Source organism: Aphelocoma coerulescens (assembly GCF_041296385.1).
Source record: "Aphelocoma coerulescens isolate FSJ_1873_10779 chromosome Z unlocalized genomic scaffold, UR_Acoe_1.0 ChrZ, whole genome shotgun sequence".
Taxonomy (NCBI): Eukaryota; Metazoa; Chordata; class Aves; order Passeriformes; family Corvidae; genus Aphelocoma; species Aphelocoma coerulescens.
Window position 1 is genome coordinate 2,840,941 of NW_027184085.1, and position 406,073 is coordinate 3,247,013.

At 44.6% G+C, this 406,073-nt stretch overlaps 5 protein-coding genes and 1 long non-coding RNA gene across 9 annotated transcripts; 2 read left to right on the plus strand and 4 right to left on the minus strand.

The window, feature by feature from the left end:
• The first annotated feature begins 29,903 nt into the window (after nt 1-29,903).
• Nucleotides 29,904-93,197, plus strand: ST8SIA5 (ST8 alpha-N-acetyl-neuraminide alpha-2,8-sialyltransferase 5). The gene is made up of 9 exons (XM_069002150.1): nt 29,904-30,078; nt 52,003-52,711; nt 67,476-67,583; nt 78,919-79,011; nt 81,459-81,545; nt 84,676-84,820; nt 87,156-87,268; nt 90,673-90,765; nt 91,763-93,197. The coding sequence occupies exons 2-9, from the start codon at nt 52,581-52,583 to the stop codon at nt 92,223-92,225; spliced, it is 1,233 nt and encodes a 410-aa protein (XP_068858251.1). The 5' UTR covers nt 29,904-30,078; nt 52,003-52,580; the 3' UTR covers nt 92,226-93,197.
• Nucleotides 93,198-106,428: 13,231 nt separating this feature from the next.
• Nucleotides 106,429-107,726, minus strand: LOC138103785 (uncharacterized). The gene is made up of 3 exons (XR_011147854.1): nt 107,675-107,726; nt 107,231-107,333; nt 106,429-107,144 (listed from the first exon to the last, which is right to left on the minus strand). It is a non-coding gene; the product is annotated as an uncharacterized lncRNA (long non-coding RNA).
• Nucleotides 107,727-107,817: 91 nt separating this feature from the next.
• LOXHD1 (lipoxygenase homology PLAT domains 1) lies at nt 107,818-272,902 on the plus strand. Its single transcript, XM_069001530.1, has 40 exons — nt 107,818-107,955; nt 141,145-141,259; nt 151,161-151,241; nt 152,054-152,238; nt 165,924-166,022; nt 167,712-167,860; nt 170,814-170,937; nt 172,638-172,888; nt 174,654-174,789; nt 178,246-178,406; nt 178,725-178,811; nt 181,386-181,521; nt 183,338-183,492; nt 186,793-186,953; nt 193,948-194,024; nt 194,902-195,098; nt 195,433-195,625; nt 196,450-196,610; nt 199,330-199,627; nt 200,152-200,306; nt 201,671-201,804; nt 202,704-202,852; nt 204,155-204,259; nt 204,982-205,110; nt 210,388-210,569; nt 214,764-214,880; nt 219,368-219,530; nt 222,230-222,384; nt 223,172-223,381; nt 225,398-225,521; nt 228,954-229,162; nt 233,837-234,022; nt 236,969-237,096; nt 240,992-241,109; nt 249,225-249,402; nt 254,715-254,900; nt 266,339-266,509; nt 267,673-267,811; nt 269,302-269,463; nt 272,422-272,902. The coding sequence occupies exons 1-40, from the start codon at nt 107,925-107,927 to the stop codon at nt 272,900-272,902; spliced, it is 6,378 nt and encodes a 2,125-aa protein (XP_068857631.1). The 5' UTR covers nt 107,818-107,924.
• A 6,948-nt stretch (nt 272,903-279,850) lies between these two features.
• Nucleotides 279,851-333,284, minus strand: ARK2C (arkadia (RNF111) C-terminal like ring finger ubiquitin ligase 2C). Of its 2 annotated transcripts, XM_069002303.1 has the most exons (9): nt 333,205-333,284; nt 293,164-293,473; nt 291,091-291,216; nt 286,790-286,919; nt 285,681-285,785; nt 285,098-285,193; nt 284,765-284,848; nt 283,799-283,905; nt 279,851-282,675 (listed from the first exon to the last, which is right to left on the minus strand). In XM_069002303.1, the coding sequence occupies exons 1-9, from the start codon at nt 333,263-333,265 to the stop codon at nt 282,558-282,560; spliced, it is 1,137 nt and encodes a 378-aa protein (XP_068858404.1). In that variant the 5' UTR covers nt 333,266-333,284; the 3' UTR covers nt 279,851-282,557. The 2 variants fall into 2 exon arrangements, with proteins under 2 accessions (XP_068858404.1, XP_068858406.1); XM_069002305.1 differs by lacking the exon at nt 284,765-284,848.
• A 10,868-nt stretch (nt 333,285-344,152) lies between these two features.
• ARK2N (arkadia (RNF111) N-terminal like PKA signaling regulator 2N) lies at nt 344,153-388,786 on the minus strand. 3 transcript variants are annotated; one of them, XM_069001448.1, is made up of 5 exons: nt 388,636-388,786; nt 373,154-373,967; nt 355,220-355,402; nt 350,854-350,980; nt 344,153-347,207 (listed from the first exon to the last, which is right to left on the minus strand). In XM_069001448.1, exons 2-5 carry the CDS (start codon nt 373,875-373,877, stop codon nt 347,024-347,026), a joined length of 1,218 nt encoding a protein of 405 aa, XP_068857549.1. In that variant the 5' UTR covers nt 373,878-373,967; nt 388,636-388,786; the 3' UTR covers nt 344,153-347,023. The 3 variants fall into 3 exon arrangements, with proteins under 3 accessions (XP_068857549.1, XP_068857550.1, XP_068857548.1); XM_069001449.1 differs by lacking the exon at nt 388,636-388,786 and adding an exon at nt 388,369-388,460; XM_069001447.1 differs by lacking the exon at nt 388,636-388,786 and adding an exon at nt 383,118-383,134.
• Nucleotides 388,787-395,798: 7,012 nt separating this feature from the next.
• HAUS1 (HAUS augmin like complex subunit 1) lies at nt 395,799-405,598 on the minus strand. Its single transcript, XM_069002097.1, has 9 exons — nt 405,493-405,598; nt 404,254-404,428; nt 402,452-402,587; nt 401,308-401,442; nt 400,241-400,364; nt 399,414-399,479; nt 398,114-398,185; nt 396,985-397,032; nt 395,799-396,028 (listed from the first exon to the last, which is right to left on the minus strand). The coding sequence occupies exons 1-9, from the start codon at nt 405,544-405,546 to the stop codon at nt 395,969-395,971; spliced, it is 870 nt and encodes a 289-aa protein (XP_068858198.1). The 5' UTR covers nt 405,547-405,598; the 3' UTR covers nt 395,799-395,968.
• Nucleotides 405,599-406,073: the final 475 nt, after the last annotated feature.

Consider the following 406,073-nt stretch of genomic DNA (forward strand, 5'->3'; position numbering starts at 1 on the left):
TGTGTTCTTCAGCTGTTGTGGGCAGGGGCTGCATTTAGCTTCAAACCTTCCAGACCCATGACAACAGCAGTGTGAGCTGCAGAGACGTGAGCCTGGATTGTCACAGGCCGTGGTGCGAAGCAGGTGTTGAGTGCTTTTCCTGCAGTGCCAGTCATTATAAGGCTTGTGTAACCCCTAAATCCTTTAACTCTGCTGAGGGTGAGGGCATACTAAGGGGTCTGAGCAGCGCAGTGCCCTTCAATCCTCCTGCTTCCACAAGAGAACAAGGAATTTGTTGGGATGGGTGGGGAGGGAGACAGAGGCTGCAGCTGAGGTGGGGCCTGCACTACTGCTGCCCTGCTAAGCAAAAGTGGCCAGTGTAGCTCGGTGTGGCTTTGGTTTATTTTTCTTTCAACAAATCCTAAACTGCATCAGAATGTCTATCCAAGAACTTCTAACACAAGAAAAATCTTGGAGAAAAGGTTAGATGACTTCTTGCCTCTGTTTGCACTGTGGGAGTTTTTGGTTGCTGCTTTGGTGAGCTGTATCAAGCACATCTTCACGCCAGCTGCAGAAGGGAACTAAAGCGGATGAGGTTGACACACAAAGTCCTCCCTACTGCACAGGTAGCAGCATGCAGTGAAAGCCTTGCTGCACCAGCTGCCCTCTTTTCCTCACCCATTCCTTTGCTGTGTTTTTTTCTGTTGTTTGTGGAAGTGAGCTAGCTGCTAAAATTCTAGTGCCAGCTTCTACCCTCCCCAAGGCTCTCAGCCTGAGCTGGCTTCTGGTTTTCATACTCCAGCTCAGATAAAGCTGTCACAGATCCATGGAGGCAGGACTTTGCTGCCCAGCACCACCACACCAGCCCCAGGAGCTTCTGCACCTGTCCAGCAGCAGGAACAGAGGCATTTCCTGGATCGGAAAATAGTGTGACACAGCTCCAGGGCAGGGCCCGTCCCCTGTGCCGGCACTGCTGAGGCACCTCCAGTGCTGGGCACAGCTCTAGGCCCCTCAGGACAAGAGAGACATTGAGGGGCTGGAGCGTGTCCAGGGCAGGGAACGGAGCTGGGAAGGGGCTGGAGCCCCAGGAGCGGCTGAGGGAGCTGGGAAAGGGGCTCAGGCTGGAGCAAAGGAGGCTCAGGGGGGACCTTGTGGCTCTGCACAAGTCCCTGAGAGGAGGGGGCAGCCGGGGGGGTCGGGCTCTGCTCCCAGGGAACAGGGACAGGATGTCTTGGTTCCAGCCAGGACAGGGTTTTTTGCAGTAGCTGGGAGTGGCATGGCCAGGACCTGGAGGTTATTCTGTACCACTTCACACTGCCAGGGAGGAAGGTGAGTCTCTCAGTCGGGGTGGAGTGTTTGCAGTTCATTGTGCTCCCTGGTGACCACTTTTCGTGTGGATCTTTCCCTTTTGTACACCTTTATCAGTACTGTTGCTGTTACTGTTCATTTTTCTTATCTCATTGCTGTTTCCAGTAAATTGTTCTTATCTCAGTCCCTGATCTTTACCTTTTGTGCTTCCAGTTCTCTCCAGCCACCACAGTGGTGGGGATGGTGTGAGGGGGAGAGAATGATTAGTGAATACCATTCCTAAACTACTAAGCAAGAGCAAATGGCCTCAAGTTGTGCCAGAGGAAGTTTAGATTGGAAAATAGGGAAAATTGCTTCACAGAAAGGCTGTCGGGCACTGGAAGGGGCTGCCCAGGGAGGTGTTGGGAGTCCCTGTCCATGGAGGTGTCCAAGGAATGACTGGATGTGGCACTCAGTGCTCTGGGCTGGTTGATAAGGTGGGAATTGGTCACAAGCTGGACTTGATCTTGGAGGTCTTTTCCAGTGTAAATGATTCAGAGAGTCTGTGATTCCAGTGTCAGCAGGGATTTTCTGTATCTGCTTTAAATCTAGGTGGTGGGTGCTGGAAGGCTTGCCTGGAATTTGTAGGTCTAGGCAGTCTCTTGTAGGAGACTTTAAGTTGTAGGAGGCAAGGAACTCGGGCGGAAAAAAAAGAGGGTGTATCACCTTTGGAAAGAGGGGCAGGCAACTCAGAAAGTGCTCAAGGATGTTGCTAGGTCATACAGAAAGAGAACTGGAGAGGAGAAAGCCCAATTAGAACTTAATCGGACAACTTCTGTGAAAGCTAATAAAAATGTTTTTATAAATATGTTAGTGGCAAAAGGAGGGGCAAGGACAACCTCCATTCTTTATTGGTTGTGGGGGCAGGGAATATAGTAACTGAAGATGAGGAAAAGGGTGAGGTACTTAACACCTTCTTTGCCTCAGTTTTCAACAGAAGGACAGGTTGTCCTTGGGACAGTCGGCCTCCTGGACTGGTAGATGGAGTCAGGGAGCAGAAGAGCACCACTGTTATCCAGGAAGAAGCAGTTGGTGACCTGCTGAGCGCCACTTAGATGCTCATCAATCTATGGGACCAGATGGGATCCATCCCAGAGGGATGAGGGAGCTGGGCAAGGAGCTCATCCAGCCATTCCCCACTGTTTACCATCAGTCCTGGCTCACAGGGGAGATCCCAGATGACTGGAGGTGCCACAGTGATGCCCATTCACAAGAAGGGCTGGAAGGAGGATCCGGAACACTCCAGGCCTGTCAGCCTGACCTCAGTGCCTGGCAAGGTCATGGAACAGATCATCGTGAGTGCCATCACATGGCATCTACAGGATGGCCAGGGGATCAGACCCAGCCAGAGTGGATTTAGGAGGAGTAGGTCGTGCTTGACCAACCTGATCTCTTTCTATGACCAGGTGACCTGCCTGGTAGATGTGGGAAAGGCTGTGGATGTGTCTATCTGGACTTCAGCAAAGCCTTCATCACCATCTCCCACAGCATTCTTCTGGGAAAGCTGCAGGCCAGGGCCTGGACAGATGCCCTCTTTGCTGGATTAAGAACTGAACTGCATGGCCGGGCCCAGAGAGTGGTGCGGATGGTGCCACATCCAGCTGGAAGCCGGTCACCATGGTGTCCCCAGGGATCAGTGCTGGGCCCTGTTTAATGTCTTTACTGATGATCTGGATGAGGGGATTGAGTCTACCATCAGCAAATTTGCAGATGACACCAAGCTGGGAGTGTGGATCTGCTGGAGGGCAGGAAGACTCTGCAGAGGCACCTGGAAAGGCTGGATCCAGGGGCTGAATCAAAAAATATGAGCATTAACAAGTCCAAGTGCCAGGTCCTGCACTTTGGCCACAATAATGCCCTGCAGCGCTACAGGCTGGGGACAGAGTGGCTGGACAGAAAGTGCCCAGGCAGAAAGGCACCTGGGGGTCCTGGTCCACAGACAACTGGACATGAGCCAGCACTGTGCTCAGATGGCCAAGAAGGCCAATGGCTCCTGGCCTGGATCAGGAATGGAGCTGCCAGCAGGACCAGGGAAGTGATTCTTCCCCTATACTCAGCACTGGTGAGGCCACACCTCGAGTCCTGTGTCCAGTTCTGGGCCCCTCAGTTTAGGACGGACATTGAGGGGCTGAAGTGTGTCCTGAGAAAGGCAACAGGGCTGGTGAAGGGTGTGGAACACAAGCCCTGTGAAGAGTGTCTGAGGGAGCTGGGAAAGGGGCTCAGGCTGGAGCAAAGGAGGCTCAGGGGGGACCTTGTGGCTCTGCACAAGTCCCTGACAGGAGGGGGCAGCTGGAGGATGTTGGGCTCTGCTCCCAGGGAGCAAGGGACAAGACAAGAAGAGAGAGTCTTAACCTGCGCAAGGGGAGGGTTAGGAAGACATTCTTTACAGAAAAAGTGATTGGGCATTGGCAGGGGGGCTGCCCAGGGACATGGTGGAGTCACTGTCCCTGGAGGTGTTTAAGAAAAGACTGGACATGGCACTCAGTGCCAAAGTCTGATTGATGAGGTGGTGTTGGGGTCACAGGTTGGACTCGATGACCTCAGAGGTCTTTTCTGACCTAATTGATTCTGTGTTTCTGAACTGCCAGCCTTTTGCCATCTGTCTCCCAGAGCACAGAGGATTCCTGTTAGGAAATCAAGGAACAAATCTTCCGTCTGAGAGGACAGAACTTGGCCGTTCAGCAAGAATTCTTGCAGGAGCAACAGTGAAGGGAGGCACTTTCTAGGTTAGAAACAACTGTGGTCTGGGCAAACTGTAGAAGAACACTAGTCCTAGGTGGCTTTTTTTTAATGTGGGTTTTTGACACAGCCAGGAGTGATCACAGAAAACACACAGGTAATAACAACCACATAGGATGCAATTTTAATTTTTTTTAATTAGGTGATCGTGCCATCACTACCCTTTGTTAACACTCTGTGTGTATTCAGTGTGACACTCTAAAAAATTTCCATTTCCTTCCTGGTTTTGAGAGGAAACTACTAGGACAAAACTGGGCAGTGCATCACACACTATGAAACAGAAGTGATTACAACTTACCTAGGAAGTTGTCCAGAGGTGGAACAAACTCCTTGAAGCCTTTGCCTTTACCTGTTGCAGACACAACTTGCCAAGGATCTCCAGGCAAAATCTGGCAATGATCAAAGATGCATTGGAAAAACCTGGCTGCCAGTGTTGGATCTCAAATTGGCAGTAAAACCTAGTGGGAAGGAAAAAAAAAAAATTAAAAAGGGATGAGCCAGCTACAGGAAAAAATAGAACTGGCTTATTGTGAGTTTCTGCCTAGACGAAACCCTTGAACACCCTAATGGTAGCTAGGAAACTGCTGCTTTCCAATTAATTCTTTAAAGCAGGTAAAAGTGAAGCCAACTCCCAATTGTAGAAAGATCTCATGTGACCAAGTTAATTGGCAATGAAAAAGGCAAAATTCAATTCAGATAGACAGAAAAGGACAGAGAAAAAGGTGTTTCACATGTCACAGGAACTGACCTGGTCAGCTTGAGCTCCTTGGGCTATTATAAGCACTCAGAAGTGTTAATTCAGTGTTCAGAAGCAGTCAAGGTGAGAAATGGAGTGCTTGCACCTGTTAGGAAAGGAACAGGACACAAAACATTACGCACAGTGACAGCCTGTCCTTTATTATGAACCTGTGCAGTGTAGCTCTAGTTTCACTGTCTTGGGGTGACTTTATGATGTGTATCCCATATGGTTGCCTATGCCCAGAAATTAATTTCTGTGCCTTTCTATGCCTCTAAACTGAGCCTGAGAGGGGGAAAGAAAAACTGAGCAAAACTTCTTCAAAGCAGAAGCAATTTGTTTTTCCCAGCTGTGGCAGGGGAGGCAGGAAGCACCCGGCTTGCTGTTTCCCGAGGACAGTTTTTTTGGCCAGGGGTTCAGCTGCTTTTTCTCCGAAGAGAGACTGAGAGTTGAATTTTTCCTTCCCTGGAATTTCGGATTTTCTCCCTCTTCTACTGGACTGCTTGATTGCTGTAACATCAGAGCACATCAGGAGGACTTTCCACCGGGCACAGAAGGCCTGGCCCTGGGCCAAGCCCCAGCTCTGAGGAGACCAAAGGGAGGACTCTAACGCTTTCCCAGGTTTTTTCTCCACAGCCAGAGATTTTATTATTTAGCATTATTTTCCTTTTCCCGTGTGTTTGTTAAATAAATAGCTTTATCTCTTTCACTTTCCTTTGAGGAAAACTTATTTTTCCTGAACCTGGTGGGGGGAGGGGTGGTTGTGCCTTCTCTCAGAGCATATATTTCTAAATTTGGCCAAACCAGAACAATCACCAAAACAATTACGGCAGAGAAGGTTCCAGAATGGGAACAAGAACAAAGCCCTGAACACACTCAGGCACCCTGGGCCCTCCAGCGTGGGAAAGGCAGCAGTGCAGTGGGACACATACAGAGGGCTAAAAATGAAACACGGGGAAAAAAAAAAAACTAAATACTCAAACCCAGACACACAAGTATGTAAATTATTCTTTTAAGAAGTCAGATTGCCAGTTCAGACTTTAAAAGTTGAGCACCTCTTATCTCATCACTGATTACTTGAGCAGGTACTGCAGTGATGCTTCAAAAGGAGCCACCTCCAAAATAAAACATGGTCTTTCCTGCAGTTTTTCCATGTGGGGAGTTCCAAATGTGCCCCGTGAAGCCTCCTGATGTCACGGGATACTCCTGAAGTGCATTTTTAAACAGGAAGGAGTGAAATGGGACACACAAACAAACCCCAGTACCCGAGGAAGGGCTCTGTACCTCACTGGAAAGCTGAAGTTTCAGGGGCAGCATAAGACGGATTATTTAATTATTTTAAAGGTAGCCTAAGGATTCACAAGGTGATGTCCTGCCATTGAAGCTCCTTGGCCTGGCACTGTGTCCTCCTTTTAAAGCTTCAAATTGCTACTAAATTTTCTACCCTGCTGCTGCTGGTGACCAATTCTTCCTCCCAGGCTTGCTGCAAAGGAAGATCTTTACTTTAAATGATAGAAACCCAACCTGAAAGGGAAAAGTCTGAATGTGCAGGAGCTGCCACATCTTTCTGGCACCCTCTGCTGGCACCAAAGCCTAGAGGAGCTGGCTGCCAGGAAAAAAAGGAGTAAATTATCTGAACTGGAGACGTTCTGAACTGAAGATGTGCAGGACAACAGTCTGACAAGCAATCTGATAAATATCGTACCTAAAAAACCATCAATTTGGCTTAGAAACATGGCTACAGCTGCAAAACTCCCCTGCTTTGCCAGGATAGGTCTCACAAGTCACAGAGGTGAAAAAATTCTCCATTTTGCTCTTTTGTCCTTGCACTCACATCCTTCAGTCCTGATGGCCAAAACATTTTCTAAGCAGCTGGGCTGATATATTTCCTGCCCACCACGCAGCACTGTGGTCTGGAATTAATTTTTAAAGTAGGCTTTAAATCTTCTGATTGCTTTTAAGATAGTTAAGACAAATTGGTATGTGAATAGCTGGGCTTAGTGATAAACAAATACTTTTAGGATAGAATGTATTTTCCAGGCTTTTCATGGAAAAATTTAATTTACTAAGAAAATCTGGTTATTCGAAGGCCAGAAGTTAATGTTTAAACAGTTGTAAAAGAGTTTATTTAGAAAACCCATTTCTTTCTGCTTTTTCTGGTTATTTAGGATACCCATTGCTTGTTATCCCAAAGGTTTACAGCAACAGAAAGGAGAGCAGAAAAAAAACCCCAAATGATAACTTTCCCAGAAGAAAGGTAATTTATAAAGAACGATATAATTTACCTACCCACTTACATTTTGCTATTTCCATTCAAGCTTTCCATAACTTTAGAATAAAATGCCTCCTAGAATCACAGAATTGTTGGCTTGGAAGGGACCTTCAAACCCATCCAGTCCCACCCCTGCCAGGGGCAGGGACACCTTCCACTGTCCCAGGCTGCTCCAAGCCCCATCCAACCTGGCCTTGGACACTGCCAGGGATCCAGGGGCAGCCACAGCTGCTCTGGGCACCCTGTGCCAGGGCCTCCCCACCCTCACAGACAGCAATTCCTTCCCAATATCCCATCCGTCCCTGCCCTCTGGCACTGGGAAGCCATTCCCTGTGTCCTGTCCCTCCATGCCTTGTCCCCAGTCCCTCTGCAGCTCTCCTGGAGCCCCTTTAGGCCCTGCCAGGGGCTCTGAGCTCTCCCTGGAGCCTTCTCTTGTGCAGCTGAGCACCCCCAGCTGTCCCAGGCTGGCTGCAGAGCAGAGGGGCTCCAGCAGCCCTGGAGCATCTGGGTGGCCTCCTCTGGACCCATTCCAATAGGTCCAGGTCTTTCTTGTTTTGGGTGCCAGAAAGGTGAATGCAGGACTCCCACTGGGAATACTGAGTCTTTGCATTACTGATCTAAACAACATTAGAACAGAGCTATTGTGGTTTCCTGTAACTGAATGTGAAAACACAGTTAGGTGTCTGCCTATTGCACCTCTGGGTTTATCACAGTTAGTTTTATAGCTGGATTTGATGATCTTAAGGGTCTTTTCCACCTCAAATGATTCAATGATTGGGCAATTGCAAGCACACGTACAGACTGGCTGGAGAAAGGATTGGGACCAGCCCTGGGAAAAGGATCTGGGGGTGCTGTGGGTGAGAGCTGGACCTGAACCCCCCGTGCCCTGGGCTGATCCCCAGCGTGGGCAGCAGGGGAGGGGGGATTCTGCCCCTCTGCCCCGCTCAGGTGAGACCCCACCTGCAGAGCTGCCCCAGCCCTGGGGAACAACAGCACAAGGACCTGGAGCTGCTGCAGCCAGTCCAGAGGAGGCCACCCAGATGCTCCAGGGCTGGAGCCCCTCTGCTCTGCAGCCAGCCTGGGACAGTTGGGGGTGCTCAGCTGCACAAGAGAAGGCTCCAGGGAGAGCTCAGAGCCCCTGGCAGGGCCTAAAGGGGCTCCAGGAGAGCTGCAGAGGGACTGGGGACAAGGCATGGAGGGACAGGACACAGGGAATGGCTTCCCAGTGCCAGAGGGCAAGGACAGATGGGATATTGGGAAGGAATTGCTGTCTGTGAGAGTGGGCAGGCCCTGGCACAGGGTGCCCAGAGCAACTGTGGCTGCCCCTGGATCCCTGGCAGTGTCCAAGGCCAGGTTGGAGGGGACTTGGAGCAACCTGGGACAGTGGAAGGTGTCCCTGTCCATGGCAGGGGGTGGGACTGGATGGGTTTGAAGGTCCCTTCCAACCCAAATCACTCTGGGATTAGAGGAGAGCTCTTGCTTCTTTACAAAACAATTAAGTGGGCTAGAATTTAATCCTAACATTTCTCCATCATATCCCTGTTGATCTCAACCACACGCTCTCTGAGTCTAAAATAAATACAGTGTAGTTTCCCACACAACAGCATCCAGCATATAAAGACATAAACCAAACTTTATGTGTGGTAGCCTAAGGCTTTTTTGTTGCTCATTTTCTCCTTGTAATACCCTGTTAAACAGTACCAAATTATTAATTATAACACAGAAAATTAATCTACATACATTTTAGGCAGTTTTGCTCATGTGTGCACTAGGAGTGCTGTATTTTTGACAGCCCTTGGTATTGTGGGAATTTTTTTTTTTTTTTTTCCCAAAGCAGCTTCATTCTCAGGTTGTCCCTCATAGAGGAGAGCACAGTGGTATTTTTTTGCTGGTACAGAGTAAGGTAGTTGAATGGTGGTCATCTGAAGCAAGGCATGTCCAGCAGGGAGCCATCAGCACACCATGCACGATATAAGAACTCAAAATTCACATTGAAATTTAAGCCTATTTCAGCAGACATAACAACCAACATCAAAATAAACTTACTGGATTCCATGTAGAAGGCCTTGCCTAGGGATTCACTTCCGTTCCATTCCATTCCATTCCATTCCATTCCATTCCATTCCATTCCATTCCATTCCAGTTCAAAAAGTCATGGCAGCTGTTTGAGATTTCCCTGTAACTACTTAAATATTTTAAATCTTAAAGCTATTTGTAAGATACTCATCTAGAACAAGCAATTTGGGCAAAACTCTATGTTTGAATTACTAAAAACCGTCACTCAATTGCATTCTGTTTTTTCCTTGGGCTGGTGGCTCACATTCCAGCCAAAGGTTGGGATCTTGGGTTATATTAAGCTCCTGAAAAAGAACCATGAATGTCCTTCTCTGTTGACAGCAGATTACAATACTAAAAAGAAAAAGGTCCATGGATAGCCATATTTTATGGTTGTTCCAAATTCCGATGAGAAGGGGCTCACACACAAATCTTTAGTGACATGCTGAACATGTTACTCCAGGTAACAGACCATTTGGATTTGCTGCCTTCTACTTCTGTCCCACATTTTTCACATTGTTCTTGTCACTAGTCTCTACAGAAAGTATGGACCTACTTTAGAAGAAGGTTGGCTTTCCTAAGGGTTAACCTGCTAAACCAAAAAAAGTTTACCCTTACACCCTTGCAATCAAATAAAAAAATAGTGTTGTGCCTTAAGGACAGGATCCAGAACTAGCTGGCACAATGTCCTCAGCAACTTCTTTCCATCTGGACTAGTGGCTGATTTGCTGAGTTTTCCAATTGCTGGATCAAAATATCCAAAGAAGATGTTTATTTTTATTCATCCAGTTTGAACTCGCGGAGTATCCACTTCCCCTGCAAATTTCCACTTAGTTATTTTTAAAAGAAAACTTCTCGAAGTTTCACATTTCAGCTGAGATTCAAATAACAGAAGGTGGCTAATTTCAGTATAGAATAGCTGCTAGAAGTCTGGGGAGGCAAAGGATGGTTTTCTGTTCATTTAGGCCTTTGATTTTGATTTTTTTTTTTTTTAACTACAAACACTAACATTAACATACATTTTTCCAGGTTGGACAGGGTTTGGAGCAACATGGTCTAGTGGGAGGTGTCACTGCCCTTGGCAGGGGGTTGGAACAGATGATCTTTAGGGTCCTTTCTAACCCAAACCATTCTGGGATTCTATGGTTTTTAGGCTTTCACAGGGAAATAGTCACTTTAAGCAACCTTGCTATCAAGCACTCTCCTACTCCACCCTGTTATCTGTTACTGTCTTTTGAAGCCTTGCTAAAATCATTTAAAGAAGATAAATCCTAGAGGAACCTACGAGCTACATGAATCAAGATAGGTTAATTTATTGTAAGGCACCAGAAGACAAGCAAATACATTGAACTTTCACACCTGTATAAAGCATTCAGTTAACAGCAAGCTGTGTACACAACTAAGAGAAAATCGAGCCCATAGTTTTTGACAATATCAGGTTCATTAAATTCACAGAAATACTCACTGGAATCATAAGACTGGATTTAGTCCATCATCTGTGTTTGTGTAGTAATTTTCCCTGTGCAGGCCAATGAAATCATTTAGGTTCTGAAGCTGTGAGGCTGAATCTTGTCACACACAGAATATCTGCACGACCAGCAATTGCCTTTCTCAGTGCCGTGTTTCAACACTCAGATATTTAAATATTTTTGTTGCAGGGGCTGCCTGTGGAAGCTCAGCTCAGCAGAAGCACTTGTATGCACCACTGACATCCTCAGAGTGTCACTGTGGTATCTCAGCATGGATCTGCAGCCGTTCCCTCTGTGCCGTGGTGCTTCCTTTCCACCCCAGAGGCTTCTCACCATCTCTCCCGCATTATTTTAAGCTCAACCGCAGCTTTCAAGAAAGAATTTCATTCTGTACAGTGGGAATATTTATTACAAAGGTTAAATTAAAACTTGAGAAATATATTTGTAAGGCTCTAAGTAGGATCTGGAGGACGATCACTTTGTGATGAATGCTAACTGAATTGTTAGTGAACTTTCTCTGGAAATTAAAATAGAGGTGGCTCATTCCTGCCACACAGATGGAACCGGCCTGATTTAAGAGTGGCTGAGATTCATCAAATATAAGAATCAGAATAAAATCTTAGCTGAGAGACCTTTGTTTCCGTAACTAGGGTAAGCTGAAGTCAATTTCAGCTGTAAAACAAGCCAGTACAGGAAATTCCACCTGAACAAAGGGAAACAGGGCTAAAAGCTGGTGAGAAAGTCTGTCTTGTACCTGTTTGCTGAAAAAAATAGTATCTGAACCAGCCCAGTTAACACCTTAACAGCTGGACCACCAGAGAAAACTTCCAGTTGGCTTTGCTTTTTTATTTCACAATTCTCATCTGCAACACAGAAAATAGTATTTGTCTTTCTATCCAACTATGCTTCCAGAGATATCCAGCACATTATGATATAATTACTGATAGAAAAACAGAGACTTATATCTTCAGACCAGAACAAATTACGTATCTTCTCAGCCAGGAATAGCAGGAAGGCCACGTTTCTTGCGTAAGTGACAGAAGCAGCAAAGTGAGGCACAGAAAGCCAATCTTCTGGCTTTAAAGACCCACAGCTTCCCTTCAGCAGTTTGCCCCAGGCAAATGTCTGACATTTGGGGTTTGAATGATGCTGAGAAACTGGCCTGAGGTTGCACATTTTGTGACTAGAGGATGATCTGCTCTGTGAATTCTCCCCTCCCTCTCAGTTGCTTTCACTCCCCAGTTGGTTGGCCTGAAATAACCTCCCCAAAAGAAAGAACATGGGACAGTAAGGGGGGAAAGGGACTGAAGAATGGCTCCTTCAGGCTGGCCGGACATCTGAACTGCCATAAATGTATGCAATTGTTTCACATCAAGGCTGGTACTCTCCAAAACTGGATTCCAACCACAGCTGAAATTTTAAAGTTTTAATGTCTTCTTTACCATAACATTACCCACTGGTCCCATTTCACCTTCTCCATACATGGGAATGATGACAATGATATTTTCCATGACACTCTGGTAAAGTTCCTCCAGCTCCAGCTGCAATCCCAGCAAAGAAAGGTTCATTTAGTTCATTGTCAGTACTGGTTTGATATGTTCTGCAATAGTCTGTCACAGAACTGTCTCTGTACACAAACCCCTAATAAAATATAAGCACAATTAAAACTTGTATTCTATCTGGGCAAGACCTCTAATCTACTTGATAGAGTGGTGAGTGGGAAAGTCACACTGGTACAAAAACCATCATTCTCAGTTACATGTACTTTTCTAATGGAGGGAGAAGAGAGACAAGCAGCTCCACTCTCCAGGATTTTACTGAAAGATCAACTTTATTTCCTGCATTCCTACATTACTGCCTTCATTACTACATACATGTATTTATGTTCAACCCATAGGTTGGATATGAAATGGTACAATCCCCTAAGATACAGGAAAAACCATGGGCTAAGAATTCATATCAGAATTCATATCACTGGAAGTTAAACTGTTAGAGAAACAAGCTTCTTCCATCACTTACTTTTTTTTTTTTTTTTCCCCTTAAGAGGAACAAAGTGAAATACACTGAGTTCTTTCAGGCTGAAGAGCATGTTCACCTGAAACAGTCAGTCACAACAGGGGCACTGTCAGTGACAGGAGGGCTGCTGTGACTTCAGAGATGAAATCGACATATCCAAGGAAGTCATTTAAATTAATGAGAAAACCCAAACCATCCCTACACCATCTGATGAAGGCCAAGGTGCTGTCTGAAAGTTTACAATACATAGAAATTGCCCTGCAAGAGAAGAAAATAATACTAGTAACAATATAATAATGTTTCATTTTTTGCCAATTTTAAAAGTTTCATTGGTCAGGCAATTATTGTGCCAACACTTTTACAGTGCCAATACTTCTTAATATACTTCAATATTCCAATTTCTAAAGTTATTAGGATCTAAAATTCTGCTTTTGGTGTACATAATATTTATCCTTATTTAAAACCAACACCCTAAAGATAATAGTTACATCATGACATCACTGTGAAACACTTGTTTGTTGAGCAACACTCCAAGTCATACTGAAATTTATTCACTTTAAAACTTTGCAGTTGCAGACATCAAAGATAGAGGAAATAACAAGACACAGCCCTCCACAGTAAGAAATCCACTAAAAATAAAGGATACTACTGAGTAATTCTCCAAAAGCATCTTCCTCCATACTGAGGAGCAGGTGAGAATGGTCAGTGGGTACCTCCTAAAGCTCTCCCCCAATATTGCCCAGATTGCACTCCGAGGACTGTGAGCTTCAGTTCTGTAGTGCACAGCTTGAGGTACGTGTCAACTTAAAAAAGATCTGGCAAGAGTCAAGGCTTTCAGCAGAGCCCTCTTCTGTCTTGAGATTTTTAAAGCAAAAGAAAGGAAGAAAAGATACAAACAGAATTTATGTGGACTCGATTGTGATACATCTTTCTTGCTCTTTTTCTGTGAATCCGATTCCTCAAGCTCTGGCTGAAGAAAAGATGCTCTATGCACTGAGGACTCTGACAAGGTTGATTTGATCTGTTCTGTTGTGAAATTCACCCAGAAGGGGGAGGGGGAAAAAAAAAAAATCAGCTATTGCTTTCTTTCAAAGTATACAAATGTTGATGTGAAGTTTCAAAGTTTTGCTGTCATTAAATTTACAACCTAAAGAGGAAATGAGGTTGTTCATACTTTTAAGCTTAGTATTACAAACATCCATTCACATTTTTGGCCTGTTTGTCTGAGCACAAAGAGCGAAGGAGTAACTTAAATTATAGCCCTGGTTTTGTACCACAAAGTGTCAACCACCACAAAAAATGAAGAATCCACTGGTGGAGACAGAACAGCTCATCCCTTCCAAATGTTCCAGGAGGGTTTGGTGCACACAGCCGAGAGCTGCAGCTCTCACCAGAGCTCCATCCTTCTCTCCTCCCACCTCTGCTCCTCGCCATGCCAAGCCCTGCTCCCACTCCTGCTCCCATCCCCCAGGATGAGAGTCCTTCCAGGTGAGCCCCTCTTCCCGGCCTCCAGCACACCCTGGGTCTCCTCCTTTTGGAGCCAAAACACCAGCTCTAGAAACTGGTGGTCCAGCTCAGCCAAAAACCTCTTAAAAAACATTAATGAGCCAAGTGCAGAACTTTTAGAGCCCTTCTCACAAATTACATTGCTGAAAGGAATAGTTCTAATTTCCATAATTCTTCTATCTTGTGCTAAGAATATTTCCCTTCTTTTGACTTGTAAAAGAAGAAAGGAAAAGAGAAATCTTGGCCCCCAGAAGTGCTGGTATTTATCTGTTAAATACATGAGACACCTTAGCAAAGGCAGGTGAGGTGTTACTAATCTTGGCGTGTCTCATTCTGCCACAAGTCACCTGTAGGTCACGGGAGCACCTTTAACGTGGCTATTCCTGCAAATCTCTTTAATGCAGGACATGCTTCACAGGTTCAAGGAAAAAGACAGAACTGGGAGGAAAAAATGGTAGGGAGTAGCAAACAAACAAACAGAAACCACATATTTCATCAGTGGTTTGTACTTGTTGATCAAGTGAAGAAAAATACACCACAAGAAACACCTAAATAGGTTCTTGTCTGAGCTGGAGTCACAAATGACAGAAAAATCAAATTAAAAATGCATTTCTATTGCTAAACTAAAAAAAGCTTCCAACACAGCTGGCGTGGTAATGAGCACATCTTCCTGGAAGGATAAGATATTAATTTAAAATATCAACCAGCCCAGCTCAAAATATCATTAAATGTATGAGACAAAACAGGTTGTGGGGTTTTTTTTACATGAACAGATACACTGCAGATATCAATTACTGCATGTTCTTGTACTAACTTTGGATATTGAGTTCAACTTTTTAATTGTATGCTTTCTCAGAAATTGGTCCTCATTAAGATAGCCAAGTTCTGTTTGAAAATGAGAAATGTCTAAGCAGCAGCTTGGCCTCTTCATCCCAAAAGGTATTATTTCCCCACAGTCCTTTTCATTTATAGTTTCTTTCCTACTTAACAGTCTGCAGAAAACAACCAACCAACCCCTCCTTCTTTCACCACCAAGGGAAATTTAGTACAAACAAGACAATTTTTAGTGTATGTTTATACTTTTGTCAGTGATCCACTGCATATGAAGGTACTTCATTTCTGAATTTGACCCATTAGGTTATTCTTCATCTTTATAAAGAAACAATGACATTCCTTTTCCAGAAAGTTCTCAGGTGTCCTGTCATCCAAAGTCTCACAGCAACATTTACATACTTCCTCTGAACCTTGAACTATTTCTTTCTTCTCTTTCTTCTCCACTTAGAGAAAATGGCACCACTAGTTTTCTTTTCTACTTTTATAGTTTTCACTGGTTTTTTGTTGTGCTGTGCTAAAAAAATATAAAATCAATACTCATAGCAAGAATTAAGTATAATGCCAGAAGAGTGCTATATACACTTATTTCATAATGTAAATCAATACTTAAGTGGTGAGAAATTTACATACCTTCTCTTTGGTTTTGCTAATTATACACTTTCTTAATGGTACAAGTGGAATTCACTCCTGATAAATATTTAACTAGCAAAGATATTGCATTTTGAACTGAAACTTTTTCCATTGTCTTAAATTTTCCAACACATTTACACACACAGGCCACATTGCTGTTTTCTCTTGGGACAAGGAGCAGAGATGGCCACAGCAGCTTATTTTTATTTCATATTTTAAGCCTCCTACATGTCCATTCGCACTAATTCGAAATGTAATCATCATGGACATATTATGCCAACAGGACTGGTTGCTATCCTGTGGCAGGAACTTCAGGACTGTGTATCAGTAAATGCTATCCACTTCCAAATATTTTATTTACCACTTCATTTACACAAATGCCAGAACAGGCCTAGACATATGTGCTGTTCTATAAGAGAGAAAGGCACTGGCACAGCAGGTTTTTTTGGTCATACATACAGTTGGAAACACAAATTCAGATTAAAGATTAACAGTGACTTTAAATTATTTTCACTGAAGAGTTGTTACAGAATTTCTGTTCTGCTGTATCAGTCAGCAACCAGATCAAAGGTATCTTGCCATGAAATCCTTGCTGCAGAGGGGTTTAAGATCCTCTGTGTGCTCCAGCAAGCAAGAAATGAATGAGGTGAAAGCAGTGTCTGTAGATGGGAGAAACATCACCCCTTTATTGCAAACAGAACATCACTTTTGCCAAAACTCTCAAGTTTCATGGCCAGTACAGGCAAAAAAATGACATTTCTTCCTTTTAACTTCTGTATTACAGTATTAGGGTAGCTCACACTGCAGTGCTGCTGATAATACCTCCAGACTAGACCCCTTTTTCTGCAGGGCATCTCGTCCTCCTAAAGATGTTGAAATTCTTATTGTAATGAACCATTACATGCTTCACCTCGGAAATAAATATTCCGAAAACCAAAGAAAAATAACACTTACAGAAGCTGACATGGGTAACCAGAATGTCCAAATCAATAAAAAGTAATATTAATACAATGAAAGACTAAGAGAGTTTAAGGGGAAAAAAAAGGGGGGGGGGAAAGAATTTTAATAGCATTAATTATTAAGAAATGCAAAGACATGCAAGTATCTGTTTATCACTGGTTCACTAGAATATAAACAGACTCAAAACAGGTGAAACGTTACAAGATCTGCAGCAATTGAAAATCATAGAATCATAGAATGGTTTGGGTGGGAAGGGACCTTGAACCTCAGCCAGTCCCATGCCCTGCCATGGGCAGGGACACCTTCCACTATCCCACGTTGCTCCAAGCCCTGTCCAGCCTGGCCTTGGACACTTCCAGGGATCCAGGGGCAGCCACAGCTGCTCTGTTCAAAAATAATGGGGCAGGCTTGCTAAGGGGAAAAATAAATTAGAAGAAAACCAAAAGACCCACCCTGCAGTGTTGTCCTGGGTTGCAGTGTATTCTATTACCATCCTCATGAGCTGTGGAAATCAGGTGGGGCAGTGTTTCCTTGCCTCCTCCCCCCAGACTATCGTGCTGTTAATGGCCCATCATTGTCCTGCCGCATGACTCAGAGATAACTCCCTCCGGACTATCTTCTGTTAACGAGCCTAATCAACACTTGGCCTCATGACTCATTACCCCATTGTAGGGAGGAACCAAGCATCCCATCGTGGATATAATCTGGGACTCTGAACACCAGAGACACTCTTCCCACTGGATTTCCAGAGGACAGGAGCTACACAGCCACCGCTGGACTTTCTGAGGAAGAGCAGACCCCTTCTACTACAGGATCACCACTTCAGAGGATTGCAGCCACCATTCCACCAGACTACTACCACTACCCTGCCTAACAGGGACTCAGGTTGTATCTTGACTCTGTCAGTGTTTTCTTTTACTTTCTTTTCGTTTTCTTTAATTTCCATTAAATTGTTATTCTGACTTGGTGCCTCCCCCTGGTTTGTTTTCAAACTAGCACAAGTGTTTCTACCTTACTGGTTTCCCCTATGAAAATGCCAATCTGATCCAGGCCAGACCATTGATCTCAGAAGTTTTTCCAACTTAAATCTGTGATTCTTCTTCAAGATGAGTCCATACACAGACATGTGGCCTTTTCCCAGCCTCATCCAAAGCAGTGCTCTTATTATAAACACTAGTGATCAGGGTTGAACCCTAAATCTTACATTTGAATTCATGGCACACATTTGTGGGCAGAATGTACAGGAATGTTCAGATCAGGGACCTGCCCTGACCAGGTGCACTCCACACACCTGCAAAAGAAGGAGAAAGAGAAGCAGCAACACTCTCCCCACCTGTGCACCTCCTCAGAGTCACAGCCGACTGTAAATACCTGTTCCTGGTGAAGGAGAGGGTGAGGGATGAAGTTTTTGTGTTCTGCAATGTGCTGGGAGCTCCCGTGTCTTCTCCCCTCCAGCTGCAGGGAAGGAGGAATAGGAGTCTTACCACAAGACACTGCTCCAAGGCCTCGTTCTCTCCAAACATAGAATTATAAAATATCCTGAGCTGGAAGGGACCTGCAAGGATCAGAGCCCAGCTCCTGACCCTGCACAGACACCCCAACAACCCCACCCTGGGCATCCCTGGCAGTGCTGACCAAACAAGAGCCTTTCCCTGATATCAGACCTAAACCCCCCCTGGCACAGCTCCATGCTGCAGTGTTCACTGCTCTGCTCCAAGGCCCTCCCCTGCAGTGGGTTTTCCCTCTGAGGATGTTTTGATTCCTGGCTTGGAGCAGGTAGTCAGTGCTGTAACCCCTGATTAGTTGCCTTTAAAAATGTGTTAAATGACTGATCAGTTCCCTGCTGGAATGCAGGGATGACAGTGAGTCCCTTTAAAATAACTCACTGTCATGGAAGGCACTAAAGTAATAACAGCACTTCACGTTTCTAATACAGACTTTCATCCGAAAACGTCTTTTAGAAATATTAGGTAATTAAATTGTCAAGCACAGAGTGAGTGTGTGAATGACTTCACTGAAAAGCACCAACTTCAGGGACCAAGCTAAGGGAACATTTATACAGTAATACTTCCTAAGAACTGAAGGTCAGGAAAGATGACTATAAAATCAAGCATATTATTATATGTAAAGCACTATGGATGGGATAAATGGTTGTATCAGCCATACAGAATGAAAGGTCCTTTTTAAAACCCCTGACAGCCTTGGGGGTGGAAAAACGCTGCTGTTACTTTCCACAGAGCTGCCTAAGGAGAACTTGCAGGACTTGGCTCAATTGGATGAAGTTTAATAAAATTAGATAAGTTTAAGATAACAAAATAACAAGAGCACACATTTGGAGAGGGGCAGAATGTGGGAATGTGCAAATTCTGGCCTGCAGGGTTTTTTATTTTTATTAAACAGCAATTTCAGCAGTCGTAAATGTTCAGCCAGGAGTTCAGAATCACATGTTGCCTCAAGGGCATTGCTCATTTTATTATAAAGCAGATATTTGTTGCACCATCTCCTCAAAGCAGTACCATAACAGGAAAAGCTGGATCTGAGAGCTCCAGACCCTCTTTGGCCAGACAATTAACAACTTCACATTGAGCAGGCTGTAAGCCCAGTGTGTTTGCTGCCTTGTCAGTACCTGTATTCATGACACAATAATCTGTATGACCAAAGTCCTTTACTTGGCTGAGAAAGAGAAGGGCTCTTTTATTCATCTCCTTCCCCTGAATGAGAGGAAATGTTCACAAGACACTTCTCTGTCAAGCTTTTCCTGCACAAAGGCACATTTTTATTTCAGCATATCTTTGAGGGGTTGTGAAGCAGATATGAAATAGCTTCCTTTAAACAACCTGGTTGTGTCAACAGCAGAGAGAAAGTGCTGTTGTTTTGTTCTGAAGAGCTGAGCAGCACTTTTAGGGCCTTGCTTGTGCAGTCTGAACTTCAGTTCTGTGCACAGTTTTTTGTCAGCACAAAGAGTCCTTTCTAAAGACTTGGTGGCTGGTAACAAAACCAGCTTTTCCTTGTGTCTGTGTGCACGTAAGCACACAATTTTTGTACCATTTTGCAGAGCTGGTGCTCAGGCATAGTCCTGTACATATAACTGTGTTAAATTCTCTATTCTCCTTTTACCTCTGTTTTGTGAGTTCTTTTACTCAGAGTTCGGATTAAAACACAGGAGATGCAGGGTTCTTCTTCTAATTGATGTTTATTATTTCTTATCTATAGCACGGCTGCACGGGATGTGCCTCTTAGTAAACAAGGTGGAAAATGGCCCCTGAGTGCTCCCTTCCAAGGTCTTTTATTAAAGTCCAAATGACCCAATTATGGAATGTCAACTAATTTATTTTTACTTATAATCCAATAACTAATCATCTATGATCCACACTGCGGGTTTTTTGAACCAATACCAGAACAGCCAGATTTGTGACGAAGAAGGAGGAAAGAAGAAGAACTAACCCACACCCAAAATCCTCCATTTTGTTCCATGCATATTATTATATCCCAGAAACCTAAATTCTCTGAACCCAGGTTTCCAACATAACTGACATTTATTTTCCTCAGTCTTTTATTCCTTTCTAATTTACTCCAATCTGTGCAGGAAAACAAACCTTACAGAAGTGTTGAAAAGTTTCCAAGTTAACAGGTTCCTGGAAAAAAAACACCCAGTGTACACTGGTGTCATGAGTTAGCAAGCATAGTCTTGGAAGTTATGTTCTTGCAAAGGGGTGCTTACAGCTTCCTCTGTGACCTAATAGGACCTATCAGCTGGCCAGTTTGAATATGGACAATTCTTTAAGCCACTTAAAGTTGTGACTGCCTCTGTGATCCACACTTAAGAATAGAAACCCCCCCCCCACAGCTCTCTCTCGTTTCCGGCGCTGGCACAGGTGGCTGCAGGCCCCATGTGGGGTCCAGTGGGACTGACCCAGGCCCTGCTCGGGCCAGGCCGGGCCGGGCCACGGCCATCCTGGAGCCGGTGGGCCCTGTTCCACCTGCGGAACCCCCCACAGCCCTGCTGTGAGCAGACGCCCGGCTCTCCCCTGTCTTCAGTGCAGCCAAGATTCAGCTTCAGCTGCCCTGCTGTCCGGCAAAAGATCGTGTGACCAACAGCGATAAGCGACATTCCAGCTGCAAGGCCTGGGTGACATTAACCCTTTTAGTGCTGTGAAGAGCTGAAAACCTGAGGGAGAAGAAAGAGAAGATGCTTAAAGCTGAAATTCTGTTGTAAAGCTATGATACATCAGAGTACCTGTTGTAATTTCATGTAGTCCTGGGGGGTGGAGCGTTCAGTTTATACTTGAGAGCAAAAGCACCTGCACTGAGATAAGCAGATGCTGACGCAGCTGTAATTTCATGAGAAGTTTGGACAGGGAGAGATGGAAGCAATGAGGACCTTTGCTCCAAATGGGAAAGGAGAAAACCTCAGTTCCTAGAGATGCTCCCAGAGATAGTCCTAAAGATGAAGATGAGGAAGACCCTTTGCTCCCAGGGAAGGAGAAGGGCCTCTGTTCTTAGAGATGAAATGCTCCCAGAAACGGGTGAAGAGAACTTTTGTTTCTGAATGGCTCAACCTTAAAATTGTACCCCAAAAAACTTCAAGAGTGGACCCTCGAAAGCAGTTGTGGGAAAAGCTGCAAGTCGGGGGAAGGGACTCACATTGCGAGCAGAGAGATTCCTCTTCCTAAATGGACTGAACAAAGTTATTTGGAAGTGGGCGGCTGTCTCGTTGTGATAATGTGTTCATAGCATGGGCAAGAGAGACTCCTCTTCCTAAATGGACTGAACAAGGTTATTATGGAAGTGGTAAACAGACTGAACATCTCAAGGGTTGTCTTTTTACATTGTCACTGGGAAAAGGGAGAAAGGTGGGGGGAGGAGAAGAGTTCTGAAGGTGTGGTATAATTTTTTTTCTTCTTTTAGGTTTGTTAATAAACTTCATTATATTCTCTCAAGTTTGGGGCCTGCTTTGCATTTCTCCTAATTCTTATCTCACAGATGGTAAACAGTAATGAGTATTTTGGACCAAACTATTACAACTGGCATGCCATTTTCATGGGCATTTTTTTCTTTGTATGGCCTCCTTTCCATTTAAAAATGACAGTTCCTCCACAAAGTGTCTTTCAGCTTGTTCGCTACCTACAAAAACCGTCTTAGAGGTGCTAATCATTCCTCTTCCTACTTTTTTTTTTTTTTTTTTTTGCTAGAAGCATGGTCTTTTGTGTTTCTGGAGCCACTACTGTCCTTATTCTCTCCTCCACAGCATCGCCTCCAGCCCTGGATGTGAAGAGTGCTGTACTGAACCCCCTCATGCCTGTATCTTCAATCAATATAATCATCTAAATTGTTCCTGAAGAATGAAAGGGCTGTGTGCCATTCAGCACACATTTTAGACGCAGAAGGGAAATTGAAGAGACATTATTTCTGTACCTGCCTTCTGCACAGACTTGATTTTTTTAATATGCTGGGGTTTGCTTAGGAAGAGCATCTAAAATGATTCTGTGTAAGTGATCAATTGTTCTGTGCTTAGGGTGCTGTAAATAAGAGCAGACCAGCAATTTTGGGGGATTGGAAAATGTTGAAAAGAGAGGTTTGTCAAAGGGCAGCTGAGGCTTCATGAGGAGAAGCTGGTTTGAACTATACCCAGTATTTTATCACCATTGTACAGAGGGTACAAAGACCCAGAGTCCTTACTCAGTAAGGTATATTGGAACAGTTAAAAAATTGCTTGCTAGTCAACACTTGTGTGGCAGGAGATGCCATGATGAAACGGGGGGAGCCATTTCCCACATCCAGTGTCTCTCAGGGTTTTAATCCATTTTCACTTACCCTGTTTTGCACTGGATCCACCCTTTCTCGTACACATATTCAGATTTTTCCTGTGCATTTCATTTTGGTCTAGATTCTACTTTCTGTTCGATTCAGACAGATAGGTTTGCCTTGATTTGTAGTGCATGGAGTACTTGGCTTTTCATGCCTTGTCTATTCAAACAAATTTTGATAGGATTCAGTGTTTTAGAGGGTGGGTGTTTCTGAAGTTTACTGGTACATGGGCTTGTGTGGACAGGCAGAACTCTCTCTGGCTACCACCCAGGGCAGACAGGCAGAAGAAAACTCAATTATCATTACTCTGTAGTTTCCTCATCGGTGCTACCTCAGATCTTAAGAATACCAAGTGCATTCCAAGAGCTCAAGTCTGCGTTCAACTGCTTCTACATAAGATTTTGCCCTGAACAATTCAAATTTGAACCCTCACTGGATAAAAATGGCACAGCCTCAGCTTAAAACATATTTTATTCTGTAAATCAAATGCATTGACTAAAATATTTTCTCATTTGCACTATTTTCTCGCAGTATTAAAACACTGCAGTTAACCAAGGTCAATCTGCATCCTATTTATTTAATTTACCCATTGCATTTCTTTAAACCTACCACTAAAAACTTGGAGAGATCCTCTGAAGACAGAAGGTTTATCCACATTTTAGTAGATTACCTGTTTGGATTTCTAGAAATGATGCATGAGAACTAAAAAACCCACAATGTCATTACTAAGTCAATCTACAACAAAATCTTTCACTGTTGTAAGATACCTGATGGGGGCAACAACTTCTCTTCAGCTGGTAATTCACATACTGACAAGGAGCATTCCTGCAGATTTTTCATCAAGGAAGTGCTGGATCTCAAAACAATCAAAATATTTACCTCAAAAATACTCAAAATAGTGCTGTAAATCTTCTGCTTTACAATGTCTCTGTGCAAATAAAAGCCTGTGACGGATGAGTTTATGGAAGCAAAAAGGTACCTGACCAACACAGTGTTAGAAAATCTGCACAACTGATACCAGTACACCTTGTGCCGACCAGAATAAGTCTAAAATTTTTGTTTTTCAGGAGTGGGAAAAGAAAATCATGTTAGTTGTAAATTGAAATTGTATGGCAAAATAATCTCTGAAAACTAGTGGAATTTTAAGTCCCTGCATTTGGGATTTTCCAGGGTAGCACTTAAAGTTTCCTTAATCTGTTGCCATAGTTTTTTTTTTTTTTAATTTGGAAACCTGATACCTCAAGCATGCGTGTTTGAACCCTTGACTACCCCATGAAACTTAAATTAATCTTGATAATCAGGGGTATATAGTTATAGATTAAGTGTGACTTTAACTTTTCTTTCCCTAGTAGACTTTTTTCTAACAGCACACCAGTCCTTTAAAGGTATTAATCAGAAAGCTGACGAATTATTTTGCTGCTTTTTTATTATTAGCTATTTCTTTTTAAATTATGCCTTGGCTACAGTCAAGCAATCTCCTTGGATTTTGCCCGCACTTCAGAATCACCTCTGTCCACCTCACAAAATATGAGGCATTTGACAGAGATATCTTCCTTGGAGGCCTTACTTAGGAATGGAGAGAGACAGGCACTTCAGGACAGCATTTCAGCATCTTGTTTGCCTGTGATGTGTTGTGACTGAATGACAAGTAGCATGTGCCACATGGTATTATTTCTGCGCCTTCACTGGATGCCGTGCAAGAACATCTGATATTAATTCTAACACATAAAAGCAGTACATATGATTTTCAAAAGCGCTGCCTTAGTGCTGCATTTATTCTGTTCTCCTTAAATCAGTGGGATTGCTGTTGTCATTTTAAGCAGTTTGTCCCCAAATGACTGTTTTTGAAAAGCTGTAAAAAAAGAGTGCTAGGCAAAGACAATTACGTGTAGATTTGAAATGGTTTGTGTGATCATTTGTACTAGTGAAACACGCTTGCCTGCCTGAACCAAATGAATGAGTAGGTAACTTATCCAAGCTCGTTTAGAGTCATTAAAAATCATCTGAATTTACTTGGGAAATGAATTAAAGACATTACTGAAAATTTACATAATTTCTTTGCCAAAAGGTCCCTGCTTGTGAATGAAATTAACAATGCTTCCTCATCTTAAAATAATTCATTATTATAATAAATTTTATAATTACATATTATTATTTTAAATTGTAATATTCAATATAGTGAAATGGAAGTAGAAGTAGTTCTATTTTATCAAAGATTCAAAAGAGATTAGTTGTAGCATTCATTCTATTCTGGTTGCAAAAGACAGAATGAAAAAGAAGGGAAAGCACAAGGAATTAAGTGTTTTTCTGCTTCAGGAAGGACACAGGCAGATTTTCTACAGTGAATTAAATAAGGGCTACTACTCAGCCTTGTGTCAACTTTGGTATATTGAGAACATCTGCCACATTGCACTGGGGAGGTCACGTCTGTTCATCTGGGAGCAGGATGAGTTCTGTGGTTGATTGAAAGGAGCGGCGTGGGCCAAAGTGGCCGCACGAGGAGCCTGTCCTGAGCAAGGCCCACGCAGGGGTCAACAGGTGTCCAGGGTGCTCCATCAGGAATGGGCAGTCATGGGTGAACCCTGGTGCACAGGGCTTGAAGTATCCAAGGAATCTGTGAATCATTATTTTTCAGGAAATGAACAGATTAAGACTGAAATCTCCCAGCCTGAGCTAGGCCCGGCAGCCACATTCCCTCAATTCACAGAAGGCATTGAGGGGCTGGAGCGTGTCCAGGGCAGGGAACGGAGCTGGGAAGGGGCTGGAGCCCCAGGAGCGGCTGAGGGAGCTGGGAAAGGGGCTCAGGCTGGAGCAAAGGAGGCTCAGGGGGGACCTTGTGGCTCTGCACAAGTCCCTGACAGGAGGGGGCAGCCGGGGGGGTCGGGCTCTGCTCGCAGGGAACAGGGACAGGAGGAGAGGGAACGGCCTCAGGCTGGGCCAGGGGAGGGTTGGGTTGGATACCAGCAGGAATTTCTTCCTGGAAAGGGTGGTCAGGCCTTAGAAAGAGCTGCCCAGGGAGGTGTCGGAGCCCCCATCCCTGGAGGTGTCCAAGGAAGGCCTGGACATGGCACTCAGTGCTCTGGGCTGGTGACAAGGTGAGGATCAGGCACAGCTTGGACTCGGTGGGCTTGGAGCTCTTTTCCAACCTGAATGATTCTGTGACTCAGTGGTAAAACCACTGTGACCACTTTATGTGTGCTTCGATGGAGGAGCTGTCTCTTCAAAGCCCAGTTGGATCATCTGCCTGAGGCAATCTCTGACCACAGCCTGTTAAGGCGGATAAGGCTCTTTGAGGCAGCGGATGTCACAGGGCTAAGCTACAGTTTGGGGTGGCCAGAGGAAGGGCACCCTCACTGAAGGGAGGTGGAACAATCCTGCACAATTATATTAATCCAGGCTGCTGAGGCAAATACAAAGTTTCACCATATTCCTCTCATACTCAGTGGTGGTATGGGGTGGTGAGACTTGTAATAATCAACTTTATGCAGGGTTTTTTTCAAATATAGCCCTCTTTTACCAGAGGTGATCAACATACCTCTCTCAGAGCTACTGTGAAGGGAGGTGAAAAGCACTACTGCTACAATGGCATTACTGCTACAATAACATCACTGTTAAAATATTTCTGCTTACCTGAGTGATTATAGGGTAGTTATAAGGGCTTTTTGTGTAGTCTCTTATTCTTACATCATTTAACATAACTACTACTTCCCTCACTCAGCAGCAGTCATGAGCAGGTTACTGAATATTGAATGTGCTCTCAGGAGTAAAAGCAACTCTTGTGGTGCTGAATACTTGCTCATGGCCAGTTCTTTACAAAGCAGTGTTTTTCATTTCATAAGCAGAAGAATGATTTTTACAAGGTCACTCTCCCAAGACACTTTTTATTGTCCCTGCCATAGCTGTGAGGCACCAGGTTTCTGGACAGCAGGCAATTTTGTCAGTGAGGCATGAGACGAAGTAGTAGCCAAGCCATTCCTTCAAATTTTCATTTGGTCATAATACCATCAGGTCAATGGACCTGTTTTTATCATTAGTGGGAACAGATAGGAACATTTTTTTCATCCTTGGGCTGAGTATGTTTCATAATCAAATGTTCCTTTAAAGCTGGGAAATAACATTAACATTAGGGAAAAAAAATAAAAAGGAACACTTTCTCTCCTAGGCACTGCCATATGTCTTTCCAGGTGGAAATACAACAGGGTGCAGTAAGGCAAGGATTGTGTAGGGCCCCTGTAGTGCTTGGCTGGGAAAGCATATGGTGCAATAATGTTCCAGTTCTGACTGTGGAAAATCCTTCTCTTGTCTTCTCTGGCAAATATGATTGTTCTAATGTGTATTCAACTGTTCTGTTTGTGCCTACAAATAGTGTGCTTCTCCATCTTCAAAACTGTAAGATGAGGACCCATTTCAGAGAAAACCCCAGAAGAAAAAGAGAAAATGTATGAAAATTTTTCTCGCTAGTTGTTTGAACCACTTTATAATGTTTAAGAGTTTGCAGAGGCTTGGATTTCAACAGCCTTAATGGAGACTTTAGGAGGCTGAAATTCCAGAAGGAATCTTTCCCCATCTTGAATGAAAACAACGCTGGTCTTCAGGCAGCTTTTGTGCCCCTGCAATAACACTGACCTGCAGTTGGCTTGGTCTCAGGGCTTGCTTCCTAGCCTTGGAGTCGATTGCTTGGGAAGTATTGCATTTCAGAATTCATTGTTTATTGCTCAAGTTTCTCAGTACACTCTTCAGGCCATGACGCTGCTGAAGTTTTAGCACAACCTGAGTGCCTGTCATCCTGCTCCCCTCTGCTTGGCCAGGCATGCCCAGGACTGCACAGCGAGCTTCTTTATCCCCAGAGCCTTAATTTCTGTGGGATGTGGTAAAACGCTTTGGACACGTGTGTAATCAGAGATTATGGCAAAAAGCAGAAGTAGTTGTATTCGTTTCATCCTCGTATCTCAGTATCAGGTCAGCGCACAGCACAGTTTCGGAGGAAAGCTGCTGCTTGTGGCTTCTGAGGAAAAAGGCATAAATCTTGGGCATGTGGCAGTTTTGAAATAAGAAACTCAAGCGGGGAAGTTCCTCTGTAATCATAGCCAGTCTAATAACTGGCTTCTGTTCTGAAGATGGAGGAGGTTATATCTCTCCAAAAACATCACATTATTATCTCTAGATCTACTATCTCTAACATAACTGTGGGTATTTCCATTGCCCAGTCCTTTTAAAAAACCCTATTAGGCTATTGCCCTTTGTGATTTCTGTCTACAGAAAATCCCTTGGAGCAAAATGAACTTCTCACAAAGTTCCCTGCACTTAGGGTGTTTCTACACTAGGTTTCTGCATTGCGGTGCCCAAACATTTAGCGGCCTCAAGGTGTGTTTGGCAGCAGGGCTGAAAGGAAATTGTGGATGCATGTTTGGGCAAGGCTGTAACCTGCCAGCTTTGCAGTGTGGTTGCAGAATGGCTGTGACAGGCGTGAAATATTGAGCTGCTCACTATGCTTCTAAAAACTAGCTGTGCCTCCATCTCTCTTCTTCCTTTACTTCTCTTGCCTTGTCTCCTTCATGCCTGTTGTCCCCAGAGGATGAAAATGCAGAGTAATGTGAACTAGCTCAAACTCACACACAGTAGATGCAAAAGAAATACTGCACATTCTCTTATCAATTGCAATCCGAGCTGTGCTTCCAGGCAGTGACTTGTGAGCATCACCCCTAGTCAGTGGAGCACATGGAGCATCCATCAGATTGCTTATCTGCCCTGCTGCAGTTGTGCCTCTGTATCCTCGTTGAAGGATTTGGGTTTCATCATCATCATCATCATTGCTGTGCTCTTGACAGGAAGCTTTCTTTTATTTCTCAAATATTGAGCAGAGCAGAGCTGGCAGCCTCTATGAGAATGTCATTTGTGACATTAGTAGCAAAGTGGTATCATCATCTTGCTTTCCCAGCAAGTGTGTGCTCTACTAGCACCCTCCATGTGCTGAGTGTTTATTGTATTTTGTATTTTAATGTTTTTCCTCTGGGGTCAGGGTGCTGCTCCACAACCAGAGCAAAAGAAGACAGCAAGGTTTTCTGAAGGTGACAGTGGACACTGCTGTGTTGATAACAACATCCCTTGGAAGCAGTAGGATCTTATCTTCTCCCTGCTCAGAAGCACCAGATCTCTTATACTGTGTCTGAAATCAGTGCCTTTTGATCTGTTTTGTTTCCTTGAGATAAAACTCTCTGAGTTGTCACTCTTGAGATACTCAGTTGAACTTGCCATTTCTCTTTGATCCTCAGGATCGGATGAGAACATTGTTCTCCCTTTCTTTTCACTGCCATTTCTGTGTGAGGAAACAAAATTTCATCCCTCCTATTCCCATATTTTCCAGAGAATCCTGAAAATATATCTGGTTTGGGAGTTCTGAAAGCTGGAATATGGTGCAGCCATTAATTTCACTGAGTTAGAGTCCAGATTTAGTGGTGGTTTGTTTTAAACAGAGCGGGTTGTTCAGAGCTTGGGGAAGGCATTCTCTAACTGCTTCCTAAGTCAAGTAAAATGCTGAATTACTGCAGAATTGAAAAGATCTGGTACAGAATTTCGGAGATCTGGCATAGAATTTTTATGAGAAATGGGATAGTCCTGCAGTGTAACTTCTTGTCCGCTATCTTATCTGCATGAGTGTCTGTAATCAAGCTTACACATTTATCCAGCTTTAAAACTTCAAACGTGATTTCCGGTGCAAAATGTGATGGAGAGTTGATAAGGCAGGGACATTTCTCCAGAAGTCATCAGCAATCTGCTGTGAGTGCTCACTCTCACTGGAGATCCACCCCCGGGGCTTTTCGAAGGAGCAGAAAGCTGCTTTCTGCAGTGTGTTAAACAAACAGCAGCAGTCAGTCCTGGCCTCAATCAGATATTAAGCTAATACCCCAGATTCTGAAAATTTTAACCTGTTTTGTGCTGCCACTAAATTCACATGAGTGGCCCCAAACAGGTCAGTGTTTGAATCAAGCTGCTCATGAATGCATTTGCAGGATTACCCCATAGATTCAGCATTTAACTAAAAATCATGCAGGTTCCAACACCACCTTTTTCTTTTTTTTTTGCTCCTTTTTAGCACTCATAGCCCTAAAAAGTTGCATGGGTTTAAAATTTTTAGATTTAGAATCATGTTATTTGAAGACAAATAATCCCCTTTTTAAAATGGTCTAAGTGTTTCTTATGGACATAAAAATAAAGTCTGATAGAAGAAATGTTCCTTAGAAAAGTTTTCTTGACTACAGGAGATTTCAGTGCTGCTGGAGTAACTGAAAGATCTGTTTCGAGGAAAGGCAAGGATTTAGCTCAAGAAAGAGGCTTCCCCCAACACAAACAGCTGCTTCTTGTCACATAAAACAGAAAATCTGCAACAGAAATGGGGCTAAAGTACAGTGAATAAAACTGCTGCTTTCCTGCAAACATCCCTCACAAAGTCTGGAGCAGAGGAGGATTTTCCAGCTTGTGATGCAAGAGTCGTGGGCTGGGCTGAAACTTGACATCAGGAGGAAATTGAAATCCAGCATTGGTGGAAGCTGCCTGTGATGCAGAGGTGAAGGCTGGATCCGGCTTGACGATCCGGGGAGGTGAGAGAGGGGGACAGCCCCTGATTCAAAGAGCGAGAGAAGCAGGAGTCCGTGAGTGGCAGTGGAGGAGAAACACAGAGAAAGGGGCAGCCTGGCAAAACAGGAGGGCAGCCACAGCATGTGTAGAAGGTAAATAAGTAATCACAGTAAAATAAGGGGCAATTTGATTGTAAAACGCCTTGTTGCTGCTGCTTTCCTGGTCTGGCTGGATTTCTTGCAAAGGGTATGTGCTGTTCTCGCCTCAGCACGTTTCCTATCCATTCCTGCAAGTCTTTACAGGAAACCTGGCTCCACAGCGATCTGCATTAATCTGAAAGCTTGGTTAAAAACTGTGAGTCAACTCCAAACACAAAGGAATTAGGTTTTTTCAAATGGTAATTTTTCTCTTCAAAGTAAAATACCTTTGTTATGTCAGGAAGTGGGAGTTCAGAGGCAGGCATGGCACATCTGTAAGATGCATGCATGCTATGGGAGGGGGGATTGAAAGCTAAAGATCTCTTGCAATTATCTGCACAACTTCACATGGACTTCAGATTGCTTCCTTTACATGTGCTAGCAAGCTGCTAACACCTGCAGGTAACAGAGTTGCCAAAAACCCTTGGAGTACTTAAATAATTCTAATAATAGTTTCATATGTTAAGAGAATGGTGTGAAGTTGTAGAAGTAGGAAATAAAGAGGGATCATAATGGAGACTGGCTGTGTGATGAAGTGTAAACAAATCAGAAGTCAAATTAAATCCTATTTAATCTGACTCAGAGATGATTTGCTCAACGTGACTTCTGTGGGGTTGCGGGGTGTTTTCTCCTGTGCTACCTAAATAGAATTTGAGCATTGTGCAGATGCTGCCAAGTTAATCAAAGGAATGTTCATTTGAGCACGAGCATGAGTTTTCAGGGATGAGTGCTCAGGGTGTATGCTGAGGCTGCAGGTCATGCGGGACCTCATCAAACCAAATATCAGGGCAGATGATCCCGTGTGAAGTGGACAGGGGAGGAAAAGGAACCTGTGTCTTGGCACTTGACCCCACGAATGTGACACTGGCTCTGTCCTTGGAGAAAGAGATTTAAGATATTGTTCTCCGGCTTCAAATCTTATCTAGAATCTATTCTCCACTTTCCACCAGTTTGCTGAGGGATTGGAGTAATGAATCTTTCCATCACGTGCAGGAGAGGCTGACAGCAGCACTGCACCTCTCTGGCATTACACGCTCTAATTGCAGGCCAGGTTTTCAAGGGTGCAGAGGTACCACGGAAGAGAGAAAAAGACAAAAGCCAAGATTCAAAAAAAACAAAAAAGATGGGCAAGGAGCAGATCAGATAAAACACAACAGAGAAAATGCAGCTTGTTTCATGGGCAAAAAGAGAATACTCAGCTATTCCTGCAGGAGTCAGAAGCCACAAACACAGGCTGCAGTAATTGCAATTAATTGTACTCCAGAGGGATGATGCAGCACCCACGGCCTATTACAGCTTTGCTTTGAAGAACAAAATGACTCCCCAGCCACCGACTGGGCTTGTGCTCAGCACTGTTTGGCCAGGAGGGTTATGCATATAGCTCCTTTCTAAAATGACTTTTCCACAGGTAAATCAGATTGAAAGGTTTGATGGACTAATTACGCATAGTATTTTAAATTAACAGTAACCAAACAAGTGGATTTTTGCTCAAAAATTATCCAAATTTTAGACAGAGCCAAAATAAGCTTGGCTTAGGATGAACATACAGAAGCACCTAAACCTGTTTCTAGAATAATTCTAGTATTTCTAGAGCAAATCACTATGTGTATGAATCGTGGTTTTGAAAAACTGCAACTATTTTGGATTAAACTGTTTAAGGACTACAGGGACTTTAGACCACCTGTTTTGGTTTCCTCCAAATCTAAATCTCTGCTTTTGCAGAGTGATTTTATTCTTGGCTGTTATTATGTTTACTTTAATTTTAACTTATTTTTAGGAGTCCACTTCAGGCATAAGTGTTTTTATAAAGTATTGAAAACCAGCGGTGCTTTCTTGTCAGGAAAGTGATAAAATGGGAATAGTCAGGATTTGCATTTATATAGCATCTTCCCTCACAGGATATGGAGGCGCTTTGAAAATACCAAGTTTCCCAAGATCCAGGGAATTTTCATTAAAAGGTTGTGTGATAGCAACAGATCTATCACTTACTGCAGTGAATACATTGAAGTAGATGCACCTAGGATCCTCAGAACTCCAGGATTTACATGGGAAAAAAACTTGGAAAAATGGAAAACAGCCTGTCTGATTAATTAAATCAACTGTTCATTCTGGGGAGCCATGCATGGAGAGAGGGACAATCTCAAGTTGTTGCAAAGTTCCCAGATAGCTCAAGTCTAACTGCGTAGAGCTTTGGTTCTGTAGACCATATTGTTATAGGGTTGAATTAGAATAACCCCTTTTTTGTTGAGTTTGATGAATTTACGTCTGTCTCCTCTTCAGAACAGCTTTTACTTGGAAACTATTTTTTAAATTGGTGTGTGGGAGGCTTGCTAGGTCACTGAAAGTGACAGACTAGAGGTGTAATCAATAGTTCATTTCTGGGAAAGAGTGAGCCAGAGGAGGTGATGCAGGACAGGTGAATTGCTCTAGTGGGATTCAGAGTCACAGAACAGGAAAATAACTGTTTATTGCGTTTACACATCATCATCATCATCAGTTCTAACCCTTAGTGTTAGTTTATTAACTTTCCAATTATTTCCCAAAGAAATTGGATGCATTTGCCTTACAAAACTCTCAAGAATGTGATTCTTGCTATTTGGGATTAAGACATGCTGTAAGATATATAAATTTATTGATTAGAACTGTCAATGAAGTCTCTGTTAGGAAAATTATTTTTATTTAGTACAAAAACTCCACCTCACTAATAATCTCACTGAGTCACTCTGGGTCTTACCAGCAAGGATGTGGAGCCACCGAGGAGCTTCCAGCTCCCTTTTCCAAGAACAGGAAGAGAAGTCCAACTTCTGAAGTGAAATCTCACACTAATGTCTTTGACCTTTAAAGTCTGAAGTTCTGGTGTGACAAGTTTAAACTCTGATAATATTTTTGGTGTTCTTAGCTACTTGTGTGGTTTCAGCAAAATGCCACTTTTTGGACCTCTAAGACTGGGCAGATGAGCGTTTCTGGTTTGTGAACTCAGTTATATATATCCCAGCTTGAAATCTCAGAAGGAAATAGCTGTTGACCTGTTTTTCCTGGCAATGTGAGAACTGTGTGCTCAGTTATCAGTTCTGTTTTGCTGCTACTCTTGTCAATATCCCGTACGTGATTTTGCAAGTAAAAATTATGTGTGATCAGCTTTGTTGGAGGGACTGTATGTTCCATGTGATCCTGGCAAGCTGTCAATATTTTGTAACTCCCAAACTATCAACTGCTGTCTTTTAAAGAGCTTTCTTATTTTTCAGCAATACTCATTTTACAGTTAATTCCAAAATTACATTACTTTTAAGATTTCAATTCTGATTTATTTTTCAGGGTCCTAGTAATTTTTTCCTATCAATAATCCATCCTTGTTAAAGTCATGTAATTTATGGCATTTCAAACATGCAACTTTCTGTTCTGAACAGAAAAGTAAATATTATTCAGTTTTAGTGGATGTATATGTTTGTACTTACTGGTGTAAAGGTAACCACATATGGACTAAGAACTTCAAGTTCAATGATAACTGAATTTTGGAAATAACATAACAGCTGGTGTAATTTTCTTAGCATGGGCAGCTTCCTAGACCTGCAGCTGAAAGTGATGCTCTTCCCAGTCAGACAGCTAGTAAGAAAAATACCAGTTTCAAAGAGCAGATTCAAAGCCATGTAGATGCCTGTCCACTTCACACCTCAGTAGATCTGTTTGGCAGGAAGGTTTTATTAATGATGAAACCAAAAAATACTGCTGTGTTATATGTTGGAGTAATTCACAGCTTCTGGTGGCCTATACTCTGGAATTAAAATCACCAAAAAAACCCCCAGGATTGTTGTTATTTGCAAAAAGAGATTGAGCTCAGTACAAGTGACATGGCTCCTTAGCTTTTTTACCTAAGCTTTTCATATCTCTTAAGGCCTGGAACAGAATGAGAGGTATTATAAGTTAAGTAAATTAATCTCATCTGCAGCACTTTTCAGTATCTGACCAAAAAAAAAAGTTTACTTAGGGCTGAAAGCAAATTGCTCATGGTCACAGACCACAAAACTCACCAGATTTTCTGGTCCACAAATCAAACTATTTTTGATATGATTTTTTCACTGTTGATTAATTTTTGGCAGCACTAAATGGATAGAAGGAAAGAAAAACCGTCCTGACACAACTTACTGAAGTTTTGTGGAATTTCAAGACAAATTTATTAAGTGGACTCCTGGGAGCATTCATTCAACATTACAAGAGGCTGCTGGGAGGAACTGTGGAAATTCTTTGGAGATACTCGGATCTTCACTGGAGAAGACTCTGAGCAAACTGCCACAGTTTCAGGGTGAGCCTTCTCCAAATGACATGGAGTAGGAATAGAGGATCACCAGAAGCTCCTGCCTTCAATAAATTGTCCTGTGGCAGGGGTGGATTCAGATAGGATGTTGGGAAGGAATTCCTGGCTGTGAAGATGCTGAGGCCCTGGCACAGGTTGCCCAGAGAAGCTGTGGATGCCCCTGGATCCCTGGCAGTGTCCAAGGCCAGGTTGGATGGAGCTTGGAGCAGCCTGGGACAGTGGAAGGTGTCCCTGCCCATGGCAGGGGGTGGAACGGGATGAGCTTTAAAGTCTGTTGGGACCCAGCCATTCTGGAATTCTGTGATGAGTTGAGAGGTCTAGCTTCTTTACAACTGAGATTTAAACTAAGTAAAATAGAATATCTTCCTAACATCCCATCTAATGCTCTTCTTTTAGTTTAAAACCATTCCCCTTGTCCTGTCACTATCTGTCCTTGTAAAAGTTGCCCTCCATCTTTTTTCTCAGCCCCCTTTAGGCCCTGCCAGGGGTTCTGAGCTCTCCCTGGAGCCCTCTCTTGTGCAGCTGAGCACCCCCAGCTGTCCCAGGCTGGCTGCAGAGCAGAGGGGCTCCAGCCCTGGAGCATCTGGGTGGCCTCCTCTGGACTGGCTGCAGCAGCTCCAGGTCCTTGTGCTGTTGTTCCCCAGGGCTGGGGCAGCTCTGCAGGTGGGGTCTCACCTGAGCAGGGCAGAGGGGCAGAATCCTCTTCCTCGACCTGTTGTCCATATCTAAACTGGCCATGTAAGCACTTCCTGTAGTCGATGAGGAGACACGAGCACACCCAAGGGCTGATTTGCCTGACTAGATACCTTAAAAAGCAACGAACTTTTCCAGAGATGTCTGCTCTCCTCTGCTGTTTATAACATGTGTCTTCTGAACAGCTTTTCTACAGATCTATCACTGAGAGAGCTAACATTCCATCAGAAGAATTCTGGCTTTTGTGCACCACAATCATGTTCTGAAGGGTCCCAGGGCACATTTCAAGCGGGACTTAATTTTTTATAAATTTCAGATCAGAAAAAGCACAGAATATATCCTTGATTAGATGTATGTGTAATAGTGATACGAGGATAGAGCGTTAATCAGATTTGCCACTTTTAATATACTATGATTTTTTTTTTTTTTAATCTTTCTGTGTAATGTGACATCCAGAAAATTTAGTTCCCATTATTTGCAGTAAACAAAGCAGAGGCAGGTAGAGTAGTCTGCTGCCTGAACTCTGGAAAGTGAACCTGTGAAGAGGGGATGTTGCGATTGTGAACTTTAGGATCTGAGTACTTTTTTTTTTCTGCAATATTTTTTTTGTCAGAAGGTAGTCTGATAGTTTAATGTCTTATTTGCAGTTTAGATATTTGAGTGAGTGGACATTGCATTACTATTTTGCATGAAGAACTATCAGTGTAAAACAAAAATAGGGCTTGTAGTTTTCCTTAATCTACATATGGGATGTTCCATTGGTTCCCAGGGAAACCATTAAGGTAGGATTTGAAGAGCACAAATGAAAAAATATGATGAAACAGTGTTGGAGGCAAAATCTCTTATAGAAGCCTCTGAGAGTGAGTAACCCTAACTGGATTTGAGGTGGAGATTCTCATTAGTGAAGGAGGACCTAAGAATTGAAGCTAAGAGAATGCAGAGTATTAAATGATACACAGAGAAGTAATTTTAGGGATGTGACGTAATGTTTTCAGCCTACATAATACTTTAATCCTCAGACCTACTATTCTAAAACTATCAGCTGGCGTTAATCAGGAATGCTCACAGCAGGGATTGAAATGGCCAGTTCACTCCTTTTATTCCAATCAAATTCTGCTCTCAACCACACTGCTGTCCTGTGTACTTGTGAAGGTAGGATTTGGTACATAATTTGATCTTCTTTTGACTGCAAGCCAAATGAAAAACTGCATTTGACTCACTTGCTGTACAGGCTGGTTAGATTTCCCTCTAGATATTCACTAGCCTGCATAAATCCCACCATTCTTTAGGTGATTTAGAATGTGTTTTCAGTGTGTTTTTAAGAGATCTGGACAGAGCTGAGTCATTATTCCTAGCCTTGTCCTGCACTGGAGCAGTTCCAGAGGATGGGGGATTTTTCAGTCTGGCTGGTTCGTGGTTGTGCCTCTGACTCCCAGGTACCCTCTTGTCCTCTTCTGGCTTCTCCTGATGAGTTTTCCTTATGCAGGACAGGAGGGATCATGCTGGGCTTCCGGCTTAGTCCCTCCTGGGGCCAGGCAGGAAGGCAGGCAGTGGGACACTTGCTGAGTGACACAATTTTGACATCACTGTCCTTAGGCACAGGGAAGCTACATCTCTTTGCTAACTGAAATGATGCTCACCATCCTTCCTGAATCAGGTGATCTCTTTCCTTGAGGGTGGAAGGAGCTGCCTGAATGTCAAGATAAGCAGAGTCCTTTCCTCTATCAGTAGCTGGGCTCTGCTTTTGCTCATAACAGATGACTGTCCAGACTCTCAGAAAGATCTATTGCCCCCTGATGTGAGGCCAGCTCTTGGGCAGTGCTCACAGTCAGTGGTTGTGCGTTGCTGTGTGAATCCTTTCCGAGCCACACAATGAATTATGTGTCTTATTTTTGCTGGGCAGGAACAAATCATAAGTTGTCGTACCCAGGATTGGCCATTGCATAACCACACTAAAGGTCCTTCACCCCAAAGAGGGACTGAAAGGCTCATAAGCTTGATACCAGTTCTGGATGTTAAAAGTTTGCCCAGCTGGACCTGATGGATCTGGTTCTCTCTTTCACAGGATCCCAGAATCCCAGACCTGATAAGGTTGGAAGGGACTAGAGGGGGTTACATCTGGTGCCACCTCCCTGCTCCAGAAGGGCCATCCCAGAGCACAGGGCACAGGTGTGTGTCCAGAAGGGACTGAAATATGCCCAGGAAGGGAAGCTCCACACCCTCACTGTTCAGGGCTCTGTCACTGCCCAGGGAATTCCTGTGCAGGGGGAATTGCCGGGCTCAGGCCCTGCCCGTGGCTCTGGTGCCACTGCTGCACCTCCGGAGCAGAGCCCGGGCCCTGCCCTGAGCCCTCCCTGCAGCCAGGGACACCCAGGGCTGAGGGCCCCTCTCAGCTGGGGCTCCTCTCGAGGCTGGGCAGCCCCAGCTCCCTCAGCCTTTCCTCACAGGAGATGCTCCAGTCCTTTCATAATCTGTGTCACCCTCCCCTGGGCCTACTCTAGGAGCTCTCTTTGCATGGAAGAAGTGAAGAACACCTCTGTCTGCCTGTTTTCCTTTGCTGGCACATCTCTTTCTGACCCATATTAAAAATCTCTGCTGCACACTGGCATGCCCTGGACTTTCCAGGGGATGCTGTGCGCTTTTCCCTGTGAAGGGATGCTGGGTGGACACGCAGGAGCTGCAGTGCAATAGAGCTTTGCAGTGGGTAAGGCTCATAATCAGTGTTGAATGTCATGGACGAATTTTTCACCCCCTCTAACTAGATGATATTTCATTTTTGATCAGAGATCCTTCCTTTTCAAGAGTTGATTCCTTTCCAATTCACGGTTGAGGACTTAAAAAATAAAGTTCACATCTCGTTAGCTTATTGTCATGTTGAGAACTCATCCTCTGAAACTCAGAGTCATCATTTTGCCTGAATCCCACATTCTATAATAGGGAAGAGTTTGTGCCCTTCAGAGTGGCCTTTAGTAGCAGTCGCACAAAGAAAGCCATCAGATGCCATTAGCAGCCTTCTGCTGGATTAATGGCCAGCAAAATCTGGTGAAGATGCCTGGAGCTTTCTAGCATCACTGTTGTGACTTTGTACATAATTGCCCACGAGCAGCTATACAACATCCAGCTCTGTTACACAACATCCAGCCCAGCACAGCCCCCGCACCTCCCTCCCCACATGCCTCTCCCGAGGGGACACAGCGTGGCAGCAGCTCTCCTGTGCTTAAAATCTTCCATCTCTACGTTGGTCTTGGGCTTTCTGTCCCGGACACTTGTGTGACACTTCTTTGTCCTCCTGCCTACTTGAACTGGACTGGCTTTGTTGGAGACCCAGCCTGTGGTGTGCAAAAATAGAGAGATGTGGTGCAATGCTGTCCAAAGATTTCAGCGGGGCTTGCTTGAGAATGCCACAAGTCGCTTTTTCAGGCCATCACTCTGCAAACACTTTCAGCTGACAGGAAGCAGCACTGCTGCCAAAAGTGTCCAGCCTTCTCACCCCTTCATCTCCAAATTCCAGTGTAACATCCACACATCCTCTCTCCTGTTTTTTGGGTCTGTTTTTGTGTTGGGAAACTGATCCATTGAAAACTAACCTTTAAAATTATTTTCCTGCTGGGTTTACTCTAAACTGGATTATCTCTCTGTTAATCACAGAAACCCATGCAAACACTAATGCTGTGCAACAACAAACACAGGTGGCTGAGAGCAGGACAGGTTTGATTTTTCCATTGATATTCCAGTTTAACCCAGTATGTAGTGCTTGTAATGATGCAGCTTCATGTTTCCTTCATTAAAAAGCCATTCTGCCCTGGCACACCATGAACTTTTCCATAAAATCATGTAGTCTGGAACAGCTAGGGGGAACTGTTTGAGAAAGTGGTATATATTTTTTTATTATTATTTTTAATTAGGGCCCATTAGACCAGATGCTGCACTTTTATTAAGCAACTGTGCAGATGTACGAGAATCAAAGAAAACCCTATCTGCACCTAAAATATAATATAAGGATATAATTTAGTCTCTTCCAGAGTCAGGAGATGCTGTTTTACCCTGGGGTAACTTGCAAGCAAGTGCACAGACCAGGCTGCAGACGCAGAAATTGTGAGGGGAGGAGGAGAGGCCTTTGACAACCTCCCCAAGCTGGGAGGCAAAGGTCAGAGAGGGGAAGGGAGCTGCTGTACTTTGGATGTTCGACTTGTCAGGATTTGTTTAGTGAAAAAAACAGCAATATTTCCCAAAGCTCCTCTTCTGGTCTTTGGGCACATCTGTTATTTTTCAGAAAATGAACTAAAATAACAAAGAGGGGAAAGTTAACTCCCTGACATCAGACACAGAGAAGGAGTCATGTCCATTTCTGGTTATCACATTCTGACTATGATGGAGGGAAACACCATCCCCCCAGTCCACCCTGAACAAAGATGTTCCAGTAGCAAGTTTAGATCAGGATGATACCATGGAACCTTTGCAAAACAGGATCTGACCAGCTCCTGGGAATGTCTTACACCCACCTCAGTGCCTCTGATACTGATGTAACTCATTTTTAACCTGAGCAGGATTTTTAACAGTGATAACCTGGTTGGAACCAACGGAAATTCCAATTACCTTCCTCTCTTACCTCTCACCAAGCATCTGTAAAAGACTGGAGCCCAAGCAAAATGAGTGTGGGGTTTGAGACACCAACAGTTCCACCAGGCCTGAAACAGGAATGGGAGCAGGTAAAACAGGACAATGTCACTTGGAAACTCACCTGCACTAAAAAATACCTTCTAAAGAGCACAGTCTCTTGTGCTTGCTGCCAATTGTACTTGATTAATCAGGTTTCTGTGGAGGTGTTTTCCTTCGCTCCATTCCTAACAGCATATTTTTCCATAAGTGATCTGAAACTTGTTGCAGATAATTCCATTGCCTGTGAGATCATGACTCTTCCAAACCGTTGCAACATTTTGCCCACAGAAACTAAGAAAATTCTGGTTGAAAAAACCCACATAAATACCTTTTCAAGGCATCAATCCCACAAAGGTGTTTGTTCTTTTAAAAGTAATTGCTGTATGCTTTCCTCCCCACCAAAAAAGGAGGGGTTGGATTTCAGCTGGGTTTGCTCTTGTGGAGCTGAAGTTTTCCTGCTGGAGTCTATTAGGTAGTTCCAAAACAGGGAGCACTTCTGTGCCACACACCTGTTCCAAGAGCTCCCCCACCTCGATACAGACAACTGCAGCAAAAAGCCCCATTCACTCTGGAGAAAACACATTTTATAATAGCATCCCATCCCCCAGCCAGACGGGATCAAGCTGAGGCAGCTGCAGTCCAGGTCCCATGAGAAATACTACAAAAAGTGCAATTAAAATAATTAGTTAATGCCTTTTTATCTGGGATGGTAACAAATAAGGAAAAGAGCTTGAAATAGCTATTCTACTTAGCAGTCCAGTATGATATTGGATGCTTCCCAGGGTTGCTCTAAGCTTTCCCCGGGCTTTTAAAAGCTTGTGGGTGGTGCTTGGCCACTTGCTGGATTAAGGATCTCTATTACTGATGGTAACAGGGGTAGGTTAAAGCCACTTGAGCAGTAGATTTTGCTGTGAGAACAAAAAAAAAAAAAAAAAGTGAGTCTGAGTTTATAATAAAGTGATTTAGATTCCCATTCCTCCCCTGGAAATCAAGATTGCCTCTCATTGATTTAAGCATGTACTGGCTCAGGCTCTGATTAAGCAGAATTTACCGGATGATTCAACTTTATGGGGGATGCACAAACAAAAAATACATGGCCAAATACATCCCTGGCACAACTCAGTGAAATCTGGCATTTACCCAGTAGTTAGCTGCTTGTTGTTTGAGGGATTCTCTGCTAGCCTTCAAATGGTGCAATAAATGAAGATTTCTTTTGCAGGCATTCTAACTCCTTTTCCAGAAGTGTTCAAGGCAAATAAAGCAGTGTACCAGGAACTTTAGCCCCAGCAAACTGTTTGTTATTGCCACAGCAGGTGATATTTATTCTGCAGCCAAGTGAGATGGCCAAAGGGTGAAATAAACCTAAAAAACAGGGCAGACTTTCTTAATAATCTTTAGATCCTCTGATGTCATTCTGAGATTTCATCCAGGGGGCCAAATTATGCAAACATTAGTATTTTTTCATTTTATATTCCTGTCATCATTCCCTGTCATCCCTGTGGGGTAACCTGGAGGTCAGGCATCTTACTGAAGAACATGAAAATACGGAATAATATTGAATAATAAATGCTTCAGGTCATGCAAACTGTCCCTGTCTCTCACCTTCTTGGCAGATGAATACAGAATAGCTGAGCTGAGGGAAGTCTGAGTGGCTCACACAGTGATTTTGAGGTGTTTGTATGCAGTCTGTGAAGCTGTCAGTGATCTTACCCTTTGCATGGATCATCAGAGGAGATTTGAATCTAAGTGCTTTGCCTTGTGACAGGGAGGTCCAAAAGCTACTTTATGTATAACTGGGCATTTCGTTTTTATAGTTTCAAATTATTTCATTTTCCTTGCTTTAAAAAATCTTCCAGTTCTAGGAGACCTGTTATTTTAAAGTATCTGATTCTCTTATGTTGTCTGGAAATGTAACGCCCCCCTTCTCCTCATCCCAGATCATTTTTTGATATCACTGAGGGGGAAGAAGTACCCAAGGTTTGCTTTGTTTTCCTTTTGTCTGTGAGTGGAGGGTTAACAGCAGAAGTGGGAAGAAGGGTTAGCAAAGGGGAGTGCTAGTCATGTGGACAGAATGCCAGCAGCAAAGCTGGCACATGTTGTTCCATTCGCATGAAGTATGTTTTATTCATTTGCTGATGATCATCTACAGTAGCTATGGGAGAGAAGCAGGAGAACCAGAGTAAAAGTGGAAATCTGGGTAAAATTCTGCAGCTTTGTCCCCCTTCAGTGGTAGATGGCTGCAGGAAATGTGATTTTCAGTGGCATTTTTGCTGGATTTAAGACTGGCACTTTCAGTGGATTAAATATCAAGGGGAAAACAATCATAGCTCACTTCCTAATGTTATTTACCTGACATCAGCTTGTTTCCTTGCTGTTTTCACACTTGGCCCTCTTGCCATCCCACCTGCAGATGAAATGGTCATCCAAAGCTCCTGCTATACTCAGGAAAGAAAAAGGTGGTTTTGGGATGTGATGCATTTGACATATGTTTGGGACACTTTGGGATTAAAAGAGCTGTTTTTCTCTATGGAGTGTGTTAACTCAGTCTCAGCTGGGTGCCTGGAGGGTTTTGGTGAATGTAGTCACATTCATTGATGGTGGGAGTCAGGTGCATCTCTGTTCAGTGCTATTAACACCAAGATTTCCTGGTTTCCATGGGCTGTGTATGATACTTGCCTGTCTTCAGCAGGCATGTCAAGGAGTTGAGGATGGGATTGTGTAGGGAAGTGGATCCTGTGCTCAGTCAGGTGGATCCTACTCTTGCAAGAACAAGATCTTAGGATCTTAAACTGGCAAAATCATATATTAAAAGGCAGTGGGGTTTGGGTTTTTTTTTTTCTGCCTTTAAGCAGTAAGTGGAAAATTGTCCTTGTTCCTTCTGCAGTACACCTGCCAGGCCAGGAAATGCTATGATTGCTGGTTCAGAAATGAGGGAAGAGATGCTGAGGAGGGCAAAGCATCCACCTGTGCTGTATGTGGAGCGTGGGGTGAGCTGACTAAGTGGCAGATGACTCCCTCTCAGCATGCAGATGTCACAGTTCAAGTGCTGAAAGCAGCCATGCTATCAGAGAAGTCCTGTCCTACCTTGCCAAGCCAGCCTGGAGATCTCAGTACTGTGCTGCAGCTCTGCCTGAAGTCAGGAAGGAAGCCTGGTAAAACATGGAGCTGAGCCCAAACCGACAGCTAATTAGCAAATGATAGTTAAGGCTGTTGTCCCCACTCCAATGAGGATAAATATGGACTAGGTTTTTGGCATGCTGGGGGGAAGTTTGGGGTTTTACATGGAAAAAAAGACTGGATGGTTCCACAAAAGTACAAAAAAAATTAATGATTTTTTAATTGAAGCTTTTACATTTAATAATAATGACCTATTAAAGCCAGTGGGGTATGAAACACTTAGAACTGTAGTTTGAAATCACCTTGGATGGATATTGAACTATAACTTTTTGCAGCTGTGTAACTCTTATCTAGTTGCTGGGGAGATAAAACTGTTAACAGGAACACATTAAGTTCTGGAGCACAGACGTGTTGCGATGGGAGAGTGGAGATTGCAAGGACAGGCACTGGATACAGAATGCAGAGTTAATGGCTTTTCTGCTTATTTTAGTGGAGGTGATCTGCTCGTTCCAGGCAGCAGCTGGTTAACTCAAGTCTGGAACTGTGCTCTGTGTAGGGCTGGTCAGAGCTTGCAGGGATTTGCCAGGTGTGTGGCCCAGAGCAAGGTGTGTATTCCTGTGCTGACTGTCTTAGCTAAGGTGATGTGTCACAGCACAGTGTTTGTTGTGAAAACACTGATTTTTGCAGTGCCAGCTGGTTCTGCTTCATCAACTGGAAGGAGAAGTGCTGAGGGAAAATGGTTTGTCCTTCCTTTGCCCAGAAGGATGCTGAATGTACAGATCTGAACTGCAGCTTCCTTGGATTTCCGAGCCAAACCTGTAGTGGTATCCGAGGTGAGGGGATAGCACCTGAGCATGAGCTGCCAGAGGGGAGCTGATGACCCTGCCACAGCTCTCTTGTGTGCTGGAAGGACTTAATTTTCCTATTATTTAGTGTTTCATATGGTGTATTTTCCAATTGGGAAAGGAAAACAGAAAACTTCTACCTGGAGCTGTATATTGTGAGGGATGGCTCCAAGGAGGAAAAGCAAGAGCAACTAGGAGGCTAGAAATCTGTAAATTAAAAAGGAGCAAGGGACATTCTTCATGCACCCTTTCCACTTCGCTTTCAATTCCCTTGCCTGGTAAAGCTTAGAGCAAAAGTTGAATCAGTTTATAATGACAGTGTGCAACAGTCCCTAATATCTTTGCCACAGTGGAAAAAAAAAATAAGAACAGCTTATTGTCATTATTGCCCCTCTTATTAAACAAATATTTTGTCTGTGATTCCAGCGGAGGTGAAATTGCAGCATTGTTCTTGTTTGCAGCTGCTTCTATGCACTGCAAGGACCCACAAACACTACCAGTTATGGTTTTTGTTGCCGCATCAGGGAAGAGCTGTCCTCATCAATTAAGCAACTTTTGAACCTCTGAAACCTTCCATGTGAATCTGACACTGTGGTTCAAATTCTCAAGTGCAGCAAAAGAGAAATTCTGATTTGGGTGATCCATATCTGTGAAAGGGGAGCCATGATAACAACACGAAATGCAGATCTAAATGCAGACACAGTATTTAATTTTAACTGTTCATGAAAAGGAGCAGCAAGCTGATGCAGGAATGTCTTCAAGGGTGACTTTTCACTGTTTAATGTCTCAACACACTGAATTACATTTGGAAGTCGTATGCATTGAAGAATACTTGGGCAGACTCTGAGCCCAGACAACCGTGGTTTTACTGTGCTTGAGCCCTAGGTTTATCTTCCTTCTTCACCCAGGTCCAATACCTTTCTCTCTCACTGCCAGTAGCCCTTTTCTTGCTGCTGTTTGCTCTTGTGGATATTATTTATTATCATTTGATGGAAACTAAAATTGCAGTTTAGAGAATGCTTTACCAAGAGTAATTTGTTCCCTGCAAGACCTTTTAGCTACATGGTAACATGAAAGCATCAAAATGCCAGGAGAACATTATAAAAATAAACTGCCCTGGTGCTAAAATAAGCTTTAATTGATTGAGAATTGCACTGAGCCTGACAATCTGAAACATTTATTATTATTTTTCTTTCAAGCTTCAGCTGCATGTGATTTAGAGTGACTGAATTATAGTTCCCACATACCTTCCTACCCACAGTGCGTGAAAGAAAACCCACACAGAAATTTCTTAGCTCCAGAGGAGCTGCTGGATACACCTGGAAGAAAATAAAAAAGATGATTGGAAGTGAAGTTTAAATAAAGGTGATGTTGATGGGGATGTTTGGGAAAAAAAACCCAAACCCTATTCTGTCTGAATGCCATGCTGTGCTTCCCTCTCCTCATCCCCACTCTTCTGGGGATGTCTCTCCCTGTCAAAGGCATTTCCTTAATATCTGCTTGCAGAGCACTGGATCCTGTAGGACATATGGTGTTGGATGTTAATATTGGCTGTGGATAAACTACCACTCTGTCTTCCCCATTTTAGGTTCTTAGAGAAAAAAATCACCTCCAACTGACTGTACTCAGCTATTTAAATGAATGCATGTTGCAGGGTCTCCAGCAAGAGGTCAACACCACCACCAAAGACCGTGCATAAAAGTGGAAAATTTTCTGACTGATGGATTGACTGATGGTTCTGTTCTAGAGAGAAGTATGTGGAATACAGCCCTGGAATTAGTTGGAATATATCTAACATCAGTGGGGTTATCATAAATCATAGAATCACAACTTGGGTTGGAAAGGACCTTAAAGACCATCTTGTTTCAACCCCTGCCATGTGCAGGGACACCTTCAACTAGACCAGGCTGAGTTTAAGATCTCATTGTAAATCCTTACTTGAATCATAGCCCTGGACAAGTCACTTGCAGTCAAGAGCCAAACAAGGATTTTCATTTAACTCCCAACATTACGAGAGGAGGAAGATGCTCAAACACCCTTTTGGCTGTGGCTGTCCATCTCCCTGCCCATGCCAGCACTGCCTGTAACGGTGCTGTAAAAGCCCAAGCTGCTGGCAGAGGTCAGGGGTGATCCAGGCCCTGCCTATGGATGGAATTTCTCCATCTGGGTGGCTGGCACTACCCTTGAGACTCTCAAACTTGTTTGGCAGCAAAATGAACCATTGTTGTCTTGGTTTAGCACTGGTTTGCAAGCTGAGCTGTTTGCATGCTACCAAACACAACTTCCAAATTGCAATTCCTGCTGTCTGCCAAAGGGAGTAATAAATCCCTCTTTCACCTTTCCTTCTTGCCTGCATAAATTATAAATGCCCATGGCAGGAGCTGACTCAGTTGATGCCTCGTTGCAGTGTCTGACTGTTCCAGGAATGGTCTTTATTTGTTACCCTAACACAGGAAAGCATGACCCAGGCATTCATGGCAGATCACAGATCCAAAGGAAGGAATTTGAAAAGGCCACCAGTTTTATTAATAGCCACCTCTGTGGCCACTTGCGGGTCGGGCCAGAGACTGCGCAGGGCTTAAAGGCTGAATCCACACTTCCCCAGGAGGGGTAGAAAGATGTGCCTGGTCACAGTGCCATAGGGATAGAGGTGTCTGTGTTCCAGGTTCGTTGTCCAGGTTCCAGTGGGCATTTCCACAGTGCCAGAAGAGCAAATTTAAATATGCTCCATGAAGAACAGGGATTGTTAAAGACCACAGAAGCCAGATGGATTTTTTTTTTTTAATTAATAGTTTTTGTCATCGACTGAACTAGTAGTGGACTAGCATGGATTATTAAAAAAAATCATGATATGTCTGAATACATGTTGGCTTTGGCTAGAAGAGTAACTCGTGTGAACAGGTAGACTGGCAGTTAGCAATGTGTGTAGCCAGCTTTGTAATCAGTGCTGTTGGAGGGCATAATGAGGAATGGCTCAATGTCTGGTCTGCTTGAAAGGTTGTATGAACTGAAGCCAATGGTTAATTCAAGAGGAATAGACTTCATTCCTTTGAATACAAAATCACTGCAGAACTGAGGTAAAAAGTTACCCTTGTAGCTTTTCCTGAATAGTTTTCTATAATAGGTCTCTTCTACACCTTGATTATAGTGTGAAAATTTCAAAGTTTCAATTAGCTGATAGTTTGGAATAAAAGTTTCGTTTTCACATTTGCATCCATTTTGACTAAAGCCTCTCAATGACAGAGCAAAACATATTCCAAAATCTGATACACTGTCTCTGTGAATTAATCTAACTTTATATGCCATATTATGTATTTTTAAAAGTATCTGTTAATGTTTTCAGTTTTGCTGTAAAAATGTATTGTTAAAATAGTGACATAATTATTAATTATGGTTTTCAGTATTAGATAATGTGTGATCCTTTTTCTGGTCATGGGAAATATTTTCTTATTGTGATGTTAATATTGGAATATTTTCATCAAAGAGAAGTATCAATCTTTCAATACCCATTAAAGTGAGTGCCACTGATTCCAGTTCTTTCCAGACTTTCACTGGAAGGTTTTAAATGTGGATTTGGTGAACTAGGTGGGAATTATGACTTGCTTGGGATAGAGCCAGGATCATGTTTCTTCTTTGAGACCAACAGTTGGCCATGGAAAACCTTTGGCCCCTCTGTTTTTCTGCCAACATCTCAGTCCCTTTGATTTGGTGCTAAACCCAGAGCTCCCACCAGTGCTCCAAAATCAAACTAATGTTTTTACTGATAATTCCTGAAAATGAATTTTGGTACTTTTTCCCTGAAGAGAGTCTGGGCTTTCACTGTTCTCAGTTTCTTCCAGGGCTGTGAGCCTGAACAGGACCGTAACAATCACACTTAACTTCCTGTATTTTCTAGGAATCTAAATTTCACTGGGAAAGCAGGGATGTCCCTAGCACTGAGTTTTGCAGTTTGCTATTCATTTTAGCAGGCTCTGCTATAAGGAACTGTCAACATTAAATGTACAGCACTGCAGCCACGGCAGCCTCTGCATCGGAGCTTCCTGCCAGAAGACCTTATTCCTTTGAGGAAGACATTATTCCTTTTCCTACAGTGTTGGTGTCAGCAGTGTAAAAAAGGAGTATTTTATGCACTGGATTATTTACATATGGGGCCCTATGTGACCCATAATTAGGAGTAAATTGGTCGTGGTTCAATAGATGATGTAATGTGTATCCAGTGTACAGACCATATGTTCTGTTCAGGACATGTCCTCTAATTCAGGTGTCTCCACAGGTAGGAGCCTGGTGCCAAATTAGCCACTGTCATCTCCACATGGCTGAACCCAACTCAGAAGAAAATAAATGCTCACATCTTAGCTGAATCCTTTCAGCTTCCTTCACTGTCTCAGTTTAAGACATATGGATTTGTGGCAGTGATGGGGGACTAGACACTGTGTTAAGCATCAGATTATGCTAATAAATTCATGTTTTATATCTGCAAAAGAATTAATATTGATAAGCATATGTTTATGAGTTTTATATTCAGCAGAACCTTCCAGCCGTATACCTATGTGCCAGCTCTTTGCAAAATCAAGGATCTAGCAGTTTACACTAGCATTGTAGAAACTGTAAATAGACATGATTTAATTTTAATTGGGGGGGGGGGGAATGAGGTGTAAAAAATGTTCTACTCACACCGTTTACAACCCATAGTATTCTGCAATGCTGGCTGTGAAGTTCTTTGGTCTGAACCACAGCCACGAAGATGAGAGTGGCTGAGCAGGCAAGAAGAGAAAGAATCCTGAAGGGGAATGTGAAGCATATCTTGTTTTACCCTGAACCTGTATGATACTGCGGATCTAACATGTTCAGTTATATGTTCCATGATTTAAACAGCGAAGGGACAGATCTGCTTTCCCAGACACCAAATGTCCTTGCTTTCAGCTGAAATTAGAATGTGTGATCAGTCAAACACTGATTCAAATGATAGGTTCAGTGAAAGATGCTTATAAAAATTCCCAATCAGACCTGACTATCAAAAATTAATTTTTTCTTGTTCATTTGCATTAAAAAATAAACTGCAGCTCAGTAGTAAGGGGGGTGTTTTGTCCTTCCAAGACAGAGAGAGAGATGAGCTTATTCCCTCCACAAGAGAAGTAGAGTCTGACTCCTACCAGGTTTTCTCCTCTTGCCAATTCATCTTTCCTCATGTAGAGCTTCGGTAACATGGTCTTGGCTTCTTTGTCTTTGATATTTATTATGAATTTCTTTTAAAAAAATAAATAAATTCAAATCTGATTCATTGGGCCTTAAGAGCAAAGGATGAGCTCCCATTGGAGGGTGTCACTGTAAGGAATATGTTTGTGTTTGTGTTAGAGCACTCACAGAGTCTCGCTGCTCAGGGTGGAGGAGTTTCTTGTGACAGATTATCTCTGGTGATATTTAGCAAGCAGCTCACATGCAACAAATAAAGGCCAGACACGTGTAAGACTGACTGCTTCTGGCAGCTTCATATTAGGATCCATTTTCCCACATTTGCTTTAGACTTTGAAGTCTGTGCTCCACGAACTGATGCAGGAATACCTGTTCTGAGCTTGTGTCTATCCTGCTGGACGTGCCATAAAAGCAGGTGGATGCAGCACTTGGGGACATGGGCTAGTGGTGGATCTGTTGGTGCTGGGAGAATAGTTGGGCTCAACGGTCTTAGAGGGCTTTTCCAATCCTTCTCAGGCTCTGGAGGGGATCTGTTGTTGTCTGTTGCTTGCTTAAGTGCAGGGTGTAAAATGATTTTTAAAAAAGTATTTTTTTTTCTCTGCAGAGGCCTGATGCTTTCAAGGAGGCCTGTAGTTTACAAGTGGAACTCTCAAAGGGCCCCAGGAATGAGTGCTGACACTGCTCATTGAGCCCTTCTGCTGTACTCTAAGGCAGTTTCACTCACAATAAATGTTACAGGCAACCTTGAGCATCCTGTGCAGATTTGTCAATAGACATCCTATTTATCTGTGCCTGCAAGGAGCTGGTCTGCTTCCAGTTCTGCAGTGGTGTTGCACTGGGCTGAGGGCAGCAAACAGATTTCTTTTGCATGTGACGTCAGTAATGATGCCTGTGCAAGATCTGGCACAGAAAACCTTTCCTATTTTTTATAGATACCTTTGTACTTTGCTTTTCAGGTCTGCAGCTCTTCTGCTCATAGGTCTCTCAGGTGCTGTATCTTCTGGCCAGTCCGGATATAGCAGAGAATGATGAGAGGACACAGAAAATCAAAGCCTGACAGAATACATGGGCTGTTTGCTGCAGCTCAGGCTGACCATCACTCCAGGAAAAAGAGCATCTGCTAGGCTCAGGAATTTGGTGCATTACAGCAGACATCTCAAGAAAAAAAAATCCCTTTGAATGGAGGGGAGTAAAAGTAGAAAAGCTGAAAGTGTTTTCACCAAAACCCAGGTGATACAAGAATCTGAAAAATCAGTGTCACACTGATAGAAAGTCATAGGAAGCCAAATTCTACTCTCTGATACTTTACTGTTATTGTAAAATAACTCCCAGAGCAGCTGAGGCAAATTTCTCAGAGTTTTCAAAGCTATCAGTAGAAACCAAACAATCCAAAGCATCCAAGTAAATTTTCACTCACATCTGAACTTATTAGCCTTGACTCATGTCCTGCATTCAAATCTGCCTGTGTACTATCTTGTGGGGTCTCAGCCTGGGAATTTTGATGGCCATACAGATTTTCCTTTTCCTGAGAGGATTTATGATTAGATCCATCTAAATGGTACAGTTCCTATAGGAAAACAGTCTCATATGATGTGAGCTTATGTGAACTGATCATTAAAAGAAACGTATTTGGTCCTAGAGCTGATGACTTTGACAATAGGGAATCAAACTACTTTTAGTGTTTAACTTGCAGTCCCCTGGTATGTGTATTATTCCCAGTACAGTACAAATGCATCCTACTGAGTTATTTTTCTAACCTAAATAGTGGTTTTCTTTTCTTGGCTCTGGAAGACCCTGAATCACAAAATAGTCGAGGAGTGTTTCCGAGGAAGTATCAGTACGTCCTTGCCCTCTGCTTCTACTTTTCCCTGGATAATCTTTGATCTGACCTGGGGTCCCCACTCTATTTATATGCAAGGTGATAATGAAAGCATTCATCAGGGTTCAGAAATAGGGGTGTGGGAGATGTGAGAGGCACTGGGGCAGGACATATCGGGCTGGATCCCTCTATCTTCTCTGCAGAGTCAGGTGTGCCTAAAGTGCTGGTCTCCAGCCTGAGGGAGTTCAGGGTGACCAGCTTCCTACCTTAAACACTTGTGTGACTTTTGTTGCTTAAAATTGGGAAAGGCAAATCCTGTTTTAGCCATTGTGTTTCTTGCCTAAATTTGTGTAGGTCATGCTGAGGACTAGCCTTGTTTTCAAGCACTGTGTTGAAAGCGTTGCACAAGGTTACCTTTGGCCATTCTTCATGTGAAGCACCAGTTACAGCTGAAACAAAGTCCATGAACACTCCCGGTTTGCTGCTTCACACAGCTGGGCTGCTGGCACACTAGAACATTTTGCATACGCTGATTTAACTGTTGGGAAATCTATTCACACAAAAATCTTCCTATTCTTTTAGACAAAGGATTTTTTTCCCCCTCATTTTGTTGTCAAGATCCTTTTCCCATCTGTTATTGGGGCAAGACAACCTCCTAGTATGGATGTTTCATTCATGGATAAAGCTTTCATTGGAACTTGTTTTAGGGTCAGGGCAGATTTTGCTAGCAGTGAAATCGGCGACAAAACTCCCCATGAGCTGAATTGAGCCTCTCCTGACAATGGGGGATTTTTAGAGGAGTTACGATGGCTGTGAACAAGATCTTGTTGCTCTGCCCTTTCAAAAGAGAGCTGTGTCTAGTGGAGGAACAATCAGAATATTTGTCTCTTTAAATGAATGGTTCTTAGAGCTTGCACTGAGAGGCAGGCTCCCTCTCTGCGGCTGTGAGGCTACTCAGAGCCTCCAATAAATCAGCATGCAGGCATTGAGAGCTCTGTCCTTGAAGGGATGCACAGTGACCTTGCTTATGCTTACTCTGGAGGAATAGGGGAAGCAGAGGAGCCCAAATAGTGAGCGGTGTGTGACCGAAGGCTCTGCATTCTGCATGCAAATACCACAGCACCGGAGCCACGGCACGGACGGCGCGCTGCTACACAGAATGCAGCTTTCCTGCTAGCCTGACCAGCCTGACTGCTGCCGCTGCTGCTGTGCTTCTTTTCATTTTTTTTTTTTTCCTGCAGGGTTCTGAATGAAATCCTCATGATTGTTACATGCTTGTTCAATAATAGCATGCCCCAGTCACGTCTCCTTGCGAGAACATTTCGCTGGAATCACTGAGCAGAAGCAGAGAAGAGCTGACGACTATGTGCTTCCAACGCAGGTTGCCGGAGCCCCGTGTTTGCCATTGGCTGCAGTTTTCTGGTTTGTGAGCAGCTTCCCCCATCTGGAATATGAAAATGGGATTGAAGTAGATAATTGCTAGCAGCGGGTTTTCAAGAGAGGCTTAGAGGGAACAGAATGCCTCTCACACAGCACAGGCTGCCTGTGCTGAGAGAGCTCTGAGAGATGATTTTAGATGTTACCCACGTCTAAATCTCCTGGAAACTTTACCATGGAAGCAAGCCATTGCGCACAGTCCTGGAGCTAACATCCAAAAGGGGCAAGGAAGGGGCAGCAGGGCCAAACAATGGGATACCTTGTCCTTGGATTGCTCACAGAAAAGCCAGCAGGCATTCCCCTCTGCTCCCCAGCAGAAAGGGCATGAAGGTGGTGATGAACTGAATTTTACCCAGTGAAGCTTCGGTGGCTTTTAAGAAGGATGGGATACACTGACCCTTCGTCAAGCCGGGATTTGCTGGGAAACAGAACTTTGTTCTTCATCTTCATCTGCGCCTTTGCTGTGGTCACCTTGCTGCAGCAGATCCTCTACGGGAGAAACTATCTCAAGAGGTAAGGGGGGATTGGAGGGAATAGGAAAAGTTGTCTGATTGGACTGAGGGGAGATGGGGCTCCAGGCAAAGCATTGTAACAGTTCAGACCACTTCTCAGTGTTCTGCTAATGACAATAATATCTTGTCAGTCTGGGAAGGTGCATCCAGCATCTGTAATATCTGTTGGATTATGAATGCAGGCAAAGGTTAGGCAGAATGTTTTGTGAGTTTCCTGGATAATGTTTTAATCCTCAGCTGTCACAAAAATATAGGTTTGTATTCAACTTAAACAGACTCGTACCACCTGACTATTTGCCCCTGATCAAACCCTGCCTTACAGGCTTCCCACTCTATGTAAATTCAGGCTGAAATGGCTCAAGAGGTTGAATTAAGGTAGTATGTTCATTGCTGAAACTTCAATGTCTTTAGAAACAAACATGCAAACGCAGTTCCTAAAATCAATATTGGTGGTCCGAATAACCGAGAGAGCACTTCATGTTTTCACTGCTGTGTTCTTATGAATTGCTGCTGAAACTGCTTCACTGTAGAACACATCAGTCTTTGACCTGAAAATGCTCTTTTCACAGCAAACACTGGTGGGGATCAATTAGTATTTAACCTAGACCCATCCAGAGTTTATTTTACTTAAACCTAGTTTGAGAAGTTACAGCTTGCATGATTTTATGAAGAGGAGTGTTTTCCTTACATGCTTTGAGGTAAGTATTTCAGCTGTGTAGGCAGCTGCTGTGGAATTTTTTACTGGAATTCAGCTGCATTCTGCCAGGAGAGATCAATGGTTTGGTTCTTGCCTTGCCTGCAACTCATGTAGTTGTTTGCCTGGTGCCAAGAGCAAGCAAAATGCTGGCAAATCAGCAAACGTTTCTCTCTGGGAGGGAAAAGCAAGCATGATGTTAATATGTATAGACAGGGGTGTTGTTTAGCCACAGAGCAATCTGTGAGCCTTGTGTAGCACAAGGCCTTGTCTGGGGGACTCTGTTTGACTTTTGGGCACCCCAGCTCCAGAAAGATGTGACTTCCTCAGCTGGAAGGAGTAAGAATGAGCAGTGGTGTAGAAAACATGTTTTTTTTCGGCTTGGAGATAATTGAGGGGAGAAAGGATAACTGACTTGAAATACCCAAATTAAATCTTACAAGAAGAAAGCAATAAATACATCTCTGTAAAAACTCACAAGGTGTTAAAATGTTGTAGAAGGAAAGACTTGGATTTAACCACAATGGGTAACTTCTAAAGAAAATGGTTCCCTGAGGAGGTATAAAATCTCCATATTTGGAGGGCTTCAGGAGCCTGGTGGGTAGACCAGGGTAGTACTAAGCTTCCTCAGTGTTAAGAATATGACTTCATGGCCATGTTGAGATCTCATCTTGCCTTATTTTCTCAGTTTTTCCCACTTGTCCTGGAGGCCTGGCAGCCCTACCAATCCTTGCCTTTCCAACTCAAAATGACTGCAACATGATTAGAGACAGGAAAAATAAATCCCAAGTACAAACTGACATGAAAAATGGCAGAGTAAAGATAAAATGGTGAGAAGATGCAGCCAAAAACTCTTCCACTGAGTGATCTCTGTGGCCTGCCTCTGTCCTGCCTCATGTCCCGGGAGCCTCTCCTGTCATCATCACAGAATGAAAAAAGGCTGATGTCCAATTCCCAGGACGGCAAGGAGAAAGTCTGTTTCTGAACTCTCTGCCATCAAAGACTCTCAAGTAGGGAGATGAGCATGTATTTTGTCACTTGGACTGGAAAACCCTTTTATTTTTTTTAATTCCAGCTTCCAATGATTTGTTTCTTTTCCTTTTTTTTTTTTTTTTTAAATTAATCATGTGTAAAGAGTCTCTCAGAGGGCTCTCCCCAACTCAGTTCAGGGGGAAAAAAAAGCACCTCAGCCCCTTTCTGCTGGGAATTGGCAGTTCCCATCTTCCATGGAAATAAAAATGCAGGATGTAGCAGTCTCGGGCTGTGAGTTTTTGGTGACAGAAAGGTGATTTGAGCAGCGGCCTGCATTTTTACCATAATATTATGATGAAGGTACTTTTTTCCCAGCTTTCCTTTCCCTCCCTCCCTCCCTCCCTCCCTCCCTCCCTCCCTCCCTCCCTCTTAATGCCCTGCAGTACCTTGTGGTGAGCATTCCAGGGCAATCTGATTGCCAGTGAGCTCCATGCAGGGGCAGCTGTAACCTTTAATTACACTTGGATTTCACAAACCTCCGGTGTTAAGCCCCCTGCTAGAAGCTGATTCTGGCTACGAGGCTCCTTGGACATGTTATAACTTGTACCTGGTGGCTTTGGAGAGGCTGCTTAGAGAGGGGAAGTGGGATATTTATAGCCCTGGTGCCACTTGCCAAGCTGGAGCTTGGGGACGCTGCCTGAACCCGCAGCCATTTACTCGTTTGGATTCCATGTGCTGCTTGTTTGATGACAGCCTTTGCCTGCATCCCAACACCTGCAAGAATAGCAGGCCCCATGGCCTCTTCGCAAGGCAGCAGGAAGAAATTCCCTTGTGTGTTTGGAGAAACCTGAAAATTGCCCTAAAGTACTATTTCAGTAAATGTACAGTGCTTTTAAGTCTAAATATAACACCTGGGTAGCTCTTTTCTCTGCAAGAAGATGGTGGATATGGGTAAAGGCCAGCAAGGCAGGGAAATGTGACCTAAAACAAGCAGTTTGGGCACAGTGCCAGCAACAGGATAGACTCAGGACTGGTCCCAAAAAACAGAGTCTAGAAAGTCACCCTTTCCTGGGAGGAAGATGGAAAAGTTTGCTGCATGGCTGTAAGCTGTGCCATGCCACTTACAAGCAGGGAATGGGCTGGTTTGATGGCCATAAAATCCCACCTGAGGCAGTCCATGGAGGGTGCCATGGAGGCTTGGGGTCCTGCACTTGCCCACAGCCGTGTTCCCAGAGCATCTGTGGGGGTGGCAGGACTGTGGACAGGAAAGGACGCTCCAGGAAATAAACTCTGCTCAGTGAAATTTGACAAGGGGCCCAGCCTCTGGTCAAAATCCTCTCTTTCCCATTATGGGATATTAATGCGCTCCTGGCATTGCTAGAAGAAGGGGACACAGTGCAGTGATTGAATTTCTAGGCGTTCACACATTTTTCACCCACCATGTAATGTTCTCCACTCCTTCCTTTGCAGTTTTTTACTGTGTCATTGGAAAGCAGAATCGTGCCCACCTTTCTTTTTGCCCTTTTTCAGTTTTCTCCCAAGTGGGATGAATGTGGGTGCTCTCACCCAGGCCAGTGCCTCATCTCTGTAGTTGCAGCCAAAGTCCTAACAGGAGAGTCAAACTGCGAGCTGGAGAAATGACATCGGGAAGCTCTGGTCTCTGTAGCTTCTGATCCCAAGTAAAAAGGATGATGAAATGAGATATAATTAAGTGACTTTAATACGGATCTCTGGGGTAATTATTTTTATTTTAGGATTAATGTGATGATTAAAAATCCACTGCATTGATCTGCTAAAGTAGGTTAAATGCTGTGGACTTCTGCTTAAATCCAGAGCTGCCGCTTGCTTTTGTATTGACTCATCTTTCCAATGCTTGCCTTTCAGCTGAATTTTCTTTTGAATCAGATGCTCATATGAGGGCTGGCCTTTTTTTGTCAGCTCTTGTTTGGCCAGCAGGGAATAATCCTGGATTACATCAGGAAACTGCCACTACAGTAAAAAAATGTTGAAATCTGTCTTCATCTCCCAACCTGTAGCATGGGAGAGATCAATAGGACAGTCCTTCCCTTTGGCAAGGGAAAAATATCAGAGCAATACTTTGCTATATACCCATATTCTGGCAGGAAATTCACTAAATTCTGGGTGTTTTAACAGACTGACTTCTGCACAGGGAGAGTGTCAGCTGAAAAAGGGAATCTGCACCTTTGAAACTCCTTTTTTTTTTTCAGCTGAGTGAGGAGAGCACATTTCCAAATCTAGTAAAGACTCTAAGCAAATATTACCCCAGGGCCTGCCAGGGGGCAAGTGAAAGATCTCAAAGAATCACACAGCAAGAGTCAGCAAACCTTCCCATGCAGGGAGCCTGCATTATTTGAAAGCTTTACACCTTCTAAATGAGAATAAAACATCACTCTTATGTATGTGTGCTCTCTTACTAATAACAGACTCTCATGACTTGAGGTAAACCCACCATTTTTGGATATCTGAGGCAGCTTTTATTCAATAGCTGCAAATCAATTCCTGGGCATCCTTACCTCTTTCCTTACCATATAAGATAATTTGTGATCACTTTCTGTACTGCATGGACAAATAAGGAATAAACCCAGAGAAAATAAACCTGAACAACATGTTTGAGAGATGATTTAGTCTATACTTTAGACATGTCATACTTACAGCAGGGACAGCAGGAATTGCAATGGGGACATGGAGGCTACATGTGGCCTAAGTTGTATTTTGTCCTAAACTGGATTTTTTGTCCTAACTGCAGCCAGCTCAGGTCAGTTGAGAGCTCCTGCTCCATCCCTGGTATGTCCTCCTCCTGTCTGCTTATAACACCCTGTGAAAGTGTTAACCATAACCGAAGACCATCTATTCCTGTGTTAAAAGTCTCTTTCCATTTAAATATCTTCCCCAAGAGGCTTAATCTGAAGGTCACCTAGTGAGTCATCTCTCTCTGGTCACACAGCTCTGTGCCTCCAGTCCTAACCAGAGGGAATTACTACCCCACAGAAATTACATGTATCCTGTGAGTCATCTTGATGAATCCCTGACAAGGAGCTGGGCAGGTCTGGGGTTTGTGTCTTGAGGTTTTCTTCAGAGAGGAGTGCTGGAAACTTCAGAACAAAGCAAAGCCTTCACACTGTATAGAACACCACAAAATGTGTCTTTACAGGATATGGCCATCACCTTAAAGGGGCCAGATCCAGTCGAGCACAGCAGGAGAAGATGAGACTCCAGCTATGCTGTTCCTGCTACAGGGTATTCCCAAGAGCACTTCAAGGGGTGCAGGCATCCCTGTTGGGAATGGGATGGAGGGGGCAGAACCAACAAGTGCTGATAGTTTAACTCAGTTGTCTCCAAAGTCATGGAATCACAGGATCACTGAACGATTTGGGTGGGAAGGGACCTTAGAGCTCATCCCATTCCACCCCTGCCATGGGCAGGGACACCTTCCACTGTCCCAGGTTGCTCCGAGCCCCGTCCAACCTGGCCTTGGACACTGCCAGGGATCCAGGGGCAGCCACACTACTCTGGGTAACCTGTGCCACCACTCTCACATGGAAAAATTTCTTCCTAACATCTACCCTAAATTTACCATTTGTCAGTTTGAGACCACTGCCCCTTGTCCTGTACCTCCAGGCCCTTGAAAATAGTCTCTCTCCATCTTTCTTGTTGGCTCTCTTCACATGCTGAAAGGCCACAGTTACATCGCCCTGAAGCTTCTCCTCTGCAGGCTGAACAAGCCCAATTCTCTCGGCCTTTCCCCACAGCAGAGCTACCCCATCCTTCTGATCATCTTGGTGCCTCCTCTGGACTGGCTCCAGCACGTTGATGTTCCTCCATCTAGAGGCTGGATGCAGTCACCCCATCCCATTTTTCACTGCTGCTCTTTGTTGCTTTAGGCAATACTCCTGAATCCAAAAATATTTCCTTCCTCTGCTTAAAAGTTTGGGGTTTTTTTAAATGATAATTTTAATTTGCTTTTAAAGGAGAGCATCAAGTGGCTGAAGTTTTAGTACCAGAATGTGAGGATATGTTATTTCCTCTCTTGTGCTCCCATGGTCCCGATGCAGGAAACCAGCAGGGTCTGTATCCCTGCTCCCTCTGTGCTGTATTTCTAGCACTGTTTGGTTTCACTTCTGCTTTTGAGATGACAAAACCACCAGCTGGTCTGGTCTGTGCACTGCTAGTCCTTCTTCACTCTTCAGATGACAGTAAATTAAGGTAATGAGCATCCATTAGTTCAGTGTTTTGCATGTGCAAATTGCATTGTCCCACACATGTTACTCCCTGGCATGTTACACCATGGTCCTTCCTGACCTCAGATCATGAGAGATGTGTCACTACAGGGTGGCCTTCAGACACTTGCCCCTTTTATTGTGGCTGTGGCCACCCAGCACCCCCCAGGACAGTGTCCACAAGCCCACCCTGGGGTTGGTTTGAATAGTGTTGGGCTGTAGGAGCTCTCTGGAGCAGCAAATTACAGGTGTCCTGCTTACCAGCCAAAAAGTGGCCATCATCCTCACTGACTAAATTAAATTTAGAGACAATTGAATCCTGATTCTAATTCACATAGTAACAGCTTCCTTCAGTCTAACTTTGTTGTGTGAAGATCCAGGCTTACTTCTGTCCATGCAAAAAACTCTTCTTGTGTATTTGGCTGAATATTTGGGTTAAATCCTCATTTTACACAGATCTGTTCCCTCAGTATGACAAAGTAATGGTTGAGTACTGCCAACGCCCAGCATTCAACACCTTTTCATCCAAAGTGGTTTAACTGCTGTGACATTTCTTTTAGAGAAGAAATACCATCACCTTGTTCTTTGATGTTTTGGAAAGAATCACCTGCTTGGCCTTCATGTGTCTGGGCAGGTACAAAGTTCAGTCTTGCCTCCATTTGTAAAAAGCCAAACCCGGAGCTCAGCATTCCCATTTTGGGTTGTGCTGCACCCACGTTCCCCACAGCCCCAGCTGTGGTGGATCACACTCTTGACCACTGACCTCTGTGGCCGCTGATGATGACCTGGTAACTTGGTCTTTTATTTTTGACCCAGTTGGAGTTTCCTGATCTTTCTTACACTTGCTGGATTTGGTTTGGACATAGTCATTGTGCAAAGCTTTGTATTTTCTTACTTCCACTGTGCTTCGTTCTTACCCTTGATTGCTTTTTCATTTCATTTCTCAATTTTTAATTCAAGTGTATTCATTGCTCAGCAGTCCATGTCTCCCTCAGGCAAATCATGGACTTACCCTCTCATTTCTTCGAGGCATGCTTGCCCTCTGTTGCTTGCATCCATTTTGCTTTTCCATCAGCCCTGCAGATAGTCACTGTCCTTTCACATCCTTTTTTATTTAGTTGGGTTTATGCTTTACTTCTCAGGGTGAAAGCCTTAAAACAGCCTCTGGTTTGGCATTTTCCATCAGAACAAATATGGCCAAAGCTGGGCTTTTCACAGTCCTAACAGAACATCTTAGGCTGTAAATATTTTGGCGGGGTTGCGTAAGTGGGAAAAGAAGATTATACCATCCACTTCTGTGCATGGAGAGAGGGAATTTTGCCTACTCCTGTGCCTGGCACTGGGTACACACTTATTGACAGTGAATACGTTTTGCTCATGGTCTTCAGCATGAACCCTCAGGGCAGTGTAGGGACACTTGACCTGACACTGAATATATTAGTAATGGAAACTTGAGATGCAATGCAATTACTTCAGCCAGATCTCTTGTGGTGTGGTGAGATTTGGTACCCACGCTGCATCAGGCATCTACCATCTCAAATGTCAGAATTTGCTGGAATATTAAAACATTTGGGATTTCCTGTGAGTCTCCATGTTCAGGGCTTGGTTGTTTGTTTTTTTTTCTTTTCTTGAAAATCACATGCCTCACTATATTTCATTCTGTTGTTGGTTTTTGCTGCCCCTCAGTATTACAAATAATGATACTTCAATTATGAATAACTATAATTAATTATAATTGTGAATAACTATTACCAATAAGATTGAGAAAGATTATCTATTAGTGCTTAGATGTTTATCTTCTAGGCACAAATGAGAAAAGATAAGATTGTAATGGTTTGGAAAGTATCCTTTGATGTTCTTGATGTCCTGGTCAACATTAAATCTAGTTTGAGCCAACTATTTGAATGTATTTTATCCTTCCTGGGAAGTGATTTTAGACCAAGTTTTTCAGATATTGCTTGTGAATATGTGATGCAAGATTTAACCCAAATGTGAAATGTGCTACATGAAACAAAACCTTTTTTCTGTGTAATAATGGTTATGATCCAGAAGCTTCCCACCTATGTTTCCAATTTTGCTTTTTGCACTAGTCAAAATATACTCCTCCACCACTTTAATACTATTATTTCCCTCTAACATAAAGAGCCAAACTTGTCCCTGGTATAATTCTGTAAGGCCAAGAGTGTGGTGAAGCCAGACATTCCTTTCCCACATCCTCCATCCATATTTTGGGTTTCATGGGACCTGGGTTATCTAATTCCTTCCTTTTGCTGTGAATATACCATTCCTGCTCTTCCACATATTTTCATACATTTTCAAAACCTTTTAATAATCTTGTCCCTTTGAGATGGGAAGTGATCAGCTCAGTAATTACCCACTGTCAGTCAACTTGCAAAGCTGTAGGTCACTGAGACAAAGGTTGATCTCTATTAATGCAGTGAGCAGAGGTATGTGCTTGTATCAGGACTAAAACCTGCATTTGGCTAATTTCTCTGGAGAAGTAAGTATTTCTCTAAACTTGGCTGGTCAGATTCAACATTGCTTCCACTGAAAAATATGAATTTTTTTATGGACTCACATAAGAAGTGGAGCATCCTGCCCAAGTACTTCAGTTGGCCCCAGGAATACTTTATTTGTGCCCTTCCTGGCAGGATTATGCCCCTGGATCCTGGACTGAAAGAGGCCAGCACACACGTGGTGTTTTCGTGGCACTACGTAGCACAGGTGAATTGGACCTGGACTGCTACAGGCAGATTTATGTTTCTTTATTTCCCCTGTGCTGCATCTTTTAACTTGTTGTGCCTTGTGCATTTATTTCAAAATGGATTGGGGTGTTTAAAGTGATATTTAACTATTCAAGTAAGCATTAGCCTTGTTCCTGTCATCTGACTTCATTGTCCTCGGGGACTGAGTCTGGCCCTTTTGTCAGGAAAGAGGTTTTGGATGCAGGCTAGTCTGACTGGACAGTGCTGGGCTGGGTTTGATCTCAGTGTCTCACTGTTGCCCAGCAGTAGTTTTGTTCTTTTACTCCTTTTGAGCCCCTCTGATGTCTTTTCAAGTGTGGTGTAAATAAATTTGCTATTTCTGGCCTGTGCAAAATGAAGAGGGGTCCTTGTTTTTCTCCAAAACTCCTCTTACTGCTGTCTCTGCAGGCTGCTATACTGCTCTTCACTTGTGCAGCAGTCTGTCACACTGGACATTCCTGATATTCCCCTCACCCAAGTTCCTCTCACTCCCTGATCCATTTCAGTGAGTGTTTCCAATCACTCTCATCAGCAGGTCACTCATGCATACTGTGGTTTTTTGTTTTATTTTCCGTACACCCTGTGGACACAGTGAGTCATAGTTTCCTTATTTCGCAGAAAGAAGGAACTGGATCTCTGGCAAGACTAGCCATCTGACTTTTCTGCACCTCTTGACATCCCTGTTAATAGGCTAGGGTCATCACTTACTGTTTTCAAAGAGAGCAGAGTGATCATTTAACACTAAAGTCTTCAGTTCCTCCTCCTCAAGGGCACAAGAATTACAAAACAGGGAAACTGAGGTACAGTGGAAGTGATTTTCCAGTGACCTTAGGAAGCCTTTACATGGCCTGGATTGTTGGCCATCAGGACAGGGACTAAATATGGCTTCAGTATCTGAGTAGTGTGTAACAGGGAAGTGCAGCACCATGAGCAGGCCTGCGGAAATGGGATTATAAAATTACTAATGGTACGTATGGAATTAATGAATATACTATTTGCTTACTACTTCAACAGGAGCTGGAGTCACAAAACCTTGATTTCCTGTCACCTCCTAATGGCCTCTTTGCTAAGGCGAGTGCATATAGAGAAGGGATATGAGAACTGCTGGAAAGCAAGAGCAGGAGAGGTGAAGACAAATAGTAGAAGGAACTCAGAAAGAATATTAAATAATTTGCCTTGCTCTTGGGGACATTCAAATCTTCTTTCCCTTCCTCTGCTTCTCCTTCCTTGCCCATCTGTGTAAGTCAGCAAGCTGAGTCAGGTTTTGGCTTAACTTCACCATTATAAAATAACATTTGTTTCTGCCTGGTTTTGCTTGGGTTTGGATTTAGCCTGCCTGTGGTAGATGACAAGTGAGGGTAGTAGTAGCTGTCACCTTGAAAGATGAGTGGAAACAGCCTGCTGCCTGGGATTAAATGGGATGAACTGGTGGTGTTTGGGAAATAGGTTGTGACTGGAGTGGCAGGTGATGCCCCCACTGCCACTCAGTCCTTGTCAGCCAGAGGTGCTGATCCCTGTGTCACTCAGCCACCTGCACCAAACTGCCCTTGTGCCGTGGATCCCTCCAGAATAAGTCCTGCTGCATACATGGTCATGGCCCAGTCTCTGGGTAGAGCCCAGACACGACCTCTGGCTGTGCTTGGAGCCTTTTGGGTCTTCATCATTTAGTAGCTCTCTTCTAAAGCCTTGCCATCTGGTCTGAAGTGAATTGTCACCTTTCCTTTCCTTTTCAGAAAGACAATAGGCACTGCTGAGGGGGGATCTCAGTGTGACAACAGCATGGATGCAAAGCTTCTCTCTGCAATTCATCCACTTGTTCATTCTTGCCTTGTAGTTCAAAAACCTCATAATTATCTGACATCCTCTGCTATTAAAACCTTTGCTTGTGTAGGAGTTGTTTTTTGTTTGGATTGCAGCAACAGGCTTTTAGTCTTTGCTTCCTGCTGCTTTCTGACAGCCGGTTTTGACAAGCCCTTCAGAGTCACTGCTGCTTTGTTAATTTTCTGGCTTTTCACCCCCTCCTGCTATTATTACTTTACGCTGATGTTTATTTGACCACACACTGATTCAACACTTACAGTTACCAATTAGGATCAAAATATTGCTTTGACATTTACCTGAAACTCAAGGTCTTTGTTGCTAAGACATCCAACTTCATGGAGTTTCTCCAATGCAAGGCACAGCATTGCTCATAATTTTATTTGTTAGGGGAAAGTCCTGTGATTAGTCCTGTGATTAATGGTATCCATAACTGACGTACATCTTCCTTGATGAGCAATTTGCTTACATTCATGGGCAAAACAAAACATCTCTGCACTGAGAATGTTTCTGATTATTACACCTTTTATGAGTTCTTTCCTTGCCGTCATCAACATTTCATGTTGGGGACACATACCAATTTTAGAAGTTATTATATTAGAGCAAATTGAGCAAATGGCAAAGTTCCACTATTGACAATCATTGGTAGTGATTCCAGGCTTAAAATTAGCTTTTCTTTTCTTTTGTTTTTTTCTTTTTTTCTTTTTTCTTTTTTTCTTTTTTTTTTTCCTTTTTTTCTTAAACTGTTTGATGTGAACTATCTAAATTACTTTGTAGATCTCTGTGTCTAATTTCCTCAGCTTTCCTCACCTTCTTTTAATCTTTTCTTACCCTCTTTTCTACTCTGGTGCTTTTTCTGCTCCTTTTCTGCATTTCCTTCCTGTGTGTGCTACAACTGCAATTATGATTCACAGGGCCTTAATTTGTTTACCTGTATAAATGCAGTTAGAACTGAGAGTGAACATGGTAGAATTTGACTGAAATAGCATGCCAAAGAAATACACTGATGAAGCAGTTCAAGTCTCTTTCCTGTTTTCTCAGGCTGTTTGCAGATTTAGCCAGACAATTTTTATGGATGCTTGCAACTCGAAACTGAGAGGATTAGAAAATTTTATATTTCAAAAATTAAATTCTCCCAACTCAAGGCTGATTGAAATCAATGGTAAAGCTCTCAGTAATCTTGTTAGAAACAGAATTAATTCAGTGGTTTTAAATGTCTCATCCTTGGTTTCTACTCAGTCCTAATGCTACAAACCATCATTTATGGAAGTTGTTCTTACTATGAGGAAGAGGTTTATTGTACCACCGCTGAAAAAATGCAGAGCAGCAGCTTGGTCTCAGTCTTGCAGTCTCACAGTGAGACACACAGCCCTGTAAGCTGTGCAATATTTCCTTGGTGGGGTGTTTTGGATATTCATAAATCTGTATTCTGTTAATCTCTGGAGTACCTGCTGGAAGAAGAGCCCTGTGTTCAGGGCTGGACACAGGGCTGGACACTTAGCTTTGATCTGACCCTAAGCTCAGCTCACAACTCTGTTCTTTGTCCTTAATCACTGAGAAGTGTCATACCCACACCCTCGCTCACCCTCACTGGATATTTTTGTACCTCAATTAGATCTCCCACCCTGCCACTTCAAAGCTGGGTATATTAAGCTGGTCATCATAAGACATATCTGCCATTCCTCAGGGGTAGTCTTCCAATCTCCCCTTGGATCTTGCCCAAAATGTGAATGTCCTTTAAACTCGGTGCCTCTGCTGCTGTGCATACTCTTCTGCAAAAGCAGCTTGATAAAAGGGGGACATTAAAGAGTGATTTTACAATTCGTTTTGCTTGATGCACAGATTCACCCCCCTCCAACCTTGGAGCATTTACTTAGATTTCCTTTTAGCCGTTACATGCGGAGTAAAGACATACGGAAAGGACTTTACTGAATGTTTTAATTCTTCATTTGATCTGCCTGAATGTAGGCTATGCTCTAGGAGAGTTCACCTCTGGAGGACACACCAACACCAGCCATTTATCTGGATTAATGCTCACTGTTTCAGTTCACAAGCAAATATCTAAGCCCCAAATATAGAATTTAAATCCAATTAAAAAGCACAATTCCAGCTTGGTTTTCCCACACTTCTACCCTCTCTTCCAATGTATCATTCAGTGATGCCTTTAGCAACTAAAAGATATTTTTAAGGCCATATACTTAAATTTCTTTTACAAAGATATATATTTGAAGAAACCATGTTTCTATATCAGTTACAGTGTGGCAAAAAAATGTGTTAGACTGGGGTATATGGGAGAGAACCGCAGTGTTTATTTCAACAGCCCTCAGAGTGAAGGTGTCCGAGTAATTTTCTCATGTTTTCTTCACAAAAATATTCTACTCAGAAGTCATACTTTGAGCAGGTCAGCCGATTAAAAACTGCCAGAGAAATACACAAGTAATGGGACTGCCTGATAATCCAGAGCACTGCATTACCCTATAGCCATTATAGTGCAATGCAGAGACACTGATATGATTCACAGAATCCAAGAATGGTTTGGGTTGGAAGGGACCTTCAAACTCACCCAGTCCCACCCCTGCCATGGGCTGGGACACCTTCCACTGTCCCAGGCTGCTCCAAGCCCTGTCCAGCCTGGCCTTGGACACTGCCAGGGATCCAGGGGCAGCCACAGCTGCTCTGGGCACCCTGTGCCAGGGCCTGCCCACCCTCACAGACAGCAATTCCTTCCCAATATCCCATCCATCCCTGCCCTCTGGCACTGGGAAGCCATTCTCTGTGTCCTGTCCCTCCATGCCTTGTCCCAAGTCCCTCTGCAGCTCTCCTGGAGCCCCTTTAGGCCCTGCCAGGGGCTCTGAGCTCTCCCTGGAGCCTTCTCTTGTGCAGCTGAGCACCCCCAGCTGTCCCAGGCTGGCTGCAGAGCAGAGGGGCTCCAGCCCTGGAGCATCTGGGTGGCCTCCTCTGGACTGGCTGCAGCAGCTCCAGGTCCTTGTGCTGTTGTTCCCCAGGGCTGGGGCAGCTCTGCAGGTGGGGTCTCACCTGAGTGGGGCAGAGGGGCAGAATCCCCCTCCCCTGCTGCCCACACTGGGGATCAGCCCAGGGCACGGGGGGTTCAGGTCCAGCTCTCCCCCACAGCACCCCCAGGTCCTTCTCCCAGGGCTGCTCCAGCTGCTCATCCCTATCCTGGATTGATCCCGGGGGTCACCTTGGCCCAAGTGCAGCTCCAGCACTTGACCTTGTTAAACCTAATGAGATTCCCATGGGCATATTTTAACACCCCATGTTGTTCCTTCTTAATTTCCTGTGCTAATAATTGCTGCTAGTTAGACTAGAGGATGGATGTGGCCAGAGAGATTCACCAGCCCTTGTAATAAGCCTGGTGACCAGCAAAACTATCGGGGTCCTGGATGCCCTTTCTTTTGGACAAAGCGTGCTGGCAGATTGCTTCCTGGATGTCCCCATAATGCCCAACTGAGAAGTTAACTTTCAGTATTGGCAACACCAAATGTTCACACGTCTGCTTGCCAGGCTTCTGAAAGAATGAAATTGCATTAAAAAGGAGAAGTTTAAAAATAACAGTCTGCAAGGTGCTTTTGTGTTGACTTCTGAGATAAGGGAAGGGTTTTGACTTGTGTTGTCAAATATTTCTCCAGCGTTTTTAAATTTCTACTCTGCTATTGGTATAGTTTCCAGGAGAAACTACATTGGGGTTGGAATGAATTTATGAAAGTTTGGAATACAGGGGCTTGTGATGACTGTGTTTATGCACTGGCTTAAAAAAAAAAAAAAGTTGTCCTTCCAAACAGGCAAAAGAAGCACTATATTGTGACTTAGAGATGCCATCAGATGACACATCCTTTGCTAGCATGGCCAACAAATCAAAGGAAGGACCCAGTGCATTTAACAACTACTGTAGATGTAACACTGAAGTTTGAAGCTTTTACTTCTTTGGCCCTGTGGTTTCCCATGACTCCAGCTTTTTGCTCTTGTGTTTTTGAGAATGAAATTTCTACCTCCTCACACATGTGTGTTATTTATGAGCACAGATGATTACTGGCCTTCAAATTTGTATGGGGAGCCTGGTATTGTTTTTATCCAAGGACTTGCAGAGTCTATGGGAAGTAAAAATTAATTGTTTACCCTAGTAAGGTGATGTCTTGTAGTTCTTGGTATCTTTTAATTGTTTTTGATGAATGTGTCATACTCACATTTGTATGTTAAGAAATAGGACATGAGAACTCATGCTGATAGTCTTAACTTAATGAATGATATCAAATATCAACTGCCTCATTTTCTTGCTAGAGGGCTGCAGTTTAGCTGGCAGAATGGAGAGGAATTGGCAAATTGGACCGGCACCTTTAATTTCACGGATGACGGAGCAGTGAAGAGTGGCAGTGACACAGGCACCAGGTACCAACACCCGAGGGAATGACTGTAGAGATCTCTCTCCTTGTACGAACCACAGATGTGAGCACAGGCTGTATGAAAAATGACATTTGCAGTGTGCTTTGGCTGCTTGGCACTGCTCCCCATGGCACACAAGATGTCAGGGATGCCCAAGCACTGTGCTGTTTTCCCCCTTGGAAGCCTTTGGAACATTTTGGAATATGCCATAAACCTACATGCAGTCTGCAGGAGGTTGGCTTCTACGTCCTGGCCTCTCCTATTTCCCTACCAATTCTATGTGTCAAGGTGTGGCAGTATGGGAATATGGGACTTTGGCAGAGAATGTCCCAACATGACAGTATTGGTGCACACAGAGCACACTGGGGTATCTGGTCTTTATAATAAAACATGTATTGACGAAAACATAGTTTAACGTGAATTCTTTTCAGGGCCTAGCAGGGGAAAACTGTTCTGTCAAGATAAGACTGGAGTATTTCCTTTATTTACACTATTTGACAACATGAGAAGCACTGATGTGCTGCTGCACTCTTTGTACTTACTGGTTTGGCATGGGCTCACGTGTCTGCAGGGTCATGTCCAGACTCAGAAAACTGACAGCAGTTGTGCCTAAAGAGCTCCACAGTTACCCCAGGCCATCTGCATAAACCCAGACATGGGTATAGGGTGGATATTTGGGCTCTCTTCCTGAAACATCAGCTACAGAGGTTAAAAATCTTGAGTCGTGTGTAGCATCAAGTTCAATAAGTAGCAGGGAAATCTTAGAAAGAACTGTAAAATTAAAAAAAAAACCTAAAAACAATTAAAAGAATCTTACACTTAATACTTGTGTATAAACAAAGCTCTGGGTAAATTACCCATTTTATTTTAAATATCTTCATTTTGTAACCGTACACTGCTACAGCTGTGGAGCTGATAGCACTTCAAAGGCAAGAAGTTGCAGAGTCTAACCTGCCAGAAATCATCCTGTCACAGCAATGCTGCAGTTCCTGTTCAGGCTCTTGGTGTAATGTGATCCTGTATGAGTGCTGCCCACTGCTCTGCTGCTTGGTCTTGTAAAGGTTCTCTGTAAGAGGAACCAACCTACACTGCAGTTTTTCATTTAGAGCAGGGAAAAGAAAGGCTCGTGTGTATGTATGTGTGTATCTATCTTCTACCCTTGGTGCCTTTTCAGTGTCTGCATATATAGTCTGTATTTACAAAGTCTTCTGTTTAGGCACTTGGCATATGAAAGAACTCAGCATGACACAAAGACACACATCTTCTTGAAGGCATGAGAAAATAAATAAACATAGATTTCCTCCTCTAGACACCTTTGACAGAGGCAATTGGACCATCATTGATTGCAGGACTGGGAACCAAAACCCTTGAATACAAAAGACACAGTCATGAGGGGCTGAACCACAGTGCTGCTTTCAGTCTCTTCAGCCTCTTCAAAGACAAAGAGGTTCAAGGTGCAAGTGGTTTTTACACAAACAAACTGCACAAGCTAAAATGAGAGTTTAGATACAAACTCAAAAATGTTATAACGTCAATGAAAAAAGTGAGTATTCCAAAGCCTCACATGGCTGTGTCTCCACTGGAACATGCTCCCCAGGGAATGGTCACGGCCCCAAGGCTGCAGAGCTCCATGACCGTTTGGACAGTGCCCTCAGGAACAGGGTGGGATTGTCAGGGTGTCTGTGCAAGGCCAGGAGCTGGACTTTGATAATCCCTGTGTGTCCCTTCCAACTCAGGACACTCTTGTGATTCTGTTACTGACAGTGGAGCTGAAAGCTTTTCAGTCAGGGGTAAGTCTACCTGCAACATATTTCACACCTAAGTGTTTAGAGAGAATATTTATCATTTTGTCTACTGTATGAAATCCAGGGATACAGGAAAATAAAAAAGTACTGTATAAGAGTGGAGATGAAACTGTGGTGACTACTGCAGAGCTGTGTCAAAATTGTTTACTATTTACCTTTGATCACCTTTCTAACTGTGTTGTCACCAGATATCTCCTGAGAATCTTAATCTGACACTCAACTTTAGGCTGTTGATATAAAATGAACAAGTCTTCCTCTAATGAATAATTCTTTCCCCTGAATGGAAAACTTGCAGACTACATTTTACAGAACTGATTTTATTTGTATATATTTACAGGACTCCAGAGACATGTCTGAAGTGCACAAAACTAATTATATGTCAGCATAAGCACAGTGAGTACCTTTCACTGTGTGGCTCTGCAGTTTGCTGTGCTATCACCTTCTTGTAAAAGGTGTGGTATTTAAAGATAATCGAAATAGATATTAATATGATTTCCGTTAACCTGTACCATTTATATATATAGAGAGAAACACGTTTATTCATGCATATGTGGTTTCAATTTGAACATATTCTATAGCTACTCTTTATCTTTTAATTACATAACTTAATACAGGGTGTAGAGACACTGACAACTCATCCTGTAGGAGTGAATTTTTAGATGAAAATGAAGGACTTCCAAAGCAAAAGCACACTGAAAGAATGAGTGCATTAGAATTGCAAGTCAGCCAGACTTCATGAGAATAGTGGCCATATGAAAACCAATGAACAGTGAAGATTAAACACTGCATGAAAATGGTTAAGTAAGAAAGAGATGAAGATTATCATGTTATCTGATTTCTGCACTGATTCACACCTTAGATAGAAGCACAGAATGGTTTGAGTTGGAAGGGACTTTCAAACTCACCCAGTCCCACCCCTGCCATGGGCAGGGACACCTTCCACTATCCCACGTTGCTCCAAGCCCACTCCAACCTGGCCTTGGACACTGCCAGGGATCCAGGGGCAGCCACAGCTGCTCTGGGCACCCTGTGCCAGGGCCTCCCCACCCTCCCAGACAGCAATTCCTTCCCAATATCCCATCTGTCCCTGCCCTCTGGCACTGGGAAGCCATTCCCTGTGTCCTGTCCCTCCATGCCTTGTCCCAAGTCCCTCTGCAGCTCTCCTGGAGCCCCTTTAGGCCCTGCCAGGGGCTCTGAGCTCTCCCTGGAGCCTTCTCTTGTGCAGCTGAACACCCCCAGCTGTCCCAGGCTGGCTGCAGAGCAGAGGGGCTCCAGCCCTGATGGCTGAGGTCTGAAGTCAAACACACTTCTCTCTCTGGGCCCTGCTCTGACAGCTCTGCTGTGCTGGGGTAACTCAGCTAACCCAGGCTTTTCATCACAGTGCTGAAGACAGTTCTTCAGACTCTGTAGGAGCAGTCCATGGAAATAAAAGCCTATGTCATGTATGTGGTGCACCAAGAGTGTGGATCCTCTTTATGTCCTCTAATATTGCTGTGAGCAGACACTTGACAGATCTCAATTTGCTGGGCCTTTTTTGGTACCAGAGTCTTCATTTTGATTCAGATTAGGTTGCTAAAGGCCTTCTAGGCAGCAAAGTAATTGTGAATACTAGCAAGAAGTAAAAGTGAAACACAGGAGCTCCCCAAAACCACAGGGATTTTGGAGGGCTACAAAGGAGGGCTACCCACTCAGATGCACTGACAACCAGTTGTTGAACACACTGGCTTGTTTTCAATTCTTGTGCATCACCCATTACACTATCTTTTGCGTTTTACTTTGTGCTAAGCATTATTAAACCTTACAGCATCCTTGTGGAGAGAATCAGGTAAAGGGTTCTAGCTGATACTGGTTACATACCACCACTTCCCAGAGCCCTGACTCCTCTCCTCTCCTTTTGACACATTTTGCAACTTACTGGGATTGTGAGTTGTCATGTTTAAATAATTTTTCACTGGCAAGAAGCTGCCTTAATGACAGAATGACTTATCTGCTATATTAGTTGGTTTATGGTGTTCTCTTCAGTCTACTGGAGCTGAAGATAAGATTCAACGTAGAGCTTTAGTGGTGAGACCACAGAAGCCTTTGATGGGTGAGAGGAGATTATACTTTTAGGCCTGTCAATTTGTACACTGAACTCTTTAGTATGACAAATCTGAAGCTTTGTCCCCACTGGCTACAAAATAAAAAGTAGAATCATTTGGATTTATCAAATACACATTTTATAAGAAAGGGCTTGGGATTTTCCTTAAGTCACATTGCTGAGTTCCTCATACAAGGATCCTAAAATCTAAAGAATCACAAGAGGGAAAAAAATAAGAGAGAAGCAGTTGCTTGCAATGATAAGCTAAAACGTAGGTTTTGAGATGTCATTGATGTATAAGGGTTGTCATGAGTTTTGCTGTGCCTTCTGGGTGGGTGGTCATATGGATAACAACATCAGCAGATTATTTCAGTCAGAGTGAATGGGAACGGGCTTGATTAAAACACCCAAACAGCAGCTTATTAAAAATCAGAGAGTTTTGAAATGAGATTGGGGAAATAGGGCTTCCTGAAGCATACTCCACTGCTGCTTGAGAGGAGACAGTCTTGCTTTGATACAGTGAAAGACAAGAAGCACCAACGTTTCCCTAAAACTAGAATTCAGTGTTGTCTCCAATAAATCATTCACACACTGCACAGGGGGAAAACCTCCAAATGAAGACGGGCGTCAGTCTGTAAGAGAGGACCTGGGAAGCACAGGGGGTGGTGTGTTGATGGACTGCAAGGTGGGCTTATCTCCAGGGAAAAGCAGGAGGCAGCCTGGACTTTGCTGTGCCGTTTAGGGCTGTTTCTGCTGGAGCTGCTGCTGCTACACCCACGACTGCTGCAGCGGAGCTGTGTTGGGTAGAGTGTTAGGCTGAAATCATGGAGAGGCTCGTGTCCCAGATCAGTGGACAGGTTGGAAGGGAACAACGTGCCATTGGCAGGAGTGGATGTTTGGTCAATTCACATTGCTAATGTGGTGATGAGCGGCAGAGCCAAGCAGGTCCAAGTGATCTGTGTGTGGAGACATGGAGACAGGGGATCATAGTTAGAATGGCAGTGAGCAGCCAGTGCCAGTTTGCTAGGAGCTTCCATAGTTGTGATGAAAAATATATCCTCAGGGTGTCACAGCCATCATCTTGACTGCACAGATGTTTGAGATGTCTGTGGAGTCATGGGACCAGGTCAAGAAAGGAATCCAGAAAAGGACCAGCTCCGGGGCACAACAGATGTGTGCACTTTCCACTTTTCGTGGGAGGTTCAGTGAGCTGTTCATGAACAGTCTTTAAAGGACAGAAATTTAAGAGCCACTCCCACTCTGTAAAAGATCAAACTTAGGAATTTAGGGCTGTTTCATGGAACCACTTTTGGTTTTTTGAAAGCAAAAATTTTAACTTGGAAGACAGGCAGAATATCTTGGTCCTTGTCTTCATGGATGGACATATTTAACATCATCTATTATCAAACCCCAGAAAAACTTATGGCTCTGTAAGACCAAACATATCAAAATATCCTGAGTGAATGATCAGTGGGTTCATGAATCAATAGCTTTTAACCTCAGCTACAAGAATCTTCTGGAAAACTTGAGTCCCTATACAAGAATTCCAGATCCTGAATTTTAATTACACTGGTTCTTCCAGAAAGAAAGCCAGTCTCGAACTAAAGATGCCATTTCTATCTTTAGCTTCCAGGCATTGAATACTATTTTTCCTTGCTATACTGTATTGAAAACCTTCCTGACACTGGTAATTGCTTCCTGGTGCAGTATCTCCTTACTCAGTCACCATATGTTTAGATTAAGCTTCACACGCCTCTCATAATTTTTTAGACTCCAGATAATTTCTGTAGGTCCTTTTGTAACTCTCTCCAGTGTCTCAAACCCCCAAAGATGAAATGTCAGAACTGAGTGCATTAATTCAGAAGAGCTATTACTTCACAATGTATACAGAGATATATGACCATTTTCTCAGGCTTATATTATAATGTTTTTACATGACACAGCTTATGGTGGTGTATTCTGTTCCCACTTAACAGACACATACTAGAAGTTCATGATCAGTTAGACAGCTAATATACCTACTAGCAGTAGAGATGAAGATGGTAAAGGATTTAAACCAGTTACTACCAGTGACATTGTCATCAGCACGTGGTAGATCAGAGGAATGTGAACTGCCTTTTTTAACATTTATTGTCCCCAAGGATGAGACAATCAAATAGTTTCATCAGGCTGTGTAAAAGAAGCCTGCTGCTTCTCCGGTCTCCTCTGTTGAGCTCACAGCTCCTTCTCTCTCAGTTCAGCCTTTCAAGCACCATCCTGATTTAGACAAGTCAGCTCAGGCCCTCAAATAGCAGAAACAGCACAAGCAGCAATGTGATTGTTTTGTGCCACAATCCTAATGAAGTTTAATTAGTCTCAGAGCATCAAACATTCCTGCTTCCCTTGCCACATCTAAGTCAGATTCTTTACCAGCTGAACAGGGATCATCCCTTCCCAATGGGACAAAGTAATCTTGGGAGAACAGGCCATGCAAAGTGGTAGGATGCTCTTATTGAGGGAGAAAAATCCCTCCCTTGAACCTTTTGACCAAATCTTGTGGGTTTTGATGCTGTCACATAGAAGTATTAACAGAAGCAAAGGCCAGAGGGATTTGGTCTCTCACAGTGGGCTGTGATGAAGTTGACACCTACTGTCTTCTACTCTGGATGAATTTTCCAGGGCCTCTATGATAGGTTCCACCCCAGCAGTACTTTTGCTACAGGGGCCTGAAGATCCCATGCTGGCCTTGCCAGATGATATGAGTCCCCTGTGCTTTGGGGAAAGTGCTCTGGCACACTTGGAACATTCCTGAGGAAGGAAGGTGAGTCTCGACCCAAGACTGCCTATGGATCTGCCCATACTGATGAGTGCAGGCACTGCTAATTGGACAGCACTCTTAATAAGTATTTAGTAGAAGCCTGCAGGGCTTGGTTCATTTATTCTTATTTCTTAGTCACTGGATAACGTATATTTTTGGAAAGATCTTTGTTTTTCCTGCAGGGTAGGTGGAATCCTTCCTGCAATGCTCTGCGGTCTGCCGCGCCAGTGCTGCAGCCTCGCTGCAAACAGTGTCGAGAACTGGCACTGCAGGAAAAACAAAGATGGTCCTGCTTGAGAAAATGGTCCTGCTTAAAAGATGCCTGACCATTGCACTAAATTATACTTTAAAACCTTTGTTCAATATATCAGACAAATCAGTGTCTCAACCCAAGCATCACTTGAAGGTAGGATTGAAGTCTCGGGCTTTTTAATTCATGTAGTGTGATCAAGAAAAGCTTACTTCTGATCAAAGCAGGAGCAGCCCAACTGCAGATGATCAAAGACCTAAGTGTTAGCTGATGTACTGAGAAACCAAATGTGTCTCTCACTAGCGAGCTCAGTAGGCAGCTACGCTGGAGGTGAGGTTGCAATGGGGGAAGTGAAGGTTAGAAAAGAAGAAAGTTTCAGTCAGTCAAAAATGGAAAATTACAGAGTGAATAGCATCTAATTTCTGGGCACTCAGTGCAGTGAGCTGTAAAAAACCAGTCCCCTCTGAGCACTTGCAGCTTTTGTGGTGTTCAGGCGCAGGATCTGATCCTGGAAAAGTATTGTACGTTTGAAAACTACAATTGACATGAGCGGACACAGAGCAGTGAGTGGTGTGTAGTGTCCAGTGCCCTGGGAAAGCACAATCCTACATGCAACTGAGCTGGTTGTTGTGATCCATTAGCAGTTGTGTTCTCTAAGGTAAAGAATCATGAATTCTTGTACTGGTTTTCCTGTAGACTTGTGACCTTTAAAGGGATAAAAGTTATTTATTTTTCATCAGGGGAAGTGGAAAAATGCAGGGAGAGGACATTGTGGCATTGACAGATCAACTCTGCTTTATGGATAATAAAACTTGACTGTCATTCTTGTAAAGCCAAAACACAGACCCTTTCTGTTGCAAAAGGAGTAAGTAGTATAGTCAGATTTGTCACTTGTCACTAATCAAGAGCATAAATCAAAATAAAATGAACTACACCCTTGTTCTTAGCTCTTAGATCAGACCGAGGAGTTTGATGGGGAGGACAGTTTCCATTTGCGCTAATAAAGCTTTCTGACAGGCAAATGTATCTTTATTCACAGGGAACTACATGTTTTAGAGTAGGAGTTAATAGGCAGAAGGAGCTCTCAGAGACCAGGGAGTGGGTGAGACTGATGCTTCCTCTGGGAAAGTGCGGGGGCCTGATCTCCAAACACTCCCTGCAGGACCAGACCCTTGCAAGAGGAGGATGTGGGTTTAAAGGACATCTCTGGAGGTTGAGGGAACCCATGCTCCTCGTGCCAGAGCCTGGTGTTGTGCAAAGGCTGCATTCTAGGAAAGCACAACGTGAGGCACTTCTGTGGGAAGAGGTTGTCCGGTGATTCAGGGAACTGACTCTGCTAATTTCCCGTGGTGTCTGCAGCAGGAGCGATTGCTGTGAAGCAAACAAATAGCATGAACACTCCTGCGAGAAAGCAAGGAACCCTTTTTTCCTGAACCTGTTGACCAGAAACTGTCTTGAAAAATCCTTAATGCTGTTGCAGCACCATTATTACTTGCAATCGACGTGTGGCAGCATCCATAGCATTATGACTAAGGAGGTTTTAGTGGCTGGATGTCTGCTCCAGTGAGGTTCAGGGCTGATGAAGGACAGCCCAAAGGATGTTTATTCAATAGCTTGGGATCACTAAGATAGCTTCAATCAAACTGACCCCCCTACGGCCAGCAGCATCTTCTCCCCTCTCTGTGCAGAATGACACTGCCACTGGTGTCCCCTGCCTTTGCTGCAGGAGGCACATGTCCCATCAGTGATGTGTCACCCAGCCTGTCCGATGGATCCTCCCTCTGCACTTCCACAAATGGTGAATTCAATGCTCCCAGTGGCTCTGCAGGAAAGCTGAAGCTGTTGTGAGAGTTGGAGACTGGCAGGACAGTCCTGTGCTTTCCCCAGCTGTAGGCTTATGGAAAAGCTCTCCTAGAACTGCAGTGTTGCCTCATGGATTGATTTCCTTTCAGATCCAGAACTGGTTTATTTTTGACCCAATCCTTTCCTCCCTAAACTTCTGCTGCTTTGGTAACACATCCTTTTTCATTTCTATTTTTGGTCTGTGGATTGAGTAAACAGGCAGCGATCAAAGGGAATGGCTGGGACACAGGAAATTTCATCTCCATTTCATAAAATGACGTCTTTGACTCCAGTGCCACAGGCTGAAGCCAGCTTTCCCGTGCTGTGGTGCTCCCACGTGACAGCATGTGCTGTTTGACATCTGAGCTGCCGCTCTCCAATGTAGCAACACAGCCAGAAGTGCACAGGAAAGATAAAAATAAATGTTAATCTAGATTTCTGCTCTGCTTATCTGTGCTGAGGCACATTCGAGGTACTGAAATGAAGTTTTAGGTGACAGGTGAGGATGAGGCTGATAGACATTGCTATCTCCTGCACACCCTGAGAAGCAGGAGGGGTATGCAATGTGCTCAGTGTTGTGTGGGGGTGTTTACCTGCCCCTAGTTGCTGTGTAGAGCATGCACATCCAGGGTACCGGCGTTGTCTGACTCAAAGAAACAAAGAAAAGAATTGATTCTGCAAAAGACAGACAGAAAAATGATTATTTCAGGAGGATGAAAATGTTGTCTGTACTGGCAGCCAAAGGGAACTTCTTCAGCCCTGGAAAATTCTGTGATCAGTACGAAATTGTTCTCTAAAGAAAGATTTTGGTTTAGGGAAATTACTTGGAGTACATCCATACAGGGCTTTGGCCTGGTGCAAGCAGGTGGACTTTGAATCCAAATCCAGCTGAAGCCTCTTTCACATGTTGCTCAGCTCCAGCTCAACAAGACAAGCACACAGGAGATGTGCCAGGGCAGTGGCTTTCAGCTGCTCCTCAGTAAATGCTGAACGTCCAGGTGAACAGCTGGAAGGGGAATCTAAGCCTTTTGGTGAGAGCCCAGGTGACGATTCACGTTAGAGCTCCCTTCAGGAGGCTGAGGAAGTCTTCTCACAGAGTTCTCACTGATTATGGAATACTTTAACTACATAATTTCCTTTACAAAACTCATAAAAATTCATTTTTGTTGCCTTGAAGTCTACACAAACACATTTCCAAATAGCCACATTTTTTAAAGATGAGCTATTGGGTTTTTCTGACTTCTTTACTAGGAATTTTTTTATTCTCCTCCTGCCACCTTTTAAGCATGGGCTTCCTCAGTCTCAAGGTTTGAACCTCTCACTGTATCACAGAAATGGTTGGTTTGAGGTTTGGCAAAGCTGAGGTGGTGAAAACCTCAGGGAGAGGTGAAAGAGACACTTTCTAAAGCAGCACTTGACAGGACAGAAATGTTCCCAGTTGAAAGCAAATGGCTTTGGGAGGCTCTTGGACTTTTTTCAGTCACACGGGGGTCAAATACGAATTTTGATACTATTTTGCAATTATGACACAAACCTAAAATACAACACTTTCAGTGATGGCTTAAATTAAGCTTTACCACAAATCTTATATTTCCTATTGAAGATACAAAAAATAGTTTGGAGTTACAGCCTCATGAATTCCAGGATTTTACAGAATCCATCAAAAGAACTTGCTCTACCCTTGTTCATAATACCTATTCCTCCAGGTCATCTTCTCTTAGTTTTTCATGGTCCTCTCAAGTGCTTTATGGGTATGTGCAGGTCTTAGGAATTAGATTTTAATAATAGACTTCTAATGATTAGGAGTGAAACTGATACAGAGCTTGGTTTAAACCCTATATCTTGTTTGTCATTTCAGTACAGACTCACTGAGTTCACTTGGCAGCCTGGGCTTTCTCTTTTCCCTAAGCATGAGTAGTTGTGGTTTTCTTCCCCTTCAGTATAGTGACTAAGGTGAAGAAATTAACCAAAAAAATAAATATTTATGTCTATATTTTAATGAAGAATATCACTATTATTTGTGCTGTGTCTGAGCATTCAAATCCTTTTGTTCTCATTTTTCTTTTTTCCCCAGAAAATAATCCCTGTTTCCATTCTCTTCCAAATAGACAAAAAGAGTAAATCCCAATTAAAGGCTCAGTTGCTGAGGAGCTATGGAACAGCCTCCACAACCTCTAGCACTTTTATGGTACTGTTTTTTCCAACCCAGCACAGTCAAGCACCCAAAAGATGGGAACAGTATTCCTTAAATGATCAGTGCTCTTGCCCTGACTTTCAGTTCCAGCTGCCAAGTGCTGACTGCTGGAAAACGTAGCTGGTCCTTGTTGTTGCTTCAAGATAGATGAACTCCTGTAGGAATGGACAAACTGGGCATGGGTGACAGTTCTAGGATCAGCAAGGACATCTGTGCTTTCCTGTGAAGGAATAAGCTGCCTATGGGCCAGGCAGTGCAGCCTCAGGTTAGGAAAAAATCATAAACAACAAATTTCAGTAAAATTCTGTTGATGTGCAAGAAAATTATTCTAGTGTAAACCTTATCTATGGTATCTTTTCTTCTCCTTCCTCAGGTATTTTGAGTTTTATGAAGGGCCTTTGGAATACAACTCTACAAAATGCCTGGAATTAAGGCAGGACATCATTGAGGTGAAGGTCTTGTCTATGTAAGTATGAACTAAATGTAGAAAGTAGAAGTATTTAGCAACAAAAGTATTGCTAAAAATGTTACTTTTGAGGCAGCATGGAATGGTATCTTGCAATGACATTGTCAAAAGATACAAGGCTCAAGAGATCACATCAACAGGGATGTCAGAAGGGATTCCTGACCTTCTCTTACCTGGGCGAGCAGTGTTTGAATTTCATCTGAAGTCCATTTAAAAAACATGGAAGCTTTTCCTGTACATTGGAGCATTTTGGTCATACCCAGTGTTATTGTTGGGAATTACATCCAGTGCTTGCAATATCATATTTCCAGTAATTAAAGAGTAAGAACAGACAGACTGACTCATGCAAGTGTCCATCTAGCTTAAGGCTCTTTCATTGACAGTGGCCAGTAATGGAAGGAAGCAAAAAGCTCAGCCCTTCCTGATAATAAATGCTGCCATGGGGACTTGTGGAGTGGTAGAAGGAGTCCAGACTGGAGTAATCAGAGTGGAAAATAGACCTCTCTATTAATTTCTTTAGATATTTTCTGAGCCCATTTTTATTTTTGACCTCATCAAACAGCAGAGAGTTTCACAACTCAAAAGCCCTCAGTGAAAAGGTAATAAAATGTGATTCTGGGAAACAACAAAATATCTCTAAATTGTGTTTTGTGGTCATGTAAGTATGTCAGGAAAGGAGTGAGTTGAAGGAGATGTATATATGAAACCACAGCAAAGGAATTGGGTGAAAAAAGTGAGCTTGCCAGTGCTGAGCACAGCTGTGTGATTTTAGTGTTTCCTTTGTGCATTTTCAGCATTTCACTGAGTTTAGGTGCTTAGATTATGCCTAATCCCTCACCACATCTAAAGCCAGTGGTTTAGTAATATTACAGGCAATGCACAAGGTCTGCAAAGTGCACTGGGAATGTCAGCTCAAAGTGCAGCTGTATAGGTGCATAACATTAAGCACCCAGGGCTACAGAAAATGCAATTTGTTGCTCCAGGTCTGCGTGAACCTGAGAATGTCTCCCTCACTGACTTTGTGCACAGAAAAATGTAGGTTATGTCCTTGCCTTCTGTACTGGATGAAGGATGCACGAGTAACACACTTTGCACGGCTTGCTGACTTGCAGTGCTCAAAAATAAAGAGGAGGGGTGAGAATGTCACACTTCTTCCAATGTTCTGCTGAAGATGGGGAGCTTTGAATTGCCTTTTTTTTTTTTTTTTTTTTGCATACTTATCAGACAACACAGAGAATTCCTCACTTTTCTTCCTTTTCTTCATCTCACCCAGCGGCCCAAGGAAGGTAGTTGGCTCCGGCTCCGCTAGATACGAATTACCCTTAATTCTACAGTAGATGCTATTTGACATTAAGATCTTTGCTGGTCTCTTCTGACATTCTTGATTCAAATGTGCTATGTTTCCCAAGTCAGCCCTTATGGTAATGGAAGATTTCCAAGTTAATGTGCTCTTGTGGGCTACAGAAAGTACAATATGACCTAATTCCTTCCTGTGACTTCCACAGCCTGGGAAATGCTAAGTTCTACTCACTTTAAATATATAATTATCTTAAAAGTCTTTGCTTTGTTCAAACATTAAAAGCCCTCAAGCCTGAAGAGAACTCATTAAGACCTATCAATCTAGCAGAAATCACAGACCTCCAAATTTCCTAGCCAGATTATGCAGTTGCTTCCTACCTCTAGATATTTGCAAAGCCTTCGTTATCTCTGTTGTCCAAATGCACAAGAATATGTGCGAACTTCAGCATGGAAGTTCTTGGAATTGGTGATAGCATCAAAAAATGAGTCATCCTGTATCAGCCTAGTTGAAATAGGAGTGTCTTTTTTTTTTCTTTTTTTTTCTTTTTTTTTTTAATGTGACTCTAGGTATATTGATTAGCAGAGGAGGAGGGAGAGATCCTTATGTAAAGAGCTTTTAATTTCCTCTTACCATCACAGGCTCTTACCCTTACACATGAGCTCAAATACTGTTCATAAAATAAATATACCTACAGTGCTATGCTGTAGGATCTCACAGATAAGCTCCACCTCACCAAAATACAGCCACAGTTGGCCAAATGCACCCCCTTTTCCAACACCCCCTCCTGGGTCCTTCTGCTAGGTGCATCTTTTCCCTCAAACCAGCTGACAGAGATCCATTTGCTTCCCAGCAGATTTTGGTAGAGTAGATGCTTCTTGCTCACTATTGCATTTTTAATCCTGAAAAAATATGGAGAAAGCCTATCAAGGAGAAGAAATCAGTCCCAAACATCAATTTTTGCGTACACAGGACTTAGAGTGGCTATGTCTGAGCAGAAAAAGGAATAAAAATGATAAATTTTGTACTGTCTAGATTGACTGATTTGCCCCATCAATTTGCATGGTACTCTATCTGCAGCCATTTTGGGAAATGAAGCCCTTGTAATAACCTGAATTTTAGGTTTTTTTCTTTCTTTTTTATCTTTTAGGGTGAAACAAACTGAATTGTTTGACAGATGGAAGAGCCTACAGATGTGCAAATGGGAGATGAATGTCACAGAAGCCAATTTATTCAAGTAAGAATGGCTCACATTAATGAGACTGTGTAAAATTTACTTCAGTTTGAGTTTAGCTTCCTGCAGAGAGACCAAAATTTCATATGGATAGCAAGAGTAAGCATGACAACATTTGGAGTACCATCCTTTTGAATAAATGTGGACTTTTCCCCCCTGCTTGAAAAAAACTCAACACCAAGAGTGAAAGAAATGTTTTTCTGGCATGTGGAACAGTCTTCCAGGAAAGGCAAGGAATTTGGTGTGGGAAAGACCTCCAGGTATCATTTGGGCAGAAGTCATTTGGATGGAGATGAGATTTAATGGCTGCACCTAACACTTCAACCTAACTGGCTTGGAATGGTAATATCACTGGTGATACTGCAAATTTGGCCCACAAAATACCCAAACTGCATTTTTTATGGGTGTTTTAGGTACTGTCAGACCTTGTTTATTACTTTCTTTGCCTTTTTTTTTTTTTTTTTAATGGCTTCTCAGCTATTACTCACAGATTATCTACATTTTTTTTTCTGGTCTTCAGAGACCTCTCAGTTTGTTTCTGTAGTCTCCTGTCTTTCTTCATGTAACTTCTCTGCTGAAGGTCGTCCATGATCTTCTCAAGACACAGCTTTTGAAACTGGTCTTGTGAAGGCAATGGTAGATTGAAGCCAAAACATTTTTTGAAAGTTATATACTTATATATTCCAGTGCCATATTTGAGTGGGTTTTGAGAAAACACATTATTTCAGAGTAAATGCTTGTAGACTGAAATCTGAAAGTCACTGGTACAATTCAGAGCTGTTGTTTAGAATAAGGCCCCCAGCTTTATCCCAAATTCTCTTGCATGATTCCAGGAAATAGCTGTCAGGAGTTAATGAGAGAATGTGAGAATGCATGTGCTGAGTTAGTCATTGACATCTTTAAAAATAACATTGTTAGTCTCAGACTCATAACAGTTTTTCCAATGTGATCTCCACACCTAAGTTTTTTTAGGTGGTTTTTTTGGTCATATTTTTCCTGGAAATTACTTGATAGGCAATTATCAGAGCCCATTTTGAAGAGAGGAGTCATTCAGGATTACAGCTCATTATTTTAAAAACAGCTGGAGTGAGAGCAGTAATGATTGTGCCCAGAGAGCAAGTAGCACTTTGAGGTATGGAAAGGAGCACTTTAAGGTCTGGAGGCTGGAGCAGAGGTGGGAGCAATGAGAAAGGACTATCCAAAGACCACCAGGAGGACTGTCAATCTGTCTCAGACTGCCAACACCAGCACATTAAACAAAGAACCCCCTCTCCACCCTGTGCACTGAGAAAAAAGAGATTAAAGACTCCTGTCACTGCCTGTACCTGCCTAACGGATACATCACTGCTTCAGGAGCTCTCACTGGCACCCAGATGTAACATAACCTTTGTCAGCTGCTTTCAGGAGCAACAGTTGTGTTTCAGGAACAACAGTTGTGTGAAAAAGAAAAAACGTCCATAGTCTGCTTCATTTGTGTCCAACAGGACAGAGACTTCAGTGTGTGAATGTGAGAGGAAGCAGCTGCCCCTTGAAAGTAGACAAAGGTCTCCGAGTTTGGAGGTTGTTTAGAGGAGGTTAAAAGGTGTAACCCTCTGGGGATTTTGAGCTTTGCCAGTCCTGGACCATCGTGTGAGATGGGCTGAATCCAGCAGATTTTAAATCAAGCAGCAGGGAGGGAGGAAGGGCAAAAATCACAATAGAGTTTGTATCTGGAGACTAAGGAAAATAGTTTCCTTGAGAGTCTTCTTCCATCAGGTATCATTCACATAAAGGACTGTGCCCCTGGAAAACCACCTGGACATTTAGGAAAAATATCTCTTTCAATTCCTTAAGGCTCAGCCAATGAAGAGGTTTTTCTCATATCCCAACTATAACAATTCAATTCCACAATCTGCTTGTAATTATTTTTGCTGTTAGACATTATTAATTGACTTTTTCAGTCTCATTTGCCGCCTTGATCCGACCATCATTTTGTGCCATCCTTCATGAGTCAAGTATATGAGAGCAATTGGGCATCACTGAAATGTTTGCATAATTCTGTATTTGCTTTCTGGTGCTTGTAATAAAGCCCATGTAGAAGACTGGCTTATTCTTCCAACTTAGAATATGAGGCCGCAGACCCCAGAGGCAAGGCATTTAATCTGGGTTATTTGAGAGCCATTTGGCTTTGTCTTCATGCTTGTACGTTTGCCATGACACGTATTTTCATTAAAGGTACCAAACGCATTGACTGAGAAATAAACCATCTCTGGAATAAGAGTGAGCAGAAGTCAAGGCTTTCAGTGCCACCAGTAAAAGAAGAAAAACATTCAGGGAAAGATGGGAGCTAGCTAAGGGAACCTTATTTGCAAATACCCATTTGCTTTACCCATTTACATTTCATATGAAACATGGTAAAAGCATCAGAGTTGAATGTTTTTTCTCTCTTAGTGTGAATCCCATGCTTGGGATTTTATATGGTTCTTGTTTGCACTGGAATTTCTTCCATTTTGTCCCAGGGACAAAGAAAATTTTGGTCATTTGTCTGAGGTTTTGGAGTCGTAGGCATGACCAGTTTGCCTGGCACCCATCTGTCAGGGCCACATCATCTTTCTGATGCACACATGTGCAAGGCCACGGGCAAAACCTTTGAAAGTTTTTGTTGTAATCAAAGTGTTCTGTGCTCCACTGCACTCTGGTAAGTGGGGCATAGCTGTGTTTAAGTACTGCCTTGCCAAATTTCCACATCCCCAGAGGAACTCTTTAACCCCTACATTTCCTGCCCAGTGACGAGTACGTAATTTTCAAAATGTGACAGACCTCTAAGGCAGAGAGGTACTAATTCATTAAGGTGGTTTTGCCAGGATATTGAAGGCAGAAGCTCATCTTTGGGGACTGGAGCAGGGCTGAAGTTGCACATGTATTTCCCACAGCCTAGAAGAAGCAAGTACAGGTGTCTCATTTACTCTTTTCTTTTTGTTTTACCATAGTTTTCTCGATCAAGGAAAATTTCACCAGCAAACCACCATTTTACCCATCCTAGAGCTAAAAAATTTCTTTTTGGTGAAAATACCTGTTAGGAGTAACAGCAATTGCAAATCCTTTATCGTGCCATCAACTCCTTGATCTTAATTCTCTCTTTTTCCTTTCATAGGTCTACTCTGTCAAGGTGTTGCAATGCCCCATCCTTTCTGTTCACCACCCAGAAAAATACTCCCTTGGGAACTAAACTGAAATATGAAGTGGACACTAGTGGAATCTTCCATATCAACCAAGAAATCTTCAAGATGTTTCCAAAGGTGCCTCTGCCCATTTGCAGGATCAACTTCACTGTACTTGCTGCGTTAGGCACTATCTTATAGCCAAGCATTTAGCACTTATCTGACTTTTCTACAAAATTCATTGCTTATATTTTGAAAATGTTTATTTCTTATACAATATTTTAGATGATTATCCTGTTTTCTAGTGATCATCTGCAATATATATAGATACATACATATATATATATGTATATATATATACACATGTAATTTCCTGCAGAATATCACTGACTTAGGAGCAAAGTGGCTAATGAAATAAGAAAGCTAAATCAAAGAGACACTTACTGATCAGAACTCTTTTAAAGTATAATATTATAATATTATACTTTAATTAACTAAATTAATTAACTAAATTAATTAACTAAATTAATAATTATAAGGTATAATGTATATAATAAATCCAACATTCGGAGGTAGGTCTGCTTTTCTTTTTGACGTGATTATTTTATAAATCGTATTCATAATGACTATTTTTATAATTATTTCTGTTTGCAGATCATCTGTGAATGGACTTCATAATTTTTAAGTATATTCATCACAATGATTATTCAAAACCTTTCCAGCAAATAATGCTTGACCTCCAGGGGCATTCAAGGTTATAATCAGTGGGCAATTCCCTCTGCACATAGTGACTGATGTCCAGGAATGGACTGAGGTGGCTGCATTTTTATCATGAGGCAGACCCCTTCAATTTACAGCAGCATAGTTGGAGGGGGTAGCTGAAATTTATCCCTTTTGAAAAGTCAGATGTATATTCAGGTTAAGTACTTAGATTTGTGCCATTGAACCTGTCCTTCAGGGTCCAACCTCTTCTAATCCTTTGGCTTTCCGAGCATGGCTGAGAGGTAGGGAAGTGCTGTTATCTAAACATGCACATGGGGAGCTGGGGCAGAAGCAGGGGAAGGGCTCGGATCCAGGAAAGCACTTTGGCATCTGGGAACATGCAAAGAATGGATACATCTAAGTCCAGGAGCATTATCCTCAAAACCCTGCCTGATTAGGCAGATGCGTGCACAACAGACTGAATGCCTGAGCTCTGCTAGGAGTGTGCTAGAGCTGCTGTGGTGTTTGTCCAGGTATGATCAGGATGCTGTGAAGGTGTTATCAAATGCCAAAATGCCTTTGGGAGTCACTGGACGGTGGCCAAAGCCACCCTCTGCATAGGAGCTGGGCTGCAGTCTGGCAATTGTAGGAAATAAAGGGCTAAAAGCACAGCAGCAGTGCTGTAGAGGCAAGAGCCTTTTGCTAAGTGCGGACACCTGGCTTCTGATTTCCCTTCCAGGGCTGCTGAGGCACTTTGTGTTGAGAAATCACTGCATAAAGCACAGACAGCTCTGTATTTCCTTTATGTCAGACAGCTGCTGCTTTTCTCAGACAGGTGTAATTGCATGCCCTTTTTGCCTCATGGCTTATGGATGCTGTGGAAAGATCCTGGGAACAATCACCCAGAAATGTCAAGCAACTCCGGCGTCCCTCTGTAGTTTGCAGCATGGGGTTATTGATAAAATATGTATGTACCAAAAACGAGCACTCTCATGCTTATATAAGCACACCCTACATATTCATAAGGTGTAGCGTGGCTCAGTTCTGCGTCACAGCCCTCTCACCCTAACAGCCCAGTTTGTTCTCAAGATGTGATTTTCACTCTCTCTGGCTTCGGCAGCAGCTGCATGTCTGTGTGCAAAGGCAGGATTCTGCCCAAAGATTACAGGCAGATGCATCCTTCACAAGTCCAAAAAAGTGCATGACCAAAGGCAGTCCTGGTAGTATGAATGCTAATTAATAATCATTAATACTATTAGTGCAATTAGTGTTGGTAAGGACTAAAATTTCGGCTACTTTCTGTAATGTGCTGTCTGAAAGGTTTCTTGGGCTTTACTGTCTGCTCTGGAACTCTGTGTGCAGACTTCCCAAAAGCAGGACACCAGAGCCAGGGAACCGAGCAGTTTGCAGGGAGCTCAGAAAACAGTGCCTGGGCTACACTGATTTATGGTTTGTGCCCTCATGTGGCAATCAAAGGAGAAAGAAAGTGTCCAAAATTACTCCTTAAGGGAGTTACTCCTGGGGAAAACAACAGGGTATTTCTTTTTTTTCCATTTGGGTTTGTTGCCCATGCCATCTCTAATTACACAGCAAAATATCCCATCACTTTATGTACAGGGAATATTGCACCCCAGAATCAGTGTTATCATCCTATGATTAATGCTTCTGCAGCAAGGTGTAACTGCACAGACAAAAAAGGAAGAAGTAAAAAACAGGCTTGTTGGACCCATATTTTGGGGTCTTTAACCGTTTCCTTGCCGTGCTGTTACAGGACATGCCATACCACCGCTCCCAGTTTAAGAGATGTGCAGTGGTTGGGAACGGAGGAATTCTGAAGAACAGCAGATGTGGCCGGGAGATTGACAGTGCAGACTTCGTGTTTCGGTAACTGGCACAGCTCCATTTTTCTCTTTTTGCCTTTTTTAATGACAAATACAGTATTGCAAAGCTATTCTCTCTCACATGGAAACATGACATTTGCTAAATTGGCTGTGTCAAGCCTGCCTCTTGCACAAAAAGCTGTGTTTCAAAAAGAAAAACCAACCCAAGACATCTTACTTTATAATATTGATGTAAAAATTACGCTTTGAGGAACTATTTCTCCCTAACTCCATGCAGTTAATCACTGACTCATTGGCAAAGCCTGATGCTCTCTTTCAGGACATCCCCTGCCACTCAGGTTGTGGATTTATCCTTCTATGGACATTAACCTATAAGCAGTGTCCTATGAACATGGCTGTGATTTTCTGAGGCAGATCTGAGCCAGAGGTACAACCTCTATTGAGTGAAAAGCAGCTTGGTCAGATGGTAACAGCTCACAGCTCATGTGCCTCAGAGGTGTGTTTCTGGACTGATGCAGAGCTCAGGTGCTCAATAACAGGAGTTACAGTAATCAATAATCAATCCAGAGCCTCCAGGGTCACCAGAATAACTTTGAAGGTTTAAGTGTCTTCATTGCTCTTCACTATATGTGGAATTATCCAGGTTTTGCATAAATTAGGATGTCCCACGATGAGCGTCCCTGGATCAGAGAGTCTAGCAGCAGTTTTATAATCCTTAATATATATGAGAAAGATTTTTTTGTTATTCATATGCATGACTAATCCCTCTCTAAATCCTGTTAAGGTCTTTGCCTGGGTCCTGGCATATGACCGCTAGCTCACAGATTCATGACCTGTTCTCTAGAAAAGAAAAATCTCTTTATTTCAGTTGGCCTATTTTCTGATCTTGGGTATGTTGTTGTCCGTTTAGAATAACTGTGCATAAACCAATTAATTTCTTTGACTTCATACCAGCAAATATCAGATCAGATTTTGGTTCAGTGCAGTCTTAATTTAATTTGACATCATACGAGAAAATTTTACAACTCCTACCTTCAGTATTCATTGTTTTCAGACTCTTGTGTCTCCTTCTTATTCCAACTTTACAGAAAACTATTATCTTAGTTTTCAGTGAAAAAAAGTCTGTGAGAAAGTCCAGGCTTCACATAATTTTTTTCTTAAAGCCTAGTTCACTCCATATATGTTAAATAACTACTGTAGATTCCCTGCTGTTGTGTTGGATCACAAATATCAGTATGGATGAAAGAAGAATTCATGTGACACATGGAGATGGCAAGATTTTAAGCAGAAGCTGAAATATGTCTGGCAAATCTCATTTATGTTTAAGGACTGTTTTACCACCATTACTCTTCCTTGAACTGTACCAAAACTGGTAAAAAAAGTGAGCAGATTATTACAGAACTTAGATATTGGGTTGTGTTTGGTACCAGTAACAATTAAATAAAGGTTTAGGCAGAACTGGAATATGAATAAATATGTCATTACTTGTGCCAAAGAAACCCCTGGTTCACCATCTCTGAAATGTGGAATATGCACAGAGACGTGGCAATGTTTGAAAACTCATACTGGTATTAAAGTAAAGCCTGTGTTTAAGGTCAAGTCTGAACACATCTGCTTTCCAGTCACCACTCCACCAAACTCTCAGCAATCATCATCTTGGTCACCAGTGAAATAATTTAAAATATTTCACAAGCTGCCTATGAAGCCCTGATAACATTCAGCGATACCTTCAGGACACTTGGGGAAATCTTTTCTTGTGGTCAGCAGGATGCAACCAAGATTGTTCTGTGAAGTAAATTCTGAAAGCAGTTAATTATAGTACGACAGAGTATATCAAATACACACCAAAACTGCATTTGCTAGTAGTTATTGTCTGTCTCCATCTACTGGCCGGAGCAGGGCCCTGTGATGAAACGCTGGGTGAATTTAGAGATGGGACTGCTCTCTCGGCAGGGATGAGTTTTTGGGGTCGTACGAAAAAGGACTGTTTGTGCAGATGTTACCGTTTTTATAAGGCATTATCACCTTCAACAAATTCAGCCACTCTTAATCCTGGTGGGAATTTCCTGTTCGGAGGTATTGAGGCTGATTATTTGGAATCCTTCTTCAAATACAATCTGATGAGCACAGTGCCCAGTGCTAGGTGGAACTGGGGATGCCCGGGGACTTGACTTGCACGATCCAGCAGAGGAAATGGTGCTAGAAATGGCATTGTCTATGAGAAGGATAGCTAAAAACCATTCTCTGACCTGATAAAGAGGGACTTTCTGGAAGGTGGATGTGAGCTCTTGAGCCTGAGAAGGACTTAGAAGGATTTTTGTGCATTCTTCTGCTCCCGAACTTGTTCTCTCTCTTTGACTGAGAAATTGTCCTGACAGCTGAACTGTGGTGTTGTGAAAACACTAAGCATCTCTTACCCTAACTACTATCACAGCTTTCTCCCTGTATTTGCTCAGCCGTGTTCTTCAGAAATACGGAGAACTTTGGGAATTAGGCACAACAGTATTTTTGAGATGTGGGGATCTTAAGAGAAATGGCTTTTATTGAGGCTTGAAGATCCCTTCAAAAAGCTTTCAAAGTGTCACTAAGTGCCTAACTCTAGCTCAAACTGAATGTAAAACCAGTTGCCAGGCTAAATGTTTTACCCCTGAAAACACATGCTGAAGGTTTTTTTTCAGCTGGATTTCCTTTGGAAGAAAAGACTGTGGTAGCTTGTGAGTGTGCATTTCAGTAACTTCAGCATCTCTTGAGGGATGCTCTAAATTTTGTGAGGTGATGTATCTAGTACAAGGCCAAGGTCAATGGAGGCTGGGCAAAGTCAAGGCTTGCAAATCTTACAAGTTTTCCTCTAATAACTTCGATGTCCTGTGGTGAACCTGTAGAGTCAGAATTCCTGCTATTACACTGTGCTTGTAGATGCTTATAAATGGAAAAGGAAAGGAAGCAGATAGTTTGGGATTAACTAGGTCTGGATTGATTTGTCTCTTGTGGAGCATTTCACCTAGATTCTCCTGGGTATAAACCAAAAGATCTTAAAGGCAATGTTATAGATACAGTTTATTAATTATTGAATACCTCTCAGCTACTACTGAGTAAGCTTTTGATTTTAAAGGCTGATTGGCCTTGGAGCTTCATCCCATTTCGCATCCTAAACTGCCAGAGTAAACAGGTAAATTGCTATTAAGGAAGCAAAATGAGCATTGGCTGCACCTGCAAAGAGGGGTCATCTCTCACAGGTGAGGGAACAAGAGAGCTCTTCACACAGCCCTCAAGAACTTGTTATATTATTGCATAGTTTGGGCATCAACATGTTTTGATACAATTTTAAATTCTCACTCTGTTTTTAGATTTGTTGCTTGGCAGAAATGCTTAAATAAATTCTATATTCTAGTCCCAAAAAAGAGCAAGGAATTTTTAAACTTTCTTACTAATTTCTTTCCTTTATAGATGCAATTTGCCTCCTATATCTGAGAAATACTTCATGGACGTTGGGGTGAAGACAGATGTCGTGACTGTCAATCCCAGTATAATCACTGAGAGGTTATTTCTGTTTTTTTTATATTTTCATTTCTCTTGGTTCCCCAAATCTACCTTTAATGTAATTCTGTTACACAGAATTTTTTCCCAAATCCTACTTTAAATCAACAGTAACAATCATATATTTCATTCTAAATTGAAGTTATTCAGTACACAGAATAAGTAACAAGTTGTAGAAATGTGCTAAACAATTAAACCTGCACTTTGATGATAGGAAATGGAAAGGCAATGAGCTAAAATCGAAACAACAGAGACATCCTTCCCCTGGAAGTCTTGTGCTCTGCTTGCGAGTCCCAGTCAAATGTCTTAGAAACATTCAGGGTGAAAGCAACTGGATCCCAACCTAAATGCTGAAGTCATAGAATCAGAGTCATTAAGGCTGGAAAATTAAGATCATCAAGTAAATAAAGTAACACACATTGTCACATGTTTTAAAGAAATGTCAGTTAAACTTTGTAGCCAGGAATGACTCAGTGATTTTAATTTTAAATTTGTTAATGTCCTAATGGTACCTTGTGACATGTTTGGGACCATGAGGCTCATTACTGCTTTCCTTTCTTGATGGGGGAATGTATTTCTTTCCTCAAGCAACAAAAAAATAATTTGTTTGATTTTTGGTTTTCTTTTAAAAGTGCTACTGTTAGACATTTTAAATACTTGCTAGCTTTGGTGTTCATCCCTTATTATACAGCTCTGCACTGCATGGTGCACTACATAGCTTGGAAAAGTTACATACTTCTAGCAATACCATAAGAAGTGAGATACCAGAAATGCCCACAAGGTTTGTCCACTGTTTAATGAAGTTATTCTGAATTTTTTTATCCCCTGAATTTATACCCTACATTTCATGCTGATGCTGTAGCTACAAATCTAAGTACATTCCCCTCGATAACCAAAGCATCAGCTCAATTATCTCTGTGTCAGAAATATTTCAGCAAAACCCCTTGGGGGTTCCTTGCTGGATCTGGGCTGACCATCACTCACACCCTCTCCCCTTCAGATTCCACAAGCTGGAGAAGTGGAGGAAGCCCTTCTACGACGTGCTCCAGGTGTACGAGAACGCGTCCGTGCTGCTGCCGGCCTTCTACAACACGCGCAACACGGACGTGTCCATCCGGGTCAAATACGTCCTGGACGACTTCGAGTCCCAGCAGGCTGTTTATTACTTCCATCCCCAGTATCTCATCAACGTCTCGCGCTACTGGCTCGGCCAGGGCGTGCGGGCCAAGCGGGTCAGCACCGGGCTGATCCTGGTGACTGCGGCCCTGGAGCTCTGCGAGGAGGTGCACCTCTTCGGCTTCTGGGCCTTCCCCATGAACCCCTCAGGGATTTTTATAACTCATCACTACTACGACAACGTGAAGCCTCGCCCCGGCTTCCACGCGATGCCCTCGGAAATATTCAATTTCCTCCACATGCACAGCAAGGGGATCCTGCGGGTTCACACGGGGACCTGCAGCTGACAGGGACACTGCGAGAGAGTGGCAGGAGCTCGATGGCCTGTGTAAGGTGTAGGAGGTTTTATTACACCCCGAGATTATGCAATAATTGTTTGATATAAATTTCCTCAAGGCATTGCATCCCATAAGATGTAGGATACCAGCATCTTTCCTGCTAGCAGAGTTGGGTCCATAACAGTGTAAGAGAAGCAAAACTTCTGTGCCCCAGGGTACACGCTGTTCTGGAAAGGAAGTCAGATAAGAAGCACATTTACAATAGATTTAGGGATAAATAGAGCACATTAATATATTTATCATTTCACTATGAAGAAAAGCACCAAACTTTTGAGGAAAAACAGTGGTGGAGAATTTTAGCATAGCCTGTAAGGCTTTACATAGGTTTCTCAATCGAGTACCTTGGGGTATTGCCAGATTTTATTGAACACTCTCTTCTCTGGCCTTTAGGTTTTTGAAAATACTCTTTAGCATATAGCTTATTGGGGATATATAACTTAAGATCTTTGTTCTGTAATGTCACAAAGTGTTGATCAAAAACAGCAGATAGATGTGTTAGGAATAAACAAAATCACTTTATGAATTTTTTCAGCCAGGATAGAACAGAACGTTGAACTCCCATTCACAGCAACAGGTAACTGTGTGAATCATGTTGTGATATTCTTTTAGAGATTCTTTCTCCTTCCTTCTTGCATCTTGCATTTCTGTTCTCCTCTGCTGAGTGTGCTTCCTTTCTTCTTGTCTGTGATGCTTTCCTTCTGGCTAACACATGGCAATGTGTGCACTTCCTCCTACAGCCACCATTTCAGCATCACATTGGAGTCCTTGATGAAGAAACAAGCTCCTTCACAAGGTTTTCTTGAGACGAAGAGCTAGGGGATTACATAGTTATATTTTACAAGCTGATTTTTTTGGTTCAGCATAAGATAGAAAAAACCCATTTCCTCATTAATTTTTATTAAAGACTTCTCAAAAGTATCTGAATGTTGATTCACTGTTGTGCAGGTCGAGTTAACACTTTCAGGTATCTGTAATAAGTTAATGTCAGGAAATGAAGCTAAAATACAGAGAAGATATTTTGTGGTTTAGATTATGATGCTTATTTTAAAATTATGCATTTGAGATGTCAAATGTCTTAATGTGATGTTTTTGTATATTGAGAATGTTGTTAGGATAGTAAAAGGGCTGGTGGTGTATTCTTTAAATGTTATCAGTGTAGCTCTGTCAGGTATGCCAAGCCTAATATTTCACCTGCTACAGCTGGCAAAATCTGAAGCAGAAAAGATGCCACAGGTGGCTAGAGTTTTTTGCCGTGGTAGGCTGCTGGTGTATGCCCTTTCATACTGGTATGGCTGCATACACAGGAGGTGAGATTGGCTGTTTCAGCTGTGCTGGCATAGTTAAATGAGCAGAGTTTCCCGTCTAAATTCTTAGTCTGAAGCACTCGGGCTGTTGCCTCATCTTGTCTTATGTAGATTACACGATTCAAGGATTTGAAGTTTAAAGTTCTGTATGAGGGGTATTTTTTTTTTTGAGGAGGGCAGAGAGGATTTAAATCCAAATATGGACTTGAATTTTGATTTTGTAATGCATGAATGCACAAAGCTCCTTTTAAAATCCTCTGTGCTATGCTGAGAGCTGTGCAACTTGCTCACACTACAGATAAAATGATCACAAAGGAAGTGAAGCACGATGGTCACCATTTTAAAAGTCCCTGCTGGCCAGCATTGACCTGGATGGTATGTGAGAGTGTATTGACTTTACAGTGGACTCCTGAGGTCTGATTGCCTTAGAAGTAACCCATATCCTTGATAAAGTGTCAGAACTCACCTGGGAAAAACCAGTCAGGGGCAGGTGAAGGACCAGTGCTTAAGCTTAATATATTATTTGTGGTGTTGTGTTTTAGGTCTTAGAGTTACACCGCGTGTTATTGAGCACCCCCTCGTATCGTCTACCTGTGAAATAGGCAGCACACTCATGAACCTGTAGGTGAAATGGTTTCCTTGATTCAATATGCAAAAGAGATCTTTGTCTTTGCTGTGTTCTGTAAATTTGTGTGCAAAGGGCTTTGACAATGAAGTGCTGTGACGAAAGTGCTATTTAGAGAGCAATGTGACACTGCAGGTTGGCCGTCTCGCTGTGCATTAAGCTTTATGATAACAGTAATGACACTGAAGCTGATACTTAGACTCCTTACTCCTTATTCTGCCTGAGTTTGGGACTAGTAGTGACTTCAGGTTTGCTTTGCTGCTGCTGCTCTGCTAAGGTTACCTTCTTTAGTAAGAGATTTTTCTTTACTATGGTGATCGAAGTGAACAAAATCAACTGAAAGGAGTCTGATAGGTTGCAAAAAGCACTTCAAAAAAGATGGGAGAGCACTTGAGAAGCATCCATATGTTGATAGAAGTGGTGCAAATCCCTCTTTTTAGTTGCAAGGAATCCTTTTGGACCGACAAAAGGATAAGCAAAACTGTATTTACAGTTAATCTGTAATTACAGGGTCGAAGACATTTCCTTTCCATTGTTTGCTTCATACAAATGAGCAATGTAAATTCATTGTAGTAAGTGCAGTTTTACGGTGTTTAGATTTTGATTGCTTATAGACCTATAGCTACTATATTTTTTTAATGATTTTAAGAAGTGTGTGCAGGATACTTGCACGTATGCACCAAAGGCCCAATCTTGCCACATTTACCTGAATAGAGCCCCCATTCAAGTGGGTGGGTATTTTATTTGTGTAGGGACTGCAGAAACAGGCCCAGGCATTTCTGTGAAGGTGTACATAGGTGTACAGTTAGATATAAGGAGTGATTTGCAAGCCAGAAAGATAATTAATGACATATATATAAAATAGTCCTTGAGGTGAAACTCATGTCACAACATGTTCACTTTCTGATTCATTTTTCAGGTGTTGCTCAGAAAATGATTGCAAAACTATGGCATTTGTCAGAAACGCCATATGCAGAAGGGCTTTTGCAGAAAGAAGGACTCTCCTTGTTTTCTGCCATCATTCTTTTGTGTGCTGAGCATATGAAAATATTCTTTTGACATCAGTCAGTTGTCTGAGTTTGGGGCTGTTTTGTTTTCCCTTCTCCCGTGAGGTCAAAGCTCAAAATGTCCAATCTTAACCTTTGAACAGTGGGATACTTGAGAGATAAGAAGTGACTGTCAGGTGTGCTTGCTGCAAGTAAAGGATGCATGTAGCATGTTGTGCTTTCCCAGAGAAAAGGCTTCAGGCCCCAGAGAAATTCCCCCCACAAAATTCTGATCTGTCCATAAAGAAAGCCTGTCAGCTGTCTGGTACCACATCCTGAGCTTGAGCTGTAATCCCAGCTCTGCTGCCGAGGGTATGAAGCCTGAGACAGGGAGAGAGAAAATGTTGTGGTTTAATCCCCAATTCCTCGTATTATTTAGGAGAATCTCTTAAGAAGTCCCTGACATCTGCATACACTGGCAATGCAAGTTCAGTTGGAAAAACATAACTAGGATTTCTTTGACTTTATTGTCAGGTCAGCAGAGGAGGCTTATGAATCTGCCAGTGCTTTCATCAAAGTGAAGGAAGTATTTAGCTGGAATAGTTTAGCTGATTGCTTTTGATTTATGAAATCCAACTTTGCTGTTGGACAGAATGGCTTCAATGGCGATAGGGCCATTATAATATTTTAGCATATTTCCTGTGATTGCAACAGAGTCGTCAAAGCCAGCTCATGAATTGCAAAAGGGAGAACCATGCCGTGACAGCTCCTCCTGCTGCTATCTCGGGGAGGAGAGGCACCGTGCTGAGTAGGTCTGTGGTCTCCTGGAGAAGCAATGTGGAGGGAGTATAGGAGATTGCAAGCAAAACGCTGCTGCAGAGCCTTTAGTGCTGTGGAATAACATGGCAGAGAAAACAGATGAAGTTTCACAGCTTGCAGCAATCAGGGGTAGCTCCTCCAGTCCTCGAAAAATCTACCCCCTTGCAGGCTTGGCTGGTGATGAATTAAAGGTGACTCGGGATGGCCAGATGTAGTAAACGGAAGGAAATCAGCTCCAAGAATAGTCCCCTCTGTGGGTGTTTGGTGAATCAGTGGAAGTGTTGCTCAGGCCTTGGAGGCAGAAGCGCTGGTGGTGACGCAGCTGTGTGGGTGGGCTGCCTGTGCTCAGCCCTCCCTGGCAGCAAGGAGCAATCTCTGCTTCATGTGTGAGGGAAACTGAGGCAGGGAAAACACTGAGACATGGAGGGCTGGGGAATCTGTCCCTTTTGATCTTCAGAGGCTGGGTGGCTTGGCCACTTGGCCACTTGGATAGTGAACATGGAAGGCTCTGAAATGGGCCTTTCCCCCGATCTCACTCACATCTGAGTGTGCAGAGAGCTTTGGGGCTTTTTCAAATATAGGAAGAAGGAAACAACAAAATTGAACAATTCCTAAAGGGCCAAGTTCCCTGGGAAACTCTGGAGTGAGCTGAGGTTTCATTCAGGAATAAAGAAGTCAGTATTTATGCTTAGGGCATTTCCAAAACCCAGTGAAGCATGTGGAAGTTTTGGTGTGCTCCAGAAATGGGCCCGAATCATGGGCCTCTTATTTTCCCCTCACTTGGTTTCAGATACACCAGAAATGGGCCCTAATCATGGGCCTCTTATTTTCCCCTCACTTGGTTTCAGATACACTGTTTAATATGCTTTAGATACAATGCAGTAGCAATACCATGTTTTTAATGGTGTGAGTAAAGGACAAGCTTCTCTGGAAGCAGAAGAGCTGTGACTGTCACTCTCCCTTACAGATTTCATCAAATCATCCTTTCAAAATCATCTATGCAAAGCATTTCATCGTGGTAATGTAAATCATACACGAGCACTCTGTACCTGGCAGTATGTATGTGAACCACAGGCCTCAGGAAAAGAAGGGGTTTTTTTCTGCTTGCTTTAAAATACCAGCGTGGAATTTGTCAGTGATATGAATGTGTTCAAGGTAGGATGCAGCCCACTACCTTTAAAGCCACCACAACATTCACATTTGGGTTCAGTAGAAAGAGAATTCAGGCCTTACGTCAGTGCTTGTAAATCAAGCCAATAACCTGCATCTCCCAAAAAACCCTCCCAGGCTATTACCGTTTTGTGTCTTGTTATCATCCTGTCTAATGTGGGTGAGCCTGCTGGGCATACTTGCATTGTCTGCATGGTATTCAAAATAAAAAAAAAATTTAAAAAGTAGAATTCTATTCAAAATTGTACTCAAGTGCTTTTTAAAATAAACTTAAGGGAAATCCAAATGTACAGGAGGCATCAGGTTGAGGAAGCCTGTGTCCCAGGCTGTCAGCACCTCCAGTGCTCCCCAAAACTCTGAGCATCCAAGAAACATTGGAAATGAGGGACTGGGCTGTAGTGGGAAGCTTAAAGAAAGACAAATCTGCCTCAGTGCTTCAAGGATTGAAAGATGTAAATATGTTACCAACGTGTCTGACTTTCTATTTAGAAGCCATAGATGTTCTCAGTGTTTGATCTTTGGGTAAGCTGATGTACATTTTTAACTGTATTAATCACTGTAAAATGTGTTAGCATGTAAAACAGTGACAAGTTAAGCCAGAAAAATCAGATACTCTGTTGGCTGGTTCTCGAGATGTTTATTGTACCTGAAGCTGTCTGATGGACCAAGACACTGAAGTATCTCCAGTGCTCCATACGGCTTGTGAAGACTGATTATTGCCTTCTTAGCAGTGTGGAACAGGCAGAATTAATCCCTATTTGTTAACCTTGTGTTGGCCAAGGAGTATGCACTTATGTGTGCATGAGAGCCTGCCCCCTTAGAGATGATGAAAGGATGAAAACTCCCTTCTCTGTGACAGGACAAAAATCTAGTGATTTTTGCTTCATTTCTGGGCCCTCCTTACTGTCAGCCATGAGGTCCCTGATCAAGCCTCTGCATGGAGCCCACATAAATTGTATTGAACAACTGCTGCCTGTTGAAAATATCCCTGGTTTTCCCCTAGTGGGGAAAAAAATGCTTAGTTTGGGAAAACTGGAGTAAAACTTTGTGTCTTCATTGTAGGGGAGCTTGGGCTATGACAAAAAAAAAGCTGTTTCATGTTTGTTGTTTCTCTAAGCTGGTGTCAGTGGGGGTGGAGAAATCCATGCAGAGTCATGTTGGTTTTATGATGATGTTAATCTCTTGTGTCCTTTGACTGACTTTTCTTTTGTCAACCTTACACCCTGTAATTTTGGCTTATTATTGTTTCTGTAGCTGTACTATGGTTGTGATAGAAAGCCTATCAATTGCTGTAAGCCATAACTAGAACAGTAATCAGGGTATTTTTTTTTTTGTCTGTGTCACTGTGTTTGAAAGATGATTTAATTCTATTGAATAAACAAACCACTTTAACAGTTTTCTGGGAAACGCAATCTTTGGACCACTTATTGTGCCTTCAAACTGATTTTATATTTTCTGTTGTTCTGTGTCTCTGAACAGGAGGAGTTGAAAGCTCAGCTGGTAGAAATTGGTTCACAAAACTAGAGAATGCCACTGTGGAATTATATGATGATATAGTATCATTTATAGATATATAAAAATATATTTAAGGTTATGCAATGATACAAATTGAGAATTTGGTATTTTGATCACTGAATATCCAGTATATATTCTAGATTGTTGTCTATAAAATATCTAGGCACAGTAAGGTAATTTATTACTGGAAGTAGTAATCTATGCACAGCCAGCCTTTGAGAAGCCTCTGCAATCCCTGGGATTTGCCTACTTACACCTTCCTAACAGCTCTGTTCTTCTCTGTCTTTATCCTTCATATAAAATCATCTTCTTTGGAGCTGGTTTGTCTTACTCAGCCTCAGTCTTTGAAGCTTACACTTCCATCAATACTCTGAGAGAATTAAAACATAGATGTGAAAATATTTGTGGTAATACATGATAGCAGATGAAACAACCATCTATTTTTTGAAACTGGGTGTTTTCCCAATTGCCATTCTATTGTTCCTAGATTATAAACTGAAATAGGAGTAGGTAACAGAAATAATACAATCTGGGTATTAGTGCTGGTATAAGGAAAATGTAAATGACTTTCAAGATGCAGAGCTGTGGTGAATGCTGGAGGAATCAGCCCTCATTCTTGCTGACATTAAAACTGATGGATGTACTTCCTTCCCCCAGATGCTTGTGATTATTGTTAGTGATTATTCAATCAAGGAGAGGAAGCATGTGGAGAGGGAAAAATGAATAGACAAATTGACACTGGATGATATAATTTCTGTCTATCACACTGCAAATTGCTCGGCTAAGCAAGCAATCAGAGAATGGTTAATTTCCTAAAGCCTGCAGCATCCGTCATTTTCCTCAGTGGCATTTGCAGCCTTGGCTCCGAGAAAGTCTCCATAAAAAGCTGTAGTGAATTACAGAGATGTTTCACCACAGTCTGACAGTGCCCAGAAGTGGGCACTTAGGGAAACAGCAGAACAAATAGGGGAAATAATAAATGGCCCTTCTGCTGGTATTCCCTCAGACCAGCATTGACAGCTTGTATTTTTGGCCTCAGCAATGCTGAGTCTACTGAGTGTCAGATTTCAGCTCTGTGATCATGATGAAGTGGTTCCTTCTGCTTTTATGAGCTCCCAAGGGCTCCCAGCAAGATGTGTTTGGGTTCTGGGCCCTGCCAGACGGAGCCAGGGCAGGTACTGACCTCTCTTCTCCTAGCACAGGCAGGGAGCACCTCTTGGAACAAAAAGTTTTACAAATCTCTATTTATTTTCTGCTTTCCTTTTTTTTTTTTTTTCCCTAGCACTGCTAACCCAAATCTACTCCTGGTGGTGAAGTGCTAGCAGTCAGGTAATTTTATCACTTAGTTGTTTTCTCACTCTACATCTTCAGTCATCTTTTGGTCATCCCAATGGATCTGGCTAGAGGAATAAACATTGAAATCCATAAAGAAATTATTGTCCATCACAGAAGAGATGAAATACTACATTAAGTGTGTATAAGTGCTGCCACAGGCACCTTTTTAGGTGGGGAAGATGCTGGTTACAAGGATGTCAATGCTAAAGCTGCCAATGGGGAGGATTCCAGGTCCCACTCACTTTTTTCTAAACCTTAAAACTTTTGATTTAGCAAGTTCATGTTTTATCCCAGAGCTGAGAGCATGAGCATTGTCTTGAAGGTGAATATAGACCTCTGCAGGCCTCAGAGACGATAACAGAACCTCGGGGTTGTATGGAAGTCCTTGCTGTTGAGGTAGCTGGTCCTGCAGGGGAAGGACAAGGGGGTCTTGGAATTCCACTGAATTCCTGGGACTCCCTTCTGCCTTTTGAGACCACCAGACATGCTGCTAAATTAAGGGCCTTCCAGATACAAGGTGTGCTGCCAGGCCTGAGAGAGCGTGACAAAATTCATCAACTAAAATCAGCTTTCACTGGGTTTTGTTGCATCTTTAGAAATAATAAGGGCTAAAATCCACTGCTTTCCCTTCACAGGGCATCTTTTGTTTATTTTTGCAAGGAATAGATTTAGTCAGCTGGACTGACAGCCAGGACTGCCACACAGCCAATTTTAGCAGTCTTTCTGCCTTGCTGGGCTGAGAGTCAGATTTTGGAGAGTGAAGTTCATCCTTCCCCCAGACAAGGTGAGTGAAATGCCATTGGGGTGTCTGAACTGATGTCTGGAGCCTCACGAGAGCATTTTTGTTTGCTCAGTGGCACTTGGCAAAGCCATGGGCTGCACTCAGGTCAGGCAGGCAAGTGCCTTTCAGGTAGTGGAGGTTAATCTTGGTGACATCCATGTTCCTAATCACATTATTTCCCTTAAGAAGTGCTGAGGCACTGAGAGAGCCTGATAATTTTGCAAATAATTTGCCATCTTTCCTGCTCAACACAGACACCATCAGGTGATAAAATGAAATACTGAGTCCCTAACGCCCTGCTCGTTGGAGGTTTCCATGAGCATGTGGTGCAGGATGATAAATATGGAATAGGTGTCCCTTCCACCTGAAAGGATTAATGAAATTTTTGACTCCCCATATAGGTGTTTCATGAAGTACTCTGTACTCAAAATGGGTTTTGGGGTTTTTTTGTTTGGGATCTGTCTCTCCAATCACATCTTTAATAAATCTCTCACAGACTTTCCTTCATGTGACAACACTGGGGAAGGGTTTGTAATAGTGGTGAATTTCATTTTCTCCTTAGGTGGAAACTGATTGAATAGGCTCTGTGGATGGTGGTGAGAATGAGAATTAACCACCTCCAGATATTTCTCTTTGTCCTTTATGGACAATCAGTTGCTTGTGCAGGACTAGTGAGGCCAGGTGGCTCGACATGTACGTGCCCCTCTCTCTGGCTGAGATTTGGGTGTGCGGCCACAACCCCCTGAAGGGAGTATAGGATCATAGAATAATGACTGCTGGAAAAGACCTTTAAAATCATCGATTCCTGCCATCAAATCAGTAGCACCATTATGTTCACTACTAACCATGCCCTCAAGTGTCATGTGCACACATTTTTAGAACATTTCCAGACATGGTGACTCCACCACTTCCCTAGATGCTCTGTTCTGATGCTTTACAACCCTTCCCATGAAAAATTTTTTCATAGTACCTAATTTAAACATCTAAATATCTTAGTGCAGGTTGCTATGTTCACCATCTCATTTTTCCTGTTCCAGTGGGATGAGTCTCACTGCTCCTCCTGCCATTTTCTGGGAATTTTGTTTGCATTCTCGAGAAGGTAATACGGATGTGGTTCTGCCAGAGGACATTACTCCAGAAAACTTCTGGTCTGCAGCAATCTCAAGGCTGCTATTTATGGCCTGAGGGAATCTCTCTGCTTCCTTTTCTTCCCAGAAGCAGAGGGATACAAGAGGATTGGACAGAGGCTCTGCACATCACCCTGCGCCACTCTCAGACCAGCCCCAGGACCAGGCTTGGTCTGACCTGCAGAAGATGCATTTTTCATGTATTTCTCCTTAGCACTCATGGTTTCATGGCCCTTTGGGCTTTCTTGCCTTGAGACCTTATACAGTGAGTTGTACGGAACAAGGCAGGGAACGGAGGGGTATCCCTGGATTTTCCATTCTTATGGGAGCAGAGAGGCCGTGGTGCCCTCTCATTGCTTCAGGATCGGCTGTGGCAGCAGTACATGAACCAGCGCTGTATTTGGTGGTAAATATAATGGAATCATGGAATAGGTTGGGTTGGAAGGGGCCTAAAGCTCCTCCAGTCCCACCCCCTGCTGTGGGCAGGGACACCTTCCACTATCCCAGGCTGCTCCAAGCCCCGTCCAACCTGGTCCAACACTGCCAGGGATCCAGGGGCAGCCACAGCTGCTCTGGGCACCCTGTGCCAGGGCCTCCCCACCCTCACAGGGAAGAAATTCTTCCCAATACCCCACATAACCCTGCTCCCTGGCAATTTAAGACTAGCCCTCTGCCTTGGCTGAAATTTAGCCCAAGAATTGGAAGGTAAAAAGGCAGGACTGACTCACAGGGCACTCACACAACGTGTTCTGCAAGAAATCCTGTCAACAAGCACTATTTACTCCAAATATTAAACCCAAATAGATTTGCAGACATTTTACCAGGCTGATGCTAAACTTTGTCACAGAGAAGAGGCCGATAATACACGTACAAATGCAACTCTGTCATTCTCAGAAGAAAGTGGCGTGTATTTGCATCTTTATAAGCTCTTATCATTAAATGTTTTGGGTGGGTTTTCAACCAGCTCGCCAGATGCTGACTGTCCTCAGCAGGGTCTTTAATGCACTGAGCTCTCACCAGCTGTGTGTCTTTATGGCACAGATCATTTCCATCTCCTGTGCTGAGTATTTTTGGCCACCCCTAGTGCAAAGTTTTGCTAAGTATTGCTAAGCTATTGCTTGAAAAAAGTATTTTTATGATTAGAAAACTTTGTAGCTGCAAGAGGAAAAGACTTGATTTCTGGGGATTAATTAACCTTTATCTCAACACCTTTTTCATCTATTAGCCTTTTGATTTTTAATTCTATACCCACAACAAGCAGGAAAAAGCAAACAAGATGCATTCACTGGGCAATGAAATATGATATTAAAATAGTTTGGGCCTGCCTCCTTATCCTAAGCAAGATTATTTTTATTAAAAGTTATTGTTTTCTGTTACATAATTTTATAGCATGGTCATGGCTATTTAAAGGAGCTTGCTGTGAAGGACAGCTCTCTGTAATCCATCCATAAATCACACACACTTGGATGGGTCTGGTTGAGTTGTTAGTCTTGACTGCCTCTTTTTAGGCCCAATCATAGGCTTTGCACAAGAAAACCAAATGTAGCTCACCTCAGAGTGTCATGTTTCATCATTTTTGAGTGAAAAATGAACTTTCTGCCAAGTGGATAGCTCAGCCTGGCTTTTTCTAAAGCTGAAGATCTTGCTTGTTGAACATTTGAGGCACAACCCCAACGTGAGAAGACTGTGGCAAATGCAGGGGTGAGAACTTGTCCCTTTGGCCACTGATTTCCAACAGCCTGAGGAGCACTAATGAACCCAGCTGTGTGTTGTTCACATTCTCCATTTACAGATGGAAAAGCAGAGACAGGGAGAAGATGAGCCTGTGCCTCCTGCAGCAAATTCAAAGCAACAATTCTTAGTGTGAGATGAGTCTCTCCTAACTTCAGGCATGTCCAGTGTAGGACCAACATGTGAGCTCCTTGCCAAGGATCTGTTTAGTAGAAATACACCCCAGATTTATCAGTTTAGGCCAGGTATTGGTTTTGATCCCTACAAAAGCCATCAGCCTGATTGCGGTTTTCCTGATCATCGTCCTGCCTTTGTTCTCCCTCCTCTGCACCAGCCTGGAGGCACCAGAGCTAAACAGAGATATCATCCCACACCTTTCCAGGGCCAAAACTGGGCTTTGTTCTCCCTGAAAGATGAACTCATGTCCTTAAAGAGATCTGCTTAAAAAAAAAAAAAAAAAAATTGGGCTGACCCTCAGCTTGGAGCTCCCTGCTGATTTGCAAAGCTCCAGAAAGAGTGAACATCCAGCTGATCTGTAAGGCTGTAATTTAGGAAGGGCATTCATCCCCACGGAGCCAGCTTGTGTTGCAGAGCGGTTTGTGCTCATGATATGGGCCCTGATATTGGGATGTAATTGCTTTTCTAATATCCATGTATTATTTACACCATGCTACTGTTGCAAACTCCTTCTGACTCCAGCTCTGTTGTTGCTGTAATGTATTTATTGGAGCAATGCAAGGTCAGGCTAACCTCCGCTGCTTGTCTGTAAATGACCCAACAGAAACCAATAGTTTTAGTGCTGGAACACCAGTGTAAGTGAGACACAAATCAGGACCCTGGAGTATTAATTTACTTTATTGTCATATCTTTGTAGATGGTTATTAAGTGCTTAACTATTAACTATTAATGTTGCTGCTTTATTTATTACACAGAGATATGTCTTAAGTGTTTCCTGGGTCTCTTTTCAGGAGAAGGGCTTCAAGGGAAAACAGATGAAGACAGGCACATCAAAGATGATTGGATCAACAATGAGTGGGATGACATTAATCTTCAAATCCTAACTAGAGTTGGTTAATATCTTTGCAAACCACAGTCCAGTAATCAAAATATACATAAACATGATGCTGCAGAAAATATTTCAGATTACTCTGATTTTCTTCAATGCGAAATTACAGACTAGACTGGGCTGAGGGGAGTGTGAGGGCTTCATTGGCTTAAAATCTAACTCGAAATATCAATGTAGTCAGCTCTGTCCTGCAAAGAGCGGCACAGGGAAGTGTCGTGCAGAGACATTCCCAGACACAGCTTATAATTACCACTGTTCATATTTGAGGTGATAATGTCCCTGCTCACCACCTACTCATTTCTTTCCTTGCTCTGAGCACGTTGTCCCTGCCTTTATCTTCCCAAGGACGCATCCTTCACAGTTCCACATCTCCACCTGTGCTTATCATGGAGCCCTCATGCACCCAGGGGCAATTGCCTCTGTCACCATCTGAAGGTCTGATTATGGCTTGAGCTCACTGATGCTCCTGTGGGATGGAACCTGCTCAAAACCCCCCAAATTCTAGCTGTGTGAGACAATTGGGAATGCCAGAACCCTCTCACAGCACTTGTGTGCCCATCGCTGTGGTGCTGGGCCACCTATCCTGGCTTTGCAGGATGGCTCCCCATGCTCATTCCCTCACAACCATGAAGAAAGTCTGGCTTTAATAGCAAAAGACCTCAGAAATCATCCCCAGGCCACTCAGCTGTGATGGGTTTTGTGTAAATGAGGTACAGTTGCTCTGCTCTTTGCTGAATTCCTCAGCTCAAGTTGACAACGACCTCACTCCTTCTGTGATGGAACCTCCCCACATCCTCTGCCACCAGTACCTCTGCCTGGTTTGACCAAGGGTAGCCTGCGTGTTTTTCCACTTTTCTGTCTTTTGGGGGAGTTTTCTCTGGTGTTGAATATATATCCAGGAGATGTATCTGCTGCCAGATCAAAGGGATGCTAAACAAACAACATGAAAAAGTACAAAAATTTCACAAGCACAGATTTTATTATTTAATGAGAATATTAATGCAATACCTGAGCAGTAGTTTTTCCTCTCATTATCACAGTCAATGAGACTGACAAGAAAACCACCAAAAAAAAGCAAAACAGCCCAATCCAGCCCAATGGACAGCTGCCAGATAGGAAATCCAGGACGTGAAAGATGAGGTGGGCAGGCTGGCACTGGTCTCACGTGCTTGGAGCTGCTCCATATGCTTGAAGCATATTTGCACCTCAAGGAATGAAAAGACCTCTTCCTTCATATTGATTATTCCTGTGTTCTGTTTTTTTAAATTAAGTCCACATCTTTCACACACTGGGATTCTATTTGATAAGCTCTGGCTCATTTACTCACCTTTCAGCAAACCCCCTTGTCTTCTCTCCCCTGCCCAACACTTGAATCAGCCCACACCTTCTTTAGCTGATTAAGTTATTTTCCACTTCACAGCTTATTTGATAACAGACTAACTTGCAAATACATGAGAGCTGGCGCATTTTCATTTCTTAAAAAAATAGTTAGCAATCAGAGAAAGAATTTATGTTAGTGCTGTCTGATTCCAAAATCTACTTTACAATATCTCTTATTATTTATTAACTCCAAAGTCTGACTCAGACTGACTATTTCAGCAGGTCTCCCATCACTCCCTCAAAACAGTATTTGTTTTGGAAATAACAAGCTTTGAATTTCTGACACAAAATGTCTCAATACTTTGTCCCTTAAGCCCTTTGAAGCAGTTGAGTTCACTAATCAGCTCCATTATTTGTTTCAATGTCCTTCTGAATTTACAAAAGCAAATGAAGCAAAGACTACTTCAATATGTGCTCACCTAAACACAGGCACAGGGAACGGGGGCAGGTGAACTGAAATGGGGTCTAAATTCAGTTATTTCTCTGAGGTATGGTTTGCTGCAGGGTGAGCACCCATGGCTGGTCCTTGCTGTGTTGTGGGCTGGCAGTGCCACCCCAGCTAGGGCTTGAGCACCTTGAGACCCCCCCAACACCCACTATGACAGGGCTGATAAATTTAATGCCTTCAAAGTTCAATATTAAGCCTTAAAGATTGCTCTTTCAGAAATATTTAGTGAAATATTCCTTTGTTGGTGGCCAGATCTTCACAAGAGCAGCTCTGTAATTATGCAGTGTTTTAATTACAGTGAAAACTATTTGTTTTACAATACAAAGTGCAGCTGGTGAGTTGTAACCTGAGGAAGAACAGCAGATGGTGTCCTCGACGCAGGGTTTCTGCATCACATTTTCCTAAGAATTCCTGCACTGGCCTGATTTTCTTCCTAGTGCAAAGCAGCAGTGACCTGCCCTTTGGTCAAGTTCAGGCCAAGCTAGCCATCGTGTACAGCTCTCCCTAGTCGTCCTTTGTTCCTTTTCCCAAGCAGAAAATGCTTGGGCAGGGGGGAGGGACTCTGTGCTGAGGTCTGCATGCTGAAAAGCACAAAAATATTGTAAGGTCCATTTATCTTCAGGACCGAATATTCTCAGTTACATAGGATAGACTCCATCAAACAAACCTGGTCTGTGCCTTGAGAAGGGGATTTGACTGTACTTTGATGCTGAAAGTCAGAAACTGCAGGTTTTCTCCGCCTTTGTACAAAAGGATAAAATGGATCTGCTCTGTATTGTATTGAGAAAGTCAAAGTGAGTTAAATGGGAGAAAGGAATTTGTGGGCAAACATGCAGTGGCTGAAAATCTCATTAGTGGATTATTAATATTATCATTGTAATAGTTATTATTATAGTTGCTATTATTATTTCATATTATATAATACATAATATATATTATATATAGTTCAATTCAATATAATTATAGTATATGTAATGATATAATTTATACTATATAATAAAATAATAACAGCAACAACAATAATAATAGTAATTGTAATAATAATAACAATAACAATAATAATAATAGTATTCGTAGTAATAATAATGATAATTTGTTATCATCTCCCCACCATCTCTTAGAGGTCAATAGGTCCTTGCTGGCTTCATATTTTTTTAAAGCCCTCATTAACTCCATCAGGGCTCTCAGCTGACTTTGGCATGTAAATACCCTGACTCCCCTCCTGGCTGAGCTCCTCTGCTGAGGGCACCTGACACCTTGGGAAGAACTTTTTCCTCTCTCAGGTGGCTTTATTTAGGAATCTACACCCAGGAGCTGAAGGAGGGAACTGGCTCAGCACTTCCAGAACAAGAGTGGACACCATGTGGTTGGGGAAAAGGCTCCAGTCTGCTGGTGGGTGTGCTGGTAGGGTAGTGGTTTTCTCTTTTCTGTCTTTAATATTCTGTAAGTATACAGACCCCATTTCTAGCCAGAAAACGAGCTGAAACAATATTCAATTATAATCAGAAGTTATAATGTGAATTATTTTTCCCCTGCTGTAATTGGAGAGAAAAAAAATTACTTTCAGAATCTTTTATCTCTGTAAGGAGAAAGTAGTTAAAATACGCAGAGAAAAAGCCTTCAGGCTGAAGGGATGCAGCAAACTGCCATAAAAGCTTCTGTTTACTTTGAGCCTGATACTGATATTTTGTAGACAGGTATAAAAGCTACACTGGCACACTTTGCTGTGTTTTGTTGGTTTGTTTTTTTTTTTTTCCCCAAACTCTCACCATGTTATCCCCTGCAGGAGAAGACAGGTGACATCCAAAATGAGTGCTGCTGTTCTTTGGCACAGGTGGAAGATGCCTGTGAGAATATGCATAAATTGGGGTTAAGAGCAATGGAGTGCCCTGTTCGCTCCCTGCCTCAGCTTCACTCTCAAAGGAGCTGGATTTACATAAGTTAATAATGAGGAACTAAAAACTTAAATGATGACTTGGTAGCTTATGATTATAATAAGCTTCTCCAAATCCATATGTTTGTGGGGTACATGGGTTAGACTGCTGCAGCATGAGACAGGAGGTTTATTAATATTTTAAATGAAATAATGCAGACTTGAAGATCTGGGAGGGGAGGAAAGTTGATGAGATGATCTTTAAAAGTCTTTTCCAACCCAAACCATTTTATGCTCTGACCCCGGCAATGAGGGTTGAGCTATATGGAAAATCTTGATGGCAAAATGGTAAATGTTGAGGAGCTTTTCCTGCTTTATTTGTCTTTATTTGCACATGAAGCAGTGTGCTAGTAAATCTTGTCACAAGACCAATATTAGTTACACTTTCACAGGCTCTTTATTAATGATCTATTTTAATTATTCCACTTTGTAGCATCACATGAAAGAAATGAGTGTCTTTCAAATATATGCATGATTTCTCCTTTATGCACTGGAGATCACGTATGGTTGAGTTTTGGAGCAGTTCCCTGTTCTTTGAGAAGCTTTAACACCCCCAAGGAAATCCCTGGTTTGGACCCCGGGGTCTGAGGCTTAATTTTAAGCCCACCTTGGGTGTGCTGCTGGACTGAACCCAGGCAGGGCATGGAGGATACCCAGTGATGCATGGTCCTAATTACTGATCTCTGAGGCAGGGATTTTTTGGGTGGGTTTTAAACATCTTGGAGACTGTTCCCTGTTGTGGTAAGGGATAAGGAGGGGGAAATTTGTCCTTATCTCTGCCCAGAGCCCTTCAGGAGTACACAGGCTGCTCTTCAAGTGACACTGGTAGGGACTGGTGGCCTTTGTCCAAGGAAAACATCAGCCAAGGGATGTCTGAGGAAGTTTCCTAGAAAAGTTATTTGGGCGCACTTATTTAGCCCTGGTGAAAACTGCACAAAATATGTCTTAAGATAGAGAGATAAGATAAGAGTTGTAAAGTTTGGCCTTGTGCAATTTCTTTGTGAAGGCAATAGAAGACATTCACAAGTGTTTTCTCTACAGAGATCTGAATGGGACTCAGCTCTCAAGTGCATATGACTTCCAGCTTGTAGACACACAGTAATAACATTTTGCTTTACATGTCTTCTTGTAAAGGTGCCTTTTATATAATGGGGGTTTGGTTGTTTGTTTTGTTTTGGGTTTGTTGGTTGGTTAGTTGTTTTTGGTTTTCTCTGGGTCAGGCTATCTCATCTGCTTTATATTGTGTGTCTGTTTGACATTTCATGTCTGTCCTTCATGTGCTGTGGCCCATTGCAAAGAGTCTTAGCTGTGCTGGATTACTTTTCCCCTCTGTTTGTCCTAGTGCTTCAGATACTTGTTTACCCTCTGTGTGTGCATATATATATGCACATTATACCAGCTCTCTCTGCTCCTGTCATGCTATCCTTTTCCCTTAGCAAATGGAAGTGACTGTCATTCTCCTCTTTGTTTTGGAGTTCGGCTGTCTAGAATCACAGTGACCATTTAGATGGATATTGAGGGTTGATCTTAGAACTGTAATTTCGGAAATCTAATTTGAAAACTAACAGCATGGAAAAAATCATCACCTTTGCTTCCTGGTGGCTGCGTGCCTGGTGCTGCAACACAGAGCGGTGGGGAAGTGTTTGCTCTGGAGGAAAGGAGGCTGAGGGGTAACTCGTGACTCTCCATAACTCCCTGACAGGAGGCGGCAGCTGGGGCTGGGTCAGGTTTTTTTCCCAGGGAACAGGGACAGGAAGAGAGGAAATGGCCTCAAATTGCACCAGTGAAGGTTTAGATTGGGTATCAGGAAAAAAGGGTTGTCAAGTACTGGAACAGATGGCCCAGGGCAATTGTTGGAATCCCCATGACTGGAGGGGTTTAAAAGCTGTGTGGATGTGGCACTTGGGGATATGGGTCAGTGGTGGCCTTGGCAGTGCTGGGGGAATGGTGGGACTCGATGATTTTGGAGGGCTTTTCCAGCCTCAATGATTCTGTGATTGCTGCACACATACTTCAGTGGTGAAAGTATTCCAGGGCTGCTGCAAATCCTCCTCAGGAGTGAAAAACTTTGGAGTGTGTTGGGGTTTGATTTAGGTGCTTTTGGCTTTTGATCTACATTTTACAAAACGAAAAAAATTCCTCTGCTGATCTGTCAGTACATGCAGTGACATAAAGCAAGTCTACAAGTGTGAAAGCAAGTTAACCATGAGCTCCTACTGCAGTGGGAAGTGTACCTGTGGAAATAGAGTTCAAGCAGTTATGGTGAAAAGCTTGGAAATGTGCCTGAAAGCAGAAAAGTCAAGCACCTGGCTTTACCTCAGCATGGTCTCTGTGCCAGTGCCTGCCTGGGCACCCAAAGGCAGTCTGGCTTCAATTTGGCACATGCCAACACAAAAGATGTTGGAAGCTGAAGCCAGACATGGAAGATACGTGCCAGGGGAGATGGTGAACCTTTATCATGACTATGCTGAAATCCCCAGTATTGGAAGCTTTGTTTCTAAAACCCCTGACATTTACCTATGGGTATCAGTGTTGCCATCCAGTCTCACTAGTCTCAGGACGGAGCAGCAAGACGTGGAATCACCAGACTAAAATCCAGTTGTTTACCATGGGAAGCGTTAGTGCAAGTTGGTGTTAAACTTGGTTTGCCCTTCACCTGGGCTGTAACAGAATTTATTGATGGTTTTTCAGGAGGGGGCCAGGCAGGTTTTGTCTTGAAGTGCTGAGGCCCTGGCACAGGGTGCCCAGAGAAGCTGTGGCTACCCCTGGATCCCTGGAAGTGTCCAAGGCCAGGTTGGATGGGGCTTAGAGCAACGTGGGATGGTGGAAGGTGTCCCTGACCATGGCATGGGGTGGGACTGGATGGGCTTGAAGGTCCCTTCCAACCCAAACCCTCTGGGATTTTATGACCTGAGTGTTTGCTTCTTGCCCACTCTCAAAGGAGGGAGAGCATTTGTGCAGCTGTGATGGAGTCACCTATGGACAAATAGCACAGAGGGGGCTTGGGAAAGGAGCTGAGGGTACCTGGGGAGGGAACTCAGTAGTGCATTTTGGGGAGCTTTATTTGCACATGTGCAGCTACCTACAGTCATATTCAGATAAGGTCTAGGAAGCAGTGAGTCCTGCTGGAAATAACTAGATCGAGTCTGACAGCATGAGAATAAATCCATGGCACAGACAGATAAGGGGTATTGCTGTTTCTTGGGTTAGGTTCAGATCCCTGTAACTCTGACAGCTTTTCTATTTTTTATGTCAGCTTAATAGAAAGTTTTGTATTTATTTGCTGGTATCTGAGCAAGTTCAGCTGCAATTATTTTACTTTTATCCTTTCCCAGACACACGTACATATACTTGCACTCTTGTTTCTTGGCAGCTTGTAACAACGTCTCTAATCCTCTTCAGCAGAAATCTTTTAAACTAATGCTCTTACCAAAAAAAAAAAAAAAAAAAAAAAAAAAAAAAAAAAAAAAAAAAAGGTGGTGATAATTTTATGGCTGATACAAGAACAGAGGTGAAAAAATATCTGAGAGAGGAAAGTTTGGCCATAAGTCGACTTTCAGCACCTCTTTAGAGTAGTTTGTGTGCTGCAAAGCCCTAATACTTCTTCAAGATAAGGAGCATCGGGTGGATGAAGATGGTATTATGAAAGATAGACAATGCTACCAGGGTGACTCAGAGGTTTGATGTGAATAAAAAGAGAAATAAACCCATTCAGCCTGTGTGTGTTTAAGCAGACTCACAGATACCACTTGAAATCCCATATCAGAGTTTGGATAGGGCTTGTAGGATTCATAGCATTCCCAGTCTGTAAAAGAACTGCAGAAGGGGTTTTTTTTTGGTTCCTTACTAACATCAGGTCCTGAAAATCCTGCCTTGTTGTAAGCTTTCTGGGAGTGATTAGTGTTTGGAAGGGTGAAAAGACTAACAGAATGCAACGTTTGTACAGGATTGCAAAAACAAAGCTTTGTTGGTTTTTTTGTTTGTTTGCTTGCTTGTTTGGGGGCTTTGTGTATTTGTGGTTGTTTTGTCGATGGGGACTTTTGGGCTGTTTTTTTAAATTTTTATTTTTAATAATTTTTATTTTATTTTAAAAGGAAATAAAATCCCAGCAGCTCTATGTCTGTTTATAGCTCTCCATCCTCTCTGAGTCTAATGCATAAGATTCTCAGCTGTGGTTCATTGATGGCTGGTGCATTTTGCTCAACACCCAAAACTTTGGGGTTTTAGTGCGTGTTACTTCTGGTGACTCAATGATTACTGAAGCAGGACAGGTGATGGAGTCAGGAGGTGTCCCCATCTCGGCTGTGGTGACCTGGTGGCCATGCTCCTGCCCTTTTCCTATTAGTTGTGTGCTCCTCCTGCCTACACAGATCCTTTGGGGTGAGAACTTTCCCTCTCAATGTGGTTTCTGCAGCGTTCGGCACAGCAGGGACCCAGTCCCAACTGGGAGCACTAATGTCGCTGCAGAGCAACCATGAAATTACAAATAAAGACAATTTTCTCCTTATCCTGAAAGAGTGGCTTGTCTGGTCAGGGCTACATTGTTAACGACCATCTTAAGATCTAAGATAACATTTGCAGCACGGAAAGTATTTAAGGTAGAGACCACAGGTGTGTCTGGGCACTGCTACCAGGAAATTTCTGTTCTCTGATGTGCAGGGGTGGGGCTGGGCCATGCAGCTGCTCCATTCCCCGGGAGAGGAGGGTCAGAGGCAGCCAGGGAGGCTGAGCAATGTTTTGGCAGGTTTCGAGGAGGCTATGGGCACATGGGAGATGAAATCAATAGAATGGTTTCAGAGGTAATTTGGCAGCATCTGAAGAGCTGAGTATTTGAGCCCTTCTGGGATTATTGAATTAGACCCTTTTCTTTAAGCGAGCAGGGCAAAGATGATTTACAGGATTGGGATGTTTGCTGCACATTTCTGTGGATCCAACAGCATGCTGGGGACCACAGGCCTGAATCATTGCTGCTCTCTTGGTCTCCAAGACAAGGATCTGGTGGAGGAATTGGAGAGGTTGTATCTACAAAAGCTGTGGCTTCCCCATCCCTGGAAGCATCCAAGGCCAGGTTGGACGAGGCTTGGAGCACCCTGGGGTAGAGGAAGTTGTCCCTGCCCACAGGAGTTGGGTGAGCCTTAAGGTCCCTCCCAACCCAAACCATTCGAGGGTTCTATGAAATCTCTGGAAAGTCAACTCCACTGAAGCTGGAGGACATGCATCAGGGTCTGCATATCTACTGCCATTACATCAGTTATGGGTCTGAACTCTGAAAGCACTTATTCCTGCTGTCAAATGCCAACAGTGGTAGTGGCTTCGCTTGGCAGCACTAAGTTCTCATTGGGATCATACTGTTTAATGGCTGTACTCAGTGATCTTGGAAGCTTTTCTAAACTTAATGTCTCTATGATGCCATGTTTGCATTAAATATTAAATATACTTGGATTCAGAAGATTGTGCATAGGTTTAATTTTTTTAAAAAAATTTAAAATTGTGTTCTTTAGTTGTGTAACTTTTAAGTAAACAGAGCTGCAGAAACATCTGCAAGCTTTGATTTTAATTTAATGTATAATAGCTTACATCATAATAAATGATGTTGTGTGATTTGGATGTAATTTTGAGTTTGTCAGGAAGCTTGCAGCCAAATTGTTGAAGTTAATAGTAGTTCTGCAATCAGCTTCACTCTGCGTCAAATCAGAGGAGCCATTATTGAATTTTAAAAGGCTAAATTACTGTGTTGTTTGTATTAAATCTTAATGCCATTTTGGATAACAGGAACACTTTCCCTTGGAGATATGTGCTGGATAGGGTTTCTGTTTCTGGATAGAGAAATCAAACATGGTTTCAGTGAAATTGCTTGAATTCCAATTTTAAAGGGTTTAGGTATATCCAAAAGTAATTTCAAACCTGTCCTAAAGGGAAGAATATATTCCCCAGGTTGGATATAGTGTTGCAATACAGTCCTTTTTATGAATTAGGATAATTTAGTGGCGCGCTGTTATGATGGTAATTACAGAAATTAATGTACTGAGGTGGCTTATCATTCAGAGTAAGGAAAAAATACATTTACAGTTTTTTAGGGATGGAAAAGGAAGGGGAACTGCCCCGGACATGCTTGCTTTGAGGCAGTCTCACTTCCACTGACCACTGCAGGGTCCCTGGAAAGGAAAGGCTGTGACAGCCCAAGGTGCAAATGGTCAACACTTGTGCCAAGGAAGGGGGTGATATGGGACTCATTTGCTCATATCTCTATCCCTGTTTTGCTAAATCAGCTTGGGCACGTGGCTGTAATAAATCTGTTATCTCCACCCACCTCAAGCCCAAAATTATCTGTTCAAGGGGTGGCAAAGCTTTTGGGCTTGGCTACTTTCTGTAAGGATTGGTTTGTCTTTCAGGTCTCTGAGACATTTGAAGAAAACCAGAGCTCTTCTGGAGTTTTTCTTCTCCAGGCTGAGCACCCCCAGCTTTCTGTCTCCAGAACAGAGGTGCTCCAGCCTTGGGGCATTTTTGTGGCTTCCTCTGGATTTGATCCAATAGGTCCACATCTTTCCCATGCTGAGGATCCCCAGAGCTGGATGCGCTATTTGTGTGAGGGAGTACTCACGATTTCCTGTAGCAAATTGCTGCCTGGTTGGTTTTTCTTTTTCCCTTCTATGGTTTTTGCCTATCTGTGTGGTCCCCAGCCCAGTGAACCTTCTCACGTGCAGGAGAGCACTGGCCCGTGGCATCCCTGCTCTGCTGGGAGAGCTTTCCTGTCTCCCTCAGGCAGTGCATGACAGCAATAGATGCAATGGACTCATTTGGATAATTTAGTACTTGCTTAGAGTATCTGGTTTCTCTAGTGACACTCTGACGTTCATGCTTGACTTCCCCACCTCTCAGATAATAAATGAAAGAGGTTTCACCTTGTTGGCAGTGCTGGCGTTGGGCCCATTATCTTTCCTGACATTGTGTACTCAAGAAATTAAATTACCTGGTTTCCTGGCTACCTCCCTAATGAATGCCATTAATTAATATGCTTTTCAAAGGAGGAGGTGTATTTATTCTTAATCCAAGGGAGAATCTCTTTCCTGGCCTGCCTGTGAGCAGAGTGCTCATGTGGGAGCAGGTCAGTCAATTTGCAGGAGACTCGGCCACATGGGTGCTCCCTAAACACGCCCTTTGGCTCATAACTTGTTTTATAGTGCCTTTTTTTTTTTTTCTCCTTTTTTTTTTTTTTTCTGGAAGATCTAGTCCCAGGAGCATCCAGGTTAATGAAAAGGATTATTAACTCTGCAGGCAGTGGATCAGAGTAGCAAAGATGTGCTGCTCATGATGCAGTGAGAAGATGGATGGAAAGGCAGCCTGGTCTTTTGGTAGGAATTAGCAGGAAAGTGTGGACCTGACACCCTCTATACCTTTTTTCCCTTCAAATCTCCTCTCTCCAGTGGAAGCATCAGCCCTGCATGTGGATGGATATGGGGCTGTTACCCCGAGCTGGGCAGAGGTGTGAAAAGCACCCAGCTTGGAGTTCAGGCATGGCTTTGATCATTCTTCTGGATGGAGTAAAAGGCACTGAACTGGGGAGGAAGGAGATCAGGGCTGAGGAGGTGGGTGCTGGGATGTCCATCTGTATTGGCCTAAGATGGCACTGGAATGAAAAGGGGGAAATTGGGGGATGTTGGGCTGGGATGGTGCTTGAACTCCACCACAGACAGTTCCCCTGTCTGAGCTGTCCCAGTGCCTTGGCAAGGGAGAAGCCGAGTAGGACCTGGTGCTGCACCTGGTTCCTGGGGCTGTGGTGGGTGGGAGCTGTGCAGGAGCAGGCAGAGTGATGCCAGGGAGGAGCAGCCCCCCGAGTGCAGCAGGGACGTGCTGCATGTCCCTGGGACAGGACCAAAGCCCTCAGGATTGCTGAACCTGCTCTGATTCATTTGGTGCTTTGGCATCGATTATTCCCAGTGATGTCAGTGGTTCAACTCATGCTTTAAATCCCACTGTGCTCAATACCTCGCAGAACAGAACTCTTAGGGGTTCTTTACCGCTGCTGCACTGCCTGGAGATAGCTGCTTCTCTCCAGGCATCCCTGCCCCTTCTGCTGCTTCCTCTCGTTGTGATCTGTGGTGTTCTTCATTGCAGGGAAAGAACAGTGTCCTTTGAAACACTTAAAGCTGACGTGAGTCACGGTCTTCTCAGGAAACACTGGATATTGTAGTCTTCTGGCAGAACAGCCACATCAGAAAGTTTTAGCAGGCAAGGAAGTAGGTTGATCCCTCCTGGGGGAGACTTAAAATAACCTTGCACAAGATGATGGAGGCTCATGGGTGGGATGCTCAAGTACTTGGTACAGAAGGTGCTCAGAATAACTCTTCCTATGTTTGGTGGCTGGGATAATCTATATTGTGATCAGAAGGAAAAGTGAATTGCAGTCTTGGGGCTCAGTCTCTCATTCTCTTGCAATCAGCATGACTTGAACTGTTAGACTTTAAGGAAAGTCTCTTCAGTAGGAATCCAGGTGCAATACCAGTAATTGTAGCTAATGCTTCAGCTAGAGCTGCCTGCACCCCTGGTTTAAACAGAAATAATGTCCTTTAAGCTGTTTAGCTGATACTTTAGTCCCTTGTGCACTGGAGTTTTACCTGCGTACACTTGAAATTCCTGACCTCCTTATCACTTACTTTCTTATCACTTTGCTAAAAGGCAGTTGGAGAAGCAGTCAAATATGTAATAAGTCCCTTTACCATTTTCTCATGTTGCTAAACTCCCTTGAAGAGAGTTTGGATCACATTCTTCCCAAACCCCTGTTGCACAACTCCTTTGGTGACAGTTTGACTTCTCATCTTCAAGACCCCTCTGTTTAAGCACAAAACTGCAAACAGAGATTTTTTTTTTTTTGAGCTTGTATTTGCTGAGTACATGTACACTCAGCCTGACTTCTTAAGGACACATAATCATAGCCATAATCACAGTTCAATCTGTTTTTAATTGTTGTTAATTAATTCTTAGCAGCATTTAACTCTCATGAATTAAATTGATTTAAAAAAAAAGAAAAAGGCATCTCTTTTACCAGACTTACATGCTTGTTCTTTTAAGGGTTTGGTTTTATGCTAACAGTGTTAACATGCTTCTTCCTAGACTTGTGGCTTCTAAAATAGCTCATGGTTGTGAACAAACCTTAATGGATTACTGCAAGTTTAACTTACCAGCTGTGGGCATGGGGACCAGATCCTACATTTCTGGAAGGAGCTTTCAAACTGAAGGCACAGCAGCTCCAGGGGAAAGCAGATGAGGGCTTCATACTCCTTATTTCAGTTGGAAGTCTTATCAGGGAGAAGACTTCTGGGACATCATAGAACCATAGAACAATTTGGGTTGGGAGGGACCTTAAAGCTGATCCCATTCAACCCCCTGCCATGGGCAGGGACACCTTCCACTACCCCACATTGCTCCAAGCCTCGTCCAGCCTGGCCTTGGACAATTCCAGGGATCCAGGGGCAGCCACAGCTAGGAATTTCTTCCTAATACCCAGCCTAAACCCAGTCTAAAACTACCTTTTTTCAGTTTGTTGAGCCTACATTGAGCTCTGTGCTCCTGCAGCTGCTCTGGCACCCAGGGGTGGACAGGCAACATTTACTGCCTGTGTGGCTGTGTCACGGGAGGTGCAGGTGAGCTCTAGGAGTTGCCAGAGGTGCCAATGGGGTCTGTGTTCTGATGCCTGTTTGTTCAGGCAGCGGGAGAAAGTTCTGTGTTGTGGAGAAGTCCCTGTGGCCACATGGGTTTAATATTCTAGCTTCAGTCAGCTGTTCTTGAAAGATACGACACACATACGTATGTATTTTTTTTCATGCAAAATGTGTTGAGCCTTCATGCTTTATTCCTGTTTTCAAGGCTTTTTCTTACAATCTTGAGTGAAGCAGTTTCCCTAATCCTGAGCCGGAGATGGCTCTGGCAGCTGCTGGCTTGTGGCTTTTGAGCACTCTGTGCGTTTAAGCATTCCCCTGCTGATGGATGCCTGCGGTTCCCAGGCGCCAGGGGCTGCTGCTCCTCTCTGTGGGACGCTTAACGCCTCGCTGCGTTTTGCTAGGAAATATTTTTCTCGGCTAAACCCCGTTTTACCAGCAGAGGCCGATATGCCCATGTGCTTGGAGGCAGCGAGCTCACACCGAAACCCAGGGGCATACTAAAATCTTCCTAGCCTGCCTGAGATGGTCTCTGCACCCCAGCATCCCCAAACTGCCTCTCTCTGGACCCCTGCATCCCACCGATGGGATTCCCAAGCAGATTTTGTTACTGGAGTAAAAAAAAAAAAAAAAAAAAAAAAAAAAAAATTAAGAAAAGGTAGTGAGGAGCCAGGTGGGATGTAAGAGAAAGCCTGTGAGGTTTGATTAAACCTGCCATGACTGTGCTGCAACACCGGCCAGCAGCTCCCCCAGCACCTCCTCTGCCCAGCCTGGACTAATCTTGTGCATCACTCATGTGCGTGACAGAGAAATGAAATGTCTCAACTAAAGGAATCCTCTGGTATTTATTTTAATGGCAGTAAATAAATTCATTTTCCGAAGGAGATGGACTCCGTGAGTATATATATAACGAGTATGTGATGTGCTGGGCTGCAGGGAGCACTTCCAAGAAACTATCCAGAGGTGGGGGTAGAGCCTGCATTAATGCCAAGGCTGTGCACAGGAAAAAAAAAAAACAAAAAAAAAAACGAGAGAGATCTGAGGCGGTGTGCCTGGTGTTTCAGATGCCCTGGGCAGAGCATTGCGTGCTTCAAACTCACCCAAAGCTCTGGTAGCTGCAAGTCAAAGTTGCCCTTTTTTTCTTTGTTATACCTCAACCCGACTCCCTGCTGGAGACACAGGGGAGGCAAACTAAACCAGCTGGTTCATGAAACATCTGGAAAAGTGCTCTGCCTGTAACTGACCTACGTCTTGCTGTCTGTCTCTTGCAGCCACTTTCTTTGCCTTCATCTCCACGGGCCGTGTTGGTCACCAAGAGAGCAGTTAAACACAGACCATGCATGCAGATACCAATTTTTGTATTTATTTATTTTTTTAAATTGCCCCCAGACCGAGCAAGAAAAATGAAAAAACAATCTTCCCTGACCCTAAGTGCAGAGCAGCATGTATTGAAAAATAACTTCTGAAACAGGAGGCTTCCCTGCATCTGCCTTGGGAAGGAGACTGAAACAAGTATTTCTGATGTTTCTTTGGGATGTGTCAGCTGTGTTGCGTGGCACATGGGTATGGGCATCTGGATTTTGTGGTAATAAGTGCAAAATAGGTATAACAGAGAAGAGAATGAACTAAAGAAAAGGTGTGTTGATGCATTGTCTAATATTTATGTAGTATTTTTTATTATTAATCGTATCATTACCTAATAATGGGTGATTCCAGGTTTAGCACTGTACAGGTTTCTGCACCTTAGGAAAAAGTTTACAGGTGAGTCAGGACCTCAAAAGACAAATTTTGACTTCTTGTACTCCACCAAATCTGTTATAATTCAAGAAGTCTCCCTAGAACATGATGCTATGCTGGGTTCTGGCCTGAGCCTTTTTGGGAGGGAGGATTTTGGAGAATCTCTTGCTGACTGTGGGGTTAGAGTATAAACCCATATAAATACTGTTGACAGTTGTAACTAATGGTTCTCACTGATAGCTTGGTTGCTTTCCTGGTAGTTCTTTATGCACCAATAAATCCTATTGTTCTTCTCCCAGCTGTTATTCACAAAAAGAACAAAAGCGAGATGTAGCATTCTCGGCACAATTCTTTTTAATTAAAATGAAACTACAGACGAAGGAAGTGTGTGGAGCAAAGTTGGAGCAAGATATGGCAAATGTCTCTTCTCCCCCATCACTTCAGCCTGCTTGATAAGAGGGGATTTATCTGTGGCTTTCACCTGAAGTCCTGCTCTACTGCACCAGGACAAAATGAAGTGCAAGACTGGAGTGATCTCAGAGGAGTGGTCCTCCCTGGGAAAACTGTTCTGGTGTCCCAGGGTTCTTCTAGTGCCTCAGATCATTCTTCATGACACATGAGGCATTAATTGCAATATTTCTGCAAGGTAGCTGGGTCTTGGCCCTGGCTGGAGCTGTACCAGCCTGAGGCTATTCCCAGAGGTGCTGTCAGCATCCTAAATCTGAATCTCCCAGTGCAGGAAGAGAAAAAGGCATTTCTCCTACTCCAACAGCTCTGCTGTCAAAGGCAAATAATTTTTTTTTTTCCTCAATAAGGTTGGTTTAACACTGGCACAGGGTGCCCAGAGCAGCTGTGGCTGCCTCTGGATCACTGAAAGTGTCCAAGGCCAGGTTGGATGGGCCTTGGAGGAACCTGGGATAATGGAAGGTGTCCCTGCCCATGGCAGTGGGGGTAGAACAAGACAAGCTTTAAGGTCCCTTCCAACCCAAACCATTCTGTGGCACTCTGCTGTCAGCATTTTTCTGCTTAGAGCTTGAGCTGTTGGGAGCAGCAGCTCTCAGGGACTCGATGTGATGAAGTGTGTACCTACTGAAAACATAACAAAGATAAGAGCTTCGCTTTTCTCAGGGATTCCATGGTTTTTATTTTTCTGAAGGCGTGTTTTTATTCTGTGCTGTGGAATTTTTTATTTTTTCTTTTCTTGCTGGAGAGGGCTGGCTTTCCCACAGCCAAAACCTAAATCCGTCTCCCAAATTTAAGCTGAAATATTTACGCCTGCAATTTCTGCTGTGTGCTGGTGGCTGTCCCAGAGAGGGGAAAGCTAATAGTTAGGAATACAGAGAGCTGCAAGGCATCTGTCTGGGGAAATGTGCTGCATCATCAAATATCCCTGCAGGATCCCTAGGATCCTTGGGACTGGCAGCATCCATGTGCCTGGACGGTGCCTTTGGAGCAGTGTGCCCTTGCTGCCTGCTGAGACAATCGTTCCATGCCTGGTCTCAGAAGTGACATGCAGAGATGCACTATTTCTGCTGCTTTCCAGAAAATAAGGACCTGGAAATAATCAGGTTATTTCAGGCACAATGCAGGTCCTGTGGTGCTGACATCCTGGGAGTTTGGCAAGTGGGAGCGGAATCATAAGGCAGAAGAGTGATTATTTTCTTTTCTTTATGATTTTAAGAGCCTGGAAAAGCCATTCTCATGTTTAATCCTGAACCTGTGCTTTAACCTACTTGGAAGCTCTCCCTGAATAATCCACTCTGACTCTTAATAGAAAGAACTTCATTCAGCAAACAGAGACCATTAAAAACACAGTGCTTTCTAAAATATTATCCACATTAAATTGTTGGAGACTGGTGCCAAACAACTGCTAAGATGGGGGGCACAGACCCACATCAACCCTGCAGCCTCTGGGCCTGGTGCTCCCCACCCACTTCTTCCCAGGGAGGTGCCACTGACGTCCTGTGTGGGCTGCACATCCTGCCATCAAAACATCTGCTCCTTGTGCTCCTGCTAACCCAACACTCCTGCCATCCTCTCCTTCGAGCTGAGTCACGGAAGCCCCCAGTTTTATCTTTGAAGAGTTTTAAATCATGTACATGAAAGACCCATCATGGATGAAACCTCTGACTTACCAATAGTATATCATTAACCTGGGCAGCACACCATCAAGCAAATCACATTTAATTTATCACTTGAGGAAGCTGTGGGCTGAGTTATCCCACAGACAGAGTGGGTGGTGGCAGGAGGTTCTGCATCATCATCCTACAGCCCTGCCATAAATCCAGCTCTTCTGTTACTGGGATTTAATGCCAGGCTGACTGCCCCACTTGCTTGATGTACACTTCATCTCCACTGGAGAAATTCAGGATGGCTTTCTAAACCATAGTTTTTTATTAAACCTAATTTCTGTGATAAAGCCCATAGCAGCACCTTTGAAGAAGAAGAAGAAAAAAAAGATATTATGTTTCTTCTTTTCTGTTCTCATTCTGTCAGACTTTAAATCACCAGCTCCTGACTGCAGCTGAGATTGATCCCATCTCATGGTGCTTGTCCTTCCCTTATCTGCCTTGAGAGCCTACTGGCACCCAGGGCACAAGTGGGTGCTGGGCACAGTTTATGCTGCAGTGTCCTTCACTCTGTGCTGTTACATCATTTATTTTTCCTGTCTCTTTCCTATCTCTCCTCAATATTTGCCCCTGGAAGCAGTCAGATGGGCATATTTGTGCTTGTGCTCAGTTATTAACCTAAGTTTTGTTTCTATTTGGTTGACCAACATGTCCTGCTCTCAGGGCACCTTGTGTCCAGCACACTCAGTGGCTTCTTCTGACAGTTGTATTTGTTTATTATCAGTGTCTGGAGGTTTTGGTGGTAGATACAGCACAGGAATGGGCTGGAGGAACTGGGAGCAGGTGTGCATTGCTACTGCCATGTCATCTCCAGGCAGAGGTCCTGAGGGTGTTTGTCTTTTCTGGTCACTGGCCTGGCTGGTCAAAAGAAAAAAAAAAGTCCATGTAAAGTTGAGACCACTGTTATCAGTAAGGTGATCCTGACACCATGAATAATGGAGAGGAAATGCAGACCAGTGAGATATGGTTGCTTGGTGGGTCTCCTTTTTCACCTGCCCATCTGTCTTATTACCACATGACTAGGCAGCACTAAGTAATTTTTCATGAGGTTTCAGAAGCTGCTACATGCCATGAGGAGGAGAAATGTCTTTGTTTTCCCCTGCCCTGGGCTAGCATATGAAGGACAAGAAGCATCTTGACCACGTGCCCTCATGGAACCAATTTTCCAGGGAGCTACAACCTTGATTGGCACGTCCTGATACCCTAGACCCAGATTGTCAACTGACCCTGAGCGGAGGCTGAGGCAGCTTTGAAAAAAGAGGAGAAAGTTCTCAGCACACACCAATGAATAAATAATAGTAAGGAAAAGGAGAGAAACCCCAAAGACAAGGAAAGGCAGAAGAGAGAGGAAGGTGCCTCAGTCAAGGGGGTGAAGGAAGGCAGGAAGAGGCAGAAACAGAACGAGGTTAGGAAGAGACTCCGGGACATATCTACACTGAGCCAGTGGGGAGGAAGGACACTGTGAAACAAGGGCAGCCCAGCCCCAGGCAGGGAGAGGAGGACTGAAGGAGTTTGGCAGCTGGAAAGGTGGGAGAAGATTAAAGGCAATCCCAGAGTGCTGTTAAAAGGGCAGGGGTGCAAAACAATGACATGAAAGAAAAGACAGAAAAGCACAAAACAGAAGAGGAGGAAGAAGAGGAGGAAGAGGAAGAAGAGGTAGTGGAAGAAGTAGCTGAGGAAGATGGGGAAGAGGAAGGCCAGGAGAAAAAAAGCAAAAAGAAGGTAGTGGAAGATGTAGCTGAGGAAGATGGGGAAGATGAATGCCAGGGGAAAAAAAGCAAAAAGAAATCAAAGTCTGAGGACTTAGAGATTGATGGGGAAGTGAAGAAAAAGAAAAAGAAAAAAACCAAGCGAAGAGAGTATAGCAGTGAGGATGAAGATGACTATGAGCGCAGAAAGAAAAAGAAGAAAAAAGGCAAAAAAAGCAAAGACAAGAAGAAGAAGAAGGGTGACAAGTCCAAGAAAGGAAAGATAGATGATAATTTTTTGGAGCTGTATGAACAGGAACTTCGGGACTATCATTCGGACTCCTCCAATGCCACAGAAGATGAATACAACAAAAAAAAAGGTCAGCTCCATCTTTCCCCATCTCCCCTCTGGAGCAGGCACTGTTGACCCTGCAAATGCCCTTGTTGGGATCCCTCCTGGGGTGCAGGCACTAGTTATTGCTATGTGGGTAATATTTTTGTTAAAAAAATTAGTATTTTAACTGTTTGAGGTGTCACCTACAGGTTTTGTCTGTATGAGCTTTCCTGTTTACGAAGCTGCTTTGCCGTGTGTGTGGTACAGCTGTAATTACATTCTCCTAATTAATATTTGCATTGTGGGGCTGTGTAGAAGCTGCGATCAGCAGGTTTTCCCCCTGTGTAAGCAGGATCCATAGCAGAGGTGCCTGGTCCCGATCAAGCAGAAGGAGCAGGAGCATGCTGGGGATTTCAGCAAAGAGATGGGTAGAACACTTGGGATTGATGTAGAAGCAGGAGGTCCAGCACACCGAACTTCTGGCTGTTTTAAAGTAACCAAATAGGCTGGGAAAATATAAATAATAGCCTCTAAACCTTAATACTGTGTTGTTATAATAAATAGTCCACTTGTTCCAAGAGCAGACTGTACTTGGTTCAATGCACAGTGAGCTGCGCCTCAAGTCACACCTGAGGAGGTTTGGATTGGACATGAGTAAAAACTTTCTTCATAGAAAGGCTTGTGAAGCCCTGGCATAGACTGCCAAGGGCAGTGGTGGAGTTTCCATCCCTGGAGGGATTTAAAAGCCATGTGAATGTGTCAGCTGGGGACATGGGTCAGTGGTGGTCTTGGCAGTGCTGGGGGAGTGCTTGGACTCGATGGTCTTGGAGGGCTTTTCCAGCCTAAAAGATCCTGTGATTCTGTGACTTAAACTTCTGGATGATTCACTCACTTCCATGAGAAGACCACGGTGTAGCTCCATGATTAAAAGAAAAAGCCTTGATAGGTAGGAGGATGCTCCCAAGCACAGCAAGGCTATCTCGCTATCAGGGAGGTGGGCAGCAAAGAGGTCATGGATGCTGAGGGGCAGTATCAGCAACCAGCAACTGGATCTGGGCATGGCTGGGACAAGACACTTCACCTCCCATCTCTGTTTTTTCCCCATCAGTTAATGAGAGTCATAACACATCTTGTGTGTGGCAACTGGGAGAACTGAGCGCGCCTAAGGGGTCATAAGACACTCCATGCTCATGGTGTGGCTCTAGGCTAACTACGGCTGATGGTTTCTGTAGTGGTGATGAATGGCTGGGAAAAGAAAAATGGTTCAGTTCCTCTGGTGCAGAGGAGAACCGAGTCCCTCACAGATACGTTGTACTTTGGCCATGCACAAAACCCGCTTCATTTGCGGCGGCCCTTGAGGGGTAGGGAGGTTGTCCTACATCCTACTATGTTTTTTTTTGTACTTGAGGAATAAAAATTTGCACTTTTCAAAGACAGGCTACAGAAAACATTTGTAATAATTTCTCCATGGTCTTCTGATATTAGACATTGGGAGGAAATTCTTGGCTGTGAGGGTGGTGAGGATCTGGCACAGGTTGCCCAGAGAAGCTGTGGCTGCCCCATCCCTGGAAGTCTTCAAGGCCAGATTGGACTGGGTTTCAGCCATTCCCTTTATTCTTAACCTGGTAATGCTGCTGTTCTTACTATTTTGAATTTTAAAAAGCAGATTTTTTTTGTGTTTCTTATTTGGAGGCTGCTGCTGCTTTTCTCCCAAGGGACCATTGGGTGAAGTGACTGCTGTTGGTCAGGCTTTGGGGAACTGTGTGACCTCTGCAAAAGCCTCTCAGAAGCTTTGAGGATGTCAGCTGCCTTTGGTGCTGGTGAATATTCAGCAGAGATATATTTCAGTCCATAAGCTGTGATTCCTTTTGCTGTAAAAAAGAAAAGAGAGATGTTATAAATGTTTTATAAGCAGGGAGTCAATGGTGCCTGTGTCATCAGATGTCCTCTTTATCTTATTGTACTAGCAAACAAGAGAAGGGATCCCCCCATCATGTTCAATCGATGACTGAAGAACAAGGCAAATCCAGCTCCTGGGGACAGGAAAACAAAAGATATCAAGTGACTGGGTGATAGTGTATCTGAGAAAATTAAAGCAGAGATAGCGGTCATTTTTAACTAAATTGTAGCTGTTGTCCATTCCTGTGATCATGGTGTTAATGAGATTGGTTATTTATTAATAAGTGTTTGCAAAGTTACTTCTACAGTAGAGTTAGGAAAGCTACAGGGAGACTTTCTTGTGGCCTTTCAATGTTTGCAGGGACTTAACAGAAAGATGTAGTGAGGCTTTTTAGCAAGGGCTGCAGCCGCATTATGAGGGGGAATGGCTTTAAACTTAGAGGGTAGGTTTGATTGAACATAAGGGAGAGATTCTTCTCCGTGAGGGTGGTGAGGCCCTGGCACAGGTTGCCCAGAGAAGTTGTGGCTGCCCCATCCCTAGAAGAGTCCAAGGCCAGGTTGGAGCAACGTGGTTTAGTGGAAGGTGTCCCTGCCCATGGCAGGGGGTGGGAACTGGAGGATCTATAAGGTCCCTTCCAACCCAAAGCATTCTACAGTCCTGAGCTGCCAATAACAGTGCAAATGGCCCGTTGTATAACAAACAATCAGTGGAATCAATGGCTTTAAAGTGCAGTAGGCATACAACTCCCTGGCTGACCAAACCATCATTAAAGCTTCTACAGGTGACAGATGCCTGAGGTTCAGGTATCTCTCAGAGACAAACTCTCTGGAGGAACTTGCCTCTTTTTTTTTTCTCCAAACCTTTCTCTTGATATCTCAGGTCTTGTCTGTGATAGGGAAGAGTGAGACTGGCACAATTATTTATCCTCCTGCTTAGATTTGTGGTCACAGAATTGTAAAGGAAGGGACCAAATGTCTCTTGTTTTCTGGGTCACTCCTGCCAAAGCCATGGATATCTCTGTGTTGGTAGGAAGAAATTATATGTTTCTCTTTCCAAACTTGCTTTCATGCCATAAAATGTGTCTTCCCTCTGGCTGAATCAGTAGCGGCCACCTTGGTGAGTCCAGGCCTGGACATGCACAGGGTGTGGCAGATGTGGAAAGCTCCTTCCTGTCCCATGTCACAGCAAAGTGCTGATGGCTCAGGAGACCCGCAAGCTTCCCTCTTTGATGTGGCTCACCTAGAGGCATAACTCACTTCAGAGGATAACAATCCATTTTTTGGAGGTCCTAATGATGGTAAAATTCTCTATTTTTCTTTGCACCCCTTTTTTTCTTCCTACCAAGTTTCAGATATGGATATTGTGGATATTATTATGGATATTATCTGCAAGTGGTGGAATCACCATCCCTTGAAGTGTTCAAAAAAACATATAGATGTGGCACCTGGGGACATAGGTTACTGGTGGGTTTGGCAGTGTCGGGGAATGGTTAGACTCAATCACCTTAGAGGGCTTTTCTAACCTCAAGGGTTCTGTGATTCTCTGCAACACTGCTGCTTTGTCCTTCTTGCACAACGGGTCAAGATGGGCTTCAGTGATCTTAGCAGTATAACAATCACAACATGAAGAAAGCTGCTCAAGAAGTGCATGCTTTCGTTAATGCATTGCCTCAAATGGTGATGGAAAGGGGAAACAGCCACTGTTGGTTTGTAAATAGATATGCAAGCTGGTCATCGCTTCCTTTGATGTGTGACATTGGATTTACTGTGTTGTATTTATCACACCACGGTCATGACCGTGTTCCTTCAGCAACTGCTGCAGAGAGTTACACAGGAAAAGTATTCAGGGCACGCTGAATTTATTGTTAATTTCTGTTTAATGCAATTTAGCAGTGGAGTGGAGGAGGAGAGCACGTGCTGTGTAGTGGCCAGCTCTGTCCTTGTGCTCTGCACAGAACTGCAGTGAGGTTTCTCATGCTTTTATGATAGACAATCATCAGTTGCAAAATCACCTCATGTGCACCCTGCGCCCACTGATCTTCCCCAGCTGAGGCTTTGATTAATATTCTGAGCAGGATGAACAAAGACTCCTCTTTGGAAGACAGATATTATTTTTCTCCTTGACACTAAAATGAGCTTGGGTTTTAGGCGTAAAACATTCTGGGAAGAGCTTTGTGCCAGTGGCAATTTTATGTCTCGTGATCTGGAGGGAGATGCAAACTGTGCTACTGAGAGAAGGTGGTGCTGAACCCTCCTTGGAGTTGTGGATCTCAGCTGCTTGCCTCCCAGCACTTTTCATAGCTGCAAATGACCACAGAAAATATGAATTTTGAAAAGTGTAGATAATTTTAAATGTTTGTTAGACATGAGTACATGCCTGGAATAGAGAAGACTTTGGAAGGACTTAATTGAGTCTTCCAGTACCTGAAGGAAGCCCACAAGAGAGGTGGAAAGGGACTATTTACAAGAATGTGACATGACAGGACAATGGGGAATGACTTCAGGCTGAGAGAGGGTAGGTTTAGGGCAGATATTAGGAAGAAATTATTCTCCATGAAGGGGGTGAAGCACAAGATCTCCCATCCCTGAGAGCGTTCAAGGGCAGCTTGGATGCGGTTCGGAGCAACCTGGTCTAGTAGAAGGTATCCCTGTCCATGGCAGGGGGCTTGGAACTGGGTTGTCTTTAAGGTCCTTTCCAACCCAGGCCATTCTGTGATTCTTTGAACTATCATAGAAGTTCACTACTGTGTGACAGAACAAGCCAATACTAAATTAGTTGTGATATTGAAGTGCTGATTAGTCTCAGGAGCACTTGGTAGTAATTTTTATGTAGGTGCTAAAAAATCTTTGTGCCTGTGTGTTAGACACCCCTGCTACACACCTGTGTAGTCCCACTGGAGAACTGAAGTTGCCTGGAGGCGTCATGCTGAAGCAGGGCCTTATAAATTGGAAATGAGTGATTGAAATGCAGGGAGAGGGGTTTTGCAAGGAATCACAGCAGCTCTTCATAGTCCATGATGAGCCATCGACTTGGAGCAGGGATGTCACTAGTCACTGGTATGAAAAATCATTGTCATAAAGCAGATGAATGCAGATAAACCTTCTGGAGCAAGCTCTTGCTGGTATCTGGAGGTTTGCAGGTGTGTGTTTGACCAAATGCAGGCACAGAGCTGGGGGGAGCAAGCACTTGTGCTCCCCCACCTCTCCCTCTGCCAGGGCAGGACCCCGAACATATGCAGAATTCATTCTTGTTAGGCACACATGATCCATTTGGGATGGCTCAGTCCAGCTGGCAGCACCAAAAACAGCATCGAGGAACAGCTGTGGGTGCCAGGCTGCCAAAGGCACGGCACAGCTGATGTGAAACCCACACCCGTGAGCAGGAGCCGCAGCTTCCCAGCACTGCTGCTCTCCTCACACCCAAAACAATCAGATATGAATGGAGTGGCGAGTTCAGTTTTATAGAGCTCAGTTTTATAGCCTTAATTGCCTGTGGGTACGTTTTAGATTGAGTGTTTGGGTTTGCACTTGAATAGAAAATACCTGAGAGCTCCTGGAGAGGAGCTGAACAAGTCTGCACTGAGAAATAGATGTTAAATGCAGATCAGAATGTTCAGTCCTAGAAGTGTTCACCCCAACCCTTGTATCCCAGCAGTCTGGATTCAATTATCTGTTGCATCCAAGGAGCCCTCTCTGAGGAAGGTGACCTTTAGAGGATGCAGGACTAGAACTTGATCACATTGGAATAACTCAAGAATACTTGGGGGTTTTTATCTTTCCCTTTTCCCATTTTGCTTGTATCCCATTTTCTTTTCTCTTTTCTCCCTTAAGAATCGAGATTCCTATGTCTTTAAAATGTCCAAGCTTTGCCTAGGTAGCTTTTCATTCTCTGGCTGCAGAAAGAGAACTGAGGAGATGCTTTTCTCACAGGTACAGCAGTTCCTCCACTGGTACATCAAAATTCCTGGTTTCAGGACTGCACTGATATTTTAAGGATCATTAGTTTTGTTCCCATTTATACTTTGTTAAATATACATCTTCTAGGCCCTCTGTGAAGCTGTTTATCATCCTGTCCCTGGGAGTTTGGACTAGTATCTGAATACCATTCCATTAAAACAGCAGAATTGCCTCCATCCGGATGGAAAGTCTGGGCAAAAATTAATACTGAGCTACAAGTGGCCAAGTACAGAGAGAGGTCCAGGACAAACCAGTATTTTATTCCAGCACAGGTCAATCCTACAACCTCAGGCAGGGTGCTTTATTCATCTGAGCCCCAGGAAAGCAGAGACACATGGTGGGTTTGGTGTCAAGAGCCTCTGATCACTGTTGGGATGTGGTGATTTACTGAGGGTTTGTTTCAGCTGTCAAAGCTGCAATCAGGATGGAGCTTCCAGATTCACAACATGTTTCTGTCTGGTTAAGGCCTCCTCTTGGCTCACTATTGCTGCTCCAAGAAATATTTCTTTTTTGTCAGTGCTTTGTGGGTGCAGCTATTTCTCCAGGCATTGTCAGAGGTGTTTTTCTCCCTTGCAACACAATGACACAAATACCTGAGTGGCAACACTTAAAGAAAGAGTGAAAATAATAATTGTGGCTTTTGTTGATGGATTTACGTGCAAGACAGGCTGAACACATATCACTGAGTAGTTGAGCATTGTAGCTGTAATTGACTGTGGTTGTTGGAAACTAGGTCTTTTTGGTACTTTGTCACCTGATGTTCAGATCTGTTGTATTTTTCAGCATCAGTTTGGAGTTCTCTGTTTTACAGACATCTGTACTGTAGTAGTATCTCAATCAGACTTTCTCTGTGAACTGTAAGTGTTAATTAGGACATATTTGTAAAGAAAGCAGAGGTAGGATGTGAGATGGTTATATAAATTAATTTTTTAAAAATTCCTTTTAAGGTGCTATTTGAATACTAGTAACTCTATGTCATGAATACTTAAATTAGGGAGTGTTATTTATTCCTAGAATCACAGAATCCTAGAATGGTTAGGGGTTGGAAGGGACCTGATAGATGACATAATTCCAATGCCCTATCACGGGCAGGGACTGCTTCCACTAAACCAGTTTGCTCAAAACCTCACCCAACTTAATTCACAATGACATCTAACAATGCTCATGTAAATAAATATAGGTAACACACATAACTTATATTTATTACAAGCTTCTGTCAGGCATCACTCCCTGCTTAGGCCAAGCATCAACCTGAAACACAACTAGAAATCACCTCCCAGGAGCAAAATGTGTTGGTTCCTCACCCAAGAGCTGCCAAGGGTGCGGTGTCCCCTCGGGCTTGCAGGCAGTGTGCCTGCTCTGGGGCAGCTGTCCCTGCTCACGGTGTCATCCAGGCCTCACCTGCTGGTGGCTTTCCCAGCTGTTGACTCAGTGGCTTTCCCAGCTGTTGACTCGGTGGCTTTCCCAGCTGTTCCCTCCTGAACACATTCCTGTTGGATTCAGCGCCTCAGGCCAAGCAGTTTTGAAACATGTTATTGTGGGTGTGTTTTTCTCTGTGAAAACAGCTCAGCCGTTCCCCAGAAAAAAAGCTGTGAGGAATGTCTTGCCTCGCTCGTGTCAGGGAACATCCAGCATCCAACACCTGCAATGCCTCCAGGCCAGAGACGCTGGGCAAGAGTGGGCAAAAAAAGATTCTTTGAAATTGCTGTTCCTCCTACCTGGGTATTGGGGTCAGGGCTGGCAGCAAGGAGAGCATCTCTCTTCGATCTTGGTTTTTCTGTGCCTAGGTGACTCGAAGAAGGTGGGGATCTTGTTAGAGCCTGGTGACACTGAATCATAAAGCCAGAGAATGGTTTGGATTGGAAGGGATCTTTAAGATTGTCCAGTGCCACCCCATGCCATGGGCAGGGACAGCTTCCACCATCCCAGTTTGCTCCAAGACCCAATGTCCATCCTGGCCTTGGATGCTGCCAGGGATCCAGGGGCAGCCACAGCTTCTCTGGGCAACCTGTGCCAGGGCCTCCCTCACAGGGAAGAATTTCTCCCCAGTATCCCATCTAACCTTGGCCTTTGCTAGGGAAGCCATTCCCCCTTGTCCTGTCTATCCAGGCTCTTGTCCAATTATCTCTCCCCAGCTTTTTTATAGGCTTCCTTCAGGTACTGGAAGGCTACTAGAAGGTCACCCCAGACCCTTCTCTTCTCCAGGCTGAACTATCCCAATTCCTTCAGCCTTTCCTCATAGGAGAGGTGCTCAATCCCTCTAATCACAGACATAATAGACAGCAGGGAATTACTTCCAGCTGCATTCTGCAGACGCGTTGCTCTACCGCAGGCTTTGTTCAGTGCTGCAGATAAAATTGATTTCATATTTTACCCAGGCTGTGTTATACACTTCCCATTGGACAGAAATTTCTAATGTTCTTGTCAATAGCGGTGACTTAGAGACACCCCATGTCCCAGCAGGTCCTTCTTGCCTCCAAGAGATGATGAAGGAAATGGAACAGCTTTCTGTTGTGAGTGTGTCTCTCCCCTGAGGCGCAGTGTTTTCCTCCAACACAATTTAAGCTTGAATAACAAAGATGTTGATTGCTAAGCTAATTCTACTTTACTGTTCCAGCAAAGAACTAAGGTGGTTTTTCCTGGTAGCATTCAGGCAAAAATACTCTTTAAGTGATAGCTGGAGCACCAGATGAATCGAGTTTGGCTTCCTACAGTGCATGAGAATGAAATGTTGATTTTTGCAATCGCTCATGAAGTAAAACACACTCCAAACCATGACTACTCTGCCTGTGGGAACAGGCAGGACAGTGTTCAGCTTTGGATTTATACTTTGAGAGATAAATGATATTTCAGAGCTCAAGATAATGATACTTGTGTGTACCAGCACTAAGTTTGCTTAGGAGAAAACCTCCCTAATTCATGCCCGTGACAAGTCCCAAAATGCAAGATGCTATTAATTCTGCAATTCCTTGTATAAACTTTGAATAGCAAAATGTGTAACAGTGTGCAACCAGTCCAAATATTTGTGAAAAAAAATCCCTCTCTTTTGCTTTGAATAATTAATTTGGCATCCATGCCAGACTCAAAGCTGCTTTCCATGAAGCATATAAAGAGCAGGCAATCTCTCATAGAGTGAGAGGCCCAAATCTGCTCACAGTTTTGAGGTATGAATCCAAAGCCATTGTGCTCAAGTCAATGGAGTTAGTCAGGATTTGCTTCAGAGTGAATGAGAGGAGAATTCAACTCATTTTGTGTATGACAAGAGATTATTGCACAAATTGTGGCTTGCTAAAAACAAACAGGCTCCGATTTAAAAGACCCGTCTTTGTGGTGGGTAAAGGATGGTCCTGATTAAACTGCAACCAGAATAAGTATTTAACTGATGTGTTCACATGCACAGAACATCATTTTGTCAAACATAACCTGTAACAGCCAGCACAGGCCCTTAAAAACTTCCAAGTATTTTGCATAAATGTCAAGGTACTCTTCAGGTGCTTCAAGACAAACACACTCCAAAGTGCTTCAGTAGAAGCCAGAGTGATTGGTGCTTTGCATGAATCAACATGAAGTGAATATTGAGAATAATCAGTGAATTCCCAGCTGGAAGTGCAGTGAAGTGCAAACAGCCATTAGTGCTGCTGAGGTAAATGCATCCTGCTAAACAGATGCATCTGAAGGTAGCTCTGAGAGACATAGCTTTGAAGAAGTTGGTGTTGATTTGGGTTAATATTCAAGATGAATCACAGAATCCAAGGATGGCTCAGGTTGGAAGGGACTACAGTGGGTCCCATCTCCTTGCTCCAGCAGGATCATCCCAGAGCATGTGGCACAGGATTTTGTCCAGGTGATTCTGGAATATCTCAGTGAGAGAGACTCCATACCCTCTCTGGTCTCTGTTTCAGTCCTTGGCCACTCCCCAGTGAAGAAGTTCTTCCTCATGTTCAGATGGAACTTCCTGAGCATCAATTTCTCTCTGTTCATCTTGTTCAGTTGCTCTGCATCACTGAGAAGAGCCTGCTCCATTCTCTGACACACCCCTTCAGAAACCTGTGGTTTCTGCTTTCCCTCTTCCTTCCCCAAACCCCTTGCTATGTTTTCTGTCTTATTTCACCTGCTTAATCATTCCTGTGACACAACCTTAAATTTTTTCTACCAAGGGCCAGTCTTGCTAGACAGAAATTAGGCACCAGCTCAGTTCTCCATATTCACTGCATGAGAACGTGACCTGACAGGACCTGCAGTCTCTGCCATAATTGATGCTGAGCAGTTCCCTGTTCTTGGAGTCAGAAAAACCTGAATTTATCAGCCAAAGGACTCTTCTGTCCTGGAAATATTCCTTTCTTGGGCAGCTAAGGGAAGTTTCCATGCTCTTGGCTAAAGCATCCCAGTCTGCACTTTTCAGTGTTTACAATTTTACAGTAATTTTAGGAGTCATTTTGAAGTAAGTGTTTCTCTACTCTCATCATTGAATGGATTTATATTAGCCCACTTTGTATTTATCATTTCCTTCTGCAATGCAGGGAAACGGATGTGGATGTTTCCAGCAGAGATGCAATGTAACTGTATCCTGCACTTGAAATGACCATTTCTGAATGCTTATTTTCAACAAAGAAAGTACTGTCTGTAATTTCCTTTATTGAGCTTATATTTGCTCGAGAAAAGCAGTAATGGGTTTGCAGTTCATAGCAAACCAGCCCTGTTTAGCTTGCTGGAACTTTCACTGGCTCCTGAAGCCTTCGTGCTGGATAGCTGAGTAGTGGAGTCAGCTGGGGATTCAATATCTACCAGAGGAGATAAGTGAACTAAATTCCACTTGATTGAGATAATATTTGGAACAAAAGAGCCTGTATCAGTAAGTGTATTAAAGCTTCATATTGACTCTGCCCGGCCCACTGGGAGAAAAGCAAGATTTGGAGACTGGGCTGAAAGTCAAGCATTCCCATACTAACACTGGATTTCTGTAACTTGGCCATGATCTGAGCACCCAGAGTAGATTTACCTTGACCTTGGAGCACGGTTGTTTGCCACATAAAAGCACCTCGATGTAGGTGTCTTCCTGTGAGCAGAGGCCAGCACAGAATGATGATCAGACTGGGGTCCAGTCTCTCTCTCTTGCTTTGGTGGTCTCTCTCTGGAGCTCCTCTACCCAGGGGGGTGTGATAAACTCAGCCAACACTGCTAGGAAAAATCTTAAGGAGCACCACAGAACACTGAGTGATTTGGGTTGGAAGGCACCTCCAAGAATGTTTAATTCCAAGCCTCTGTCATGGGCAGGGAGAACCTTCACTAGACCAGGTTGCTCCAGCCCCACGGCAGGAGCAACTCAATGCTGGCTTCATGACCTGATCTCTTGTACGAAGCTTGGGTGAAGACATTTGGGGATCCTGTCTATGTCTGAAGGGAGGTGAGTGACCAATGAAAATATTTGGAGACATGGGAATGTCATGGTTTACACCTTACATGTGACCCAAAAGGATATAGGGGCATCATGGGTGCAAAGCCATCCATCCTCAGAGAGGCTAAAGACCTCTGCCAAAGTACACCTCAGTATGTAAGAACAGCAGGAACATGTACAAGGAGTTGGTATTTTACTTCACAGAAGCCAAAAGTTATTTCAAAGCTCTGAAGAATGTTTCAAGTCCTTTGGGCTAAGATGGGAAAACCATAAAGTCTTGAGGAATGCAGCTGGTAAAAGACTCAAGTGTCTGCTTATAACTGGGATCTCAGCTGACTCTGTGGAGATGTCAAAGTGGTTGAACCAGCCCTCCCAAACTCCACTTTGAGAGCAGATTTCTTTGGGGAGCCAAACATTACCCTGCTATAACATTCAGTGATGTCAGACAACTAAAAACAAACCCACTACATACTGATATTTCATCAATTAGTAAGGGACTTTGTGGATGCACTTGGAAACTTCAAGGATCACCATAAAATTCCTGTGGGTGCTCTCTTTATTTGCACTCAGTGGTTAGTTCCACTGAGAAGGAGTCTGAAGAGTGGGACACAGCCAAATGTAGAGTGTTACACCAAAAGCTTGTTCTATCCTGAAAACTTTGCTATAATTTTCTTTAGCTGCTGGACTGGGCACCCTGGTCTAGGGGAAGGTATCCCTGCCCCTGGCAGGGGGGCTGGAATGAAGTAATCTGTAAGGTTTCCTTCAACCCAAACCATTCTGTGGTTCCATGGAATCTTAAACTGATTATGTACATCAGTGTCAGAGGGTGGAAAAATAGAAACCTTTGTATATTTTAATTTGGAAAGAAATATTTCAATTTTGCTATGAGTTGGTTTTTTGCTTGTTTTTTGGTTTTTTTACCCTTCCATTTGACAATATAAACAGGACAAATTATTTCATTTTAACTTTGCCTGGTAGTACGTATGTGTTTTATATGAAACTGCTGGAAGTGGAAGAAAAGTGAACGAACAGGTGGCCAATCTTGTTTACACAGTGCCCTGCTAGAAACAAATTGGGATATCCTGAAGAATTTGAGTGGATATTTGCCATCAGTGGAGGTATTTTGAGGGCTGGCCTCTTAGCACCATGGAGGAAAATCTTTGGTGAACATTAAGGCCCATGATCCAGAAAAAATCCATGGGGACCCTCCATGAGAACTCAGATCTTTCGAGAAATGGAGAGTGTGAAAAATAGGGACTCAAAATGGGAAGATGAGAAATATCAGGCGGTCATCCAAAAAAGGAGGTAAGGAACTTGGTTGGAAGATGTATGAAATTTATATGATTCCAGAGCATTTAATTTCTGTATTTTCCTAATGTTCCCTTTCAAAACTGGAGCACTGAAGTAGTAAATTTGGTCCTTCTAAGCTAGATGCTTTGGTTAGATAACTTCCACAGATATTCAATTTCTAGCTTTTTAGTTAATTCAGTTTTATCATCCTAAATCACAAAATACAAGATGTTTATCCTTGGGATTTGCTAACACTGGACATGTTCTCTCAAAGCCAGAATATCCAATTACTCAGGAACAAACTCAAGGGTGGTTATGAAATGCCACTAATCTACTGTTTTTGTTGACCTATATGATGGATGCTGTTCCCAGCAAAGGGGCTGGGGTACAAAATGCTGATCCCTACCCCAGATCAGTAGCCTTTTCTGCCTGCTGGGCCTCAAGCTGCAGAGCAAATATGACACCCCTTAGTTGTCAGGCGTTGATAAAAAATTAAAGAAAAAAAATGCAAAGAAAGGAAACAATCCTGAATCATTACTGCTGAGCTCTCACACCTTTGAAGGAAGTGGCTAAATAATCTGCATTTGTCTCCTGCCTTTTCCAGAAGGAGCATCAATACTAGTATTATTTGATTATAATAATAATTATTTATACTTTAATTTTCTTCCTGTGAAGGAAATTATGGGCTCTGCATCCATGACATCACTGGAAATCTACGACATCATTTATTTGCACAGCTGACCATCCAGCTGTAATGCTGGAGAAGGGGTGGCAGTGCTCCTTCCCCCTTCCAGCAGTGCACTGTGACATGTGTCAAATGCAGTGACGTGCTGATGTCACCAACCCAGACTCTCCTTTTGTCTCTCAGTGCAGAGTTAATTAAAATGCTGTTAACCACAGTGTATGCCTGGTGATGACATGAGCTAATCAAGCAGAGCTCAGCACATCTGCCTGGGTAAAAACTACTCATCTGCGTGCTTCCTGCCCACTGTGGTGCATGGAACCTGGTTTTGGGGTTGTGAACCTAAAGTGCAGCCCATCTACTCTGGTTATCGTTTTTTTGCAGCGGTGAGACTCCCACTCCAGAAATCAGATGAGAGATTTGATTTTTATGGGGGGAAAATTGTGGCTTGGTTCTGGTTTTGTCTTAGACAACATCCTTGTATCCCACCACATCACTTTGAAAAGTGAAGGATTGAAAAGGAGTAGATCAGTCCACCCTACAACTTCTGTAAGGAAATTCAGATTAGATGTATAGATGAGGAGATGTCAATACCTGCACAGGTGCAGCAGACAAGCTCAAGGATGGGTTTACTTGATGGGGGGGTTTAACATGGCAGACTCTGCCACATATAACCTATAAATACTAGCACTTCTCTAGCGGTACAAAAAACTCCCTAGAAAAACTGTCTGAGCTTTTGAAAGGTCTCTGACAACTTACAAATTGTTGTGCTGGCTGGTTTTTTTCCTCTTTTCACATGAAAAATGCCCACATGCCAGCACAAATTTGAACACAACTTGACCTCATCCCTGAAAACCGGAAAGGGGTCAAATTTTGCTAAGGCTCTGTGGGGAAAGAGAAGACAATGCCTAAAGGTCCTTTTCCCTAATAAATCTCAGAATCAGGGCATCATTAAGGTTGGAAAAGATCTCCAAGATCATCAAGTCCAACCTTTGACCGAACACAACGTTGTTAACTAGACCAGGCATGAAGTGCCGCATCCAGTGGTCGAAGTTTGCAGAGGGATGCTGAACTGTAGCTGCCACTCTGGCAGGGCCTGTAGGGAGCTCTGACAGTGATAAATACTTCCACAGCATAGATAAGTCATAATGCTCTTTGAGATGATCAGGCATAAAAGGCTGCTCTGGATGAGCAGAGCAATATTATAACATAAGCTGGCTGTTTCCGAAGTGGAGCCGATACAGCCGAAAAGCCCTGGAGCGACTGGCGGTGACTCACCGGGGCAGACTGGATTACAAATCTCCTTCCTGCTAATGGCTAATGCAAACACGTCATCTGTCTCTCCCCGCTATGCCAAACATCTCCCGTTGGCATGTGGGAATGCTAACAGGAGGAAGGTGAAATGAAAACACTGCTCATACATATTACTCATGTGCAAGATGTGGATCCCATATTCTTCCGTTTTTTTGGGTTTTTTTGCAAACAAATCTCCTTTTCCTTTGGGCCCGTAAATGAAATACACCAAGCCAAGGGCTTCTTAAAATGTTGCCAAGCACAGATCACAACTTACTGTACTTATTACAATAATGTCCCATTTCTCTCCTATTTACATTCACGGGAAGGTGAGATTGGGAAAATATTGCATTATTTTTTTTTGTCTCCATGCAATAGAGCTGATGGAAATAAAGAATGCTTTTTAATCTGTTTTACACGAGTGCCTTGCATTGCGCTCTTTTGGTTGAAGGTGACGTTTTGAGGGAAGAGGGTTATTGTGGAAAAACATTCGATGCTCAGAGCAGAGTTACAATACAATACATTTTTTGTATCTGTTGAACATATAGAGAATAGAATAGATAAGTGAATAGAATAGACTTGTGAGTTGTGAGGGAGAGTGCTAAGGGGCCGTTCTGGGCTAGCACCCTGTCCTGGCACTGAGTGAACTTCTGCCTGCCCTGAGCGGGGACAGACGGAGACCAAATGTGGTGCGGGAGGACAGGTGAAGCACCAGCACGGGTTCACCCCGCCCACAGATGTCTGGGGCATGCAAAGGAGGTAGGAAAAAGGTGGAGGGACTTCTTTGTGGGGGGAAGGGGTTTATTCAGGAGCAAAATCCACGGAGAGAGCCGAAGCCATGCAGTTTGCCAGGACATTTTGTACCACTAACAAAGGGGTGTGGAAACCGCACAGTAACCAATGATACATCAACCAGGGGGTGTTACAGAGTCGGGGAGAAGGAATTACAGCAAATGGGGAAAGGGTAGGTGGGGAGGAATAACAGAGACCAATTAGCTGCCGAAGAACCTAGATCTCTCTGGAAAAGTGGCCAGATATGAGAAATATGGGGAAGGGAGAGCTGCAGCTGAAGATAAGGCATAGATCACAGCCTCTGGGGTGCTCCCTGTAATTTCAGGGGTTTTGGGCTGTGGAACAATCAAACCAGTGGACCCTTAGGTCCACTTGATTCGGCTGACCCTGAGGCTGGTCATGGTTCACCGCAACAGGAGAGATGGACACTAACAAAATGTGTAACAGTTCTGATGCACCCATGAAGAGGGACATTTTTACAGCATTCCTTATGAGAAATCCCGTACTTAGCCATCAGGTTGTGCAGGATGAAATGATGAAACTATGGCCTTTCCTCCAGCTTATAGGCCGGAGGTTGAAATGCCAACATTAGATAAAGAACATCATGTTGTCTGAAGCCCAAAAGGGCCACCAGGGTGCTTAGTTTGGCCACAGGCAAAGTTTTGTAATTTCTTCCATTTCCTTCTGTGTTGAGCCAACCAAGACACGTCCTTCAGTAAAGCCAACCTGTTTTCAAGCCTGAGGTCTTGTTCTAGCATCACTCATCATCCTAAGAAATGTGTGTCTGACTGTTATTTGAATCTGTCTAACTCTGCCTTTTGGCCATTGGATCTTGTCATGCCGCTTGAGTAAAAGGTGCTTTTTAACTTGCGTGTCTCCCAAGAAGATATATATGTGTGTAAATAAAGTTGTCACTCAGTCTGCTACTTGGAAAGATAAATAGATAGAGCTTTGAGAGTCTAATTTAAGTGTTTTCCTACCTATTGGCAGGGAGGTTTAGGTTGTGTATCAGGAAAAGGTTCTTCCCCCAGAGTGGTGGGGCACTGAACAGGCTCCCCAGGGAATGGTCATGCCCCTAAGTCTGCCAGAGCTGCAGGAGCATTTGGACAAAGCTCTCAGGCACAGGGTGGGATTTTTGGGCTGTCTGTGCACAGGCAGGAGTTGGACTTGATCATCCTTTTGGGTTCTGTGAGAGACTGGAAAGACTGTCTTGTTGAGCGAGCTTTTTTGGGGTCTTCCAGGTCTCTTCCAATCCAGGACATTCTGTGATTCTCCTCACGATTTGCCATTTTGTCTTTGGTAAAATCTCCAGAACTACCAAAACACAAAATTCCTGGCTGTAGCAATGTCTCAGCTTCCACACAAATATCAGAGCAAACAGGAGAGCATGCATTGCGTTGACACATGCATAAATGAAAAGTGGCTCAACACTTCAAATTTAATCCAGCTTTAACACTTCAAATAAATTCATCTGCTCTGTGTAACACATGCACATGCATTACGGTAGGGGAGGCAGTGTGTTCACAGAGAAGTGTTTTATTTGCAGCAAAATCCATCCTAACTCAGTCCCTCTCTGCCCACGGACAGTTGTCCCCAGCAGTTTTGTTTCATGAGATGATTTTTGACAGCAGGCTTCACTATGCCCTGTCCAAGAGGTGGGTTTGCTTGGACGGTGGGTGCATGGGTCCATCTCTGGGGTGTGTCTACTGGCTAAGATTTGGTGATGACTTGGATCTATAAAGTATAGGGTGAGAGTTTTCTCCTCCTGTCCTGATGGTTCTTTTCTGCTTCCACAGTTTATGAGGTGGTGACAGTGACAGGAGATGTCCGGGGAGCAGGAACGGATGCCAACGTCTTTGTCACTCTCTTTGGAGAGCACGGGATCACTCCCAAGACTCATCTCACCAGCAAGTAAGTGTCTGGAAGGAAATCTGTATCTTTGAGGCCCGTCCTTCAGGGACTGTTAAAGCATTTTGATGAAACTTAATACCGTTCTGATGGATGCGGAGGGAATAAATCTATACAGTATTTTAAGATCACCAGGGAAATCTGAATTTTTGCCACTGCAAAAATTTCTTACCCAATCCATTGCAAACCTGCATTCCGTTCTGTAGGTGGAAATCCATATTATGTAAGGCTCATACTTGCAAGGTGTGGGGATATTTGCTTTTCTTAGAGCTTAAATTAGGAGCTCCCAATTTAGGAGCTGAGAATATTCATTGCTTGTTGGAGTGGGCATGATGGGCTACATTCCCATGCCTAGATCCCACAGAGGTCTCCATGCTAGTCAGGTACACACAGAAGTGTCCTTGAATGATTCTGAAGAGTAACTCAGTGGGTTTGAAGTAGTGTTGATAGATAACCACCTACAACCAGCCATTGGAAACCTGAGGCAAGCAGAAAAGGAAGAATTTAAGTTGACTCCTAATTCGGACTGCTTCCATCCTATCTGCTGTATGCCTTGCTGCACACCACTGTAGTTGTGCATCACTCTGGTGGCCCTGTTCTATTTTCCTTTAGCTGATGTCAACATCGTCCTATGGATGCGTCTTCTCATTCCTTATCAGCATGTTGAACTTAGTGGGAGACATATTTTATAATTTAAAAACCTATTAAGAGGCTTTTGACTCTCTAAATAGCTTTCTTTTATTTTTTTTCTTTATTTTTTTTTAATTTAAAAATTGAGCTTCAGGGCCAGCAGGTGCTCATTTCCCATGAAAGCAAGATGACTTTTAGCAAAGTATCAGCTCTGCATGTACTAATTTCCCCTTAGTCAGGCAATTGCACAAAGATAAAGCAGAAGTCCCTTCTCCAGAGGGTCTTGGAGAAGCTGTGTGTCTCTGTTCTCTTGGTGTTCTTATTGTTTGGGTATTCTTGATAATATGTTTCAGAATTATTAATCCTGTGGTAATGTCACACGGTAACTTCACATTTTCTCCATTTCTACAGCACCGACAAGAGGTACCTGCAGCTATTTTAAATTTTACCCTCAAAAGAGCTTCTCTTCCCAGTGAAACAACTCAAACATGAGAGTCTGTAAAGAAAATGATATGGGAATGGTAAAGAAAATACATGAAATTTCAGCCCTGTTTGCCATATTTGAAATCCAGAAATGCCAGAGCTAGGCAAAGGAGTTCTATTATCCCAGAATCCCTGGTAACACCAGGGAGAGCTTCCCAATTGTATATTATAAATCTATATGAAATGCTTTGTTCCTGTTGTGTGATTTCCATCCAGACATCCCAACGAACTGACAAAGTGGAATGCCATTTTTCTTGATTTAACAGAGAAGGAAAACGAGGCAAGGACCTAAAAGGGGAAGCGGTTCCATAGCAGGTCAGTGACAGAGCTGGGAGCAGCAGCAGCAGCTCTGCTGGTGACAGAGCTTCTAGCCTCCAAACCTGCCTTGTAGTATTTGGCAAAGCCATCAAAGCAACATCTACTTTCCAGGGAGTTGTCTTGTGGTCAGCATTTACATAAATAGCCCCTTCATTGGGAAAGCAGTCATCTGCTCATGGCTATGGAAAGAATCCAAATACTACCCTAAAAAATTAATAAATATACACTATGCCCCTTAGAGAAGAAGTCAAGATGTGTCCATAACAGATTTTTCAGTCAGCTGTGGCATTAAGCATGCTACTGCTTGTGCTGGAGGTCTCTGCTGGCACTTTGCTTAATGCCTGTTCTTTCCTCCTGCTCTCACAACTTCTATTTTGTGAAAGGGAAAAAGGAAGGACACACAGAGATTATTTTAGGTTGCAGCAGAAGCACTCTGAGCTTGTTCAGACCTGAGTTAGCATTTTGGGCTTGGTCCCTGTTGCTGCAGAGAGCAGATGGCTGAGGTGTGGAAAGCAAGGATGAAAGGCTCGGGAAGCCAACCTTCTGCAGTTCAGGGCTCTTGAAACTGGTCCCGTAGGAGGTGACCGCTAGAACTGCAACTACAGCTTTCCACTGGGGGTTTCCCAAACATCAGCAAAATTTCTGTGTCTCTAAGCAAAGTCTGGCACGTTACAGTGCTCCATCGAGGAACGGTGAGAAAAAGATCTAGTCTGGATGTAGGAGTGCCTGCAGACCTGCTTAACTGATAGTCTTGTCTCCTAATTATGGAGGAAACCATGAAATAGTCAGCTTGCCCCCCCCTTCCCCCCAATTTGTTATGCAGCTTTGTGAATATGGCAAAAGGATGGAATCTCATGCATCTTTCAACTAAATGTTTACATGAGTTCACTTATGACTGCAAATGCATGACATTTTATAGGCGTTTACATTTCCCCATGTATGACAGACAGCTAAAATATCATTCATTGCCTAAAGATGGTGCTACCATTTCTGGTTAGAATGGGTTTTTCCTGTTTCTTTCCTGACTGTGTGCTGGTAGTGAAAGACATGACATTTCAGGTCTTTTTGTCGTGCGTGGTAAGGGGAAGACATGGCAAGCTGATGAAATATCCTGAGTTTTTAACACTGGCCAACAGTACAGCAACTGTGAAAGACACAAATCTTTGTCATGACTGGTCAGGAGGAGCACCAGCTCTGGAAGTGGCAGCACTCAAAATCTGAGCCAAGGGATGAGTTATAAAAGGGAAGCTGCAAGAAAGGGCATGGAGTGACAGAACAAGGGGGACTGCTTAAACATGTCAGAGGGCAGGGTTAGGTGGATATTAAAAGGAAATTCTTGGCTGTGAGGATGGTGAGGCCCTGGTATGGGTTGCCCAGAGAAGCTGCCCCATCCCTGGGGCAGGGATATTCCAGGCCAGGTTGGACGGGGCTTGGAGCAACCTGGCATAGTGGAAGGTGTCCCTGCCCATGGCAGGGGATGGAATGAGATGGGCTTTAAGGTCCCTTCCAGCCCAAGCCATTCTGAGATTTTGTGATTTATTTCAGAAACGAGGCTCAGACAAGTAGTGTTGAGGGAGGGGCTGGAATGACTCCTCCTCACTGTCTGTCAGTTTGGAGGCATTGTATCACTGGTTCTGGATGTGGTGGATGGGTGCTGGCAAATTGCTGCTTGGGCCCAGCAACTCCTGGCAAAATCCCACTTCAAAACCCAACTCACACAATTCTTCCCCATCTGCCACCCTGCACCAGACAGAGCTCAGCCAGAAGATTAAAGCACTGCCACAAATGAGTTTCTTTCCACTGGCTCCATCAGGGACACTTGGGTGAACACCAAGGCTTTGTTTGGTGGCATTTTGACAGTTTTCAAGACCTTTCCCACAGGTGTGAATTGACCCTCTGTGGTCCAACACTTACCAAAGAGTGCTGATCCTCCACAGCATTTTATTTCTCCATGTTCATGTGCTTTCCACCAGGCTGAGGCTGGGGAAAAAAAACAACACTCAGCTGGGAGTGCCACTGCCAGCTCATTAACAGTCTTTGGTCCAAATCTATGTATTTCTTGCTAGTGTAACTTTTCAGTGTCAGGCTTACTTGGTCCAGCTGGGGACAACTGCAAATAATGCCACAGAGAGATTTTTCCCCTGAGGAAAAAAAAAGAAGAGTTAAGAGAAGATTTAGCAGCTATGGCAATCTGGAAGAAAGATGAAATAATTGGTGACAGCAGGCCTCTTACTGAATTTGAGGAAAATATAGAGGATTTTAAAAAAAAAATTCTGATGCTGAAGACAATTAATTGGCAGTCACTTCTACCTGGTCTTAGGTAGCTGTACAGGGTTTTTCCTGTTCCTTATGCCAGCAAATACATATGAATTGCAGAGTATGTACAGGATAGTCTTTAGAGGATGGTAATGTTTGTAGCTCTAATACAGTTAAGCCAAGTCCAGAGGCAGAAGATCTGATTTTGTTGTTTAACCTCTCTGGAATAAATAAATAAATAAATGCAGGAAAGAGCGCTTGCTCTTTTTTTTTTACTCTGAGCAGTTAATATAATAAGTTAGGAAGGGTTAGATAGTTGGTGCAGAAAGGGCTGTTCAGGTTAGGAAGAGAAAGAACCTCAAGTGCAGAGGGGGAAGGATTCTCACATTGCTGCTGAAGTGCTGCTACAGAGAGGAGCTGTGATCCTTTTCCTTTAATGCCATGGGATGTTTCCCATTTTACAGCTGTTTATGTATCTAACTGTGCTCTGATTTATGTCTGTACAAATCTGCAGCACTTTCAGTGCGCTCTGAAGACTTAATGGTCTGGGACAGCGTTAAGTAACCGCACATTTTGGAGGCCATATTCACTTCTGAAAAAGAAATTAAGTGGGAATTTTTTTTCCTCTCTCCTGCTCAGCCTTATTAGCCAGCCTATATCTAGTATTTCAGGAATAAAATGCCTGAGAGAGTGCTTAGACCAAGGTGTTGAGCAAGCTAAATATAAGAGTGGGCAAAATTGGCGTATATATAAATTATAATCCACCAGCAACTATGCACACAGCAGCTGGTGGTACAACTACAAGGAAGGTCAAGCCTTAGAGAGAAAAATAGGATTTTGCTTAAAATAGCCAGACTTTTAAGGGAATTCAGCTGCTAGACCCAGGTCCCTGCTGATCCAGTGTCAGCTGCATTTTTCAGACTGTAAAACCTGGCCAGTTTTCTTCTTGGGATGAGAGTAAGGTGTCTTCCTGGAACAAACTCAACCATTCTGTCTTGCTCAAAATCCTGCCCCTATCCCAACTCATTAATGTCAGCCTTAAAAATGCCTGACCTCATTCTCATCAAAAATTTAAAAATATTTCTCCTTGGGAAAGGGACGAAAATTTTCAACAGAATAAAATTTACTTCAATCTGGCAAAGTGAATGTAATTAAAAATGTAACTTAATACTGGGAAACACTGAGCAACCTTTGTGCTGTTCTTGGTGGCACTGTTTGCTTTGCATACAGTTTTTCTAGAAAATAACAGCCAAAATGCAGATAACAAAGACATCCCCACCCACAGCAGTGGGGTTGGAAAGAAATTATCTGTAAGGTCCCTTCCAAACCAGGACATTCTATGATTCAATTATTTTATGATAAACCATAGCTAAGATTATCTAAATTAAACACCACTGCTTTATTTTGTTTATGCAAATCACACCACCAAAGATGAGAAACTGATATTAAGATGATGCTGCTCCATGCAGTACAAAGTGAAGGAGCACTTACTCTATGTCTGTAATTAAGGCTGTCTGAATCTGTACCTGGAATGCTTATGGATAAGTCAGAGTCTGTGTGTCCTATCGCACTTTACAAAGTTTCGGGGTAAATTCAGACTCCCACGGTTTTGGGCTGGTGTTTGGCTCCCGAGTGCCATCATGCTGCTACAGCCCTGAGCAATTCATCTCATCCAATTAAACCCTTTCAAGTGGGACTGTTTTTTCACCAATTTTTCTGTGCCTGTTTAAGCAGGATTCATTCTGCTGGTCGATAATGTCCTTGGTACAGACATTGACAGTGGCTGTGCTTTTCTGCTGGCTTCTTTTCCATCTGGAGTGGTTTTGGACGTGTGCTGCCTCACGTGGTATTTGCAGCCGCCCGCTGACTGATGCTGTCAGCTTCATGACAGCAGTCTTGGCTAAATATTTGCAGACCAAACTCCCTGGAGTATTTGTTGCTCCAAGGAGGAGGTTAATGATGCTGCTATTGGAGCTCTGCACTAAGAGTAAATATGGTTTGAACATATGGGGGATTTTTTGTAGTTAGGCTGTTTGTGAGTTTGTACAGGACAGTGTCCTCTCTCCAGGAGTGATTGATTGTGAGAGTGCAGGGAGGGACAGAAGGATGAGGCCAACACATTGTCAGCATTTTTCCAATACCTTTTGCATCTTCTGGCAAGATGCCATCTTAACCAGAGGCCTGATAATACAGATTCACACAGCCTATAATGTGTATTGGACAACCTGAGGGTGAAGAAAGCTGTCTGTACTTTCAAGCCAGGAAAACAACTGGGACAAATCAGTGCTCATCCCTCACACCTTTTCATGTCACCTTTACAGATGGTACTGGCTGACGTGTGGAAGTGGAAATCCTACATGGAAACAGGATGTGGAGAGAGAGCATTATAGCAGTTGCAAATATATGGGGAGATAGCAGGGGTCATTGTGTGGTTTTGGGGAGAAATTTCCTTCCTGTTCCTCTCAATTCAGCTCTGACACACCTTAAATTCTGGGGGCCAGCTCTGGGCCCCTCAGGACAAGAGAGACATTGAGGGGCTGGAGCGTGTCCAGGGCAGGGAACAGAGCTGGGAAGGGGCTGGAGCCCCAGGAGCGGCTGAGGGAGCTGGGAAAGGGGCTCAGGCTGGAGAAAAGGAGGCTCAGGGGGGACCTTGTGGCTCTGCACAAGTCCCTGACAGGAGGGGGCAGCCGGGGGGGTCGGGCTCTGCTCCCAGGGAACAGGGACAGGAGGAGAGGGAACGGCCTCAGGCTGGGCCAGGAGAGGTTTAGATTGAGCATTAAGAAAAATTTCTTTATGGAAAGGGCTGTCCGGACACAGCACAGGCTTCCCAGGGCAGTGGTGGAGTCCCCATGCCTGGAGGGGTTTAAAAGCCATGTGGATGTGGCATCTGGGGACATGGGTCAGTGGTGGCCTTGGCAGTGCTTGGAGAATGGTTGGACTCAATGTCCTTGGAGAGCTTTCCCAACACAAGAGATTATGTGATTCTGTGATATTCTACACTGCCCACCTGTAGTGCATGAGAAACGCCCCTGACCTAGCAGGTGAACCAAGCAGCATTTATTTTTTCCTAGAGAGTGGCAGGTTTTAGGATGGTTTGTGCTGTACGACCTTCTGAAAGCATCCCCGACACCTGGCTTCTCCAACTGCTGCTAAACATCCGTGGCAGGAGCAGGCAGACCTATGGGCAGCGTTTCAGGGAGATGCAACCAAGAACTGACTCTTTCTAATGGTTTAATGGAGCATTTTTAAAATTTTGTTTGAACTGACATCCAGAATAACGCTTTGTGCTTCTGTGCAGCCCTTAGTCCATGGTGCTTTTGCTGGCAATTCTGTGTGCACAAGGCACTGTCAGGTAAAACATCTAATGGAAAGGCAATTTAAATGATTGTTAAGCAGGCATTCAATGCTAAATTGGTTTAGGTTACTCTATCACTGCTGAAGGTCATTATTTTTATACCTCTGCTGTGACCAGTACCCAGATTTTCTGTCTGTTCCTAAGAACTCAGCTGTGAAAAGGGTGCTGTTAGCTGACCAAAAGGGAAGACTATAATTTGCAAACATTCAAAATTTCCATTTCAAATGTGACTTTTACTTAGGTGGTGGTATCAACTCTTTTTAATTCACTTAAATTCATTAAAAAAAAAAAAAACATTACTGGTACAAATGTTAATTTATGTACTTCTGCATATAAAATTGCATCATCGAGGCTTTCTTGTTGTCAACACACCAGGAAGCAGCAAAACTCTCATGGCACTGGCTCTGTTGTCTGTGACCATGGCCTGCAGAGGAGATGAATGCAGGGATTTATAAATGCTACACTCGAATATGTACCAGTTCTTGCGGCGACTTTTAGCAGCACCACTTACCCAGCCAGGGGACAAAGTGTTCTGAGTGATTGTACATTTGCAGCACCGCAAGCAGTGCAGCCTGCAGGCAATTACTCAACTGAAAGAATCTGAAAAGAGTTTCAGCTACAAATATATAGATATATAACAATTCCATATACTAGTCTTTGATGAAGCTCCTTGGACGTTTCTTACAAAGAAATTGGGAAAAATGCTGCAACAGATTATGGAAAAAACAGAGCTGCTAAAGCAACTCAAATATGTCAAATAACAAACCCAAATGAAACATTTCTGGAGTTGCCCTGGCCTGTTATTTCAGATTAATGACAGGGCTCTAGTGAAATTTGGAAAATCCTTAGACTAAGCTTATGGTCTAAGATCTCTGGATTTGAACCCAGTCAAGCCTGAACACTGGAAATTTAGTGCTGCAATTTCCAAGACATATTTTTCCTGCTTTATTTGTCACCAGGGCTGTGCAAGCCAGTGTGCCTCATTGTTTGGTGTAACAAGTTCCTTATGGTTGTCTGGCTGTGAATGTCTCATCCTAGTCCTAGCCCGGACTAGACTCTGACATGACCCAGCTGTAATTTCTCCATTTCTATCACTCTTTCTTTATTTTAGGCTAAATTTCAGTGTAGCCATTCACTGTGGGATATTCCCTCACTCACCCTCTCCCCACGCATTTGGCAGTGCTGGAAGGAAGGACTGGATTTTTCTTTCCCTGTGCTGTTGATGCTGCAGATCCATCTCAAGGGAAGAGACTTGTCAAAACTCTTCCTACCTTTTGACAGCAAGGCTTCCCAGGGGTTTGACTCCTGGACTATGTCACGTTTTCCAATGCTTCCCCAAGCTATTTCAAGATGCACTAAGCATCTGCTCAGTGGGCACTTTTGGATGCCCCGCAGAAGGAGGTTTGCTCCCCAGCATCCATCCCAGCAACTGAGACAGCCCAGCATGGCAGCAGGACTGCCACAAACCAGCAGCCAGCGGGACTGGTGCACTGAGAGCTTTGGCCTGATTGTTATCACTTAATACTTTCATGCCATCTCTGTAGCAGTCTGCAGCACTGCATCGATCTCCAAGCCAATGCGGGGAGAAGCTGCTGTCATTATGATGCTCATTCAAGCCTGACAGACTAATTGCCTTGCACTCGTTGGCTGTTTTCTCTCGGGCAGCCAGGTTGGGGGAGGCTGAGCAGGGTTTAATTGTCTCTTGTCTTCACGGCAAGGTTAACCATTTTAGCCTTTTCATACACTGGTGGTGCTCCCAGCACGGGGTGTGAAGCAGCAGAATGGACGAGGGGGAGAAGGAGGAGGAGGAAGGCTGAGCATGGGTCTAGCAGAACACGAAATTACCTGTAAGCAAGGCACGCAGAAGTCCTTCAGCAACATGAAGAGCGGCGAGCAAAGCCAAACCCCCTTGCTGGGAATATTAATATTCATTAACTTTCTATGTTCAAACCGCTTGTCGCTGTGGCTTTACGCTGCTCGAGTGCTGTGGTTTCTTGTTCATTTTAATACGACTTCTGGGTTTTGCTGTGTTTAATCATCCGTAGCCATGCTTAGCGGCCCAGGGGAAATGGGGGTCCATCAGGGAGGGCAAGTGGGAGAGGCTGCGTCTTCAGAGCTTTGCCTTGATGTTATTCATAGCGTTTTCATGGAAAATACTAGCTTAGAAAAGGACACAGGTGCTTGCCAAGGATCACACTGCAGGCTGGAGGCAGAACTGGGAATTAAATTCTACATCCCCTGACCTGGGCCAATAGACTTTATATTGCTTTTGCACTTGCACCTGTGAAATACAAACTGCACACTTAACACTTCACCAGAAAAGTCAAACTACTTCCTGCCTACAATTGTTTTACTTGGAATGATATACAAATTGTAGGAGGAAGCATCAAAGTTTCAGTAGTTGTTAAAAAAAGTGATGGGAGATGGGCATGGAAAGTTGGATGTGGTTGGATGCTTTTATCGCTGGCTGAGCTCTGGGCAGATCTGTGGCCACACAGGGAACTTGCTGGTCTGTGGACCCCCTTTGCTCCATCACCAGGAGCAGGTCTGCTTGCTGCCTAGAGGCTGATGACAGGAGAGGACATGTCTGGTAGTGGGACTCTGAGATGAAAAGCATATTGCATTTCCCCTAAAGCTTCCGCCTCAGCTTCTGGAAGAACTCTTGGAGTCTGAGAAGGGGAAAAGTCTGCTAAATGTCAGTACTTAGGGCATCCAAAACCTGTCATGGGGGAGAGGGCATTGAAAACTAGGTTTTTCCAACATTAGGAATGACACTTCTTTACCCTTAAATGCTAGCACTTGCGTGCTTGCTGTCAAGGCTGCTGGTTTTTCACCTTGCCTTTTGATGCATGTGCATTGCAGGAGCAGCACAGCCTTTGAGAGGAGCAAAACAGATGTGTTCCGAGTGAAAACCAATAACGTTGGACAAATAAAGAAAATAAGGTACCTGCACAACGCTGCTACCACAGCACCTGCTCCATGAGGTGCTAATAGGATGACTGTAGGCTGTAGAGGTTTAAACATTGCCATGTTTTATTCATTATTTCTTAACGTGCTCCCATCAAGGTGAAGTTAAGGGGTGGTAAAAGCTTGTTTACTGCCAAAGATTTGAACTGAAGTGTGAAATCACCTGCAGTATTGCTTATAAGTATCCATGCTCCCCACCAAGAATTGTATTTCTGTCATATGCAATCATGGGGAAAGACATTTAGGACTGTTTTTATGTCCCAATGGAGGTAAATGGGGTTTGCTATCCACTTTTGCTAACTTAATGTAAGGTAAATGATAATTATTATGTTTAACCACTGTCTGACTGACTGATATAAAATTTAAAATTAGTAAGTAGTACAAAGAAAGCTGGGAAGAGGTGGTTAAAACAATGTAAGAGTAGAATAGAGCAGGAGGGAAGAGAGTCCTGGGTGGGAAGAGAGTCCCTTATGTTTTAGATATGCAGTGCGAGGTGAATGAATGCACATGTTGAATGAACGTGGAGGTGTGCGTATTTTTGTGAGCATCTCCTTGCAGATAAAAGATTCACAGATTCACCTGTGATCTCTGCCCATATGGAAGGTTGTTATTTTTAATATATCCTGTAAAAGCCCATAAGTTCCTTGAAACTCTTTGGATAGGCAGCCATAAACAGGAATTTTGTGTATAGTTTCTCTAGCCTTGCCTAGCATATATCAGTCCATGAAATTACAGTGCTAGTGGCCAGTCTTAACCAAAATATCAAAATAGGGTTTTTCTTCCTCTAGGATTGAGCATGACAACACTGGACTGAACGCAGGATGGTTCCTCGACCGTGTGATCGTGACCGACATGAACAGACCTCACCTCCGCTTTTACTTCCCCTGCAACAACTGGCTGAGCAAGGAGGATGGGGATGGTCTGTATGTCAGAGACCTCATTGGCAGCCTGAACCCCATGGACGTGCCCAAAAGTAAGGGTTTTCAGAAAAAAAGAGCTTGGCTTTCTGGTGCCTTGTAAGAAAGGACAGGGTTGCTTTGAGAAGATTTCATTACACAAGAAGTAATTGTGTAGTCTAAGCTAATTTAAGTTTTCTTTATAGTCAGTGGAGAGAGATATAGGAAGATGCAAGATATCTCCAGAGGATAATTTCTTCTTCCAATGTTAGATCTGATGTCTTAGGGTGGGATAAATCACTGTTTGGAGAAGCTCCACTCGTTTGTTGAGTACTGAGGGATCTGTGATGACAACATAAAATTAGATTGAATGGCTACACATAGATGAGAGGCATCCTACCCTGGAAGATGTAGCTGGTATCCTTGTGTGCTACTCAAAGAGGCAGTGTGGTTGCAGTCTTGTGCATGAAATTAAGTGTTTCCAGGCTCTGGTGATGTCCTGCAGGAAATTTCCATAAAGAAGCAAACCCTCTTGCTGTAACTCCACGCTGGTTTTGCTGTAACTCCACGCTGGTTCTGCTGTGTGTGTGCATGCTACCCACACTGAGCTGGTGCCTGTTTTCTCAGCGTAGTTTTAAGCTAATGATGTTGAAATGAAGCCAGGACAGCTTGCACACCAGACACGTACTCTCAAATTGGTACCAGCGTGCCGGCCACACGGTGATGTGTGGTGCATGTAACGTGAGTGGGAAGGCGATCGAGATATGAAAGAGGAGCCAGCAAACCAGCCTCAGGTGGGGTGTCAGCACTCCATCTGCAAGTGCTAATGAGGAAACAGAGTTGTATTTTCCTGACAGACTCACCAGGGCACTGCTCCTTTCTGGGAGCTCGGTTTTGGGCTCGGAAGCCACAGGTCCGCGGGAAAAGAGAGCTACATGGTTTGGTGCTAAAAAGAGGAAACTTGTGCTTTTGCTATTATCAAATCTTATTGAGAATAATTAGTAGATGTCTTGAAATAATGTTGCTGACATTACCGCTTAGGAGCAATTATTCGGTAAAACCAATTTATTGCCAGCCTTAAGCAGTGCTCTGAGCATCAACAGATGCGCTAGGAGGGCAAAGTATTGTTATTTTTATTGAGGTCATGTTAACAGTGAAAGAATGCACTAAATTGACCCAGAATTGTTGAGAGATTTTGCACTATTGAGATACAACCTTCTAAAAGAGTGTTGGTATGTCGAAGATGTAAGCAATAAAGGATACTGCATGTGAGCTAGCATGCACAAATAACATCCACTGACAAGAAATGTATATTGGAGCATTTTAAAAATGCAGACATCCCCAGGGTGGCTGCCACAAGGGAATGAGATAACGTCTGGAGACATTATCTGCCAAAACCCCACCCAGTTACTACTGGGGCTGTGGGTGCTGAAGTATCTCGCTGCTTTTTTAATCCAAATTGATTTGTGAAATGGAGAATCTAAGGACACTCGGGGGGCAGGAGGGCTCTGGAGAAGGTAGTGCGTGAGTGAAAGCAATGAACAATTAAGGAGAGGTTCCCTTGAGGAGGAAGTCAACCATTCAATCTTAATAGATCTTTAAATGACACAACACCTTATCTGAATTTATTATTGCCCCTGCCTGGGAGAGATGACTCAAGGGAACGTGTGTGATTGCCTCCATCCTGCTCAACACCTGTCTCACAGCAGGAAAGGACTCGTGGGCTAAACCCTCAGCTGGTACAGGAGAGTGCAGCTCCAATGAAATTGCTGGAGCTACTTTGCATTTCACAAGCAGAACAGCCAGTCCTGAGCGCTTGCTCTTCTGGAGAAGTAGCACTGGGATATGGATGAACTGCTCTCCACGTGCTTGGCCCTGGATAAATATGAGTAAGGTCATCTCCTGAGCGTGAAAGAAGAGATTTAGGCAAGCGTTTGTCAGAAATGTATCAGCTCTCACCACCTTTATCAGAGATAAACCCCCACTCCTGAGTGGCACAGGCTGGGCTCTGCAGCCGCCTGCACGAAGGTGGGGAGCTGGGCTGAGGCCAGAGGCATGGGTGAAGGGCTGGACACCTTCCAGGTGGCAGGTCTGAATCTGTAAGAGGAGAGCGTTAGCTCAGCTATCTCAGGTTGCAGTTCCCCTTGAACCATAATTAATGAAAGATAAACATCTCCAGACTGCTGTGGTGAACTGTCAGCTGCAAATGTAAATGTATCTGAATTAATTTGCCTCCCTCCAGATCCGTAAAGGTCTGAAATGAGATTGTGATATGATTTTTTTTTTGTACATACAAATCATTTGACCTGGATTTCATTCGGTTTTAGGGTATTTTGTTTTTTCTTTCCAATGGATTAAACAGTGGTGTTTACTCTTTGAGTGTTAATATTTTCTGAGCCCTTAGATAATGAAAAATTATGTAAGTTTATGTAAGGAAAGATTAGTAATTCCCTTCTAAGTCTGTGTTTCCATTAGCAATTCAGTGCCGTATTCTCTCCTTTCTGGTTATGTCTCTTCAATCACATCTTCAATCCATTTATTTCTTCAGTTTTTCTTTATAAACCACTCAGACACTGTTGTTGCCAAAGTTAGCTTTGTGCTTGGCTTTCATGCTCCATTTGCTGTCACAGTCAGGAATGTTTTCAGAGGTAATCAAACAAGTTTCCTCCAGGTTCCCTCTCCTGCAGCACCTTCAGCTTTTGATCTTCTCCTGGAGAGCTTTCTCATCTTTGTCATGAGGATTTACCTTCCTCTTTTGAACCGGAGGTCACTGCTGGGACCTTCTCTGTGCTTTGTGTGGACTTGAAAAAGAGAAACTCTTTTTCTTTGTCATATTTTTGCTTCACTGAAGAGGCATCTGAAGCCTATTTGAAGGGGGCTGTTGGTGCTTATGCCAAAACTGACTAAACTATGAGCAGTCTCAGCCTCTTTCACGGTGAGGAGCACAGGCCAGACAGAATTCCTGTAAACTGTGAGTTTTGAAGAGGTTAATTTAAAGGGGAAAAAAGAGGAATTATTAAAAAATGCAGAAAAGAGCGTATGGTGAAAAACAGTCAACATATAGTGGAAAAAATGGACACACACACACTCAAAAAAAAAAAAAAAAAAAGTAGAGTACTTTCCATGATCCAAATAGATCTACTAAGGATGGCAGCAACACAGCAACTGCAGACACCTGAGTGACTGCATTTACTTATCCAAATAAAATGCCTCCTGTCAGGTTCCCTGTGGAACGCCACGCGTTTCTCAAGGAGAACAGGTTACATTTTAAGTGTTCCCATCTGAATGGTCCTCTATTCCCTGTATTCACATCCATGGCATCGTATGCCCACAGCCTTTGACAGGGATAGTGTCACAGATTCTTATTTACCCAGCAGCTTCTATTGGCAGCCTGGATTAATTTACACTGCAGGTATTAATTACAAGGAAGGGCTATTGTTCAGCTTTATGCTGCTTCACTTGAGTTTACGAAGCCTTAGGATGGTACGGCTGTGGCTGAGCCTTTATGCAAGGGACCGGCTCAAAACTGGAGCCAGGTGCCGGTTTTCCTTTGAGTGTTGCCGGTTTTGGATCACTCTGAGGGTGTCTGATGTCCTGCCAAAGGGGTGGGGGAGGAGAGCATTCATAACAGCTTGCAGCTGCACTGGGAGATCTACTGACCCAATGGAGGTGTGAAAAGACATGGAAGTTGGAGAGTCGGTTTGTAGAATCACAGACTCGTTTAGGTTGGAAAGGCCCTCCAAGACCACGGAGTCCAGCTGTTCCCTCAGCACTGCTCAGCCCACACTCACTCACATCCCCAGGCGCCACATCCACTGAGTTTTTAAACCCCATCAGGGATGGGGACCCCACAACTGCCCTGGACAGCTTGTTCCAGTAATGGATGTTCCCAGCCCATTGTTTGATACTTGCAGAGCAGTAGTGAATCATTTGTGCCACTCAGTGGACAGACCCTCATGTCCCCCACCCCATGGTGACTCTCATTTACCTGGGCCTCGCTGGTCTTTCCCTCATGGTCTGCATCCCTGCAGGTGGGACACCAAGGTTGTGTCTTTCTCCATCCCTATGTGTGATAAACACAGTTTTTTATCACCTGGCTGGAAAGAAGGGAGCCCTGAGAGCTGGTCTTCAGGTGGGTTGCAGGGTTTCCCAAGACATAATACCAAAACATATTTGCAAAGCTTAAGTTTTATCCAGATTCATAAAAGAAGCTGAGGTTTGGTCGGGTTAGATGATATGTTGTTTATCCAACAATAAACATCTTTTCTCTGGGGTGACCACAGGCAGTTAAGGCCACTCAGCTGCTTGAGGGTAGTCTGGGCTCTGTGCAGTGTAACCTCCACTTATGCTCAGAGCAAGGGAAACACATATTGGCTGTTCTCCATTTCCCTTGAAATCTCTCACGAATCAAACAATTCTCTGTACATGCTTTACTCTGAGAAAACAGAATCATTCATTTGCAAAGGGATGTTCACTCGCTTGGTCCTTAAAATCATGTTCAAGAGCAAAGAGACGAAAATTAATTCAGTCTCCTGTGCAATTTTATCTTACGCTAACCTGTCAAATTTTGGTCAAGTCTTTGCAACCTGCCTTTTGCAAATGAGGTTGAGAGCCAAGGACTGATTTGCATCTGGCTTTTTGGCCACCAGCACCCTGAAATTGTTTAGGATTGGACATGACGGGTTATAAATGTGCGTGGGACGGCAACTCATGTCAAATTCTTTCAAGGCTGCATATTCCCAGTAAGACAGAACTGCATGTGTGACACCAAACTGCAGAAATACTTCAATCTCTACTTTTTCTGGGTAAAGTTTAGTCTTATTTGGTCTATTAATAATGAATGTGAGGAGCACATTGGTGTGGCACACCTCGACTTTGAGGATGGAATAGTTCCAACACAGTTGCATCGTGTTTCATTTTTCCATACTGAAATGTGCTGGAAGTTGACCACCTATTGTTTTTCTTTATTATTATTACTATTATACAAAAAAAAAAAAAAGGATCCCAAGGTGGGATCAGGTATAGCTGTTCCTTGTCCAGGGTGGATCTTTTGCAGTCAGACATGAAATTTCTGCTTTGCTGAGGAAGGAACCGGTTTTGAAAGGGAAAGTTGTCGGTTGTGTCAGTTCTGGCCTGATTTGGGGCTGACACATGGTGCATCTGAGAGTTTGCATGGATATGTCCTAAGCGTAATGGCTGTGAAGTCACAATGAGTGGCTGGGAACTGGATCCCAGTAAAGCCAGATGAGTGGTGAAATTTCCCCGAGTGCTCCTGCAGGCAGAGGGAGGCCTTGCCTTTAAAAACGTCAGAAAAATACATATTATCAAAGCATTTACATACTCTAGGTATTCTCTGAGGTTTTTAGATCCACTGTGACCTAAAACTCTTGTATTTGAGCTGTGAATGTGAGCTTATTCCTTTCATCTTTGAAGAAGGCTTGTGTTAAGACTTCACATTTCATTGTCCAGAGTTTTAATGTTGGCTGTTGGCTGACTTAAAGGCTTATGAGCACTGACCTAGCTGTGGCTTGGGGAAACATCTGGGGCAGCAGGTACTGGTGTACGTGGTTCACTTTGAGTCAGAAGCTAAATCCTTCCTTCCATCATGGAATATGCATGTCCTTGAGGGCTGGGCTGGATCAGAACTGAAACTGTGGCCGATATTTCCCAATAACCTACTGGTGTTACATGTTCAGGTAAGGAGCAGAATTTGGGATGTGAGGCACCAGTTGATGATGCCCTGTCGGTTTTGCAACCTCATTTCACAAAAGGTTGGGCTTGAAGAGCAGCATTGGTCCCTCAGAGATGAGTCCCCATCCCTGGAGCAGTTTAAAAGTCATCTGGATGTGGCACCTGGAGACATGGGTCAGTGGTGGCCCTGGCAGTGCTGGGGGAGTGGTTGGACTCGATTGTCCCAGAGGGCTTTTCAAACCTACATGACCCTCGGATTCCCCTGGGTTGTGTTTCAAAATGAGGTCACACTTCTTCACACTTTTGGAAACTTTCATGGTCGGAAAAAATGAAAAAAGATTATTTCTAAGGACACAGAAGTTGAGGAAGAGGGAATGAAATATTAATACGTGTTACCTTCTCATCAAAATCCATCTTTATTTACTCTGAAAACTGGAAGTGTATAATCAGCACAGGAAAATGCAGATAAATATATTTATGAAATACATATGGGTTGTTTACTTCCGAGTAATGGTGAGTACCCTCTGTGTTCAGGATGAGGCCTTGCTGCTTGCTGAAGCATCCAATAAACAGGGTTTGTAGAGGGAAAAATATATTTTATTATCCCATTCATAATGCTGGGGAAAAAATTGTTGTGCTATCTGGCATACTGAGCATCCAGAAATGTCTTTTCTTTTTGGTCAAAAACACTTCCTTTGCTTGAACAAGGACTTTCCCTGTAAAATTTGCCCAGCTTATGTCACTGTGTCCTAAATGAGGCAGCTATGGACATTTTACTGGTCATGTATTTTTTTCTGTTGTTTTCTCTCTAAAGATGGGTAAAAGGAGTGAGAAATGAAAAATAATAAGAAACACCGGTGACTTGCAAACCACAAAAAATGCACAGAGCCCTGAAAGGGGATACAAAAAGAGATTTGTAATTCACATAGAGAGAAAAGATTTTGGAGAGGGAAGAGTGTGTGGCTGGTATATAGATTTCTGTGTACCCAATATAAAACAGAGAGTACAGCTTGTTTTTGAAGACATGTGATAACTTTGACTAATTATGTCTATATTTGGAAATTAATTCAGCTATCAGTTTTGAAATAAAGTAACTTTTAAAAAAAATCTGATTTATTCAAAGCAAGACTGAAGTACAGAGCTAACAATATGACTTTTGACAATACCGTAAAATTATTTCACTCTTATTTCTGAGCAGATGTGTTTAACCCAAGAGGATATTCTCAATCATTTCTTCAATTTTGATAATAGCAGATCTGGGGAAAGCAGAAAATGGATATTTCTTTTGTCAAATATTTGCTGCTTCTTTTTTTTTTTTTTTTTTTTTTTTTTTTTTTTTTTAATGGGCTCCCACCCTGGGGCTGAACTAATGAAAAATAATGATAAATCTTGGAGAATTAGATGAACAAGGATTTCTGCACCACTGTCACAAGGTGGGTTGCCCTGTGCTAAGCTGCATGCTTCTGCAACTAAACCACTATTGTCTCCTGAGCAAGGTCGTTTAAAGCTCACTTCAAAAAGTCATCATTACTTTGAAGTCACAGTAGGAACATCAGTTTAGCATATCCTACAAGCAAAGCCTCCTGCATGTGGTAGATTGCCTCTCACAGGCTCTGCAGAGGGATGATCCAGGCTGAATCCTAATATATTAACTGTTTTGGTGCATGCTTTGGTTTCATGTAAGAGCTGCAGAAAATGGAGGTGAATCTCATGGTCTCTGGCCTGGCCAAGGAGGCCAAGGGACAGGATTCATTATAGGAGGGGCATGAGACCGTGGCTGAGGGTGATGCCATATTTGGCGGAGAAACAAAATCATAGCGTCACAGAATACCCTGAGTCCACACAGACCCCATGGAACATCGAGTCCAAACTCTGGCAAGACAAACCCAAGAATCCCACCCTGTGCCTGAGAGCACTGTCCAGATGCTCCTTGAATCCTTTTCCCATGTGTTGGGCCTCCTAGAGTGGCAGCAATAATATCTCTTAAGAACTTTTAGAGAGCTCTTGTGAGATTAAAGAAGTGCTGAACCAGGGTCAAGCCAGCTCTGCATCTTCAGTGCTGCCTCTAGTGACAGGAACCCCGAACCCATGCAAAGGCTCTTCAGCATTTCTCCCCTGCTAACACTGTGTTTTGGCAGAGGTGCTCATGGCCAAAAGCTATGGAATCAGAACAGTTTGGGTTAGGAGGGGCTTTCAAAGGTCAGCTGGTCCAACCTCCTGCAATGAGCAGGCACATTTTCAACAAGCTCAAGGCACTCAGTGTTCTCTCCAATGCAAAAGTCCTACTTGTCCAGCACCCCCACACTCCAGGTGTGCTTGTAATCTGCATTTCCAGTTTGAACCCCTGGATAGAGATGCTTTCCCCACCTCTGAAGGCACAGCTCATTAATAAATGTAGCTGTCAATTACCCTTGAAAGAGATTAATAATTTTTTAGCTCTAAACCAACCCTTTGAATTCAATGCTTTTCTGAATGGGAGGAAAAATAAGTCTTCTTTATCTGCATGCCATTGCTTTGTGAAAGAGCAGGACACAATTTTGAGACAGAACTGGCTGCTGGTGAGCTCAGCAGAGCCCCTCTGTTTTTCAGGGTTTGCTTTAGGCTCTAATTATATTTTGTTCTGTTTAGCTGCCTCTAGGGTCCCTGCTACAGTGTCACAGAGAGGTGTAATGGTTGGGCTGGGTGAGTTTTTCTCTCCGCAGCATTTGCAGAGACTCAATTGCTGGATACACAAGAGCAGCAGGACACCTCCAACCAGAAGGTCACCAGAAGCTAATCTAGGAAGAGGTTGTTTTATCCTGATGGGATGAGCTCTCTGCCAGGACAAACAAGAACTAAATTCAAATGTTTGCTGTGAATCAAGCGTGTTGGGAGGCCAGGTCCCAGCTCTGTGCCCTAGCCATAGGCTGTCTGACATTTTAAGGATGCTCTGACCAAGAACACTGTCACAGAGGAACATGCTGTCAGCAGTGGTATAAAGGAGCTTCCACTTTGACAGTCCTTTCCATCAAGAAGAGGTTTTGTCAGACAGTTCCTGGTGGGCTGGAATGACTGACTCAATCTGACAGGCAGGAACCAAGGCATACGGATATTAAACCACCGTCCTGAGCTTGTGCAAGGCTGTGGCAGACTCTGGCTGAAATTGTACCTTGTCTGCAGGTCCAGGCGCCTGCCTCTTCCTCTAGCAACAATTCTTTTCACACTAACCACAAAAGTATTTCTGTTCCAGCAGCAATTCAGAGACAGTCGCAGTGCCTCTCCCCTACCCACCCCACCGCCTTCCCCCCCAGCCCCTTCCCAAATCTGCCTGCTCAGTGTTAAGCAGCACAGGATGGCTCTCAAACACTGCCACTCTCAGGAATGCTGTGAAAACAGAAGGATAATTGCTAAGAGTTGCCTTATGAGAAGAATCCATTGCTGCCTACGGCTCGGTTCCTTGCTTTTAACCCCACGTGCTTTGCCTGTGAGGGCTGTGACATTTCTCAGATATTGGATGCTGCTGCCCTGCTCCGCGGTAGGTCAGGCGCAGGGGAGGCAGGCATGGCTGGGAATTCACTGTGCCCCGCAGGAGGTGATAGCCCTAGGTAATGAAGCACAGCCAGCCTGGTTTTCCTGCCCAAATCTTGCACTCCTGCTGCTGGAAACTCAGCAGATGGTGTGTAAGCACACTATCTAATGCCCCAAATAATAGTAGCTACAAGTTTTCTTCAGGCAGCTCCATCCTACGGTGCTTCAAGTGGCCATGATATCATATTGCTAAATAAATGACATTAACAGATGAATATCACACGGCTGGACAGTCAGCTGCAGCTTGCAGGTGGCAGGATTTGGCTGGGATATGTCCATGCGTTTTCTATGGCTGGAGGCAGGACAGAGGTTGCACAAGTGCACCCAGGGGTGTTCGGTCTGGATAAAAACGTTTCTGGGTGGTGTATGGGGCTAATGCTGTAGCTGGGATGGAGATAGCAGTGGGGACAGCCTGGATGGGGAATACTGGGGGGTAGGAGAGCAGCAGCCCCATGCCCTTCATCCCCCAGGAGCAGTGTCAGGAGTGCATCACATTCACAGAATAAACCTCTTGGCTCTCAGTGGAGAGAACCTGACTCCAGCCCACAGAGCAGAATTAACCTTTCCTTTTGGCTGTTGAAAGCTGAGGCTGAGTTAATCAGTAACAGACAAGCTGATTGACTGCCACTCCTCTGCTAAATTAATGCAGTAGGGTCACATCAGTGCCACCCCACTGTTTCCCAGAGATGGCATCCGGGCAATGTCTTCAAATGCAGACACACAACTGTAAAGAAAAGGAAGGTGCTGTAACCACACAGGGCATTTACACTTGTGCGTTGCAATGTGAAATTGGAAAGACAAGAGAAAATAGCTACTGCTCTTCCTACTGATTTTTTGTTAGCTGTTCTGCTCTTGGCATCTTGCAGTACGTGCCTCTGAAGCTGCTAATTTTGCTCCTAGGAAAGCTCCCCTCCCCGTGCCTGTGCTGCAGTGAGCCTGTGCACTGCTCGATGGAGGCACAGCTTTTACATTAGCATTTTGCATGTTCTCAGTGCTAGGAGAAGCATTCAGGAAAAAAAAATATCCAGGCAACATCTTGATCTGTGTTTTACAGATGAAGTCAGAGCCATGTATTGGGATTTAAGAAAAAAAGACAAGTGGGTATTTTTTAAAAGATGCTTCTGCCAGGGGCTTAAAGAATAGGGAACAACATCCACCCATGATCAAAATGAAGAGTGCTTGACTTATGGCAGATCTCTTCCTGGCCGCAATGAGAGCTTTTTCTTGCATGCTTTTAGCAGCTGAATCCTCACAGTCTTTTTAAGAGGCAGCATCCCTTTTTATTTAAATTGCTCATCCACCATGTCACTGTAAGATGTGCTGATGTACGAAGCACAGAAGGACCCCTGAGCAGCATGAAGAGTTCCTCTCTTTGCTGCAGCTGAATGTCAAATTGCTTAGAGAGGGAGAAAGTGCTGGCAAAAATTCAGTGTGGCTCAGGGTTTGCTTCCTGAAGATGGAGGAACTGAAATTTTTCTGAACGCAGACCTGAGGATCAGGTGTGGGGACAGGTTTGAGTGCCCAGTTGCAGGGTTGTTAAGATGGAAAAAATTAAAGAAAAGACCTGATGAGCACAGGCTAGGCATAATTTGTGAAGCAGGGATGTGCTCTGACCTAAGCCAAGGATCTCTAAGGCTCTTGAAGTAGTTTTGCCTACAGAAACACATCAGCATGGAAAAGAGCCATGCCAGGACATGTCATACACCACAGCCTTGCTTATGGTTTAAGAGACAACATAAAACCCTCACAGCACAGTGCACAGTCCAAAGTGATGACCCATCCGTGGGCCCAGGAGTCAGCTCTGTCACAGGGCTCTTGGTGCTGACACTGACAGCAGCATGGTTTGTGTACAGAACCCTTGGGAGCATGTAGTGTTCCAAGCAGGAGGTCAAAAGATGTCATTCTGGACCTTAGATTTGACATACAGCCACCCTGAAAAACCTTTAAAGGTGTTTGATCTGGCAAATAATTTCACCATTGTTTTCCTGGCTGGCTGATGTATTTCTGCAGCAACCACACACGGTGCCCTTCCTGCCCTGTGTTTGGTCACTGCTCCTTATTGCTCTTCATGGACTTGTTCTCTGCGTGTCTTCCTTGATGCTCTGCATGCATTGAGACATCCTTCTGGTCTATATCTGAGAGGCATAAAGCCTTATCCTGCAAGGGGAGTGTAAGTTCAGCCACTGTAGCTTGTCCTTTTGAGGATCCTGTTATCCTGTCAGGTTCTTCTGGCTCCCAAAAAGCAGAGTGGAAAATTAATCACTGACATCAGATTAAATATTCTAGAGGAGGTGCAGGGAGCAAAGCTTCTTGAAAAATGCGGTCTGTAATTAAAGATTGCAAGGTACAGTGGGTCAATTTTAGTTAGAGCAGCTTAGTGGCCAAGTGGGAGTTGTAAATTGCACCATCCCCATCCTTGGCTAATGCAAATGAACACTTGGTGTTGGTATGTCTCTAGCAGGTTGTTAGAGCCCTGTGAACTGAAGCAAAAGAGTTAAAGAGAATCATTAAGGCATTTTCTCCCTTGTCGGAGCCCACCTCTCTTTTCCTCCTTCTTGTTATTTAGTATTTATTGCAGTTTTATCACTATTATTTTATTTGCCATGGCATGTTTTGCGATGGGGCGCCAGGGATGTCAGCTCGATTTTTAGCTTTTTCCTAGCACATTCATTAAACTGTGACAGGTGATTTTCTCTTCTGTTTGGGCTCTGCCCTTGTAGGCCTCACCCTGGGTTCTGAGAGCATCCTTGTAATTCAGAGGGTGGTCCAACAGCCACTCCTCAAACGTCTGCTCTCACGTCCTCTGCCTCAGTGGGAGTATGTGCACCAAGGCCTCTATTGTCATTTAAAATAACTTTTAATATGCATTGATTATGGTGGAGGAGGTGGGGGATCTACATCTGAGTGGTAACCCAGTGTTGGTGATGTTCCATGGTTCCTGAGAAAATGCATTTCTATAGATGGCTGGGAAGCCCAGGAAAGATTATCCCCTAACTTGGCATTTGCCAAAGGGAAAAAAAGTTGCAAACCAAGAATCGTGGTTAACAGTTGGACTTGATGATCTTAGAGGTCTTTTTCAGCCTTCATGATTCTATGATGGTGCAGGAAGTTTTATTTTTGCCAAGGATCCGTGTGTGAGGTCACCTGTGCACTTGACCCTTTCACAGAAGCAGTGTGCTCAGAAATACAGAAGTGACAGCACAGAGCTTTCAGTATCAGCTACCCAGGGCTCAGTAACAGGAATTCTGTTGAGGGCTTGTATGACATCATGTACTGTTCAGTAGCAGATTTTGCATTCATTTTCTTCTGTTTTGTGTCTGCTGCCTGCCACCAGCACTCATTTTTCACAGAAGATATGGCACAAAGTGTCTGTCGTGGCTGTTTGCTTGGAGGAACAAGGTAGTCAGGTGACTTCTGTGGTACATTTCGAAAGTTGCTCATATTTGGCCCAAATAAAGTCACACTGAAGGTCATGGTAGCTTTCTCTTTGGTTCCATAAGAAACCGAGCTCACTTTTGCTGTCCCTGGGAACCAAGTGAGTCCTGCCCTGATCCATCTGGAGAACTTGCTTCTCAAACTCACTGACATGACGTGTGAAATGCATACGTGGTGTGCCTAACCCATCCGTGGGGTTTTTGTGCCACAGATGATGTATCTTCACAGTGTCACAGCTCCTGGGCTTTATTCCTGTTTCTTCATTAAATAAAAAAGACTGGATGACTGGATTTGTTTGGGTTTTTTTTTAAAGAAAGGGTGGCCACCTTCACATTTTTGTTTCATGCAGCATGACTGATATTTCAGACAGTCAGAGAATGTTTTGGGTTCATCCAGTTCCACTCCCTGCCATGGGCAAGGACACTTTCCACTAGACCAAGTTGCTCAAAGCTCCATCCAGCCTGGCCTTGGGCATGCCCAGGGATGGGGCACCAACAACTCTAAGCAACCTATGCCAGTCCCTCACGACCCTCTCAGTAAAGAATTTCTTCTGTATATACAATCTAAATTTCTCCTTTTGCCATTTGAATCTATCACTCCTTGTTCTATCACTATGATATTATTTCCGCAAAATACTTGCTTAGTATAAACTAAACTGCCAAAAAAGCTCTAGGACAGAACTGAAACAGAGGGGTCAGGCCTGAGCTTGGGCAGACTCTGTAACTCATCAACGTTTGGAAAAAGCAAAAGTGGTCCATAGGTCCGAGTTCATTTAATGCCTTTGTAACCACACCAAAATTTTCACTTTCTCTTCTATTTCACTCTTCAGTGTCAAGGCCAGGAACCGAGTGATCTGTCCTCTTGCCCTGGGCAGTGAACGCGCAGCGTCAGAATCCTGCCTATGGATTTTATTCCTCGCGTAGAGAAGGGGGTCATTGTACCAAAAGCCATGGTTCAGACCATGCTTTCAAGAAGGCATCAGCACAGCCTGCATTGGTCTGTAATGTTATGTTTTGCATCAAACCATTGAGTTATTAATGTACTGGGATTTCTGCCTTCCTCCTTGCAGTCAACAAATACGTGGTCCGGGTTTTTACTGGTGAAGTCAGCGGCAGTGGAACAGATGCGGATGTCTTCATTAATATCTTCGGTGAGAAAGGAGACACAGGTATTCAAATGCAAATCATTTCCTAAAATATTTCCTCCTGCTCTGCAGGCCTGTGATCTGAACAACACACACAGGCAACCTGGCAAACACAGAATAATTTGGCTGAATGAAAGGCACAACAAATGGCGGCATTAGCTCTGGGGGCCCTCACATCCACAGCCCCTGGAAGATGCATCTGCAATGCAGCAGTTGTGGCTGGGTGTGGGCATGACTCAAGCTACCTGCCATTTAAAAAAAGCAAACTCTGGGAAAATGCAGCATAAACCACCAGGAGAAAGCAGTGGAGTGAGTGCCAGCCCACTGAAGGGTCCAACACCAAAGTGTATTTACAGTGAATGCAATGAGAGCTGTGGGTCTCATTTTCTGGGTACCTGGATGGATAATGACCTCCCTTCTCTGTGGCAAAGGTGGTGGCTGAGCCTGCTTGGCCACTTGTAAAAATAATCTAAGCAAGGTTTATATTAGTTCGGTTTAAATAGGTTTGTTTTAGAATTATTGAAATTGGTTTTAAATGCAGATTGTGCTGCAACAGTGGTCTGTAAACTTTAATTTAGTTTTTAAAAATTTAATTGAATAATATTAAAAGATGTGCCCAAACCAAACTCTATGGGCCAGGGACAGAAGTGACTGGAGATTCCTGAAGATTTCTGGAACCAGGGAGTAAATACTCTCTTGCTTCTACACTGCACCTATCCTGTCAAATTCAAGAAATAATGATGTTGTGTCTGTCAAGTGTCCTTGAACAGATTAAAAAACCTGGTGGATAGGGCTCATCTTTGATTAATCCTCCAGAGTTTTACAAGGGGATTCATCTGATCTCACTGAAGACATCCCAAAGTGGGAGTCTGAATCTTAGCTGGGTGTCCAGGCACTCTGTCATACCTAGACAGAGAAATAACACCCCTAGAGAATGATTTATCCCCTCTAAGGTAAGAGGGATGAGTTGCCCACTGACCTCTTTCTCTGCACTGGTGCCTTGGGTGGGTTTCACCCCACTCACAGCCTCACTCACACAGGCTGCAACCAGGGCCACAGCTTTAATACTTTTCATAAAGGCAAACCCCTGTGAGATCAGGAAAAAGCCAACAGCCCTGGCTGGGTCCTAATTTGAAAATATATCCTTCCTCTTGGATACAGCAAAGAATACTGTGTCCTGAAATGTCACAATCTGCAGCTTGTGACCAAAGTCTTTCTTGAAGAGTTTGGAGATTTTCAAAGACAGTAAAAATAAAAGGGAAATGTGGTGGTATAAAAAAAAAATTTAAGAGCCATCTGGATATATATTTCTGAAAGCTCTGGGAGCTGTAAGTAACTGTGACATTAGAATGGAAATACTGGTCTTTTGTGTGCTTGAGAAAAGGTACCTTTTTTATTAGAATATAAAATCCTCTACCTTTGCCTTGAATCCTGGGTGTAGACAGCTGATATCTGGGGAATATTTGATTCAGTGGTGACATTCCTAAATATTCCTTCACTTACAAACACACATATGCCAGTAACCCTTTCCTCCTTGGAGTTATTTTTTGTTACTTATTTGGGGTTTTTTGTTGGTTGGTGTTTTGGGTTTTTTTTGGGAGGGGGGGCTGTTGTTGTGGCTTGTTTGTTTGTTTGGTTTTTTGTTGGGTTTTGTTGTTTTGGTTGGTTGGTTTGGAGTTTTGTTTCTTTTTTACTTTTTTTTCCCCCCTTCAGGTGTGAGGAAACTGGACAATGACAAAGACAACTTTGAAAAGGGAGCAGAAGACAAGTTCACGCTCGATGCTCCAAATCTGGGAAAATTAAGGAAAATTAATATAGGGCATAATAACAAGGGTGGCTCTGCTGGCTGGTTCCTTGAAAAGGTTAGTTACTCCTGAGACATCCAACATAAGCATCTCATGGGCTCAAAATAGCTCACCCTCTCAGTGGTCTGGTACCAAGAGATGTAAGGATAATTGCTGGTGATACAGGTTACTGAGGACACAAATCATTTCATTCTGTTGACTTAACTCATTACCATGGCCATAAAAATACCAGAGTCTGAGAGTTATCTGTTAGGTCCGTTCACACTGAAAATTTGCAGACTCATAGCTTGCCCAAATTTAAGTGATTTATCATTGGCTCAGCAAAAGAGATATGCCTGCCACAAAGACCCCTTTCTTCTCATTTTAAATTCCTGGTATGGGGTAGGAAGGTACTACAGCTTTTAGTGCAATGGTTGAAGGAGTATTTTAAAAGGAGAAATCTGTGACTCTTCCCGCTAGTCTCATTTTTTTCCCCCTGCTGATGTAGTTTTACACAGCTGGCTTTAATCCAGGGAAGACCTGACCCCATATTTGTAAATCCTCAGTGACAGGATAGTCTGATGTATTACAAATGCAAGTATTAGCACATGCTTCTCCACCATCACCACCACCACACAATGCAGGAAAAGTTACAATGTTGGCTGTCCATGAAAAATGTGGAAATGAAAAACAGAGTAGTTGTGCTCAAAGTAACAAGAAGTGAGGGGGGAAAACCACAGAACCTCATTCTTTCATCACAGGTGTAATGACACGATTTTTGATGAGGTTGGTGAGGTTGCCCAAGTCCCAAAACCTGGTGTAGTGACTACTTGCAGCCAACACACCAACCCTATATTCTGCCATGAGCCTCCAAGATGTTTGTGATTAAGTAAAAAGCAACTCCCGCCTTGCAAATTCAGATGAAAAGTTGGGGAACTGAGCTAAAATAGCTCTGTTATTCTCTACTGGTTTTAGATGTTTTTCTGTACTTTGGTACAATACTTGGACAGTCTAGTGTTGTCACTCCAGGATGAACCTGTTCTCATGTTTCTTACGTTTTCAGAGTGGCTAGTACTCAGAGATGGATTTCCACCTCTAAATGTAAGAATAAACCCACTAAAAGGAACCCAAAGAGGATCAGCTGGTAGAGAGACATCAGAGTGTTGATATTTCTCCCAAACCTCATCTATTTTAGTCTCTAACACTCCAGCTCTCTCATGCTGACAATCCCAGCCCTGGCAGACTGCTCTCTGTGTCTGTGGAGGTACAACAGGACTCAGGAGTGCTACAGGCAACAGCATGGTGTGGGATGAGTGACAGGAGGGGAAGCTCTGATTCCCAAAGAATGGTTTCATAAATTTATCAGAAAAGACAGATTTAAGATTCTCCCTCATTGTTGGGAAAAGTGTCAAGGGCTTTCTATCCATAATAGTAATTTTTTTTTTTCTCCCACTGTGACATAACCCACGCAGAGGACTAGAGATTTTGATCTCTTCTGACCGAAATTCTTCAGCACTCTTCTCTGCTGGTTTCAAATACTATAGTAACTCTATGGGAGGATTCAGGAGTCCAGCAGAAGATATTGATAAGAAACACCTCCGCAGGAGGTGCAAAATCTAGTCTAATATTAAAGGGGATTAATGTTCCCCAGCTTGTTAGGGTAAAATATTACAGAATCCTGTAAGAGTTTGCTTTGGAAGGGACCTTACAAATCCTCCTTTTCCAGCCCCTGCCATGGAACCTGCCACTGGAACCTCCCATTCTCCCAGGCTGCTCCAAGCCCACTCCAACCTGGCCTTGGACACTGCCAGGGGCAGCCACAGCTTCTCTGGAAAACCTGTGCCAGGGCCTCACCCCCCTCACAAACAGCAATTCCTTCCCAATATCCCATCTGTCCCTGCCCTCTGGCACTGGGAAGCCATTCCCTGTGTCCTGTCCCTCCATGCCTTGTCCCCAGTCCCTCTGCAGCTCTCCTGGAGCCCCTTTAGGCCCTGCCAGGGGCTCTGAGCTCTCCCTGGAGCCTTCTCTTGTGCAGCTGAGCACCCCCAGCTGTCCCAGGCTGGCTGCAGAGCAGAGGGGCTCCAGCCCTGGAGCATCTGGGTGGCCTCCTCTGGACTGGCTGCAGCAGCTCCAGGTCCTTGTGCTGTTGTTCCCCAGGGCTGGGGCAGCTCTGCAGGTGGGGTCTCACCTGAGCGGGGCAGAGGGGCAGAATTCCCTCTCCCCTGCTGCCCACGCTGGGGATCAGCCCAGGGCATGGGGGGTTCAGGGCTGGGGCAGGTCCAGCTCTCCCCCACAGCACCCCCAGGTCCTTCTCCCAGGGCTGCTCTGCCCGTTCTCTGTCCAGCCTGTCTTTGGATTGCCCCAACCCAGATGCAGGACCTTGCATTTGGCTTTGTTAAACTCCATGATATTTGCACAGCTCCACCTCACTGGTGGTCCAAGAGCCAAATCCTTCCATATTAGGAACTGTTTCCTGCCACAGGGTTTTAATCGCTGCCTTTACAATGGTTCCACCCTGGAATAACTGACTGGGATAAAGTGACATTACTGTGTCATCTGATGGTCTGAACTCATCTGATGGTCTGGATTTGCCCTGGAATTCCCAGGCATTATTTTATAACAAGGCTCTAAAGCAGAGAGAGAGAACACAGCCCGTTCCCAAAGCAGAACAAAGAGCTGTCATTCAGCTGATGGAGAGCAGTAGCCAGCAAACAGGCTCTGGAGAGAAGGAAGACAGGCCAGCCAGCTGGTCTTGAAAGCAGAGACATCTGGTCTCATACACCGCGAGAGATGCAGAGTGGGTTCACTGGATAAAAAAGAAAGAAAATAAAAAAGCTGGGCTTTTACTCACTGATTGTCTGAAAATCTACCAGCACTAATTAGGGAGTGGAGTGGGATCTGCTTGAGTATTGAATATTTTAAATACCGAGTGAGAGTGTGTACATTCAGCTTCTGCTCTTCTGCCACCCCCTTGTGTAAAACCTTTGCTTTTCCCACAATATTCTTCCACGTGGTGTCTCTTTTCTCTCAGGTGATCATTGAGGACATTGGCAATAAATGCGTGTACCAATTCCCGGTTGGACGCTGGTTCGCTTTAGATGAAGATGACGGGAAAATACAGAGGGACATTCTTGTTGGGGGCACTGAAGCCACAGGTAAAATCACGGGCTGAATCCGTGGTGGGAAATGGGAAGTTAAGGCTATTAGCCATGTTTTCTTTAGAAGATTGAAAGCCTTATGCTCAGGGAGGCCTGCAGTGAAGCACCTGCTGGTGACAGGCTGTTTTGTGTGAGGGTTCCTGAATTGCCAACACATTTCCCACCTCTGTGTCACACCTGTGAAGCTGTGCAGGACCTACATGCTAGTTTATCACCTGGTGTGCCTGGGCAAGGGGCTGATGGGCAGAGGATGAAAGATACAGCTTGTACCTTCAGCAAACTGCTCACCAGCACTCACAAAGTATTTGTTATTTCCAAAATCACAAAGTGGTGAATAGGGTACTGCAGTGCTGAGCTCTAAATCAGTCTTTTTTATTACCCAACACGGTTAAAGCAAAGACTACCAAAGTTTATGTCTCTGTTAAAAGAAACCTCAATGTAAAGTCCATAAAAGAACTTGTCATGAGGCAGAAGATTATTTGCATAGTGTTCTGCCTGTATTTGTGTAATAGCATGAAGGCAAACAATGTGATGATGCATGTAGCAACTCTTCTTTACTTCCTTGTATGGTCTTCAACATCTGCAGTCCTCGTATTCCCCCCTTCATGTGCATGAGGAAAGTGGTCTGGGTGCAGATCACTCACTGCAGGATGCTTGTTAGGAAAAATTAAGGGAAGAAAACTGAAAGAAACATAATTCAATCCCAAAAATCTTCCTTTATCTTTTACCATTCATGACTGTGTATTTTATTTCCCTGCTCTCAGGAGTTTTGTTGACGATATATCAACAGTAAAGAATGCTTGAGTACAATTTTTAATGTAAGTTTCAGAGGGACAAAGTTTTTAAAGAATGAGTTCTGATGTTTTTGTTTCATCCCGAGTCCCTATTGAAATTTCTGTCTGATTTAATCAAAAAACTTGGCTTAGGCCTTGACTATTTTCTACGTGCTGTTATAGTGTTTAGGTGTGTATTTGATGCCATGAGACAGGTTTAAGATATGCTTTTCTGTGAGGTAAGACTTGTGGGAAGAATTGTTTTCATTCTTAGACCAACAGTTGGAGATAGAAAAAAACTCCCAAGGACACTTTTATGTAAATAGGTTTCTTTTCAGAGATATTTTTCTTTCTTCCAGCTGGGCTGATACCTCTCCGAAACCTTGTTTTGCTGAGATCTGTGGGTTCTCACAGTGACTGTTCAGGTCCTGATGGCTTCAGCAGCATTATAGGCTAAAAAACAAATAATCCCAAAGCTTTCAGGGTTTTGTGATGCTGTGGATCTTGCCACCACTGTTTAAAGCAATACTTCTCCATCCTCTCAGCATTCTCTGACATATTTGGTGCTTGGTATCTCTCAAAATCAAATTACTTAGTTGCCAATTCAATTTTTTTGCTTTTCTTCACCTAATCAGCACCACAGAGTGAATAAACAAATAAAACTTTTTTTTTTTCCTTTGGGCCATGTGACAGGGAGTCTGTCACCCCAAGCCTGTTTCTTTGGGATACTCTGAAGGTAGATGTGTATTTCTCAGAGTTTTGTGGAGAACAAAAACAAATGAAGCATTGCACTGTGTGTAAATCAGAAGCTAAAATAAACCACTGGGAAATCAATAGTCTCCAACATAAATCCAGTCAAAATCATAACTCTCAGACTCTTTTCCTCCCTTCCTTTTTCACCAACCAAATTTGTGCTTTCTCCAGGCATTGTGTACAACGTGGCTGTAGTGACGGGAGATATCAGAGGAGCTGGCACCAACTCCAAGATCCACGTAATCCTCCACGGCTCCAAAGGCTTAAAGAACAGTGGGAAGATTTTCTTGGAAGGAGGTGAATTTGAGCGTGCCAGGACAGACCTCTTCAACGTGGAGATAGCTGCCCTTCTCAGCCCTCTCAGTAGAGTCACCATTGGGCATGATAATTGTGGTGTCAGTTCTGGCTGGTTTTGTGAGAAGGTGAGACTAAATTATCATAAACTCATGGAATCACTTAGGTTGGAAGAGACCTCTGAGGTCATGGAGTCCTACCACTGGGCTAACACTGCCAAGAGTTTTGTCTGCAGGCAGCTGTCAGACCTGCTTCCCATTCATAACCTGACCCTGACAACCCAGTATGGTTTAAAAATAAATAAATAAATCTGCTTTTGTTTGTAAGGCAATATCCCTGGTTTAACAAGTCAATATTATACATCATGCACGGGAGCAGCTGATTGCCTCAAAGACATGTTAGATGCATAAGTCAATCACTCTCTAATTGGGTTGATTGCCCCTCTGCAGTCACAAAGATAGAGATTATTGTTTGCTCAGCTCCAAAAGCACCTTCAGATGTTCGCCCAAGGGGCTGGACAGAAATGCAGCCTTGGATTGTGCTGAGCATTTCACAGTTATCATCTACTCTCAGACTTTCCTGAAGTTTCTAGATGCTGCTCTGGAGGCTCAGAAATAATAATTTAAAAAACCCCCAAAACCCAATAGAAAGTGGCTGACCACAGCTGTTACTGGGAGGCAGTGGAGAAATATGTGATGTTGTTACCCAACAACTGTATTTCTTTGGGAAGAATTCTATGCAGCAGTGGGGGAAGATGTAGGAAAATTCTTCTAAGTTTAGCACATAGCGTGTGATCCCTATATCCGTGGGTAATGTTTGGTTTTGTACCATCCAGTGCTTAGCACACATGCCAGAGATTAATGTGGCCTTGTGTTAACTCCCTACATCTGTGACTAATAAGTTTTGTGCCAGCTAACACTTCCTTGTTTGCTTCCACCAGTGATTAATATGTACTGGTAGATATCTTAGTTTTGAGAACAGAGATGGAGCGCCAGAGCAAAGAATGATAAAGAGAAGTTCATCATAACCTGAACACATATTTGAGATATACCCTCAAGGAAAGAAATTTCACCAGAAGATCCAGGACCATAAGAGGGAATTTTGAGGAACGGGATGTTCCCAAATGACCACCAAAAATCCCCAAAAGACCCCTACTCATATCCAAATAACTTCATGGAAATAATAAGCCTATATTCATGTATACAGAGAGTATAATGAATATGTAATAGAAATGTGACAAATGTGTATTAGTTTCATGTGTATAGCCTGGTCTGTTTGGTTGCTGCTCATGATTTGAGGTGAAATTCCCATGCATCCAGCATTGCTACGAAAGTAATTTCATCTTTTCAGCCCAGCAAATTGGTTGGAGAGTTTATTTCCTGGTTTTTGGTGACAACACTAGATCATGCACAAGGTCAGCAGGAGAAAATGGGAGGTCAGAGAGCAAGGGATGCCTACCCTGAAGCTATGAGGAAATTCAGTTTTCCTGGCAAGCAAAATCAGCTTAAGATGAATGTTTTTGAAGGGTTTTTGTACCCTGTGTTTTCTGCAGACCCCTTCTGTGCACTGGCGTGGTGCAGGGCCTGTGCTGCACGCTGACTGCTGCAGCCACCCTGACTGCTCCCATTCTCTTCCCCTCCTGGTGTTTCACCTTGTCTTGGTTGACCCATTGCGATGTACTGCTGAAAAAATGGGAATAACAAGACAGATGGGTCATAGCTGTACTCCAGATTGGGATTTGTGCAACCAGTCTGGTTCATATTGGTCCAGAAAAGCTGATTTTGAGAGCAGCACCAAGGTCTCCAGCTCTGTTGTTTAAATTTTTGGTGTCGAGGACCTGTGGGGTGCCAGTAGCAGAATATTCAAGCTCACTTTCCCAGTCTCTTTTTCCAGGTGGTGGTTTACTGCCCGTTCACTGGGATTGAGCAAACCTTCCCATGTGGGAAGTGGCTGGATGAAGATGAAGGGGACGGTCTCATTGAGCGGGAACTCTATGAAATGGTCTCCCTGCGCCAGAAAAGGCTGAAAAGTAGGTGCAAGTGTCCAGGAGCCTCCTGTGGCCATCACCCCTCCTCCCACAAGCAACATCCTCCTGAGTGTCACCTGAGTGAATGTGGTCAAGGAAAGGTTCAAGTGGATTCAGTCACTGGGTCATAAAATGTTTTGGATTGGCCGGGACATTTAAACATCATCTAATTTCAACCCCCCTACCATGAGCAGGGACACCTTCCATTATCCCAGGTTGCTCCAGCCCCATCCAACCTGGCCTTGGACACTTCCAATGATGCAGGAGTCACAGTTTCCCTGGGCACCCTGTGCCAGGGCCTCCCCACCCTCACAGACAGCAATTCCTTCCCAATATCCCATCTGTCCCTGCCCTCTGGCACTGGGAAGCCATTCCCTGTGTCCTGTCCCTCCATGCCTTGTCCCCAGTCCCTCTGCAGCTCTCCTGGAGCCCCTTTAGGCCCTGCCAGGGGCTCTGAGCTCTCCCTGAAGCCTTCTCTTGTCCAGCTGAACACCCTCAACTCTCCCTGTGCCTGTCTTCAGAGCAGAGGGGCTCCAGCCCTTGGAGAATCTTTGTGGTCTCCTCTGGACTGGCTCCAGCAGCTCCACATCCTTCAGATGTTGGGGCATGAGTTTCAGCTTTGAACATACTGCTTTAGGGGAGTATGAAATTAAACTCCTACAATATTTTGAAGAATTAGACTCATTTTCTTAAGGTGCAGTAGGCTTAGGGCTGCCTCAGTCATCATCTTACCTTTGGAGCCAAGCCAGGCTATGTTTCCTATCACTACAGAAGCAAAGCTTTCTTATTCTAGATGGAAACAGAACCTAAATATAATACGGAGACAAACCCGGTCGGGGGGCGGAAGGGAGGGGGGGGGGGAATGGGAAGAAGAACAAAACTCTTCCTGCTGACTTCCTCCTACTTTTATTCCTGCCCTTAGAGAAATAACAGGTGTCAGCCCTGCCCAGCTGCTGAACTCGCCTCCCGAGGCAGGCGTGTGCTGGATGCGGAGCCTTTTCTCTAGAGGGAGGCAATGGCACACGTTTGCTGGGAGGAGCTGCTTGCTCCGTGCCGCGTGGGCATGTTCATCCATCCACACACGCTCCAGCGCCAGCCCCGCTCCGCTGCCCGGTTCTGCACCAAGCCAAACGCAGTATCGCTGCTGCCCGGCCTGCGCCGCTGCCCATGTGTAAACAGAACGTTTTAATTAGGATAATAGACATGGTTTAATCCGAGAGTGCTTCGGGTGGGCTCCTGCTTAAGCAGCAGTTCATTTAAATAAGCTTTATCTAAATGTTAGCCAGAGTTATAACCACATTGCACCTCCGACGCAGTCCATTTAGCTAAAGCATCTGCAACCTTTAACCCCCTATTATCAGCTCTGATTGTTATTGACAGGCTAATTCCCTCACCACTGCAGTGCAGGAGATAGGCAGAGAGCATTAGCCTTGAGAAATCTGTGACCTTTAGCTGCCAGATTATAGAAGTGTAAGACTCGGAGTTAGAAAAGGCCTATTATGTCATCTCGCCTATCTCCCTGTGCATACAGGACTCTCCCTTTCTGTAGAGATGATCAAAGCTGGGTTGAACTTCACTTGGGGTATCCATGGTGAAACGTCTCCCAGCACTGCATCCAGAAGCTGCTCCCACAGCAGATTGCAGCTCCATATGTAGCTTGTATTTATTCTTTTTTTTTTTATTATTATTTTTTATTTCCTCCTCTCCTTATCTTGAATGTTATCCTGGAAACTGTTGTGCCGGGTCTAGTCCTCCCTGGTGTTTGTGCCCTGGGGAATATTTGCCCTGGCCCTGAGAATTTCCAAAGTGCCTGGATACCTTGATGTGAAAGGATGGGAAACCGGGGGGTGTGCCCAGCTAGCCCTGGGAGGATGATGATGGGTATTTGGGGAAATGCCTGGCCTTCTCCTGCAGCTGCAGCCCTATCTCACCCACGTCTCCCTGTGTGGTTTCTCCCTGACAGCCCTCTATCAGCATTTAATCCTGGTACATGGTCCCATTTCTCCCTCCATGCATGCTTCACTCCTCCTTTCCTTCAGCAGGAGGTCAGGGAGGCCAAACCAGACAGATGAGAGCAGTCTTTGGTGTCTGGATTGCACTAGCAGTTTTCCCCAGGGAGAACAGGCTGCTCCATCACATGCCATCCACAGACTTTTCTTTGCTTCATTTCTGCTCATCTAAAACTTGCCAGTGCTTTTCACAGAGGAGCAGTCATGAACATTTTGTATATTATTAAAACAGGGACAAAACTTTTTCTGAGAGATCCCTCTTCCCCTCATTTTTTTTTCAGTAGCCCTTGTCTCTTTTTTATACAGTCAAACACTGAGTAGACCAGTAAAAATCTAATTTATATGCATGTCATCATATTTTTATATTCCATTCTGGGCTCTGAAGGTCAAGCCGTGCTGGTGTGGGCTCGGGCATACCGAAAGGGTTAGCAATTCTCTCATTAAGATTTGTTAATAATTCAGCTGATGTCTGAGTGAGGAAAGAAGGCTGTTCCCTCTCCAGTAGGTGCTGCAAGGCCTGCAGAAGCGACACTCATTATCATCAAGAAGGAATGCAGATGAGGGGCTCTTTAGAGGAAATAATGTCACCTTTATAAATGCAACAATATTCTGGTATGAAAACAGATGTAAAGTTGCTGCAGGTGGACTGGACTTACAGTTAAAATGTTGGATGAAGACTTGAGATAAAAATCTTGCAGATTGGCAACAATCTTAGGGTATGTCATGTAGTATAAAAAAAGTGTTTTAACTCCAGTCATGTCAAATTTAGACATTTAAATAATTTAAAACATTTTGGAAAATATCTTTACACTGCTCTGAGCATGTTTGTCCCACATGATGCAGCCTCACCAGGGATGGATACCTGAGTGGGGCCTGAGAATGCAATAAGCATTTTTGGGATAATTAGTCCCGTCTTGGAAGGCTAATTATCTCAGGATGAGGTGATAACATGTCTGGGTCTGACCCCTCCTTGTTCCAGACAGAGAACAGACAAGTTTTTAGGAGCTACCTGGAGCTGCATTGTACCGTGCACAAGTAATGGGAGACTCCTTCTCACTGACAAAAGGAAAGATTAATATTTCCCTGACTTTATGGTCTTTGAAGCTTGAGTTGTAGGTGTTTGACAAGTGAACTGAAACTACAGGGTTGGGTCACACCCCTGCATTACCCTGTTAGTAAAGTAAAACAAGAGAATATGGTTCACCTGAAAAGTGGTTGTTTATGTTTTTCTCATTTTCTTTTAAATGAAATTGCAGAATTATATTCCAACCTCATTCCTGTACCTCATGCAGCAGCTGGTTATGTTTGTGCAGAAAAGGATGAAAGGTCTTTGTCTTCCTTTGTCCTGTCCTCTCAACCTACCAGGGGAAACAATGAGAATTATGTCTTTCACCAGGTCGTCCTATAAAAATTACTTTTCAAAGCAAGTATCTTGAACCTTGCTTTCTAGAAAACCCCTGGTCTCTGTGGATCTGGACAAGTGACATCAAAAATGCAGGAACAGATGCCACCATCTTCTTCCAGATTTATGGAGACAAGGGGAAGTCAGATGAGATGAAGCTGGACAACAATTCAGACAACTTTGAAACTGGACAGACTGACAAATTCATGGTATGAATCTTGTGCAAGTGGTAGATTTGGCTTGGTATTGTTTTCCAGGGCTTTGCTTCAATCCTGGGCAGCAAATAATCAGCACAAGATTTTTACTCCATTAGATCCTTCTAACGTTGAGGTGAAGTCACTCTGTTTGGTGGTGACACAGATTATTTACTTGCCTGTGGATAGGGCTTGTTTTCTCAAAGCAGGGAATAGGCTGGTGTTTTCGACTTCTCTCTGATTTAGCTCTTAAAAGATGTTCAGAGGTGCCCTTTGTGTGCATGCTTTGCTGACTTACAAAAATGGATGTTGCACCTTTTTTCCCATTTACAGATCGAGCTTCCTGATCTCGGCACCTTTTATAAGCTTCGGATATGGCACGAGAAAAGAAATCCCTTTGCTGGCTGGCATCTGAATAAGGTGAGGGGACAGCCAGGGAAGGTAGACCTGGGAAGCCAGGCTGGTGACAGAGATCTGCAGTGCCAGTCCTGGGTCTCTGCGCTCCCCACCTGGCAGCTGAGCTTGATGTCCAGTGCTCAGAGGTGCCTGCCTTGTCAGAGGACAAGATAAAATGGAATAAAGTTGCACCAGGAAAGGTTTACATTGAATATTAGGGGAAATTCATAGACCAAAAGGGTTGTCCTGCCCTGACCCAGCTGCCCAGGGCAGTGTTGGAATCCCCAGTCCTGGAAGGGTTTAAAAGCTGTGTGGCTGTAGCACCTGGGGACATGGGGCAGTGGTGGCCTTGGCACTGCTGGGGGAACAGTTGACTCGATGATCTTAGAGGGCTTTTCCAACCCAAATGATTGGGTGATTCTGTGTGCGGGAAATGAGAGCAATGGGAAGAGGCAGCTCCCAACAGCCCAGACTGATGGTGAAAATCCCATTTTCCCACCCTTCCCTTGTCAGGCAACTGAAGTACCCATGTCACTGCTACCAGGGCTTTTTCCTTGCTCTTCAGAAAACTCCCTATTTGTAGACACCACTACTGTACAGAAAGGCAAACCCACTCCTTCTATGGCTTATTTACACTGCCCATAACAAAAATACTGATTCCAGCAGAGATTGCACAGTGGTGCATCCCCTGAAGTGCTGACAGTTCACCCCCTGTTATGGGGGGTGAACTCCTGCAGGCTGGAGGAGGCCATGGGGACTGTGCAGAGGAGAGCAGCCCTGTGCTGCATGGGAGATGAGAAGGGTGGCCTGCTTGATCACCACTCACATGTCCTTTGCTCTACCAGCATTGATTACCTTGCTGTCACCCCTCACCTGGATTGTCTGGACAGCAAGTCCATCTCTAAGCTTCACCCCTACTCCTCTTGAACAGCTTGGATGGCACTCTCTGCACTTAACAAAACACACACTTTGCTCTGCATCTGTAAAGAAGAGTGTTGATAAATCACAGCTTACCCCTTGGAGCTTTCTCTTGTTCTCCTCTTATGTGCTTTGACAGATCCTGCTCTCCTGCATTGTCATGGAGCTGTGAAGCCAACACCCATTTCCAGGGGTAGGAGGGCGTCAAGTGCTTCTGTTGTCACCATATGGTGGGAGAAGGTGTCTGGCTGGGGTCCTTTATGACAAAGCAATTGCTGGTCAGACCTTGGGCTGCTGCAATCATCCCTATCAGCTTGTTTACAGATGATGAGCAAGAATGCTTGTACCTTCCACAGCTATATATTTCCCTGTGGTATCTTATTTTCCTGTGCAAAAGTTATGTTCAGGAAGGACAAGACATAACTTAGAGTGTGTCTAGGATACCCTTTTGGCCAAACTGTCTAAGTAAACCTGGTTAAGATGCATGAGATGCATTGATGTTCTTATGGTTGGACTCATTTTAGGCCTTTTTCAACTTAAACGATTCCATGATTCTATGACCTTACGAAAATCAGTCTGTCCGTATACACCCAGTCTGATGTTTTCTGGATGCATCAGGCTCATGGCACGTGAATCCCATCACTTGTGCATCTATTATAGTGTCTAGGAAATTAGATGAAACCTGAATGATGCTTTGTTCCAGTCCTCACATATTTCATGCCTGGTTTGCTTCATGTCAAGTCAGGCTTCAATTTCCTACCACAAGAACATAGAACAGCCACACTGCTCAGGCCAGAAGTCCCTCTAGCCCAACATCCTCTTTCCTGTGTCACGTAAGGTCATGATTACAGAAGTGTGAGAAAAGGACAAGCATTTATGATACTTCCTCCTAGCATTCTTTCAGGTTTTGACTATTTCCAGTTGGACACTTACTTCCTAAACAGATCTACCAAACAGAAACCATTTAGCAGGTTTTTTTCCTGTTTTTAGTTCAAAGTCTCCAGCCTCCCCTTGAACACTTAAACTTTCAGCAACCTTAATAGCTTTTGGCAAGGACTTCACAGGCTGACTGTGTCCTTTGTTTTTATGCTTAGAACTTTGTTCCACAGGCATCATTTGCTGCTCTGTATTTCTTGAGGCAGAAGAGGGAACAGCTGACCCCTCTTTGCCTTCTCCATGTCACCTGTGATTTTACAGACCTTCATCATACCCTTCCTTTACACACTTCAACAGACAACTGCAGACCACCACCTTATTTGCTCATTACTCCTTTGGAAGATACTGCAGATATTTTTTCAGGGTTCATTCCATTTTTTTGGGGTTTTTTTTCCTCACTGCACTGATTCTAAGCAGCAAGAACCAGCAGCACAAGCCCCATCCACAATTTGCTCCTTGGGGCTATAGAGTGGCACATGATGAGCCATTTTCAGAGCCACAGCATCCCTCAAAAATTCCTCAGCACCATGGAGTGATCGGAGAAAGGAGGAATGAAAAGCCATCAGCTGTGACAGACTTTGCTCCATGCATCACTACAGTGCACAAGTCAGACAATCTCGTTATTAATGTGTTTTATTTCTCTGCTGCTACCTACTCTTGCCTCCCTGGCAAAAACCTGTCAGGATCTTGTTGCTTTTTTGCCTTTAAGCCTCTGAACTCATGCAGTGTTTTGGTTTAATGAAGGTAACTCTGCTGAAAACGCTGACAAAAGAAAAATACTCATTCAACTGCGGCCGCTGGCTAGATATAAATGAAGAGGACAATGAGATCGTGCGGGAGCTCCCTGCCGAGGGATCTCTGGTGACTGAAGTCATGCCAGGTGAGAGCCACAGGCTCTGTGCAGGGGCTTGCTTAGGACCTGAATAGAAAGAAACCCTCTTTGTGTGAGAGATGCACAGGCAGACCAATGCAATTCAATTAACTTCTCTTTCTGGCACTTTCTCTCTGCAGTATTTTCTGTGTGCATCATTAGCTGCATGAAGCCTGAGAAATCCCAGCCTTCTATTATTTTTTTTTTTTTTCTGGAGCAGATTTCTCTGTGGTGGGAAATGGGAGAGATCTGGACACAGCACAGTTGTTTCCAGTGCTTGGGTTTTTTTAAACTTGTAAATTTTTTTCCAGTCTCCCTTAAAATGTGAAATGCAAGGTTTGAGGAATATTCATGGAAAGCAAGCTTAGCTGAAATGCAATCTAAAATTTGACAATCATATTTTGGGCTTTAAAGTTTTATTTAGTTATATGCAAATTTATGCAGCTGTATGTATAAATATATAGTAAGTTGCACAGCACAGTAATGTGTGCCTATGCATCTTTCAGTACGTATGAGCAATCCAAACTATTTATTCTTTTAATTGAACTGGAGATTTAATTAAGGAAAGCTACAGAACTTTGCCCTGGCTTTCTGAAGCAGCCACTTCTGCCTTGACCTTGTGTCACAAGAATTAAGTCTACTTAGAGGGAGAATTTAGGAGAGCAGAACATCTCAAGGTGGTCAGTGGGATTTTTCACCTTTCCACCAAAGCACCCACACTCTGTAGACCTTGAGTCCCCCGTTTTCTGAAATTTCTGGTTCTGGCGCTGGTGATCTGCATGCAGTGGAGCAGTTTCTCAGAAGAGGAAGAGTAATTGTAATTGCAGATGTTATTAAAATGTAAATAAACCTGGTTTTGAAATGTATTTTTAATCAACTGTGGAGAGGGCAGCTTGAATCCTCACTCAGGCACTTTCCTGTGAGGTGAATTTGTGCTGAGCAGAGGTGAGATGCAGCACCTCTGTGTTGGGCTTGCAGGTGGGTTTTGGAGGGAGGGTGGGAGCACTGCTCCTTGTCCCTTCCCCAACCTGGGAATAAGGGGATCTCTCTCAAAAGCTGGTCTGTGGGCTGGCTTTTTGTTGTGCTATTTCTTCCTGGAAATACTTCACCCAATGGGGTGGGAGTGCAGAGAGGAGGGCATGGTCAGGGAAGGAAGGTGGCAGATCAAAATCCACCCAGAAAAATCATATGAAGACCTTAAGGGTGAAAAGGAGGCAAGGCAATCCAACCTCCAGCATAAAGTTTGGACTCCTGGAGGGATGATCGTGGGGGTGTTTTCCAACCTTTGTGATGTAATGATTTTATGGTTCTGTGATTATAATAGTCCCAAGGGAATGGGCCTAATTTGGCCTGTCTTGTCCCACAAACCCAACGTGAAGAGCCCATTCCTCAGATCTCTGAGCATTCATTCCTTTCTAACTCATTTTGTCTGCCTGCCATGCCCCTGGATGCTGAAAATGCTGCTTTCCACACACACATTGCAAGGTTCCCCACCCCCAGGGCCATCTTGGGAAGGCAGAAGGGGAGGTAGCCGGACAGGGGCACTCCACTTCCTGAGGTTTTCCTTGAAAGGGCCAGCATTTTTATGTCCTCGTTTGGAGGGCTTTTATGGGTTCTCTCAATGCTTCAGGTCTTCCTATTTTGGCTTTTTTCCCCCCCCTTTTCCTGGTGGTAACGTGGAAGTGTACAAGTCAATACATCAGCAGAAGTACCAGCTGGAAGTGCGAACACTTAAAGTTAATTACAAGCCTGTCAAAAACGCAGTAAATTTAAATGGCGATTAATGGCGTTGCCGGGATTGTTTCACTAATTTATGTCTCCCCAGTGATCAAATACCGCGTGACGGTGTGCACGGGCACGGTGAGTGGCAGTGGCACAGACGCCAACGTCTTCGTCTGCCTCATCGGCGACCAGGGGGACACAGGCGAGCGCGTCCTCTACAACTGCATCAACACCGTCAATAAATTTGAAAAAGGCAACGTAAGTTCGCACAGCAGCACCTCGACACAAGGTTTTTAAAGCGTGTGATGATTTTATAAATTTATTTTTTTTTATTTTTTTTTTTTTTAACTGTGTGTTTGTAAACTCAGCTGATTTTTTTGCCAGCTCGGGCTAGGGCAGCAGGGAGAAATAAATCTTGTCGACAGAGCATCATAACAGGTTGCAGCTGGAGGGAGGCTTAGGTTGGGGACAGTGTGCCCTTGCTTGATGTATGCTCATGAAAGGGTCTCTTGGTTTGCTCTCCAGATAAGTTCTGACTGCTGAAATTGCATCTTCAGATTGGGGAAGGCTTTCAGGAAATCTTCCAAGAATAAAAGGGAGCCTTTTCCTTTCCATCTAATATAGTAAAAAATTTGGCTCCCTGGGGCAGAGGAAGAAAAAAGCATCTTATTTAATGTGAAAGTCAGAACCCAAAGCCTAACATGTTTCCTTTATAATTCCTCCAGTTTCCCTCAACCATGCTGCACTCAATTTTGTGTCTTATTTTCAAACTGATTTTCAATACATTTTTGTCTCTCCACGTCCAGAATGAAGGGGGGTGGAAATGGACTGAAATGAAGACAGCTTATTCCCTGGAAAGCTGGAGATAATGAAGAAGTCAAATTGTAGCTAAAGCCCTTGCAGCATTGGCAGTATCAGCAAGCAAATAATTTGTTGATCTGATCTATAGGGTCAAGCTACTTAATATGTATCCAATTTTGGATCTCTAGGGTCCAACTTAGACTGGTAAAACGTAATCGATATCTCCAGAAGGAGATTTTGAGAATCTGATCACAGACCTCTGCAGATTTCCCATCTCCTGTGTCATTATTTGATTGAAGTTTCAGAGTGGAAAGAAAATGAAGATAAAAAAAGGAGGTCACGTTTTCAAAATAGACCATTGAATTTAGGCTTCTGAAATATGCATTAGCACTTTGAATTTGCCTTTGAGTGTCCAGAATTTCCAATTCTTCACTGAAATCACTGAGCTCTTCTAGACTTTAAAAGAACTTTCATCAAGTATTTCTTGGGCTTTTAAGATCTGTCTGTGAAAACATGGCAATTACATAGTGTGAGAGTCCATTCTGCTTCTAAATTATATATAGGTTTGCATAAATGGACTTTGCAAACATCTTTTTTTTTTTTTTTTTTGCCTATGCATTGACATTATAGATATTTTAGTTTAAAAAGTAGGTCCAAGCAGTAAAGGATGGCATTTTGTCATTTGGTGAATCCTGTTTTTGTCAAAATGGTAGCAAAATGAGTCGTGTTTTGGTGCTGAAGACTGTTTCAGTGCAGTTCCAAAGAAAGATGCTTGGCTTGCAGAGAATACAAATATTTTAAACACAGATGTAGGCTATTTTATGGGATGCTCCATCCTTGTCCAATCTCACCACATTGGGTGAGATTTGGATCCACTTGGTCTAGTGGAAGGTGTCCCTGCCCATATCAGGTCCCTTTAAGGTCCCTTCCAACCCCTACCATTCTAGGGTTCTGTGATGATTCTATGACATTTATTCACAAAAATAAGTTATAGGTGAACTTACATGAAGGAGCATAAAAAGGGAAAAGTCATTTTGGCAATCAAATGATGTGATTAATAGTATGCAGATGACATAAACCAAACTGGAACCTATTAGTGGAAAACTGCTCCCCTGGCACAAAGAACTTAAAGCTGGTGAATGAACTGGAGGCTGTTTAAGAATTGATCCTGACAAACTTAGAGCTCATATATTCAAGGGGCTGAATGAGTATATCTACACTGATTAACTCAGATACACTGTTAAAAAGAAATGTTGCTAAGTCTGTACGGTCTCTAATCTACAGCTACTTAAACCAATAGTACCTTGATTACCAATTTAACTTGAAAACTTTGCCTGCAGATGCAAACTAACAGCCTGTGTAGAAAGTAAGATTTAAAGATGCCTCTAAATTAGTTGTTTGCCCTGTTGTGGTTCCAGTTAGTTACTTACTCATTAATTTATATCAGCCATTAATAAGTAAGGTGAGCATCAGGCCTAATGAATTAAATTACATTGACTTGGACTGAGTCAGTGAGGTTTTGATGCCTTAAATCCCCAATTCAGCAGTTTTGAGTGTGTAAGTAGCATTGACATATGTAAGCCCATCATTAAAACTTTAAACAGTGGCAAAATAGTTAGCTGCCTTCATTCTGGAGGTCGGTTTGGAGTTCTGGATGATGACACAATTGTTATCATTTTAATAAATTTCAGTATTTGTGTAAACACTCCCTTGCCACCGCGCTTTCCGGGAGCTAGCTGGATGTATGCTACCACCATGTGTGCTTTTGGGAGACGAAGAACAACCAAAAGACAGTGGTTATCCTTCTCTTACCTAAGCAAGGCATCTCAGCCAGATGGCAACCACAGCAGTCATGTCTCCTTGCTGGGCTAAACGCTGCAGATATGCTGTGTGTTTACACCCAGTATTTACCACGCCTGTGCCATGTGTGTTCATCTGTACATGTGCTGCAGATGTCTGGCCTGGTTCCCAGAGGAGTAACTCGCTTTCTTGATGCATTTCTCTTCCCTCAGCCATCAAGGGCTGTTGGTCCCAGTGAGCTCTTGGGTAACAGAGCTCTGCTCTTGAGAGGCCATCCCTTGGGCTAATCTCTAGGTTGGTTATTTGAGCCTGTTCCAGGGAGGAGGGGGGAGAGAAGAACAAAAAAAAGACATAAAGTCCATGTCTCTTGTGGGATATTGAGGGTATTTATCTGCTGGGTTAGGTTCACATCACCCTCCAAACACAACTCATGGAGCAGCTGGAATACCCCTGTGCAGTCCTGCCCATACTGATGTGCCAGGAAATTAAATAGGGTTAAATTGTGCTCGGAAATCAATGCTGTCTGACTTTAACACACTGTAATGTCTTTGAACTGTACCTCCAAACACCTCTGTAGATTTGGTCTGAAGTGACCTGCTTCTGACTTCTCAGAAAGCTTATAGCTGAGCCAGGGTTTGAACTTGGATTTCCTGCCTCTCTGTATGAATTTCTTAACAATCAAATTACTTCTGTTTTTTTACAGTTGTGGAGGGCATGAAATGACATGGGAGATTTAAAATGCTGGTGGATCATATATTTACAAATCTAACCTTACACATCTAGCACAAATATTCAGGCTTTTTATTCTTTGGTAAATTTGTACTTTCTCCCTCATCTTGTGAAGAAATGTCTTGCAGCACGCTGATGATGTTGGTTTGATTGCAATAATAAATTTGGGTTGTTTGTTTGCTTTTAAGGAGAAATATTGCCTTACCTTTTTTATTCTCCTCCTCAAAGGCTGATGAATTCTTCGTTGAAGCAGTAACGCTGAAGCAGGTGAGGAGGGTGAGGATAGGGCATGATGGCAAAGGAGGAAGCAGTGGCTGGTACCTTGCCAAAGTGATAGTGAGGGAAGAAGGACAGCCAGAAAGTGAGGCTGTGGAATTCCCCTGCTACAGGTACTGGAAACAATGCTTGCAAATTAAGTCTCTCCGTTTATGCATTTGCCAGACTTTGAAGAGCTTAGTTGTTGGTCCATGACTGGAATTTTCTGAGCACAGCTTAATCCTTTTCATTTATGCATTCGTTCACTTATTTTGCTAAGCCTGAAAGCAAAGAGTGTGTTTTGGGAGGTTTAAGATACAAATTAACTCCCCTTACCAAATGACCAGCAATCTGGATTGTGAACCTCTCCGCAATTAGCTCCATAATGCAGAGAATTTCCAAAAGACAAAGCACAACCTTCCAGTACCACACCCAGTGTCACTGCAATTGCCTGCTGCAGAAACACACTCTGCAATCTGCTGGTGTTACTGCATGTGTGGAACGAGGTTCTGGTCCCTCACATGCGCATCCCATCTTTCTGGGAGCAATGGGATGCTTTTTGTGTTGGGAGCATGAAAAATTGTTATGCTGCCATCTCGAGAGCTCCTTGCATGAGGGGAAATGTATATCATGCAGACAGAGACAGTGGTAGAGCAGAGGGTTGTGGCTTACCCCGGTGGGTGAGTTACAAATGTAGTCTTCTCTTGCCTAGACAATCAAGTGTCCAAAAGAAATGTTCTGTACTGAGGCTGCCTGTGGGGAACAAGGTGCATGATCTGTCTTGGCACTAACTGGGGTCTGCCTCAACACTGCAGCACAAATTAGCAAGAACTGGGTGAAAACATTAGAGATTAACTGCAATGTAGTTTAGAGTCCCACTTACCCTCTCAGGATGTCCACCCTGTGGGATGGTTCGTCCACTGAGCTCCATTTAATAACACCAAGTACCTGTTCTAAAAAATCATCTCCCGGGGATAAGTGGAATTGTGAAACTCAAACACAATTATTTTAAATTTGAAGACAAAGGTAAAGCCTCTAAGCTGGTTACTTGTCTCTTGTCTTGGAAGAACTCCACTATAATAAGGGGAGTCATCCAAAAACAAAACAGGAGCCAGCCCCAGCCTCTTGGCGTTGCTAAAGCCACGTCACATCAGAGAGCCAACTCACCAGGGAGACAGCATGGAGCAGCAGATGCAATGTCATCTTGGTTGTGAAAAGCAAGCCAGTCTCTCCCTTTTCAAAGAACAAACAGCCACATAGTCATTGCTGCCTTTTGATCCATATTTAACAACCATATGTTTTACTGAGTTAAGCAAGCAAGCTAGACAGGTTTTTCCTTGGACATGAAGTGTCCACGTGAAGAGCTGTTTTGCTCAGACTCCTCAGAGATATTTCTGTGTCTAACTACACCATGCAGCTGGCTCATTTTAGAGATCTCCTTTTTGAATTGTCTCCTTATGTGACTGCTAAACTGGGTGTCTTCCATCAGCTTGGAGTGATAACACCCTTTCCCTTAGGTTTACACCTGTGGATCAGGAGCACCAGTGGGCATTCCCCTCAGGCCAGGGGCGGAAAAAGGATGGAGAGAAAAAACCCAAAACCTTATCCCCAAAATATTCATGGTGTACCTTCAGGCTTCAGGTCACCAGCGATGGAATTCCACTCATCTTTCTAAATGTCTCTTTTCCCAAGTGATATCAGTGTTGTTTGTGTGGCTGTATTTGCTGTCCTTGTGCCAGCATTATCTCTTTCCTCTCAGATTGAGAAGGTGACATGACTGATCGCCATCAAGCACAGGGACAGCTGCTCCCTCTCATTCCCTTTGGTGCCCGTGTCTCCTGAGAGACTGAGGCATCATCGCAGTGTACGGGTGTCGTCATGGAGTCTGGAGAGATCTGAGGGCGAAGGTGCTCACCCACTGCATCCTCCGTGTGAGGGACAGACATTTCCATGGCCTGCAGCATTTGGATGTTCCTCTCCACTCCTGTAGGCCAAGGACAGCTTATATCCCTGCTCCTTTGGTAGGAGCTCAGGGAATCCTGCCCCACCCAGCTCTTCAGAGGCAAGTTGTTGAAAAAGACTTGTCCAAGAAGAGGCAATGCTAGTAAGGTTAGTCAGAGACTCCGTCCAAGGGGTACAGCAGGGAAGATTCTCTTTCTGCTTGGCCAGTAGACATGCTGTTCTCACTGCCTTTATCTCCAAGACTCGATTAACTTCCACTCCTCTACACAGCACAATTGCATGGTCTGGAGAAAACACCTTTTGCTGCTGGGTTCATACTGAAAGCTACTCCATTGACCTTGTGACACTCAGCTACTCCTGTGAGACAGCTAGAGGACAAAATGCCTTCCAGCAGAAACACATCTCACCTGGAGCAGAAAGCTCCACAGGCTCCTTACCTGTGTGCAAACCAGGCTACAGCTGTACGTGGGGGGCAGATACTCTATCAAAAATCTGCCTAATCAGTTTCCACTCTAACTGATGTCTTGACTTAGCCTTATAAACCTTCATTGCATAGAACTCATTGAAGTCTCTGTTCTTGCTATTTACATATTCATATACACAACTATGTTTTGCCTTCTAACTTGAAATCTTTTCCACAGGATCATCTATTCCTTAGTAATCACAAGAGCTCTGTAAGAGGAACTGTCTTTGTTGTACAAGGGAGCCAGCAGAGATAAAGGGAAGCTAAGTGGATTAATTGTGAGTTTGTGTCAGATTCAGGAAGAGCACTGAGAAATAACAACTCCCAGGCCTGTGCTTTCAACTCTTTAAACAGTTGGCTTAGAGTCAGTGATTTTTAAAGCGGTCATTTGATCCTTGCTTGGAAGAAGTAAATGCAAGTTACTTTCCCAAGCGTTATTTGCAGAATTACTAGTACATCACTTGGGTGCAGTACTATTCCTCCCTTACGGCGACATGGCATTGAAGTATCCATGCTTTTAGGAACTGAATACTGAATCATTCAGTGGCATCACTGAACAGTTTATACCTTGTAACATCTGATGTGTTTTAGGTATTGTGATGATGAATACTGCTGCAAAGCTCAAAATTAAGGGAGTTCACCTTTTGCCCCAGAAATGGAGCCAAACTTTTTTGGAGATCAGAACTGAGTTCTGCTGATTTCATTTACTCCTCAAAGCTCTCTGGAAGTCCAGGAATGGACTAGCTGACATGCTCTAAAACAGCCTATTTTTTATAATATTTGTTTCCCAGACAGAAATGAATTTTCAATCAGATGAAGTCGTGAGTCTGTGATAGGATAGAATTTTGCACGCTATAAATCATTACAACTCTGCTGGAATCTTCAGTGATACGTCATTAAATTTTTTTCTAAGCCTATGGCCCCCACCATCCTAATTTTTATCCAGCACAAGCATGAGGGAACATTGTTAATTCTCTGAAGAACAACAGACAGACCATGAATGGGATGATGCACTAGGAGACTCCTGCAAAAGAACATTTATTCAAGCAAATGCCAAAAAATGTTCATCATACAAAGGAGCCAGAGAAACCTCCTTTTCTTGCCTAAAAATAAACTGAAATGTCTATCTCTTTTTACACATTTTTGTATATAGGTTATATTTAAAGGCACACACACATACATATGTGCCTCTGAATCTAATGGATGTGCCAATCATTCTAATTGCACTCAGGCTGGATTTCAAATGCTGTATATTATGTTATACTGTATTTTTTCCAGTGGTCACCTGACTCTCTGATCCTCCAGAAATTCTTTCTGGAATGGCTTTCATATCATATTTCTGTCCTCTTTGAGTTATATAGGTCATAAAGCATCTCTTTAAAATCAAGGATGTGGCACAGGACACGACTACACCCTTGCAAAACCCACAGTGGCATGTGGATTACATTCACTGAAATCATAAAAAGGCTCTGATAAAATAAGAGATTTTGACATGCCTTTTGTACTAGGGATGTGACGGCACTGCACTGAAATATTCTATTATCTGTAGCCAGATGTGTTTATAATGTGTCAATCCATTTGTGTTGGGTGTAAGACTATAAACCCCTGGTTTCAATCTGCTGCTCAGTGATATGCTGTTGGAATTACACTGAAGTGAAATTAGGATATTGATGGATATGTGATGAAGGAAAGGGATGCAGTGGCATTGCTCATCCAAATATTTCCTCTGTCACTAATCTTCTCGAGAAAATAGTGCTTCTGCCACTCGTGGCTGTTCTCTTGGCTGAAACAGCACAAGGAGCTTTAAACCACTTCTGCTGATAAACCTCCCTCTTCCTCCTCCAGTCCAAGACATGCTCCTTCTCCTGCCATCAGTACCTGCCAACTGTGGTAGAGGGAATTTCTTTATGTCAGGGTGTGTCCTGCTTTTCTGATTCGCTTTTCTCCTCTGCCCTCACTGCTGAAGCAGTTAGCATTTGCTGTGCTGCACACAGAGATCTGTTTCTTGTGGGATGTATTTTTATCCTGCCACCTCGGAGCAGGAGAGATTCACTCAGAGTTATCCCAGATACTGCCAAAACATCAGCAGTGGCAAAGGTGACAGAAAACAGCAGCATGTCCACTGGCAACAGAAACAGCAGCTTGCAGGGCACAAAAACCAGGAGAGCAGAAGTGTTTCTGCCTTGTGAACTTCTGCCTTCCTGAAGGCCATGCTGAAGTCAGTGGTCCTGGGGTGATAGAATTCAGGCTTGAATTTTGTGGGTCCTCCCAGTTAACATCCATGTACACAGAAGCATCTTGACTGTTGGGATGACGTGATCCCCTAGACATTGGATACCTGTCCAAGGATGTGAATCCTGAGCCAGCATCAAGAACTACGTGATACAAAGGTATTAAGCATCATTCTAACAGGTAAAATAACCCCAACCCACCCCAGCCCCAAAATATCAATAAAGGCTTCCTTTCTTAAGACAACATGACATCTTAGCATGCTCTCATTGCAATCTAGCCTTGCTCAGTTCTTGACGTCAGCTTCATGGTCTTCCCCACAGATTTTTCTGGTCCTCCATCCCACTACACCCCTCAGCCTCCTCTGAGGCACACCACCATATCTGATGCCCTCACACGGTGATGTGTGATCATCACATGTTCATGTGTTTGTCATCTTCATGCTGACCACCTGATCTTTTAGCCCTGTTTAAGGCCACCTGCACAAGGCCACCTGCTTTACAGAGAGAAAGGGAAGAGTACGGGGTAGAGTGCATACCCGACAACCTCCCAAAGCAGAGGGAATCTGGGGCTGGAGGTGTGTGTCCATGTGGTGGGTCTCCTGTGCACCTTTTTTGCATGACAACACTGCTGCTCGTGCTTCTAGGACCTGGCTAGCTCTAGCTCATGTTTGGATTTCTTTCCTGCTGCTGCTTTTTTTTGCATGGTTTCTTTGTGCTTATTGTTTTCCTCTGGTTGGGAGGAGAGGGAGAAGATTGAAAATAATATAATATTCCTTCAGATGGATGAAGGGGAGACGTACCATTCTGGGTCTTCCAAAATATCTGGTCCAACTGATGTTGACTGTGACCTGTGCTGGCTTTTCACCAGTGAGGTGCCTTAGGTTTGATCCAGCTCTCAGGAGCTCTCTTTGTTCATGTTCCCAAATCCTGGTTGTAAGGGTTGTTTTCTGGTTTCCATACATGCTGACTCACTGTCAAAGATAGAAACTTTGATGGGAAGGGAGCTCCCCTCCTTTTTGGCACACGGGTCAGCCAAGGACACTGTGTGTGTCTCAGTGACACTGTGGGATGCCCACAGGGTACATGGGCTGCATGTGTTTGTGCAGAAGCAGGTCTGCTGTGGTCCAGTGTGGCTACCTTTAAAAAGAAAGTTTCTGGGCATTTGTTTTTACTCCTCCTGGACCTGGGAATTGTTAAAGCCATTTAAATACTCTGTGTGACCTGCCAGAGAGTGCTCATTTGTCCTTTTCTCACCCCTGCTGGTTTGAAACAGTATTTTTAGCTGCAAAAGGTGCTGCTGTAGATAGATGTGTACCTGGGAACAATGAGCATTCTGGGAACTGCTCCTGCTCTCACAGCACCACTGTGGGAAACCTGACCCTAAACAGATGCTTACAGGAATATACTGAGTGCTGCAGCAATCTGGGATTGAAGAGGAAAGCAAGAAACTTCTGCCTGGGCCCTGGCTGTTTTCATGTAGTGGTTGCTGTAGGGCACACGATGGGGTTGGGGCTGCAAATCCTTCACCCCTAAGGCTGAAGGAGCAGCTGTGAAGGTTACCAGGTTAGCAGTTGGTTCCCCTCTGTCTTGGGAGGGGGCTTTTGGAAGGAGACTGAAGAGGGAACTTCTGAAAAGGGCATGTAGTGCTAGTTTAAGGAGGAAATGATCTTAAGCTGAAGGAGGGAAGAGAGATTAGATATTAAGAAGAAATTCTTTACTATCAGGGTGGTGAGGCCCTGGCACAGGCTACCCAGAGAAGCTGTGGCTTGGCTACCCCACCCCTGGAAGTGTCCAAGGCCAGGTTGGACGGGGCTTGGAGCACCCTGGGATAATGGAAACTGTCCCTGCCCATGGCAGGCGGTGGGACTGGATGGTCTTTAGGGTCCCTTCCAAGCCAAACCATTCTATGAGTCTAAGATTTTTCTCTCAGAATTTTTTCCCTTGAGATCATGCTACAGTTTGCTTTGTGCCCAGTTCCTCTTCTTAATTAGTCTAGTTGGATCTTTAATGTTGAAAAACATAGAAAAGCCTTTCTTTTTGCTGATGCCAGCTGCCTCCACGTACCCAGTCCTGGAAATGGGAATAACACAATTCATCCCCTCCCTGTAGTAGTAGAGGCTGCAAGTCTTTCTGGTCAACGATGGTCAGTGCTTTCAGGACACTAAGACTGCCTGTTCACAGGAATAACTTGTGGTTGTGGAGTTTGTGCTTTTCAGACAGATGGACATCACAGCAGATGCTTATCTACTGCGAGCAGAGCTCTCGTGGTCCCTCTTCTTGGAAAAATTGAGGTTTAAAATGTGGCTGCCGTATGGTCTGGTCAAGTTCCTGCTAAGATAACAGAAATACAGAGCCCTCTAAAGACATATTTTTGATGGTGGTGTGGATTTGGGCTATGTGTGAAGCCAGTGTAGATTTTGAAAGGTCTAACAGGTGCTAATTATTCAAAGACAACTTCTTTTTGTAAACCAGATGGCTTGACAAAAATGAGGACGATGGTCAGATTGTCCGAGAATTAGTGCCTGCTGGGGAGTCACCATTGCTAAAAAGTGAGTTTAGCTTGGAAAACAGAAGGTCTGGGTTCGAGTTGTACATGGATGTGTTTATTTCCTTTATTCTTCTTAATAATTCTTGTCAGTTACCAGTAAATCTACTGGGCTTTTTTTGCCATTCTTTTGCAAGAAGCTGCAATAGGTCGTGCTGCAAGAAATGCCTCTGACTCTTAAATTCTAGTTTATGAATTGGATTAATTTGTATAAAAGAGCATAATTGCAACATTATATATGTAGAAAGAAACTTCAATTTTTAATGTTGTAATTTGTTTAGGAACTGCCTATTTGTATATCTTGCTCCAAAGGGTCTTGAATTGCCACTATTTTAGTAGAGTGAATTCCATCAAATAACTGCATTCTCAGAAGAAAACCACCAAAAAAATTATATTGTCCTACTCTGGAGAACCAGGGCTCCAATGCTACAATTTTCTTTAGAAAATGGTGCTTGCAGAGCACAGCTTGTTTTGTTAAAAAAAAAAAGAGTCAAAGTCATTGAGTTAAATTGTAAGCATAAAAATAGTGAAATAATCCCATTTGCCTAAGTGCATTTTTATGGCTTGGGTAATCACCTAAGAGTGAGAGGGAGGCATACAGAATATTGTATGCTCACTAGTGTAGGTAAAATGTAAGTAACCAAAAATACTAGTGTATGCTTACTAGTATTGGATCTCTCATTTTTTGGTGAAAAATTCCAAGGGGTAACAGCTTCTCCAGTGTGGCCCTAAAATGCTGGATAGATGAATGGGGGGCAAAATCCTTTCTGTGTCTGTATCTGGAGCTTCCCTCCCCTATATCTTGTTTGAAGCCAATTGCTTGGCTGGGCACTGGAAATGCCACTCACGTGTCTGTGTTTTGTACATCGATCTTACTCCAGATGTCAGTTATCACATCAGCGTGAAGACGGGAGATATCCCTGGTGCCAGCTCAGATTCCAGGGTTTTCATCAAACTCTATGGTGAAAAAGCAGACTCCAGCAAAGAGCCTCTCTTAGTCTCTGATAATGATCTAGGCAATTATTTTGAACGTGGTCGAGTGGATGAGTTTACCCTAGATATGATGGATATTGGAAAGGTAAGAATTAATTGCAGGTGGCTCTATACTTTGTGCAAGTGTCTGAATTCAGAATCAAAATAATACTCAATATTGAATGTGATGAAAGAACCTTTCATCTTTACATTGGATATTAGGAGACAAATTTTACATAGGTTTTACGCCAGTAATCTATTGTGCATGCTGGCATGTGAGGAGTGTTTTAAGTCTATAGTTAAATACACATATAGATTATTTACATGAACACAGTGGAAGAACACAGTGCCAGGGTAAGAAGATTGTTATACATTAAGCAAATTCTGTTGTGTTGTGTTTTTTCTCTGCCCTCTGGGTTTTTGTTTGCTTTTTTTCAAAGATCAACCGAATACTGATTGGGCATGATAACGTGGGTCTCCGGTCCGGCTGGTTCCTGGCCAGTGTCCAGATCACAGTTCCAGTCCAGGGAAGGCAGTACATGTTCCCCTGCAACCGATGGCTTGACAAGGATGAGGCTGATGGCAGGGTGGAGGTGGAGGTCTACCCAAGTGAGATTTTGCCTACTGAGAAATGTAAGAGAACATGTGCTGTGTTTAACTAAGGCTAAATATGTATTGCTCCTGTTCTTGAGGGCAAGGTCACCACTGTGTTAGGCACTACAACCAAAAGTCACCATCCCTATGAGCTTATATTGGTGAGGAAAGTAAAATATTCTCCTCATGTTTTTTAAAGGGGTTGGGAAAACATTACAGAGATTTTCATCTCCATTTCCTGAGACCATATGAAAAATTTACATCCTGGGCAGCACAACACAGCACAAGACAATGTGCTTCTTCACTGCAGTATCAGTGGGTTCTGCTTTTTTCTACATTTATCTGCCCCAGTCCTTTTTTCTCTTCATGCACAGGCACATGTCCCATCCTGTCTTTATTACCCCGTTTCCTGGAAGGGAGAAGCTTTTTGATAAATAAGTGCCAAATCCCTACTGGCCACTTGACTTTTATCAGTAGACCCATTTTCTTCTAAGGCTGCAGTTAAAATTTGCCATCAGATCTTGAGAAAGAATGCTGTGTTTTTCCCCTGCTCTCTGTAACTCCCTCCCTCGTACTGTACTAAGGAGACCATTCAACCACTCTATAGTTAGTACAGAAACAAAATTCCCTTTTAAGGCTCTGTTTTGCACCCCTCTGACACTGGCTTACTACTTGTAAAAGGAAAACTATTAGGTTAGTCCTCAGTGAAGAGTTCTGTTATCTCACATTTAGATTGGATAAGGGCAAATGGTCGGCTACGTGGACATTTGTTAAGACAAGTTAATTTAATTTCGAACCTGAGCCCCCGGGAATGTTGTTATCTGAGTTTCTCTGCTGATTTAATTGCTTTATTTTTGGACTAGTGATAAACTATGAGGTGTCTGTAGTTACTGGAGACGTGCGAGCCGCAGGCACCAATGCCAAAGTCTTCATGCAGATTTATGGCGAGTCTGGCAAAACGGAATTGATCATCTTAGAAAACAGATCCAACAACTTTGAAAGGGGAGCCACAGATATCTTCAAGGTATGATGAAGGTAGTCACTGACACTTCTAAGAGGGGAAAGAAATTATCAGCCAAAGCTGAGACATCAATAGAATAATTTGCCCAATGATACAAAAAAAAAAAGACTTTTCAAGAAAATTGCAGGTCTGGCAGTATCTACTGTCCTCTACCCATAGTTTTGGAAGGCTTTTTATTTCTTTTATGGGGTTTTGTGTTTTGTGGAGGGACTTTCATCTTCTGAGGGGCTGTGAGCAAAGCTGTCATTGAAATTTATGATCTAATAGCAGTATTTGTTTATATTTACTTTCAAAAGGATCTCAGAAGGCTTTAAACTTTGGGCCTGACCACATGTTATTGCCAATTCTCATTGTGTAGCTGGGAAAAAAAAAACAACACACTTGTATAAAAATATAGGGAATCCCAGGTTTGCCTGTGGTCACACAGACCATTAACTACGGGTACAGATGTCAGCCCTGCGAAGGTTTGCAGCTGTAATTCCTGTGAATGTGTGAATGCCCCACGGATTTTACAGTGCCTCTAGTGCTGTTCCAGTGGGCACTGCACAGTCCTGGTGCTCGAAGTGCACAGCACAGTCCTCCAGGTACCGGGAGGGTCAGAAGTCAGGTTTATACTGCAGAGCACACACCTCTTTCTGGGCAGCCCAGCAGTAAAGGGAGTGTTTGGAGGGGTGAGAAACCTCCAGCATAACTCAAGGGAGTGAGCCAAGACTTGGATAATCCAGCAAGAGGTCCTGGGCTGATGAGGCTGAGCAGCAGGTGTGGACCACGACATGGTCAGGAATCGTCACCCTTTTGGACCAATGTTCTTTTCTGCCTTGTGAGCTTGGAGTTTCTGTCCAGAGAATCCACAGTTTGGGAGAAATGAATGGTCTTTGCACTTGCCCTGATGTGGGATCAGAGCAAAGACAGGATGCTCTGTCAGGACACATCAGAGCCACATCCTCCTGTATTGAAGGAGAGACCAACATCTGGACAGTGAAGCAGAGAGTCCAGATGGAAGCAGGATTTAAGGCACATCTGTCACATGTGCTCACAGTACAAGGCTTGGCACAGCAGTGCCTTATGAATTTGCAGTCCCACAGAGGCTGGATCCATCTCAGCACAGTTAAGCTTGAAGGTAATTGCTGAAGCTCCCCTGAATCATCAAGACCAGGATATCCTTCCTGCTGTCAGTGGCCAAATGGAGGTGCCTTTATCCCCAGCTTTACCAGTTTTGTAATGCATATTTTTGAGATCATTTCACCTCCTCCTGCCTCATTTTCTTGCTTTACTGAATGGAGTTACTGATGTTTATCCATTTTTAATGAGTTTTGGGGGATTTGAAATGACTAGTACCTTATAAATGTTTGCTTTTTAAAAACCCTCTATAATTTTAAGATTAGGTTTCTCCAATTTTAAAGGAAATAAGCTTTATAAAATTTATGAGTAAGAGCTATTAGCCAATATCAGATTTATAATAAAGCCATATGTACAGTGTTCTGTTTACATAGCTGTGCTTATATCCTCTCCCTGATATTTATTGCCAGATTTGAAAATTATGCCCATTTCTGTGATTTTTTATAAGCACACAAGGCAGAAGCTCTGGAGCATTAATAAACAGATCCTCTATCTCTTTCACTATATGAATATTTACAAAAAGACACGGGCAAAAATAAGATTCTGTGAGCTACATGATAATAGGAAATGCCATCAGTCATGGACAAGGCATGCAGGATGATTACAGCAAATCTAAGGGTAAAGCCGTGTAAGGAAAGATACATTCTTTATGTCAGGACAGTGGGATCAATTTCAGTTTTCTGATAAGCATCTTGTGTGCAACTGATTTTGTTTTAATCTACAAAACGCTTCTAAACTAAAACCTTACATGCCAGGTTCCAGATTTCAGCCTAAAGCATGTGTTTGCGAGTTTTATAATATAAACACTGCATAACAGCATAAGCAATCATCAAGAACAAGTCATGGGTTGTTGAAGGATCATGTGGAGTAAAATCTTCTATCCAACTTCATTACGTAGTAATCTGGACAGATAATCTAAACCAAGAAGGTATTTGTCTGCTGTGCTGACTAGAGGGATGTAAATCCTCTTACTGATCAGCCTTCTGCCACTGAAGCACTGTAACCACTAATGATTGCATCCTCTCTGCACATCAGCAGAGTGAGAAAATACTTCTCTAATTTTCCAGTTGAGAAGGAAGGAGAAGGCCCCTCCAAAACCATGGGCTGAGACAGAGATCAGGTTATATGAGTTAACTGCCTTTTCACTGCACCATTATTGCTTCTTGCTGGGTTCATATCCTGTGCTGAGTATGAAAGGCATCTTATTATTAATTTTCAAGATACCTCATGCACTGAGAATCTATAAAAACCTGGTGTGGTATTATCATATCATATTATCTTTAGTGACGACACAGAGACAATACAGGTAAGGAGAGGAGTGAGGAAGTAGGGAGCCAAATAAATACAGATTTAGATCCTCTCCTCACCATGGCTGCTCTGAATGTCTTCAGCTCAGTGCATTCCGATGAGATTTGGTAATGGAAAGTATGAAATAGTAAAGCAGAAAGGAAAAAATAAAGGTAAACTTGCATTAAGAAATTGTTCTCATCCTTGCTTAGATATTTTGTGTGATAGAGGTGGTGCTCCTCATTTTTAAGAATGCGCTTTATGAAATTAAGGTTGTCTTCTATCCCCCTGGGTGCTGACTTTCCCTTGGTGGCAGAGAGAGGCTGCAGATGTTGGCAAGATTTATAAGATTCGGATAGGCCACGACGGGACAGGCATTGGGGATGGCTGGTTCCTGGAAAGCGTCACATTGAAGCGCCTGTCTGGGAAAGCGAAGGAGTCTGACAAAAAGAAGAAGAAGAAAAAGAAGTCTGATGAGGAGGAAGAGGAAGACACCAAGGCAGAAGGAGGAATGGATGTCTACACCTTTGTGGCACATCGCTGGCTGGCTAAGGATGAAGGGGATAAGGAGCTCGTGGTGGAGCTGGTGCCTGATGGAGAATCTGACCTGGAGGGTAAATACCAGAGGGGAACACGTGTGTGTATGTGTGTCTCCTGCCTCGGCACGAAGGATGATAAGCACACTGCACTGCTTGGCAGGACCATTTATCCCCCACAACCACCCCCTCGCCCCAGGCATGGACTGTATCTTACCCCATGCTGTGGTGGATCAAGCTAGGGAGGAAGAGGATGGCGGGTAAACTAAGGCAGAACATAGAGGGGACAGCCTGAAATCAGAATACCCTAAAGGACTTCTATAGGGTTCACCAAAGGTCATCTGGGGCACTTGGATCAAGAGTCCCAGAGGTTACCACTGTGGCTGAGAGTTTAGCAAGATGTAACTGTTGTTGTGGCCAAGGAGATGGGCTGGAGGAAGACAGATTTCCTCATGTTTTAAGATAGATGCCAACAAACTCCAGGCAAACTCTTTCTGTGCTGGCATTTCAGGGGTTACACACTTTCACAGTGAGACACAGATTCGATGAAACACGGCCAGTTCTGGGGTCCCTCTGACCTGCCTTTGCAATTTCACTTGCAGAAAATACCTATGAAGTCCACGTTCTCACTGGGACTGTGTGGGGGGCTGGGACGGATGCTAATGTCTTCTTGAGCATCTATGGCATGGAAAGAGGAGACACGGGTGAGCGCCAGCTGAAAAGGTCAAATAACCTCAACAAGTTTGAGAAAGGACAGGTAATGCATGAACTCCACTCACTCAAGCGAGAAGAAGGCTGGCAGGGTTCTCTCGGTTGACTTGCTGGCCATTCAATACAGTCTCCTCTCACTTCTTTCAAACGTGTTTTACTTCTGAAATATATTATATTAAGCAAAATACCTCGAAACATTTTCCGGGGGAGATTCATTTGAATAATAAGCTGAACAACAATTCTGTGTTGGAATCACCTTCTGCATCTACTTCCTGTAAACATTCTGGTAGTAATGCTTCTTTTCAGGAATACTTAAAACTTACAAACTTTAAATTAATATTGGAGAGTATTTGTGGGGCAGTTCAAGTATGTACATATTTAGATGCAAATACTATTCTAAATGTTCTAGCCAACCAGCCAGGGAATAAAAGCAGTATTACACAGTGTGCTGTAATTACATTATAATCCAATCCAATTAAAGATCATTTCTTGTATGTTGAGTATTTGCTATAAAAACCTTATGAACAATTAACAAGCTACTGTTATAGCCAGGAGTCTTCCAAGGAATAATTTTGAAGAGCAAAAAATTATAGAAGCAAAAAGCAGCTGTGGAAAACTTGCAACCACAAAAAAAAAAGAGCCTAAGGTTGTTAAATAAGCTGTTAGCTGTGATTTATGAGCTTGGCACTGGTGAAACTGCAACCTGCACACGGTTCTTCATTCAGTGGGAAGAGCTCCAAGCTGCAAATGTAATGCTCCTTACTCTTGGGAGTACAAACCCAAAGTCTACCAACATATTAATCACATTAAGATGTTTAAACTGTTATGATAACAAGGGCCATCCTGTCACACTAACACAGTTAATAAATTATCTTCTTGGTTGTGGTAAATGACAAAAGGAAGAAATTCTGAAATATTTGAAATAAAGCATATGGGCTGTATTTTGGGGCTGTCCCATGCAGAGCCGAGTTGGACTCCGTGATTCTTGTGGATCCCTTCCAACTCTGGATATTCTAAGATTCCACATAGAGGTGCGCAGGAGAATTTCCATGGAGTCAACATGTTTTTGTCCAGTTCCAGATTCAGTCTGTGGGAAAATACTAAGCCTGAAAGGAATGATATCTAGCAGAGAGAAGTTAAACTATAAGAACCTGAAACTGGGATGAGGTAAAGAAAGGAGTGGAGGGGTAGGCAGCTCCAAGGCTATTACTGCCTTGTAGGAGACAAACATGAGTGTTAATGGGAGACCTCACAACTCTGTCGCTATTTTTGTACACCCACACAAAGAGTACAAAGAGAACCTACAAATAGCTATTTTTTAATGAGGAAAAAGATTACCCTTGGCCATTTACTGCATTTCTTCCCTTCTTTCTTGGAAACACAGTCATTTGCCTCTTGCCTCCTGTGCAGGTAGACGTGTTCACCATCAAAGCCATTGACCTGGGAGAGTTGAAGAAGCTGCGAATCCGCCACGATAATTCTGGTTCTAGGCCCAGCTGGTTCCTGGAGAGGGTGGAGATTATTGACCTGAAAGAGAACACCACGTAAGGAGCCTGTTGCACCCTTTTCATGTGGTCAGAAAAGGGGCCACGTTCTCAGGAGCCTGCAGAGGCGTGGGGAGGCAGAGGAGATGCAGAAGGGCATCATGCAGCTCCTCACCAGTTTACAGGGAACGGCATCCTTTGGGAACCTTGTGGTCACTGTGCCATGATACAGAGTGTGGGGCCATTCTGGGGTACCTGTGGGGGGGGGGGTTGCAGTCCCAGCACTTTTGTGACTTGGGAATCAGCAGTGTTTGAAAGGGAACCTCAGCTTTTTTCTGTTTCTCCTGGGAGGGACTCATCTCTCCCTCCTGGAGCAGAGGCTGCACTCAAGTATTTCCTTTCTAGGCCCCACTTTGGAAGACTCTGAGCTCACGTTTTGTTTGTCTTTTGTGCTTAATGTAAATGTCTGGGCCAAAAGAAAATTCTGACCTAAGCAAACTCTCGTGATTTCCATAGGCAGCTGGATCTAAACCTGAAATACAAGCTTGCCTTTGAGCTGGAACATGCTGGAAATCACATGCTTAAAAGTTGCACAATGCTCTGATGGATGGGACCACTCATAAGAACAAGATGGGTCTAGTCTTCATAAACATAAAATTCCTGGGAGACTGGAGGTTCCTTCAAGTTACTAAACTTTTTCTGGGAGCAAAATTAAAATGAATCAATCATGTGGGGCTGGCAGCCCAGAAACAGCGCTTTGTAGTATGTGCTCCCTAACCTATTTATGGATTTAGTTCCCAAAAACACCAGATCTCAAGGATGAAAACAGATGTATTGCTCAGCTTTGAGTAATCTTGTTGTTTTATTTTTTTCTTCAAGTAGCCTCTGATCTGTGCTTGTTTATGTTATTAAAGCCTGTGAAGCCTGTGTAAGTGTTGGGTGCTGCTGTCATTTTGTAGGTATTATTTTCCATGCCAGAGGTGGTTGGCAGTCGAGGAAGACGACGGTCAGATTGCCAGGGAGCTGGTCCCAGTGGATGAAGCATTTGTAAAGAAAGATTCGGAAAATGACGGCCAGTCTCCTGCAACTTTGGGCCTGGAACAGAAAGGTGGAATATATATGTTGGCCTTGTACTTCTTCCAGTGTGGGGTTGGAAAGGAACCAAGTTGTTAGTGCTGTTGAGGGCATTAGCAGTTATCAGTAGCAGTTTCTCACTGAGTTGTGAGTAACTTTGCCCCAAAATGAAAATTTCAGATCTGAGTGAAGTGTCAAGTGTGTGTCAGACTTGAGGAGTGGACCTTCCTCATTTTTAGTCGATTTAATCATCTTGCAAGGTTGGACCCAAAGTGACAAAGTTAGGAAGATGGGTAACGTGTTCAGTCATCATTTTTGAACTGAAATGTATATTGGTGGCTAATATCTAAGGAATAAATCTCATTCACTTCCCATCATGGACTGTAATGGCTAAACGTTCCAACATGAAACTGAGCAGAGAGAAAACACACCCAGAGAAAGGCAAGGGACCTAAATTTTCTCACTTTACATCTTGATGCTTGTGTCCTCCAAAATAGCTTTGCCTCACTTGTAAATAATTTTGCATGGTAACCACAGAGCAGAGACACACTCCTTGGTCCAATACTGCAAGGTGCTGAGTGCCCAACACTTCCGCTGGTTTCACAGCCAGTGAAAGGTTTTAAACTCTCCCCTATTTCCCCCTCAGATGCTTTTAAATATATGAATAATTCCTGAAAGCTGTGTAATCAAAAAAACTCCACAAAGTGTTTATCCCTTTGGTTCAGAAGGATGTGCTGGTTGACCAGCATCTTGGAAAGATATGTCTAACTAGGGAGGAAATATTCCATTTTGGAAATCTTGAGGTTACAGCAGCTTACCATATTAGACTTTTCCACCTTTTTTATGAGTTTACTGCACTTTCTAGACCATGGTGCAGTAGAAACCTCCCTACTGATGCTGTTCTGAAAGGCCTGTTTGTGAATATGAACTGTATATGTCAGCGTACACAACTTCTGGTATGTGTTATATGCACATATATTATTTGATGCTAATGAAATAAAGGGGGGGGCATGCAGATTTTTTTAAATGAAATATTCTAGTCAGAGGCAGCTTTGAGGAGGGTTAGAGGTTCCCAGGAAGCAAATGGGAAGGCTTCAGCACACTTCTTATCTGTAGATATGCAGGCAATATGCTGAGTGACTGGAGCAGTAGAAGATTCTGGAATCAGATAGCCCAGCTCACCTCAAGGGCTACCACAGCATAGGACAGGAATTAGAGATTACAGCATGGCTGTGATCAGTCAAAACAAAACTCAGACCAAGCACACATTTATGTAAGGAAAAGTAAACTCCTGGTCAGACTTTACACTCTAAAATTAAGATATTTTATCTGGCAGCTAAATCAACAACATACACAGTGAAAGTGAAAACTGGGGACAAGAAGAATGCTGGGACGGATGCCAATGTCTTCATCACACTCTATGGAAGTAAAGACGATACAGGTATGGCTTCAAATGATGGAAAAGGACAACAACTCCCTGTTTGATACCTGAAAAGACAGGTCATGGTTTCTTTTAATTTCCTCAATACCCATTTCTCACTCCTTTTAATGCAACTTCATGTTCTCGCAGTCGGTCCACACATCTTGGTAACTTGGAGCATGGCACCAGCTGCTGTAAATCACTGCCAAACTTTGCGATGCTGATTTGCACCAGCTGCTGGTCTAAAGGTTTTAATTTCAATTATAGAAACAGCACAGTTGACTGGGACTACATTATTGAGTAGTGAATACAGTGCATGATTTGCTTTCCTCAGCAGTGAATCAGCATGCTCCTGAAACCCAACCCTCCTCTGCCTCTTTGAGTGACCCAGAAGTATTTAATCAGCTGATGACTAAATCCTCTTGGAAGCAGCTGAGACGTGTGTGCAGTGTCTGGGATGCCTGTGAGAGTGACAGGGAACTGATGGGTAGCACCGATTTCTTTAGCTGCGAGCACAGCACAACAATATCGTCCCCGTTGCACTGCCAGAGGATCATTCCAGGGAGGAATTCTGTATATTTTGGGTGTTGATACAGACTTGGGCTCAGAGGGAGGGACAAAGCTCAGATCTTGAGATGAAAAGCCAACTTTTGCATTTTAGCCACTTCCCTCGTTCCACTGTTGACATTCCCAGAGGATTTGTTTCACATGCTGAACAATGTCCTTTTGCATCGCCACAACAGGGATAGTCAGCCTAAAGGCCTCAAAGATTAACAAGAACAAATTTGAGCGTGGGAAGGTAGATGAGTTTACAGTGGAGTCTGTGGATATTGGAGACCTGAAAAAAATCAAGATAGGCCATGACAATACAGGTAAGATCATCTGCTTTGTAATGCAGTGTTTCTAGTGCACTGGGGGCATTGCTGTATAAAATAACCTGCCTCCAAGACCCCAAACGTAATTTACCTTTTGGTGACATATCCTTGCTGTCACTTTGGCTGTTGCTGCTACTGTCTTTGCTGCTAACTCAATTCCCATGTGACATTACGAGCCCAGTGGTGCCAGCTTGCAGGAAGCTTTGCACCCTCTCCCTCTACAAGAGTCTCTACAGTTCTACAGCCACATCTTTAGAGAGTTGTCACAGATATCACCAAACCCTGTATTTGTTTTTATTGCATGGCACCCACAGACTTGCCTCATTTCTTTATTAAGTTTTTGGTGATGTTTTGGCTGCTTTTTAGGCAGAATTCTGTGTATCTGCTACAAACAAGGGAGGCAGTGCAGATATACATGGATCTCTTCCCCTGTGGGGCATTAAGGGATAGGTTTGTTGATAACTGCTCTGTATTATTACAGAGGCCAACTGATAAAAGCGATGCAGTAATTGGCATTTCCACGCACACATCTTTAGCCTGACACTTATAGAATTATAAAGCTTTTTAGCTCAATCCTGGGCAATTGCATCCAATGATCTTTATGTCATATATTCTATATTCCCTTTGGCAAAAGACAGAAAGATTTATTTCTCAGAGGTCTGGCATGCAGTGATTCATTTGCTGTTGTCTGTAAAGGCTTCGTGGGTTATTCACTGTTATCTCTCCACCACAGGTAATTCAACTGGCTGGTTTCTGGAATGGGTGGAGATTGATGCCCCATCCCTGGGACAGTGCCTCAAATTCCCTTGTGGCCGCTGGCTGGATAAATCAGAGGATGATGGAGCCATTGAGAGAATTATCTTCCCTGCAGAACTGCAGACAGTAGAGTACATCCCATGTGAGCAGAATGCCATTTCCCCAGGATACACCCATCATTACAGAAGATAAAATCTCACTATTTCATGCTGTTTTATAGATTTCTCCTGTCCCTTGAACTGGCTTTGGAAAATTTATAAGTAGATCACATGCCAGCTATTCCAATTACTACCAGAAGGTTCCTCTGGGTGCTCTAGATTAACATTTCCTGCATTTGCCAAATCAGAGAATCATTAGAAGTCATGTGGCTGGGGATGATTGTCTTTTTCTTCCTATTTCCCCATCCTCTCCAAGTCCTCTGCTCATTCCAAGCTGTCTTCCTCGTCTCCAGTTTCCCTTTGATCTTGTTCCATTTGAATATTGCCATTTCTGTTGTCAAAGCAGACAGTCTGGTCTTGCTTCCAAGTGTTAGTTCTTCCAGTGCCTTTGGCATTGCACACCCATCTCTTGCTGAAAGACCCTCTTCCAGAGTTTCTTTATTGTGGTTCTTTTCTAAAAGTGTTGTACCAGTCTGCCTCTTTTAGTGTTCTCCAATTTTTCCTTACTCTTCACTCCCCTCTGAATTAATGTTTTGGGTAAACATTACCCCAACTTAGCTCTGACTTAGTTCTGACTACAAGTTTAAAATTTTCAAGTCTGCAATAGCAACTCAAACTCTTCAGTTCTGGCAGCTTCTTTTCCTGTTGCAGGATACTGAGGATCAGATAACATGGTTTTCTTGAAATAAATGAAATATTTTTCTTATTTTGTAGCCCTCTCCCTTTTCATGCTCCCCTCTCTTAAGTGTCTTTGACTGTGTGCAGAGTACAGGCTCATAGACTTTATTTGGCTTGTCCCTCTCTGATCTGCTTCATTTCAAGTGGTTGATAAATTCTGCCCACCATTAGGGTACTGCCAGAACCACCTCTTCCTTACATTGGGTTGGATGCCACAATGATGAGGGATGAGGTCTGACACCTGGGAGTTGATTTCCTGACAGGTTCTTCCTTGGTCATTCATAAGAAGAGATAAAAAATTTCACACAAAAGCTGTATCCCCTCTCACCTTATCCCCAGTGTGTGCATAAAAGGTATCAAAAGCCTTACTGTCTGCAGTTCCTTATTTAGATATCAAAATTTAGAGCTGCCCAAACTCCCTTTTTCTGCCATGGTTTCCATCTTCACAAGTAGTTGTGGGAATAACCACACAGAAGACCACTGGATGTTTTGCCTCCTTCTTTTTTACTGTGGGCACAGTGGTTCATGTTAAAGGTCCCTCCCACATCCAGATCCCTGTATCCTGCAGTCTCTAAGCTGAAATAATTTCTTCTCTGAGGATCTGCCACTGTCATGTCTTTGTGCTTCACCCATTCTTTGACTAAGGTATTTTTATTTCTCACAACTTTCTTTACCCGAACTATCTGGAGCAGAAGAAAGGATTCACTTTGCTCCCTTATGTGCTTTTGTCAGTCAAATAGAAGAAATAGTAGTAGGTTCACAGAAGTGAAAGGGACCTTAAAGCCCATCCCGTCCCACCCCCTGCCATGGGCAGGGACACCTTCCACTGTCCCAGGCTGCTCCAAGCCACATCCAGCCTGGCCTTGGACACTGCCAGGGATCCAGGGGCAGCCACAGCTGCTCTGGGCACCCTGTGCCAGGGCCTGCCCACCCTCACAGCCAAGAATTCCTTCCCAATATCCCATCTGTCCCTGTCTTCTTGCAGGGGGAAGCTGTTCCCTGTGTCCTGTCCCTCCATGTCTCATCCCAAGTCCCTCTGCAGCTCTCCTGGAGCCCCTTCAGGCAGAGCCAGGGGCTCTGAGGTCTCCCTGGAACCTTTTCTAGGGGAGCACCCCCCAGCTCTCCCAGCCTGTGCCCAGAGTAGAGATGCTACACCCCTTGCAGGATTTTTTGGCTTCCTCTGGACTCACTCCAGCAACTCCATGTCCTCTTTAAGTTGGGGATCCCAGAGCTGGATGCAGTATTCCATGTCTTTGTGTCTGATAACATAAATTGAGTAATAGGTGCAGTGATACCTTTTATAGGAGTGAATACAACCCAGAGGCTCAGTACATGCTTCTCATCTCTTTTTTCCATGTTATCCCAATCAATATATATTTTGATGCAGATGTTGACTGTATAATTTATTAATACCTCTGAATATTTTAGTGTTGTAGGAGTTTCTGGCATGTTGTGCCTTTGAGTACATAGCTCGTGTTAACCTGATTTTTGTCAGCAGTCCACACCTAGCCTTTGGAAGCAGTCAGGCCTCTCTGGCAAAGAGTTTGCACCGGGCCCGCTGTCAGCTTAGGGTTTTTCACCATTTGAACCATCCCCACTGTGCTGTTTACTACATTCTGGTTTCCTAACAATTAACCTGTGCATTTCAGTTTGCCAGGGGTAACTAAACCAGCTTGATTTGTTTTATGATGACTTGTGCCAGAACTGTTTCACGATGAAAACATGTCATCCACAGTCCAATTAAAATCATCCCTGTGGGGATACAGCTTTAAAAGTGCCATGTAAATGAAATGGGCGTCTGACAGCTGAAAGTTGTGCTGCTGGTGACCTTGTTAGGGCACTGCTCTGCTGATTCAGTTCTAAGCTGATGTTAATATTCAAGCAACAAGAGCAAGTGCTACGGCCTTCAGCAGAGAGGATAATTTTTAATTCATAATGCATAGTGTGTGATTTTTGGTCTCCAGGATGTTTTCCCCCCTCTTCTTACATTCTGGAGAAACTACTCCAGTTTACTTGCAGCACAGCAGAGCAGATTTCACTGGGTTGGGCAGAAAGAATATTGAGTACCTCCAGGCTGACTCTCTGTAGAAGAAAACTTCTTCATCTGTGTCCTCCTGAGAGATGTATTTAGAGAGCTTGAGCTTTTAATGAATGATTAGTCTCTTGTATGCATAGTCAGTTACTCCAATAGTAATAGAGAGGGTGCTGGGAGCCTTTTCCCTACCCGAACAGAGATGCTGAATCTGAAACACAGAGAGAACTGCTGTAATGCAAAGAGCAAAAATGACTGAAGTTGTGGCAGAGTAGGAGGGTGAGAATGACAAGCAGATGAGAAGATTGTAGTGAGGGATGGGAAAGGATGGAAGTTTTTTAGGGGTGGTAGGGAGCGGAATGGCCAGGGGCATATTGTGGCAGTGGCAGAATCCTGGTGGTGAAGGCTGTGCTTATCGGTTCCGACACTGAGGGATGGTGTCTTCCTGAGGCAGGAGAAGTCCCTGCATCTGTTCAGTGATGCCTAAGCCTTTACCCAGTGTTTCGATTTCAGAAAGGATTTAAAGGAGTTTGGGAGAGGATTCAGTTTGCCAGATGGCACACCTGACATCACATGTTCTCATTACAGTGGAGTGTCTGATCTGCCGTCATGGTTATTTGGTCATTCAGAGGTGGGATTTGGGGAGTGGTTCGGCCAACCTCCATGAAGATGCCTTAATTCCTTGACAGAGTGTTTCTTCAGACTGTGCTGACTTTCATGATTACATCTGGAGACGTACACACCTGTCTGATGTGCAGGCATCTGAACCCATGTTTCTTACTCTGTGAGCTAAGCACCATCTCACCTTGAAAACTGGGGATATATTCAGCAAATCCATAGCAGAGCCAGGAACAGAGCCCCTGTTCCCACATCCTGGGTCAGCCTTACTCCTGAGCAAGTCTGAGTCATACTCCAGCAGGACTCAGGACTGAAGAAGCTGTGAAGATAGAATAGAACAAAAGGAGGCATCCGTTTTTTGGGTCATGGGACATTCTGAAGAAACTACAGGAATAAGATAGGGGATTATTTATGGTCTTGATCATTACTGTTCTGCATTCACCATGGGTCTGGGTTGTAATTTAACCTGTTTGCCTCAGTGTTTCAGGGTGAGATGGTACTAAGTGAAAAATAGAACAGAGGAATTAATAACTTCCTTATGATGGATTTTTGTCATATGTTTAGTAATGGAAATATTAGGACTTTTTTATCAATAAGACTGTCTTGAATATTTTTCACTGCCACCAGTTGTCTCAACTTCATCCATCTTCCTAACTGCTCAAAAATTTGTGAATTCATATTTTGCTTTGACTGAGTTGATGAAGTAAATCTTGTTTCAGTAACTTTGGATGGCAGGTATACTGAGTGTCGCATGATTAACCTAAAATCTCATTACATGAACACAGATCAAGGCCAATTTGCCTTATAAAGGAAAGGAACTTCCTTATTGAAGGAAATTCCTTTGGATTCTCATAGGACTGACCAACCCAATAATTTAACTGACCACAAGTGTGTGATTCCTACTCTCTCCTCTTCCACTATTGAGATTTATAATTAATTTTTTGTTTCATTAATTTTTTTCTTAGGAGCATTGCTATGCTGCCTACTAACTCCTTTTGGCTTGTTTCTGTTTTCTGCCATTTCCTAAACCAGTTGTTCCTTACGAGATCACGGTGTATACCAGTGATATTTTTGGAGCTGGCACAGATGCAGATGTCTTCATTGTTCTTTATGGAAGTGATGGGATTTGCACTCAGCAAAAATCCCTGTGCCTCAACAAGAGAGAGCAAAGGATGTATTTTGAAAGGAATTCAGTGAATCAGTTCATTGTGGAGGTAAGACTGAAGCATGGGGAGCATTGGGGAGCATGCAATGACAAGGAACAGACTCCCTCAGTACTCTGTGTTCTTGTACTGTAAAACCACCAGATTTATCTAACCAAGAGGAAGTGCTATAATGCCTGAGATGAGTCTCTCAAAGATGTGGGAGGTCACAAAGTGTAGCTGGCCCTTTACCAAATGAGGAAGGTCATGTCAGCTCCTGCCCCTCCTTCCTTCTCACCTCCACTGGCATGAGGATGTTTTTTCAGGCTTGGGAGGGGCCAGAGGTTGTTTCCAGAATGACAATGAGAGTGGAAATCTTGACCAGGATGTGTCACCACTGCTCTGCTCCTCACTGGCCTCAACCACCCCAGTCACCACTGCTCTGCTCTGGGCTGGGGTGGCCTCACCTCGAGTGCTGAGGGCACTTTTGGGTGCCACAATATAAAAAAGACATTAAGATGTTAGAGAGTGTCCAAAGGAAGCCACAAGGATGGTGAAGGGCCTTGAGGGGAAGCCATGTGTGGAGAAGCTGAGGGCGCTTACTCTGCTCAGCTGGAGAAGAGGGGAGCTGGAGACTGAGGGGAGCCCTCGTTGCAGTCACAACTTCCTCGTGAGCGGAAGAGGAGGGGCAGACACTGATCTTTTCACTCCCATGAGCAGACAGGACTTGAGGAAACAGCATGGAGGGGAGGTTTAAGTTGTATATTGGGGAAAGGCTCTTCCCCCAGAGGGTGCTGGGCACTGCCCAGGCTCCCCAGGGAATGGGCACGGCCTCAAGGCTGCCAGAGCTCCAGGAGGGTTTGGACAACACTTCCAGGGATGCACAGGGTGGGATTGTTGGGGTGTCTGTACAGGGCCACGAGCTGGGCTCCATGATCCTTGTGGGTCCCTTCCAACTCAGAATATTCTGTCATTCTGTTATTCTCTTGCAGTTTGCAATACTTAGAAGCATAATGCTTTTTCTTCTTCAGACAGAGAAACCATTCCTGTCTACTGAAACTACTTTCCTGTAGACAATGTAATTTTTGAATACCTGGGCCTAACTTTTTGAAAGACCTTACTGAGTATTTCCTGAAGCCTTTGCACAACTGTATGCAAATAGTAAACCAGTGCACATCAAAGAGTGAGCTCATTTACATCCACAGTGTTAAGCAATTCCTATTCATAGTATATTTTTATTGCTGAAAATTTGTGAGAGGCAAAAAATACCAGCAGACCTGCTCTGGCTTTTCCTGTTGATGCTGCTTCATGCCCTTACTTTCCTCTTCTGGCTGCAACACCAACACTGACTTCACAGAGCATCTTACAACTTCTCTCTGTTTTGAGTTTTGTTTGTTTTTGTAATTGAAGGGAAATTTTAAACCAATTTTTTTTACAAGTTAAAATACTTGCAGCCCACATTGTTATTACATGTCATGAATCATAAAATAAATCCCCTGTGTGATTCCTTTAAAACAAAGAATAAGACTTATTTTGGTGGAGTTTCCACACAATTTTTCATAATAGAGGTTGCATTAATCCACAGGTATAAATCTTACACAGAGTGTTCTGGTTAAGTCTTTATTGCGTAAGATTTATTTCAATTTTGGTGGAATCTAAAACATCAGTACTTTTCTTAGATTAAGTGAGAGAAAATGTGGTGTGTTCTACAGATTTATAACATCATATTAACCTGTCCCCAAACTTCATTCTCACTTCAGCAGTTCCTCTTTCTCCAGGAGATGGGAACAAAGCAAAATATATTTTTCTTTCACCTGCTTGTGTAGAGCCATAATTTGGAGTTCAACAGACCTTAAAAACTATTTGGGAGGTTTCAGAAAACACAAACTGGGAATTGTCTGTTTGCTTTGTGGTTTTACCTGCCTCTATCATTTTGTATTTTGCAAAAGAGGCACAAAGGATTAGAGACTGCTCTTAGCTGTGCTTCCAAGTGATGATTTGCTGGAGATGCCTACAGCAGGTTAAAGCCCTCTTCTTCTTTAACATGGATCTTGACTGCTCAAGCATCATTTTATTGCTAAGTATTGACTAGAAGTCTCATTGAAAGATGAGTATTTGGACAGGACAAAAGAGGAAAAATAATTTTTCCCTAATGTATACTTGTGTGCACGTGTGTGAGTTTTAGAAATGAGTTTGGATCGTTTAATTATTTTGCAGTGTAACTTATGCTGCCTAAAGTCGGAGCCAGGCTGATGGAGTTAAACCCAGTTTGTTCATTGTGGGTTCCTTGGGTAGTGCAGCCTTACTGACTTATGGTGCCTTCTAAAACTACTGCTGCTTTTGCTTCTGTATGGGACCCTTCTGTCAACTGGGGAGAGAAGGGAGTAGTCTACAGTGATGCAAATTGACATGCTCATTTTTCTCCTTTTTTGCAAGAAAATAAGACTCTAAGGCCCCAAGAACAGAAGGACAGCTCAGTGTTCTACATGCAAAGGTTTGAAGCCATACTTGGGTTTTTGAAGGCTAGCCGTACAGAAGTTTGCACTGGAATAACCAAAAACTAATACTTAGCAGCAAATTTCAATTTTTCCTGTTCAAGCCTTTGAAAGGGAAGTGAATTAAACGTAACGAACTAGTAACAAATTACTCAAATAATAAGATGAGGCATAAAAAACTCAGTAGCAACTTCATAAGATAGTCATCCTGTTGACTTTCTCAGAATGGCATTGGGATTCTGTGGCAGAACAGGAGAGATAATATAAAATGCCAGGCTGTTTGTAAAGTACTTTGACCTCAGAGTTATTATTCCAGCATTAAGAGAGTGTACACAAGTGTTTAAAAAGGAAAGGGATACAAAAAGAGCAATTTAAGATGCAGCTGCATTGCAATTTCATAGAATCACAGAATCAATTAGGTTGGGAAACACCTCTGAGGTCATCAAGTCCAGCCTGTGACCAATTGCCACCTTGTCACAAGACTAGAGCACTGAGTGCCATGTCCAGTTGTTCCTTGAATACCTCCAGGGACAGTGGCTATACCACCTCCCTGGGCATCCCATTTCAGTGTCTAATCATCTTTTCTGTGAAGAATTTCTTCCTAATGTACAAGTTAAACTACCCTGGCCCAGCCTGGGGCTGTTCCCTCTCCTCCTGTCCCTGTTCCCTGGGAGCAGAGCCCGACCCCCCCGGCTGCCCCCTCCTGTCAGGGACTTGTGCAGAGCCACAAGGTCCCCCCTGAGCCTCCTTTGCTCCAGCCTGAGCCCCTTTCCCAGCTCCCTCAGCCGCTCCTGGGGCTCCAGCCCCTTCCCAGCTCCGTTCCCTTCCCTGGACACGCTCCAGCCCCTCAATGTTCTTGAACTGACGGATCCAGAATTAGACACAGCACTCAAGGAGCTGCCTCACCAGTGCCAAGTACAGGGGAAATTTCCAAACAATTGCCTTCATTTTCACTCATGCAGAGGAGCCTGAGATGCAAGATTGCTGCTGTGCAACCAGACCTGTCCCATATGGTGTCACTCAATTTGTGCAGAGCAAGGTTCTCTCCATTTTGGAGCAGAAGTACAGGGAAAGCTTTTAGCTAAAATGCAGATTAGGGCATAGCTCCAGAGGAGGCCACAGAGATCCTCCAAGGGCTGGAGCCCCTCTGCTCTGGAACCAGTCTGGGAGAGCTGAGGATGTTCAGCTGGACAAGAGAAGGCTCCAGGGAGAGCTCAGAGCCCCTGGCAGGGCCTAAAGGGGGCTGAAAGTAAAGAGAGTGAGGGATTTTTTTATATAGGCAGATAGTGACAGAAAAAAACCAGTGGTTTTAAACTGCCAGAGGGCAGGGTTAGATGGGATATTGGGAAAGAATTCTTGACTGTGAGGGTGGTGAGGCCCTGGCACAGGTTTTCCAGAGAAGCTGTGGCTGCCCCATCCCTGGAAGTATTCAAGGACAGGGCTTGGAGCAACGTGGGATAGTGGAAGGTGTCCCTGCCCATGGCTGGAGGGCAGAACTGGATGATCTTTATGGTCCCTTTGAATAAAAAGTATTCTAGGATTTTATTTTATGATTCTATAATTGACATCAGCACTAATATTTTCTCCCCTGGGACTTCAAACAGCTTGGCAAAATATGAAATAATCTAAAGAAGTGGTGTCTCAAAAGTCACCAGTTGTTCTTGCCATAATATTTCACCTTTTTTCATGTTTTTGTTTCCTGTTTGTTTGGTTTGGGTGTTGCTTGGTGGTGTTTGTTTATTTGGTTTTTTTTTGTTTGTTTTTTCTGTAGCTGGAGGACATTGGTGACATTATTGAAAAGATTCGCATAGGTCACAATGGTGGAGGGCTGAACTCAGGGTGGCATTTGGACCGTGTGACGATTCGGAGGCTGCTGCCAAACGGGAAGGTAGGCTGAGAATCCCAGCACATCCCCACGAGCAGCCGCTTCCATCTCGCAGATTGCATCTTCTGTATACAAAGTGTGATTAACAGTGAAAAACGACTCCCTGAAGAGCAATGCACACTAAACGAACTTGCTGGAGCCTGGGGATCCGGGGACAACAAATGTGTGTTATCATGTTTTGTTCTTCAAATGTTGATGATAAGGCTCTGCAATAATTGCTTTTTTAAAGCTTCGTATTTTCGTGTGTAGTTCTGTTTTGAGGGATCGCAGGGAAGGAAGTGGAAAGTGGTTGCACCATTTAAAAAAAAAAACAACTATTGTTGCCAAACACCGACAAGAAACAATTTCATCAGTCCCTTAATTCTGGAAGAATAAATTCATAAATTCAAGGAGCCAGTACAGTTAAGACAAGTAAAATGCCTGTCAGTGCAACTCCCTGAATTGCGTTTAAAAAGTCAGGTTAGATGTTAGGATTTTTTGCTGTTCATGTGAACAAGATTAACACAGTACAGTCAGATTGGTGACCTTGACCTTGTCCATGTAAGAAAGTGTTCCTCAGCCCTGCTTTCAGATGCTGGCTATAGGAACAGGGATGAATCTGGCTATGGGGATGTTCCAAAGAAAATCACCTCTTCAAGGCTGATCCCTAATTGGAGCAGTAGCTGTATTGGGGAAGACCTGGGCTCTTTTGCCCTTATTCCAAAGGGGTGTCAGCTTTTATTTCGCCTCAGGTCTGCCCCCTCCTCAAGTGACTTCTAACACCAAGTTCTAAAACACCTGCTTGCTCAGTCATGGTGAACCTACTTCTCATCTTGCTTCCTCCTTCAAAATTTACAAGATATGTTTTATTCTCTTTGCTACACAATCAACTCAAAGGTCTTCTCTGAACCCTCCCCACCACAGAATCATGGAATAGTTTAGCTTGAAAAAGAATTCCAGGATCAAGTCCAACCTTGCCTTCAGCACTGCCAAAGCCGCCACTGACCCATGTCCCCAAGTGCCACATCCACAGAGCTTTTAAATCCCTCCAGAGGTGGGGACTCCACCATTGCCCTGGGCAGCTGTGCCAGGGCTGGACAACCCTTTCTGTGAAGAAATTTTTCCCAATATCCAGTCTAAATCGTCTCTGGTGCAGCTTGAGGCCGTTTCCTCTCATCCTGTCCCTTGTGCTCTGGGAGCAAAGCCTGACCCCCACCTGGCTCCAACCTCCTGTCAGGGAGTTACAAAGAGTGAGAAGGTCCCCCCTTGTCTCCCTTTTCCATCGTCCTGAACAAGCTTCTTCACAAGCCAATATCCTCAGATTATTCCTCATGATCCCCTTTTTGCCAGTTGACATTATCAGACCCTCAGTGTATTGCCTAACCCTGGCCTTGTACAGCTTTGTCAGGTTAATGAACAGGTTTACACTGTTTTCAGAGATATTGTTATTGGTCACAGGCTGGGGAACATGAAGAGGGGGATGCCCAAATGTGTGGAAACCAAGGGAAAAAAGATTCCTGGGCTGCCTCTTTCTACACTGGCCTTAAACTGAGCACTTTGGGAAGTGCTTGAGAGCTCCATCCTGGGTGCTCTTCAATTTGCCAAGAGAGGGTCTCAGGGCTGCACCCCCTCCTCAGTCACTGCAGCAGCTTTCAAGGGCAGATGGGGAGAAACCTGAAGGTGGAGGAAGGGAGGAAAACCCTGAACAACTTGGGAATGGAGAGATTTACAATTCTGCTGATCTTTTGATTATGGCATGGGAAAAAAGAAGAAAGCAGAGCGCTGCATGATGCCGCTGATCAGCCGCAGGATATTATGACCTGCCACAGGATAGCAATATGCTGCCAGTGCTTCTAAAAGCTGTGCTACCTGATTAGACTGCTAAGATGTGTCTAGATGTATCTGTAGAGCTGCAAAAGAAAAATGAGGTCAGTAACTTTTCAGATTAAATTGAAAGCACTTAGGTAGGAAACTAGGGTTGTTGCATTCTGCAAAAACTGTCTTGGCATGCCAATTATATTTGATAATTATATTTCATTTGTTACAACTTGGAGAAGGGAAAAGCACTGACTTTTAGCACACTATCATACTCTGCTTCTAGCTTAGGTCCAGACTAAAGAAAAAAATTTGTTCAGGGCTGCAAGAAGATTTTACTGTGGGTGATAGAAACCAGTGCACTTTACATCACTTAAATATTAATACAGTCACTAATAGGGAAACCCCAATGAAAACCGTGACAATGGCATGGTGATTATCAATAATGACACAATTAACTCTTGCAGAAAGTGCATGTAATGCCCCACTGTGCAGTCACTCCAGTCCCTAGATATCCTGTTACCAAATAAACAGTGTTTGCATCAATGGCACATACAGCCAACAGAATGAATGTTCAGGAGCAGTTGAAAGCTTCAGTGAGAAATGTGACTGAAGTGGGATCTTTGTCAGGAGAAGAGAGTTCTAGCACTGAAGCATCATTCTGGAAATCCTTCTCTTCCCAGCCTGCAGGTGTGGAGATAAGCACTGTTCATCGGCTCGGCGTACAGTGAGATAATGCAGGTTAAGTGGTCAGACAGCCAGTACAGAAATGAGGAGGCAGGAATTGTGGCTGGTTATTAGGTGCTGTGTTCTGCTTGTATAGCACAAATAACACTTGAAAGTAAAAGATGTGAAATCACCTGAAGCGCTGCCAGTTTTCTTTGACACCATTTTGTATGCCACTCTCCAAACCTCCTCATGGAGTTAAACATTTCTGTCTGGGGTTAAACAGCAGCACTGCAGGGAGCAGCAGAGGGGAGGAGAAATGGTGTTTCATTAACAGCAGAAGATTTGGGCTGTGTGTACTCAAAGCATGATTCTGTTGTGGACTCAGAACACTGAGTCACACAAGCCCCTCGGAGGGGCTCTGCTCCCACAGACCAACTTCCCTGTGATCTTTGTGTGCTGCCACTGTGACCTGTTCATTCCAGGTTAGCTGTGATCAGAGTGCACATCTGATCTTGGATGCACAAGCTATTCCTCCCCAGTGATGGTGTCAGTTCCAGGCAGTACAGAGCTGTAGTACACAGTGACAACAATGTTCAAGATTGCTACAGTGAGATCTATTCCCTTCCCTTACCATTAATTTTAGTAATTAATATTTTAGTATTTAAATAGTAAAAGTAGTGAAAAAAGGACCCTGTATGGGCTTGATAAATAATCACAGCAGAGTAATTAATGTGGAAATTATTCATAAAGGGTGTCTACAAGAGAGCTGGAGAGGGACTTTGGGCAAGGGATGGAGGGCCAGGAGAAGTGGGAATGGCTTCACACTGACAGGGGGCAGGGTATTATATATTAGGAATAAATTCTTGATTGTGAGGGTGGTAAGGCCCTGGCACAGATTGCCCAGAAAAGCTGTGGCTGCCCCATCCCTGGAAGGGTTCAAGGCCAAGTTGGATGGGGCTTGGAGCACCCTGTGGTAATGGAAGGTGTCCCTACCCATACCAGGGAGCTTGGAACCAGATATCTTTAAGGTCCTGTCCAACCCAAACACCTCTTGGATTCTGTTAACAGCTACTGGTATGTTCTATATGGAAGTGATGGCACACTGAGTACTAGAAAGAGCAGGAGGCCCCTGTGCTGTGTAAGAGATAAATGATGAGCTTGTCAGTAAAGAAAGGGCCATTTTTTTTTCTGTATTTATTTACTGTGAGATTAAAACTAACTTCCTTTTTTTTCCTTCTGTTCAGACTTGTGGCCTCTGTATCTTGCATGGTGGCTCATGCCCCTTTCTTTATGGAGTCATAGCCTGGGGTGCCCAGCACTCAGAAAGCTGCCTGCATCTTACCATCTTGGAGGCCTTATGGGAGTCTGTTCTTAATGAATAGTCTGGGATTAATTTTGTTTACCAAGTGAAAAACACATGTTCTGTTGTTTTTGTCTGTTTGATGATATAAATCATATTTGTTTCCACCAAAGTGAAGTCAAAACAAAAGATCAAAAATTAAATCAGTATTTTTCTCCTCTTATTGCATGTATGGGAATTGCCTGGAACCCAGCTTGAGTCACAGAATTATAGGGTGAAATCATGAAGTATTGAGCTCAGGAAAAAAAAAAAAAAAAAAAAAAAAAAGCTCTACTGGCTTCAAAGAAAATGCAGCCTGAATAAGGGTTGGAGAGGAATTTCAGAGTCTCAGTAAAACATAGCTTCAGCAGGAAAAGTGCAGTTCTGATTAGGAATTTACAAGCTCTAATACTGGGAAGGGCAGAGATCTACTGGACCATACAGCCACTCTCACACACCCACTGGTAATCCTGTTTTCTGCTGCATGTTCAGTGCTTCCTCTGAGAGTCCTCAGACATCTTTCTGGAGGAAATGCATTTCTATGTGCTATTTTAGGTCTGCCTCTACATGCACACGCATGCATACGTGAGTTGAAAATCCTTGCCTGCATGTCAGAGTATTTTCAAAGGGGAAATGCTAGCATGTTCATGTTGTTTTGAAGAGGTTTCCTCTGTCATGTTTACTCCAGGGCTCGGAAACTGTCACATTTCCATGTGAAAGATGGCTTGCAAAGTCTGAAGACGATGGTGAGACTATCAGAGAACTGGTGCCATCTGATATTTTTACTGAAAAGCTCCTGAAGGATGGGACACTCAAGCAGATAGAGGAAGAAGTTGAAGATGCTTTAGAAGGTAATATAATCCTAGGAGTAGGTAGGGATGATTTATCTGACTTTTTTGGAGCAAAACATTGGGATGTGTGGTTCAGTGCAATGTTGATATGACTGTTAACTCTACTTTCCCTTCCCATTCTCTGGCCTCTCTCACACCTGGAGCACTTCTGTGCAATAACATCATTATTTTCCTGTGAAGCTTTTAAGAACCTGTCACAGACACCCTTCGACACCCACAGTTTGCATATCTCCTCTGATGCCTAACAGAATTCTTACATCTTGTTTTCCAGGCTGTGTTAACATCTTCACTCATTTGCCCAACTTCACCTGTCCTGTTCACTTAGACCTTTCCTTTCCTATCCTATGAATCTAATTAATGCTCTTCTTTCCTTCCAGAGTTGTTTTGCCTACTACCCTTCAGGTACAAATACATAACCTTTAGAAATCTGGGTCATTGCAGCCACCTTCACCTCATTAAATTGCCTCTCAGGAGAATAAATTCTTATTCAGTTCTGAGTCCATCTTATAAAGTGGTGACGTTCAGTGTTTGGCCTTATCAGTGGCTGAAACAAGTGAAGAAGAACTGAAATTTCACCCCTAAATCATTGTTTCTCTATATGCCCAGCTATTTGTACCTCTTTTTCCTCTAGAAAAGAATCTCCTTTTCACACCCAGAACTCATTATGTCCTTGAGAGAGGTCATGAACTTCCTCATCCTGAGCAGAGCAAAAAGAATTCAGTTGCCATTTTCATTCTTGACTCTTGCATCTGACAACAAGATGAGACAATGGAGAAAATAAGTTCTCTCACTGTTTATTTTCTTTCAGAGTCTGATTTGCATTTACCATAGAAAATTGTCAGGATGGAATTAATGTGGATTTTTTTCCATTGCCAAGGGAAGAGGTGGCTTGCTGGGAGGAAGACTGCTGTCTTCCTTCCTCCTGTTAGGAACTACATGGTAGTTCACGGGAGATTTCTTCTCCTGCAGAGGCAAAGACAATTTTAATATCAACTATGAAGTCGTAAAACACCAGCAAGTGTAACCCAGAGAAGCAGTGAATGCCCCATTCCTGGAAACATTTGAGTTCAGGTTGGATGGGGCTCTGATAAACCTGGTCCAGTGGAAGGTGTCATGGCCCATGGCAGGTGGGTTGGACTAGGTGGCCTTTAAAGGTCTCTTCCAACCCAAACAAGTTGATGATTCAATGATTCTATGACTTCTAGGTGCCTTCATGACATTTTCCTTAACTTGTTAATTTCTGTTGCTTTACCTTAGATCAGTTACCATTTGTTAATTAACATGGGTGACTCACTTTTCCTTCTGAAGGCAAAGCCTGAAAAAGTTTTATAATCTATGGAATATAATTTTTTGATAACTCAAGGTTTCTTCTGGTGTGAAGATAGGGCTGAGTTTGGGATCTTCTGTTTTAGATATGAAATATCTGTGACAAGAATTAAATATTGTGCATGTCTGTGAGTCCTCATACATCTTAGGCAGTAACACAGTGTAAATGATAGTGATGGAATATCAGCTTGTGGTATTCTGAGGATCATGGGTTTTTTATAATAGGCTGCATTTTAGTCCTAGAACTAGCAAGCAAAGGCGAAAGAGGGGTGCATTGACTAATTAGACAATATACATTGCTTCCTTCATTACTAGAGTAGAAGTTGCTTCTCAAATACGGAGCTGTAACTCTGTAGGATGTATGTGAAGAGGCAAACCAGAAAATCCAGCACTGCACAGAGTTGTGGTGGATGTGCTCAGATGATGACTCTGATCCATTTCTCAGAGAAATCAATGGAAACCTTTCATGGATGATGAAGCAGAATAGGGTCGGTTTTACTGTGAAAGAAGAAAAAGACAATATAGCAATTTTCTTCAACGTTGTTAGTGCACACAGAATCCTAACTAAGACTTTGTGCCTCTTGCTCATTTGCATTGCCCTGGGATTTGCAGGGAGGCATTCTCCATGGCTCATGTGCCACCAGGGTAATCAGAGACTTGTACAGACCCTCATTGTTTTCCTGGAGAGGATGCTTTCAGTAACTGTTTGTTTTCCCCATATAACTGGGGGAAGTGTAGCAAAATAAAAATAGGAGTATTTAACAGGTTTGGTAAAGCACATTACTAAAGGCTTGATGAGGTTTTATTGTCTCATCATTGAGCAAGCTAAAGAGAAAGGGTACTTAAACAGCATAGCTTCAGCCCTTCCTTAATTAAATACTCTCTCAGCAAAAGGACCCAGAAACCTGTTCTCTGTCTGTTTGGGGAATTTATAGAGATACATGCCATTAACTCCTGTAGTAATTGCACTTCTGAATTCCCAGTCTTTGTTTATGGAAGATGGAGTATTGAGGATTCACAGCACTGAATGACTTGCTCTCAGGCCTGTGTCCCTCGAGCCTCCCTATGAAAAGGTGCTGAGTTCCCTTGCCTCTATCGACTTCCCATCCAGTAATGACCATGAAGATTCTGTGCATTTTTAACCGTGAACTGTGTGATCAGATCAACACACAGGCATTGATTAGATGGAGAAAAGGAAAGTCAGCAAATGTCAGCCCTGGGATCCTCCAGTCTTTGAATCAGAAACCTGAAAGAAAAACCTCTACAAAGCAACAAGCGGAAAATCTGGGGATCAATTTCTTAGGTAAATTCAGTACCTAACATGGATCTTAATATTCCATCTGACCAGAAATCATCTCTGTTTCTTTCTGCAGTTCACACCTACAAGATCAGCGTGTTCACTGGGGATATCTATGGTGCTGGAACTGATGCTAATGTCTTCCTAAATATCTATGGCGACCTGGGGGACATGGGAGAGAGAAAACTCAGTAAATCCGAAACAAACTTCAACAAGTTTGAAAGAGGACAGGTACAAATGCAAAGGGTTAACAACACTTTCCGTTTCTCAGTCTTTAACCTATCAAGTCAATGACTGTCTTTATAGGCTGAGTTTTCCTATGAGGGATGAATTGATTGATTCCATTTACCACGTTCATTACCTCTTAAAATGCTTTGTATGGATTGTCAGCTGGGTGTTACAACTGACAGGCACTGCAGCAAACAGGCAGATGTTCCTATGAACTCACTGATGGACAAATTATGAGCTTGGTCCATGTAAACTGGCTGGAGCTGTGTGCTGCAGATTCCCACAGTGCCTGGGCAACTGGTTTGCATGTACACAGTGTATGTTGGAATTCACCACAAAACTTGATAAATTGATGGGACTTAAACTGTGACTGCATTTGAGAAAATAACACCAAAAGTGATGCTCTGTGGTCATACCGCAAGTCGCTTGGATATAATGGTGGCAAGGATTGTCTTATCTGGATTGTTCATACAAATCCAACTGGATTAGAAAGGGAAGTATACTGAAACTAAAAAAATCTCCCAGGATTTCAATATTCTAACTGGTTGTAAAAGTGGTGTTTTTTGCAGCTCCCCTGGTAGCAAAAACAGGCTTTAAAACACTTCCCTGAAGAACAGTTTTAGCTAACAGATATCTCTCTATGGACTTCTGCAAAGCTTTTAGCTAAACACCATCCAGCAATATGGAATTTAAACATGTGTGCTCTGTAGTCTCCCTTTTTTGCTTTTTTCCAGTGGATGATCCATTGAGAGTTTGTTAACAAAATCAACTGCTCTTGAACACCCTGCAGGAGGACACGTTCACAATACAGGCCGTGGACCTTGGCATCTTATACAAGATCAAGATTCGTCACGACAATAGCATGTTCAGTCCTGACTGGTTTCTGGAAAAAGTGGAGATCCTGGATGAAACCACAGAGGAGTCATTCATTTTCCTGTGCGAGCGCTGGCTCTCTAGAAAGAAAGAGGACAAAAAGATAGAGCGTACACTTTATGAACAGGTACAGTTATGGCTCAAAGCAGATTCCACTGTTACTCATAAAAATAAAATTGTTGGATATCTGGTTGAAGTCCAAGGCAGCTCATTAGGGACTCAGAGGGCTTTTGGCTTATCCAGAATGAATTTCTGATTTTCAGACAAGACCTGAAAGTAAGGCCACTCTCAGCCCATTATCATTATCTCTGTAATTTGCAATTTCAACAGAAAAATCAAGGAGTTGTAAGTGGAACTCTTCAGATGAGACTTCACTACCTTGCTGATCCACAGCAGAGTACATTTCCCTGCTGCTGTCCTTGCTATGCCCACAAAGCACGTTAGTAATGGGTCCCACTATTCAAAGTCCTCCAACCAAAATACTGGGTCCTTTGACTTCATCCTCACTTGGACTGGATGGTTTCTTCTTTTCAAATCCCTATTCCACCACTGCCAGACATAAAAAGCCAGGTGTCTTTGCTACCACTCAAAGCACTCAAACGTTTTTTAGTGAAATGTCCTTTCTACTTGCACACTCTCTGTTGCTTATTGGCCTAGCGTAGCTAATTGGAATTCGAGGTACATGCTCTAATTAAAATTAGCAAACAAGATTAATAGACTTCTGTTACTTCTATACAGTGAGACATAATAAAGCAGCTGATTATAAGTTCATTTTATTTAAGGAGTCCACTTTGCAGAATACAGAGACTCTCTAATTGACAGTTACCACTAAAATGATCATCAATGGAATTGGCCCAGACTCATCCTGAATGCAGCATGGATGAGCGGATGTAAGAGGAGTTACACCGTGGATGAGTGTTGCCATATGCTGCCTCATAAAACTGCAGCAGACAACGCTATGAATGCTTGTGGACACGCTTACCCTGTTGCTTATATCAATTCATAACAAGGAAAAACTAATCACTCCTATTTTCTTTTAATGATTTGACTGTGTGGTGAGAGCCTCACATTTATTGGACAATGACACCAAATGCATTGTCAGTAACTCTTCAAACACAATTGGTGTTTCGTATCACTCAGAGCTGCAGTACTCTGGCTCTTATGATATTTGACCTTTACCTAATGAGCAGCCCTGGGAGAAGGATCGGGGGTCCTGGGGGTGAGAGCTGGACCTGCCCCAGCCCTGATACCCCCATGTTGATCCCCAGCATGGACAATAGGGGAGGGGGGATTCTGCCCCTCTGCCCCGCTCAGGTGAGACCCCACCTGCAGAGCTGCCCCAGCCCTGGGGAACAACAGCACAAGGACCTGGAGCTGCTGCAGTGAATCCAGAGGAAGCACCAGGATGATCAGAGGGATGGAGAAGCTCTGTGGGGAAAGATTGGGAGAATGGGGATTGTTCAGCCTGCAAAAGAAGCAGCTTTGGGATGACCTAATTGCGGCTTTCCAGTACCTGAAGGGAGCTGACAAGAAAAATTGAGGGAGACAATTTACAAGGGCTTTGAGTGACAGGACAAGAGGGGAATGGGTTCAAATTGAAAGAGAGTAGGTTTAGATTTGATATTAGGAAAAAATTCTTCCCTGTGAGCATGGTGAAATACTGAAACAGATTGCCCAGAGCAGCTGTGGCTGCCCCATCCCTGGAAGTGTCCAAGGCCAGATTGGATTGGGCTTGGAGTAACCTGGGGTAGTGGAAGGTGTCCCTGCCCATGGGGGGTTGGAACAAGGTGACTTTTAAGGTCCCTTCTATGATTCTATGAGCTCTGGCACAGCTCCATTGATCTGAATTTCCTCCTGCTCAGACAGGTAGCACAGAAAAGGTCACAACTCACAAGACTCTCAGGTCTATTATATTTTCCCTTATTATAACACACATCCAAAATGACCTGTCAGGGTTACCAAAGAAGTAAATGAATGAACACCACTACAATACCAGTCACATTTATTTGAGCTACACTGACCAAAAAGGTGCCTGGGGGACTATGAGGATTTGTTCTCATGTTGTTCTTGGAGGCACATGGGAACAGCTGACAGCACTTGAGCACTCAGCCTCATTACCCTCCCAAACATGCCTCCCAACTAGAGCTATGACGGCGAGCGGAACAGCCTGGATGGCTCCTCTCTCAGCATGTCCAGCCAGGACAGCAATGCCAACCCGAAGGAGCCCAGAAAATCCAGCTTGGTCAAGGCGGCAGAGGAAGGCTCACGTGAGTGATCGTGCCTGAGTGTTTGGTTGCATGCGTCCGTGTGCTCTTGGCTTTCAGTGCTTAAGAGGCTGCTTTCATGCTGCTGAAGAGCAAAGAGAGGCAGAACAGCAAATTATTTCTCCTTTTCTTGTGCTGTGACTGCTTTAGAAAAGGCTGGATCAGGGCTTGTGTTTCTCTGTTGCTTTTCCTGCAGCTCTCTGACCTCAACAGTGGAATAAGTCGTGAAATTCACAGCAAATTCAGTGTTTCTGTTTCTTTGACTTAATCAAGATGTTATTTCAAGGTGAAATATTATTTCATTTGAATTTAAATGTGATTTATTTTAGAACCCTTCAGTTTTTTTCAGCACACATAGCAGGCATCACAACAGCTGTCATGTTGGTCTAGTAGAAGGTGTCTCTGTCCATGGCAGGGGGATTAGAATGAGATAAACTTTAGGGTCCCTTCCAACCCATGTTTTTCCATGATTCTATGATTTTATTATTTATATATCCTTTTTATGACTACCTCTCTGTTCCAGGACAATGATTTATCAGCTAAACTGAACCTATGGTTCTTTGATATCCTACAGTGGGCCTTTTAGCTTTAGATTAAGATTTTAGATATATGATTACAATACTGTGTTGTATTGGCTAACTGGGCAGCAGCTGTATCACAGTTACTGTCTTGTGCTCTTAATCCACAGCAAGTGCAAAATTATATAATCTACCTTAAACTTCCACGGTAAACAAAGTGAAAATGATGTAATTTTCCATAGGAGTTTAAGATAGCTCTCCAGGGGGACTCACACAGAGTCCAAGGGTGCTCACACAGATGGTTTGCTGCTCCTCCAGTGCCCAGTAGCTTGTGGTGGTGTGATACCTGGGTTGCACATCCCACACCTTTCATTTGGGAAGCAGATTTAATGCTGCACATCACTAAACCCGGCCTGCAACCCATGTGTCTTGTGGCTGCCCTTCTTTTGTAATCCCACATTGTGTTCAAATAAAAAATAAGTGATTTCCATGTTCCTTCTGATATTACTTCTGTGCTGTGACAATGGATAACATCTGCCATGTTGGCATTCCATGTAGTTTCACAAATAATGGGTAAAATACCATCATTTCCCATGAGGACCCCTCTCCAGCAGAGCTAGGACAGTTCCCATCATCCCCATTGTGCCAGGGTGGTCTTTTTTTCTCTGAGTCCTGGAGCTTGTCGTCACCACTATCTCTGTTCAGTGACATGGCCTCATTAAGGAAACTGCTTCCTGAAGGAATGCCAGATAAGATGGACTGGGTGAGCCAGGCAGCCACCTTCTGAGCTGGATAAAAAGCCAGCTCAGCTGGTTCACTAAGGAAGTGGTATTGGGAGTTGGCTGGGAAAGGGAGTGACTTTTGTCACTCAGCCCAGTCCTGACTCTGCCGTGATCAAACTGTCAAATGCCTTTGAGTGGCAGGAGATGGAGGAGGTGAGGATGGAGCTCAGGGAAAAGTCCTCTTGGCTAGGATGCTGCACAGGTCTGAACTGAGAACCTTCCCCCATGCTGGAAAGCAGCCCTGGAGATGGCATGGATGGATCCCTGAGGAAAGCCATCCTGCTGTGAGGGGAACACGTGGCCTTGAGCAGCCTGAACCCTGTGCTGGCACTCAAGCACAAAGGAAGATGGGCTGGAGGACCTGTGGTGCCCTGCTGTGGCCGCTTACCCCAAGATTTGCATCCTCCCATGTGTGAAAAAAGGGAAGTATGAATCCCAGATAAAGAGGGAGGCAACAGGGAGGGAAGATAAACGAATTTAATGATCCCTTTTCCAGTTGTCAGAGGAAAGAACTGCTAAGAATGTTTCCTGCTCTCTGATAGTAAGCTATTCTGTATCTCTGTATCCATTACGTAAAGTGGGAAATTACAGTTAGGCATAGTTCCTCTTTCTTTTTCATAGGTGTTTCAAGTACCTTGGCTTAAGGATCAGCTAGAAATGCTGATAGTTCTCTGAACTTAGTCTGTCACAGGAGAACAGGACAAAATCTGTATAAAAGCAAATGTCACTATTCAAAATATACTTTATTTAAAGGTCTGGAGATGTCCTAAACATGACCTCTCAATATATACTTATAAAATCTGCCTTGACTACAGCTAAACCCTTTTTCCTGCTAAATGCATTGTGTACCATTGTGCTGATGCACCCACTGGAATGTAAATTACGCCATAAATGGGAGAATAAATCTTGCCTAATCATCAGCTCATTTTGTGTTGGTACACAAAATCCTCAAATTGGGACTGAATGAGTCTTTTTGGGTTCTGCTCTATCCAGAGGTAAGGACAGATTTGATCAGCATGAATTCATGCTTTCCCTGATGTTGCACAAGTATTCTGTGTCTGATGTGAATTTCTAGTACAACCCCCACCTCAAAAATGTTGTTAGTCATCATAAAGCAAAATTAGATGTCAGTCTTGGGTAATTTGGAAACCAGCCAAGGGTTCTTTTTGTCAATTTATAAACGTGTTTTTTTTTTTTTTTAATCAGAAAAGTGATGATGAAGCCAGGCTGTTTCGAGTCTGTGACGAAGCAAGTTTCAGAGCTCTGAGTCTTGTCAGAACTGTTTGAACAGCCCTGCACAAATGTTCTGAGAAATCAAACGAGTATTCAGCGACTAATTCTGCACCGCCTGCTCAGCTTACCCAAATGAGCTTTTGGAAAGCCCTTGAAAAGCAGTCTGGCACTTCCTCCCTTTTAACAGCTGAACTGAAATTTCTGAAAACCACAGAAAAACCACCTCCTCTTTTACCAAGTCTTGCCCTGAAGGTTTCTCCCCCAACCAAAATTATTACGCAACGCATAGAATTATTGAGTGACTTACCTTTAATACAAGGATTATTCTCTTCTGTCTGGGTTTGTACAGGGATGCTGAAACCCTGAGCTGCCCCATAGATCACAGCAAACCTTGAATGAGGCACAAAGGAGAGCATTTGTGGTTGTTCTGGGACATTCAGATGGTGATGGCTTACCTTGGAGTCAGCACAGATTTATTTGTCTTTATTGAACGGGGAGTGTAAGATCACTTTGGCCTAATAGCCTGTTTAAGATTTAGGTGCTCAGACTCATCTTCAGGAAGGTCTCTTGGTGTCAATAAGGATTCAAGCCTTTTGCTGTTCTGTCATCCGTTAGGGAGAAATCTGGACTTATAACCTCCTTGCAGCCAGTAGGGTTGCCTGGGGAAATTAACCCTCGCAGAATTCAGTCCCAAGTGCGCCGTGGGAAAGTAGTCTCCAAAGCACACTTGTAGCCCAACAAAGCATGATGTTATCACTCCTCCAAATGAATTCAATGGGATGTGAACCTATTTGGCATGCACAGCTGCTCCCTCTGATGGGACGAGTCCCTGGTTTTCTCAAGTCTTGTACAAGTGCATATGTGTGTGGGTTTTCTGATGAACAAACCTCTCTTTGTCGCAGTGATCCCGTACCACATCACCGTCACGACAGGCACGGAGTACGACTCCAGCACCGACAGCCGCGTGTTCATCATCATCATGGGCCCGCAGAAAGTGCAGACCGAGAGGCTGTGGCTGGATCTCCCAGAAGGAAAGGATGAATTTGCAGATGGCTCTGTGGAGAAATTCTCGGTTTGGGGCCTGGATGTTGGGGAGATCAAAAAAGTGGAGGTATGTTGTGAATGCAGCGCGAGTGCTGGAGGCGTATGAAATGTGTGGCCAAAGAAAGCACGTGGTTCTGATATTCTTAGCAGAGAAGGAAAGGCTCTTGGGTCTAAAAGGAATGTAAACAAGACTGTGCTGATGAGATTTTGCATGTGTCTGAACCTGTCAATAAGTATGCTTTACTTCACATAAAACCAGGATCCTTGTGAGGTGGAAGATAATTATGAATTGTAAAGAAGTTGTAACGTGTCCCAGTTTTGTCCCATCTCTGGCACTGCTTTTTCTTACTCAATGCCTTCTATTGCCAGATGCAGTGAAGCTTCCCAGGATGCAGTTCTCCATTGGTCTTTTTCCTAGTTGATTTTTTTCACTACTTACAATTGGGTTTCATAAATTGTGAGGAACACATCTTGTATAATTTCCTAGCTAACCATGAAAATTGTTTTCACAGCTTGGAGGACACAGGCTTAGAGAAGAAAATTAATCATAATTTGTAAGTAATGTGCACAAATAGATTTCGATACAGGAACCATTTTTTCTGTTATGGCTCAGGGAGACACAATTTGCATAGACTTTCCATCACCGGGCTTAAACTTCACATGAATATTCCAGAGTGTTTGTGTACATCATTCTTTTTTCATATGGCAGTTCCATCTCTTGAAAGCTTGCTCCATCCCTTCAAGTACTGAAACCCACAGCACCTGAGGAATAGAGAAGCCTATTTAATCTTATTTTTACACCTATCCCTCTGTGGAAGTAAACCTGCCTGTTGATGTGTGTGCTTGTATAATTGGAAAGAGACAAGAAAGAGAGAGAAATCATAACTAATAAGAAAATCTTTGCATCTGTATGTTCTGTTGTTGCAGCTGAGAGACTGAGTCACTTGCGCTACCTTTCACTCAAGCAATGAAGTCTCACATCTTGAGAAATCTCTGTTATCAGATTTGAGTTTATTATCATGACATTTTCTTAATGCACTCCAAGTGCCTGGTTTCTATGTGTATGTGGCACTTTCTGTCTAGCCCATCTCGAGGTCAAACATTGATAGTGAAGCAAGTGTACCAATCATTCTCTTCCAGCCAGTGCACACGTGGAAACAGCCATGGAGTGGGACAGAGAGGAAGGAAAATGACAGTATCACTCCTCAGTGTCAGAGAGACAGGAAGAGAAGCCTGAAGAAAGAAATAGAAAAGGATGCTGAAAAAGAGACAGTGAAAAGGGTAGGGAATGGGTAGAAAATAGAAGAAAGTACGAGAAGACACTTTGAAATAGGCAGAGGCAAGGCAAAAATTAATTTGAAAAGGAATACAAGTGGGAAAGAAGATAAAAGGTTGCAAATCAAATGTAGAGAGATAGAAAAAGAAATAACGTATATCTTTCAAGCTGGTGATGTTCTTCTGCGCTCTTTCACCCCTGTACTCAGTGATCTCACCAATCTGCTGTCTCACCCCTGGCTCCATTTTCCCTTCTGGTTTGTAACTCACCAGCTTGCAGCTGAAGGAGCCACCTGCTCCTGGCCTTCTGCCTTCCTTCATGCAGTGCCCTCAGCTTGGAAGGACCCTTCTTTTGGACCTGTGTCCCAGCAATGACACCGATGTGCTAGTCTGCCGTGGTTGCCATGGCATCAGTCCGCATTTTCCTTCTAGAAAATTGCAGTGTTCAGGGACATTGCAGAAAATTGCTAGTTATCTACTTGAGAAAAGTGAGGAACAGTTCGTTCTTGGATTTGGCATTTGTCTGTTTGTGTAGAAGGTGAAAAGTTCTGAATATGAGTTACCATGTGAAAATAGCATAGTATGAGGATTAAGTTTCCAGGAGCCCCCTGTATAACCCAGGCAGCAGACTGTACCATTTATCAGGACTGTGAGATTTGCAGTGTGATGCTACTTTTAGTTTGATAGTATGCTCCTGCTACACATACACTCCACTGAAAGCAGAAACAGTGGAACACAAAGTAATTTGAAAGGGGCCCATTTATTCCTGTCTTGTAAGCCTACAGATATAATATTTACTACTGGTGTGCTTTAGTATACACGCTGACATGAAAATAAATAAACAAATTATTTGGTGTAGACACTTTACACTGTGTTTTCAAAATAAGATTTAATATTTCTTCTCCTAATGAATGAAAATATCTCTGTTCTTAGACTGTTGTTGCTGCAGAGAGACACAGGTATGTCTAGGAGAGTCCTGCAATGGTTTGTTTTTATAAACCTCTTCTGCTTCAGAGCCTTTCTCCATCATGAACACAGAGAAAAATCAAGGACACACGAATGTTGCAAGTGCAAGTCCACTCCCTCAGTGACTAGGGACCTGACTCTCAGGTCTCCCTAGTATTCTCTGAACCTTCTTTCCACAATAATTCTTTCAGATTTTCCCCCTGCCACTGTGTTCAGTTTCTATGTGATCGTGAGCTGCTCAGTATAAATTGTGCGTCACAGTCTCAGGGATGTGCAGTCCCTCAAGGACAGTAGGAACAAGTTACAAAAGTTTTCAAACAGCCCAAGCAAGGATCTACCTGCTTTTGAAATTCTGTCATTCTAATTTAGGTCAAACATCTCAGCCCAAACCTCTTGTGATATTGATGTGCACTTCCAGGCTACACTGCTGCTGTGGCCATGGCTTGGCATTATTCAGTGTATTGGCATGGTCTGTCTAAAGACTTGCCTGGAATTGAAAGTCAAATCCTGATGCTCTGCTCCTAAAGTTCAGCTGTAGGCAAGACTTGGCTGACACTGATTGAATTTGTCCCAGAATTTACATTGTTCTTGAGGTCCTTGGAAATCTGCTCATGCACAGGTTCCCCAAGGCGGCTGGATGCACATGTTGTTCCCTTCTGGCTGTCGCTGATATCAAAGAAGTTGAAGTTTGCTGTGAAAATGTGGCATCCTAGCAATGTCTTGGAATGATACTTTGCCTAGGGAAGCTGTGGATATCCCACCCCTGGCAGTGTCCAAGGCCAGGTTGGATGGGGCTTGGAGCAACCTGGGATAGTGAAAGGTGTCCCTGCCCGTGGCAGGGGGGTTAGAATGAGATGGGCTTTGAAGTCCTTTGCAGACCAGACTGTTTTATGATTCTGTGATGTGGGCAGGTGGGGGTGTACTATGAACCCAAAAGACCAGCAAACTTTATTAGGCTCATTAGGATTTTCCCTCCAGCTGCTTTGTCCCTGCCTCACTGCAGAACCAAGGCCCTGAACTTTCCCCACTGCCTCATCCATGCCATCCTGCAACAGAGCTGCACAAAGACTCTGACTTTGGGCTTGGAAACGCTTGGCCAAGCTGGCAGAGAGGGAATGGGAAGGCAAGTGTTATATTCCCATTCACCTCACACCCCAAGAATCGGAGGATTAATGCATCCATTGTAGACTTGAATTTCCCTAGTGGTTAGCTCTAATTTTCTGCAGCTGCACAGACATTAGTACAGCAATAATACTCCTAATAGCAGTGATGACTGAGACCATCAGACAGAAAAGATCACTTGTTTTTTGGGAAAAAAATAGATACCACAGATATATCACCCTAGATGAATCTGTTATTAAAATTTGCTTTCTGAGCCTCCCTAAATATGCTAATAATTTAAAAACAAAAACCAGTGAGAACTAAGGACCTCATTTTCCCAGAAACTACACAAACACTTTCTCTGAAAATAATGAAGTGCAGGTAGGTCTTCTATGGGCAGGTAGCTCATTGGAATGACTGTCTGACCAAGGCTTATCCATCAACCCGGATGCATAATTTTGCTTCCAAGTCTGCCCCAGGTTGAATTGCCCACCTTCTTTAAGAGGGACACATGCAGGTTCTTGGAGAATTTACACTGTCAAAATAGTTTTGCTGCTGATATACCTGCAGGAACACTGGCTCTTGACAGATTCAGCTCCTGGTGGCCTCTGGCTTTCATAAACTCATCCCTGCACACCTGTGCAATATCTCTGTATTTCTGCAGGACCTCTGCCCCTGCTGCCACTTCTAGTATTCTTCCTTTTTCCATTTAAATTTTGTCAGGAGCTTGGTCATCCATTCAGTCTTGTGGCCTTTGTGTGACTTCCTGGTTTCCAGGACAGATCATTCTTGAGGCTGGAATGTACCAGGAGGTGGTCCTTGAAAATCAACCAGCTACAGATGTAAGCTCCATCTGTTGTCTCCTGTACAAAGACAAGAGCTTTTGCAGTCTAAGGAGACGGGAAGAGAAACAGCCTCATACATTTAGTTCACTTCTATGTGGATTTGTGAGGGAAGTGCTTGTAATAATACATGTGGGTGTTTGCTGAGCTGCATCTTTCCTCTTGGCTATAAAGCTTTGAATAATCACTTCCAAGCGTTGTGACAGAAGTGGAAAGGCTTATAAAGGTGGAGGAATATGTCTGCTGCCAACTGCAAAATGAGCATATAGAGGTCAATGGAGCAGGTGCACATTAAGAAGAGACTGGACATGTTTTCATGTAAGTCAGTCCAGCCTACCTTGCTTTTTTTGAGACTGGCCTTCCCTCATGCACAGCAGCTGATGACCTGAGCTCCCTTCTCACAGCAATGACACTATTTCGGAGTTCCCTCCCTCCCCTTGTGGAATGGTTTGTTGTGATGGTGTATGTAGACTTTCAGTCCTTCATTACTGCGTGAATCACCCTTGTCCAGGGAAATCCCCTTTCGCCAGGAGGTGTTTTCTCTCTGGCCCTTACAGGTGGGGCATGATGGTGCTACCCCTGAGAGCTGCTGGATGATGGAAGAGCTCAACATCATCGTGCCCACCAAAGGCGTCATGTACAACTTTGTCTGCAAGTGCTGGCTGGCCAGAGACAAAGGTGACGGGCTCACATCACGAATTCTCAACATCCTGGATGCAGAATGTGTTAACATTGGCATCAAGGTAGGCACCAGGCTCGCTTTGTGCCTTTAGCTGCTGCAGGCACCTCTGCTGACATAGGTCATGTGTCAGCAGCTCTCATACCTTGACTTTTGCAAGTGTCTTGAGCTTTCTCTTTGCTTTCCTTTCCTATGTTATTTTATTAACAATATCTTCAGGCATGGTTTAGAATAATGATTGTTTAGAGCCCTGGTTAGTGAGGCTGGCTGGATGCAGCCATGGCATAGAAGGAAGGGCAGAGCAGGTAGGACACAGTTCAGCAGCCTGTCCTCATCTTGTCACCCACTGAATCACCTGGTACCCATAAAGTGGGAGCAGCTTCAAGGTGAAGGAATACTTCCAACTCATCAGATTAGAGACGTGGAAATATCCTAATATTTTAATCTCTCCATACATACCAGACTTTTTAATAGGAGATAGGGAAACTAATTTGCTGGAATTTGTTGAAACATGAAAACAATTGTAAGCCTGATCTTTGGTGAGAATAACTGATTAAAGTTGAACCAGTGATGAATAAAACTCTATAGTCTTTCCATTCAAATATATGAATTTTGAAGTAATATCTGCTATGCTGTATTTCAAACAAGTACAAATTGGAAAACTGAGCTATGCTGATTTTGGATGTAAGATTTGTAGCAGAAGTAACAGTCTGGATGAATGTGAAAATAACACTGTGTTTAAATACCTGTGTGGCAATTTAAAATCTCTATAGATGTGCTTCTATTTACAGTCAGGTTACACTTTCATAGTACATTATTTTTCCTCTATGTTGCTCTTGATTCCCAAGCTAAAGATATTCTCCTGAAATCTTTGTTCCCCAGACATGCAAAAACTTGATAACATTTTTAGCATTTGTGAAGGATTCACCAAATCAATGCAGATTTCAGTGGTGGAATTGACCTAAGAGGGTATAAAAACCTGCATCACACTTAATACCAAGGTTAAAACCAATCTCATAAAAATGTCCCATCTGTCATTTAACCTCCTGGATGAGATTTCAAAACTCCTATTGGTGAGCTGATGCCTTGCCCGTAGATTGAAGTGGATGTTAATGAAGACTTATGTTCAGCCTTCCTTTAAAAGCACAATCCTGAATATTTATTTTCATAAGCATGCTGAAAATAGACACTATTTTAGGCAAGAGACATCTAACTACAATTTTTTTCCTATGATGTTGGGCCAGAAACTTGATGGGAAATTTGAAGGAAATCTGGGGAGATGCTTGGGACATGAAACCAGAAGTGAGCATGTGACTTTCTGATCAGTCTCCTAGTTGAGGGAATTTGGGACTGTTCCCTCATAAATAGCTGTAGTTAGAAACTGAGTCTTACAGGGGTTTTTTGAGTTCAAAGAAAACTGATATGTTTAGCATCAATGGGAAGATTAACACTCTTCTTTTTTTTCTTTTTTTTTTCCTGCCTGGCTTTTGTACAGCTGTATGTATTCATTCAACTTAATTTTCTTCTTGGCTTGATATTCCCTCTTTTTGCTTTAAATTGAGTATTTGCCTTCCCATACATCGAGAAATTACTCAATGTCCACCACAGTCATTAAAAGCCTTCAAAGCATTGGTAAAAGAGTTCTTCTTCTCCTTCCTACAAAAAATAGGGTGAATTGCTAAGATTTAAAATACGTGTGGATGAATATGTGATCAGCAGATTACTCAGGTTGAAACAAACGTGAAAAATATTTTTTTTATATTATGTTATTCCTTTGCACTGTTTATTTATGTGACAGCCAAAATTCAGGCCAGTAAAACTAGCCTAGCAGTGCACTATTTGAAATATATTTTTGGGGGGCTGTTCCTTGATATTCCTCCACGTCTTAATTCCAGAAGTCTCGCTACCATAGCTATGATCTTCAAAGCATCTAAGTGGCCTAGAAGTCTTAAAAACCCTGAGAGCTGCTGGGAATTGCACATTTTTAACATATTTATTCTAAGTCTTATTGTTCCCATGTCAGGAGAAAAGAACAAATTTAGGCTAATAAGGTGAAAATTATAAAAAACCTTTTTTCACACACTGGCATGCCTTCAGTGCACACAAGGTCTGGGAGGACTCTGCACCTGATGCAGCAGTGAGCATCCCCTTGGAGAGCAGGATAGCTGAACTTTGTACCACGGAGAGTATTCTGATGTCTAAACTTCCAAACTATTAGTGATATTGGAATGAACATTGCCCAGATGAACACTGAACTTTTGGGGGAAACATTTTGCAGACAAGAAAAGGAAACAATTGTTCTTCTGGGAGAATGTTTTTTTTTTTTTTAATTAGCAAGAGTTTGGTGCAGTACGGAGGTCTGGAGTGCTGGAGGTGGCCAGGGACAGACACTGGTAGCAGAGGGTTGGAGACCCAGCTATTGATGTGATGGTTGTGACACCTCTGAAGAAGCAGCTTAAGAGATCTTCATCACTGGTGTTGCAATAGGACAAGGGATAATGGGTTTAAACAGAGGGAAGGCTGACTTGGATTAGATAAAAGGAAGGAATTTTTTATCCTGAGGGTAATGAGGCCCTGGCACAGTTTTCTCAGAGAAGCTGTGGCTGTCCCTTCCCTGGGAGTGTCCAAAGCCAGGTTCAACAGGGCTTGGATCAACGTGGGACAGTGGAAGGTGTCCCTGCCCATGTCAGGGGGTGGGACTGGATGGGCTTTAAAGCCCCTTCCAATCCAAACCATTCTGTGGTTCTGTGATTCAAATGTTGTCACAATGAATGTGTCTCTTTCAAGGTTGAGAAAATCTGTAGAAAGGATCATAGATGGAAAGTCCTGTAGTGAGTTTTGATCTCTAACTTCACCTCTGAAAACAATGGTGTGGAGAGGAACCAAGAAGCTGTGTTGCAACATTTTCTGGCTAGGAAGTAGATCTCCAGGAAAGCCTGTTGCCCTGTTCAGCATGGGTTAAGGACAGCTGTTTAAATGAGGCTTTCTAATTGTTTCCAATCCTCACCAGATCCTCTACGAAGTCACGGTTGTGACTGGAGACATCGAAAGTGGTGGTACCGATGCCAGTATTTTCATGACTGTCTTTGGATCCAATGGGAATACTGAGGAGATGCTGCTGGAAAAAAATGGAGACAGGTACAGTAACTGTCATTTTTGTTGGTCAGAAGTGGAATGATGGCAGATTTTAGTGTCAAGTCAAGAAGCACTCAGGGCTTTGATCATGGCTGATCACTGAAACACAAACCTTTACTCCCATTGACTTTACAGATTCAGACCTGGGCCCCCTGTAAGTGTTTCTGTCAGACATTTAGCAAAGCAAAGGAAAGGAGAGCCAGGAAAACCACCCTTTGACATTTGTACAAGTTGTATCTAACCTGTTCCTCAGTGGCTTTAGAGATAAGCATCTTGAACAAAAGTATGAAGTCCTGCATTGTCTCCAAGAAGAGCTGTGAACATTGCCCAGGAGAGCACTGGGAAATGGATGGCTGGTGGCACAGAATGCTGGACTGCATGCCCTGATTTTACTGAAAAGGTGAAATCTCATGTTTTCTTCAGCAGAAAGAGCTAACAAACACTGTAACACTAGTCTGATGCCAGCACTTCTGTAAGCCAAAAAAACTCACACATGGCACCACTCATCCACTCATCCACTTCCCAATGCTTTTTTGTTCCTTCCTAACACCTTCCCTAGTACAGAAGGCTTTGGCATGCTCAAGAATGAACCATCTTTTAGCAACATCGTGCTTAAATGTAATTAATTGACCAGCTCTGATCTTATTCAGCAAAGCATCTACAGAGTGTCAGAAGGGCGGGAGCTTTTGGCCACACGGTTCGAGCTCAGCTTGCTGAGGGCATGCTGGATAACTGAAGATAAGGTGCACCTTGCATAGAGGTGTTTGCTCAGGGGATGTTTTACTTAAAGTTGTTGTAGCGGAGTGGGTGTCTGGACAAGCATAGCTAAGATTGAAAGCTTCATGTGTTTAGTTAGTAACAAGCACAAGCCTTGTTTGTTGTGAAAAAAAAATGCAGCAGAGAGGTGCTGCTGACTAAAATATCTGTGAAAAACACAGCTGAGTCATGCAGAAAAACACAGATCCTGGTGCTGCTCCCCATCACAGAGGGACATCCGACATGTGGGACAATGCTCCTGGTTTACCACTGAGGGGGCCATCAGTGACACCTCTCTTATAAGACCCTGGGCAAGCAGGGCCTGTCTTCCACCGATTTAATCCTAACACTTCGTTCTAGTAGGTGGGAAAATGGACCACTGCTATTTGTAATCAGAAATGAAGCAGATTTCACATCTGGGTGCATCAACCAAAAATCTCTAAAGGGGATCAAGACATCTCCAGCCTCTCAGGAGCAGGGTTGCAGTCTTGCTGCATCTGGGGCAAGTCATACCCCTAAACTTTGTGGCCTCTAAAAACACACCCCATTTGTCTAAATGGCTGGGATGGACAATCTCTGATCTAAGAGTATGAAAAAGCAATTGAGGAGAATTTAAAAGTCTCTATGTTATTAGTTGCTTGGGTTGTCATCTGACAGTAGAAGATCTGTGAAAGGTGTTGAAAAATCGCTGGGGCTGCGTGAAGAAGAAGGAAGTGTAAGGCACAACCCTTTTAATGTTAATATCCACAGGATGCACATCTCTGCTAGCTGGAGGTGCTCTGTATCACACCTCCAGCTGTATAGGGCTCTTGTCATCTCATTAGCACCCTCTGCACAGGACATTCATGTCCCCAAATTCACACGCTGTCTGTTTCCACACCACTGCCACCAGTGTTCATCCAGCTGCTAACAGCACGGGCTTTCTTGGCTCCTTTCCACATGGAAATCTCTCCAGCCCTTGTGCCAGCAGTGCAGAGATGGGTGAGAGCTACTGCAACCAAATGGTAAAAGACACTTCATCTTTATTGGGGCCATCCAGTGCCAATTCACTCACAGCAGCTTAGTGCATTACGAAGAACCGTCTGTCTAACCTGCTGCAGATTTAAGGCAATTTCTGCTACATTACTGTTATTACCAAGACCCCTGGGCAATGGAAATATTTATAAGGGCAGGCATGGAGAGGAAAGCTTAATGAAATCCTTTAGATAAATGGTTCAGTGTCCTGAAAAGGGAACAGCAGCAGTCAGCTTGTCTGGCTACTTCTTCCCTTCTCAATTTTTTTCAGGTTTATGTTCATCTTCATATAAATTAGGGATAGCAAAGGGCTTTTGGGTCCCCCAGTTTGTCACCTCAGCAATCACTTCTCTCTAGTACTTCTCTCTTGGAAGTAGCAGGTGAGTATAAGCATTACAAACTTCAAACAAGGCATTTGCTGAAGATAAATAATGTTTTATTTTGCTAGCAGACATTTTAGCTTAGAATTAGCTTAGCTCAGCCTGGAAAGCCTCAGAGTGATAGATTTCTGTGAAGCTTTGTAGGTAATAGTGATTGTAATAAAAACTGATCATAGGATCACAGGATAATTCAAACTGGAAGGGTCACACCTTTTTCTTTAATATATGTGGAAATCAATCCAGTCCAGGGACAAATGTACATTCTATTTCTCACAGTGAGACAGGCTGCCTCAGTATCCGGTACCACAGAAAGACAAATAAGAAGAAAAAGGCATTTTTCAAAGAGCAAATATAACCCTTAATAACTAGAAATGGACTGGGACCAAAATGCCCAGTCCAAATGCCTCTGGGAGTGCAGAGGAAGCAGTGCCTGGATGAAAACTGAGAGGCTCGAGCCAAACCTTATTGCTAACATCTGCAGCAATGCATGCTCAGATAATGGTGTGAGTATAATCACATTCATCCTGCGGGGGGTAATCTGAACAGAGGCTGGTAAAGAAAATGGTTTTTTCTCTACATTCTGGCACTGCACAGCTATGGGAGGCAGCGGGCCTTGCCAGGAATGAGATATCATCATTATGGATTGCTTCTATTGTGGCAATGCCCGCATCTTGCAGGGCTCTTCCCAAACCACTCAGCACACTCAGGTAATTCCCCCAAAAGGAGGAGTTTGCATGAAGGAGAAACATCGACAGTGCAGTGGTCACCATGTGCTTGGTAAACCCTCTGGCTTTGGCTGCCATTCTCCTTAGCAAGGGTTAGATTTCCAACTCCAAGACCACAGCAGGTCTCCAGAGTATTTGGGGGGAAAACTTGAAGATACTTGCTCTGAACAGAGTAATGTTGAGCCTGAGGCAGCACATTCACTGAAGCAAGGCACCAGTGATGCCAAGAGGGAGGGAAGGTGCAGTCTTAGCCAGTGTAATCTTCTTTGGGAAGCACATGTTAGCTGTTTTTTGCCTTCTCCTGCTTCCTGCTGATTGCTATGGATGAGCAGCTCCTGCACATCCTTGTGCCTGTACACGGTGGCCACGCACCGGGGACAGTCTTTCATGCAAGGTTACACAAACCCACCCTGGTTCTTACCACAGGCAGAGATAGTTTGCAAATCCAAATCCCCCAATTTCATCAGGTTGTTTTTTTCTCCCTTCTAACACAATTTCCCTGTGCTTACTAAACTTGGGTATTGGACACCGACCTGCAATCCCAGTGCCACATTTAGCTCAGCTGCAGCAACTGCCTCTCTCCACAGCAAACACAAGGTTTTGTGCTGCACCTCAGAGAAAGGAGATGAGGCAAAATTATTTTGCCTTCTAGTTGGAACGGACCAAGGACAGGCAAGTGGGCAGCTGCCAGGAGGGAGGCGATGTGCAGAAGCCTGACTGTGAGTCGCTATTGTTCAGGTTACAAACAGAGCGGTAATGTATGCTACAGACTGCCTGGAGCAGCTCCAGGTGGGCTGTGTTTTCCAGGGAAGGAGGAATCCCTGTCAAATCTGCACTGAGGTGTCTTGCCAACAGCACAGTAGCTGGTGATTGCAGCTCAGGAAAGCTCAAGTCCAATAAAGAGCACTCATAAACTTTTGATTTGAGGCTGTTGGCAGGACGAGGGCTCCAGCACGGGATGGAGACGCAGAGAGGCTGTAAAGCAGCAGCAACACAACCCCCTTGCTCTTCCAATCCCTGCAGGTTTGAGCGGGGCCAGGAGGACAGTTTCATTATGGAGATTGCTGACATCGCACCCCTCAGGAAGATGAGGGTCCGGACGGACGGGAAGGGGACGCGCCCGCACTGGTTCCTGGAAAGGGTAACGCACTCAGCATCGCGCGTCTCACACAGCATGTGTGTCCTGCAGCCTCTCACCCCCCGGCAAAGAGGAGGAAGGCATCGAGTGATTCGATTTTACTAATTTCCTACACTTTTTCTGTTCAGTTTCTCATGGTTTTTCCCTGCAGGAATTGAGTCAAGAAAGAAGAGAGCAGAGGGAAAAGCTGTGTTGTAAATCTTATTTTATGGTGGAATCACCATGTTTGGAAGTGTTCAAAAGGCTTGTGGGTGTGGCACATTTGTGGGCTGTGGTTTGGTAATGATCACTGTGGTGCTGGGTTAATGGGTGGGCATGATCATATTGGACATCTTTTCCAGCCTAAATGATTCTATGATTTCACCACAGATTCTGCTGTTAAATCTCACTCTCCTTCCCTGCACGAGCCTTGGTTGGTCCCAATTTTCTGGTCCCTGGGATGTACCCTCAGCCCCTGCAGATCTCTGCCATGTGGGAATCTGCATCCATGGGAGGATGTCTGCCAGACAGAGACACCGTGGGCTGGGTGGGATATTTCCAAATAATCCATCCATGCAGCTGTATCATCCCATCTCTCCCCTTTCCTTCTCCTTTAGCACACAGGCAGATTTCTTTCTTTTCTTGTCCATACAAGTAAGGTGTCATTTTTATCTTGCATTTTGAATGGAATATGCAAATTGATGGTATTTTTCCCTGATGTCCTACCTTGCACAAAAGTACAGTGCTTGCCTTTATCTTTGCTGACAAACCACCAGCTCCTTGTAAGGATCACCTCTGTCTGGGCAGTCAAAAGTAGTTTGCCTGTTGTGGGTCCCTATAATTATATTTCTAAGAGAGAAGGGGAATGCTGTGTTGATTCCAGACCATCAGATGTCATTAATGGAGAAACACATCTCTGCCATTTTCCTTTACCATGCTTTTCCTGGAGTTGATATCTTGCTGGATTTCTGTATCTTGACCTTTTTATGAGAACAGTTTAAGACCCAGCAGCTTAACCATGGTCAGGGGAGCACTGCATGATTTTTTAAATCGGGTTCTTTATCCTTTTTGACCGGTTTACAGCAGTCTTTTTCCCGTAGATAATGTGTTTCTAAGCATTGACCCTACATAGCCACCAGTTTTCAGTGAAGTGATTAACTTCACTTTCAGAAGGGTTTCTGTGCTGCAGTACCATTTTTACTTCAGCATTTCCACTTCTAAATGTTTTCTCAGCAGCTGGGGAAGGAGGGGAACTGAAAGAGGGGGAATTCATATTGGGAAGAAATTCCTTACTGTGAAGGTGGCAAAATACTGGCACAGGCTCTCCAGGAAGATTGTGGCTGCCCCATCCCTGGCAGTGTCCAAGGTCAGGTTAGATGGGGCTTGGAGCACCCTGGGATAGTGGAAGATGTCCCTGCCCATGGCAGGGGGTGGGACTGGATGAGTTTTAAAGTCCCTTCCAACTCTCTGATTCTATGATGATTCTTGTGCAGCTTCTCAAAGGATTAGACCTCCAGCACATGTCTTTAGAATAGATGCCACAGATGCACAGTTTTTCTCTCTGTGCCTGAGGAATAACTCAATCTGTTCTCTGATTTGATTCAGATGTCTTGGTCAAACTCCCTTTGTAATTTCTCACATGCTTTCCCCTGAGTTTTATAAATCGTATTCATATAAAATTAAATCAAATAAAGCTTATTCATCCAGAGACATTCCAGGTCTTCCAGTCATGAATCAGCAGCAGCACAAAGGCAAGGGATGGCTGAATCTTTAGTTGTGCCTTACCACTTTCCTGTTCCCTACTCTGTCCAGGCATTCCAAAACCTCAGCCTACTGGACTGTCCTACCAAAAGCAAAGCTTTCCCAGGGAAGTGGACAAAAAGGACTCTCATTTGGACCTACCCAGTGGGCTCATAGCCACCTTCCAGCTCTACAGAAGCGCAGGTGGACCATGCACACAAGAATAGGTCTGGACAAGAGGCTTAAAAGAGGACCTGTAAAAGTGAGGGAGAGCAACTTTTTACATGGGCTGATAGTGATAGGAGACAGTGTGACAGTTTTAAACTAAAAGAGGAGAGATTTAGATTAGCTATTAGAAAGAAACTCTTGGCTGTGAGCGTGGTGAGGCCCTGGCACAGAGTGCCCAGAGAAACTGTGGCTGCCCCTGGATCCCTGGCAGTGTCCAAGGCCAGGTTGGACAGGGCTTGGAGCCCCCTGGAATAGTGGAAGGTGTCCCTGCCCATGGCAGGGGGTGGAACTGGAAGGTCCTTAAGGTTGCTTTAAACCCAAACCATTCTTTTATAATTCTATTATTTTAGAAGCTTATGACAATTATGCCCATAGTTTCTATTTTTCTTAGATAAACAGATCACAGAGGATTTTCTAACGCCAGTAGAAGAGACGTAGAGAACTGTGGAGAACTGTATTTACGTAGAGAACTGTATTTATTGGTCTATTGTATTTATTTTCTTTCCCACCTTCCCTGCAAAGGTAAACACAGCATTTGCATTCCCAGGCAGAGGGTGGCTACAGAAGCATTCTGGAAGAGGGGAGGAAGGATTTGTGTTCTCTGATTTGTATTCCAGCCTTAGAAACTTACGTAGCCTGGTGTGACATGAAAACTGATCGGAGCCCATTTCCATTTCTGTCAAAAGTGCATATTAAGACTGCATAATGAAATACTTGTGGGGGTAGTGCTAAACTCTCAGACAGATGGTTCACAGTTAGTGCTAACTAGCACAGTGAAATGAGAAGCTAGATTAAGCCATCAACCCCGTAATTAACCATTTGTTGCTCCATTTATCTACATGATATTCTCAGTTTTCTTGTTCTATTAAGCTAACAATAAATGATCTTTTTAATTCTCTTGGTCTTTTGGTAAACTGTTGCTAGCATAATTTATACTGCTTTTAGTTCACCAGATATAGAAATGCATAAATACCAATTAAAATGCATGAATTATCAATGATTCTGTACACAGCCAAAAGATTCAATTTACAAGCAGGCAAGTAGTCATATTTTTTTCTGTCTACATAAAGTACACTAAAATTTCATTCAGAATCTCAGTGAAGTAATGAACTTGGTGCTGAAAATTCAAACTGCGCCACAAGTAGCAGTAAGTTTTAAATGCTGATACCTAAACCCCTAGAGGGAACAAAATTTGATTAGTGATGTTTTGCGACAAAATGAACATTATTGATCATTACTATGCCCAAAAAGGCACCATGAATGTTCTCCAAAGCTGAACAATGCTCTCTGATCAGACCACTGCTGGGAGACAGAGAATGTGGATCTTTTCCACTGACCTAATGCTGAATCTCATGTTCTTCCGTATCAAGCTACCATGACACTGCTCTGTGTTTCTGAAAAATCAGGGAACAAAATCATAGAATCACAGAATGGTTTGGGTTGGAGGGTGTCCTAAAGTTCATCCCATTCCAATCCCCTGCCATGGGCAGGGTCACCTTCCACTATCCCAGGTTGCTCCAAGCCCCGTCCAGCCTGGCCTTGGACACTTCCAGGGATGGGGCAGCCACAGCTTCTCTGGGCACCCTGTGCCAGGGCCTCACCACCCTCAGCATAAAAAAATTTTGACTCTAATTAGGCAACCTATCTCAATGTGTGCTTTGGAAAGCTCTTCCTGGGATAGCTGGTTCCTCAGTCCCTGTGAAGATTTCACCTGCTGCCCAGTGTCTTTGCTGTGAAGTTGAAAATCTAGAAACAAGAAGGGATGAAAGCTGAGTGAAATAGCAGGAATTATGAGACTGTTGAATTCTGCAGAGTTGCTTCCCTCAGAATTTTAATGTTACTTTGTGCTGTCAAAGCCAGACAGATAAGAAGCTGCCTTAATGAAGCACTAATTGCATTGCATTCAAACGTCACAAGTAATCCTGCATGTGGGACTCGGTCTTTATTCAGTCCTTTCTCCTTTGTATAAAGGAGATTAAGAGTATTTGAGAATTATTATTGAGAATTGAGAATTATGTAGTTGAAGCTGACTTTTGTTCTTTGGAAAAGAGAGAAGTCTTTGTTTTACAGTCAGAAGTTCCTGGGTTTAAGTGAAGAATAAGGACATGCAACAGAAGTGTAAAATCCTGTGTTTGAACCTTTAAAGGTGAGTCCCAGGAGCTGTGTATTTTGGTGTCAGTGGAGTGGGGGACCCTGTGGACCATGTTTTACATAACATCTGGAAGGAGGCTGGGTAGGGGTAAATCAAATAATCGGACATGTCAAACTTTTCCATTTCAGGAGACACAGTGCAATTAATTTCAAATTGTTGGTTTAAAGTTCCTGTCAACTACTGTATTTGCTTAGCTACAAAGAAAATTATCAATATGTGATTCATATACACTCCTGCCACTTTCTTTCCATGCCTTATAGGTGTTCTACAGCCCAGTTAAGCTCCTTGCATAATTAGCAGGGCAAGTTTGAGCTGAAAAGCACACTGGATGCCCACGGCAAGTTCTAGGTATCCTAAAAAAAATAGCTTAGGTGCAATGTAAAATAGTGGTCTCATTGCCAAGCAGTAGCTAGTTAACTGGGAGGAACAGGCAGAAATTAAATATAGTCTCAGCTCAGCTCGCTGAGATGACTTTCTTGACCCTCATGATTGAAACCAAAATCCGGCATCATCCTCTGTGTGTGCAACACCCACAAACATCTCCTTGCAGGATGGGATTTATTTTCTGCTATTTTAGTCACTGAAAAAGGCTACATTCAGCTTTCACCCCTTCCAACAAACTATTCAGGCCCCTTCTGTAGTCATGAGACAGATGGACCTGAGAGAGGGGGCGATGCCTTGAAGAGCTCCTTACCTTCCCCCATTTTGGGTGGGATGTGAGGCTTCCCTGGGGATACCCAGGTCCCACCACTGACCACATGATGTGCTTGTGCTGGATGACCAGCATTTAGGGCGTCCACACGGGATAAGTGAGGCAGTGTACCCACATTGTGACCCAGCAGTCAGCCTGCCACTGCTGCTGCTTCTGTGTCCCTGGCTGTGATCACAGAATCGTAGTTTGGGTTGGAAATTACCTTTAAAGGTCATCTCGTTCCAGCCTTCTGCCGTGGGCAGGGACACCTTCCACTATCCCACGTTGCTCCAAGCCCTGTCCAACCTGGCCTTGGACACTGCCAGGGATCCAGGGGCAGCCACAGCTGCTCTGGGCACCCTGTGCCAGGGCCTCCCCACCCTCACAGACAGCAATTCCTTCCCAATATCCCATCCATCCCTGCCCTCTGGCACTGGGAAGCCATTCCCTGTGTCCTGTCCCTCCATGCCTTGTCCCAAGTCCCTCTGCAGCTCTCCTGGAGCCCCTTTAGGCCCTGCCAGGGGCTCTGAGCTCTCCCTGGAGCCTTCTCTTGTGCAGCTGAGCACCCCCAGCTGTCCCAGGCTGGCTGCAGAGCAGAGGGGCTCCAGCCCTGGAGCATCTGGGTGGCCTCCTCTGGACTGGCTGCAGCAGCTCCAGGTCCTTGTGCTGTTGTTCCCCAGGGCTGGGGCAGCTCTGCAGGTGGGGTCTCACCTGAATGGGGCAGAATCCCCCCCTCCCCTGCTGCCCACATTGGGGATCAGCCCAGGATAGAGTTGGATTTCTGGGCTGATATCCCTTGGGAAAAAAATGGTCATAAAATGAATCTCTTCCCCATCTGCTCCTCCTGTATCACCACCCCAGAACAAGATATCAGGGGCAGGGCTCTGTTTCTGTCCTTACTGCTTACAGGAGGGTGCATACAGATGCAATCACACATCCTGGGTGAGGGGCTGAGGATGGAAAAAGCTGGCATTTTGCTCCAGCAGTTTTAGTAGCCAGACATTTTTTTCTCAGACAGCATCTGGAGCGCTGAGCATGGGCTGGGTATTTGTGAGAGGCCTGACCTCTGTGTCTGTGAGTGCTCTCCAGATGACAATTCTAATCTGCTTCTATCCCCACTGCTTCCCTGGCAATTCCCTGCAAGCTTTGCTCAGGACATTTTGCTACTAACAGTGTCACTGTCATTCCCAAGCAGGGCAGAGGTACTGCTGGCTGAACTTTTTCCAGCATAGAGTTCATGCACTGGGTTGGGGGAAAAAAGGACATTTTCAGCCACCCTGATACTGCCCACAATTCCATTTTGTGAATTTTAGCCAAAGCAAACTTTCTGGGTTGGACTCGTAAGAGGATGCAGGCATCCTTGTTCACACATCCTTGAGAGAGGACACTTCTGTGCCCCAGCAGAAAGGCCACCAACCGGGGTGGGGGAGACCTGATTTCTGCTTGGTTCAAAGCAAGGGCTTGATGCAATATCTCTTGACTCACAGAACAGTTTTTTTGACCACAAAGTAATAGTGTCACTGGCTATGAATAAGCAGCTTTTTAGAAAAGTGGGACATCTTCTACCTCCAAAAATGTCCTGTCCCCTTGGGACAGGGGGGTGAAGGTGCTGTGTTACAGATCCCTCTTTAGCATCAGGCAGAGCAAAAACCCCACATGAGTGTCCTACCCACAGAACCATTCAATGCACAAATAGCGTGGCTTACTGCTCAGCTTTGGTGTAGCTGCTGCCTTCTTTAAAACAAACTGCTCTCCCTGGAGCAATATTCTTCTTTCGAAGTGATAAAGACTCCAGGAAGGCCAGGTTGGGGTCAACAGAAGGCTGCGAGCTGGGACACCTGAAGTTTGAGGACAAAATTTGAGCACATTGTATCTTGAGATAAGTTTTACTAAGTTTTTTTTCTTAGGCTGATATATGAGCATGCAGTGGAAGGGCACTGAGGTGGTGAGGGCCTGCATGGCACACCAGGAAAGGCTGAGGAAAATAGTTTTTAAGCCATGACAAGAAAAGGCTGAGGGGGAATCTGATTGCAGTCTTCTGCTTCTTGAAGGGAGGTTACAGAAACCACCGATCCAGACTTTTCTCAGAGGTGGACAGTGAAAAGGCATGAGGCCACGGACACAAGTTGCAGTGAGGAAAGCCCTGATCAGACATAAAGAATAAAATCTTCCCAATGAGAATGGTGCAGCCCTGGGATAAGGACTCAGAGTGTCTGGGGAATCTACACCCTTGAAGATTTTCACAGCTCGGTCAGACAAGGCTTTGCAGTCAGCCATGCTTGGAGCAGTGGGTGGAACCATGCACCTGCAGGCGTCCCTTTAATGTAACATTTCCCACCACTCCCAATTCATTCCTCTCTAATATTATGCCACGCTTCTCTGACACGTCTGGGCTCATGTTTCCATGGCCTTGGCAGAGGCAGTGTTTGCTGATGCACTGCTACACACGGGTACAGTCTCTGTTTCTCTTAGATGGTAACACAAATGGCAATTTACAGCGCTGTCTCCTGCCTTCCCTTCAGCTCCCCCAATATAGTGAGAACTTATTGCCAGGTTTTTGCTCTAGGCAGGTGTAATGCTTTTCTCCCACCTGACTGATGCTCCACTGAACCCACATCCAACAAGACATAAAGGTGGGTATTTTATTAGGCATTTGTTGGAGTAACTTGTTGAGCTGCTCTGAATTCATTCCCATTCTGTTCTTATCACCACGGCATCTGAGCTGCTTCCATGACACGTTAGATAGTGTGACTAATATCTGTTGCATACTGTTTGTTCTGTCACCTTTTCCCAGAGGGAGAAGTGTGTGAAATATTAAGTTTTGCTGGCCTAATTTTATCTTGTGCCTTGTTTTAACTTGTTTGGGCTTAGTTTGTGTCTCTCTACAACGATTTCTGCATGTTCACGCAAAGGAAGGCAGGCAAAAGAAAAATGCTGGGTGCTTCAAGGAGAGGTAGTGATGTTTTTAATAACTCTGTTGCTTTTTTGGAGTGAATTCCATGCTGGCTCACAGGAAAGGTCTGACTCTCTTAGAGATGAGCTTTATCTATAACTTAGGTCAGAGGAGCAAATTTCTCCTTTTGCTTTGCCCCAGGGTTGAAAAAGCTTTAGAACACAATGAAGACCATTTTTCAGGGCAAGCCAGAACAGCAAATACTGTCCACAGGAGAGAGTTCCATTCATCCCAGAAGAGCTCAGTATGGCCTTTGGAGCTATGGCCAAGCTCTCCCCATGTCCTACCAGATCATGCATTTTCTAAGTTTAACATTTGCCCTCATTCAAATAGTAACTAGAGTAAGTTTTTTTCCCCCATTTTGGCTCTTCACAGATCACCCTGAAGAATCTTACTAATCAAGAAGTGGCCACATTTACCTATGAGGATTGGCTGTCCAAGCTGAAAAATGACAAGGGAAGCTTGGTGTGTGAGATGCCAGCTTTCATAAACGACGAGCAGATGATGGAGGACACCACATACACTCTTCAGGTTAAAACCAGTGACGTTGGAGGTTGGTCCTTGCTAGATATTTTATGACTTTTCCAGTATGAAGTGTGGTTTTTAGCAATGGGAAAAAAAAAATCTGCTTCATTTGAATTTACATTTAAAAAAACGTAGTTTAGCTGGAATACAATCATTTTGGCTGGCTGTTCACCAGAGTTATTCTGAGAAACTCATTCTCTTCTGAGCTCTGGGCATAACATACTTAGACACAAGGCCCAGCTTTGACTTGTCTTTGATTCCTCTGAAGACACCTTAACAGAAACTATTACCAGATGAAGCTATAGAGGTCAGAAGCCGCATTTTTCTTTTTTGGTCAGGTCCATCCTTGTAGGGTGGTCAGAGCTGGTGTGCTTCAGGTTTTCAGTCAGCACTGTCTGCCTTGCCCAGAGCAGATAGCAATAATTCACCCACCTTTTCAGAGTGTTTTGAGAGCATTTATCTCAGGCTGTTATAAAACATCCCTAAATGCACACCAGATAGAAGAAGTGGAACAAAGTATACAGAAAGCTGCAGAGCTTCAAGAGCCAAGAAGTGGGGTTTCAATGTCATTTCCTGGGATCAGTGCCTCTTTTTATGGGAAGTTTTGTCAGGCTGCTGGATGAAAGCTGCAGCCACATACAAGGGGTCTCGTGCCAAGAGGGGGCAAGCCAGACATTGTCTTGAAGACACCTTGTTTCAAAGGTTGGTCCTCAAGTGAGATTCTGTCACACCAGTTGACATAACCACCTCCTGACCTCTAAATCTCTTTCATTTTTTTCTTTTGTTACTTCTTTTTTTTCTTTTTTTTTTTCCCCCTGGTTTTATCAGCAGTAATTTATGCAGCTTCTGAGGTATGATCTAAGAATATCAAAATTTCCCTGGCAGAGCACCTTTGTGCCACCTCACCATTTCTTATCTATCTTCTCTGCTGGCTGCTTGTCTGAAAAACATGTAGTTAAATACAAAAAACAAAAGAGAGAGAGGAAGATTTGTTTATGTATCTGGCCATCCATCTAATATAGTGGTAGATCTTTCTGTGACCTTTTTTGTGAAAACCAGTCCTAACTCAAAGGCGATGGAAATAGAAATGAGAGGAGAATAGAAAATGACAGCAGCAGCAGACAGATCTGCCCTTCCCATTGAATGAAGGATGACGGGTATTAATGAAGAAACATTTTATTTCATTATGAACAGCGACAACCAGTAGGAAAGAGCAGATTACAGAGAGGTTTCAGAGAGTCTGTTTGTGATTAGATCACACAGCTCACTGACAAAGTGCTGAACTTTATCCAGCTTATCTAAAGCAGGTGCAAGTCATGAACCATCTTCCCTTTTTGATCATTATGTATTCCACAATTACTCCTGGTTGGACCAATTCAGGAAGAAAGACATTTTATCCTTGGCGGTGTTTAAACACGTTATATCATCTCCTGCCACACTGACATTGTCAAGGAGCAGCAATACTGCACAAGGACTGGCATCAAATATGTTTATTTCTAGGTATAAAGCTTTTCTTTGCAATGGCTTTCAACTTTCCAGTGCATAAGTCACTGAAGGAAAAAAATAAAGCAGGCAAAGTAATCTCACCTATTTGTCATTCTCCAAAAGACTTTATTCTGGTTTTACTTCCTCCTAATCTAGACCATCCCTGGTCAATTCATCTGGGAGAGAAGAGTCTTCATCAGTGGTCTGGATAACCTTTCTGAGGGTCTCTCCCTCTTGAGTTTTTCTTCATCAGATTCAGACAGAGACTGCATGATTAAGTCAGGCTATATGGCTAAAATTAGGGAAAATGAATCCCACAAAGAATGTCCTGCAGCAAACTAGAAAGTATAAGCTATTTCCTCCCCACCACATACACGTGTTTAACAACAGCATTGTTTTACCTTTTCCTCAAAGAAACCTTTAAGCCACAGTTTGGCTTTTGCAAAGTCACTCTACTCCAATGATGATTTAACCTGCAGAGGTTGCAAGAGGAAAAGACTCCACTCTGCAAAGCTCATCACCTCTCTTCCACCACCAGCAGTACCTCAGGCAGCTCTCAGCCTACCCACAGATAAGAAGAGGTTGTTAGGGCATACACCTCCCAAATCAGATGGGTAATCTTTGGTTAAATCTAGGTCTTGATTTTAGATGTAACGCACAATTGGATTTTCTTCAAGGCAGGACTCATAGACATTGATGCCATATAGCCAGACCACCTGATGGCTTTTTCTGAGGCACAGAAATGTCCTTTGGCTGGTTAATTTTTACTTTTGCTATGCAGGCATCACATACATGGTAATGCAGTAAAGATGGAGAGTGAATAAATACTGCTTTCTCATTTTCCAACCATTAATGAAGCAGAAGGTTTTTATCTCTGCTGTTATAAGATTAATTAGGATGTTGTCAGCTCAGTTTCAACCTACAAATTACATAATTTAGGACAGTTGGTGTCAGTTCCTAGTGCCTTATTCCAGATCTTTGTTATGTCAAAAGAAGGAAATTCTTTGGCCTCAGAAGGCTGTGACTCAGGCCCAGAGTTTGTTTAAAAATGAAGCATCTGCTCAGTAAGAATCATATAATCATAGAGACTTCTGTTGAAAGGGTCCTCTGGAGGTTATTTCACCCATCTTCCTGCTCAAAGGACTGTTGTCAGCTAAACATTGGACATGTCCAGGGATGGTGATTTGCCACCACCTTCCCAGGCATCTGATCCAGATCTGCACCATATTCCTAAGAAACTTGTTTTTTTTCCTGATTCCCAGCCTGAACCTCCCCAGCAGCTTGCAGCTGTGGCTCTTTGGGGTATGATGTGACACAGTACATCAGCCTGTACTGACAGCCCTGTCACCATTGTCACTGCCCCTGCACATGGGGCCCTTGTGCATCTGCCCCAGCTCCTCTCGGGGCTTCTCCTCACAGTGATGTGTCCCAGCTCTTGTCCATCTTGGTAGCCATCCACTGAGCTCTTCTCAGTGTCTTGACACAACCCAGCAATTCAAACTGGCATTTTGCACTGAACACTGGACACTTCCTGCTAGCTTGGATTCTATCAGAATGTGAATGGTACTGCTGTAAACTTTGGGTCACCTTCAACTTCCCAGCGTGTGCAAGGTTTATTCCAGCCCAGACACAGGACTTTGCATTTCTCCTTGCTGAATTCCTGGGATTTCTGCTTGCCCAGTCCTCAAGTTTCTCAAGGTCCATCTGGGTTGGAATTCTGGCTTTCAGCATGTCAGTCACTCCCACAAATCTACACTTAGCTGGAAATACGCTGAGGAAACACTCTGCCATTGTTTAGGGTGTTGGTGATGAAGTTCAGTTCATTTGTGCAGATCCCAGTATCAATCCATGAGCTATTGCACTCATCACCAGCTGAGGCTGGTGCAACCACAGTACCTTCATCTCTTCATTTGTCTAGTTTTTTACAGTTCCTAAATGTGCCTGACAGTTTCCTGGAACTGGAAACAGCAACAACCACAACAAAACCAAAAAATATCACAGACCCAAATAGGTGAAATATACATTGATTTAACATTTCTGTTCTTTACTTTCCCATCTCCTGCTAATTGCTTGTGAGGGAAATGTCACAGCATGAGACCTTCATAAGCTTCTTCCTGCAGGGACAGTTTTGCTGAGAAACAGTTGGTTCTGTGCTTTTTGAGACCTGGCGTTAATTAGGAACCTGCTCCTTGCAAGGAAATGGACTTCAGTTTGCTTTGTTCCTCACCTCAGCAAGCTTCGGGGTCATAAAAAGTACTGCCAGATGAACTGTCTGAATCCCTGATGCTTTCTCTTCCTACTTAAACCCTTCCCAGGGAACTGTTGAAAATTAGCCCCAATTTAACATGGGCAACTTCTTGCATGGACACCACATGTTGCTTTTCCTTTCCTCTATATGACTCTTTTCCTCCTTTTTTTATTTTAGTAATTTTTTTTTCCCAGTCCTTCTGTAAGAACAGTCATGATTTCTTCCTAACTTCTCTATTTAAGTAATAGTTCTGTGGAAGTGGGACCTTTCTCCAGAAGTTTACAGTCCCCCTAACTTTGCACTGTGTTTGAATGGAGCTGTGGGAAATACTGTCTGTGTGGCTCAAAGTGGATTTATGATACTCTTGTGTAAGAAAGGGCCTGGCAGGAGGCTAGAGTTTCAAAGCTGGGCTATCCAAACGAGGGCAGCAGATGCTGAGTTTCTTTATAAGGCAGATTTGAGCTTGATGATCTCGTTTTCCTTTCCCAAAATTTAAGGGCCTTTGTTCCGACACAGCAATGACTCTCTGCCCACATGTAATCTATTTCTCTCCATGAATCTGCTTTTATATTATGGCATCAAAATTAAAATGCAGTCGTTTTGGTTGAATTATAAATAGTGCCAGGTGAAAATGTAACACTTGCAGCTGAAATATAAGGTCACTGCAGGTGGTGGTTGGGCCTTGAACTCCCCAAAAGTCAGCGAAACAGCATGGCTGTTTTCTTTGGCAAAATATGGACAGTAGAGGACACATGACATTCAGTATCAGGTCATAAAGATCATCTTGGAAATTTTTTAATTTCCTAACATATGCGCAATAAGAAGGTGGGAGTTGGTAGAGCAAACTGTTGCATGAGAAACTGGGACTTTTTCCATTAAATGCCACATGGACAATTTTTTGAGAAAGAGCAATATGGAAGGAAGATCTATTGGGGGTGGAGGGAAGGGGGCCATGAGGTGCCATAGTGGCTTGGTTGATGATCTGCACATAGCTCTGAAATCCCTGTACCATACAACACGGGGAGAGCAGGAGCAGACAGATGCCAGCTGAAGGATCCTGAGTGCCACAAGTGCTTGGAGAAGGTTGTGGGACAGCAGGAGGGAATGACTGAGTGTGGAAAAGGGACTGTGCCTCAGTGGGAAGCCCAGAACAACACTTTGTAGCTAGATAAGTTAAAGTACGTTCTTTAACACTCTTTTGTAGATTGCTGGATTCTGCTGGGTAAGTCACTTTACATCCCAAGCTACCTTGGAATAACAGGAGTTACTACACTGACATCCCCTGCAGAGCATTGGGATGGACAGTCCTCCATCAGGAACAGAAATTCCTGCTTCCTATGAGCACTGCAATCATCAGGGTCACCACACCTCAAGCACAAGGGCAAAGCATCCAACTGTATTTGTGGGATGGACTGGAAGGGTTGGTTGTCCTCTCTGCAGGATCCTGCACGAACCCACTGAAATGTCTTGGCTGTGCCCAGAGAAACATGAGCAGCCCTGCAGCCTCTTCCATCCTTCCTTTCCTCCTCCCCATGCGACTGGGGGCACAGAGTCAGCCCAATGTGGCAGGGTAACTCATGGCATTTTTCCCTTCTCTCTCCTTCCAGGGGCAGGCACCGATGCCAACGTGTCCTTGATTCTGTTTGGGGAGTATGGGGACAGCGGCACCCTGCCTCTGAAGGAGTCCAACAACTCCAATAAGTTTGAGAGGAACCAGATGGATGAATTCAGCTTCTCTGAAATGCTGAGCCTGGGAGACCTCTGCAAAGTGCGGATCTGGCACGACAATAAAGGTCAGGACAGTGACGTGGGTGGTGGGAGAGTTTGAGATGTGTTCACTTGAGGAAACACAGGGACACAAGGCAGGCTGAAGGCACTATCCCCAGCTCTGCTTTAGGCTGAGAAAATTACCTGGATTCTTCCCAGATCCTGTGCCCCAGCTTCCCTAGACACACCCCTTCATGCAGGTGACCCTCTCCCTGGCCACTGCTGCAGCATCTGCTCCTGTGGGTCTCCATCTGCAGTCAGGGCTTACAGCCACCTCTGCAGACTGGGGATGCCTCCCCCGGGCAAAGCCATCCAGCCTGGTGTCCCAACACACTCACTCTACCCATGCATGCCTCTTACACAGGCCAGCATGGCACTTCCAGAGCAATTGAATGCTCTCAGCCTGACACCAACACATGGGGTAATGCAGCCTGGCGCAACACAGCGAGTCCAAGAAGACAGAAATAAAGATCTGTGTCTGTCTTTACTAAGATCACTACATCAGCCAGTGAGCGCGCAGCGCACTGCTGAGAGAGGTTCTGACATTTCCCTGCTGCTGGACACCCTAACTGGTGTCACAAGCAGCAGAGCAGTGCTCAGTACTGCTGTCAAAATAATTTGTGTTGTCATTCAGGCACCAAGAGGTGTCTTGTAAAAAATGCATCTCTAACAGTGCTGTGGTGACATCCCATCCCATCCCATCCCATCCCATCCCATCCCATCCCATCCCATCCCATCCCATCCCATCCCATCCCATCCCATCCCATCCCATCCCCATGTGAAAGAGATTATACTGCATTAGCAGTGGCTTGCTCACTAGTGGCCAGCCCTTGCTGCAGCCCAAAGGTGAAGCTCCATGGCTCCCATAGACTCACCTGAGTCACTATTAATAAAGCTGTTTGGCAGTAATATTTATCAAAATCTGGGGAGGAATGGCAGCAGAACCACCCAGTCATTACCTGGTTGTACTGAGGCAGCTGGTTTATGGCTGGGATAGGTTTTATGGCAGCAATGATATGACCTGGCCACCATCTTCTCAAATATACCAAGTCGTGACAGATGCATGTCACACTCTATTTAATAAAAGATGCTATCTCTGGATTAGACTTTCCCATTGGAAAGTCTTTGCAAGAGAGAGAGAAAAAACACGTCTAATCGTAGCCTCTGTCTGCTGTGAAATATGGGAAATACATCCACCTAACATGATTGTTTATTCCCAGACACTGCAAGCTCTGAGCTCATATTCATCACTCCCATAACACAGCACAATTTAGTTGATTAAACTCTATAATATCATGTTATATAGCTGGTGCTGAATGCAGTAAGGGAGCTGCTTTCACCTGATTACTTTGCCAAAACACTAATTCCTTGGATCTGCAGTTTAGATGTAGATATGGAAAGGGCTATTGAGTGAGAGTTTTAGCTCAGTAAAAAGGGTTTGCTGCAGTTCCAAGAGTGGATGAGACATCCTTCTGATAGCAGCAAGAAATCAACATGGACTTGCAGATTTGCTTTCAAATCTATCACCAGCTAAAATGTGTGCTAAAAGAACTTTTTCATCAAGAGGCACCATGGCTCCCTGGTGACTGGCCATGCTAACAGGATGAAATACACCCACCAGAGCAAAGCTGGTCCTTAGGGCTCAGGCACATGGACAGACTGGGATGCAGGAAGGTGAGAACTGGATCAGATCGAGGGTCTGTGGAGCCCAGCAGCTCTTTCCAACAGCAGCATCACTGGATGCCTGAGGAGGAGGACAGACTGAGTGAGCATGTGTAATCCTTTCACAGTCCTCTGCATTTTACTACAAGGGAATTTCCTGGATATCTTTTTTGTCCATTAAGTAATTTTCAGTGAATTTTCTCATTCAAGTTCTTGCCCAGGCCCTCCAGGAGACATCTGCACCCACACATCCCGTGGCAGTCAGTCCCACGGGTCCGTTGCCTGCTGCGTGACGAGCAAATCCTGTTAATCCAGGAGGATTTTGTTGCCTTTTCCTTCTTTCACAAGTGATCATGGCTCACCCTCTCAGCGCCACTGATGATGCTGACACGGGTTGGTAATTGCTGGCTGTGTGCAGCTGGTTGGTGGCAAAGGGAGGTAACAGAGTTCAGCCTTAGGCTAAGCAGTAAGTAGGCTCAATTAGTTTAAATTTGCTCTGGGCTAAGAACATGTACCCAGATAGCCACCACAAGTCAGCTAAAATACTAGGCTGGGTGTCTAGAACCTGAAATATGTATATAAATACACATGGCAACCTCATATTCTCTTTCCTTATTTCCTCATAACACGGGTTTCCACTTATAAATACTAGTTCTTACCAGACCTGGCTGACAGCAGGGTTAATTTAAGCCTTGGATAAACACCATGCTCAGGTTTTGTTCAGCAAAAATGTACTTGCTTTTCCCCACAGAAAGAAGGAAAACTGTTGTTTAAATCATAACATACGTTGTCTACATTGTTCTTGCATTAGTCATGTGAAAGGCATCTCCTATCTAAAACTTCACACAATTCAGCATGACAGTTTGTTGGGTGGGTAGAGTATTTATTACTGCTGAGATCCCAGGATATAGCTATCCTTTGAATAGATGCCTGCTCCCTATATATAATTTATATAAATTGGCTGTGGCACTGCCTAGAAATTCCTGGCTCTATTTCTTTTAAATGAGTAGTAGGATCAGGGGTCAAGTAGGGTTTTTTGTCAGATGCATAAGGGACTTTGGGTATTAAATAAAAATGTGTTTGTATTTACCACTAGTCTGAGGCTTCAGATGTTGATCACTCTTTCTTTACCTCTTTTCTGGCTCTTTTGGACTACATGGTTCTCTGCCAAAGGCCTGTGGAAGGCTTGACCTCACATTGGCCTACCACATTGCTCCTCGAATCCTGAATACTTGTTCTTTTCTTTATCTTCTAAATTATCAGTCTCAATCACAGAATCACAGAATGGTTTGGGTTGGAAGAGACCTTAAAGATCCTCTCATTCCACCCCCTGCCATGAACAGGGACACCTTCCACTATCCCAGGCTGCTCCAAGTCCCCTCCAACCTGGCCTTGGACATTTCCAGGGATCATGGGGCAGCCACAGCTGCTCTGGGCACCCTGTGCCAGGGCCTGCCCACCCTCACAGACAGCAATTCCTTCCCAATATCCCATCCATCCCTGCCCTCTGGCACTGGGAAGCCATTCCCTGTGTCCTGTCCCTGCATGCCTTGTCCCCAGTCCCTCTGCAGCTCTCCTGGAGCCCCTTTAGGCCCTGCCAGGGGCTCTGAGCTCTCCCTGGAGCCTTCTCTTGTGCAGCTGAGCACCCCCAGCTGTCCCAGGCTGGCTGCAGAGCAGAGGGGCTCCAGCCCTGGAGCATCTGGGTGGCCTCCTCTGGACTGGCTGCAGCAGCTCCAGGTCCTTCTGATATTTGGGACCAATGTCAACACCACATCAAGTGCCCCATCAGGGCTAGTTAGGGGAAATACTAACCATCAAAAGGCTTCTTTTTCCTTGTCATATCAAGATGCCAACCATCTGCCTGTATTTCAGGATAAAATACATGTAAATGCCTTGCCCATTTTGTTCACCATGCCGTGCACCACAGCTCAGCATCCCTCTCCCTTGGTGAAGCCTTGCTGCAGTGGCTTTGCTCCCAGTTCTCATCCCACTTTTGTTTATCCTTTCACTGAAATCTGACTGCAGTGGGGTGTTCAGAGTTGAAGAGACAGTAATTGCCATGGCAAAGACTGTCAGAAGGTCTTTACATTGCAAACACCGTGTTTTCATCCTCTGGAAAAGCACGCCAGTTTTATGGTCACAGTTTAAAGCTTTTAAATGCTGTTTACCCCACAAAAACTGCTGCGTGGCATCTCTGTATGAGACATAAAGGAGGAATGAAGCCCCCATCTAATTTCTCTAACTTCAATAAAAATGATTAGGGAGGAAGTTGTTGCTCATTTGAAAACAGGCAGTTTAAAGACTTCACAACTGCAATTTCAAGGAATTGTTCCTGATTTTTTTAGATGTTTAGAGTTCACCAACGAGATTCTGGTAACAGCAAAGTGACGTGAATGAAATTTAGTTTTAATTTTGCTCCACATCTTTTTATCTTGCCCCTGTTTACTTTGAGATACTGATGTTCGACCTAATATATTTAGACTCCCTGAGCAAATTTAATCACTTCCAGACTCCCCATCTCCTGATCTCAGATAGACACTACGTATTTTCTCATATCTCAGTTCATTTACTTCTACATTTATGCAAGATCAGTATCTGTAGGTCTGCAGAAATGCTGGCTTTCTAAATACAGGCCTCAATTTTTTTGGTTTTCTTTTTTTTTTTGTCTGCTATAAGGACTAAATCACCATTCTGGAAGAATGACTGAAAGTTTCTCAGTATCTCAGTAACAGAATTATTTACCTACAAAAAGCCTTTTTTTTCCCTTTTTTTTTTTTTTTAATGGATTATTGTTGCCTTTTTCTCCATGAAACAAGGAGGTATGGGAAATCTGGACTTAGCTCCCTCATCTGCCTGAGTAGATTTGAGTCCAGGTGATAAGCAGTCTGTCTAAAGTAATTAATTTCAGATTCTTGATTATCTCAGTTGCCATCAACCAAGGGGAGCCAGGAAGAGTCTAATTACAGATAAACTAGACTTTTCTCTGTTGTAGGAGCAAAGACGAAAGTAAATACCAAGGTTATGGAGCCAAACTTCTTCCTTGTCTTAACACGGCCTTTCTCTCAATTCGCCAACTGCTCTGACATTGTCTAGCGGAGTTTTAAATAGCCTATCTGCCCCAGTGACTCCTTTTGGGTGGCTCTTCCAAAAAAGAAAGTCTCTTATTCCCTTTCTTGATATGGGCTCATTTATGTACCCTTGGTTTTCCTTTTCTTTCTCTGAAGGAACTACCTTTTCAAAGAGCAGTATCTTGGCTCAGATGCTAAATTGCGCAGGCCTTGAACTCACAGCACACAGCTATTCCAGAGGTCTCTTTCTGCAATTCATGGACATGATTCCAAGCCTTTGGGGCACTTGTAGACCATAAATTATTTTAAAAAAACCTAAAGAACTGTATTTTTTAGCTCTTTGTAAGGATTTACTCAGCTATCAGGCCTGAGAAGGGCTTCTCTAAGCCCCCCTCTCAGCTCTTGACTGTTGCCTCATAAAGTCTGCTGATCCTCGGGGCAGATTTGTTGAAGAGTTTCTGCTTTAAATACAAAGTGAGAGGAAGAGAAATAGATGTGTAAAACTGCCCAAGGAGAGGAGAGTCCATCATGCTCCCTGTTCTGCTGGTGCCTCACTACAGAGGAAGACAGTGACAGCTCCAGCACATCTTTCTGGGTGCATTGAAGTCTGCAGCTCAGACTGGGCACACGTCAGGGGGCAATCTGCAGGCCTGCAGCATGCCAGCAAATAGGCCATGGCTGATTAGTGCTTCAAATTGCCCAAATCTGCCTTCAGCACCTTGGGAGACCCCAGCACTGACCCACAGAGCCCCCTTCACAATCCTTGCACCTTCCTCACTCTTCAATGCCAGGTTTTTCCTTTGTGCCCAACGGTGTTATCACGAAGATAAGGACTGCACCCCTGTGAGGGTGGTGAGGCCCTGGCACAGGTTGCCCAGAGAAGCTGTGGCTGCCCCATCCCTGGAAGTGTCCAAGATCAGGTTGGATTGGGCTTGGAGGAGGCTGGGAGAGTGGGAGGTGTTCCTGCCCAGGACAGGGGGTGGAATGGGATGAGTTTCAATCTCCCACCTATCCCAAACCATTCCATGATTCTATGAAAGATGTGCTACAGGTGTTACAGCTTAACCAGCAGATATGCCAAGATATCACAGTCCAGAGCTGACAGGAAGCAGAAAAAAAGATGTAAGGAATTACAACAGCAGAACCAGAGAGAAGAAGACAACTTCAGTGTTGACCTTGTGCATTCATTCCTTTCCAATCTTGGGAATTGCAGAACAGTTCAGAAGGAGCCCAAAAGGCCAGAGGTAGGCTTAGAATTATCATTTCTGTAAAAGCTTCTCTTTTCTACAGGCCTCCTTTGCTCCTCTTAGGGACAAATTATCCTGAATCCTTGTTAAAAGCTTTTGCTTCAAGTATTCTTCAATAAAATACAAAATTTTCTTCAATCACAAGAATATAATCTGAGAAATTGTTCCATCTCCAGTCTGAGCTGCTAAGTGCTTTTGCACAGGAGTAGTTTATCTGTAAGATGTGAGGGCTGGAGGACTGGGGTGTGTCTGAGGGTAATTTATGGGCGGTCTTGACCTGAGTCAAATCTTGGACTGAACAAGTTGCAGAGACAATAGAGGAAAGGGGGGTGCAGAGCACCTATTCTCTAAAACTGTGCCAAGTGTTCATCTTCTGCTTTCTCAAAGGTTGTGAGAGGTTTTGCATTGCCTGTCTGCCCTGATGAGAAATGTTGTGGTGTGAACTAACATGATCCTAAAGGAGAGATATACAAAATGGATCTATTTTTATTCCGCCACTGGCTTGCTGAATGACCTTGCATAAATCACATCCCTGTACCTCATTTTCAATTATGTAAATTAGGGATAAAAATTATTCACCTTCTTAGAGTGTTTTGAGATGTACTGATGCACAGCTAGATGCTATGATTTTAACACCTCACAATTAAGGCTCCATTTCTAGCGATTTGATGCCACTATCAAAACTCCCACCACTTTCTGGGTGATCCTTCATGAGGTGAGGTTTAGGGATGGCTGCTCACCTAACCAGGCAGGGGACAAACAATGCCAGAGGATGCAAGGCTGATGAACTGTCTGTGCAATGGTCGTTACTTCATGTTTCAGAGAACATTAAAATAAAAAAAATAAATAAATAAAAATGCAATTAAAGGGCTGAGCAATGAGGGTTGATGGTTGTGAATGGCTCGGCAGCAGCAATTCTTCACTGGCCCCTGAGCAGTCAATGTCCTAAGCAGGATTTTTTTACTCCTGTGGAAACATAAGCACCAGTAATGACTACTATTATCCTCGACTGGGCATCAGCTGCTTGCAAAACCAAACCAGAAAAGACATGCTACAGAAAGATAAGGGATAAGGAGGATAGTCCATGAATACGGCTGCAAAAAGTGGAGACTTCCATGGACATGTGTATATCCAAGCATGATGTGGTTCTGCCAGCAGATTTGATCCCACCAGCTCTTTCTTTGCAAGGAATAGTTAATATTCACTACAGCAAGGTCAGGGACCAGGTGTTGGGTGAGCAGTGGATCCACCACACTTGTTTCAGTCTTTTTTTCGTCCATCATCCCGTGTTTCTACAGGTGTCAAAATGGCTTAATATTTTAGGGGTGAGTACAGGCAAGTCGTGGCTGCTGCTGAGGGAGGCAAAGGAAGCTTCTGGTGCTGCAGGCTGGGGTTTTAGTTAAATGAAGCAGTAATGTCATTATCTGTGTTTCATCTACCGCTTCTACAGTCAGACTCAATTGTGCTAATCACTGCACAAACGGGTGACGAGGAGCTTACAATCCAACCTGTCTAATGTCAGTAAAGCACAGACCTCCAGCATCACCTGGGGAAAAGGAAAGATTGTCCTGTGAGGGCCTTTCAGGTGTACACAGGGGGACCTTGCCCAGTATCACCCAGCAGCCACCTTGCATCCTTTTGAATAAGAGGATAAATGGGACAAATAACTGCTCTTTTGGATAAAGATATTTGGAGAAGAGAATACATTTCCCTACATCACACTAAATTATACGGAGTCAAGCAAGCAAAGTGGTTCTTTTTTCCCCAAAGCTCTTCTCTTCCTCTAATTACATTTGAAATGTTTTGCATGCTATTGAAAATGTCACTTCCAGCTGCAGACCATTAAGGAGCCTATGTGGCACTGCCATGGGTTTTATTAAGGCAGGTTTGTTGCTGGGGATTTCAATGGCAGCAAAATGAGGCCTGGGGTGAAATACCTTTTGTTACAAATGTTGAACACTTGTTTTGGTGGTAGGAAACCTTTCACAAAGGCACAGTTCTCACCAAATTATTTTAAAGACCAAGGCTGGCATAATTGGGCAGGAACTACTCAGATATGTGCTGTTCCTTCCCTTCTGGCCCGAAGCACTAATGGAGGTAAATATAGTGGTCCTGGTTTGTACTGGGTTCACGGCAGAAATTTGTGCAGCTGATGTTTTCCGAGCCCTTTTTTTCCTGGTACTGTTGTTTGGGGTGCCAACGGGATACTAACAGCTCTGCTTTGGTTTTTCTGCAAGCACCCAAAGCTGAGTGATGGAGCAGCTCTGGCTCTCACAGTGGATCAGGATCAGGGACAGTGTCAAGGGGAAAGGCTGATGAGCCATTTCTGCAGAGATCCTTCAGTCTGTCCTTGCAGCCAGGCTGTGTGAGCAGTGGTCAGGACTTGGGAAATCTTTTCACCCTGCTGCATTCACATCACCCTTCTGGCTCCTCTTCCTCCTTCCTATGCTGCTCTATAAACCAGCTTGGGTTGAGGATTTGGTGACTCTGGGGTTGGAGTTTCCTTTCCTATCATTGCTTAGGTGCTGTTGAGTCTCTGAGCCCATTGCAAAAGTCACAGTGGAACACAAGGGGTAAACGGGATAATAGCCTGAAACCAGGATTTCATGACCTGAAAAGTAGTTCTGCAGACATGATTTGTTCTCCTTCTGCTGACGTGCTCCCCAGCACACAGAGCCAGCCCAGCAGAGGGAAAGTCTCACATTTAGACTCTGTGCCTCACTGGCCTTTCCATTTTTTTTTTCCGGACTAATGCAAAAAGGAATTTTATATATATTTTCCCAGTCTGACACAAGAGAAAAACAATACCTTTTCTGGTAGAGCCAGATGTATTTTTCAAACACAAACCAACCTTTCCATTTCCACATCAGCTTCTAAATGGTTTTTAGTGCTGTGGCAATGAGACCTTTGATGTGACACCCCTCCTGGCACCATGGGACATGGACAGAGTGGGGAGGTATGCTGCTATGGACATATCCAGTACAGCTTTCACCTGGGCTGAGCTATTTCTCCTAGAAATGAAAAGCATTTAGGGATCCTTGTACAGGTCTCCTAATCTAATTTAAATCACTAACAACTAGGAATGAAAATGAGAAAAAAGGCAAATTCTAGTGAGAGGGAAGAGAAATGTTTGGGCGGTTTTTTTGAAGAAGATGGGAAGATGTTTAGGGGCAGTTGTACCATTTTTCTAAGACTGTCCATCCAGATCCTTGATTTATGTACTCCTGTGCTGTAAAGAACACCCTGTTGGCATTTTCTTTTCAGTGTTGATTTCTGACAGAGCTCAGCATTTGCTCTTTAAATAGCCCAGAGCTGATAAAAGCATCTTTGTGGGGAGGAGCTGGCTTTGTCCTCAACTCCAACATCTGCAGGAAAGTCAGGTCTGTCCCATCTCTGCCTCTGATAAAAGGGCAGGATTTTGCTGCAGCTTCTTGGTGGTTTGGCTGCTGGCCCCAGGCTGGAGAAGAGGGAGGAGGGTATGTGCACCTCAGTCTCTTTTCTGGTACTGCTTAGCAGTGATCCTGACCCCATCATCCTGTTCACTGCTGGCAGCAGGGCTGAGATCAACAATTTATTCCACCCTGGCCTGCAGTCACTGACATCTCTCACTACAGAAGGAAGGCATGTTTTCTTTCTTTCATGCTGTACTATTGTCACTGAAGTCTTGATGGAAGCAGAGCAGTCTCCTGAATATGCTGCAGAGAGGTTCATTGAACTTAAATGGAAAAGATCCTACCAAAAGATTAACAGCTGACACTGCCAACATGTGTAGAATAAATTTCCAGAACAGCCCCACAGAGCAAGCTGCTCCAGTTAAATCACAGTGGGAGTCCCGGGGAACTTCACAGAATCGTAGAATCACAGAATCTTCAGGTTGAAAGAGATTTTAAAGACAATCGTGTCCCACTCCTGCCATGGGCAGGGACACCTTCCACTATCCCAGATTGCTCCAAGCCCCGTCCAACCTGGCCTTGGATACTTCCAGGGATCCAGGGGCAGCCACAGCTTCTCTGGGCAACCTGTAAAATTAAAACAGATGGCACCAAGTTCTTCTCACCAGTGTCCAGGGACAGGACAAGAACAAATGGGCTCAAACTGAAATACAGGAAATTCCATGTCAAATAAGAAAAAAAGCTTTTTTTTTCTGCATGGGTAATCAAACTCTGGCACAGGCCACTCAGAGAGGTTGTGGAATCTCCATCCTTGGAGATATTAAAAACCTGGCCACACACAGCCCTGAGGAACTGCTTCAGCTGAGTCTGCTCTAAGCAAGATGTTCTAGAGATGTTCACAATGATTTTGTAGTTTTGTGCCCCTGAAATTTAAGGGGTAAACGGTGTTGTTGGTTGAGGTCTGTGCTTCGTCATGCACAATTAAATTTCCTAAGTTGGAGAAGGTTCAGGAAGCCAAAGTACAAAACAGCAATGGCTGTGAGGCTGGTAAAGAATGGCCAGCACATATTGTGGAGGCTCGCAGTCCACAGGAGAAGGGTATCTTGTTGACATAACTCAAAAATGTGCCATCGTTTTCTAGTCAAGGATAATGAGGATTAATTTTTGCAAATGAAGGCACACGGCAGTGAATTCCTGGAAGAGCAAGAGCTGTTTAATCTCTCCAGGATGTACATAATAAGTCAGCAGAGGTGTCTCATCATGAGCATAACCTTTTTTTGTCTGACTAATAGCAGGACTTGTAAGTAAAACTGTCAGAACCTCCCGTCCCCACCGAGGTCAACAAGTGCTCCTGTGATTTTAATAAAGAAATCAGGTAAATGTTCTCAAATGCTGTTTTCTTTGTTTTCAAGTTGCTTTTCCAATGGGGAAAAAAACAAACCAGACAAATGAAGTAGCAAACTAGAAAGGTGCTGTGGCTCCTCAGAAGGCCTCAAGGGAAATGTAAATTGATTTGGTCATCCCTGCTGGAACATCCATCACTTTACTCTGTCCTGTTTTCACATCCAGTCCCAGCACTCATGAATTTGCCCTGGTTGCTTGGCAAGGATAGGTGCTTGCCTTGCATGTGCTGGCTGGCAGGGCCAAAGCAGCAAGTTATACTTTACATTCTGACTTCAAATCCAAAGAGGAGACCTTAGAGCCCCTGCCAGTGCTTATAAGATGGGGACAAACATTTTAGCAGGGCAACGGGGGTGGTTTAAAAATAGAAGAGGGTCAATTTAGATGAGATATATAAAGGAAGAAATTGTTTACAGTGAGGGCAGTGAGGCTCTGGCACAGGTTGCCCAGGGAACTTGTGGTTGTCCCAACCCTGGAAGTGTCCAAGGCCAGGTTGGACAGGGCTGGGATGGTGGAAGGTGTCCCTGCTTATATCTGGAGTGTTGACCTTTAAAGGTGCCTTCCAGCCCGATCCATTCCTTTATTCTACAATTTCTAGCAACTAGCATGGAACTACCAAGGAAAGGTACCTCGCCTCCTTACTCAAGCTACATGCAAACAGCCAAACCTTTGATATTTTTGTTAACTTTACTAGGAATTGCACCAGGCTGGCACTTGGAATATATTGATGTGATGGACTCTGCCTTGGACAAGACATTTCGCTTCCAGTGTGATCGCTGGCTGGCTAAAGGTGAAGATGATGGGCAGCTCATCAGGGAACTGGCTTGTGCCAATAATGACATCCTGGAACTGAAGGAACGGACTGGTGAGTTTTGAGTGTTTTTTGTGTCACTTTCTGAGCGACCTCAGAGGCCATAGGACCACATCTCCTGCAAGCTAAAGGTTTCCATGCAGGCTTTAAGGGTTATTTCATATGCACTTTAGTTCAATAATGCAGTTCTATGATAAGAAAGAAACAAAACAGGATTTGTAAGGAAGAAAAAGATCTCATTCTAGGTTGAAACCTAAGAGGGGCCCATCTGCAGTGGTTCAGTCCATCAGTAAGCCATGAGAACGCATGGATATGATCTCATTAGAAGTAATGTGCTTGAGTCTTTGAGGTGGAAAATAAGTTCCGTCCTTAAAGCTTGATAAGTAACATTGCTCCAGCTTCCTCTTTAACTTGTTCAGGGCTACCAGCTTAAGTGTCCCAGCTGAACATGACAGCTGAGCCTAACAGCCCATGGTCCTGGATTTGCTCTGGGTAATCCCACTGGGCCCAAGGTAATTACACTGGTGTCTGATGTGGTGGGTGATTCAGACAACAAGAGTTACTTAACCACGCTGATGATATGCAGAGTCCATGTCAAGAATACTGCACCAGAGCTCTTCTTCAGGAGAATCCTGGAGAGACAATAATCGCATTGCTTCACAGTGAATTTGCTCTGCCCCTGAAAAAAAATCAGCCTCGTGAGGGCCATTTTGGGTACTTACAGGCCACCACAGCATCTGAGTACATCATGTTGGATACATGGCCACCCTCACTCTGCTAGGAACAGTGCCACACCAAAAAAAAAAAAAAAAAAAAAAAAAAAAAAAATAGAAGAAAATATGGAGGATTTGGGCTGTTTTTCAGATGAAGTGCTTAGCACAGCATGGAGGTGGACACAGCTTGTTCAAGATGGACTTCAATCATCCTTGTGGTTCCCTCCAACTCAGAATACTCTATGATTCTAAGAATAACTCCATCTATTCTTGCTACCCAATTGAGCAGGACTCATATTTTTCATGTGTTCTATCCCGAAGCACTCAGAAGTCAAAAGTCCCACAGATTTCAGTGTTCCACCCTTCGCAAATGCTTGCTGTCTTGTGTGCTGCGGTAAATATTAGGAGAAGGGTTTTTAAGCAAAGTGACAGCCAAATGAAGAGATCTTGCAGGCCATCTGCTCTTCCTTTTCTTTCTAACGTGTGTGTTAATTATGCTTTAAGCCTATGAGATTGTCACAGTAACCAGCGACAGAGAGGATGCAGATACAAAGGAAAACATCTGGATCATCCTAGAAGGGAAGATGGGCCGCTCAAAGGAATTCCTTATGGAAAACTCCTCCAAGAAAAGGAGATTTGAAAGGTAGTAAACAGGATGGTGGGCCAGAGGAACTCCCCACCAGTTGTGTGTCCTCCACAAACGCCACCTCTTCTCCGGGATAGTTTAGGGAGCAGTGTTTGTGCTATACTGCTTCTCATCCCCCTTCCAAAAAGCTTGATGGCTTCCCACTTGAATTAAAAGGAAGATGACAAGTGGGTTTCTGGTGGGCAGTCACAGAGTAGGTTTTTAGAACAACAAGAAAAATGCATTTGGTAAGAGGAAATGTGGACGTCGCGTGTGTGTGTGTGTGTGTGTGTGTGCGCATGTCCTTTTGTATCAGCACATACAGGACCGCAGGGAGGCTGTGTGGTTTTTGAGCTGGGAGGAGCAGAAGGAAGCTGGAGGTGGTTTTAGTTCCTTTTACAGCATCTCACTAGCAGTGGGAATCAGAGAGAAAGTAATATTAGTTGGAGGCTAGATGTTGTCAGAGCTGCTCAGATTTGACTCTGCAGACGGATCTGCGGGGTAAGGCTGCAAGATCACTGTCGCGTGAGGAAAGGCAGGAATCAGCCTCCTGCTGGAGGCACATCCATGGAACATGGGGCATATTCCTTCTCCCACGTGGGACCAAAGTGCTCCAGGTGTGAGCAGGATTTTCTGCTTTGTTTAAGGACACAGCACACCCTTAGGAGACAGGGACCTTGTCAAAGTCACAGGCACTGCTGGTGTTGTGTTGCTTTGCAGGGAGGAAAGGTTTTTCTGGTAAAGGAAGGTGAAATTATGGCTCATGTGAAATGTAATATGACTGTCTGAGACATCATGTGAAATATGAAAGACCAGGAGGAGCTTCCTCCTGACCTTGAGCTGATGGTGTCTACGGAGGAGTTAAACATCATCCTTCATGAGTCGCAGTCTGTCCTTGGAGGGAACAAGGGCCAGTCCAAGGAAATAAACCTAACAGATACTCAGGGGACACAAGAGGGATCCAGTCAACACTTCAACAGAGACCTATCATGCCTGCCCATGACAGCGGTTTGGAACTAGATGATCTTTAGGGTCTTTTCCAACCCAAACCATGCTGAGATTCTGTGATTTAATTGTTTCTGTGAACTATTTCCAATCCAAGCTTCAGGAAGGGTGGCTGAACTAGCAAATTTAAAACAGCTACGGTGGGTAGATGTGTAAGAGATACAGTATCTGTCAAGAATGAATGAATAAGTGCTGGAGGGGAAATTAGTCATTCTTTAGCTTTATCTGTAATGAGGCAAATTGATTTTGTATGTGGAACAGCTCAAGTTTATCCTAGAAAGTCCTAGTGGCAACAATTTAAAGTGTCACCCCTAATCAGAGAAAATACTAAATTTAAATATGGAAATTATACTTTGTGTTGAATGATTGTAGGTTAAATCAAATGACTGTAAATGAAGGCTTATCTTCTATCTTCCATTGCCATGTGCAAATTACTTAATGTCCATATGAGGCAAGTCACTGGCAGCCTCCAGGATGCTGAAACTGCTCCCTGTTTCCTGTAGGGGAGCAACAGACATATTCCAGTTTTCTTCAAAGAACGTTGGTGATATTGCAGCCATCTGTGTTGGTCACTGCCCAAAAGATGGGAAGAAGTCCTCCGCAAAAGCTGATGTCTTCTGGCATGTCCAGGAGATTACCGTGACAGAGATGGAGCTCTGCAACAAGTAAGTGCCTGCTCATCTGCAAGGAGCTACCCTGGGAGGGCATGGGGGAGCTGAGCAGCTCTGCACACATCCACCTAAAACATTTCAGGCTTAAGAAATAGTAGAAAGTTTTACTTTCTGATATGTAGTTTAGTGTGTCCCGAATGTCCATGTGTGACTTACCTGCACAATTTCTGAGTTGTTAAAGAGGGTATTTGCATCTGCAGGTGAATTGTCTAACAAGTTGGCTGGGGTCAGTCTGACAGACAGGACAAATTTATGTCTCACCTTATGGAAAATAATCAGAGTGGCTGAAATTCAAGGAGTTAGTAGGGTACTCTGCACAGACTGGTCTTTAGGTAAGTAAGTCTCATGAAGGAGCTCCCAGTAACAAGTTGAGAGTAAGACAAAGCCTGACCCTCTGATTCAGAGAAGTTTGGATGAGAGATCCTTCTGGTCTGGTCCAAAAGGCCAGGCGTGACTGGAAAGGTCACAGCCATGCAGCTCAAACATACCTGAGGAGCCCTGTGTCAGGTCCTACACACTTTGGCCTGAGCCCCACCTTTGGAAGGGGAGCAGATTCCACAGGGACTGAACAGGAACAGACAGGAGATCTTCCATTTGCAGAACAAACTACACTTCAGCAAAACAATCCATGACATTAATTGTGGATTTCTTCTCTTCTCCGTGATATTTCCATTGCTGCTTAAGAATTTAACTACAAGGAGTTTGTTCCAGCTGAGACAATTGAGTGTTTAAGAAGAAATCCTTGAAGAGGCGCTTTTTTTTTTTAGAAGCTAAGAGTCTCTCCTAGCAAATTAATCAGCCAGCTGAAGAGCCTTAATAGTATTTGCTGAATGAAAACTCAGTCAATTGCATACTAAAACATGTTCTTTTCTCCTGGTGGGGAAAAGCCTGGAACCCTCGAAGTCCAGCTGTGCAATCAGATCCGTGCCCTGAACTCACTGGGAGCATGCTGAAACTGCTGGGACAGTGTGCTGTGAAGGGGGCAAAGGTTTTCTCATAAAGTCCTATATTTTTAGGATTGCTTTAAATTAAAAAGGGTAGCCAGGAGGTACAGGTGAAGTCTGCAGCCTGTCCTTGCACTGGAGCAGGGCTCCAGCTCTGCAGATGCAGCACTTCACAGTGGTGTGTGCTGTGCACATGAGCAACTGGAGAGCTTGCACCATGACAAGTTCTCACTTCAGCTATTACCCAACCCAAATATTCAAAAACCCTACCCAGACAAGCCAAATACCAAATTAAAAGAGTTACCAGATTGTTGCAGCAATAGTTTTGAATTACACTGCGATTTGTCCTTTTGGTAGTAGATCTTAGTATGTAAAAAGATTGTATTTAAAGATTTTCCTTGCACATTCCAGGGCTACAAAGGTCATCTCTTTTCTTTTTGACCCTTGTGAAAATTGGCAAGCACCATTATACCTCCAGACCATGAGATATTACACAGCTGGGGAAATCAAACTGCGGCATCAGGCATCCTCTCCATCACACTCTCATGCAGTTTTTCTGTCCCTGAGCCTCAAATTTTGCTCCCCCTGGAATTTCTCATCTACAAAGCTTCTTTCCAGGGAATGAGTGCTTCATTTTTGGCTGCAGAAAATGCCAAGAGTATAGGAAGTGCTTAAGAAACACCAAACAGCTGGAGTCACAGTAACCCTTCCTCCAGGTGCTTATTTTACACACACGCTGCACTCCAGCCACATTCCATTGAGGAGGATCTGCTGCAGTTCAGTGAAGGTGGGGTAAGGGGGAAAAGCTCATTTGGAACTGATCTGCATCATTGGAAATGAAATGCATCATTAAAAGCAGAGTTCTCCAGCCCCTGGCTGAGTGCCAGGTACGAGGTAATTGATGGATGTGCTTGGTGTTCCCCGCACCTCAGCAGAGACAGCACTGCAGAGACAAGGGCTGTCGGCATCTGGTACCCATCACTTCTGTGTTCTGACTTTTTTTTTCCCTGCTAAGAATGAGACGGGTGATCTAGAAAGGAAAGGGGAGATTTAAACCTCCTCCATCTTTCCCATTCCTTTTTTTATGCCTTTTTTCCTGCCTTAGCTGTGGGTCTGGCTACTTGTCCTGCCTTGGTAACTGGACATGCCATTGCACAGACTACAGAGGTGACAAGAGCCCCACACTGATCCTTCCCATGTGCAGTCTGTCTGTACTTGTGTGGGGAGATGTCAGATTTTCCAGTTGCAAAGTCCCATGGTGGCTCTCTTTCTAGAGAGATATTCAAGTGCTGGCATGTATAGGGAAAAGTGATGAAACAGCATTAATATTGGGCAATTTAGTAGAATGCACAGTCCATAACTTGCTGGCTCCATGTTTGTACCAACAGCATGGCCACAGCCCCAGGGCAGGGCCCGTCCCCTGTGCCGGCACTGCTGAGGCACCTCCAGTGCTGGGGACAGCTCTGGGCCCCTCAGGACAAGAGAGACACTGAGGGGCTGGAGCGTGTCCAGGGCAGGGAACGGAGCTGGGAAGGGGCTGGAGCCCCAGGAGCGACTGAGGGAGCTGGGAAAGGGGCTCAGGCTGGAGCAAAGGAGGCTCAGGGGGGACCTTGTGGCTCTGCACAAGTCCCTGACAGGAGGGGGCAGCCGGGGGGGTCGGGCTCTGCTCCCAGGGAACAGGGACAGGAGGAGAGAGAACGGCCTCAGGCTATTCCTGGGGAAGTTTAGGTTGGATATTCGGGAAAATTTCTTCACTCAAGGAGCTGTCCAGCCCTGTCCCAGCTGCCCAGAGCAGTGGTGGTGTCCCCATCCCTGAAGGCATTTAAAAGCCACGTGGATGTGGCACTTGGGGACATGGGTCAGTGGTGGCCTTGGCAGTGCTGGGGTAGCAGTTTGACTCAATGACCTTACAAGGCTTTTTCAACACAAACAGTTCCACGATTCTCTAACATTTGCCCCACAAAGTGGCTGCACATGCCATTAACCTGCCGCCGATTTCCCCTTACAGGTATTTTTTCAGGTGCAACGTGAAAATCCCTCTGCGATACAAGAGGCGAGACTACAAAGTCTTCGAGTGTGCCAAGGTCACCGAGAGCTTCGCCAGCAAAGCCCGGAGCTTGGTGCCAGTCAAATACGAGACCATCGTGGTCACAGGCTTCGAGAAGGGCGCGGGCACCGATGCCAAAGTGTTCATCACCATCTACGGCCTGAATGGGGACTCAGGAAAGCGGGCGCTGAAGCAGAAGTTCAGGAACCTCTTTGAGCGAGGCAAAACCAACAGGTTTTACCTGGAAACGCTGGACATGGGGGAGCTGAAAAAGGTCCGGATTGAGCACGACAACAGCGGCCTGGCTCCGGGCTGGCTGGTGGAGCGGGTGGAGATCACCAACTCGGCCACTGGTGTCACCACCATATTTCCCTGTGGGAAGTGGCTGGATGAAAACAGGGGGGATGGGTTAATCTGCAGGGACCTTTTTCCTACTCACTGAGGAGGGCACAGCTGCAGGAGGGTTTCAGTCCCTTCAGCATGCATATATTTTTCCTCATTGTACTGTTTTATATTGCATTTTGCTTTTTAAAACACTGCCTTTTGTATTGAGAGATTTTTAGTAGCAAGACACTCTTCCTGGGTTAACATTTTGTAAAAGTAATGCTGCTTTTTTTTTGAAAGTGCACATAAAGCTGTGAATTAAATAAATGCATTTATTGCTTACTTATGATTAAGAGCTACAACCAGCAGAGCCATAACCTGTCCTTTACCAGCTTAGATGTTTCTGCTTTCAGTGCTATGCCTTGCCAGGGCTGAGAAAACCCACTGACCTACGCCACTGATGGGCTCCACTTTTAGATGAGCATAGAGGTTAAGAGAATTGAGACACTTTTATTTAAGAAAATTGAGCTTGGAGATGCCAGTTTTTTCCCACTTCTGGCAACTTCAAGCTCTGCATGTCCATACACACACATTCACACCTCCAGAAGGTATCACATGGAAAACATCAGGACTTTTCATAGGGAGTTTGGGGAGCATCTGCATCCACCGAGCCAGGTTTCAAGCAGTGCATGGTGTTTTCCATCCCATGGGCTTTTTTTCTCCCCAGGGCAGACTCAGCTCCCTGGCTGAATTCCTACAACTCTGCCAAGAGCTGAGACCTATGGTTATGGCTGCCAGAGCAAAAGACCTCCCAGATAATCAATTCCACAGCAAGAAAGCTGTGCTAACTATATTCAAAGCTGACTCAGGATAATCTTACCCTACATGGCCTGAATACCAGCTCCATTTCAGAGCAGCTGCCATTCATTTTAACTTTTTTTTTTCCCTTTAATAAGGATTGCTGTTTTGTCTTTTTCTGTGATGGAGAAGGGATTTCCCGGAGGCAGAAAGGGCCAGTGCTCCTGTCAGTGAGCTCTTCCCAGGCACTCACATCTCTACAGGTACCAACAAGAAAATCTGTTCATAAATCATTGCTTCTAGAGCCCTGTCTCTCTCTCTCTAGGGAGCAAAACAGCAGGACACATACTTTGGAGGAGAAAGGAGGGTGTTAGAGCCATGAGGACCTTCCTCCTGGCCCACCCTGGAGAGGACATTCCCTCACCCAGAAGCTGGTTTTAAAAAAGCACTTTGTATGAATAGGGATCAAATGGGTCAAGAGTGGGCTCAACCCACTAAGCCCACCCACCCCACCAGTTCCTGGGTTGGGGATGATACTTCTGCTGGGACTCCAGCTGGATGTGCCAGGCCACGAGGCAGGAGCGTCCCACTGCTCAATCCCTGACTGCTCATGGACAAAGGAGGCCCAGCAAAGGCTGGTGATACTGAGACAGGGTTTAGAAGCATCTTAGGGGTGCTGTCGATTGCTCACAGGTTTTTGAAAGCTGCTGTAACCCACCAAAGGCCTCCCAGAGAAGTTCTGCCTTTCTGTTTTCCACAGCAGGCACCACTGAAGAGACTTGACCTTATTCGTGGCTGTCTGTGCCAGCTCACAAATAATAGCTCAGACTAATTCGTTTTAGAAAACTGTATGGTAACTGGTGGTTTTGGAGCAGAGCAAGTTGCTTAAATGAGCCCAGTAATCAACCTCATCAGTGATCAACTACTCACTGAGAGGAATAATAATAGCAGCCTTTGCTGGCTGTGTTCTCCCTCCTCACTGCACAGTGGGGCTGCCCAGCCCTGAGCAAGGAGCTGAACAGCAGGAGGAGCAGAACAGCTTTAGGAGGGCTGGAGGTGATTGCTAGGGTCTGATTGCATCCCTGGGACCCTGCTGGGATAGGGCTTGGACTCCCTGGACAGCCAGGGGGTCCCATGAAGGGAGTCTGGAGCATCTGGGTTTGCTGTTCTTGTGCAGTGTCATTGCAGTTCCCCAGCAGGTGTTTGAAGCAAAATAAGGGTCAGGCTTTTGATCTCCCTGCATTCCCTCCCACCCAAGTCTAACCAGCACAGTGAAAAAAAAACTCCTGTCAAGAGGTTTGGCCCTTTTTTAGACAAAGGCATGCTGCAGTGAAATAGGAGTTTGTCCCATCGTATGGTGCTGTAGTCCCAGCACTTCCAGCTGGCTCCAGTCATCCCCTACTTGGTACAGGGTGGTGGAGAAGCTGGTTTTAGAGCATCAGTTTAACTCCTGCCATCCCCCGGGCAAACCCACTGCACTGCTACTTGCTTCCAAGGCCAGGTTGGATGGAGTTGGGAGCAACCTGTTCTAATGGCAGGTGTCCCTGCCCATGGCAGGGGGTGGGAACTGACCCTTTGAGGTCCCTTCCAGCCCAAACCATTCTGTGATCTGGGGATGATTCTGTGATTCCATGAAGATTTTATGATTCCAGCCCTGGGGAGCAGTGAGGCAGCTCCTGACCCACACACCATCCCTTCATGGGGCAAGGAGGAAAGAGAAATCCTTACCTTGCATATGAGATCTGCTCACGACTGGGAGGAATCACATGTAGCAAGTGGCCAGAACCACGGATTGAGGCGCAGTTGAAGCAGGAATTAATATCTTCAGGCTGACCAAATCACTGTGTAGGTGGGAGATGGGTTTCTAGGTACCTGGGTTGTCATGAAATCACCTGCCATCCCTAGACAGGCTTATTCAACACAAATATCCAGGCAAAGCTGGCCTGAAAAGGGCCAAGAGAGAGTTTGCTGATAGAGGATCAGCACCCTCACTGCTCCCCGGGAAGGCAACCTTGGCAAAGCATGAAGGAACTCTGCCTTTTTCCACTGAAGACTTCAAACAAGCCCCTCGTTAGTGCAAAGCTCAGCTCCACCCTGGCTCTGGGGAATCCCTCTGTTCCTACAACTAATGCTACAGAAGTAATAAGGCAAGAGTGGAGTTTTTCCAACAGCTGGATTTGCATTAAGCTGCTAAATTCAACGCATTCTTGGCCAAGTGGAGATCTAGGGAGGAGAAAAGCCAAAATTTTCGTATTCCTGTGCCTTTTGCAGGGCTTACTCAATCTTTTCCTGCGGAGGCCAAGCATCCCAAAGCTGGTGTGTCAGGCAGATACAAAGCTCCTACTCCCACCACCAACCTCTACCTTCTTTTCTTCCTTTTTCTTTCCTAATTGGTGGCATTTTAATGCACATTTCTTCGTCCTAAAAACAATAGTGTAAATGAGAAGCGAGAGCAAAGGACAAGATTGGTACCACTCAGTGTGAGTCTTCAAAACCTGCCTGTCCCATTGTATTTGTGTTCTCCACCATTCTGGGACTCTGATGAAGTGCTAAGTGTACTAAATGCAGGTTTGCTAAAGCTCTTGGGTGCTGCCAGTGAAAAGCACAAACAACGAATATTCAGCAGTGTTTCATGCTGAAGGACCAGTTGCTTCTTGCTGCAGGACACAGACACAGAGAATTATTTTCAAATCTCTGTGAAATTGTTGCTAAGCATTTTTGGTAGCATCATTTGCCTACATCAACCTTAGGCTCAAGGAGGGGGAATTACAGAGAGATGTGAAGTATAATACATTCTGTATGTAGAAAATATCTTAAAATCTTCCTTTTGTCTAGAGGTCCATTTTAAACCAGAAAAGAGCTAAAAAGGGGGAAAAAAAAGAATAAAAAAAAACAAACAAGAAAAAATAAATTTATTAATGGGGTTGTACAGCTCTGAGCTGCAACCTGTGGGCCAGCTGCAGATTTAGACACTACAAAACACAAAGCTTCCCGACCCTGGGCAGCTGCTGCGGGAGCAGATGCTGGCGGTGAATAAAGGTGTTGCATCTTGGTCCGTGCTGCTGTGCCGTGATGGGCACAGCCCCTCTCCCTCCCCTGGCGGCTCATTTGCTGCTCCAGTTCCGAAACAAATCCGATTGCCATCTGCAGCACCTCTCCCAGCGCCGCCACCCTTTCGAAGGACATCAGCAGGATCTCAGCGAGAAACTGAGATTTTCCCCAGCTGGACCAGTGGGCCACTTTGAGCCTGTTTTCTTGTTTCTGAGTTTCTAAAAGCTTCCTGTAACAAGAGCTTTGTGTTGTGTGAACGCGGTTCATCCCTTATGCACCTTTTGATGGATGGTGGAGGAGCCGGCAATTCCCTTCAGCTACAGGAACCAAATCTCTGTGATCAGCAGCCACTTGTCTCCAAGGCTTATTTAGTCTAATCACAAAGTCAAAGCTGGGCACTGGTCTCAGCTTTTTCACGAGTGGGCTTAATCAAGAGTGGGCAGTAAGCTTCTCAGCTTAATCAAGAGTGGGCAGTAGCAGAGACTGGCATCATTTGTTGTGAGAGAAAACAAAAGCACAGGAGGACCTACAGAATAGACTTTGCAAGATGCAAAATTAGGTGTGTGACCAATTGGATTCTCCAATGGGGAGCAAAAATGACTGAAAATACCCTCAAATGTACCTGTATTAGTTTGAAGGTTTGGGGTTCCTTTTCTTCCAATCAGTTTCCCCTTCCTTAGTTATTAAACTAGAGACCCACACGGAAGGAAATTCTTGTCCACCAGGAGGATGGAGAATCTGTTGATAGCTCTTCAGGACTTGCTAGAGATACCCTACAGGCACCATGTAATGTGTTTAGACGAGAAATTTTTCTTCAACAGGCAGTTTTCTGAAATTCTAGAAAGCAGTTTTGGTACCTGATCACCGAACTGGTGCCAGGGGACATCAGGCACAGCGATGTGCCAGGTGTGGAGAGCCTCACTTCACCTGTGCCATGGGGCTCAGCCCCCAGCAACCTCTGCAAACCAGATGGGCAGAGTATTTTATACCCCAGCAGTGGTTCTCCTGCACACCAAAGACACAAGCAGTGAAAGAAGAATTTATTCCAACTCAAAGAGACCAGAAATGAGCAGTAAATAAAGACCAAGTGATTGCCCTGCCAGGTGGCTTCTGTGTGGCACAGGTTTATAGTTAGCAATGCAGTTTGTTTTATTAGTTATAAATAAAGTACAAAAAATCCACCAAAAGTGAATCTAAGCATTTACACAATTTCTAATGTCTTTCCATTTCTTCAATGCACTATTGCTTTAATATTAATAATAAATATTTTTCTAGCTTTCTTCTATAAAATAGTCTATGTAGCAAAATGTTGCACAGCACAACAGAACAGCAGTAGGAATACAAAAATGTGGGTGATCCTTTCACCTGCCTGGGTCATTAAAGGAGAGGGGGTTTTGTTTGCTCGCTCCTTGTTTTGCTTATCCCTCTTACAGTGACTTTGGGGAGGATGACAACCAACCCCCCTGTCCCCACACAGCTCAAAATCACAGCTCCAGGCTACAGGGGAGGAGTGTTACAGAGCAGCAAGGTAAAAAACACAGGCAGGTTTAAAACCCGGGGTAAGGCAAAGTCAACAAAGCAGCGCAGCACCCTGAAGGGACAGAGAGAAAAAAATTAAGGTACTGTGATTTTGTGCCTTTCTAACCCAACAGAGAATGTCATCCAAAGCCTTTTTGTGGGGAGGATGGCTACTGGCTGAGCACATGCATCTAACTCCACTTGTGTCTCTACACAGCTGAGTGTCTGCACTGACGGAGTGTGATTATGGCTTAAAGCTTAAAATGTTATCAGAGATTCTCTAACCTTCTTGCAAAGCTGGAACACGTGATACTCAGGAGCCTTTGGGGAAAGGGCAATGCATTGCAAGAGCGGCGCAGCCATGGCAGGACGGGGATGCTTGGACATGTCTGTTTGGGGCTGACCCCCTTCTTGGGGACAGGAGGGCTCTGGGGCAGGTCCCAGCTCTACACTGGATTAAAAAGCTCCAAACTGAGGGTCCCCCCTGTACAGGAGGGATGAAACCAACTGGGTGAGATCAGTGCTAAATGCTTCTGTGCCTTGCATGTGTCAGAGCTGGGTTATAGCCACTGCTCATGGCAGGTGTTGCAAAGAGATGGCAAATGGATCCCGTGTCCATCCCAACCGCTCTCAGCTAGACAGGGTGTCACAGGATCACAGAATGGTTTGGGCTGGAAGGGACCTTAAAGCTCAACTCATTCCACCCCCTACCATGGGCAGAGACACCTTCCACTAGCCCAGGCTGCTCCAAGCCTCATCCAACCTGCCCTTGGACATTTCCAGGGATGGGGCAGCCACAGCTTCTTTGGGCAACCTGTGCCAGAGCCCTCCTAGCCTCTGAGTAAAGAGGTCAACCCCTAAAAACTGCATTGAATCCCTCAGTTCTGTTGCCTCCAAGCTCAGGCTCACCCTATTGCCTCCTTTACCCCAGCTGGGCGCACACACAGAGGGTGAAAAGAGCCAAACCGAGCACTGATAGACGCCAAAAAATTACACAGACCCACCACACCTGGGCTTCCTTCCTCGAATTTTGACACAATCTGCAGAGTCTTGCATTAAAGGCATGCATTGCCCCAAGCACAGCCTTGCAGTGGGGGCCCGCTAGGTGTTATTGCAGGGTCACACAAGCAGCAGCAGCAGCAGCAGCAGCATCACCAGAGGCGTCAGGGACAGGGCAGTACCAAGAATCAACCAGAACATTTTGGTTTATGCAGAGCGTTGTTAATCGCCTTCAATGCGCAAGGACACAAGTGAAAGGATCACCAGAGTTTGATTATGAGTGCAAATAATATTCATATATATGTGCTAAACACAGTCACTATATTGCAGTTTTCCACTATGTCACAGCATACAGAATCAAAGGTTTGCATTTTTATGGAATGTATCCAAGGTAACAGCACCACAGTAATACAGTTTGTAATCACACACCCTGATTTTTTTCTCTTTTTTTTGTTTTTTTTTTTTTGTTTGTTTGTTTTTGACAAGATAAGCATTACCCCCCACATCCCCTGTTTAATTTTTTTTAAGTACCGATGCATGCAAAGCATTCCATTCCCAGAAACAATGCAAAAATGAGGTAATAGGAGTAATAAAAAAAATTAGTAGTAATTTCTAAATAAATAAATTATAATTAAAAATGCAAAAAAACAACTATAAAAATAATTAAATAAGAACCCACAATATCTACAAGTTAGTCATAAATTATGATTGTTAAATATAAGGCATTTAAACTCACAAAACCCTGTAAACTATTGATGTTTTGTTTCTAGATTTCTTTTGTTGTTGTTGTTGTTGTTGATGTTTGTTTCACTTTGTTTTTAAACTCATCCTAACTCGCAACCTACTTGTACAAATTATTTAAATGCAAAGGAACCTGACACACCGATACAACTCCAGACACTGTAAATTCGCACGCACCTTGGGATCAGTCACTCACACGAGACCATGGGAGTTTGGTGCTTTTCTTCACCAAAGGTTTGTTGTTTTGTTTTTTTTTTTTTTTAAGTTTGTTCGATTTTTTTTCTTAAAAACTGTGCTTGTTTATTAGGCAAATAGTAACACTTTCTCACAGGCTTTAAAAGAAAACACGCGGTCCAGAAGCGTTCTTCGTTCCCTGCCCACCCAGCGAGGGTATCAATCCCCCTGTTACTCTCCCTGTTTCGCCCCTCCAGGTCACACCTGGACAGAGCAAACCTGCTCAGAGTGTGTTTTACCACCAAAGCCTTGCTTTGCTTGTCCATGTTGTTAGTATTATTAGTATTATCTGTAATGCTGCTTCAATGCTGGTGGACCCAGCCCCATAGGTATTCATGGGCCACTCCCTGACCCATGGACATCAGGGCTGGGACCACCACATCCCCCAAGAAGCCGTCACTTGTGCTGGGTGGCAAATGTGTCATAAAGTCATGGAATGGTTTGGGTTGGCAGGGACCTTAAAGCTCATCTTTTTCCAAACCCCCTACCATGGGCAGGGACACCTTTCACTAGACCAGGTCGCTCCAATCCCATCCAACCTGGCCTTGGACACTTCCAGGGGTCTCTGGGCAACCTGTGCCAGGGCCTCTCCACTCTCACAGCCAAGAATTTCTTACGTCTTCTCTATATGCCACCATTTGTCCCCCTCCACTCCTTCCCACCTGCATGAGCACACGAAGAGAGAGGCTCCTGCACCCTCACATGGGGCTTCCCTCCTTCTCTCCCCTCTCTCATTGGGAAAAAAAAGAAATCTGTGTGGTGCCTCTGAGGCTGGTGTTTTCCAGTTACAGCTGATGCGAATCTTGCAGTTTCTCAGATGATAGTTTATGATTGAATCTACTTGGGAGAGCATTTCTCTCCAGTGAAACAGATGCTCAGAGGAGCCAGAAATCATTCCCACCACACCAGCATTTTCAATAGATTATGTTTCTAATTCCCCTGCTGCTCCTCTGCAGCTCTTTTCTCCCCTAGTATGAAAGAAAAAAAAAAAGAAAAAAAAAAAAGGAAACTACAGGTTTTGGTTGTGAATGTTGAGTTTCCCGAGGATTTTCCACCCGGTCCCTGCGGTTGGTGTGCTGAGGCCTTTTTTTTCAGGAGGAGCATGGATCACAACAGCTCACTCCTTTGGGTATTACCTCTTAATTCTGTTTTGAGTGTTAATGTGATTAAGTTTCATTTTGACAACCGCTGATTACTCTGTGTGGGCACAGCCTGAAACACTTACACAAGCCCACGTGGGCGCGGGTGTGCACGCTTTGAGGTGGGTCATAGCCCAGCAGCAAGGCTCCCAAAAGTGGCAACCCCACCTCCACCCTGCCTTCCCCTCCCACACCCAAGGGCTCATGGTCTCGGCAGTGTCTTGTGAGCATCGAGTTTTCCTCCATCCCGTTATCAAGAGATGCTTTTGCAATGGGAGAGGGGTCGGCATTTTGCACCTCTCAGCACCTCTCTGGTTATTACACCCCAAAGAACAGCTGTAGGCGCAGGCTCCCGTAACCATCATTTAGGAGCAGTGCTGGCAAAGCCAACAAGCCACACAGCTCACAGAAGAAAGCATCACGGACAATTGCAATCATGTAGACAGGACTTCCTTGGATTTTGATATGACAAGCTACTTTTTTAAAGTACAGAAAGCAAAGAAACAGCATCTACTCAAATACTGTGCTGCTACAGAAAGTGTCCAGCACCAGCAGACAAGCAGGAACGAAGCTTTTCCCTATTGCTTCGTTCATTTTATCCCCAATCTTTATTTTTATTTTCATTAAGCTTCTCTAAATTTGCAACACACTGTAAATGCAAGGGAAAGAAGCACACGCGGCTGAGGCAAAGAGCGCAAACCCTTCTGACTGTAAACAGGATTTTGCTTTTTCTCCTCTTTCCCCCACCCCAAGGGATGGGAAAGTTTGACGTCTTTTTTCTCCCTCTGCAATGTATTAATCAGGCACCAAAATAAGGAATCTATGAAAAAATATTTGGTGCAAATTAGGTAACAGCAACATGTCCACCACAAGATGAGTAGGGCATCAAACACAACATTTCTTAAGCTAACATGCTCCAGCTGCCATCCATAGAAATAGCTAAAGGACCCCTAACATGTTTCTACATATTTGAGAGGTATATATACAATCCCCATTGAAAGCAGGATTGACAGGCCGGACTACAACTAGTTCCTTCATGTTCAACACTAAAATCTTCTGCAGCACGGGGTCTCTGAGCTCCGGGAATGCCAGCTCCCTTTCACTGGGCCTGTATCCTGCGTATATGTGCAATATCTCCCTACTGCTAGATATTGTATCACCACCTCCTCCTCCTCACTAACGTGCCTGCAGACTTCCCCTCTCAATCAAATGGCTCAGAAGGCAAAAAATTTCGCTGCAAGGGTTTATGGCCATACGACCTGGTAAGGAAAATGGTGTGTCCAGCTAGTCTTTTCAACTGTCCGAGCCGAGCTGAGTTTCAATGTCCACCCTGCAGATCGGACACTTCTTGCTGGTGGCCAGCCACTGGTCCACGCATACTTGGTGAAAGAGATGCATACAGGGCAACCGCCTGCAGAGACAAAAATACCACTGTTAGGATGGAGGAGGCCCAAGGGACCAAGAAGAGTTGAAAAACAGCATCTGGGGCTGTTTGAACATGAGAAACACGGCTGTGGTGACACCATTGCTGCCAAGGTCCTGCAGCCTTTCCCAGCCATGCCAGCTCACACAGGGCAGTAGGCTGGAAGATGGTGTCCTCCTTGCCTATCAGAAGCCCCCACACCACCCTGAATTGAGTTGTTCCAGTTATTAATTGTGCTGGCTGCTAATTTTTAACCTTTCAGGAGTGAGGTTATGCTCCTTCACGGTTGTGTCACATTAGCAGTCAGGTGGCTCCACACGATTCCTACAGGGGTGTCCCCAGGCAACCTGGTCACTTTTCACCTGCATCACCTTTGCCATCATCACGTATCAGCTTTGTGATACAGAGGAACCTTGAACCACAAGAACTCACAACAAGAGGATCAGAGCTTTTATTCACAATTTAAGGGTGAGAATCAGACCTGGGTACTTCTCACCTGCAGTCCCTTCAGCCATGATAGTTCAGCCCCTTGCAATTTCTTGTCCCCATCCTCTGTCACAAGCAGAGATTTGACCCAGTCAACAGCCTGGGATGTCTGTTAGGGACAGCTGGGGTTCTGCTGGCTGGGGATGGTTCCCTGTGACCATGTGGGCAGAGTAATCTTACTTACTCTACAATAAAGCAGCTCTGTCTTGGACACAAGCCCAGCTCTCCTGGACTTCACACTCACACTGCATTTTATCATACTTTGGTCATCTGTCAGGCTCAGATGTGGATGACCCCAAGCTCCAGATGGTTGTCAGAGACCTGTCTGACCCACCTTTCTTTGACAATTTGACACCTGGCCAGCTGGCACAGCCTGGAAGCAGATGATCCAAACCCAGGAAAAACTATAAAAACTTGGCCCCCTTGCTGCTGCAGGTCTCTTCCTGCCTACAGGCCATACCAATGTCCACCTACAAAGCATGTGGGTTCCCAGACCCTGCAACAGCCCAGATGAGTTTCTCAGGACAAGAACAGACACATCCCCGGCAGTGCACAGCAGCATTAATCCAAATAAATACAACTCAGATGGCATCGAGAGGCAGAGGAGGGGATGAAAGGATCTTACCTGACGTCCTCTCCATCTTCAAGCATGGACAGACAGATTGTGCATTTCTCATCGGTATCTGACTCCTCGCCATCGTCTTGCTCAGCTTTGCCTTCCTGTGGTCTTCTCTGCAGCAAGGTTAAAGACATCATTTGGTTAGGCCTTTCCTTTCTAATGCCCTCTCAAGCCTTGGTAGTTGCAGGAAGATAAATAATAAGATCTCCATCTATCAGCCACACCTTCCAGCTCAGGGAAGCCAGCCCAGCCAAAACAGCCAGCGAGATGAGTGTGCCACCAACATGCTGCTGGTTGGCACACCTCCTCCTGGGGCCAGTGGCAGAGAGGCTGGTGGCAGTGGCCCAAGGAGCAGCCTGTCCTCTGCTGCCCCAATACAGCCCCCCACCGCTTCCCTGCAGTGGGGATGGCCCCATGGTCTCCTTTGCTGGAGACTTCTCCTTGGGGAAACCCCAAAAGTCATGGGGCCACCACTGCCAGGAAGGACAACCACTATGCCCCATGCCAGCTTGGCCACCAGGCCGGCCCCATGCTGCGCCACAGGGCAGTGCTTAGCCTGTCAGCTCCCCCTTTTCCTCTTTCCCCACACATCCATTCCTATTCATATCATTTTCCTGGGTTCACTGGAGACACGGTGAGAGACAAGTGCAGCAGGAGTTACCTCACGTTCAGCCAGGGCAACGCAACATCCCTACCCTCCATCCGGGTAGTGACCAACACACAAAATTACTACCCAGACAAGCATCCTTCCCAATTTCTACTTAGCACAACCCAAAGATGTGCCACCCATTTCCTCACGGGCAGGAGGTCAGCTCCGACAGAGGAGACAGCCCTTGTGAAGCGAGGGGAGGACGAGGTCCCCCAGGCCGCGGAGCCGCCGCCCTCACGGCGGGCGCGGGGCAGCGCCGCTTGCATGCAGAACGGGGCGGGTTTGCATGCACGAAGGCCCCTTGGTGGTGTGCACTTTCTTACCAGGTGCGGACAGGGGGGAAATTGCACCCACTGGGTGGGAGAAGGTTGAGACCCTTTTGAAAATTTGGCCCGCAGCTTCCTAGCCTAGAAGTGAGAAACAGCCAGCTGAGCTACGCCACCGCTTCCGCCCCGGGAGCCCCGCAAGATATTAAAGCACCACTGCTGGGTTTTACATTCCTCCCACGCCTCGGGGATGTTTTGGTTGATGGTGCCAGTTTGCCAGCCCTGAGGATTGTGACCCACCGAAGTCCTTCCTTCTGCCTGCTCCGTGCCCACAGAGATATGGCCGACTGAGAGGGGCTGGCAGCTGTGCCGTGGTTTCGGGGCACTCACCTTCTTGTACTTGTGGGGGAAGGTGAATCTCTCGATGGTGTTCTGGACGGCACCCCGGCTCACACTGCCCAGCCTGTCCTCCAGCTGCAGCAGCTCCTGTGGCACAGGAACATCAGGAAAGCGCCATCCCCACTGCTCCCGAGGCACCAGGTCCCACCACACAACCATACCTGCTGGCAACCGAGGCTCCCTCCTGTCCTCTCCTCAGTGGAAATGTCCATCAAACCCAAATCAGCCATGCTGTAATGATGGATCTGATCCCTGGCACTTGGGATAATAACTAAGAGCTCTAGGCAAAGAGCTGGATATCCAATATTTCACAAATTAGGGTGGAATATGAGCTTCATCTGACAGTCTGGGAAACAAAACCCCACAGACCTGGAGCACTTTGTTCACAGACATGAAAGGAGCCAGAGCCCCTTGGAGTAAACCAAATTTTTTACCATACTCAACCCCATCACTTCCCAGTTATTACTAGAATTGCTGAAAGACTCACTGCAGCTGCCACGCCACAAAAAGTACCAGAGCTTGCACAGATTCACAGCACTTAAAACATTAATAATTCCAGTCTCCAGATACGTACTTCATAGCTCTCCCGTACGGCAGACGTGTGCCTGCTTGGGTTCAGTCCCTGAAGAGCAAGCAGCTGAAGCTGAGGGTAAGGGTAATTTCTGATTTCATGAACAACCTGCAAGAAGTGAGGGAGGAAAATAAAGCCACCTGTACTTGCCCACAGGAAACCCTTGTGTACCCTGATGTAAATCTAGTGTTTTAAAAATTCAAATTGAAAGAGCAGATTGACACCTTCACCAATTTAAGCCTTTTGATAACAAAAAATGAGGTTTTATCAAATATATTTCCTATAAATGAAAAGAACATGCACTTCCTCCAAATAAATTATCTGTTATAATAATTCCTGTATCGTCCATAACATCATGGTTCCAAACTCCCAACACGGATTAGATTACAATGAAATTTTATTTCATTTAAATGGGTGAATTTCTCTTCATCAAAGCTTTGATTGTTTTTTTCTTTAAGGCTTGCTGTAGTACACAGGTGTCAGAGTCTGACTATGGCACCAGGGAAAAGCACCCTCATGGGATTTCTGAGGATGTTTTAAGGATTAGCAGTGCTTGGCATCAATTAGCTCCAAATACAGTACCCTGCTAGGAGAAGGGGTAGAAAATTACCCCAGTCAGCCTGTTCTCTCATCAAACCCACTTCCACCTGTGCAAGAGGTCATGCAAAACCTTTACAGGTGGCATCAAAGCTGATGCAGAGAGCAACGACGTGGTGAGGGATGGTCCTCGGGGCTGACACCAGGGAAGGCAGTCACCCACTGCCAATCCTTCCACATACAAAAAGTCCTGGGAGATCACAGTTTCTTCCAATATTAATAAAATTATTAGTATTAACTCCTGAGTCTCTCACATCCTGCACGTGTTTTGCAGACCAGTTTGTGAACATGGTGCTGCAAGCAATGGACCGAATCCTTCCAGAACAGCTGAGCTTTTCTTTTCTTTCTCTAATCCAGTGCAGTGATGCAACATTATCCTTTCAGACACTCCCTCCCACGGCCGGAGATAAGTGGGATTTGCAGAAGACAGGTGATAGAAAGATAGCAGCCTTTATTTTGACTGCCTTCTGGCAGACAATGCATAAAACATTTCTCAGTAAAAACGTTTCACTTACCATCTGCGTTGAGGATGTGCTTCTGGGGAAATGGTGCATCCGAGGCGTAGCCAAGTAATGCTGATAGGGCTGGGGCACCGGCCGGACCTGGAACTGGGCGTGAGTCAGCCCCGCGTCGACGCTGAGGTCCCTGTGGCCACCAGGAGGAAGACGTGGCTCTGAGTGCAAGGTTGTATTCAAGGACTGCAGCAAATCAGAGCATGCTCACAGGGCAACCTCCTTGGTGAGCTCTGGGCTGCTCTGGGCTCCTCAGCCTGGGGAGATGTCACTGCTTGGAAAGGAGTTTCCTCCAGTTTGGGGAATCACCCACCAGGCCACCACAGAGGAGTGAGGGGTTGTTTCTATGCCAGATAGCATTTGAATTATTTGGGGTCAAGAGCTGTGCAGATGCACCCTGCTAATTCCAGAGCAAGAGCATTTTGGTGGCTCAAAATGACACCCAGGCTCAGCAGCCCAGTCTGGTCAGACCAGGACCTTCCTCTGCTGCCAGCACTGCAATCTATTACAGTTTGCCTTGCATGTTTTGCAGGAATACAAGTAATTACTCAAGGGACTCAACAATGAACCATTCTTGTAGTTTTTAGAAGCTAGATGGGCACTGTCTGTGGGCTTTTTTGATGTGCCTGTGCTCTCCTTGGAGGTCTCCCAGCACAGATCATGGTAGGACTTGGGGAGTCAAAGGACACTGTGCCTTGCCTGAATCCAGCCTCAGGGTAGTGAGGGTGTGAGGTGTGAGGGTGGGGAGGCCCTGGCACAGGGTGCCCAGAGAAGCTGTGGCTGCCCCATCTCTAGAAGTGTCCAAGGCCAGGTTGCACAGGGCTTGGAGCACCCTGGTCTAGTGGAAGATGTCCCTGCCCATGACAGGGGTTGGAGCAAGATGATCTTTGAGGTCCTCTCCAACCCAAACCACTCTGGAATTCTACGATTCTATGAACTCCAGAACTGTGATTTGTGCAAAAAACATAAAGGTTTTATGAGGTTGCTGTAGGAAAGTGTGTCACACAACTAGCAGGCCGACACCAATGGGGCAGGACATTCCTGATGGCCCTGCTTGCCTGAACACAGCCTGGCCCAGGCCAGCAAAGTTGGAGCTCAGCTTGGTGAATTTGGGCACTTTTATCCTCCAGTAAAATAGCCCAGCTCAATCCCAGGACTCGTCATGACCAACATCATGGCTCTGCTCAATCCAATACACAGACATAAACTACAACCCTACCACCACCACACCATGTGTAGGGAGTGGGCCTAATGCAGCATTTCCATCTATAATCCAATTAGCTGATCCCTATTCTTTCCAGCCTAAGAGTCACTCGGCAAACAAGTGCTTTGAACATCATTCGCTTTATCATCATTACAAAATCCGGTGCTCTAATAACAATTGTCTTCACATTTGCCAGAACAAAGCTAATTAGAGCACAAGGGTGGCTTCCCGTTTCAGCCTCCAACTTCTCCTCCCCTGCATGGAGGACAGCAGCAGTGCATACCATGGCTTGTTAGGAGCAGCCCAGATGTGTCCTCCAGCTGCTGTGAAACTGTTTTCGCCCACCAGAAGATGGGGACATGAGGGGACAGTAGATGCAGAAATCCTTCATCCAGAACAGCCTGTACACCAGGCAGCAGCACCAGTGCTCTAGAACTCCCTAACACCCGCACTAACCTGGATGAGATGACCCTTGTGGGTCCCCTCCGACTCAGGATATTCTGTGCTTCTATGGTTCTAAACAGAGGTCAAGAGAGGGACTACCTTTGCTGGCCCTGTGCTAGCCATGTGCTAGACAGACAAAACTGGGCAGAGGACAAAACACAGCAGGGAAATGGCAAGAGCACAACCAGGGTGAGAACCCACAGGTCTGGGCACTCTCCAGCTCCTGTGTCCCAATTTTGGATATTTAACCAATTGCTTAAGATTGTCCCCAGGTTGATGGAGGGCTCAATTGGAAATAAGGAGGCTTTGGGTCCATTCCCAGCCCCGCCACTTTCTTGATGCATGACCTTGATCCACTTCCTCTCTGCCTTCCCATATTCCCTGTCTATAAAATAGATGTGGTAATTCATGGAGTGCTTTGGGATCAAGGACTGAAGAGATCTCTCAAAGGCGAATGGCCATTCTTAAATTGCACAAGCAATTGCAATAACAGGACTGCTGAGCCGTTTGTGCATCTAGAGCCTTAAGATCAGATGCTGAGGTTCCTGAAGTGATGCTGTGGGTCTACAGATGTGTCCAAAGCAGAGTACAGCATGGAACAGTGTAGTCTCAGGGTTTGGGGCTGAATGAGCAGAGCACACTTGTTGAAGGAGAACAGAACTAACCATTACTTTCTAGTCCATGCTACATGAACGACCTCACCTGCATCTTAAAGCTCAGATGGGAGGTTCAAGAGCTGTGATGCTTGTGGTAAATGGGCTGCCAACAACCAAGGAGTGAAGGGTAAGACTCCAGATAACAGGCTGGATGGTCATCACTACACATGTGTGCAGAAGATGATTTAAGGAACCAAATGGGAGTTTATTTATTCTTCACCTGAAGATTTTGACTGGGGTTGGGCTGTCTGAGATGACTGATCTTTCCTCAGACCTTTCTTCCATCCCCACTTCCACCTCCTGTGGCAGTGCCCACCACCTACAGCCTCTGAGGAAACGCTGCTGCTGCTCATCCAGGGGTAACACATTAGAGGGGAGTTTCTATATTTGTCACTGGGCAAAACTGTTCGTGTGCCCCAAGGGAAAGTGAGTCACCCAAACATATGCCCACCATGTATGATTTCTGTCACCCCCCCTCCTCGGGTTTTATAAGGCTATGGAGCAACAGAGGGGAGAAAAGGAGGGAGGAGGAGGGCATTTAGTGATGCTTTATCAGATACTTCTAATGATTATAATTAAGCACTCTGAGCTGGAAGAGAGGCAGAAAGAATCGCTCTATCCAGATGGTACATGAACTGCTTTGCAAACCAATATGAACAATGTCACCCCGACCACATTCAGCCCACAGGAGTGCCAGTAATGAGAACACCTGAGAAGAAAATTGCAGAAGGATGTGGTCATATTTTAGATTGTGTATTGTGCGCTGAAGGGGGAAAAAAAACAACAACCCTGGGTTAAAAGGACTTTTCATTTGCAGAGTGAAGTGCTCAGATGTTAGGAAATGCCATCATTAAGATTTCCTGTGCCATTTTATTGCGGTCCCCTTGTGCAAATACATTGCGATTGTCTCTAATTACAAGTTCGCATGCTATTTTCTCCATTCAGTGCACAGAATGGACTTCGCTCAGCTTACAAGCAGCTACTCAGAAGTATGTTTTTATTTTCTCATTCTTTCAACCAGGTTACCATACTTTATTAACTGTTCAAGAGCTCTCAGCCTGCTCTGAAAATGAAATTAACAATTCCCTGCAAAGCTTTTCCAGGGTATTGAACACTACAGTTGGAGGATGGTGAAGAAATCTCCATTCACACCACCCTACATGGCAGGGTAGCATGGTCCCCCCTAATTTGGACCACAGAAAACACTGGGTTTTGAGTGCTTGAAGGACAGCAGAAGGTCTAGTTCAGGCAGACAGTGGTCTACCAGGAAAAACCCCTGTCTTGAAGAGCATGAAGAGCCCTTGGGAGAATTAATGCTTGGCTTCACTCTAAAGCTGTTGGTGAAAAGTTATGAGCAATAACTATGGAGTGTGCCTAAAGAGGAGCAGTGGAGCTGGGCACAAGTCTGATGGGGAGCATATGAGGGAGCTGGGAAAAGGGCTTAGCCTGGACAAAAGGAGGCTCAAGGGGGACCTTCTGGCTCTGCACAACTCCCTGACAGGAGGGGGCAGGGCTCTGCTCCCAGGGTAAAAGGGGCAGGACAAGAGAGAATGGCCTCAAGTTGTGCCAGGGGAAGTTTATATTGAATATTAGGGAAAATTGCTTCACCCAAGGAGCTGTCCAGCCCTGGCACAGCTGCCCAGGGCAGTGTTGGGGTCCCCATCCCTGGCACGATTTAAAAGCCATGTGGATGTGGCACTTGAGGACATGGGTCAGTGGTGGCCTTGGCTGTGCTGGGGAATGGTTGGACTCAGTGGTCTTAGAGGCTTTTCCAACCTGAATGATTCAATGATTCTATTTATATAGGAGGCTTTCACACTCTCACAGCCCTCTCAGAGATGAGTTTTCCCTCTGCACACTCCCCACACTGTAACTACTGAGCTGACTCATTACCTTTCATCAAAACCCTGATCCCTGATGGCATTTTTACAACACCTGCAGCCTTCACAGGAGTTTTTAAACACTTCATTGGATGCAGCAGTGAAATGGGGATCACTTACCAGTCTGTGCCCTCTGCCAAATACCTGGGCTGGGGCCCCATGGGCTGTGGAGTCTGGAGTTGGTGGCTGAAGTCGAAGCTGGGGTGTAGGCGGTGAGGCTGGACAGACATGCGCTCTTGGGCCCGCCTGTGGGAAAGAGAGCAGCATCAGGGTCAGACGGGTGGGCACTGAAATTTCTGTCAAGAACCCATGGGAAAACCCCAGTGGCTGGGCTTGTGAATAAGTGTCCAAAGCTGAACACTCCAGGCAGGTGTCAGGGATGATGGGAAGAAGAACCAAGGGCTGTCATTCCCTTGTGGTCATCACGTAGCAATCCATTCTCACGCCCTGTGGCACCCAAATATGCTCAGTTTGCAGGAGATGTTATTTGCTGGCAACATGGAGAGAAAAAGAGGAAACCAAACAACTTCTCAGCAGCTTCATGCAGTTTGCACTATTTTCTTTTTTGCCACAGTCAGCCCCATAAACAACACACAAGATAAAATGTGCCCCTGCTTCAGCCGTTATCCATCATCATAAAGAAGCTGCAGGTTGTCTCCTCTCCCATGCAGTCCATAAACTCCTGGGGAACCTCATTCATAACCAGATTACTCAGGAGTGACTGAAAGCAGGATTTACTCTCACTGGCCTTTGCCAACATTTCTTTGGATGATGGACAGGCCAGGCTGGGTTCCAGCTCCTTCTCCCTCTGCTCTGCTCCCACTGCAGGCAGGAGAAAATACAGCAAGACTTTTCTAGGGATTTGAGTCTCATGATTATTGCTTATTTGAACTGCTCAGGGGAAGAGCATGTGCTGCTTGATCAGTGTCCACATTTGGCAAGAGACAAGGTGGATGCACAAGCAGGCTCTGCATTACAGACAGACTCATACCCTTTGCTTCCTGATGAGTTACCACTTACCAGTGGAGGCATCACAAAGCAAATCTTCAGGAAAAAAGTAGGGCAAATGGAGCAGGCAACTGCTAAGTAAATAACTTTTCATGCAGCCACAGTTCAGAGGCTTCACTTTCAAAGGCATAACCCGTATTCCCATTACTGGGACCTTCTGCCCCACACCTTTAAGGGTCCAGACATCCTCCTCCATTGCAGCTGTGCTTTCAGAGACAAGCACTGGGACTGGACAAGAGGTTCCTGCCTTTTTCCACACCACAGCCCACTTGCAAATACAATAATGACAGCATTTACCAAAGCAGATCCTGTGTGGAGTTGTGCTCTGTGCTTTTATTTGAATTCAGCTTATGACTAAGAGATAAACACTTGTATCATCAGTTCCTCAGCCTTGAACATACTTGCTACCCAATTATTAGCTAATCATTAAATCCACCTAAAACCCAGCTTATGCACAGCAAAACAATGATGAGAAGAACACACAATTTTCAGACAGAAAGGGCATGGAATGAAAGGGTTTCCTATCCGTAGCATTCTTTCCAAATGAAGCATCATTGCAAAGTCTCATCCTCTGATTCTTGATCCATGGGTACAACCCACAAATAGCTTCCATATGTTTCCAAAAAAAATCACTCCTCTCTCAAGAAACACAATCAAGACAAGGCCAGGCATCCATTTCCATCTCTGCTGAGTTACAGTAATTCTCTCTGCACTGTCAGCTCGGTGTGGATTTAGGATGCTTTCTGTGACAGAGTGTGCTGCAGGTCAGTGGCATCATTCCCTCACAGAGATGGAAAGCCTACCTAGACCCTGAGCAGCAAGACCTCCGTGTGTATAACCTGATGAGACAGGTGGACACAGTCTCTTGCATGGTTTGGAACAGCAGCTACGAGGATGTAGCTCATGCACGCAGAGACAGGACAGGACCCCTGTAACACCATCATGATCCTCCTCGGAGTGCCAATAATGGGGCACGCTAGAAGAGCACCGTAGGGATCCCCACAGGAATGGCACACCTTCAGGTGCAGCCTGCCCTGCAGCCTCCCTTCTGGCAGACGCATTCTCAGTGCGCACAGGCGAGCTCGAGAAGAAAACCCAACACCGCCAGCACTGCTGGGGTCTCACAGGCCGTGTGAGGTTGACGCAGCTCCTCCACATCCTTTGGTGAGAGCGGGATCCCCTTACCTGGGATGGGGCATGAGCCGGCGGTGCTGCGCCTCGAGGAGCTGCTGCTGGAGGAGGTATTGCTGGTGTAGCGCCTGAGGTAGGAAGGAGGGCCCGGCGACGTCCTGGAAGGGCAGGGCTGGCACCGGCGCCAGGGGCTGGTGCAGGGGGCCGCTGTGCTGGTGCGCGGGGGCCATGTGGGGAGCCAGCCCCGGCTGCGGCTGCACCGCGTGAGGCAGGGCGAAGTCGGCGGAGAGCGGGGGCTGGGGACCCAGGTGGAAATGCCGGCAGGAGGTAGCATGGGCATGCTGAGACCTTTGAAAGGGAGCACCTGGAAGAGAAGAGCACAGCGGTCACGGGGGCCGGCGGCGGCCAGGGCAGACCAGCCCCATGCTTGCCCACCCAGGGCAAGGGTTGGGCAAACGGCTCTTAGTCTCCACTTCCAGAAGGTTCATAAAAAAAACACAAATAAAAGAGAACAAGCCAGTTAAAGTTGATTACAAGAAAAAAATGCTGATTTTGACTAATGGTATTTCTCCTCCAAGAAACATTGGAGCCAAAACATAGATTTGGGTTCAAAGTCTCTTTTTGGCTGCAAGTTGAAGTGTGTAGTGATGAAAACTGCTTTGAGCTTGTTTTGGCTCTCCTGTCTTAAGCAGAAAAAGAACAAAAGCCTTAATAGAGCCTGTGGAGGTAGAACAAGGAGCGATGGTTTTAAACTAGAAGAGAGGAAATTCAGACTAGGTAGAAGGAAGACATTTTTGTGCTGAGGGTGGTGAGACCCTGGCACAGATTGCCCAGAAAAGCTGTGGATGCCTCATCTTGGAAGTCTTTGAGGCCAGCTTGGATGAGGTTTGGAGCAACCTTGTCTAGTGAGAGATGTCCCTGCCCATGGCAGTGGAGTTGGACTAGATGACCTTTAGAGGTTCTTTCCAACCCAAACTATTCTATGATATACACTCAACACTTAAGGAAATATCCAGAAAACAAATCCTGTTTTCTAAAATATTTGGGGTTTGGATATTATCTCACTGAAATTTTGAATGTTTTCCCTGAATTGCAGACTTCCCCTGCAAGTCATTTCTTTGCCTCTCTAAAAATGTCTCATAGGCAAGCAAATAATCTTTGCTCTAAAAAATTGCCTCACACTGACTTCAGGATGTGAATGAGACAACTTCCACCTGTGAGAGCAGGGATGAAGGCCCTGTGTGATTGCTGAGATCCTTCGACAGCCTGTCCTCATGAGCTGCATGCAGGGAGAGAGCAGCTGCTGGAAACACAACACGGACTGCTACGAGACCAGTCCTGAAGCTGATGGGAATGAGGAAGAAATGAGGTGTGAAACATATCCATAGTGGAGGCGTTTTGCAAAACATCTGGCATTGGCTTACACCTTGCTCAAGATCCTTGTTGGACGGGCCCTTGGCCCAATCCAGCGTGTTAATTCCTACATTCCTGGAGCATTTACAGGAATCACCCAAAACTTTTGGCTCTTAAACTAGGGCAAGAGTCAACTCAGAGATGAAGGATGAGACTTTAGTGAGGCTATTAGGGATGCCTCTTTGCTGATGATCATCCCCAGGATGGGACACCTCCCCTTTTACAGTTTTTTGAACACCCCATCTTCCTCTTTCTGTTTTAATCTTTGTGAATGGTACAAAATATCCTAGAACAACAGCACCAAGAGACACTACATCATCCCAAAGCACAAGCACGTACATCATGCCTTCTTCACCAGACCCCTTCTGCTCACATCTCCCTGCCAGGCAGGGCCAGTCCATCACAGCAGCTCAGGGAGTCTCGAGTGCTCTCTGGTCATGTCCATATGGAAACAGGAGAGGCACACAGCAAGCCAGATGCCAGCAGGAGAAACAACAGGAGAGGGCCTATCAGAAATGGATGGTTTGCAAAGCTGTGCATAATTACACACAGCATCTCTTAAATACAAACTAATCCTCCACAGTGCCCGTCTGAGAGAGAGCAGGTTACACAATACATGCCACCCACAGCAGTGCTTCTTGAGGTGATAATTTCCCCTGCTGTCAGATAACAGCATGATTCGACCACGATATTAATTAAAACCAGAGGTGGTGGGATCAGACCTGCTGTTCCTCAATGACAGATCTGCAAGCCCAGGCCAAAGAACCATTCATATACCCCGTTGCCCTGCAGGCTGTATTTGTTGCTGACGACCTGGCCCAAATTCACCACAAACAGGTAAAGGCTGAGTAATGAAATGGAGATCCTGCACTTCCCTGACCCATTGCCGGAGGGAATTGTGAGGAGAAGCCTCCTGACTGCTGTGTTTGCTTGATACTTGCCATGTAACTCATGATGAATTGCTCAACCTCTGATGGCCGTGTGTCCTCCCAATGGAAAACTGCTGCAGCAGGTCACAGGTGAGCCACTGTGCAACCCCAGGCCTTCACGGGGCCTGAAGACAAGGTTTGAGGGCACGTAAAAGTGCTAAACCCTCTGCACACACCAGCTGTGTCACCAGGCTGCAGTTCAGCTGTATTTCAGACAAAAATGTCTTGGGGCGATACAAGACAGTGAAGCTCAGTGATACTCCCCCACATTTCCCGGGACACATTCTCTAGCACATAAGTAAAGCAGAGAAAGCCTGTCTCTCATCTCCTGTGACTCTCTTGTCTCTCAATGCCTGGTGTAACTTCAGCCAGTGATTTCCAGCTTTTACTGGGTCTTGGGAACCCTTAACCTGATTTTAGTTAAATGTCTGCGGGGCCTTTGATGCCAGAGCCATGGTGAACTAGAGAGCACCACGTGGGCAGATCGGCTGGTCATGTTTTTGATTTGGATTTTGCTTCCCATACAAAGGCAGTCCTTGGGAGAAACTTGGTCACACACTTTCTCAAGGTCCAGAACACGCAAACTTTATCTGTGGTATGTGTGCAGGAAGATACACAGAGCTAACATATCTGAAAGCAAAAGCCCAACATTTTGTTTTGGTACAGAGTTAATCTGCCTTATCTTTAGGAACTAATTAATAAAATAAAGCATTTTTCAGTACTTTTTGCTAGTACCTACTGGTGCAGTGATGCATTGCTCTTCATAGGAATAACATCAAAATGTGACCGGGATGATATGATTAAATAAAACCCATCAATTTGTCTTAATATAACACACTACCCTGTGTAGTAATTGTTCATTCTCTACAACTAATCCAATTGCTGATGAGGATTTTTACAGCAAAGCAAAGACTTTGGGGAATACTTCAGCAATTCTATGCTTATTAGCAGTTATCCAATCACACTGTTGGCATAACCAAGCCAGGCTGCAAAACAAGGAACCAGTCCTCACTAAGCAGGGTGCTGGTGAATCCCAGAAAGCCCTGGCAAAAAAATAACAGCTCAAATAATTTTTAAGTTAGTTATTTTTGAGTTTACCCTCTCCTGCTCATTGCATCTAGATGCAAAGGGCCCTGGTGGGGACGGCTTTCCAAGTCCTCATTTTGGTCTCATGTACATGAGGTAAATAGAGTGTCACCCTGCAAACATGAGCTGAGCATCCTTGTCCAGGTAGCTCACCCCAATCAACACCAAAAGCAGGCACTGATCCCTTTGAATTCCACAAAGGTTCTCACATTAGCAGTGTCAGAGAGTCGCAGGATTGTTAAAGCTGGAAAAAGAGGATTTCCTCTAAGACCAGTGAGTCCACACTCTCTAAGATCAGCGAGTCCATTAACGCAGAGCCATTCTGCTCACCACTAAACCATCTCCCCAGGTGCCACATTCACATGACAATTGAATAATTCCAGAAGTGGGAACTCCACCACTTCCCTGAATGCCTCTTCCAAAGTCTGACCACACATTCTGTGAAGAAACTTTTCCCAATATCCAACCTAAACCTCCCCTGGAACAGCTCGAGGCCATTTCCTCTCATCTTGTCCCTTGTTCCCTGGGAGCAGAGCCCGACCCCCACCTGGCTGCCCCCTCCTGTCAGGGAGTTGTGCAGAGCCAGAAAGTCTGTCACTGATTACTTTGCTAGCACATCTTCTCCCTCTTTTCCAAGCCTCAAGTGTGGTCCTAGATCACATTTGCATTGAAACCAACAAGCATAAACATTGCCTATAAGATGCTTCAAGAAAATTGGACTCGTGGATTTAATCTGCTTTTTGCCTGGATAGCAATGTCTGCCACAGCAGAGACTAATCCATGACTAAAACCGAGTCCTGATTTTCTTTCCAGCTTTTGTTTTCACTCCCCAGTACAAGGGCAGAGCTGACATTTTCATTAGCCAAGCTTTGAGGACATTTCCACAGCAAAGACAATGAGGGTATAATGTGTGCCTATCATTCTCCAGAGCCACTAATTGCACCCTCTACAATCCTGTTCCTATCACCTGTCCAATGATGCCTGCATGAAGGCAATGTTACTCTGGGATCAGCAAGGCAGAGACTTTCTCTCAGCTTAATAAACTCAAGTTTTGGTCCTCATCCTACAGAAGGATTCTCCTCCTCCATTGGGATACTTTGATTTTGCAGGAAGAGAGATTAGCCAGATCCTAGATGTCTTTTATGGCTTACCCTCCATGTCCAAATATTTGCCTTCTCCAGCCCTGGAGGCAATCACAAAATCCCAGAATTAAGGCTGGAAGGACCACTGGAGATCATCTAGTCCAGTCCCCTTGCTCAGGCAGGGTCCTTGAGCACTTTCCTTACTCAGGAAGGTGTCCAGCTTTTTAATATTTCCAGGGAAGATATTCAGGGGAGTCCACAAAGGCAATGGGATCCTCATGAGGCCCAGAGAGGTTTCTGACCCAAGGCCAGCCTGGAAGCACCTGTGCCCAGCCTGGTGGTTGGGGTGAGAGGGCCAGCCCCTGCGCGAGGCTCATTGACGTGCTTGTGGTGCCTTGAGTAGTTCCAGTTGCTCCTGTCTGGAGCTGTGGAGGACTGATTTCTGGGATCACTGTCAGGCTGCCCACCAGCCAAAAATCATTTCCTTGTCTTGATGGTGCTTCCTTTCATTTAAATGCTGTTGCTATAGCAGATGATGACAGCTCAGAGCAACATCAGATCAGCAGCTCAGAGATGAGCGATGCATCACATCTGTGTCAGCAAAGCAGGTGACTTACTCCAGTTTGGGGCAGTTTGCCTTTAACAGGTTGGGGCTAAATGTCCCCAGAATGCCCCCAGATGCCCACACAGCCATTCAAGCTCCCAGCTTGGACAACCCTTCTTGCCTTACACCTGCCTGGCCTCAGCTAAACCACAGAGGCAGCTAATGCCTGAATCTAGATAATACATGTCTAAAAGGTGCCTTGCAAGTCTCAAAGTTTGTGATAACATGTGGAGGCAAAGACAGGATCTGCTGGAGAAGTGAATTGTGTCTTGGGCAAGCGAGGCTGTCTGTGGGGTGGGAAAGAGGAGCTATGTGGTTCTCTGATATAACTGGGGACAAGTCTGCCCCAAAAGAAGGTATGGCATGTTGTGATGGTGTAGCATCATGTGGCCAGGGATGCCTTTGGGTGAGCACCAGCAACATCTCGCTGCCTTGTGTGATGCTCTGACAGTTGCTGCATCTGCTCCCTCTCAGCATCTTCCATCGCCTCCTAAAGCCAAGGTCAGCACAAGGGATCAACAGGTGGATAATCAGTACTTCGGTGATTCCTGCCACTGTCAGAACATGAGTGTGGATCAGTGGCTGCTCCAGCTGGCCTGGCTCTCCTCTGCTGCTGTGACAGATGCTGCAGCTTCACCCTGTGATGCTGAAAACCCACTGTGGAGCTGGGCCTGTGTGACATCCCACTGCTCTACAGCCTGCAGTATTCCTCACAGATACGCAGTTCTGCAGTCACAGAATCACAGAATCACAGAATCACAGAATCACAGAATCACACAATCATACAATCATACAATCATAGAATGGTTTGGGCTGGAAGGGGTCTTTGAAGGTCATCTAGTTCCAATCCCCTGCTATGGGCAGGGACACCTTCCACTATCCCAGGTTGCTCCAAGCCCTGTCCAACCTGGCCTTGGACACTGCCAGGAATGGGGCCTCCACAGCTGCTCTGGGCACCCTGTGCCAGGGCCTCACCCCCCTCACAGGAAAGAATTTCTTCCTAATGTCTAATCTAAACCTACTTTCTTTCAATTTGAAGCCATTCTCCCTTGTCCTGTCACACCAGGTGCTTGCAAATAGTCTAGCCCCATCTTTCCTGTAGGTTTCCTCTAGGTTCTGGAAGGGAATGAGGTCGCAATGAGGTCATTCCAAAGCCTTCTCATTTTCAGGCTGAGCAATCCCAATTCTCTCAGCGTTTACTTATAGCAGAGGTGCTCCATCCCTCTGATCATCTTGGTGGCCTTCTCTGGACTGGCTCCAACAAGTCCCTGTCCTTCCTGTGCTGGGGACCCCAGAGCTGCAAGCAGCTCTCTCCTTAGCGGGGCAGAGGGGCAGAATCACCTCCATGATGCCACGGCCTCATAGCACCACAGAACACAATAATAGAATTGTTTGGGAAGGAAAAGCCCTCTCAGATCATTGAGTCCAACCAAGCACTGCCAAGCCCACTGCTAAACCACATCCCCAACCTGCACTGAGAAGACAATCCTCCACAAGCCTGCGGGGAAGGCGGCTTAACAACAATTTACGAAGCACCCAAAACACTTAGCTGGAAGTTGGCATTACAGGCTTCAGCCTCAGACTGGGGAAGGTACAAATTCGTTTTTAGAAAGCCAGCAGATGATGCAGGCATGTGGACAGCTGAACCTGCTTGGCTGCTCGCTGCCGTGCCGTTTCCACCCTCCACTCCCACAGGCGTCAAGCGCGGCGGAAACCCGCGGGGAAACTCAACACATCCTCCTCGCTGCCTCTTTCTCACTTCCACGGCTGCTGCTTTTTCCTCCTTTTTCCCCTCAGTTCTACAGTTATATTTATTGTTTCCATACATTATCCAAAGCAGCATGGACTTTTTTCCTCATGAACAGAAATGCTCCCATTTCCTCCGCACCCCCAGGTGAACCCTGCGAATTATAAGTTCATGTATTTTGGCAGATTGGTAAGTGACATCGAGCCACAGAAATGTACTGGCCTGGTCCTAGGTGCTTCTGCCACTGGGGATTCTCCTTTAGCATCAGTCAAGGTTTGACTACATCTAGGCACATGCATATTTATCCACCCAGCAGTATTTCAGCCAGGAAGACTCAAGGGATCTGTGTGCTCGTTCAACACTGACCCGTCTCAGATGCAAAGCCCCTGGGTAATCCCTGCAGTGAGACATGGGATGCTACAGGCTTTATGAAAAGAAAAACTGAGAAAGAAGAACTATTTATTTCCACCTCCTTTCCTCGGGCAATAGCACTCTTGATGCAGCCAGGCTACTGGTAAGGGACACAGGATCAGGCCTGGAGCTGGCACTGGGATAGGTGTCTCGAGCAGACAGCTGCAGCCCAGGAAGCCCAGCCGCCCTTGAGAGGAAAACAAAATCTGTCTCATGCTGTTAAGTTGCCTGCAAAGCATGTGAATATTTCCCCTGGGTAAGGCAACCTGGACTGCTCATCGAGGACTCCATGGTCCGCATGGGGGGCTGGGGGTGTCAAGGAGGCTGGGGCTGGTTCACATCCAGGTCCTGTCATGGCAGAGGGAGATGGCAGCTCCTGGAGAGCCCTGGCTCCACTCATTGAAAGATTTTACAGCTGAGGAAGATCTGCCTGTTGTAATCAGCTGAGCTGGGTCATCTCAGCCACCTCGCCCTGATTAGATCCCTTGCAACCCCTCTCCTGCCCTGGGGAGGCAGATAAGCCCCCTCAACAGGAGCCATTGTAGTGCCTCTCCAAGCACCAGGAGAGCCTGCCAGGCTTTTAACAGCCCAGGAGCCTGCAGCTCACTTCCCTGGATGTGCATTGAAATTCCCCTCAGAGCCAGCAACACAGTGGGAAGTTTTCATTGGTCCTGACAGCGTTCAGTGAGTAAAGGCCAAAATCATGGAAGCAGCTCCAGCTTCACGTGGCACATGGAGAAGGACACCACGGGGGACTCACACTGCGTCTACAAACAAGCTCCTAATTGCCTGATGCCATCAGACACGTGTAATCTCTTCCAAATTGTTTGTGAATATACCCTTATGAAATGAGTGAAATTCACTTACTAATAGGAAACGAGGTGTGACAGTCACAGAACAATAGAATGGCCTGGGTTGGAAGGGACCCTAAAGATCACCTAGTTCCAATCCCCCTGCCATGGAAAATTAAAAAATGAAATAAATAACCCCCCAGCCCAAATTCATGGTATTCAGCTGCATAAAGGTTAAGTGGTCTTGGCAGAGGGAGATACTGTGCTGTCTCACTCCTGTTACAGGACAGCTGACAGCAGGGTGGGGAGATTGAGGCAGGGAGGATGAAAGAAGAAGAGGAAAGAATTTAAGAAAAATCTGTCAGGCAGGAAGGAATCTGTCTCACTTTCAGCACCTTTGCCAACAGCTTTCTCATTTCATCTGGGGAAACTGAGAATCACAGAACTCAATCAAGGTTGAAAGATCATTGGGCCCAGCCATTAACCCAGCACCACCAAAATCACCCCTTAACTATATCCAAGTGCTGCATCCATACCCTTTTCGAACACTTCCAGGGATGGTGACAGTACCACCTTCCTAAGCAACTTACTCCAATGCCTGACCACTCTAGCAGTGAAAAAAAAATTTCTAATATCCAGTCTGAACCTCCTCTGGCACAACTTGAGGCCGTTCCCTCTCCTCCTGTCCCTGTTCCCTGGGAGCAGAGCCCGACCCCCCCGGCTGCCCCCTCCTGTCAGGGACTTGTGCAGAGCCACAAGGTCCCCCCTGAGCCTCCTTTGCTCCAGCCTGAGCCCCTTTCCCAGCTCCCTCAGCTGCTCCTCATAGGACTTGTTTTTTAGGCAATTGACCACCTTTGCTGCTCTTCTGGGGCAAGATGCAAGATGGCAAAAACCATGCTAAAAATAATGTGCTGCCAGCTCCAATCCAGCCCAGGGCACAGCCTGCCACCCCTCATGTCTAGTGCCAGGGAAATGGTAAAGGACCTCAGCACCTGTGGCTGGGAGATGCAAGCAAAGGATAAAGACTATTTTTATGTGCCTTATTTACTTGTTCAGGCTGGGCCGTGCCAGCGATGAGTCAGGATGAAGGGCTGGACTCTGGTGGTTGGTGGAGCATATTTGTGTCCTGGGTGGCAACACCGGGTTCTGGAGGTTTATCATCTCCTGCTCAGAGTCTTTCACACTTGATGGAAAGGTGCTGCAAAGGAGTTCAGGGGGAGGGGGCTGAGATGGGCTCCCCGCTGCTGATTAATGGTTTGGTGCTCACAGCCCTCTTTGCACTGTGCCTCTGTGCAGGCGCAGCACAGCACAGCTGAGCTCTTCCCAAAAAACCTCATAAACACAGACCTCAGAGACTGCACAGTGCCCCTGCCTGCTTGTACAATCCCCAGCCAACATCCTCTCACACTAATGAAGCCTCTCATTAATTGCTGAGTGACATGAGCTGGCGTGGCTGGAGGGTCCCTAACACAGAGCACAGCATCTCTTCTGCACACCATGCGGGGAGACCACGTGCAGCCTTAATAAACTGAAAAAAAAAAGATGAGGTGGGATTCCCACCAGGGCCTAAGCTCAGCATTCAACAAAATCAAAACCCAGCACATGGTGTGATTCTTAGGGTTGTTCAACAGCAGGCTTGGAGTTGGACTCAGTGATCCTTATGGGTCCCTTCCAACTCAAGAAAATCTGTGATTTTGTGATTTACAGCTGGCAGTGACCAGCGTTAATCAGCATATTTACAGAAAATCATAGATAGTTAAGGGTTGGAAGAGACTTAAAGATCATCTAGTCCCAACCCCCCACCTCTATTTACATTAAGACTGAAGAGGTGCTGAGTGCTGGGGATGGGAACCAGCAAGAATGAGGGATGGGATACAGCCAGGCAGCCTGGACCCATCACACGAGGGAGACAGCTGTTTATACAGCACTGGATGAGAGGTTTTTTCCTGCAACTCTTTCCCACTAGCTTCAGGGGGGAAAAAAAGTTTTGTTGAAGGTGATGTTTCACAGCAACGTGTTGAATTCAGCAATATTTTCCAAGGAGGAAGGAGAAACACTTCAGCAGCGTTGCTACACTTAAAGCTGTCTTTTTGCTTTTATACTTCTCACTATGTTTTAATTATAGCTTTATTCTCAGCATTGAATTCGAGGGTGTATTTGAGATTTTTGGATCATCACATTAAAAAAAAAAAAAAAAAAAGAAGAAAGAAATAAAAAGCCAAATTTCACTGAGAGAAAATGTTTTCTGGGATTTAGTGGTCCCAGTTTCACCCCTCCCCTCCCAGGCTCTGGCATGCCTGGAGGGATGGGTGGTCCCAACAGCCTGGCATGACGTTTCTCACCCAGCCCAGCTCTTCCTCCCCAAGCTGCTCTGTGTCTCCTGGGTTTGGGTTCAGCCCTGCACATCTGCCAGGAAAAGGCCCTGGAGGAAATGCGGCTTTGGAAATGTTGTAAAGCCTCTCTGAGACTTTTTTTTACTAATGTTTCTCCTTTCTGTTTGGTCTGAAGGTGTCGGAGAAGGAATGGATGACAGGAATCACTTGACCACAACTCCCATGCTAAAAGCAGGAGTCACACTGCAGGTCTCAACGGCATTTCTGGGCTGCAGGGCTTATGCCTAAGCAAAATTCCAGCAATTCCAAGGGCAGAGAGGGTTTGGCTGGTACCTGAACTTTAAGGCAACTCTTGGGCCTTTGCCCATCAGCCCAACTCTGTGTGCTCAGCCATCCCTTCCCCTCACCACCATTCCATCCAGCTCCTGTGTGCAACCCAAGTCTGTTCTGCATTGCTCCACACTGGAAAATGCAAAAAAAGCTGGAATACTCCCCATTTATGGGAAGATGTCTGGGCTCAAAGGCTCTTCTCCAGGGTCCAGCCTGCTATCTCAAATTTTTTAAAAAGCGTTGAAAAGGAAGTTGGAGTGGGTCTAGGTCCCCTTTGTTCAACAAGGCAATAAACCTCGTCTTTTGTGGTATTACATCCATGTGAATGAGTCCCCAGCCTGGAAATGGGAAAACTAACCAGGGGAAGGAATTCATCCTCTATTTAAAAATAAGAAATAAAAAAATCCTGGCGTGACAGCAGTCACTTGGCTCTCCCTGCAGAGAGCAATGGGGAAGCACTTGGAGCAATCCCTATCTCTACCCTTGGGAATGTAAAAACGTGCTGACTTGTGCCTTCAGCTTTGACAGGCAGTGATAGGCTGCAGCCAGTTGTTTGGAAAAGGAAATTCAATACTTGGGTTTCCAATGTTTCCTTGCTTTCACAGTGTCCAAAGCCCTCCCCAGGCATTTGGAAGGGCTCAACACCTGCCTTAAAAACACTCTTAACTGCTCCTAATGACTGGCCAGAGAGGTTTGCAGCAGCTCCCTCCTACCAGTAATGATATGCAGGACATCCAGAAACAGGCAAAAAGCCAAAGCCATGGGGGAAAAAAATCCCAGCCAGACATTGCAAGGACCTGGCAGGGTCTTGGGGGCTGCACTGCATTGTTCATGGAGCCTCTTAATTCTGTGACAGCCCCAACCAAAACTCTCCACCCAAATGCTGCCAAACCTTAGGGGTCTGAACTCCAAATGGAGCTTTAGCCCTTCCCCAGAGACACAGTCAGTGGGAAGAGACAGTGCCCTCAGCTGACTCTGATCCGTGTTGAAGCAAAAGGCTTTGTGATCGTCCCTGGTCTCACACCTGCACGCCACAGGGGCCCGAACAGGAGCTGTGGTATGGCCGTGCCCCACAGGCACTCAGGATCCAGGGATTATCCACAGCCCTGGCAGCCACAGCACCCCAACCCCGTGCCAGCCTCAACATCCCCTCCCTCCACAGCAGCTTTTGGATGAGGACCAGTGGTGTTGGTCATGGCCCTTTCACACACACATTATATCCCGCCCAGTGGGGATTTCCAGTGAAGGTTTTCCATCCTGCTCTCCCCACTATCAGCAAAGAGGGCAAAAATGCCTTTTTTTGGAAGGTATTGTTTGCCTGACCTGCTTTAAACCTCCCCTCTTGGGAGAGATTGGAACAGACTTTGAAACCTATCCTGAAAACACAGAGGAGGCTGCTTTGGGTGGGTTATTCTGCATCAATCCCCATCCGTCTCTATTTTGCATGCATTAATTCCCCACCCACACACCCGTTGTGTTAAATGGGACTGTAATAACCATCTGGGTTTTCCTGAAGGATTTATTTATCTGCATCTTAAGCCCAGGGGTGGGAGATTCCCATCCATCATGTCCACAGAGCTGCAGAGTGAGTGGCAGTGGTTGGGGGGGGGGGAGCAGGTTTGGGAAGCGGGTGGAGCGTGTCAGCATTTCTAGGAACAGCATGTCAGTTTGGATGGGGAATGTTGTGCAGCCCAACCTTTCTTCTTTGCTGGCTCTCTGGCAAATCAGCCCCAAAGCCAGAACATTTCGGCAGGCAGTCAGGACACGGGACACTCCCTTGCAAAGGGATTGGTTGATCATGGCATGTTGCAGGTCACCCTCTGGATTTTATCTTAAATCCTGTAATCCCATATCAGGTAGGGTGCAAAGGATTTACCAGCCTGCATAAGACCCTCAGAGTGCCAGGAGGGCAACACGTGCAGTACCTGACACTGAGGGAAGACAATATAATGTATAGTCCCTCTTGAGTTTTTTACAGATGGTTCAGAAGCCACACCAAAAAAATGTCTCTCCTCACCCCACGAGGCAGCAAAAGTTCAGCAGCTGGTCCTCCTTTCAAGTGACATTACACAGAATACAGGAGCATCTTACAACTGCTAAGGTACAAAATATGAGGATTATCTCTTAGGAGAGAGCAGATGTGCTCCTAGGAGGTGGGTGTGTTGGATGCGGTGCCAGAACAATGTTAACAAATCCCCTGTAGAGCACTCTTAAGTTCCCATCCCGAGCCCAAGAGCTCAGCCCCACAGTCAAGGTGGAGCCCTCAGCGTGAGGGATTGATTGCACCTGTGGAGCTCCTGCAAGTTCCCAGTCCCCACTGGACCTCTTCATTTAATCAGCCTAAAGGATTTCGGAGTTCAGACCACCAGTGTGTGCTGGTTTGAGGCACCTGCTTGTATCCCCAGTAGCAGGGCAGCATCTGGGGTCAGGGTCCATCCCAAGGACCAGGGCTGGAGAGGAGCTGTGTGAGGTGCAGCGGATGCTGGCAGCGAGCTGGCACAGCTCAGCAGTTCTTTACACTGAACTGACTTGAACTCAGGTTTGGGAAAACCCCAGCTACTGTGAGTCCTGCCACGCTGTGTCCTAGCAATTCCCCTTTTACGCTCCGTGACTAAGAAGTCTGTAGCTAAAAATCAAAGATCCTGGAAGCCTGTTCCCTATTAAATTTAATATCCCGAACTTTATAGGTACGTGTCACTCCAGGAGAGACAGAGCTGTGTTTAAAGTACAAGAGAAACGTCAGTTCCTTGATGTGGAAATAGCTCTTACTTTACATTTCTCCATGAGGTCCTGGCATGAGTTAGTGGTGCTAAGCCCTGCTGTAATAACATATAAAGGAAAACTTTAACCAAACAGCAAAAAATATGTATTTTATACAGCTAAATGTAAAATCATCCATCTAAAAAAAACCATACAGGTGCTATTTGCAGGTGTCAGGCTATCCAAGGGAAAGTGAATTTTGGTAATCAGCAAACCAAGGGCTCCCAGAGCCCCAGCAGCATCTGAAGGCACAAATGTTTGCTATATAAAAAGCAGGAGGTGGGGTTCCTTGGGAGCAATAAGCACCTTAGACTGATGCCAAAGCTGGGAAGGAGGCTTGGAGAGGAGCCCAAGCATTCACCGTGGAGGGAGGCACTGCAGGAGACCTGTGATTCCGTGTCAGAATGAGCAAAGGTAAGACCATGGTTGAGCAGAGCCTAAAATGCTGCCACACATGAGCTGGGCAGGATGAGGTTGATCCTCATCAAGCAGGCAATGAGCCTGACAAAACCCAGTGGCCAGGGCTAGCCTGCAGCAGGCACAGCCTGAAAACACTGGGCACCACGTGCCCACAGCCAAAATCCCTTCCTCAGCACCAGAGCTAGTTGGTTTCCTAAAGGACATCCCCTGACTTGCACAGGAATTCTGGGATGTGGGAGGGAGAAGGTGACAACAGCTGTCCCTTCCGGCATGGAAATCCACACGCCTGTGGGTATTTTTCCCTCCCTCTGAAGCCAGAGGAGACTGATAGCAAGGGATTCGCTTTTCCACCACAATGGGAAGAGGAAATCATGTTCCTGCTTATTCCATCATAGAATCATAAACACCCTGAGTTGGAAGGGACCTACAAGGATCATCAGTTCCCCAGGTCTGCACAGACACCCCAACAGTCCCACCCTGTGCATACCCGGGAGCATTGTCCAAACATTCCTGGAGCTCTGGCAGCCTTGGGGCTGTGATCCCAGATTCCCTGGAGAGCCTGTTCAGTGCCCAGCACCCTCTGGGGGAAGAACCTTTCCCTGATACCCAACCTAACTCTCCCCTGGCACAGCTCCAGCCATTCCCTCAGGTGTTATCACAAATTGTTTCCTATTTATTCCATCAAGAATATCCCACAGGGCTGCAGATAACCCCACAGGATGCTGCAGAGACAGCTCCATGTCACAGGCAGCATCTCATTTCCCCACAATCAGCTTTGGATCTGGCCTCCCTGAGAGAGTTAGGACTAAGTCAATGTTTCTATCATCAACCTCACTTTTGAGGGGCTCATAACTTTCAACATTTGTGCTCTCACAGTGCCAAAACTTGGCGCAGAAACACATGGCCCAGATGCAGTTTTATTTGGTAATAAATAGCTTAAATCTCATAAGCTATTTTTCATTTTGGCTTAAACGTGTAAAATGGGAAAAGAAAAATGTGTGGGATTTTTTTTTTCCTACCTTCCAACAATTTTGGAAAAGCAGATCATACTGAGTAATGGCAGGCTTTTTTTTTTTCAGATGCAGACAGCCAACAATGCCACTTCTCAAACCTTTTGCCTGTTTTACATTCACTTTTTAATAGGATCAATCGCAGCACCATCATTGCAGCCCCAGTGTTCCAGGGGTGTCTTGGATTATTTGATTTTTGTCCTGATGTTCTGGGAGAGTTAAAACACAGCAAAATTCCACAAGCCCTTTAACCAATGATGGTAATATTTTGAAGAAGTATTGCCCTTTCAGCTGTGCCTCTGTGACCTCTCATTTCTCCGGAGTTCAGCAATTATTCCATCCCAGCACTCTCTGCCCAGCTCTTGGGTGAGCACTGGTTTTCGTCAGCAACTCGCCAGGGTTTCAGCACTTTCAGATTTACTCCAAACTCACACTTTGCTCTACCTACTCCAGCTACTTCCCAGTGGCCAAAAGCCAAGGAAACGCCCCAAACCCCCAGCCCGACAACTTGGCTGCCCTTCAAAAGTCCGCCTCAGCTGGAGCAGAGAGAAAAAGTGATTTTGCTCATATGGTCAGCTCCAGTCGGCGGAGGTTCCCCAATGGGACGCTGGGCTACTGTCCAGATGGTGCCGTTGCCGAGTGATTTGTTATCTGCGGGGCTGGGATTTTTTTGCAGAAGGCAGTGGGGGGACTCAGGGAATGGTAATGTTGCACTGGTATGGGGAGCTGGGCTGATAAAGGATTAGGGACTTGCAACATGGCCCAAGAGTATTCTGCAGATTTTGTAGAAATCCCAGAATGGTTTGGGTTGGAAGGGACATTTAAAGACCATCTCGTTCCAACCCCACTGCCATGGACATCTTCCACCAGACCAGGTTGTTCCAAGCCCTGTTCAGCCTGGCCTTGGACACTTCCAGGAATGGGGCAGCCACAGCTTCTCTGGGAAACCTGTGCCAGTGTCTCACCACCCTCACAGGAAAATAATTTCTTCCTAATATCCCATCTAAATCTCTCTTCTTTTAGTTTAAAACCTTTCCCCCTTGCACTGTCACTATCTGCCCATGTACAAAGTCCTTCTCCCTCTTTAATATAAGCACCCTTTTGGGTACTAAAAGGCTGCAATGAGGTCTCCCCACAGCCTTTTCTTCTCCATGTTGGACAACCCCTTCCTATGCGTGCAGATCCCCTCAGACCCACATCCCCCTTTGCTGGGAAGGAGGATTGAAAGCAACACTACACGACTGGAAAGGCTCCCCCCCAGACAGCTTCCCACCAAGTTCTCCATCTCAATGCCCAGCTTGCAACCCAACAGCATGGACAGAGCCTCTGCATGCACTCATCCCATGGCTCAGCCTCCCCAGATCCCAGCAGATCCACCGAAGACTTGCCTCCAAGAGAGGCATGAGGAATTTTCTGGCTGGAAGCGAGGCAGGCAGCTCATGCTGCAGAGCCCACCCCTTGTCCCAGCAGGACCCAGCCTGCTGTCAGCCCTGCACACACGTAGTCTTCAGGAGGAGCAGGATGGCTCACATATGGTATGGATTCACACAGGATCAAGCTGACTCACTGGATGGGGGAGTGGTGAATCGGAAGAAAAACCCCCAAATACACAGGTACGCTTTGGGCCATCTGTCCTCTGAAATACCAGCCATGAGCCACGTTACAAAGCATGTAGGAGGAGAAGTCACTCATGTGAAACGGCTCTGCCAGGCCAAAGCAACCACACCCAAGGAAGAAGCATCAGCCTGCGGCATTTTTTGGGGGAAGTTGTAGGTGGACAAAATGCGGCCCTGCATCCTTACAGCAGCCTAGAGATCTTAGAGTGCCTTCCACTGCCTAAAGGTGCTCCAGGAGAGCTGGAGAGGGACTGTGGACAAGGTATGAAGGAACAGAACAAGGGGAAATGGTTTAAGCTGGAAGAAGGTAGATGTAGGGTAGATATTAGGAAGAAACTCTTGGCTGTGAGGGTGCTGAGGCCCTGGCACAGGGTGCCCAGAGCAGCTGTGGCTCGCCCTGAATCCCTGGAAGTGTCCAAGGCCAGGTTGGACGGGGCTTGGAGCAGCCTGCGATAGTGGAAGGTGTCCCTGCCCAAGACAGGGGGTGGCACTGGATGAGCTTGAAAGTCCCTTCCAACCCAAACCATTCTGGGATTCTACGATTCAAAGCTACCTACAACCACAGCAAGGCCTTCCCATCCCTCTTTCACATGAGAACCCAAATCCCACAGCTGGGTCTTTGGAGGAAACACCAGGCATGCTCCATGGTTGGGAAGCATTTGCTTAACACCAGGCTCATGCCAGGAATGTCTGTGCAAATCCATGCAAGCTGGCTTCAGTCTCTCTGCAGGAAAGACCCAGCTGTGGGTCTGCACTCCCTGTGCTTGCCATCTATTAATGACTTTTATTTTTTATTTTAAAATTAAAGTCAGTCGAGTAATTGAACTAGTCTGAGGAAGCAGACCCAGCCACCTCAAACAGAAAAGCTGTTGCAGAGTCAAAAGACCTATTAATGTGTACATTAAAGACACAGGACCTACCAACAAATCCAGACTGAACCAAGCTGGGTGACAAGGGAGACCCACACTCAAACCACAAACCCCTGGTTTCACAAGGAATGAGCAGGTGAGGAGGAGAGGGACCCTGCCAGCAAAGTCTGCTCTCTGCTTTGAACAAAACATGACTTCCAGCAGTCTGCTCTCCATAAATCAGATCAGGCAGAGCTAAACTGAGCATCACAGGGTGGAAAACTGGTGTGGGTCCAGCATCCTCTCACCACACCAACCTCTTGGCTGGACACAATGGGCACCTGGTAGGATGGAGAGCACTGGGGAGCTGGGGAAGCTGCTAGGAGAAGAACATTCTTCTCACCACAACACAAGCCAAACCAGGTCATCTCAGTTCACCTTGAGGCAGGGTTGCCAATGTAATGGCAGATGAGTGTATCTCCTTTTACCATTTCCTTCCAAAGAACTGCCTCCTCCCACTGTGAGCCCTTCCAGGACCTGAGCTGACCTCCCACTATGATTTTTAGCATTCCTGACAGTGGTTTAGCTGAGCCTGCTCAGACAGAAACATTTTTGCTCTCTCACGTGGATGTTGTTTTTATTACCTTGGAAACCTACATGCTGCCAACCAGCACAACCAGAAGGCACAGCAGGTACAGGGGGGCTACACAGCCCTCAGCCCTGCTGGACCAGCAAACACCCTTGCTATATTCCACTAGCAGCACCAGGTTGCCACCATTATCTTGTTTTCCAAAGCCAGCCTTGCTATTGAAAAATAAAATTGACATTCAGAAAGAATCTGACTCTGAGGGCTGCAGGCAGTGCTCTTAACAGAGACAACAAAATAAGTGTTTTTTTGGTTAAAGGGTGAAGAATAACCTGTAAATTGTTGTTTAAGGGGCTGGTTAAGTGTCTTATAAATACAGTGAGTGGCAATGACTGAAGCCCATGAGCTGTCACACGGCGGGAGGAAGGTGGGATGCTGTGGCATTTCTTCACCCTGGGCACCAGGCACTTTTTAACTTAACTGATGCATCCATCCACAAGTTTTCAGGGCTAATCACTACCCACCACCATGAGATATTCCTCTCATGCCAGTGAGTTAATTCACGTTAGCAGGGTTTCTCATATGGGCTTTTAGTGGGTTTAATAGGTGTGAGGTTCAGTTGCTCCTCAAACTCCTGGTCTTGGCTCTCTGGAGTTCATGGGAGAGCCAGCAAAAGGCACTAGAAACTGGACTGAGGGGGAATGAACGGAGTTAGACCATCCACCCATCACAGAGCCAAGGGGTTTGGCAGTTAATTAGAACAATGCTATTAGGAGAAAGTTGGTGGCCTTGGGGAGAAGTCTGCAGCCCTGTTGAGCTCTTTCCACAAGCACCTGACCCCTGGTTAAACTGATGCTTTGACACTGCTTTTCCCAGATGAAACTCCTGCCCGGCACAGCTCCTGCACTGACAACTTTGATGTCAGATGAAGCCTTTAAAAGACCAGATTTTCAAACAAATGCAGGATGCACTGATCTGCCTAACAGAGAGATGTCCCTTGCTGCCCCAGGAGCCGGGACTGGAGGCTGGCAGACGGACAACGCTCCGTTTCACAGCTGCTGATTAAACTGCCATGACAATGCTCGGCACAACGCCAGATTAATTAGCGCTAGCCACATGATCTACAAGTCCCTTTTGGCTTTAAAGGAAAAAAAAAAAAAATCTAAGGATTTTCCAAACTCATTTTCACACACCTCACCGGCCTGATGCTTTCCCTTGAATTTTCTGTTCCTGAAGTTGTGTCTCTCTTTCACAGGGGCTTGTGCCATTTTTAGATGCTGTGAGCCAGGACGTGTGGCAGGAGGAACTCAGAGCCTGTGTAGCTCTTGGCCTTTCGGAGAGGATGGACTAATCTTTAGCTGATATTTAGCAGAGGCTTGCAGCACCACACGCAACCTCCAGCTTGAAACTGTTGTGACCTTTCAGCTTCATTTGAGAGATCATCTGAAATTTGTTTGATTTCAGTTCCTCTGCAGGGCCTTCAAGCAGGCTTTTCATGCCATGGCAAACCACAGCACACACAAATTAGCCACTTCTCTGCTTAAATGGCACGGAGGGAGGGTGGCAAAGTGCAGTGAGAACGAGGGCTGGTGACTGCACCCTGTTTTACAGAGGAGGGGATGAGGATTGGGCAGAGGGCAGAGCTGTCCTGGCCAGCAGAAACAGTGGGTAGTGAATGCAGGGCCAGATTCCCCCCTCTGCATGTCTCCCATGGAAAGATGTCTGTACAAGGGCTGGTTGCTGTCATACTGTTCCCTTCCCACTCGCTCTTGGTGATGCTTTGAGGACCAAAGACCTTTGACCAGCCAAGGTCTCTCACAGGCCTGCAGAGTATTTTCTGTTCATCCCCTCATGTCCAAGGCCAGGTTGGATGAGGCTTTGAGTACACTGGTCAGGTGGAAGGTGTCCCTGCCCATGGCAGGGGTTGGGACTAGATAAGCTTTAGGTTCCTTTCCAAAATCATTTTATGATTCCATGATTTTCAAATATTACCCTCCCAGGGCTCCCATGACAGTAAGTGTGTTACCATTGCTAGTAAGATGAACCAAAAAACAACAGGGCTCCGTTTCTACCAGTAGCAGCCATGATACAGAATCACAGCATCACCAGGTTGGAAGAGACCTTCAAGATCACTGAGTCCAACCCATGCCCTAACACCAGCTCCACTAAACCATGGCACCGAGGGCCACCTCCAGTCTTTTTTTAAACACATCCAGGGATGGTGACTCCACCACCTCCCAGGCAGACGATTCCAGAACTTTATCACTCTTTCAGTAAAAAACTTTTTCCTAACATCCAACCTAAATTTCCCTTGGTGCAGCTTGGTGTCCTCTTGTTCTGTCAGTTGCTGCTTGGAAAAAGAGACCAAGCCCCACCTGACTACAACCTCCTTTCAGGGAGTTGTAGAAAGTGGTAAGGTCACCTCTGAGTCTCTTTTTCTCCAGGCTAAAGAACCCCAGCTCCCTCAGTCGTTCCTCACAGGGTTTGTGTTCCAAGCCCCTCACCAGCCCTGTTGCCCTCCTTTGGACACGTTTGAGCGTCTCAGCGTCCTTCCTGAACTGAGGGGCCCAGAACTGGACACAGCACTCGAGGTGTGGCCTCACCACAGTACAGGGGAAGAATGTCCTGCTGGCCACACCATTCCTGATACCCCTGTTTTTGCCTTACATGCACTGTTTTTTCCCAACAGCAGGCAATTTTCTGCCCTGCAAGCCACAGACATACTTGACCAGGAGTGGGAAGACACATCCCGGAGGGCACTGGATCAGCCCCAGGGAGGTGGGCAGCACATTTACAGGCTGTAAAGTAGCTCAGCATTTATCCATGCATCTCACTCCTGCTTCTTATGGAGACATTTCCTTCCCAAAGGACCTATTACGATGTCATGGCCCTAGATTTCAGGAGCCATTTAGGAAATTGTAGTTTGATCTTTTATAGAATCATATAATTGTTTAGGTTGGAAAAGTCCTCTAATCATCGAGTCCAACCATTCTCCCAGCACTGCCAAGCCCACCACTAAGCCATGTCCCTAAGTGCCACATCCAGATGTTTTTTGCACACTTTCAGGGATGGTGACTCCACCACTCCACCACTTCCCTGAGAAGCCCTATCAGAGATAAATTGTTTCCTAATATCCAAATAAAATACCAGGAATATTTTATCTGGCATTGTGCCAGCCCAGAGCTTCCTTCCTCCTGGCTCCAGAGAGACACCTTCATCTGTTCCAGACTGATGAGCCAAACAGCTGGGATGGCTCATTCTCCAGTTTTATTTTGTTCTGGCAAAGACCTTATGCTGAGAACTGTCCCCTTGCCTGTCCTGCTGCTCCAAGGGGCAAAAGAGGCTCATGGGGAAAGGGGAACAGCCAACAAACCTGGCTGTGGTCACAGGACAACATATACCGGCTATCTTTGGCACTCACGGGGCAGAAACTTGTCAGTGCTGGGTCCCAGGTGAAGCCCAAAGCCCTAAGCCAAAGGCAGAGCTTTGTGTGTATTGAAAATCCCACAGAAGGAGAAGAAAACATCCTCCACCCAGACTAGCTTGTGACCCAGAGGCACAGATGTTCTCAGCTGTGGACAACCTCACCAAGGCAGCATCCCAAATCAATGCCAGGTGTATCATGTCCAATGCACCTGCTGCCTGCAGGCCCTGTGGAGCAAGGCCTGCAACCAGGCCCCAGGGATGAGGGGTGACCACATCCACTCTGGGCACTCACGGATTTTCAGCAGGTGACAACCCCGAGGCCAGATGGGGACCACAGGGAGCCAAACTGCTGCAAGGAAGGATGCCATGAGGTGATGGGTGTGTCAGGAGAGATCCCCATGGGTGAGGGCCTTGGGGTGACAGACCCTATGCATCTCAGCGAAGCAAATAGACCAGGACGTCTATGATGGTTATGAGGCTGGACATAGAAACACAGAATCATTTAGGTTGGAGAAGCCCTCTGAGATCACGGAGTCCAACCATTCCCCCAGCACTGCCAAGGCCACCACTAATGCATGTCCCCAAGTGCCACATCCATACGGCTTCTACATCCCTCCAGGGATGGGGACTACAACACTGCCCTGGGCAGCTGCGCCAGGGCTTCACAAACCTTTCCATGGAGGAATTTTCTCTGATGTCCACCCTGAGCCTCCCCTGGCCCAGCCTGAGGCCGTTCCCTCTCCTCCTGTCCCTGTTCCCTGGGAGCAGAGCCCGACCCCCCCGGCTGCCCCCTCCTGTCAGGGACTTGTGCAGAGCCACAAGGTCCCCCCTGAGCCTCCTTTGCTCCAGCCTGAGCCCCTTTCCCAGCTCCCTCAGCCGCTCCTGGGGCTCCAGCCCCTTCCCAGCTCCGTTCCCTGCCCTGGACACACTCCAGCCTCTCAATGTATTTCTCATTGTGAGGGGTCCATCTGAGTGGGGCCAAGAGCATCTCAAAATTTCCCACCAGTCCAGGACAAACAAACTGCACCACACTCCTCCCTGCAACACACAAGATCCTACCAGGAACCTGCACATCTGCCAAGTGGAAAGAAAAATACAATTTTTTTTCTGTTCCACATGTGACCTCTAGGCCCCAAGGATTTTTACTAATAACTAAATTTAATTTATTTTGCTGTCTTCTCGGCACTAAGGCTTTGCATTGCTGGGCCTGTATTGTTTCTGTTGCAGCCTGCCGGTGTCCACAGAAATTTAAAATTAAATATCAGGCACACATTAAGGTCAGGCAGCTCAATTCCATTAGCAGGCAGCCAGGCTCAGCCTCTCTGTAATGAATGCTGCTCTCTCCTCCTAATGATAGCAGCAGAGGAACTGGGCAGTGCTAGCCTGTGGTGATTGGCACCCCACTGACACTGGGGACCACTAAATTGATTTTAAAAGTCCATTCATCTTCTGCAAATCATGACTTAAGTCTTCCTGACCTGTGACAAATCTTCATGAGCTCCAGTTTGAAAGATAGAGCCAAGAGGAAAGGGAGAAAAAAAATGTACAAAAAACCCTACAAAAAATTCCCAAGAGCAAGAAATAGATTTCAGATGGGTTGTTCTGCCTCAGTTTCGAGTCCTCTCCCCAGGTATGTATTCTGCACTCACTTTGTGAGCAAGGTTAAAGGTTTTTTATCCCACTGCCTGCCACAAAGAGGACTCAGAGTATCCAAAGATGCTACAAGAGCCTCTCTGTTGCTGGACTCATGGGCATTGGAGGAGTCATGAGCAATGGAGGTGTCCTCCCCATCACCATCCTGACACCTTTCTGACCCACTGCAGCACAGCCCTGTGGCCAAAAACATGTGCAGCTCCCTGTTTGTACAGCTAAATGGGATGGCTGCTGTCATCCTTGGGCAAGGGAGACCTTCAAACACATCAGAAAATGTTTTTTCCTACACCCTTTAGCACAACAAACTCCAACCCAAGGGTGCAGCCAGCTCATGTCTATACTATGCTAGTCCAGGCTGCAACTTCCAAAAGATCTGTATCACAGAGGGTGCGGAGGCCCTGGCACAGGGTGCCCAGAGAAGTTGTGGCTGCCCCATCCCTGGAAGTGTCTAAGGCCAGGTTGGACAGGGTTTGGAGCAACCTGGGAGAGTGGAAGGTGAGCAACACCATTGTTTCAGAGATACTTTGAAAATGCCCTTGGGGTGAAGAAAAGTACATGGGGAGGAGGGTGAAATAGGACTTTAAGGCACTACCACAACACCAGGAGTCTGGGTTTCAGGCTGTAAGTTGTCACATTGTTATTGCTGAGGCATTTGGGAGGTCTGTAATAGCTCTTTTGCTCTGGAGAATTCACCCTTCCTGAAGGAAAACATTTATTCCACTCAAATACAAATAACAGCTAAATACAGGCCGATCAGTTTAATAGTGCAGTTATGCCTATTAAAGTGACTGTAAAACCAACATCAAGGCATTTCACATTATTTCCCTCTCAGTGACTCCAGATCTGATTCACTTCGACAAATCCCCTGCTATGGAGAAGTGGCCACAAATCTCCACAGCCCTGTGTCAGGTGGCACTGAAAGAAAGTTTCTGTGGGACTCAAAAATTTTGTCAAGATCTATCAGGGAAAGAAAACCTATTGATCAGAGCAGCCAGATAAGGAGGTTGTATACGTAATACCAGCAGACAGGTTTTCCCCCAGGTCAATATTTTTAAGCATTATTAAGCAGTATTTAAGCAGTATTTTCATAGAGGAGAAGGGGTGTGAGTCACTCTTCCCACTACTGTAGTGAGTGACCTTGGGAAAGCGCCTCCCCTTGGATTTTAACCAAATAATGTTAGAGCTATTATTTAAAAAATAATATTAATTCATGTCTATGACATTGAGAAAGAATAGAGATTTTCATTTTTCATCCAAAAGTCTCAGCTTTGTCAGCTTTCTGTTGCATTTCCAAATATGTTTCCTGAAGAAAGCAGAGACATCTGATCAAGTTTTTGGCTAAATACAATTCTTCAGACATGGTCTGTAACACATTTCCTCAAGGGTGACCACAGAAAGGAGGGTATGGAACAGAAATCTGCTTTTCTCCACCCACGTTTACATTTACCCATGAATTTTACCTACAAAGGAGCAGAATCATCTACATTTTTTCCTGTTCCCTGAATTTTACACCCAGTGGCCTGGAAGACAGTCACTGGTGCATTGTACATGTGGAGAAATGAAGGTGGGAGATCAAAACAGGGACACCTTCCACTGTCCCAGGTTGCTTCAAGCCCCCTCCAACCTGGCCTTGGACACTTCCAGGGATCCAGGGGCAGCCACAGCTGCTCTGGGCACCCTGTGCCAGGGCCTCCCCACCCTCAGTGTAAAAAAATTTCTGCCTAAAAATGTTCTTCGTACTCGACACCTTATGGGACAGCTGGGACAGATCAAAAACCGTAATGAAAATAATCCTAGATTTTCCACTTATACTGTCAGTTCACAATGTAACTGGACCTTCAGAGAGAGCAGAAAAAGATTACAGTAGTTTTTCTCCCCAGTGCTAACTGCTGAACCCCAGAGAAGACTTCTGCCTGGGTGGAAATAATAGAGCACAAATAACACTAACCCATGTAATATCCACTGGATGGGAGTTCTGGCAGATATCAAGTAGAGGAGAGAGAAGTAGCAATTACAAAGCAGTATTTCAGATTTAACCCATTTTCCCCCAGATTTCTCTGGGGGAAAAAAAAGTAACATCTGTTCAAGACACAAAACCTGTTGACTCCTCAGAACTCCCAGTTATATACAAAAAGGAAATAAAGTTGGGATCTGAACTTCTCGGTGATGTTGATTCAAGGCTGGCGCCTCTAGAACCTCAGACGAGCCACACACTGCATTTCTAAAATTTTTCTGGTCTTTTGAGAACGATGGACTACAAATCATCTAACCCTGCTCCTCCATTCAGAAGAAGCATTTTGACCAAGAAAATCAACCCAAGCCCCCAATTAGGTAGTCTGGGCTGGCGCAGAAATTGTCCAACATTTGGCAGCTCTGCAAGCATGGAGCCCTGAAGGGGTGTCTGCAGGCTCTCCCAAGCCCTGAATACCCTCACACAGGAAGCTGGTGGGCAAAATCCTAGTTCCTGACTTTTTTGTCTGTTCAGGACAGAAGCAAAGGGTCTCAGCTTGTGCCAGGGGAGGTTTAAATTGGATATTAAGAAAATATTTCTTCACTGAAAGAAATTTTCAGGTCAGACCTTAGAGTGGGCTGCCCAGGGCAGTCATGGAGTCCCCATCCCTAGGGGGGTTTAAAAGCCCTGCAGATATGGCTCTTGGGGACATGGGCCAGTGGTGGCCTTGGCAGTGCTGGGGGCATGGTTGGACTCAATGATCTTGGAGGATTTTTCCAACTTTAGAGATTCTACAATTCTATGATTTTTCAGTGGGATCACCCCTACTTTTTACAGCAACAACAAAAGCTGTGTGGATGGCAAACTTCCTCTGGGACCCCTGAGTTCAGACACGCTCCCAAATGCCCCATTTTCTCAATATCAAGGGGTGGCCCATTCAGAAAGGTGCCAGCCCTGCAGAGCAGCTCACCAGGCTGGACAAAGGTCTCTTTTCCTCTCAATATTGCAGGGACCAGCCAACATCCACCTCCACCCCCAGCCTGGAGGTGGAGACCCAGAGGCCTCCTGACCATCCCCAAGCTGCCCCATCAAGCCCCAGACCAGATTTCTCTCTGTGTTGCTGTTTTTCCTTGACTTTCTGGTCCATCACCTGCTGCCCTAAGAACCTCTTGAGCTTCTCTCTGTGCGTTACCCTCCCTCCTCCACTATCACCCAGCACTTCCACAACAGAGCTCAGCTAAAACCTCTCCCACAGATGAAAACTTGCCAGGAATTTTAAGCCCTGCTCTTTGGAGAGAGACACCTTTCTCTCGCATGGAAGGTGGTATGCACTGACAGACAGAAAAAGCAACTCCTACAGCTGATGGGCTGCACCCCACCCAAACCCAAACTCAGATGTGGGAACAGATCACTCACCACAGGCACTGATAGCAACAAATCACTTTTCATTGGCTTTTTGGTGCCTGAACCTTGGCAAACACCTCGCATTTCCACGATGCTGTTGTGCTCTGGGCTTTCATCCCTTTTCTTTCTTTCCTTTTAATCTCAAAGTCTCATTATATTTTTTGGCTTTCTCAAAGCTCCAGCTCCCTGGCGTGATGCAAAGTGTGTACATCATGGCATCACTAGAAAAGGGCTTTTTTTTTGAGGGAAAAAAAACCCAATAGCAAGCAGGATCTGGGACTATTCGTGGACTGGAGAGGAACATTTCAGCTCAGGGGGCAGGGTGCCCACCCTGCACACCCACCTGCTCCATTAAACTTACCTCCAACAGGCTGCATTCAAAGAGGACTCCCAAGGGCCTCTGCAGTGGTGGCAGCTCCAAGCAGAGGCTGTTGTTGGGTGCCCTGGTACAGCCCTCCTCCCCTGCACCACCCTGCTGCCAGGCCCTGGCACCTCTGTGATGCCCTCTGCCCCTTGTGCTGGCCTGGATGTCACCTCCCCCTCCCGGGGACGCTGCCAGCCAGCCAGGTTTCTGCAGAGCATGTCCATCCCTGTTTCCCATTTAAATTGCAGGGCATTGGGAAGAGGCCCTTTCTGCTTCCCCACTCCCATCACGGGGCCCAGAAAACTGTGCCCAGTTGTGCCATTGCAGCAAAGAGAGGAGGGGGGGAGAGGAGAGGCCCCAGTGCTCCCTGCTCAGTGAAAGAGCAGCAGCCCTTTAGCACGGGTCCTTTCTGCACAGCACCCATCCAAACCACCCCCACTGAAAGCAGTGTTTTCTAGAAGTGAGGCTGGAAGAGGGATGTGTACTGAGAGCCCACTTGGCACCACACCACGATGTTCCTTCCCCTGGCCAGATAATGAATGCAACTGTTCTTTAAGGCTAGTTATGAGAGAGATCTGCCCATCTCCGTGTTCCCAATGCCACTTATTACACCATCCATCACAGACATCCCCCAGGGCAGCAGCCAGAGGACAGGGCTTGCTCTTCAGCCTCCTCATCCCTTCAGCCCATATGGAGCTCTCAGGGAGGTCTGGACATGTGGAGAGCAGTGCCTTACCCTCCCCTATGCCAACACACACCAGGTCACTGTGCTAAAGCACCTCAAGTGTTTTAAGCAGGTTTGGGTCCCAGAGCCAGCACCAGCCACGAGGAAGATGTTGGTGCTTGGAGAAGGAATGTGAGGAAGGAGCAACTCAAGAAAACCCCTCGCATCCATGGGGGAAATCATGGCAGATACTGTAACACATGGTGGGAAATGAGAGAGGTGAAAGTGGAGAAGTCAAGTGAAGGTAATACCAAGGGTGCTGCAGGCTAGGAGGAGGGTTAGGTTGGATATCAGGAGAAGGTTCTTCCTCCAGAGGGTGCTGGGCACTGCCCAGGCTCCCCAGGGAACGGTCACAGCCCCGAGGCTGCCAGAGCTCCAGGAGTGTTTGGACAACACTCCCAGGGATGCACAGGTTGAATTGTTTGGGTGTCTGTGCAGGGCCAGGGGGTGGATTTGATGATCCCTGTGCGTCCCTTCCAGCTCAGGTGACTCCATGATTCTCTGACTACTCATCCAGGCTCGGAAGGCATTTCCTGAAGAGCAGCAGAAGTTGTGTCTCTGCAGAGACACAGAGGACGAGCCTGAATCTGACAGTGCTGAGGCTGGCCCAGGGGGAAAAGACCTCCTTCATGGCTTAGTTTCTAACAGAAAAATGTCCAGTGAGAGATGCTGGGCTGTGGATAAGGAATCCCAGAACAAGGACAGGGGTCCCCACAAGGTCTGTATGATGCCTGAGTGTGCTGGTTTGGGCTGTGGTAGAGTTAATTCCCTTTACAGTAGCTGGTACAGGGCTGTGTTTTGGGTTTGTGCTGAACACAGGGTTGATAACACAGAGATGTTTTTGTTATTGCTGAGCAGGGCTTGCACAGAGCCAAGGCCTTTGCTGCTTTTCGTGTGGCCAAAATAATGGTGGCAAAGATAATATAAAGTGAGGGGAAGAAGGAGGAAGGGAGGGATGTTTGGAGTGATGGTGTTTGTCTTCCCAAGCCACTGTTACGTGGGAGGAGGCCCTGCTCTCTGGAGATGGCTGAACACCTGCCTGACCGTGGGAAGCAGTGAATTAATTCCTTGGTTTTGCTTTGCTTGTGTGCACGTTTTTTGCTGTCCCTATTAAACTGCCTTAATCCTCTCAAAAGTTTTCCAGCTTTTACCCTTCTGATTCTCTCCCTAGTCTCACTGGTGGGGGAGTGAATGAGGGGCTGTGAGGGGCTGGATGGGGTTAAACCACAATGAGCCACTGCAACATACCCCAAAAACTGCTGTGAGCTTCCCAGATATTGAGGTTTGGCCCTTGATTTTGCTAAAGGGGCTCAAAATCACTTGTTGCAGGAAGAGCAGAGAGAACACCAAGCAAACACATCTGGCTTCCCTAGCAGCATCCCAAGTCCTCTCAGGAGGAACTGCTTTCTGTCCAAGGGAACGTGCCTTCCTTCCCCCTGGCACACATCCTATTTTCCTAAGCCTGTAAGTACCTCCTGGCAATATTTTCCTTCCCCAGGACACCCCAGCACCACCCAGAAGAAGCAGCCGGATGGCATCAGAGCCATCTGGATCTGGCAGTACCGGACCCTCCCTGCAGGTGAGCCAGGGCAAGATGATACATCCTGACTTCCACAGTGTCCCTGTGGTCCCCTGGGGCAAAACACCCAAGATTTCCACTGGCAAGTGTGTAATCACACGTGCCAGACAAGTTTTCCTGCTCCAAGCAAACAAGGCCATGGAGAAGGTGCTGTTTGTGTCTGCAGGCTGGAGGAGAATCACAGAATATCCTGAGTGGGAAGGGAACCCACAAGGATCATCAAGTCCAGCTCCTGGCCCTGCACAGACACCCCAACAACCCCACCCTGTGCATATCTGGGAGCATTGTCCGAACCCTCCTGGAGCTCTGGCAGCCTCGGGGCTGTGGTCCTGTGGTCCCCTGGGGCAAAACACCCAAGATTTCCACTGGCAAGTGTGTAATCACACGTGCCAGACAAGTTTTCCTGCTCCAAGCAAACAAGGCCATGGAGAAGGTGCTGTTTGTGTCTGCAGGCTGGAGGAGAATCACAGAATATCCTGAGTGGGAAGGGAACCCACAAGGATCATCAAGTCCAGCTCCTGGCCCTGCACAGACACCCCAACAACCCCACCCTGTGCATATCTGGGAGCATTGTCCGAACCCTCCTGGAGCTCTGGCAGCCTCGGGGCCGTGCCCATTCCCTGGGGAGCCTGGGCAGTGCCCAGCACCCTCTGGAGGAAGAAACTTTTCCTGATAGCCAGCCTGACCCTGCCCTGACACAGCTCCAGCCTTCTCTGGGTCCTGTCCCTGGTCACCAGAGAGGAGAGATCAGAGCTGCCCCTCTGCTTCCCCTCATGAGGATGTTGAAGACCACAGTGAGGTCTCCTCTCAGTCTCCTCTTCTCCAGCTGAACTGACAAGTGCCCTCAGCTTCTCCTCACACGGCTTCCCCTCACGGACCTTCACCATCCTTGTGGCTTTCTTTGGACGCTCTCTAACAGTTTAATGTGTTTTCTTATATTGTGGTACCCAAAAGTGCCTCCTCTTTCTGTAAAGGGCCAGCTACACTTTGTGACCTCCCACATCATTCCAGGACTCATCTCAGGCATTAATTCTCTTGATTAAATAAATTTGGTAGTTTCACAGTACAAGAACACAAAGTCAGTCTATTCCTGACTATTGCATGTTCCCTCAAGTGAGTACAAAACACCTAACCCACATTCAAGATACTGAAAAAAATATGCCAAAGTGAAACATTTGTGTATGAAAAACCCAGCTCAAATATTATGATGAATTGTTTTTATTCCTTGCATCCAGTTGATGCTGTTTCATTTTCTGTCATAAGATAGTATTTCACTTCTGGGGTTGTGGCCTATTTCATCTCCCTTCAAATGAACCATTTAAAAGCATCTCCCCACCCTCTCATTTTGCTGAAAAACTCAAGGACAATATAAAACCAGGAAAATAAATTTTCAGCCAGTGAACTGGAAAATAATCATCATCATCAAAACCAGATATTCCTGTTCTCTAGTCCCTGGCAACTCAGTTCAATAGAACTTCCACCAGCTGAGCTGCTGGCCCACCACCCACTGCTCACCCATGCACTTCCCTGGTGTTATGGGGACAGGACATTCCTTGCCTTGGGGGCCAATATCCATGCCACACCCTAATTTCCAGCTCACAGTTTGAAGGAACAACCTCGGAGGCAAGAGTCTGGCCACCACTGGTCAATATACTGCAGGAGGAAGTCAGGCTGAGCTGAGCAGCACACTAAGGATAGAGATGGGTTTTGCTGCTACTTTGATAAACTCAGGAAGGTACAGCATCAGGAAATCATTTAGACTGAAAAGACCTCTAAGATCAAGTCCAAACATTCCCCCAGTACTGCCAAGGCCACCATTGATGCATGTCCCCAGGTGCCACACCCACAGGGCTTATACATCCCTCCAGGGATGGGGACTCCAACACTACCCTGGACAGCCTGTTCCTAAGCTTAATAACCCTTTCCATGAAGAAATTTTCCCGAATATCCAACCTGAATTTCACCTGGCCCAGCCTGAGGCCGTTCCCTCTCCTCCTGTCCCTGTTCCCTGGGAGCAGAGCCCGACCCCCCCGGCTGCCCCCTCCTGTCAGGGACTTGTGCAGAGCCACAAGGTCCCCCCTGAGCCTCCTTTGCTCCAGCCTGAGCCCCTTTCCCAGCTCCCTCAGCCGCTCCTGGGGCTCCAGCCCCTTCCCAGCTCCGTTCCCTGCCCTGGACACGCTCCAGCCCCTCAATGTCTCTCTTGTCCTGAGGGGCCCAGAGCTGTCCCCAGCACTGGAGGTGCCTCAGCAGTGCCGGCACAGGGGACGGGCCCTGCCCTGGGGCTGTGGCCACACCCTGGCTGGCTCCCAGAGAGCATCGACTACAAGTATTGAATCCCTACTTCCCAGGAAGTGGCCAGACATCACCTGGAGATGGGAAATGAGAGAGTAACTCTTCTGTTTTCCTTAGCAGCCTTTGCTTTTGCTTTATTTAATTGACTTTATCTCAACAACTTCTTTTCCATTTCCTTTTCTCCTCCCTGTCCTGAAGAGGCGAGTGATGGAGCAGCTGGGTGGGCACCTGGTGTCCAGTCAGGGTCACCCCACTGCGGTTTCTGCAGGAGTTTCCCACTCAGCCCAAGGAGGGCTGAGCAAAACCAGCTCCACAAGTGCTTTGGCGCACAATGGATAACATTTTGTCCCTTCAGGCTCGTGGAGGTCTGCCTGTAGCCCTTTGATCTCAAAGGAGGCTCTGCACAGAGGAGCAGGAGAGAGTTTGGGGCTGCCAATGGGCTTTGCAGGTTGCCAGCAGGGGAGGGGATCTTTCTCTTACAGGGGTTGCACGCCATGAGGCATGCATTATTAAACAGTAACAACTTTGTAACAACCCCAAGCCCGCTAATGTCCTGCTATCTCTGTGCAGGAAGCCTCCTCGTTCCTTATGTCAGCCCCAGGAGATTTGTGGGATATCACAAATAACAGCTGGTCAAGATAAGGTCTCTCCCAACAGGCTGCTTGCTCCTAGCATCTGTAAAGCCTCATCCTGACAGACCTGAATGGACCAGTGCCTGGAGCTGCTGCATCTCATCTGTTTTCAGTCCAGTATTGCTCTTTTCTAGATGTTTTGAGCAAATATTGTGAGGTTTCTCCATTTTCATGCCTTAGACACCCATCTCCAAACCCTCCCAATCACCCTCACCTACCGTCAGGGGAGCGCAGCGACCAAAGGCACTCAGTTTTGGCAAAGCAAAACTTAATCCACTGCCTGTCCCTTCCAGCTCCTAGCACAGAGGGAATCTCTTAATTTCAATTAGGAAAACCCCGCCAAGGAGGAGGGGAGTTGTCAGGGTCCCCCCCCCCCAGTGGTAACTCGAAACCAGGCGCGCCAGCAAACAAGATGTTTATAGCCCAGTGATTCATAATACTGCAGAGTTTGCAGGAAACAGCACCATTCATGGTTAAGAAATTCTCTTGTTTTCTGCTAAATATATAAAATAATCACTCATCCCCTGAGCAGCAGATGCAAATTACACCTAGTATTAGCCTCGTATGCCAACCACTATAATTCTGGTGCAGCATGAAGCCATTTCCCAAGGCTTTAGAAGTCCCTTAATCTGCCTTTTGACGTCAAATGACAAATTTCTTGCCTGGGATCATTAACGGCATGACTAATGAAAGCTGATAAGTGAATTTATAAATGAAATTAAAGATATTAATATTAAAGGCCAGGCTACAAGAAAGAGAAATGTGGATCTAGCAAACCACAACAAGAAGCATGGTAATCTGCATGAGATTTACAGCTCCCTTCCTGACAGGCAAATGAGTGGTATTTTCCGCCTGGAGGTTGTGGAAGCTGCCAGGCTTGATGGACACTTCTCCTGAAGCATCACCACCCCCATTACCTTCAGACGCTGACTGAGATTTAAAAAGCTCCTGCTCAAGTTTAACTGCAAATGCCAAACCAGGGATTAACACACCCCAATAGTCTTTCAAAGATAACTGCACCACCAAACCCTCCTGCACACAAAATACCTTTACGCTGTGGCCAGTTTGATGCCAACTTCTTCTTTTTTTTTTCTCTTTTAAGATAAAAACACACTTCAAACTAGATTCTCATTCACTCCAGTATAAATGCCAAGCAACTCTTTTAAAAGCTGAGGACTTATTTTTTTGGGTTTATGCATGTACAAACAAGTTCAGACTTTCCCAAATGGGTGTCCAACCCCAAATCCAGGCAGCTTCATCACGAACCCACAGCTCCTTTCTGACTCCAGCTGCTCCTCACTGAGGTTTGGGGCTCTCAGGAGAGACTATTTAAGTCTCAGCTCCCACTACCTGATGATGGCCAGCCCTAAACCGACCAAACAACCTCCACGGCCCCGAGGCACACAGGCAAATACAGACACCTCCTCTGATATTAAAAAGAAAAAAAAAAAAAAAAGAAAAAAAAAAAAAGAAAGCTTCCTTTTGTCTGTAGATGCCCAGTTTTCTAGCAGAGACAGCACAGAAACTGGCTAGTTGGGCAAGTGGTCATGAGTGGTGCCTCTTCGTGCACCCACAGCCTCCAAAAAATCCAAGATCCTGTGGAAGAGGTCAGTGCCTTGATCTAGCAGTGTGACTGAAGAGTCAGATGCCACCAGGAGAATGAGGAATCCCAAAGACACACAGGAAGCACAGCTGGGGAGAGCACATTTGCTGTGGGGATGTTTCCCAGTCCCATTCTTCACTGGAGGAACCCAGGGTGGGGAGCAGCTGCAGCAAGACAGATGCCCCAGGGATGGTTTTTCTGAATGCCTTTTAGAGACCCCTCCCAGCCTGGATAAAAGGACAAGAGAATGTTTTCACAGCAGTTCTTAGCTCCAGAGCCGGACATATGGTTTGGTGGGCTGCCCAGTCCCATCAGTTCTGCTCAAAAAAGTCCCAGAACGTGCCCGTGCCTGGTCTTCTTCTTGTTTAGGGACACACCTGCTCCTTGGACCATTTGGGAAAGGACACGTAGGGGTGGTGCACAGTAACAGCTCCACAGCACCACTTGAGCCTTCCAGAGGGAGGAAAAAAGAGGAAAACCAGCACCAGCCCATGGCTCTGAGTGAACTGAGAATCACCCACACCTTGAGGTGTCACCTCCACGTAGAGCTGCCACTGGGAGCAACTGGGACCACAGGGATGTGGTGAGAGAAAAAGAGACACCTGGATCCTTCTCCCAGCTATTGAAACCCTCACCCAAACATTTCCCCACAGGCATGTCCTCACTTCACAGGCTCCCAGCCCACAGGGCTGCCCCTTACTACCTCCAAAACCTGCACCTTTGCTGCTCCCAGCCCTTCTTTGCTCCTGACCCTACTGGGTGTAGTCCCTCAAGCCAGAAGCTTTAGTGATATTCATTAAAGAACCACAAGCCACACACACAGAGCTTTCCTGCAGGCACATTCTGCAGCCTTTAAAGGGAGGGAGAGAAAACAACAGAGGTTAAGGACACTTACCAAGAGGGATCCACGACAGCATGGGCCAACCAGCCCAATCCAGCTGGGGCTGGGAAATGCAAAGGACCATCAGGCAGGAAAATGTGTGAGAAAAGGTCCTGGGAGACTGCAAAACTGAGCAGAGGAGGAGCAGAAAGGGTTAAGAAAAGGTGGAGAGGAGGCATGGAGAAGACAAGGTTTCCCTCCATCCTGGCTGCTGCTGAGCTCTCCAGCACACGAACCCAGTCCCTGCCATCACCAGGACCTGTTGCAAGAGGCTGAGGAGTGATTGCATTTTTTTTATTATTATTTTAGAGGGAAAATTTAACCTTTCTCAAAAGACACAGCTTTCTCACTGAGAAGGTTTGTGGATCTCCCATGGGGTCCTGTGCAGAGCTGCTTGGGAAGCCACAACCCCTTTTCCAACCCCAGCTGCAGACCAACCCATTCCATCTATCCAAACTCAACCAAAAAAGGGAGAAAATTACAATTTTCCCCACTTGGTGTTGTCCCCACTCTCACTGCTTCCCGGCAGGTCCCTGCCCTGGCCCCACTGCAGCCCTGCATCCTCCTCCTGCTTCCCAAACCCCCACATCAGCTGAAACACCTGCTGAGTGCTGACTTGTGAGTTTTGAGGACCAAGTTTGCCATAAGCAGCAGCTTGAATCTCAACATTATGTACAACCCCTTTAGAGAAAAGCCTGGTGCTATCACCCAGCTCCAGGAGCTGCAGGGTTATGTAGGAACACCCAAGTACCATGAGATGCTCAAGAGTCACAGGATTTGGCAATGCCATCACACCTCTTCCAATTGCCACACCAACTCCGTTCCTGGGGGTTACGAATATTGAAGACAATTTAACATAGGAGAAGACCTTTTGCAAATCTCCCCTTGGATTTCTCACTCATTAATTTAATGCCTCCCAAAACGAGCACTCCCAGGTCAAGGGTGGGAAATGCTTTTCTCTGCTGACCTGCTGCAGTGCCTGATCCTTTTTGAACACTCTAGAGATAAGAATATCTCCATTGAGACACGAGGCAGCCCCAGTGCATGGCTTGGGGTTAAACCAGCATGTAAAGGGGCAGAAGTGGATGTCCATGTCCGTGCTACCCCCAAAAGAGCTGTACTCCCCTCTCCTTCCACCCCTACACCTCCAGTCGTGGCCACCATCCTCCCTCTGGTCAGTGGAGAGGGATGAGACAGTCCTGGATGTTCCACGTGCTCCCCGAGGTACCTTGGGGAGGGGGTTTCTCCTACAGTTTTTGGGGAAGCGCCTGCCCCATCCATGCTCCATCCTCCCTTTTCAGGAGCTGCCTGGGTCATGAGCAGGGTTTGAAACAACAACAAAAATGAAACTCAAGACTTACTCTAGGACAGTCCTTCCAGAAGGGTCACGGAGGAGGACTTGGGGTGACTCTGCAAGGACACCAAGGGCACCCCAAGCAAAGCTGGGCCGTGTCCCCACCGTGTCCTCAGCACTCCGTTCCCCTCCACCAGAGCAGCTCCGGGGTTTTGTGGCAGACACACCCCAGCTTCTTCCCCGAGCTTCACAGCTTCTGCTGCTGCCTCCCTTGCGCACCAACTCACCGGTTCTTAAATAACACACTTCCACAGGGCCAGATCCGCACTCAGCAAGGTAAATCCAGATCAGCTTTCTTTAGACTTTGCTGGTAATTCCAAGCATGAGCAAAACGTGACCACTACTCGTTCCTCTTTCTCTTAGAAAGGATGGAAGCCATGCCACCAGCCCAAACCCCGTGTGAGAGACCCCTCAGCCCAGCTCCCTCTTGCCATCATTAAACGCACACAGATGGGCGTGAGACCTTTACACAACCCTTACATAAATGAACCTCTGAGCCCGTTTTGTCTGTGCTTGGGATTATCCTTCTCCCTGTTACTGAAAGGAGTTATTTAAGGGAGCCCAGGGATACAGGTTGGTGCTGGAGAGATGTCTAGGCTTTACAGAAATCACTGCATGTGCCTCCACACCCACAGCAGCACCACCAGCACGTGACCCGCCTTGGATTTCCTCAGCCCGCGATGCTAAAACAAAAAAAAAAACAACCAAAAAACCAACCAAAAAAAAACCAAACCACAAAACAAAAAAAAAATCATTTTCTTTGTACCAGGTGGCTTTTTCAAGACTCAAGCGTGGCTTTTCCAGAGTGTCAAAGGAATTAAGTCATTAAAATGTGGATGAGTTTGATGGATTATGAGCTATGAAAGCCTAGTGGTTACTGACTAATAAGGCTGGGAGGTGGAGGAGGGGGGGGATGTTTCCTCTCGTAAGGATGTGTTTCTAACAAGACAGGTCAAAAATATGATGCGGATGATAAATTGCTTTAAAAGTTGCCATTAACCCAGCAGTTTTCTGCATTATTAGATTACCAAGGCATCCTCGGAGTGGGTTGACTCTGCCCTGTACCAGGGCTGATTTGCAGACTGAGACCTGGGGGGGGTTATTACGCTCACTGCAGTGAATCCCCGCTCCCAACAAAGGGGCAGCTGCCGGCAGGTGTCCGTGGAGGGGATGGGTTTATCTGTGTCGGGGTTTGGGGTGGGGGAGAGAAGAAGGGGGATTTTTTTTTTTCCCCACGCCATAACCCGAATCTCATTGTCTCACGTGGCGTGGGGTAGGGGTGGGTGGGGGGGTTGGGAGGTGAATTTAAAAAGAAACAAAACAAAAACAAAAAAAAGAGGGGGGGGGGGGAGAGGGAGGAGAAAATAATAATTAAAAAAAAATCACATTGGAAAATGATCAGCCCCAACAGGCATGCATGTCTCCCTTCATGCAAGCGAGAAGCACAGCCTCCCTCCTCGGGATGTGTACGGGGACATGTGTCAGGCACGGAGGAGCTCAGCGCTGGCCCGGGGCGAGGATGGAGCGAGAACAAAGGGCCACGGCATACACTACATCCAGGGGGGAGCAGGGGGGCACCCCGCCGGTGCTCATACAGAGGGGGACAGGATGGCCAAACAGTCACCGAGGTACACGGAAAAGGAAATATGGAGAAGGAAATCATAAATAAATGTTCATAGAGAAAACCGACCAAACTCAGGATAGAGCTAGGAGAGAGGTGGAAAGGCACAGCCTTGCGAAATGATGCGTCTCTGGGAGGGATGCTGGGGTAAAGGCAGGGCGGTCTGCAGGAGCCTCTGGCTTTTGTTTTGTTTGCCAGCGGCCCCTCGTGAAATTTTAGCGGGTGGGAACCACCGACCTGCTGAATTTGTCTTCCTCTCATTAAAGACCAATCACCAATCCTGCGTCTCCCGCCCGCTTCTGTGGAAATGTAATTAAAGAGAAGATGCTCCCCCCGCCTCCCCTCCCAGCCCCATCTCCTGGCTTTGGGAGCCCTGACTTCCCTCAGTTCCTCGTGGCATCCAAGCCAAAACGGGGAGGTTTTAGAGGACCATTTTGCAGACCTGGGAGAGGAGGTCTGCTGCAGGCACAAGGAGAGGTGACCACTATTATCATTGCTTTGCAGCCGCAGCAAAGCTGCTTGCTGCCCGCAATTCATCCATACCTCCATGCTTCCAATATTTTAAGGCTCCCCATGACTTTCTCCCAACCCCATAGTCTGCCTTTTCTTTTAGAATTTTTTTTTAATTTATTTATTTATTTTGACCAAATCGAGTTTTTATTCAGAAGATGGTGGGCCTGGAGGCTTCGAGCAGGAAAAATGTAGTTACAACATTAGCAGCTGGGACGTTTTTACGAGCCCTGCCTTGCAGGGGTCTAGTGGAGATATTTATAGCGTGCCAGTCGCCGCGGGACCGAGGCACGGCAACTTCTCGCCTGGCAGATGGTGGGCAGGGCGCTCGCAGGGATGTATATGTTTAAATATACAGCTTAAAGATTAGAGGGGGAATTTGGTTGTTTTTTTTTTTTTTTAAATACAGGTTGGTTTGCCTCTCGTTAATCAGGAGTTTCGAAAAATAAACAATTCCCCCCATCTATCCCGAGGTAAGGAACATGTAATGTTGTAACTAGAATGAATAAGCAGCAGACCCTTCACCAATTTTTTTTTTTCGGATTAATAATGAGGGATTGGATTTGTACACCTTTTTTTTTTTTTTTTTTTTTTTTGGCTATTCTGCGGTAAAACCGGAATTCTGCATCGGCACAACAGCAATACGGACTGTGCACTGGGGAGTATGTACACACAGACTAATACTGAGGGTAGATATGGCATAGGAGGTGGGGGGGGGAAAAATGTATTTAAAAGCCCCCATATCTGCTCTACAAGGGAGAAAAAATCCACTCACTCAAACCTCACGATGAGGGGAAAGCAAGGAAAAAATCTAAACAGCAGGATACGACAATAAATGGGAAAACAGCAATAGAAAAAGCACACTAGGTTAATATAGGAAAACTAGTTTCTTTATTGAGAGATCGTATATTAGTATTAGTGGAATCGTGTGTAACAATGTCATCATGCACACAATACAAAAAGGCAAGGCCCACCATGCTATGGAAGGGCAACAGAACAAAAGCAGCGTACACTGAGCAGATGTATAGGCTACAGCACATTACATTTCAGCAGGGTATGTCTCTACAGAGAGATTTACATCAGAAACTAGGTAATGTAAAAAAATACAGACCATGCTTTAGTTTTAGTACAAGAAAAAAGGTGGAGATACACAACCAAAGGATATTCGGTACAGAAAAAATTACCCACAAAATAAGAACAGGAAGTAATTTAGCACAGCAGAAAAAAATGTTATCCCTGTTTAATGGAAAACCATTTTGCCAGTCGTCTCTTTCGGCAGCCCAGTTTTTTGGGGGGTGCTAGGCGGGTTGGGGGTGCGCCGGCGGGACGGGACACTTGTGGCTGCAAGGAAGGACGGGGCCGGGGGCGATGCCCGCGGGGACAGCGGTGTCACCGCGGGGACGGGGATGCTGCACCCCCCGCCAGCGGCTGGCGGGGGTACCTCAGCAGCTGCTTCACCACACACATCCCGCTCCCCAACTCTCTGCCAGCCCGATTTTCGGAATCGCGGCCAATCGCTGCGCTTCCCCCCCCCCCCAAATTTAATGTTTTTCGGAAGGTTTTCAGCAGGGACGTGGGGGCCAGCTGACCCCACCGCGGTCCCTTTCAGTCTCAGCCGCCCCGTGATTGTGGGTCTGGCCGCAATTTGGGGGCGTTTGCCCCCACCCCACCCCAAAGAGACTCTGCGACGACGACCACAGCAAAACGAATCCACTTAACAGGAATTTACAGTGCAAATGTAACTCAGCTACTACACAGGATGGAGGTACAAAAATGGCTGTTATCGGCTACAGCTACGCTGGGATGGCCTGGTGGCTACGGCGAGGGGTGGGGGGGGTAGGGTAAATTAAAAAATAAAATAAAATCCGTAAAAGAAGAACGGGGTGGGGGGAGGGGGAAATGGATCTACCGCAGCGGAGATGGGAGGTGCGGGCGGGAGGAGGGTCCCAAAACGTGGCGTGTGTGGGGCGTCTGGCGCCCCAGAAAGGGAGATGCCGCTGGGCTGGGTGAGGTGGGCTGTGGGGAACGCTGAGGGGCAGCCCCCCCCTTCCTGCCGCCGGGGACCCGGGACGCGCCGCCCCCCCTCGCCGCCGTTAGCGGCCCCGGGACGCGAACCCGCGTTGCCGGGAGCGGTACCTCTGTTGCGCACGGAGCCGAAGACGGGCAGCACCAGGTATCCGACGTGCACCAGGACCATGCTGCGGCCTTTGTGCCCCCCGGACGCGCCGGCGACTGGCGGCGGCCGCGCTCGGCCGGCACACAAAGGGGCGCGCGGCCAATGGCAGCGCGGGGGCCGCCGCCGGGACACGCCCCCTCCCGCCAGCGGCCAATGGGCGCCGAGGGCGGGGCGGCCCGCGCGCGAGGGTGGCGCGCGCGCACGCGCGCAGCGGGGTCGCGTGCGCGCGCATCCGCCCCGTCCGTCGGTCCAGCCGTCCATCCGTCCGTCCCTCCGTCTGTCTGTCTGTCCGTCCGTCCGTCCAGCCATCCGTCCATCCATCCCTCCGTCTGTCTGTCCGTCCGTCGGTCCAGCCATCCATCCCTCCATCTGCCTGTCTGTCCGTCTGTCCAGCCATCCATCCATCCATCCATCCCTCCATCCATCCCTCCATCCCTCCGTCTGTCTGTCCATCTGTCCAGCCATCCATCCGTCCATCCATCCCTCCGTCTGTCTGTCTGTCCGTCTGTCCAGCCATCCATCCGCCCGTCCATCCATCTCCCCATCTGTCTGTCTGTTGGTCCAGCCATCCATCCCTCCATCTGTCTGTCTGTCCATCTGTCCGTCCATCCATCCATCCATCCATCCATCCATCCATCCATCCATCCATCCATCCATCCATCCATCCATCCATCCGTCCGTCCATCCATCCCTCCATCTGTCTGTCCGTCTGTCCAGCCATCCATCCCTCCATCCATCTCTCCATCTGTCTGTCTGTCCGTCCGTCGATCCATCCATCCATCCCCCCATCTTGTCTGTCCATCCAGCCATCCATCCCTCCGTCTGTCTGTCCATCAGTCCAGCCAGCCATCCATCTTTCCATCCATCCCTACATCTGTCTGTCTATCCGTCCATCCAGCCATCCATCCCTTCATCTGTCTGTCCATCCGTTCGTCCAGCCATCCATCCTTCCCTCTGTCTGTCTCTCTGTCTGTCTGTCAGTCCATCCATCCATCCATCCATCCATCCATCCATCATCCCTCCATCCCTCCGTCTGTCCATCCATCCAGCCATTCGTCCTTCCATCCATCCTTCCATCTGTCTTTCCGACTGTCCGTCCGTCTGTCCACTCACCCCTCCCTCTGTCCTTCCGTCCATCCCTCTGTCCGTCTGTCACTCCATCCATCCTTCCATTCACCCGTCCATCCATCCATCTGTCCATCAGTCCAGCCATCCTTCCATCCATCCATGCACCCTTCCATTCATCCCTCCATGCATCCATCCCTCCACCCATCCATCCATCCATCCATCCATCCATCCATCCATCCATCCATCCATCCATCCATCCATCCATCCATTGTTTCATCCATCCATTGATTCATCCATCCATCCATCCCTCCATGCATCCATCCGTCCACCACCCACCGTCCATTGATTCCTCCATCCATCCATCCATCCATTGATGCCTTCATCCATCCATGCATCCATCCATTGATTCATCCATGCATCCATCCATGCATCCATCCATCCATCCATCCATGCATCCATCCATTGATTCATCCATGCATCCATCCATCCATCCACCACCCACCATCCATTGATTCCTCCATCCATTGATTCCTCCATGCATCCATCCATCCATTGATTCATCCATCCATCCATCCATCCATCCACCACCCACCATCCATTGATTCCTCCATCCATCCATCCATCCATTGATTCATCCATCCATCCATCCACCACCCACCATCCATTGATTCCTCCATCCATCCATCCATCCATTGATTCATCCATCCATCCATCCACCACCCACCATCCATTGATTCCTCCATCCATCCACCACCCACCATCCATTGATTCCTCCATCCATCCATCCATCCATTGATTCATCCATCCATCCATCCATCCACCACCCACCATCCATTGATTCCTCCATCCATCCATCCATCCATTGATTCATCCATCCATCCATCCACCACCCACCATCCATTGATTCCTCCATCCATCCACCACCCACCATCCATTCCCCCACACAAACACACGTCAGTTGCACACGCGTGTGCGCACACGCGCCGAGCTGCACGCTCTGTGTGTCAGCACAGGCGCACACAGACTCACACGCCCCGTACAGGCGCGCACACGCCACGAGCACGCACAGACACACATCACACACGCACCCGTGCACCCACAACGCTCACACACAACCACCGACACACGCTCGTGCTGCCCCCCGCCCACAGCCCCTGGTCCCCTCCCACATCACACATGCCTGGAGCATTCCCTGCCGCACGTCCCTCGCTGTGGCACTCGGGAAACATGCATCAGGCCGTGCCCGAAGCGGGGCCGCGGGGGCTAGTCCCTGTCCCCATCCGCATCCCCGTCCCCATCCCCATCCCCGTCCCTGTCCCAGTCCCACTCTCCTCCCCGCGGGTGACACAGTGGCCGTATTGTGTTGACGCCCCAGTTACCGACAGAATTTATCTGTTGGGGCATCACTGACCTAAAATGGCTGCGGCCAAGCCTGGAGGGATGCAGAGAGCGCCTGGAAACCCCTGGGAGCTCAGAGCCACCCACCTGCTGGTGCAATGAACCCCCGCAGCCTAAAGAAGGGCAATTCACCCCTAAGAAAACCCCAAACAGATGCTCGTCTCGATTTAAAACTGTTTTAATGGAGTCAGAAGCCCCCGTTGTGCAGGAGGGATTTCTGTCGAAGCGCAGGATCCTGGGAATCATTTCCCTCTGCTGCAAAGCGACTTTTCCATGGCCTTCCCACCCTGCCCAGGCTGGGTTTTTTTCCTTTTGCCCCCGTCCCCCCACCCGCTGCGGCCGCTGTCCCGCCGTGGGGAGCCCCCTTAATCCCCGCTTAGCCTTATCCATCCCGTGCATCTGGCAGGTTTAAGCGCCCAGCAGCCTCCGGACGCGGATGTGCGATGGATTTGTCCGCCTGGATTATGGCGTTGCGTTGAGTTTGTGGGTTTGTTGCTTGGGGTTTTTGTTTGGTTGGTTTTGGTTTTGTTTTTTTTCTCCTGATCTGAATTAAAACGTGAGCTTGGTAACCTGGATCTGTGTAACCCCTTCCTTGCCAGTCCCACAGCCCCAGGGCAGATGCCTGGGAAGGATTAACTTGATCCACAGGGAAAGCTGCCAGCACGCCCTCAAGCCTTCTCCAGAGCTGCAACCTCCACCCTAAAGGGCCCTTTAGGGTACGTTCCTACAGCTGCTGCTCTGAGCTCCCCTCAAACGGGAGCAGGGCACGTTCCAGGTGTCCATTGCCTGCCAGTGCCCCCCCCATTGCATCCCAACTCCTGCCTTACCCGGCTCCATGCCTCCCAGGAGGCTGCACTGACTCGTGGGGGGCTTTTGGCAGGGAAAGGCTGGGCCTTGTGCCCCGCTGTCACCATGCTGCTGTGAGCACTGCCCACCCCAGGGCTCGGCCAGCCCTGGCTCAGTACTGGCAGGCAGCACATCAGCAGCGTCAATATTTCCAAGGGAAGAGCAAAATTTGTTGTTTCATTTTCTTCCTAGGATCCCAGAATGGTTTGGGCTGGAAGGGACCTTAAAGCTTGTCTAAAACCACGGGCAAGGACACCTTCCCCTGTCCCAGGCTGCTCCAAGCCCCCTCCAGCCTGGCCTTGGACATTTCCAGGGATCCAGGGGCAGCCACAGCTTCTCGGGGCACCCTGTGCCAGGGCCTCAGCACCCCCACCAAAAATGTTTTTCCCTTACATCCAGTCTAATCTAATTTTCCTTGTTTATGCCGTAATGAGACGCTTCCTGAGCCCCGTTTGTGTCGCAGCACGGAAAAACAACCACTTCCCACGCGTCCCTGTCAGCAGCAACAGATCCCCCCCGGCATCGAGGTGTGATGTCGAGATGGCTGTGTCACACGCACCCTGCAAAGGGACACTTCTCCAAGTGCTAAAAGTCCTGCAGGGTGTAACGCAGCCAAACCCGGGCGTGAGTCAGCCCAGGAGGGATGCCCACCTTTCCCATCCCCGCTCCGGTGGCTGCAGGACGGGTCCCAAGACCCTGTAAAACACCCTGGCATCCCGTCCGTGGTCCCCTGAGACGGCTGCTGGCCCCGGGCCGGGGCTGCAGCCTTTCCAGCAGCCCCAGTTGCCTCAGGCAGCTGCTCCGGTGGCCCCTGGCCCCGCCGCAGTTGTCCCGGGCATTTCACGGGGCTCAGCCCCCGCTGCTGTCGCTTTGCATCCGCGCACACATTCCCGCCCTTCCCGGGACACCCGATCCCTCGCTGGCGCTCCGCACGTCTCCGCAGATGCCGCAGGCACAGGTTGGGGTTAAAATTAGCCCCCGGCTCCTTCCTGCCCGCCTGGTGCCTGCCGGTGAACCCCAGTGCAGCTTTTGGGGTCCAGCACCCCCCGTTTGGGGCATCCCCCCACCTTTGTCCCAGGCTCTCCTCAAAAATTATCCCACGAAATTCCGCTCCGGTGGAGTGCTGCGTGTCCTCGTGGGTGTCGCGTGTGGAACGGGAGTCCCCGTGGGTGGGTGTTTTGGGGATGCTGCAGGCACGGGCGTGGGGGCACCGGGGATGTCTCACCCCTCGGTACGGTGGGGAAGGATTCTCCCCTCATCCAGGAGGATATCCAGTAATTATACATGTGGTACAGGGCAGCTGGGAGGTCCTGGGGCACACATGGCGCATCAGCACCATCCTCGGGCAGGTCTGAGGGTGACTGACCATAATTCCCAGACCTGCCCCTCACCCTCTGCCCACCCTCAGTAATCTCAGCCTGATACGGGACTTTTCACCACTTCTTCAAAGCCGAGCTGGGTGAAACCCTTTGGGAAGTCAGGATGGGCTCGCTCAACTGGCTCGAGAACTGATGAGTCAGTTTTCCTCAAATTTAGGGATTTTTTTTTGGCTGACCTCGGGCAGGACAGTGGAACAGCCCCCGTGAAGAGCTCCGTGCTGCGGTTTTGAAGCCCGTGGTTTGCCCAGGAGGGACATCCCACACCCCCCAGAGGCCATTCCATCGAACGCCAGCGTGGTTTGGGCTGCGGGTCTTGAGGGTCTCAAGACTCAGGTGGGGGAGGCACAAAACCTGTTGGGATTGGGGGAACAGCACTGGAGAACCTCCAGGGAAAAGCGATGGTGGAAAAATTTTGAGCAACATGGATAGAGAAAGGGTGAAAAAGGAGGGGAAATCTCTGCGGCAAATACCATTGTTCTATGCCTGGGAGCAAGAGCAACCCAAACCCAGGTGGGGACTCAGGAATTGGAAGGGCTTTATTTGAGATTTCTTTACACTGACATTTAATCTCAGGTTATTTTGCTGCTTTATTTTCTGCCTCCCTGTATTTTTTTCTCATCTGCTTCTTACCTTGTTTCTTCACCTTTTTCAGGAAAAGAAAAAAGAAAAAAAAAAGAAAGAAAAGAAAAGAGAGTGAGGCAAACTAGAAGAAATCATTATGCATTTGATTAAAGTGTAATATTTCAGCATTTCAATTTTCCAGTTTTATGGAGATAAAATAAGAAAATGGGTGAAAACCTCAGCTCCAAAGAGCAGCCATTTGGGAGGAGAGAAAGAAAACACTTTGCAATTATTTTGCCGGAGCCTGTTTCAGATATGTGGCCCAGGAGGTGGTTTTTCCCTTTTCCCTGAAAAAAGGATTTTTGGGAGCTCACAGCAGCTCGAAGGAACCCAGCACACATCCAGCTCCCTCCCCAGCTCATTTCATGAGGGAGCGCAATTTATGGTGGCAAAGGGGATAAGTGTCACAAGTCCAGGGCAGGGAACGGAGCTGGGAAGGGGCTGGAGCCCCAGGAGCGGCTGAGGGAGCTGGGAAAGGGGCTCAGGCTGGAGCAAAGGAGGCTCAGGGGGGACCTTGTGGCTCTGCACAACTCCCTGACAGGAGGGGGCAGCCGGGGGGGTCGGGCTCTGCTCCCAGGGAACAGGGACAGGAGGAGAGGGAACGGCCTCAGGCTGGGCCAGGGGAGGAGAGGGTGGATATTAGGGAAAAAGTTCTCGACAAAAAGAGTGGTCAGGCATCAGAACAGGCTGTCCAGAAGGCAATGTTGGAGTTTCCATGCCTGGAGGGGTTTAAAAGCCGTGTGGATGTGGCACCTGGGGACATGGGTCAGTGGTGGCCTTGGCAGTGCTGGGGGAATGTTTGAACTCGATGGTCTTGGAGGGCTTTTCCAACTAAAGCAATTCAAAGATTCTATGATGCCCCACTAATACCTTAACATTTTGCCAGAACCGAATTATTTTTCTTCGAGGAGTTTCATTCTCCATTTTTATGGGTGTGGCAGATGACAAAGCAAAGGTGGGGGGTTTTCTGACTCGTGATAGTTGTTGCAAAATGCGAGCTGGTGAAGATTCAGTGCATTGAGTCCAAAGCAGGATTTTGGGGCTGATTAAATTCTTCCTTTCAGTTAGAGTTTTATGCTCATATATTCATTATTGCCTCTGCGCCTGCCAGAGAGGAGGGCAGGGATTGGCCTTAGGATGTGTCACATCACCCTGTTTCAAGCAGAATGACCCCAAATTCATCCCTTCTTCTCCATCCTGCCCTTATTTTTGGGAAGCAGAGGTTTTGATGTGTTTTCTTTCGTAGTCCCCTGACGTTCTCCCCATCCCAGTATCCCACCAGCTCCTGCAGCAGCAGCTTTGGGGTGCAACCATGGCCACTGCAAGAACTGTGGTGAGAAAGCCCTCTCCTGGAAACATGCTTCGCTGCAAAATCCCACAAATTCTGCCGCTAATCAAGGACATGGTACTATTTTATTTATGAAATCAGCTCCTTGGTTTGCTGGTTAACCAAAAATAACTCAAGGTCAGCATCCCCTGTCCACATTCCCACATCCCTGGCTTAATACCTGGAGACACAGTCTCATCAGTGGTTAATTATCTCAAAATCACAGCTGGTTAATTTAATTTCAGTATTCCTTCCAGATGATTGGATTCCTTTTGCTCTTCCTGGGGCCCTTTTCCCTGCCTTGGGATGGATGCTGGCTGCATGGACAGGGTCTGACCAAAGCAACTGAGTCCAGCAGCGTTAGGAAAACCAGAGAAAAACCGGCCTTTTCTCATCCAGAGGCCCTTTTTGCCTGTTTTTGAGCGCACTTTCCCCGTTCTGTGGGGATGCAGAGGAGGGTGAGACGGCAGCCCAGATCCCATATCCTCTGGCTCTGGTGCCATCTAGTGCCTTCCCAGCGGCTGCTTCCAGCCAGGGCTTCCTGAGAGAAAGTATCAGTGGCCAAACTGCAGTAAACATCATTACTGTTGCCTCCCTTGCAAAAAGGATGCTGCTGAGAGCTCTCACCTCCACCCACACGCCCCTCCCCAGCTCTGTGGGGTCAGGAGCACAATGAGCTGAGCCTGGAGCTCCAGAAATTGAAGGAATTTCTCCCTGGAGCACAGGGAAGGAGAGGATCCAGGTGTAAAGCTAATTTTGTAGCATTTTTTATAACCTTTGTGAGCATTTTAGAGTTTTGCTATACCCCTGGACAAGCTGAGAATGCTGGCCCAGGGCAAGACCTCACACCGGCCATCAAAGGAGGAGGGAGCTCTGCACCACCCCTCCAAAAACTTGGCTGTGGTATGCAATCCTGCTGCTTACTGGGAAAACAAAGCATTAAAGTAAGACTTTTTTGGCTGTCAGGCCCTCATAAAGAGCCCATGCGCCATGCCCAAGTGGGACTGCTTTGAAAACTGCCCTAATTCCTCCTCTTGATAAGCAGGCCAAGGAAGGAAAGATTGTCCAAGGAGCCAAGGATTTGTCAGCTCCAAGTGGGATGGAGTTTTTGATGGCCCTTTACTGACAAAAAAATGCTTGGGAGGTGCAGAGGTCTCCTAGGTGGGCACCAGGGGCTCTTTCTCCTTTTGCTATGGAGGGGTTGGACTTAAACAGCACTTTCAACTTGCCAGGCCTTGTCTGACACATGTTGTGAGACTGCTTTTTATATTATCCCCCTTTTTATTAGTTTTTGCTCACTGTGGTTTTGTATTCTGGCCTTGGTTTGTCAACCCAGAGAAGAGAAAGCTCCAGGGAGACCTCAGAGCCCCTTCCAGTGCCTAAAGGGGCTCCAGGAGAGCTGCAGAGGGACTGGGAACAAGGCATGGAGGGACAGGACACAGGGAGTGGCTTCCCAGTGCCAGAGGGCAGGGATGGATGGGATATTGGGAAGGAATTGCTGTCTGTGAGGGTGGGGAGGCCCTGGCACAGGGTGCCCAGAGCAGCTGTGGCTGCCCCTGGATCCCTGGCAGTGTCCAAGGCCAGGCTGGACAGGGCTTGGAGCAGCCTGGGATAGTGGAAGGTGTCCCTGCCCATGGCAGGGGGTGGTGTGGGGTGGTCTCTCAGGTCCCTTCCGACCCAAATTGTTCTGTGATTCTGTGATTGGCCTGACATTGGAATTCACTGGAGTTCAGCAATTCCAAGTTTGAAGTAGACACACAAGGATGTGGAAGAAACAAAATGGGAAAGGTTTGGGTGCCGCTGATCACGGGCCAGCCAGGGACAAAGCAAATGCACTCCTCAGCTGTAGATGGCATTTCATCAGAGGCACCAGCCAGGCTCCAGGAGCTGTGCTCAATTCACAGCACCTACAGCAATGGAAAATGAATTTGACAGAGGACTCTTGTTTGTTTTCCCAGCTCTGATGTGGTTGCCCTGGATTTACCCGAAGCTGCCGATGCAGCGAGTAAGTGTAGAAAATTATCTGAAATTAAACTTCCAGACAGCTTTCCCCCTGCCCACTCCAGATTTGCCCTGAGACTGTCTGAAAGATGTTTCCTTCCCAGTGGCTGGCACTCAATTCTAATTTTAAACTAAATTGCAAATCCAGATGACTAACCAGATCCATGAGAAAACTTCCAAGGGGCATTTGTGAATCGGCAGTTGTCAGGACTCTCGGGATTGCATTTGCTTTTCAAAAACTCAAGATATAGACTGGGGTGGGGGTTAGATCCCTGTTTGCCCTTTAGCATCAATAACAGGAGTATTTCACCTTATTTGCACCAAAGCTGTCAGTAAATGCAGGGTTTGTCCATCCCAAGTTTGCATTTTGCAGGCGTTCTGCTCCTCCCTGTGCAGACAGAAGGGAAACTGCATCCCTAGGGTGCTCTGGAGAGAAAGCCACAGCAGCTGACATTCAGAGAAAGCCACAGCAGCTGACATTCAGAGATTCAGATTCAGCCCCAAAAAGAAGAGGCAAAACTGGTAGTATTTCAGCCAAGGGAGGTGATGTCTTCAGCAAAGAACACCATTTACAGATCCTCCAGGGAACTGGGGAACTAATCCACTTAGTAAAACCCTTTCAGCCCTCATTACAAGGCAGGCAAACTAAACTTTCAGCCACAAAATTAATCTGCATTGCAACTAATTCACTGGGAAAGCCACAATACAAAATCTAATGTGGTTTTGGGTAGTTTTGATCAGTTTTTGTGTTGCCCCAGAAATAGCAATTCCCACAAAGTCAAGTGGCTCCTACACAAAGAGGTGCCAAGTGCCACAGGAGGAATTTTAAGCTTTCCATTCAGTGTATCCTGAAGCCTACAGACTCTGGGTATCTCTTGGTGATAAAGAAAAGATTCAGGAGATATTTTATCTGTCCTCTTCCCTCATCTGCACCAAACTCCACAGTGCTGTTCTCATGCAGCTGCTGATAAACACAAAATAAAATCTGAGGCTGGTGCCCACCTCTGCAATGACCATCAGGCCCAGAATTTGTATTCTCAGGCTTCATGAATGCCAAGGACTTGGGTTAGGCTGAAAACCAACTCACTTTACCTTCATTATCCATATTGGTACTTAAAATACATGGATAAATTACTTTCCTGATTTGCACTGGGAGCTTTCTCATGTGATAAATGCATGGAAAACACTGGAAAGGTACTGAACTATTATTATTATTATTATTATTATTATTATTATTATTATTATTATTCCTATTCCCATTTCCATTTTTCCTGTGAGAGGGCTGGCAGGCAGCAGGACCCCAAGTTCAGCACAGTGCAGTTGTGTATCCTCCTCTTTACTTGTGGCTCCCAATTCCCTGATACATTTCCGTGGTTCTCCAAACACAGCTCACCCTGGCACCACCCCCTGCCCAGAGAGGATCTGCCCTGTAGCATCAGTCTCTGAGTCAAACAGTCTCACTGACCAACAGAAGAGGTCTGGGAGGATGGGTCAGGGGGATGCAGTTGGAGAAATAATGGTGGGAAGGTTGCTCAGACACCTGAAGGACTCAGGAGGCTGTGCCAAAATTCCATCCCTGGAAGGGATACTGCAGGGCACAATGAGCCCCAAAACAGGGAGGACCTGGAGCTACTGGAGAGTCCAGAGGAGGCCACGGGGCTGCTCCAGGGCTGGAGCCCCTCTGCTCTGCAGCCAGCCTGGGACAGCTGGGGGTGCTCAGCTGCACAAGAGAAGGCTCCAGGGAGAGCTCAGAGCCCCTGGCAGGGCCTAAAGGGGCTCCAGGAGAGCTGCAGAGGGACTGGGAACAAGGCATGGAGGGACAGGACACAGGGAATGGCTTTAAATGGACAGAAGGCAAGGTCAGATGGGATTAGGGAGAAATTCCTGGCTGTAAGAGTGGGGAGGCCCTGGCACAGGGTGCCCAGAGCAGCTGTGGCTGCCCCTGGATCCCTGGCAGTGTCCAAGGCCAGGTTGGAGGGGGCTTGGAGCAGCCTGGGATAGTGGAAGGTGTCCCTGCCATGGAATGGCATGAGCTTGAAGGTCCCTTCCCAACCAAACTGTCCTGGGATTCTGTGACAGGCAGCAGCCACTTGTCACTGGTACCTGCACATCCTTTGGCACCCCCACCAGCACTACAGGGAGAAGTGTTGGTCCTGCCCTGGTCTGAGATAAAAGGAAGCTTTTGCAGCCAGGAAATCACTTTAATGTTCTGGATGTGCAAAATTTTACATGTGTTACAGCAAGGAACAATGCTGAATTCAGGCAGCTGTAACCCAGAACTTATGGATTTAATTCGGAGATGTGACACACAGCAGCATATTTGATGGAAGTGGAAAAACAAAAACCCAACAAATTGATATTGTTTAAATAATACACTCTATTTTATTTTGTCTTAAAATAGTTTAACCTTTATGCTACAGACTTGTTTCAAAAAACAGAAGGTCTCATCTTGCACCAAAAATATATATATTTATATATATATATATATAACACTCTGTTTTATTATTATTTCTCTCCAAAGACCATTAAATACTAGATGGAAAATGAGAACTAAATAGTGAGTGTCGAGAAGAATCAGATTTTATTTTTAACTAGAGTCGCACGTTTTAAACATTTATATTCTGAGCAATGATTTGTCTTCACTATAGAAGATTCCAAGTTCACACTCCAGCAATTCAGGAAAACTGCTAAACCCTGAAGGGCTCGAGCCAATGCACACTGAAGTCGGTGGGCAGCCCCACACCGACCCCAGTGGGTTCTGGACCAGGCCCCAAGTGCATTGGTTCTCAGCCATACAATGGCTAACTTCTCTCTTTCCTGCTGAGAAGAGCAAAAACCACCCAGGCACATTTTTTGCTCTTTTTAAAAAACAGAAGTTTAAAAAAAAAAAAATAATAATAATACTAAAAGAAACAAAACCAAACCAGTTCCTACCTATCCAGTGATTGCGTTTTTCAGATCACTACCCTTGAAATTTGTTAAGAGAAAATACATAGTGTTTTAAATAAAAGAAAACCTGCATTGGACTACCATACATGAGCTGTTTAAACAAACACAGTGCACAGTTGGAGGAAGTTTGGTTAGGAGGCAGTCGTTTTTATGTACATGTGGAAGTCACATCATATACAAACTGAAAAACAAGGAGAGTTAGTTAGCATTTTTTCATGGAAGGATTGCAAACGGGTCCCTGCAGCTTTCTCCACAACTGACCTTCAGGAGACTCTCTGAAATGGGAAGAAGCAGCCACAGGAGGTGGCTGTTCCAAAGTTACCTTCACAGCAGGTGTGCGAGCCCACAGCTGATGGAAACACGAGGAGAAAGGATGGGCAGAGCAGCACAGGGCCCTTCCCTGCTGTGGGGCCCACAGGCTCCATCCATGCTCCCCTCCCTCCCACAGAAAGGAATCGGTCACTAAAACCACCACAGATATTTTTCTGGCCATGCAAGACACTTGTGTTCAATGTTCTAGAAAGCTGGAAGTGGGAATATCAATCCTTACCTAGCTGTTCTGTAAAGTGCAGTATGAACTGTTCTGCTTATGGAAGAAACATGTTTGTTACTAACTATACCCCCCTGCTGGGCTGTTTCTCCTTTATGTGACAACACAGGTAATTCTGTTTTAATTTTTTTATTTTGCCCACAGATAAAATTATGGGAAGCCAAATAAATTTTGAAACCAGCTGACACAAAAGGAAAGCAGAACTTCCCAGGTCCTGACCACCCCTGTTTAGCCTTAAATAGTAAAAAATCCAATGGCAGAGCTGTACAAAATTCCCAATAGAAACATCCGGAATATGAAGGAATGTTTCAATTGCACAGTAGACATTTAAAGTGAATAATATCACCTTGTTAAAGTCTAATCTTTGGTTTTTGCCTTGGGAAAGGCTCAAAATGAAAGATGAGGGGCAGGAATTTCCACATACACCACAGAAACTGCAGCCCGCTAAAGTGAGTAGTTCCACTGATTTTGTAAATATTCTGGTAGAAAGTGTTTCCTGAATCCTGGCATTTCCAAAACTAGCATGAGACATGATTGAAAGCCAGGGAAATGGTGCAGATTACTAATTAAAAAAAAAAAAAAAATTAAAAATCCACAACCTTAGTTTCTGACCCCGATCCTGCAACATTTTTTAGGACAGTTTTAAGCACTTGAGTGGCCCCACAAGTTCCAGGAACAGTCCCAGCTGAACACCCCTTTGCCAGGCTGGGGTTTTGGAATTTGCTTGGGATTTGAGTTTGTTTTTTTTTTTGAGATGGTGAATGACACAAACAAGCAGCAGCAGAAACAGGGACTATGAGTAAAACATGTCAGTTCTCTCCTTCATCTACTCCAGGCAAGACTCAGATAAAGGTAAAAAAAGTTCAGCTATAATTAAAAAGCAGAGGAATGCTGGGCTTTTTATTTCCTTTTCCTGTGCTTTTGCAATGATCAGCTGTTCCTAAGTCACTACTATTACTATTTCAGCCATTCCAAGCTGTGGGAATTGACCAGTGAAACACAGTAGTCAAGTAGACAGAAAACTCAGCACTGAAGAGTATAAACTATAAATTACATTGAAAATAAAAATGCTTTAATTAAAAGCTGTTCAGTGCATTTGTTATGGGCCATTTGCATTATAGACAATCCCTCCTGCTGGTAACATAACCAAATCAGCTTGGGTAAAAGTACTCCTGGCCCAAATTTTGGAAGTGTTGAATACCCTCCGATTCCGCTGAAATCAGCGAGGACACAGCATTTCTCAAAATCACTGATGCTCACACAGCAACACACTAGCTTCTACTAACAAACTCAAGATACTGATAAATTAAAAACGTCCTGGAGTCAGGAGGTGTGGGGGAGGGTGGGAGGATGTTAAGTTTGCACGCAGTTATTCCGTCAGATATACACACACACGTTAGTAACTGCAGATGTGTTTTAAATTTGGTGCTGCTAATTCTGGGCAAGAATCCTCCTTGGAGAAGGCAAAACCATTTGAAGTGATACTGAAACCATACTACATTCCTGTGGACGTGCAGAAACGCCGCGGGTTTGAGTTTCCCAGTGCCAAGGACGGGGCCTGTGGAGGTGATGCTTTAACCACTGAACTTCTGTGGCAGGGAGGGCGGGAGGGCAGGGGGCAGGAGCACAGTGACACGGCGTTACAGGAGGTATTTGCGCCTGGTGTCCTCGTCCAGAGTGAGGTCCACCACTTCTGGGGGAGAGGACCAGTTCTGCTGGGGAGCCACTGCTGTCCATGGCTGCGTGGGCTGGGCGCTCCCGAACGGCGAGCCGCGCTTCCAGGAGGACACGCTCTGGATCACGCCTCCCCTGGGATGCACACACCTGCAGCGAGGAGAGGGACACGCACAGCGTCAGGGACACCGCTCAGCTCAGCCACGAGATCCCCACCTCCAGTGTTTTAGCATCATCTGGTCAGCACGTCCAACGTTAGCACACTGGATTCTCCACTCGTAGAGTCCATGGTGTCTCAAACACCCAGTGAACAAAGATAAATTTAAATCTGGGGATTTGGTGGGGATTAAATTATTCTAAAGGAATGCCAGTGGATGTAATGTGATATTCTTTATAAAGTATGTGCATGGATCCCAGTGATCTTGAGGAAGCCTGCGCCGCCATGTGTAGTACCATGCACAATTTCCTGCTAGGAGCTTTACCCACTGGACTTCTTAAAAAGAGAAAAATTTGAAGTGAGGCTGCCTGAGACAAAAAGAAAAGCTGTACTGCAATATTAAATCAAAGCCATGTTAAAACAAGGAGGTAATGATACTTTCATTACAATAATTGCAAAAGAGATCTTGCTGATTACATTATTACAGCTGTTATATTTGATTTTTTTTTTTTTGTTTTGGTCTTCTTAACTGAAAATTACAAACATGCTGGGAATTGTTCACTGACAACAGTTCAGCCCCACTTCAGCAAAACATTTAAGCTTTAAGTGACCACAGCCAATGAGACTAAAAGGTGTATTTGAAGATAAAGCTCCAGTGCCCTGCTGAAGCAAGATACACAGATATCTATTCACACAGCATTTTTACCTATTATATTCATAATAAATACATGATAAATGAAGCACGAGTTAACAGCAATTAGGAAAAAGAAATGCAAAATGAAAGGTAGAATAATTTTGCTGTATGATGAAGTGATGACAGGAATTTACTAGAGGCTTTAGGATGATCACTCCATTTCCAGCTGTAAATCCTACAGAGGCACTAGTAAAACTTGACACCTAGTGCTCCAAAAATTGTTTTGGTCTTGGTAAGCACTGGTGGTGGCTGCATGGACAAACACGAGGTGTTATGGCTGCTGGGGTAACCTTTTCCCATTTCTTTGTGAAGGCACGTGTACCTCAGGAACTGAGATTTCCTGCACTGATCAAATACCCCTGACATTTACATTTTATTTAATCCAATTTAAGTTAGTGCTATTTATTTTCTCCAAAACTACTTAGGTTATGCTCAGCTCTCTTGTTTCTGGTTGGAGTTTCATGAAATAGAATGAAAAATCTCATTCTCTGAGCTGTAACTTCTCTGAATATAAATGTCTCATTGCCTTCTCAGATACGCTGCTTAGGTTCAGATGTGATGTTCAGAATGGCTTTTCTATTACTTCTTCAGTCTTAAAAAAACATAGTTAAAGTATGTATCTACAAAGAACTAGCAGTTAGACCCTGGAACTCTAACAAATGTATGGGATTTCTTTCTTTTAAAGCTTTCTTTTAAGGAGAAATATTTTTAATCAAACTGGCAAGAAAAGCTTGTAGACAGAGCAAATAAAATATGATGTTTGGTCTCTGGGACTGTGGTGCATCATTCTGAGAACAGTCCTCAGTGTTTAGGCAAAGCTAAGACTAACATTTCTTCCTGAAGATGACAAAAACCGAGCCATAAATTCTCTCACAGAAACGGTACCTCAGAAAAATAAAAGTGTTTATCCTCAAACAAGTCATGCAAGCAGCCAACAGCAAAATGTTCAGTCAAACATGAGCTCAGGGAACATGCTTCCAATCTGTCACTAAGGGAAGATACCAAATAAAGGCAATCAAAAAAAAAAAAAAAAAAAGAAGGAGGGATAAAAAAAAGCTTCCTAGGAAAAACTAGAGGAAAACTGCTTTATATGCATGAACGATTAAAAAAAAAAATCTACAAGTGAGAAATTAAACAAACTGAAAAACATGACTTGGTGTCCTGAATAGATGCCAAGTAACATCCAGTAATATCCCAATGATGAGAAACAGCCCCAATTCACTAACAATCTGAAGAACTACAAAGGATGGACAAACTCCAAGGCATCACGACTCCCACCAGCCCAACAATGACATGGAATAGGGAGCACGATAAAAACCAGGATCCAAACACCACACTAACTAAGCATGCAGAAAATACCAATCAAAAACCTAACCCTTGTCCAAATGACAACCCTGTCAGAAGCCCATCAATACTTCATAACTGCAAGCCTAGGCCTGAAAGAGAAATAAAACTCTAAATAGGATTCAAACAACTGAAACGTGTGAGTGGAGTATTCAAGGGAGGCAGTGAACACTGGTCTGTGGGAGATGGGTACACGAATAAAGGAAAGCACAGAAGAGTGCTTTCAGCCTGATTTGATGAAATTATTTCAGTCCTATCTACTAAAAGTAATTTTAAACAGCAACTCTGCATTTAGTCCATGTTTCCATTCCTGTAGAGGATGAGTATCATGGAGGCAGCAGCATGGAAAGCTTTCTAAGAGGGGACAGCAACACACGGGTCCTGTGTGCAGTGCTGCACAGACTTACACCAGCCAGTGCTGGAGGGTGAATCCACACCCCTTACCATCAGCACAAAGACCCTCCAAGCCCTGGGTTCTGCGGCATAAACAGCCAGGAGAGCTGCTTCCTAAGGAATTACCATCGTCCAAAAGAGTAGGCAATGCAAGGACTTACATGGTTCTAAAAGCAAAGTCTAAATCCCCCTTTCTGGACCTGAAAATTTCCTTTTTTTCCCATCTAACAGCACTGGGCTGTGCCCACACTATCCATAAAGTTTCCTGCCTGGGAAATTGTGTCCTGCACACCTTCCTTCTTCTTTCCTCAAAAAAGATGCAGTGAAGGGACAACAAGGAACTCTGTTCCTTGTCCCAGCTCTGTTCCTTGTCCCTTCCGCCCCTCTTCTGCCTCCAAGCAAGCACCAGGCTTCAGAAAAGTTTTGGAAGGAGCTTGTCTAGGTATTGTTTTAACTTGGCTTTAATTCACCAAATTCACATTCCACAGTATAAGAAAATGTCAGGTTTGTTCAACTGCTTCATAATATTTTAAGGCAAGGAAAGACCATAGACCAAAGATGAAGAGTTACATCAAAAAATGCCTACCAAGAAGAACAGCTGGACAGGTTTCTGACTGAGAGAGAAACCTCTGGCACCCTTACCCTCATCTACTTTGACTTCTCTTGAATCTTAAAATAAAATTAAGATTCATAATGATCTGATTTTTAACCTAAAGGGGCTATCTTATGACATTAGCCATTGAAAAACTGATAGTATACCCTACTGACTAATTAAATAAAGTGGAAGCTAATAAAAAAAATTTGAGTTAATATTTTGAAAGGAAACAAGAACCCACATAAAGATTTTCACTTAGTTATTTGCATATTCACATACACCTTTAAAATCTGAATTCCTGAGGTATGTACATTTAGTATCTCAATATTTGGTATTTTTATACTACACATGTTTAGCCAGGTAATGTTTGATATTGAATCACAAGTTTAATCTGAATAATTACCAAGTCGGTCACTTTCTAAAGAAAAATTCATTCTGACATCACCACAACCAGCAGAACAGAAAAATAAAGTGCAACATTTGCTGCCTTTTGGGCATCACTCATGGATGGGTAACCACAGAAGTGAAGGCCAGCAGTTCTTTATTGATTTTGGTAATACAGACATTCTGATAAAATGAAAGTCATATTAGAGCAAGAAAAAACAACTCATACCTGGCATGTTCCTGAACTCCAACAATCTCTACTTCGCTGTCAGAAGAGGCAATGTTAATTTCTTCATTGGCCTGGGCATTACCACAAGAGGTTTTGTCACCTGCAAGGAAGCCTGGATCCAAACGACCTACAGATGGGGAAAATGGGAATACAGACAGTGTTTAATGGCTTACATGGCTCAGAAATCAGCTGGAAAAGGAGTTTCCCAACCTAACAAAAGACCAAAACAACACTGAGATTAGAAAATCTCATTAGACCAAGTTTTTTAACTCACAGTTTATCACCTGCTACAGGAAAACCACTGGATTTAGCCAGTGTCAATAGCTGTGGTGATGGTGCTGTCACAGAAATGTGAGCAAAGCCTGACTGTTGCACCAAGAACAATTAGAATTTCCAGCTGAAATGTTAGGACAGTGCTAAGAGTTAGACTGCCCCTAGACCTCTTTGACATTAAGAAACAAAACAATCTAAGCAACTACAATGATACTATAGCAAAAAAATCCTACAGGCTGGATAGAAACATCCCACATATAAAGGAAAATTAATTTAATTCCCTTAAATAGAAAACTAGGGGAAGCTGGTCAGTGAAAAAACACAGCAAACTCATTCGTTTCTGGCTGTGCTGCTTCACACATCTGCTCTAACATTATTACAAATGCTTGAAAAGAAAAAGTGGTTTTCTTAAGTCCCATATGCAGCAGGGCTGTTTTTTTATTACAGTCCCTCAATGCCATCCAGTCTGTCAGTCAGTCAACCCACAAGCCCTCTCTAAATACTCACAGCAAGTGTGGCACGGCACGTTTTTGCCTTTTTTGCCAAGTGCTGCTAAGAGGGTTCTTCACCCCAATTAGTGAAGCTGTGTTGAGTCATATAGGATAATACTTGCATGGGAAACACAAAGCAGCTGAAATTATTACTTCTCTCACAGAAAATAGATTTCTTTAAAAATCAATTAATTAAAAGATATAACTTCTACTCTCTCTTTTTTTTTTTTTCTTCCAGGAAAAAGAGAAGATTATTAATTCCACTGTCTCTCTATCATTAGCCTGGGGGACGCTGGGCAGCTATGAAGTAGGTGATACAACCTACTTAAAAAACCACTTGCTCAGCTGTACTACACAGGGGAAGAGTCATTTGTTGAGCAGGAAATTTGAGAGTAGGTGAATATTTTATGTGTATCTAGTTTGAATGGACACCTCCTTGAAGATGAGAGGAGGAGGAGAAGCAATAATGATCCACAGGATTTAAAAGGTGTGCAGACATGCAGAACTGATTATACCCCCAGGGAGATTAAAGGAAACAGAGAGAAGAAATTAAACTTAAAACAAGTGCCAGGGAAACTTTCTAATGGCTGCTTTAAGCACTAGGGAAAGATGCAAGCAAATAAAACCATGGAATGGTTCGGATTGAAAGGGACCTTCAAGCTCATCCAGTGCCACCCCCTGCCATGGGCAGGGACACCTTCCACTATCCCACGTTGCTCCAAGCCCCATTCAACCTGGCCTTGGACACTGCCAGGGATCCAGGGGCAGCCACAGCTGCTCTGGGCACCCTGTGCCAGGACCTGCCCACCTTCACAGACAGCAATTCCTTCCCAATATCCCATCTGTCCCTGCCCTCTGGCACTGGGAAGCCATTCCCTGTGTCCTGTCCCTCCATGCCTTGTCCCAAGTCCCTCTCCAGCTTTTTTTGTAGGAGCAGAGACCCTGCTGCATGTTCAGTTTTTGGAAAGACAAGATCCTTGGTGATCTGATCGGTGTTGGCAAGGGAAGGAAACCCATGTGCTGCCAGGTACCTGAAGGAGTTTCCATCTCACAAGACTAAAAATATTTGCCAGCTGAACTTAAAACAAACTAATAGCCCAGACAGTCTCTTCCTATCATTGCAGTTCAGCCGAACATTTCTTGGCATACATCACTGACTGCCAGAAAGCCCAAAAATGGGTCATGGGTATTTCTTTAACAGAAGTGTCTGGGCAGACTGTGAAACATGAAATGGAAGCGGCTCAGAGGCTTTGATTCACATGCTGGGGGCTTCACATTGCCAGAGGGCAGAGTTAGATGGCATATTGGGAAAAAATTCTTCCCCATGAGGATGGTAGGGCTCTGGCACAGATTACCCAGAGAAGCTGCGGCTGCCCCATCCCTGGAAGTGTCCTAGGGCAGGTTGGAAGGGACTTGGAGCACTCTGGGATAGTGGAAGGTGCCCATGGCCATAGTATCTTGTTTTAATGCCACACTACTCTTCTTTGTCTTGACAGGGTAATGTCCGGCAGAAGTGCAAAGCAGACCAGCTCTTAAAAAGCCCCAAAAAGAATCCCCAGAGGTATAAACTGGAGTCCCAAAAGAGCTTCCACATATTACCATAGCTTTAAGTTCAGACAACAAAAAGATAATTAGCAGCAGCGAAACCATGATTAGCAGAGTAAATACTGCAAGAGTAGCTGGGTGTTAATCAGGATTATAGCACACAGACAGATTTACAGCCTCTGGCCATACAAATTCCATGCCTAATAACATGCCCACGCTGTTAATTTCTTTGCATGAACATTAGGACGACGCCCAAAGTGATGTTTTGTTTGCCCTACACCACCAGGGCTTGCAAAACAGCCCCAAATATTTGCCCATGCACAAAGATGTGATAGTATAATCAGATTTTTTGTTTAGATAGAGATGCTTATGTTGTTATTTTCCCATGGGAACACATTCTGTAAAGTCTGCTAAACTAGATACTGGCTGAAGATTACACTTGTGAACCAGATGCAAGATTTGAAAATTCTGCTTTCCCAATGTGCAGCCCTAGACCTGGTACGAAAAGGCCAGCACTTGCAAAGGTGCAGTCAGATGTATACTGAGGCTGCAGGGTAAGGTGTAGGCACGAGCAAAAAGAGATTCATCTTTTCAGCTGCTGCCATGGCCATAACACCAGGACCAAATCCACAGAACGTTCCCAGGGATGAAGAAGTCTCTTGATGTTTCCAGTTTTCTTTTACCTGCAAGTCCCCTTGGATATAGGTGGAGGAAGGAAAAAAAAATTCTACCTGCACTGCAGCATTTTAAGTGAAAAGTGGAAGAGAGCTTGGTAAGAAACATTGCTTTTTATTTCCTTACATTCATTTGGTGTGCTGATCCATTGGTGCTATGTAATACAGGTGATTTCAGCTGTTCTCATTGTGTAATAAATCCCTTAATAAAGGACTGGGCTTGCTAGGGGTCAAATAGCTATCAGTCAGCTGCTGTCCTGAAAAAAATACCAGTGAGCTTGGAAAACACAGGCAAGCTTCAAAAAGGCTTGAATGACATCCAGCCATGGATCACAGTGAAAACAACGCACAGAGATTCTCATATTCAAATCATGGACTTGTAGACTCCATAGTAATGGAACATCTCTTTACAAAGGACCATGTAATTGCGTTTCTCTAAGCCTTACAGACAGTGAAAAGCAGCTCAGAGCCACCACAACACTCCCCATGTGGGTGCCCTGTGGCAGGAGACGTTTGGAAAATACAGCACAAAACACAAACCTGTTGTGCTCCACCACGGCAGCATGACTTACGTGTATTGTGCAGCCTGAAATCCTAACATGGGAGTTAAAAAATGACTGGAAAGGAAGTAAAATGATGGCATACAAGGCTGTGGGATGAAGCTGACCGAAAATAATCCCTGCTAACATCCAAAACACTGCAGTGTTTCATGTAGTTATTTAGCTCTTTTGCTAGTGAAGCAGAACAGTGTTCATGAGCTTCATGAACTTCCCTGAGCTCTTCCACAGTATTCCTGAAGGAAATTTCCTTGCTGTCTCTAGATGTAAGTCCACCTACCAGCACCTCTGCACCCTTTGTCTTTACCCAATGCTAGGCTGTCAAATTTTCTAAGGGGTGATGGAAATGCAGATGGAATATGGGAAGAATTAATGCTTGTATTTTAGAGATATAAAGAGACAAACCAAAAAAAAAAAAAGGCAATCCCAACACTGAAAAAGAGATTAGGACCAGTTGACTAGCTGGTGGCATGGGTTGTCATAATCAATCATTCAGTAACAAGATTAGCTCACTTTCATTTTAAAAAAAAAAAAAACCAAAACCCCAGACCTAAGTTCCCTGTAGTAATTACAAGAAAAAGAAAGAGAAGAAAAAACAGTTAAGAAAATTAGTGTCAAAAGTATATTGCAGGAATATTTGTCAATTTTTATCACTTGTATTTTGGAGTAAATGGCAGACCTTTTTAATAAGCACCTCTCCTGTTCTCTCACAAAATCCACAAACTGAGCTTTTATAGCTGTATAAACTATAAAAATACTGAAAGCAAGAAAGGGAGAGACACCAAATGCAATGCTGGCACACAAATGTCGGAGAATTTAAACCAACCTGTATCAGCACTCATTTCATCCAGCAGCCCTCTGGTTCTCCAGGTAGATCCTGAGTCTTGATTTCCTAAACAATTATTGTGCTCTTGAACCACTGCAGCTGCCAACAGATTGTCCACATTTACCACTTCTGGGTCTGAGTTTGTGTCTGATATATCATAGTGAGCGACAACAGGGGGTCCATCTGCAGGGGAGAAAAGCAGCATGGGTTACAAATCAGCACAGACTGAAAGACACCTCAAAAAGTACAAATAATTTGTTTAAGGATTAATGCAACATCCTACATGAAGCTCTTAAAGTTACATAGTGGTAAATAGTATGAATTATTAAACTTCAGTTAATGAACATAGCCTGAGATTACAGAGACATTTTGACCTTTGCATACACAGAAAGCACAAGTGTCAGAAAAACACATTTATCAAAGTATCAGTTATTTGCGTAACTGTCTTTTACATTAACACAAAAACATCTCCATGTCTGACAATGTTACATTTACAATCTTGAAAGGATAAAACCTCCAGTTTAAAATAAAAAATAATAAGTTACAGGACATTAAATTGGGCAGACAAGATATATATCTAGAGAATTTTACAGAAGTCAAGAGACAGCTTACATTTTTATAGGATTGATTGAATAAAACTAACTTCTTCATCAAACTGATCCAGTGACAATGAATTTAACATTAGACAACTTTCCTTTCATAACATTTACCTGTCAAGGGCAGGGGGATTTTTAAAAATTGCAATATTTTTTGGTGTTGTTTGTTTGGGGTTTCTTTTAAGATCAAGAGTAACAAGACACAAAATTATAATGTGCAGTGATAAATATGCTTTTCATTCAACATGATTGTCATATGCATTTTTGGCCACCGTAACGAAGGAGGAAAGAGGGAGATAAAATTGCTTACGTGATTCTGAAATCTGTCCTTGAGAAGTAACAAAAAACTATTTTTGATCTGTTTTATTAGGACCAACTAATTTCTTTGTGATGAATGAAAATCGCTTATAATTGGAAAGTATGCTAGAAACAGAAGAGGCTCAGAAAAAAAACAGGCAAATTCAAGACAAAGATTGATGTGGAAGCAGAGAGGATGGATAAATAATGCAATTCTGAGAGGATGTGAGTGTTTTAGCTCAAATGACCTGCCCCAGCTGCAGTTCACTGACTCAGTGCGGATGAAGGTGGTTGGTGCTCCCCCTCCCCAAATGAGAAAATCAAACTTTCTATGGGCCAAGGTTTCATCCACAGAAATGAGGATGAGAGAGAAACAGAGGCTGGGCCAAAGCTCAGCATCTTTGCAATTCTTTAACTCCATGGAGGTTCTTTGAGTTCTGCAGCTGAGCAGCTGCAGGACCTTCTGTTATGGGTGTGACACATGGAGGGTACAACTTGTATGGGATAATACAAAATAATCATAAACTCAGAATGTGTTCAGGAAGACAGGACTTTCAGAGTTACAAAATGACTAATGAAATCTTTTAAAGTGATAAAGAACAAAATGAAAAGCCTTAGGAAAAACTGGTTTCTTTTCGGAATTTTAAGTGGCTGTTGAAGACGGAAAGAACACGATGAACTAGAAGTTTCAGATTTACTTCTCTGAAAAGCTGTTTTTCTGAGGGTTTTAGAGTGGATTTGGGGTTTTGGGGCTTTTTTGGAAGGGGTGTTTTTTAGTAACTTGGTGCCTGAAATATAGTTCAACTGACTATTTTCAGAAACCTCTATTTTGTGATTAGCAACACAGTTCATCGGAGAGTAACGTTTTGCTTAAGTCGTACTAAAGATCAGTTTTGCAACAAGGTATGAAGAAATTCACAAAATATTTCGGATCAGACCTGCCTCCAAAACAACAATTCCATGAAACAATGTTACATTACAAACTTAAAACAGACCCAACAAAAATGAATGAGTAGTTAAATGCCAATGTATTAAAGACCAAACTGTTCACAACATGAAACGCTGATGATTATGACTGGAACAGAATTCCTGGTAATTAACTGGAAGGCAATCTTTGTCTTTTTTAAATGCAGTTACAAAATAATGGAATACCGAGTTCAAAATTAAGCTGGCTGATGTTCAGTTAATTATTTGTGACAGCTGATGATTAAATTACATGCAGAAGTTAGGGCTGGACTGAATCATGGGAGGCATGTTTTCTTTCAGTCTTATCATCAGAGTTCAGCGTGAACATATATAATGTGAGCTGTACAAATAAACAGTCGAGTGCAGAAGATACGAGGGTCAAGTACAATATTGACTATTTGACCATTTTTTCAACAGGTTATCTAAGATTTAAGGAGCTCTGGACTTTTCCTTCAGGCCTTTGTTTCTCTTGCTTCTGACTCAGACCTCCAAAAGCAGAAGGGAAATTTGATTTTTAGATAGATGTGTCTACACAAGTAAAATTGTATTTGGACAAAAGGCACCAATAGTCTCAAGTCAAAATTGTACCACTCCTACATGTATAATCATGCAAAAATGTATAATAAATGTATATACATGCAGAGTGATATTCTCATCACCTACCCATAGAAATAACTTGTGTGAAAGTCTTCATCAGTAGGAAATACAAGCATAAACTTGTTATCTGTAGCTCCACTCTTGTATCTTCCACACTTCCAAAGAGCACACCTTATAACTTAGCTTAAATTCAGTATACATCAAAAAGACAAAAATATTTTCAATATAATTTACACACTGTAATTATATTTGTCAGGGTAATAGCCACCAATTTAACAATCTGGAAAAAAGAACCCCAAACAAGCTGCCTATTTAAAAAGCAATCACAGCAGAGATCTATTTTTGCTTTTCTCAGCCTTGCCTTTCAGGATCAGATCCGGAAATTTGGAAAGGCCCCCAACACCAGGTTTATCCATACCTATCACCAGTAAATGACCAACAAAGCCAAGACAATGGCCACCACACTGCAACAAATCCTCAGATTTCCCACATTTATAAAAGAAGAAATAAGCATAAATGCTTATGTGTGTTAAAAAAAAGTCAACAAAAACCACACAAAACCAAACAACAAAAAAGTTGCAGGCAACAACTAGATGAAAGTTGCAGTGAAATCCTATTTAAAAAAATCTTATAAAAATCTTCTGTTCCCAAAAGCCTGTTTCCTTTTCAGTGCTGCATGGGACAGGAGTGGTTAAATTTGGAAATAAATAATACTTCCCTAGCCAAGTATGTGATCAACCAGTGATGTGATGCAAAGTGAATGTATGGTACCAAGAAATAAGGACAATTGGCTTCAGCTAGGTAATAAAGTGAAAAAATGCTTTCAGGTTGAAAAGATAAAAAGGGTTAACTACAACCATAGGTGTAATTCATCATCTTTTCTTTATAATAGAGACACTACTCGTAATTACTGACTGTAACAGGATTTCAACAGATTAAAAAACAGACATCAAGACAAACCATGCCAGAACCAAGACTTACTGTAGAACAGTTAGAAGGTTTCCTGGTCAGTAATTTAAACTATCTACTTTAGAAAAATTACATCTTTTGAGAACCCAAGGTAGCTGGAAAAAGTACATTTCCCTGGTGACAAGCATTAATTCATTTCTAAAGCAATAAATGCTTGAAAAAGGCAAGGCTGAAAGTTAATAAGTACCAGCAGCAAAATACAGCTGTTGACATTTAATGCTGTAAGGGGGGAGGGAAAGCCTCCTTTCTTTTTTTCTTCCCCAAAGAATTCAGAGGCAGAGGTCATCACGGGGACAGCACTTCCAAGTGTCCAATTCTCCCTTAATTTACACAGCTCATCAAAACTAATTCCACTCTGAACAACTGAATCAGGAGACATGTGCACAAAAATCCAGGTCTACTCATACCAGTTCTCATTTTAAACTTGCAACACAGAAAATTAAATCATTTTTCATCTGCTACCTGCTCCCTTGCTTTTCTTAGAGCCACATCTCAACACTCAGCAGCCTAACCCATGCTGTAAGATCCACACTCCCATTATCCCTTACTTCATTATAATGGCAGCACAAGCAAAAAGGGGAACTCAAGCGTAAAATTTCAGCTGTAGGTTAAAAGCAGCCATTCCATAAGAAGCACTGTCCCTTTGCACTGCACTGGTTATCCTTGCAAAGGAAACACAATGTATTAGCTGGCAGAACCTGAGTGGAGAATTAAGTCCTTGAAATCTGTGGAGACAGGCTGAGAGAGCTGCGGGTGTTCGGACTCCAGGGAGAGCTCAGAGCCCCTGGCAGGGCCTAAAGGGGCTCCAGGAGAGCTGCAGAGGGACTGGGGACAAGGCATGGAGGGACAGGACACAGGGAATGGCTTCCCAGTGCCAGAGGGCAGGGACAGATGGGATATTGGGAAGGAATTGCTGTCTGTGAGAGTGGGGAGGCCCTGGCACAGGGTGCCCAGAGCAGCTGTGGCTGCCCCTGGATCCCTGGCAGTGTCCAAGGCCAGGTTGGACGGGGCTTGGAGCACCCTGGGATAGTGGAAGGTATCCCTGCCCATGGCAGGGGGTGGAATGACAGGACCCTTACGGTCTCTTCCCACCCAAACCATTCTGTGAGTGACTACAAGTCATTATTTCTCTTAATCTTTCTTACGTTTAGGCATGCAGAGCTGAGCTCATCACCTAAACTCCTTCCCCAGACAGAGGAAGTTCAGAGTCAGGCAATCTCCGCCTGGAAATTGCAGCCTGGAGCATCATGAGCACCCTCTTCCCCAGCAAATAGAAAAAGGTTAGACACCACCTTAGCACAGGCACCTCAATTTTACAGTGCTCAACTTCAGCAAGATGAATTCCAGCCTCAGGGATGGGATTTAAAATTTGCTACGTTTCCTCTACAAGTAGAGGAAAAAAGACTGAAATCTCCAGAGGACTATCCCGATTAAAATAAATCCAAAATTAAAAGCCTAATTTTGGTGGTCTGAATTGCCCTCTGGAGCCATCACTGTCTCTGCAAGGAAGAGACACGGACTCATATTTCAATGTGAATATCACTCCAAGCTTTAAGACACACAGAACAGGTACAGTAACAACAGCAACAATAATTACAGCACTTTGTTCTTATAAAAAGCTCTCCATTAGTGGATCCTGGAGAGCTCCGAGGTGGTTATTAACCTCCTTTTGTCCACGGGGGAAACTGAGGCAGGCAGCAGCCTGCAGCTTGCTCAAGGCTAAGGAGCAGAGGAGCTGAGCCCAGCTGAGAACAACACTCCCCTCCAATTACTGGGCTATTTTTAACTGGTGAATGTTTGAGGAGTTTAGAAGCAGTGCTCAGGAAAGCTTTTGGGAAAGGTGCAAACGCTAAAAAGGCTACACACAGAGCCCCAGGAGACACAGCCTCTGCCAGCCTCAACTCCACCTCTTGGCGGTGAACGTGGGCACTGATGGTCCCAGCCTCACTACTCCAAATTGAATTTATTTTTATGTAACAAACGAGAATACTGAGACATTTTAAAGTAATGAAAGATTTACGAATGCCCTCACTTACACTTGGTGCTTAAATTTAAGAAATAATGCCCATTTACTTCCAGATTACACAAAACATAGAATGGACTTTATTATCTATATAAATTTTAAGATCAGATAGACGGTCCTAATCGAAACAACTGAAACAAAAACAAGTATTTTGTGTGCCAAATCCGAAAAGATTTATCCTAAATGACTTGCCAAAATAGTGTTACAGTGGACACACCAGTGACTGATCCAAACAGGAAGTACTGAAACACAAAACTACAAAGTGAAGTGACAGTCTTTTTGTTTTAGATAAGCAGTACAAACCTGGTATTAATTAAAACATGACCTAGACTTGCCATTTCAAAAGTATGTGCAGCTCAAATGGCACAAACTACCTGAACCCTAAAATGATTCCCAAAAGGGAGTGGGGGGCTGAAGATCTCTGCTTTTTTATGTTGTTTAGCAACATGAAACACTTCATTGCTATTTAGATTTATTTATTTATTCCAGGTTACAGTAGTTACATTTCAAAAATTTACAGGGTTAAGCAAATAATACATTGTAAATACAATAAAAAACAATAGCAGTGTAACAACATTCTCTCTAAAATAATAAAGTGAACTTTATCAGTGAATCCACTTCCTGACATTTTCCTTCATTTCACACAGTAAAGCTTTTCTGTTTGGTGTTTTTTTAAACCATAATTATAAAATTAAATCAAAACAACACGATCAAATTATTATCTGTTCTCAGACCGGATACTTTTTAATATATCACATGAAAAGAAATCTCAAAAATTCAAGTCTTGCTGAAATTCAGTCTTTCAGGCTTTTTGATGACTAGATGGAAAATATCTTGGATTTAATTTATCAAAAGATGAATGAAGATAATAAAGCATTTTTCATTGTGCGTTAAGCAAAGGCACATGGAATATGGCTGTGGACTGAGAATACTGGGAAGTGGCATCCACTTTGTATCGCATTATAGGAGTTATTTTCTGTGATGCTGCCTAAAAATGCAATAATTATGGTAGCAGATACATCAACCAGATCTCTTCCCCAGTTTTACTTTGAGAAGTGTCTCAGGAGGGTTTTGGAAACCATCACACCCTCACGTAGCCATGGCAGTTAAAAAAGGTAAGCAATTCCCTGTGTTAACGCAACTTCCATTAGGAAAAGGCAGCAAACACGCACCCCTGCAGAAAACATTCCACTTCTCCAAGCACAAACTGCCCCTTCCCGCAGGACTGATGCAGCCTGTGATGGTCCACACTTATCCCCTGCTCCACTGCTCTGCACTTGAAATCCCTCCTAACTTAGTAAGACCATTTTCCCATGTGCCTTCATTTTCCTGATCTAACACCACGAGACGAATGAAATTTGTGAGAAACACCAATTTTTGCAAGGTACTGTCCATCTCTATCAATCAGCCTGATTATTCTGGCTTCTACAGTACAAATCACACAGTGCTTTTGTTCTAACACGTGGTGGTCACTGCATGTTCTGCATGTTCTAACATGCAGTGGTCACAGTGCAGACCCCCATTATTTTAAAAACATCTACTCAACTGGCCTGAATTACACACCCTCATCAGGAAAAAGATTCCCCTCAAGATCAGCTGAAGGATTTTGTGGACGAAAAACTGCAGAGTAAGTTCAATTTTTACTGAGATTAAATGCTAGCCCCACTAAAATCAGTAGAAAATTTCTACTGCTATCAGTGGGGCTAGGGTTTAATTTCTTAATGTCCTTGAAATATTATAAATTTATTATAAATTTATCCACATACAGTATGTGGATACAGAAAGAGACAAAATATATTAAAAGATAAATCAGTGATAATAAACACGTTTCAATTTGTAACATAACTGCCAAATACAATCCCGTTTTCATTGAATTTAAGATTGGTTTTCCAGTCTTTACCCTAGCAGCTCAGATAAAATAACCCAACAATCCTGCACAAACACTAAAAGACATTGATCTTAAAAAAATAGATGTGTATTTCTGCCTGAATTATTTTGTTCTAGTACTGTTAAAAATGACACTGAAAATTTTACATTTTGTCTTTTTTGTTCTCCCTGCACTGTTATTTCTGCAATAGAAAATCTGAAAAAATTGCCTTGAGTTTGGTTTATGTTGCATGTTAATTTTTTTTTTCTAAATAAAACCTGACCATTCAGATGTTTCTTCCTAAAGACCTTCCTTATAAAACCCACTGAAAGGAACATTAATGCCTTGGGAAGAACCTGCAGCCAAGCCTGCAAAAACACTACACACTGAAGCCCCTGGACTTCCAAGGATTTCTCCCCTACTTGTTAATTCTGGTGGTTTTGAAGTACTTTGATGAAATGTGAGCATAAACATACATTCAAAATGTAATTCAGGGTTGGAAAGCAGATGAGTTTCCTTCTGATAGCCCTAAAGTAGTCTTAGATAAGTCAGACTGTTTCCATGAGATTCAGAATGGGTAAGATAAAAATTTATGTTAAAATTTCATCTGAAGAAATTTTAACTCCCTGAGGGTTTCTAGTCGAAGCCCTTTGAAAATAAGAGCTTATAATGGAAATCATGACAAACTCAACTGCAGCTATGTCATAAAAATATAGTGAAAATATTCCCAGGAGGAAAAAAAAAATAAAATCTGAAACTATGTATTGAGAACCTGTTCTCTCAAAGAGATGCCAAAGACTGTCACACACAGCTAAAACACAGACTCATCACTAGTTTTGGTATCTGGAGGTTGGTTCCTTCAGGGCTCTGCACCTCCTGGACTCAGAATACAGATCAAGAAGCAATTGGCAAATCCTTCATCGGGCAGGTTACACTACACCTGAACAGAAAGGTGGGGCTCCCCTCTCAGCTTCAGGCCAAAGATACCTCCCCACGTGGAAAACCAGCTCATGGAGCAGATACCCAGCTGTGCACATCAGAGCACACTTTTCACTTCAAAGGAGATGGTTTGTGACACAGTTGAAGATTTGGCTCTGGTTTTGAGCCAAGTGGAAAGAGTGACCAAAGGAAAACATTATTTACCATTTACAAAACAATTTACAACCACTGACCTTGCACAAGTGTTTTCAGCCTTCAACTAGGTAGCTTTCGTGGGGAAATTAAGTTAAAATTACATCTAATAGGAACTATTTCCTCCACCTTCTGGGAGCCTTGAGATAATTTTATCCTAGAAAGAGTACGGCTTTAAAGCCTATATGCTCAACTTCTGTCATCCTCTGCTTGCTCTTTTATGTTCACAGCTGCTTGCGTTGAAAATAACAATTAGCAGTGATGGATAAAAATAAAAGGTTTAAATTTTGGCCTCCAGTAACCAAACCCAAATTTTTATTTATTCATACACTGAATTATTTCAATATTTTTCCTTTTTTTTTTCTTTTTTAAAGACTACCTGACTAAGACATTGAAAATTGGCAGAAATTTCACTGGCTACAAACCCAATTAAGTTGTTATCCATTTATGAGATATGTATGTAAAGATGTTTCAATCTGAGAGATAAGTAAGTTCAACTGAACTCTTTACACAATTTATTCTGAAATACCTAATTGTTCCATTTATACTATTTTACAAAAAAGACTATGGGCATGCTTACAGACATACAGACATTAAAATAAACCAGTCAGTGCAAAAAGCTGCTTCTGCATGCAGGGGAAGATTCATAAAGTTGTCATGCTTTAAAATATTCTGCTCTTATCATCATCATAAAGATATTTTTATATATATATTTATATATATATATATAAAATCTATGAACACCAGAAGGATCCATTTTGGTAGGGTTTTTTTTATCAGCAAATACTCCTCCCTGAAAGATCTTTTTAAACAGATGAAGACAAGTTTTTAGATTGCAATCAAACATAGTACAACTTGTTTAACTTTTACCTGAAATGCACACTATTTCAGACAAGGGAGTTTTCTAACAAGTTAATATCAAAATCTTGGTATCAAAATTACACATTAAGGTGATCTGAAAAGACTTTATCCCAGTATTTAAAAATTATCTCCTGCATAGTCTTTCAAACAGTTACTCTGAAAATAACACAGGTCTCTAACCTGATTTTTATTTAATGAAGGCATCATAGACTAGGACAAGAATAATGTTAAAATACCAGTGTCGATATTATACTGATAACAAAAAGTATTTCTTGAGTTCCTGCTACAGGTTTGATCCAACCTATCATACAAACTGATGGAAAAACTCCCACTGACTTCTGGGAGGGTAAAAAAAAGCCAGACCAACAGAAGATACTGTGGTTACTCCCAACAGAAGAAATTAAATTAAAATAATTATGAAAAACAGTGACTGTGGTTTAAAAGGCAGAGTAACTGAACTAAAGGAGACCTAAGTGTTTTCTTTACTTAAACTGCACTTTCGTTTTCCATTGTAAAAATTTTGATTCAGTTTTCATTAGAAACTTTTATTAAGTTCTACCTGATGATAACTATACTTTTTTTTGGTAGCTACAGAGAAGTTACTTCACATGAAGGAAGGCCTTATTGGAGAGGTGACCAAAAAATCCCTGTGTGTAGCAATAATAAGAAGAATTAAATATTTCTAATATATAGTTTAAAATAATCCTACTTTAAACATCACAGTTTCAAGCCTGGCTATTCAGGGTAACTATTAGTATAAAAAAAGAATCCGCAAAACAGCAAATTCTTGCATTATTTAAATGAATCTGATGCTGTGGCATTCCCCATCACAAGTAAAGAATGATTCCAGTGGCGTTCACGCGCAGTCTGGTCTGACCCAGGCCAGCAGCTATCAGACCACCACGGTGTTTACTTATCAAGCCTTCCTTTAAATTCCTGTGCCGAGGCCCAACCCATCCCCTGATGGCTGCTTATCTGAAGGCAGAGAGGACTGTTTTTATTCCAGCATGAAGGATGTGGCTGGGCCGTATTTACAGGAGGAAGCAGCGGCTGCTCTGTGTGCACAGGTTGGGGTGACTCATCTCACCCAAAAGTTATCTCTTGGGGACCGCTGATAAGCGAGGTTTGGCACAACTCATGGGAGAGAAAGACAGTGCCAGGAGGCATCCTCAGTGAAAGCTTATCTCTTCCCACTGAGACCCAGGGAACAGCAAAGCAGACACCTGGAATTAGTGGAGATGACTTGCACCCAAACCAAACACATGTAGACGTGTGTGCATGTGCCTGTGTGTGCATACGGGGTGAGACAGCTGCTTCCATAAATATGCCACACAGCAGTGACACTGATAAAAACCTGGGACAGGGAATGAACTGCCAAATGGGAGACCAAAAAGGAATGAAATCCACTGTGCACGCTTTATAGACAGCTACATTTTTAGGGTGAGCTTATTTATTAGTTCTGCCTAAAAATGAAGAAGCAGCTAATGTGTGGCGTGTTCAAGTTGCAAAACTTGAGAGTGAATGGAGTTAAGGAAATGTCATGGGTCTGTATCTAGTCTGGATCTCTAGGGTGCTTTACCTCTTTAAATATAAAACTTATTTCCTTATATAAATGTTTTAACATGCAAAAAGGGCATCTGGATGAATACCCTGAATGCTCCTATTGTAGCAAACACAGCCCTACTGCTTTTGGGATATCTAGACAAGGATTCTAAGTTATATTTTCCCGAGTTTGGTGATGAAAGCTTAGGGTGGTTCCCCACACACACCTTTAAAGGTGTTTAGATGTGTGTTACTGGCACATGCAGGTGGGTATACTGTGATTTTTTTTTTTTTAAACTACATATAGTCACTATAAATTAAGAAAAACAAACAATATCATGGTAATAAAACCCAAAAGAGAAAACAGAACAAACACATACAAAGAGAAAAGCAAACCTCGTTTTTTTAGCATAATCCAAAATAACATCAAGATTGCAAAGATCAGATTGATTTTTTTTTTTTTTAGTTTTTTTTTTTTTAAAGTTTATGATTGATTCAGATCAGGCTCTGCCATATTCCCATTCTCTGGAAAGACAGGTGGAAAATTGTTATTAAAAGTCGCTGGAAACTCTAGCGCGGCATCGGCATTTTGATAGCCCACGTACGAATTAAACGGCTGCTGAGGAAGTACTTGGCTATCAGGCATCTGCACGAAAGCCCCTGACTGTGTGGTAGGGGGGATTCTTTGGCCAACTAGTTGGATTTTAGGTTCCCTGGGCTCCAGTTGTTGCTTGCTTTCTTCGTCCGTGTCAAGACGGGTTAGCTTTTCTATCCACATGCGAAATTTCTCCTCTGTCTGCCTCTGCATCTCGGCAAAGCAGTTCATGGCCTCTTCCAGGACATTGCCTATGCAGTTCCTATCCCACACGGTGCCCCTGTCAAGCAATCCTGGAATTTCCCTGGTCGCTCCTCCAGATCCCCCAGCACGACTGAAGCCAGCTTTAAAGACATTGAGGCCATTTGATAAGACATCATTAAGTAAGAACATAATATTGTTTATTAAGGCATTTTAACTCAGGAAAACAACTTTTGTAATTCTGCCCCTTGGATACAACAATGGGAGAGGAATTAGCATATATTAACCAACAGTATTACTGCTATAATGACATTTTAGACCCACTGAGGTTATAATAGAAATTTTGGCTTCAAAATTATTTTTGTTCTAGAAGTCTCAGACAATTCTGTCACAAAGGTCTCTTTTTTTACCAAATTACTCCAGTTCCCTTGCAATTTCTGTTTTGAATTCAACTGAAGGTGTCAAAACCACTATACAATAACACGTTTAGTTCTATTAAACTGCAATCCAAAATGCTATTTTTTAACTGACAAACCTGAATAATTACGTGCATTTTACTTACACGCTTGGACCCTTTTATAAACAGGCTGTTAAACACAGGTGGAATTGGCCCAAAGCTCATGGCCTGATTTTGGGAACCACACAGAATGCTGATGAGGAGAACACACAACACAAACACACAGACATGGAGGGGTTACGTGAGTGCTGTGCTGACACAGGAGGGGAGAGCGTCCTCTGCCAGGCGTGATGGACACAGCTCCAAACTCAGTCCACGGAGCCCTGACCAGCCTCACACCAGCCAGGACCCTGCCCTGAGCCACCATTCCTAAAGTCAGTCCCAGGCAAAGCAGAAAACAGGGAATGGTTGGAAGGAAACTGTTCTGCTTCCTGCTGTCCATCAAAAGGACAGTGGAAATTACTGGCCTTGGGATTATCAGAAAGAACTTCAGCAGCCAGAAGAGAAGGCCAATCCTCATGGCCTTACTCTACATATCAATAACAAAAGGCAGTGGAATCTATATTTTAAAGTCTAGAGTTCACTCAGGAATCATCTAGGAAGCAATAAAGCCCCAAGAAAATGAGGCTCTGTACCCATTTGAGGAATCATAAACAATATGTGCATGCCATCCAAACATACAAATGTTACCTAAGGTAATTCCAAAACGAGACAAGCATCACATTAAACTACACAAAGGTACAGAAGATGATAATTTAATATCTAAATGTGAAATTTGTGGCATCTTCTAGCTTAAGAATAATAGAAAATACCCTAAGAATGAGAGAAATCATTGCACAACCTAAGTAAATGTTTACTAATAAAAACATAAGGCACTAAATCTTTATTGGGATTTCACTGAGTACATGAAATTACAGTATCACTTAAACACTACATTCTTTTTAGGAGCTATTTAAATGAGGTATACACATATCCTTCGATAAGAGCTGAACAAAGCCCAGGGTTATTCTCTTATTTCTGAAGAGTAGCTTTTAAGTCTTTCTCACCCATCTGTATGCCTATCAGACACACTGAAGTTTAGCATTCAAGTCCTCTGCTAAAAATAATTACTTTATAGCAACTAATTTACATCCCTCCAACTGCATTTTAACTAAAATTAATTAAGGAAAATGGTACCTTTTTTCTAAAACATGGCTCCTTTTGTATATTCAATATTTTTTTTCCTCCCTGAAACAAGCATTTCTTCTGTCCATTTTGTTCTAGTAATGAACATCCAGTATTATTCTGTTTATTTGTCTTGAGTCAGGATGTTAACTTAAACTCAAGGAACTAAATTGCAATCTTTCTGATTTCCACAGACTTACACATAAGTTTTAATAAATGTTAAGTTTTAATTGCAAATTAAAATACCCCTGTGATCGTGGTAAGTGAGACAATCTTCTCAGGTTTCTAAAGTAAAGAATGAACTGCAATGGTCAAAGTTGACAAAATTGTTTTGTAAACTGAATGAAGTATGTATTGAAATATATATTGCCCTGCAATACAAATTTTAAAAGCCATCCTTCAGAAAGTATCTCCAATTTACAGTATCAGCAATACAATGTTCTAAATGCTTCCCACGCAGTTACTGTAACATGCCCTATTCAACCTTTTCTTTATTTTAGGGCTGAAAAATCCCAAGCCTAAAATTGCGTTTTCACAAATTAAAAATCAGTTGGTTCCTCTTCTGTCTAAAAATTTTAAACTATAGTTTTTTTCATTATGCGAAGTTTAAAGGACAAGAAATTTGAGGTCACATATGGGTTAGAATCAAAGATTCCTCTCTCATTTTCAAGACAACATCTCCTGCAAAACAGCACCTAAGAAACGCCCCAGCACTGCCTTTTTATGGGATCTCTTAAGTACAGTCTAAGTAATAACCAAATCCAAAGTAATTTAATTTAGGAGGTCTGGCAACATAACAAATTAAGATATGCTTCTTCTTTGTTCTAAACTAGCAATGGTTGGTTCCTCTGTGTTATTCTGCTGCAGACACTTCCAAATTAATATCTTACAGTAAATCATTCTTAACAGACTATTTCTTTTTCCTATCAATTAACTACAAAGAATGTCATTCTGAGTTACTTGAACGAAATACATCCCTTGCAGGTGCTTCACTCAAGATCTATGCACAGTTCTTAGGAGGAAGGAACCTGTGCCTGTCTCTTTGGGTTTACTGCCTATTAAAAAAGTCTTGTCTTTTTTTTAACAAAGTGAGATGCAACTTTTTCAACATAACACTCAAACTTTTTAACACATTTTTGTGATAGCCTAAAACATGAGTCACCCCCATTTCAATTCAGATTTTTCTGAGTGGTAGAAAGCACAACGGTGTTAAAAAGCAAATATTTTTGTATAGTATTCGATTTTTTAAAAATCCCTTACTTCTTCCAAAAGAGAAGTGTTTACATAGCAATAGATATTGATTCCCAGACTTGCTGTCACCCCAATTTCGTTCAGAGTTAATTTGCAACATCACATGTGAAATTGTTTAAAGGAAAAACTTCCTACTACAGCAGGAAGTCTAGCAGGATCTCTTTCAGGACTCTTATGCCATGTTTATGTGGTGCTTAAGAACAGCAAAATCCTAAATGCCAACAGAGAAGCTCAGTCATTAAAAGGCAACAAATTGTTCCTCATCTGCAATAATCCAAAAATCACAGCATTCCCTGAAATAAAGAGCCAAAGATTATGACTGCTCACATCAGGAGCACCCTGAAGTTTACACTGAACCTGTATTTTCAGGTGTAAATTAACACCACAGGATGCATTCAGAATACCATAACTTACACTGTGCTGAGCTCCTGTGCAGCTCACAGTACTTGTATTGAAGTATGACCAGTAAAATCTCAACTCTTCAGTCCTTCTTGAGGAGAAAACCAAGCCTGCCACTATTTTAATCCACAGTACCTTTGAGTTCAGCAGAAAGACCTGACTCTCTTGTACAACAGCTCTGTTTGCAACTTTATGACATTTTCATGTATTTCACTGAACATTTTCTTTACCTTACAAATTTAGCCAAACATATTTCTGAGCCAGTGATGTGGATGGTTTAAAAAAAGGTAACTGCACTATTTAAATGGAAGAGTTTTACTAACACAATATGAAAGGCTACTGTATTCTCAAATGTGGCAATTTCATTTTTCAGACCACACACAAGCAAACTGTCTGCTGCAACACAACCTGTGTTGACACCTTAAGAGTCTGTGTAATTTTTGTCATGAGGGCCAAATTAACTGTCACTAAAAATTTTAAAGCACCTCTGTTGGCAAAGCTGTTTTTCAGACAACAGAAGGATAAAAATGAAAATTATATTAAAATAAGTGATGCTGAGTAAGTACTCAAGACTGCAGCTGAATGTCCAAACACGCACTAACAGGAACACGTGCTGCCTATAAAAAACTCTTCTGCATCAACGTGTACAGCTAACTCTTTTAAAAGTAAAGGCAAAAGTTTTTCATGCTTGTGTCCTGACACTGAAGTCAAACCTTTCAGCTTCCAACTGTGTGCCGAGAACACTCACGGCCTGAAATTCCAATAACGCTTTTTGATACCCTGCATTGTTTTCTATCTACACATTCACTCCCTCAATTTTGAGGCTATTCACAGTGTTTTGCTAAGTGCACTGAAATGGCTTTCCAGCCAGAAAAAGGAACTGAGTCCTTTGCCAGCTCCAGGCAGAGGGATGGCAGATGGCCTGGAAACCCACCACTGCGGCAGAGCGCTGTGTGCCCAACCAGACTCGCAGCTCCACCGCTGCTCTAAAAACCACAACATCTCCTTCACCCACAAGCAGCACAGGATGTGTTTTTGGACACATCCTTATCTCTACAGAGGGTACTTTTCTCTTGCCCTTGGAAGGCGTTTCCCACAAGGTAAAGCCATTTCTGTTTAAAGGAAAACCACAGCGTGGCAGGTACGCGTCACACCCTGTCGCATCAAGGGGGCAGCTCAAAGCTTTTAACGTCTTAAGCAGAACCCAACACCAAGCAGATGACACATGCTATAAAATTAGAATAAATGTTAATGTCCCTCCCTCAGGATGGTTTGTGCACTCTTGCACTGCAGGTAAAGCTGAGCCTTGGTGTAATCATCGCCAATAGTCAAGCTCTTCATGCAATGGGATTCCTTCACCACAAGAATCTCGTGGTCAAGACCAAGAGTCAAATACAGAAGAGCCCAGTGACACACAAAAAATACCCTGGAGTGGCTTCAGATCCCCACAACGGCCCACAGAAACCTAAACAGACCTGAAAATACCATGTGGTGCCATTCTGGGTCACAAGGTACTTTTATGACTTAAAAAAAGAATGCGACCTGAGGGATTTATTCTGTGTGGTTTGGGGTTTGTTCAGAGGTGAGGAAGAACCGGTCCCAAAAATCAATGAAACAGTCTTCTTCAACAGGCTTTAAATCAGGCTTAAATAGCCCAAAGTGTAAATATTATAAATAAAAAGGCAAAACTATGAAAGCTAAAAGACTGACTAACTACTAAATTGGTAAAAGTAATTTTAGATCTCTATTAAAAGTTTACTACACAATAATTACAGGAGGATATTAGGTCTTTTCCAGACATTCTAATAATAAACATTTACTTCCTTTGTGCAACCTGCTTCCTAGCAGGTGTGGGAAAAATGCCAGTTTTCGTGGTGACAGCATCATCCACCATAATCAACTCAGTTAAATCAGTTATTTGTAAAATCTGCTGCAATATTTTACATAATTTGTCTAGAAAGTATTAGTTCAGCAACTTAATATTGCAGTTTTCCTTTAAATGTTCTTCCCCTATGTAAGATGTTGTTTTTCTCAAAAAGAAAAAACTTCTAGCACAACAGGCAAAAAGGCATGTAACCCAGTAAAAATTGGCAAGCCAAAAAGTTTATTTTTATGTATTTTTATTTTTATGGATTTTATTTCCGATTGCCATATGATGATGGTTCTATGGTATAATATGCTGCAAGAATAATTCACACAAAGTCCTGTCCACAGCGCTTGGGCTAATAAAATAACAAAGACTCAGCAGACAAAAACCTTGAAGAATTCAACTTTCTTTTGCTAATAAAATGACACTAATAAAATGACAAGAAGGCCCCTATAATTTGCTGCCTCCCATCTTAACATAGATGTGTCAGCAAGTTAGAAGTGTAGAAATTATTGATCCTTATGACATAGGAAAACAGTAACAACTTTGTCTAAAATGTTGAAAATTTAGGTGTGAATATAGCTTGGGCACCTGTGTAATTGTATTTTGTATCCTAAAATAGGTGACCAGCTGCAATCTGAAAGAACTTAGAATAAGGCTAAGCAGGTTTGTCATGCACTGACATGTTGAGCTGAAAGCACAGAATAAGTGCAGTAATGGCCAGGGCCTTACTGTTATACAGGCAAGAGGTGTGCCGTGCCATTTCTAACACAGCTACCAAGCTGTGGGCTTTATATATTAAAGCATAGCTGGCCACTTATCTTAAGAATTAGATTATCACCATCTAAGGGGATTTGACAGCACTGACATGAGTTCATATAGGCTTACAAAGATCTGAAAAATCCAGACTTCAAAGGTAGTCCTTCCTCCCATTTACCATTTCTATACTTTGCTGGTGTGCAAAAGTGCACAGGAACCTCAGAACAGATTTTTAAAATTTGCCCACGTCTTGTTATTGCACTGCAGTCTTCAAATTTACACAGAGCTGCAGTTCTCCTGGGTTTTTCTCAAGTGTCACTCATCTAACTTAGCATGACAGCTGAGAAACGATGTCAGGCGCGTTACAGTTCAGTTTAAAAAACATCCTCTACCTGGTATCTCTGCAGTGATTGTCTTGCTGCTCCCTGAAACCTCTTCATCATCATCTGATGAGCTCGTGCTGGAGTCACAGGTCAGGTCACTGTCGCTGGTACTGCTGTCCTGCAGCAGGTTGTACTTCTTGCGAGCAGCTGCCTCCCGCTTCTGTCTCAAGAGCCGGATCCTCTCTTTGTGCTTTTGGCTCCGGTGACCCTTTACCTTGGTTACTCGGCCATTCTGCTTATCACTAGACTGTCGGTTTTTCTTGGCAGCCATTGTTGAAGTTTCACTTTCAGACCTGGATCTCCTGGATTTCCTCCCGACCGCAGCCCCAGACACCGCAGAAGGGTCTCCCTCCGTGGCGGCTTCAGCTTGGCAGGGCTCGTTCTCCTCTGCGGAAGACAACGTGTCTGAGTCGGCCAAATGCCCGCTGGAGGAAGGGGAAAGCATGCAGTGATTAGAAGAGTCACTCTCATAAACTCGGCCACCTGCTGGCTTGTCGCTCTCCGTAGACGCCAGCTGAGACTCCGAGGAGTCCCGCCTCAGTTCCATCAGCAAGCAAGGCATGGAAGAGAGCACTGCAGAGTCTGCTGCAGTGGGCACGCTGTCCTTCTGAGTTTGTGTCTCGAGTTCTATAGGCCCGTCTTCATCAGGAGCAGTCTCATGCTTTTCAGAAGTCTTTGGTGGAATTTCTGAATCAGCAAGTTCTTCTGCTTTTCCTACTGCCTCCATCTTCATTGCAGAGCAAGGTCCTTCTAGACTCAAAGCATTGAGCACGTTGTCTGGGAGGCCGGGTGAGCTAGACGTGGTCTCCAGCAATGCAGTGGCCTGCACAGGAACAGAACAGTAGGAGAGAATTATGCAAGTAACTCAGCCTGCTCTTCATGGTGTTACCTTAAACAACTCACTGCTTTCTGTTGCGCACAGTATGGGTTCACAGAACCCCAGAGTGGTTTGGGTTGGAAGGGACCTTACAGATCTTTCAGTCCCACCCCCTGCCATGGGCAGGGACAACTTCCACTATCCCAGGATGCTCCAAGCCCCGTCCAACCTGGCCCAGAACAACAGCCACAGCTGCTCTGGGAAACCTGTGCCAGGGCCTCACCACCCTGACAACCAAGAATTCCTTCCCAATATCCTTTCTAACTGTGCCCTCTGGCAGTGGGAAGACATTGCCCCTTAATCCCATCACTCCAGGCCCTTGTCCAGAGTCCCTGGCAGGCACTGGTAGGGGCACTAAGGTCTCTCTGGAGCCTTCTTTTCTCCAGGTGAACACCCCCAGCTCTCTCAGCCTGGCTTCACAGAAGAGCATTTTACTATTCAGCATCATGCTGGTTTTCTTAATTTACTTTTTCCTCGTGAATGCATCCTGTTACACCAAATTATTCCTTCATTTACACACCCACAAAAAATGGTACCCGAGTCACACTGAATGGGGCTCCCAGTGGAACCATTCAGCAAGGGAACCTTATGTACCAAAGACTTATTACATAAAGAAGTGCTATGAAATGCTACTGAATTGTCAGAGCCACAGCTACAGGCTCCGGCTTCAGAGGCATTAGCTACGTGTAACACAGATTGCTCTCTCTCACCAGAGAACCACCACGCTGGTGAGTCATGTAAACATGTTTTAGGAATATCTAATACACCATTCAGGAAGTCCTTGAGTGTCTCCCATGCAAGTTCTGGTTATATGAGAACCTCAAGGCTGACCTAGATTCTCTCAAATCTGCCAGGAAAGAAGCACTAAATACTAGGGGCTGTAAGCAAGAAACATTATCCACCCACACCAGTATCCTACATTTTACTTCAAGTTATAATTTAATAAATTGCATTGCTTCAGTGCAAATAAGAAGACCAAGCTGTTTACCTGATTGATAACTTGCACATTATCTACCCAAAAGTACCTGAAGCAACTTCAAGGAAATTTTGCTGGAGAGATCAACAGTTACCATTCTGTCTTCATTATTCTCACTTTGCCTTGCATCTACATTTTCACTTGGAATACAACATGGAATAAAGATCTTTCAATTACCATATTCGCTTGCAGATGCATAGTATGGAACAAATCCTTTACAGCTTCAGAAGTACAGTAAATTATAAATTTATGGCACTTCAAAACACAAAGTGTAGGCAAGAAAATGCTGCAGTGAGATCTTATCTGAAAAATTGCATTTCTGCAGAGAAGGTCAATCCGCACTTGAGCACCCTGAGGAAGCATGGATGGTTCAGAGAGATTTTTATGTACCCTGAGAATCCTTCTTCAGCTTCCTGATCCATCCCAAGCTGCTGTAAGCTTGTATACATGTATGTAATACATAATATAAGGTTACTTCCCTGCTTCTGAAAGGTGCTGTGCAAAGCTCAGCATTGTCCTGTGTGCCCTAACCCACTCTGAAACTTCATTTTTAGAGAACACTAAAATAGAGTTCATGCTTCCTTCAGGCTAATGAATGAACTGCTGTATGGTACAAGGAAATTATGGAAATACTTATGGGACAGAAACACTAGCTAAGGAAAGAAAGGTTGGTTAGTATCAGACATCACAAGAAAAATGGAGATGACAAGACCAGGTCTGCTAAGTATGAGGAAAAAAACCTCACAAACGCAAAATCTCAAACAATAAAACCAGCATTTTCCTTCCAAAAAACAGAATAAAATGCATACTGTGAAACAGAAGAACATATATATCAGGAAAAATATTTGTGAATACTTGCACTGAGTAACCCTCTCCTGAAAGCAACTTCAAAGAATTTCTGGAGCCAGTAATTTAATGTAAGCAGTAAATATCATGTAGGAGCAATTTATTTCCAAGGCTACAGCAGAGCACCAACAAACCCAAATGATGAATACACATGTTCTGAGACATAAATGCATGTCAATACTGTAATGGAATCAATATTTCTATGTAATTCACTCACAAACCTGTATTATCAAATAATTCTCCTATTATACAGGTAAGTAAGACACAGACTTGGTGATGGAACAAGTGGAATTAGTATTGTAACTGCTAGTGCAGCTCCCAGTTTTCCTCTGGCCATGCACTTTAAAATGAAAAATATCTTCTCTAAGAGTTTTGAAAAGTACACACAGGGAGAAAAGTGGTTGCTCAGACACAAACCAAAAGAGTATTAGCCTGGCCAAATGAAAACATACTTAAATATTCATACTAATAACTGCAGAACAGCTTCTGCACTGTTCAACCTCTTAGCCCGGGGAGCACAAAGAAGAGAGCTTGACACAAAGCTAAAGGGCAGCCAAAGTGAGCTACTGATTTTTTTCCACAAATGTCCTACTTAGAAAGATCATTTACCTCACAGCTCCCAAAGGGGCTGTAGCAGCACCTGCACTTGTCTTTCCATCTCTCTGGTCTACCAGCCAGAAAAAAAATACGTTTCATCTGCACATTGCCACCTTGCTAACAGCCCAACTACAATGATTTTATAGGAGTTTTTTAATATTAAGTGGGATCTTTAGCTACTCCAGCCACACTGGTTTGATCCCTCACACAGTGATTTTCAGTGAGTTGACAGTAGAGGGAATAGCAATTTCATGACACTGACATGTTTCCATGTACATGGAAAAAAATACGTATTCTGGTAAGGTTTGTACTCTTCAGGTCCTGTGAACTGGCTCTTAAGACATCACCAATTCCACTATTTTTACATATATATATATATATATATATATATATATATAAACCAGAGCTTTGCCTTTCTCTCAGTGGGAAAAAAAAAACCCAACATGACTCAAACAGACTTTGCTGCAGGGAAGAACACAGTCGGTTTGGCAGAAAATATCTATGCCAAGGAAAGCCTTGTCTCAAAGAAAGAAAAAAATGTCCTTATTTAGTTCTACCTGAAAAATGTACAGAACAGCAAGAAGAGACTTTACTGAAGAACTCCCATTCCTTTCTCGCCACTCACCTTTCTAGTAGCAGCACTAGAAAAGGAAATCTCAAGGTGGTGCTAGAGAAAGACCATTTTTCTACTGAAATGAGAACACTGCACTGAAAAATAAGTTGTGATGCTTACAGACACAGATGGATACTTAATCAGACGTTGATCAGAAATGGCATTCTCTTTTTCCTGATGAACAGATACTGCACTAATGATTTTAAAAGGCAATTTTGTAAAAACTTCTGTGCTGGATTTTTCAAACAGAAAATATGTTACTTTCCAAGTCACACACAGAACACACCAGTGTGCAGAAACCATTAAATTATCCAACCATACCACTAATCATGGACTTATTTGTAAAGGCACACAACTTGTACACTAGGGAATCTGCACTTCAGGGAAGAATTCTTGAAGGTCAGATTTGCACAGACAGCCCAGCCTCTCTAACAGTTTGCTGCCACTAACAAGGATGGGTTTTATCCCCTATTCTTTACCCACCTAACTCTGACTGCACCATCATATTCCCTCCTTTGCACAGAACTGGCTCACTCTTCTGTAGGTAGATTCCTTTCAATAAGCCAGCAGAAATCAAAATGAGAAAGTAAGTGACATTTTCTGCCAGAGCTGGCAGGAAGGAGGGAAGAGAGGGCAAGCACAAATCAGCCTTGTAGAAAAAAAAATTAATCTGGTTAAAAGCTGCCTCCTGTTTTGTGTCATCACACCTTGAGCTCACAGGTTCTTCCTAAACACAGTAGAGGGTACTGAGTGTTCTTTCACAGCACTGTTTGCTCTGGGAAGAGATTTCTGTAGATTAAAAAAAAAATTATTAAGAGCAAAAAAACTCAGAGGTGATAGTAGCTTCCTAAAGAACAATTTTCACTAATGTATACTACTGCACAAAGACTTATATTAAAGATAGCAGGTTTCCCAGAGCAGAGTCTCAGGCATTAGATTATAAAAATAAATAATTTAACAGAGCGTTAGAGCAGCAGATCAGCTCTGTGTGTCTGGACAGGGACCGTGAACAAAGAAATCCCCAGAGAGCCACACCTTAGGCACCCGCCCCTCACACATCTTGCCTGTGCCTCTTAGTTCAGTGCTGAGTTTTGGTCTGAGGCCTTGCAGTACCTCACTGGGCTCTTTCTCAATGTCCAGGCAGGCCGTTCAACTCTTGTGGAGTTGCAGCTTCTGCTGGTGGTTGTTGCCTGCTGATCTTGCGGTTTGAGTTCCTGGTGTCTCTGCTCCTTGGCAGAGCACAGGAAACTAAAAAAGCCCTCATTTAGGTAAACAGTACTCAGCAGCAGCTAAAATATCCATTTGTTATCAATGTCCTTCTCACACCACGGACAAAACACAGCTCTGTATCAGCTAGTGGGAAGATTACTAAGGAAATTAATTCTGTTCTGGAAACAAACATTTCTAGCTCTAAGTTCACAGCTTAAGGTTGAAGGCTTCATCAAATCCAGCTACTCAGGCCAAGCAAACAACATACTAAATTACATTATCATATAGTAACATCTAGAATGTTTCTCATTTTACTTACTTAAGCTGAACAAGGAGTATCCCTCAACAGCCTGAAATACTTAATAAACCCCATGACACCGTAACCTTAATTCTACATTGTCATTTTAGGTGTTATTGAGCTAACTAATGATAAAAAATGCCTAGCTTGTATGAAGCAAACCAGCTCTTCTTTTTCTGAACCTACAGACAGGACAGATTCTTCCTTTGGAGGTACTACTTTTTTCACAGCAGTTTCCTGGAAAACTCACTCTAGGTTATTACTAAAGCTTTTCCTCTAAATCACAGAGGAGCAGACCACTTCTTTTCCCTGCTTATGGTCATATCACCTTCTTATGCCAATTCTAGCAACTGTCAAAATAAAAAAAAAATTTCTAGCAGAACACTGCCTTTTAATGCCCTTCCAGTTAGTGCTAAAAGAAAACAATTTGAACAACCCACCTCCTCTCAACACTTACCATTCAACTGAAAGCTGTAATTTTTTTTTTTTAATGATAAACTGTACCTATATTACTGCAGCAAATAACATCATGTACGTTCTTCAGGCTTTTGTGACTACATAAATGAAAAGTTAAACTGCAGTGCTGCATACAAGTTATTTGTTCAGAACACACAGTTAACTAGAGATCCTTCCAGATCCCTTCAACCTCATAGTTCCAGTGCCACAGAAGTCAGTTATTTTCATCTAAATCTGAATATGTTATGATATTTATAAGGAACTAAACACTATAATGGCTCATTTTTACATAAACAATTATTTCCATCACCAGTGGATTACATTATCTCACATTTACCCAACAGAGATGGAATAAATCAGAGGTGAGAGAGGTTAATGACAAATGCATAGAACAGAGGCTAATAAAATTATGTAAAACAGCTGACTATTTTTAAAAATGTAAACACACAGACAAGCACATCAAGAGCTCTGACTCGAACACTTGACGACTGTGTGTCTGAGGAGGGTGGACTGGGAAAGGGCAGAAGCAGCACACAGCCTGGGTGCTGAAAAGTTGACTGTAATGCACGTTTGCTTCATAATACAGGATAAATTTTTGCAAAAAGCAAAGTTAGGCCCTCTTCTGACAGAAGGATGTGTAACTCTGAAGATGGGAAGTGCTAATGAATGTGTCCACTTGCAAAGCTTCACCAAAATCCTTTGCAGGTGTAGCTGTGTCTCGATCGTGCTTTTTTTCTTCTCAAATCACCTTCCCTTGCATTGAAAACCAAGACAAGTAATTCAGTGAACTCACCAGTGACATTTTAGTATAAAAAACACAGAGAGATATCACAGAATCACAGAATGTTTTGGGTTGGAAGGGACCTTAAAGATGATCGAGTTCCAATCCCCTGCTAAGGGCAAGGACACCTTCCGCTAGATCGGGATGTTCCAAGCCCCATCCAACCTTGCCTTGGACACTTCCCGGGATGGGGCAGACTGTGCCAGGGCCTCACCACCCTCACAGCCAAGAATTTCTTCCTAGTATCTCATCTAAACCTACCCTCTGTCAGTTTAAAGCCATTACCTTACAGCGGAGAGCAGAATGTCTAATTAACTAAAAACAAATCAATCCAAATAATCAGGCGTCTATCAAGAAAGACTAATCTGCACTCAGACAAATGTGGAAATACTGACACTTTCTGGACTTCCCAGCTTGTTCAGCTCCTCCCAAAGATACCACACATTCCTTTTCATCTTCTTTGAAGTGTCACACAAACCAGCACACTTAAAACAACAGAAGTGAGACCAGCACTCAGTCAATTTAACCCAAGACAGTTGACTCAGCTCTGTGTGGATGTGTGTGCAGGATGCTCCACAGCAGATTTTTCATAACACTGAGCCACCCCCACAGGGATACTGTGTAATTTATATAGCGTTCCTTTGAAAATGCTGCCCTAAAGCTGACTCACTGGCATGCGATTCTACCTAAGGCACATTTCTGGGAGTGGAGCTGGCTCTTTATCAGATGATTCACAAATCAGGCCTGGCGGCAACCCCAAAGAATAGGACCCTTCCGAACCGACATGGTAAGAGAATTGCAGTGCAAAACAAAAGAAGAAAGGATTAAACTAATGCTGTGTTTCAAGTGGTTTTGCATAAATCAGCGAAGGTTAAAAACAGGCTGCTCCTACTGAGTGCTCAACAGGCTGCATATACAAATTACCCAAGACTGAATATAAATTACAAGTGCATGTGTTAATACAAAGCTTTGTGAGCATCCTTTGCAATCTTGAAAAGCAACATTTTTTTATCCTACATAAGAAGCAAGACTGCACATTTAAATACAGGGTTTTGCATTGTAATGCTTAATGCACATATTCTGTCTCTTCCAAAGGAAAGGCAAGTACCGACTAAGGTTTATTTCACAACTCCGCACACAGGTTTCCATAAACATTCACCAGCTGCACTTGGAACCCCACAATAAAAAAATCACAGTCCTTGCACACAGATAAAAGCATGCAGGGTTGGCTGCACTTAGCCTTCTAAGAATCTCCTTTCTTCCTCATAATGAAACCATTTTTCTCAAGGGCACAACACTTTCAAGTCTACAAAGCTCTCTACTCTAAAAATTAGAGGGGGCATATTTTTATTACTACCTGTTCATAAAACTTTAAGTGACTCACTTTTAAATTTTTTCTTTCAGTACAACAAGTGGCAGAAATCAACATGATGACAGTTTCTTTTTCTCTCTGCTGTACATTAGCTTGCAGGAGATCACCCTACAGAGGATCGTCACATGGATGGACCATCTTTTTCTAAGATACTGAGTTTAACAGATTTTCGCAGTTTATCTATCCATTTCTGTTTCTTGAAAAAAATGTGTTCTGTGCTTCCCCATTCTATATAAAAAGATCTCCTCAAGAAATGCTGGTCTACTGTTCTACCACGGTCAAAGTAATGCTCTCATAAAAGCCACATTTTAAATTGCTTGAGCACTATGTAACAAATTAATCCTAATTTTCAGAGCAGCAGTTAAGAACATTTACCTGAGATATCCTGAAAGTAACCAACATTGTGTCATTTACTAAGAGCTCCAACTGGCAGATCAGGACAACTGCAATGTAACTTCAAAGTAGTAAATCCATCTCAGCAGTGCCGTACTCACAGAATCATAAAGGTTAGAAAATACCTCTAAAATCATCAAGTCCAACCAGCAGCACCACCATGTTCACCACTAAACCATGTCCTCAAGTGCCACATTCCACAGCAATTTTCCAGCATCTCCACATCTCCCACAGCTACCCAAGAGCTCAAGGCACTGAACTAGACTTGCTGTGGGTTTATGACAGCCATTTAACGAAGACGAGTTATGAGATACTAAGTAACTCTACAGTTTGTAAATGTTTTATGATCAGACCTTTTTACACATCTTTGTCTTGGGAATCAAACAAAACTGACCCTCAGGTACTTAAAAGTTTCAAATGCTTTAATTCCACACCAATGAATGCTTTTGCCATAAGGTAGGGGCAGTGAGATACCCTTTTTATGGTCTGACCATCAGGTGACACATCCAAATTCTACAGAAGGGCTGCAAAGGAACTGCAAGCCCAGCAAGCCCTGATATCAAATCATTTTCTCATCCACATAGCCACTCATATTATTTATTTGCTTCTTTAATTCTTAAGCTAGTAGTATCAAATCTAAATACTGCAATACGGACTTGCATGAGGTACACCATTGAAAAATAAACTGTATCAGTACACTAAAGGCAAAGTCATGTGGCATTCAAATGATGAAATTTTACAGCTGTTGGGCTGTTCTTGACACCAAATGTCCAGAACCAAGAGGTGCCAATTGTTTTCAGCACCCATCAGACTGCTAACAATCAACAGTGCAGTCTTTACATGTCCAAAGTGCTTCCAAAAGAGCAAAGGACTTATGCCACAGGTCTCAGTATGAAGCTAACACAGGCTGGTTCTACAAATGAGCAAAAGCTACCTTGAGTATTTAAATAAAGAAGAACTGAGTGGGTCAAAAGCCAGTCACATGTGTGATACCAAAAATGTCTCTAACATGGGCTTTACTATCACCTACTTTCTACAGTATTTACTTTTCCAGTTGGCAGAAGAGAAGAAACTTGAGCTCCACTTCAAAAGAACAACAGACAGACCAGAAAGCAGACATTTCTTTCCCACAACACACAACAGACTTTGCATGTCTTTGAGTACAAAAATTAAATAACAGTATGTAAGAGGATACCAAGTTACCAGCTACAAAAAGAGAAAAAGAAAATTAAAAGGCAGTTTTCAGAAGTACCATGCAAGTACAGACAGGAGAAAAAAAATTAAAGGAAAACACTAACTCCCTCTTTTCCCCCCCCCATTCCCAAAAAAAAAAATCCAACCCAAAAGAGCCTTAAAATGCATCTTTTACCCCAAAACTACTTCTTACTCTATTATTACTGTTTAGGAAAAAGTGGCTCAGCTGGCAGGACTTTCATAAGAACAAAACTAATTGTTACCAACAGGAGACATAAACTATATTAACAGCTTTCCCAGTAAAAGGGGAGATGGAAGGAATAAAAAAAAAAGAGCATGAAGCCAGGAGTATCAATTCAACCTTATTCCATTAATTCAACACAGCCTTATTGCTGCTGGAGCTCCGAGAGTTCCATACAGACAAACAATGAAATCCACTACAGCTGTTAAACAGTAGAAGAAACATTCTGATCTTGTAAAACAAACAAGGGAAATCAGGTGTCTGTTATCAAACTCACTTCAAGTTGAGGAGAGGTTTATAACCAATTATTGAGGGCTTAGGAAGCTAACACTGGCAAGATATTAAATTAATTTCCTCAGTTTTATTCAACAGTTCCTGTATTTTCTTTATTATAGTGAGTGGATTCAAAGTCTGTACTTTGCATTTAAGATGACTTATTAACAGCAGTAAGTGGAACCATGAAAAATAAAACTTCACCTTGGAGGCTTTCTAAACACAATACTCACAGAAATATGTGGGGGTTTTGTAACTCCTCACAGATTCTGCACACTGCTACCAAAATATGTTACCTCATCTGGAGGAACCATGGTTATTGGCAACAGAATTTGCATTGATCAGTAATGGGCTCACAGGCACTGCTACCCACAAGACCATTCTTTCCCACAATGGCAACTTCACTTCCAAAAGACCTCTCACCAAATGCAATGAGGGCCCGGACTACCAGCATTTCACCCAACTTCCTTCATTAGGAGACAGCCTTTAAATCATTGTGTTTCCAACCACAAGCACACAGACTTAGTAGACAGCTTCCCGGATCTATTCTTTACCAATGTTTTTTCCCTAAATTGCCAGATTACTTAGAAATCCCTTTCTGGCAGGACCTGGAATTCCAAGAGAGCATGAACCAGGAGAGTGAGCTGAGGAGCCAGGAGAACTACCAGCTGATGAGAAAGCCAAAGCGCAAGAGAACAACACTGGTTCAACCTCACCTTGCTATCACAACAAGCTGATTCTTTTTTGCTTCAAATGTTTGACAGTACTGTTGGAGCCCCAGCCTCACACTGGTACCACGGAAATGCAGTATTCCCAATGGAAAACAAACTACTGAAATGGTAATCGTTTCATCATGCAGACAACTAGTATCATAAAGTCTGGCTCTTAGTTATTCCCAGCTCTGCTACTGTGAGTCACTTGGCCTCTACCCATGTTGGATGAATGGAACTGAAATCTGCCTTCTCTAAAATAAGTTGTGAAATGCTAATGATCAAGCATCATGAAACAAGACACTAGAGCAGAGAGGTAGCAAGAGGAACACTTATTCAAACAGTCTGGCTCGTCCTACTCATTTTGAGGAAATTTTGAAGCATCACACAGAAGACTATCTTGCAGGACACTGCAGAATCCTCACTATAATGTCAAATCCATGATCCACACACACTGAAACAAAAATGCTAGCTTGAAGGACTCTTTAAATACTTGCATTTAATTAAAAAGTGACCACCTGTTCCATTTATGATTCAAAAGTTGTCAGATTGAGTACTAACAGCTTCTAAGCTGTTTTCTTAGAGACCAAATACCACAAGACATGGTAAGGCTGAAGCCTGTATGCTATTCTGCTACTTTGATCAATTTCTGAGCGTTGGAGACACAGACTACGTGGTCAAATTGATACAAAACCCTTGAATACCTTCTTTATTAAAAAGGGATATCAGGTGGAATCATTCTGAACATAAAGCTGACACACCTCATGACCATGGGCAAGTTACTCGACCTCCCTGAGCAGACAGTAACACATCTGACACAGTGTCACTGCAACACCTGTGCCGCCGAGCCGCATCTCATTTCCAGTCCTGCATGAGTAATCCATGTGTGTCCCAGCCACAGGGAGCCAGTCACATCCACGGAGAAACTGCTACAGGCTCCACTCATGCAGATCAGACATGGGGAGAGGCAAAGCTAATGAGTGGGAATGGGCAAACACAGATTTAAATTTGAACTCTTAAACAGTAGCACTGAGTTAAGTGACAAGGAATCAGTCACTCAGCTTAGCTCAGAGATGTATTACATCAGAGAAAGCAACAGTGGAGGCTAATATTTACACCATATGCACATTCTGATTTAAAGTCCCTTTCATCCAGTTCTCTTTTTGCTCAAAAACGCACATTTGTGGACACTGTGTTCTAAACCTCAAGTCGCAGACTCAGAACTGCATTATGCATTAAAAACCTGGAACAAAGATGTGACAGAAAGTACAATTTTTGTGGTGATTTGTGTTGTCCAAGTTCCCTGCAATAGTATCTGCTGCTACAGATTCCAGTATCATAAGTTTGGCTGCTCCTGAGTTGAAGTGATAAAGGCTGAACTCCTGTTCATGTGCTGAACATTTATTTTGGTTCTGGAAAACCAAAAGTTGTTTCCTTTCCACATTAGGTCATCTCAGAGCATCGACACACACTGTACCATACTTTATCTCAGACCTCTTTCCCAGCACTATGCCTGTCCCCTTCTCCCAGTGCTGCTTCATTTTCAGTTCCCCATCACTACTAGTAACGTTCAGGTCAGGTTTTAGTAATTCTTTTCCAGAGTACAAGTCACACACTGGCAATTATGGTATTTAAATCTTTTACTTTGATCTAGTAAATGTGTCATTAAATCTGCTGCTCAGTTTCTGTCAATGTTTGCAGTTTTCTAAGCCATTCCATCAACTGCAAATAAAAACACAGAAACTGAGATTGACCATAGACCTAAATCTGTCAAAAAGTACCATCAACACAACAACTTTGAAATGCTATAGACGATTATGCGCAGGTTGCTTGAAACTATTTACTCACTTGAAAAACTTTCCAAAGCTTTCATATTGCTAGATAATTGGTGGTGCTTTGGTCAGAGGGTAACCAGAGAGTTGGTTCACTCAGTGTGCAGCCCCTTCACCGTGTGGTATGTAGAGACCCCCCATCTCATTAACAGATGTTTCAGTGAGATGTTGATATACAGGCAGGTCAAAGATGGCACATACATCCTTGGTGGTGCAGGGAGTTGTTGTGATAATATACAAGAGAAAGGGAAGAAAGTGAACAGAATCCAGGCAAAGAATCCTGCATTTTAAAGGTAAATATACAGCAAGGAGATGGGGGTCAGGACAGCCAAGGCAATTATTTCTTGTTGCTCTGACTGAGCTACACCAACTTATCTCCCCAATGTTTGATGTTCAAAGCCCCTCATGATAATCCATATTTATTCTTTGTTCATTCAACCTCAACTTGCCCCACTAATCCCACCCCCTCCACACTGCCCATTTGTCAAAGGCACCCAAACACCCTTCCTACCTCCTCTTTATCAGCTAGAGCAGGGCAACATTTTCTGTGTGCTGTGACCGTTCTCAACTGCCCTGTGGGTGGCTTCAGGTTCCTTCCCGTTTCCCCTCCCTCCACAGCGCCCGGTTTAAGGCACCCACTCCTGCTTTGTGCTCTGTGATTCCCTCCAAGCAGGCAGGCTGTGTTCACCAGTCGAGCGTAGGCAGAGGTGCCCAGGCTGCATCACCACACACATCACACGCCTGCAGGTGTAAGGAAGGCCACAGTCCTCCCCTCTGCCAGACTTCTCAGGCGTCTCTCACTGCACCTCTTCACCCCGCCAACCAGCAACTGGGCTGGAGAGCAAACAGAAATAGTCGACATAGTGTAATTAAAAAATTTAAGTGCTTCAAAATGAGTCGGAACTGTTACCCTCATGTACTCGAGCAGAAATACCAGCTGCCCAGGCTCACACACCGCCTTCCATCACCTGCTGCGGCCCTTCCCTTGGCTCCCCAGACAGAACACCAGTGTCACTGGTCAGCCAGAACCACAGAAAACTCTGTGTTATTGGCTTTCAGTAGCCACATAACCACCCCCTTTGGAGCTTTTTGGACAGCACCAGGCTCCTCTACATCACTCTAGAAATAGTCAGAAAACTACTCTTAAGAACGACTGCTGCTGGACAGATGAGTCCCCCACACTTCATGCCACTGCTTTGCTACCATATATACATATATATATGTATGGGGGGATGTCTGGGTTTAGCAAACAAGACAATTTACTGTTCTCGTGAGTTTGTTACAAACCCATTTCCTCTGCAGGGACCACGTTTCCCTCCTCCAGGGCAGCAGGGAAAGCTGTGCTGTCCTGACTGCCTGGCTTCCAGCTCTTGTACCACAGGAGCAGCAATTACAGGTGGTAACTGGGGCAGCAGAACCACACGATGGGGAGCTCAAAAGAGCACCACACTCAGTTTCCACCTCAAGGTCAAACATTACGTTTTTAGTAGACTGGAGCAACGTAACACACTTAAAGAGAAACATTTTAAATGTAGTGTTTGTTTGCTGTTCCAAGGGGAGGGGCATTACTGTTTGTACTTAAATTTTTAGCTTGACAAATGGAAATAGTTTAGCCCTTGCCTGTAAGTGAAACTATTGTTTGTTCTGATGCCTGGCAGGTAGCAGAGGACATCTAAAACCAAGTAAAATCTCTGGGAGGAGGAATTAAAAGAAATTTTACATTTTTAAAGAGATGCTCAAGGGTTCAAAGATTTGCTTATTCATTCATTTTTAAAAGCTAGAATTACTTGTCGGGGGAAAAAAAATCAAACAGGACTGACTTCTGCCACCTTGACACACAAGTTTCTTTCAGCTTTTGAAGTGTTGTTAGGTACTTTGTGCTGGTTTAAAGTGCACAACTAGTGCATAACTAGTTAGAACTACAATCTTGTTTAACTAAGTTATTGCAGTTATAGTTTCACCAAGGTACCTACAAACTTTGAGGCAAGTAGCCGTGTTCCACTGTTAACAACCTATGTCATAAATACACTTATATGTTACTTAACAAAGGTGGAAGCAATGTAAACCTAAAAAAAAAAAAAAAAAAGCCCCAAGTCTTTCAGAAAGTGGCCTTTGTTGTCCAATAACCTCCAGGCAAAAAGTTACAGTACTGAAACTGGGGAAATAGTTAAAATATTACAAGTCTGCTCAGTCTGCCTTTTTTTCTCTTTTAAAAAGGAACAAGTAGCACAGTTAAGTTTTATATTCCCCTCGGACGGCTGTGTGGCTCGGAGCCACATCTGCAACCCATTAGACGTCAGGAGCTCAAGGGGAACCCGGGCTAGATAGGCAACGAACAACTTGAGCGTTCTTCCCATACAAAACACGTTTTCCCACCCGCGGAACACACCACCCAAGGTAAACAAAGACGCAAAGGAACCCATGCAGAAGCGCACAACTGGAGCCCTTGCACCCCTTGCTTTTCCCAGGGGTACCCTCCGTCAGCTCACACGACTTCAAAAGTCGTTGCAAGGAAGGGAAGGAAAGAAAGAAAAAAAAAAAAAAGAGGCACGTTACAAAAGTCCCGGGGAAAGACAAAACGGGCCCCGAGTTGCTCCCGGGATCTGTGGGGAATTTCGCCCCGCGGGGTGAGGGCAGAGGAAGGCGGCGGGGCCGCACCAGGGGCAGGAGCGGCAGGAGCAGCAGCAGGACCACCCCTGAGGGGCTCAGCCCCCGCCCGCGCTCCGGGGGATGCGGGGCCGCTCCCGCCCGGGGGCAGCCAGGCCGGTACCGCCCCTCCCCGCGGCGCCGGGCCGCCCCCCGCCCGCACGGCACCGCGCTCACCTGTGCGAGGCTGGGCCCCTCCCGGCCTCCCCGGCGGGGGCAGCGGCCGGGGCATGGGCGGCCGGAGGAGCCGGAGCCGCGGGAGCAGCCGGAGCGGCCGGGAAGAGCCGGGAATGTCACCGGGGCCGCCGCGCCGTCACTTCCGCCCGCCGCGCCGCGAGCGCCGCGCGGGCCGGCCGCGCCCCACAGCGCCCCCGCGCGGCCGGAGCGGGAACGGCGGGAGCGCCGCCACGCCGGGGCCGCGGCACGGCCGTGTCCGTGTGTCCGTGTGTCCGTGTGTCCCTGTGTCCCTGTGTCCGTGTGTCCCTGTGTCCCTGTGTCCGTGTGTCCGTGTGTCCGTGTCCCGTGTCCCTGTGTCCCTGTGTCCGTGTGTCCGTGTGTCCGTGTGTCCGTGTGTCCCTGTGTCCCTGTGTCCGTGTGTCCGTGTGTCCGTGTCCCGTGTCCCTGTGTCCCTGTGTCCCTGTGTCCCTGTGTCCGTGTGTCCCTGTCCCGTGTCCCTGTGTCCCTGTGTCCCTGTGTCCGTGTGTCCGTGTGTCCGTGTCCCTGTGTCCCTGTGTCCCTGTGTCCGTGTGTCCGTGTGTCCGTGTCCCGTGTCCCTGTGTCCCTGTGTCCGTGTGTCCGTGTGTCCGTGTGTCCGTGTCCTGTGTCCCTGTCCCGTGTCCCTGTGTCTCCGTGTCCCTGTGTCCCTGTGTCCCTGTGTCCGTGTCCCCGTGTCCCTGTGTCCCTGTGTCCGTGTGTCCGTGTGTCCGGGTCCCCGTGTCCCTGTCCCGTGTCCCTGTGTCGCTGTCCAGTGTCCCCGTGTCCCTGTGTCCCTGTCCCGTGTCCCCGTGTCCCTGTGTCCGTGTGTCCGGGTCCCTGTGTCCCTGTCCCGTGTCCCTGTGTCCCCGTGTCCGTGTGTCCGTGTGTCCGTGTGTCCGTGTGTCCGTGTGTCCGGGTCCCTGTGTCCCTGTCCCGTGTCCCTGTGTCCCTGTCCTGTGTCCCTGTGTCCCCGTGTCCCCGTGTCCCTGTGTCCCTGTGTCCGTGTCCCTGTGTCCCTGTCCTGTGTCCCTGTGTCCCCGTGTCCCTGTTCACTGTCCCAGTGTCCGTGTGTCACCAGCCCTGAGTCCCTGCCCCGAGTCACTGTCCGTGTGCCACTGTCCCTGTATCCCTGTGTCACCAGCCCTGTGTCACTGTCCCTGCGTTCCTTGTCATTGACGCTGTCCCTGTCACTGTCCCTGTCGCTCTGTAACAGTCCCTGTCCCGGTAACAGTCACTGTCACAGTGTCCCTGTCCCCATCACTGTCCCTTGTCACTGACACTGTCCCTGTCACTGTCACACACACACCCCCCAGGACCCCTCACACACTCCGAGCACGTTCTCACTTCGACACCGGTCCTGGCGATCCTGCGCTCCCTGAGACCACAGAATCCCGTGATTTTGGGTTTGGAAGCCACCTCTGGAGACCCGAGCACCGAGGGCTGGGCGAGGGAAGTGTGAGGTGCAATCAGAGCGACCTTGTAATGACCTCTTTAAACATTGTGATGCGCACTTTAAACACTGTAATGCCCTCGTTAAACATTCAAATGCACGCTTTAATATTAAACACCCTCCTGGCGTTTCTGCACCCCGGGGTTTGTGCTGCTCAGCTGCCGGTATCGTCCCTGCGACTCGGAAACGTGGCAGGAAATCATTTCGATATAGTCCATCAGTCCTGATCAGGGCTACGAACACCTGGGGAATCCAAGAGTTAAACATTCGCCATAGAGCTGCTCGTGGCACAGACTCAGTCCTAGGGCTGGTAGTACGGAAATATGTGGGAAATCCACCCACACCACCCCCCAAATCCTGTACGTGGAGTGGGGAAACCCAGACACCATGCCACCCCGTAAGAATGTGTCGTATTAGGAGAGATGAAGAGATTCAGCTAGAAGCGGAGCTACGCACTCAGGAATCCACAATTCTTTTTTAAACCAGTACTTTGCAAGGTACTTCTCAGTAAATATGCAAAAAAAAAAAAAAAAATTCTATTCGAGGAAGGTGAATGCGTTATTGGTGGTGTCAGCATGAAGGTATGCACTAACAAAATCTGTTCTTGAGCAAAGATAAAACCTTCCCCGTGCTGGGCTGCTGGCAGCTCGGACCCAGAGCCCGCTCCGATTTCCTACGCGGCTTGAGCCACCAACCTTCACCACCCAGCTGGCTGCTTCTGGGGGGGGGGGCGGGGGGGAAACATCCAGAACCTGCATTTCCAGGGAACAATGTGCTTTGGAGGCACGGCTCCTGAAAGACACCCGGAGGACACCACGCAGCTCACAGGCGTTGGGACACGGCAGTCGGGAACAGGCAGTGCAGTTTTGGACGGAGTACAGGAAAGCTTAAGGACACAGGCGAGGGCGGTGAGCATCTGCCTTGGATTTGCAAGAGGAGTGATACATGGGAAGGAGCTCCAAGACTCCACGGCTGAAGGAATCGGCAGGCTGGGGGGCTTTACAAAAGAGAGGAGAAGGAATTCTGGCTGTCTTAAGTACCGCGGAATTAGTAAACCAAGCGGGGAGACACGAGTGGTCTGTAAATGTCTGAATGAAGTGAGTGACATCAAGGGAGAAGGCTGGCGACACATTAATGGTTTTAATGGGGTGAAATTACAGAAGGTCATGTCTAAGTTGAGAATCCGTGTGGATAGCTTATGAATGGAGAGCCACAGGCTGGAAAATTGTCTCCCTAAGGGAAGTGGTGAAAGCTTTATTGCCTGAGATTTTAAATGCCAGATTAGGGGAAATACCAGGGGACTCGTTCTGAGTTTTCAGGGAGATTGGGTTGAAAGGGAAGGGAAGAGGAAAGGCTGGAGGTGATGCTGGCTCCAGGAATTTCGGGACTACAGCCCAGCGCCTCTTCTAGGCTCCTCTGGCTCCATGTTATCATTCTTTGACTGTGTCTGCCAAAAGTGCAATGATTTCAGCATTAGTTACCCCACGAGGAAGTGATAAGAACTCCTTCTCCAGGAAGAAATGCGGTTGAGCAGAGGGAATCTCGGCGCTTCCCCAAGGACAATGGGAGGAAATCAGCTCAGTGCTGGAGCATAACCCCGGCTGTGTGGAGCCACATTCTCTTGTCAAAGTAAAAGTTGGTTGTGGGAGTATTTTGGCTCTTAAGGGCCTCCAGAGTGGCGTCTCTCAGCCAGCTGCTGGCAGGGGGACGCTTCTCTGTTCCTGCTCCCTTCTCTTTCCCAGCCCCAGGCCAAAAGTTTTGTTCCGGCTCCAGACTGAAGAATGGCTTTTCAAGAGCTAATCTCGGTGGCATCCATAGGCACATTACTAAGCATCCTCTGCAAAGGAATATGCAGAAGCTTCACCTTCTGAGCAACATTTAAACAACACCCATTTTCCAAGCTTCCAAAATCACAAATGTGCTGCTGATACCCAGCCAAGCCATCCCCTTGCTCCTCTGTGAGGTCGCCCAGGCTCCTCTGCAGACACAGCAGTGGCCAAAGAGGGATCATGAAAAGGTGTTGAGAACACCATGGTGTTCACCCATCCCCAAGGTACAGCCAGCATCTCTTTGGGAAGGAAAAGAAATAAAACACTTCCTTGTTGCTAGGTTTTATCAGCCAACATAATCTAATTAACCAGCACAGCTGCTTAATTAGCATTAGAGGCATATTTATCAAGGGGCTAGAGGAAGCATTTATTAGATTAGTTTGTAATTTTGGAGTTGCTGGATGTCTTTTTACTACAGTTTACATGGTTCAGGATGGTGCAGTGCTTCAGGACTTCAAGGCAGAAGGAGGCAGCCCTGTGTCCTCCCATACAGGAGGTATCTGGCAAAGAGAGAAGGAGCCACAATTCTTTAAATACACTCTCATTGGTAAAGCCTCTGCTTACTCACATGTGGTGTTTTTCTGTAGGAGAAATATTTGTGAATTGGAGAAGCAGAAATACATTCAGCCCAGTACTAAAATTCTTCAGTGAAGTGAGCATTTAATGAAATAAGAAATGTCTCTAAAGCCACTTGAAGTTACTAACAGCGACTGCCTATACTTGGAGGCAAAGTGAAGGATTTCCTGCAAGTTCACACGGACCATGATCACTATTGTTTCACTGCTGACCCTGTACTTTAAAAAGCCAAAGAATATCTTAGAAATAGAAAACCTTTCCCAGACTTCTAAGACCTATTCAGTTCGAAATGTAATTTAAAAGATCTTTAACTCACTTATCATTTGACACATCAAATGTTGCTTTTAAGTACCCAAAACAGCATTGAGTGTCAAGGTATTTGGAGTGTTTTACTGGAGATGGTACCAAATGCAACCAACTTACTTCTAAAATAAATCTTGAAACTTTTAATGTTTTTAGTTATTTTTAATCAAAGTCCCATCTTAATATTCTATATCTACCAAAAGATTTATATAAATGAAATAAGATTTTTGAATACTTTCAGTCAAAGGAAGACTGAAAACGAACAATGAAATGTACGCAACAGATGGAGTATTTCTTTAGTACTAGTCAAAAGATACATCCAAAAGAGATTCCATCCACACCTTTTGATTCAATGCATTTTAAGTAAAAAGACACATATGCCAACTTAGAAGCCTTAGATTTGCCCAATGGATTCTGCATTTCTCTAGCATTTTACTGTAATTATTCTGGGTTTAATACCTAAATGTTTGCTTTTAAATAGGTCCACAATATTTTGCTAGTTTGCAGACAATTTTTTTTTCCCTAAAGCAGTTATTATTGTGCATATTGGCCTGATAAGAACAGGTATGTCAATTTGTGGTGAAATGTATACAAGTTTTCACTTGAGGCTGACCCCCATTTTTCACATCTAGTTCATAATTTTAATTTCTCCTCTTTTTTTTGTTTGTTCTTTGGGGTGGTTTTTTTTTTGTTGTTTGTTTGTTTTTTTTCAGGTGGAATTCCTCATCTTTTCCAGGAGGAGGAATTGAGCATGCAGTAATAAAATACGAACATCATTGTTGGGAAAATGGAAGGCCTGCAGCTCAGCCTGGCTCCAGTTCTGGCCCTGTACCTGCTCTTATCTTGCACAGGTGTCTCCAAAACTCGGTCTGGGAGCTGAGTGGAGCAGCTGATGTACTCTGCAGGGACACTGAAGCAGCAGAGGCCTCTCCAGCCTCGTGTCCCTCTCAGTTTGGTGGTTATTCCACATTATCCAACAGCCGAGGGTCCAGCTGGCAGCCACCCGTTGTGACCCCCGTGGACACCCAAGAGCTGCCAGAGCAGAGGGGGAAGCCCAGAATCAGAGGTTTTCTCAGCCAGCCTGGTGTTCTCCTGTCTCAGCAGAACCTCTGGCATCCCACCCCCACGCAGGAAAAGCTGGTCTGTCCCAGAACACCACCAGCAAAAACGGGTTCCTACAAGGCACGTTGCTCATGCAAAACCAAAGAGCTGAGAAACCTTCCCAAAAGGCTCCACAAATCTCATTTATTTGACTTCTCCCGATTTCTATCAAGAGCTGAGCAGTCAGAGCTGACAACTGTCTGCTGATTTACGCTGCGTGCGCTGGGGACAGCTCAGCTGTGACAGAACTCGGATGCAGCTGCCGGGAATTTTTTTTTCTCCTTGAGCTTTCCAGTGCTAGGAAGCAACACGTGGCTGTGTTTGGGCAGCTCTCCAGACAGTCTGGCCCTGCTGCTCTCTAGATTCAGGCTCTTCACGTGCTGTGAAATAGCAGCAGCCAGGGAGCAGTGCAGCTGCTCCGTGGGCGCAAGGAGGGGAGAACAGCCTCCGGAATTCACAACTGGTGCAGCACTACATGACAAGGTGGTGCTATGGAAGTGCCACAGTCGCCAGGAAATCCTCCCAAGCCTGGAGTTGTGGTTGCATGTGTGAGATAAAAAGCCTTCTCCTAATGTTAGCCAAGAAAGTCTTGAGGCTGTCGTTGAAAAGCAGGACTGGTAGCACCCTCAAGCCCTCATCTAATCCCTCTTTATATCCCAAAATGTGATCAACATTCCCTCACATTTTAAACACTCAAGCAAACCATTTCTAATCTGCTTTTAAGAGCTTCCAGTAATTAAGATTCCTTAATTGCCAGGCTATGACCTCCAGTGCCTTACAGACCAGCTTTCTTTTTACATCATTTTTTGATGTCTACCCAGCCATGTTCTGATGCCTTCCAAGACTACAACTTCTTTCCTCTTCCACAACAGGAAAATGAGATTATATTCTTGTTCTTTCCAGGTTCAAACACCACTCCCATTGCTTTTGGGTGAGTTTTATCCGTTAGCAGTAGCTGTGCCTGTAGTCATCCCTGCACTATGGTGCCTGCTCCAAATTTCACATCACTTACCTCTGAGGTAATTTCCCTTGAGCCAGTTTAGCCCATGAATTTTCTGCTTGCTTTTGCCGTTTCCTACCCCAGAAGGAACTGAAGATAGCTAGCCACAAAACTAAGGCAACTCATCCTTTCCCAACAGCTCAATTTAAACACCTGGAATTAAACAGCAACTCCTGCTGGTGAATGAAAGAGGAGGCTGGAGATTCCCACAGGCAATGGCTCTCTGAGCTTCCCTCAATTCTTCCCCATCAAAGCAAAAGGAAAGGACAGAGGTCACACTTGTGCTATTTTACTGACACCAGTGTAATTTTGAACCTCCCTTCCTGCAGATCAGTGAAGATCAACTTCTGCAGAGAAGCAACAGCTCCTGAGGACACGCACACCATGCTAAACCACGGCATTAATCTCTTGCAACTCCAACTGCAAACAGATTGTCACCGAGAGCACCGCTATTTGCCTGCATGTTTCCCAGTACAAACAAGCCCATGCTCAATGTCCTGAGGTGCTGCTTCTATTTCTAGGTTTCACTTTTCCCACACCCACAGATTTTCTGAGTTTTTGCTTTGGTACCAAGCAGCTTCTAAAAGCTGGAGTGTGCAAAACACTTCTGAAAGTGTTGAAGGCTGGTGTGCCGATGGCATGGAAACAAGAGGGCTCAGGGAACCCTCATGGAAGATGACATTTGAGGTAGAATTGTTAAGGGCAATCTCACTTCAAGATCATCATGTCCCACAGTGGTTCTGCAAAAATACTGTTTTCAGATCTAAAAAGGTCTTACTGTATGGGGCTTTTTTTTGTTTTAAAGCTACGCCTGCATTATCATTAGAGCTATTCATCTGCTTTACAGATGTATCACAGAGGGAAAAATAACTGATAAAGACAACAGCAAGTTTGAAGGTTCTTTAATGAAAAATAGGTGACGTTTACAAACACAAGGCCAAGAGAAAGAAGAGCACAGTAAGAATTCCAAAATGCATTGCTAGTGCAAGTAAGCAGGCAACAGAAGGAAAATCATGTTCCATGTAGGCCACTTCAGGTGAACTGGGGTTTGCTGGGCTATGTCAGCTCAAAAGGCACAGCCTCGATCTGCTTTGAGAGCTCTTCGTCCAAGGCTTTCTAGTGGGAGAGAAAACCAACTGGAATCAGGGACCAGGAGACAGTTTCCACACACTGCTGGTAAACAAACACATCTGCAATGATCAAACCCTGGGAGGTTGTTAGCAGGGATGGATTAACCCTGGTGCTGAGCTGGATGGACTCGTCACTGCAAAGGGCAGACAGCCACAGGGAAATCTCCAAAGGAAAGGCTGGACAAGCTCAGCTGCCTTTACTCTGTGCCCCAATGTGATTTTGGACACCTCCCAGCCCACAGGTCCTCCCCAGAGGTGAGCATTCTGACCTGAGGACAGCCTCAGGCTGGCAAGGGGAGCTTGTATTCCTGGTCAAACAAGTGGTGTACCAACGTCAGCAGTCTCACCTGAAACTGTGCAAAATGCTCTCACCTCGCTGTGATTTTTGATCAGAGTTTTAAGGCTTACCACTTGTGCTTTACAAGCAAGCAGGCAATAGCCCAAAGGAACAAAAACAGGTTTTATGGGGCTCAAATGTGGCCTAGCTCACTCAGGAAAGCTACATATGATCTTCCCAAACAGCTTTATGGTGTTTGGTTTAACAGCCACACCTGCAGATTACACAAGCATGGAGGAAATGGGCACTATGTTTTATAGGGGAAGGTCCCCATTGCAGTCTACAAAGCAGCTGTTGACTAAAATATGGGCCCTGGAGTCCTCTGAGAGTTCAGGAGGAGCAAGGAAGCTTCTGAGACCTACACTGAGTGAATAAATATTCCAATAAGCAAAATTCATAGGGATATAGCTACCTAATACCCACTAATATCACCGTGCTCAACTGACTTTGCAGCTCAGACATCACTCCACCAGTTCCCCTTACCAGTATCTACAACTTCTGCCCTACCAAATTTCCCCATGAGAACATTAAGACTACAGTCTAAGGTGGGTAAATCTGTAAACAATTAATACATGTAGCTCCTGGAAAGATAAAAAAGCTCTTACCAGTTCGTTTCTTGCTTCTTCAACCATCACTCGTGCCAGGGCAATGCTCTAATGAGAGAAAATGGCATAAAAACCAGTAATTCATCAGGAAACAAGAGCCCATGCACCTTTAAAAGAGTCTAATGATGAGCCTCAAGTGAATTAATGAACAATTAATGCAGTTTTGTGTATGCACTTCCCACACAGAAGGTACTGACATTAAAAGCCTAGTATTGGTTTGGTTTGGGCAATTATTTCAAAAGTCTGGTACGCCCTAAAATCTAAAAAACCCCTTCATTTTAAGCAATTTTCCAAACCTACCAATCAAGGGACTTGATTTTAAACATATTTGTGCAAGAAGTTTCCAAAGCACAGTTAAGTTTGCAAGGATAAACCTCCCTCCCCTCCTTCTGCCTGCACGAGAAGTGAGGCACTGGGGCTCTCCCTGTCTCCATTGAAAGCAAGGCTGGAGGAGGGAACTGGAGAACCTAATCCCATCTGAATGTCCTGTTCCACTTGAGGGAAGGAGGAAGCTGCCTCTTGGAGGAAGACAATTAAACAGAACACCAGTCCCACCCTTCTACCCACAGCCTTTTTTTTTCTAGGAGCAAGACCTCAGTGTTTGTAGGAGGGAGATGAGAAACTTGCATTTTCACCCAGCTGAGGACCCAGCACCCTCAAGAGAAATCAAAGAAAATTACGGAGCAGCCAATTTAGGGGACAAAACCTACATTTGGATATTTCTTCAGGATCCTTAAAATCCTGTTCAGAGGTCCAAACTCTGCACCACGTGCTGTGTCCACCCTATTCACAGCCTGATGACAGTTACAGCTAATGTACTGGTAAATCTCAGAAAGTTAGTTATCCTAGGGGATTACCTTTTCTTCCATATTTCTGTGTCCAATTTCTGGCTAATTCACCTGAATACTAATTGACCCAGTGAACCTAATTTTTTAGAACAGTCTGCCTGACAAGCATACTTAATTTCTTGATTAATAAATAGAGATTAAGTCTTTGGTTTACATCATTAACAGACCTGTATGACATCTACCTGTCCACCAAAGCCATCACAACAATATCCTTTACATTCTGAAGTCCACTAAAATTAACCTGATGGCAAATACAATAAAACAGTGGAGTAAGTAGTTACGGGAGGTAAATCATGGTAGGACTTCACTTCCTTCTTCAATGGCTTAAGTTTTTCCTGCAGTGCAGCCAGTTCCTGCAGAGAGAGCAAGACAGGTTATGTTCTAGGGAATTATTTGTAGAATTGATGGAAATGACTGAGATAGATCCACAGTTATCTACAGCATTTCAAAATCTGAGAGCTTTCATCCTCCTTAAAACACACAGAAAACTGAAGCTTTGCACATGCAGCAGCAAAAAGACTCTCCCTTACACTGATCAAGGGGAAGTAATTTCTGTTTGGGGCTGCAAACTGAGTACTTTCCACAGTCCTGAGCTCTTTTCAAATAACCAAAGTTATGCAAAAAAAGATAAAGTCATTTGTGCTGCCCATTTCACTGACATCTTGGCAAAGCAGTTCTATACATGTCAGGGACTCAAACCTTACCTTATGCTTGGGCTCTAGAAGAGGGCACGCCTAGAAAATTTGCCTGTGGCTTTTTGAGTGCAAAATTCCAACAAAAATTAGTTCTGGCCAGTACTCTCCCATAACACCGGGCAATGTGAGCACTGCCACCCAGTGCTGGCTCGTGAGAACCACAACAGAGAAACCAGGAAACCTATTTTCACTGTTCCACTTGAAAACATGCAGGAAAAGATGGCAAAAGTAATGAGAGCACTGAGTTCCCACTACAGTAACAGCAAAAAATACGACGACATGGTGAGTGCACTCAGACCAAGGCAAAACATACGTCACATGTGTAGAACTGTTTCAGCACAAAGCTGTAAAGTCAGTAGTTACTGACTCAAGCAGTGTGCTTTTTATTTAACGTATGTTCCACTGGGCTTACAATACAGCTGAAAAAAGTTATATTTAAAGACACGAGAAAAAAAAATAGCACACAGTAGTTCAGAATTTGGGATTCATTTGACCTTATCCCCTTGTTTTGAAGAGGTTTAATTCACACGAAGTATAAAGAATCACATGGGTCATTCCATCAAGGAACTGCAGTACACAGATAGCCATGTAATGTGATATAGTCCACAGGACATCCACTCTGTTTATAACATGGAGGCAGATCTGTTTTCAGTGGCAGGGAATTAATTCCAGGAAAATTCTCCAGTAGATGCCTCAAAGAGAGACAAATCCATACCACAGACCCCAGTTCATGGGTATCCATTTACAGGATTTTAATTTGTGCTTCCTTTGGCCATTAAGATTCGTTCAGGTAACCAAACTGCAAGCTACAATTCCTGGAAGCACCCAACAAGCAAGCCTGGCTTGTACCACTGTAGAAATATCCCTCTTGTACCCAAAAACCTACCTCAGACAAATTCACGAGCGCTTCATGTGTCAGGGATTGGTCCAAGCCCGTGGCAATAAGCTGCTTCTGCAAACAGGACAGGGCACAAAACACAACAAAGATAAGAAAGACTTCACCATTTACTTCTGTTTTTAACTGAACAGGCAAAGAAGAATGCAGGTTGTCCACAGCAGAAACGTGTTCTATTTGAGCCACAGCTATAGCTGGTGTATGAAACCAGGTGCTGCTAAAATTTGTATCAATAATAACAAGTCTTTCCAGAAAACCAGTGGAAGAAGGGCACATGGCAAGGCTGAACAGAGGGCTCTCAGTAAAATGTCAATTGCAATGCAACATTTTCCATCCCGTATTTGCCAAGGTATCAGACAGCATCTAAGCATTAAATAAAGCATTTACATGTCCTTCATCATTTAGGGAAGGTGAAGGAGCAGGCAGTACAACGGCTTTCTGCATTTAGTCATTCATTCTTTTCAAAAAATGGGTCATATTGATAATTTTGAGACACAATTTACCTCAGTGAATCAGCTGCTCTACTGATAGCTGTGTTCTTTTGTATGACAGTAGCTCACAATAACCACCAGGTAATCCCAGCTAACAAAGTTCTCAGGGAATGAGGAGAGAGCATTGTACTGATCACAGAATGTGCTGAGGAGAAACCAGCAGGGACAACTTAACTGTGTTTACATGTTGTCCTGTTAGCTCAAGAGTCACCAGTCATGGAGTTTAGGAAGCCTATGGAATGTCTCTGTAACTACAAATCTGGGCTCAACCAACCACAGCTGTGTCATCCCATAACAGTGTCTTGTAAGAAAATTCCTTCTGCCTACCTCAGCATCCTTGACCCTTATTTTTAGATCCTCAGTTTTTTTTTCTAGGAACATCAAGTTCTTGGATCGACTCGCAGCTTTGGCATTTTCTGCTTCCTGAGATTCTGTTATTTTTTTAATATCACTTAAAAAATAACACAAAAAGAAAAAACTATTACACTCAAAGATACATCAGTATACAAATACTGTTACTTTTCTATGCTCGAGCTAAACCCTGCCACACAACCAACACAAGAAAGAAGAAAATGGAGAAAACCTCGTATTTCCCTGTGAGATTTTCCAGTGCAAACATATAGAGCTGTTACTTTCAGAACCCCAAAGGCCACGGAAAACAGTGGCAAAGGGAAAAGCCATATGCCTAAAAGCAAAGGTAATAGTCTCACTTAGAGACCTGTGACATGAGCTAAACCTCACATCAAGAGGAGGCAAATCTGCACAAAGTATATGGGACTCTCTTCCACAAGCCCAATTACCACTTTAAAAGATTAAAAAAACCACCCTAGAAGTAATTAGACTGGAAGGGAGCTGTGGAGACCATCTGGGCCAATCCCCACTCAAGGCTAGGGTTGATCCTGCTGTGCTTGGCAAAGCACTTCAGATTACATCCTCCAGGGAATGGACGTGATACTGATTTTTTTTAAGATTTATTGTTATTATGTCTCCTACACACTGGTTAAGGGAACTCCTTACCCAGGAATGGTTTTTGTTTTGCCTCCCTCAGTCTGACTACAGAGCCCATGCTAAATGTGCTGAGAAAATCAGATTTGCCTTCAGCCTCAGACAAAAGCAACTGGTGGAAGATGCAAGCTTGTATCTGAAAACTGCTGATAGACCACTTTTGCTGTAAAATAATGCGTTTGATGCTTTCCCAGATCTCTTTTGATTACTGAAAGTATCCATAACACATGGGTTTTGATATACTTCCAAATACCTCAAACTGGACATGTGTCAAACCCTTAAAAAATCAGTTATCCTTGTTAGTTACCATAACCAATGTTACCCAAGACAGAGATCGCAGAGATTAAAGTATTACTTTAATCTTTCCCTTTTCCTCATCCATTACTTACTCCTCTAACTGCTTTTCCATCATCAGTGTTGAAGTTAGTTTTTTTGTGAGGGTCTTCAATTTCAGTTCCATTTCTTCGTTTTTTGATTTTGTTTTAAACAATTCCGAGGCCATATAATTGATGGCACTGTAGAAGCTGGTGAAGAGAGAATCAGTGGTAATGCTCAGGAGTCAGCTCTTCTCAAAGTCAGAGTTATTGTTATTCTTTTCTCCACACTTTACACAAATGACTTAGTTTCCTCCTGATGTTATGGCAGGACTAAATTAAAAGAAAACACGAAGGGAATTTGCTTTCTGTAACTAACACAGATTTGCAAATGGAAGGGAAAACAGACCAGCAACATGAGTAAGAATAAGTGAACACCACCTGGCACTCTGGTGAATAAAACCACTGGGTTTGAAACCACCAGGTGCTCCACTCCTGGCTTGCCACACTGCCTTTGAGAGAAACTGTATTCAGGCCCTGAAAATGCACAGTCACAAGATGTGCCCAGCAGTATCTGAGTCTCTTCCTCTGCCCAAGCAGCTCAAACCTCTTCTCCCTCCAGCTCAGGAAGACAGCTGTAAGAGCCAAGATCCTGAATACCACATAAAAATTGGGTCCCAAAGCAGATTTTGCCCCTTCTTTACTGCAAGTGCTGCAGTGTCATGGGTCAAAGCCGTGCTAGGGAGAGAGGCCCAGGGAGACCAGACTAACAGATGCCACTTCTCCATGGCAGAGGGAATCTCCTCACATGAACTGAGGCCAGATGAGATAGACAAGAATGAGGAGCTGAGACTGGAAGACCAGTCATAACTCCCCAGTCTTTGCCTAAGTAGTGTGAACACTGCTGTAGCTTGGGACACCTGGCACAACCATCCAACTGGCAGCAGCCTGCAGCCACAGACCACAAAAGCATGAGCAAAAAAGAGGGATTTAACTCCGTCCCTGACCCTTCTCAGTCTTTAGAGTCTTCCTGTGCTGGGATAACCCAAAGTAAGCACTTTCTGCTCAGTTCCCATGCGCTTCAAAGCTGCCAAAGGCATGCAAAATAAGCTGGACAAATAAGATTCCTAGTGTCAAAGTCAAGTTTGAAGCTGCTGATGTGAAAAACCAGAGGAAAACAGCACAGACCATCACCCTGAATGAAGAGTGTAAGAATTACCTGGTAAGAGATGTGTCCTCCACTTCGAGTGCCATCGCACTTTCTACCAGGTCATTGAGGTCTGTGGTGGCTTCTTGGGACAGACTGTCCAAGGAAAGACCCAGGCTTTCTTCAAGAATATCCCGCCAGTACTTAGCTGAAAAATACATACAACCCAAAATAGTGGGTTTTTTACTATTACTGTTCTTTTATGGAACTCTCCAAAGCTGGAACCCAATCCTGCACCGGGAACTTGGCTACCTGCCTGCTGTAAGGGGAAAAAGACACTTTACAAAAAGGCTTAAGCATGCCAAACTGCTGCCACGTCTCCATTTGTCAAACGAATTCAGGGTATAAAGGGAGAAAGCACTGCTCCACTCCTTCTCAGACCAGTCTGTTTGACATCAAACAAACGAGCTCACCCTGGTGCTGCAGCAATGAACACACTGGGTCATTGCCCCACAAAGCTCAGCCTGTGCCTGGTTTGTGGCAGACCCAGGAAGTCCGCTTCCATCACTTTTTGTTTGGTGGCAAGGCACTTGAAGACTTGAAGGAATGAAAACTAAACACACTTTCTTATAAAAACATCTTCATATGTACTATGCCAGCCTTTGCACAGAGAAGTGAAATTCCTTCCTTAGAAAAGCCAGTGAAGGGACAGTCCTTTAGTCTGCATGTTAAAAACATATTATGGTCCCCTGAATCACTCACTTGCTCAAAAAAACCTGAACACATTATAAAATACTCACTCTAGGCAGCTTCAGCATAACTTAATCACCTTGCTGCTGTTTCAGATTCCTCCAGGGCTTTCCTTAACAGTGGCTGAGAACCAGCTCAGACTCTTGAATGAGCTGCAGGGACACTTCCCTCTTATCTTGGGGTGACTTTATGATGTTGTATCCCATATCGCTGTTCTAAGACCAGAAATTAATTTTGTGCCTTTCTATGCCTTTAAACTGAGCCTGAGAGGGGGGAGAGAAAAGTGTACTTTTTCAAAGCAGTTTGCAGTTTGTTTTCATGTTCCAAGGACACAGATAAACCTCTCTTGCCTCTAACAGCAGCGGTGGGAGCAGGAAGAAGCAGCTTGCTTTCCAGCCAGCTTTTTCAGCTCCTTTTCCTCCAGAGAGTTGAACTTTGTTTTCCTGGGACTCAGATTTTTCCCTTCTTCTCTGCTGGACGGTTTCACCACCACAATACATTGGGAGGAATTTCCACTGAGGCCTTGTCCCTGGAGGTGGGCCCATCACCCCGTCCCAGCTCCGAGGAGGAGGGGAGAGGCTACCTACAGAAGGACTCTGAAGTTTTCCCAGGTTTTTCTCTCCATAGCGAGAGGTTCTATTATTTAGCATTATTATCCTTTTCCTGTGTGTTTGTTAAATAAATAGTTTTATCTCTTTCACTTTCCTTCGAGGAAAATTTATTTTTTCCCAAACCTGGTGGGGGAGGAATGGTTGTAACCTGCCTTTTCTCAAAGGGTATATTTCCAAATTGGCCCAAAGCAGCACACCTCTCTATCCAGGAAATATTTCCATGCTGTGCTACCCAGCCCAGCAGACTAGGAGGTTTTAGCAATTAACCCGCTTGTCCACATCTACGGCCTACTCAAGACGGCTTAAAAAATTGTCCTTGACCAACCTTATGCCACTGTAAATGCAGCTGAAAGGAAGGTGTGTGATGCATTGTAATAAAAACTGCATCAGAACAGAAGCTGAGACTGTTTCAATTACATATACATATTCCTAAGTTTTTAATAAATACAATCATCAGGATCACTAAGAAAAGCCTGACTCAGATGGAACTGAGAAATGGAGCTTCAAACTCACCTTCTGCTTCATACTTGGTTGCCTGGTCCTTCATGTCCTCTATCAGCAACGAAACATCCCTGTCTCTCTCTTCATTGCATTCCATAACTTCATGCAAAATATCCACTGTCCTTTCATTCACCTCATACCTTGGAACAGGCATATCCCCATATAATTTCTTTAGCCATAAAGTAACCTGCCAGAGAAGGGAAACAAAAGAGCAAGCAATCACGTGAAATGGCAGAAAATAGCTGACAGATGTGAAAAATGTAAACCACTGCAACCTCTGCATTCCTGAAGAGTAACTCCTACATCAGTCCAGGAGACATGGGTGGGAAAGGGGGAGACAAATTCCTTCCTCTCTTCTTTAAACACCCTCTGTGGTCTAGAAAACTATATTATATCCCTTTTAATCTCCCTCATTTCTCTGGACACATGCTTATCTCCATGTGATAAAATTTTATCTTTTTATTCACTTGACCTGCTGTCTACAGACACAGTAACGACCCAAGAGATGTTAAAATGGGCGTTTGGAAAACTGGTGAACACTGTGTAAAGTGTGTGGGATAAAACTACCTGAGCCATCATTGGGAACAGTCTCTGCAGGAGAGTGGGAGAGAGTCACAGAGAGTCACCACAATGTGCAGGCACAAGCCCTGCAAAGCATTTGTACCATTAAAAACAAGGTCAGGAATGAGAGATAACTCAGTGCTCTCAGCTAGGGCTGTGATTATGGAATCACTGAATTGCTTAGCTTAAAAGAGCCCTCCAGGATCAACAAGTTCAACCACTCCCCCAGCACAGCCAAGGCCACCACTGACCCATGTCCCCAGGTGCCACATCCACATGGCTTTTAAACTGCTCCAGGGATGAGAACTCCACCACTGCCCTGGGCAGCTGCGCCAGGGCTGGACAACCCTTTGAGTGAAGAAATTTTCCCTAATATTCAACCTAATTAAATTAGAAAGGTTAGATCATGACCAGCAAGAACTGAAGAACGCGGAAGTTCTAAATCATGTAAGGAACATAAATTCCCGCATAAGGCTGCCTAATAAACCTGACGGAGAATGGACGCGGCCGTATAACTTTAAAAGCCATTTTTTTCCTAGCACCTCCTTCTTCATCCTGCTGCCGTACCAGCACCGCAGCAGCAATGGAGAAAACCACCGCACCCTTCGGCGCAAACAGCACGGACGATGTGTGTGTCAGGAAAAATGTAGAGAAAGAGAAAGCGACCGAAGCCCCGCCGGCCCCCGTTACCCGTATGAGCTTCTCCTCGAAGGGATCGCCAACTGCTCCTCCCGCCGCCGCCATCCCGCCCGGAGCCCGACGGGAGCGGGCGGCTGAGGGGCGGGGCGGCCGCCGCGGGAGGCGGGAGGCACAAACAGTAATGAAAAAGGGATTAACAGTGAACCGGAATGTTAAACGTCCTGAATCGAGTCGTCTTTTAGTTCAGGGAAAGTGTTAAAAAACGCCAAGCGAACCCAAACAACGGCAAAACGAAACAAAAGAGGTGCAAGAGGAAGGCATCTACAAAGTATAGCAGAAAGCTGCCTGGGGGTGCTGGTGCCAGCAGCTGGACATGAGCCCAGGGGTGCCCAGTGGGCAGGAGGCCAATGGCCCCTGGGCTGTCCCAGCCAGGGTGTGGCCACAGCCCCAGGGCAGGGCCCGTCCCCTGTGCCGGCACTGCTGAGGCACCTTCAGTGCTGGGGACAGCTCTGGGCCCCTCAGGACAAGAGAGACATTGAGGGGCTGGAGCGTGTCCAGGGCAGGGAACGGAGCTGGGAAGGGGCTGGAGCCCCAGGAGCGGCTGAGGGAGCTGGGAAAGGGGCTCAGGCTGG

Bases quoted from the DNA above. Each gene is read 5' to 3' on its own strand.
- LOXHD1 (XM_069001530.1), top strand. From the start codon at position 107,925: ATGTGGTTGGGGAAAAGGCTCCAGTCTGCTG. The intron at 214,881-219,367 runs GTAGGCTGAGAA...TGTTTACTCCAG, and splicing joins GGCTGCTGCCAAACGGGAAG to GGCTCGGAAACTGTCACATT. The intron at 267,812-269,301 runs GTAGTAAACAGG...TGTTTCCTGTAG, and splicing joins AAGAAAAGGAGATTTGAAAG to GGGAGCAACAGACATATTCC.
- ST8SIA5 (XM_069002150.1), top strand. From the start codon at position 52,581: ATGGGATACACTGACCCTTCGTCAAGCCGGGATTTGCTGGGAAACAGA. The intron at 84,821-87,155 runs GTGCCTCTGCCC...GTGCTGTTACAG, and splicing joins TCTTCAAGATGTTTCCAAAG to GACATGCCATACCACCGCTC. The intron at 90,766-91,762 runs GTTATTTCTGTT...TCTCCCCTTCAG, and splicing joins CCCAGTATAATCACTGAGAG to ATTCCACAAGCTGGAGAAGT.
- ARK2N (XM_069001448.1), bottom strand. From the start codon at position 373,877: ATGAAGATGGAGGCAGTAGGAAAAGCAGAAGAACTTGCTGATTCAGAA. The intron at 355,403-373,153 runs GTAGAGGATGTT...TCTCCCCTGCAG, and splicing joins AATCACTGCAGAGATACCAG to ATGGACCCCCTGTTGTCGCT. The intron at 347,208-350,853 runs GTATGAGTTGTT...TCCTCGCTGCAG, and splicing joins GGAGTTCAGGAACATGCCAG to GTGTGTGCATCCCAGGGGAG.
- ARK2C (XM_069002303.1), bottom strand. From the start codon at position 333,265: ATGGTCCTGGTGCACGTCGGATACCTGGTGCTGCCCGTCTTCGGCTCC. The intron at 293,474-333,204 runs GTACCGCTCCCG...CTTCTCTTCCAG, and splicing joins CGGCTCCGTGCGCAACAGAG to GTGCTCCCTTTCAAAGGTCT. The intron at 282,676-283,798 runs GTAAGATCCTTT...TTGTCTCTGCAG, and splicing joins GAAGATGGAGAGGACGTCAG to GCGGTTGCCCTGTATGCATC.
- HAUS1 (XM_069002097.1), bottom strand. From the start codon at position 405,546: ATGGCGGCGGCGGGAGGAGCAGTTGGCGATCCCTTCGAGGAGAAGCTC. The intron at 400,365-401,307 runs GTAAGTAATGGA...TTATTTTTTAAG, and splicing joins ATGGAAAAGCAGTTAGAGGA to TGATATTAAAAAAATAACAG. The intron at 398,186-399,413 runs GTAGGTTTTTGG...CTCTCTCTGCAG, and splicing joins CGCTCGTGAATTTGTCTGAG to GAACTGGCTGCACTGCAGGA.